The sequence below is a fragment of the Macaca fascicularis genome, chromosome 20 (genome assembly GCF_037993035.2).
Source record: "Macaca fascicularis isolate 582-1 chromosome 20, T2T-MFA8v1.1".
Classification (NCBI taxonomy): domain Eukaryota; kingdom Metazoa; phylum Chordata; class Mammalia; order Primates; family Cercopithecidae; genus Macaca; species Macaca fascicularis.
The window spans coordinates 11515949-12009530 of NC_088394.1; the positions used below are offsets into that span (position 1 = coordinate 11515949).

The 493582-nt window shown below is 48.9% G+C and overlaps 8 protein-coding genes, 1 long non-coding RNA gene and 4 pseudogenes across 69 annotated transcripts; 3 read left to right on the top strand and 10 right to left on the bottom strand.

Annotated features, from left to right (window-relative positions):
- Positions 1–13168: 13168 nt before the first annotated feature.
- Positions 13169–27892, bottom strand: LOC102139984 (rho GTPase-activating protein 21-like; annotated as a pseudogene).
- A 12107-nt stretch (positions 27893–39999) lies between these two features.
- Positions 40000–102332, top strand: CIITA (class II major histocompatibility complex transactivator). Of its 42 annotated transcripts, none has more exons than XR_012429255.1 (21): positions 51224–51412; positions 52332–52541; positions 72227–72373; positions 72614–72709; positions 75931–75993; positions 76189–76269; positions 78768–78812; positions 79292–79438; positions 79912–80055; positions 80982–81146; positions 82004–82072; positions 83753–85403; positions 86200–86441; positions 87441–87512; positions 92904–92984; positions 93696–93788; positions 95832–95918; positions 99643–99726; positions 99883–99966; positions 100703–100800; positions 101348–102332. XR_012429255.1 is itself a non-coding variant. In XM_045381616.2 (21 exons), exons 2-20 carry the CDS (start codon positions 52490–52492, stop codon positions 100776–100778), a joined length of 3396 nt encoding a protein of 1131 aa, XP_045237551.2. In that variant the 5' UTR covers positions 51224–51412; positions 52332–52489; the 3' UTR covers positions 100779–100800; positions 101348–102332. The 42 variants fall into 42 exon arrangements, 36 of the variants coding, with proteins under 36 accessions (XP_005591301.3, XP_045237546.2, XP_005591302.3 ...); XR_012429256.1 differs by having other exon boundaries at positions 76192–76269; XM_045381616.2 differs by having other exon boundaries at positions 86283–86441.
- LOC123570465 (uncharacterized) lies at positions 54852–70400 on the bottom strand. Its single transcript, XR_006694649.3, has 2 exons — positions 70215–70400; positions 54852–55297 (listed from the first exon to the last, which is right to left on the bottom strand). It is a non-coding gene; the product is annotated as an uncharacterized lncRNA (long non-coding RNA).
- Positions 102333–103310: 978 nt separating the features above from the next.
- On the bottom strand, positions 103311–118681 carry DEXI (Dexi homolog). 4 transcript variants are annotated; one of them, XM_074027770.1, is made up of 3 exons: positions 117782–118681; positions 105152–105494; positions 103311–104037 (listed from the first exon to the last, which is right to left on the bottom strand). In XM_074027770.1, the coding sequence occupies exon 1, from the start codon at positions 118213–118215 to the stop codon at positions 117928–117930; it is 288 nt and encodes a 95-aa protein (XP_073883871.1). In that variant the 5' UTR covers positions 118216–118681; the 3' UTR covers positions 103311–104037; positions 105152–105494; positions 117782–117927. The 4 variants fall into 4 exon arrangements, with proteins under 4 accessions (XP_073883871.1, XP_073883872.1, XP_065393704.1 ...); XM_074027771.1 differs by having other exon boundaries at positions 103311–104118; XM_065537632.2 differs by having other exon boundaries at positions 117782–117931.
- On the bottom strand, positions 118261–118887 carry LOC135968942 (uncharacterized; annotated as a pseudogene).
- A 2285-nt stretch (positions 118888–121172) lies between these two features.
- On the top strand, positions 121173–359523 carry CLEC16A (C-type lectin domain containing 16A). 17 transcript variants are annotated; one of them, XR_012429259.1, is made up of 24 exons: positions 121173–121406; positions 133950–134078; positions 138591–138724; positions 145369–145517; positions 147647–147752; positions 149467–149590; positions 154099–154273; positions 156222–156275; positions 160100–160213; positions 179692–179923; positions 197217–197349; positions 201426–201526; positions 214484–214606; positions 216995–217104; positions 218753–218797; positions 221985–222035; positions 226149–226277; positions 235461–235581; positions 296191–296342; positions 299597–299801; positions 301843–302010; positions 343114–343278; positions 351482–351690; positions 355676–359523. XR_012429259.1 is itself a non-coding variant. In XM_065537629.2 (24 exons), exons 1-23 carry the CDS (start codon positions 121327–121329, stop codon positions 351556–351558), a joined length of 2877 nt encoding a protein of 958 aa, XP_065393701.1. In that variant the 5' UTR covers positions 121173–121326; the 3' UTR covers positions 351559–351605; positions 355676–359523. The 17 variants fall into 17 exon arrangements, 16 of the variants coding, with proteins under 16 accessions (XP_065393701.1, XP_065393699.1, XP_065393696.1 ...); XM_065537629.2 differs by having other exon boundaries at positions 351482–351605; XM_065537627.2 differs by having other exon boundaries at positions 351486–351690.
- A 62041-nt stretch (positions 359524–421564) lies between these two features.
- Positions 421565–423917, top strand: LOC102133529 (heterogeneous nuclear ribonucleoproteins C1/C2 pseudogene; annotated as a pseudogene).
- Positions 423918–434376: 10459 nt separating this feature from the next.
- Positions 434377–436220, bottom strand: SOCS1 (suppressor of cytokine signaling 1). Its single transcript, XM_005591262.5, has 2 exons — positions 436095–436220; positions 434377–435544 (listed from the first exon to the last, which is right to left on the bottom strand). Exon 2 carries the CDS (start codon positions 435492–435494, stop codon positions 434853–434855), a length of 642 nt encoding a protein of 213 aa, XP_005591319.2. The 5' UTR covers positions 435495–435544; positions 436095–436220; the 3' UTR covers positions 434377–434852.
- Positions 436221–447218: 10998 nt separating this feature from the next.
- On the bottom strand, positions 447219–448801 carry TNP2 (transition protein 2). Its single transcript, XM_045382256.2, has 2 exons — positions 448261–448801; positions 447219–447391 (listed from the first exon to the last, which is right to left on the bottom strand). The coding sequence occupies exons 1-2, from the start codon at positions 448667–448669 to the stop codon at positions 447375–447377; spliced, it is 426 nt and encodes a 141-aa protein (XP_045238191.1). The 5' UTR covers positions 448670–448801; the 3' UTR covers positions 447219–447374.
- A 1320-nt stretch (positions 448802–450121) lies between these two features.
- Positions 450122–454062, bottom strand: PRM3 (protamine 3). Its single transcript, XM_074027772.1, has one exon. The coding sequence runs from the start codon at positions 453032–453034 to the stop codon at positions 452711–452713; it is 324 nt and encodes a 107-aa protein (XP_073883873.1). The 5' UTR covers positions 453035–454062; the 3' UTR covers positions 450122–452710.
- LOC123570718 (small nucleolar RNA SNORA48) lies at positions 453559–453682 on the bottom strand (annotated as a pseudogene).
- A 1197-nt stretch (positions 454063–455259) lies between the features above and the next one.
- Positions 455260–455954, bottom strand: PRM2 (protamine 2). The gene is given in 3 exon segments (XM_015442627.3): positions 455260–455421; positions 455423–455453; positions 455571–455954. Coding segments are annotated over 3 exon segments (429 nt in total). The 5' UTR covers positions 455845–455954; the 3' UTR covers positions 455260–455297.
- Positions 455955–460949: 4995 nt separating this feature from the next.
- On the bottom strand, positions 460950–461468 carry PRM1 (protamine 1). Its single transcript, XM_005591258.4, has 2 exons — positions 461241–461468; positions 460950–461149 (listed from the first exon to the last, which is right to left on the bottom strand). The coding sequence occupies exons 1-2, from the start codon at positions 461350–461352 to the stop codon at positions 461106–461108; spliced, it is 156 nt and encodes a 51-aa protein (XP_005591315.1). The 5' UTR covers positions 461353–461468; the 3' UTR covers positions 460950–461105.
- Between the last annotated feature and the right edge of the window lie 32114 nt (positions 461469–493582).

Sequence of the window (493582 nt, forward strand, 5' to 3'; positions counted from 1 at the left end):
GACTCCAAGGTTTTCAGAAACTTCCAGGCCCCTTCCTGGCTCAGGGCCTGTGCTCCTGCTGATTCCCCAGCCAGGAGTGCCCTTCTCCTCCTGGTTTTCTCAGGGCTAAAAATACGAGGTCTCCCCTCAAGGGGCCTTCGCTGAAGCCCAGCTCATGTCCCACCCAGTTTCTCAGTCCCTCTTGAGGGTCTGGGATGTAGACTGTGGCCCGACATGTTTGTTTCCTTTCTAGCACTTTCTACAATCTCTAATACTCTCGCTTTCTTATTAGTTTGGTGAGATTACCTTCCCCATGCCTCCACTAGGGTACTGTCTCCATAAGGGCAGGCGCTTCTTCTGTTCATAGAGCGTGGGGCCAGGTGCACGGCTGGCGCTCCACAAGCCGTCAGTGAGTGGGTGAACAAAGGGATGAGCGACTCAGGACACGCGCCTGGCAGCCAATCTCCACAGAGTCCCCTCATGAGGACTTTACAATTCAGGGGACACAGAGGCCTGGATTATGGCCTCCCAAGGAGGGTCTGGCCTCAATCTAGTTCTCTCTATCTCTCTCTCTCTCTCTCTCACACACACACACACACACACACACACACACGCACACACGCCACCTTTCAGCACAGGCCCACCTGCCCCCATCCCCTCCCGAAATGCCCTGCCACATGTGTCAACGTGGAGGACGCATTTAAGACATGAGGCCGGGAGCCCAGAGTAGCCGCTGTAGCATGGAGGCAGGTCTGCGAGCCAGCAGGCAGGCTGCCATCATTTACGGGAAATGCGCTGCTGAGGAGAAAGGGTGGTAGGTTGTTTAGCCCACTCCTGGCCGCTGTCCAGACTGGGTCAGGAAGCTTTGCTCTGTGCCAGCATCACCCACGCAGGCTCAGTTCCTCCCCATACAGCTTGTCCAGAGATCCACAAGGCAAGCCGGGAAGTCACTGCCCATCTCTCTCCTTCCTATGTATCCAAAGCAACAACAACAAAAACCAAAATAGCAGTTTGTGGACTCAGATGCTTTGCAGTCAGCATGCTTTGAAGCTCAGCTCTGCCTCTTCTCAGTCGGGAGATAAATAGCTTGGACAAGTCACTAAACCTCTCTGAACCTCAGTTTTCTCCAGTATGAAATGAGAATCATGACTTGCTTTTAAGGGCTGTTGGATGGAATGCAGGAGCTATTTTGTTTGTTTGTTTTTTGAGATGGGGGTCTCACTGTCACCCAGGCTGGAGTGCAGTACTGCAATCATAGCTCTGTACAGCTTCCAATTCCTGGGCTCAGGCAATCCTCCTGCCTTAGCCCCCCTAGTAGCTGGGACTACAGGTGTACACCCCACTCCCAGGTAATTTTTTATTTCTCGTAGAGACAAGGTCTTGCTGTGTTGCGCAGGGTGGTCTGGAACAGACTCAAGTGATCCTCCTGCCTCAGCCTCCCAAAGTGCTAGGAGTACAGGCATGAGCCACTGTGCCTGGCTAGGAGTTAATGTTTTATCACATACTCAGCATACTGCATGCACATAGTAACTGTTTGCTAAATAAATTATGTCAATCCACCTTTATTTCCACTCCAGGAGGTAGGTGAAGTGCATGACATGATACCCATTTTACAGATCAGGTGATTGAGGCTCAGAGAGGTTTTGAAGCAGGTGTAAACAGCAAACCAGTGGTAGACCCATGAGTAGATATCAGGTCTCCACCTGCTCCCTGCTCATAGCTTTTCCCATCACACAAAACTGGGGTGCACGGTCCCTGCCAAACCTTTAACCCAAGGTTGCAAAGTGCCTGCCCAAGGGTCAACTCTGGGTTCCAGACATGTTTGGGTTGGACCTGCATAGTTTAAAAAAAAAAAAAAAAAAAAAAGGGGCAGAGTTCATGGAGTTAATGGCCAGGATTGGAAAATTGGGACCAGGTGTGGTAGCTCACGCCAGTAATTTCAGCACTTTGGGAGGCCAAGGCAGGAGGATCTCTTGAAGCCAGTTCAAGACCAGCCTGGGAAACAAAGCGAGACCTCATATCTATAAAATAAAAAATAAAAATACTAACCAGGCGGGGCATGGTGGCCTGTGTCTGCAGTCCCTGATACTTGGGAGGCTGCAGTGGGATCGCTTGAGCCCTGGAGTTCAAGCCTGCAGTGAGCTGTGATCACATCACTGCTCTCCAGCCTGGGTGATAGAGTGAGACCCCGTCTCTTTAAAAAAAGGAAAGAAAAGAAAAGAGAAATCAGATGTCACTTTTTTTTTGAAGTCTGTATTTCTGTTTTTTCTTAAGGAAGCTCAGGTGACATGGAGCCTGAATTCCCTGTGGTGGGAGCTGAGCGGTGCTATTACCCCTTAGATGGGGTTGCAGAGTCAAGCTCACCACCCGCAGAGACCGGTGTGCTCACTTCATTCTCTGTCTGCTGCTGGTGAGTTTGCCATTGCTCCTTAAAACCTACTGTTGTAGCCTGGGCATGGTGGCTCATGGCTGTAATCCCAGCACTTTGGGAGGCCAAGACAGACAGATTACCTGAGGTCAGAAGTTTGAGACCAGCCTGGCCAACATAGTGAAACCCTGTCTCTACTAAAAATATAAAAATTAGCTGGTTGTGGTGGCACACGCCTGTAATCCCAGCTACTGGGGAGGCTGAGGCAGAAGAATGACTTGAACTTGGGAGGCAGAGGTTGCAGTGAGCTGAGATGGTGCCATTGCACTCCAGCCTGGGCGACAAGAGTGAAACTCTGTCTCAAAAAACAACAATAGCAACGACAACAACAACAAGAACCCGCTGTTAGATAGGATTCCCCAGAAGCACACCATACCCTGTATAAGGGTGCACGAATGCCTTAGGGATTGGGCAGTGCCCTGGGAAGGGAGGCGGAGATGGGCTGAGAGGCAGGGAGGCCACACAGGAGTGTGATAGCAGACAAAGGCACTCAAAGGTGTATCAAAAAGTACAAAAAACTGAGTGGCTTAAAAATCGGAAATTCATTGTCTCACAGTTCTGGAGGCTAAAAGTCCGAGACTGATGTGTCTACAGAGCCCTGCTCCCTCTGCAAGCACTAGGGAAGGATCTGTCCCCAGCATCTCTCCTAGTTTCTGGTATTTTCTAGGCTGTGGCTGCGTAATCCAATCTTCACATGATGTTCTCTCTGTATGCGTGTCTGTGTCCAAATTTCCCCTTTTTATAAGGACACCAGTCATATTGGATTAGGGATCCACCCTACTCCAGTGTGACCTCATCTTTCTAATGATGTCTGCAATAACTCTATCCCCAAGTAAGGTCACATTTTAAGGTACAGGAGGTTAGGACTTCAATGTAGGAATTTGGAGATGAAGGACACAGTCAACCCTTAACAGAAGGTAACTATGGCTCACCCTACAGGGGGTTCTCAGAGTCTCCAGTGGGAGGAGGGAGCTGGGGTATTTATACTCCCCTGCCCATCTCGCCCTTGCCCCATTGGCTCTAGGAACACACACGGTGAAAGCGGGTTGCAACATCATGAGGGGTGTCTCTAGCTAAGACGTGCAGGGGCTGCTGTTGGAAGCAAAAGCTCACCAGGACCTGGTGGGAATGAAGATGGTGACAGGATCCGAGGGACTGTAGGCTCCTGCCAACCACCATCATGGAGACACAGAGGACAGAGTCTTTACTCCACCTCTGCCATCCACTACCTTGGTGGGAACTGAACAGCAGGATGGCCCTAAATGAGTCACTGGCCTCTCTGCATTACTTTCTCCATATACAGGCCACACCAGCTGGGACTGGAGCTGCTCGGAAAAGGAGTGGATGATGCCCACTCACCCCCATCCATGTTCACCCCAACCCGGCTGGTGCCTGGGAAGTGTCAGCAGATGGAGGTGGTAGAGCCCTCATACCTGTCACCGTCAACTCACTTACAGAGGGACCGAGGAGCCCCTGGGAGAAACAGGACCCCCAAATCAGATAGCCCTCCCCATGAGTGAGCTCAGCATATTCAAACACAGCTCTTGAAATGTGGCGTCTGGGCCAGGTGCGGTGGTTCATTTCTGTAATCCCAGCACTTTGGGAGGCCAAGGTGAGTGGATCTCTTGAGGTCAGGAGTTCAAGATCAGCCTGGCCAACATGGTGAAACCCCATCTCTACTAAAATTACAAAAATTAGCCGGACATGGTGGCACACACCTCTAATCCCAGCTACTCGGGAGGCTGAGGCAGGAGAATCGCTTGAACCTGGGAGGTGGAGGTTGCAGTGACCCAAGTTCGTGCCATTGCACTCCAGCTTGGGCAACAGAACGAGATTTTGTTTCACACAACCCCCCCCCCCAAAAAAAAAAAGAAAGAAAGAAAAAAGAAATGTGGCTTCTCTGTGCAGCAATGGGTGCCAGAAATGAGGCCACCTAGGAGGGGAAGAGGGTCCTAGTCTGGTAGGTTATACTCAGCTCCGAAGCCTGAGACCAGGAAGGAGTGAGAGCTCCAGGCTTGGCATTCAACGGTGCTAACACCAGTCCTCGCTCCAGCTGCCTGGCACTTCAGTGCTGTGTGCAGTGAGCCTGGGAACCCAGGCAGCCCTGCTGGGGGGCCCTGCTAGTGGCATCACACAAACAGGGAGGTGGCAAGGCTGTCCAGGAGAGCATGCAGACTTCTTCCCTAGGAGAGGGAACCAGTGACCTGGAGATGATGACAGTCTCATCCTGCAAGAGCATCAGGCCTGAGCTAGAAGTCCCAGCTTGGCCAGCAACAACAGCAGGGCCATCTGTGCCCTGTCTAGAAGCATACCTGGTGACATCAGTGGGACGGCCCGGGCTGCACTCTTTGCAGCAGCAACGGTGGCTCTGAACCCTTCACAATAGACCCACCAGCAGTTTAGGGAGGCTGAGGCCAGCAGAAGTTGGGGAGTGGGCTGGGCACAGTGGCTTATGCCTGTAATCCCAGCACTTCGGAAGGCCAAGGTGGGCAGATCACCTGAGGTCAGGAGTTCGAGACCAGCCTGGCCAACATGGTGAAACCCTCCCTGTAATAAAAATACAAAATTAACTGGTCATGGTGGCACATACCTGTAGTCCAGCTACTCGGGAGGCTGAGGCAGAAGAATCACTTGAATCTGGGAGGTGGAGGTTGCAGTGAGCCAAGATCATGCCAGTACCCTCCAGCCTGGGCGATAGAGCAAGACTCTGTCTCAAAAACAGAAGAAGTGGTGGAAGCGGAGGTGCTAGGGGCATCGGTGCTTGTGGAACAGAGGTCTCAGGTGGCACTCATGCTTCCAGGCCTGCTGCAAGAGAGAACCCCCAGGCCATACACACAGCACCCCAAAGTTGAGACTCCCGGAGCCCAACGAACTGGGTTTACGTCCTGGCTTTGCCTCAACTCTGGGCATCATGAATTAGCCTAGGCTACGCCCTGCTGCAAACACACCTTGCCTTTTCAAACATAATGGAAACTTGTTTATTGCAACAGTTCTGGGTTGGTGTTCCAGGTGGCAGGGCAGTTGTTCTCCACTTGGAAGAGCCCGGCTTTTTCTAGCTTGGGGATCCACTCTACCCCAGGACCCGCTGACCTCCATATCCAGAAGGTAGAAGAGAAAAGACTATGGAAGAGGTAGGTCACTCACTTAAAGGACCCAAGAGAGGCACAGATGCCACTGGAGAGAAAGTAGTCACCTGCCCACACCCAATGCAAGGGGTGCTGGGAAATGTAGTCCGGTTATGTGCTTGACTACAATCCTTTTTTTTTTTTTTTTTCCTAGAGACAGGGTCTCTCTCTGTCACCCAAGTTGGAGTATAGTGACACCGTCATAGCTTACTGAAGCCTTGATCTCCTGAGCTCAAGTGATCCTCCCGCCTCAGCCTCCCAAGTAGCTAGGACCACAGGTGTACACCACCACACCCAGATAATTAAAAAAATTTTTTTTTGTAGAGACAGGGTCTCACTTTGTTGCTCAGACTGGTCTCCAACTCCTGGCCTCAAGCAATCCTCCCACCTTGGCCTCCCAAAGTGCTGGGAGCCCAGCCCTTATTTTTATTTTTATTTTTTAGAGACAGGATCTCACTCTGTCACCCAGGCTGGAGTGCAGTGGCGCAATCATAGCTTACTGCAGCCTCAAACTCTTGGACTCAAGCAATCCTCCCACCTTAGTCTCCTAAGTAGCTGGGATTACGGACAAGCACCACCATGCCCTGAATTCTATTTTTACAGAGGATGGAGAAAATCGATTTCAATGGCTACCTACTAGTGGCTCCCACGAGGTGAATTCATGTTGCTGGATTTCCATCGCCTCGACTCTAAAATGGGAATGGTACCAGTCCTTGCTCATATTAAGTGCTTAGCACAGTACCTGGTAGGTAGGGAACCTATGATAAATGGATATTCAGTGTTAGTAAATCTCCGTAGCCACCGTTGAGGTTCTAGAATATATTTGTGGAGGAGAACTATGAATGGGTCTGAGTTTCCTGGCAGCCAAATAGAAAAGATCTGAATACACTAAGATTTGGGACCTTCACTGAGATGTGATCACTCTTGGATTCTGTCTGGAGAAATCCAAGCGTCTGCAGCTCTGCCCTTCTCTCAGAGTTCAGTCCAGCTTTCTTCGTGTTCAACGTGAATATGGAGTTGGTGCTATGCTGCTAGGAATTGTCAGCCACACTTACTGCGTCCCAGAGTTCAGAGTGAGATGACCAGCCAGCCCCAGGGCTGCTTGGCCAAGATACCTTGAGGACTGGATTTTCTTTCTTTTTTTTTTTTTTTCTGAGACGGAGTAGCCCAGGTTGGAGTGCAGTGGCCGGATCTCAGCTCACTGCAAGCTCCGCCTCCCGGGTTCACGCCATTCTCCTGCCTCAGCCTCCCGAGTAGCTGGGACTACAGGCGCCCGCCACCTCGCCCAGCTACTTTTTTTGTACTTTTTAGTAGAGACGGGGTTTCACCGTGTTCACCAGGATGGTCTCGATCTCCTGACCTTGGGATCCGCCCGTCTCGGCCTCCCAAAGTGCTGGGATTACAGGCTTGAGCCACCGCGCCCGGCCAGGACTGGATTTTCATTTCTCAACCTCACTTGGCCCTTATACCTCCGAGACACTGCGTTCACCATTCATAATTTTAGCTCAGTTCACTTGGAAAAACCCAACCACAAAGCAGAGAACTTGAGAAAGGCCCCACTCTGAATTTGGTGGGTCCAGGCTTGGCCACTTCTACCCAAAGGGTGGTGTCAAGCCCCCTCCGTGTGTTCTGCCACAGCCAGGAGACTTTCATCCAGCTGTAGCCAGGGGACTTCCACTCATGGGAGTCACCAAACACCGTTCTTTTATTTTTTATTTTTGTAGAGACAGAGTCTCACTCTGTTATCCAGGCTGGAGTGCAGTGGCACAATCACAGCTCACTGTAGCCTCGACCTCCTGGGCTCGAGTGATCCTCCTGCTTCAGCCTCCCAAATAGCTGGGACTATACAGGTGCATGCCACCAAGACCAGCTAATTAAAAAAAACAAAAATTTTTTTTCGTAGAACCAGGGTCTTGCTATGCTGCCCAGCTAGTCTCAAACTCCTGGGCTCAAGTGATCCTCCCACCTTGGCCTCCCAAAATGCTAAGACTCTAGGCATGAGCTACTGCACACAGCTGAAATGCCCCTCTGAAGCACATGGGGCCTGGCTTGTTGGCCTTATTTTCCAGATAAGTGACTGAATCTCAGAGAAGAAAAGGGACTGGCCAAGGCCACCCAGGAGGGTGAGACCATCTCTCCTCTTTCCTCTTGTGCCCTTTCCTACAATCCCTTCTCCAGACCACATGCGAAGTGAGCTTGTTGTCTAGCAGTAAGTGGATCCCGTAGATGCCTGCTCAAAACCTTCTAGAGGCTTCCTTGCCCACACAGTTGAATCTCAGCTCCGCATGGCCTGGCCCTGGCGACTTCTTCCCCACTGTCAGCCCCTGCCACTCTCTCTTCCTCGCCCAGGCCACACTGCCCACCGTCCTTTGTGGCTGTTCTTGGAATGCACCAAACTTGACTTGAGGACTATGCCCTCGCCGTCTCCCTTGCCTGATATGCCCTCCACACACCTTGGGGACTATGCCCTTACCATCCCCCTTGCCTGGCATGCCCTCCACATGCCCTGGCGTGCTCGTCACCTGTCCAGCTCTTCCATGTCCTTCAGGTGGCAGCTCAGAGGTCACTTTCTGGAGGAGCTGTGGTCGGTGCCACACTAGGATCTTATGACACTCACTCTCTGGCAAACACCTGGGACGTTGCCTGGGGGCTGTCTCTGTCTTTCACAAGCCTGAAGACCCAGCAGTTGAGGCCAAAGGTCTGGAGTGGTGAAGCCCCCAGATGCTGCACCCAACCAATGGCTTTCAGGAGCTGATGTAGCCCCATTCATCCAACACATCACTCCATCAAGCTCCTTCCCATCTTCATCTGGAAGTATCCAGATGACTTGCTTGTTGACTGTGTGTTTCCCGACTCAAATGTGAGCTTCTTGAAAACAAGTTCATGATCACCCTCTTCCCCCAGTCCATGTCCCCAGCCCCAGGACAGCTGTTGACCCATAGCAGGTCCCCATAGCAGGTCCTCTGTACATAACTGATGAATAAGTGAATGAGTGGGTGAATGAATGAATGAGTGGGTGAAGGAATGAGTCAATGAACCCCAACCCAGCGTTCCTTCTCCACTCCTCCTGAGCTCCCACTGGAGCTAGAAAACAAAAATCTACCTTCTACCATCTCCTGGCTCGGCTTCATCCCCAAGGAGGGGCTCACATCCTGGCTCCACCTTGAATCCCCTGGGAGTTTTTGTTTTTTTAATTTTTGTTTTTGTTTTTACAAGATCCACACCCAGCCTCAACCCTGAACTCTGGATGAACTCGTCTGGCAGGGGGACCCAGGCAGCAGCATTCTTAAAAACCTGCCCAGGAGATGCTAATGTGCAGCCAGGGTGGAGAAGCACTGGTTTCGAAGTTGGGAGGTAGGGGAGGACCCAGATACAATCCAAGGTTCTAGGGTGGCCAACTCTGCTAGTTTCCCCAGACCAAGGGGGTTCTCAGGAGGCAGGCTCTGCAGTGCTAAAACTGGGATAGTTCAAGCAAACCAGGATGAGTGGGTCACTCTACATGTTCCCTATGCCACCTGGATAGCAGAACCAACCAGCCACACCCCTTCCCTGGTGACTTCTAGAGGTCCAAGTCCCTTGAGATCCCCGCTGCCTTGAGGAGAGGACCATGAATCCTGCTCTAGACCTGGAACATCAGAGGAGGGGAAAGGGCCACAGATGGACAGCATAGGGGTGAGATTGGAACCAGGGCTCAGGAACTGATGCTGCTGAAGATCAGGCCATCCCTCCTCCTTTCCTCACCCCCACCCCATCCCAGGCAGGTGTGATTCGAACAGAGAGAGCCGGGCATTCCCATGTGGCTTGTGGGCAGTGCCTATTCATTGTGAGAGTCTTTTGGGATCAGGCTGGATTTGTTTCCGCTTCATTATCCCCTACCCAGGCCTGGCACATATTAGGTGCTCAGTAAACAGAGGCACAATACTAAAGGCATGCAAAAAATTGATCACCATGTCAGCTGGGAACAACCAAGCTTTTTCACCCACTTCCCTCGCTGCATACACTCAGTGTCCACTCTAGTGTCAGACACAGTGGAGATGCTCAATGCCTGTTTGTTGATTGAACAAAAGAAAACATTGACAGCTTTTCCAAACAGGCTTCTGTCTCACTCCAGCCTCTTGCCCATTACTCTGTTGGGGATTTAGGGATCTTTTCCTCACACCCCTTGGTCTCAGTATTCATCCAACCACATGAATAAAATTAAACTTCTATCTTGTTCTGTTATGTAGGGCAAAACTACCAGCTGACTCTAATATCTTCTCACATCAGATGAGGATTTTTGGCTGGCTTATGGTCCTATCAGCTAAAGATCACCTTTCTTGGCCTCCCCTGCAGTGAGTCATGTAAAGTAAAGCTAATAAAGTAAGTTGTGCCACTTTGGGGTTATACTTTTCCCTCTGATAGAATGCAGTTGTGATGGTAGGAGCTGGAGCAGCCATGTTGAATCATGAGGTGGGAGCCATGAATAAAGATGGGGAAACCATGAAAGAGAGAGAAGCTGAAACCCTGCACTACAGAGCCTCCTTATCTGTTCTGAATGGCTGATATTTGGACTGTTACCCAAGAAAGAAATACACTTGTCTGTCATTGGCCTTTGTCACAGCAGCCATACCTATATCTTACCTTATTTTGAATCACGCAAAAAATGGGTAGATGGATATTTGTCCACTATGGATGTTGTGTTTGAGACCATTTGGCTTAAGACATTGGCTCCACGACTCATGCATGGGGAAGCCCCTTAAAGAGATAAAGCACTCATCCAGGGTACAGAGGAGCAGAAACTAGGCATGAAGAGAGGCTCTCAGGACTGCCAGGTGGGAAAAGGGTGCTATGGCTTGGATCTTTGTTCCCTACAAACCTCATGTTGAAATTTGATCCCCAATGTGGGAGGTGGGGACAAATGGGAGGTGTTTAGGGCATGGGGCATGCGGATGGATCTCTCCCTCCCATGGGGTGAGTTCTTGTTCTATTAGTTCCCAAGAGAGCTGGTTGTTAAAAAGAGCCTGGCACCTGCCCCCACTCTTGCTTCTTTTCTGTCCATGTGATCTCTGCACACACGGGGATCCTCTGCACCTCCCACCACAAGTGGAAGCAGCCTGAGGCCCTCACTGGATGCCCAGTCTTGAACTTCCAGCCAGCAGAATCACGAGCCAAATAAACCTCTTTTCTTTGTAAATTACCCAGCCTCAGGTATTCCTTTATAGCAACATGAAGTGGACTGAGACAAAAGGACTTCAGTATTAAGATACTAAGTATAAAAAATGGCAGTTTCCATAGGTGCCCCAGTCTAAGAGTTACATGGGCAGACATCCCAAAACACAAGTGCTACTTTGCACTGTGCTGCTTCTCCCAGGGCCCAGAGAGGTTAAGCAACTTGACCAAGGTCCCACTGGTAAGTGGCAGAGCTAGGACTTAAGTCCGGCTGTGATATGATTTGGATCTATGTCTCACCCAAATCTCATGTTGAATTGTAATCTCCAATGTTGGAAGTGGGGCTTGGTGGGAGGTGATTGGATCGGGGGGCAGTTTCTCATGAATGGGTGCTTATGAACAGCATCCCCTGGGTGCTGTTCTGATAGTGAGTGAGTGAGTGAGTGAGTGAGTGAGTGAGTGAGTGAGTTTTTGTGAGATCTGGCTGTTTAAAAGTGTGTGGCACCTCCCCTCTTTGGAGCAACAGGAACTGTCATTCATTGTTGGTGGGGATGCAATAATGGTGAAGTCACTCTGGAAGACAGCTTGGCAGTTTGTAACAAAATAAACATACTCCTACCATACAACCCAGGAATCAGGCCCGTTGGCATTTACCCAAATGAGCTAAAAACTCATGTCCACACAAAAGCCTACACATGGATGTTTATAGCAGCTTTATGCATGATTGCCAGAACTTTGGAAGCAGCCAAGATGTCCTTCAGCAGGGGAACAGATAAAAACTGAGTACATCCAGACAATGGAATATTATTCAGTGCTAAAAAGAAATGAGCTATCAAGCCGTGAAAATACGTGGAGGAAACTTACGTACATGTTAGTAAGTGAAAGAAGCCAACCTGAAAAGGCTATACTCTCTGTGATTCCAACTCTATGACATTCTGGAAAAACTATGGAGACAGCAAAAAGATCAGTGGTAGCCAGGGGTTGAGGGGAGACAGGAATAAACGGGTGGAGCACAGGGGATTTTTAGAGCAGTGCAACCTCTGTATGGCACAGTAATGGTAGATTCATGTCATTACCCTTCGGCCCAGTCTCACAGAATGTACCTCGAGTACATTCATCCACCCTAATGTAAACCATGGGCTTGGGGTGATGAAGTGTCGATATAGATTCATCATCTGTAACAAATGTTCCACTCTGGAGAGGGATGTTGAGAGTGGGACAAGCTGCGTATGTTTTGGGGGAGGGCGTACAAGGGAAGCCTCTATCTTCTGTTCAATTTTGCTGTGAACCTAAAACTACTCTAAAAAGTGAAATCTATTTTGTAAAAATCTGAGGGCTTGGGTTGAGGAGTGAGGACTTATAGGGCTGTCTCCAGGCCTTTAGGATGGTCCCGGCTTCTGCTCCCACAGCTCGTGAGGGATATCCCACTGTTGTACAGGACAGCCAGGAGAGGCTCACAGCAGATTTGGAGTCAGGGAGCCTGGGCTCGTCTGCTTCTGAGGGGCCGCCTGGAGCGCTCAGGGGTACAGGAGCAGTGGTCCCTGACTGGCATGAGGTTGGCATAAGCCTTCTCTGGGGTATACTCAGAGCTTGGCATGTTCAAGTTGAAAATCATTCGTAGAATTTCTCAGCCGGGCGCGGTAACTCACACCTGTAATGCCAGCACTTTGGCAGGCTGAGGTGGGTGGATCCTAGCTCCGGTTTCTCAGCTGAGGCACTGCTGACATTTTGGGTTACATAACTCTATGTTGTGAAATTCTGTCATGTGCACTGTAGGATTCAGCATCTCTGGTCTCTACCCACTAGATGCCAGACACACCTTCCCTCCCTGTTGTGACAGCCCAGAATATCTCCAGATATGGCCAAATGCCCCATTGAGAACACTGCTCTCATCACCTTCTTTTTGTACTTTCCAGATAGGGGAAACTGAGGCCTGCAGGGGCCAGGGCTTACCCACGGTTTCACAGCACCTGAGAGCTGCCCAGGCAAGGTGGAGTTGGGGCTGCCCTGCCCATACTCCTTGGCACTCAAAAATCCAGCACACGTCCAGGCAAGCTGTGACTCTGCACCTGTGGGCTCCATCCACCCAAGCCAGGGTGAGAAGAAGGCAGTGAATGCCCCAGGAGCACTCCCCCCTGCACAGTGATGGTCAGGGTGGAGGATAAATGCCCCCTCTCCCTCGCCCCGAAATGGGATTGAGCCTCAGTTGTTCATCACGTATTCTAACTTCCTTCCCTTCCCGGAACCCTCCCCAAATAAACTATTCCCACCCACATCCTTATCTCAGGATCTGTTTCTAGGGAGCCCAAGGATTGCGTTGGATCTTGCCTGTACTTCCCACCTTCAAGATTCTCTGCACTAGATTATGATCTGGAGTCTTTCTGAGCCTGGAAGCCAACAGACTGTGTATGTTTGTCCGGTGGCTGGAGGCCACTGGTAGGCACCGGTGCAGCCCTGTGGGTGGGGCCATCTGTCCAGCATTCATTCAGATTGGTCTAGTATTCTTTCTAATGCTAACGCCCTGCTGAATTTCTTTCTTTCTTTCTTTTTTCTTTTTTTTTTCACCAAAATGATTTTTATTTCCAGTATTTAACTGGATATGGACACAGGCATGACACAGGTTTGGATTCATTAAGTCCTCATGCAGAATTATATTCTTCTTGATAAAGAAGCCAGTTCCATCCAGGATCCACTATCTACACACCTATGTTACAACGTTTATATCAAATCTGGTATCTGGAGAAAAGATACACATTTAATACATTCATTTAAGTTACGTATTTTACAGAAAGATTAAAAATTCAAGTCACACAAAACCCAAAAACTGTATTAAAAGTTGGAATATAAAACTCAGATCCACCTGGAATGACTAAAGAATGGAAGTTCTGTATCCACCTGTGTTAAAACTGGTAAATGTAATGAAATTTGTTACCGATAAAACACATTCATTTATTCAATGTAAGTTATCTAATTTTAACAATATGGCATCCTAAAAACCACATGTATTTTTATGATGAGGCACTTTTGTTTGTGATGAAGCCAAAAGAACAAACTTGTTGCACACTAATGCCAGTGATTTTCTTCAGTGACTTGGGGTATATGCTATGTAGTAAGTTGCAACAAATGCTTTGCTCATTTGTATACAACTATCCGATATATTTTTAAATACATATATTTATTATGTATGTATATATGTATGTATATATAAAATATGATATATTTTAAATACATATATACATATATAATATGTATAACATATGTATATATAATACATATATATATGTTCTTCTGGCTGTAGTAATCCACTGTAAAGCTATTTCACAGTGCAAAATGATGAAACCAGCCCAAATGAAGGCTGCATAGTAACAATTCTGGTACAAGAAAATATTGACAGTTCCTGGAATGTGTAGCAGTAGCTTTTTACTTGCTAGAGTGGACATACCCCCAGTTTAAAGACAGGGATGAAATTGTGATTTATTGCCTGGGGTTTCAGACAGTTTATGAGGTTGGGCATTCGCTGCGGAATTAGCATTTTTGCTCACGTTCTGGAAGCTTTCTCCGTTCATTTGGTCAGGTGACTGCAGTGGTATGGAAAGAAGGGGCCTGTTTGTTGAAGCCAAGGTGCTGGAAGAACCGCCTGTGTCGCACTGAAAGGCCAAAGGTGTGTGGGTCGTGGCTGTTTCTAAGGTGCTTGGGTTCTCCGCCTGGGGAGCTCCACTTTACCCTCTGCTAAGGTCAGAGGTACTAGTGTGTAGGCGTTTCCCGGCCAGCCAGTCTGAGATGGAAAGGTCCTGGGCTGAGCATTTTGGTTTTAACCGGTTCACAGCTGAAAGTTCCGATTCTGCCCGCTCTGCTCGTGCACTTTCCAAAAATTCAAAACGCTGATTTCAGTAGCATCTCTGTGCCCTCCTAGAGTACGTCTGCGTGGGATGCTTTTCCTTTCAGCAGTCTCAGCATTCGCTTTGTGATTCCCTCCTCCAAACATGTCATCCGCAGGGGCTCTGGGTCCCAGTTTTAACCGATCTGCTATTTTCGTTTTCCATGTAGGTTCCTGTTTTCGGATTCGCCTCTGGTGGGTGTCAGAAAGCTCCCACTTGGCTTTCCTTTTTTTCATAACATCAAACGCTTTAGTTAATGAAGGTGTTTCTTTCTCGTTCTTGGCATCTCCTAGACTTCCACTGTCTGACCTGAACCTAGCTGATTTTTTCCTGGAGAGAGTATCACATTCGATGAGTTTATGGGAACTGAAGAGCTTTCTCCGGCTATCTAAACTTGGTGTTAAACTTCCCTCTGTGCAACTCACTTCACTTCCTTCAGAATTTCTCCGGCTGCTCTTAGTCACTTTTCGCAGTTTTCCTCAGAAAAGCCTCTCTGAAGTCAAAGCTGTGGGGAAAACGGGAAACTCGCTCTCACTGTCGGTTTCCACAGGCCGCCCCTCGCTGATGAGTTCGCTTCTCTCGGCGTCTGCCTGGTCCCCGTTGCTCTCTGCCAGGGACTGCATCTCAGGGCTCAGTCAACTGGAGTCCCGGCTAGTCAAGTACGTAGCAGACGATGTGGTGGAAAAATCTGAGGTGATGGTGCTGACATTGGCCAAAAACTCACTGTTTCATTTCTGTGCACTGATGAATTTCTGTTTTTCTTTTCTTTTTTTTTTTTGAGATGGTGTCTTGGTCAGTCGCCCAGGCTGGAGTGCAGTGGCTCCATCTCTGCTCACTTGCAAGCACCACCTCCCGGGTTCACGCCATTCTCCTGCCTCAGCCTCCCAAGCAGCTGGGACTACAGGCCCCTGCCACCAAGGTATTTTTAGTAGAGACGGGGTTTCACCGTGGTCTCGATCTCCTGACCTCGTGATCCGCCCGCCTTGGCCTCCCAAAGTGTTGAGATTACAGGCGTGAGCCACCGCGCCCGGCGTGAATTTCTTATAACGGTTTTATTGAGGTGTAATTTCCATACCATACAACTCATCCATTAAAAGTGTACAATTCAATGGCTTTTTTCTTTCTTTGGAGACAGAGTCTCACTCTACACCCAGGCTGGAGTGCAGTGGTGCAATCTCAGCTCACTGCAACCTCTGCCTCCTGAGTTCAAGCGATTCTCCCACCTTGCCTCCGAGTAACTGGACCACTATGTCTGCTAACTTTTAGAATTTGTTTGTAGTGATGAGGTCTCCCTTTGTTGTCCAGACTGGTCTCAAACTCTTGGACTCAAGTGATCATTTCACCTCAGCCTCCCAAAGTGCTGGGATTACAGATATGAGCCACTGTGGCCAGCCATTGGCTTTTAGTATATAAACGAAGTTGTCCATGCTTCACCACAGTCAATTTTAGAGCATCTTTCTTTTTTCTTTTTCTTTTTAGAGAGAGAGGGTCTCACTTTGTTGCCCAGGCTATAGTGCAGTGGTGTGATCACAGCTCACTGCAGCCTCCAACTCCTGGGCTCCTGCCTCAGCCTCCAGAGTAGCTGGGACTGCAGGAGTGCACCACCATGCCCAGTTACTTTTATATTTGTAGAGATGGGGGTCTCACTATGTTGCCCAGGCTGATCTCCAACTCCTGGTCTCAAGTGATCCTCCTGCCTCGGCCTCCCATAGCACTGGCATTAGAAGTCACCATGCCCGGCTCCATTTGTACCTTTTGAGAAACTGGCAGTCTATTTTCCAAAGTTTCACTCTGTCAAAAAAAAAAAAAATACATTTTTAAACAATAGCATAGCATACATAAAGTGTAAAATCATAAATGTACAACTTAATACCTTTTCACAAACTGAACACTCCCGGAGATCCAGCATCCAGACCAAGAAACAGGATGTTTGCAACCCTCAGAAGCCCCTGTGGGGGTCAGTCCCTTCCAGCCACCCCCCCCGCCAGAGGAACCATTGTCCTGCCTCCTAATAGCACCGTTTCTGTTTCCTTCCTGGATTTTAAATCTTCTCCAGGTCAGGCACAGTGCCTTACATCTGTAATCCCAGCGTGTTGGGAGGCCAAAGTGGGAAGATTGCTCGAGCCCGTGAGTTTGAAACCAGCCTGGGCAATAGAGTGAGACCTCATCTCTACGAAAAAATTGAAAAATTAGCTGGCTTTGGTGGTGCATGTCTATAGTCCCAGCTACTTGGGAGGCTGAGAAGGGAGGCTCACTTGAGCCCAGGAGTTCGAGGCTATAGTGAGCTATGATTATGCAACTACACTAACAGCATAGGTGACTAAGTGAGATGCTGTCTCTAAAAATAAATAACATAATAAATATATAAATATAATAAATGAGTAAATGAGTATTCTCCATTCCTGGTGAGGGGTGGAGCCTGGCAGGAGGGCCAGGCTGAGGAATGTCAGAAGAGAAAGCTTACTCCCAGATCCTAGAAGGAGGGAGGCACCCCAGCGAAGCGTGGGGGCTGGGGCCTGTGGGGCTTCAGCCTGTGGGGCTTCCTCCTCACAGCCCCTTGTGCCTTCCCACCTGCTGGGAGTTTTAGGGGGTTTCCGGAGGTTACAGAACCAGGAAAATATTTTCTAGAGTCCTTGACTTTGGTGTGACCACAGGCAGCCTGAAACCGAAAGCCAGGCCTTGGGACTGGGCGGCCGCTTCCCTTGGCTGGGATTCAGGCACAGGCCAGACACACAAGAGGCCTTCAGAGTCATCCTGCCGGCCATGTGACCCAACAGGCAGGGTCACGCATGTCTTTGTCTGACATCAGAACCCACCTGGAGAGCCCCTGTGTCTTAGGTGTGTCCTGAGACCTAAGCTGGAAGTTCAGAGCACATTGCCCAGAAGAAGTGAGACTTTTTCAGAATGTTTTTTTATTTGGAAACAGGGTCTTGCTCTGTCACCCAGGCTGGAGTGCAGTGGCGCAATCTTGGCTCACTGCAGCCTTGACCTCCTGGGCTCAAGCAATCCTTCTACTTCTCAGTCCCACAAGTAGCTGGGACTATGGGTGTGCACCACCACATGCAGCTAATTTTTGTATTTTTTGTAGAGATGGGGTTTTGCCGAGTTTCCCAGGGTGGTCTCAAACTCCTGGGCTCAACTGATCTGCCCACCTCAGCCTCCTAAAGTGCTGGATTATAGGCATGAGGCATCACACCTGGCCTTGGAATGTTTTAAGGTACAGTCATGACAAGACTCTTGCTGATGCCACGAGAAGCCCCTAGGAAGCAGGGTGTGCTGGCTAGCTTCTGTTGCCTCCAGAGTGGTTCCCCTCCCTTCTCTTCCCTTCCACACCTGCCGCCTGCACAGGTGCTGACCATAAGAGCCCCAATCAACAGGCAGCTGCAGCGCCCACCACCCACAGGCTCCCATTGGCCAATGCGGGCCCAGATAGGAGATTGGAAGGGAGGAGAATGAGCACGCTGTTTTTAGATCTCTGGCTCTGTCCATCAAAGACAAACAGAGCCCACCACTAGTTAATGCACTGAAGAAGATTTCATTCAGTAAAACCATTGCAACAGGGAAGAGGGACCAGCATGAACCGACCCCAATTTCCCCAAAATAAAATGCTGGAGACTGGTTTTTTTTTGGAACAGGGTCTCTCTGTCGCCCATGTTGAAGTGTAGTGGCACGATCATAGCTCACTGCAGCCTCGACCTCTCAGGCTCAAGCGATCCTCAGCCACCAGAATAGCTGGGACTACAGACGCACACCTCCATGTCTACTAATTTTTAGAATTTTTTTTTGTAGAGACGAGATCTCTCTGTGTTGCCCAGGCTGGTCTTGAACTCCTGGACTCAAGCCATCCTCTCACCTCGGCCTCCCAAAGTGCTGGGGCTACAGGTATGAGCCACCACCCCTGGGCGTCCCTGCCTCCATCTTCACGTGGCCTTCTCCTCTCTCTCCTGTGTCTCAAATCTCCCCCTACTTTCCTTGTAGGGACACGAGACATTGGATTTTGACCCGTGTCAAACCTAAATCAAGGATGACCTCACCTTGAGATCCTTAATGAAATTTGCAAAGATCCTATTTCGAATTAAGTTTGCTCATATATGGAGAGTTAGGACTTGAACATATCTTTTTTTTTTTTTTGGTAGAAATGAGGGCTCTTTATGTTGCCCAGGTGAGTCTTAAACTCCTGGGCTCAAGCCACCCTCCCACCTCCACCTTTCAAAGTTCTGGAATTACAGGCGTGAGCCACTGTACCTGGCCATGGACATATCTTTTTTAGGGACACAATTTAACTCACTGCATTCTACCTGCCTCCATTTTTTCCCATCATTCTGCTTTCTATATAGGGCAACAGAAGCCTGGGTAGGTACGCAAGACTGGTGGGGCCTCTGTGAATGAGTATCCAGACAACTGACTAAAAGAGTTTAGGGATTCTCTAAAAAGAGAAGCGAGAAGACAGAAGGGAAGAAGGCATCAAAGAAATAAAGCCAGAAATTTTCCTGGAACGGAAGAATACAGAGCAGTAGATGAATGGTGGTTCTTTCAATATCTTGTTCCGATGAGTGGATGGGAAGCCACCCTGATGATAATGGGTTTGGCAGTCACATGGGATGGAAGATCGAAAGTGGTTCTTAGCCTTTCCACAAGTAGCCTCTTAGTAAGTATAAACTCATACACCATCAGGAGAAGTGAGGCAATGTTGATGAGTAAAGCAGGCATGTGCAAGGCAATAAGGAAGAGTGGAAATTGTGTCCAACAATGGACACAGTCCGTGATGCAAAAGGACATTCCCTTTGCATGAGTCTGCTCAGCCTACCGTATTAAAGTACCATGGACTGGGTGGCTTCGGCAATAAAAATGCTATTTTCTGGCTGGGCACGGTGGCTCATGCCTGTAATCCAGCACTTTGGAAGGCTGAAGCAGGAGGATCACTTGAGGCCAGGAGTTCAAGCCTAGGCAACATAGCACAACCTCCATCTCTATTTTATTTTTTTTGAGACAGAGTCTTACTCTATTGCCCAGGCTGGAGTGCAGTAGCTCGATCTCACCTCACTGCAACCCCCACCTTCTGGGTTCAAGAGATTCTCCTGCCTCAGCCTCCCGAGTAGCTGACACTACAGGCACCTGCCACCAAGCCCGGCTATTTTTTGTATTTTTAGTAGAGACAGGGTTTCACCATGTGGCCAGGATGGACTCTGTCTCTTGACCTCATGATCTGCCCACCTTGGCCTCCCAAAGTGCTGGGATTACAGGCATGAGCCACCGTGCCCAGCCCCTAATGACCTCATTTTAACCCAATGTCCTCATTGAAGAGTTGGTCTCCAAATACAGTCACATTCTGAGATGCTAGGTTTTAGGACTTCGTATGAATAGGGATGGGGGACTCAATTCAGCCCCTAACACCCTCTGTGAAGACATTTCCCTTCACATTAAGAATAATTCATGTTGAGCCTGGGCAACATAGCAAGACCCCATCTCTACAAAAAATATTTTAAAAATTAGCTGTGTGTGGTGGTACACACCTGTAGTCCCAGCTACTCAGGAAGCGGCAGGACTGTTTGAGCCCAGGAGTTCGAGACTGCAGTGAGCTATAATCATGCCACCGCATTGCAGCCTAGATGATGGAGTGAGACCTTGTCCCTAATAAATAAATAAATAAAAATACTTCATTTTGCATGCCAACCACACTTGTCTACTCCCCTACCCCATCACCGGACACATACACACACACACACACACACACACACACACACACACAGAATGGCAGTTTGTAGGCTCCTAGCAACACGTTTGTTGACTGAAGAATGGTGGGAAATGGATGAGGCTAGTTCCCGGATGGGTGGAATCTGGCTTTGCAAGAGTTTGGGGAATCTCTGTTCCCTGCACAGTTCAAATTTGGAGAAGCAGATTAATGTATTTACTTGGAAAAGAGAACTTACCCCTGTGGTTTCTCCATCTTGGGAGGAAGTTCCATGAATAAACAACCAACTTGCTTTTGAAATACTTTCTACCCAAATACTTTGAATACTTAGAATGACCCCCTAGATGATGGCTGAGTTGGGGACAGAATTTCCAGAGCTGGGTCGGCCTAAGGCAGCCGCTCACCCCACTCGCCTTTCTTTGGTCTTCCTTGGGGTCTGAAGATGATCATGGTATACATTGTTACCCTCTCTGGCGGGGGAAGCTCCCTGTAAGCATTCATTGAGGGTCTGCTGACTGCAGAATCTTTTGGTGGTGGGAGAGAGGGGGAAAGAGAAGGCATGTGAGTTTGTGGTAGGCTGGAAGGTGAACCCTGGCTTAGCTCTTGAATTCTTTTTTTTTTTTTTTTTTTTTTTTTTGAGATGGAGTCTCGCTCTGTTGCCCAGGCTGGAGTGCAGTGGCACGATCTCGGCTCACTGCAAGTTCCACCTCCCGGGTTCACGCCATTCTCCTGCCTCAGCCTCCTGAGTAGCTGGGACTACAGGCACCCACCACCATGCCCGGCTAATTTTTTTGTAATTTTTAGTAGAGACGGCATTTCATTGTGTTAGCCAGGATGGTCTTGATCTCTTGACCTCGTGATCCGCCCATCTCGGCCTCCCAATGTGCTGGGATTACAGGCATGAGCCACCGCGCCCGGCCAGCCCTTGAATTCTAACAATGGTTTTTGCCATTTTGTGCTGTGAAATCATGAATAAGTGACTTTGCCACTCTGAGTCTCAGGTTTCCTGTCTGCAAAATGAGGATGTGCCTGCCCACATTGTGGGATGTACCTTACCCATACTGCAGAATTGCTGGGCAATTCAAGTGTGAAATCCTACATGAACATGCTTGCAAAAGTCACAAAGGCCTGGGAAGCAGAGTATCGTCATTGTTATTGGGTGTAACCAGAAATCGGAGAATGATTCAAAATTCACATGTGAGATGAATGCCGTTGGATATAAAGTGGAATGTTAGAAATGGAATCTCTGAAGGATGTGGGGAAGTAGAACAGAAAGGCAGGAAATGTGGCTTGATTTCCTGCTGGCTGCTGTGAGTTGCACAAAGTGCTCTAGTCTGTGTGCTTTGGGTTCCTCATAATAAAATGGAGATCAAAACATCTAACTTGCCAGGTCATTTCCAGAGAATAATAGTAATAAATTGCACAGGTGCAGTGGCTTGCGCCTATAATCCCAGCATTTTGGGATTGAGCTTGAGCCCAGGGGCTTGAGACCAGACCAGACAATATAGTAAGACCTCATCTGTACCAAAAATGCAAAAATTATTCAGGCATGGTGGCGTGTGCCTGTAGTCCCAGCTACTTGGGAGGCTGAGGTAGGAGGATCACTTAAGCCCAGGAAGTGGAGGCTGCAGTAAGGGGAGATCACACTACTGTATTCCAGCCTGGGCGACAGAGTGAGACTCTGCCTCAAAAAAAAAAAGTAATAAATACTAATATGTAGTGGACACTTACTGTGTGCTAAGCACTGGTGTTTCATAGACCACGTCTCCTTTAGGTGCCACAGAAACCCTAAGAAGTGGGAATTCATTTCTACTTCCATTTCACAGATAGGGGCTCAAAGAAGTCAACTAACTTGCCCAAGGTCACGCAGTTTTTGAGAGGCTCCCCAATATGTACTATTTGATCTGCGAAAACTCTTTGCAAGATGTCAAGTTTCCAGTGAAGCTTCAACGTTGTCAGCAACTGCAAATGCTGGGGACAAGGAGAATACAGAACTGGTGAGCAGTGGGTGGATTAATCTGAGAAGCATTCCTGGAAGAAGCAGATGTAAAGTCAGGTTGTGAAGTGCATTAGGATTATTGAGTTCCTGGAGGAGGTCTGGAATGGTGACTGACGTGTGTAAGTCAGGGGCATACAGATGGGATTTAAAGATATGGGGCTGGATGGATTGTCCAAGGAGCGAATGTAGCTAGAAAAGAGAAGAGGAGGCTGGGCGTGGTGGCTCACACCTGTAATCTCAGCATTTTGGGAGGCCGAGGTGAGGGGATCGCTTGAGCCCAGGAGTTCGAGACCAGCTTGGCCAACATGGTGAAACCCCATCTCTACTAAAGATACAAAAATTAACCAGACCTGATGGTACATGCCTGTAATCCCAGCTACTCGGGAGGCTGACACAGGAGAATCGCTTGAACCCGGGAGGCAGAGTTTGCTCGAAATACTCATTGGCTTGAAATTGGGCCACTGCAGACCAGCCTAACCAACATGGAGAAACCCCATCTCTACGAAAAATACAAAATTAGCCAGGTGTGGTGGCACATGCCTGTAATCCCAGCTACTTGGGAGTCTGAGGCAGGAGAATCGCTTGTACCCAGGAGGCGGAGGTTGCAGTGAGCCGAGATCGCACCATTGCCCAGCATGGACAACAAGAGTAAAACTCCAGCTCAAAAGAAAACAAAAAAAGAGAAGAGGTTGAGAAAAGAGCTTTGGGGTGCTCTCATTTGAGAAGTGGAGGTGATGAAGGGGAAATATAGGAGGAGAAGCAACCCCAAGTGGGAAAAACATTTCAGGGAGTGAGTGGTAGACCATGGCAAATGCTGATGGTTTTTCATGTTAGATGTGGCAACAGCAACCTTGACAAGAGCTATTTGGGAGGGAGGTAGGAGTAAAAGCCTGATTGGAGGAGGTTTAACAGAGAATGAGTCCAAGCCCAGTGGCTCATGCCTATAATCCCAGCATGTTGAGAGGCTGAGGCAAAAGAATCACTTCAGTCCAGGAGTTTAAGATCAGCCTGAGCAACATAGGGAGACCTTATCTCTAAAAAATAAAAATAAATTAGCCAGGCAAGACTTTACTCTAAATAGGGAAACCTAATCTCCCTATACGGAGCCCTAAGTAAATAGATATGTGCCACCATGCCAGGCTAATTTATTTTTTATATTTTATTTATTTATTTATTTATTTATTTATTTATTTATTGAGACGGACTCTCACTCTGTCGCCCAGGCTGGAGTGCAGTGGCTGGATCTCAGCTCACTGCAAGCTCCGCCTCCTGGGTTTACGCCATTCTCCTGCCTCAGCCTCCCAAGTAGCTGGGACTACAGGCGCCCACCACCTCACCCAGCTAGCTTTTTGTATTTTTTAGTAGAGACAGGGTTTCACCTTGTTAGTAAGGATGGTCTCGATCTCCTGACCTCGTGATACGCCCATCTCACCCTCCCAAAGTGCTGGGATTACAGGCTTGAGCCACCACGCCCAGCCTATTTTTTATTTTTTAGAGATAAGGTCTGCCTATTTATTTAGGTCTCCAGTGAGACCTTATCACTAAAAAATCAAAACAAATTAGCCAGGCACATTGGCACATACCTGTGGTGCCAGTTACATGAGAGACTGAAGTGAGACTGCTTGAATGTGGGAGGTCAAGGTTGCAGTGAGCGTGATTGTACCATTTTACTCTAGCCTGGGCAACAGAGCAAGACACGGTCTCAGGAAAAAAAAAAAAAAAAAAAAAGAAGAAGAAGGAAGGAAAGAAAAAAAAAAGAGAGAAGAGAAGAATCCGAGATAGAGGAGTATAAGTAATGCTTTCAAGGAGTTTGGCTCTAAAGGGAGCAAAAAACTGGAGTTGGGCTGGAGGAGGATGTGCAGGAACCTAATCCCCCAGAGAGGTGTCTTCTCCCGTTGGCCGTCTCTAGCACCCTGGCTCACCCTCTACATGGTATCCTGTATAGGCTTGACACCAAATGTTTGTAAAATGAGTAGTGATTATAGTAGCCACACCACTCATTAGTCTCCTCATCCCTGCAAGGTTGCTAAGAGGCTGAAAGTAAAACAAAAAAGACCTAAGAAAACTCCCTGTAAAGTGGGGTTCATTCTTCCTTTGTATGCTAAGCATCATCCTCATTGCTAATGCAATTTCTTTTTTGTTTCGAGAGGCTTGGCTTCATGGTCCCATGCTATAGCTGGGAGTGTGAAAGCAGGTACAATCTTTTGGGTGGATGTGTTAGCCCATTTTGTGCTACTCTAACAGAATACCTGAGATTGGGAAATTTACAAAGAAAAGAAGTTTATTTAGCTTGTGGTTCTGCAGGCTGGGAAGTTCAAGGGCACAACACTAGCTTCTGGCGAGGGCTTTTTTGCTGTGTCATATCATGGCAGAGAAGGTCAAATGGGAAACAGACACATGCAAAGAGGCAAAACCCAAAGGTGTCCTGGCTTTAAAACAACCCACTTTCAAAGGAACTAATCCATTCCATTGAAAATTAAATCCAGAATACCTGAGACTGGGTAATTTACAAAGAAAAAAACTTTATTTAGCTTGTGGTTCTGCAGGCTGGGAAGTTCAAGGGCACGACACCAGCTTCTGGTGAGGGCTTCCATGCTGCATCATATCATGGCAGAGAAGGTCAAATGGGAAACAGACATGAAGAGGCAAAACCCAAAGGTGTCCTGGCTTTATAACAACCCACTCTCAAAGGAACTAATTCATTCCCATGAGAATTAATCCAGCCTCACAGAGCCCATTCATTACTGCAATACTAGCACCAAGCCATTTGTGGGGGATCCCTCCCCATGACCCAAACACCTCCTACTAGGCCCCACCTCCCAACACCACATTGGAGGTCAAATTTCAACATGAGTTCTGGTGAAGACAAACACACCATGTCCAAACCATAACAGTGGGCAAGCTGGCAATAGATGTCAACAGCTAGGAAGTCAAATGTATATGACCATTGCAACATTGTTTGTAACAAATCAGATCAATGTCAATGTCCATCATTAAAAGGACTTGATTAGATTAACAATGATATATTCATTCTGTGCAATATTGTAGAGCCATTAAAAGGAATAAAGCAAGTAAATACACAAAACAAACAAAGGAATGAAGCACATTTGCATGCACTGACATAGAAAGGGGTCCAAAATACGTTACATGAAACATTTGAGAGTCAAGTTGTATAACAGTATTATTATAGAATGATATTTAAAGATTTCCCTAGATTGCTTCTAGAAAGAGAGACTATGTATGGATAGCTGGATTTATTTCTTTTAAGTTTCAGGGAGAAGAAAGGAGGCAAGGACAGTGTAGGGAATAATATTCTCACTTTGAAGATGGAGTTGTTATTTTCCAGGGGAACAAAGCCAACTCTGAAACCCCGTCCTAGAATCTGAGGCTGAGCAGCATGGGGAAGAGTTTATTCTTTTTTTTTTTTTTTTTTTTTTTCTGAGACAGTCTCACTCTGTTGCCCAGGCTGGAGTGCAATGGCATGATCTCGGCTCACTGCAATTTCTGCCTCCCCGGTGCAAGCAATTCTCCTACCTCAGCATCCCAAGTAGCTGGGATTACAGGTGTGCACCACCACGCCCAGCTAATTTTTTGTATTTTTTGTAGAGATAGGGTTTCACCATGTTGGCCAGCCTGGTCTCAAACTCCTGACCTCAGGTGATCTACCTCAGCCTTCCAAAGTGCTGGGATTACAGGCAGGAGCCACCGCATCCAGCCTCCTCAGGAAGAATTGATTCTTACCTACAGGTCACTTTCCAGGTGCCCATGGAGGTGACTTCACCCAAAACTGGGTTTTCCCAAACATACCACCCCTGAAATTCCCCAAGTCCTCCTCGCTGATTCAGGGGGTAGGACAGGTAGGTGAACAAACACCGTCTGCTAAGAGAAGGCAGAATCATAGCAGGTAAATCCTTCCAGCAGGGTTCCCATAACCTGTAGCAACTATTGTTACCATGAAAACCCAAACCATAGCCGCTATTAGAGGAGAAGCCATAGATACTGTTCTTCCCAGGGCTTAACTGTGCCAAGATGAAATTAGAGGCTTCATCCATTCATTTATTCGTTACCAGGGGTTTAAATCTAACACCAGCCCCTATGATGGGCATTGGGAACATGAAGGTCCATAAGACCCATTCCTACCCATTAAGGAACTCACAGTCCCAAGGAACGAAGGTAGGCAGTTAAATAAGTAATTATAATTCCATGAAAGGACTTAGTGAAAGCCCAAGTATTCATTATCTGGCCCCCACCCTTCATCCATAATAAAATTTTAATAATGTTTTAATAAAGTATCTGGTCATCGGTAAGTTTAATTTTCAAGTTTAGGTCTCATGAATTTCATTTCCACGTTTCCTTAGGCCCTTCTTGCCTGTGAGTTATTTCTGTAATATTTTTAACTTTTTGTTTTGAAATAGCTATAGACTCAATTGACCTTGCCAAGAGAGTGTCAAGTGGTATTGTGTACCTTTCACCCAGCTCTTCGCAACTGGAACCTCTCCCATAAGTATAGTGCATTACTAGCACCAGGAAACAGTCCAACAGACTTAACTAGATTCTGGATCAGCAGAACCTTTTCGAACCCTAGTCTGGCTCTGTCCCTCATATCAACACCCTCTTTCAGTCCGTCTGTCTCTGAGTGTACGTGATCATTTGCAAAGTGAAACTACCATCCTTGCCAAGTTACAGAATTTCCTGAAGTCAATGTAAATGGCGCTGGAGAGCTATTCAAAGCACCCACAAAGATATCAACAAATGAGCATGTGGTAGACATAGGCTAAGAAACAACTGAGAAAGAGGAAATTGACAAGAAGACTGGACAGGTGCTTAAAACAGATAATTTCATTATGAAAAGACAGAGAAAGACCCGTTGGTAAACTAGTAGTACTTTCAAACGTTTTTGTAAAAATGACTTCCTTTCTGTATGATCATGGTGTGAAACTTGCAGAAAACGATGTCATATCATGTGTTCCAACAAATTTTTTATCAGAAAATTATGTCTAAAAGAAAAAATATACATCAGTCCTGGCTTCATACTCTGTTCAATCTAAAAATTAGTACAGTATTGCAATTGTAATTTCATTAGCTAAAGACAGAATAGTGTCTACAAATTTTTGTTTCATTTAGTTTCATTTTTAAGGTAGAGTCTCAATCAAATAATTAAATCCTTTTTCCCCTCAATATTTACTGTGAAATTTTAGTCCCATTCTGACTAGATTTGCTTTTACCTGACTTTCTCTGACACTAATGATCCTCGAAGATAAAAAAATCTCCTGCCAAGGTATTATAGGGCAAAGGACACAATAACCATTTCTGCAGGAAAGTGAGTGAAACCTTCCACTAAGTAACATTTGGGCTGGGTATTGAAGGATGTGTAGGAGTTCACCAAGGGAAAATGAAGGGGAAATCTGTGCAGTTAGAGTGTGGTGTGTCAGAGTCCGAGAAGGAGGGGAGAACATGGCTTCCTTTCTGATGCCATGTGTGGGCTGCAGTGAGGTTGCAAGCAGAGTGGATGAAATGCAGTAAGAACAATTTCCTGTGATAGGGGATGAGGCTGTGCAGGTGAAAAGAGCCTTCCTGAAGAGCTGACGCTTCATCCAAGGCAGTGGAAGCGTTGCTGGAGGGCTTTGCGATAAGGAGGGACATGACCAGTGGTGCAATTTAGAAAGATCCCTGTAGCTGCCACGGAGGACGATGGTGAAGGCAGGAAAACAAACAATCATCATCATCATCATCATCATTATTATTATTATTATTACTATTATTATTATTTGAGATAGAGTCTTGCTCTGTCATCCAGGCTGAAGTGCAGTGTGATCTTGGCTCACTACAACCTCTACCTCCCAAGTTCAAGCAATTCTTGTACCTCAGCCTCCTGAGTTGCTGGGACTACAGGCACACCCCACCACACCCGGCTAATTTTTGTATATTCAGTAGAGATAGGGTTTCGCCAAGTTGGTCAGGCTGATCTCAAACCCCTGATCTCAAGGGATCCGCCCACCTTGGCCGCCCAAAGTGCTGGGATTACAGGTGTGAGCCACCATGCCCAGCCAAACTTTAAAGAGTGGTGGTTAAGATGAGACCACTCTAAATGAGACCACTGTGTGGAATCAGGCTCCACCACTGACTAGCCTGGGACCCTCACTTAAGCTTGATGAGCCTCAGCTTCTTCATCTGTAAAATGGGAATGATGATTGTACCTACCACACAGGATTGCTGGGAGGACCAACTGTGAAGTCATGTGCTTAGACCATGTAGGGAGTCAGGTTCAGATGAAAAGTGATGAAGAAGATTTAAATTACAGATGATAGGCTGGGTGCGGTGGCTCACACCTGAAATCCCAGCACTTTGGGAGGCCAAAGCAGGCTGATCACTTGAGACCAAAAGTTTGAGACCAGCCAGGCCAACATAGCAAAACCCCGCCTCTGCTAAAAATACAAAAAAATTAGCTGGGTGTGGTGGCACATGCTTGTAGTACCAGCTACTCAGGAGGCTAGGGCAGGAGAACTGCTTGAACCGGGGAGTTGGAGGTTGCCATGAGCTGAGATTGTGCCATTGCACTCAAGCGTGGGCAACACAGCAAGACTCTGTCTCAAAAATATATATATAAATAAATAGATAAAAACAAAACACATTGCTGGTCTGGCACAAAGATAAGGCTCCTTAGATCCCACAAATGGCATGAAGTCAAGAATGCCGGTGAGCACTCACTAAAGGTTTTTTTTTCTTGAAGGTTCCTATCAAACTCTAGAGAACCCAAGCTTCCTCGTTTGAAAGCTGTAGAGCATACTGGGAAACCTCAGGTGAGAATGTTTGTTTTGCTTTTGTTTTTTTGAGACAGGGTCTCACTCCATCACCCAGGCTGGAGTGCAGTGATGCATTCACGTCCACTGCAGCCTCACCCTGCTGGGCTCAAGCGATCCTCCTACCTCAGCCTCCCAAGTAGCTGGGACTACAGGCATCATCAAGCCTGGCTATTTTTTTTGTATTTTTTGTAGAGACAGGGTTTCGCCATGTTACCCAGGCTGGTCTTGATCTCCTGGGCTCAAGCAATCTGCCTGCCTCGGTGTCCCAAAGTGCTGGGATTACAGGCATGAGCCACTGCACCTGGCCACAGGTGATAATTCAATGGTAGATTTCTGCATACAGCAGAACCCTAATGGAGTACACTGTCACTTTACTAAAGTAAAGAGCTAAACTCTGCCAGAGAAACAGCTTTGAAACTTGCCTGTCCTAATCTTAGGGTTGAATGTAGGAGAAGAAAAATATCTTACCTGAGAACTTGTCATTACAAAGGGGTCCTTACTCAGGTTTGTGACCTGAATTCATGCTATCTAGTAATAATAATAATCATCATCATCATCTAAAGATGTTATAAATTAGAAGTAGGGTGCTTAAAGATTAGCAGGGGTGGAGTCAGTAATTCCTCTCTAATGGAATTTAACTATATTCCAGGGTTCAAAGGTCACCTACAGTAAAGTTCTAAGGAAATGAATAGCTCACATCAAAAAAAAAAATAATAATAATAATCACACACACAGCCAAAGAAGCACAGCATCTTGAGTGGAAGTAAATAGAAACAATAGACAGTAAAAACAGAGGCCAGGCTCGGTGGCTCCCTCCCGCTTTGGGAGGTCAAGGTGGGAGGATCACTTTAGGCCAGCAGTTCAAGACCAGCCTGGGCAACATAGTGAGGCCCTATCTTTACAAAAAAGTTTAAAAATTAGCTGAGCGTGATAGCACGCGCTATAATCCTAGCTACTTTGGAGGCTGAGGCAGGAGGATTACTTGAGCTCAGGAATTCAAGGACTGGAATTGAGGAATTCATTGAGCAGTGATCACACCACTGCACTCCAGCCTCGGCAGCAGAGTCTCTAAAAGATGAATAAACAAACAAATCCAGAGGCTTCAGATACCAGAATATAGATACAAATGTGTAAAATCAGAGGTGTGCTTAAGCCAGCTGGTGTAGATCAGGAGAGCTGTTTGTGGGTATCTCTTCAGAACTCCATGTTCAGCAATATCACATTGGTAGCCTGAAATTGTCCATGGTGGGAATATTTACACCATGGAGGTGGGCAAACACTAAATTAGGGCTTCTTTTTTTTTTTTTTTTAAGAGACAGTGATACAGTTGTTTAATATTTACTAGAAGACTGCTGAATATATTTTATTTATTTACTTCTTTATTTTCAAATACCAACTCAAACCAGATGGTGAATTTATTTAAAGATTAACGGAGAAGCTTAAAAAAAATCAGGGAACAGGGACTATAAAGAACAACTGGGCAGTAAACATTGATTCACGCCTGTAATTCTAGCACTCTGGGAGGCCACCCAAGAGTTTGAGACCAGCCTGGGCAACATAGGGAGACCCCATGTTTACAGAAAAATTTTAAAAATTAGCCAGACATGGTGGTGCATGCCTGTAGTCCCAGCTACTTGGGAGGCTGAGGTGGGAGAATTGCTTGAGCCCAGGAAGTTGAGGCTGTAGTGAGCTATGATTTCACCACTGCACTCCAGCCTGGGCAACAGCACAAGACTCTGTCAAAAAAAAAACAAAACCGAAAAACAAAAAACAGAGCAAATTTTACAAAGAACAAAATAAAACTTCTAGAAATGAAAAATATAACTAAAAATGAAAACTTAGTAGACAAATTAAATGGTAAATTAGTAGATTTTCTGATTCACTAATTCTGAAGAAGAAAGATATGAGAGATATGTTAAAAGACATAGATGACAGGTCTAACATAAAACAAATTAGAGTTTCAGAAGTAAATAATAGAGAAAATGGGAAAGGTAATAGTTAAAAATAGGTGTATATCTTTGTATATATGCATGTCTATTCAAGAGAAGATTTATCTTGAATGTGCTCTTGATAAGACTTCAAAGGTAAGAATAAAATGCACTCTGACCTGGAAACTTTGATCTTAGCTTACTAACTGCAATTTGCCTGCAATGAGTATTTAGTCTATGTCTTTTAAAACTTCAGAGCAAGCCAGGCGTGGTGGCTCACGCCTGTAATCCCAGGACTTTGAAAGGCAGATCACTGAGATGTTAGGATTACATATGTGACACACCACACCTGGCCCAGATTTACCTTTAACTAATAAGACTGTAAGCTGCATAAGACCAGCAATTTTCTTTTTTTTTTTTTGTTCATGATTGTTTTCTCTGTTTCTGTTAGTGCCCCACTGAGGTTGATTCATTTATTCAATAAATGAATGAGTTTGTTAGATGGCTACTACATGCCAGGCCCAGTCTAACACATGATGAACATCATTTCCCAGATGAGGAAACTAAGACATAGCACTATAAGAGGGCATGTTCAAGCTTATATGTAATAAAGCAGGGATTCAAATCCACTTATACTAACCACATGGCCAGGTGCGGTGGCTGACACCTGTAATCGCAGCACTTTGGGAGGTCGAGGTGGGTGGATCACATGAGGCCAGGAGTTTGAGACCAGCCTGGCCAACATGGTGAAACCCTGTCTCTACTAAAAATACAAAAATTAGCCAAGTGTGATGGTGCATGCCTATAATCCCAGCTACTCAGGAGGCTGAGGCAGGAGAATCACTTGAACCTGGAGGCAGAGGTTGTAGTGAGCTGAGATCATGCCACTGCACTCCAGCCTGGGTGACAGATTAAGACTCTGTCTCAGAAAAAAAAAAGAATAATGATAGAGGTGGCAGGAACGGTAGTGGTGATGATGGTGGTGGTGATGACAGAGGTGGTGATGATGGTGGTGGTGATGATGGTGGTGGTGATGACGAAGGTGGTGACGATGGTGTTGATGATGCTGGTGGTGGTGATGGTGGTGATGATGATGGTGGTGCTGATGATGGTGATGGTGATGATGAAGGTGGTGATGATGGTTGTGGTGATGATGGTAGGGATGATGATGGTGGTGGTGATGATGGTGGTGGTGATGACAGAGGTGGTGGTGATGATGGAGGTGGTGATGATGGAGGTGGTGATGATAGTGGTGGTGATGATGGTGGTGGTGATGGTGGTGGTGATGGTGGTGGTGATGACCATCGTGGTGATGATGGTGGTGGTGATGATGATGGTGTTGGTGACAGAGGTGGTGATGACAGTGGTGGTGATGATGGTGATGACAGAGGTGGTGATGATGGTGGTGGTGATGATGGTGGTGGTGATGGCGGAGTGGTAGAGGTGATGGAAGTAATGGTGACTATGGAAGTAGTGGTGGCAATGTGGGAGTGGCAGAGGGGAAAATGGTGCTGGAAATAATGGGGTGGAGGAGGAGATGGTGAAGCCAATTCCAGTACCCAACCAGGCCCAGGTCTCCTGACTCCTACCTCTGGCCCACATGAGCCACAGTGGGTCATGCTGTCATCCTGTAGACGACACGCCAGTCTCCACCCACTCTCCCCACTGCTTTCAGTCATAAGCCAGGAGTGAACTCCACATGCCTTGCTGGGAAACCCAAGAAGCAAAGGTAGCAGTCCACATCCCTGAGCAGCGGCCAAGGTGACTCAGGCTGAGATGCAACAGCCTGGTCTGTGGGCAGGCACGCAGCAGCCACAGGGGCCAGCCTGGACACGCCCGTGGATCCAGGGAGCTGATCTCCTCTGCCTCTCAGGGGGAAGTAGCCACCCCAGCAGATGCTGTGTTCCCAGCCCTCTTCTCCTTTTTAAAATCTGCAGCCCAGCGTTCCTCCCAGGAACACAGGTTCTGGCCCAGGTTCTGTAACTTACACCTTAGCCGCATCCGTAGAGTAAGATGATTGATGCTTACCTTGAATTATTTTTGGTGATGATGAGACCATATACAGAAAGCATCTAACTCCCCAATATTCTCACTCAAGAAATGATATCTGAATTTTAAAAATTATATCATCATTGATTTCTAGCTAGAGGAGCAGGAGGTAGAGAAGCCAATTACCCCTCACCCAACAGGTAGGTGACCTCAAGGACCACCTGAGCCCCAAGCCTTGAACTGGGGAAATAGAGCCTGAGCATTTTACATGTGACCAGCTTCACTGCCCTTCTCAAAAGATCCCTCAGCACCTTCTCTTTCCCCTGCTTTCAGCCTCAGGCCCCAAGCTTCTCATCCCCAGGGCCCCTAGTGTCTTCAGAGTCAAGACCCAGGTCTTGATTGGTAACTAAACTGGTGTTTCCCAAAGTGTGGTTTCTGTGCCACCCTGCTGGCAGGCAGATAACTGAGGGAAAAGGGGTTCACCCATAGGTGTTAAATAACAACCAATCACTTAGTAAGAAAGTCCCCTCTCAATTCATCATCATCTTCATCATTATATTCGGTTACACCACATGAAACAGCAATTTTTATGAATCTAAAACAAACAAATATCAGCAGTTTTATATGACTCAATCGAATAGGATACTTTAGACATATAAAAAGTTATAAAGAATAACGGCCGGATGCAGTGGCTCACACCTGTAATCCCAGTACTTTGGAAGGCTGAGGCGGGCTGATCAGGAGTTTGAGACCAGCATAGCCAAAATGGTGAAACCCTGTCTCTGCTAAAAATACAAAATTAGCTGGGCATGGTGGCACGTGCCTGTAATCCCAGCTACTCCAGAGGCTGAGGCAGGATAATCACTTGAACCCAGGAGGTGGAGGTTGCAGCGAGCCAAGATCGTGCCACTGCACTCCAGCCTGGGCAAAAAGAGCGAAACTCTGTCCCAAAAACAACAACAAAGTTATAAGGAATAATGGCTAGGCTTAGTGCGGTGGCTCTCACCTGTAATCCCAGTGCTTTGGTAGGCCGAGGCAGGAGAATCGCTTGAAGCCAGGAATTCGAGATCAGCCTGGGCAACATTGTGAGACCCTATTTCTACACAAAATTTAAAAATTAGCCAAGCATGGTGGCACACGCCCAGCTACATGGGAAGAGGCTGAGGTGGGAGGATCACTTGAGCTCAGAAGGTTGAGGCTACAATGAACCATGATTGCACCACTGCATTCCAGCCTGGACAACAGAATGAGATCCTGAATCAGAAAGAAAAAAAAAAAAAAAAAAGATGAACAGTATTTTCTTTAAAATGACCAGTTTTTTGTGGAAGAGCAGTCACAGAGAGCCCTGAAGGCAAATAACTTATGATGATTCTGGAAGGAATTACAGGTTGGTAATCATAGATGACCAATGCTACCACTGGTGTGGAGATTATACTAGCAGCTGAGCTCATGAGAAGATTCTAGAATACCTATATCTGAATGCTGTACCTTTAGCAACCTGTGTTAAGGGTCTCTTCTTAGAAATGTAGCAGTCCCAGGTCATAGCTTATGGATTCACTTTTACATGTAACACTATACTATGATGAAACCGAAGGGGAGAAGTTGATAAAAGATTCAACTATTAAACCTCTAAAACTCACTCAGTGTCCCAATGTGTAATTTATTTAAATAACTTTATTTTTAACAAACATCAACTTCCTACACTTTGATTAGGTTTATTAAGTTTAATTGGTTAAAGCTGTACGTACTCCAGAATGTTTATAAAAGACATTTCTATCTATTCTTATGGTGATTTTTATTTCTTTTTCTTTTTTTTTTCTAGCACAGATAAAGCTGCTTCGTGTGTCATAATGCCCACGTGTAAGAATTTTTCTGGCATAAATACTGAAGAGTGGAAATCCTGAGTATTATCTAATGATTTTATAGGCATTACCAAATTACTACCCTAAGCAATTACGCCATTCTACATGCTCTCCAGCAAAGTAGAATTCCCGTTTTTCTACACCCTTAACATTTTTACTTACCTGTTGATGCAAGAGAGCTTTAGCTTGGTGCCACTCTATCTTTAATACCTTTCTAACACTTGCTAACTACCTTTTGTCGCAAAGGGAGATAGGTACCCCGGATCAGAAACTCGAACAAACTGAAATCTAAACTTTCATATTATCATTTTACATTCTGCCTGGGTTGTTTTTTTGTTGTTGTTGTTATAGTTGCCTACTATTCTTGCACAAGGGATGCTGTCTTTCCAATTGTGATAAACATAGGAAATTTCCTTTTAAAAGAAATTAAATCAGTAAGACAGAGTAAAACAAAATATTAGGTAAATAATTAGTACAGATTGCATGTGATTTGGAGGAGAAAAAAAAAATCATGCAGGAAGCTCTGAATAAGTAAAGATGGGAGAAGTAATACGCCAGTGATTAATTGCAGGGGAATATTGTTGAGCTCAAGACCAGTGGGTTCTGCAATTAGGTAACACCTCCCTGGAAACTGTAGTATTTCAGAAGTGAAAAATCCTGGGTACCATGTAATCCGACCTATGTGTTTCATGGGTGACGACATTGTGGTCCAGAGAGAGGAAGTGTCTTGCCAGTAATGGCACAGTGAGTCAGTGGCCAAGTGGAGGCTGGCACCCAGGTTTTCTCCACCAAGCACATGACAAGTGGTCACTGGATTGACAGGAACAATCAAAGCAGACTTGTTAAGTGATTAGAACAACAGATCCTTATCCCTGGCTCTGTGTACCCACCGTTTGCTGTTTCGTCATCTTGTAATGCAGATCTCCTGCAACCTATCTTTTTAGCTTTCTTTTTTTTTTTTTTTTTTTTGAGACGGAGTCTCGCTCTGTCGCCGGGGCTGGAGCGCAGTGGCCGGATCTCAGCTCACTGTAACCTCCGCCTCCCAGGTTTACGCCATTCTCCTGCCTCAGCCTCCTGTGTAGCTGGGACTACAGGCGCCCGCCACCTTGCCCGGCTAGTTTTTTGTATTTTTTTAGTAGAGACGGGGTTTCACCGTGTTCGCCAGGATGGTCTCGATCTCCTGACCTCGTGATCCGCCCGTCTCGGCCTCCCAAAGTGCTGGGATTACAGGCTTGAGCCACCGCGCCCGGCCTTTAGCTTTCTTTTATCTGAAAAAGTCTATTTCTGTCTGCATTCTTGAGGGATATTTGCACTGAATGTAGAACTCAGGATGAACATATTTTAAAATCTTATCTCTTCTAAGATATTCTTCCGCAGTCTGCCAGCCGCCATGGTTTCAAATGAGAAGTCGGTGATCATTCAGGTGTTCTCCTATATGTACTGTATTATTTTGAACTGGCTGCTTTCACGAGTTTCTTTTTAGCTTTGGTTTTCAACAGTTGGGCTATTATGTGCCTAGGTGTGGTTTTCTTGCATTTATCCTACTTAGATTTGCTAAGCTTCTCAAATCTGTATTCCTTAAAAAAAAAAAAAAAAAAAAAGGCTTTGGCTATTTTTTTTTTTTACTTAAAACAGCACTAATTTATTTTGTTAACATTACTGTATAAGTCTTACGTGGGTCTCAATGGGCTAAAATCAAGGTGAATTTGATTCCCTTCCAAAGATTGCAGGACAGAAGCTATTTCCATGGTTTTTCAAGCTTCAAGAAGCTACCCACATACCTTGGCTTGTGACTTCCTTCCTTCATCTCCAAAGCCAGTAACATTGTATCTCTTTGACTAGTCTTCCATAGTCACATCTTTTGTCTCCATTTTCTACTTTTTAAAATTTCAATAGTTTTGGGGGGAACAGGTGGTTTTTAACTACATGGGTAAGTTCCTTAGTGGTGACTTCTGAGATTTTGGTGCACCCACCACCTGAGCAGTGTACACTCTACCCAGTGTGTAGTCTTTTATCCCTCACCCACCTAACCCTTCGCCCTAGACTCCAAAGTCCATTATATCATTCTTATGCCTTTGCGTCCTCATAGTTTATCTCCCATGTATAAGTGAGAACATATGATATTTCGTTTTCAATTCCTGAGTTACTTCATTAGAAGCATCTTTATTGAGAACACATTAGCTATTATTTCTTTAAATACCTTTTCTGTCTCATCCTTTCTCCCCTTTCTGTGACTTTATATATGTATAAGTTGAACCTTTTGAGATTATGCCACAAATACTTGAAGCTCATTTTAAAAATTATTTTCTCTTTCTTCTTCAAATTGAATAACCTCTACTGTACCATTTTAAAATTCTTTTTCTTGTTTCATATCTATTTTGCTGTTAATTCTACCCAGTGACTTTTAAAACTTCATGCATTGTATTCTTCACTTTGAAAATTTCCATTTGGTTATTTTTTTAATAGATTCTATTTCTTATGGTTTCTATTTTTATGCTAAAATTTCCTATCTTTTCATTTTGATGAGCGTATTTTCCTTTACATCTTTGATGTCTTTTTCCTCCATGGTTATAATCCTAGCTTTAAAAATCATTGTCTGCTAATTTCAACATCAGCATCATCTTGAGGCGTTTTCATTGATTGTCTTTTTCTCTTGAAAATGTTACTTGTTTCTTGTTTCTTTATATGTCAAGTAATTTTGTTTTTATTTATTTATTTTTTGAGACAGAGTCTTGCTCTGTCACCCAGGCTGGAGTACAGTGGCTCTCGATATTGGCTCACTGCAACCTCTGCCTCCTGGGTTCAAGCAATTCTCTGCCTCCGCCTCCTGAGCAACTGAGATTACAAGTGCCCGCAACCATCCCCAGCTAATTTCTGTAATTTTAGTAGAGACAGGGTTTCACCATGTTGGCCAGGCTGGTCCTGAACTCCTGACCTTGTGATCCACCTGCATTGGCCTCCCAAAGTGCTGGGATTACAGGCATGAGCCACTGCACCTGGCCTATGTCAAGTAATACTGTATTGAACACAGGACATTAGGGATATGTCATGAACACCCTGGATTCTGTTATAATCTGAACAGCGTTAATATTTTTGGATTTTATTTCAGTAGGAATATAACTTGGCTGGAATCAAATGCAAAATCTCCTACCCCTACACCCATTGCAGCTCAAAATTTAGCTCAGCCTTAGCTGAGCTGCTTGGAGTCTGACCTATGAATACATATGTGGTCCAGAGGCCAGCCAGATATTTGGGCAGTTATACACAGAATTTGGGGCTACTCTTTTCTCCCTCTCTGTCTGGGATTTCTACTTTCCAGTAGCTATTTTTGCCCCAAATTCTATCCTCTGATTGTAAAGGGCAGTAAACTTTTCCTTTTTTTTTTTTTTTTTTTTTTTTTGAGATACAGTCTCACTCTGTGGCCCAGGGTAAAGCATAGTGGCAGTATCACAGCCCACTGCAACCTCAACCTCTCCAGGCTCAAGTGATCCTCCCACCTCAGACTTACAAGTAGCTGGGACCACAGGCATGAGCCACCACACCCAGCTAACTCTTGTAATTTTAGCAGAGATGGGGTTTCTCCATGTTACCCAGGCTGGTCTCAAACCCCTCAGCTCAAACAATCCTCCCTTCTCGGCCTCCCAAAGTCCTGGGATTATAGCTGTGAGCCACCATGACCAGCCTTTTTTTTTCCCCCCCTTTTTAAAATAAGAGTCTTAACTGCCCTGCACAGCACTGATTGAAATTTGCCTTCAGACTAAACTCATGAACTAGGAAATTCACTGGTGATATTCTCATTATCCGTGTGCTGACTCCCTTCCGGTATCTGCCTGGCCTGTCACTCTCCAGTGCCTTCAGATAGTTGTTTTTTATATTCTCCCCAGAGTTTATAGTTGTTACCTGTGGTAGTGATCATATGGGAGCTGGTCAGCCATATTGGAAATGGAAATCCTTTGTCTCATTTAAGTGAATAATGCAAATGGCCCCATCTGAGAGATGATAGTCCTGAGTCTGGAAGGAAACAAAGTCACGGCATGTTACAGAATGGGCAGGAGAACACTCGCCTATGGGTTCTTTAAAACTGGGTTGGGGATTTTTAGAATCATAAACCAGACTGGCTTCTATGCAAATCCTCAGTTTTGTGCATTAGTAAGTTGGGGATAGTCTTAACAAATAGTCAGTATTCATTAAGTGCTTACTAGGTCCACTTAATTTAAGCCCCTTAAATGTATATGAGCTTGGATTGCTTTTAGTGGGAAATTTTGCAGATGAGGAGACTGAGGTTTTGTGAGGTTAAACTCAAGGTGATAGTAGTTTGCAAGATTAATCACTAATAATGATAATGATGGTTTGTATTTATTGTATTAATATCATGTTGTAGATAATGCACTAGGAACTCTATTTATGGTATTTCATTTAATCTTCCCAACAACCCTATAATGTAAGTACTGTTAACAGAGACTAAAAATGCTAATTAAGACAGGCTGGTGGCTCACACCCGTAATCCCAGCACTTTGGGAGGCTGAGGCAAGAGGATCACTTGAGCCCAGGAATTCAAGACCACCTTAGGAAACAGAGTGAGATCCTGTCTCTGTTAAAAACAAAAAATAAAAAATTAGCGGGGCATGATGGTGTGAGTCTGTAGTCCCAGCTACTCGGGAAACAGAGATGGGAGGTTCATTTGAGCCTGGGAACTTGAGGCTGCAGTGAGTATGATCACGCCACTGCACACCAGCCTGGGCAACAGAGCAAGACCCTGCCAAAAAAAAAAAAAAAATGCTACTTAACACGCCCAAAGTCACATAATTGTCAAGGAGCAGATCTGGAACTTGAACATAGGCAGATTAGCTCCAAGCCTATTTGCTTAACCTCTATACCACAATGCCTTCTTGCTATGATAAAACATCTGAAAAGACCTATTACCCTATAGGTCCTCTACAGAGGCATGTTGCCTTCCTCTTAGCAATACGAGATTGGCTCCAACAGAAGACTGTGGGCTTCTCTGGCACATGCACCTGGGTAGGACCCAGAGAATACCTGTGGAGTCTGAATCAACCCAAAAGCCAATATCCATCCGTTCTTCAGGAACCCCAGCCTACAACACAAAAGAGGAAATCTTCCTAAGTAGAAATAAACTGTAATAAATTGCAGAGGTTCCCTCGTCCTGGATTTCACTTCATGTTTTGGATGCTGCACGCCGGGTGAGCGGAGATCCCAGGCACTGGCCAGGGCAGCTGCCCTGACTCCAAGGGCTGCCATGAACAACTTCCAGGCCATCCTGACTCAGGTGCGAATACTGCTCTCCAGCCATCAGCCCAGCCAGGTGCAGGCCCTCTTGGACAGCCTGCTGAAGGAGGAGCTCCTCTCCAGGGAATACCACTGCACCCTGCTCCATGAGCCTGATAGTGAGGCTCTGGCCAGGAAGATCTCTTTGACCCTCCTAGAGAAAGGAGACCTGGACTTGGCCCTACTGGGGTGGGCCCAGAGTGGGCTGCAGTCCCCAGCAGCCGAGAGGGGCCCCGGCCACAGTGACCATGATGGTAAGTTGGCATCACTTTTAATCAAAGAGCAATGACAGACTGTAGGCAGCTCAAGGATTTTCCCTCCTCTCTGAAAGGGAAGTCAACGGGAAGGCAGACTGGTGTCTGGTGAGCTGGCAGGAGCAGTGAAAACTTGGAGCACTGTCGCTGTTGCTGGGTGTGCTGGAGTGTACGCTGCTGCTTCCCACTCTGCTGGAAGGAACCATCCCAGGGGCATGCAGCCAAATGCCTGCTTGGGTTCACTCACTGAGCCCTGATGATACACCAACATTAACGGGGCATGGATGGATAGATCAGCTCCTGCCTTCAAGGGGCCCGCAGTCTAGTGGGGAAGATGGATGCAGGCACAATCATTGTGAATCAAAAAGAGAGAAATGGGGCCAGGCGCAGTGGCTCATGCCTGTAATCCCAGCACTTTGGGAGGCCAAGGCAAGTGGATCACCTGAGATCAGTTCAACATCGGCCTGGCCAACATGGCAAAACCCTGTCTCTACTAAAAAATACAAAAATCAGTCAGACATCCTGGTGGGTGCCTGTAGTCCCAGCTACTCAGGCGGCTGATGCAGGAGAATTGCTTGAACTCGGAAGGCAGAGGTTGCAATGAGGCAAGATTGTGCTACTGCACTCAGTCTCGGCAACAGAGGGAGACTCCATCTAAAAAAAATAGAGAAATGGGGTGCAGAGAAAGGAGGAGCCAGAGAAAGAGCTGAAAGCAGAGCTCACCTTGTGTGTATGTGTGTGCATGAGCATGTGTGCGTTTGCATGCATTTGCTTATGTGTGCATGTGTGTGTCTGTGTGACACACAGAGACAGAAACCGAGAGAGAGGGAGAGTGAGAAAGGAAGGGAGAGAAAGACAGACAGAAAGAGACAGACAGACAGGCAGAGACAGGGAGAAAAGGGAGGGAGAGGAAGGAAAGGGGAGGCTGACGGAGGAAGAGAAAAAGGGAGAAGGTAGGGGAAAGAAAGATGAGAAACAGAGAATAAGAACTCGCTTGGAGGGAGAGAGAATGAATGCCTTATTTTTAAGAGCATTGGTGACACAATCATCTTAAACCGGAAAGACAAGCCTGTACTGTACTCTGTCCACTCACATTCTTGGCTCCTCCAACTTTTTATGTCTCCTACCCAGTTACAAAGAAGTCCTCCCTTCATTGTAATGTCACAACTTTCTTTTTTTTGAGACAGAGTCTGTTTGGTTGCCCAGGCTGGAGTGTAGTGGCACCATCACAGCTCACTGCAGCCTCAACTTGCGGTGCTGAAGTAGATCCTCCCACCTCAGCCTCCCAACCAGCTGGGACCACAGGCAGGTACCACTATGCCTGGATACTTTTTTAAAATTACTTTTTGTAGACATGAGGTCTCACTGTGTTGACCAGGCTGCTCACAAACCCCTGAGCTCAAGTGATCCTCCCACCTTGGCCTCCCAAAGTGCTGGGCTTACAGGCGTGAGCCACCGCATCCGACATGGTCATAACTTTCTAAAGACGATGTTAGCTCTATCTCCTTCTGAAATGCAAGTCTTGAGAGAATAACAGTGATTGACATTTATTGAGTATTTAGTGTGCCAGAAACTTCCTAACCACAATCTAGAACCCTCTTACTTACTTCTCCCTTGACCTTGAGCCCTTTGATCCTCATCCGTATTTAACACTTAGAGAAGAAAACAGACTCTACCCAGTGGTGACACAACTTGCCCAGGTCCCCCAGGTGGGAAGTGGTGAAGGCTAGATTTGAAGACAGACAAGCTTTGATCTTCAACTTAACCTTCAGGGCATCAAATGCGTTTTGGCGGCCTTATCTTGGGCACCAGATCAATGCTGTTTACCAACTTTCCTGCCAAGACATACATTTCTACGGGGTTGGCTCTTTTTATGGTCAAATTCTCACCCAAGTGGTTTCCATCGTCTCTTGGCCTCATCTTTCATTCTCTTCCTCCTAACAGACAGCTAGGCAAGGGGGCATCTTTACCACCCAAACATTCTCCCTTGGCTTCTCAACAGGGGTTCAGACAGTCAGTGTGGTCTCGATGGCGGCACAGATGCCAGCTGGGGGAGAAGCCAGAACCTTCCTCTCTCCCTGGCTGCAGCCCCTCCCGCCCCAGCCACATGTGCCCTCACAGGCTGCTGCCGGACACTCCAGCCCCTCCCACCCCCTCCTTCCGAGAGTGCTGGTTCCTGTTATTTAACTGTGTTTCCTCCCTCGGGAGGTAATATTTTTATTTCTGATCTCACGTGACTCCAGAAAGTGGAACTGCACTCAGGGCCCAGTGTGGTCTTCGGGGAGCTGAGAGGGGTATAGGGCAAATTGCTTTTTTCCTGCTTTCTCTTTCTGCCCTGCAGCCAGCTTCCCTCCAGGGCTGCCAGGCCTGACCCTCTACAGTGGGCAGGTGTGCTGCTGCTGGACAGCTCTCAGAGGGGAGGAAAGAGGACAGGGCAAGAGAATTGCATGGTTTGTAAACAAAGGGCACTGACTCATTTTTATGGGAGTTCAGAAAAGGAAATCATCCATGTGGGGATTTTGTGACCCTCCCTCCGAACCATTCTGTAATGACCTTGGCCCTCTGCTGTGCTAAACGCTCCACTGGCTCCCACGTCACTCAGAGAAAAAGCTAAATCTGGACAACGGCCCACAATCCGGACAATTTCCCACCTCATCACCTCCCTGCTGTTCATCCCCTACTCCTGTCTGCCTCATTCATCTACTCCAGCCACGTTGGCACCCTTGCTGTTCCTCGGACATGCTCAGCACACTGTCTGCCTCAGAACCTTTGCACATGCCATTCCCTCTGTCTGGAGCACTCTTCTCCGAGCATTCTCTTGGTCAACCTCCTAAATTCCTTCTACTCTTTGCAGCTTATCAACGAGGCCTGCCCTGACCAAACCATTTAGAATTGCAGCTCCTCCCTCCACACTCTGAGCCCCCTCCCCAGATTGATTTTTTTCCCCACTTTTTTGTTTGTTTGTTTGTTTATACAGAGTCTCACTCTATTGCCCAGGCTGTAGTGCAGTGGTGAGATCTCAGCTCACTGCAACCTCCACCTCCTGGGTTCAGGCAGTTCTCATGCCTTAGCCTCCCAAATAGCTGGGATTACAGGTGTAAGCCACTACGCCAGGCTAATTTTTGTATTTTTAGAGACAGTGTTTCACCACGTTGGCCAGGCTGGTCTTGAACTCCTGACCTCAAGCGATCCGTCCACCCCACAAAGTACTGGGATTACAGGCGTGAGCCACTGCGCCTGGCTCCCCACCTTCTGTATATCTTACTTTTGTATTGTGTGTTTGCTGTTTATTGTTTGACCCTCCCACTGGAAAATAAACTCCATGTGAACATGGATCTATGTTTTGATCACAATATGTCCCAAATACCTAGCACAGGGCCTGAGCACACGGTAGGTATGCAATATATATTTGTTGAATATTGAGTGGATGGGTGGGTGGATGGGTGGGTGGATGGATGAATGGATAGTTCGTGTAATACCATTATTCCTCCTTTACTAACGAGTAAACTGAGGTACAGAGAAGTTAAGTGATTTGCCTCTGGTCATATTCTGAAGAGGGAGACTATGGGGTCTCATGAGTCCTGGCCAATTGCTGTACTTTCTGCAAAAAAAGTACTGTTTTGGCTTCCTCTCCTAAACAACGCAAGGGGCTACCATAAATCTACCCCAAATAGGTCAGCAATCTTCAAAGTGAAATTGATGATTCAGAAGGCACCTTCAGATATTGCAGTACCTTAGTTGCAATTGTGCAGAAAGCTCAATTCTGGAGATGGGAGCTTAGGGGTTTCGCTCTATGCTACACAGAGCAACCTCTGTGCATCCAGTCCCATGAAAGCTCCAGTGAGTCCCAAGAGTCAAGGTCCTTGCCCTGGAGGAACTCAGGTGCCTCAATAGGAAGTTAAAGCAAACATTCAGGCAGTCCCTGGTCAACAGTGGGTGACAACATCGGGACAACACCTGTCAGAAGCCAAAGAAGGGGGAGCTAGGATGGGTGATGATGGAAAAAGAACCAGGCTGGAGGTTGGACAGCTGGACAGCTGGACAACTCTGGGTCTGAGGCCATCCTCTGTTCTTTATGCACCATGTGACCTTAGCCACATGACTAGACCACTCGGAATCTCAGTTTCTTCATCTCTGAAATGGGAGCAATGACACGAATCTCCCAGGGCTCTAGTGAGGGTTAAATGAGATGGTAGGTAGAAACCTTCCAAGGCAGTGCTTGGCATTAGGTCACACTGTAAAAACATCAGACCACTATAAGGAGGATAACAGCAAGGAGAATTGAACAGGAAGAAGATAAACCAGGGGTTTGAAGCACCGAGAAAAATAATTACTGCAGTCTCACTGGGGGCCCCAAACAATATCTAGACACCTACTCTGTGCAAAACGCAGTGCTGAGTGCTTGGGTACTGTGCATATTTGAGAACTGAATCAATGTGGCCCCTGTCCTTGGGTTGAGGCATTGAATTAGCACATGGGCCATGTCCTCAGACAGCCTGAGTGCCTGTCCTGCCTTCCCAATTCCAAGAGATATGACTCTGAGCACTTCCTGGGCACCCTGCCTCAGTTTCCCCATCTACAAAGTGGAGATGATAATAGCATTCGGAGTCACTGATCTAAGGGCTCAGGGACATCATTCAGTGTAAGACCCATGCATTTCCTGCAAGAGGAAGCTGGTTCTGACTCAGCCTCGAGGCTGGCGTCTGAGGCAACCACAAGCCCAACGTGAATGGTGGAAAGATGACTCTAAGTGTGGGCAGCCTCAGCTGGCCTTAGGTTTGACCATGGAAGGCACAGCATGAAGGGGCCCATTCTGCACACTTTCTCAGAGGCTGTAGGGCACCCCTGCCAGGGTCTTAGATTTTATTGATTCCTTTGACTCTGCTTTGTTGGTTGTTTTTGTTGTTCTGTTTTCATTGTGTGGTATTTTCGCCCATGAGGTCTCAGTTCTAGGAAGAATAGAACAAAGCCTCCTTCTGGGAAGTTGCCTGATTTATTGGAAAGGTAGGAACACTCCACAAATCGGTAAGCTCCCTTCCTCCAGCTTCCTTCCCCATCTGATCCTTTGGATGTGAGAAACCAGAGCTGTGACATACCAGAGAGGATAGAGGCTGTGCCCTCCCTCCTTCTGGGCTTCCTTTCCTGAGAACTAGCCCCTGTTCTGATCCTGGGAACCTCCTTTGCCTCAGGAAAGGGGATGTGTTGGTGAGGAACTCATGCTTTTCACCTTGGAGTGCTTCTCTGGCCCTCTACCCCAGGAACCACAGAAGGAGACACACCTGCATCCGGAAGCTGGCATTTCCCCATGGGTTTTCCCAGGCCAGACTGTTCCAAACACAACTTGCCCCTAAGCCTGGCACTTCTCCAGCCAGGGACGGTTTCTATTCTCTGTTGCTATGACCTTGAACAGTTCACCTGCGTTCCTTACTGTCTACTCTCCCATCCACCTACCTGCCTGCCCTCCAACTTTCCTGATCTGTCTACTTACCTTCTCATATCTATTTCTTTTTATTATTGTTATTATCATTATTCTCACCCTGTCTTTTTTTAAAATTAATTATTATTATTATTATTTTTTGGCTGGGGAACAGAGTCTTGCTTTGTAGCCCAGGCTGGAGGGCAGTGGCATGATCTCAGCTCATTGTAACCTCTGCCTCCCAGATTCAAGCAATTCTTCTGCCTCAGCCTCCTGAATGACTAGGATCACAGGCACCTGCCACCATGCCCAGCTAATTTTTGTACTTTTAGTAGAGACAGGGTTTCATCATGTTGGCCAGGCCAGTCTGAAACTCCTGACCTCAAGCAATCCACCCATCTCAGTTTCCCAAAATCCTGGGATTATAGGCATGAGCCACCGTGCCCAGCCTCTTGCCCTGTCTTATCGTGGTAATCTACTTCTCAATTTATCTATTTATATCTACTACCTACATACTTATATACTTATTTACTCATGTCTACTTATCAGTTAATCAATTTCTGTACCTACCTAATCACCCATATATTTCCCATATATTTACATGTCAAAATATTTTCCTGCCTTCCTACCAACTAAGCCCCCTATACAACAATCCATCAGTAGGTCCAGGTTCTCATATGCTCTCCCATGTTCCTCCCTAATTTGGATACATAGCAGTTGTATTCTACTCACCTATCTCCCTGTTCACCGATCTCTTTTCCTCCCTTTCTCACCTCCTTTCTTTCCTTCTCCTGAATCATTTATTTAGCACCTGCTAGAAATTATGGTGGACTCCCCATCCAGTGCTCTTTCACCAAAAAGCATGAGATGAAGAAGCACTTTCAATCTAGTAGGGGAGGAATCTTCATCCATTTGGAACTGGAGGCTGCCTTGATCATTCAAATCTAAAACTCCATTCATTCCTTCAAATGGTCGTGGAATAGTGTGTCTTTTATTTTATTTTATTTTTTTTATTTTTATTTTTTCGAGAGGGAGTCTCGCTCTGTTGCCCAGCCTGGAGTGCAGTGGTGTGATCTCAGCTCACTGCAAGCTCTGCCTCCCGGGTTCACGCCATTCTCTGGCCTCAGCCTCCCAAAGTAGCTGGGACTACAGGCACCCGCCACCACGCCCGGCTAATTTTTTGTATTTTTAGTGGAGACGGGGTTTCACCGTGTTAGCCAGGATGGTCTTGATCTCCTGACCTTGTGATCCACCTGCCTCGGCCTCCCAAAGTGCTGGGATTACAGGCATTAGCCACCGCGCCCAGCCTATTTTATTTTTTTTGAGACAGGGTCTTGCTCTGTCGCCAAGGCTGGAGCACAGTGGTGCAATCACAGCTTACTACAGCCTCAACCTTCTGGGCTCAAGTTGTCCTCCCATCTCAGCGTCCCAAGTAGCTGGGACTACAGGCATGCACCACTCTGCCAGGCTAATTTTTTTATTTGTTGTACAGATGAGGTCTCGCTGTGTTGCACATGGCTGGTCTCAAACTTCTGGGCTCAAGTGACATGCCTGCCTTAGCCTCCCAAAGTGCAGTGTGCACCCAGCCTGATGATGTGTCTTTCAAATGCTCAGTTCTATGTAGGCATTGGGGTGACCGTAGAAAATTAAAGACCTGGCCCTAGACATTAACAGATTTATGATATAATCGGAGGTAGCAGGGATGATGCTTATGAACTTGAAAGTTGAAGTTTTATTGCCAAACAATGTTGCAGCAAGTTTTGTAAAACCTAGCAAAGCAAAAAATTATAGTTAGCTGGTGGCGCAATGAAGTTGGGAACTCGAGCTTTGCAGGATGGCTAAAATATAGGCCAAAAGGGAGAAGGCAGGAGAGCAGCGCCGGGAGGGAGCAAGCTCCCAGCGTTCTCCCCTGGCTTGCAGGGAACCAAGGTGCGAAGGTAGGATTGAGCGAAATCTGTTTTGGGAGACTGCAGCAAGGACCGGCAATTTTTCCAGAACACTGTTCTTTACTTGGAAGACCAACTTCCTCCCCATCTCTCCCTGGGACTTGGCAGGGGACCCCAGTATGGGTGCTAGTGGTTGCTGCCATGCTAGATTCTGGCTCAAGACAAATAAATTCAGATCCTTAGGGCAAGACTGGCTTCAGCAGCACCTCTCCTGACAGGGGTCCCCTCTCAGGAGAGAACTGACTTTGTCCCAAGCAGACCTGGGCTCGGGGAATCCTCATCACCTCTGCAAGAGTTTGTTGTTGTTGTTGTTGTTGTTGTTGTTGTTGTTGTTGATGTTGTTTGAGATGGAGTCTCACTCTGTTGCCCAGGCTGGAGTGCAATGGTATGATCTCAGCTCACTGCAACCTCCACCTCCTGGGTTCAAGCAATTCTCCTGCCTCAGCCTCCCGAGCAGCTGGGATTACAGGCATGAACCACCACTCCTGGATAATTTTTCTATTTTTAGTAGAGACAGGGTTTCACCATGTTGACCAGGCTGGTTTTGAATTCCTGACCTCAAGTGATCCATCCACCTCAGTCTCCTAAAGTGCTGAGATTACAGGTGTGAGTCGCCGCATCCACCCTGCAGGAGTCTTTAAGAGGCAGAAGCAACGAGGCAGGTGTTTCAACAGATAAGAAGCCTGCGGTGGGCTTCACTCCTCCTCCTGCTCTTTACCCCCATTCACTCAGTGCCAGAGGTTGTCATTCTGCCTCTGAGCCTTCCTGCCCGCTCCCTTTCCATCCCTGAACCTTCACCTGCCTCTGCTGAAATTCAGCTCAGCTCCTGGCTGGGTACCACTGCCACTTATCTCTAGCCTCTCTACCCTGGTGCCTCCGGGTGCCAAAGTGCATCCTCTGCCATCAGCCAAACACACGGGTTGACGGGTGTCCCTTGCTCTGCTCAGAGACCTACACTGACACAGGCACCGTCAGGTTCAGGTCTTGTGGAAAAGACCCGGGTCTGGAGGAGTCAAGGAAGATGTAGATGAGGAAGGTGGTACTGAAATGAACCTCTGGTACAGGGAAGATATACCAGGCAGCTGCAGTCATCCAGGTGAGAGTTGGTAGTCGTGGCTGGCCCATTCTAAGTTCCAAAGCTGCCTTGGCCATCGGTCTGAGGGCGGGATGGGGGGACATCAGAGCCAGCTATCTTTGAGAACAGAAAGGGACCCCCATATGGGACCTCAAGATGGCTGAGCAGTCAGAGGTGCCTCTCCCGTGGCAATAGGTCGTAGGATAATTAGACTTCTTAGAATTTCTTTCTTTCTCTCTCTCTCTCTTTCTTTTCCTCCCTCCGTCCCTCCCTCCCTCCTTCCTTTCTTTCTTTCTTTCTTTCTTTCTTTCTTTCTTTCTTTCTTTCTTTCTTTCTTTCTTTCTTTCTTTCTCTCTTTCTTTCTTTTTTGAAACTGAGTCTGTCTCTGTCACCCAGGCTTGAGTGCAGTGGCACAATCTAAGCTCACTGCAACCTCCGCCTCCTGGGTTCATGTGATTCTCGTCCTTCAGCCTCCCGAGTAGCACACACACCATCACGGCCAGGCTAATTTTTGTACTTTTAGTAGAGACAGGGTTTTGCCATGTTGGCCAGGCTGGTCTTGAACCCCTGACCTCAAATGATCTGCCTGCCTCAGCCTCCCAAAGTGGATTACAGGCATGAGCCACCCCGCCTGGCCCTTCTTAGAATTTCTGACATTCACCATGTCCGTTTGTTAGCCCCACCAAGCAAGGCTGTTTCAAATTGACTCTTAGCACTTCTTATTTGTCCAGCAATTTCCACCCCCCTCCTCACCCCAGGACTTCTGAAAACAGTGAAGCCTTCAAAGTAATCACCTTACAAAGAAGGGCATCACTCTCATTTCACACCTGGGGAAACTGAGGACCACAGAGAGGAAGTAAAGAGGCCAAGGTCGCACACCTGCTAGTAAGTTCCCTGTCCAGTGCTCTTTCAGCAAAAATGCATAAGGCACGCAAGTCATTGCTTCCAAACCTTCATTTCAGTACCACCTTCCTCATTTTTGTGTTTTCTGCGTAACACCTTACTATTATTTATGACAGGGTATTTTTTTAACCACTCACCTTTTTTATTCACCTTTCTTTTCTTTTCTTTAAGAGAGACAGGATCTCACTCTGTTGCCCAGGCTGGAGTGTGTGGCATGATCATAGCTCACTGCAGCCTCGAACTCCTAGGCACGCTCGATCCTCCCACCTCAGCCTCCAGAGTAGCTGGGACTACAGGTGTGCACCATCATACCTGGCTAATTTTTAAAAAAATATTTGTAGAAAAGTTAGCCGGATGTAGTGGCGAGTGCCTGTAATCCCAGCTAATCAGGAGGTTGAGGCAGGAGAATCACTTGAACCCGGGAGGCAGAGGTTGCAGTGAGCCAAGATCGTCCCATTGGACTCTAGCCTGGCAACAAGAGTGAAACTCTGTCTAAAAAATAATAATAATGATGATAATTTGTAGACACAGGGTCTCACTATGTTGCCCAGGCTGGCCTCCAACTCCTGGCTTCAAGCAATCCTCCTGCTTTGGCCTCCTAAAATGTTGGAATTACAGGTACAAGCCACCTGGCCCAGACATCTACTTTATTTTCACATAAAACTTTACATTCCAATATAAAGGAAAAAAAATGGCAAAAACAGGAGGTAACCATTAAACAAGAAAGCAGAGTGATGTTCGATTCTAGCAAGATACTGTTGACTATAGAAGGCTCTGAGGCTAGAGAGCTGCTTTCTATAAAATGAAGTGATCATACATTAGAAGAGGTGTTAAAGACATGTTAGCACCAAACTGAGACTTCGTCCTTGATGCCATTGGGAGGATGCGCAGATCCTGGAAAAGACACTACCTTTCTCCCTGTGGGAGTCAGTATTATTTAGCATCACATCGGTGGGTCATCCCAAACCATCTGGCTACAAGGGTACTATATTTGGGTCAACACTCTTTTAGGCATAACTTGTGTTTTAGTCCAATATCTAGGGATGAAAATGACAGGTGGGCCACTTATGATCTCCAGGGAAATTCAGGGCAATTTCGTGTGGGGGTGGGCATGGTAGAGGGGAACGGCATCTAAGAAGTCCCCAAAAGAGGCTCTCAGCTTGTCTTGAGGCATTTGGGGCGGCTATGATACTGGCCCCATCGTGCAGAGGATGGCACATGTTGGCAGCTGGCACCAGCGCGGTTCCATTGTGATCATCATTTATGAATGTCAGAGTGTTGAAGGTTCCCCCAACAGACTTTCTGTGTAACTTTCTGTCTTCACCAAATGCAATCCACAACAAGGAATTGAAATTCAGACGCGTGGGGAGGGCTTAAGGGAGCGTGGGAAAATTAGAGGGTGTTCAGAAACAGAAATCTGACGGCTTGGGGCCACCTTGCAGGGAGAGTTTTTTGACAGTCCCTCACTTGTTTCTTTGCATGTTGGCTTAGCTTGGCGGGCTCCCAACCGGTGACTGGCTAGTGATGAGGCTAGTGATGAGGCTGTGTGCCTCTGAGCTGGGCATCCGAAGGCATCCTTGGGGAAGCTGAGGGCACGAGGAGGGGCTGCCAGACTCCAGGAGCTGCTGCCTGGCTGGAATTCCTACACCATGCGTTGCCTGGCTCCACACCCGGCTGGGTCCTACCTGTCAGAGCCCCAAGGTAAAAGGGCCGGGAAAGCATCTTAATTTAGAGTGCGGTCACAGCTGGTCTTGCCATTCTAGATAAACAGAGAAACTATTCTGAATTGGGGGCGGGGATGAGGATGAGAACATGAGTCTGTGTCCTGCTGGGGCAGGCCATTGGAAGATGTGAAAGAGTTGTCTATTTCCTTCCACCGGAGGGAACCTTCAGGTCAGCCAGGTGTCTGGACTGTGAATCCTGTATCAGCACCGAAAGGTTCTAGAAGTCAGACTTTCCGGCAGTGTGTCATTAACTCTCAGCATGCTGGCCTGGCTCCGCCCACAGCAAGATCCTTTCTCATCCCTTTGGGTGAATACTGAGCACTGCTTCTGCAAAACGGGACCTCTGCCAGACTCTACTCCATCCCCAGAGAAGCAGGGAAACCAAAACTGGAGTCAGCCTTGAGGTGTAGCTGTTGAGCCCTTGGCAGCTGGTGAGAGCTGGCGGATGCTGCCATTCCCCCAGTTTTAAAATGGTGTTGTTAGAAAAGGGGCAGGGGACAAGGGGACAGATGGTGGGAAGAGCACAGCGCAGACACCTAGCACTGGCTCTGAAGGCAGCATGGCAGCTCCACCGTTGGCTGCGAAGGGTGTGCCCCTGAAGAAGTTGTTTATATTCTCTGAGTCACTTTTCCTGGAGTGTAAAATGGACCTGTGGGAAAGCCCATATGATAGGGTAATGACGAGGGACCTAGCACACTGCCCAGTAGTTTGTAGGAACTGAATATCATCATAGGAGCTCAATTTTATTGGCATTGCTGTTGTTGGATGGTTAAAGGGTTTAAGGGAGTGTGGGAAAATTAGAGGGTGTTCAGAAACAGAAATCTGACGGCTTGGGGCCACCTTGCAGGGAGAGTTTTCTGACAGTCCCTCACTTGTTTCTTTGCATGTTGGCTTAGCTTGGCGGGCTCCCGACTAGTGACTGGCTAGTGATGAGGCTAGTGATGAGGCTGTGTGCTTCTGAGCTGGGCATCCGAAGGCATCTTTGGGGAAGCTGAGGGCACGAGGAGGGGCTGCTAGACTCCAGGAGCTGCTGCCTGGCTGGAATTCCTACACCATGCGTTGCCTGGCTCCACACCCGGCTGGGTCCTACCTGTCAGAGCCCCAAGGTAAAAGGGCCGGGAAAGCATCTTAATTTAGAGTGCGGTCTCAGCTGGTCCTGCCATTCCAGAGAAACAGAGAAAAGGTACCCCTTTTCTCAGACTCCCCTGAAATGTATGGTTTGCTGTGAACCCAGAGAGAGATGACAGGTCTGCGGGTGTTGCTGGGTGCAGCTGTAAGTTGCTAGGGGAAAGGGTTTGATGGGGAGAAGTCAGAGGTGACTTTGCCCCCTCCCTCAATTCCAGATGAGGAAATACAGGCCTGAAAAGGGAAAGTCACCACCTCAAGGTCTCATGCCCTGGAAGACCCAGCAGGAATCCAAGACCTCTGAAAAGGAAGGGCGGGACTCTTGCCACCACTGGGGGTGTGGTCATGGGGACACAGGTTTTCCATCCATGGAAGGCCCTGAGAGATTTTGTCTTCCTCCGTAGGGCCAGCATCAGAGGACTGAATAGCTCAGTTCACTCCTCCATGTGCCCTGGGAGGTGGTTTGCCACTTTCACGGTTGGACTGAGTTGGAGAGAAACAGAGAGCCACCCAGGGGTGGGGACGAGCTCTCTGCAAGTCAGGGCTTGCTGATCACTTGCCCAAGTGGCTCCCTAGCTCCTGGCTCCGGCTCTGGGCCTGGGACTTTCCTCGAAGTGGAGCTGGCCGCTGTGAGGAGCCGACTGGAGGTAGGGACCTCTTGAAGGGCCCAGGCAGTTGGGATGCCACTTCTGATAAAGCACGTGGTGGCCACAGCAGGTGCCTGGTTGCTCCACAGCCTGGCCAGCGTCTAGTGATGCGGAAAGAAAGTGAAAGGGAAAAGATCTGCGGGGAGGCGGGGAGGTAAGATGATAAGGGGACGAGCTGCCACAGACTCGCCGCGGCCCCAGAGCTGGCGGGAGGGAGAGGCCACCAGCAGCGCGTGCGGGAGCCCGGGGGACAGCGGTAGGTGACCAAAGTCTTCTCTGCAGCCCCTAAGGTCGGGCTGAGAATCGAGGCTCCGAGACTGTTAGTTACTAGCTCAAGGTTACACAGTAAGTCTGGGAGGAGGGGGGATGGAATATGCAGAATGTAGACCCGGGAAACACCTCGTTTCCTGCATCCCTGGAGCGACTCTGCATGGGAACGGGGAGCTGGGAACCCGGGGCTTGGCTTGCTGTGCCCAGAGCTCCAGGGCCGTGGGCGGGTGGCAGGAAAGCCTGGCGGCAGCTTCTACAGAGAAGCTGGAGCGCAGACGGGGAGCGCGCAGCAGACGCACGCCCCAGGCCACCCTTGGCGGACTCTGTGCGCCCGGGATCCTTCAGAGGCGCGCACCTGAGCGCGGAGGAAAACACACGCCCTTCTTGTACTCCAGACCTTGGACCAGGGCCGCCCTTCTCTGAGCTTCACTTTCTCTGTTGGGTCATATTCCTCCTCTAACTCTGGAATCTTGGGTATTGGGCTTTCCAGGCGGGGGCCCCTGTGCAGGGAGGCAGCAGGGAGCCAAACCTTTAACCGGAGGATGAGAGAAGTCCTCAACTCTCGTTGAACATCTTGGCGAAGGTGTGTGTTGTTGGGAGGGGTGGGGGAGGGGTCTCCCGGACTGAACCGATCTCTTGATCTCTCGCTTCTGTATCTCGCTTTGGGGTCCTGAGTCACACCCTCTAAGGAGAGAGGCTAAAGGGCCTCGGAAAGCCAGCATACGAATGCCGGGGTGGGAGTGAGAAATTGGGTCTTCTTAGGGTCCAGGAAAGCAGGAATCAGAGCCACCATGCTTAGCTTTGTCTGTAACTCTTAAAAGCCGTGGTCCTCCTGAGTCCCACAACCCCTCTCCACCCTAGGTGGCACAGGAGAAGCGGCAAAAGCCTAGAAGTTCAAGGCATGGCTCCCTCCCCAGTCACAGCCTGAAGTTTCTAACTTTGGCAGGAAGTCTTCAGTCTCTGCTCCCCACTCCAAAGAAAAAATAAATAAATACTTCTCCGGAGTGAGGTCAAGGAAACTGGTACTTCTTCCTCTTGGAGAAAGAGGAACCAGAGGAACTTGACTCCAACAAATGATCACCTTGCAAACCCCCGGCTGCCTTAGGTAATGACCTGGTCTCCAACAACCTCAGAACGTTTGGAGGCAGGGTCTTCGGAGATGACTGAGCTGGGAATCCCAGGCTTCCCACACATGAACATCACCTAGGATGATCAACCTGTTTAGGATGCAGGTTCCTTGGCTCACCCCCAGGCTCCGTTGGCTAGGCCTGGGGTGAGGCTGAGACCGTGCCGGTTAAACCATCTATCCCGGGTGACTCCAATGTTCGCTTGTGGTGCAAAAGTCCCCAGGGCAGAGACACTGGGAGGCGCTAATGTGGTCTCATCTCTTTACTCTCTCCCTGTTACAAACCCTCTATCAGAAAAGAAGTCCCAGGAGGTGTTTTGTTTTGTTTTGCTTGTTTTGCTTAACGCCACACAGCAAGCAGTTTACAGAAGCAGGATTTGAACCCTGGTCTACCGAGAGCCCAGTCCAGTGCAGCAAGCAGATGTGAACCTCCACAAACACAGGGCAGGTCCCACGCAGTCAGAGAGAAACCTGTTGATACCCAGTCTGTCTGATGGCTGGGGCTTGGTTTCATGTCCTAAGACCCAACTTCAGATACCTTGAGAAGAGCAGAATCAGAAAATTAACCCAAGGACACTCTGGGTCAGTTCCAGGCAATCAGGGAAGTGGCTGGAGGGAGGTAGGAAGCTTCTGGACTTAGCCTTGATTCGCCTTGAGTCACCCTGACAAGTGACTTCCCCTCTCTGAGGTTCATCTGTAAAATGGATAAAACATGAGAGCTTGCTTGATGATGTCTGATGTGCACAGAAAAAGCACTTTGGAAAACCACCAAAGAATATTCATGCATTGGGAATAACTGTTATAGATCCTAAAGGGATTGTTTAGAAAGATCAGAGAGGGGCTGGGCGCAGTGGCTCACACCTGTAATCCCAGAACTTTGGGAGGCCGAGGCGGGTGGATTGCTTGAGGCCAGGAGTTCAAGACCAGCGTGGGCAACATAGAGAAACCCCATCTCTACTAAAACGCCTTTTTGTGTTTTAGCCGGGCATGGTGGTGCACGCCTGTAATCTCAACTACTTGGGAGGCTGAGGCACGAGAATCGCTTGAACCCGAGAGGCAGAGGTTACCTGAGAGGTGGAGGTTACCTGAAAGCGGAGACTGTACTACTGCACTTCAGCCTGGGCAACAGAGCAAGACTGTCTCAGAAAAAAAAAAAAAAAAAATTCAGAGAGGAAAGCATAGGCAGATGGGAGGTTTCCAAAGACCAAGACACACACAGTCAAAAGACAGTTCAGAAAGAGGCATTAGTTACCACCGATTCTCATAGGAAGGACATAGATACTTTTCAGATTCCTTCAATCCTTCTTGCATCAAGGACAAAGTCTCTTGATTTTCCCTGATCTTTGACAGTGCCCTAATGCTTGCTAAGATTTCTTTTTAACAAAGTGGTAGAGAAGTTGACATTATTTTAGTAACATTGTTTCTTTTTCAACCACAAGTGATACTGTTGGTTTGGTTTTGCTTCTCCATTTATACGTGGGAAAAAAAGTTTTCTTTTTTGTAAAATCATGGCAAAATACATATAAAATTTACCATTTTAACCACTTTGAAATGTACAATTCAGTGGCATTAAATATTTCAAATTCTTGTGCAACCCCCACTACCATCCTTCTCCAGAACTTTTTCATCCTCCCAAACTGAAACTCTACCCAATAAGCAATAACTCCCCACTGCTCCTTCCACCCAGTTCGTGGTAACTCCAACTTCCTGTCTCTATGTTTTGGGCCACCTCCTATAAATAGAATTACACAATATTTGTCTTTTTGTGCCTGGCTTCTTTCACTTGGCATAATGTCTTCCAGGTTCATCCATGTCATGGCGCGTGTAATTCCTTTCTATGGCGGAATAGTATTCTAATATGTGGATATCCCATATTTTGTTCATCCATTCATTTGTTGATTGATAGACAGGTGGGTTGTTCCTACCTCTTGACTATTGTGAATAATGTTGCTAGGTACACGGGTGGACAAATATCTGTCTGACTCCCTGCTTTCAACTCTAGAAAGCTGTCTTTTAAAATCGGTCTATTTAAGTTTCTTTAAAAAATTAATTTAAGGAAAATCCTGAGGTAAATTATACAACAGGTGATATGTCAATATGACCCCAAAAAATTGTAAAGATGGAAGACGAATGCCTGCAGTTTGGGAAACCGCAAGAGAGGAACGACCTGGAAGCTATTGTAAAATCTAGGCTGAGGGTCTGGTGACTATTAGACCAAGGGCATGGCAGCAGAGGGCAGCTGAGAAACTTCAGGAAGGAAAGATGTAAGAATTAAGAAAGGGGCGCAGTGCAGTGGCTCATGCCTGTAATTCCAGCACCTTGGGAGGCCAAGGCAGGATGATGGCTTGAGACCAGGAGTTCGAGATCAGCCTGGGCAACAGAGCAAGATCTTTTCTTAGAAAAAAATATACATAAATTTGGCCGGGCGCGGTGGCTCAAGCCTGTAATCCCAGCACTTTGGGAGGCCGAGGCGGGTGGATCACGAGGTCAGGAGATCGAGACTATCCTGGCTAACATGGTGAAACCCCTTCTCTACTAAAAATACAAAAAAAAACTAGCCGGGCGTGGTGGCGGGCGCCTGTAGTCTCAGCTACTTGGGAGGCTGAGGCGGGAGAATGGCGTGAACCCGGGAGGCGGAGCTTGCAGTGAGCCGAGATCACGCCACTGCACTCCAGCCTGGGAGACACAGCGAGACTCCGTCTCAAAAAAAAAAAAAAAAAAGAAAGAAAAAAATATACATAAATTAATAAAAATAAATCTTTTTGTTGTTGTTGTTGTTGAGACTGCGTCTCGCTCTGTCTCCCAGGCTGGAGTGCAGTGCAGTGGCCGAATCTCAGCTCACTGCAAGCTCCGCCTCCCGGGTTTACGCCATTCTCCTGCCTCAGCCTCCCAAGTAGCTGGGACTACAGGCGCCCACCACCTCGCCCGGCTAGTTTTTTGTATTTTTTTAGTAGAGACGGGGTTTCACTGTGTTAGCCAGGATGGTCTCGATCTCCTGACCTCGTGATCTGCCCGTCTCGGCCTCCCAAAGTGCTGGGATTACAGGCTTGAGCCACCGCGCCCGGCCAAAAATAAATCTTTGAAAATACAGATTCCAGGCCGGGCATGGTGGCTCACACCTGTAATCCCAGCAGTTTGGGAGGCCGAGGCCAGCGGATCACCTGAGGTCAGGAGTTCGAGACCAGCCTGGGCAACATGGCGAAACCCCATCTCTCCTAAAAATACAAAATTAGCCGGGTGTGGTGGCGCATGCCTATAATCCCAGCTACTCAGGAGGCTGGGGCAGAAGAATCACCTGAACCTGGGAAGTGGAGATTGTGGTGAGCCGAGATCACGCCATTGCACTCCAGCCTGGGCAACGAGAGTGAAACTCTGTCTCAAAAAAAATGAAAGAAAATACAGATTCCTGGGCCCGGCTGCAGACTCCCTGAATAGAGCCACTGGGGGTGAGGCCCAGGACGCTGTGTTTTTGACACCTTTCCCAGGTAATTCTCATTCACAGCCAAGCCTGCCAATGGCTGGACTCCATAGTCAGATCCCAGCAAGCAAGACTGGCTCATGGTTCATCCTGGGGTCTGCAGCACCCAGCAGAGTGCTGAGGGGACTGTGTTAAGTAGAGCTGGATAGGTCAAGACTGGAGTGTGGGGCCTGGCTTTTCTAACTGCAGTCACAAGATCCTCATCACTCCACCCCCTACCCCAGCACCAGGGTCAGGTTCCTTTCCAGGAAAAACTTGTTGGACTCCTTTCCAGGTCATTGACTGCAGCTAGGAGTGGCAAGCAGAAGGGAGGCCATCTGGAGCTGGGACAGACCAGGCAAGTGGGGAAGGGAACTCTTATCCCAACCCTGCATTCTGGACAGGGACGGAAGGTCTCCTGGCTGCAGCTCATACAGCTCATCTTCATTCTTATCCTGGGACCACCAAGTCCCTCACCCGCAATAACTTTACCCTTCACTGGCAAACGCACAAGCTGGAAATGATGGCTCATTTGAGTTTTTTTTTTTTTTTTTTGAGACGGAGTCTCGCTCTGTCGCCCAGGCTGGAGTGCAGTGGCGCAATCTCGGCTCACTGCAAGCTCCGCCTCCCGGGTTCACGCCATTCTCCTGCCTCAGCCTCCCGAGTAGCTGGGACTACAGGTGCCCGCCCCTGCGCCCGGCTAATTTTTTTTCTATTTTTAGTGGAGACGGGGTTTCACCATGGTCTCGATCTCCTGACCTTGTGATCCGCCCACCTCGGCCTCCCAAAGTGCTGGGATTACAGGTGTGAGCCACCACGCCCGGCCCTCATTTGAGTTTTAAGATTTTCCAAGTTGCTATGAGGTCAAGGTCCTCAATCGGGACCCAGAGAAGATAGGTGGCTTGCCTGAACTTTCAGAGGGGGCATCTGTGGTGTCTTTTGTGGGGTTCTGTAGGATTTCCAGGCCCCTCTTGGAATAAAAGTAGAAGTAAGTTCTCTCAGGTCAGATTGCCTGGAAAGCCAAGTAGGAGATGGAGATTTGCATACAGGAGGTTTACTGCAGACAGTCACAGGAGGGAACACCCAAAGGAAAAGGGAAGAAAGCAGGGTTGGGAAGCAGCAGGAGTTGAGGTGCAATGCAGTCACAACAGAGGTCTTAGCCAATCCCATAGGGAGCACTCAAGCTGGGACAGCAAGGAAGCTAGAGCTTCACACCCCTCATCTACCCCCTGTGCCCCCATACAGGTATAGCCTCCCCCATGATGAACATTCAGCACTAGACTGATACATTTGTTATAATCAATGAACCCACATTGATGCATCATTATTACTCAAGGTCCATGGTTTGTTTATACGAGGGTTTACTCTTGGTGTTGTAGATTCTGTGGGTTTGGACAGATATATGATGTCATGTATATGACATTATAGTATCACACAGACTTGTTTCACTGCCCTACAAATCCCATGCTTTGTCTATTTATCCCTCCCTCTCTCCCCCATAACCCTAGGCAACCCCCGACCTTTTTATCTCCATTGTTTTGCCTTTTTCAGATAAATAGCTGGAGTCATACGGTATGTAGCCTCTTCAGATTGGCTTCTTTCAGTTGGTGGAGTTGTGTTTTTATTTTTTTAACTTAGTTTCATGTATTTATTTATTTTTGAGACAGGGTCTTACTCTGTCTCCCAGGCTGGAGTGCAGTGGCACAATCACGGCTCACTGCAGCCTCAACGACTTCCCCAGGCTCAAGTGATCCTCCCACCTCAGCCTTCTGAGTAGCTGGGACTACAGATGCACACCACCATGCCCAGATAATTTTTGTATTTTTTGTAGAGACGGGGTTTTGCCATGATGACCATGCTGCTCTCGAACTCCTGGGCTCAAGTGATCTGATCCACCCACCTCAGCTTCCCAAAGTCCTAGGATTACAGGCATGAGCCACCAGGCCCAGGCTGAGTTGTGTTTTTAAACTGTACTCTCTACAGCTTATTTTAGGCAAGAGAGGTTTCAAGGACAGAATTGAATCCTGCCTCTCCATGCCCCAATCACCCATCCCTTCCAAGTCATCATCTTCCCAGAAGTCAGAGCTAGAAGGGACCTGAAAAGGGCCTCTAAGCCACAGGTGTCAAACCCAAGAACCAAAAAGGCCATAATGATGTGAAATGTGTCCCAGCAGAAGGCAATAGGGAGTAGTGGAGCCTCTGGCGATCCTATTTAACCACAGCGCGCTCTCTTCACCTGTTCAGGAATTTAGGATCCATGTAAAATTTCATCTGAAAACCGCTACTCTTGTGTGACCCTTTTATTTAACAGATGAGGGCCCTGGGGACCAGAGAGGGGAACGGGCTTGCCCAAAGTCACACAGCCTATCAGAAGCAGAGCAGTGCCCGTATCTCAGGTCTCATGACTCCCTGGGTCAATTCCATCCCACCAGGCTATTGTAAACACTGCTGTTTCCATGACCGAGTGGGTCCTTCTTTCTTTAAACTGCCTCCAACTGCTGAGAAGCCCTTTGGCTAGGGATTGGAGCCAGTTTTGCTTTGTTTTCAGCTTTCCTGCTCTGAAGTTACTTTGTTTGCCAGAGGCTGGTTGGTTCAAACCCAAAGGGCAGGGAGCTGCAATGGAAATCCATCCAAGGGCACTGGAATTGTGATGGCAAAAAGGAGCAGCAGGCAGGTGTCAGCGGGGAGTAGCTCTTTGCATCCCGCAGTTCCCAGAGAGCTTACCATTCATTCATTCATTCATCCATCCATTCATTTATGAGACAAGGTCTCACTCTCTTGCTCAGGTTGGAGTGCAGTGGTACAATCATTGCTCACTGCAGCCTCAAGCTCCTGAGCTCAAGCCATCCTCCTGCCTCAGCCTCCCAAGTAGCCAAGACTACAAGGGCACTCCACCACATCAGCTAATTTTTGTATCTTTTATGTCTGAAGAGGTGGGGTTTCACTATGTTGCCCAGGCTGGTCTCAAACTCCTGGCCTCAAGTCTTCCTCCCTCCTCTGCCTCCCAAAGTGCTGGAATTACAGGTGTGATCTCAGACAGCTTATCTCTTAATCACCTTTCCATCTGAGCTGGCAGCAGAGCTGGGAAAGTGCACCCAACACCCCAGATGCTGCAACTTTAGTGCTTCCTGCTTCTTCTCTGTGTGGAACTGGCCTGTTTGGGTACCCAGGGCCAGTCGCCTCCAAGACCCTCTGTAGAAAAAGACCTACTGTGCACCTCAATTCCATTGCAGGACAGGAAAGAATTGAATCCTGCTTCTCACTGCCCCCATCACCCACCCCTCTCAACCCATTATCTTTCCAGCAGGTCAGAGCTAGAAGGGACCTGCCAAGGGTGGCAAATCCAAATGCCAAAGGGGTCATAATGATGTGAAATGTGTACAGGCAGAAGGCAATAGGGAGTAGTGGGGCCTCTGGTAACAATTGTGTGTACTCTATATAGAGACATTGTGATGGTAATACACACACACACACACACACACACACACACAGAGTTATTTTGGCTTGGGAAATGAAACAAGTAGGCCTATCGACCGGATTCAACTTTTGATTTTGCAGCCAAGCCCCTGTTGCACAGTTGAGGAGCCTGCAGGTCAGAGAGGGGATTTAGAGCCAACCAATAGCAATATTTCCAGACCTCTCCTGAGATGAAGCTCATGTTACTTCCTGCCCCCATTACACACATATACATGCACGCACATGCACACACGTCTTCCACTCTCCCTGCCTTGAGGACAAATGATCAGAACCTGCAACTGTTTCCAGGCCCATAAGCCCCTGAGTGTTGCAGTGTTGCTACATGCCTTAGTTTCCTCTCCACCTGTTGTGACCTCCTCGTGCCACTCCAAGAAGTGAAAGTCTTGAGTGAGACCAGTCATTTCTCTTAAGTCCTCTCTCTGTCTCATTCTCCTGGGATACCTACACTTGGTTTGCAAACAGCAGGCAGGAGAGCGAGGGCCTTCTTCCTCTACCTCCAGCTCCTCCCCCATCCTGCTCCAAGTCCAGCATGTTCTTATCTCTTCCCCAGGACCCTGGGCTATCAGGTACAAATCAAGCCATCCCCAGACAGCCTATGGGGTGGCAAGAGCAGAGGTTTCTTTCTTTGTGAGCATCTATAGGTACCAGGCTCTGTACAGGCCCTATTGTTGGTGAGCCACACAGATATCGACCCCACCCCATGAAGCCTCTTTCTTTTCTTTTTTTTTCTTTTTTTTATTTTTTATTTTTTTTTTGAGACGGAGTCTCTCTTTGTTGCCCAGGCTGGAGTGCAGTGGCTCGATCTCGGTTCACTGCAACCTCCGCCTCCCAGGTTCAAGTGATTCTCCTGCCTCAGCCTCCCCAGTAGCTGGGACTACAGGCGCCCGCCACCACACCGGGCTAATTTGTGTATTTTTAGTAGCGACGGGGTTTCGCCATGTTGGACAGGCTGGTCTCGAACTCCTGACCTCAGGTGATCCACCTGCCTCAGCCTCCCAAAGTGCTGGGATTACAGGTGTGAACCACCGCGCCCAACCAGAAGCCTCCTTCTTTTCAACACTTGGACCTTTAAACCTTCAATTAACTGCCCAGCCCAGCCCAGGTCATAGTACACTAAGATCCTTGGTTCACATGAGGGATTTCTCTTCATTAATGTCCCTATTTCCCATACCGGGTGCCCATTCTAATGCATTTCAGGTGTATCCTTCTGTTTATATGTGCTCTTATAAAACGTGTTTTGCCTTTTTTTTTTTTTTTAGATGGAGTCTCACTCTGTCACCCAGGCTGATTTTTCTATTTTTAGTAGAGTTGGGTTTTTACCGTGTTGGCTAGGCTGCTTTCAAACTTCTGACCTCAAGTGATCCACCTGCCTCAGCCTCCCAAAGTGCTGGAATTACAGGTGTGAGCCACCGCGCCCGGCCACAGTGTCTTACTTTTGCATTCCATACTATGTTATTAAGATCTACTTGCCTTGCTTCTGATGCATTTGGTCTTTGCTTCTAATCATGGACCTTGTTCTCTATGGAGTTCAGTGGTTACTTTTCACCTGTCCACACCCCCAGTGATGGACACCTAGGTGACCTCTAACCCTCTGTCAACACAAATAACACAGCAGTAACCATCCTCAGATAGGTTCTCCTGGGGAGTTATGGGAGAATTTCTTCGGAATGTATAGACCCAAGAGCTGAATTGCCAGGTTGTAGGATCTACATATCCTTAGATATTCTACGTGATGCCAGGTCGTTCTCCAGAGCAGCTCCATCCATCTACATTCCCACAAACCCTGTGTAACTAACACTTGGCATTTCCCAGATTTCTAACTTTTGCCAGTTGTACAGTATCAAAGGACACCTTGCTGTTTTATTTTTGGAATTTACATCTTAGTACCACTTACTGGCTAAGTCACTTTAGGCAAGTCACAACAACTCAGTGAAGTAAGCACTGTGCCAATAAAATGCAGTCGATTCTGTGACTCAGAGAGGCTGAGTAACGTTTGCAAGGTCACACAGCTAGTGTGGAACTGAGATTTGAACCCAGAGCCTGCACCCTTAACCACTATGCTATTATGATGTTTTGTCTCTCTCCTAAAATATCATCTGGGTCTACATTGCAAGCCTCTTTGGCAGGGACTGCGTGGCAAACCTCTTTGGGGCCCGTAAGGAACTGAGCTCGGCGACTTTCTTATGGGGTGCTCAGTAAATCATTGTTTTACAGCTTTAGAGGGGAAAAGTGAGAGATGTTTAAGTCTAGTGTTTATCTGGGAGTACTACAGGGTGCTCGAGCAAAAGGAGAACTCATTTGAGCTATTATGCCCACAAAGAAGCTGTTTGGGGTCTGGTCGTGGTAGATAGGCATTCCTAGGCCCCTGACTTCTCAACATCATCTGGCCCCCGGAAGCAGCTTGTCATGAGGTTGGGGAGCAACTTGGTGTTGAGGTGGGGGGCCTTGGGTGAAAGGAAAAGGAGAAGACTGCCAGGCAATGAGTAATCAGAATCTCAAAAAGACTCAATTGAAGGGATTCCCACACTCATTGAAACGGAAGCTCGGAGGGCTAAGGTAATGTACTCAGGATTAAAGGCAGAGCAGAAACTCAAAACTAGGCACACAGTTCAGAGGTCTTCCTATTATTCCTCAGGAGGAGAAGTTCACGGGCAAGTGTAGGGAAGTATTCCTTCTCGTGTTCTTTTTTTTTTTTTTTTTTTTTTTTCCTCTGAGACAGAGTCTTGCTCGTCGCCCAGGCTGGAGTGCAGTGGCGCAATCTCGGCTCACTGCAACCTCCGCCTCCTGGGTTCAAGCAATTTTCCTGCCTCAGCCTCCGGAGTAGCTGGGATTACAGGCACCCATCACCAAGCTCAGCTAATTTTTGTGTTTTTGTAGAGATAGGGTTTCACCATGTTGGTCAGGCCGGTCTTGAACTCCTGACCTCAAGTAATCCGCAGCCTCGGCCTCCCAAAGTGCTGGGATTACAGGCATGAGCCACCACCACTGGCTTCCTTCTCATGCTCTTTAATCACAGTTCAGAGCAGTGCTGGAGGCTTTTAGGGATAGCAAAAGAGTCTTCTTCTCCCTTGCAGTGCCTCCTTAGACCCTCAAAGATAGACTCTCCTCCTCCGGAAAGAAAATAATCTAATGAACTGGACATGATCTCAGCCCCTGCATCTGTAAAATGGGTATAATAACACAAATCTCCCAGAGTTGCCATTAACAGTTGAAACAGAATAGTAAATGCAAGGCATCTAGCACAGGTCCAGACACAAAGAAATCTTCCCTGGTCACTGTCACAGAGGTAAGAAGCAAATAATAAAAACAGCCATTACACATATTGTACTCACCATGCAGAAGCTGTGCCGCCTTAAGCTACTGTTCATTCAGCACTTACTGGTCGCCAGTCCCCTTTCTAAGGGCTCCATGCAACTTAACTCCCCTAACCCTATGAGTTGCCAATTATTATTATTCTCCACTTTACAGATAAGGAAACTGAGGCTCCAAGTGGTTTAAAAAATGAACTTGCCCAGATTGTAGTGTGTTGGTAGGTAGGGATAATCTCAAAGTTGGGAAATTTCACCCCAAAGCTCACCATCTGAGCTCCCATTCATCTCCCACCAGCTGAGATGGAACATTATGCTATGCACAGAAGAGCTGCATGCACTGATCTCCAGCTTGTTTAGGTCTGAGTTAGAACATTCCGGCAACACTTGATTTCCCTCGGGGGAGAGAGAAATGAATTGTTATTTCAGACATCCGTTTAGTGTCTATACTTAGTCTTTCAAATCCTTCAGCAGTGTGAAGTGGGGATGAAAATGAACCCTAAAAAGGACTTTTGATGGCAAAAAGATCAGGAATATTTTCTCGAGTTGGATGTGGAAGGTGGTGGCCCAGGGGGAAGCACAGTTTCAAAGAGGACCTTCTAAAAATACTGCCCATTTACCAGAAAGACACAGACCACACCTCTGCCCTACCCCCAGATGGCTCCTCAAAAGGAGAAATTGTCTTGCCACCCACGCCTTTCCTCACCGGGGTGGTGGGGGGCCAAGAGCCATTCAAAAAGGCTGTAGAGTGGGCTGAGGCTTTGGAGATGGGTAGTTGGGTTCAAATCTCAGCTCACTAATCTCTCTGAGCCTGTCTCTTCATCTGAGAAACAGGAATACAAATAGCTGATGTGTAAGTTAGACCAAATGGGATAACACCTACGAGTCATGTCATTTGGTACCTGGCACTTGCTGGGCACTGTGAATTCTAGTTCTGCATCTTTGCCACGGATGAAGAGAGGCTGCCATGTGCAGAAACATGCTGAGAGCTGGGAGGAGGTGAGCTTGAGCGATGCGATCCCTGCCCTCAGGGATTGCTGAAGGGCTCTCTCTGCCATGGGATGATCAGGGCCATCTTTTCCCTCCACCCTGCTCTGGCATTGTGGGTTGGAGAAACAATCCAATGAAGGGGCCTTTGAAGCACTTTCTAAGCGTCTATAGACATTGGAAACTTGGGTCTGGGGATAGAGGACAGTCCCATGCCAAGATTCAAGTAGATGTTGGTGTGACTGGGAGGCAGCTGTGGCGTTGTGGTGAAACCTAGAGTCTTGGGCCTGAGTTTCAGCTTTGACACCCCCTAATGTAATGGGTTTCCTTTGACTGTAGGCTTCCCATGTAGCTGGCACCCCACACAGAACCCCCCTTGGCCTTCTGATGATCCTGTAGGACAATCTTTTTTGTTGTTGTTGTTGAGATGGTGTCTCATTTTGTCGCCCAGCCTGCAGTGCAGTGGCGCGATCTTGGCTTACTGCAGCCTCTGCCTCCCAGGTTCAAGTAATTCTCCTGCCTCAGCCTCCCAAGCAGCTGGGATTACAGGAGCGCACCACCATGCCTGGCTAATTTTGTATTTTTAGTAGAGACAGGATTTCACCATGTTGCCCAGGCTGGTCTCAAACTCCTGACCTCAAGTGATCCGCCTGCCTCGGCCTCCCAAAGTGCTGGGCTGCAAGGCGATCTTCATTGTCCAGATCTAATGTTGGGAAAACTGATGCTCAGAGAGGTCAAGTGACTTGGCTAAGGCGTCGCAGCCAGAATTCAGAAGCAAGCTCCCAAACCACGTGACCTTGGACAAGCCGTTTCACTGAGGCGTGTGAACCTCCTCCAAGCTCACATGGGCATAACACTCTACCCTGCCTTCTCCCTAGAGCTTTTTGGGAACTCAGCTATGGGGGATGGAGGCAGAAGTCCATTGTGAGCTGCAAATCCACACCCAAAAGGAAGTGCTTAAGGTGCAGGCTTCGGTCTTAGGGAAGCAGGAACTGGGGGGGCTGAAATGTGTATTGGGGGTTTCTGGGAGTGGATTTCTTCTTGTCCAGGTTGAGCCAGTGACACAGATCTTAGGACCTCTGGTAACTTTTTGCCCAGGCAACTTCTCAGTGGTGGTGATAGGGGGCATGGTCAGACCATCCAAGCTGCCCTGCTGGCTGTGGGGGCCTTTTTTTTTTTTTTTTTTTTCCTTTGAGACACAGTCTAGCTCTATCACCCAGGCTGGAGTTCAGTGGTGCAATCTCAGTTCACTGCAGCCTCAACCTCCCCAGGCTCAAGCGATCTTCCCACCTCAGCATCCTGAGTAGCTGGGACTACAGACACACACCACCACACCCAGCTAAGTTTTGTGTTATTTGTAGAGAGAGGGTTTCGCCTTGTTGTCCAGGCTGTCTCAAACTCCTGGAATTTCTACAGATGTGAGCCACCATTCCTGGCCTGTGGGGGCTTTCTTGTTCCTATTAAGTCTGTAGGGTCCCCTTATGCAAAAGAGCAGAAAGCTCAGCTTCACAAAGTTTGACCTCGGAAGAAATGGAAGGGAAAGTGTCCCTTTGTCACTCTCACAGAGGTAAGAAGCAATCTAATAATAATGATGGCCATCACACATATTGTACTCACCATGTAGAAGTTGTGCTACCTTAAAACTTCTGTTCATTCAGCACTTACTGATTGCCAGTCCCCTTTCTAAGGGCTCCATGCAACTTAACTCCCCTAATCCTTGTGAGTTGCCAATTATTATTATCCCCATTTTATGGATAAGGAAATTGAGGCTCTAAGTGGTTTAAAAAATGAACTTGCCTAGGTGGCAGTGTGTTAGTAGGCAGGGGTAGTCTCAAAGTTGGTAAATTTTACCCCAAAGCTCACAATACTTGCCTTCTTTCCCTTCTCAATGTATTTATCTCACTGTGTGCTTGACCACATGGCAATGTCATCCAGAGTTTGAAGCAGAGCTCATCAATAAGTGGGGTGGGCTAAATGTCTCCAGGCTCCTCCCTTCGGTCCCTCCCACTATCCCCCGTCTGTGATACGACCTGTGTCTCTATGCTTGGGCCTAGATAGGACAAGGGTGATCATTTGATTGGGAACATTTTGATTGGGAGGAAAGAGCACCAGCCCGGGGGTCTTGGCGGGGGGAGAGTGGGAGAGCAGGTGCAGGGGCAGCCACCCACAGTCTACGGGGTCTTGTGCAAGTCATGTCCTTCCCAGGGTCTCAGTCTTGTCATCTGCAGAGTGAAGGAAAGAGGTCAAGCTTGAAGGTCCCTGGCAGACCCGATGCTGTGAGAAAACTGAGTCTGGGTAACTTGCCCAAAGTCCAAAGTCACACAACTCATTCATGGAGTTGCTAGGGTCCATCTGGAGCTCTTGTCACGAGATCACACTGCCTCAAAGAGGAGGCAGAGTGCTGCAATGTAGGCTCTCAATAAAGAGCATGGGTGGAATGGGAGGCGGGCAGCAGGCAGGAGTTGGGGCAAAGGAGTCTTCTCTTACTGCTCTGAGAGAATAGATTTCGTGCCTGTGTCCCTGACCAAGGGGCTGGGAGAGGTGGAGCGTCCCACCCCCCAACCACCTCCCAGCTTTGGCCTCGCTCCAGGAAAAGGGTTGTGGCCCCATCTTTCAGTTCTGCTTCCTCTAGTCACGGCTGGCTGGGACCTCGCTGCAAGCCGGTTATGTTTGGATTCCTGCAGCCCCCACTCAACCGTCATGAACAAGCGGCCCCAGCCAGTGCCCCAGCTTGGACTGGAAAGATCATTCTCTGTGACATCCAGAGTCTATGCTGAGCCTCTCCACAGGCAGTGAAAGCTGTGGATGAGTGAAAGAAAATAGGTCTCTGGGCTGGGTATGGTGGCTCACACCTGTAATCCCAGCACTTTGGGAGGCCAAAGTGGGCGGATCACCTGAGGTCAGGAGTTCGAGACCAGCCTGACCAACATGGCAAAACCCTGTCTCTACTAAAAATAAAAAAATTAGCCAGGCATGGTGCCAGGCGCCTGTAGTGCCAGCTACTTGGGAGGTTGAGTCAGGAGAATTGCTTGAACCCGGGAGGCAGAGGTTGCAGTGAGCCAAGATTGCGTCACTGCACTCCAGCCTGGGCGACAGAGTGAGAGTCCGTCTCAAAAAAAAAAAGGCCAGGCACAGTGGCTCATGCCTGTAATCCCAGAACTTTGGGAGGCCGAGGTGGGTGGATCACGAGGTCAGGAGATTGAGGCCATCCTGGCTAACATGGTGAAACCCCGTCTCTACTAAAAATACAAAAAAAAAAAAAAAAAAAAAAAAAAAAATTAGCCAGGCGTGATGGTGGATGCCTTAGTCCCAGCTACTTGGGAGGCTGAGGCAGGAGAATGGCATGAACCCGGGAGGCGGAGGTTGCAGTGAGCCGAGATTATGCCACTGCACTCCAGCCTGGGAGACAGAGCGAGACTCCGTCTCAAAAAAAAAAAAAAAAAAAGAAAAAGAGTGTCTGGAATGGGGTGGCGACTTGCGTGTGTGTTTTCTCATGAGTTTACCCTTCAATTTATTCTCTTCTGGGCCCAGAATAGGACAGTAGGAGGCTCCCCCTGGTCCTCCAGCTTCAGGGCCAGCTCTCCTCTTACCTCCTCCAGGAAGCTCCCTCTGTTTCCTTCCAGCCTTCATCTGCATGTCATGTGTGGTGGGTTGAAACGTGGCCCCCCCAAAATATATGTCCATATCAAATCCCTGGAACCTCTCAGTGTGACTTTATTTGGGAAAAGGATCTTCGCAGATAGAATTAAGTTAAGGGGCTGGGTGCAGTGGCTCACTCCTGTAATCCCAGCACTTTGGGAGGCTGAGATTGGAGGATCACCTGAGGTCAGGAGTTTAAGACCAGCCTGGTTAACACGGCAAACCCCATTTCTACGAAAAATACAAAAATTAGCTGATCATGGTGGTGAGCACCTGTAATCCCAGCTACTCAGGAGACAGAAGCAGGAGAATCACTTGAACCGGGAGGTGGAGGTTGCAGCGAGCCGAGATAGCACCACTGCACTCTAGCCTGGGAAACAGAGCAAGCCTCTGTCTCAAAAGAAGGGGGAAAAAAAAAAAAAAAGAATTAAGGATCTTGAAATGACATCATCCTGGATTATCTAGGTGGGTCCTAAATCCAATGACAAGTGTCTTTATAAGAGAAAGAGGAGACTTGAGACATGAGGAATGGGTGATGTGGCCACTAAAGCTGAGTTTAGAGTGATGCAGCCACAAGACCACAAGTCAGGGATCACCAATAGTTCATAGCAGCTAGAGGAGGCAAGGAAGTGTTCTCCCCTAGAGCCTAGAGCCTCTGGAGGGAGCGTGGCCCTGCTGACACCCTGATTTCAACTTCTGGCCTCCAGAACCATGAGAGAATAAGTGTTATTGTTCTGAGTTACCTGGATGCTGGTACCTTGTTTCAGCAGCCCTGGGAAATGAATATACCATGGAAACATGGACCTGAACCAGGGATCAGGGCAGGGGCCTTGGAGTCACACAGATGAGCCTTCAGCTAGGTTTTCCCCAGCAAGAGCTGCATGATCTTGAGGAAGTTGCTTGTCCTCTCTGAGTCTCAAGTTCTTCATCTGCCAATAGAGACAATAATGCTTACTTCCTAGGTTTTAACAGCTTTATTGAGATGTAATTCACATATCATACAATTTGCCCACTTAAAAAGTACAGTTCATGCCTGTAATCCCAGCACTTTGGGAGGCTGAGGAGACAGGCGGATCACTTGAGGTCAGGAGTTTGACAGCAGCCTGGCCAACATGGTGAAACCCTGTCTCTACTAAATATGCAAAAATTAGCTGGGTGTGGTGGTGGTGGGGTGCCTGTAATCCCAGCTGCTCGGGAGGCTGAGGCAGGAGAATCGCTTGAACCTGGGAGGCAGAGGCTGCAGTGAGCCAAGATTGCACCCCTGCACTCCAGCCTGGGTGACAGAGACTCCGTCTCAAAAAAAAAAAAGTACACTTCAATGGTCTTTTGGGAATACTCAGAGAGTTGTGCGACCATCTCCCATCCCCACAGTCAACTTTAGAACATTTCATCACCCCCTAAAGAAACTCCATACCCATCAGCAGTTGTTCCCCGTTTTCTTCCAAAATCCCTCTCCACTAAGCCCTAGGCAACCACTAATATGCTTTCTTTATTTAAAAACAAAATTAATAGAGATAGGCTTTTGCTATGTTGCCCAGGCTGGTATTGAACACCTGGGCACAAGCAATTCTCCCGTCTCAGCCTCCCAAAGTGCTGGGATTTCAGGCATGAGCCACCATGTCCTGCCTCTTCTACTTTCTGTCTCTATGGATTTGCCTGTTCTGGACATTTCAGATAAGTAGAATCATACAATATGTGACCCTTTGTGTCTAGCTTCTTCACTTAGCATATATTTTTAAGGTTCATCCATGTTCCAGCATGTATCAATGCTTTCTCCCTTTAATGGCAGAATACTTTATTGTATAGATAAGCAACATTTTGTTTATCCATTTATTTTTTGATGGATATTTGGGCTGTTTTAATATTTTGGCTATTATGAATTATCCTTTTACTAACATTCACGTACATGTTTTTATGTGGATGTATCTGGTTTTTCTTGTTTTCTTTTATTTTATTAATACATAATATTATACATATTTATGGGGTACATGTGAGTATTTACTACATGCATAGATTGTATAATGATCATGTCAGGATATTTGAGGTATCCACATCTGGGATTGTTTAAAGATTAAATGAAATAGTGTTAAAAGTATTTAATATGCCCTTCAAACGATGAGGAAATCTTAGAATCTGCTCAGACTCCTTCAGTTTACATATTAGGAAACTGAGGCACAGAAAGGAGCAGAGACTTGCTCAAGTCCACCCAAAGCAGTAGAATATTGCAGTTAAATGCAGGGCCTTCAGTCAGACTGTCTGGGTTCAAATCCTGGTTCCACTCGGACGTGGGTTTCCTTACATAAATCACTTCACCTCTCTGAGCCTCGGTTTTCTCATATGCAAAGTCAGGATAATAATAGTACGTTCCTTACATAGTTGCTAATATGAGTATTAAAAGTGACAGCTCATGTGCTTGGCATATAGGAGTTGGTTTATAAATCTTAGCTGTTACCACTCATGGCATTGCCAAATGTGGGACAGGTCTCCTGACTCTCTTGTGTGAGATTGATGGAATCTACACTTCCTAGTGCCCTCTTCTACCTCCTGGGTATCTTCTCATATGTTTGTAAGTTCCTTGGAGGAAGTGAATGTGGCTTCCTCTCTCCACCACCCTGAGCATATAAGAGGTGCTGAATGACCACTTTTATTCACTCCTCGCATCCCCAGCCCTCACCAGCTGGGAGTTGTTGTAGGTGTCAATCCTCTGCCTCTTTCCAACACCCTGTGAGGTGACTGAGCATGTCTTCCCTCCCAGGCAGCTCACAGTGTGCCACCATGGAGTTGGGGCCCCTAGAAGGCAGCTACCTGGAGCTTCTCAACAGCGATGCTGACCCCCTGTGCCTCTACCACATCTATGACCAGATGGACCTGGCTGGAGAAGAAGAGATTGAGCTCTACTCAGGTGGGCCCTCCTCCCTCTGGTCTCTTCCGGTATCACCCACCCCTCAGCTTGCTGTACAGACGGCAATCAAGGGAAGTTCTGGCCCCTGTGCTCCCGTCAGCACCACGGACAGCTCCCACGCCTGTGGGACGCTCTCTGCAGATAGGCATGGTCTCCCAGCCCCGCCCGGCCTCTCCCTCCTTCCCCACCAGCCCTCTTCCCAGAAATTCCCTGCTTCATCCAAGGGACTTTTCCTCCCAGAACCCGACACGGACACCATCAACTGTGACCAGTTCAGCAGGCTGTTGTGTGACATGGAAGGCGATGAAGAGACCAGGGAGGCTTATGCCAATATCGGTGAGGAAGCACCTGAGCCCAGAAAAGAACAATCAAGGGCAAGGGTTCTTTGCTGTCCCTTGTCAATATCACCCATTCATCATGAGCCACGTCAGGCCCCTCCCACAGAAATCATTGCAAGGGTGATGCGGAGCAACGGCTGGAAGAACGGAGACTCCAGGGAAGAGCGGGGAGATGGAGTCCAGTGGGAGAAATAGGTCCCTTCAATAATGACCACCAAGAAAACAAAAATCTCATGTTTACATCCTCCACCTCCATGTCTATACCCATTTCTGCTTCTTGTTCTTCTGTCTATCCTTCCTACGAAGTCCATACCATACGCCTCTTTCCCTTTTCCTCCCAGCTCCTTAGCCAAGCTACTCTAGTATTTGTAATAACTAGCATTTACTGGATACTCATAGTATGCTCATTGCTGGCCATATATTATCATCTGGAATCCTTACAACAACAAAGGAAATACATATTGTTAGTTTCTGTCTTTTACAAATGAGGAAATTGAGGTTTAGGGAGGTGAAACGACCTACCGAAGTTTTCTTTAGAAGTAGTAATGTGCAGATCTGAAATTCTAACCTAGGTCTTTCTCATTTCAAAGTCCCTATTTTTAACCACAAAAAAGAAAGTGTCTGGGGTTGGAAGATTTGCTAAGGCTTAAGCAAAGAAGTCAATTTGCAGCTTTAAGAAGAGCTACAGCTTTTTTTTTTTTCTTTTGGTGGGGAGGGGGGATGGAGTCTCGCTCTGTCACCCAGACTGGAGTGCAGAGGCGCAATCTCGGCTCACTGCAAGCTCCGCCTCCTGGGTTCACGCCATTCTCCTGCCACAGCCTCCCGAGTAGCTGGGACTACTGGCGCCCGCCAGCACACCCGGCTAATTTTTTGTATTTTTAGTAGAGACGGGGTTTCACCGTGTTAGCCAGGGTGGTCTCGATCTTCTGACCTCGTGATCCTCCCGCCTCGGCCTCCCAAAGTGCTGGGATTACAGGCGTGAGCCACTGCGCCCGGCCCGAGCTACAGCTTTCAGACAAGGGCAGGACTCTTGGGAAGAGGTGGTGGTGGTGTTGCTGCTAGTGGTTTGTTTTTTGGGAGAGATAAGTGGGATAGAGAATCCCCTCTCGTCAGCATCACCACCACCTCATACAGAGCCTCTGTTGAAATAGAAAAAAGTGGTCCTATTCTGGAGGATGCAGCCCCTACTAGGAAGTAACTGCTTGGCTAGCAAAGTGCAAACTGGATTCCTGCTCCCATTTTCCCTGTTGGCTTGGGGCACCCTTGTGCAGTGAACAACCTGCAAAACTCTTCTTAGTGGTCCTTTTCCTGGCCACCCAGGATCTGCAGCATTCAGCACTTCTGTGCTTGATCCAAATGTGGCCAATATTTCCCCAGAGCACAATTTATTGAAAATCATACAAAGAAGAAAATGGAGGAGACTAGTAATTGTTCATGTTTCAGAAATTACAGAACTGAGACCTTGATGGTTTCCTTCCCTTCCTGGGGATTTACATGGGGGAAGCAGAAGTGATTGGGGCTGAGGACATTCACATTTCCTCACAACTGGAACCAGTCATTAAGGATTTGGGCATGTCGTAGTATTTGTCTCCCCCCCCACCCTTAGGGGCATCTCCACAGGCAGTGGAAGCTGTCTCAGCAAGTAGGTGAGGCAGTGTGTTAGTCCATTTTCTGTTGCTTAAAACAACATACCTGACATTGAGTAATTTATAAAGAAAAAAATTATTTCTTAACAGTTATGGAGGCTGAGAAGTCCAACGTTAGGGGCTGCATCTGGTGAGCGCCTTCTTGCTGGTGAGGACTCTCTGCAGAGTCCCGAGGCAGTGTGGGGCATCACGAGGCAAGAGGTTTTGGTGTGATAGTCTCTCTTCCTCTTCTCATAAAACCACTAGTCTTACTCCCATGACAACCCAGTTTATTAAACTGTTTATCCACTAATCCATGAACAAATTGACCCATTCATGAGGGAAGAGCCCCAATCACCTCTTAAGGGCCCCACCTCTCAATACTGCCACATAGGGGATTACATTTATACATGAGTTTTGGAGAAGACAAATATTCAAATCATAACAGGCAGCTTCACCCAAGTCTGCTTCTCAAGTCTGTGGGTTTTCTCTCTGCTTCTGGAAGGTGAAGCCCAGGCCTGGGCAAGTATTCTTTTGCAGCATCCTGAAATATGACCTTAGCTTCCAAATGTGTAAAAGGGAGATAATATTCACACTCACCATCATGGGATGGTTGTAAGACTGAGTAAGTCACAATGTGTAAAGCATTTAGAAAAGGAATTTGCGCAGAGTAAGCATTCAATAGATGTTAGGTACTACCCCACAACCACCATCATCATTATTATCACCATCATTATTATCGTCTTCATTTTCATCACCTTCATTATGGCCATCTTTCCATTCCTCAGCTCAGAAGCCTTCTGTGGCTCTCCATTGCTTATAAAATCAAGTTCTGACTTTCCCCAGCATGAAACTTCTACCACCGTCACCTATCTCTCAGGGTTTCCTAAACATACTCTGAACATCTTTCCAGACTCTGTCACTATGACCCAAAAAGCTATCTTTTCTCCTTCTCCCAGACTCTGCCCCATCTTTCAAGGCCTGGTTCCAGGATCCCTCCCTCCAGGAAGCCTTCCCAGATTGCCCCATCCCACTATACACTTTTTTTCTCGGACCTCGTGTCATGGTGCCTGTATTCCAAAGGCTCCAAGCCATGTACCCCTTTATATAGTTACCACTATTTATTGAGTGCCTACTGTATACCAGCTACTGTGTTGGATGCTCTAGATGTAGAACCTCTAATTATCACCATCGATCCCTGGGTAATAGGCATTATTTATTCATCTTACACAGATGAGGAAATGGAAGCCCAGAGTGGTTAAGTAGCTAACACGAGATTGCACAGCTAGTAGGGCTAGTGGAGAGTAGAGGTGGAATTTGAACTCAAATCCTGCAGTAACTCTACCATTCCGCCTTGCTCTTCTTTGCAGCAGTAGATAAGTTTTCATGGATACATACCTCACCTTTTCAATTAGATTAAGAGCCCCTGGAGCGTCAGTGTTCATTCATTTGTTTGATCATTCATTCATTCAACAAACATTTCTTGAGCCCCCACTGTGTGCCAGGCCCAGAGGGTCTCCAGCCCAAGGCCTGGCACACAGTAGGCCTTCAGTGAGACCTTGTTGATTGACTGCACTTTTCCTTGTCTGGGCAGCGGAACTGGACCAGTATGTGTTCCAGGACTCCCAGCTGGAGGGCCTGAGCAAAGACATTTTCAGTAAGTTTGTGGGGGCGGTGGGGGGGCAGGTCTTGGCTCAGCCTGCATTTCCTGACTTCTTCCTTGGGGGGCGCCCTAATACTTGATGACCATTCATTTATGGGCAGTCAGACCCCTCTCCCCAAGGTGCGGACAATAGACACTCACCTTGGGCTTCCACTGATTGTGTGAGTTGGTCTCTGGTTTTTCTCAAAGTAGAGCACATAGGACCAGATGAAGTGATCGGTGACAGTATGGAGATGCCAGCAGAAGTTGGGCAGAAAAGTCAGAAAAGACGTGAGTGAGCCCCTCCCTGATCCAACCTAGAATTGCTTGAGACCTGGCCTTTCCTTGACTCCAAAGCCTGCTGTGGCTCCAACTTGCTTCCCTCGCTAAGTCCTGCCTGGCTGGGAGGTGCTTTAAAAGCCGACAGGAGCTTTAAAATGTACATCTGATTATTTCATGGCCCTGATAACCCTCCAATGGCTACAAAATACATGCCACAAGGCCTGCATGGCCCTTCCTCCCTCTCCAAATCCACTATGAGCCGCCACACTTCAGCCACCACCAGCTTCTCCACTCCTGTAACCCATGTGCCCTTTCAAGCCTCAGGGTCTTGGCATTTGCTATAGTCTCTACCTGAAATGCTCTTCCCCCAGTTCTTCCCATGGCTGACTCCTTTGAATCTTTCTGGTCTTGGCTAAACTGTCACCTTCTCCTGGAACCCTTCTCTGACCACTCTTCCCTGTAGATTAGCTCAGTTATTCTCACCTTGTGTGTCTTTTTCCTTGCAGTTTAGCGCTCATTACCATCTGGACATATTTTATGCCTTGCTCTGCCACTGTGAGCACAGGGACCTCGTCTTTCTTGCTCATGACTGCTTCCTCAGCATCTAGTGCAGTGCCTGGTATGCAGTAGCGACTCAATAGATAGCTGTTGAATGAAAACACCTGCAAAATGGGTGTAACAGTTAACTGAGTACTTACTATGGGTCTGACTATGGGTAAGCCCTGTATCTATTTATTTATTTTTAAAACGGGTGAATCGCACACAGGGTATAAGAATTTTAAAAGTGCAAAGAATATTCAGTGAAGGCTGGGCGCGGTGGCTCACGCCTGTAATCCCAGCAGTTTGGGAGACCAAGGGGGGTGGATCACTTGAGGTCAGGAGTTTGACACCTGCCTGGCCAACATGGTGAAACCACGTCTCTACCAAAAAGTACAAAAATTAGCCGGGTGTGGTGGTGTATGCCTGTAATCCCAGCTACTCAGGAGGCTGAGGCAGGAGAATCGCTTGAACCTAGGAAGCAGAGGTTGCAGTGAGCCAAGATCACGCCACTGCACTCCAGCCTGGATGACAGAGTGAGACTCTGTCTCAAACAACAACAACAAAAAGAATATTCAGTGAAAAAAAAAAAAAATCTCCCTCCCACTTCTGTTCTATAGTTCTCTCAGTTTTGCTATCTTAGTCAACCTATGTGACCAGCTTCCTTCTTGCCTTGTCAAAAATAAAACAAGCTCTTGTATTTGCTTTAATTTTCCATGCAAATGGCCACATTTTATTTACACTATTCTGTACTTCGCTTTCTTCATTTACTATGTCTGGGAGGTCACATTCCATATTATTGAGGGAGAGGACATGGTCCTATCTTCAGCAGTTTCTTTATTTTCTTTGTTTTTCTTCTTTATGTTTTCATTTGATAAATATTTCCCCCCAAGATTTTATCATGAAAGTTTTCAGTCGGCCACAGTGGCTCACATCTGTAATCCCAGCACTTTGGGAGGCCAAGGCAGGCAGATCACCTGAGGTCAGGAGTTTGAGACCAGCCTGGCCAGCATAGCGAAACCCCATCTCTACTAAAAATACAAAAATTAGCCAGGCATAGTGGCAAACGCCTGTAATCCCAGCTACTGGAGAGGTGACGGCAAGATAATCACTTGAACCCAAGAGGCAGAGGTTGCAGTGAGCCAAGATTGCGCCACTGCACTCCAGCCTGGGCAACAGAGCTAGACTCTGTTTCAAAAAAGAAAAAAATGTTTTCAAGATACAGAAAAGGTGAAAGAATGGTACTATGAAGGTCCATATACCCACCATGTACCACTTTGATTCTACAATTAATGTTGGGTTTTATTCATCTCATCACATCTCTATCCATCTGTCCATCCCTCTATCCATCCACCCACTCATTCTTTATATTTTTGGTACATTTCAATGTACATTTCAAGTGTAAATTGCAGATTTACACTTCCCCTTGTGTACTTCAGCATCCTTTATTTTAAGGCCATGTGGTGTTTTCTTGGGTAGATGAACCATAATTTGTTTAAGCAGACCCTTGCTAAGGGATATATGGGTTTTTAATCTGTTGATGTGAGTGCTTGATACTCACTCACGGATTTCTGGCATACTCCTGCAATGTAGGAACCACCACCCCCATTTCATAGATGTGAGATCAAAGGTTCAGAGAAGCTGCATTGCAAAGGCACACAGCTAGGAAGGGACTCAATAGCAGGTTGCTTTGCTTTGTTCTATTTTGTTTTTTAGTTAAAACCCGTGTTGTGTCCCCATTTGTGGCTAGGTCTCTTCTGCTGCTGCACTGCCTGGGGTGGTTTGAGATGGGATTTGGGTTCAAGCCAAGGAGCTGGGGTTGGAATGGTTAGAGGAAGGGGACGTAAAGGGACGTACAAGACCACTTCCCAACCTGGAAGTTAAGGCCATATGGCCTGCTGGAGTCCTGAGCCTCTCCTGGCTTGGGACATCCTCTCCCTGGGGCAGCTGACCATATGTTCTCTCTGCAGCCTTCCCAGAGGAGCTTCCGGCAGACCTGAAGCACTGGAAGCCAGGTGAGCAGGGCAGGTGGGCTAGGGTTCGGAGGGATGGATAACTTGGGGAGAGGATGGAAGAGATTGAACTCCTGGCCCAAGTCAGTTGGGGATGGTGCATGGTACAGCCCCTGCCCTTCTTTGGGCAGAGCCTGAGAGCTTGGGGCCTCTTAGGGTCCCCTGAAGGGCTCACGACTGTTTGTGGAAGGTGGTAGGGCCTTGGAGCTAACAGCCTGTTCATAGGTTCTGTTCTGCCCGAGCTCTCCGTGTGGAAGCCCTAGGGTCCTGCTCAGCAAAGCTCTCAGAGCCAAGTCACAGGGAGAGGACTGGGGGGCTGCCTGGCACAGAGCAGTTGCTGATCAACACAGCTGCAGCCAGGGCTGAGAGGATGACAAGCATTTCCTCTGTCAGGAGAGAGATTCACGCCACTCTGGGGCCCTCCCCATCCCAGGAAGGCCCCTCCAAGCACCCAGCCTCTAACACAGCCCCCTTTCTCACAGCTGAGCCCCCCGCTGTGGTGACTGGCAGTTTCTTGGTGGGACCAGTGAGCAACTCCTCCACCCTGCCCTGCCTGCCACTGCCTACTCTGTTCAACCAGGAGCCAGCCTCCGGCCGGATGCGCCTAGAGGAAACCAATCAGATGCCCAGTATGTTAGGGGGCTTGGAGAGGGTGGGCTTTCTCCCTCTTGGGAGGTGGATAAGGAATTGACACCAAGGCAGGGACTGCCAGGAACTGGACCTCCCCTCTCCCCGACCCTATCAGTGTCACTCACCTCTGCCCCAGCCAGTTTCATCCTTGGGGCCCCCATCAGTTCAATCCCTGGCAGAGAACATGCCTCGGAAGGAAACGCATCCGTGCAAGGATTAGGAGGGAATCTCCACCAATTAGGGCATTCACCTGCCAGCCTCATTCATTCATCAGTTCTTCATGGAGCTCCTTCTCTGTGCCAGCTGCTCTGCTAGGTGCTAAGAATGCCATCAGGGCAGGACAGAAACAGCTACTGCTCTTAGAGAAATTAGGGCCCTTTAGGGAAGTCAGACATTAATCAAATAAGCAAAAGCAGAATCACAAACACAGGTGCTATGCAAGATCCCACCTCACTGCCTTTGTCTCTTGCAGTGCCTTCCTCCAGTTCCTCGTTGAGCTGCCTGAATCTCCCTGAGGGACCCATCCAGTTTGTCCCCACCGTCTCCACTGTGCCCCAGGGGCTCTGGCAAATCTCTGGGACTGGAACAGGGGTCTCCAGTATATTCATCTACCACGGTGAGTGCAGGGCCTGGCTCTCCGACCACCTCTCCCTCCTACCTGACTACTCCCTGACCTCATCCTCCCCATACTCCACATACTTGGCAGTGGTGCCCTAGCACCTTCTCATGATCCTCCCTCCCCAGCACAACTTTCTCTGTCCCCATTTCCCAAAAATCAAAGCAGAGGGGCAGAGATTTCTGAGGCGGTCTGGGTGCATGACCAAGAGTGATTGTATGGCCTTCTATATGTTGCTTTCCCCTTCTGACCCTTAGTTTTTCCTTATTTTTTATTTAATGTTTTTGTTTTTAAATTGTGACATCAATACATGTGCATTAATAAGCTAATGATAAGTGATGTTTACAAGAATTCACTGTTTCACTCTTTTAGTATGCTGATGTGAATAGTTTGGTGTGCATCCTTGCATAGCTTTCTCTGATTTGTCTTGTTTCCTAATCAGTAAAATGATCCCTACTGACCCACCACACTGAGGGCTTGTGAATTGTCCCAGGGAAGGTGTGTTTGGGCTTTTAGGGATGAGGCCAGGAGGATGCTTCCACTCAAGTCCAGAGCATCCGTTCATGGTTGCATGACAGTTTCAGTATAATGCACTGGTATCTCAGAAGCAGAGAAGCAGTTCCTGATATCTAGGAAAATGAGCACTTACCACACAGCAGGAACAGTGAAATAGTAGTACCTGCCCTAAGCTCCTAATGAGCTAATTGCGCCCATTTCACAGATTGGAAAAGCAAGGTTCCAGGAGCTAGATGTAAATCCAGAGCTCTTTCCTCAGCTCTGTCCTGAAATATCTTCCTTTGGAAGTTCTCCTCTCTTCTCTCCGGACTTCGTGAGCTCCACAGCCCAGTTTGGAGTAGGGGTGACCCAAGTGCATTTCTGGAATCAATACCTGGTTGTTCTCACACCCCTCTCTACCCCCAATGTAGGTGAGGTGCCCCAGGCCAGCCAAGTACCCCCTCCCAGTGGACTCACTGTCCATGGCCTCCCGACATCTCCAGACCGACCAGGCTCCACCAGCCCCTTCGCTCCATCAGCCACTGACCTGCCCAGCATGCCTGAACCTGCCCTGATCTCCCGAGCAAACGTGACAGGTAAGAACCCTCAGGGCCTGTGAGATGTACTAGAAGCAGGATCAAGGCCCTGGGGAAGGAATTGTCTTGGATAAGATCCATAAGCAAAGCTGCCTGTAGGGACAGCAGGTCATGTTTAGGGGTCAGTCAGGACAGGGAGGGTCTCTGGGGACTGGAGGCATGGTTGTGGGGGAGGGGACAGCCAGAGAATCCACATCCCACCCAAATACAGCCATCAGCCTTCAGCTGCTTGTTACCCAGCAGAAAAGCCAGACAATGTGGCCAGGCCTTTTGAAGCTGAAAACCCTGATTTTTACATAGATATTGTGATTTTTTAATTTTAATTTTATTATTTATTTGTTTATTGTTGAGATGGAGTCTCGCTCTGTTGCTCAGGCTAGAGTGCAGTGGTGCAATCTCAGCTCACTGCAACCTCCACCCTACAGGTTCAAGCGATTCTCCTGCCTCAGCCTCTGGAGCAGCTGGGATTACAGGTGTGCACCACCACACCTGGCTAATTTTTGTAATTTCAGCAGAGACAAATTTTACCATGTTGGCCAGGCAGGTCTTGAACTCCTGATCTCAAGTGATCCACCTGCCTTGGCCTCCCAAAGTGCTAGGATTACAGGCGTGAGCCACTGCACCCCACCTGATATTGTTATTTTTTTTTTTTTTTAAACATAGGTGAAATTTTTTAAAGTACAGTTGGCCAAAGAAAGACACCTTTGAGTTAGATACAGCTTCAGGCCGATAATCTTATAACCTCCAACTTGGGAAACTCAGCCCACGAAGGCTGTAAGGACTAAGTGGCCCAGAGGGAGGGGAGTCCCCAGGGGTAACCCTCACCCTAAATCTGGTACCTGCTTCTCCATCTCCAGAGCACAAGACGTCCCCCACCCAATGCCAGGCAGCTGGAGAGGTCTCCAACAAGCTTCCAAAATGGCCTGGTGAGTGGTGCGGGATCTCTGCCCTGGGTGCTGGAGATGGAAGCCCAAATCTGGCTTCACATCACTCATTCACTTGATGTTTATTCAATCCCTTCTTTGTTGGCTCACACACTCATTTATTTATTTATTCATTCATTCATTCATTCACTTATTTGATGATGCCGTCATTTCACCATTCACTCCACCACTCCCTTAAATAATATTTATTGCCCTCCAATAAGCCTGCACTGGGTGTTAACATCTCATTTTCAGGCTGAGAGAATGAATGAGGGGCAAGTGAATGATGGAGTGAGCGAGTGGATGAAGTGAGAAGTTGATGAGGATGGGAGCAATGGAAAGTGGGAATAAACCAGTGAATAGCAGAATTGCTAAATTACAAAATACTTACTCTCACATACTGGTCTAAGCATGTTAGGTATATTAAATCATTAAAGTGTCGCACAATCCCAATATCATCCCCATTTTCCAGATGAGGCTACTGAGGCATGGTGGGATGTATAACATGCTCAGAATTGCTCCAAATGGTAGAGCTGGGATTTGAACCCAGACACGTGGACTCCACTGTCTTAACTCCTAACACTCCCTCCCATGACCTCCCCATGGTGAGTTGGTAGTGATCAAGAGAAGAAAAAGTTTACTGAGTAAATGAAGGAATGAGAAAAGGTGGCCGGGCATCGTGGCTTACACCTGTAATCCCAGCACTTTGGGAGGCCAAGGCAGGTGGATCACCTGAGGTCAGGAGTTCGAGACCAGCCCGGCCAACATAGTGAAACCCCGTCTCTATTAAAAATACAAAAATTAGCTGGACGTGGTGGTGGGTGCCTGTAATCCCAGCTACTTGGCAGGCCGAGGCAGGAGAATTGCTTAAACCCAGGAGGTGGAGGTTGCCATGAGCTGAGATTGTGCCTCTGCACTCCAGCCTGGGCGATAGAGCAAGATCCATCTCAGAAAAAAAAAAAAGAGAGAGAGAAAAGGTCTAAAAGGAGTGGACAGATAAACAAGAGAAAGGATGAGTGAATGAATGGATGTGGAAATGAGTGAACTAATGAATGAGTGGGTGACTGAATGAAGCAGTTGATGAAGACAGTATGGGGACCAGATGTGGTGGCTCACACCTATAATTCCAGCACCTTGGGAGGCCAAGGCAGAAGGATTGCTTGAGCCCAGGAGTTCAAGACCAGCCTGGGCAAAATAGTAAGAACTTAGCTCTACAAAAAACAAAAAAGAAAAATTAGCCAGGCATGGCAGTGGGTGCCTTTAGTCCCAGCTACTCAGAAGACTGAGGTGGGAAGATTGCTTGAGCCTGCAAGGTTGAGTCTGCGGTGGGCCATGATTGTGCCATTGCACTCCAGCCTGGGCAACATAGTGAGACTCCATCTCTACAAAAAAATTATCTGGACATGATGTCACATGTCTGTGGTCCCAGCTACTTGGGAGGTGCAGTCGGGAGGATCGCTTGAGCCCAGGAGGTTGAGGCTGCAGTGAGCTATGATCACACCACTGCATTCTAGCCTGGGCAACAAAGCCAGACCCTGTCTCAAAGCAAAACAAAACAAACAAACAAACAAAAACTGTGTGGGGAACAGATGCAAATCATGGTGGCAGTGCTGGCCTTGTGGTGGCTGGCCCTGGCCCTGCCTCTCGCATACCCCTACCCTGACATGCCCCTGGCCTTTGCAGAGTCGGTGGAGCAGTTCTACCGCTCACTGCAGGACACGTATCGGGCCGAGCCCACAGGCCCCGATGGCATCCTGATGGAGGTGGATCTGGTGCAGGCCAGGCTGGAGAGAAGCAGCAGCAAGAGCCTGGAGCGGGAACTGGCCACCCCAGACTGGGCAGAACGGCAGCTGGCCCAAGGAGGCCTGGCTGAGGGTCTGCTGGCTGCCAAGGAGCACCGGAGGCCACGTGAGACACAAGTGATTGCTATGCTGGGCAAAGCTGGTCAGGGCAAGAGCTATTGGGCTGGGGCAGTGAGCCGGGCCTGGGCTTGTGGCCGGCTTCCCCAATACGACTTTGTCTTCTCTGTCCCCTGCCACTGCTTGAACCGCCCGGGGGATGTCTACCGCCTGCAGGACCTGCTCTTCTCCCTGGGCCCACGGCCACTCGTGGCAGCCGATGAAGTTTTCAGCCACATCGTAAAGAGACCTGACCGCATTCTGCTCATCCTAGACGCCTTTGAGGAGCTGGAAGCGCAAGACGGCTTCCTGCACAGCACATGCGGCCCGGCACTGGCCGAGCCCTGCTCCCTCCGGGGACTGCTAGCTGGCCTTTTCCAGAAGAAGCTGCTCCGAGGTTGCACCCTCCTCCTCACAGCCCGGCCCCGGGGTCGCCTGGTCCAGAGCCTGAGCAAGGCCGACGCCCTGTTTGAGCTGTCTGGGTTCTCCATGGAGCAGGCCCAGGCCTATGTGATGCGCTACTTTGAGTGCTCAGGGATGACCGAGCACCAAGACAGAGCCCTGGCGCTCCTCCGGGACCGGCCATTTCTTCTCAGTCACAGCCATAGCCCCACTTTGTGCCAGGCAGTGTGCCAGCTCTCAGAGGCCCTACTGGAGCTTGGGGAGGACGCCGAGCTGCCCTCCACACTCACGGGACTCTATGTCGGCCTGCTGGGCCGTGCAGCCCTCAATGGCCCCCCGGGGGCCCTGGCAGAGCTGGCCAAGTTGGCCTGGGAGCTGGGCCGCAGACACCAAAGTACCCTACAGGAGAACCAGTTCCCATCTGCAGACGTGAGGACCTGGGCGATGGCCAAAGGCTTAGTGCAACACCCCCCAGGGGCCACAGAGTCCGAGCTGGCCTTCCCCAGCTTCCTCCTGCAATGCTTCCTGGGGGCCCTGTGGCTGGCTCTGAGTGGTGAAATCAAGGACAAGGAGCTCCCGCAGTATCTAGCATTGACCCCAAGGAAGAAGAGGCCCTATGACAACTGGCTGGAGGGCGTGCCACGCTTTCTGACTGGGCTGATCTTCCAGCCTCGCGCCCGCTGCCTGGGAGCCCTAGTCGGGCCATCGGCGACTGCCTTCGCGGACAGGAAGCAGAAGGTGCTAGCAAGGTACTTGAAGCGGCTGCAGCCGGGCACACTGCGGGCGCGGCAGCTGCTGGAGCTGCTGCACTGTGCCCACGAGGCTGAGGAGGCTGGAATTTGGCAGCACGTGGTGCAGGAGCTCCCTGCCCGCCTCTCTTTTCTGGGCACCCGTCTTACACCTCCCGATGCACATGTATTGGGCAAGGCCTTGGAGGCTGCAGGCCAAGACTTCGCCCTGGACCTCCGCAACACTGGCATTGACCCCTCTGGATTGGGGAGCCTCGTGGGACTCAGCTGTGTCACCCATTTCAGGTGGGGCGAGGGGTCAGGGGAAGAGGCATCCTTGTGTTGGGCATTAACTGTGGTCTTGGTGCCAAGCCCAGTGCTCTGTGGGGTCTCTTTTAGTACTCAGGGCAGCCGGGTGGGGCAGAATGGATTCTCTCCATTTTTAAGATGAGGATGTTGAGGCTCAGAGAGGGGCGGCCACTTGCCACACAGCAAGTGAGAGGCAGTGGCATTCTCCCAATCAATATTTGAAGGCCTGCCATGTGCCAGTCACTGGGATATGTGTAGAATCTGAGACTGGCCTGGGCTCAAATTTGTTTTATTCTTTCCACCCCCTGAGCAAGCCACTGTTTTCTTATGCTAAGAGTAAAGCCATGGCCTTCCCTTGGACTCTCTGCCTCCATTCTCTCCTCTTCCGCTCCATTTTATATTCAGCAACCAGACCAATCTTCTCAGAACTTGAATCTGATTGTATCCCATCCCTGCTTACAATCCTTCAGGGACACTCCACCACTGTCACGATGAAGTCTAAATTCCTCAATTTGGTTTCATTAAGTTGGTCTGCAATCTGCTTGAGCATTTCAGCTTAATCTCCAGAGGATTCCTTCCATATTCCCCGCTAAACATACTTTACCCAAGCTGCAAGGTCCTACATAATTGTGCCAATAATTTGGCAGTGAGCTTCCTGGTAGCCGAAGCAAAAAGTGAAAGAAAACCACCGTGCGAGTTGTGAGAAAGTAGGAATCAACAAAGGCTGGAGTGGTCATGGAAGGCTTTCTGGGAAAGGTAGAGGTTGAGCTAAGGAAAGAAAGTATTTTAATAGGTAGGAGGACCCTTCATGGAGCTGCCCTTCCACTAAGGTCTAGCCTGGTCACCGTGCCTGGGTCTGAGGCCCTCCCTCCACAGGGCTGCCTTGAGCGACACGGTGGCGCTGTGGGAGTCCCTGCGGCAGCATGGGGAGACTGAGCTACTTCAGGCAGCAGAGGAGAAGTTCACCATTGAACCTTTCAAAGCCAAGTCCCTGAAGGATGTGGAAGACCTGGGAAAGCTTGTGCAGACTCAGAGGTGAGGGGAGAGGCGGATGGGAGGTGGTTCACACCATGCAGGTTGAGGACATGTAGGACCCATTCTCAAGTTTGTCATGGGCATTTGCAGTGCCCCCTGTCCTCTGGGACACCCCATGCCCTCTTTCTGGGCATTGGCCAGCCAGAGTCTCTCACTGCACTCACTGCCCAGGCGGAGCCTCCAGAATTGAAAATTTTGCTGCATTCAAAACCTGCTATCATGTGTCCAAGTCTTAGGTAAAGCCATGGAGAACCTCTCCCCTTCTAGGAGTTAACAAGGATGCCTTGTGCATCTAGTAACAGAAGTGACACCCACTGCCACCCTTTGAGGTATTTAGGACAACTGTTGTCCCGAATTTATAGATGGCAGAGCTAAGGTCCAGAAGGCAGACAAAACTGGATTACAGAACAAGTAAACTGTCTTTCATTCATTCCTTCGTCACATGTTGTTTGAGCACCTCTTAAGTGCTGTCTGGGATAGGTACTGGTAAGTGCCTAATCTGAGGCTCATTTCCATGAAAGGTACAGTCCTGAGATCTTTTATTTTTATTTTTATTATTTCTTAGAGACAGGGTCTTGCTCTGTGTACCAGACTAGAGTACAGCAGTGCAATCATAGCTTAGTGCACCTTTGGAACTCCTGAGCTCAAGCGATCCTCCTGCCTCAGCCTCCCAAGTAGCTGGGATTATAGGTGCATGTCATCACACCAGATGATTTTTTAAGTTTTTGTAGACACAGGGATCTTGCTATGTTGCCCAGGCTGGTCTTGAACTCTTGGCCTCAAGCGATCCTCCTGGCTCAGCCTCCCAAAGTGCTGGGACTACAGTCATGAGGCATCGCATCCAGACAGATCTTTTTTTTTAAGAGGGGGACAGCAATTGCCCCAAGGAAAGCAATCCCCCTGGGGAATTTGGGGCACTGGGGCAGCCATCATGGACCTATGGGTAAGGGCTCAGCAACAGCAATGCCTGTTCTCCCTAACATTGCCTGTTCTCTCCAGGACAAGAAGTTCCTCGGAAGACACAGCTGGGGAACTCCCTGCTGTTCGGGACCTAAAGAAACTGGAGTTTGCGTAAGCAAAGGGGTGGATTGTCTCGTGGGTCTGCGCAAGGTTTCCCCTGAAGCATTAGCTGGGTTTGTACGATATGAATCGAGATGGATCTCCAGGGTCATTCGCACCCTCTTGCCCACCACTTTGGAAACAGCTTCCAGTAGCTGGAAAGTGGCCAGTCTGGGCAAATGCTGGAGGTTCTTGCATTTGAAGCTAATGGACCCATTTGCTGGTTAACATGGTCATTCCCATCACTCATTCAACAGACATATTGAGCACTTGAATGACTGAGGCTGCTGTCCTCAATGAGCTGACAGTCTAATCAACTCCCCTCTGGAGGAGGTCAGGGGGACTTCCTGGAGGAGGTGATATCTGCACTGAAGCTTCAGTGAGGATAAGGAATGAGCTGAGTGGGGAGAGGGGAGTAAGAAAGGCTTTCCTGGGATTGTAATTTGGCCAGGGATCAGAAAAGGCCCAGTGTGTCCCCAACCTTCCGCAGGAGGATGCCACTGACTATAGAGTTCTTTTCCCTCCTGTGGCCAGGAGCTGCACAATGCCTCTTGTGCCTGAGCTTGTTTACTTCCACAGCCAAGGGATGGCCTCCCTGGGGAGAATCTTTCCCTCAGTTTCAAGGATTCCCAGGAGCTTTTGAAGTGCAGCTAGGATGAAAAAGCAACCCTGCTTGCCTGGGACTATCCCGTTTGGGGAACTGAAAGTCTTGCATCCCAAGAAGTCCCTCAGTCCCAGGCAAACTGGGACAGTTGGTCACTCTATGTGCGGCCAGGGCTGGGGGCCAACATCCTAGACAGTGCTGCTGGGGTGACAGAAATGGAGACCTAGGCAGGGCTCTAGGGAGTCCAGTTGTATCTGGGTCACTGAGGAGGGGCAGTCCACCACACAAGGGCCCCAAGAAAGCACAATAATTATTATATTTCGATCTGTCAGAACATAGCTTCTTTCTTTCTTTCTTTCTTTCTTTCTTTCTTTCTTTCTTTCTTTCTTTCTTTCTTTCTTTCTCTCTCTCTCTTTCTTTCTTTCCTTTTCCCTTCATTTCCTTTCCTCCCTTCCTTCCTTCCTTCCCTCCCTCCTTTCCCCCCTCTTTTTCTTTCTTTCTTCCTTCCTCTTTGTTTCTTTCTTTCTTTCCTTCTTTCTTTCTTTCTTTTTCTTTCTTTCTTTCTTTCTTTCTTTCTTTCTTTCTTTCTTTCTTTCTTTCTTTCTCTTTCTTTCTTTCTTCCTTCCTTCCTTTCTTTCTTTTCTTTCCTTTCTTTCCTTTCTCTTTCCTTCCTTCCCTTCCCTTCCCTTCCCTTTCCTTTTCTTTTCTTTTCTTTTCTTTTCTTTTCTTTTCTTTTCTTTTCTTTTCTTTCTTGAGGCAGAGTCTTACTCTGTCCCTCAGGCTGGAGGGCAGTGGCGCAGTCACAGCTCACCACAGCCTCAACCTCCCTGGGCTCAAGTGATCCTCCCACCTCAGCCTCCCTAGTAACTGGGACTATAGGCATGCCCCACCCTGACTGGCTAATTTTTGTATTTTTTGTAGAGAGAGGGTTTCACCATGTTGCCCAGACTGGTCTCGAACTCCTGGAGTCAAGCAATCCTCCCACCTCAGCCTCCCAAAGTGCTAGGATTACAGGTGTGAGCCCCCGCACCTGGCTAGAACAGGCTTTTAAATTTGCAACTCACCCTCCATCTCAATTATCTCAGGCGACCCTCCTCTAGAGGCATTATCATCATCCCCCATTGTACAAATGGCAACACTGAGAACAAGAGACTTTACACAGTTTATCCAAAGTCATAAAAGTCAGGTCAGCCTGGCCCTAAGTTCCTTCCACAGAAAAAGCTAAATGAATGTTTGTTCCTTGGTAGGGGTCTAGATCATCTAATGATTAGGAAGGAATTGTTAAATGCCTGTGGTATATTCAGTGCATTATTTTTTTTCTTTTTTTTTGTGGAGATCGGGTCTTGCTCTGTCACCCAGGCTAGAATACAGTGGTGTGATCTCGGCTCACTGCAATCTCCACCTCCTGGTTCAAGCGATTCTCCTGCCTCAGCCTCCTGAGTAGCTGGGATTACAGGTGCACACCACCATGCCTGGCTAATTTTTGTATTTCTAGTAGAGACGGGCTTTCCCCATGTTGGCCAGCCTTCTAAAGTGCTGGGATGACAGGCGTGAACGACCACGCCTGGCCTATAATTCAGTGCATTTTTTATATAGTCTCATTAATCTCACGAGCTACTGTGGGAGACAGATAGTCATCATCTTCCCCATTTTACAGATGAGGAGACTGAGGCCTGGTGAGGTCAAGTGACTTGCCCATGGTCCCCCAGCTGGTCACCCACAAGCTGTCAGCTCTCCCTGATCACTGTTCCCCTGTGCACCAGAAAAAAGCCAGCGTCTCTTGTTTTGAACAGAGACAAGGTGCTAAAATTGTCCAGAGGTAAAAACGATGCTGAAAAGGGGAAATGTCTGAAAACAATAACTGAGGGCCCTTTCTGGCTTAAATTATTTTCAACAGAAAAAGCCCCTAGTTCAAGATCGGAACTGCACTCTGGGGAATAGCGGCCATGGGGTGGAACAGCCTAGGGCCCGGTGACCAGCCACCTGGAGCCCGGAATCCCCTGAGGAGGTTCTGAGGAAGGAAGGAAGGAAGGAAGACTATTTCTGGCATTTTCTCTCACTTCTACTGTGCCTGGCACCCTGTAGACCTCATTTGTCTGTCAAATCAGGGTGCTCAACCACTCAAAACCCTACAGAAACTCCACTTGTACACAAAGTCCTTCCCCAATTCAGTCCCCACTCACATGTTCACCCTTACCTCCTACACTCGCTTGGTGCTCTCTCCATTCCAGCCACAGGGCCTCCTTGCCGGCTGTCACCCTCCTAGGCATGCTTCTGTCTCCAGGTCTTTACACCAGCTGCGCCCTCTGCCTGGAACGGTTCTCCCCAGATATTTGCATGGCTCACGCCTTCACCTCCTCTGGTTTTTAGTCAGTGAGGCCGTTTCTTTTCTTTTCTTTTCTTTTCTTTTCTTTTCTTTTCTTTTCTTTTCTTTTCTTTTCTTTTCTTTCTTCCCTCCCTCCCTCCTTCCCTCCTTCCCTCCCTCCCACCCTTCCTTCCTTCCTTCCTTCTCTCTCTCTCCCTTCTTTCCTTCCTTTTCTTCCTTTCCTTCCTTCCCTTCCTTCCTTCCTTCTTTTTTTTTTTTTTTGATGGAGTCTCACTCTGTCACCCACGCTGGAGTACAGTGGCACAATCTCGACTCACTGCAACCTCCGCCTCCCAAGTTCAAGTGATTCTCCTGCCTCAGCCTCCCGAGTAGCTGGGACTACAGGTGCCTGCCACCACGCCCGACTAATTTTTTGTATTTTTGGTAGAAACGGTATTTCACTATGTTGGCCAGGATGGTCTCAATCTCCTGACCTTGTGATCCCCCCTGCCTCGGCCTCCCAAAGTGCTGGGATTACACGCATGAGTCACCACGCCCGGCCTCAGTGAGGCCTTTTCTGACCCTCACAGTTAAAAATAAAACTCCAGCCAGGTGCAGTGGCTTATGCCTGTAATCCCAGCACTTTGGGAGGCCGAGATGGGTGGATCACAAGGCCAGAAGTTTGAGACCAGCCTGGCCAACATAGTGAAATACCATCTCTACTAAAAAAAAAAAAAAAAAAAAAAAAATTAGCTGGGCATGGTGGCAGGCGCCTGTAGTCACAGCTACTTGGGAGGCTGAGGCAAGAGAATCACTTGAAACCGGGAGGCAGAGGTTGCAGTGAGCTGAGATTGTGCCACTGCACTCCAGCCTGGGCAACAGAGTGGGACCCTATCTCAAAAATAAATAAATAAATAAATAAAACTCCATCGCCCTCACGGTTAAAAATAAAACTCCATCCCCCTCAGCACTGTACATTTCTATGTGATTCATTATCTCAGACATCAGCTTGCTTTCCAATGTCTTTGATTACCTGTCTGTCTTCCCCACTGGAATGTCAGCACCCAGAAGTCAGGGATTTTCATCTGTTTGGCCCACAACATCCCCCCCGGTCCTGGCACATAACAGGCAAGCGGTCAATACTTAACAATGAATTCCTTAATCCAAGAACCCCATAAGATTGGGGTGAAATATTTGAGGAGACCGAGACTCAGGGGTGAAGGGATTTGCCAAGACCCTTAGCAGGGAGCCAAACGCCAGATCCTGAAGTCAAACCCTGATCCTGTGGCCTTTTGCTGAGGCCAGTGGTTCTCAGACTTCAGGATTTCAGAGACCAAGAACATTTCAGAACGAATTTGAGTGACCGTGTGCGGTTACTGTTTTTAAATTTTTATCAAGGATGCTCATTCAAACAAACGAGTAACAAAATACCCACTGCTGGCACCATAATTTTACCAAAGAACGATCATTTTAATATTGAAAAAGTTCAAAGGACATAATTGCAGAATAAAAGACAGCTTTTTATATGGAATGCATTTAACCATATTTTTAAACTAAACGGACCTTCATTGTCCTTATTTTTCTCATCTCCTTGAAGTCTGGTCTAAATGCTGATCCAGGCTGTGTGACCCAAAGAGCTATTTGATCTCCCAGTGTCTCAGTTTCCCTATATGTGAAATGGAGGTAAGAAGAGCCTGTAGCTCAGAGTCTTGAGGAGTAAATGAGATCTAGGCCAAGGGAAGGGCCTAGCATGTCCCTGGCTTATAATAAATGCTCAACAAATGGTTCCTTTTGTTATTAAAATGCAAACGTATATTAGTCAACCACCTGGTTTACCATTGGCGGTGGTCCTCAGCTGGCATTTGAGGACTCCTTCCGCAGGCTGGGGAGGGAGAAGGGTATCCGTGGATGTTGGGAAGAGTAAGAACTGGCTCCCTACTTAGAGACAAAAGTTGGGGAGCCCCAAGCTGAGAGTCCAACTTACCTCTTTTTCTTTTTTTTTTTTTTTGAGACAGGGTCTCACTCTTACCCAGGCTGGAATGCAGTGGTGTGATCATGGCTCACTGCTTCCTTCACCTCCTGGGCCCAAGCGATCCTTCTAAGAAGCTGGGACCACAGGACACACCACCACACTCGGCTAATTATTGTATTTTTTGTAGAGACAGAGTCTCGCTATGTTGCCCAAGCTGGTCTCTAACTCCTGGGCTCAAGCGGTCCTCTTACCTTGGCCTCTCAAAATGCTGGGATTACAGACATGAACCACTGTTCCCAGTCTCAGCTGGCCTGTTATGGGGGGCTGTGAAATCTACCCCAAGCAGAAAAGATTGGGGTCCTATATGGAAGGATTGCAGGGACATAAGAGGCTATGGTGGAAGGGAAGAGGAGGGGCCTCAGACAGGACCTGACTTCTGTGCCTTGTCTCTATCCCACCCTGGGGCTGAATGAGGGGCTGTGACTGTGACTGGAGGTCTTACCCTTGCTCTTTGCCTCCTAGGCTGGGCCCCATCTCAGGCCCCCAGGCTTTCCCCAAACTGGTGCGGATCCTCACGGCCTTTTCCTCCCTGCAGCATCTGGAGTGAGTATAGACTCTGGGACCCCTTCCTCTCAACATCTGGATGCAGTGCTGTGATCATAGCTCACTGCAGCCTCGAATTCCTGGGCTCATGTGGTCCTCCTGCCTCAGCCTCCTGAGTAGCTGGGACCACAGGTGCATGCTACAGTGTCCAGCAACCTCTGGGTTTTGACAACCCCATATCCTGCCCCCAAGGCACATGCAGAGAGGAAAGCCCTCACTTTGTCCCATTTTTTTCTCTCTTCCACCTACTGCATCCTCAACGTGGCTGGCACATGAGTGATGAGATGACTCCACAGCAGATGGGAACCCCCAAAATAAAAAAAGTTGTAGATCATTTTGTGACCTTTGAAACTCTTTTCCTCACAACCTCATTTGCTGCTCTCAGCAATTCAGCTGGGGAGGGGTTGGGGAGCATAGTCCTACTTTACGATGGAGGTTAAGGAAGTTGCAAAGCCTCAGGGGGGTCCTAAGAAGCTAAACAGGGATTCGAGTCCATCACAAGTTACTTTGTCCCCTGGCTGGCTGGTTAGAGCCTCCAGGTGATGAAGTCCTGGTCTGAAAAGCTCAGGAGTATGCTGGCTGCCTATGGTGTATTAGAGCTGGGAGGCGGGAAGGGCAGGTACCAGGGCTGAGGAGGCCCACACTGGGATGGGAAGGGTCAGATGGCCCCCTGGACGCTAGCTGATGGCCCCCATCTGATTCCACCTGCAGCCTGGATGCGCTGAGTGAGAACAAGATCGGGGACGAGGGTGTCTCGCAGCTCTCAGCCACCTTCCCCCAGCTGAAGTCCCTGGAAACTCTCAAGTGAGTGAGCTGGGCCTGCCCTTCCTGCTGAATCTGGCCCCCAAAGTCCAGCTGACTTTTTAAAAATTAACTTAAATTTGTTTTTTTAGACAAGGGCTCGCTCTGTCACCCAGGCTGGAATATAGTGGTATGATCATAGCTCTACAGCCTTGAACTCCTGGCCTCAAGAAATCCTCTCACCTCAGGTTCCCAAAGTGCTGGGATTATAGGTGTGAGCTACCATGCACAGCCCCAGTGGATTCATCCATTAATTCATTCATTCACTCACTCACCTATTCAATCAGCCATTCATCCTTCCATTCAATGATTCATTCACTCACTCACCTATTCAATCAGCCTTTCATCCTTCCATTCAATGATTCATTCATTCACTCATTCAGTCATTTCTTTACTCACTCATCCAACCCCTCACTCAATCATTTCTTTATTTAATTACCCAACCATTTATCAATTTACAAATACTTAAGGAGGACCTACTATGTGCAGACACTTTTCTAGGCCCTGCCCTGGAGACCCAGCTTGAAACAGAACAAATAAATCCCCTGACCTCAGGAATCTTAAATTCTAGTGAGGAGACATAATGAACAAGTAAACAAGTCAGTAATTATGAAGTGTACAGCAGTGAAAATAATGTTCGGTGACAGAAAATTATACTGGGGGTGAAATAGGAGAGACAGATTAGGATTTATGAATAAAGCATTATTATCAAAACAGTAAAACTTTTTAAAAACTGTTCTGGGCTCTGGGAAGTTGGAGATGGATAAGATACAGGAGGATCAATGTGATTTTTTCTCTTTTTTTGGACAAGGTCTCGCTCTGTCACCCAAGGTGGAATGCAGTGGTGTAATTATGGCTCACTGCAGTCTCAATCTCCTAGGCTCAAACAATCCTCCCACCTCAGCCTTCTGAGTAGCTGGGACAGGTGCATAACATCACATCCGGCTAATTTTTGTATTTTTTTGAAGAGACATGGTTTCGCCACATTGCCCAGGCTGGTCTTGAACTTCTGAGCTCAAGCCATCCTGCCTCTGCCTCCCAAAGTACTGGGATTGCAGGCATGAGTCACTGTGCCTGGGTCAATGTGATTTTTTTTTTTTTTTTGGTGATGGAGTCTTGCTGTGTAGCCCAGGCTTGAGTGTAGTGGTATGATCTCAGTTTATTGCAAACTTCACTTCCTGGGTTCAAGCAATTCTCCCACCTTAACCTCCCAAGTAGCTGGAATTATAGGCATACACCACCACACCCAACTAACTTTTGTATTTTTAGTAGAGATGAGGTTTCACCAGGTTGGCCAGACTGGTCTTGAACTCCTGACCTCAAGTGATCTGCCTGCTTCAGCCTCCCAAAATGCTGGGATTACAGGCATGAGCCACCATGCCCAGTTCAACATGATTTTTTACTGAACCTAGAGGATATCAAAATCTTCCCACACTCCCCGTCACTATCAAGGTCTTGGGATGGCCAAAGAATTTACCGGAATTTCCTTAGCAATTTCCTTAATTGTAGGACCCTGGGACTTCTCCAGTAATTTCTAGTATCCTAGGTAACACTGTAAGCTAGATTTCTTCTCCTTAGTCCTTCCCTCCCTCCCTGTCTTACCTGCCACCCCACTTAAGTATTTATTGAGCACCTACTATGTGCCTGGCAGTGCTTTAGGCACAGGGATACAGTAATGAGCAAAACAGACACAGCCCTGCTCCATATGAAGCCCACAACCCAGCAGAAAGGATTACACAGCCATTAAACAAATAATGCCAACACTTATTTCATTATAGTGCTGAAAAGTGGCACAGAGTGAAAAGAGGGGATCTTGTAGAATCATAGGACAGGTGGGGGCAGGAGGGTGCGCTCTCCCTCCCATCCACCTCCTCACTCCTGCCCTCCACTTGGCCACAGGACCCAACAGTATCCTCTTATTTACCAAGAGGTAGCTTAAGTCTGTCAACAGCGCCATTCACAGCCTATGACCCACAACTCTCCTTGAGGTCAAAGGGAGGCGTGCAAGTTTGGTCCTGAGCCCTCCCCCTCACTGTGTCCCCGCAGCCTGTCCCAAAACAGCATCACTGATCTGGGTGCCTACAAACTTGCTGAGGGCCTGCCTTCACTCGCTGCATCCCTGCTCAGGCTAAGGTAAGTGGGGTCCCGGCTACCGGTCAGGTGCTGAGCTGGGGGGCTGAGGAGCACAGGGAACTCACGTCATGCTGGCGGCAGGGGACACTGAGACACTAGAAGCAATTACCACAGCCCTGAACAAAAGGATCAGCCGGACCTGGGGAAAGAAGCACTGGGCAAGCCACTTATTCATTCCTAGCCCCCGTTTTCTTACCTGGAAAATGGGAACCATCCTAATGGGCTATGTAGGTACTTGGCACAATGCCAGGTTCTGTCGTGCAGTAAATATTGGTCCTTTTCCCCCGAGAAATGGCCGGACCAGGCTTTTTCTGGAACCTAGGGGTGGTGGCTTCTGGAAGGCTAACCAGCACGGGCAGCTTTTGCCCGCCTTGTCACTCACATGCCGGTCAGTGCTTTCACTGCCACCTTCTGGTAGGCCTTGGCATAGCACCTCTTGCTTTTGAGTGACTTCCAGCCAGGCCCTGGTGTGGTCCCAGAGATAATGAGAGGACTGGGCTTGGACCAGAGCCCCAGTCATCCAACTCAGCATTACCAGCTCTTCTCACTCGCCAGACTGGGAGAAACTTCTCTCCTCTTCACCAGAGCTCTGCACTTACTGAGGACAGAGTCAGATTCCCAGGAAAGATGGCATTTGGTCGCTTATTATTTGTTTAATTTTTAATTTTTATTTATTTATTTTTTTTTGAGATGAGTCTTGCTCTGTCACCCAGGCTGGAGTGAAGTGGCATGATCTCAGCTCACTGCAGCCTCTGCCCCCCAGGTTCAAGCGATTCTCCTGCCTCAGTGTTCCTAGTAGCTGGGATTATAGGTGCCCACCACCACGCCCAGCTAGTTTTTATATTTTTAGTAGAGACGGGGTTTCACCATGTTAGCCAGGCTGGTCTCAAACTCCTGATCTCAGGTGATCCACCTGCCTTGGCCTCCCAAAGTGAGTGCTAGGATTACAGGCGTGAGCCATTATGCCCGGCCACTTTATTTATTTATTTATTTATTTATTTATTTATTTATTTACTTACTTACTTATTTGGAGATGGGGTCTCACCCAGGTTAGAGTGCAGTGGTGCAATCATGGCTCACTACAACCTCAACTGCCTAGACTCAAGCGAACCTCCCACCTCAGCCTCCCAAATAGCTGGGTCCTGTACCCTCCTGAGACTTGTTAGTTTCTTCCCAGCATGAATCACTGTTTTACAATATTTTATTTATGTAGGTGCTTACTTCTTGCTATGCAAAGAAAGTCAAAGGCAGAAATAGAATCTGTCTGGTTCACAGTTGTGCTAAAAACTAGAGATACAAGCATGAACCAGAGAGATGTGGTTCTTGCTTTTGAGTTTCTTTGCATAGTAAGAATTAAGCACCTACATAAATAAAATATTGTAAAACAGTGATTCATGCTGGGAAGGAAACTAACAAGGCCCAGGAGGGTACAGGACCTCTGGGGAGATGATTCTTCTGTGGGACGCTCTAGGGGAAAAGGACTCTAGGAAGAAAGAACAGCAGGTGCAAAGGCCCTAAGTGGGAAAAGGGGCTGGGTTTTGAGGGTCAGAAGGGCCACTGTGGCTGTGTGTAGTGAATGAGGGATAGAGGCTGGGCAATGGTGGAAGTAGGGGAGGTCAGGGGAATCCAGGTCACACAGGGAGGCCCTTGTGGGTCACAAGAGGCATTTGCAGTTTTTTCAGTGTGAATGGAAAAGCAGGTGGGCCTGTGAAGGTGACACTTGATCTGATTTATACTTTTGTTTCTTTTTTTCTTTTCTTTTTCTTTTTCTTTTTTCTTTCTTTTTTTTTTTTTTTTTTTTGAGACCAAGTCTCACTCTATCGCCCAGGCTAAGGTGCAGTGGCATGATCTCGGCTCACTGCCATGATCTCTGCTCACTGCAAGCTCTGCCTCTTGGGTTCAAGTGATTCTCATGCCTCAGCCTCCCGAGTAGCTGGGATTACAGACGCCTGCCACCACATCAGGCTATGTTTGTGTTTTCAATAGAGACAGGGTTTCACCATGTGGCCCAGACTGGTCTTGAAATCCTGGGCCCAAGCGATCCACCCACCTCAGTCTCCCAAAGTGGTGGGATTACGGGTGTGACCCACCATGCCCGGACTGATTTATACTTTAAGAAACATCATATTTCATGGAATCTGAGAGGCCATCCATTGTAAGACCCCAGCATTAGGCCAAAATGCAAGCTGTGACACGCTATTGGTTATAAGACACATCCTGATCTCAATGACATTCAAATGGTGACATACATGTCTTGGCATCGATGAAATAAGGTCAGATTACTCTCCCTGTGGGGTGGAGGAAGGGTCTCCAGGGTTCAGAGATTGCAAAACCCCCATCTAGTTTCTGCACTGGTAGCGGCCGACCTGTGATATGAGTTGATTTAGCCTGAATCCACTTGGCAGCAGTGTAAATCCGCTGCTTTTTTTTTTTTTCTTTTTTTTCAAGACAGAGTTTCGCTTTTGTTGCCCAGGCTGGAGTGCAATGGCGTGATCTCAGTTCACTGCAACCTCCGCCTCCCGGGTTCAAGCAATTCTCCTGCCTCAGCCTCCTGAGTAGCTGGGATTACAGGCATGTGCCACCACGCTCAGCTAATTTTGTATTTATATTAAAGATGGGGTTTCGCCATGTTGGTCAGGCTGGTCTCGAACTCCTGACCTTAGGTGATCCACCCACCTCGGCCTCCCAAAGTGCTGGGATTATAGCCGTGAGCCACCGCATCTGCTGCTTTTATATGTGGCCCTGCAAGGCAGCTCTAAGGCTGAATCATGGCAAAGTCATGGCCCTGAAATCATACCCACAGCAGCACCTGGCCTGTTAAAAGGCTGCTTGGTGTTGCGTAAACAGCCGAAGTTGGCATCAATGACACTCATCATGCTATTTTCACTGCTACTAATGCTGGTTGTGAATACGCCACAGAAACTCGAGCTGGCCCTTAACTGGCTTTTTCTCTTCCTGCCCCCAGTGCTGGTCATGCCCTCTATGTTGACTCATGTGACCCTCACCAATGTTCCTGTGAGGTAGTCAGAACCATAGCTAACATTTAGTTTATTCTAGGCACCAAGGCATATTCTAAATGTTATGCCAGCATTGATTCATTTACTCCTCCCCACAATGACTCAATCATGCCCATTTCACAGATGGGCAAACTGAGTCTCAGAAGAGTTGAGTAGCTTGCCCAAGGTCACACAGGCAGTAAGAGGCATAGCTGGGATTTGAACTTGGGAAGTCGTTCTCCGGGGAGTTTCCACACAGTAAGGCAAGAAATGACTTCCTTTTAGTCCTGCTGTTTTCCTGGGCTCACTGTTTGACCATAGAGAAATGGCCTCAACTCTCTGGGCCTTGGTTTGCCTGTCTTTAAAATGGGGCAGTAATCCCAGTAGGCGGTGACTCCCACGGGGCTGACCTCCAGGCTGCAGGGGACACTGAGACCCTAGAAGCAATCACCACAGCCCTGGACAAGAGGACTAGTGGGACCTGGGGAAAGAAACTCTGGGCAAGTCACTTATTCATTCCTAGCCTCTATTTTCATATCTGGAAAATGGGAACCATCCTAACGGTCTATGTAAGTACTTGGCACAATGCCAGGCTCTGTTATGCAATAAATATTAGTCCCTTCCCCCAGGGATGGTGGGACCAGGCTCTTTCTGGAACCTAGGGGTGGTGGCTTCTGGAAGGCTGACCATGTACGGGCCTCCAATCCCTTCCCTTCTGTTTCTGACAGCTTGTACAATAATTGCATCTGCGACATGGGAGCTGAGAGCCTGGCTCGTGTGCTTCCGGACATGGTGTCCCTCCGGGTGATGGAGTGAGTATGGGAGTCTGGGCGGTGGGTGGCTCAGCCTGGGTGGGGGACACTGAGGGTCTCTCCCTGGGTGTCCTGGAAGGGCTGGGTGTGTGGGTGGCCTTGGTCTGGAGCTGGGGAGTCCTAAGGGTCAGGCCCCAAGTGAGTTTCTCTTGCCAGCGTTCAGTACAACAAGTTCACGGCTGCCGGGGCCCAGCAGCTCGCTGCCAGCCTTCGGAAGTGTCCTCACGTGGAGACGCTGGCGTAAGTCCAGGCAAACCTGGTGGGTGGAGAACAACTCACTCCCCAGGCGTGTGGCCCAGTGTCACACCAGAGCTCAAATCACGCTCTTCCCTTCACCAATCTGCAACCCTAAGTGAGCAGACACTGCCCCCTCTGGCCTCAGCTTCTTCATCTGTAAAGTGGGGATGGTAATAATATCCACCCAAGAGGTTTTGTGAGGCTTAAACTAATCAAGCCCTACAAAGCTCTTATAACAATAGTAGCTGGCACACCAAAATGCTCCATAAATGCTATATTAGGCCGAACCATATGAAATTGCTGACATCCACCCATTTTTGACCTGTAAAATTGGCAATTTCATATGGTTCAAGTTTATCTTTTATTTAGTCACCATGATGTCCAATAGTGGTTACCTTATATTCTTTCAAAGCACTTTTATCTCCATAATCACTCGTATCTTCTAAGACACACAGGGTGGGTCTTACGAGACCCATTTTACAGATGAGGAAAATAAAGCACAGAGCAGTTAACTAACCTTCTGGGGTCACACAGCAAGTCAGCTGCAGAACCATAAAGGAATCTCGGGCCTCCTAGGCTTCTACTTTTCCCCATGACCCACACCGGTCTGTATCTTGCCAGGGGAAAAGTACCCAAGGTTCTAGGCTGGGTGGAAGGAGGGATTTGGAGGCAGCTGTCATTAGAGCCCCAGACCACCCTCTGTCCTCTAACCTGGCTCTGTGTCCCTTTCCCCCTCCAGGATGTGGACACCCACCATCCCATTCAGTGTCCAGGAACACCTGCAACAACAGGATTCACGGATCAGCCTGAGATGATCCCAGCTGTGCTCTGGACAGGGTAACCAGGGTGGGCTGGGGAGGGGAGAGCCACAGGGGGTTGGGGACAGTGTCCTTGTGAACGTGGCATTCATAAAACGCAGGTGGGACACAGGTGGGGCTAGGCCACCACCCTTGGACGATCACATCATCAGAGACATCCCCCCATCTCCACCCTGGGCTCGGTGGAGCTGTCATCCAGGCTTTGCGAGCTTGATCCCTGCAGTCAGGCTTAGAGACCAGGGGACAGGAAAGTTGGCCATCCACATCCCCGAGCATCAGTGCTTAGAAGAGCTTCCTTTGGGGACTCCAAGCCTTCCCAGCTGCTGTTTTGGCTTGGTGGCTGCCCTGATGCTCCGGGTTTGTCTTCAGATGAACTTGCTTGACAAGTTTCCTGCCCCTCACTATGAAGATTGCTGTCCCCCATCGCTGTGCTCCCCGCACTGGGCTGCACATACGCCTCCATTCCCACTGCCCCTCCCATTCCCCATCTTGATAGCACCCTTCCCAGGTGTCAAGCTGCCCCTCCTAGAGTGTCCAACCCCCTCTCCTGTCTCCTCCCCCTACAGCACGTTCTCTGAGAACACCGATCACGCTGGACCTTGAACTGGGTACTTGTGGACACAGCTCTTCTCCAGGCTGTATCCCATGAGCCTCAGCATCCTGGCACCCGGCCCCTGCTGGTTCAGGGTTGGCCTCTGCCCGGCTGCGGAATGAACCACGTCTTGCTCTGCTGACAGACACAGACCCGGCTCCAGGCTTCTTTAGCGTCCAGTTGGATGGATGCCTGGTGGCAGCTGCAGTCCACCCAGGAGCCCTGAGGCCTTCCCTGCAGGACATTGCGGACGGCCACGGCCAGGCCAGAGAGAGTGACGGAGGCAGCCCTATTCTGCTTGCCTAGGCCCCTGCCACTTGGGGAGAAAGTACTTCTTTATTTTATTTTTAGACAGAGTCTCACTGTTGCCCAGGCTGGAGTGCAGTGGTACGATCTGGGCTCACTGAAACCTCCGCCTCCTGGGTTCGAGCAATTCTCCTGCTTCAGCCTCCGGAGTAGCTGGGACTACAGGCACCTACCATCACGTCCGGTTATTTTTTTTTATTTTTAGTAGAGACAGGGTTTTGCCATGTTGGTCAGGCTGGTCTCAAACTCTTGACCTCAGGTGATCCACCCACTTCAGCCTCCCAAAGTGGTGGGATTACAGGCATGAACCACAGCACCCAGCCACAGAGAAAGTACTTCTCCACCCTGCTCTCCGACCAGACACCTTGATAGGGCACACCAGGCACTCAGAAGACATTGATGGGCAACTTCCAGCCTACTAATTCCCCAGATTGCAACAGGCTGGGCTTCTGTGGCAGCTGCTTTTGTCTCTGGGACTCAATGCACTGACTTTGTTGGCCAAGGCCAAAGCTAGGCCTGGCCAGATGCACCAGCCCTTAGCAGGGAAACAGCTAATGGGACACTAATGGGGTGGTGAGAGGGGAACAGACTGGAAGCACAGCTTCATTTCCTGTGTCTTTTTTCACTACATTATAAATGTCTCTTTAATGTCACAGGCAGGTCCAGGGTTTGAGTTCATACCCTGTTACCATTTTGGGGTACCCACTGCTCTGGTTATCTAATACATAACAAGCCACTCCAAAACATAGTGGCTTAAAACAACACACACATTTATTCTGCTCACACATCTGTCATTTGAGCAGGGCTCAGCGGGGACAGCTCCTTCTCTTCTACTCTGTGTCAGATGGGACAGCTTGAGGGCTGGGCTGGGGTCACCTGAAGACTCATTCTCCTGTATGTCTAGCAGGCAATGCTGGCTGTTGGCTGGGGCCTCGGTTCCACTAAGGCCTCAAGTGATTCTCCTGCCTCAGCCTCCCAAAGTGCTGGGATTATAGACGTGAACCACCACACCCAGCCCACTTCTGCCATATTTTGTTGGCCAGTGTGACAAGGGTTGCTACTCTGCTACCCACCCTCCTTTCACCACATGTCGCATGCACATGTGTGCACGTACACACACACACACACACACACACACACACACACTCACACCAGAGCCCACCTTGACTCAAGTCCTCTTTTCTGAGAGGATTTTTCTTTGTGGCTTCCTAAAATTCAGTGGAAAATTCATTGCTTGGGGATGAGAAAGGTTGAAGCACCGAAAGCTGTATCAAGGGGAATGTTTGCCTCTGCCTCTGATACTGTCCTCTGCCTCTGTCCTGGGAGCGAGCTGGTTTTTAGCAGAGATGGAGTCCCACCTTGGCTGCAGTGAGCTCGAAAGGGACTTGGCAGCTCCGCTTTCTACCCAGCGAGCTGCCAGCACGACTGTTGCTTTCCACTCGGGCATAGTCTGCCCGGAAGCCCCAATTCAAGACAGCTTAGCTTACTCCTGGTGGCAATGGGAGCTGCCTGTTCAGCTCCAGCTCACCAGCCCCAGTGCCCACAGGATCAGCCTGGTTCCCAAGCTCTGCTCCTCTCCCCAGCAAGTGAGACGTGGGTGTCAAGAGAGTCTGAGGGATCCAGAACCCGGCTGCATGGATCTTAACTTTGCTTTATTCATTCTACAAATACATACTGAGTGCACAGTCATGAATAAGATGTTCCTGCCCTGGTGAGTCTTATATTTTAGCAAATTTAAAAAAATCTTTGGACAGGGCTGCCAGGTGAGGTTGGCCAGTCTGTACACTGCACAAAGGCACCTGGTCAAGGGGGAACATGGGGGTTGCAAACCAGTCTGGGTTCTGCTTGCCAAGCTGGCAGTGCTGGTGTGGAGCCTTTTAACCCAGAGGGGCATGTTTTTGTAGTTAACACACAGTCATCATAAGTGTGGATAAATCACTGTCTCCATGTCACAGATCTAAGTGATACTTACAGTCACACTCCTATAAGGGAATGGACTCCTGACTTCTTTGGAGGACCTCTCTGCAGGCACAGGCACAGTGTGCTGGAAGTGCCCCGAACCCCATTTGTCAGGTGGTAGGGCAGTGCTCAGAGGAATCGGGGCATGATGATGCAATTCCACGTCCAGTGGATTGTAAGTCCGCGCACCTTCCAAATGGTCACTTTTCGTCTCGGGCCTCTCTCTGCATGCAAATGTCTCCCTCTTCCAGCTCACCTTTTTCCTTGGGCCTCTCAAATGTCTTCTTTCCAGATTTCGTAGCTTTTCTTTCTTTAGCATCGCATGAGGGCAAGTGGCGCTACAACTGTCTTTCCCCAGAGTTCTGCCGCCTCTACTCTCCCACACCTCAGTCTCCTCACCTGTAGAAGGGGGTTAATCATTTGTACCCTGCTTCACTCGGTGTGTATGTGAAGGTGCTTTGAAGTCAAGTGCTCTGCAAACTGGAGAGAATTACTGCTAGTATTCCGTGAAACTGCAAGTTGACCCAATTCCACTCATTCATTTAATCCTTCCAATTTTTTTTTTTTTTTTTTTTTTGAGACAGAGTCTTGCTCCGTTGCCCAGGCTGGAGTGCAGTGGCACAATCTCAGCTCACTGCAACCTCTGCCTCCCTGGGTTCAAGCAATTCTCCTGCCTCAGCCTCCCGAGTAGTTGGGAACTACAGGTGTGTGCCACTACACCTGGCTAATTTTTTGTATTTTTAGTAGAGGTGGGGTTTCACCACGTTGGCCAGGCTGGTCTTGAACTCCTGACCTCAAGTGATCTGCTCGCATTGGCCTCCCAAAGTGCTGGGATTACAGGTATGAGCCACCGTGCCAAGGCCTTCCCCCATATCTTTAATGAAGGTCTACCACGTGCCTGGCACAGGATACCCACTGCCACCTCTATAGGATTCAGGCCTGGTTTCTAGTTTGGCCTTCAGGCTTTTCCCACCACACCCCAAATGCTGTCCCTGGCTAGTGGAGTGGGGCAGAGGGCCAGCCTGGGACTCTCACACCAGCCCGACTGGGGCAGACTCTCTGAACCCCTCTGGATCTCCAACTTGGGAGACCCTTGTCTTCTGCTATTTGTCAACCACAAGGTTCTGCCTAGAACTCCTTTCCCGAATCTCAAAGTTAAAAAAAAAAAACAAAAAACGCAGGGCCCCAGGGGTTGGAGTTGCATACATTTTTTTAATCCAAAGAAGTCAGCCTCCTAAGTATTGCTTAAACAGGTTTATCAGAATTAAGTAGGCACAACACTCATACTGTCAGAAAAGCCTTTCCAGCCAGGGGAGTAATGGGGCCCTCCCCAGCATGATGTCTGTTTTGCCAACTTGCTGAAGAACGAGTAACCTGAAATGAAGAAGCGAGAATCCCACCCTCAGCCCCCGACAGCTTCCTCAGCTTTTTCTTCTGAGTCACTCCCTGCAACAGCCGCTGCATCTAAGACCAGCCTCAGGCTAAACCCAGCTGGCCTGAAGGCTCAACTTACATCAAACGGAGCTGGGAGTTGCTTTTGCGTGTGTCCGCAGTTTGAAGTGTCCTCTCTGAAGGTGAAGTGGGGGAAGCAGGTGCGCTCCGGGGTGAAGTGCGGGGAGGCGAACTCTGGCTGGGTTCCTGTAAACTTCCATCGCAGCTGCAAATAATCAGAAGCCAAGGCCAGGCCATCGGAGTAACGCTGCGGGCAGATGAGGTCGTGGGACGCCCCGTGCATTCTCCCTTCTGTGGGAGCAGGTGCCTTCCCAACCTCAGCACTCAGTCCCAATCTCTTTTCTACTCTCCTGGGTCCAAATAGGAACCTCTCTGTTGGCACGAAGCTTTTGAGGGGAGCAGGCCTAACAAGAAGGAAAAAGGGGGGTTACTAGCATGGAAGCCCCACCCTGCCACCATGTTGGCTGGGGACAGGGACCAATCCATGAGGCTCAGGAGGTTTGGGGTGGGGCAGGGAAGTCTTCCTCCATCCTTTGAATTTGGGGAACCACTGGGAGCCCCAGACTCAGGCTGAAAACGTCTTTCTGCAATTTTTATTAAAACTCTTTTTAATGAATTTGCATAATTTCTCAGAGGCCCTGGGCTGGAGAACCAGCACATTGTCACACGGGAGAGGAAGGTCTGTCCTGTTTATTGGGAGGGAGGAGGGGGACGCTGGTGTAGTCTGCTCAGGAGTCACCCAGGGTCTGAAGGCTGACTTGCAGCTCTGGGCCAGCTGAGCCAGCGCTGGGTAATGGGCAGGGCTTGGCAACACCTCCCACCTTGCCCGGAAAAATGCTTTGCAACCTACAGGAAGGCAATGGCCACAGCCAAGTCACTCAGCAGGCCACTTGGCTCCTTCTCTCAGGACGCAGCACTGTCTCCATGGCCTGGCCCCCTGGCAAGTCCCCGTTTCCCACTGCCTTCTCTATGTGCCCAGCTGGGTGCCAGTGTCGCTGCAGCACTTCGTGTTCCCATGCCCAACCCCTCTGCAGCCCCCTCAAGCCCTGCTCTGATTCCAAGCCTCATCTGCCAGCTCAGACTATCCCTTCCGCAAACTTCACTGAACATCTCGCAGAACTTGTATGTTAAACATGTGACATGTATTGGTGTTTGACAGGGTGCTATTAACATTTGGGGTAGGACAATTCTTGGATGTGGAGTGCCTGTTCTGGGCACTGAGTATTTAGCAGCATCCCTGGCTCCAGGCCACTAAGTGCCAGTAGCATCCCTGGTCACTGTAACAACTAAAAATGCCCTCCTACCCTTTTTTCCAAGGTTGACCTAAGGGGGCAGAACTGTTTCCATTGAGATCCATGCATCGTATAGGATAAGAAACAGAGGTTCTTATCATTGTATAGGATATGAAACTGAGGTTCAGAGAAGCCAAGTAACCTGCCTAAAGATGCACAGCTATGAGAGGCAAAGCTGGCACTGGCTTGGTAATAATGATGGAAACAGTCTGAATGAGAGCAGCTACCATCTCCTGAGGTCTTAGCACAGGCTGAGGACCCTGCTTAGTGCCATGAGAACTTAACAGAGACTGTGGGTGCCTCACCCCATTCCCTCTACTCACTCTTCCTTGCAGGTTGACCTGCCCTTCTTTGCTGAGGCCTTTCTCTGCCTCCAGAGCCTGCTTGGTCCCCAGGCTGTAAGTGCAGGCAGGGCTAATGTCTCCCCATAGCTGCCCTCCACCAGGCTGCTCCTGAGACACCTGCTGGCCAGGAGCCCCGAGCAGAATCCGTTACTCAGATTCAGCTGCACAGATGCTCACTGCAGAGATCTCCAAGGCCTGCGGTCATCCTTGAGCCCATCTCAGATTTGTGTGGACAGGGTGTTAACAAAACATGAAATCAGCTGGATACAGTGGTTCATGCTTGTAATCCCAGCACTTCGGGAGGCTGGGGTGGGAGGATCACTTGAGGCCAGGAGTTTGAGACCAGCCTGGGCAACATAATGAGACTCTGTCTCCATAAAAGATTTAAAACTTAGCCAGGCACGGTGTAGTCTCAGCTACTTGGAAGGCTGAGGCAGGAGGACTGCATGAGTCCAGCAGTTCAAGGCTGCAATGAACTATGACTGTGCCCCTCCACCACCCAGCCTGGGTGACAGAGACCCTGCCTCAAAAAAAAAAAAAAAAAAAAGGAGAAGATGGAATCATTCAGTGAGGACCTCACTCCTCTCCCAATCCTGTGACCACAAGCAGCATCCCCGACAGTCCCAGCCAGGCGTTAGTCTGGCTGTAGCTGCTCTCTTGTGTGCAGATCTCCAGTCTGAATGGGCTACACGTGGAATCTACTAACACTCCTGTTTTCATTGTGTTTATCTGTAGGGTTGCCTTCTATTTATAGCAAGTGATGCCAAGTTTCCATTTCTGGTAGTAATATAGTTTCTCTTTTCAAAGTGGCTCACGCCTGTAATCCCAGCACTTTGGGAGGCTAAGGCGGGTGCATCACTTGAGATCAGGAGTGTGAGGCCAGCCTGGCCAACATGGCTAATTGAGGTCAGGAGTTCAAGACCAGCCTGGCCAACATGGCTAAACCCCATCTCTACTAAAAAAAAAAAAAAAGAAAAAAAAGAAAAGAAAAAAGAAAAAAAAAAATTAGCAAGGCATGGTGGCAGACGCCTGTAGTCCCAGCTACTCGGGAGGCTAAGGCAGGAGAATCTCTTGAGCTGGGGGAGCAGAGGTTGCAGTGAGCCGAGATCATGCCACTGCACTCCAGCCTGGGTGACAGAGTGAGACTGTGTCTCAAGAAAACACAAAAGTTTCTCTTTTCAAAACGTTTCACTTTAAAAGGAGCCAATTTAAAGAAAACTGTTAATAGTTCAGGTAACAGGCAGGTAGAGGAAAAGCTGCTGAGTGTTGTATGAGGTTTGAGGGCTTTGATCCCAGCTGGTCCCACTCACTCCACAACAGAGAATAAGAGGGTCCAGAGAGGGTGGTGATCTCTGCCTGAAGTCACACAGTGATTCGAGGACAGGGATGTGACCCCAGGCTTCTATATCTAGGGCTGGAGGATGTCCTGGGACACAGTTCAATTCTCATCTGTCACCCACTTTGGCTATGAGAGATCAACCCCTTTCCTCCTGTGCCTTGCAGTGGCAGCCTTGGCAAACCCTAAATGAAAATCGTGACAACACTTGACATTTATGAAGCATTTACTTCGTGTTCACCTTGTACTACTCTAACTCATGTCTTTTTTTTTTTTTTTTTTTTTTTTTTTTTTTTTTTTTTTTTGAGACGGAGTCTCGCTCTGTCACCCGGGCTGGAGTGCAGTGGCCGGATCTCAGCTCACTGCAAGCTCCGCCTCCTGGGTTCACGCCATTCTCCTGCCTCAGCCTCCCGAGTAGCTGGGACTACAGGCGCCCGCCACCTCGCCCGGCTAGTTTTTTGTATTTTTAGTAGAGACGGGGTTTCACCGTGTTAGCCAGGATGGTCTCGATCTCCTGACCTTGTGATCTGCCCGTCTCAGCCTCCCAAAGTGCTGGGATTACAGGCTTGAGCCACCGCGCCCGGCTTGTCTAACTCATGTCTTAACTCACTTATTCCTCAAAAACAACTCTAGGAGGTGGGGCCAAGTAGGACCATCATCCCTGCATTTCACATGGAGCTCAGAGAGGTTAAGCAAGCTGTGCAAGGCCACACAGCTCATAAATGGCAGAGCCAGGATTTGAACCTCTGTGGCCTGATCCCAAAGCCGAAACCACTCGGCACTGCAGGTTCATCCCTTTTCTCTAAGGCAGGGGTATCCAATCTTTTGGCTTCCCTGGGCCACAATGGAAGAACCGTCTTGGGCCACATATAAAATACACTAATGATAACTGATGAGCTAAAAAATAAAACAAAATCAAAAAAAAAAAAACCAAAAAACAACTCACAAACAAACCAAAAAAAAATTCTTTTCTTTTTTTTGAGACAGAGTCTTGCTTTGTCACCCAGGCTGGAGTGCAATGGCATGATCTTGGCTCATTGCAGTTCCAGGTTCAAGAAATTCTCCTGCCTCAGCCTCCTGAGTGGCTGGGACTACAGGCGCATGCCACCATGCCTGGCTAATTTATGTATTTTTAGTAAAGATGGGGTTTCACCATGTTGGCCAGGCTAAAATCTCACAAGGTTTTAAGCAAGTTTAGGAATCTGTGTTGGGCCACAGTCCAAGCCGTCCTGAGCTGTACGCAGCCTGCAGGCCGCACCACGGGTTAGACAAGTTTGCTCTAAGGCACCAAGAGCCCCAGACTGAAAAGCACCCCAGAGCTGCAGCTTGTAGAACCCAGGGCAGCAGGTTCTCCAACCTTGTGACATCATTAGAGCACAGCACACAAGTTATCAGTCACTAGATCTTTTTCCCCCTTTCTGAAACTGTAAGCCTTCACTCCAGGCCATTCCCCAAAGCTGGACAGAGGACGTGGCTGGCTTCTGTAGTCAGAATGACAGTTGGGTACTAGATCCACTTTGTGAAGCAATGTCTCAGCTCAATAACTCTGCAGAGAAGCTGCCTGGTTCAGGATGTGGCTTAAGAAGATGGCCCTGGCATTTTACGGGCACTGGTAGGCGAGGCTCTGAAAGTGGTAGAAGGGGATTCTTTCCTGGAGTTCAGCTGCCCACTGTGCTGCTCCTCAGGGCAAACCCTGTGAGATCTGGATTCAGCCTGTCTGCGCTGATTGTAGTTCTGCCCCTCCCTGGCTGTGTGACCTCACACAAGTTACCCACTCTCTCTGGGCCGGTTTCCTCATCCGGAAAAGGGGACAATGCCCACCGCATTGGGTTGTTTGTGTCTGTGGAGTGCCTGGCAATACCCAGCACACATGAGGCATCAGTACGTGGTGGTTCCTTCCCTCCTTAGCCCTACCTGTTCCCAGGTAGAAACCAATACCGGCAGGGAACCTTCTCAAGGCTGGGGGCCTTCTGAGAGCAGTAGCGCTTTTCCTCCTTCAAAGACTTTGCCTTCTAGAAACCCATTGCTCATTCCTTTCTTCAAGTACCAAAACAATCAATTAAAGTGGCTAAAGACAGATGGCACCCTCCCCTGCTCACGCAGCCACTCTGATCCTCCACCCTGGTGACAGGGTGGCCGTCTCCTAGTGGCCGGAAGGTCCATGTCCCTGAGGAAAGCCAGTGTCACAGAGAAATGATGGCCACTTTCTCAAACCTGGCTTCTGATTTGCATGTTGGCTGCCAAAGCTGATCAGGAGTGGGCTTTGTGAAGATGCCTGGTCCACCACGTGCCTCCGGCTGACCACATCCAAGACTCCCTGAGGCCTCTGGAAGGACAGCACTTGCCCAGTGCCTCCCTCCAGGTCCTGCCACATCCAAGAACCACCTGGACTACTATTTACTTAGTATTTTAAATCAATGCACTTTTTAAACTCCAATTTTTAAAAAAGATCATTTATGTCACTATATAACACCCAAAGCAGTAGAATTTATCATACACAGAAGGCAATGCTAAAAATACAATGAAAATGGAACCATGAATTCTAGCTTGATACCCTTGGCCTGTACAACTGAGCCTGGTGTCAGTTAAAAGGGCAAAGCAGTAGGTGCTCAGGGGGTGTCGGGCCCCTGAAAGCCGATCTGCTCCGCTGCTGCGTATTCACTGCCACCCTGGGACGCCTCCAGCAGAGCACCTCACTCGGGGAAGCATCAGGACAGTGTGGCCAGGAGCCCAATGCTGCCACCTCATAGATGGGTATCTGAGGTAAGTCATCAAACTTCTGCAAGCCTCAGTTTCCTCCCTTGTCTAATGGAACCCTCCTTGGCGGCTTCACAGGGTGACGCTTGGGGCAAGTGATGGAGATGGGGGAGAGGCAGTTATTTTTAACCACCCAGCCAAGCCACTTGCCAGGAGGGACTCCCAGAAATGAAGCCTTGCCCTGGAGGGAGTTCCCCGCCACTCCAAGCTTGAGGCCTGGGATGGCAGCTGTGAGGGTACCAGCATCATCTGGGGACTCACTGGGTACCAATTATCACTGCTCTTGGGCTACTTCAAAGGCTGCCCACACAGACACACCCTCCTTGGTAACCAATCCTCAGGAGGAAGGGCGCCCAAAGAAAGGGGGAAGGCTTCCTGGGCTAGAGCCCCTTCAGGGTCTGACACACCATTGACACTGACCACCTCACTCATTAAGCAAGCACCGACTATACATCATTCACTATCCCAATCTAATTTGCACAAGCCCTTAGGCAAAAATAGTAGCAAATTATATGCTACTATTATCCCTGTTTTACAGAGAAGGAAACCGAGGCTTAGGAGATGAAGTCTGAGGTGTTGGTGGAGCTGGGATTTAAACCAAGATGTGTCCAACTGCAAAGCAGTTGTAAGCAACAATTTTAGAGGGTACAGGAAGGTGACCCTAAGTAACAAGGAATCACATATAGTGAGCAAGCAATTTGCTTTTCAGTTTTTGGTCAATCCTTATGATTATTTAGAGGAGAAAGTTCAGTTTGGTGCTGGTGTATCTTATGTTTATCACCTGACAGTTGTTAATCTCTTTTTAACAAAAAGAGAGCAGGCCAAGGCCCTGTGTCTTTAGCTGGCTTTGGTATTTGGCCAAAAGTTAATGGCTTTGGCAGTTAGGGTTTTTATCCATGCCAAGTGATGACGGTTTTCTCTTTAGTGACATAGACATTCTTTTTAAAATAAATTCACCTAAAAAAGTAGTTTTACAAATGGAGCACTAAAACTAGTGCATTTCATCTTAAACTGCAAATTATAAAGGGAATAATAGCAACTTGACAGTGGAGAGACCTGGCAGACACCACCTTCACCAACTGATCAAAGTTAACGTTGCCAGAAAGGGGACAGATGGCACGTGCCTCTCGGTAAGATGCACTGAAGACACACACTCACTTCTGCAATATTCCTGCCAAGAACGCCTCATCTGAATCTAATCTCAAATATAACCATCAGACAAACCCAAATTGAGAGACAGTTTACAAAACACCAGCCTTGTACTCTTCCAATATGTCAATGTCACAAGAGATAAAGACAGACTGAGGAGCTGATCCAGACTGAAGAAGGCTCGAGATTAATGCAAAAGTTGATCTGGGATTGCATCCTGGACCTCAACTCTCTCTTTTTTATTGTTCGGGGACACTATTGGGACAATTTTTTGGTTTTTTTTTTTTTTGAGATACTGTCTCGCTCAGTTGCCCGGGCTGGAGTGCAATGGTGCAATAACTCGCTGCAGCCTTGAACTCCTGGACTCAAGCGATCCTCCTGCCTGAGCCTTCCGAGTAACTGGGACTATGGGCGTGTACCACCACACCTGGCTATTTTTTTTTCCTACTTTTTGTGGAGACGGGATCCCACTAAGTTGCCCAGGCTGGTCTTAAACTCAAGTGATCCTTCCACCTCAGCCTCCATAAAATTTGAATAAAGTTGTAGACGAGATTGGTCATAGGATTGTATATTGTGTCAATACTAGATTTGCTGATTTTGACAACCCTACTGTGGTTATGCAAATTTGTCCTTGTTCTAAGGAAATAAACACTGAATTATTTAGGAGTAAAGGTACATAATAAACCCATTTTCAAATGCTTATGAAAATTACACATATACACGTGTGTGCATATACACAGGCATGCATATACAAACAGGGAATGGCATGCATGCATGTATACATGAGCAAAGTGCTAATTGGTGCACTTGGTGAATTTGGGTGGGCATTCTTTGTGCTCTTGCAACTTTTCCGCATATGTGAAATTATTTTTTAATTTTTTTATTCAGGAAAAAGGAGCAAGAGTGTATATGACACAGGCTTGGCAGAAACTATGAGCTGGTGTTCCAAAGTCGGGGATGGGGAGCGCTCACTGGGGGTGCCCCTCAAACCCTCGGTGCTGTGGCCAGGGAGCCGGGCTGGCAGCCTTCCCTGGCTTTGTTCCCTCAGCCGCCACCTCCCCATTCTGTGCCTCCGTTGATTTGTGAGTCGGGGATAAAGATGTCTGCCACTTTTATTGTGATCTTGGGTTTCCCAAAAGCAGACTATGCTTTCAGAAGTTCTGGGAGGAAAGCTAGCAGATACGCCAGAAATGTGAATATCCAAATTGAGAGGAGCCCTCACTTTCTTAGTTCAGCAAAACAGACACACGGGCTATAAGTGGGGCAGATCCTGCCTGTTTCTTGGCTGAAATCTCCAGTTTGTATAATGCAGGGCTAAGAGAGTGGGGCCCTTGACATCTCACTGTGTTGAGACACATACTGGGGTTTTCTCCTGTCTGAAGACGCAGCTGGCACCAATGTACTCTGTGGCCAAGGACCTTCTGGGTGAGCCTCATGTCAGGAGCAGAGTTGGAGAGGCGGCCAGGCCTGGGGGCACACTTGTCTCCCTGTGTCACCATTGTCTGTCTCTTGCTTAGATGACAGCCACAGCTTCCTGGCCTGGTTTCCTGCATCCGCCCTTACCCCTGCCTGTGGGATCTCCCATAACTCAAATCTGACTGTGTCCCTGCGGAAGGTTTGGGTTTCTGAGCTGGGCAGCTGTATGTCCAGCACAGGGGTTCTGCTGACAGCAAGGCCACAAATTGGCAAGGAGGGACCAGGTTAGGAAGGAGCAGCTGTGGTTCCTAGTCGGGAGGTAACTGAAGCCTAGTAAATCCTGGAATAAGATAGACCAATGAATTGGATAACCCTCAGCTCCAAAGCTGAGCTGTAGCAGGACAAGCCAACTCTGGTGGCAATGTTCTCCAGTCTCTGCATTTTCAGCTCGCTGTGTGCCAAGAGAGGGCTGGCAGGTACCAGGGCCTTTCACTTTCATTAGGAACTGGGACGAAGAATCCAACTGAGCTGCCTCTGCACCAGAACTGCTGGGACGTGAGGACTCTCCCTGGCTCCCAGGCCAGCCACTGCGGCCCTTTCTCCTGGGAAGGAGGGAGCTCCTGATTCCCCATTCCCTGCTCCTGGGCAACAATTAACACTCTAGGAAGACCACAGAGCCGGCTCTCCAGGGTTCTGGTGCCCTGAGGACCACAGGGCAGCAAGAAAGGTCTCCTGAGGGTGCTGGGGCTGGGAAGGCAGAGTGGGAAGTTCCCCCCAGCTAGGCTAGACCTGGACCTCCCTGGCACTCAGGCAGCCTATCCTCTTTTGCTCATGGAATATAAATATTCGTGCACGAGTATAGGTGCAGGTTTCTACGTTCACAAGGGCATGGGTATAACACGCTTTCCATTATATCTGACTATGAATACGAGTGGTTAATATTAAAACATCTCTTACTATATACAAGGAGGTCTAAGTGCTTTATGTATATCTCACTTAGTCCTCACAACAAGGGAGATTTTCATTATTTCCATTTTCTAGAAGAGGAAACCAAAGTACCGGGAGGTTAAGCAGCATGCCCAAGGTCACAGCTACCCTAGGATGTGAACCCAGGGCCCTGGCTCTTAACCATGACCCTAATACTGCCTCCTCAAGTAGGTGCTCAGCAAGTGTTTGAAGAAATGAATTACGTGGGTCCACACATAAGAGAGAGAAAAAAAAGAGGGAGCAAAAGTGGGTGCGCCTGTTCATCTTGATACTCATCCTGGGCCCCACTGCGTGACATGCCCCTTGCCCTTAGTCACTGTTTCCTGGATTGGCATGTGGGGAACACATGTGACCACATGAGAACGACGAGAAAAAACAGGACTGACTACCGGCATTCCCCTGCTTATGGAAAGGGGCCTGGAGATGAGGCTCAGTCAGATCATCTTGAGGTCTTTCCCAGCGGCTTCCCTGCTCCTAGCCACCTCTCTCATACCCCGGGGTTCTGAGCTTCCTCAGCACTTGAAGGCAAGACCTCCTTGGCTTGGATTTGAGGGTGGGGAGGGGGGAAGGCTGTGCATGGCTTCCACCACTTCTCCAGGCCTCCCCACTTCCCAGGGTCAGGCCCTGACACCCCGAGAGCTTTGCAAGGGTGTCCCTGAGAGATACTTCCTGGTGTTTCTGCTTAAACAGCGTTTGCTGCAAAATATGTCGAAGCATTTGGGATTCAGTTTTTAGTTCAGAATATGCCAATGTTTTCATTTGGAAGGGGAAGTGTTTCTGTTGATGTGATAAAGAGATAAAATAAGACGTTCTTCACCAAGTTACACTGCTTCAAAGTCAAGTGCTTGGCTTGGAGACAGGGATTTATCTTGGGACCGCAGGGCCTTAGCACATGGCCTGGCAGAAGAGCAGGCAGGGTCAAAGTCTGTTGAATGAGTGAGTGCATATGCAAAGGGCCTAGACCCAGGAGTGCCATAGAATCAACGCTCACTACAGATTTTGAATGGATTTCATAGGTTCTACTTCTGAGAGTTGTTCTCAGTCTGTTCATGTTTCTCTATCTTCACTAAACTCCCCTCATCCAAGCCTCTGTCATGTCTGGCCTGGACAACCAACAGCCTCTAAGGTGGTGTCCCTGCTTCCCTTCTTACCCCTCAGCTCATTCTGTCCACAATTGCCAGAGTCATCTTTACAAAATGGGAATGTGATTGTGTCATCTCCTGCCTAGAACCTTCCAATGGCTTTCCACTGCTCTTGGCTATGGCCTTCCAGGTCCTCCATGTATGGCTCCCGCCCACCTCACTGACCTCTCCTGGGGCTGTTCTCCAGCCACATGGGCCTCCTTTTGGTTGCTGGAAAAACCAACTCTCTCTCACCTGAAGGTCTTGGCACTACTGGACTACCGGCACGCTCAGCCTGGACTGCTTTTCTCTAGATCCTTCTATCGAATTAAGGCTCAGCTCAAAAGCATCATCTCCTTAGAGAGCCTTTCTATGACCCCTCAGCTAAAGCAGCCCACCATCTCTATTCTACTGGTTCACTTGTTTTACTCCATGTCTACACCTACAGAGACCATCTACTAGATGCCAGGCACAGTTTTAAGTGCTGAGGACACGGCACTGAACACGGCAGGGAAGCTCACATCCTTCTTGCCTGTCTTCATAGCTCTGAAAAAATCTGATTCTCTTGTTTGGGTTCCTACTAGTCTTCCTCACCAAGTGCCAAAGGGCCAAGGCTGGGTCTGTCTTCCTCACTGTGTTCACTCACCAGGCACTGTACTGAACAAAAAAGTGTTTGTTCCGTAAAAGAACGGACGGATGGCAGGCAGGCAGGCTGGGGAGGTGTGCAGAGCAGCTGGCACACGCTCCCCCTGGCACTTGGCTCTTGCTAAGATCTTACTGAGCTCAACGGAAGCTTTCTTCAAAGAAATCTCACTGTGGACCCCTTAGGAGAGCCCTCTGCACCCAGCTATGCTGCCAGTAGGTCCTACCCCACCCTGTACCACCATCTGCAACAGACTCAATGTTTGTGTCTCCTCAAACTTCATATGTTGCAACCCTGATCCCAAATGATGGTACTGGGGGGTGAGGCCTTAGGGAGGTGATTAGGTCATGAAGGCAGAGCCTTCATGGATGGGATTAGTGCCCTTATAAGAACAGTAAGAAATAAATGCTTAAGTCCCCCAGCCTCTGGTATTCTGTTATAGAAGACTGAACTAAGACACCCTCTGCCTGTGGTTGTCTTGGCAAAGCCAGGTAATGCAGGAGAGGGGTGGACTCAGCCTGCTTGGGGTGAATGGTATTAGCGTCCATTTTCCTAAAGGAGCCCTTGCTTACCATAACTCAGCATCCCCTCTTCATTGCCACTGAGGCCCTGTGCCAAGTGACACTCCAGTACTGTCCAGCCTCAGGGGCTGAGCCAAGGCGTTCCTGCCTGCCCTGTGACCCTCACCAGTCCCGGAGGCTGCCTGACAGCTTATCTGGTCATGTGTTCTCTCTCATTGAGTCCAGCTGCCTCTCTTCCTGGCGACTATGACCAAGTCTTACTCCTCCCTGGACCTTCATTTCCCTACCTCTCACATACACAGTGGGTTGGATGCTGGATGCAAAGCTCCCTCATCACAGCCCCAAAGACAGGACTTGACCATCTCAGTGCAATGACCCTGTGGTCCCTTCTCCCAAGGACCTAAGAGCCCCCTGAGTGCTTGCAAACACTGCAGACAAAGCGAGCCCTAGCACCAGCTCCCTGCCTGCCTGTTCTGTGAAGGGAGCCTACAAAACTGGCAGCCCCTGCAGTTCTGAGCTGCAGAACTGATGAGCTGGGGCACCCTGAAATCTGACTCCAAAATAGCAGCAAACCCAAGGCCAAAAGGAAGTACAGGCTTCTTTGCTTGAGATTTCTCCTCTCACAGCCTTGGCCTGGAGCCCCTGCACTTAATCCCCACCCAGCCACCCAAGGGCCACAGTACAAATATGATTCGTGCCTGGCTCCCTGTGCCTTCTGACACCTCTAAATCTTTATCCTTCTAGGATGACCGAGAATCCCCCAAAAGCCAAGGTCATCATCAAGCCAGGATGAGGATTGGGGGAGGAGCGAACAGCTCTTCCTCAAATAGATTTGGAAGCGAAGGCTTTTTCCATAAGCTTTGGGGGGTAAGTCACAGGGTGACCCCAAATGTAACTTAGTCTCGGGGTCCCCTTCCTTTTCACCAACTGTCCCCTTTGCTGAGGGAAGCTTTCTAGCCCAAACGAAGGACTTAAGAGGGGTCTGGCCATTCCTGGCATCCAGTTAGACCTGGAGGAGGTGAAGGGAGAAGCCTGAGGGAGGGGTGTGTATCCGGCCTGGGGATGCCTCCCTCTCCCTTGCCAGCGCCCCAAACCACCCTCATCCTGTTCGGAGATGGCACTTACAGGCCTCGGAGGCAGGGGAGGATCTCCTCCTGGGGAACCATCCCCGTCCAGATGGTGCCCCCAACCAGCTGCGGCGGCATGATCTGGGCGGCTGGTCCAGGGCGTGGGTTGCGGCTCGAGGGAAGAGGGGAACGGCAGTCGAGACCCTACTCCAAGTACCCATCAAAGACGTCGAGCTCCGAGTCAGCATCGTAAAGGCCCGAGCCGGGGTCGGAGAGTACACCGAGGTCCACGAGCGCCTGGTCCATGTCCTCGGGCAGGAAGACAAGGCCCACGTTAAGGACGATGTACTCCATAAGGAAGGCGTAGTACAGGATCAGCACATTGACGAAGAACAGGCCCACGTAGAACATAGAGGGCAGCAGCGGCGGCGGCACGTAGGGGACCAGGGGGCCCAGTGCGTCCAGGTGGGCCGCGACCCGGGCGCCGAGCATGCAGCGGGTGGTAAGGGCGGCGGCGGCCCGGCGATCCCGGCGAACTCAGCCGCTGCGGCGCCCGGGCGGCCGGCGAGGGCACAGCGCAGCCATCCAGGGGTGCCCTGGGGCCCGACAGAGGCGGCGCCGGGCTCCAGATGTCCCCTGGCAAACGCGCCCCGACCCCTGAAATACGCCGGGCGGGTCACCGCACCCCCAGATGTGCCCAGAAGGCCCTCTCGACCGCCCAGACGGCGAGACGGGCCCCCCCTGAAGTGGCCGGCGGCTGCCCGGCTCCCTCGAGGCGCCTCTCTGGCGCTCGCAGGGCCTCGCAGCCGGCGGGGATCCCACCGCGGCTGAGCGTCTAGGGCCGGTCCAGGCAGCTGTCTCTCCCGCCCGACCCCGCAGGTCCTCGCGCCCCCCCGCGCGCCCCCGCAGGCCCAGCGCCCATGGCTGCGGCCGCCGCGTCTCCCTCCGGGTCGCGCTCGGAGCTCCGCCTCCCGAGCGGCCCCGAGCTGGTTCGCCGGCCGGCCCCTGCATACGCTCATTGGCCGGCTCGACGCCCGCGCTGACTGGCCCGGGCCTCCAGGGGGCGGATACCGCTTCGCTCCGCCCCTCGGAGCGCTCGCGTCTGAGTTGCTTTCCTGGTTCGGGTCTGCGCTCAGATTCGCTCTGCATATCAAATAGCGGGAGGGAAAAGGGATTGAACACAATTTAAACCTAGACATAATGCTAAGGCCTCAAAAGCCGAAGAAAACCCGGGCTTCCGCTGCACCTTGATGCATGCGTCTTTGGGACTCCGTTTCTCCTTTGAAAGGAGGCGGGGTCGGGGAGGGGCGACGGACGGTTGCCCTGAAAATCTTGGACATTCCCAAAGCGCCAGTTTTCATGGTGATCAACCAGTGTCCCCTTCGCTTCTCCAAACTCTGGTTGCTGGAAGGTCTGCCCACTAGGGAACCTGCATCCTAGAGTTAAGGAATACCTGAATAGATTCCGAGGTAGTTCAGATCTTCAACCATAAGGTTGCTTTTTGTTTCTTTTGAGTTTGTAAATCATGTTTAAAAGCAATAATACATATGGCTAAACATTCGAACAACCTTGAAGTACACAGAAAAGGGAGTCTCTCCCACCCACTGGTTCCCCCTGCTCTTGGGTAACCACTGTATGTCTTTCAGGAAAACATGGTCTTGCCTGAAGAGCCTTCCAAAGCAGTTCAAGACACCTTTAAATCTCAGGCCACACTGAGCTGAGTATTTTCCATGCACTGCTTAATCGGAGGCACACAAGGCAGCGTAGTGTGTATGTGCGTACTTTTTACGGATGAAAAATAGGAGCCCAGGGAGCCTACATTTCTGAGCCTGGGTGTGTTTCTTTGGAGGCCAGATCCTGTTCTTTTCTGCCCCATGACTTTGTCTTGCCCCACTTTATATGAATTACAGGGCAAACCATTAACTCTCCACTCTTATCCATTTCTCCAACTGCTGAAGGTGAAACAAACCTTTACTCATTCATGCACTTTACCAATGTTTTTTAAACACCTACTATGTGCCAAACCTTTTGCTAGGCACTGGGGAGAATACTGGCCTCTGGCCTAGTTCTTTCTTGAGCAGAGTTAATGGGACACAGCGGACCTTTAAAAAGGATGATATATATGTGACTGAATGAATGAATGGATGGTAAACTTGAGAAGTCTTGCCCACATCGAACTTACTACTTCTAATCCAGGGGAGAAATTAGATATATTCTGGCTCATGCAGAAAGTTGGGTTATTTCCTTTTTCACTTTAAAGTGGTACTTTGGGAAATAGCATGGATTCTGGGTGAAGATCATAGGAATCCTCTGGAAGTACAAAATTTTCAGTTTGGTGCATTGTTGCTTGCAGGCTTTTCCAACACACACACTTAATTGAAGTGGAAAAAGAAAAAGGTTGTCAGGACAAATAAGGCTGTTACCTATTTAGTGTCATTTTGGTTTATAAAGGGAATGAAAAATAAGGGTGCGGGCATGGATATGAACCCTGGTTTTGCCACTTATTAACTGCATGATCTTGCGTAAGTCAACCTCTCTGTGACTCAGTTTCCGTGATGATAAAATAGGTTTGATAATAGTACCCAACTCATAGGATGGTTGTGAAAATTAAATACCTTAATATGTAAAGTCCTTAGGACAGTGGCTTTGCATAGTATACACCATCCAATACTGTCAGGCCTCTGAGCCCAAGCCAAGCCATCGCATCCCCTGTGACTTGCACGTATATGCCCAGATGGCCTGAGGTAACTGAAGAATCACAAAAAAGTGCAAATGCCCTGCCTCGCCTTAACAGATGACATTCTACCACAAAAGAAGTGAAAATGGCAGGTCCTTGCCTTAAGTGATGATAGGATCTTGTGAAATTCCTTTTCCTGGCTCATCCTGGCTCCGAAAGCTCCCCAACTAAGCACCTTGTGACCCCTACTCCTGCTCGCCAGAGAACAACCCCCCTTTGACTGTAATTTTCCTTTACCTACCCAAATCCTAAGAAACGGCCCCACCCTTATCTCCCTTTGCTAACTCTCTTTTCGGACTCAGCCCGCCTGTACCCAGGTGATTAAAAAAGCTTTATTGCTCACACACGGCCTGTTTGGTGGTCTCTTCACACGGACGCGCATGACAAATACTATTCTTATTCTTATTATAAACCTAATAATTGTTACTATGTGGTGACTTTCCTTGACCCACCTTCGCCGATTCCCTCTCCGGTACTGCGCCTAAAGCTTCCAATTCCCGCCCACCGGGGCTATTCTCCGGGTCGCTCCTCCTCCCGCCCCGCCTTTTCTGGATGGCCGTAGGCCCGCAGTTGCGCGATGCACGCAGGGCCTTGTAGTCCCGTCGCGGAGTCCTGTCGCCCAAGGCCTCGCGGATGAACTGTATTTCCCAGCACCCCACGCGGCGGCGGCCGTAAAGCGCGGCGGTCGAACGGCCGGTTCCGGCTGAATGTCAGTGCCGGGCTGTGGGCCGGGAAGGAAGGCGGCTGGTGGTTCCTCCACCTCCTCCGCCGCCGCATCCTCCGCTTGTGCTGCCGCCGCGGGCGCTGGGCCGCTTGGCTGGTCGGGCATGAGACCGTGAGACGAGAGACGGGTCGGGGCCGCCGACATGTTTGGCCGCTCGCGGAGCTGGGTGGGCGGGGGCCATGGCAAGTCTTCCCGCAACATCCACTCCTTGGACCACCTCAAGTGAGTGTGGGGGGCGTAGCGGGAGGCCGCGGGGTTGGACAGGGGGACGGGGGCTCCGAGTTCCGGGTCCGGGCTCTAGGAGGCGTGAGAGCGGCGGCGGCGAAGGGCGCCCGGGGAAGCCCGTATGGTGGTTAAGAGCGAGGACTCAGGAGTCAGGGCGCCTGGGATCGAACCCTGACCCCGTCGCTCTTGGCTGTGTGACCTTGGACGAGTCGCTTAGTTTCTGAGTCTCAGTATCCCCACCTGTAAAGCGAGAGAATGCGATTTCAGTTTATGGACACAGACTTTGTTCTTGACGGTGTCCAGCAAGTTTCCTGGCGGGGTGCATCTTAAGCTGAACAGCTTAGGGGTCCATGGTCTGGGTCCTGGAGTCGGGCAGATCTGGGTACGAATCTATCTATGAGAATTTAGGCCTCAGGTTCCCCACTTGTAAAATGGGTAGAGTGACAGCACCTGCTTCCTGCCGTTGTGTTGAGGGTTGGTTGGATAAGAGAATGAACGTTAAGCTCAGAACAAGTACAATTGCTCAATAAACGGCATTAATTATTATAAAAGAACAGATTATTTTCCGAGAGGAGTCTAAGCTGGAGGCATGCACGCTGAGACCCAGGATTTTGGGGCGAATGGGGAGGATGAGGAAAAATAGAGACCTCTGAGAAGGGAATGACTCTACAGCTCTGGGGGAGAACTAACGGCAAATAGGGTCTTGGGACCAGGAGTGCACAGAAATTAAGAGGCTGGCTTTGCAGCCACACCTGCATTCAAATCCTGACACCACCACTTACTGGCTGTGTGACCTTGGGCAAATTACTTCACCTCTCTGAGCCTCCAGATCCTCAATCTGCAGATGGCCAGTAGTGGTGGCTGTGTTTATTATCAGCTCAGCAAGGCCTTCCCAGACCACCCTACCTAACATGCTCCCCCCATCCCAATTCCTATCCATCGCATCTTTCTTTCTCTTGCTTTCATTGAGTGCTTCTCCACTCTCTGCAATTATTCTGTATTTTTTATTTATACTTAGTTTCTGTCTCCTATTAAACTGGCACTTCAGAGACTGCTTGGTTTGCTCAAAGTTGTATTCCCAGCATCTAGTACTGCTCTCTGCCTGCTTAAAGAGTAGAAAAATGAATGGTTGAATTGGGGAGAGGTGAAGAGCATGCAGGCCAAGACCCGGGATTTGGGGGCATGTGTGGAGGATGATGAAAAATAGAGATCTCAGTGAAGGGGAAGGCTTTCGGGAGGGAAATGGCGGGGATGCTGAAGAGGGGAGTAGACAAGCCTTCAGTGTCAAGAAATAGGCAGGTTTCCAGAGGGAGATCCTGAGACTACTAATTGGAAAGGAGGAGGATAGGGTTAGGGATATGGTGGGAAGTAGTGGAAGGGAGACGGGGCTGTGGAAAGGATTGGTGGGAGGGAATTAGATAGGGACTTCTCATGTGTCCCCCGGAGTGGGGTAGGGGTAGTGGCAGGGCTGCAGTTCTCAGCTGTGACCTTTCTAGCATGGAGCAGCATTTAGTAAAACGTTTGTGAGTCTTGAAGAGTGGGGAGCAGGAGGGTTCAGTATGTGATGAGGGGCACTTTTAGAGCAGGAGGTGGTGAGAGAAGACAAGGGGAGGAAAGAGGCCCAGGACAAGGATGGGGTGGGTAGGGAAGCAGGGATCTTAGATGGGAGGGCAGCTGGCCGGGAAAGGGAGTGGTTGAAGGATTTCAGGAATTTATCGAGTGGGCGGAGGTGGCTGAGGAGGGGAGGGGAGTTGTCCAGAGGAGGTTGGGCTTCCTGCCAGCATCCAGGTACCTGCAGGCTCTCACCTAACTCTGCTTAACTCTAGCCCTTTGAAATTACCTTAATTTATTAATATATCGAATGCGTTATTCTGTACCAGGTACTTGCTAAGGACTTCCTGTGTGTTATTTCCATTTGTCCTCACAAGTCTGTGAGTTACAGGAACCATTATTGTTTCTGTTTTACAGAAATGGAAACTAAGGTTCAAGGGGCTTCAGTGACTTGCCCCAAGGTGTCAGCAGCTGAAGGGTGGCAGAGGCAGGATTTGACTCCCGAGCTTGTGCTCATTATACTGTCTTTCTGAGTAAAACTTCCCAATAAGTCTGTTTGAGGACACTTTTGACTTGGCCGAGCCTCATCGCCAATGGGGCATCTTTGCCAGCCAGCAGAGAATGGTAAACGGTCTCTGGTTCCTTTGCAGTATCCTGGGAACTGCCTGGGTTCATTGTTTAGATCACATGTCTATCGGATGCTTCTTTGGAAACCCGAGTTGCCTGCCCTGAATCGGGCAGATCAACTTAATCCATTTTACAACTGCAAGAACCTGAGATTTTTGTATTGGTGAGGGGGTTAGAAGATCCCCCAGTGACTTGGAAAAGAGTGCTGTAAACAGCCAGTGCCCACCCAGGGGCTTGTGCCACTCTGCATTTGGCTCTGTTAGTAAACCTCTTGGGTCTTGGGTACAGAACAGCTCATTCCCTGAGGAAGTTTGCAGGCTGGTGGGGGAGAGAGCCGTAGAGCCAGTGACTGTACAGTGTGACAACTGCTGGGATCACCATGGGCCCAGGGTTCTATGGGAACGCTTCTTGGCAGCTTTCCGGAGGAGGCAACACCAGCGCGGGTTCTCCAAGAACGAGCTGAAGCCACCACAGTGGGCAGCAGGTGCGGGAGGCGGAACACTGTGCCCAGGACCCTGGGGGTTTTCTGGCATGTCCAGGTGGGGGCTGATAGCTGTGGGAAACAAGGCTGGAAGGAGAAAGGCGCTTGGGATTTATCTGACACTTCGGGTGACCAAGCGTCCTGGTTTGCCTGGGCTGAGGGGTTTCCCAGGATATGGGACTTTCAGTGCTAAAACTGGGAAAGTCCCAGACAAACTAGTATAAACTGGTCAGCCTATCAGTGACAAGTGACAGTTCCTAATACACTCTTGCCTTGACCTGGGCGGTATGGATGGAGAGGAAAAGTTTAAGATAGTTGAAAGAATTTATTTATTTATTATTTATTTATTTAACACACAAGGCATCTGGAAACCCTCCCCTTTTTTTTTTTTTTTTTTTTTTTTTTGGAGATGAAGTCTCGCTCTGGAGTGGAGTACGGTGGCACGATCTCGGCTCACTGCAAGCTCCGACTCCTGGGTTCATGCCATTCTCCTGCCTCAGCCTCCTGGGTAGCTGGGACTATAGGTGCCCGCCACCATGCCCAGCTAATTTTTTTGTATTTTTAGTGGAGACAGGGTTTCACCATGTTAGCCAGGATGATGTTGATCTCCAGGCCTTGTGATCCACCCGCCTCAACCTCCCAAAGTGCTGGGATTACAGGCGTGAGCCACTGCGCTCAGCCCAGACTTTACTTTTTTAGAACAGTTTGAGATTTACAGAAAGATTGAGAAGATAGCACAGAGAGCTGGAAACTGTTTTTAGCTTCATTATTCTTTGTAATGCTCCCAGCTTGCAAACTGGAAAGGAATTTTCCTGTTAGGGTTTTACTTTTGCTAAATGGTAGAAAACTTCATACCTATGGTCTCTGTCTACTGAACTGAGTTAGTGATTTAGCTAAGGTAGATTGAAGTAGTCGAGAGGTTATTTGCTACACACCATGGATGGTTTGTTGTCCAGATTAGTGGCAAGGCTGTGACATTGACTGACAAATGTCCACCACCAAGCAGAATCCTGAGTAATGGAATCATTTGATTGCTACTGAAGCATCATCTTTACCAGGAACTGCAAGTCTACAGCTGGTAGAACTTGGTTGTTTTTGTGTTGTGGCCTTATTCTGGTCCTCTTTGTGTGGGGGTCAAGATTTTTGGTTCCAAGTGACAGAAACCAGCTAGAATTGCCTTCAGCCCCAAATGGATTGAATAGCTCCCGTCACTGAATGATCTGTCCTGGCTAAACCATGGCTGAATCCAGGTGTTTGGAGCCATCAGAAATCGGCCTCTTTCCACCTCTCAGCTCTACCTTTTTCCTATTGGTGTCATTTTCAGGCAGGCTGCAGGCTTACATCGTATCAGCTTAGCACTCCTGGGGGAAAAGAGAGCTTCTTTTCCTAATATTGCCAGCAGAAGTCCAGAATTGAGTATCTCTGGACCAACGAGGTCTCATGCCACCCCTGAGCTGTCACTCTGGCCAGAGGTATAGGGGGGCTGTGATTGGCCATTCCTCACTCATATTTCCTTCCCTAGAGCAAGAGTGGGATGAGCTCCACTCAAGCTAGTGGAAGAGAAGGAGAGAAAAGGGTGGTTTCCCATGGGAGAATCAGGGGATACTGCCCAAAGAAGGCGGGGAATGGATCCATGGCAGGTTGACAGATGCACACCTACTCTTGGTGTATTCAAGTTTTGGCTAAGGTGGCACTGACAGTGTTAGAGAGCTTGGGGTACAATATTGCTGTGTTGATTTTCTTTTCTTTTTTTTTTTTTTTTTGAGACGAGTCTCGCTCTGTCACCCAGGCTCTAGTGCAGTGACGTCATCTTGGCTCACTGCAAGCTCTGCCTCCCGGGTTCACGCCATTCTCCTGCCTCAGCCTCCCAAGTAGCTGGGACTACAGGCGCCCACCACCTCGCCTGGCTAATTTTTTTATATTTTTAGTAGAGTCGGGGTTTCACCATGTTAGCCAGGATGGTCTCGATTTCCTGACCTCGGGATCCAACCACCTCAGCCTCCCAAAGTGCTGGGATTACAGGTGTGAGCCACCACGCCCGGCCTTTGATTTTCTTAACATACCATCTTCACTACGTCACACATTATGGGTCCTAGGCACCCACTGTGTCATGTCTAAGTTCTTCCAGGCCTTCAGGGTGCTCCAGACTCTGTTCCCACCATGTAGTTTGGGAGCACAGGGAGCCAGGAACACCCAGCACAGGCAGATGCTGTTTAAATGGAGACCTACGAGGTAAGTGGTTGTTATCAGGCAGCGGGGTGTCAAGAGAAGGGAAGGATGTTTGAGGCAGAGGAAAAGGCAGTTGAGAAAGCCTGGTGGGGCAAGGGGAGCAGCGCACGTTGGCAGAACTGAGGTGGTTCAGCAGTTCGGCAGGGGAGTGTTCGTTGGGGAAGAGGTGAGGACCCAAGCTCATAGCCATACTTGGGAGAGTCTCCAGAGGCCAGTTCCCCTGGGGCCTTGTAAATCACCTTAAGGAATTCAGACTACGAGTGAGAACAGGAGGGAACCACTGAAGGTTTTTTAACCACAGAAAGGCTGTTGTCTGGCTGAAGCTGGCACAGTGGATTGGAGGAGGGGCAGACTGGAGGTGAGTGTCCACGGGGTGGGGGTGGGGTGGGACGCTGCTGCTGTCCCCTGGTGAGTTATAGTAGCAGCTGCTGTCATCCAGGCGTATCTCCCGTTGCTGGTCCGCTCACACACACACCTTGCTTGCCCACTTGAGCTCCTCTGCTCTTTTCTTCCTGCCCATCCAAATCCCTAGCTCTATCCCCAAAATGCCAGTTCTTCCCTAAAAATTGCCCTGGTGACTTCAGCCAACAAGAGTTTTGCTGTCTGCTCTAACTTCTCTTGTGCCTGCTCACACTGTCCCACACAGTTAACACATCATTATATACTTCTCATCGCCAAAGAGTGGCTCAGCTGTTAGCTTTACGTTTTTAAAACTTTCATCCCAGCCTTGAGTTAGGCCCTCTGGAAGCTGGCTGGGGTTCAGACCTTGTCTTCCTTTGTTACATATCTTTTTGTTACTTTCTCCAAATTTGAACATAAGCATCATGAAAGCCTATATGGTTTGTTCAGCTGGGTACTGTGGGATGCCAGCACAGGACCTGGCAGATAGTAAGCAATCAACAAATATTTGTCACAGGATGAACGAGAGGCAGACCTCTGTTTTCAGAAAAGGCCAGTCTTTTTCCCAACAACTGCTTGTTCTTCCCAGTTTTGGTCACAGCACCTGTGCCAGAGCTGTGACTTTCTCTAGGTCTAAAAGCCCTGACTACACCCTACATATCCCCGGCCCAGCCTCACTCGCTGGCCCTGTTTGACATCTTTGGGGGATGATTCACCAGGGGAAGCACCACCTGTGAACACCTTCTCTCATCCTCCAGCCTGATTCCACCCTGCCTGAAGCTTCTCCTCATCCTGCTGGCCAGAAGGCTGAACTCTGACCAGATGGTGGTTTTCAGGGCACAGTGGGACACACTGGGGAACGTCTGCAGTGCCTCTGCCCAAGTGCTGGAAAGGCCAGACAGACACAGGCTCTGTGTCCCCCATCCCTGTACCACACCTGAGACATTGTTATTTGGAGCCGTGTGGACATTGGGGGGTAAATTTCTAACCCCCAGACCTCCCATCATTCTGCTTATCCTTTCTCACGCCCCAGCTTGCAAATATACATTTCAAAATCTTGAAAGAGGAGCGTCCTAATAATACCATATTATGGTGCAAGGCATAACACTTGCAGAAAATGCTGTCACTGAAATGAACTTGGACTTGGTATTTCTGTCTCTGCAATGGACTGAATTCCTAGGTTTTGAAGGGGATGGGGCTTTATTAACTGCAGTGGTTTAACTTGTGAAATCAGTGACTCTCTTGAGAAAGCAGAGGCTCTTGAGGCGGGATTTGTTTACGTCCATCATCCTTGGTGATGCACCTCGAGTGTGTTGGTTGCAGTTTCTCTTCTCCAGGCATTTCAAACTCTGAAGCTCATCTGTTGGTGGAGAGTTAGCTAACGGGCAAAGCTCCGATATTGAGACTGCATCTGCAGAGCTCCTGTTGGGAATATGAGAATTTTGGCTCTTTGCCAGACAAATGGGAGTAAGAGGACTTTATAAGGACTTTCTGTAAGATCTGATAATATTTTCATGCTTTTTGGTTTATCTATTTGGTGTTTTTTAAGTTTATTTTCTTTTTTTGTTTTGTTTTGTATGTTAGGCATTCATAACCTCATGTAAATTCTTGGCCAATATAATTGTTGCTTACTTCATTGTTTGCATTTTTGTAGTCCTAGAAGGGTTATAATCATGGGGTCTGGAGTTCAGCCTGCCTGGTTCTAACCTAGGCACCTCCTGTGCTGCACCAGGGCCCTGGGCAGGTGCCTCAGCTCCCAGAGCATCATCCCCAGAGGGTTGATTGTTTCCGGGATTAAACGAAGCACTCAGAGACTGGCAGTAATATTAAACCAAGCACTCAGAGACTGGCAGTAATAGGAAGCTTCCACTCTTTTACTGAGGTAGATACATAGTTTGAGAAAAAACATTATCATTGTAACAGTGGTTATCCTTGTAAGAGAAACATTTTAATTTGCTGCCATTAAGTAGCAAGGTAATTCTTCTGTCTTTTGAAACTTTTCTGAGATAAGGACACAGCTTTGCACACAAAGATGATCGTAGCAACATTGGTATCCCTCAAACAATTAGGAATCTTAATGCCCTTGGAAAGAGTTGCTACTGTGCTTGTCCTTTCAATGGCATACTGTGTAGCCATTACAGATATTTGCAAACAGTTGTCAATAACCAAAAAAAGTGCCTTTGTTTTAGCTGAGGTGTGGAAAAAGATTGGCATGGAAATGGATAATGCAACATGACCTCAACTACGTCAATATCCATAGTAAAGAAAAAGACCCAAGGAAAGAGATCACAACTCCAGCAGCAGTCATCTCTAGGCACCATGGTTGTCATTTCTCTTTCATTGTTGTCAAAGTTTCTGACCTCTCTAAAGTGAATGTTACGTTTAGAATCAGAAGGTTATTAAAATGGGCCAGGTGGGCTGGCTTATGCCTGTAATCCCAGCATTTTAGGAAGCCGAGGTAGGCAGATCACTTGAGGTCTGGAGTTCAAGATCAGCCTGGCCAACATGGCTAAACCTCATCTCTACTAAAAGTAGTGCGTGGTGGCCTGTGCCTATAATCCCAGCTACCTGGGAAGCTGAGGCAGGAGAATCATTTGAACCTAGGAGGTGGAGGCTGCAGTGAGCCAAGATCACACCACTGCACTCCAGCCTGGCGACAGAGAGAGACTCCTCAAAAAATGACAACAACAACAAAAAGTTATTAAAATGTGTATCTCTCTGAGGTGGTTGAATTACCTGATCTTCCAAAGCCCTGGAATTTGATAGAGCATTAAAACATTAAATCTTAATCCATTCAGCCTTTTCCCCTATTACATTCAAGCGAATGTATACTGAGAATCTCTTCCTCAAATGTTGTGTAAAACAGTGTGCTAGGGCATTGTGGGACAGAAAGACGAGCAAGGTGAAGGTGTAACCCCCATTGAGCTTTGGAGCTTGAAATCTAGTGGGTATTTCCATATACCATTAAAAGACATTTAGAAAATGAATATTTCAAACAATATCATTTACAATAGCATTTAAAAAATATCAACTACCTGGGTACAAATCTAACAAAAGATCTGCAAGACTCCTGTCAAGTAAGTGTGGAAAGAAATGCTGTAAATATCAGAATGTTACACTCTTGTAAATATGTCAGCTCTCTCCAAATTTAGCCATAGATGTAGGGCAAGTCTAAGGAAATTTTAGCAGGTATTTTTGTGGAAACGAAGAAGGTGATTTTTAAATGTATATGGAAATTAAAAGGTCCAAGAATAGCCAATATAATATTGAAAAACAGAAGGAAATAAGTTGGAAGACTTAATTACCACATGGCAAGGTTTACTGTAAAGCTGCAGTAATCATACAGTGTGGTCGTGATACGAGGATAGACAAATAGATCAATGATACTGGAGTATCCAGAATGAGACCCACACAGGTGGTCACCTGATTAATGACAGTGGTGGCGCTGGAGTGCACTAAAGAAGTGAGGGCCTTTTCTGTAAATGGTGCTGAGTCAAGTAGATTTCCATATAGAAAAAATTAATTTTGGCTAATACCTCATATCATACACAGAAATCAGTTCCAGATGTACTCAAAGTCAAAATGTGAAGAGTAAAACAATAACTGTTAGAAGAAAACAGCATTTCCCTATAACCTTGGGGTAGGTAAGAACCTCTTAAGCTTGATACAAGAAACACCATCCAAGGAAAAGATTGATAAATTGAACTACATTAAAATTAAGAACTTCTGCTCATCCAAAGACCAGTATAAAGAGAGCGAAAAGGTAAGCCACCATCAGAGAAAGTATTTGCAATATGTATCTCCAGTAAAGGATTTGTGGTCAGAATATATAAAGAACCCCACCAAACAAGCAAGAAAAAGCCACACAGCCTCATTTTAAAAATAGGCAAAAGACTTGCACAGGCATCTCACAAAAGAAGATAGTCAAACACTCCATAAACATATATGAACGGGCACCCAGCTTCGTTAGTGCGGGAAAGCCCCCATGCAACATCATCACATACCCAGCAGATGGCGCCACCGACCAGGGCAAAGAACGCCAAATATTGAGCGGTCAAGAAACAAACGGAATTCTCAGACCCTGCTTCCGGGCCACAGGGCTGTGGGCGAGCTACTGAACGTCCCCAAACCTCACTTGCTGTCTTGGCCTGTGCAGTGGCAACAGTGTGCACATCTTCAGGTTACTGTGAGTCTGTAGGTCACATGAAGCCCTTGCAGAGAACCAGGCACGTGAGGGTTCCTAGAATCTTCTTTTCAGGACTTACTGCCCTGCCCTCTCTGCCTGTAAGGGCCTTCTGGTAGTTACTAGGACTTTTTCCTGAAGAAATTATTTAATGAGGGCAACAATAACAATAACTAGCACTTGTATCATACATAGTAACTGCCAGGTTAGTTATCTGTTATCTCCCAACACCACCAAAATAGGTAAAGTATTTAAAGTATTTAGGTACCACTGCTGTTTACATTTTACGGGTGAGATAACTGAGGTGCACAGAGAAAAAGTAACTTGCTCAGGCTCACCCAGCTAATAAGTGATGGAGGTGTGCTCAGACCCAGGCATTCCAGTGTCTGTGATTAACCCATATGTTCTAATTATACCAGTGTTTGTAATTGACCATATACTCTAGTGCCTCTCAGGAAATACCAGAGTTTCTCTACTTCGTGACCTCTTCACCATAGCTCTGCACTGTCTCTTGCCGTGTCTGGCATTTGGATCCCTGGCTATGTTCAGTCGTGTATGCTTTCATCTAAGTTATGTTCACAAAGACCATCCCCTGCCCCATTCAGCATTTATTGAACACCTGCTGTGTATCAGATGTTTGGAGTACATTGGGGTCACCAAGATGAATAAGGTGATGGTGCTGACCTTGAGGAACTCAGGTCTAGTAAGGGAGGCAGATCTTTGCAAATGAGGGTGGGCTGTGCAGTAGCAAATATGTGTGGGTACAGAGGTGCCAGTGAGGAGGGAACAAATAAATCCACCTGGGACGGGGCATAGGGAAAGTTTTACCAAGAGAGGCCCGAGCTGGGTTTTGAAATATAAGTAAGAGTTTACTGGTTGACAAGGATGCCAGAAAGTCCCATCAGTTGAAGTCATGTGGTCCTAAAGAATTTAAAATTTCCTCGCCTTTTTGGGGATCTTCAGAGCAGACCCACTCACCTAAGCCACCACCTTCCTTTGACCAGGAGTATGATGTGTGATGCTAATAGATGTGCACAGAAGAGAGGAGGGAGGATCTGCCCTTCCCCCACATTGCCAACAATGCATTGTCACTGGCAGGGTGTCGGGCACATAGGGGCCTGCGTGGGGACTGTCACTGATGGCCACAGCTGGAGTGGTACAGTGACTGTCAAACTTCAGTGGGATTGGGGCCCTGCACCAAAAGTCCAATTCAGTGGGTCTGGGACAACTTACAAAGGTGATTCTGATGCAAGATGCCTGGGAAGTGCAATTTGGAAAACTCTGCTCTTTGAAATTCTTGGGGAAGATGCCCTTGAGGTAAGATGAAGATGTAGATTTGGGAGCGGGTCCTCCAACAATTCATCCCAGGGTGGTTCAAGTGCTGTTTGATTTACCTAATTACAGAGGGAAACTGGGCCTATGCCGCCACCTGCGTCCTTGTTGGTAGATTTGGGTACAAATGGTTGAGGATTTGTGTTTTTTTGGGGGTTCTTCTAATTACTGCATATTAAAAATTACATGCAATTTCTAATTAGTAAATTAAATGCTTGATTATACTAGGTCTTTAAAGCATAACAGTAATAGTATCAATAAATAAACCCCAGCATCTTTAAATAGCAGATTGTTCTTTATTGTTTCATCTTCAAGCTGCTTCCTCTTTATCTCTTACCCGTTTTTAGAGATTGTAAATGGGACAGTCCTATCTAGCCCTTTCCTTCCTTGCTCTCACCAGACCCCCAGCCCTGGAAACTGAAGTTGGCCATCAAAGAAATCAGGAGGGGAGGGGACTTTTCCTGAGTTGCTTCTTCTTGGTGTCTGCTTTTCCTTCTCAAGCCTTAGCTCCCTTGACAGGTGAAGTTACCTGGGATTGTGGGCCCTGGAGAAGCTGTCTTAAAAGCTGTACCTGGTGGCACTCCTGGGGCGTCCAGCCAGACTTCTAGTCCTTGCACTGCTCAGGACTGGCCTCGGTGATTCTTTTGGTCTTTCCCACCAGTAAAGAGGCCGTGAGGACTGGATGGTGTCTACCTGTCTCTGCTCCAGCACCTGTCATTCAGGCCTGTTTGGGTAGATGAAGTACAGCACCATAGCCTCTCCAGCCCATTTGTTTGTTTGTCTGTTTATTTAGAGTCTCACTCTGTCACCCAGGCGGAGTGCAATGGTGCGATCTCGGCTCACTGCAACCTCCACCTCCCAGGTTCAAGCAATTCTCCCTGCCTCAGCTTCTGGAGTAGCTGGGATTACAGACTTCTGCCACCACATCCAGCTAATTTTTGTATTTTTAGTAGAGATGGGGTTTCACCATGTTGGCCAGGCTGGTCTTGAACTCCTGACCTCAGGTGATCCACCCGCCTCAGCCTCCCAAAGTGCTGGGATTACAGGCATGAGCCACTGCTCCCAGCCAGTCCATTTAACTCAGTGAATTTAACAGTCTGTTCTCAGCAGATAAGACCATTGCCCTTGGCCTGCAAACCACCCAGATCATTTGAGCCGTAAGTTCTAATAGGCACACTGCACTTGAGAGGGACTGCGAGCATTCCAAAGGGAATTGCATGTGAATTTTGTCCCAGCAACTGCTCTGGGACCCAGCCTTCCTAAGCTGTGGCTCCATCTCTCTAAACCTCATTAGTCCCGTGTTAGGCATCCAGCCTGAGCTGTATGTCCCCACTTGCTCTGAAGGCATCAACATCATGGGGAGCATGTGAAATAGGTGGCTACTTGCTCTTCTCTCAGTCCTGCTGAATCCGAATCTCCCAGGAGGCCCCAGGAGCCCCCACTTGATTCAGTTATCCAGGTGATTCTCTTGCACACTGCAGTTTGAGAATAGCTGACTTCAAGGGTTTGACGATTTTCTTGTCTCAGTCTGGGTTGGTGTGTCCTTGGTTTAACCCTTCAAAGCTTTGTCTGCTATTTTTCTTGGGTTGTGAGTTACATCTAATCTGAATGGGAAATTGCATTAACCAAACCTGAGAAAGCATTGCTGTATTGTCTCCAAAATATTGCTAATGGTCGTTGAACTTGGCTTGCATTTCAGTTGGTAACCTTTCATTTCCTTTTCTCTCATTTCTCTCAGGTATCTCTACCACGTTTTGACCAAAAACACCACAGTCACAGAACAGAACCGGAACCTGCTAGTGGAGACCATCCGCTCCATCACCGAGATCCTGATCTGGGGAGATCAAAATGACAGTTCTGTATTTGAGTAAGGGTTTCTAATGATTGCTGTTTTTTTAATTATTCTTCTTTGAATGTTTTTCTAAATGTATACCATGAGTCATTCCGGATGATGTCAGGATTTCACGCTAATTTGATCTTGCCCAGATATCTATCTCTGTCTAGCTGTAAAAAAAAGTGCCCTTGAAACACTATAGAAATGCAAGCCAAAAATGGGGAAGTTATGGAAATGAGTGTCTCTAGAAAACCTGAAAATGTCATGGGTAATTTTCCTCCAGGTTGTGTCTGATTATTTTCCCAAAGGAAGGAGAACATGTCTGGTGGTTAGATTTGACATGAACAGAAGGCCCGTGCCCTGGGGGAGTCAAACAGTTACCATGTTGACTGATGACCAGGCACAGGGCTGAGCTCCTGATGAGACAATCCAGCTAAGTTTCCCACCCACCCCGTGGTAGAGGCCCAGTTGGTGTCCCCTTTTTTGCTGAAGGTCACATAGCTGATAAGCGGTGGAAAGGCGACACACACCCAGAATCTGTGAGGGGTTCCCCCAACTCTCCTACTTCCTAGGTGAGCAGTCCTCAGCCAGGCTCTTCATCTCCCTAAGCCTCAGTTTCTTTACCTTTAAAGGAGAGAGAAAAAGTTCTCTTTGTCCAGTGCCTGGTACAGGAATAAATGATAGCAGATGATAAAGCCAGATATGCCTCACTGGACAGTTAGAAAGCAAGGGCTGCCAGGCGCAGTGGCTCACCCCTGTAATCCCAGTGCTTTGGGAAGCTGAGGCAGGAGGATCGCTTGAGCCCAGGAGTTCGAGACCAGCCTGGACAACATAGGGAGACCCTGTCTCTATGTATAATTTAAAAATTAGTCATGCATGGTTGTGTGTGCCTCTGGTCCCAGCTACTCATAAGGTTGAGGTGGGAGGGTTGCCTGAGCTCAGGGGGTCCAGGCTGCAGTGAGCCATGATCTTGCCACTGCACTCCAGCCTGGGTGATAGAGTGAGACCACGTCTCCAAAAAAAAAAAAAAAAAAAGCAAGGGCTGTTAACTGTGAACTACCTCCCTAATAGATCTGCCTTGATGTGTTAGTGCAGAAGGATTTGGGACTGGGTTATGACAACCACCAAACACGGGGTGGCGGTGTGTGTGGGGGTGTGTGTGTGTGTATTATAAATATTGAGGCCACTTTTAAAACTCATTTTTGGAAAGTAAAGGTGTTCTATTTTTAACCTGACTTCTCGTTAGATATCCTAGTAAGAAGGATATTACCCTTTCATAGATTCAGACAGAATTAGGCAGCACTGAGCAAGTTCCTGAATATAGGTTCAAGATAGGTTTATATTTGCATCAGTAAGGTTATCCAATAAAGCTACTTGTGGAGATGCAAACTCTTGAAAATGCAAACCTGTAAACACTGGATATGATCTCCAAAGCAAAACATGTAATGAAGTTGTGTTTATACACGGAACTAGCTTCCTTTAACGATACATGGGGAATTTTGTTTTGTTTTTTGAGATGGAGTCTTGCTGTGTTGTCCAGGCTGGAGTGCAGTGGCACCATCCTGGCTCACTGCAGCCACTGCCTCCCAGGTTCAAGTGATTCTCCTGCCTCAGCCTCCTGAGTAGTTGGGATTACAGGCATCCACCACCATGTGGGGCTAATTTTTATATTTTTAGTAGAGACGGTGTTTTGCCATGTTGGCCAGGCTGGTCTCAAACTCCTGACCTCGGGTGATCCGCCCACCTCGGGCTCCCAAAGTGCTGGGATTACAGGCTTGAGCCACCATGCCCAGCCGGATTTTTTTTTTTTTTTTAATATCTTGTTGGAAATGAGAAAGACCTTTGGGTTAAAGATTAGAAACTGTGCCCCTGCTTGACTGGAATGGACTTATTTTTTTTTTAGAGACAGGGTCTTGCTGTGTTGCCCGGACTGGTCTCAAACTCCTGGGCTTGAACGATTCTCCCTCCTCAGCCTCCCAGTGTGCTGGGATTACAGGTGTGAGCTACTGCACCCTGCCTAGAATGGACTTTCTTAGTCCATCTGTCATCTTAGAACAGCTGCTGAGCTCTTGGAGTCCCCATGATTCTTAAACAGCTATCCAACAAAGTTCCTAAGAAAATTTTGTTTTTATTGCATTTTAAAATTTTGGAGTAATTTTAGATTTATAAAAAAGTTGCAAAGATAGTACAGAAAGTTCCCATTGTAAGTGTCTTACATTACTAGGGTGCCCTGGGCAAAACTAAGAAACTGACCTTGGTACAGTATTATTGAGTCAACTTCAGCCCCCATTTGGATTTTGCCAGCTTTTCATTAATATCCTCTTTCTGTCCTGGGGTCCCATCCATGTTCCTACAGTACATTTGGTTGTCATATCTCCCGTCTGCTCTGTTCCGTGACTCTTTTTTAGTCTTCTGTTGTTTTTACGACCCTGAAAGTTTTGAGAAATGCTGGCCAGGTCTCCTGTGGAATGTCCCCCAATCTGGGTTTGGGGGAAATCATGTTTTTCTCATGATTAAACTGGGGGTTAAGGGGAAGTAAGCTGTAGGAGTAAAGTGCCCCTCTCATGCCATTATCACAGGGCGCTCACAATGTCCACATGACATCCTGGTGATGTTACCTTTATCACCTGGTTAAGGTGCTGTCTGCCAGGTTTCTCTACTATAAAACTACTCTTTTCTCCTTTCCCCACACTGTTCTTTAGAAGCGAGTCACCAAGTCTACCCCACCTTTTCTTGATGAGGGGGTGGGGGTTAAGTTCTACCTTCTAGAAGGGGGCAGTATCTACATATATTATTTGAAATTCTTCTGCATGGAAGGTTCATCTCTTCTCTCTCGTTTATTTATGCTATCATTTGCTTATATTAATGTGGACTCATGGATATTTATTTATACTTTGGGCTGTAATTCAGTGTAATTCAATATGTTGTCATTTTGTTGCTCAAGTTGTTTCAGCTTTGGCTATGAGGAGCTCTTTCAGGCTGGTTATTGTGTCCCCTTGATATGCTCTGTTCTTTTTGATTTTTGAGCACTTATTACTTCCTGGTACTATAAGATGCTCCAATCCTACAATCACCCTTTTTTTCCAACGAGTTGCCCACTCCCTTGTGGAGTTTTTAAAAATCTGGGTTCATGGAATTTATGCTAGAACTACTGAGTCAATCCCTGGGGCAAGATCTAGGTACAGGCATTTTAACAAGCTCCCAAGTTGGTCACAGTGCGGCAGTGAGTTTGCTGGTGACCCTTAGGAGTCACTGATGTATGTAACTTGAACCAAAGGTGGACAAAGTAGGCCACGTGACAGAAATACCCTGGAGGTCAACATGAATGGCATTTACAGGCAGATGGGCCTCCGAGTTGGAGAAGATTGTAAGGGTGTTTTTTAGGCCATTTAAATTTATTCATTTACCTGTTCATGGATTCAGACAGAATCAGGCAGCACTGAGTAAGTTCCAGGCCCATGACCTCACCACTGTGGAGATGCCAGACAAGGACAGAGAGGCACCCACAACTGAGTCAACCCGCAGGCACACCTCATTTCTTCCAGGTGTCCCAGATGCAAGATTAATCTGGTGTTAGCTTGAGTACAGAGAACACATAACTAGAAACATCATTCTCTTCCTTTAAAGAAAGGCATTGGATGGTCTGTTTCCTTTTCAAGACTAAAAGAGCCAACGTGTACCCCCAGAAGCCAGTGCCGCTAGGCTGTGGACAGACAAGTATCCTATCCACAAGGAGAAAGGCAGAAACAGACTTGGGGATGGGTTAGTAGGGTTTGTCCACCACATCAGTACCTGTGTATTTCTTTCTAGTTATTTTCCCCTAGAACTTGACAATTTGGGAACCACAGTACATTTGGTTGTCGTATCTCCCCGGCCTCCTCTGTTCCGTGACTCTTTTTTAGTCTTCTGTTGTTTTTACGATCCTGAAAGTTTTGAGAAATGCTGGCCAGGTCTCCTGTAGAATATCCCCCAATCTGAGTTTGTCTCATGGTTTTCTCATGATTAAACTGGTGGTTAAGGGGAAGAAAGCTGTAGGGGTAAAGATTTTTGGGAACTTTTTTTTTTTTTTTGGCTCTGTCACCCAGGCTGGCGTGCAATGGCCTGATCATAGCTCACTGCAGGCTTGAACTCCTGGGCTCAAGTGATCCTCCCACCTCAACCTCCTGAGTAGCTGGAGCTTCAGGCATGCACCACCACCTAATTTTTTTTTTTTTTTCTTTTCTGTAGAGGCAGGGGTCTTGTGATTTTGCCCAGGCTGGGTCTTGAACTGGCCTCAAGCGATTCTCCTGCCTCACCCTCCCAAAGTACTGGGATTACAGGCATGAGCCCCTGTGTCCAGCGCTAAAATTCATTTAATACTCAGAATTATCTTATTCCTTTGCTGTGAATTCCAGTTGTGGCAGGTGACAATGGGTGGCATGATCTGTGCAGATATCTTGGGGTAGAGGGGTGAATCTAATACTTGTGTTGTGAATGAAACCAGATAATAATTTCCGTTTCCACACGTGGAAGCAAACCATTGACGCTTTTCCATTCTCTCCCCAGCTTCTTCCTGGAGAAGAATATGTTTGTTTTCTTCTTGAACATCTTGCGGCAAAAGTCAGGCCGTTATGTGTGCGTTCAGCTGCTGCAGACCTTGAACATCCTCTTTGAGAATATCAGTCACGAGACCTCACTTTGTAAGGACATTCCTTGGTATTTGCCTCTGTACTGCTGGGCATCTAGCAGGGTGAAGTTTAGCATGGTTTTCTCTGTGTTTACTGAGTATATTAGTCTACTTGGGCTATCCTAACAAAGTACCATAGACTGAATGGGTTAAACAATAGAGATTTGTTTTCTCACTGTTCTGGAGGATAGAAGTCCAGGATTGCCCAGGCATGGTGTCTCATCCCTGTAACCCCAGCACCTTAGGAGGCCAAGGTAGGCAGATCACTTGAGCTCAGGAGTTTGAGAACAGCCTGGACAACAAGGTGAAACCCCACCTCTACAAAAAACCATAAAAATTAGCTGGGCGTGGTGGTGTGCGCCTGTAGTCCCAGCTACTCAGGAGGCTGAGGCAGGGAGATTGATTAAGTCAAGGAAATTGAGGCTGCAGTGAGCCGTGATTGTGCCACTGCACTCCAGCCTGGGTGACAGAGCAGGACCTCATCTCCAATCAAAAATAGTTCAAGATCAGGTTGCCATCAGGGTCGGTTTCTGGTGAAGGCTCTCTTCCTGGCTTGCAGACGGCCACCCTCTTGCTGTACGTGGCCTTTCATCTTTGTGCGAGTGCAGAGAGATTGAGAGGGTGCTAGCTCGTGTCTCTTCCTCCTTCTATGGGGACTCCGGTCCTATTGGATGAGAGCCCCCACCCTTATGACCTCATTAACCTTAATTACCTCCCCAAAGGCCCTGTCCTCAAATACAGTCACAATGGGCGTTAGAGCTTCAACGCAGGAACCTGAGGGGGACACAGTTCAGTCCCTAACCCTGTGTTTGTTTCTGTGTGTTGGGTACTATGAGAGGGTTCCCCTCTACTGATGGTGCTGGGGGTGTTTGCACTTCTTCTTTATAACTTGCTGTTAAAGAGTTGGGGTCACTGAATCATCAGCCAGTGGAATAAGCACTGGAAGAAGCAAGACAAGGAATCTCGGCCAGAGAGCAGGCAAGGGTGTGGGCATTGGTACCAACCCTCCTGCTTCAGTCCCTCCACCCAGCTAGTGAGTGTGTGACTCTGAACTTCTTACCTGCCCTCACTAAGCCTCAGTTTCTTCATCCGTAACAACCACCCCGAGAGGCAGGTGCTGTCAGTGCTTTCATTTTAACACCCAGGCGCCAGCTGTAGCAAAGCCAGAAGAGAGAAGGGGTTTCATCCCAGGTGATTAGCTCAGTGGTCTTCAGTGAGGGGACATATGGCATCATCAAAAACATTCTTGGGGGTGCTGCTGACATCTAGTGGATAGAAGGTGGGGATGCTGCTATACATTAAGGACAGGCCCCCCACAACAGGGAATTACCCAGCCCAAATTGTCCCCAGTGCCGAGGCTGATAAACGCTGGTTTGGTTCCTAATCCTCCATGCTAGACCGCTAGCTTTGTTATTCCAAGGTGACTTCACCAAGCCCTGGCCCTGCCCGCCAGAAGTGGGGGACAGGTGGCCAAATGTCTATATCAGAGGCAGGCTCTCAGTCCCCAGGACAGGTCTGAAAAAAGTCTGCAGTGGGCAGAAAGAGGTAGATAGAGATGGTGGCATTCCTCTGGTCAAGAGGGAGAGGAGAAAGGGCTGCTGAGTGATGGCTCTTGCAGCTGCCGCTAGGTGGTGCTGCTGCCTCAGAGACGCCTTATGCTTCCCAGTGACCGCAGGTTGACAAATGTGGGCCGACTCCTGTCTCCCTAAATGGTTTCCCTTGTTACCAGTGCCTGTTTCACTGGGTGTGAAATGACTGCGGTTTCTGAAAGCTCTGAGGGGAAGATCCAGCTCAGTGGCACAGCTCCTGGACTCAGACTAAACCAGGTCCCAGGCCCAGTTCTGCCCCACACTTGCTCCCTGCGTGTAACTGGACAGTAAAGGCTCTGAGCTGCTGTTTGTGCATCTGTCAAGAGGAGAGCACAGTGGCTGTGGCATAGAGTGGCTGGGCGTGAGCGTGAGAGCAGGTGTTCAGAGCAAGGCACAGGGTCTGGCAGATAGGACATGGCCATGGATCAATTTTATCCTTTAAGGCAGCATCACCCTCAGTGTCCCTGCCCTGGGAAGCCTCTCAAAGCCCAGCTAGGCACAGGGTGACTGGATTGAGATGGGAGTGAGGCAATCAAAACTTACGACTTTTAGAGGCTTTCTCTGAATTATGTGGCTTTTAAAAATTATATATATTTAATGTGTACAACTTGATTTAATATATACACACAAAAAATATGTGTACATTGTGAAATAATCACTGTAGTCAAGTGAATTAACTACCCATCACCTCACATTTGTGTGTGGGGGGTATGTGCATGCACATTGTGTGATGAAAATATGTCAGATCTGCCCTGTTAGCAGATTTCACGTCTGTAACACAATAGGATGAAGTGTAGTCACTGTACTGTACGCGAGCGCTCTGGAACTTACTCATCGTGCAAGGTACCCTTTGATCAGTGTCTCCCCATTTCCCTCCTCCCCAGTCCCTGGTAACCACCCTTTGACTCTCTGCTTCTATGAATTTGACTGTCTTAGATTCTCCCTATAAGTGAGATCATGCAGTATGCGTGGCTCTTCTTGTCCTGGCACCAAAAAGGGTACCCTGCTGTGGGAAACCCAGGTCGATGCCCCTGGCTTTATAGCCCCTTCACCACAGTGCTTTTATAAGCCCTTCAAAAAGGGTAGACATCATTGCACATTGACAGAACTTGGATTTGTAAGGGGTGAAGAGGATAGACGACCTTTGCTTTTATTTTTATTTTCTAACCACAGAAGAAAAAATGTCCTCATTGTTAAACAACAAAAAGCCAAATGTTAGAAAAATATAAAGTCAAGTTTCTGCAGAATTTCACCCTAACAATTCATTGTGCACCAGCCATTCTGCTGTTTGCTTTTCTTTTTCCTAGCCACCCAGTGTATCTTAGATCTCATTGTCCCATTCTGTAACCCTGCCTGGTTTGGCTTAGGAGTGGCAGCTTGTTGTGCCATAATCTATTTAACCTGACCATGGGCGTTTAGGTGGTTTCCAGCTTTTCACTATTACAAGCAGCCATTTCACAAATGCACCTGTTGCCTGCTGGGGTTAGTGACCTAAGTGACAGAGTCCCGAGAGACTGAGATTACGTACAGGCTCCCGGGTTTATTAGAAAAGGATACCACAGAAAGTCAGCCACACAGTGAGGGGGTAGTAGAAAAATCCCAGCCTGATAATAGAGGTGCCTCCAACTGTCCTATGGTGGCCCCCCACCACCCACAGAGTCATCTCTTGGAGGCCCTGGAAAAGTCCCTGCTGGGGAGTGGAGGGAGCCTGTGGCTGTCCTAGCTCCAGGGTGCAGCTAAGAGACTCAGTTGTACGTCTGAAGCTCCCAGTATGGCGTCTGTGCTGCTGGTGGTCTGGAAGCCACTAACCAGTCACAGCAGGGCTCAGTAAGAAACCCCAACAGCTCCTTATCCTGCCAGCCCATTACCCCTCCCTCCTTCTCTCCCAGCAAGAGCCAGAATGATACAGAAAGAAAAATAAGTGCTCTGGGTATCAGAATCACCTGGGCAACATGTTACCCATGTTAGACTCCAGGTGGATAAATAAACTGGACTATTCAGAGAATGTAATACTCTATAGCAAAAAGGAAAAGAAAAAAAGGAGTGGACTACTAACATCGCATACACAGCAAACTGGAAAGCCCTCAAATGTGGTAATAAGCGAAAGGAGCCAGACATAGAAAGTGTGTGTACTGTCTGCTTCCAGTAGATGAGGTTCATGGACCAGCAAAATGAGTCTAATGTGCTAGAAGCAGAATAAGGGTTGCGTTGGGGTAGCAGGTACTGACTGGGCAGGGGCGTGAGGAAGCCTTCTGGAGAGCTGGAAATGTCAGATGTGGGATCTGGATGGTGCTTACACCGTGTGTATATGTAAAAATTTATCATGCTGGATACTTAGAGTTTGTGAGGTATATCTATGTATGTAAAACACATACGTATGTTGTATCAGTCCATTGAGAATCATTCTCAATGGACTGATACAACATACGTATGTGTTTTACATACATAGATATACTCAAGGCTGGGTAATTTATAAGGGAAAGAGGTTTAATTGACTTACAATTCAGCGTTGCTGGGGAGGCCTCAGGAAACTTACAATCATGGCAGAAGGGGAAGCAGACACATCCTTCTTCACATGGCAGCAGCAAGGAGAAGAATGAGTGCTCAGCAAAGGGGAAAGCCCCTTATAAAACCATCACATCTCGTGAAAACTCACTCTCATGAGAACAGGATGGGGGACACCACCCCCATGATTCAATTATCTCCTCCTGGTCCCTCTCACAACATGTGGGGATTATGGGAACTACAATTCAAGATGAGACTTAGTTGGGGACACAGCCACACCATATCATACATGTACATGTATGTATATTTCCACATATGTCAAACTGTCCACTTAGGATTTGTGATGTATATAACCCCATCTTAAGAAACATTAAGATTCCTAAGATTCTGCCCTAGACCCGTTGACTCCTTGCTTGGAGGGATCCCCAAGCACTGCCTCAGGAGTTGTTATGCTCAGCAGATTTTGAAAACCGCTCTTCTGAGACTACAGACCGCACAGCCTGTCTGCCATGCCTGCTCAGAGTGCACAGTGGCTTTTCTGAATGCAGTGGCTTTCCCGGAGAACTGGCTGCCAGGGAGGACCACGCCACGGGCCCACACTGTGGCTTCTGTCACGATCCCGGGCTCCCAGATTCCTCTTTGTGGTGTTTTTGATGATTCCCAACAGACCGTTGAGTAATACTTTGATTGACCTCAGTTAGGTACCTCAACGGCTCCAGATAACTTAATGGTTTATTTCCTCTTCACCCAAGAGCAACTGTGTTCAGTCTCGGAACATGAGAGAGATTTTCTTTGTTTGTTTTGTTTTTAGAGACAGGTCTCACCCTGTCGCCTAGGCTAGACTCCAGTGATACGATCATGGTTCACTGCAGCCTTGAACTTCTGGGCTCAAGCTGGGACTACAGGCGCACACCATCACACCTGGCTAAAGCTGAGATTTTGAATCTCCACATAACAGTAATAAGAAGAAGAATGGCCGTTAACATTATCGAGTGCTTGCATTGTGGCCCATACTGTCCATTCATACAGCCAGTGAATCAGTGATTACGACTACTACTACTGTCCTGAGTGCTTTCTGTGCATTTTCTCCATTCATCCTTACCACAACTTCATGAGGAAGTTTTGGCTTCATGGAACTGGGGCGTGGGGAGGGTGGGCAGTTTGCCCAAGGTCATAACACAGCTAGGAAGTGGCAGGGGTGAGATGTGGACACAGGCAGGCCAGTCCAAGTCCACGATTGAACCCAGAGCCTCCCAAACATGAGCACGTGTGGGGAGCCGTGCACACTTCTTACATGCAGAGTGCTGGGCCCACCCCTGGAGATTCTGACTCCGTGATGCAGGGCCAGGGCCCAACATCCTGCAGGTCTGACAAGCTCCAGGGTTGCTGTGCTGCCCATCTGAGGACAAGACTCTGAGTAACAAGGCTCCAAACCATGCCCCCAGCAGGTGTCAATCTTGTTCTGCATTTAGCTGTCCTGGGGGCCGGGCAGGTGAGCTGGTGCAACAGCAGCCTGAAGGATAGGTGATGGGACAGCAGTGCCTGCCTTGCAGGTGGCTGGCAAGAACACAGAGGGAAATATGCCTGGCAAAGGCCCAACACCGATATCGAACTGTAGGCCATAGGCTGCAGCTGACTGATAGACGTGTTTTTTGCTGGCCAGCACAGCCTTAAAAGCTAGTTTATTCAGTGGCGAACACGTCAGGATCAGGAGATGCAGTGTTGGAATCTGGTTTTGCCTCTCTTCACAGTTGAAAGCACTCACCATACTGGCCTGCATTTCTGTAGGGCCAGGGGCTGGGAGCTGGGGAGTGGGGGTTGTTCTTCAGTTGACCCCAGTGCCCTTGGGCCCTCATCACCCAGTTTTCATTATTGGGCCTCCATAATGCATGACAAACTCTGACATCAGACCTAAGTTTGAATCCCTTCTCTGTGACTGTCTCTGTGCACGGGTAAGTTAACGTCTCTGAGATGTTTTTGCTCATCTGCAAAATGGGAAGAATGAGGAGGATCATGTGATGGTTGATGGTCATGTAAAGCACTCAGCCCAGTGGCCGGCTTATAGTAGGGATTCAGCAGAAAGTGACCTTTATGAAATCATGTTGCTATATAAGGAGGAAAAAAACCCTAGTGTGGCCTGTTGTGGCATTCAGAGTTAATGTGATTTGTGATGGCAGAAGTGGGCAGCTTTTTACCCTCATCCATGGGTGGTTTGTGAAAATGCCCACACACCAGCTAATCTCCCCCTACTCCGAGCTCTTTGTTGAACTTTGCCATCAATGAAAAGAAAATGTTGGAGTGTTTTTTAAATTTATTTGGTGTGGGAGGGCGGGGAAGGGCTGTTCTCCGGTGATGCCTTTGAACTTCCTGGTGACTGTGCATCAAAGATGATCTTTTTGCTGGTTAAAAGTTAAGCTCTTCCCAGTTAGCGTGTTTAATCCCAGCAACCCAGAGGCTTACCTAATTCAAGTACATTAATGTGATCATCTGCTTGTTACCTGGCTTATCTTTTCCCCAGCGAGAGTTAACCTGTTTTGTTTGTTTGTTTGTTTTTCCCCTTTAGATTATTTGCTGTCAAATAACTATGTAAATTCTATCATCGTTCATAAATTTGACTTTTCTGATGAGGAGATTATGGCCTATTATATATCGTTCCTGAAAACGCTTTCATTAAAACTCAACAACCACACTGTCCATTTCTTTTATAATGAGGTAAGTAATTGCCAGAGGGGCACATGTGGGTATAAAGCTAAACTAGTTATGGCAGTGCCTTAGATCTGGATGATCTCGTGTCTGTTTACAAAGCTCTTATATGCTTATTAGGATTTTCACGGCAACACTTTTGACTTTGGCATGCTTAAAAAATTTTTTTTAATTAAATAAGTTACCTTTCTATTAAAAAAATTTAATTCTTTGTAGAGACAGGGTCTTATTATGTTTCCCAGGTTGGTCTTGAACTCCGGGGCACAAGCGATCCTCCTACCTTGGCCTCCCAAAGTGTTAGGATTACAGGCGTGAGCCACAGCACCTGGCCAGCCTTTCCATTTTTAAAGTAAAATTCCGTTTGTTCTGAGAGCTTTATACTTGGCAGAGAGGAGACATGCCCAAATGTTGTCTTGGGGAAGTGTTGCCCTGTGGGAAAAAAAGGAACTGCAGTCAGGACTGGCTTTGTCACTTCCCTGCTGTGTCACCTTCAGGAAGTCCCAGTCCCTTTCTGAACCTCAGTTTCCTCATCTGAGAAATGAGGATAAGAATATATATCTTGTAGGGTTATTAGGGGTTGAATTAAATGAGATGATGTCTTCAAAGTGCCTAGTATGTACGTAGCTCCCTACAATCATAGACGTTGCTATTCTTGATAAGATAACGTCCCTGACATTCTTTGGGAGAATTATTAAAATGAACAACTTAAATAAGTTGCTCCTGTCCTGACACCTAAAAGGAGTTTGAACAATAGGGTCAATGTATCTCCCATACTGAAAGGTCCAGGCACTGGCCATGCTGGGGCTGGTTCATCCTGTGCTTCAACCATATCAGCGAGGACCCAGGCTCTCCCATCTTGCTGCTCTGCTGGCTATATGGTTGGCATCCATCCTCAAGTGCAACCCGTCATGGTCACAGGGTGGCTGCCGCTGCCAAAATGCCTGATGAGATCACTTCCCTTCTTGTGTCCCTTTCTAACTTCCAAAGAAAATTTTCCCAGAAGGCTCCCACCAGCCTTCCCGTCATGTTTCCCTGCATCCCACTGAGTACTTCTTAGGTGTCAGGTGCTGGGGTAAGCATGGGACCAGAAATGATCTCATTTAGTCCTGGAAACCATAAAGTAGATGTTATTATCCCCATTTTATAGATGTAGAAACAGAGGTTTAGAAATACTACATTGCACAGGTTAGAAGTGGTAGAACAAGGCCAGGCGCGTTGGTTCACGCCTGTAATCCCAGCACTTTGGGAGGCCGAGGCGGGTGGATCACGAGGTCAGGAGATCGAGACCATCCTGGCTAACACGGTGAAACCCCATCTCTACTAAAAATACAAAATATTAGCCGGGTGTGGTGGCGGGCGCCTGCAGTCCCAGCTACTCGGGAGGCTGAGGCAGGAGAATGGCGTGAACCCGGGAGGCGGAGCTTGCAGTGAGCTGAGATCATGCCACTGCACTCCAGCCTGGGCAACAGAGCGAGACTCCATCTCAAAAAAAAAAAAAAAAGAAGTGATAGAACAGGTAATGAACCCAGTTGTGACATTATTTGGACTCTTTTTTTTTTTTTTTTTTTTTAAATTATAATTTTAAAATAGAGATGAGGTCTTGTCACATTGCCCAGGCTGGTCTGAACCTCCTGACCTCAAGTGATCCTCCCTCCGTGGTCTCCCAAAGTGCTGGGATTCTGGGCATGAGCCACCACTCCCAGCCAATGAATCAGTGATTACTACTACTACCACTACTACTGCTCTTTTTTCTTTTTTTTTCTTTTTTTCTTTTTTTTTCTGAGATAGGGTCTTGTTCTGTTGCCCAACCTGGAGTGCAGTGGCATGATCACAGCTCACTGCAGCCTCCAACTCCTGAGCTCAAGCCAGCCTCCCACTTCAGCCTCCCAAGTAGCTGGTACTATGGGTGTGCACCACCACACGGACTTGGACGTTTTTCTGTTTCTTCTGTGGCTTTGCCTTCCCATCCCTTTCCACATTCCCCATTGGGAATGAACCACTGACTTAACTGTTCACATTGGCAATTTTTTTTTTTTTTTGGCTTTTTCTGAAGTTTCTGATGGAATTCAGAGAGTTGGGGTGAGGCCAGGCCTGGCTTATGGGCTTGTAATTTGTTTTCCTTATTTCTTTTGTTTTAGCACACCAATGACTTTGCCCTGTACACAGAAGCCATCAAGTTTTTCAACCACCCTGAAAGCATGGTTAGAATTGCTGTAAGAACCATAACTTTGAACGTTTATAAAGGTAAGTGTCCTCGTGGGCTTGTGTCTCGGCTGATTTCTGACTTGGCAGCAAGCGCTCCCGTGTGTGTGCGTATGGCTCTCTGATTGTCACGAGGGAGCGCAATGATGATGAGCAGTGCCAGCTTCTCTCATGAAAAACTTGGAATCCCCTAGCATTTAGCTGGCCGCTCATGGAAATCCTTGCCTTCTCCAGGCATGTGGAAGTCTTGCTCATGCTGCTACATGGAAGTAGGATGTCCTGAGAGGCACGTGTGGGATTCAGAGTGACTATGTTTTGACTATGTTTTAGAATTTGAGAAAGCAAAATTGTCTTTTTAATGTGTCATTTAAATTTTTGTGTCTTGGCTTCTGAAATATACTTTAATACAGCTAAGGGGTAATTTGACTTTTAAGTAATATTTAAAAGCATGTCACATTGTGAACAGCAGGGGGCAATGTTGTATTCCCAACAGGCTGCAAAGCCCAGCACTAACAAATTCCTCCTTTCCCTCAAGATGTTCTTAATGCCCAAAACATTGCCCCAGGGAAAAAGCTATTCCCCCACTCTCTGCTGCACTGACACGAAGTCCGCCTGGCCACAGGTTTCCTGAACTGGAATTGCCCTTCCAAGGCAATGCTTGGAAGTTCTCTGCCTAATGCCTGGGTTATTTTCCCTGGAGTCACCACAGTAGAGATGGGACTATTTTCTCAGGGATGAAAGGGCTTTGACTTTCATGAGTCAAAATGTTATTACTCCCTAATGAGGGTGGGGGCACCTCAGGGACTCACTTCAGCCTGGCACTGGGCTTACATTAAATTTAAGAACCTTTCTAGGAGCCCAGCTGGACCCATTCAGGGTCGCAAACTGAGGGCCTGTGGGCCATATCCAACCATCAGACGTGTTTTAATTGGCTTAGTTTTTGAAAAAATATGTAGTTGCCAGTATTTAAAAATTGAGAGGTCTTCCATGATAATCTGGATTTGCACCTTGAAGATTCAGATTTGGTAGTTGAAGCCCACAGTCCTGCAGGGGTAGGGGGTCAGCTGGCACAGAAGCAGCTGCCCCTTTGGGGTCAAGGCCCATGCTCCCAGGTCACATGCTGGACCTCTGGCCACCAGCCAACCTGGCAGGTTTCTAAGTGTGTGACCCTGGTCCAAGCCACAGTTGGTTCTGCTGCCTCCTGCTCTGTTTTCTGCTGTCCCCTTCTAACCTTATCTCTCTGTGCAGATGCCTCCCGCCCTAGCCTCTCTCCCCCTGAGCAGCTCTCTCACCTTCCCAGGTCCTAATCCTGTTAACTGTTGTCTGTTTTTTGCCTTTCCTTCAATGACGATTCCTGTGTTCCTTATTCCAGTGTCATGTAAGTTATTAACCTCTGGTTTTCCGCTTTCTTAATTTATCCTTATGTATAAATACAGGAACCTTGCTTGAGAATGATGTAATTCTCAGTGTAGTCTAGCTCAATCTGCTACTGATAAGTAGGCTCTCCCATGCACTAATAATGTTTAGCCCAGCTAATTTAAGTGTAAAATATCATAAGAACTGCCTTGATGACTATAGTTTTATGAATAAGATAAACATTTTTAAGTATTTCCAGGAAAGACAGACAATTTCAGATTATAGCAGAGGGCTTTTTCATTGTGGTTTTTGGGTTTTGCTTTGTTTTTGTTTTTTTTTTAAATCTTCCCCAAGTTATTTTTGGTAGCTTGACTTTTTTTTCTTCTGTGAATTTTCTCAGTGGATAACCAGGCCATGCTGCACTACATCCGAGATAAAACTGCTGTTCCTTACTTCTCCAATTTGGTCTGGTTCATTGGGAGCCACGTGATCGAACTTGATGACTGCGTGCAGACAGATGAGGAGTAAGTGACACCCCCAGGGCCACTCAGTAGACAGACAGGGTGGTTACGGGAGAATTCTGTTTTCATCAAGAAAAAACAAACACATTAACAGCACTCCCCTACCTCTGTGTAGCCTGTACTTCCGTACTCTAAAAGGTCCTGCTCACCTATTTGTAATAATGAAACGCTGGAAACAACTCAGAGGCCTCCCAGAGCAGGCGGGGTAAATCAATTCATTACAGCCATAGATGGGGCTGCTAGACAGCTGGTGAGAAGGTCACGGGGCTCTGTCAGCTGATGAATGCATTAACATAATGTAGTCTATCTGTACGATGGAATAGTGTTTGGCGATAAAAAGGAATAGAGCGGGCCAGGTGCAGTGGCTCATACCTGTAATCTCAGCACTTTGGGAGGCCGAGACGGGTGGATCACGAAGTCAAGAGATCGAGACCGTCCTGGCCAACACGGTGAAACACCGTCTCTATTAAAAATACAAAAATTAGCTGGGTGTAGTGGCGCACGCCCGTAGTCCCAGCTACTTGGGAGGCTGAGGCAGGAGAATTGCTTGAACCCGGGAGGAGATCCTGCCACTGCACTCCAGCCTGGCAAAAGAGCAAGACTCAGTCTCAAAAAAAAAAAAAAAAAAAAAGGAATGAAGTGCTGACACTTGGTATGGCGTAGATGAACCTCAAAAGCATTATTCTTAGTGAAATGCCCAAAATAGGTGAATCTATAGGGGCGGAAAGTAGATTGGTGGCTAGGATGTTGTGTGGGGACTTAGGAAGCAACTGCTAATGAGTATTGGGCTTTTTTTTCTTTTTTGAGACACAGTATTGCTCTGTCACCCAGGCTGGAGAGCAATGGGGTGATCATGGCTCACTGCAGCCTTGACCTCCTAGGTTTAAGCAGTCCTCCTGCCTCAGCCTCCCAGGTAGCTAAGACCACGAGGCCTAGGCCACCAAGCTCAGCTAATTTTCTTGATTTTTAGTAGAGATGGGGTTTCGCCATGTTGCTCAGGCTGATCTTGCATTCCTGGGCCCAAGCAATCCTCCTGTCTTGGCCTCCCAAAGTGCTAGGATTACAGGTGTGAGACACATATCCAGCCAAGTAAGGGGCTGCTTGCTTTTTTTTTTTTTTTTGAGTCAGAGTCTTGCTCTGTCACCCAGGCTGGAGTGCAGTGGTGCAGTCTCGGCTCACTGCACCTCCACCTCCTGGTTTCAGGTGATTCTCCTGCCTTAGCCTCTGAAGTAGCTGGGATTACAGGCGTGCGCCACCACACCCGTCTAATTTTTGTATTTTTAGTACAGACGGGGTTTTACCATATCGGCCAGGCTGGTCTTGAACTTCTGACCTCATGATCCGCCCATCTTGGCCTCCCAGAAGTGCTGGGATTACAGGCGTGAGCCACCGCGCCTGGCCGTAAGGGGCTTTTTTCACAGGGGGATAGCAGTGTTCTAAAATCGACTGCGATCATGGTTGGGCAACTCTGTGAATCTACCAAAAACCATGACATTGTCTACTTTAAATAATTGAATGTTATGGCACGTGAATTATACTTCGATAAATCTCTTTTAAAAAAGAGATTAGGATGATGCTTTTGTCCTCAGAGGGATGATTAGAAGTTCCAGAGCAGGATTTCTTTCCCTTGGCTCTATTTACCTCTTAAACTGGGTACCATTGTTGTGGGGGCTGTCCTGTGCATTGTGGGCTTTTTACGAACATCGCTGACCTCTCTACCTGCTAGATGCCAGTAACACCCCTCCCTAGTCGCACTAACCAAAAATGTCCCCAGACATTGCCAAATGTCCCCTTTAAGGCAAAATCACCCTCACTTGAGAACCACTGCTCCAGGGTGACAGCTTTGCCCAGGCCTGGTGAGAGGTGCATCTAAATGGGGTCAGGATGCTAAAGGGATCCGATGAGAAGTGTCCTGGGGGACGGGAGCTAGGCAGATAGAATATGAGATCTGATATGGGGGAAGAAGCAAGAATGGGTAATGGCAGACCCAGCGGAGCAATTGGGAAAGCCAGAAGCCTTATGGATTTAAACAGTCGTGGATGCAAGACATAATGAGACACTTAACTACAGAAAGAGCAAAGTTGTACAAGCAAGGAAATGAAATCATAGTCCTCTATTTGGCTCCACGGCGAATGTTATGACATCAACCCCAATTACTGATGACTACTTCGGGGAAAGGGGCAGAGAAAACAGAAGAGTTCTGTCATAACAGGAGGTCAATAGATAATACCTAAAATGGCTCAATTGCAAAATAGAAGTCCATGCAGACTTTCTAGAAATATGGGAGGAAGTAGCTGTAGAAACAAGTAACTGCCTCTGGACAGTGGGGAGAAGTGGAGGAGGGCTGGGTGTGGTGGCTCACACCTGTAATCCCAGCACTTTGGGAGGCTGAGGTGGGCAGATCACTTGAGGCCAGGAATTGGAGACCAGCCTGGCCCCATCTCTACTAAAAATACAAAAATTAGTCAGACATAGTAGTGCACCCCTGTAATCCCAGCTACTAGGGAGGCCAAGGCACAAGAATTGCTCGAACCTAGGAGGCGGAGGTTGCAGTGAGCTGAGATTGCACCACTGTACTCCAGCCTAGGCGACAGAGCAATACACTGTCTCAAAGAGAAAAACAAATAATGGAGGATGCGAGCCTGGGCCAGGAGCTGCTCTTTTTCGTTATCAACTTATCAATGCTATTTGAGTTTTAAACCTAGCTACATGTATTACTTTGATTTTTTTTAAACCAAAGTATTAAAAAGTGAGGTATTTTAAATATACCATTAGAGAAAATGTTCCAAAGTATCTTCTTAAGTGGGAGAAAAGTACAAAACATTGTGCATAAATGTTCTAGGCCTCAGGCGCACGATGGGTTCGTAGACATTCATATACTATTAGGCTTTACAACATATATTTGCTATAAATATTTAGCAAATATTTTTTTTTCTTTTCTTTTTTGAGATGGAGTCTTGCTCTGTCACCGAGGGTGGAGTGCAATAGTGCAGTCTTGGCTCACTGTAACCCACCTCCCAGATTCAAGTGATTCTCTTGCCTCAGCCTCCTGAATAGCTGGGACTACAGGTGCGTGCCACCACACCTGGCTAATTTTTTTTTTTCTTGTATTTTTAGTACAGAGGGGGTTTCACCATGTTGGCGAGGTTGGTGTCAAACTCATGACCTAAAGCAATCTGCCTGCCTTGGCCTCCCAAAGTGCTGGGATTACAGGTGTGATCCCAGTCTTTACCCAGCTGAAATATCTTGTTGAAGTATAAGAAATAATTGGCTGAGCATAGTGGCTCACACCTGTAATCCTACCACTTTGGGAGGCCGAGGCAGAAGGATCACTTGAGTCCAGGAGTTTGAGACCAGCCTGGGCAACATGGGGAGACCCCTCTACCCTCTACAAAAAAATTTTAAAAATAGTCGGGCATAGTGGCAAGTGCCTGTAATCTGAGCTACTTTAGAGGCTGAGGTGGGAGGATCCCTTGAACCTTAGGGTTGAGGCTGTAATGAGCTGTGCTCATGCCACAGCACTCCAGCCTGGGTGACAGAACAGGACCCTGTCTCAAAAAATAATAATAAAAGGAATAATTATCCAGAATTATGTAAAAGAAGCAGAATTGATCTTGTTTTACCTTTTTTTTTTTTTTCAAGTATATACAGTTAGATGGATAGAAATGTGACATCTGTATTTTAGATGTGACTACTACTAGGAGAGGTAAAAATGTAGAAAAAACAGACATTAGGGTTATAAGTCCCAAAATGTTAATAGTGAATATCTGTTAGTAGTGGGTTTGAGACTTTGAATTCTATTTGCTTTTGTATTTTAATTCGCTGTTGTCAAAAATGACCATCTATCAGTTGGGTAATAATAATACAAACCAAATGGCTAGCTAGGATTTGCTGCATACTGCTTTGGGGGCGGTGAAAGCATCCCCACCAGCTGTTTCTGGAGTGTGAGACTGACTCCACCCAAGAGACATTACCCCTTGACCCCCCCACCCCCAGCACGCTGTTGCTAACTGCAGGGAGACGGAGACCTCCAGGGCAGGGGCCTGGGGGAGGGGTGTCGTGTCTTTGCTCTTTGTCTGCATGTCTTCAGGGCCACCGGGGTGGCCACGGCTGTGGAGGCCTGCTTTTCTCTTTAGAACTCTTCCGGAGCATTTTAATTACAGTGGATTTATTGCTCCATTAATGCTGCTTATCTGGGGAGCCAGGGGATCTTGCCACAGTGGCTAGTAGCTGTGCTTATGCAGTGGCTTGCTGGAAGAACTTAGCAGCATTTTGCTTTGTTTACCTCATTCTGGGGGACCCCAGCAGTCCCCTGAAATTGATTGCAGTAAACCTGCCCATTTTCCCTTGTGTATCTCCCCAGCGGTGGCCAGGATAAGTGTCTCTTGAGACTAACTCAGATATTGGTTATATGGATGAACCCCCAGTGACCTAAGTCTCAGGCCATTGATGTTAGGCTCAAAGGCTCCTAGTGTTGGCCTCCAGGCTGAGGTGGTCATTTCTCATGGCAGGCACCGGAATCGGGGGAAACTGAGTGATCTGGTGGCAGAGCACCTAGACCACCTGCACTATCTGAATGACATCCTGATCATCAACTGTGAGTTCCTCAATGACGTGCTCACGGACCACCTGCTCAACAGGCTCTTCCTGCCCCTCTACGTGTACTCACTGGAGAACCAGGACAAGGTGGGTCCGGCCCCATGGCTCCCGCTGGCTGAAGCCCATCTTCAGAAGTGGGGAAGAACAGTCTCTAGTCCCCTGGAATGGGGCTGAGCATTGCAAACCAGGACTGAAGTGGTTGTGGTTGTTGTTGTTTTTGACAGAGTTTTGCTCTTTTACACAGGCTGGAGTGCAGTGGTGCGATCTCGGCTCACTGCAACGTCCGCCTCCTGAATTCAAGTAGTTCTCCTGCCTTAGCCTCCCGAGTAGCTAGGATTATAGGCGCATACCACCATGCCTGACTAATTTTGTACTTTTTAGAAGAGATGGCATTTCACCATGTTGGTCAAGCTGGTCTCGAACTCCTGACCTCAGGTGATACACCTGCTTGGGCTTAGAATTACAGCCAGGACTGAGGTTTTGAGCCCAAGGGAGATTCCTTTCAAAGCATGCTGGCTTTCCTTTCCTCTACTCTTATATCCTGAGACAGAGACAGAGTGTGTGTGAGAGAAGATTATAAAAGTGAATAAGAAAAGATTAGCGACCTCAGGAGGAAACAGGAAACATGTACAAATGTAGGGTTTTGGTTGCTGTGTGTCCTTCCCTGAGGTGTTCTCCTCCCCGGTAACTTTTCCTGGTAGTTGCCAGAACCCACTGATTTGGAGAAGATGCAGACAGCGACAGAACTTGCGCAGCACGGAGGGAAGGCATGGAGCACACTCAGGGAAGGGTCCCAGGGTGGTGACTGTCCACTGTTAGCAGGCCCCAGAGGCCTGTGGGGATGACGGCTGGTAACATGCAGGGCCTCAGTTTCTCTCCCAGTCTCAGAGATTCTGGTTCTGTTGCTCTGGGGTGGGGCCAGGAATCTGCATGTCTCACCTATCCCTCAGGTGATTCTGATTCTGTGCTGCTGGTTCTCGTGGCCCCCTCCGTGAGGAATGCCGCTTCTGGAGGGGAGGCCTCTGTGCAGTTCCTCTGGAGGTAAAGGGGCCTCAGCAGGAGGCAGGACAGAGCCTCAGGACAGAGCAGGAGGCAGGACAGAGCCTGGAGTTTTCAGGATTCTCACTACAGATGAGTAAATAAAAGAAAATGTATTTTTAGTAGAAACGGGGTTTCACCATGTTGGCCAGGCTGGTCTCGAACTCCTGATCTCAGGTGATATGCCTGCCTCGGCCTCCCAAAGTGCTGGGATTATAGGCATGAGCCACCGCGCCTGGCCAGGACTGAGGTTTAAGCCTGAGGGAGATTCCTTTCCTTTCAAAGCATGCTGGTTTTCCTTTCCTTTCCTCTTATTTCCTGAGACAGAGACAGAGGGTGTGTGAGAGAAGACTGTAAAAGTGAATTAAGCTCCTTAGCTTTACCAGAGGCGGCTCTAGGAGGCACAGACAAAGTATGAGAATTGGAGTTTTCAGACCTGGGTTCAAATTCTGCCTCTTCCCTTTCCTAACTCTGTGACCTAAAGCAAGTAACCTGAGCCCATTTCTTCAGCTGCAAAATGAGGGCCTAACGATTCTTCTCTCACAGGGTGGGTGTGAAATGGAGCATCTTGAAATTCAGTATAAACGAGGGGCTTTTCCAAGGCCACAGTGCCCTAAACCTCCTCCCCCATGCTTTGAAAATAACTTCCCAAGAACAGGCTTCCAGGAGGCCTCTCCTGCCGGGTCATCCAGTGCCCCAGCTGGTGGAAATGAACGTGCTTGGTAACTTAAGGAGCAAGTTCTCGGGGGTCAGCCTCTCATCTGTGACTAATGATGAAAGGTTTCTCAGGTGGAAAAATAGTGGCCTTACAAACAGTATTGAGTGGGATTTTGCAGAGTGGACTTTTGAGTAGCACCCGGAAAGGACAGCCCTAGGGCCATGGAGGAAGTCAGTGGGACAGGATGCCCTTGTTCACACAGAAGGCTTTTGGCTTTGTGTATTTTGTGCTGCTCCCTTGTGTGACCTGATCTCTCTCTTTCCTGCCACCCCCCACTAGGGAGGAGAACGGCCGAAAATTAGCCTGCCGGTGTCTCTTTATCTTCTGTCACAGGTATGCTTGATCATTCACCAATGTCCCCACTACATTTGGGGTCCCTTGGTGTGCCACTGCCTTGCAGAAAATCCCCAGGCCTTATCACCCATCTTCTCTGTGTCCCCCATCCTAAAGTAAAATAACAGCAAAACAAAGGGGCTTTCTGTTTTCCAGGCACTAAATAGAGGTAGTGTGTATCTTTTTCATGGTAGGAGATGGAAATCCAAAGATAAATGAAAAATAAACCAAACCTGACTTGTGTCGTTGATTTTTTTACCATGAAGACTGAGGTTTCCAAAACAACTGAGTGCTTGAAATACCCTGGAAATGTGGGCTGCAGCGCTTTTACTCATGCAGCTTTGAATGAAGCCCCACATTGCAGAACCCACAGCGTGCATACACATAGCAACCTTGGTGTAACAAACTTCCTGAAATGAGGCTATTTTTAAAGGGCTTTATCGCGATTCTAGTTCCCAGATTACCTCGTGGAAGGGATCTCGTAGCAGCCTTAGCTCTCAGATTTGTGTCTTGAGCCAATTTGTCTCCCTCCCCTCCTTAAACAAGTGTGTTTCCTTCGTGTAATTATGTAATATTTACAAGAAGGGAAAAACTCCATGGCGACCCAGTTACATAACTTTAAAAATATTTTTATTACAAGCAGTCCAGACTCTCAGGGCATCTCATTAGACTATCAAGTAGTCCAGCATTTACCCAGAACTCTGTTTCCGCTTTTGCAATGGCACAGGTATTTGCTTTGATGAGGAACTGTCCGTCTAACTTGATCCCCAGCTGTTTTGAATTTGGGGCGGGGCTTTTTCTTTTTGGCCCAGGAGGAGATGTTCAGAGGCCACCTCCTCCCCAGCAGGTAGGCCGATCCGGACATGTCCTGACTATCACTCACAGCCCGAAGTCCTATTCTGGGGCTCTGTTTGCTTAGGGCTCTGCGCGGGGCCAACTTTGTCTGAATGCTGCTCTGTACGACGGCGCTGAGCGCAAACCCCAGCCTCTCCTGGCAGCTTTTTTCTGCTGCCTCTTTCCAAGTCTGCTGGCATCTCCTGCTTGGGATTCTGGGAGTCCAGCAGGACCCTAGCAAGCCAGTTCTCAGCCCCAGGAATCACATGGAAAGCATCCCCAGGACCCTTCAGCTATTGGAGCATTGCCCGGGCAGGGTCTCCTCCAGAGAGCATGGCCACCAGCCACCCACGGTGGGAACATCAGTGGAGACAGTTACGCCTTTTCTCTGAGACTCCTCCCTCGCCGGTTTGCTTTGTAAAGAACCAGGAGCCCATGCACCCAATTACTTTTTTCAATATCTCACAGAAAGCATAGCTTGTAATTCGGTATTCCTCAAACTTGAGTAATAGATCCCTTTTAAAGATAAACAACCTAGAGCCCTGTTTCCCCCTGCATTTTCATTTAGCTTAATGGAAATATGACCTAAATGTGTGGAAAACCCAAATCAGGTATAAATCCTGTGTCCTTAAAGCCCCTACCTCAATATAAAATCATTGCATACTTGCAAATTATTTTACAAGCATAGCTAGAAAACCATGAAAATTTTCGTGGATGACATTAATTTGGTGTGACAGGTGATGCTGTCCTCCTAGAACTAAACTGCTAACAGAGTGTGGTGTGGGCAGCTGGGCCCGGCTTTTTGAGTCTGGCCTGCACGTGCTTCCATGTACTCTGCAGTTACTCGCCCTCCCTCTTTTTCGGGTTCAGAGCCAGGAAGATGAGCACTGTGCGTGTCCACAGGCAGGAATTGTTTGCTTTGTTCAGGGGATCCTTTGTAGGTGCTCACTGAATGCTTGTGGACTGAAAAGAACAAGGAATAAATGATCAGTTAAGGCCGCATTCGTACAAGGTACGTAACATACCTGAGAATGAATGGCCACAGTGATCGGTGTTTTGTATTGCTGGTAGCGTGATGTGTGGCAGGAATTTGGCCATAAGGTGAGAAGAATCATCATTGGTAACATTTGAGGGCCTGCCAAACCCTGGACATGGGTTAACTCATTGAATCATACTATGCGGTCTCTGTATTAGAAAAGGTTCCCAGTATTTTAAAAAAAGATTTTTATCGGCCATTTTTTATAGGGAGGTGCCACATGGCCATTCTGCCTGTACCTTTTATCTAATTTGAATTCTATGTATTCGTTGGATTAATATATTCCCCTTGTTCAAACAGTACAAAACATGGCATGGAAAAAGTCCCTTTCTCAGTCTATACCGTGGGCACCCGACCTCACTCCCCAGAGGCAGCCTGTGTTGATTTTTGCTTTCACTTTTTATTTTTTATTTTATTTATTTATTTATTTATTTATTTATTTTTTTGAGACGGAGTCTCGCTTTGTCACCCAGGCTGGAGTGCAGTGGCGCGATCTCCGCTCACTGCAAGCTCCGCCTCCCGGGTTTTCGCCATTCTCCTGCCTCAGCCTCCCGAGTAGCTGGGACTACAGGCGCCCGCCACCACGCCCGGCTAATTTTTTGTATTTTTAGTAGAGACGGGGTTTCACTGGGTTAGCCAGGATGGTCTCGATCTCCTGACCTCGTGATCCGCCCGCCTGTGCCTCCCAAAGTGCTGGGATTACAGGCTTGAGCCACCGCGCCCGGCCCACTTTTTAAAAAATAATTTTTTTAAAAAATGTTTTTTAAAGTTAAAAAGTTCAAACAGGTAAAAACCGGGTTTCTTTTCTAGTTTTGTTCAGGCTCCTGACTTCTATCTCCAGAGACAATTAGGGTTACAGGGTTCTTGTATGTCCTAACAGACATCTGTCAGGGGTTCTCAACTAGGGGTAATTTCGCCCCTCAGGGGGTACCTGGCAATGTCTGGGGAGACGCATTCGGTTGTCATGACTGAGGCTGGGGTGCTACTGGCATCTAGTGGGTAGAGGTCAGGGATGCTGCTAAGCAGCCTGCAGTGTCTGGAACAGCCTCCCTCAACACTCAGTGACAGCCCAAAGTGTCAGCAGTGCCAAGATTGAGAAACCTTGGCCTATGCATGTGTAAATAAGCAAATACAAACATGCACATGCTTTTGTATACAAATGGTAGATAAGCCACACCCTGTGCTACACCCTTTTGCCTTTACATTTTAAAACAAAATAGCAGGCGTGTCTAGGCCAGCTTTGCAAGACAGTTTTGAATACCCTGATTCTTAAAGCTGGTCCTCTGAACATTGGGCAACAGGTGTGGGAGCAGGGCCAGCTTAGCCCAGAGCCAGCCCTCTGGTTTTACATCCTGGCCCGGCTGGGTCTGCCTCTGTCTCGTGTGGTTTTCAGCCCCGGAGTTCGCATACCTACTGACGATGCTGTGGAATCCCCGTGTGCTAAAACCCACCACAGGGTCAGAGCTCCTTCCCGTGATGGAATCTCTGTGTAGCCAATCCTCTGCCAAGTCCTTGATTGGAACAAAACTCTCCGGCTGCCCCTTCTTCTTGTATCACTAAAGTATTGGGACAGTGCCTCCTAGTCTTCTCATAATCAAATTTGACACTAAAATGCCCATGGAAAGGAAGGAGTGTGCTGGTTTGGCTGTTCTTTCCCGCATTGCTCCACTTCAGCCGGATTTGGCTTCACCCAGCCATGAGGGATAGTCTCGCATTAATGCACTTCCTTCCGAGGAAGAGCAGCCAGCCAAATAGGCAACAGTCTGAAGGAGAGGCTGACCTTACGAGAGTAGAACTCAGTCCTTCCTGTGCCTCATTCTTCAGATTTTACATCGTAGGAATTGCTGCTTAATACAGGACTTAGGTGGCCCAGCCTGGTCGCTTCTGATCCCGGAAGCAAGAGGTTGAAAGTACCGCACACTTTCATGCAAATCCCGTTTCTTTTTTCCATCAGGTCTTCTTAATTATACATCATGCACCGCTGGTGAACTCGTTAGCTGAAGTCATTCTGAATGGTGATCTGTCTGAGATGTACGCTAAGACTGAACAGGATGTTCAGAGAAGTTCTGTAAGTTATTAGCTTTGGGATTGTTTGACCTTAATAAGAAACCATTGCTCATTTTGCTAATCCATGTGTTTCTCTAAAATCAGAAACTAACGTTCTGAGTATATAGCAGTGATGATGCATAAGCTGGTCCAGGATACAATGAACCTAATCAGAGTCTTGATTGCATACCCCAGAGAAGCTAGGGTCAGGTACCACCTGGATTTGATTCATTGTGTGTTCTTAAACATGGAATTGTACCAGTCTGGGCCTTAGGTTGCATATCTGTGAGACACTGTTATCGGGACACAGAAAATGCCTTATCAGAGGAACTAATGTCTACAGAAGCTGGGCGATGAACATCCATGAATGACTTAGGCCCCAGGTGAAGGCAGTAGAGAGTGGTGAGGGGTGTGGCAAATTGGAGAGTATATGCCACCTTGGCGAGCAGCTCCTGTTCCACCCCAGGCTGCTGCTGTTCTGCAGAAATATGGATGTAGGATTACTAGTTTTTTTTTCATGTTTCTAAAGAAGCAGGAAATCTGCATTGTTATGTGTAATCTCTGGTTTTAAATGATCGTCCAGCTTTGGACTAAGTAGCATGTTTGTGGTCTGCAGGAGTCTTGGAGTTCCATTTGGTACACTACTGAGGGAAAACACCTGATGGCCAGTGTTGTGACTTCTTTTGAAGCTTTCCCATCTTGTCCTTTGTATATCTCTGCTGTCATCCCTCACATCCTGCTCACATGTCCTGAGCTCCAGCTGCCTTATTTCTGGTCTGACTTGCTTTTCCCCCAGCATGTCCAACATTTGTGCCTTTGAACCTGTGCCTCTACCATACCCATAGCCTGGTTCCTGATGCACCTGGTTCCCTCTTTTCAAAGGTCTTACCCACTCTAAGCTCCTTATGGCAGGGATCTCACCTGTCACTGAATCAGCTGCAGCCTAGGCTGCACAAATGCTCATCTCACTTATGCTGAGCCCAGGCTGCAGCTGATTCAGTGACAGGTGAGATCCTTGCCATAAGGAGCTTAGAGTGGGTAAGTGAGATGAGCACGTTATGTTTTATACAAGGGCTGTTTCATACAGGTTTCCTCTCTGCAGCCAGGTGCTCAGGCAATGGCCAGGCTGGTAAAAGGGCCGGCTCGCCCTGGGGTAATAGATTTGCTGCCCCACCTGCATGAATGGGTGAAATGTGACCCTGTGGATGAAAGGCCAGCACTACATGGAGTACAATTACAAGAGGCCCCTTCCCTTTCGCTGTTTTGGTGTATGATGGTCTGGCCAGGTCATTTTGTTATTCAGGGGAGCATTAGCGCCTCTGAAAAGCTTCCCAGAACCTCTGTCCTTGTTAGTGGTGGTGGCATTAGTTCAGCTGAATTGAATGGGGCCTTTTCATGGCCCCTGTCTGGCCTATCCCTTTCATAATTCATTCAGCAGTGTTGATGAAGCTCTTTCTTTGGGCCAAGTGTCATGCTAGTTCTGGGGATACACAATGTCATAAATAGTCTGTGCCACATTCGAGCTTTACAGTACAGTAGAGAGATGAACATGGATCAGATATGCAAATAACTCACTGTCTCAACTGTTACAAGTGCTCTAAAGGGAAGAAGTGTTTGGTGAGAGGATTTGGCCTAGAGGTGACAGGGGTGATGTGTTAAAGACTTTCCTAGTAGTCCATCTCATGACAACACACGATCTGGCAAATGTATAGCTGACTCAGAGTTTATGGGGCCCTAGATATTTCTCTGCAACTATCTTAAAGTAGCGTTTGCTAAATGAATGTAAGTCATGGAAAGCTGAGTCAGCAGAACCAGCAGGGCCTCTGGTTAGAGGTGCCCCATGCCCCGCCAGCCACCTGGCCTTGGGCAGGTTCTTTCACTCCATTTAGAAAACAGGCAGCACTAGCCCTGCTCTGGAGAGCTGATGGAGATGGGGGCAAAATGTTAAGTGCCCAACGGGCGCGGTGGCTCACGCCTGTAATCGCAGCATTTTGGGAGGCCGAGGCAGGTGGATTGCGAGGTCAGGAGATCAAGAGCAGGCATGGTGAAACCCCATCTCTACTAAAAATACAAAAAAAAAAATTGGCTGGGCGTAGTGGCGAGCGCCTGTAGTCCCAGCTACTCGGGAGGCTGAGGCAGAAGAATGGCGTGAACCTGGGAGGCGGAGCTTGCAGTGAGCCGAGATCGTGCCACTAAACTCCAGCCTGAGCAACAGAGCAAGACTCCGTCTCAAAAAAAAAAAAAAAATATATATATATGTATATATATAAAGTGCCCATCAAGTGCCTGACGGGTTGCAAACTGGCCACTAGACCCATTTGGTTTGGTCTGTGCAGTGTTTAAAAGAAAATTTCATGAATTGCCAACATTAAAATTTAGGAAGAAAAGTCCAGATTTTTGGAATATTCTCCAACAGTCAGAAGATCTGGTCCCCATCAATGCACGTTTCTACAGGAAGCTTCACAGAGCCTGCTCCCATCAGATGAGGCGTGTTTACTGTGAAATCTGTCCACTGCTAACTGGGACTACACTGATGTTAAGGTATTGGGCCTTTTTTTTTTTTGGTTGCGTGATTTCCAGACCTGAAGATGGCTGCTGTGGCTTCATCTCAAATTGTCTTACTGTAAGATACCCTCTGCAGTGCTGAAGCTAGACTTGGTGTTCTAAGACGAAATCAGAGATTGCTGGGCTCTCGGGTTTGCAGCATTGTTTATTTTTATTTATTTATTTATTTATTTATTTATTTGAGACAGAGTCTGGCTCTGTCGCCCAGGCTGGAGTATAATGGCATGACCGCGGCTCACTGCAACCTCTGCCTCCCAGGTTCAAGTGATTCTGGTGCCTCAGCCTCCCGAGTAGCTGGGGCTACAGGCATGCACCACGACACCTGGCTAATTTTTTTTGTATTTTTAGTAGAGACGAGGTTTTACCATGTTGGCCAGGCTGGTCTCGAACTCCTGGCCTCAAGTGATCTACCCGCCTTTACCTCCGAATGTGCTGGGATTACGGGTGTGAGCCACTGCACCCTGCTTTTATGCAGTTTTTTTTTTTAATTGAAATTTTTTCTTGTCATAATTATAGATTTGCATGCAGTTGTAACAAATAATACAGAGAGATCTTCCCCAGTTTCCCCCAGTGGTAACATCTTGCCAAACTCGAGTACACCTTCACAAGCAGGATGTTGACAGTGATACATAGGATTTACGTTTGAGCAAAAGCAAATTGCAGGTTACTGGCAACCTCTCAGTTTAGGACACTGGCCGTAGTTGAACCATTGTCAGGGGAAGTTTTTAGGAGATCTGTTCTCTCTCCCGTTATGGCCTCTTCTTGGGATGAAGGTCTCACCTCCCTTGTGAGAGACACACAAACTGCATTTGGGACATAAGTGCTGGTTGTGGTGGACACCTGAACTGAAAATGAGACTCTGTAGTGTGGAGGGAATTGCCAGCCCACGTGTCAGCTTTCTGCTTCCAGTTACTACCTTTCTCTCAGTGTGAAGTTGAAGTTGGTTGTAATCTGATGACTATTGTTCAGGTTTGGGAAGAGCACAGGCTGAATTCCTTCTGTGACTTGTTTGACAATAGTCCTGGTACGATTTACCTTCCTTCCCTATGAGCGAGAACAGTCTCCTATTGTTTCCTGCCCAACTCGGATGTGGTTTGATCATACTTGTTTTAAGTTTCTTGGTCTTTTTTAACCTACTTTCTCCTTCCCGTAATTTGTAGATAAGTTACTGGTATTGCCTCATTTTTACCAGCAGACCTTTCACAAAACCAAACCAAAATTGAAGAGAGAGAAGCAGAGGGGAGATCACAGTTATTTGAAAGGACTGTAATTTAGGGTTAAATGGAAAACAATCAGCATGGTTAGATGAATGTCTAATTGAAATTCGTCTGTGCATTAAAATCATATGGTTCCTGCTAAGGGCTAATTCTTGCTATAATTCGAATGCAGAGCAGATAGTGTTTCTTGTGTGGGGAAACCGAGTAGGAGAACACTAATTCTGAAACTGCTAGCATCTCGTTGTTTTTGCAGAATGAACATATAGATTAGAATTTGGGATATGCATCATTACTTGTAGGTACTTTTTTTAAAGGACTTTTTTTTCCTCTTGGGTTTCTGTGGAATAGTTTCCTGCATTTTTGCATTCATTCATTTATTCATCTGTTCATCCGTTCCTTCAGCAGCCATCTGTTGTGTACTTGTGCTGAGAGATGAGGGATGTGGTGGTGCACCGGAACGACCTGACCCCTGCCCTCCCTGGACTTCCCTCCTCCCACGAGAACAGGGACCATGTCTCGGAGATGCCTGTGCCACCTGTGCCATCCTGGGGCTTGCCAGAGATGCCCAGGAGGTGTTCGGTGCAGGAATGAATGACTCAGTGGGTGCAGTGGTAGCAGAGTCACAAGGGCTCTCGTGACATTCTCATAATGACTCTCAGAGCAGAAATCACTTCCTAGCCTGCCCCTTGAATGCTGCCTTCTCTTTGCCTCAGTGGCTGGGTTTGGAGTGGGCTGCTTTTGGTGCTGTTCCATGTTCCACCTCCAGAGGCAGCCTTGTGGAGTGGGTGCTATAACCAGTTTCCCTGGGCTCCTCAAGTCCTGGCCCCTGATTTTACTAGGTGTTCCCGGGCCTCAATTTCTTACCTCGCCAGTGAGAATAGCAAACGTGGGTTTATGATGAGAATTAAATGCTGTGTACAGTGCTTACTCCAAAGCCTTTTTATGTACACAGCAAGTGCATAAATATTAGATGTTATCATTATAGTGACCTTAGTTCCTGAGGCTGCACGGTGACCTTCCACTTCCTACCTGGAACCTCCTTCCCTGGGCTTACGAGCTGTCTCTGGACTGATGAATGTGGAAACACACACCGTGCGCCCCTCAGGGAGGTGGCTTTTGAGCAGATACCAAGGCACAGAGGGAGAAGTGTCAGTAATAACAGTGATGATGAAACAGCACCAATGTTAGCCATTGCCATTGAGTGGTGGTAGGTGAAGCCCTCTGTGTGTATACTGTGCTCTCCGTTCGGCCAGACCCAGATTTAATTTCTGGAAAGTGCAAATACTGTTGTTTTTTGGGGGGGCCAGAGTCTCGCTGCGTCGCCCAGGCTGGAGAGTAGTGGTATGGTCCCAGCTCACTGCAGCCTCAGCCTCCCCAGGTCAAATGATCCACCCATCTCAGCTTCCTGAGTAGCTGGGACTACAGGCACTTGCCACCATGCCCAGATAACTTTTGCTTTTTTTTTTTTTTTTTGTGGAGACGGAGTTTCGCCATGTTACCCAGGCTGGTCTTGAACTCCTGGGCTCAAGCAGTTAACCCACCTCGGCCTCATAAAGTGCTGGGATTACAGACGTGAGCCATCACACCCAGCTGGAAAGTATAAATACTTAACTGCTAATGTGGGTTCATATGGTTGGCTGGTTGTGAAGTCAGGGTTTAAGGATTCTGGGGCAGAATAGGCTTGCTTACCCCCAAATAAGGACATTGACAGTCTATCTGTAGATAGCAGTTTAGCAGTTAGGATGGTTTCAAGATGATTCTCTGGATACCTGTCACTTCTAGTAGCAGTACTCTCTGCCCAGCCGGATACTGTACCAGGATATGGTGTGTGGAGCCATTGCCTAGGAAAGTAGCAGCCTTGCTTCTCTGGGTTGTGTGTTTGCAGATTCAGAGCATTAATCATTGACTTAGCTCCCTAAGAAAGCTGCTGCAGGGCTTTCTTCTTTTTCTTTTTTTTTTGAGACGGAGTCTCGCTGTCGCCCAGGCTGGAGTGCAGTGGCGTGATCTTAGCTCACTGCAAGCTCCGCTTCCGGGGCTCACGCCGTTCTCCTGCTTCAGGCTTCCGAGTAGCTGGGACTACAGGTGCCTGCCACCACGCTCGGCCAATTTTTTGTATTTTTTAGTAGAGACGGGGTTTCACCGTGTTAGCCAGGATGGTCTTGATCACCTGACCTCATGATCCGCCCGCCTCAGCCTCCCAAAGTGCTGGGATTACAGGCATGAGCCACTGCACCCACCCTGCAGGGCTTTCTTTACAACTCAAACTTGTATCTGACGTTAGCCGAGTCTCCTAAGTGCTGAATACATCAGGCCGGATAGCACCTCTTCCCGCCAGGATTAGAGTTCCTGAGTCTTTTAATGACCCTGACTGTACTTATGATCTCCCAGATGATCAGTGCTGGTTCCAAGGCACACACATTCTTCTTCCTGAAAATGCTGATAGGCTTCTGGGAGAAGGTTGACTGTGAATATCAAAGGGTAAAAATAGACTTCTATAAATTAAGGGCCTTAATTGACCCATCGCAAACATTCCCACAAGGGAATTAGAGCTTGGTGTATATTCTCCCTTTTGGCTTTGCCATTAAGGTCTATCCCCTAATCCCTCAATGCAGTTACAGCTCCAAGATGCCATTCTTGCCCACCAAAGTATTGAATGTGGCAGCTCTGGTTCACATTTAAAAGGATTTGATAGGATCAAAATCCAGATTGCAACATGAGGTCCAGTACTAAGGAGCGTATCGTTGTCTGAGAAACAGTTGCCTCTCCGTGTTTCCTGGGGCAGAAGGTGGGCTGGACAACTGAGGAGGATCTCAGAGTGTCCCTTAGTACTTGAAAAGGGAGCAGACTTCAGTCAGGGCTGCAGGTGGCTGTGACCAAAGACCAGGAGTTTTGACTTCAGGCCAACTAGCCGGGGAAGGGGCAGGGGCCTTCATTGCTACGTCCTGTAGAAGCCAACTGGTAACAATGGAGTGGGCATAGTGGGCAGGGATAGGGGCAGGAGGCAGATGGGGAAGAAGCCTTGTGACTCAGACCCTAGCTGGCTTTTCTATATCTGTCCTGCAGTGTGACGCAGAATGGGCTTGGGGCAGCCACAAGGCCAGAGGCAGCTCCATGTGGAATGGGGACCTTTTCTGGTTGCGTCAGGCCATTGGTGGCTTTTTCTGGGTTTCAATTAAAATCAGAAAATTGAGGGTGGGGACAGACAAATGAGGTATGCACCACTTCTAGCCTCTGTCCCCTGTGGCATTGTTAGTTTTCATGACTGAGCTAGCATCTTTGGACATTTGAGATTTTTAACCTGACTTTGAGTTACCTGAAGCCAGGTCAGTATTATTTATTCAGATATTCAACAGATAATTATTGGGTATCTGCTGTGTGCCAGGCACTGTTCTAGGCCCTGGAGATATATACCCAGTGAACAAAGCAAAAACCTTGACCTCCAGGAGCTTGGGTCTCATGCAGAGAGACAGAGGAGCAATAAAGCGAATAGCAGGCATCGGGGCACATTAGATGTGAGAAGCCCTGGGAAAACAGTAGTGAAGCAGAGGATGGACCTGGGCAGTGCTCAGAGACTGGGATGTTACCGTTCTCAGTAGGGTGACTGGGGTTGGCCTCGTTGGGAAGGTGAGGTGGGAGCACAGACTCAAAGGAAGCAAGAGAGTGAGTCATGTTGATATCTGGAGGAAGAGCATTTTGGTCATAAAGAACAGCACGAAACTGGGAGGCGGAGCTTGCAGTGAGCCGAGATCGCACCACTGCACTCCAGCCTGGGCAACAGAGCAAGACTCCGCCTCAAAAAAAAAAAAAACCAGCCAGTTCAAAGGTCCTGTGGTGAGGTGGTGCCTAGTGTGTTGGAGGAAGAGCAAAGGGCAGTGTGGCAAGGGGATGGGAAGTAGGAGATGAGGTTGGGAGAGAACAAGCGTCCGAGGCACATGGCACCTGTGTGCCATTGGAGGACTCAGGAGTTGCTGTGGAAGAAGACTGGAACCTCTTCGTCTTTGTGTCCCCATGTTTAGCGTGGTTCCTGCAGTCAACGTTGATTGTCTTGATGTAAGAAGTCTCAGTACGGGAATCAAACACATATCTCTAATGAGCAGTGGACATCCAGTCTTAGGCAGTGTCAGAGTCCTTGAAACTGGTTTTGCTATGGAATGCTTTGCCCGATGGGAGCCTGGGGGCTGCACATGAGCAAGAAGGGGGCATTTTGCTTACTTCTCAGAGTCCCCTGCCCTTTCTGGGCATTCCAGCACGGTTCACAACAGTGGGATGGTGGTGTGAGTCATTCGTTTCATGCCTGAGGGCAGTGCAGCTCTCATCCCTGGAGGTGATTAGTGAGTGGGAGTTTCCCTAGAGAGTTTTGAGGCCAGTTGAGTAGCAGATCCTGGCTGGCTTGAAATTGATTGCCTGCTGACCACTTGCTGGGTTGCTTATAACCTGGCCCCAGGACAGCTTCCTGGTAGCCTCCAGGTAAGCACAGGAACAGATTTGTCAGCTTCATGGGCAAATAAAAAATACAATACCTTACTATTAACCACAGTCACCCTTCTGTGCGATAGAACACGAGATCTCACTCCTCCTGTGTAATTGGAACTTTGTACCTGTTGACCAACCTCTCCCCATCTTCCCCATCCGCATCCCTGCATCGCCTCCCTGCCTGGTCTCCTGTAACCACTGTTCTCCTCTCTAGTTCTAGAAGATCAACTTTGTTTAGATTCCACAAATGAGTGAGATCATGCTAGAAGAGAGGTTTTTGAATGTTCTTACCACAAAGAAATGATAAATACATGAGGCGATGGATATGCTAAGTACCCTGATATGATCATTACATGACATACACATGTATTAAAACATCAAATTGTACCCCATAACCATGTACAATTGTAATGCATCCATTAAAAAATGAAAATAAAAAAGAGAAAAAGATAACATTAAACAGCTTTATTCACTCAAATAATATTGTGCTGGGTGACACTTGAGTTCTGGGTGGGTCATTTTCCGACATGAGCAGAATGTGCTCTGTCTGCGAAGCAGAGGCTGGCTGCCATACTTACCCTGGTGCACTCCCTGCCGCGAGTAATTGTTGAGCCCCTACAAGTTGCAGGCAGGTGCCATAAATGAACAAGACATCTGTCCCTTTCCTGATGGTCTATTTGTGAGGGATAGACAGTAAGCCAGCTCATCCTCACAGATTTAAGATTTGGATATGAGAAGGAAATAGAAGCAACTTTGGGAGGTGTGGTGAGGGAAGCCCCCCTCAGGAGGGAGCCTAATACTGAGAACTGAGGTCAGGGAGCTAGGCCTGCTGAGAGTTGAGGGGTGGGATGGGGGGACATGGCCAAAACATGAAAAACGGTGAGTCAGAGACTTCTGTGGGAAGGAGTTAGGTGTATATGGGATCAGGAGAGAGGCCAGTATTCAAGAAACATCCTGGGTTGGCAGAAGAGAGGGACGGTTTTCGTTTTATAGGAGGTGAACCTGGCCAGGCTTGGTGGTTCATGCCTGTAATCCCAGCACTTTGGGAGGCTGGAGTGGGCGGATCACTTGAGGCCAACCTAGACAACATGGTAAGACCCCGTCTCTACAAAAAGTACACAAATTAACTAGGTGTGGTGGTGCATACCTGTGGTCCCAACTACTCAGGAGGCTGAGGTGGGAGGATCTCTTGAGCCTGGGAGGCGGAGGTTGCAGTGAGCCATGATCGCACCACTGCACTCCAGCCTGGGCAACAGAGTGAGACTCTGTCTAAAAAAGAAAGAAAAGAAGGCAAGCCTACTTGTTTGTCTCATTGAACATCTCATGTCATGCTCATAATGAAAAAGAGTGAGGTGGTGGTATTGTCACACGCTCCCCATGAGGAAGCCAAGGTTCCCAGAGGTTAAGTGATTGGGATTGCAGGTGACCAGCCCCAAATCTCACTGTTTCTATTCCATGTCTTTTTATCACCACTTGCAATTATGTTTTCCAGTTTAGCATGAGATATCGGGGCAGTGTGGCATTTTGGGCTGTTTCGAGTAACAGAATAACCAATATTTCACAGTTCATCTTTTTCAAAATATAGTAAAATACTCTTTCCAAAGAAATACCAAATAAGTGCTTGGTATGTCATTGTTTAGTAAGGGAGTGTGAGATGCCTCATTTTGTGTGATTGAAGAGGCCTGTTCAATGCTCGTGAGGATCTTGCAATTAATTCATCCCACAAGCATTCCCTCTTGATTGAATGCCAGAGACAGTGCCAGACATACTGCTTGGCATTGAGAGGGACAGAGAAGATGACCTGGGATGGAGAATGCAAGTGAGAGGAGGCTGGCCCCCTACAGACTTAGTGACGTGCCAGAGGTCGCTTTCCAAGAAGAAATTGCAGCACCGTCTTGATGTTACCTGTTCCTTATCCCAGCGTCAAGTGCTGAGCACACGGCTGCGAGAGGCCTGTAAGTGCTGTGAGTCTGTTCCAATTCCTGAGAGATGCCTTGCTTTATGCCTCTGCAGCTGCAACACCCCTGATAACTGGTAATTCATGGAAAAGAATGCCATGTTCTCCTTGTTAATGGAAGTGGCCTGCTACCTCTGCATGTTCCCCACTCCATAGCTTTCATCTTCCCCTTTACATTCAGTAGTGCCGTCAAATCGCCTCACTGATGTTGCAGCTGTGCATTCTTCATGAGTGTTTGGGCTTTGGTTCTGCAGCTCCACGCAGCTCCTGGATTGGCGAGTAAGGCATGTGTCTGTACATCACCCTGGGGTACATCACCCAACTGGTGCTTGCTTGCCAATCACCTCCTTCTGGATGAGAACAGATTCACTCTGCTGCACTGTCACATGGCTTCCTTTTTCAGCCAATGGCCAAGCCATGTGCTACAGTGCTGTTGGTTACAGTGGGTGTGATCCCCTGTGACTTTGTCTCTGTGTATGTGAGATAAAAATGTGGAAAGATGCACGTGTCTGTGATCCCAGCTACGTGGGAGGCTGAGGCTGGAGAATCGCTTAAACCCAGGAGGTGGAGGTTGCAGTGAGCTGAGATCGCACCACTGCACTCCAGCCTGGGTGACAAAGTAAGACCCTATCTCAAAAAAAAAAAAAAAATGTGAAAAGAGTCACGTTATAGACAACCGTGTAATTGTCAGGTCAGAGGGCCACCTGTCAAGTGATATATAAACTGCCACTGCCCTTTTGTTGCGAAGAACTACCTGTTTCTCTGATTAGTGTGACATCAGCATGGCGTAGTCTTAACATCAGTGCTCCCGGGAAGCTGGCCCAGCATTGGGAGGTGCAGCAAATGTATATGGAAGGGAATGGTGTTTGAGCCATTCCTGGCAGGAAGGTTATGCACCTAGGCACCAGAGCTAGATTCTTCCTGAGTTCAAATCCTGCCTCTGCCTCTCACTAGTGGGTGATCTTGGGCAAGGTCCTCACCTGTGTAGTTCCTTGCCCCATTTGGTTATTTGTAGGATAAAGCAAGACTATATGTATAAAGTGCTCAGAGCCATGCTGGGCACATTTTAAGTGCTCACTGACTATTCAGGATGGCTGTTATTACCTGGAAAGAGTAACAAGAGTGTGCCATCTGTTGGCACCTCTCAGAAGCACTGTTGGGGAGATGCTAATATGATGCCCATTAATGGCTGTGGAAACTGAGACCCATAGAGGAGAAGGTAGGAAGCATTGGAGCCAGGACTCAAACTGCGGTGGGTGGGACCCCGGGCGTCTGAATCCCATCCTGATTTTGTACCTTGCTCCGTACCTTGCCAGTCCTGGCTGCTGAGGCTGGAGATGAGGAAGGTTAGCCAGGGGCCCAGGAGCATGTCGGGGAGGCTGAGTCTAGCCCACTAACAAACCAGAAGGCCAGCGAGCAGTAAGTTGCTAGGAGCTTGGGAGTCCAGTTTAAAGCACAGAACATGATTGTTCCTTAAAAGCCCATCCCCTGCCCTGTCTTCCATCCTTGTGATCTATTTGCCAGGGGGTTGAAGGGCAATGAAAATTTCTCTGGTGCCCCCTTGCACCGGGCATTTTGCCTGTTGGATCCCACACTACCCCCATGGTGGCGTGTGATATGGAACTACTCTTGTCTCTGTTTTACAGATGAGGAACTGAGGCTCCGGTGGTCAGGGTCGCTTGGCTAGTAGAAAGTGGGTCTGAGACTTGGAGCCAGGTCTGCCTGGGCATGTTTTTTTGTTAGTCAACATGACCTGCCTCCTTTCTTAAGGGGAAAACCTTTCTCCTACTTCTCAAATCGCTTAGCAGAGCCGTTTGAGGAAGCATCCTCAGAGGGTGAGTGGACTCAGCCTGGGAGAGCCTGGAAGGGTCTTCTTAGCCTGATTACCATGACAGCTCCAACAGATCCAGACAGAATCCCAGGCCTCGAGATCTCTCCTTCCCTTACCTGATGTCTCTGGCCACTGGTCTCTCTTTCCTTCGTGCTCAACCAAGATTCTTCCCTGGGCAGGCTGCTTGGTGCCCTTATATCCCCTTTCCTGGTCACTCGCCAACCACTGCTTTCTCCTCTCCCTGCTGCACCACTGAATAGATGCTGAGAAACCCACTCAACACGTTGCATCTGTAGGGCACTGACTCAAGGCATCCGATATCTCTTCTGAGGCAATGAGTGTGAAGAACCCCTTTATGAGCAGCACGGGCTAGCGCCTGGCTGAGAGGCTACTGACTGACCCGGGACCACTGCCCTGACTTCCTGCAAGGTCCAGCGGCTGTATGTCTGCCCCTGCCTAGGGAGCTGGCCGAGCACCTTGAGTCCAAGGGTGCCACTACTGTCACCAAGCACCAGGCCCAGGTGACCTAGGCCTTAGCAGAAATAAAAGACGAGTGACTTCTGGACACACCTAGGGAGCTGGCTCCTCCTGGGCTCTGAGCTGGCTTTCCTACTATTGTCTTCTTCCTGAACATGCTCCTGAACTCCTGTTGACATCCAAGACTCGTATCACTCATTTCCTTCTCTATCAAGCCCTCCTAAGCTCCCCCTATGCCTCCCAGCCCTGGCACATTTTCCCTCCCTTCCTCTGTGGCCCCCATCACTCTTGTGTGAACCTCTTCTCTTCCAGCATCTGCACAGGCCATGTGGCAATAAATGCAGGATTCACTGGGATTCACCAGGATTCACCTGTCTGGGGTGAACTGTGGGCTCTGAGAGGTGTGGCCTATGGCTTGATGATCTTACCTCAGCTCCCCTCATATCATTAGTGGTCAGTGAATCCAGCTCTACCGCCTGTTCACTTTCTCCTATCTTGTATTTAGGGCATTACAGCAATTTGACTTCATTGAAAATCCTCTTGGTAAACTTGTTGGTGTTTTTTGTTTGTTTGTTTGTTTTTGAGACAGAGTCTTGCTGTGTCACCCAGGCTGGAATGCAGTGGCATGACCGCAGCTCACTGGAGCCTCAGCCTCTTGGGCTCAAGTGATCTTCCTGCCTCAGCCTCCTGAGTAGCTGGGACTACAGGATACACCACCATACCCAGCTAATTTTTGTATTTTTTGTAGAGACAAGGTCTCACCATGCTTCCTGGGCTCATCTTGAACTTCTGGGCTCAAGTGATCCTCCTGCCTTAGCCTCTCTAAATCTTGGGGTTACAGGCGTGAGCCACTGCACTCAGCCTGGGAAACTTTTTAAATTGAGGAATCACATAAATACGATAAAATACATAAAAGTTTAGTAATCTTAGATGTACTGCTTGATGATTTTGTACACGCGATTATATTCATGTATAATTCGAGTCAAGATGGAAAGCATTTCTGGTTTTCCCATAAAGCCCCTCCTCAGTTTGTAACCCATACCTCCACCCCACCCAAGAGAATCATCATCCTAACTTCTAAACTTGCCTTTTCAAAGTTTTTTTAAAATTGTATAAAATAAGGATAAAATTCACTCTCAACTATTCTTAAGTGTTCAGTTCAGTGGCATTAATGCATTCTGTAAAGATGTTCTTTACATTTAAATAGTGCTGGTAATATTTTCTTGTGCTGGTAATAAAATTTTCTAGTGCTGGTAATATTTAAGTAGTGCTGGTAATAAAACAACTGAATGATGTAGAAGTAGGTAGAGCAGAAAGTGAAAGTTCCTCCAACCTCAGTATCTTCCTCAGAGGGAACCACTGTTCTCAGTTTGTATATCCTTCCAGACCTTTCTCTGTGTATTTTCATGTAATTATCAACCTAGGAATACATGATATACATGTATGTTTCAGCTCTATAGTTTTGGTTTTATTTTAACCATAAACTGAATCATTAATTGTTGATTGCAACTTGCTTTTTCATGTGCAGCCTGTGTCCAAGTCTTTGTAAGCTGCTGTACCCACACCTGGTGGAACATGTTCTGTTTGACATCTGTCTTCTCAGCCAGGGGTCTCCTTTCTTTCCCTCAGGCACCCAGTCTTTGGTTGTTTCCATCCTCCCTCCCATACCCTGTTGCTGCCCTTTGCAGAGTTTCTGCACTCAGATTCCTCCATTCCCTGAAAGACTGACCCCTGGGGATTCACCTTTCCCCAAGTATTTGACTTTTGAAAGGACCAAAGCCTTACGTGAAGGGGTTCAAGGCTGATGGAAGACATCATTAACCAGTAGGCAGGTGCAGGCACTTAGGGAGTAGTTAGGCCCCAGGGCACCTCTAAAATGTCATTGCTGACTATCAGCTGGCCCTGACCCCCAAAGTCAGCCCAAATATCCAGCTGCAGAGCTCAAGGCTCCCTTGTATTTCACTGCAGTCAGCAAGGAGGCTCCTTCCCCTCATGCTCCTCCTGCAGCCCAGCCTCAGCGCGTGGTGAGACCTAAACCTGTGGCATTTGGGAAATGTAGACCTTCTTTGCAGAATACTTTTCCCTGGGCATGTGTTGTATACTTTCTTTTTGAGAAAATCAACCCAAACGCCTTCTGATTTCTTACTCTGAAGTGGGCTTTTCCACTTCTGGTTAGTTTGGGTGAGCTTGCTCTTTCATTGTGCTATGTTTAGCTCCTGAGAATGTTTGGCTTTTTTCCCCCTTCTTTCCCTCCCTTCTCCTCCTTCTCCTTTTTTCATCATTCTGTCTTGCCCTTTGGGTACAGCCTGGTACAAACATTCATTCCTACAGCCATGAGCTTACTCAGCAGCAGCCTGTCCACCTCTGGTCCAGGCACCGTGGGGTAGAGCTGAGAGCACACTGGTGAGAGACGGGACAGGGACCCTTCTCCTGGGGGCTTCAGATTGGAGCATCCTTGGAGGCTGGCAGCCAGAAGGAGGGTGACAGGAGCAGCAGAAATGGTCACAAATCTCTGCCCACACTTCCCAGCCAAGTTCTACCATCCTCTGCATGCTACCTGTGATGTTTTGGTGTTAGCTTTAAGAAAAAGAAAAAAAAAAACAGATTTTAAAAATATAGAATAAAAGGGAGCAAAAATAGTCCATGTCCAAATGACCCCTGCTGAATTTTTATTATATATATATTTATATTTATATGTTTAGAGGCAGGGTCTCACTGTGTAGACCTGGCTGGTCTTGAACTACTGGGCTCAAGCGATCCTCCCATCTCAGCCTCCCAAAGTGCTGGGATTATAGACATGAGTTCTACACCCAGCTGAGTGTTTAAAATAAAGTTAATATATGTACATGATTAGAAATCTCAAACCAAAAGGTATTTGAAAAAAAAAAGTGTGCTTGTGTGGGTGTGTACACAGTGCCACTAATTTTTTTTATTCCCCCAAGATGCCAATGCATTCTTAGGCATCTTTCCAGGAAAAGTCGTGTTTATACCATCATGTGTAGCCTTTGAAAGGGGCTACCTGAAAGGGACCCTACCGCGTACTCTGTTCCTGCCTTTTCATCCTGGTGCTGAGTCTGCATCAGTTTATCTAGGAATAAAAAGGCCCCAGTCTTCTTAGATTCCCACCCTTTGGACAAACAGATCGTAATTACCTAACAACTCCCCTATCGATGGACATTTAGGTTATTTCCAGTTGTTGACTGGAAGGTCGTGTTATAAAGGTTTGAAATTTCCCCAGTAAGCATGCCCTCCCACACCAGACACCTGATCACTGAGAAAAGCAGATCCCTTTGGAAAGTTTTAAAATTCATTCTTGCAGCTGATTTTTTTTTTCTTTTTTTTAGATGTAGGCAGGGAAAAGAAGGTAACGTTTTGTGTTGGATGTTCACCGTTTCGGCACTCTCTGAAGGAACTTTATTATTTATTTATTTATTTATTATTTTGAGACGGAGTCTCACTCTGTTGTGCCCAGGCTGGAGTGTAGTGGTTTGATCTTGGTTTACTTCAACCTCCGCCTCCCAGGTTCAATCGATTCTCCTGCGCCAGCCTCCCGAGTAGCTGGGACTGCAAGTACCCATCACCACACCTGGCTAATTTTTTGTATTTTTAGTAGAGATGGGGTTTCACTATATCAGCCAGGCTGGTCTCGAACTCCTGACCTCAGGTGATCCGCCTGCCTGGGCCTCCCAGAGTGCTGGGATTACAGGCGTGAGCTACCACGCCCGGCCTCGGAAGGAACTTTACATCCATGGGTTCCTTTGGTTCTAGGGGGCCGGAATTACTCTCCCCATGTTTTAGAACAGGAACCTGAGGCCTGGGACGGGCCAGCTGGGTTGGGGTTCAGACCACTCTGGCCAGCCCCAGGCACTGAGCACTGTGTTTCACTTCGTCAGTTCTGCCAACTTGTTCTGTGCATCTGAGTCCACACAGAGCTTAGGGAGGGGTTTCTACATCTGTCCGTGTGAATTTCTGCTCATAATTTCAAACTGGGGGACGTTTTGCCCTGCGCTTGGTCTCTTATTTTCTGTCTCTGAAAGCTTTGATTACTATGTGGCCGGCTCTGAAATTCTGAAATTCACTAGGAGTCGGCAGTGATGGGAGGAAGCTAACTTCCTGGGTTAGATGCTTCAGGAGAAGATGAGAGGGCGACTAGGCTGCATTCGATCACCCAGCCTCCTAAGTGGGCTCTGATGGATGCTGTCTGTCAAGCAGTGCATTCTCAGAACGCTCCCATCTGGGGGCCCTCGGTTATTGGCGTCTGTAATACGCTATCTGGGTTTCCTGGACAGTAGAATCATGTAGCAATTTATCTGTCATTTTTTTTGTGGTTGAATAATCCACAGTGGGCAAATAAAAATTAATGTTTGTATTTGGATGCTAATTCAGCTTTCAATTAGGTTTTGTTTTGAACATTATTGAAATTAATCTGTGTTCCTTGAGCACATTTCCATTTATTGGCAAGGTACGCTGGCCCCTATATAATTGGTGGTCGTTTGGGGTAAATTCAGATGGATAATCTATATCAAGATAATGGAAAAGTTTATTTTAAAACTTTCTTTAAATGACAAAATGATATCTGAACATTATTCAGACTGTGGTAAAACACTTCAATCAAAATCCTGCCCTAAATAAATCAATTTTCTTCTGTCTTTTGCCCCTTTCTAGTCTGTTTGCGTGTCTATATTCTTTTTTTTCTTTTCTTTTCTGTTTTGAGACAATGTCTCACTCTATCGCCTGGGCTAGAATGCAGTGGCACCATCTTACTCACTGCAACCTCTGCCTCCTGGGCTAGAGCAATCCTCCTACCTCAGCCTCTCAAGTAGCTAGGACTACATGGGCATGCCACCATGCCCAGCTAATTTTTCTATTTTTTGTAGAGATGGAGTTTTGCCATGTTGCCCAGGCTGGTCTTGAAATCCTCCCAGCTTGGTCTCCCAAATTGCTGGGATTACAGGTGTGAGCCACCATGCCTGGCCTTCCTCTTTAAAGAGCAGTAAATGTGTGATTAAGTTTGAGCTCCTGGTGAAACACTGTTCTTTTAGGAAGAGTGTGAACTTTGGAATTGGCAAGCCCCAAGAAGCCCCAATTCAAATTCTGACTCCAACTCAGTAGCTATGTGACATTGGGCAAGTTATTTAACCTTTCTGTTCCTCCATTTTCTCAACGATAAAAATGGGACTGTTAATTCCTGTATATGATGGTTGTTAAAAAGACTGAGATAGAGCAATGTGAAGCATCAACCACAGTTGACACTGGCCTCATTCTGTCACCCAAGCTGGATTGTAGTGGCACAATCTTGCTCACTGAAGCCTTGACCTCCCAGCCTCAAGCAATCCTCCCGCCTCAGCCCCGCAAAGTGCTGGGATTAGAGACGTGAGCCACCACATCCAGCCATCTCTGACTTTTTTTTTTTTTTTTTTTTTTTTTTTTGAGACGGAGTCTCATTCTGTCGCCCGGGCTGGAGTACAGTGGCCGGATCTCAGCTTACTGCAAGCTCCGCCTCCCGGGTTCACGCCATTCTCCTGCCTCAGCCTCCCGAGTAGCTGGGACTACAGGCGCCCACCACCTCTCCCGGCTAGTTTTTTGTATTTTTTTAGTAGAGACGGGGTTTCACTGTGTTAGCCAGGATGGTCTCGATCTCCTGGCCTCGTGATTCGCCCGTCTCGGCCTCCCAAAGTGCTGGGATTACAGGCTTGAGCCACCGCGCCCGGCCATCTCTGACTTTTTTAAGGAAGAACTTTGTCCTTTGGGGCGAGCTGATCTTTGACTTATTGCTGATACTTACTAGGCTCCGTTTCTAATGAGAGCCAGAATTTGACAACACCCACTACACCTGGCTTTTTCTTTCTGGTTATTTATGTTTAATGTAATAGCAAGGCACACTCGTGTTTCATTTCCTGTAGTGATAGTTTTGTTTAAAATGAACTTATTTGAGTTAAAATTAATAATAATATCAGTGGGCTGTAGCTAAGACACAGCTTGTGTGGCTGGTACTTGGTTTTGAATCCCGGCTCTGCCGCCTCCCGGCTTTGTGACCTCGGGCAGATCCTTTTCTGTCTCTGTGCTTCAGTTTCTTCACCTGTAAAATGAGGATGACACAGTAATATCTCATGGAGTTGCTGTAAAGTTCAAGTGAGATCGTAGAGTCAGAGCTTGAGAACAGCGTCTGGCACATAAGAAAGTACCACAGAAGTGTTCATCAGAAGTTTCCCTTACACGAACAGCTAACATTTGGGGAGTATAGAGTTGCTGCTGGTAAAGTGCACCATTTCTGACTTAGGGTAGTAGACAGGAAATGGTAGCTGGCACTGTTGTTTTGATTGTTTGATGATGATGTTAATAATGGGCAAAATAATAGATCTGGAGGTGGCATTTGTTTTGGAGATTAATTTCTCTGTATTAAAAGATGTTTTTATTATCTGTATTCATGGAGTAAAAGGGCAGTGTTGCCACACTGACGTATTGCATTGTGGTGAAGTCAGGACCTTCGGTGCATCCATCACTGGAGTAATGCGCGCTGGACCCACCAAACACCCTCCCACCATCCACCCCCTCCAACTCCTCCACCCCTCCCAGTCTCGTTGTCCATCATCCCACACCCTGCTGCCATGTGCACATGTTATTTAGCTCCTGCTTATGAAAATATGCAATAACTGTCTGAGTTATTTCACTGAAGATAAACGTCCCGATGTTGCTACAAAAGACATGATTTCCTTGTTTTTTAGGGCTGAATGCTATGCCATTGTGTATATACACATCATTTTCTTTATCCAGTCCTCTGTTGGTGGACACTTAGGCTGATTCCATGTCTTTGCTATTGTGAATAGTCCCTCAGTAAACATGCGAGTGCAGCTATCTTATGATATAATGGTTTCTTCTGGAGATAAGTTTCTTAGGACAGAAACTTTTGGGCAACTTGATAGCATCTGGCAGGATTCCAGTGTTCGAATTCACCTGTTGCCTTCGTTGGACTTTCCTAGGCCAAGCCCAGCATTCGGTGCTTCATTAAACCCACTGAGACACTTGAGCGGTCCCTTGAGATGAACAAGCACAAGGGCAAGAGGCGGGTGCAAAAGAGACCCAACTACAAAAACGTTGGGGAAGAAGAAGATGAGGAGAAAGTGCCCACCGAGGATGCCCAAGAAGACGCCGAGAAGGCTAAAGGTACAGAGGGTGGTTCAAAAGGCATCAAGACGAGTGGGGAGAGTGAAGGTGAGTGTCCCTGTGAACGCCGCCCTGCGCCTGCGCCTGCGCCGCCAGCCAGCCTGCCAGCGAGGCTGCCACCTGTGCCCTCTCCGCCCTGAATTCTGCTCCCCCCAGTATCCAGCCAGTGATTCGGCTCCTTCCTCACACTGGCGTACCTCATTGTGTACAGCCCTGCCACTCGGAGGCTGCTGTAGGTGTGTGTCACATGCAGATTTAGGGCAAGTCCCACCCTCATAGGATGGGTGACCTGGAGCCAGGTTTTCCCACCTTAAAGGAGGGTAACAAATAGTACCTACTTTATAGTGTTCATACAAGAATTAAATGAGTGAATATGTGCAACGTGCTCCAAACAGTGCCTGGCCCATGTTAAATGCTGCGAAGGATTCGAAGCTGCAGAAGTATTCGTTATTATTATGACAGTAGGAGCAGCATGGAATTATTATTATCTTTATCCTTATTGCTGATATAATTATTCCCAATAACCGGGGGTTATAATTTGCATCCTGTGCACTGTGGGAAGAAAGAGGATTTGTGTTTAATGAAATGATATGCTTGTAGGCCAAGTACAGTGGCTCACACTTTAATCCCAGCACTTTGGGAAGCCAAGGTGGGAGGATCACTTGAGCCCAGGAAGTTGAGACCAGCCTCGCCAACGTGACGAGACCCTGTCTTTACAAAAAAATAAATAAATAAAAGTAGTATTTTTAAAATACTAAAAAATAAAATATAACTCCCTCAATTCTTACGTTAAGATTGTTTAAGTCCTATCTGTTTGGAGTGAGGTGCACTCATGTGTAGTATGTGTGTAAGCAAAATCATTCGTTCCTCCTTTTGCCCTCGTTGGGAGTTCTGGTTTTCACCTCCCTCTTGTTGAGATGCTAAAACCTTCTTGAATTGGAGGTCATTTACTCTGGGACTAAGCAAACTGGAACTGCCCTATTGCTTGTGTCATGGGTCGGACTCACAGCCACACAGCTGGGGTCTCTGCCCGTGGTCCTGGGCAGTGGGGCTGGGGGCAACGGGAAGTGATGGGGAGCTTGATACTTGGTAGAAGTGGAGCTGGGGCTCTTCTCAGGAAGGCCTGGCCATGCCTTCTGGAATGAACTTGGCATCTCCTTAGCAGCCTGGCTGCAGTCTCTGTGGGTGTGGGGAACACTTCCTGTGAGCCCTCCTACTGGGCCTTGGGCTCAGAGTGGCTACTCTGAGGCCATCTCTCCACAGCCCTGTCAGCGAGGACTGCATGAGCTTCCCAGTCCAGGGCATCTGAAGCTGTAACACAGAGCCACTCGTTCAGTGACTGGGAGCTCATTTGCTTTTGGGAGTTGCCTGAGATTCTGCAGCCAAAGCATGCCCCCGCCACCACCTTGCTTGCCCCATCATGACTTTCTTGGCAGTTGTCAGTGAATACCATGATCACATTTCGACAAGTGTAACCAAAATGTCTCTCTGATGCCACCCAGACCTCTTTTTAAGGTTGAGGTCTCCAACCTCCTCTTATTTCTGTTTAAAGTGTGCAGTAGGCATTTTGGTTTAGGAATTCATTTTTGGCCTGGAAAGCCTTTACCAGTAAATATCACTGTGGTGGGAAGGGGAGGGCCAAACACAAGGTAAGCCATGCTAATTTGCTTATTGGGGTTATTCTGATTATTTTGTTGTTAATGCAGAAGAAAAATGTCTGCCTAATCCCTAGGTTTAGTTGTTCTGTTGCCACACTGGGGGATAAATGGACGTCTTCACCTCATTTTGTGCATTGTGTTCTCATCACTTTTGCTTTAGAAAGATGCTACCTCTTTCGTTCCAGTCCTTTTAAGGATGCTCTCTAACCAGGCCTCAGTTGTGACTAACAGTGGTGCGGATCAGGCAGGCTTGGCCCCAAAATCACAATCAAATTAGTCAGCCGGCCAGCCCAGTACTGGCACACAGGGACTTCAGGCCAGTTCTGCAGGCTGCTGTTTCAGCTTGAACTGCTTGAATTAGAGTAGGGGCTCCTGGAAGCTGTGCCTGGCTGCCCTGGGCAGGGTACAAGGGAATGAATTTCCGCCGCCTCCAAAAGTCTGTTTTTCAGGTGGTTACTCAGCCAGATCATGCTACACAGGACCCAGGAATCTCCCCAGAGGCTTTGCTTGGACAGTTGGTGCTTCAGGGCTCAGTCACACATGACTCTCAATGACCCCCTCTGCAATTTTGGTGCCCTCCTGATTTCTTGAGCACATTAGTCATTTCATAATATGATGGATCTGTCATTTTGTCACTCAGCTCACCATAAATAAATACAACTTTCATAGACCAGTCCTGCCAGGCAATAGCACTTGTGTTCTGAGCTTTCTGAATTATATATTTGCTCTCTTGATTATTTGTAAATGTGAAGGTGCAATTAGTGGGTGTTCTCTCCTTAGACTGTATCTGTGTTTGGATTAAACTGCACAGCTGTTAATTCCTATGAGTTGGAAGGGTGTCGGGCACATTTTCTCATTCACACTGCATACCAGAGAACGCTGTAGATGCTGGGCGGTGCCTAAAAGATGCGAGATCTGATTCATGGTCATGTCTCAGCATCTAGGTTTATTGTGTGTCTCGGATGGCCTCTTGAAACTCTGGACCTCATTGTCCCTGTCTGGAAATTTCTGAATATAGGAAATATAATTTACGTGATGACTTTTTTTTTTTTTTAAGTGAAGATACATTGATACTTGCGATTGCAAGATTTAGAAATCCAACTCAGACTGGCTTAAGCAAAGAGGGTATTTATTGTTCATGTTCCTGGGAAGCTTGGACAGGACTGGGCCCAGGTGCACTCACATCCTGCCAGCTTGGCCAGCAAGTGGAGCGGGGGGTTCTCCTTCCCAGTGGCTGCCACTAAAGTCCTGGGGCCAATGCTTGTGGGTACTGTGGGCCTGGCTTGGGTCCACCCCCCACCCCCAGAGATATTCTGGACCAATTGGCCAAGCCCACATGACAAATCTACGCTACAGTGGCTCCCTCAGTAAAAAATGAGATGCATTTATCAGAAGTAAGGGGCATGGATGCTGGGCCAGCAGAAACAGCAGATTTCCCCCTAGAAAGTCATGCTGTATTTCTGGGTACTCCCCTTCTCTCTCAAGGCCGTCTTCTGCCATCCTATTTTGAGATAGACATGTGGCTCTTTTCTCTTCCACATTATTTCTTCTCTAGAAGCTCCTTTCATTGTCCCTAGATCTACACACTTATCGACAGACGGACATGGTGACTCTTAAGGAAAGAGATGCTGACACTCTGCCTCCGCATACCCTGCCAATTCCATTTTAGTTGTGAAATTCTGACTTTAAAAGACAGGGGGAAAATACAGGAGTAAAAAAGGCATGTGGTCACGAGGCACAGTTTTGCCATGACCTGATTTGGATATGGCATTAGTGTGTGTGCATGGTTTTTTTTTTATTTTTTACAAATGCAGCACCCAGAATTCACACCTCCTCCAGATGTAAGCTCAGACAAGGAAGTTGTGTGAAATGAATGTGCACCCCTGACCCATCCGCTCCCTTCCCCAGTCTACAGAGAAATTTGCTCTGCCTCAGGTCCCAAGTAATGGGTGACTCATTCTGCAACCAAGAAATCACAGGGCCCTTAAATTTGCAGAAATTAAGTACTAAAAGAAGAGGGATTTCATCGTCCCTGTAGGCAAAGAAGTATTCAGTCTGCCCAGGAAGACAGACATCCTAGGGCACGTGCTTGTTTTTTAGCTTGCCCTTGAGTCTGAAAGGACAGTTATCTCTTTTGGAATTTACTTAGAGCAGTAACCTAATAAGCATATCCGAGGGACTGAATCCTTCAAACTCCTCATCTAAAAATAGGGCTGGACTAGTGTTTTTTTGCCTATGGAAAAAGTAATTGCCCGGCCTGACCTTCAAAGCTTCCTCATTTGTTGAAATTCCAGCAAGGGCATAGAGTAAAGACGATAGGCCTTTGAACCTGCCGGGTTAGCTGGGTTTGAGGGGGTACCTGGGAGTTCAGAGACCCATCTTTGCCTTTTTTGTTTTTCTTTTGGAAGTCTCTACTGAAATGAGATGAAACCTGGCCTCATTTCCAGCTCCTCCTTCAAAATTAGAGCCAACCCCAGGCCTGGCAGTGTCTTGGTTGGGGCAAGCCAGGGACTGACTATCGGGGAGTTGAGATCTGAATCCCAGCTCTGCGCCTGAACAGCTGTGTGGCTCTGGGCAAGTAATTGCCCTCTCTGCACTTCTCCACCTGTAGACGGGGCTTCCTAATGCCTGGGCCTCAGATTGGCATAAGTGAGAACATCAACACTGTAGCATTCAGCATGTGACACACGAGCTTTCTACGAACCCCGGCCAAGATGGAGGGCAGAGTGAGGCGCTCGAACAGCAATTTGAGTGTGGCTGTGTGAACTCCGCTTGGACACCAAGCACATTTCTGTGGGACCCGTTTCTCTCTTAATTTCTACAGCTAGTAAGTGAGCTTAGTGAGTGTGCAGGTGTGAGTATGTGTGTGTGAGTGAGTGTGTTTGTGTGTACGTGTGTGTGTAATGGTGGGAAGAGAGGGAGAAGAAGCATCAGCAAGCCCAGGCGCTGCAGTAGAGTGATGTTGTGGGGCTGTCAGCTTTTCAGATGGGCTTAACTGGGATAAGGAGGAGGATTGGAGGTGAATTAGGACAAAGCCTTTGAAGAGCAACTTCCCGAAAACCGTTCTCAACTCAATCTGCTGCTGGGCAGAAGAAGATAATAAAAAAAAAACGAAGGAAGGGGTGCCGCCAGTACTTACAGCACTTAGCACACGTACTCTCGGTCATTGCTAAAAAGCCAGCCAATTACATGCAGGCTGTCCCTTATATCCTAGGTAACCAGCCAGGCATCTTTCCCCTTAGCCTTCCTCTGAAGGTCTTCTTATTTCCCTCTTGCCCTCTTTTTTTAGTCTGTCCTTGCTATGATTGCTGGAATATGGAACACAGAGGGCAATTGAGAAAATCCTTGAAATTGTGAAGTCAAAGACTATTGGGAGGCCATGCCTGCCATTTCCCTGAAAAGCGCTTCATTTACCAAATATTAATCAGATTCGAATGGACATCACCCTGGGCGAGTTGATAAATTATTGCTGTAATTTGAAAACTGAGTGTGTCCGAGTATCGGGGAAGCTCAAGGATCTGGCCAGAGCTGTCATATGGAGAGGCAGAAGTGGACATCCTTGGGTGCTAAGGGCCCTCAGGACTCTCCTGGCCTACACCAGTGCCTCCCCACACAGGCACTACTTGGACAACAAGTGGAAAGATATAGCCTTCCCTGCTTCCTTTTTTTTTTCTTTTTTTAAACTTATGGTAAAATACATATAACATAAAATTTACCATTTGAATCATTTCTAAGTGCACATTTCAGTAGTGTTAAGTACATTCGGCCGGGCGCAGTGGCTCACACCTGTAATCCCAGCACTTTGGGAGGCCGAGGCGGGTGGATCACGAGGTCAGTAGATCGAGACCATCCTGGCCAACATGGTGAAACCCTGTCTCTACTAAAAAAAATACAAAAAATTAGCCGGGTGTAGTGGCGGGGGCCTGTAGTCCCAGCTACTCCGGAGGCTGAGACAGGAGAATGGCGTGAACCCGAGAGGCGGAGCTTGCAGTGAGCCGAAATCATGCACTGCAGTCCAGCCTGGGCGACAGAGTGACCAGAAAAAAAAAAAAAAAGTGCATTTACATTGTATAACCAGCACCACCATCTGTCTCCAGAACGCTTTTCATTTTTCATCTTGTAAAACCAAAACTGTGCCCATTTAATAACTCCCCACCCCACCCTTTGATGTTCTGTCTTTGTGGGTTTGACTGCTCTAGGTCGTTTATTCAAATGGAATCATGTAGTATTGTCTTTTGTGCCTGGCTTGCATCACTTAGCATGAAGTCCTCAAGGTTCATTCATGTTGTAGCATGTGCTGGGATTTCCTTCTCTTTCTTTTTTTTAGGCTGAATAATAATTCCATTGTATGGCTAGACTACATTTCTTTATCCACTGCTCTGTTGATGGACGCTTGAATTGCTTCCACTTTTGGCTATTGGGAATAATGCCGCTATAAACATGGGTATACAAATCCATTCCTGCCTTTGAGGCTTTTGTAGAATTGATAGAGGCTGCGGAGGGTCTGGGTGGTACTGGCCAAAGCAAAATAAGTTGGAGATTTGAGTTCCCACTCCCAGCTTTGTAGCCTCATGAGCTGTGGGATGGTAATCATATTACTCAGCTCCCAGAGGCTGGAAACTTACCAGGCTAGGTGCTGGAGTGTTGGAGATGACAGGCCATGGTACCTGGCATGGGAACTGATACTGTGCAGGCGCTCATTTCCACAACTCAGGTGGGCAGTGCAAAGAGAGGAGCCCACAGCAGCCTGGGGCAGAGACCCATCGCCTAATGCCTTGGTACTTCAGTTTCCCCTGCCTTAACATGCAGAGTTGAGGGTACGTAAGTATTTCTCCCACTGCAGAATATGGAGATGGTTTTAGGTGGTACAGAGAGAGCCTTAAAGAATATGGTGGCTAGGCACAGTGGCTCACACCTGTAATCCCAGCACTTCGGGAGGCCAATCTGAGAGGATCACCAGAGCCCAGAAGTTCAAGACCAGCCAGGCAACATAGTGAGACCCCTGTCTGTACAAAAAATAAAAGATGCCAGTCATAATGGTGTGTGCCTGTGGTCCCAGCTACTCTGGAGGCTGAGGTGGAAGAATCCCTTGAGCCTGGGAGGTTGAAGCTACAGTGAACTGTGATCGTGCCACACGCTCCAGCCGGGGTGACAGAGTGAGACCTTGTTTCTTAAAAAAAAAGAATAAGATGGTGCAAAAGCTCTAATTCTAAATGATTATCTCCAGGGCAGGGGATAGGGTGGGTGGGGAGAGCCTGCATATTTGCTGTGGCAGATGTTTAATACTTGAATACCTCATTCATGTTTATGAATCTCCCTTTCTCAATTGCACACAACAGTCCCTGGCACCTTTTTGTTTATTCATCATGTATATTTTTATAGTTGCTATTTATATTGGTTTTATGCTCATAGTAATTTTCCCAAACTTTTTATTTGAAAATAATTTCAAATTTACAAAAGTTGCAAAACCAAAAATAGTATAAAGAACATCTGTTTACCCTTTACCCAGTTTCCCCCTGTAACATTTCATACCATTTACTTTCCTATTGTATTTTCTCTGTCTGCACACCCACCCCACACACCCCACACACATCCATCGTGCCCCTTTCCTCCTGAAGCTTCATGAGCATTTGCTAAGATTAAGGTGTTATCATTCATGAGCACAACACAGCTGTCAACTTCATAGTATTCTCCTGCTGTGTTCCTGTTGTATCAGCCTAATAATGTCTTTCTAGCATATTCTTTCCTCCAGTGCAAGGTCCAATCCAGAGGCGGGTGGTGCCTTCCATTGTCACGCCTCCAGCCTCCTTTATTCTGGAACATTTCCACCGTCTCTTTCTCTTTTGCAACATTCACTTTTTTTTGAGGAATACAGAACCTCCCCCTTTTTTTGTTCTAATAAAACGTCCTTCATTTTGTCTTTGTCTGATGTGTACTTGTGATTAGACTGAGGTTATGCATTCTTGGCTGGAACACGGCATAGATGATGTCATGCACTTCTCAGCATGTCACATCTGGAGGCACATGATGTCCTTCTGTCCCTCTTGGGTGATGTTCATTTTGGTCACATGACTAAGGTGTTGCCCAGTTTCTGTATTGTGTAATGACCTTCCTTTATCTTCCCAACTAATAAGCAGTCCACAGGGAGACACTTTGAGATCATATAGATACCCCGCCCCTTGTTAAAATTCCCCCTTAGATTTGGCATTTATGATTCTTGCCTGGTTCAGTCATTACCATGATGGGCAGGAAAAGATGAATTTCTACCTTCAGCATTCTCTCTGTGTTTAAAAGTCAGCCCTTGGCATTCTGTTGTAAGCAAGACCTTTCCCTTCCTCTCATTTATTTATTTATCTCTTATTGGTGTGGAATCATGGATTCCAATTTTCTAAAGGTTTATAGTGCATTACTGTATTTAATGATTTTGGTGCTTAAATTGTCCCAGAGTTGGCCTGCAGGAACCCTTTCAAGCTGGCTGTCATGTGCTTGCCCCGTGCTTTTTTGAGCAGTCCCTTACACTTTCTGGCATAACATGGTGTTCTGTGTTCATCTAGTACCTCCTCTGCCTGTCCCTGGAATTAACCATTTCTCTGGCTCCTGTCCATGGACAGGGGTATTAGAGGCCAAGATTTGGGCACTGGATGTGCTCATTGCTACTGAGGTGTCTTTGCAGTTTGGCCCTTTCAGTGGACAAAGCTAGGAAATCTATGTATGTACATATACAAAGTGTACATTATACATGCCTACATATACATACATACAAACATGCATACACACACATATTTTATTTTATTTTTTTTTTGAATTTTTTATTTTTTATTTTTATCTATTTATTTTTTTATTATACTTTAAGTTCTAGGGTACATGTGCACAATGTGCAGGTTTGTTACAAATATATACATGTGCCATGTTGGTGTGCTGCACCCATCAACTCGTCAGCACCCATCAACACGTCATTTACATCAGGTATAACTCCCAATGCCATCCCTTCCCCGTCCCCCCTCCCCACAATAGGACCCGGTGTGTGCTGTTCCCCTTCCCGTGTCTAAGTGATCTCATTGTTCAATTCCCACCTATGAGTGAGAACATGCGGTGTTTGGTTTTCTGTTCTTGCGATAGTTTGCTGAGAATGATGGTTTCCATTTGCATCCATGTCCCTACAAAGGACACAAACTCATCCTTTTTTATAGCTGCATAGTATTCCATGGCGCACACATATTTCAGAATCATATGTTCAATACCAGTACCCCCAATTCCAGTGAACATACAGGTTTTTTTTTTCTTGTCTTCTCCCATCTTAGATTTGTATGTTTCTACTTGTACTCTGAGAGCCCTGACTCCTAACAACATCTGCTTACTGATTTGCCCAATCCTATAATGCATCTAAAAGCTTCAGAATTGCTTTACTTACAGTTGTTTATTGCTTAAAAAAATGAACAGTTCAGGATGTTTTTGCAATTTTCCCTCTGCCATGCCCATCCCAATGCTTTACTTATCCCCAAATTGAGGATATATAGCTGAGCACACTAAGTCCTCACTTAACATCATGGATAGGTTCTCAGAAACTGTGACCTTAAGGGAAATGATGTAGAAAGAAACCAATTTTACCATAGGTGAGTTGATACCAACAGGAGTTAAGTTCCTGTGGCATATTTCTGGTCACAGAAACATCATCTAACTTGTAAATAAAGGCCCAAAACACTTCTAGCATTAAACATTGAAATAAATGTGAGCTGTACATACACTTAAAGATTTATGGGTCGGGCGTGGTGGCTCACACTTGTAATCCCAGCACTTTGGGAGACCAAGGCGGGTGGATCACGAGGTCAGGAGATCAAGACCATCCTGGCTAACATGGTGAAACCCCGTCTCTACTAAAAATACAAAAAATTAGCTGGGCATGATGGCACATGCTGTAGTCCCAGCTGCTCGGGAGGCTGAGGCAGGAGAGTGGCGTGAACCTGGGAGGAGGAGCTTGCAGTGAGCCGAGATCATGCCACTGCACTCTAGCCTGGGTGACAGAGCAAGACTCCGTCTCAAAAAAAAAAAAAGAAAAAAAAAGATTTATGAAAACATGTAAGATAATTACTTACCCAATTTTTGGTGAATTAATAAGTGAACAGCAGTCATGGTGGTGGTGGGTTAAATCAAGGAATAAATGTTTGCAAAGTGAAAATTGTAAGGAGCACCTCCTGCCTGCACGAAGTTCAAAAACAATCACAAATCTGTTAGGCTTGCTGAATGCTTTCATACCACATCATGTATTGTCATGTATTTGTATTATTGTCTGCTTTATGAATTGTTATTTGACAAGCATTTGTATTCATTTGTTTTCCAACTCGTGTATTTCCAGTTCAGGGTCTTGTATGGCCAGAGCCTGGGTACCTCAGGATGCCAGGTGGGAGCCAACTCTGGACAGGATACCATCCTGTTACAGGGCACACTCACACGCCCCACACTCACTCAGACTGCATCCATGTAGACACGCCAGGGGAACCTAAGGTGTACATCTCTGGGATGAGGGAGAAAACCAGAATACGTGGCAAAAACCCATGCAGACATGGCAAGAACATGCAGATTCCACATAGACAGTGGCCGGGGCTGGAAATCGGTTTTTTTCTTTCTATTCTCATCCATGTTATAATGCAACAATGTTTAATGAAATGATGTTATTCAAAGATCTGCTGTATTGTGTTCATAAGCTACTTGGATTAGTCTTAGCATCCTTCCTTTCCCCATTGAGAGTGGATTTGGCATTCACTTAAAATAAATTTCGATTTAGGCCAGGCATGGTGGCTCACACCTGTAATCCCAGCACTTTGGGAGGCTGACTTGGGCGGATCATTTGAAGTCAGGAGTTTGAGACCAGCCTGGCCAACATGGTGAAACCCCATCTCTGCTAAAAATACAAAAATGAGGCCAGGCGTGCTGGCTTACACCTGTAATCCCAGCACTTTGGGAGGCCAAGGCGGGCAGATCATTTGAGGTCAGGAGTTTGAGACCAACCTGACCAACATGGTAGAACCCTGTCTCTACTAAAAATACAAAAAAATTAGCCAGGCATGGTGATGTGCACCTGTAGTCCCGGTATTCGGGAGGCTGAGGCTGGAGAACCCCTTTAGCCCGGGAGGCAGAGGTTGCAGTGAGCCAAGATCATGCCACTGCACTCCGGCCTAGGCGATGGAGTGAGACTGTCTCTCAAAGATAAATATTTTAAATAAAAATTTAAAAATGAGCCAGGCATGGTGGTGCGAAATATTTTAAATAAAAATTTAAAAATGAGCCAGGCATGGTGGCGTGCACCTGTAATCCTAGCTGCTCGGGAGGCTGAGGCAGGAGAATTGCTTGAACTTGGGAGGCAGAAGTTGTAGTGAGCTGAGATCATACCACTGCACTCCAGCCAGGGCAACAGAGAGAGACTCTGTCTCAAAATAATAATAATAATAATAATAATAATATTTGGATTCTTTTTTAAAACTTCCAGTTTAGGGTTCTTCCTTCTCATTCTCATTCATTTAATTAATTTTCCTTTTTAAAATGCATGGAATATTAGCAAACTCAAAACTATGCAAAAAGTTATATTCAAATCCTCCGTTCCACATCCCTTTCATTTCATTCCTGCCATCTATTATAGATAACCAACTTGATTGGGTAACTGAAGTATCCTTCCTGTGTTTCTTTCTATAAAAATAAGCAGATTTGTGTATGTTTTCCTCTCTTCCTTTCTTACACACAGGATAGCATATGTGTTCCTTCCACTTAGCAATATCTCCGGAAATTACTCCATATCAGTTCTCATATCTTCTTCATTCCTTTTCACAGCTGCACTGTGTGTATGTACCATAGTTGATTCCATCGGTTTGTTATGCCTGGGCATTTAGGTAGTTTCCATTATTTTGCAATTACAAATAATACTGCAGTGAATATCCTTGTGCGTGTGCATGTTCCTACTGCCAGAGGTGTGTCTTGCACATAAATACCTACAAGTGGGCTGCTAGGTTGTAGAGCATAATAGTGAGTTAAACTTTCCTTTTAAGTTGTATTGAAGTGAAAAACAAGTAAGAGTTCAAATAAAATGAAAAATAGTACAGGTAACACAGAGACGTGACAGAGATCATAAAAGCAAGCAAGTAACTGAAGTTTGAGCAAAACGGGCTGAACTATTGCTTCAGTCCCTTCAAACTCCAAATAGGATCATAACTGAGGTTCAGTCAGAGACCCCTGGGAATCCAGCCTCAGTGCCTGAGTCCCGGCCTTGGGGACCATTGGTGGAAATCTGTATCCACATAGCCCACTGAGCTGCTTTCCTTGGTGGCAGCAGTGTGGCACCTGCACCTTGGGAGGGAGGCTGGCCAGTGACAGCAGGGACAACTGGAGTTGGGGCCCAGAGTGGCACAGAACCATGCCGACATTCAGATGTAGCACTATGAGGGGGTTCCCTGTGGCCCTGATCATCAGGAGAGGTCAGGTCCTCTTTGATATCCTCTTCTAAAGATGATACTTACTTTACAGCAGTGAGAAGCTGGGGATCCCTTTCCCCCAGAAACCTGCTACCGACTATTCCCATGCCCACATAGCACTTTGCATAGAGCTTCAGGGAGCTGGCAGACCTATAAGGGTTGTTTCAGTACCTATAAGGGTTGTTTGGATAAAACTATCAAAAAGAAGGGCAAGAAACCTTTCCTTGACATTTGAAGATCTGATCTGCATTCATCTAGAAAATTAAGTACAGTCACTCACTCTACAGCTGTGCTAGCTGGATGAGGACTGTGAGGTGCAGCTGTGGGCACAGGTGTCACAGCCAGGATTTGGAAATCCCATTTTGTGTGGAGAGGCCCATGTGGGCCTGGTTCTGCACCCAGACGTGACATGGAGGTTGGGGGTGAGGAAGGGGGAGCGGTCCTGGCTTTGCTGCTGCATTTCCAGCTGTGTTAAGAGTCACTGTACTTCTGGGTTTCTGTGCGCTCGTATTCAATATCCGGAGTTGGACCAACCGGTGGTTTTCAGGCAGTTTTGTGTGAAGCCATAGAATTCCAGAAAGGGGCCTCTGTGGAGTGCACCAGGGAGCCCACAGCAGTCAGAGGCATTTGGTGCCCACCACCCTTTCCTGGAGCAGCTCTGCGCTCATCTGCAGACTGTGGTGGGATGCCCTGGAAAAATGCCCTTCAAATTAGTATTCAGCTGCTTGAAAAAAAAAGTTGGATGAGCTTGGTGCTGAATTGTCTTCACCCTCTTCTCTGCTCCAGAATTCTTCTGGTGTCCAACGAGATTAAGCCAGAAAGGGTACAACTATGTCATGAAGCTTGGCCTCCAGGCCAGGGCACTGGGGCTTGGCCCTGTAACCTTAGGAAGTACTTGGAGCTGAGTTCCCACTGTGTCAGCCAAGCACAGCAGAGCTGAGCCTGGGGAAGGAGAACTTGCAGCTGTAGGGGAGGTGGGCCTATGCCACGTCCTCTGCCTCAAAGGGCAGAGGCCAGAGGCTGGGAGACGAGGAGGAGGCTGGCCTCACAGGCTTGCTTGGGAGTCTTCAGATGTCTGATGGCAAGTCTTGTTAGTAAACACAAGCAAACATACCTATGACATTTAAGCATACATCTCCCAAATATGTGTAAACATTTATGTATTATAAATTATATATGATTGTGCTAGTATTATGGACAGTATGAAACAAAACAGATTTTAAAGGATGAGAAGCATTAAAAGACCTATTGCCTAGGGAATCATCTTGCATGCCCACTGAGGTCCATACCCACTTTGGAGACGACCAGGGTAGTTGGAGGGCACTAAGCGCCTGAAGGAGGCTGGTGGAGGTGAAAATGGGAGAAAGGAAAGAGTGATGTTTCCCAGACAGCAGTCTGCACCATATTCCAGCTCTTTTTTTTTCTTTTTTTTTTTTTTTGTTTTTTGAAACAGTCTCACTCTGTCACCCAGGCTGGAGTGCAGTGGCCCAATCTTGGTTCACTGCAGCTCCCACCTGGGTTCAAGCGATTCTCATGCCTCAACCTCCCGAGTAGTTGGGATTACAGGCACCCGCCACCACACCTGGCTAATTTTTGTGACAGGTTTTTACCATGTTGGCTAGGCTGATCTCGAACTCCTGATCTCAAGGGATCCTCCTGCCTCAGCCTCCCAAAATGCTAGGATTACAGGCATGAGCCTCCACGCCCGCCCACATTCCAGCTCTTAGCCATCTCTGTGTACTATTTGCTCTGCTGTTTACTGGATAGCTTTCTTTGAATTGACTCACTTGGTTTTTTCCCAAAATTTAGCCTTATTCTAAGCACTAATATCCACAGAAGGCTTTCTGTGCAGCTAGAATTTTCTTCTAATGCACATAAGTATAAAACTATGCAAACAAAGCATTTGTCCACACACCACTTAGAAAGCACTGTTGGCTCCCACCTGTGTGATAGGGCCCGCCCTGTGGGAGACTCTGATCTTTGGCATCTGACTTCAGATCAGATGGGAGGGAAGGGGGATGGTGAGAGTGAACCTCACATAGGGCCAGGGCCCATGTGGATATGGCAGGGGGGTTGCTTCTCCATGCCAAGGGGTGCCTGCAGGTGCAGTCATGCCTAACAGTCTGGGGAGAGTCTCTTGGGGCATGAGATATCTCCCCACGAGAACACTTTGTGCCCACGTTGATCGCAGACTTTTTTGGGGAGTGGCCCACCCCCCCTCAGACCGCAGCCACCATGAATCTTTGCCACCCGGGCATGCTGCCAAAACTCGTGTTGGGCTAGACCAGTCATTCATTTATCACTTCAAGAGATATATATTGTGTGCCTACTCTGTGCCAGACACTGGATTAGACAGTGGAGAACAAGACACGTAAGACAGCTACAAAGCCCCTGTTCTAGTGGAGGAAGGCAGACAGTAAGGAAGCAAAACAATGGAGAATGTAAGAGCCAAGTCGCAATAAATGCTATTAATATAAAGTAAAATCAAGATAAGGGGGAGGAAGGACAAATCTCCTTTACAGAAGAATGCCAAATAATTTATGGAGATAAGTAAAGACGTTTCAGAGCCTAATGCCCCATTCTCTAAGTGTGGCCTATGTTTACTGACTTTCTTCCACAGAGTATGGTATGGAAGGAGGGGGAAAAGTGGCTTCACAGTGGCGAAAGCTGATGAACATTAGCTTGGCCAAGTATTGGAGATTAACATCAATAGTCATAAGTCATATTGATAGTATGTGCCCTGATAGGATGTGATGAGAAGGGTACTTCCCCTCTGTGGTCCTCCTCGTCAAAACCTGTAGCCCCAATAGCAGAAAGACATCGGACAAACCCCGATTGAGGGACTCTTGAGAATGCCTGACCAGTAATCCTCAAAATGTCCAGGTCATCACAAGCAGGGACAGTCTGAGAAACGTCACATCCAGAGGAACCTAAGAATGAGAACTCAATGTAAAAGGGATCCTGGAACAGAAAAAAAGACATTGGGAAAAACTAATGAAATCTGCCCAAAGTGTGGAGTTGAGTTTAGTTAATAATAATTTTTTAAGAGGTATATAAAAAAAAAAAAAGCAGGTGAAGTCCGGTCTGGTGGCTCACGCCTGTAATCCCAGCACTTTGGGAGGCCAAGGTAGGAGGATCATTGGAGCTCAGAAGTTTGAGACCAGCCTGGGCAACACAGTGAGTCCCCATCTCTACAAAAATTAAAAAATTAGCCAGGTGTGGTGGAACTTACCTGTGTTCCTAGCTACTCGGGAGCCCAGGTGGTCAAGGCTACAGTGAGCCATGATCACACCACTGCACTCTAGCCTGGGTGACAGAGCAAGACCCTGTCTCAAAAAAAAAAACTGGTGAAGAGGGCATCCAGGAAGATGTCTCCAAGGAGGTGACATGTGAGCTGAGCCTTGAATGATGTACCCCAGTCACACCTGGCTAGGAGAGACCTGGGGTGAGAGCCTTCCAGGCAGAGGAAACTACTGTGTAAAGGTCCTTGGATAGAAACAAGCTTGGGCCAGGCGCGGTAGCTCACTCCTGTAATCCCAGCACTCTGGGAGGCTGAGGCGGGTGGATCACGAGGTCAGGAGATGGAGACCATCCTGGCTAACATGGTAAAACCCTGTTTGTACTAAAAATACAAAAGATTAGCCGGGCATGGTGGCAGGCGCCTGTAGTCTGCTACTCAGGAGGCTGAGGCAGGAGAATGGTGTGAACCCAGGAGGCGGAGCTTGCAGTAAGCAGAGATGGCACCACTGCACTCCAGCCTGGCTGACACAGTGAGACTCTGTCTCAACAACAACAAAAAAGAAACAAGCTTGGGATGTTCAAGAGATAGTGAGAAGCCCAGCACAGCTGGAGCAGCGTGAGCCAGCCAGGCAGGGATGGCCGGGAGGTAAGGTCAGAGGTGGACTGGGGCCAGGCCATGTGTTTGGATTTCATCTTGGGAGTGATGGGTAGGCATTGGGAGTTTTGAACAGAGGAGTGACGCGAGCTAATTCCTTAAAATCGTTTGGGTTTGTGTGGAGAATAAATTGGGGTGGCAGAAGAGGTGGCCGAGGTCCCTGCATGAGCCAGGGGGGAGGGAGACCGTGGCAGAGGCTGTGTCTGAGCCCAAGGTATGTGTTCACATCCCTCTACAAACAGAAGTGCAGGTTCACATTTTGCCACCTCTTTTTCCCCCTGTATGTCTCCCGAAGGTGGGGAAAAAGATGTGCACTCTGAGTTCCGAGGGCTGACTGAAAGTCTACGCCGCACAGCCAAGAACTCTGTGATGGGGACACCATACAGCCCAACCCTCGTCCATCTGTAATTCAAGATATTGTCTTTGGTGGTTCATAACTTTTTCTGAAAAATAAAAATGCACACCTTGCTTAAGTTGATTGCTACAGGTTACCCTTGTTTAATGGGGAGAAAAATAAAATGAGGTTCCTAATCTCTCTTTGCCTTCCGGAAGTTGTAAGTGGAAAAGGAAAACAAAAGGCTTCAGTCACATCAGAGCTTTCTATTAAAAATGTAAGCAGCTTTAGGCCGGGCATGGTGGCTCACGCCTGTAATCCCAACACTTTGGGAGGCCAAGGTGGGTGGATCACCTGAGGTCAGGAGTTCGAGAGCAGCCTAGCCAACATGACAAAACCCTGTCTCTACTAAAAATACAAAAATTAGCCAGGCGTGGTGGCAGGCCCCTGTAATCCCAGCTACTCAGGAGGCTGAGGCAGGAGAATCACCTGAACCCGGGAGGTGGAGGTAACAGTGAGCCAAGATCGCGCCACTGCACTCCAGCCTGGGTGACAAGAGCGAGACTCTGTCTCAAAAAACAAAAAAGAAAATGTAAGGTGCTTTAGAATATTGTCAGTGAGGATGATTATGTTTACCAACCACATATCGTCTCTTCTCTGCTGCCTCAAATCCTTTGGGAAGGAAATGTGGTATCAATAAAGTAAAAAAGGCCATTTTAAATTCTTGAAATAGAATAAATGATTGCAATTTGTGTTTTGTTATCAAAAACAGGAACACGTTTCTTGATGTTCCTGTGATGAATGGAAAGACAGGCTCCGGCCTGTGTCTTATTTCCACCCCAATGTGTCACTGATGTTCAGGTCACTGCTGTCGGACATGTACTTGACATGTTAGGAGTCACTTATGCATATTTATTCTCCAACATGAGCTTGTGTACAAATCTAGGGCTGCAAAGCTGTCTAGGCTCATCCCAGTCTCCATTTTGGCTTCCAGAGATCGAGATGGTGATCATGGAGCGTAGCAAGCTCTCAGAGCTGGCCGCCAGCACCTCCGTGCAGGAGCAGAACACCACGGACGAGGAGAAGAGTGCCGCCGCCACCTGCTCTGAGAGTGCGCAGTGGAGCAGGTAGCTGCCCGAGAGGCCGATGCTGAGTGCTCTCTCAGGGAAGAGGAGAGGGCTCAGTGGGGAGGTCGAGCCCTGGGGCCAGAGCCTCTTCTGTCCCTCAGCCCGACCATGCTGCCTCCCTTTCTTTCCCTGCTTCTCCAGCTCTGGCCACCCAGAGGCATGGGGACAGAGCCATCACTCAATACTGTAATGCTCACTCCCTTACAAAGAGATTCGCCAGGATAGCGCAACTCTCCCTGCCCCGCTCCTGGCACTTTGGAGCTGGGCTCCGTCTAAAGGACATGGGTTGCTTCATATTGGCTGCCCCTGGAAATGCTCTGCTGTTCCGAGGAAGGATCCCCTCAGTAGCTGGGCTTGGATCTCGTTGCCTGGTTCATTCCCTCCCCGGTACACACATACACATACCCCATCTATAGGGCCCGCCCTCTTGACTCGGCCCGCGTGAGTTAGTGCTGCGATCCACCTTTGACTTTTTGCCTGATTATTCATTTCGGTGATGGCCATCTGTAGCTACATCTTCTTAAACCTGGGTGACCCCACATTTCCTGGAACCTTGCCATAGCATGAGCTCCTTTACAATGGGATTGGAGGGAAGGCTACTCCCAGTGTATGTGGGAGCTGGTAGCAGGGCTTCTTCATTTCAGAGTTATTTCTTTATCTTACAGCCCCACTGCACAAACCCCTGCAACAGCCTCCTGATTAGCACTACCCTCCTGTTCATAAATGCACCACACCAGGATTTCTCTGTCAGCCTGTGAGACATTCACTTCCTCAGCCTCTAGAGAGGGCTGGTGGAAATACACCTCCCACCCCCGGCATCCTCTTTAGTAATCCAATTTCAAGTGAAGATGTGAAGTCCACTAATTTTTTCCCTCCATATCTTATTTGTCTCTTTGCTTGGCAAATGTTTCAATGACTTAACAGATGGGATTAATTTTTATCAGATGTGCAAGGGAGCCATTTTTAGTTTTTGCTAAATAAAAAAACAGTGGAGTACAAAGACCTTTTAGATTTTGCTTCAGAGCAAAAAATGTAACTCCCAAAGCTCTGAAAATTAAGGAAGTCATTCTAAACACAGAAGGTTGGGGACCACCTTGGCACAGCATTCTTTAGACTGTAAATAATTAGAAGAGCCCCAAATAACCAGTAGTGGGGTGGTGCTTAGGCAAAGGAAGAGGTATCTGCTTAATAGAAGATCAAGCCAGGCATGGTGGCTCACACCTGCAATCCCAGCACTTTGGGAGGCCAAGGCGGGAGGATCACTTGAGCCCAGGAGTTTGTGACTAGTCTAGGCAACATAGTGAGACCCCATCTTTACAAAACAATGAAAAAGTTAGCCGGGCATGGTGGCAGGTGCCTGTAGTCCTGGCTGCTTGAGAGGTGAGGTGGGAGATTGCTTGAGCCAGAGAGGTCAAGCCTGCAATGCACTAAGATTGCACCACTGCACTCCAGCCTGGGCAACAGAATGAGATTTTGTCTAAAAGAATGTAAGCTGCTGCTTTTAGGTGAATACTGTCATGATGTGTTCAGTTCCTTAGGATCTGATACATGGAAACAGAGGACATACTTTTCATAGTATGATAATACTGTAGCTTTGCTAATAGAAGAAAAACACCCATGTATTCCTCCCGCCACCAAAAAAAGGGCAAAAAAAAACAGACCAAAATGTTATGTTTGAATATTGGGGTTGATGACTTCTTTTTTTCTGAATTCTGTTGGAGAGAAGGGTTTTCTTAGAGTTGATTGAGATTGTTTACTAACTTTGGGCATCTTGAAGCACATGGCTTCTAATGGAAGCTGATTCAGTTGCCTTGAGTTAGGCCACGTGCGGGCCTGAGAACCTCCGGGCCAGATCTCTGCTAGACTCTGAGACTGAATGCCAGCGTAGAGACTGGCCCAGGTGGAGAGCTGCTTTCTCCTTTGTCAAGGTATCGAGATGCAGCTTGTAAGAAACTGCCACTGCCCTCTGTCCCCCCACTTCCTGGCAGGGAGGCAGAAAGGCAGGGAGGCAGGGGTGGGAGGAAAGGTGGCCGTTTGTTCTCTAGGCTATGAATTGGATCTTGGCATTGGTCTACTTGCCTCAAGAAACAGCATGGTAAATAACAGGCTGTTCTTATATTCCCCGTATATTATCGGCTCTATCTGCATTTGGGGTTAAATATAGGCCTAAGAAACTTAAGGCTTTCAAAACATTGTTTCTTTTCTTAAAAAAAAAAAAACTTTAAAATTATGAAGTATGCAAAATCTTAAAAAGTGTAAAGAAGGGGAAAAAAGGTCTTCATGATACGAGCATTCAAAGTCAGTGGGACTACCATTTTGGTTATTTCTCACCAGTTTTTTTTTTTTTTTCCCCGATGTGAACTTTCTGGGAATTTCACCCTCCCTTCTCCCAGAAGCTTGGACCATATCATGTCTATAATTTTGTATTCCTCCTTTTTTTCCATCTAATCTCAATCCCCAAGCAACCTTTTCACCTTAGTCTACCCTGTGTAAACAAAACGCTTAATGGCTTTATGATACTTCATCTCGTAAAAGATGGTACCCACCCAGCTATTGGCATTTGGTTATTCATATTATTCCCAAATGAAAATATGATCCAAACTTCATGCAGCCGATTTACAAGAAAATGTTATCCTACTCCTAAGTTTGGAAGTGTTACTGCTGGAGGCTTTCAAAACCCAAATCTACACATGGCAAAACTGTTAACACATCTGAAAGGCGGTGCCCCATCTCGGGCTGTGGAGAAATGGGAACAGAACATAAATGTCCCCTTTAAGATTTTTTTTGTTTTTGTTTTTGTGTGTCACGTGTGTGTTTGAAATGTTATGACAAGTACATTTTTTCTTTTTTTTTGCATTTTTCAATGAAATATTTTGTGTCAGATATACATGTATAGAGTCAAACATTCAAAACTGTGTCAAAGGTTATGTAGTGAACGCTCCCTATTTCTCCACAGTCCCCTTTCACTCTCCATAGGCATCCAGTGTTCATTGGAGCTTGGGTGTCTTTCCAAAAATTAAATGTGCCCTTGGTCATTCATGAAGGTGCTCTGTTCTCTTGACCTCAACGTGGCATTCAGAGGGGGTAGCCACAGACAGTCAGAGGATCAGAGCCTCTGGCCTGTGGGCCAGACCTGTGCATATTCTATTCTCCTGGTGTTGAAGAGTCTTTTTTCTATGAGGCCCTTCACCTGGAAAGGCAGCATTTGGGATGTGCCATTTCCGATATTTGCAGCCTCTCTACAGATCTCACCCGCAAAGCTTCAGAGGTGAGAGACCTCACTATCGATTCTTCACAGTCAGAGAAAGTTGGCTTAAGAAATTGCTGGGTCAGGACACTGCCAGAGTGAAATCATGAAGTAGTGCCCTTGGTATATTACAAATAGAAATCAAATAGCAGCTCCCATGCATTGGCACCGTCCACAGCGCCTGGCCCTGTGCTAAATGCTTTTCAGTCTTCATTGTGCTTGAATCCTCACAATAATCCTGCGAGGTTGGAATCCACGCCATACAGATGGGGAAATAGAGAGGTTTTATGTAACTTGCCCAAGGGTTTGCTGAATAAAAAGCTAAAAAGAGGCAGAACCCGAATTTGAACCCAGGCAGTCTGGCACCAGGGCTCGTGTTCTTGAACTTGTTTGGATTGTTGTTTGTGCCTTGTTTGATATCATCACACTGTCCTGTTTTCTTCGTTGTCTTCTGACACACATCACTTTGCAGTGATGTTTGTCTATTCTGTCTCTACCAGCTGACATGGGAGCTGTGCTGTGGGGAGTTTGTATAATTGATTCCCTGTGTCTGAAATACCTGGTGAGTGATTGTTGTGTGACTAAGCAAGCAGTCTGTTCCTTGGTCAGGTTCCCCTCTGGATAGCAGCTTTCCTGGGCAGAGCCTGTCTCTCATTTGTCTGTGTTCTCAGTGCCTGGTGCTGGACCAGGCACACAGTTGTGGCCTGGTCAAAGGCAGCTAGTCAAAGAGCTGTGTCAAAGGCAGCTAGCACCCCATGTGCAGGTTAGAGAGCGGAGGTATTCACCCATGTGCATCACAAGGTTCATATATGCCCCTCCTCTTTTCCAGACCCTTCCTGGATATGGTGTACCATGCCCTGGACAGCCCGGATGACGATTACCATGCTCTGTTTGTGCTCTGCCTCCTCTATGCCATGTCTCATAATAAAGGTAAGACCCTTGCCTTGCCTGACTTCCTCACTGGGCCCTGCATATGCATAGCATCCTTCCCCTCTGCTGCATGGAGGACGAAGAAAGGTGCTTTCTGTACAGAATTTCCTTTCTGGTTTTGGTGGTCCTTTTGGTTTTGACTCCCACTCCTCTTTAGCTTCATTAGAATTTCTCAGGTGTTTTTCTGCCAACTGAAGCCACAGGAATTGGTTACTCAGGCAGTGTGGGGGAAGGTGACTTGACTGCCTAACCCAGGATGACTATATTCACCCTGTGGTTTTCTTTTGACCCCTTGATTTACAACTGACTTAGCATCCGACCTCTTTCCTAACATCAGAACTGAAATCAGTCAAATTGTAATCTTGGTTTTGCTATATATAACACTTGGTGTTCTTATTCTGGGTTCAGAGCTGAAATAGACCCTGGGTGGACTTTGTGGAAGCGTAGGTTTCCTTTCTGAAGAAAGGTGTGGTTCTCTGGCTTCCCCTGTTGAGGCTGCTTGGCCAAGATCCAACTCCCATGGGGTTGACAGGTTTTGTTAGGATTCATTCATTCACTGCCTTGCTGCCGACTCCTGGGAATAGTCACTGTTGTTTGCCCACCTGGCTTGACATGGGCATGTTCTGAAACCTCCACATCAGAATCTCTTCAAAGAAAAATTCAGGAATATTCCTTCTAACACCTGCCAAGAGCTGGGCTTGGAATACAAAAAAATCAAGTGATGTATTAGTAGGTTTTTTATAAGCTTATTGGGGAGTAGATAGAGTTGGGTTTTACTAAGATAGCCTATAGCTAGAGGCGTTAAAACATACATGATATAACCAAGTTTGTGCGTTCTTAAATCATTAATCATGATAAATAAGTCGATTGGTGGCAGAAGAGTATATAGTGAAAAAAGTCTCCCACCTTTGACCCCAGCTGTCCTCTACAAAGGCAGTTCCCGCTACTGGTTTCTCTTGTGTGTTTTTAAAGATAGCCAAACAAACCCAAGTAGGAGTATATATGGTTTTACTTATATGACTGCCCACTTAGCTGTAAATGGAGATATCAATATTGTGCTTTCTACCTTGCTCTGCTCACATCATCATGTTTCAGCACATGGGTTCACGTCCATAGAGAACTGCCATTCTTTTTTATCAATGTGTGAGCAAATCATAGCAAATCATAGATATTAAGGATTTTTGCATCTGTGTTCATGACTGATACTGGTCTGTAGTCTTCTTGTAATTCTCTTGTCTGGTTTTACTATCAGGGTTATGTTCACCTTATAGAATGAATTGAGAAATATTCTCTCCTCCTTGATTTTCTGGAGGAATTTTTGTAGTATTATTTCTTCCCTAAATATTCCTTAAACCAGTGAAGCCATCTGAATATGGAGTTGTCTTTGATGGAAGGTTTTTAACCACTCAATTTCTTCAGTAGGTATACGGCTTTTCAAGGTTATGTATTTCTTCTTGAGTGAGCTTTGGTAACCTGTGTCTTTGAAGGAATTTGTCATTTCATCTGAACTGTCAAATGTATTGGCATAAACTTTATGATATTCCTTTATTATCTTTTTAGTATCTATAGGATCTGTAGTGATGGTCCCTCTCTGATTCATGGTATTGATAATTTAGGTCTTCATTTTTTTTCCTAATCATTTTGGCTAGAGGATTATTAATTTTATTGCCACCCTCTATTGTTCTGCTGTTTTCGATTTTATTGATTTATGTTCTTATGGGTTTTTTTTACCTTCTGCTTCCAATTTAATTTACTTTTTGTTTTATAACTTCTTATAAAGAAGCTTTAATCATTGATTTTAATCATTGATGGAAGCTTTGATCATTGATTTTTTTAAGCAAATCAGCTTATTTTTTTAAACTAACATACCATAAAATTAACTCATTTTTGTATTTAATTCTGTGAATTTTGGGATATGTATGGATATGTGTGAACACCACATAATCAGGAGATAGTACAGTTTCATTATCAGAAAAATATCCCTCAGGCTATTCCCCTTCCAGTCATTGATTTTTAAACCTTTCTTCTCTATGACTTTAATGCTGTAAATTTCCCTGTAAGCACTGCTTTACCTGCATCCAGTAAATTTTAACATATGAGGTTCATTCAGCTTAAAATACTATGCAGTTTCCCTTTTGATTTCTTGTGTTTTGTCATGTCTGTAATTTCTAGCTGTGTTTCTTTGACTGATTTTTCTCCTGCTTTTGGATTCCTTCCCCCATTTTCTGCATGCCTGGTCATTTTTGATTGGTTAACAGTTACTGTGATTTTTACACAGTTGAATGCTGGATTCTTCCTGTAAATATTTTTGGGCTGATGGTTCAGTTAATTGGAGTTGGTCTGATCCTTTTTTGAGGCTTTCTTTTAAGCTCTGTGAGAGCTAGTCCAGAAAGCCTTTAGCTTAGGACTAACTTCGCCCTACTACTGAAGGCATTACCCTTCTGAGACTCTACCGTGTCCCATGGTGAGGTAGTCTCTCCACACTGGCCAGTCCTGTGTGAGCTCCAGGAATTGTTCCACAGGCTTCATTCTGGCAGGTCTTTCCCTTTCTTCATGTGCACACACAGACCAGAACACTGAGGCTCTGAAGGAAACCTCTGCAGGTGTCTGAGCTCTCTCTCTGCAGCTCTCTCTTCGTTTCTCTTGTCCATGAATTTTAACCCCTTGATCTCTCTGAACTCCAGACTCTGCCTTCTCTGAGAGAATCACAGTCTTTGTCTGGATTTTCTTTCCCTGTGCTGAGGCCTGGATACTCTCACTGGAGAGCAAGCTGGAGCAATCACTGGGCCACCGCCTTTGTGCTTCTCTCTCAGGGATCTCTCTCCTATGCTGCCTGTTCATCCAGAGTCTGATAACCATTGTTTAGTATATATTGTCTTGCTTTCTAAGTTGCCTGAGTCAGAAGAATAAATTCAATCCATCTTGGCCAGAAGCATAGCACCTTTAAAGAAAAAGTTTGATTGAAGTCTAATTGATGTCCAATAAACTGCACATATTTAAGGTGCACAATTTGATGTGTTGACATATGTAAATACACATGAAATCATCACCATGATCAAGACGGTGTATAATCCAGCATCCCAAACATTTCCTCATGCCCCCCATTGCTTCCCACACCCCTCTCCCCAAGTAACACCAATCTGCTTCCTGTCATTCTAGATTAGTTTGCACTTTGTAAAATTTTGTATAAACAGAGTCATGCAACATGTACTCCTCTTCATGTGGCTTCTTTCAATCCACATAATTATTTTGAGATCCATCATGATGTTGTGTGTATCTCTAGTTCATTTCTTCTTGCTGAGTAACATTCCACTGTATGAACGTACCACAGTTTATTCATTCATCTGTTAATGGAAATTTGGGTTGTTTCCAGTTTTGGACTATTACAAACAAAGCTGCTGTGAGCATTTGTATGGCCCCATGCAGTGTATGCCCATACAGAGAGTTGTATGAGCATATACGTTCTTTTCTCTTGGATAAATACCTAGGAATGGAATGGCTGAATCATATTTCCCATATAATTATGGGAGATATGTGTATGTTTGCTTTTATTTTAAGATACTGCCAAACTGTTTTCCAAGATGCCTGTATAATTTTATATCCCATCACCAGTGTACAAGAGATCTAGTTCCTATTACTTCCTTTCCAACATTTGGTGTGGTGACCTTTTTAGTTTTCACCATTCTAATAGGTTTGCAGTGGTATCTTATTATCTTAATCTGCATTTCCCTAATGACATTGAACATCTTTTCACGTGTTTCTTTTGCCATACGTGTCTTCGTTGGTGAAGAGTCTTTTCAAATCCTTAGCCCATTTTTTGTATTGAATTGCGTAAAAAAATTGTTGTGTTTCGAGAGTTTTGGGATTTTTTTTTGTTTTGTTTCTTTTAAGACGGAATCTCATTCTGTCACCCAGGCCAGAATGCAGTGGCGCAATCTTGGCTCACTACAACCTCCGCCTCCCAGGTTCAAGCAATTCTTCTGCTTCCGCCTCCTGAGTAGCTGGAACTACAGGTGCGCGCCACCACGCCTGGCTGATTGTTGTATTTTTAGTAGAGACGGGGTTTCACCATGTTGGCCAGGCTAGTCTCGAACTCCTGACGTCAAGTGATACACCTGCCTCAACCTCGAGAGTTCTTTATGTATTTTGAATGCAAGTCCTTTGTCAGAGGCATTTAGCAATTATTTCCCCCAAGTCTGTGGCATGTCTTTTCATTTTCATAACAATATTTTGGGAAGACCAGATGTTTTTCAATCTCCTTGAGGTTCCTGTGGCACTTTTTAATACTTCCTTTTCTCTATATTTTTTTCTCTCCCATTCTAGATAGCTAGGCCTTGGAAGGCAGAAACCATGTGCTCCCTGCAGTACCCAGCCTACTGCCTGGCACTCAGTCGGTGCTCAGCCAGAGTTTGCTGATTGGTTGCCGCTCAGCTATGTGGCACATCCCCAGGGCCATCTCTTCCTGGCAGCCTGTAGCTCAGGGCTTCAGCAAAGAAGATGCTGTCTGTGTGGTGTAGACGCCAGGCTCCAAGGGACAGTGGGCAAGCTCCTCATCTTCCGTGTGACTGGCGTTCTCCATGGGCTTCCTCCCTGCAGCCCTGACCTGGGCGGGGAGCAGAGACATCATGGCTTACCAGGTGTGCTGCTGTGCACCTTCATCCAGTCTTATGTGCTGGAGAGACCACTCTCCCATGTTCCCACCTGGGCATCCTACCTCTTTTTCTTGGGAATTTCTTCGTAGAAGAGTAGAACTGTATATTCAAGGAAATTAAATTCCTTCTTCCATTTTCTGCTAATGCTATTCATGTATTGATTCATTCATTCATTCTTCCAACAACTATTTTGGAAGCTCCTGTTAGATGCCAGGCACTGAGATCAGTATTGGGGATGCAGTGGTGAACCAAACAAATGCTTTCGTGGAATCTGGATTCTCTTAGAGGAGACAGACAATAAACTAGTAACCAAGTAAAATAATCCCGTGTAGCGAGAGTGCAACAGTGAAAATAAAACTAGGTAATGTGGGGGCGGCAGGCTGAAGATAGAGGGTACTACATCTGCCTGAGCAATCCGGAGAGGCCTCTTGGAGGCTTAAGTGATCAGGAGGAATAGCCTTGCAGTCTCTGATGAATTTCCGCACGTAATTCGTTATTCAGCAAATGCATGTGGAGCACCAGCTGTGTGCCAGGCAGTATGCTCAACATGGGACTACAGACTCCAGGCAGACCAACCCAGGCTCTTGCCCAAGGAAGCATCAGTCACTCTTGGACAGAAAAGTCCTACGAGGAGGCTGTCAGCACAATAGAAGGTCACTTGCCTGGTGGTGAGCATGGACTCTGCCCGCAAGAGTGAAAACCCGTTTCCTGAGGACACCCGGGCTATGGTAGAGGGCAGAGCAGGAAGGGGCATGAGAGCCTGTGGCATATCCGTCGGATCACTGCCCGTTCCCCAGGGTGAGCGGCAGCATGTCCGAGGCAGCGGGCTGCCCCAAGAGGCAGGCATCTGGAGCCAGTCTGCAGGGTTAGCACAGGCAGCAACTGTGAGCTCTGTTCCTACGAGCCATGTGGGGCTGCTGGGGGGCAGTTGGTCAGTAAGTGAGCTGACCCACTCTGCACCCCTCATTGTGGGTTTCCGGTAATTCAGCCAGCAGGTGGGAGGGGTGGGAGGTGAAACCGAGAGGCTTTCTTATCATTCAGCAGATACTTGCTGAGCACTTGCTAGGGCAAGGCCCTGTCACAGGCACTCAAACAAGTCCAGATGAGTCTCATGGAAGTGAACAAGAAGATTAATTGTGACTTTGACAAATGGTAGAAGGAAATGAACAGGGTGGAGTGATGAGGAGGCCCAGTGGTTGTGCTGCAGGGGTTACTAGGTGCTAGTCAGGGTGGTCAGGGAGGGCTCCTCTGAGGAAGGACCAGCAGAGCCAAAGCCCAGAGAGTGAGACAGATCTGGGGCAAGAGTGCTCCAGGCGAAGGGAGCAGCATGTACAGAGGCCCCGGGGTGGGAAGGAGCAGAAAGTGGGCCGAGGTGAAGCTGGCCAGGTGGGCAGGGGCCAGGTCATGAAGGGCCTTGAAGGCCATGAAGAGGAATTACCATTTTTTTCCCAAGTACAGTGGGAAACCCCTACAGAATTTTTAAGCTGGACAGTGATGTGGTCAGATGGAAGTTTTTAAAAGAAACTTTGGCTACCAGATGGAAAGTAGATGACTAGGGGTGGGGATGAGTTGCAGGAGGGAACACCAGGAGACTTGCTAAGAAGCTGCTGCAGTCGTCCAGGCGAGATAATGTGGATCGGATTAGGCTGCTGGCTGGGGAGTGGAGGAAACTGGAAGGACTTGTGGTTATTTCAGCGCTAGAGCCAGGATGTGCTGACGGATTGAATGTAGGGGTCAAGTGAAAGGGACGAATCAGATGACTCCTGCGATTTGGCTTGAGCAACGGTCGGGTGCATTTACTAGGATGAGGAGACAAGGAGAGGCACTGGGCTAGGGAATGAGGGGTTCTGGTTGATTTGAAAGAAGGGGGCATGAAGGGAGGAGCCTAGGTAAGGCTCAGGTTCCTGACTTCTTTGACTGTGTGACAAGTAGCAGTGCCATTTCCAGAACTAACGAGCATAGGCCTTGGAGCAGGTTTGGAGAAGAAACTGAAAAGTTCAAGTCCAGTGCTCCGAGGCCCAGGTGCCTAGGGAAGCTGCCTCATGGGGGAGCTGCCACCTGGTTTATGCTCAGTCCTGGCCTGTGAGCACAGAGTCTGTATTTGGTGGGGCTTTGGTGGTGGTGGTTGGTTGGGTGATTGGTTTTTGGTTATGCAGCAGTTGGTCAGGCTGCACTTGACCTTCAGCCTCAATTTTCCAGATCCTTACTCCCCAAATCAGGCCCCCAAGTGACCTGGTCTCTTTCTCATAGATTTTTCCTCATAGACAATTTTAACATAAAAGCCATGTTAATAAAAACCAAATGTGAGCTCAGGCCTTCCAGTAAATCGTAATAGATTAGATGCTGCACCGAAATGAATATCCCACAGTGGAAAGGGTTGACCGGTTGGTGGAAGGCGCTTGTTGTGACTCAATTGGGCCACAGAATGAATTCTGGTTTGTTTCTGTAATAGAAAATGCAGGCTTCGCTCTTCTATCAAGTCTGCTGAGTCCTGGGCCAGAGGTCGGGGGATGGGGGGTGAGTTTTACAGCTTTTGTATCTTGAAGTTTCCCCAGTTCAGCTACCAACCTTCTACTCCTGCCACTCCATTTGTCATTGTTTACCCAGGAAGAAGGAGTCTTGGGCTCTTTGTGTTTTGTGTTTTGTTTTGCTGAGAAGTTAATGGAACGTGGATGAGAGATACGGAAAAGGTTGAAAGGTAATAGGATAAAGGGAAGCTTTTGCCATGCAGAGAACTTGCACAACGTCATTTTGGATCTTGGCTGACACATAACCAGAATTGGAAGTACATTGGAAATTGGCCCAACATCTGGTTAGCTTTCGAAATCTTTGGTCTATAGTCTTCCAAAGCTGGTAATACTTGTGTGACTGCAGCCAGGGAGACGTTACGTAGTCAAAATACATTTTTTAAAAGTTTGAACATTGTTTACCTGCTGTTCTCATGGTGTCTTTATCCAGATCTGTCTAATTATTCTTATGCATCTTTGGTCTGGGTCTTTTCCATCCCTATGCTGAATGGGAGCTACTACTAAGGGGGAAGAATCCAGATATCAGAACTGAGAGGGAAGCTTAGTAAGAGTTACTTACACTGTGGGGCCGCACCCTTCCCTTCTGTTCTGGATTCTTTGAATGAGTTGGTTGAGAGTTCCGCCCTCCAACCCTGTGGACAGGAGACACCCATTCTGACTCGGTGGGCAGCTCAGGCTCTGACCCCTAAGGCAGGGCTGTGGGTGGGGCAAGGAACATGTGGTCTGCTGGAAGCCAGAATGAGCTAGTGCTCCCGTGAAGTGCAGCAGGATTTCTTTGGAATTTGTCTGTCACAAGGCACTTATGAGTTGAAGCAAATAGGATCATATATTATCCACAATGTTTATTTCTGTCAGAGGGAAATGACTGGCAAAGAAGCTATTGGATTTGCAGCAAAACCTGCCTTTCTGTGACTGAGAACCATGGGGTATGCATGTGTGTGTATGAGTGTGTGTGTGTATGAGTGTGTGTGTGTGAGAGAGAGTGTGTGTGTATATATATATGTCCTTGCACACAGGAGCCATCTTACCTTTCACATGCATGCCCCTGTTATACGGTGACATTGACCTTAGCCACTCAGAACCATCAGCCACCAGATTGTTTCAGGCAGGAGGCTTAAACCCAAACCAAATTTGTTTGTCACAAATTAAATGCCATCCTAAGAACAGTGATGGTCATGCAGTGATTGTTGTGGAAAACAAAAATGAGAATAAGTTGCTTTTTCACTTGCCTTTGATTATATCACCTTAAGATAACCAGCTGCTGACAGTGTCGTATTTCTTTCTAGCCTGTTTTGTGTGTGGGTGATGATTGGGCTTTTCTGCACAGCTGTCATATGGTGGCTTCTATTTTATGTACATTTCCCTTTAATTTTGAGATTTGTCTGATCTTCTGTCCTAAATTTGATCAAAACTACTTAACTTTAAAAAAAATTAATTCAGCAAAAATGTATGGGCTGTTGTGTTTGTGCCAAGAACACCACTAGATCACGTGACACCCATAGCTTGGGCAGGTGGAGAGAAAGCGCATTAACCAGCAGGGATCATGGGACACGGCAGAGAGGATGGAGGTAAGAGTGAGGTGGCTGCATTCAGGGCTGGGCTTTCCACCCTCCGCATGACCTCAGGCAAGCTTCATGTCTTTTTTGAGCCTCAGCTTCCTCGTCTATAAAATGGAAATAATATTAGCCACTTCACGGAACGTCATGAGGATGAAATGAAGCATTCCACTTCATATGCCTGGCAGATGGTCACCATTTCTTCAGGGCTTACCATGTGAAGGCATTCTTGTCGTCTTAGCAGAATCCTCTCCTCCTTCCTTCCAAAGACACTTTGTCCTTCCCGAGAGAGACTGGGGATTTTGTTGTTGTTTGTTTTGACTGAGTATTTTGGTAAATGATAAGGCCTCCTTGGAAACACTTGATAGTTCAGTGTCACAGAGAGGATTTTAAAGGCCATGGTGGGAAAAAGAGCTGGGAGAGAGAATGGGGCACCTGGCCCAGAAGGAGCTTTGGGGAAAGAAGGGAGATGTTCAGAGGGTTTTCTGTTGTATAGTTTTGCCGTGTGCTGTGTGGAATCACCTCTGCTCTCTGCCTCCCAGGGCTGGTGATAAAATCTACCTCACATGGACTGCATGGCAGTAGCAGGTCAGTTTGGGGGAAAGGGCCGGAAGCATGAAGACCACTTGGAGCAGCCAGGGGAATGGGACCACCCCAGTCAGCCAGGACACAACGAGATCATGTCATGGCCCACTAGCTGCCTCTCCTGGGCCCCTCCACTGCATCACCCTGCAGGATCCTGGCACGAAGCCTTGCCTGTCCCTTCCCCCATCCTCCACCTCATCACCCCCCTCCCCGGCTCTTCCCCGCCCTGACCTCCCTGGCTGTGCTCCACTCCCTGCAGTCCCACCTTTGTTTGGCAAGTCCTGGCCCTCCCTGTCCAGCTCAAGGCAAACTCCTGTTCATCCTTTAGGATCCAACCTGAGCAGCTTGTCCCCTGAGAGGGGCCCCCAGCAGCTCAGCATGCCTCTTTTGGGCTGTCTGTAGCTTGATTTAGCTCTTGTTAGGTTTTTTCCTTTTGTTCTTTTGTTCTAATTTTCCTTTTTTTTTATTTTAGGCTGGACTGCAGTGGTGCAGTCTCGGCCCACTGCAACCTCTGCCTCCTGGGTTCAAGCAATTCTCGTTTCTCAGCTTCCCGAGTAGCTGGTACTACAGGCATGTGCCACCACACCCAGCTAATTTTTGTGTTTTTAGTAGAGACGGGGTTTCACCACATTGGCCAGGCTGGTCTCAAACTCCTGACCTCGAGTGATCTGCCCACCTCGGCCTCCCAGAGTGCTGGGATTACAAACGTGAGCCACTGTGCCTGGCCTAACTTTCCTTTTATAACACAAATGATAAGGAAACACATCAAGTTATGCTCAAACTAAAAATTCTCATCCATGCATTAAGCAGTGATCAAACTAAAAATTCCCATTTGTGCATAATAATGAGAGGTAAAGTTGTTGGTCTGTGATGGTGCTTTTTCTCTTTCGATCCTGATAGCAGTTGTGGGGCGGGTAGTTACCATAATTATTCCCACCTCACAGGTGAGGAAACTGAGGTTCAAAGAGGTAAAGTGTCAAAACAAAGTTTCTCCCGTACTCCACCGCTAGGCTTCTCATTCCTGCTGTACCCAGCTGTCCCCCTAGGAGAGAGTGAACCCAGGGACATAGAGGGGTGGCTGTTGTCAGCCTGAGAGGATGGGCACCCTGCATGCTTCTGGTGGGCTCGCTGAGTGGGAGCTGCCACCCTTTCCCATCTGGCTCCCGCCCACCTTCGGGATCATCTGAAGGTGGTTTGAGCCGTGTCTCTGACTTGCTCTGTGGCCTTGGGGAAACAGCTTAACAACTCTGGGCCTTAACTTCCTCATGAAAGGAAAGGGCTAGACTTGGAATCTGGTGCAGAGAGAAGTGTTTCTATCCTCCGGAATCTTCCCTTCATGGAGAGTTGAGAAAGGTCAAGATCATCTTGACACGCTTTTCTTCCTGTCAAGAGCTTGCCACAGATTTCCTCATTGTTCACAAATTCTAAGAAGGCAGAGGGGGCAATGATAGGAAAGAAACAAAAACGGACCTCTCTGTGGAAATTCAAGGCCTGGTCCTAGTTTGCCTCTTTCCATGGTTCTGTGGCCACAGCCCCATTCTAGAAGGAGCCAGAAGCCAGGCCCTTTCCGCTGTCCTCGCTGAAGTGGAGTGATTGCTGGTGGGTTATAAAGTTGGGCGATGCACCTGGGACGGAGAGGAGCTTTTATTCCCCACCCCCACCCCCAGAACCACTGACTGGCAGTTCTCAAAGGGCCAGAAATTAGTGGGTAGAGAGATGTTATGACAGTGTTAACATTTCTGGAAAAAACAAATGCCAAAAAGATTCAGCTGACTTTCCTCTTGCCATTCAATAAGCCAGAATCGTTCAGGGTTACACATTTAGCATTAACATGGGATACAGAATCCACAAATTAAATTTTCACTGCAATCAAATTTTTTGAGGAAACCCAAATTTGTGGGGCGTTTTGGGGCATGAGAGAGACTACTACCCAACTCAAGCCTTTATGCCGTCCCTCACCCAGGTCATCTCCTTGGTATGACTTAGCCTCTTTCTGGGAGCTGGAAGGAATTCAGAAAAGCAAGATATATTGTTATGGCTTATTTCATCAACCTGTGTGTGCAGGAGTTACTTAGAATCCAGACAATCAGCTCTTCAATGCTATCCTCCACTATTTTGTCAAGGTTCTAAATGAAGCGTCATCTGGTACTCAAGGGACCGTATTTCAAGAGTTCCGAGAAGTGCCACCTTTCCCCCTTTTGTAGAATAACAGGAAAAGACGTGTTCCAAGCACAAATAATCCATTCAGTTCGCTGAGCTTGGATCAAGTGAAATATTTGTTTCTCCAAGTGTATTTTTCAAGAGCCATGTCAGATGAGCAGATAAGGAGTTTGAAGACCTCTTACCCCAGGCGGGAACTGTTCTAGTAGCCCTAACAGGTCTTCTGTCACTGCGGGTCCTGCGTGCTTCTTTAGGAGAAATGATAACAGGGCTCAAAGTCACACACTTGCCTGTTCCCTCTTTCCTTTCCACTTACCTTCCCCACCCCCATCTCATCTTTTATCTTTTAAATGCTGTTAGTTTTGGCAGGAAGAACTGTTGAATTTTCACTGGAGGAAAGGTGATTCCCTTGCCTGTTAATGATAGATCTCTGCTTTATTGGTGTCATTGTATTAGGTTGGCACAAAAGTAATTGCAGTTTTTGAATTGCTTTTAATGGCAAAAACCGCAATTACTTTTGTGCCAACCTAGTATGTGCACCTTTCTGTAAGAAAAGGCTTAGCTTAGTGTTTTTCTGCTAATGTCACCCTCAGGGGCAGGGGTGGCCTCTGCCTCACCTGACTCAGAACTTGATTCCTCCTACCCATGTTGAGGGTGGGGCCCAGCTTTTGAGCTTGTCGTTAAAAGCTTGAGGGCACAATTGTTGGGGATGACAGTAGTTTCCTTCGGGTATAGTCTCTCTTTCTCTAGGCCTGGGTTTCCCCAAGCGTAGAAGGTGCCTAATACGGGAGTGGCCTCAGGTGGCCCTCAGACCTGGCACCCAGTGGCAGTGAATTGTGCTATGGGACGGTTACCCCTCTTTCTACTCCCTTCCCTTTCCTCTGCTATGTCTGGGAGAATGTCACCATTTGGGGCTAGCTTCTCTCCAACACTATTAAGTACCTGCCAACCTCCCTTTTTAACAAAGATCAGGCCTTGGGCCACCATGAGTGGGCAGTCACCAGTCATTGGCTAGAATGTAAAAACATTTTTTGATTTTTTAAAAATTATTACTGGCAATTATTACATCAATCCTGATTTCCTATTTATAAGTAGGGACAGAAAATGTATGTTTTAATACGTTTATGTAAGTTCAGTTTATGGAGAGCTCTGCAATAAGTTTTGGCACCGACAGCAACCAGTCATGACAGCAGGTGCCAAGAGGGGACAGGCACGGTGGCTCACACCGGTAATCCCAGCACTTTGGGAGGCCTAGCACTTGGGGAAGCCCAGGAGTTCAAGTCCAGCCTGGGAAACATGGCAAAACCCTGTCTCTACTAAAAACTAAAAAAAAAAAAGAAAAGAAAAAGGAAAAGAAATCACCAAGAGGGAACATATGTGGCTGAAGTTGAGGAAACCCCACTCTGCGGGGCCTTTCAGGATGAGGAGGTCACGTAGTCAGGAGGCCTCCGCTTACATCCTTCTCCTCTGTTCCAGGCATAGATCCTGAAAAATTAGAGCGAATCCAGCTCCCGGTGCCAAACGCAGTCGAGAAGACCACCTACAACCATCCGCTGGCTGAAAGACTCATCAGGATCATGAACAATGCTGCCCAGCCAGGTGCCCACTTGGGGTGTTGTCTGTCCACAGGGCCACGCAGTCATGGGGAGCAGGCCCCACTGGAAGCCTGAGCCCTGGGTGCTAGGCCTGAGCCTTCTGAGAATCTGGGTCCATCCCAGCCTCTCCCTCGGCCTCTCAACCCCTGCATCCTGGGCCAGCCCTCCTGCCTGCTGGAACTGTGTCTTTAGCTCTGGGTCTCCTTTTGCCATGCCACCCCCTGCCACTTGCTAACCATCTTTCTTCTCCTTCCACACCCCGCCTTCCTTTGCTGAGATTATCAATGTTTGTCACCCCCCGAATCTCTGGGTGGCCCAAGGTGATATTATGAGAAAGAACTAGGCTGAGAGTGGAGTGAGGGGAGAAGGTTCAAAGGTTTAAGGGGCCAGTAGAGTAGGAGACAGAGTTTTGTTACTAGCAGCAGTTGTGGGTAGGTATGGGAACAGGTAGGAGTGAGAATGCGTTTGGAGAAAAACTCACTTGGAGGAGGCAGCTGAAGAGAGGTTACACTAGTGCTGGGGCTGGGTAGGGACGGGCCAGGAGAGCCGATGGAGCTGAGACCACCCAGCCTTCTCCTTGGTTGCCCCTGGGGCATGTATCATGTTTGAGAAGACCTATTTTTCGTGATAGTGCTTTTTCTCTTTTCTTTTCTTTTCTTTTTTTTTTTGAGATGGAGTCTCGCATGGTCGCCTGGGCTGGAGTGTAGTGGCGTGATCTCGGCTCACCGCAACGTCCGCCTCCCAGGTTTACAGGATTCTCCTGCCTCAGCCTCCCGAGTAGCTGGGATTACGGGGGCACACCACCACACCCAGCTAATTTTTTGTATTTTTATTTGAGACGGGGTTTTACTATGTTGGCCAGACTGGTCTCGAACTCTTGACCTGGTGATCCATCCACCTTGGCCTCCCAAGGTACTAGGGATTACAGGCATGAGCTGCCACGCCAGGCCTACTTTTTCACTTTTTAGGCAGAGCCCCTTTTCTCACCTATTTTCACCTGACTTACAAGGCATTAACAAAGGGACAGGCAGGGAGGTGGGCAGAGGGGTGTATCTGCCTTTAGTTTTTTCCCAGTGACCTATCGTGGTCTCTGATGTTTCCAAGGCCTTAGAGGCATAGCCTGAAGACCTCCTCCTCTCCACAGTGGGACCTCTCCCCAGAAATAAGCTTGAAAGACCCACAGAGGAGTTTACGTAAGAGCAGTTGTCCTTCAGTCAGTCAGTTACAGATGCTTCTAGGAGAGATGCCAGACGTGGGTTTTGGCATTCTGAGCACCTGCAGTCTACCACTGCCCAGCGATGAGACCGTGGACAAGTCCCTTCCCTTTCCTAAGCCTCAGTCTTTCGAGCACTCACTGCAATCGGTTTTCATACAGATTCCTTGAAGAGCTATATAAAGTGCTCGGCACTGTGCCTGGCTCACGGTAGTAAGTAAGTAATAGCATAATAAGTAAGCTGTGTTAGAGCTCTGTTGCACTTGACAGAAACCCGACTCACTCTGGCTTAAACAATACAAACAGACAAAGCTATGTTGGCTTATAAAGTCTGCTGAGGCCTGGCTTCAGGCAAAGCTGGATCCAGGGGCTCAAACAGTATTTTTCTACCTTTGGCCTCTGCCACCTTCTGGGTTGATGAGTTAAATGTCAGCCCCTCCAGCTAGCCCTTTCTCCACTGAGACACTAGACTTACTCTATGGGAGACACTTAGATTTGAGCAGTCTAGTTGGAAGAGAGATCTCGAAGTGATATTTGCAGAATACTTTACAAATATTAAAAATGCTGGCAAGGATGAAGAGATGGCTGATGTAGGTTATAATGCTTGTGCCCCTCAGGGCCTCACCACGGTCCTCGGCTCAACCCGGCACAAGGAGAATTTCTCTTACCCAGCAGTTCTAGCAAATTGTGAGGTTGAGCCTTACTGGCTCTGACTGGCTCCCTTGCCTGGTTCTTACCTAGTCACTGGGACCAAGGGAATGTAGAGCACCCCAACTGGCTGGGTGATGTGCCCAACCCTGGAAGGGGAAAGGAGGACCAGCTCCACCCAAATCACATGACCCAGAGTGGGACTGGCGGCTCTCTAAAGGAAAGTGGGAGTGCAGCGCCACTCTCTAGGCCTCAACAGTGTTTAGTCACCCTCTTTTTCCTGCACCCTGCCAGTAAAGGGACTTCAGGGAAGTATTTGGTGTAGGTAGTTTTGATGGAGAACATTGAATTCTAACTGATTGGGAATGGCTTTGGCATGGGGGGTTCCCTCTGTGTCCCCACTGGATGTTGGGAGCCATGAGCAGTTGGTCTATCATCTGACCTGCTAACCTCAACGTGGGTAGGCAGGAGCCTTGGGCTTAAGGGCGCCGCTCCCTGGGTGTGCAAGGCTCACCCTGGTTTGCTCTGCAGATGGGAAGATCCGGCTGGCGACGCTGGAGCTGAGCTGCCTACTTCTGAAGCAGCAAGTCCTGACGAGTGCCGGCTGCATCATGAAGGACGTGCACCTGGCCTGCCTGGAGGTGACGCCCTCTCCCCTCCTCCTTCCTGTGGGCCAAGGGAGAGGGACAGGAGGATGGAAGGGAAGGTGCTGGCATCCAGATAGGAGCCCTGGCCTGTGGTGTCATCGGTCACCAGCTAGAAGCAGCAGGGGCTGCTCTCTTGAGACCCCACTCCAACCTACTTATTCAGCAGGGACTTCCTTTCGGCTGAGACTCGCTGAAGAGTCCACTTAATTGAGTTTTAGTGGTTCCTGCTGCACTTATTTGGTTCTGTATTTGTCCTCAGGATTTCTGAATTTTTTCTTTGGTGTTACAAAAGTTTTAAGCACATACAAACACACTAACACATATACACACATTGATTATGGTTTTTGTGCTTAAAATATACATTAAATTTTCAGTAGCGTTTATGGTACCTCCTCTTATTTTCTATGTTTATTTTAGAAAATTTAGGAAGTACAAAGAAGTAAAAGTAACAACTATAGTTGACACTTTGGCTGTGTCTATGTAGACACACACACACATATTATATATGTAAATATATTTAAGTATTATATAAGCAAATAATTACATAAAGGAATATATTTACATATACAATATGTAAATATACACTATGTATATATTTACGTATATAATATATAAATATGTAAACATGTGAATATATGTAAATGAAACATCTATTTACATATATGTAAATGAAAATTCATTTATAAGTATGTATTTGTTTGTATACACACACACACACACACCCCCTTATAAATGAACTTTTTGTCTTATACAAATGTAGTTGGGCTAGGTGCAGTGGCTCATGCATGTAATTCCAACATTTTGGAAAGCTGAGATGAGAGGATCACTCAAGGCCAAGAATTTGAGACTAGCTTGGACATAAGTGAGACCCTGTCTCTACAAAAACAAAAACAGTTAGCCAGGACATGCCTGTAGCCCCAGCTACTCAGGTAGCTGAGGCTGGGAGATTGCTTGAACCCAGGATTTTGACACTGCAGTGAGTATGATTGTACCACCGCACTGCAGTCTGGGCCACAGTTTGAGACTGTATTGAAAAAGTAAAATAAAAAAGGAGTCATAATGGCCATATTTGTAACCGTTTTCCCCTGATTAACTGTATATTAACAGCTTCTCATGTCATTACAATCAAATTACCTATCCTTTCGCATTTTCATTTTGAGCTCTGTCTCCTTTCCTCTCTCTCTCATTAAGAACTATTTTATAGGCCAGGCATGGTAGCTCATGCCTCTAGTCCCGGCACTTTGGGAAGCCGAGGCGGGCAGATCACCTGAGGTCAGGAGTTAGAGACCAGCCTGGCCAATGTGGTGAAACCCCATCTCTACTGAAAATACAAAAATTAGCCAGGCGTGGTGGCAGGCACCTGTAATCCCAGCTACTCAGGAGGTTGAGGCAGGAGAATCGCTTGAACCTGGGAGGCGGAGATTGCACTGAGCCAGGATCATGCCATTGCACTCCAGCCTGGGCAACAGAGTGAAACTTCATCTCGACAAAAGGAAAAAAAAACAAAAGAAAACATTTTATGCATTAAGGTTATTAGTCCAGATCCGTTTTATACGTACTCATGTTTTAGAATTTGTAGTTTGCCTGACTTGCTCGCCTAGATGAGACCTGCCTCCTTCACACCTTCCTTGTCTTTTAACAGGGTGCAAGAGAAGAAAGTGTTCACCTTGTACGACATTTTTATAAGGTAATTGACAGAGCACAGATGGACAGCAGCATGGTGTGTCTTGTAGAAGCAGCAGAAGTGGTGTCTGGTTCTATGCAGATAAACGTTATATGTCTTCAGTTATTTTTTATGCCTATAATTACTGAATAAAAATGCTCAATTTCATAGTCCCTAGAGCAGCAATACCTAAACTTTTTTCTGCCCATGCTGTCTTATCAGTAAAATTTTTGAGGACTCAGCCCCAGTATATGACAATTTGTTTCTCAGTAATACATGGATTTGGTTGTTTGGGAATAATTATATGTAAATTATGAACTACATACATATAAACACACATAAGTAAATTATATATATATGATGTGCTTATGTTCGTGAGTTACATATGCTTACATATATAAAATTACTTATGAATTACCTATGAATTTATGAACTATATACATGTATATTATTTTTATACATATGTGCTAAGAAACCTTATAGAGGCTTCTAAACCTTTATTAAGTTTATTGAGATTTTGTAAAGTGCCACAGTGACTTTCAGTATCTGAAAAATTTGCAGAGCTTTGTCTTCAGGTTCCAGATGGTTTTATAAATATCTAATTGCAGCCAGGCATGGTGGCTTATGCCTGTAATCCCAGCACTTTTGGAGGCCAAGGCGGGTGGATCACCTGAGGTCGGGAGTTTGAGACCAGCCTGGCCAACATGGAGAAACCTCGTCTCTACTAAAAATACAAAATTAATCAGGCATGGTGGCACATGCCTGTAATCCCAGGTACTTGGGAGGCTGAGGCAGGAGAATTGCTTGAACCCGGGAGGCAGAGATTGCTGTGAGCCAAGATAGCGCCATTGCCCTCCATCCTGGGCAACAAGAGTGAAAACTCCATTTCAAAAAAAAAAAAAAAAAATTCTAATTGCCATGGTTTTGTTTTAGCTTTTAAGCATTTGATTTTAGTCCATTCAGCACCATAAACTGGGTAGCTTAAAAACAATAGAAATTTACTTCTGGGCTGGGCACAGTGGCTCACGCCTGTAATCAATCCCAGGACTTTGGGAGGCCAAGGCAGGCAGATCATGAGGTCAGGAGATTGAGACCATTTTTGCTAATATGGTGAAACTCTGTCTCTACTGAAAAATACAAAAAAAATTAGCCTAGCATAGTGACGGATGCCTGTAGTCCCAGCTCCTCTGGAGGCTGAGGTGGGAGAATGGCGTGAACCCGGGAGACGGAGCTTGCAGTGAGCTGAGATCACGCCACTGCACTCCAGCCTGGGTGACAGAGCAAGAGTCCTCAAAAAAAAAGGATATTTATTTCTGTCATTTTTGGAGGCTGGGAAGTCCAAGATCAAGGCAGATTCAGTATCTAGTGAAGGCTCACTTTCTCATAAATGGCACCATCTTACTGGATGACCTCATCACCTCCCAAAGGCCCTACCTACTAATCCCATTACCTTGGGAATTCGAATTTAAATATACGAATTTGGGGGGCGCGGCAGGGAGCAGAAACACTCAGGCCTTGCCAGCCTCATGTGTCTTTCAGGCAAGGCTCATCACTCGTCAGCCATGGTGGATTAATCCATGGGTCAAATAGTCATTTTCTAGTTTGCTGGCCTCTGGATCAGGTCTCTGCACGTGGCTGCTGAAGATCCTCTTACAGGGGGAAGATGGCAACACTGCCATTTCCTTGCTGTCCCCTGTAGTTTCGTTTTTTGAGCCCTCTTTAAGCTGCTGGTTTTTTGCAGGAATCGTTTTAAGCCACTACATTATTGCCAGTGTTTGTTGAGATAAAATGAGGTTACATAATTTGGAGATCTGCCTTGCCAGGCTCGGATGACCCCATCCAACTGCAGCAGTGGACATACCCAGACAAGGGTGGCACCGTGGTGGGCCCCTACACACTAAGGAGGAAATCCCACTTTCCCCTTAGAACATCCGAAACCACGCTTGGCTTCCAAGTGAGGATACACCCCCACTAGCAAAGCCCACAAGAAAGCAGAAACCTCAGGGTTGCATTAGTCATCTTTGAACCTCTTTCCAGTATAACTGCCCTAAGTTTATGTCCCCTGGAAAGCTTTTGGATTGCAAAAACAGAAAGATATATAGGTAGGCATTTTCCCAGAGGGTTATTCTTTATTAACAAAAGGAGAGCTTTATTTAATTTCTGGATCCCTTCTCCCAACCCAGATTTTTCTTACTTTTATCCCATAATATTTATTACACCCTAAGTATAATTTCTCAGCAGCTTTTAGATGTTTTCAGGAATTGTCTTTTCTGGTGTTGATAGTTATATCACACAAGAATATTCAAATTTAGTTGTACTTCTGACAACTGAAAAAAACGAAAAAGGATCTATTCCCTTTCCCACCCCAAGTGTGGGGGGGAGGTGTGTGTGTGTGTGTGTGTGTCTCGTTCAGAACCTGTGAGAGAGATGCAGCAGTTCTAAGGCTCATTGTCCAGTAGAGATTATCATGACAGTGAGTGCTCACACTGACCCAGCCCCAACTGAGTGACAGGCTCTGTGCTTCCTTGCATTTCATGTGCATTAACTCATTTCGTCTTCACAGTACCCCAGACAGACATGCCATTCTTGCAGTGGAACAAGGAGGCAAGAGGTGTAAAACTGGATTTGGTTATGTGTCTCAGAGCCAAGTTTGTGCCCACCATGCTGTTCTGAAGGGGCGCTCCCAGGCAGTCATGACCCTGAGGAATGACATAACCCCAAAAGCACTCCTCAAAAACAAATGGAACAAGCCATGCAATTGTAATGTTAAATTTATTTAATTATACTCCTCCTCCCAGAGGTGTGGAGCCTCGTATCTTTAATGTGGTAACTTAAACGGGATTGTCCATTTCTCCAACCATTCTTGATAAATAGATGATGTTAAACACTTGAAATATTAGTCTTTTCTATATTTTAATCCTACATAGTAGTATTTTTGTTGTTGTTTTTTAATTAACTGCTTTGACAGAAGAATCCTAACTCCATATACTTAGGAGGGAGAAAATTTTGAGTAGTGCAATTTGATATTTGGTCTGTCATTTGAGCATGTGTGTTTGTGTTCACGTGTGCATTTTACTTCCTGGTGATTTACGAGAACTCACTAATGAGAAACAGATGGCCTCTAAAGCCACAAACTAGAGTTTATAATACTCTGTTGTTTATGGAAAAAAATATGAATAATCTCCTCTTCCCTCCTTTCCTTTCTTTTTAGGGAGAAGACATTTTTTTGGACATGTTTGAAGATGAGTACAGGAGCATGACAGTAAGTGAGGGACTGGGAGACACTTGGGCTGGCATGCGCCTGTGTCCCTGCCAAGCTCACCCTGCCCATCCCAGATGGGGTTTTTTGACTTAGGGCTTTCTGACCAAATAGCAGATTGATGGGGAAGCAGATTTAGAGTGGTGTCTTGTGATCCCCAGCACTGTTAATTTCAGATTTTATTTGTTCCGTCTAAGATGGGAGGTATCCAATGAGTCAGGACGATTATCTGCTATGAATAGTAATTTGGGGGGCAGTATCATTTTTTTGTGGACTTACTCTGTGCTGGATGTATATAGCATGCTGTACAGATTATAACTCTTCATCCTCACACCAACCAACGGTAATAGCTACTGCCATTGTCCCTTTCTTGCTGAATTAGTCTTTTCTCATACTGTTATGCAGAAATACCCAAGACTGGGTAATTTATAAAGAAAAGAGGTTTAATTGACTTACAGTTCCACATTGCTGGGGAGGCCTCAGGAAACTTACGATCATGGTGGAAGGCACCTCTTCACAGGGTGACAGGAGAGAGAATGAATGCAAGGAGAAAAAATGCCAGACACTTAGAAAACCATCAGATCTCATGAGAACTCACTCACTATCATGAGAACTGTATAAGGAAAACTGCCGCCATGATTCAGTTACCGCCACATGGTTCCGCCCTTGACACGAGGGAATTCCCACGTGTCTCACCATTCAGGGGGAGATTTGGGTGGGGACACAGAGCCAAACCATATCACTTGCCAATGAGGAAACTGAGTCAGAGAGGTCTAGTGATGTACCCAAGTCTGCCTGGCCGGTGAGTGGCGGAGCCAGGCTTCCGGAAGAGGACAGCCCACCCCCGCATCCCCTGTCCTTCTCCATGTATTATATCCCTGCCTTTCTGTTTGCTGCTCTCCTGGAATGTTCCAGCATGCAGCTCTTCCTCCAGTCTGCAGTGCCAGCACACAGGATTCCTTCCTCCTCCGGCAGGCAGAATCACAGGAAGCCATAGGTTCAGAAGATCCCAGCTTTCGCTGCTTTGTGCATTTGTCTTTGTATCCCGGCACCTGCCCTTGGCTAGGTACTCCATTAAGTACATGATAAATTATCCTTCTTGTGAATATTACCCACCAAAGCGTGTGTGATTTGGGAAGTTTATAATAAACCTAAGTGTTTTAAGTGTCAAAAAGAAAAAGGCAGCGTGCACTAATTGGCTCCTTGGCTTCACAGCCTGTTCCCCGGGAATCTGGACAGCCGGGCCCTCACCACGTCCTTTGTCACTGTGTGTCTGAGGCCTCCATGGAGCCTTTTCAAGGGAAAGGTGTCCGTGGGCTGTGCATCCACAGCCCCTCCCAGCCCCTTCAAGAGTGACTCAGTCTTCCACCCTTCAGACCATTCCTTAGAGTGGAAGGGATTCATTTGTCGTTTGCCATTTCCTCTTACCGCTGAGACATCCCCCTGCAATGTCATTCCTTACAGTTTGGTTTCCTGTTTGGAAATGTCAGGCTCCTATGGCACTTAACCATGTGGGAGAGCTTGGGCTCTTAAACCCCTGCTCAGTGTCTGTTTTTGACAATGCAGCCTTGAGTGCATTGCTTAAATTCTGATTTTTTTTTTTGGTTTTCTTTTTCTTTTTTTGAGACAGAGTCTTGCTCTGTCACCCAGGCTGGAGTGCAGTAGCGCGATCTCAGCTCCCTGCAACCTCCGCCTCCTGGGTTCAAGCAATTCTCCTGCCTCAGCCTCCCAAGTAGCTGGGATTACAGGCGCCCACTACCACGCCCAACTAATTTTTGTATTTTTAGTAGACGGGATTTCACCATGTTGGCCAGGCTGGTCTCGAACCCCTGACCTCGTGATCCCTCCGCCTCGACCTCCCAAAGTACTGGGATTACAGGTGTGAGCCACCTCGCCTGGCGATTTTTTTTTTTTTTTAATCCATAAGGTGGGGGATCCCTACCTCGGAGCTGCCCAGGCTGTATATGAAATAGCCAGCAAGAGGCCTCATGGGTCTATACACAACAACAAATCCTCATGGGTCCATACACAACAAATGCTTCCTCCCCCTCCCACCATGGGGAACTTCCAAGGTTTTATTTGTTTGATTGATGGTTTGTTTTAATCAAGCATGTATTGTGTGTCCTATACAATGCCTGGCATTCCAGAGAAATACAAAGGTGCTACACCCTCTCTCTGTATCTGAAAATCAGTCCTCAGCCTTCAGGAATGCAGCTTCTGAGTGGAAGGGGGTAGGGACAGGCCCTCGGAGGCCGGCCGCTGTACCAAAGTCAGGCCATGACTTGTGACCCTTCATTTCCCTTACTGCCTCTGGTTTAATGCAAAAGGTTCAGTGAAGTGATGGCCTAGCTCTGCCCCCAGCAGGCTTGAGGGGTTCATTGGGAAGGTTGTAGGGGGCAGCAGGAGTAGAGGGGAATGGAGCTGCCACCCTTGCTGGGATAGAGGATTTGGAGTGGGGGACCTCGGGCTTCTGGAGGAAAGTACTCAAAGTGTCCAAAAGAAAAAGGCAAGCAGCATGCACCAAGTGGCTCCTTGGCCCCGTGGCCTGTTCACCAGGTGTCTCAGTCTGTTTTCTGCAGCTATAACAGAATACCACAGACTAATTTATAAAGAAAAGAAATTTCTTATAGTTCTGGAGGCCGGGAAGTCCAATATCAAGGTGCCAGTATTTGACGAGGGCCTTCTTGCCACATTACCCATGGTGGAAGGCGGATGGGCCTTCTTGCCACATCATCCCATGGTGGAAGGTGGAAGGGCAAGACACAGAGAAAGAGAGAACAGAACTCGCTCTTAAAACAAACTCACTGTCACCATCATGGAGCCACACCTGCAATAATGACCTTACTCCATTCATGAGACCTAATCCCATCTTGTTAGGCCCTACCTCTCAGCACTGTCACACTGGGGATTAAGTTTCCAATACATGAACTTTTTGGGATGCGTTCAAACCATAGCACCAGGTATCTGGGCCGCTGGGCTGTCACTACATCCCTGCCCTGTGTAGTCAGCTTTACCTAGCAGGAGGGAGAAAGCGGTATGTTTGAAGCCCACTTTCTGAAAAGAGAAGACACAAGGAAAGTTTGTCATGTTTGAAAGAGGAAAACGAATTCTGCAGAAAGCTTATCCTTCCTCTGTGAAGCCAGGGAAATGAAGTGTTAGTGTTCAGCAACACGTGTGCATTGATTACTACTACTGATGCAGCAGAGATCTGGGAGAGGTGGCAGGTAGGGGATGTCACCCTGTGTCTTAGTCATCAAAGAAGGCTTCGCAGAGGTGGTGTGGAAAGAGGCAGTCAGCTCTGGCCCAGTGGCCGTGGGCATGTGCCTTTCCTCCTCTGAGCTCAGTGTCCCTTTCATGATGAGCCACCAGCACCTGCCGTCCAGCAGGAGATGACCCCAGCACGTGCCTGGTAGTTAGTAGATGCTCCAAAAATGATTATGTTATATTATCCCAGGTAAGATGTGAAGGGGACAAGGAAGGAAGGGGAAACATTGGTCCTAGGGTGAGAATCACAGAGGCCCTGGAGCAAGACAGGCCTGGGCTCATGTCTTGGTTCTGCCACCCACCAGCTGAGTGACCTTGGATCCATTTTTCTGCTTCTCTGAGACTCTGTTCCCTCATCAGCAAAGTGGGAAGCAGCTCCTCAAAAGCCTTTAGGTCACAGCGTGCCGTGGAATCAGCTCTTGTTAAACAGAAGCTGCCATCGCACAGCTGTTATCATCACTGGAAGGACAGCGAGGAGAAGGCAGGTGGCAGATGGGCTTGCACCCACAGGGGTAAAGCATACCTGGCCTCCTGCTGAGAATCCCTGTCCCTGCTGAGGTGGAGAGGGAATGTGAGGAGGAACGAGCTTTTCGCAGCAAGGATGCAGCTTCTCAAGAGTCTGAGCTGCTGTTTCAATTAAAGGAAAAATCACCAGTTTAGAAAACCAAAAGGCATATTGCTCCCTTATCTGGCTGCCTCTGTGCTTTACTTCAATCTAAATCCAGGGTTTAGATCACTCATTTACATTTACTAAATGCAGGTAAAGGTGAGAGGCCTGTGTAACCTTCCCGGGCCTCTTCTTCCTCCCAAGTAAGGGGCCTGCTTTGAGGTTTCCTGTAATGTCTCTTCTAGATGAAGCCCATGAACGTGGAATATCTCATGATGGATGCCTCCATCCTGCTGCCCCCAACAGGCACACCACTGACAGGCATTGATTTTGTGAAGCGGCTGCCGTGTGGCGATGTGGAGAAGACCCGGCGGGTGAGTGAGCGCAGGACCTGTCATCTCCTGGGCCACTGTTCTCCAGAAACACTCCCAGACCAGGGAGGAAAGGGCTTCTTTGTCAAAGTCAGGAGCTTGCCCTCAACACAGCTTAGATGCAGATAGAGAGTTCGCACTTGCCCCCAGGCATGACTTTCCAAAGCATGTTGCCCTTTGGAAAGTGGGGTTTGGCATTCCGTTGCATCTGGCACCCAATGTTGGCTGCAGAGAGGTAGCCTTCACCAGTGCAGACAGACTCAAGCCCTGAGCTCAGGAGTGGAAGCCAGTGGGGCCAGGTTTCTGTGAACCGTGGAGGGTGAGGTTGGTGTGAAATCTTAGCTCAGCGGTCTCAGGATCCTCAGAGACAGTGCGATGTTAAGGCATCTACCTGCTCTTGGGCCACAGTCAAATGGAATGTGAATCTCGCCAGCCTGCAGGAGAGATATGCGTGAAAAGATTAGTTCTCAGAACCAGGTGCAGCGTGTGCTTCTGTTATCAGCCCTTTTTTTCCGAAGCAGGCACTCTAGGAAGCAGTCTCCACAAGGGTGTTCATGGTATTTTATCTCCCGGGTAAGATCAGAGTTTCTTTCTTAGAAAGCACCATCACCTTTTCCCTAGAAAATCATTCCCTGGAGACATGAATATTTGTGGATAGTTTAGAGGAATTCATTGCACGCAGCTCCCCCTGTCAGCCTGTATCGTCTGAGTTTATTCATGTGTGACAGAGGTGTTTCACTTTTGGATTTTGCAAAGCAGGAATGACCTGTCATTTGCACCTCAGACACGAGGAGTCTGAACCTTCCTCCCCGCAGCTGGTGATTCTACCTCGGAGGCCTGGGGGTGCAGAGGAAGTGGGACCCATGTGTCTTGAGTCAATCCACATTTCCAACTGTCTGACCAAACCCACAAACCTCACCGCAGGACCCACCCGTCCGGGCCGCTGACGTCTTCCTTCCATGTGCTCCCAGCCAGGCGCACGATTCTGTTTGTGGGTGGCAGCGTTTGCACTGGACGTCCTGGCATCAGCTTTCACTGGAGGACCGGTTCTGACAGATGTGTATGTGTTGCTTCGTGATGCTGACATGCTCACCCCCAGCCGGGGCTACAGCATCCTGTGCCAAGAAGGCCCCGCCTGGGAGATCCCTCCTGTCCAGAGGAGTGAACGCTGAGCACTGCTGCTCTGGATTCCACTTTGCCTTTCTTTTTTTCTTTCTTTTTTTTTTTTTTTTTTTTTTTGAGGCTGCAGTGAGCTGTGATCCAGCCTGGAGTGCAGTGATGCTATTGTAGCTCACTGCAGCCTCGAACTCCTGGTCTCCAGCCATCCTCCCACCTCAGCATCAGTAGCTGGAACTACATGCATAAGCTACCACACCTAGCTAATTTTCAAATGTTTTATAGAGATGAAGTCTTGCTAAGTTACCCAAGCTAGTCTTGAACTCCTGGCCTCAAGCCATCCTCCTGCCTTGGCCTCCCAAAGTGCTGGAATTACAGGCATGTACCACCACACCCGACCCACACTCTACCTTCTTTTGGTTCACAGTTCATCAGGATTTTTCTTACCACTTCTGTGAACATATAGCCTCTGCTATGAAGTAGATCAATTCAAATCCGTTCTTTAGGTGAATTTCCTCATTAAATTCTATAACCATCCTAGGAGATTGGCACTATTATTATCCCCATTTTACAGAAGAAGAATATTTTTTTTTTTTTTTGAGACAGGGTCCTGCTCTGTCACCCAGGTTGGAGTGCAGTGGTGCCATCTTGGCTCACTGCAGCACACTCTGCCCCCTGGGTTCAAGAGGTCCTCCTACCTCAGCCTCCTGGGTCGTTGGGATTACAGGTGTGTGCCGCCACACTCACCTAATTTTTGTATTTTTTGTAGAGGTGGGGTTTTGCCATGTTGCCAAGGCTGGTCTTGAACTCCTGGACTCAAGCGATCCACCCATCTCAGCCTCAGAGTGCTGGGATTACAGGCGTGAACCACCACGTCCTGCCCACAGAGGAAGGAATTGATGCATGGAGAGGTCCAGTGATTTGCTCAAGGTCACCCAGCTAGTGAGTAGCTGAGCCACGAGTCAGCCCAGGCAATGTGGCGCCCAGAACCTAGACTCTTAGGCATTCTGACCTGCTGCTTCCCACACTGCCTTCTTCAGATCTGCTAGCTCTGCTCAGGACACTGGGACATCAAAAACAGCCCCAGTCCTGAAGGAATGAGAGCCTGGAGGGCAAAGTGCGAAGAGACAGTGGCAGACCATGTGGCTTAGGCCGTTATTCAAGCAGCATTAGATCAGGTCACTAATCTCACCTGGAGCAGGAAGTGGGACAGGCACCAGATAGGGAGGCACAGGCCCAGAGACAGGTGACACATTCTGGCACTTCCACGGCAGTGATTGCAGCTGGAGCCCACAGTGGGATGTGATGAGGCTGGGGGTGCTGGCAGGAGCCAGATCACGGGGGCCTTGGAGCCCCTTGAGAGCCTTGGCTGTCACCTCTTAACACTGTTTCATGACCTTATGCCCTGCTGGGCTGGGGCAGATGGTCCTGATACACAGGCGAGAGATGGGAGAAATGCAGGGGCGAGTTTGTCAGGCATGTGGTGGAAGGGAGGTTGCTTCCTGTCTACTCTGAGCTACTGTCTCTTCATCTGTCAGGTAAAATGTGCCTGCCTTTCCAGAGTTATTGTGAGGACTCAGCAGCAAGCCAATGGCAGGTCTTGATGATAGTCTTTTTGCCCCTCACATGTCACATAGTTGCAGGTTCCCAGGGCTGTGCTGCCCACCTCCCTTGTCCTGGACAGGATGCACAGCCCAAGTGGCTAGCTGAAGCACAGAGACCTGGAATATCTCAGCTTCCCTAGAGGCTCTTTGCCTGTCTGACCAGTTTCCAAAAGCAACTCTTAAGTCCTCCCAGGGTCCCTGGGTAGCAGAATGATATAAAAGAGGCCAGGCTACCTCAAAGCCAAGGCATCCACTTTAGAAAAGCTTCCTTTGTGACTTTAAGAATTTCTTTCTGAAGGGTAGCTTTGGCCACTCGTCTCACTACGGTTCCTGTTGCAAGGGAGCCATCTGGAATCATCCAGAAGCTTAGCTCCTCAAGCCTGCTTCAGAAATCAGAACACACCAATGTGCTTTGAATTTGAGCTAAAGGAAGTTACATGGTTTAGCAAGCAATTGAGGGCTTATGTGGTTCGTTTCAAGTTTTTTGCTTGTATCCAAAGAACATTCCAAGCTACCCCTTTGGATTCAAAGGTTTTCTTTCTTTTTTTTTTTTTTCCACCAAGTAGACTTTTTAAAGGAGGCTGATCCTTTTCAGAAACTCCACCCTTTATTTTCCTTAAGGATTTGTCAAGGAAGTTCAAACAATTCTTACTGGCAAATCACTCCTAAATATTCATAGATTCATCAAAGAGCTGCTAGATTCTTGCTATATGCCAAATACTGTGTTAGCCTGGGGAGTGAAGAAATGAGCGAGCACACGCCCCTGCCTTCTGGACCGCTCTTTTTACCTAGAGAGGTAAAATTTATTAGCAAGTAAGAGAATAGCAGGTTTGGTACCAACCCACAGTCAGAGCTCTGGAGGAAAGAAAGAGCATGCCGTAGCCAGGGGCTGAGGAGCAGTCCTCCTGCAGATAGAGTGATCCGAAGAGCTGCTCTGCAGAGGTGATCTGAGCTGAAACCTGGGGGATGAGGAGGAGCCAGGAAGGTTAAAGTGATAACGGAGGCACTTTCCAAACAGGGAACAGCACACGTCCAGTCCCTGAGATGCCACCAAGGGTGGCATGTTCAAGGAGCATAGTAAGTGAGGTAGAGGCAGGGGCAGCGACAGGAGAGGATGGTGGCAGCGCTTTGCAGGCTGTTGGGAGGCATCTCACCATAACGCCGTTTTCCCTCTTGCTTTTTTTTTTTTTTTTTTTTGGGGATGCATCTCACTCTGTCACCCATGCTAGAGTGCAGTGGCATGATCTCGACTCACTGCAACCTGCACCTCTCAGGTTCAAGTGATTCTCCTGCCTCCGCCTCTAGAGTAGCATGACCCACCATGCCCAGCTGATTTTTAAAATTTTTTTGTATTTTTAATAGAGACTGAGTGTCCCCAGTCTTTTGGCCAGGGTGGTCCCAAACTCCTGAACTCAAGTGATCCACCCGACTTGGCCTCCCATAGTGCTGGGATTACAGGCTTGAGCCACCATGCCCAGCCCCCTCTTGCATTTTAAAAACCACATCACTTACTCTTTCTTTCAACATAATTGTTGAACATATTCTAGGTATCAGGCTCTGAGTAAGATGCAAGACTAGATGGTGAACAAATAATATAAAATAAGACCAAAACAGCAAGGGTGCCACTGAGCCATGCCAGCTGAGAAGGGAAGTTCATGTTGAAATGAAGGTCACTGGAGCTATTGGGGTCCAGTGAGAACATTCAAGTAGAACTTCAGGCTTAGGCTGGACCCACCCCACATGTAGGGGGAACTGAGAGAAGCGGTGAAGAAGGAAAACTGTGGTGTCAGACCAACCGTGGGTCAAATCCCAACTCCAGCTGCATGACCTTGAGTGAGTCACTCACCCTCCCGGAGCCTCAGGTCCCTCATGGGTCTTGCCTCTCAGCTGTTGCCCAGAGAAGAGCGTGGCTGCGAAGTGACAAGCCCAGGGCCTGGCAGACATTAAGCGCTCAGGAAGCATTGTCTGAACAGAAATGGAGCAGTCTGGTATGTAAGGTGGGAAAGAAATAGGGTCTTTCATGATCTAAATCTACCGAAGCTTAATGCCAGAGAAAAGAGAGTCAGGAACAGGATTTTTTGGTGAATATCAAAATCCAAGTTTAAGCCACTAGCCATCTGTATATAGTCATCTTGGAAGCGGCTATGAAACACCCGTATTTGCACGAGGTTTTATTTGTCCCCAGATTGTTTCCCTGTTCCTTTGTAAAACCACAAGCAGTTTTTGTGTTTATCACTATTGGCCTTGAGGAAATAGAATATTTTGCTTTACTTTTTCGATGTGTATTACATATTAAAGAAAATACAATAGCATCTCCTACAATTTCAAAAGTAAAGGGAAAAGAATTTCCCATGATTTCATCACCCTAAACAAACAATACTTGGACATCTTTTGTGCTCCTCCTATCTTTGTCTGTAAAGAGAGTGTACCATGGTCTTGCTTTCATCCCTTCTTTTTTTTCTTTTCGTCGTAGCACAAGAAGTTTTCATGTTGCCATAGTTGAAATAAGTCTGATTTCTTATGGCCTCATAAAGGTTTATCTGGCATTTTCTTGCAAGTAGACATTTTGGTTGCTTCCAGTATTACATTATTTTCAACTAAACTATAATGAGCAGCTTCATGAATACAGTGTTTTTCTTTCTCTTGAATTATTTCTTTAGGATAAGTTCCCAGAAGTGGAATTTCTGGTTCAAAGGGTATGAACGTGTTTTTTTCATGACTATCTGCATATTGCCAAATTGCTTTCCCGATGGGTTGTGCCCACATTAAACTGCTTTGGCACTCTTTTAAGAATGACTGACTTTCACAGCTACATGGCCTCAGTGGGCTTCTAACCTGAGTGACTGTCGCCTAAACTAGGCAGCTTGCACATGCAGCAAGGAAGCAGGAGGGTGAAAACCAAGCCTTTGTTCCAGGCCAGCTCCTGGGCTCAGCACATCACCAGTGCCATCCCGTTGTACCTGCATGGTGGGTGCCCCATTTCCAGAGCATAAGCCTGGCCTGGGCAATTCATGCGATTACCAAGCCCCAGCTTGAGCCACAGTGTGTCCAACTACAGAGCCACCCACCTTCCCCTGCTCATTGGACTGATTCCCCGGAGACTGTGAGTTTGCCAGAGTTTGCTTCCAGACTCACTGAAGCAAAGAAACTGGGGACATCTCTTTCTATTTTAGCTTGGTCAGCTGTCATCCTTTTCACAATGCAGCCTGTTCTTCCTGGGTCCGTCTTTCCTGATATTCTATGGAAGAATCTGAAAGAATAATAATTTCTTTTTCCTTTTTAATAATAGTTTTAAATTTGCATCTTTATTTTGCGAAGAAAAGCACTCAATAAAACCCCGGGTCCCAAGCCTTAAATCTTTTGGAGGTCAAGGAGTGTGGTTGCAGGAACACAGAGCTTGGAATCCAATTATTCACTGAGTGACCTGGGGCAGGCTGCCTGTCATTGCTCGGCTTTGGTTTCCCCATCTGTAAAATAGGAACCACACAGGGTCATTAAAAGGCTTGAATGAGACGACACTGTACAGCTGGCGTAGTACCCGGCAGGCCATGGGGAATCAGAGAGTGGTTATTGTTTTGGGGGTGGTGGGGTGAATTTTATGGCTCTTATGCTCATAGTTTAGCTTTCTTTTGTGAATTCAGAGTTGTGGGGCTGCCCAGTGTGCCTACCAGGCCCTTATAACCGCCCTGCCCCAACGGGAGCCCAGGTTTTGCCTCGAGTGGAGCTCCCTGCCCTGTGGGAATCGCCCCTCCTCACGTTCATGGGCATGGCTTCTCATGTGTCCTTCCTTCTCTCAGGAGTTGGGGCAGGAACCAGGAAAAACATTGAGGGATTTTATTGTACAGTCGTCCCTCGGTATCCATGGGGAATTGGTTCTAGGACTCCCTCAAGGATACCAAAATCCACAGATGCTGAAGTCCCTTATATAAACAGCATAGTGTTTGCATATAACCTATACACATTCTCCTGTAGACTTTAAATCGTCTCTGGATTACTTATAATACAGAGTACAATGTAAATGCTATGTAAATAGTTTGTTATACTGTATTGATTAGGGAATAATAAGGAAAAAAATCTGTACAAGTTGAGTACAGATGCAACTTTTTTTTTTTTTTTTTTTTAGTATTTTTGATCTACAGTTGGTTGAATCCACAGATATGGAACCCGTGGATACAGAGAGCCGACTGTGTGTGTTTTATATTCTATTTTATGTTTATGATGACGATTATTATCCATGTGTTGTTTGCAGGGCAAAAGCAGATATTGGCCTATATTGGGAGCCAAATTCTGAACTTTTGAAGTATTTATTGGAAGGTTACAGTTTTTCGGAGTGATGGGCTGCAGAAAGCCACATGTTTCTGTTTTCTCAGCCAACCCGCTCTGGTCCTGCGTGAGTTATTTGCCTTCAGAACCCTGAGAGAAGCGGGGGTTTGGGCACAGAAATGAGCGTCTCCTTGACTTGGACCTGGATGTCATGGGCCTTTTCCTTTCTTCCTCATCCTCGTGGTCATGACTCCGTGGTAATGACTCCTTATCTGAGAGCTCAAGCTGCCAAATATTTCAAGTGACCACCCACGTCTTGGGCTTTCTGTACTTGGGCTGCCTTGGATGTTTAAGTTTCCTGGTGCACTTGGTTAAGTGACACGTGTCATACGTTCCTGAGTTCACACCCAGCTCAGCCACTTAGCAGATGTGTGAGCTGAAATAACTCTGCCCCTCTCAGCTCTGTTTCTTCCTCCATAAACTCTTCAAGTTACAATAAGGTGCCCACAGTTCTTGCCACCCCATAGTTGCTTAATAGAAGTTCTTTTGAATTTTTTAATGGAACTACACTTCTTTTTCTTCTGATTGTTACAGATGTCTTTACGAAGACTGTACTTTTAAAAACTGTTAACAGTCAGATACGAATGCTACCACCACGACCATCATCATTGTAACATAAGAGCTGATCTTTCTCCAGTGGTTTATAGTTTACAGAGGACTGCGCTGCCTTAGCATAGGGCCAGGAGATAGGATTGCTCTTCCAGTTTCAACATTAGGAAATTGTTCCAAAGTCTCCCACTGGTTAGGGCCCAAAGCAGCACTGGGTGTAAGCAGGCAGGCTGACTAGCTCCTCGTTGCCTGGGGTATGAGGAGGCAGTGTGAGTGCGCCTCTTTTCAGACAGTAATTTGGCCCCTTTCCAGTTTTGGGAGGCCCACTGCTGTATAGAGGCCACCTCCCCTCACCTAGGTCCACACTGCAGCCCTCCGAGCCATGAACAAGAAGACCCAAAGGTGCACTGGGATTCACCTTTGCAGCTCTGTAGTGGTGACAGCGGTTTGTCCCCGCCACCCTACTGTGCTGGCTGATTTCCCTCCTGCGTTATCTCAGAACCTCCTAGCAGGCCTGCGAGCTATCATGCCCATTTTACAGATGAGGAACAGGAAGCTCACAGAAGTCAGGGGACTGGACTTGCCCAACCTAGTGCAGCTGGGAATCCGATGTAGACCTCGAGTGTCTGACTCTGGAGCTGTCCCCATCGGGCACTGCACCCTCAGTCAGGCCCACCAGCTGTGCATTACGGGGAGAGGCTTGCAGGTGGCCTCTTCTGTGGACTGCCCCTCTGCTTCCAGGCTCTGGCTGGTGGGCAAGCCTGTTTGGGGGCTGGAGGCTGCTTTCTGCACACACTCCTCCGGCTGCTGGGACTCTGCTTTGTTTCTGCTCCTTGAAAGTACCTGGTGGCCACACAATTCTGACCAGACACCACTTCCATGGGCCAGGAATCCCTGTGCTGGTGGATCGTCTCTGCCCCTGTTCTGCTGGCTGGGAAAGCCTGAGGGGTATTCACGGAACCAAGGTCACTGCAGCACACTCACTGTTGTAAGACTAAGGGACCCGGAGTTGAAGAGACTCACCCGGGGCTAGGATTTTCCTCCGGTCTCAGGCCCTGCAGCCCACAGGCATTTCATTTCACCCTCTTCTGTCTGCCCCACCCCCATATTCAGTAGGTAGAACCTTGAAATGCTTTTGGAGTGATTGGGTTTTCCAGAGCCCATGCTGGTTTGGTTGGGACAGACTTAGGGTCTAGCCCTTGCTGGAAGCATGGCCTGGGGCAGGTCACTTCACCTTCTTAGGTCTCAGTTGCCTGGTGTGTGAAATGGGGCTGACTGCTGGGCAGAGCTATTATGAAGGTCACCTGATACTTGGGGACAAGGTCCTGGCAGATGATAGGTGCTCAGTTCAGGTAAAGTAACCCAAACCTGAACCTGTGGATAACTGAAAACAGGTTACTCCGCCTTTGAATTTTTTTTTGTTTGTTTTGTTATAAAAGGAAGTACCAGGATCACAACACCCAAAGAGGTGGGCTTTATCGTGCTTCTTTTTTTTTTTTAATAGAGAGTCGTTGTGTCATTTCTTGATGTAGGGCATCTCGCTAAAATGACTCTGCAGTCTCACTCTTCTCTGCTCTCTTAACTGTTGGTCCAGGCCATCCGGGTATTCTTCATGCTGCGTTCTCTGTCACTGCAATTGCGAGGGGAGCCGGAGACACAGTTGCCGCTGACCCGGGAGGAGGACCTGATCAAGACTGATGATGTCCTGGATCTGAGTGAGTTGGCTGCTCTGAGTCACAGCAGGGGGCTGGGGTACATGGGACACGGGACACCACTCTGCTGATTCACATGCCACTGGGAGGGTCAGTGTGCAACCTGCATTCTGTACTGTGAGCTGTGACGTTGAGCCAGCGGTGTGCATGTCCCATGCAGGTTTTGAGGAAAAGGCCCCTGGGTTCTCTGAGGTCAGTTTGAGGGTTCTGTTTTCACAACCAGCTGGTTCTCTAAAAAGTATCTGCAGAGCAACTGGGGGCTCAAGCAAGGGTGAACAAACTCCAGGGTTCCTGCCCTCCCTATAAACATAGTGGCATCAGTCTGGTTGGTTTTATATATTAAGCATTTTCTGTATGATTCCAATGATAAAAGTGTTCTGCTGCTAAAGAAAGAAACTTGTAAAAAGCAAATCACCTGTGTTTAGGTAAGGATGAAGGTTTTGGAGGCTGGAGAACCATGTGCTCAGCCCGTAACCTTGAGCTACTTGTTCTGTTGTGTAGTGCCTCATTGTTCTCATCTGCAGCATGAGGCTGACCTTTAAAGGAGACAATGGGCATAAAGCCTGACCATGTTCCTGGAACCCCTCTCGTATTTGTATAGCTTTCTCTTTCCTCCATTTGCTACAGGGCACAGGCACTCTAATGAGCAGCATGGTTTTCTGTTTCTTAAGGGCATTGTGGTATATTAGGAGTCTTTGGTTATGAGAGACAGAAAATCCAACTTAAGCTGGCTTCAGGAAAAGAGAGGGAAATTGACTGATGTCACTGGGAAGTCCAGGAGTAAGCTACCTTCAGGCATGGCTGGATCCAGGTGCTCAGACAGTGTCCTCAGGAAGCTGCCCTCGTCCATCTCTCAACTCTGCTTTCCTCTGTTCATCCTCAGGAGGGCTCTCCCAGGTAGTGACAAGATGGCCATCAGCAGCCCCAAGATTTGTTCAGCCAATCTGATGGAAAGAGAGCTTCTCTTTCCCTTTAATTCTCTAAAAGTCTGGGTAGAGCTGTTATTAGCCTAGCTTGGGCCACGTGACCATCCCTGAACCAGCCAGTGGTCAGAGGAATGTGACTCACTGATTGTCTAAGCTGGGGTTGCATGCCCAGCCCTGGACCTGGGAGGGAGGGCCAGTTATTTTTGAACCCCATCACCTGAGAGAGGGAAGAGGCGGCCCTCAAAGGAAAATCAGCAAAGAAGGGATGGTGGCTGGGTGGGCTGAAACAGCACAGGGCCACTCTCTGTAGCATTGTTTTTGCTGTTTTAAATCAGCTTTATTAAGGTATAATTTACATACAAAAAAATTCCCCAAGTGTTAGTGTATAATTCAATGAGTTTTGACAAAACTATAGAGTTGTGATCTAGACCCTGCTTTGTATTCCCTTGAACAAATGACTAGACCCCCACAGCCTCCATTTCCTCTCCTGTAAAATGAGACGGTCTTTCTTAAAGTACAGAATTGTTTTCAGGATTGAATGAAATAGAATACGAAATATCACATGACCAAGCATAGTGCCTACCGTGTAACTGTACTCAGCAAACTGTAGTCAGTATTGCAGGAGGTCATGCGTGTGAGGAGCATAGCATGCTGCCTGACACGTAGAGGTTCTCAGTGAATGCGTATTGTGTGTTACCTGGTTGTCTAGTGTCTTTTTCTGGCCTTCTTGTTTACGTTTTATCTTTCCCTTTCTTGGAAGAATAAAGCAGCTGTGACGCCTCTCTGCCCGCTGCCCATCTCCTTTGGCCCTTTCACCCTTGAGAAATGACCACAGGGATTTCTCTAAGGGTTTAAATTGATCAAGTTGACTGCAAAGAATCATAACCAGTCTTTCTCTGATTTGATTCAAGGAGAGAAAGAGCTTGCTTTGGGTGAGGTGTGGGGGTGAGGAGGGGGCACTTCATCAGGGCAGCAAAAATGTTTGCACCCTTGAAATGGAATTAAATTTTATGCTGGGAATTCACATTCCTTCCCTCCTCCCCCTAGGAATGGCCTGCTGGAGTAAAGGTTAAAAGTTTTTCACTTACCAATTTTAATTGATTAGATTGCTAGTTGAGATCACTTAACTGAGCCTTTTTGGGTAGTTGGCCATTAAGAAAGTAATGGCTGTTTGTCTTTGCCCAGCCTGATTGCAAATTATGTCTTTTGCTAAGAGGGGTGACATTCAGAAAATACTAAGGATTATGGAAGCACATGGTGCTAGAATAAGATATGCCTGTGTTGTTGGTTTGTTTGTTTTTGTTTTTTTGTTTTGTTTTGTTTTGAGGGAGGGATTGTAAATGCTGGAGCTTCTCCTCACCTTCCTTTGAGGGGGAAAATCACCCTACTCTGCAATCTGACCAAATGCCTTCTGTGTATACAAAATAGAGGTGAAGGACAGGTGAAGCCATTCTTGCTTGCTGCATGGCTGGAAGCTGGGCATGTTTTTGTCTCCCTGATGAACTTGAGAAAGCTGACTCAGGGAGAAATGTTAGGGACTGCTCACTGTTTACCTGACTCAATGTGGTCTGGTAGGCTTAAAGGAGTGCTGTCTCCACACAGCAGGAAGAAGTGGCATAAAGCGTATTCACTGCCCTTGTCACACTTCAGTGAGAAATGACAGCATGAAGGATATTCCCCAGAAGCCACCACAAGTGCTTGCTGACCAGCAGCAGGTCTCTCGGCTGGGTGTGACAGCCGAGCTCTGGCATAAAAGGTGGCTGCTCATGGGGACCATCAAAGAAGTGGCCACCACTCAGGAAAGAGGCAAACTGGTCACACTTCAAGTGAAGTCCGTTTTGTTTTTCACTAGAGAGGAAAGTGGCAGAGGGCAGAGGTCAGGAACTGGCAGCCACATGTGCCACATCTGCTGGAGTGATGGGGGGCTGGGGTGGGAAGGAAGAGAGAGAGGGAGGAAGGGAGGGAGGGAAGTGGAAGGAAGTTGAAGGGAGGGAGAGATTGGAGGAAGAAAGGGGAAGGGAGGGAAGGGAAGAGGGGAGGAACTAGAAAAAATAGTCGATTTCTAGAGAAAATAGCATGATGAATCTCCATATACCCAGCCCTCAGCTTCAACAGCTTTTACCATTTAGCTAATTTTTGTTTTATCTGCCCTTCCATCTGTCTATTTAAAATATACCATCCACCCACACAGTGTGTTAAAGCAAATGGAAGACTTCATATTATTACATCTAGAAATACCTCTCTCTAACAGAGAAGTACTTTGTATTGTTCCTTTTAATAGAATTGGTTGCCACCATTTGCAAACCGAGTGCTTCCCCAGCCCCAGCTGCTGCTTTGGGCTGGAGGCCAGGGTGCAGGGGCCTATAGACAGGGCCTGTGCTCACCCGTGTGCTGCCGCCCTGTCTTGTTGACATTTGATTTTGCAGCCGCTGGCATTATTGGAGTAATCAGCTTTGTAATCTTCCCCAGAGTCTTCATGCCTGTGAGGCTCAGTAGCCTTACCTTTGAAATGGTTCTAGGGCTGAATGTGGTGACTCACACCTGTAATCTCAACACTTTGGGAGGCCGAGGTGGGAAGATCACTTGAGCTCAGGAGTTCAAGACCAGCCAGAGCAACATAGCGAGACCTTGTCTCTACTAAAATCCAAAAAAAAAATTAGCCAGTCGTGATGGCAGATACCTGTAGTTCCAGATACTTGAGGGGCTGAGGTGGGAGGATCTCTTGAACCTGGGAGGTCGAGGCTGCAGTGAACCCTGATCGTGTCACTGCACTCCAGCCTGGGCGATAGAGTGAGAACCCTCTTTCAAAAAAATAAAACCAAAACGAAAACATGGTTCTAAAAGACTTTCCACGGAGCTCAAATGAGATAATGTGTAAAGCTCACAGCGCCATGCTTGGCACTTAGTAGGTGCTCAGTGAGTGGGAGCTGGCTACTTCGCTGCTGCAGCTGCTGAACACACAAGCTGAAACTCATCCTGCTGGGCTCCACGGGGCTGGCATTTTCTGCTTAAGCAACACTGTGAGAACAGTATCCTGAGACATTCAGGTCATCACTCGGATGATGGCACTGTTTTGAGAGTTAAGAAAGATGGCTCTGGCTGCTTTGGCCAGAGGAAGGGAGCTGTATCCCTTGTAGGCTGTGATACTCACTCACTCACTCCAGTGTGCCTCCTGACCAAGGACAAGTAAGCTTTGAGGAGAAACCACAGATTCCTTGGGATTGACCTCAGGGCCTCCTTAAAAGATTCTTGCCTGTTTCCAAATATCATGAGCAACCATAGTCGGGGAGAAATCTGTCCATTATCCATACACCCCAAAGAGACACCTGGCAACCAGGCGTGTTCAGTGTCCAGTTTCCTTTCAGCCTATTCATGTGGGCACCTGACATTCACATAGTTGCAGCCATAGCATGTGGTGCTTGTATCTAACTTGTATTCTGATTTCTAAAATCCGTTTGGGAAGCCCATTCAATGAAGACCCACTCATGCATTCAGCTATTTATTGAGCACCTGCTGTATGCCAGGCACAGTGCTAGGAGCTGAGATGTGAGAGTGATCTAAAGCCAGACTTCGCTTCTGTTCTTGAGGTGTTTCCAGTTGGGGGAGGGGAGGATGGAGGGAGCGACCACTAACAGGTTAGTTAAGTAAATGCATGATCACAGACTGATTGGGATGGCTCTGTAGAGGTGACAAGCAGAGTCCATGCTAGAGAGTAACCAGGAAGAAAATCCTCATGGGCTGGTTAGGAAAGGCCTCTCTGAAGAGGTGCTGTGCCAGGAGGGATCAGAAGCTTCTACGAGAAAGCACGGAAATGAGGACTGCCTTTTAAGGATGGCAGAGGTGAGGCTGAGGTGAGAGAGAGCATGCCATGTTCCAAGGTCCTCACCGAAACTGGGGTGGCCGGCACACAAGTAGCAAGAGCGGGTCAGTGGTTGGGAAGAGCCAGGTCTCAATTCCAGGGCTTTCTCACAGGGACATCTGTCTTAAACGGACACTTCTACAGCTGGCACTGCCAGATCAGATGGTCCCAGCAGGGGCCTTCCAGTTGCACCGGGGGCTAGAAAGGCCATGCAGCAGGGTGGTGAGGAGCATGGACTCAGGGGCCAGACTGTGCCTGGATGGAAGTCCCAGCTTTGCTGCTTTCTGCTTGCCAGCTATATTACCTTAAGGGAACTGAGTCTCCTGGCGCTTCAGTTTCCACAGCTGTGAAATAGGACTTGCTGGGAGGAGTAGATGAGTATTATCTGTGTTGTGCCTAGAACAGTGCCTGACAGAATTGCAGAGAGGCCATTTAGGAGGCTGTGGCAGGGGCCAGGGTCAGTGCTAATGGGCAAAGAGGGACGGGACAGTCTAGGTACAGCATTTTGTGACACTTCGCAGTGGTGATGCTGGAGAGCTCGGTTTACTCTGAGGTTCTGAGCTTGGGGCAGTCCAGGTGGCAGGGGCTGGGAGGATGGTGATTCTGTCATCAGCAGGGCTGATCCTGGAGGAGGAGCTGGTTCCAAGCAGAAGGTGCTGAGGTTGGTGGGGCGGCCAGGTGAGAAGTGCTGTGAAGGAGCTCGGCCGGGATGTCCAGGGGATGGGGGACAGGCCGGAAGCCTCCTCGCTACTTCGTAGATTCAGAACTCTTGTGTTTAGTAGCCTGCATGATACTCTGTTGTCTGAGACTTCTGACGTAATCATTGTGCAGTTTTGGGTCATTTTTACTCTTGCCTGGCATAACCTAGCTGGCTCTTCCTTGAAAGATCCTCACGACAGGGTGTTAGATCACGTGGTGTGTAAGGGAAGTCCCAAAACCTGCAGAGAAACATCTGTGAATAAGCAGACCTCTGTACACTGGATCTGAGCACTCTTCCAGGCTTGGACACACTTCCCAGGCTCTGGGGGCCTGGAAAATACTCATAAGTACAGAACAGTAGGTCCCAGCCCTTAGGATTTCATAGCCCAGAAAATCATCAAAACAAAAATAAAACAAAGCTTTTGGGGACAGATCGCCAACTTTTGTTTTGTTTGTTTACCAAGTAGTCATTTTTTTAAAAAAGCATTTATGAACCATCATTTCATAAAAGACATTATTATTACCTTTAATATTGTTAATATTGAGTAGGTAGCACATCATTTCAGAACGAGGGCCAGTCTTTCCAGGAAACAGTAGTGGCAACTGTGTACCCACATACTGTGCTTTAGTGGAGAGTGGGTTTTTTGTTATTGTGGTGGTGAGGTTTTTTTGTTTTTTTTTTTTTTTTAAAAAGCAAGTACAGACCAATGACTCTAGTAAAAGCCAGTGTCTTTGTCTTTCCTAGCTCACAGTCTTATGGGGAAGGCAAACCCCAATCATGGCAGCACAGATCAAAGTCCGATGGCCACCGTGTTTCCTGCTCTAAGAGCAGGTGACGGGGTTAACCTGGCTGGAGGTCAGAGAGGCTTCTAAGGGAAGGGCCCATTTGAGGGCTGCAAGGGGGTATGGGTGCCGAGAAGTGGCACAGAAGCGAAGACCCTGGGGCCGATGGGGATTTGGGGAAGATGAGAGATGGCAGTGGGGCCACAGGGTCGGGGAGTGGGAGGGTGAAGGTGGTCGGCAAGATAAGGCTGGGTAGGAAGCCATGCAGGCCCTGTGGGCGTATCAAGCATTCAGGGTTCTGTTTTAAAAACAGTGAGAAAAGTTCTTATCTGGCTGATATGATCAGATTGGTAACTCACAAGGCCCTCTCTGGCCTCCGTGGAAGAGATTTATGGGTCAGGGCAGCATTACAGCATGGAGCCCCATTGGGAGGCCAGACCTGCGAGGCATGAACTACAGAAGTGGTGTCCACAAGCTGGCATCCTCACCGGGCTTGCACACTCTGGTTTGCTCCAGAGACTTGTCTTGAGTGCTGCTCTGTCCACTCTGTGGCCTAGATACAGGGGCTTTTATTGCACGACGGTCCATCCTGTTGGATCCGGCTTGTTCTCCAAACCATGGTACCTTTGAAGCTAATTATTAACAACAACCCAACTATTTGGGTTGTATTCACCTCCTGGCAAGGCAGGCCACTGTGGACCTTCCCTTTGCTCTCCTTCTGGCTGTTTCCAGGCCAGGACTTGCCTGTTTAAAAGTCAGGCTGAGGGTATGGAGGAAGCCTTGGGTCCCAGACAAATGCAGACTGAATCTCAGCCATGCTTCTTCCTAGCCATGTGGCCTTGGACAAATCTATTCCCCTCTCTGTGCTTTAGTTCCTTCATTAATTAAATGAAAGCAGTGATGCCCATCTTTGCGGGATTATTGTAAGGCAGAACAATAAGGTGGATATAGAGGTTGCGAACGGCTCGTCCTCAGGCAGGTGGACCCACAGATGTAGCTTCATGGCCAGTAAAGCATTTGCAAGCAAATTTTACGTTAGTTGCTAACATTTTAAAATCAGGATATTTTATCGTAAAAACCTAGCTATCACCTTGAATATGAGACGGTGACAGTCTGTCCACACAGCATCTGCATCCCCACAGGCAGCAGCTAGTTGCTCCTCTTCATGGGGATGAACCCGTGTCCCAGCTGCCAGAGTCTCTGCTGAACTCCGGACCTGTGTACTCAGCTACCTGCTCAGCATTTCTTGGTTACCACAAACACAAGGCATGAGCTTTCCCAAAAAACCTGCCTCCCTGCAGGCTTCCAGACTCAGTTGGTGGCAGTTCCATGCCGGTGGCAAAAACCACAGGCTCATCCCTGACTCCCCTCTCTCTCTCAAAGTCAACTTCCACTTGGTCAGCAGACCTATTCAGCTCCTACTGCAAAATACAGCCAGCGCTATGTGTTCTCAGGTTCTGCATCCAAAGACTCAACCAACCACAGATTGAAAACATTTCTATTTTTATTTAATTTTAAAAATTTATTGATTTTTTGAGACGGAGTTTCGCTCTTTCGTCTGGGCTGGAGTGCAGAGACACAATCTCGGCTTGCTGTAACCTCCGTCCCCCAGGTTCAAGCAATTCTCATGCCTCAGCCTCCCAAGTAGCTGGGATTACAGGTGCATGCCACCACGCCCGGCTATTTTTTAAATTTTTTTTATTTTTAGTAGAGACAGGGTTTCACCATGTTGGCCATGCTGGTCTCAAACTCCTGGCCTCAAGCAATCTGCCTGCCTTGGTATCCCAAAGTGCTGGGATTACAGGCATGAGCCATTGTGCCTGGCCATTGATTTATTTTGAGACAGGGTTTCACTGTGTTGCCCAGGATGGAGTACAGTGGTGCAATCATGGCTCACTACAGTCCCAACTTCCCAGGCTCCGGTGATTCTCCCACCTCAGCTTCCCAAGTAACTGGGACTACAGGCAGGCACCACCATACCCGGCTATGTTTTTGTATTTTTTGTAGAGACAGGGTTTCTCTATGTTGCCCAGGCTGGTCTCAAACTCCTGGTCTCAAGCAATCCACCCACCTTGGCCTCCCAAAATACTGGGATTATAGGCGTGAGTCACTGTGTCTGGCCTTTTGTTATTACTCCTTTTTTTTTTTTTTTTTTTTTCGATACAAGTTCTTACTCTGTCATCCAGGTTAGAGTGCAGTGGTGCAATCATAGCTCACTGCAGCCTCCAACCCCCAGGCTCAAGCAATCCTACTGCCTCAGCCTCCTGAGTAACTGAGATCACAGGTACGTGCCACCATGCCCAGCTAATTTTTTAAAAAATATTTTATAGAGACAGAGTCTCACTATGTTTGAGACCAGGCTGGTCTTAAATTCCTGAGCTTAAGCGATCCTCCTGCCTCAGCCTCCCAAAGTGCCAGGATTACAGGCATGTGCCACCATACCTAGACTGAAAATATTTTTAAAAAACAACAACAAAAAAATACAGCCATGCAAAATGAGCAAATTTTAAAAACAGTACAGCATAACAACTATTTACATAGCCATCTCATTGTATGAGTTATTATAAGTAATCTAGAGATGGCTTAAAGAATGTGGTAGGATGGGCTTAGGTTATGTGCAAATGCCATACCGTTTTATATCAAGGACTTGAGCATCTGTGGATTCTGGTATCCTCTGCGGGGTTCTGGAACCAGTCCCCATGGATATGGAGGGACAACTGTATTGTCAGGATCTTACCATCTCTCCCAGCTTCTCCCAGCACCTTGTTTGAACTGCCACCATCCTTTTTTTTTTTTTTTTTTTTTTTTTTTGAGACAGAGTCTCACTTTGTTGCCCAGGCTGGAGTGCAGTGGTGCGATCTCCACTCACTACAAGCTCCGCCTCCCGGGTTCACATCGTTCTCCTGCCTCAGCCTCCCAAGTAGCAGGGTATACAGGTGCATGCCACCACACCCAGCTAATTTTTTGTGTTTTTACTGGAGACGGGGTTTCACCATGTTAGCCAGGATGGTCTCGATCTCCTGACCTCATGATCTGCCCACCTTGGCCTCTCAAAATGCTGAGATTACAGGTGTGAGCCATCGTGCCTGGCCTTTTTTTTTTTTTTTTTTTAAAGCTAGAGATGGGAATCTCACTATGTTGCCCAGGCTGGTCCCAAACTCCTGTGCTCAAGCATTCCTCTCACCTTGGCCTCCCAAGGTGCAGGGATTACTTTCATGAGCCATTGCACCCAGCTGTGCCATTATCTTTTATCTGAATTATTACAGTAGTCTCTTGCCCAGTCACTAGCTTCTGCTTTGTCCCCTAGAGTTTATTCTCAGCAGCGTGAACTGTCTTCCTTTTAAACTAAAAGCCTGATCATATTATTCATTTGTTCAAAGTGGGCTCCCATCCCAGTCTGAATAAAAAACAGAGACCTTTACCCCTGAGCCTGATCACCTCCCTGTCTCTGCTTCCTTACTCTTCTTCAAACATACCTGGCATGTGCCCATCTCAGAGTCTTTGCTCTGACTGTGCCTTCTCACCAACCCCAACCTGCAAACCACTTGTTCTCCAGAACAAGTACACTGGAGGACACCACGAGGCCCATCAAAGCTCACATGCGAAAACCATACCCCAAATTCTTGCTCCATGTTTGAAATCCTGACCACATCGCCCTCTTTGTGTATTCTTTATTTGCGTATGAATATGAATATCATAAAGATTCTGCAGGGTCCCACTTCCTAGCATTCTGCGTGCTTCACCCCAACTTCTTTGCAGACAAGAGCTTTTAGGCAGAGTGTAAGTCCCTAGCTATTTTCATCGGATTGCGTGGAGATTAGTTTCCAGCAAAAGTATTATGAAGCTCCCCAAGCAAGTATGTGGTTTGACTGTCAGTCCGTGAAAATGTGAGCTCATTGATTTGTTTCTCTTGCAAAACCAGTACTAGTTTTGTGGTCCTATCTGTCAGTTCTGGAAAATTCTCTATGTTGGCTTATTTTGCTGATGGCCCAGGCATTGTCATGTGCCTCTCATCCTAGTGAAAATGAGAAAGTGGCATAAATGAGAAAGACAATGAAAAACAAATCCAGAATGTGGAACATTCTAGAAGACAGCTGACCTGAGTTTTTTAAGAATGTAAATGTTGTGGAAGACCAAAAAAGAGGGGGAGGAAGGTAGGGGTACTGTTTCTAGATAATTGAAACAAAGAAACATGACAGTTGTCAGACTGGATTGATCTTGGATTGAGGGGGGAAAGTAGCCTTAAAGGACATTTTTCTGCAAACTGAAGAAATTTGCATATGGATTGTCATTGAGTGATATAATTGAGGTCAATATTACGTTTCTTTTTTTTTTTTTTTTTTTTTTTTTTTTTTTTTTAAGAGACGGGGTCTTGCTCTGTTACACAGGCTGGAGTGCAGTGTTGCAACCTGAAACTCCTGGGCTCAAGTGATCCTCCCACCTCAGCCTCTCAAGTAACTGGGACTACAGATGTGCAACACCACACCTGGCTGAATTTTTTTTTTTTTTTTTTTTTTTTTTTTGATGAGGTTTCGCCCAGGCTGCTCTTGAACTCCTGAGCTCAAGCAGTCCTACCTCAGCCTCCTGAGTAGTTGGGACTATAGGCAAAACCCCTGGCCTGGCTAATATTACATTTCTTGAGTGTGATAATGCCATTGTGGTTCTGTGGGAGTATGTTCTTGTTCTTAGGAAGTATGGGCTGAAGTGTGTAGGGGTAAAGTGTCTGATGCCTGTAATGTTGGACTGATTCAGAAGATAAAACTGTGTGTGTGTGCGGGTATAATGAGAGCAGATAAATACAGCCCACTGTCAACAAGTGATGAATCAAGGTGAAGGGTACATGTTTGTCTATTACACTGTTGTTTCTTTTTGAGATAGGATCTCATTGTGTCACCCAGGCTAGAGTGCAGTGGCACAGTCTTGGCTCACTGCAGCCTCGAACTCCTGGCCTCAAGCGATCTCCCACCTCAGCCTCCTGAGTATCTGGGACTACAGGCATGTGCCACCATGCCTGCCTATTTGTGTGTGTGTGTGTGTGAGACAGAGTCTCACTATGTTGCCCAGGCTGGTCTCGAACTCCCGGCCTCAAGTGATCCTCTTGCCTTGGCTTCCCAATGTGCTGGGATTACAGGTATGAGCCACCACACCTGGCCTGTTATACTATTCTTTAAACTTTTATCAGAGTTTGAAAATCTTCAAAATAAAAAGGAAGGGACAAGAGAGAGATAATCTGGTCCTTGAAAATCCAACATTTAATAGATGGGGAGTGTAATGTTTAGGAACTGGAGCCCCAGATTTAGAAAAGCCTGGGTTTTAATTCCTGCTATGTGACGTTGGACAAATTAGTTCACCTCTCTGAGCCTTTCTTCCTCATGTGTAAAGTGGGTCTCATAGTGCCTACCTCAGGACCATTCTGTAGAGTAAAAGAGAAAAATCCATCAGAAATACTCAGCATTACACCAAGTGTACCCAGGTGTTTGTAATAGAAACAGTCATTACAATTCATCCTCTTGACTGCATATTGGGCACTGAAATATGTCTGTTCTCTTTGGAGGGTTCTTTGTAGGAATCCTAACAAAGCACAGCCTCATGACTGCTTCTGTCCAGGGGACACATTGAAAAGCGGAGGAGGTTACACAGCCTCGTTAACTAGATGATAAGGTTCTTGGAAAGATGACTTTCAGGAAAGTGGGTGCCGTCTGATTGAAGAGCTGAAACCACAGGGTGGGGTGGGGACTTGAATCAGACCCAGATGTCTCCTTGGGGGCAATTTAGTTCAAGCATCCAGGCATGGGGCCCTGGAGGAGCGGTTTGCTTAGTGCTGACTCTGAAGTGAACTAATGTTAACGTGAAACCCGAGAGGCAAGTATGTATATGGCGTTTGAAGAGTTGTATTGCAAGGCGAGTGTGGTTTTGTGGCACTTTGGCCTGTTCTCTGCCCCCACCCGCAGGGCCCCATGTTTTGTCTTTAAAGGAAGCACAGTCTGCAGTCTTCATGGGGTCGCTCCACAGGTAGACATTTAATGGAGCAGCTGCCCATCACCCAACCTGACTTGGAATCACTCCCAACCCTCCTCCAACCTCACAATCAGGGGGGTCATCAACTCCCTGGGTTCCACAGCTCTGCCCCATCCCTGGTCTGGCCTCTCCACACCTCTCCCCTGCCCAGTATCTCCCCCATTCTACCCCAGCCCATGGCCTTGCCCCACGCTGCTTCATCCACCCTGATGCCCAGTGTGTAAAAGGCGCCTAACCCGCCATCGTGTCCCTGCTTGTAAACTCTCAGATCCCCTCAGTGCACCGGCCCAAGCTACCCTCAACACTCTTCTTCTGCCGTGTGTCTTGCTGCATCTGCCAACGCGGTGCCCAGCGCTGCTCACAGGCTCCTGAACACAGCCTGCCTGCTCTTGTAGTCCCTGCCTGGATGGCCCTCCCAGCCTCCCTCCTACTCCATGTGCCTGGTGCACATTTCAGACATGCACTTACCAACTGTATATCCCTAGGGCCTGGCTTAGGGCCTGGCACATAGTAGACACTCAAAAAAGGCTTCTTGGATTGAACTGATGAAAGCTTTAGCAGTCACTGTAATTATTCATAAACACTGAAGGACTTTCATTAACATAGAAGTAGCATTTCCAAATCTCATCTTGAGTAATTTCAGGCAGTTGGATCGCGAGTTAGAAAAATAATGTTTGTTCATCATTACCATACATTTGAATATCAGGTTCCCACTGCAGACTTTTTCCCCCTCTAATGAAATATACCAAGTATCTTAAACCCATCTTGGCATTTTCTAAAAATGTAGATTGTTTTGATTTCAACAGTTGAGCTACCCCAAATTATTTAACCTCTCTCTAAGGGCTAAAATGTTTCCTCTTTTCTTTCTTTTTCTTTTTCTTTTTCTTTTCTTTTTCCTTACCCCACTTTGAAACAGGCACCCTGAACTTGGGACAGACTGGGAAAAAAATCAAGTTTCGGTTAAACTACCAATTCTCTAAGGAAATGGAAAACATGGAAATCACAATGTTTCCCCTCTCTCTATGAATTAAACTTCTTCCCTGTGTACTTGATGAATAATGTTGCTGGCCACTTTTCAGAAATGAAGTAGAAATACGGAGAAATGAAATTTGTATCTTATAAACTGACTGGAAATGTGATTATAATAGAGCTGTCAGTTTTGTTCAAGTGGAAAATTTTTAAGGAAATCCAATTGCAGCATTATTTGGTTCTTTTAAAGGAGAGGGTGATGTAGCTGTTTCCTGTGTATTGATTATTTGATTGGTACCTGTCTGCTGGACCTATTTTTTTTTTTCTCAGTAGCATTCATTGATGTGGTTTAATGTATATTCCTGTAATCTTTCCCTGTTTTATAAACTTACCATCATAATTGAGCCACATTAGAGAGACATGTTCTGCTGAGATCACAAGGTCACCTAATAACTGTGCCCTCTTTTGTTGGTGATGTATTGAAGTGACTCTGGGACAGTTCTTCTGAAAAAAACACACACACACATTATTCTTTTTTCCTCTACAAAGCAGGATTTCTAGATTCAATTCTATGCGTTAGAGAAATGAGGCATTTGAGTAGTAGAGACTGTTTGAGTTTTTTTGCCTATTAAAATTATTGTTTTTAAGCCAGGCACAGTGGCTCATGCCTATAATCCCAGCACTTTGGGAGGCTGAGGTGGGAGGATTGCTCGAGCCCAGGAGTTGGAGACCAGCCTGGGCAACATAGTGAGACCCTGTCTCTACAAAAATTTTTTTAAAAATTAGCAGTGAGTTGTGATTGCACCACTGTACTCCAGCCTGGGCAATCAAGCAAGACCCTATCTCAAGAAAAAATATCTGTATTGTTTCTGCTGAAGGCACTCTACAATTAAAATATTTTTTCAAAATACCAGTCCTTCCCACATGTTTGGAAATGGGACCATGGTTTTGATTTCTCATCTAGGAAGGGACTTAGCGACTTAGATTTGCTTAAAAAGCAGCAACTTCCAAGGCACATCAGCCCTTGGGATCTGGACAGCTTCTGGGTGCAGCTGCACCAGAGGGCTTCCAGGGAGGGGCAGAGGTCCTGCTAGCAGTTGAGTCCCGGCCCAGCACTGTGACCTTGGGTGTGTGTGTTTTGAGACATGGTGTCACTCTTTTGCTTTGGCTGGAGTGCGTGGCACAATCATAACTCTCTGCAACCTTGAAGCCTGGGGCTCAAGAGGCTCCTCCCACCTTAGCCTCTAGAGTAGCTAGGACCACAGGCGTGTGCTACCATGTCCAGCCAATTTGTAAATGTTTTATAGAGACGGAGTCTTGCTATGTTGCCCTGGCTGGTCTCAAACTCCTGGGCTCAAGCGATCCTCTTGCCTCATCCTCCCAAAGTGCTGGGATTACAGGTGTGAGCCTGTGCGCCTCGCCTTGGCATGTTTTTTGACCAAGGGGAGGATGAGGTGCTTGGGAGGATGAGATGTCAGGAGGATGAGACGCTGCCTATCAGTGCTCCACACGGTGCCTGGCATCTTGATAGAGCCCAGTTGACGAGGGCTGGCAAAGAAGCTGGCTTTGGGTTTCTCATCCAAACCCCACTACTCCTCTGTCAAGAAATGATCACTCTAGTTATTCAGCCAAACCTTGGAATATCCTTGTTTCTTCTTATCCCTATGACCAAGCTCTTAGCAAATTCTGCCACCTTAAGCATCACATAGATAGAGAACCCAGCTCCGTCTTCCTGCCTTTAGCTCCCCCTGCAGCTGGTGGGGACTTTAGAAACTGGGACTAGGGGGCCAGCTTCTTCCTCTGCCCTTTCCACACCAACAGCCAGTGGAATCCCTTTAAATAGATGTCAGACCCTTCAGTGGTCCTGGCTTCCCATCGTGGTGTCAGCTCACTGTACCGTGTGTGCCCCCCATCTGCCCCTCACTGTGCTAGCCCAGTCATTTGGGGCTCAAGAGATCTCCACCTTGGGCCACCGGCTTCATGGTGCCCCAAAACCCCCACTCTGCCCCATAGGGTTGCCAAAGCCAGCCTCCTTGACGACATCTGGCTGTTGGGGAGGGAGGGCAGTGAGAGCCGCCACAGAAAACAGGAATTCGTGGGGGGAGTGGGGTTGAGGATTAACGTTGAGTTTCAAGACATCCCTCGCTCCAGCCCACTCTGTGAGCTGTCTGGGGCTCCGCCTACACACAGCTCCTCACCCTGAAGCTGCTGGGTTCCCCTGCATCACACGCCCACCTTCCCCAGTGAACCCAGCCACCAGATTTGACACAGGATCTGGTGACTATTCAGGCCTCAGGAGGGGAGGGTTGCCTTCTGGCCCTGATATCTGATCAACCACAGAACACCCAAAACAAATCTCTGAACCAGTGACAGACAGTGCGACCTTTAAGGAAGGTATAAGTCAGGAGAAGGCCATCTCTCCTATACATCACCTCTCCCAGCCCAGGAAGCTGGCCTGCCACTTGCCCCAGAGCCTGGCTCAGCTGCTGACCGGGTCCACCCTGCCCTCAGCCAATCCACACCCTCCAGCCCACCCCAGGGCCTGCTGGGGAGAACAGGAATCAAGAAGAATGGAGCAGCACTTCCTCCTACCCTCTTGTAGGAGGGAGATGAGTTTTATTCAGATTGGGCAGAAAAGCTGAAAAGTGTTGTCACCTTAAATCCTAAACACCCATTAAAGTAGAGGCTTAAGAAGCACCTGAAATCGCAAGGACTGATCATTAGAATCTCTTTATTTAAAAACAAAGACCAGGGCCGGGCACAGTGGCTCAGGCCTGTAATCCCGGGACTTTGGGAGGTGGGAGGATCACTTGAGCCTAGGAGTTCAAGACCAGCCAGGGCAACATGGAGAGACCTTTTCTCTACTAAAAATGAAAAGGCCAGGCATGGTGGCTCATGCCTGTAATCCCAGGACTTTGGGAGGCTGAGGCGAGCGGATTGCCTGAGCTCAGGAGTTTGAGACCAATCTGGCCAACATGGTGAACCTGTCTCTACTAAAAATACAAAAAAAATTAGCCAGGTATGGTGGCATGCACCTGTAATCCCAGTTACTCAGGAGACTGAGGCAGGGGAATTGTTTGAACCAGGGAGGTGAAGGTTACAGTGAGCCAAGATCGTGCTGCTGCACTCCAGCCTGGGTGACAGAGCAAGACTCTGTCTCAAAAAAAAGAAAGAAAAGAAAAATCATTAACCAGGCATGGTGGCATGTGCCTGTAGTTTCAGCTGCTCGGGAGGCTGAGGCAGGAGGATCACTTGAAACCTAGGGAGATTGAGGCTGTAATGAGCTGTGATCAAGCCACAGCACGTCAGCCTAGGAGATAACATGAGACCTTGTCAAAAACAAAAAGAGCAAAATCCTGATTTAAGACTTAAGAACTCTGGTGGAGGGTGTGAGGGTCTCTCTGTTGCTGGTGACCAACACAATGTGTGATGCTGTAGGCGGCCTGGACACATTTTTCAAATGAATGTCAAATGTTGTTCATACTTATAAACTTTTAGGAAATTACAGGACCGGGCATGGTGGCTCAAACCTGTAATCCCAGCACTTTGGGAGGCCGAGACAGGTGGATCACGAGGTCAGGAGATCGAGACCATCCTGGCTAACACGGTGAAACCCCGTCTCTACTAAAAAATACAAAAAACTAGCCAAGCGAGGTGGCGGGCGCCTGTAGTCCCAGCTACTCGGGAGGCTGAGGCAGGAGAATGGCCTAAACCCGGGAGGCGGAGCTTGCAGTGAGCTGAGATCCGGCCACTGCACTCCAGCCTGGGCAACAGAGCCAGACTCCATCTCAAAAAAAAAAAAAAAGAAAAAAGAAAAAGAAATGTACAGAGACCGAGCACGGTGGCTCAAGCCTGTAATCCCAGCACTTTGGGAGGCCGAGACGGATGGATCACGAGGTCAGGAGATCGAGACCATCCTGGCTAACCTGGTGAAACCCCGTCTCTACTAAAAAATACAAAAAACTAGCCGGGCGAGGTGGCGGGCGCCTATAGTCTCAGCTACTCAGGAGGCTGAGGCAGGAGAATGGCATAAACCCAGGAGGCAAAGCTTGCAGTGAGCTGAGATCCAGCCACTGCACTCCAGCCTGGGCGACAGAGGGAGACTCCATCTCAAAAAAAAAAAAAAAAAAAGAAATGTACAGAATATGGCTAGGCGCGGTGGCTCATGCCTGTAATCCCAGAACTTTGGGAGGCCAAGGCAGACGGCTCATTTGAGGCTAGGAGTTAAGACTAGCCTGGCCAACATGGTGAAACCCCATCTCTACACAAAAAAAAAATTTGTGTGTGTGTGTGTGTGTAGAGAAATGTACAGAATACTGAGCTTGGGCCATGTAAAAGCATAAATTTTCATTTTTACTTTGACCTCCCTGAAAATAGAAGTGAAAATGTGTTTGCCACAGGGGAGCCGCTCTAGGGGCATCTGATTTGCTCTTAGGCCAGGCCAGGCCAGGACAGGACTGTGGCCAAGGGTGAGGGTGGGTGGTGGGAAGGCCTGTGGTTTCTGGCCCAGCAGCACTTTGAAAACAATCTGTACCCAGACCCCACTCCAGAAGGTTCTGAGTCATTGGCTCCGGGGTGGGGCCCTGGCATCTGTATTTTCAAACGCTCCCTAGGGGATTCCATTGCATAGCCAGTGTTGAGAACCATGGGGTTAGAGTGAGGAATGTTCCGGAACTCAGCAGTCAGTGTCTACTTTGCTGCTCTCCATGAATTCCAGTTCCCTCTAGGAACTCTCCTTGCCCACCTGCTAGTCAGCCAGAGGCCATCAGAGAGGCTGGCTTTGGTGGCATGGTACAGCAGTCACATCTCTCTGAGTTCCGAAGTCAGTTTCTCAGGTGGAAACCACCTGCCGTCCCAGTCAGCCTCACAGATCCCTCATGGGAGAGTGACATTTCTCAATGAGGAGCGGGTCCGGCACAGCCAGTCTGAACTGCAGGGCTGCAGTAGACCCGGTCGTTGAGCAGGTTTTAAGAGGAAGAGGTTGGCCACATCAGATGAAATCCTGGTTTCTTTACCAGGGCACTTTGAGGGGCGCTCAAGGGATAGGCAGGAAGAACCAAGCCCATGAGGGAGGCAGATTCCCATCTGCCCCTAAGGTTCACTCATGGGTCTGGCAGCCAGAGAGGCCTGTGGTATTTAAGCTGTTAGGCTTCTCTCCCTCTCCTCTCCACTTTCCTGAATGCGTGTAATTGAGTTTGTGGAAGTTAACCTTGCATACAGTGTGCCTCTACCTGATTTGAAGACAAATCACTTGCCCTCTCGAGCCTTGGGCACCTGTCTGAGAGGAAGGGCCTGCATAATAGGTTGGGCCTCCTGGACGGTCCCCAGCCCTGCAGCCCTGCCGCCCCGCCGCCCCGCCGCCCCACACACAGCTACATGTGTGTGTGCTCAGAAGGTAGCTGGACCCACTCTGTGCTTGGCCTTGTTTATAATCACTTGCATGGGCTAGGCAGGAGATTCCCTTGCAGAACTCGAAACTCCCTGCAGCATTGAAACCCTAGCCATTCCTATCTCTCGTGGTTGTCCTGAACCAGTGCCAGTCTTGGAAATGGCCTGTTTTGTTTCAGGCAGAGTCATAAAAATGCCTTAGGAGCAGAGACTGTCCAGGCCAGCGTGAGGCAGCCAGACCAGGGAGGCTCAGAAGTTGATGGGACTGAGCTGGCCTCCCTCAGTCCTCACAACTTTTCAGTCATTTGCTAATAATTAAAAGTTAAAAGTTCTCATCCCATCTTCCCTCCAGCCTTTGGACTGACTAGGATGCCACCATTTTTTATACATGGTTCAAGGTGAGATAGACTTTCTTTCCTTTTCCTGCCAAATTCTCTTGCAGAAAAGCCACATGCAACTTCCTGGTTTTTCAACTTGGCACATCCACATTATCTTTTTGCATTTATCTTTTTTTTACTACCTATACCCTGGCCTTTGAATTTTATAATACACTTTGCATTTTTCTAAATGCAATTGGGGTTTTCCAGAGCTGTACAAAGCCAGGAAATATGCATGTCATTTAAATGACTCCGGTTAACCTTTAGCCTTCAACTGGTTTCTCATAAAACTCGCTTCTCTCACAGCTATGGTTTGCATTCTCCAGAGGAGCAAAACTGATGAACATCTACAGCTTTCACTATTCCCTGCTGGGCCCCCTTCCCTTTGCTGCCTCCAGTCTGATGAGCCATGCTGCAGACTCTGGGAAATGTGAGTCCCAAGCAGTGTCTAGCAGAAGGTTCCAGACTAGATTGATGCAGCCCCTGTTGCCGTCTCCCGAGGTCTCCCAGGGCCCCTGGCTTCAGCGGCTTCCCTTCCTATCATGGCATCCTGTTCCTATCATAGCACAGTAACCATAATGTATCCCGTCTGTTTCCCACCAGAAACACAAGATCCAGACTGCAGATTGCACACTTGACTGTAGGCAGGGACTCTCAGTGTTTGCTCACCCACTCCAGCACCTGTCCATCCATCATTTGCTGAATGGTGGGCACTGTGCTAGCCACCAGAAACACGAGGAAGGACAAGACAGAGTCCTCCTCCCTTCACGCATCTATTCAGCAGATGGGTGCAGGTCTCTTTCCTGGGGCCGGCACTGTTGTGAGCATTTCACACAGCTTGACACATTTGACCTTTGCAACATGGCAATGTAGGCCCTGTTGTTTTAATCTTATGTTATGTTATGTTATATTATGTTATGTTATATGTTATGTTATTTTTGAACCAGTGTCTTACTGTCATCCAGGCTGGAGTGCAGTGGTACAATCACAGCACACTGCAGCCTCTACCTCCTAGGTTCAAGTGATCCTCCCACCTCACCCTCCCTAGTAGCTGGGACCACAGACACACACCACCATACACAGCTAATTTTTTGTAGAGAAAGGGTCTCCCTCTGTCGCCCAGGCTGATCTTGAGCTCCAGGGCTCAAGCGATCCTCCTGCCTCGGCCTCCCAAAGTACTGGGATTATAGGTGGGAGCAGTAATTACCCCCATTTCACAGATGAGGAAGCTGAAGCACACCTGCTCAGTGTCAGGCTCTCTGCCAGAGGGTAGGGGAGCCAGGACACAAGGGCAAGATCCAGACTGCAGATTGCACACTTGACTGTACGCAGGGACTCTGAGTGTTTCCTCACCCACTTCCACGCCCGTCCATCCATCATTTGCTGAGTGGTAGGCACTGTGCTAGCCACCAGAAACACAAGGACAAGACAGAGCCCTCCTCCCTTCAGGCGTCTAGCACAGTGAGGCACTTTAGCAGGTGGGTGTAGGTGCTTTGCTGGAAACTGCAGGATCAACAAGAAAAATACAAAGTAGTTGGACCTTTGCTGGGGGTGGTTGGTAAACAGGGACTAGAATTGCTTCTGAGCGTCCAAGCCTTTGAACCAAGGGCTTGTTGTGAGCCAGTGTGCAGCAGCAGACAACCTGGGGAAGGGCCTTCCAGGCAGAGGGGGCATCTGCAGTGAAGACACACAGGTATATTTGGCTACCAGGTCAGTAGCCCGTGTCTGGAACATTGGGTGGTCCATTAGTTCCCTATGGCTGCAGCTATACATTTCTACAACACCCAGTTATTCTCTTACAGCTTTGGAGGTCAGAAGTCTGCCACGGGTCTCACTGGGCTAAAGTCTAGGTGTTAGTCCTTCCTGGAAGCTCTGGGGAGAATCTGTTGTCTTGCTTTTTCTGGATTATAAAGGTCACCTATGCTTTGACTTATGGCCTCTCCCTCCATCCTCAAAGCCAGCAATGGCAGGATGAGTCTTTCTCACACTGCATCACTCCAACCTCCTCATCTGCCTCACTCTTTCACTTTTAGAACCGCTTCTGATTAGATTGGCCTGTCAAGGTAATCCAAGATGACTTCCCACAGCTCAGGCTCTTAGATTCAATCACACCCGTGAAATCCCTTTTGTAAGGTAATATGTTCACAGGTTCCAGGGATTAGGGCATGGGCATCTTTGGGGGCTATTACAGCCCACCCCAGGTGGGATGCAGAAACTGGCAGCAGATGGGGCTGGAAGGGTAGGCAGAGGCTCTGCGGGACACGCTGCAGTTGAGGAATCCTGGAGAACTAAGCAGATGAACAGGCAGGGGACAGCTACCCCTCAGACGCTCTTCCGTTTTATGGCCTGGGCCCCACCTCCTGCCCTGTCCTTGGCCGATCCCTCTGACCTTGCAGCCCCAGTGCAGGGTGGAGGCATGCCCAGTGGGCCCCTGGGTCTCAGAGACAGCAATCTTTTGTCCTTTTGTCTGGACAAAAAAGCCCCCGTTTGGTGGTACAAGTTAAAATTCTGCCCTCAGCCCCCTCTCCACCGTACTCCCATCTCTAGAATGCCCCTGGTCTGAGCCCCCTGATATTCCCAGGTTGCCTCCTCCATTCTGGGCCACCCAGCCACATCCTGCCCTTCTTGCGTGTCTTCTCTAGCCACCCATGTCCTTGCTACTGTGGTGCCTCCAGGTAGGGCTCCCCAAGGTAGCCCTGGCTTGCGTCTCCCCAAGCTCTCCTTTCCTTTTTGCCCTAAAAGGCTCAAATATCCTCCTCCATGGCCATCTGGCCCCTCCCCTACCCTCCCCACCTAGTCACGAGGTACCAACTCCCCAGATTCCTCAAGTCATAGGGCCCTATCATTTCTTACAGGACAGCAATTCCAAGCCAGGAGAGCATCGGGGTTCTTTCCAGCCAATTTGAGCCATGAGGAATTTTAACCAAAAGCCCAAGTTGGCTTTTGAAAGAGGCCTTTCTCCAGGAAAGGACTAGAGTGTTCCAGTCATTAAATGTTCCGCTGCAGAATGCTAGTCCTTGACCAAAGTGGTTGGGTTTTTAAACGAAATGAAATAAATGTGCCTTTTTGTTTCTTCAAGAAATGAGAACAAAAGTAGCCAGGTGTGGTGGCAGTCACCTGTAGTCCCAGCTACTTGGGAGGTTGAGGTGGGAGGATCACTTGAGACTGGGAGGCAGAGGTTGCAGCGAGCCGAGATGGCACTACTGCATTCCAGCCTGGGCGACAGAGTGAGACTCCGTCTCAAAAAAAAAAGAATACAGTCAGCTGATTCTGGCCTCAAGTATATGAGTGAGAATTGAAGTTCTGTGAAGGTTCGTGCATGTCTCCTTTGATTTTGGTGGCTGTTGTTAAAAAACAAACCCCAAATAACCTTAGAAACTGTGTGTGTGCACACGTGAGTGTGTGCATGTGTGTATGTACACGTGTACACATGGGAAATCGCGACAGTGTGCTCTGTAGAAGTGTAGATCTGCTCGTGGACAGTTCCTCACCCCTGCAGGGCCAGGGCCCTAGGGCTCCCGGCTGGCTGCCACTTCCCCATTGAGGCTGTTCCTTGCCAGAAGACCCAGGGTCCGGTCTTTCACTTCTCTTCCTGCTGTGAGGAAAGTGTTTCTCTTGAAAACAGGAGCCAGCCCACCCCAGCTCCTGATACTGGCTGACACCAAAGACAGGAACTCTTTTGGGTTAAAACTTAGGGCTACAAGTAAGACTTGATGAGGCTTACATCCCAGTGGGTTTACTGGTGAATTGGGAATGGGTGGTGTGTAAAGGCAGCCAGAGCAGCTGTGCATTCGTTCAGCAGCGGTTTATGGTGGCCCTGCTGCCTCCTGGGCCAGCCCAGCCCTGGGGATCAAGCTAAGCTGGCACTCCCTCTCCTCCACCTCTCTCTTCTCCTGGAAGGAAAGGAATGCATTCTTCCTTTAAGGCCTAAGACTCACAGCTGGGTTGAGGAAGTCCTGCCTGCCCCAAATGTAAAATGTTAAAACTTCCATATTTGGCAAATCTATACTCTAGTTTTGTTTAGTTGTGTGTGGGCATGGGGTTATATTCAGCACTGGAAATTGTGGGAGCCCAGCTGTGCATGAACAGCTTCTCCACCCAGTTAGGGAGAGTGGGAGCTCCCCATCTAGGTTTAAAGTTGCAGCTCTTCCTCCCATAGATCTGTGGTTTACCCTCAGTCCCAGCCCCTGCAACAACACTGACCCCTGGAGAGCCCAGACAAAGGTTCTGAGAAGTCCTGCAGACCATGGGGGTTTGGTTAATAAGAGCTGCCCCTCATCAGCAGCTCTCCATGTGGGGGGATTAAGGTTTTGTTTGTTTGTTTGTTTGTTTTTGTTTTATTGTTGTTGTTGTTTGCTGGGTCTTGCTCTGTTGCCTAGGCTGGAGTGCAGTGGCACACATATGGCTCACTACAGCATCAAACTCCCGGGCTCAAGCAATCCTCCCACCTCAGCTTCCCAGGTAGCTGGGCCTATAGGTGCACACCACCATGCCTGGATAATTTTTCTGATTTTTCGTAGAGACAGCATTTTGTCGTTTTGCCCAGCTAGTCTTAAACTCCTGGGCTCAAGCAATCCTCCCACCTGGCCTCCCAAAGTGCTAGGATTACAGGAGGGAGCCACTGTGCCTGGCCAAGACAGCTTATCATGTGCCAGGCACTGAGGATTTATGTGTGGAGGCCCCATGCGGGAGGGACCCAGGTAGCACCTGACCCCAGGGCCACACAGCTCCAGAGCCCTCGATCTCCTCCTAAGCCTCACCTACTCTCACTCCATCCTAGCATCACCCAACCATTTTTCTTTCCTTTCTCAGCCCATGTAATACCTGCCGGTTTCCTCCAACACTGATTTGGGCTAAAGGAGCCCAGAATAAACAGGTGGCCCTGGCCCTAAGCCCCAGTCCTCTCCTGAACTGGGGGGAGCCCTCCACTTCCAGCCTCCTGCTGCCTGTGGCGCTCCCCTGTCTGCTGGGAGGCAGTGAGGCTGGCCCAGGGGGACCTGACATGGAGAATCTGTCCTTACAGGGTGCGAGGGGACGGCTGTGGTCAGCCCTTGCCTGTGTGTGTTCTACCTGGAATGGAAACCAGCTTTTCACCTTGTCCAAGAGGTTGGGGACCTGGGGGGACACAGCCCTGCCTCTGTCCCAGTCCCCCGTTGCTGGTTTTCTCTCCACCAGCAGAGTCCAGGCCCAAGCCCTATGGGTCCCAGCAGGGCCACGCTGAGCCCTCTCTCCAGCCCTGCGGCCCAGCTCTGGGATGCACCCATACCACCCCTTTTAGTCCCCTGCCTGCTGAGTGTGTCCGCTTCAGCTCTGGGCCTTCATACAGGCCCATCCCTCTGCTTGGGACGCTTCTTCCTGCCACCGTGGTCCCCTGTGTTTGGCCGACTCCCTGACACCTTCAACTCTGCAGACAGCTCACCTCCCAGCAAAATCTTCCCTGACCGCCAGAACTCTCTGTTCATGGCATTTCCTGCTGTGTGTGATTTTCTATTTTTGTGTGGTTCTTTGATTCATGTAGGTACCAAGCTGCTTGGGGGCAGAAACCCCAACTCTTGTTCACAGTTGGATCCCAGGGCCCACAGTGTAGGAGGTACTCAGTGAAGACGGGCCAGATATGAATGAATGGAAATGCGAGTGGGTTAGGGTCCGAGCCCATAAATGAGGACATTGGCCTTGTTTTCCAAAAATAGACCGTGACTCCAGGGCCCTAGAGGAAGCCTGTAAACCTGGTCTGACAGACATCTGACACACTCTGTGTGGGTCCCTATCCACTGAGAAGTTGGAATAAGATCAAGACTTAATTCGAGGGCCCAGCATTAGTCTTCTGAACTCGCTGGCTATATGAGTCATCTCCACCGTGGAGGGAGGCAGTTTTAAACTGGAAAGGTCAATCGATATGTCAGAATATCTAGTAAATCATTCACGTTCCACCTGAAAAGCCTGCCCTTGTTCAGCGCCCCTCGAAGACACTGCGGAGAAAGAGGCAGCTGGGGCTGGGTGGTGATTTACCTCGAGGAAAATTAATACGGTGCCATCAATTCTGAAGGCAGAAAGGGCCCATGGCCAGAAGGCTGCACGCGGTCTGGAATAACTCACGGCCCGTGAGGTCCCTGAGTTTGGGGAGGCCTCTCCTTGGCCCTGGGTATAAATCAGCAGCCCTTTTGCAGAGAGAGAGTCAGAGTCTTTGTCAGGCCTGGGGGAAGGGAGCCAGCACCAGAAGCCCCTCTTCCCCAGGAGCCTGTCATTGTCTGAAGGGTTGAAAGGCACCTCTGTGCCACCCTTCTCAGCCAGCACCAAGCACTGGACTCATTTACAGGTGAGGCCGCGAAGCCCCCACCCTGGGTTTCAGGAGGATCACGGGAAGGAGCTTTCAGCCTGGCTGTCAGAGAAGAATGTGACAGGCCCATTTTTACTCCACAGGCCTTAATTGGATGGTCAGAGGGCACATCTGTGGCTTATAAGAAACAGACGGCGGGAGGGGTTAGTGAAGGAGAAAGCACGCTTGCTTCAGGTCGAGTGCCCGTGGAGGTGCTGGGGCAGCACGCTGGCAAGCAGGCAGACTCAGCCAAGACCCAGCTTTGTCACACACATGAGGCCTTGGCTGCCCTCTTCATCTTTCTGAGTGTCTGTTTCTGTCAAATGGAGATGATAAGGCCCAACAACATAACATAAGGAGGATTTGGTGAGAAAATGCATTTGAAATGGCTGAAGACAGTGCCGTGTGTTATAAGTGCTTGGCAGTTGTTATTGTCCTATGGTAGCCTTGGGTCTCCAGAGCCAAGAGCAGCCTCCTGTCTGGATCTGAGTGGCTTCATCCCACTGTGTGGGACTCTAGTCCCAAGTGTTGTATGTGAGTAGCTGGGACCACAGGTGTGCACCACCACACCCAGCTAATTTTTGTATTTTTTGTAGAGAAAGGGCTTCACCTTGTTGCCCAGGCTAGTCTCGAACCCCTGGGCTTAAGTGACCCTCCCACCTCTGCCTTCCAAAGTGCTGGGATTACAGGCGTGAGCCACTGTGCCTGGCCGGGAAACCCATTTCAACCTGAGATTGAGTGAGGACAGACATCCAAACTATATCAGTACTTGTGGGAAGTGACTTGAAGGCCTCTCAGGTCTTTAGCTTATCCTCTGGGAAGTAGGGAGAATCCTAAGTAATAGCCACTTCACAAGGAGGCGGTGAGGATGAAGTGTGTGGAGCACAGAGCCACTGTTTGTTGAAAGTGCATTGTTACTGTTATTGCCTTTGTTGTGGTAGTTAGGCTTGTTTTGATTATTCTTTCCAGGGAACTTTAGCTTCCTTGGCTTCTGGGGTATGCACGCAAGCACTGGACCAAGGATGAAGCTCAAGTAGGGCCCTGGGCTCATGCCCTGGGCTGACAGTGGAGGCCATGGGGGTGGTGGGGAGGAGCACAGGCCTGAGGCCATCCCACCTGGCTCAAGATCCCCACTCGCTACCTCTGTGACCTGAACAAATTCCTCCACATCATCTGTAAAATGGGGCTAGGAACTATTTCCCCCTTACTGTGGGATTGTTATGAGGATTCAGTGATGCGATCCATGTTGTTTTAACAGTGCTTTGCTACAGTAAGGCTTTGGATAGTACCTCACTGGTAGATAATTTCCTGTTAAGGACAGCTAAAGTGGAATTCCGATGGGGATGGTGAGAGCCAAGACGTTCTTTAGTTTGTTTGTTTTTGTTCAAGCAATTCTCGTGCCTCAACCTCCCGAGTAGCTGGGATTACAGGCGCCTGCCACCATGCCTAGCTGATTTTTATATTTTTAGTAGAGACGGGGTTTCACCATGTTGTCCAGGCTGGTCTCAAACTCCTGACCTCAGGTGATCGAGAGCCGAGACATTTTATGCCACTGCCCAGTTTCTGCCTTTCCAGAGCCTGGTGTCATGTTTTAAGTCAGTGCTACCCCATCTCCTTCAATTCAGTTCATGTCACCTCAGCTCGATGGAGGCAGTTCTGTGTCTGGGCACCAGGAATCCCCAGGGGGAGGCCCTCCAGCACCACCTGAGATGTTTGCCGTGTCAGAGAACCAACCATTTGATCACTTTGTATTTTTCTTTGAATCTACTCGCAATTTACCCGTCAGGGCAAGATGAAGTAGGTTAAGCTAGTCCAAAACTACACCCATGAAATCAGGAGGTCCATAAACTATATATGTATTTTCTCACAACATCTGAAGCTAAATAGAGAATGAGATAAAATTAAAAACCATTCACATAGGTGCCATCTAAAACCATCTTAGGTCCCCGTCCCCCCCAACCCCCACTGTCCCCCCCCAACCCCCACTGTCCCCCATAGTCTGCACACAAGGTGGACTTGTTAAGGCTCCCCTGGGACCCCTGCCTACCCACCGAGCCTCACCTGGTCCTGGTCCCGAGAGCCAGGCCCACTCTCACGTCCAGGAGGAAGCCGTGCCTCCCCAGGGGTTAGGCTGGGCTTTTCATCGTACAGCGCAGGGAGAGTGAGGCAGTTTACAAACCACATTTAATATTCAGTATTGTAATTTTAAATTTGTGGAACGAACCTGAACTACTACTTGTTTTTTTAAGCTACCTATAGATATTAAATGTGGACAGATTTTGCTTGGCAGACCATTGGTTTGGAAGGCTGGGTAAGCCCTGTGTTTGAGTAAAAGTAGCATTCAAGTAGGAGTAGGATTCAACCCCGGGTCCTTTTTGGCCCCAGGCAAGGAAGTTCTATACCTGCCTCACCAACACTTCTTCCAGGAGGGCAGAGAATCGGATGTGAATTATTTCTCACAATCGCCAGGAATGGCTGCAGCTGTGCTGGGCAGATTCTGCCTCTGTTCCCAAGCTCATCCGTCACCTTTTACATGGGTACACCGAGGCCTAGCGAGCAGGAGGGGGCTTGCCCAGGTCGCTGGCCAGGTCATCGTGCTGCTTCCATACAAGGTGGCTGGGAGGGGAGGCCTAGCCAGTTTGGGGCAGGAAGTGTCCGAGAAGCTGGTCAGAGCTCCCCACTGTGCAGCCACCCTGGGCTCCTCCACCTGGGAGTTCTTGGGGCAAGTCTGAGAGCCTTTGAAGCCCCTGCAGCCTGAGAGTGTCAGAGCTCTTGCTACCTTCAGATCCTGTTTCCATACAGAACAGCCTGTTAGAGCTTTCTGTCAGCTGGGGCTCTGTCTGGAAAGGGGCCTCTGCGCTGAAAGCCCCAGTCCGTCAGTGCGGATCACACATGTGGCCTTGCCCTGTGCCAGGTGCTTGACTGGACCCTTGCTGAATCAGATGAAAGAAATCCTCCGGAATCCTCCTGCACTTCTGCAGTAGGTAACAACTTTGTTTCATGCTTTTGAGGCCAGAGGCTCTGAGAGGTCACGTGACCAGCCCAAGCGTCCACAGCTAGGATTCAGCAGAACCAGCTCATCCTTGCCAGGTGGGAGGCAGTCTGCCGTCTGCCAGGGGATCTGAAATGTGTCTGCTTCAGGTGCTGTGGCTGATGCTTCCGGGCCATTATCCGTGTACCATCTTCAGCTGGGTGTGGGCAAGAGCCTCGATGGAGATGGGCCCAGGAAGACCTTGGTGTATTTCTCACACTCAAAGAGGGCTGCCGCGGAAGGCCCATGGCGACCCCCAGGGAGGAAGCTTGGTGCTCTCAGGGAGTGGAATTTGTGCCAGCCTCGGGCAGGAAGTGTACCAGGCCCCCAGCCATGGGTGGAGAGCTTCTCCAGAGACGGCTGTGATGTGCAGCTAGAGGCCATGCTCGACACCCCTGCTCTTTTCACAGGACCCAGAAGTGGTGCCAGATCAAAACCGTAGCATTGGCTGGAAAATTGGCTCACGTATTGCCGTCTGTGCCCATCACTTACCCATGGAGTGGGCGCCGTCCTGGGCTGAGTCAGGTGGGGGTCCTGGCATTGAGTTAGTAATTTCAGGTTTTCCCTTTGTTGTTTAAAGGCATACTTGTTAGGCTACCAAGTAATATAGAGACATATTCACATTGTAAAAGGCTCAAACAATGCAGTGTGTAGAGTAAAAAGTGAAAGTGCCCTGCCATTTCCCCAGCCACCCATGGTACCCCCCCACCCAGGCCACCTGCCTCTCCAGCAGGAACTCCCAGCCTCCGTTGGGGGGAGGGAGAGGGTGTCCTTCCGGAGCAAGCTCTTCGCACCTGCACACATACGTATTCCTCTGGGTGGATAGCCTCGGGCTGTCTTGTTCACCACGGTCACTCCAGCCCGGGCACAGGCCTGGCACGTGGTAGGCACCCAGTAAATTTTTACTAAATGAATGACAGTAGCAGTAGTTTTTACATGAATGGGACCATGGACGTCTTGTTCTGCAACTTGCTTTTAGCACTTTAAAGTGGGGTTTTCCTGCGTCAGGGCATCAGGGTGTGAGGGTGGGCTTATCTGCCATCATTGCATTAAATGGAAGCACCCGAGGGACTGTCCCTTGTGCATCACCCTTGTTGACATGCATCGGCTGTGTCCGTTCATCCATGTCACAGAACCCTGAGGGTCAGCCTTTTAGCAACTCAGTTCACAAACACAGCACTTTGGCAGGAGGGAGTCCTAGCTGTGAAATTGCTCAAATTGCCCTCCATAAAAGAAGCTGCCCATCAAACCTCCTGCCAACAGCACAGGGAAATGCCTGTTCCTCCCCTCTCTCCCACACTGGCCCCTTTTGGTCTTTGTCATCTGTGCCAGCGTGATGAGCAGAAGCTTACCCATCTGCTGGGCATGTCCACCTGGTCGCCTGGTCACCTGGTTAGAAGTGGCTGTGGGAATTCCTCCTTCCATATATCCCAGGTGGCCAGGGAAGGGCCCAACTCAGGAAATGGCATCGGTAAGAATGACAGGGCAGCCTGCTGAGGGGTGCTGGGCATTACTCGCAGCATGTGCTGGCCCACCCAGCCGCCGCCAGGCACTGCTCCAAACCAATCAGCCCTGTGCTCTGCTCCGTTTTTTCCATCCCTGTCTTTGCTCATCAAAGAGGTGCCAGAAAAGGCTTCCAGCGGTTGGAATTCCTGCCTGCTTTGTGTGTGTTTGGAGGCCACACAGCTGTGTTCTCTCAAACCTCCACCATCCTTTACACTCAGAATATCTGCTTAGACATTCCTAACTCTGCTTGGTTGTTGTTTATTTTAAAATAGTCCCAGAAATATGCTTGCTTGTTTAGTTCTCCACCAAACACTCCATTGCATAGAATCATGCGTCCCCTGCATTCTGGTTCCTTGGAAGAACCGCAGAAGGGGGACCTGCCTCATATGACCAGGCTGCATCAGTCATGGGGGTGAGCTGTCAGACATTCACTTTTTTACAAAATGGAAACAGGGACTTGCTGTGTTGCCCAATCTGGTCTCGAACTCTGGACCTCAAGTGTGGTCAGAATTTCACTTTGAAATTTTTGGGTTGAAGAAGAGCTTAAGAATGGGCTATTCCTTTCCCGTGTTTGTGGATTCATGGAATAATTCTTAGGGGCCATTGTCAAGAAAGGGACCATGGACAACCTAGCTGGAGTTCTTCCATAGTAGCTGTCCTCGGGCAGCAGAGTGGTGCTGATGGCCATCTGCAGCATTGCCAGGGAGCCTCTGTGTGAAGCCTCCACAGTGGGCCACTTTCCTGTTACATTTCTGCACAACTCCCCACTTACCCATCCTGCCTGGAGGTCCAGAGAATCTACATTCCGGTGTCTTAGGAGGCACTCTGGATTTTTGTTTCTATTTTGTTTTATTTTAGTTAGTTGTTTTTGAGAGAGAGTCTCGCTCTGTTATTCAAGCTGGAGTGCAGTGGTGTGATCTTGGCTCACTGCAACCTCTTCCTCCCTGATTCAAGTGATTCTCCTGCCTCAGCCTCCCAAGTAGCTGGGATTACAGTCATGTGCTACCATACCCAGCTAATTTTTTTTTTTTTTTTTTTTAGTAGAGACAGGGTTTCTCACCTAGTTGGCCAGGCTCGTCTTTAACTCCTGACCTCAAGTGATCCACCCACCTCAGCCTCCCAAAGTGCTGGGATTACAGGCATGAGCCACTGCACCCAGCCTATTTTAATTTTTTGAGATGAGGTCTCACTATGTTGCCCAGGCTAGTCTTGAACTTCTGGGCTCAAGCACCCCACCCACCTTGGCCTCCCAGGGTGTTGGGATTACAGGCGTGAGCCACCAAGTCTAGCCAGGATTTTGCCTTTAAAGCCCCTAACCTCCTTTCTCAGTAAAGACGTGAGGTAAGCAGTTTTCCCTCCTGTGTTTATATCTACCCCAACTCACACCATGAACTGCTTCTATTAAAAGACACAGGAGATGGATAACTGGTGTTGAAAATGATATCACTTATTTCAAAGGGTAAAAGGGAAGTTGTGTGTGGCTTTCAGTAAAAGCTCACAGACCTATTCAGTGTTGGCCACTTGATGAAGAAGCCTTACTTTGTGGTGCGTGCCCCCGGGTCTGGCCCCAGTGGCGCCTGAGAGGCAGCAGGTAGAGGCAAGTGCGTGCTCTGAAGGCTGTGATTCACCTCTCAGGGCGGGTGGGGCTGTGTGGCCTGGCAGCCTTCTGCACCCACTGAGCCTCAGGCCTCCCCTGCCTCTACAGGGCTGTCCTGAGGGGCTGGCTAGGAGATGGGTAGAGTTAGCGGGTAAATGGGTCCTCCCCAGAGTCTGACCGCGAGCACTCAAGCTACCTCTGCTGCTTGCCAACCAGGTGACCTCAGCACATTGCTTAACCTGAGCCTCAGGTTTCCTTCATCTGAAAAATGAGGAAAATTGTCAGGAAAGCTTTGAACACGATGCCTGAAGCACAGCAGGCCTCTGATAGGTGCAAGCTCAAGTTCCATGACTCAGGCTGCAGATGATCTGCTGGGCTTTCTGGTAACCCACTGGTAGCTGAACTTGACACCTGAGCTCCCCCTCGTAAGTTACCCCACTTTTCTTTGCAGGAAAGTTGTGCTTAAGTAACGGGTACTCAGCAGGGGCGTTCTGACACCCTGGGACGGCCATAGGTTTCTTCCTCAGAAGGCTTCTCTGTCAGCTGCCCTCTCTCACTGTAGGGTCTGCTTGGACTCAATGTGCAGGAGCCCTCCATTATCGACAGAAAACAAACTCCTTAAAAACACACTTAGGCCAAGCACCGTGGCTCACGCCTGTAATTTACCTTTAGGAGGCAGGTGGACAGATCACTTGAGGTCAGGAGTTCAAGACCAGCCTGGGCAACATGGCAAAACCCCATCTCTACAAAAACGAAAAACTAGCCAAGTGTGGTGGTATGCACATATAGTCCCATCTACTTGGGAGGCTGAGGTGGGAGGATCGCTTGAGCCCAGCAGGTCAAGGCCCAAGTGAACCAAGATCACACCACTGTACTGCAGCCTGGGCGATAGAGTAAGACCTGTCTCAAAAAACAAACCAACAAAAACAAAAACACACACACAGAAAAAACATGCCAGGTTTGGTGGTAGGAGCCTGTAGTCCCAGCTACTTTGGGACTACTTGGGAGGCTGAGGTAGGAGGATCGCAGCCTCCCGGGAGGTTCCAGTGAGCCAAGATCATACCTGCACTCCGGCCTGGCTCTGTCTCAAAAACAAAAACAAACACACACAAAAAAGCCCATGCTTAAACCAATCCCTGGCTTGCAGGCATTTCCAGCATTTCCTTGAAAGTTTTTGCAAATACAGATTTGAACATAACTGATTTCAGTTCCTGTCCCCAAAACTTTTGGTTCCTTCCTTCCTTTTGTTCGTGGCACAATGGTGAGAGTAGGTGCTCCGGAGTCAGAATCTATCAGGGTTTGAGGACTGGGTCTGTTGTCTATGAGCTGTATGACTTTGGCTGAGCTTCTGAAATTCTGTGGGCCTCAGTTTCCTCTTCTATAAAACAGGGTGGTCGTGACAATTAAATATACTAACAAGCGTTTGATCCATAATAGAATCCCCAACGCATGCTGACTGTCATTATCCTCATCGTCACGACTGTCCCCAGTCTAGTGGGAGACAGGCCAGGAGGCAGGCAGCTCTCCCTACCCCAGTGTCGAGGCCCGCATGGAGCAGGGAGGAGCTGGGGTGAGGATTGTCCTTACCTGGGCCATCTGTCCAGACCCATCTCAGGGGTCTCCTCCTCCTGTACCCCCCCACCTCCACTTCCCTGCTGGCTCCTACAGCCTTTGCACCCCTTTCACATGGTGCTTTCGGGGCATCAAGTGGGATGCACCTTCATTTCCCATGAGTTCAGCTAGACCTGCTCAGCACAGCAGAGAGAGAGAGAGAGAAGGGCACTCAGCTTCACTGGAGTGGCCTGTCCCTGCCGTCTCTCACAGTGAGCCTGGGCCCTGGAGTCGGGATATTGGGAGAACCAAGCCACTTAGTCAGTGCGATTTACCATGGTCATACTGGTCCCAGTGAGTATGAGTCTAGGACTCAAAAAGTGCTTCAAGGCCTCCTAAACCCTGGCTGACACTTCCTGTGACACTCAGGCAAAGGAACAAACAGGCTTCCAGTGTAGAGGCCGGGAGCATGCCCTGCTGGACACTTCAGTGATTCTGCCCAGACTCAAGGGTTGGAAGGCGGGCAGTGACTGGTCACGTTTCTCTTCGTATCTATACTGCCTGGCACTGAGGAACCACCAAATAAATCTGTCTTAAAGCAAAGGGGGCGTATTTTTGAAGAAATAAATATCAGCTAAGTGCCGAGGGTGGGCACATGCACCCTGGGCACAGCATAGGTGGAAGACGGCAGGGCTTGTGCAAGACTGAGCAAGAGGAGGTAGAAGACGAGCCAGGACATGAGGGTGTGGCAGTGCAGAGAAGGGGCCCCTTTGAAGGACGGGAAAGTGGGCTAGGAGCAGCTCCAGGAAGCCCACTTCCATGGCACAGTTAGCAGGGATGAGGTAGCAAGACTGGAGGCGGCAGCTGGTGGAACACGCCTCTCTCATCCCAAGTGTGAGGACAGTGACCGAAACCACAGTGCGTGCAGGGACAGGGCAGGCCTGATTAGGAGGGAGGACCCACAAGCTTCCTAGTCTGTTGGGGTGGAGGGGTGACGAGGGCCTTTGGACGACAGGCAGGTCCTATCATGCACTTGTAGAAGCCATGGTGGTTAATTTCTGCCTTCTTTTGTAACTGTGGCCTTAGGAAGCAGGACTGACCCCATTCCTCTAAATGATGTCCTGGTCTCAACCTTTCCTCCAGGGTACTTCCCAGTTGTACAGGGCCCCTTCCCAGCCTGTGGCTGTCCTAGTGAACTGCCTTGCTGTGTCACCTTCAACCAAAGATGAAGGCTCCAGGGGCTCAGAGGGGAAACCGAAGGGTAACGTGAGTCAGGGGTTCCAGAGGCTTGACCCAGAATCTCTGTGTCTGTCCTGGGCAGGCCACGCCTGATAAGTTTCCAGCCCTAAGGTGTGATTGCAGTAAACCTTCTGGAGGCCAGAGTCGGCTTCATCTACAGATGCGAGGTTTGTGGGAGGAGGCAGAGTGCTCTTGTGGCTTAACGGGCCCTCTTGGCTCCAGCTGCTCAGAGGAGGGGCAGCTGAGAGCCACAGGAGGCCTTGCCTCTGAAGTTTGAAGCATTTACAGGCACCACCTCCCCCCTACTTTTTCCAGGCCACATCAGGCAGCTCCCTTCTTAAGAAATGACCTTGTGTGTCTCTTTTTACATGAGTTCTTTAGAAAAATCTCTCCCTTTTTTCCTGGGGGGCCCTGCATGCCTACCTTGGCCCCACTGCCCAAATATGCCTTCTCTCATTTCCCTCCTGCCTCTGCCGTGTAGTTTCTAATGTAGCTCAAATGTGAAAAATTAGGTTTGCATGGTTGCCATGAATTTTACATGAATCACATTTAAATCAATAAAGTCTGTAGAATGAATCAAGTTATCATTATTATGAAGAAGTAGGGGGCTATTTAAAGGGGCCGTGGGCCTTTAAGCACATAATGGAAAAAGTTTCCTACTACTGGATGATCCCCGATAAAGCACTTAACCTTTTGCAGCTCTGGGCTCCCTCAGTACCCGAGATGCCTTTGAAGTTTCTACTTTCTTCTTAGCAGGTGTGATCAAGCAGAACTAGAATGAAAGTCACATTTTCCATGACTTGTTTCTTATTTGAACAGTTGCTAATCTTTTTTTTTCTTTTCTTTTTTTTTAAGTGGGTAGTCTTTTAAATGACATTCTGTTTCAAATGTGTGAGCTTGGGATCTTTGATGTAAATAGCAGGAAAAAGTGGGCGGTAATGTTATGGAACGTGGAAAGCCTGCCTTTTCTAGGTCGTGCTTTTAGAGCAAGAACCAGAGAGAAGAAAGGAAAGAAAGGAGAGAGAAGATGAACAAGAAAAAAGCCCGTTCAGGGGTCACGGCTGGAAAGGCCCTCATAGCAGCCTGGCACATCATGTTCTGACTCTGGGTGCAGGGCTCCCCCCACCTCCCCATTTTCACCTTGATCAGTCCTGACATTCTGTCCATGGGCCAGCTCTGGTCTGTGTGTTGGGAATGACCACTCCAGGGACAGAGGCCAGGCAGTCAGCATAGCTGAGGGTTTGCCACAGTGTTCTGGACAGTTGAGTAAGACAGGAGCTACAGCTGGGCACAATGACTCATGCCTGTAATCCCAGCACTTTGGGAGGCTGAGGCAGGCAGATCACCTGAGGTCAAGAGTTCAAGACCAGCCTGGCCAACATGGTAAAACCCCATCTCTACTAAAAATACAAAAATTAGCTGGGCGTGGTAACAGGCACCTGTAATCCCAGCTACCTGGGAGCCTGAGGCAGGAGAATCACTGGAACCCAGGAGGCAGAGGTTGCTATGAGCCGAGATCGTACCACTGCACTCCACCCTGGGCGACATAGTGAAACTCTGTCTCAAAAAGAAAAAAAAAAAAAGCTAGAAGCATGGCTGTAGCATAAGATTGGCACCAAATGAGACCTTCACTTTGGAAGTTAACTCAAACTCCTGCGTTCAAGCAGTCTTTCCACTTCAGCCTCCCAAATAGCTGGGACTACAGGTGTACACCATCACACCCGGCCATTACCTTTTAGTTACATAAATAGTGTGCAAATACCTTGTCCTTGTAAGAAAACAAAACTAACGCCAGATACCATGGCTCACGCCTGTAATCCCAATACTTTGGGAGACTGAGGCAAGGGTTGTGGGGGATCACTTGAGCCCAGGAGTTGGAGACCAGACTGGGCAACGTAGCAAGACCCCATCTCTAAAAAAAAAAAAAAAATTATGTAGCTGGGTATGGTGGTGTTCACCTATAGTCCCAGCTGCTCAGGAGGCTGAGGTGGGAGGATTGTTTGAGTCCAGGAAGTCAAGCCTATACTGAGCTGTGATGGCATCACTGCACTCCAGCCTGGGTGGCAGAGTGAGACTTGGTCTCCAAAAGTAAAATAAAATAAAAACTCAGTAATTTCCACCCCCTTCATCCCACTTCCCTGGGTGACTACAGTCACAGTGGGTATGTTTTCTTCCAGACCTGTCTCCCAAGAAGCACACAGAGACCCACAGGAGAAATACAGACCATTGAAAGTTTTCTAAATTTATTTTCTGATTATAAAAGTATTATCTATTCACTGTAGAAAATTAAGAAAAGAGAAACAAGCCTTTAAAAAACGCTTGTAACCATACCATAACCCAAAAATAACCACATGAGTTCATTTTACAAAAATGAGGTCACCCTGTGCACACTGTTCGATAACCTTCATGTTTCACTCCAGGCCTTGGGGGGTGCCTTGCCCCTGTCATCACCAAGCTGTGTGTCTCATCAAGACTTCCAGAGGTAGTGCCTGAGGCCATTTTTGGTTGGCAAACGTAGGAATATTTTGTCCATGTACATAATTATATCTTCTATGAAAGATGATGCTGATTTTGCCTTGAGGTAAATGACATTTTCCTTATAAATTTCAATACAAAGGGAGGGACATAATCTAAAGAAAACATCACATCAGTGGTACAGGTGGACAACTAGGAAGAAATCCTTAGGATGGTAAGGAAATGACTAAAGTTTAGGAACCACCATTTTAACAGCATCTTTTAAAAAACTGACTGTATAACATGACACCACGAGGGCCTGCCAAGATTTAGTTTCCCCGTATCTGTGAATTTTTCCCTTTTTAAGTCCTCCCTGCCCCGAGTTTGAAGTTCCCTGTAGCTGAATCTCTACACCCAACCATGAGAACGGCCGTAACCTAAAATTCTAGAACAAGTTAAAGGACACGCCCAGCTGAAAGACTTCTTTGCCAATTGCCAAGTTGCCTCCTGGAAGGCTGTCCCAGTGTGAGCAGCTGGGTGAGTAACCAGGGGCTGTTTTCCTGATGGAAATTCACAGCTGTGAGTAAATGCCTCACATCCCTTACCAATTTCCTTATCTGAAAGATTTAATCAGCTCCCTCGCCCTTGACAGGTTTCTTTCTCTGTGTTTTGGGGGTCTCTGTAAGTGCCTTTTAATATTTCCATGGTGTGTGTTAATCTTTCATTAGAATTTGATGCATCAGAAATATTTTTAAAAGGCTTAGTTCAATTAATTTCCTTCCCTGCCCTATTATTTTACTTCCTTCTTTACCTGAATCATTAATGGCAAAGAGCGCTGACACAGAACTGAGTTCAGGGCTGCTCTAATTAACTCCCCGGGATGTTATGAGCAATCCATCAGTCCTGGGCTTGCATTACAGCCTCCGTATTTACTGGTGTGTTTTTCAGTGAGCATTCCCTGCCGGTGAAACATCCAGCAGCTTTTTGGCCCCATTGGTTTACATCTGTTTCATGAATGGCCTGGAACATCTTGCCCCAGTGTCTCAGAGGGAGATGAGGAAAAGGATTTTATGCTTTGCTTTGTTTTGTAATTATCCATGGGCTGTGAGTTCCTTGCATTATAATAGCAGGAGCACAAGCCTATGATCAGACTCCACCAAGTTCAGTGTTGGCTCAGGGTATGACTTCGGGCAGGTTTGTCTCCTCAGCTGACCCACAGGGCATGGGTGTAAGGAGGTCTGCCTCCCCCAAAGGATGCCAGAAGGCCAAGTGGTATGCAGACTTGGCTGAGTGGTAGAATCACTTGGAGAGCTTTAAGGCTCCCAGTGCCCAGGTCACACCCCACACCCATTAAATCAGACTATCTGGGGGCAGGAGCCAGCATCTGTGTTTTCAGTGATCCCAGGTGATCCCACATGCAGTAGCATTTGGGAGCCACAGCTCTAAGGATTAACCGAGGCCTCTGCAGCACACACTAGCATGGTGGCCAACAGTGAGTTCTCAGTGCCCACCCCTCAACAGAAAAGCCAGAAGGTGGAGACACAGAAGTCAGATCCTGCTCGGCCCCATCTCCGAGGAATGGCCGTGTGAGCCTTTGTACTGAGAATGCGTGTCTGTGTGCACCGAGGATGCAGGAAGGGACGGGGGACCAAGTGGCAGGTAGCCTTTTCTTCTAAACTACTACCAGGTATTTGCATCCCAGCCTGTTTAGTGTTGCTGCTGAGTCCCCTCTGCCTTGAAGAATTGTCAGGCTCCTCAGTAAGGAGACATGGGCTTCCAAATGTGGCTTCCTACGAGCTGAGCGTGAGGGCCTTAGTGTGGCCATCCGTAATGGTATTTGGGATCTGACAGGTCTCCAAACCGCTTGTCCATAGACCCTCCAAGGCCCTGCACCCTGAGAACCAGCCTGGTGGGGCTGGAGTCCTGAAATCTGCACTTTGTCCTAGTGCCGGGTGCCCCAGGCTGCCAATGGGCCTCCCTTCGAGGAACCCTGGATCCCTCCCAAGACGCTGTGTGTGAGCTTCAGCCTTTCCAGTTGCCTGCACATTCTCGCCCAAGTGCTGTGTGTGGGAGTAACTTTTCAACTCCTTCTTTCAAGAGCCTTTCCCTCCCCTCCACTGGGACCAGTCCTGTGTGGGAGCCGGGACAAAGAGATGCCGAGGCAGTGAGCAAGTCAGACCCTGCTCATCCTCTGAGGCCAGGGTGGAGAGAGGCAGGTGGCCCATAAGGAATCCCTTCCAGCAGTGAGACCCGTGGCACCCAATGCCCACTGATCATACGTACTTCCTCTGTGACATTGAGAGAGAGCTGTGTGGAACGTGCTTTCCGTGTGCTTGGCAGGGAGTGTGGTGGCTAAGGTGAGGCTTGGGAGCTATAGCCCCCAGGCTGAGTCAGCCGAGAGCCAAGAGTGCATGTGGCCAGAGCGCCCCATTCCTTCCAGGTCAGGGAGCTCCAAGGCCGTGGGCCAGGCTGCTTCATGCCACCCGGGTTTGCCGGGACAGGTCATTCACATGCACGGCTCATCGGCAGACGTGGAGCAGAGCTGTTTCCCACGGTCCCACACAGTGGGCAGGGTCTCTTTTTCTTCCCTCTAACCCTTCGCTGTCCAACACAGTAGCCACTTGTGGCTGTCTAAATCTACATTAATGAAAATTAAATTAAGGTTAAATAAAATTAAACATTTCTGTTCCACTGTCAAACCACATTTCAAGTGCTCAGTCATAGGTAGCAAGACAACAGAAAAAGAGTATTTAATGGTATTTAATTTTAATTGAAATGCAAATAGCCATATGTGTGGTGGCTCTGTACTAGACAGCACGGCTGTAGGACATTTCCATCAATGCAGAAAGTCCTTTTGGGCAGCAGCGCTGTCTGGCAGGTGCGGTAAAATCGGGAAACAAGAAAGGCATGGGTTTGGGGTCGTTCGGGATCCCAGCTCCATCACTTTCTAGTGTGTGGCTGCATGCTGTCAACCCTGCTGGGGCCCAGGCGTCCTCGTCTGGGACTGAAAGCCCAGATTTGTGTGGCTACTTCCTCACCCAGGTGCGAGGATGGGGCAAAGTGAGGATGGTAACAGTAACAGAGATGTGGACTGGGCACTCACTCTCTGCTTTCATTCTTCCCTACCTGGGACTCACGTGCTGTTTTCACTTACAGATGGGGAAGTAGAGGCCCAGAGCCTGCGCTGTGTTTAAGTGCCCAGCATGTGGCAGGAAGTGAGACAGTGGGGATTGTGATTCTTATCTATCTAGCCAGAGTTGCACCTGGGGTTTAGTGGCACAGCTGACTGGGTACCAGGCTCTACACCCCTGCCAAGTGTCTGACCACGGTGGTTCTGCCTATGACACACTTATTTACTATTGGACAACCTGACTAGCTCTTTTCTTACCTTTTGCCTAAAAAAATTCAATCCATGGCTTCCTCGCTCTGAACTTGCCTCTGTGCATCAAGCTCAAGAAAGTGCAGGAGTTTCAGAGCCAGTCATACCTTAGCAGGGAGGTAAGACTGTGGGGTACTCCGCAACTTGGAGCCTGGGCTTTCTCACCACCTATCATGCCCTCTTATGGTCCTGCCAAAATCTCCTGTTTCTCTTTCGCCTTTCCCTTTCTCCGCCTGCTGGTGGATTTCCTCTGCCAAGAATTTACCAAGAGCAGCTGAAGGCGGTGATACGCACACGGCCCGGCCAAAATGAAGTCACTCCTGCTCCTGCTCTGAAAGCCGCTGATCTCTTTCTTAGCACAGGCAGCCAAATGTGGTTTACACTTCTGGTCCAGATTTCACTAACTTAATGTGGCCCAGAGAATCTTTTTACAAGATTGGGGTTTGGTTTCAAGCACATAGAGGGACTTGGACCTGACTCACTTGGGCATTTCCTGCTTGGGGTCCTGGCAATTGACCTCTCAGAAGATAACACTAGCAGCACAACCTCAAGTCAGTTACTGACCCTCTCAGGGTCTCAGCTTCCTCATGTGTAATGTTCAGATAATGGTACCGCCTGGGCTGGATGGTTTTGAGTGCTTAGCTCAGTGCCAGGCACTTACTAAATATTACACTGTAACTGTTCTTATCTGAAATTAGCATAGGTTTATGTTTGCAAATGGCTGGAACTTTTGAAGAGTTTATTTGCAGGGTTTGCAGATGAACTTTTAAACAAAGTCTATAACAGGTTGAATATAGCTTCCCATTGTGCTGGCACAGTTTATACTAATAGATTTGTTTCAGTTACTGCTTTATGGTCTGTCTGTTCAGACTGTGGCTGCACGAGGACCAGACCTTCATTTTCACCCCTCCAGCCCTAGTACCTGGGACTGTGCTTGGCCCATAGTAGATACACAGTAACTGATGACTTAATAAATAAAGGAACAAATGTCTTGTTTTTTTTTTTTATTATTATGCTTAGTAAACTCTCTTCATGTTGTATTTTAAGTTCCAGTCCAGGTCTTAATTATAAACTTCCAATTAAGGGCCTGAGTTACATTTCACTGAATAATCATAGGCAAAAACCTTTAGTTCTCGCAGTGATCTTCCCAGTGTCCCCAGTTCCTGGGCATCTGTTTATACTCCTAGGTGTGGCTTTAATAAGCCACCCTTGCTGAGGGGTCCCCACCCTCTGCAGCCTCACGCCCACCAGCCCTCACTGCCCTCTTCCTCATATCCCAGCCCCAACAAAGGACAGGAGTTTCCCAAACTCACCATGTTCCCTCCTGCCTCTGGCCCATGGCACATGCCCCTTCTCTGCATGTCCTTGACGGTAGCACTCTGCGTATCTTGTTCATTCTGTTTTCTCCCCACTGGGCTGTGAGGCCCTGGAGAGCAGGGACTGAGCCTTTTATCTTGTCTCTCCAACACCTTGGATGTCCAAGGTAGGCATCCCTCGTCTCCACAGACATCTGGTGTGCACATACTGTGTGCCTGGCCATGAGCAATCAACAAAAATGACAAAAATCCTTGCCCTCATAGAATTAACATTCTAGAAGGTACTCCATAAAAGTTTCTTGAATGAATGGAGCTCCCTTTCTTATTTTGCCCTTCATGAATTTCATAGGTAGTTCATGTACAAGTTCACTTTTTTCTTTTCTTTTCTTTTTTTCTTTTTTTTTGAAACAGGGTCTCCTGTCACCCAGGCTGGAGTGCAGTGACGCAATTATGGTCACTGTAGCCTTGACCTCCCTGGGCTGAGGTATTCCTCCCACCTCAGCCTCCCGAGTAGCTGGGACCACAGGTGCACACCACCACACCCAGCTAATTTTTGCTTTTTCTTTTTTTTTTGTAGGGACAGGGTCTTGTCATGTTGCCCAGGCTGGTCTCAAACTCTTGGGCTTGAGCAGTCTGCCTGCCCCGGCCTCCCAAAGTGCTGGGATTATAGGTGTGAGCCACCTCACTTAGTTCATTTTTAAAAGAATTAAAAACTCAGAGGGAAGAATAGTTGAGATTCTCCATTTTTACCATGGCTGAAACATAGTTTAAATAAGACCGTCTGATTGCGTGTGTGGTATTGTATTCCACACAGTTGTGCTGGTAGGATTGTATTTCACTTAAATCACATGCTTTGAGAATGTTGCTCTGCTGCCAAAAGTTTATTGGTAATCAGTTAGAACACAAAACACGAAAAACGTAAAGCAGGGAATTTGGTTGGTGAGGTATACAGCTTTTGTTTAAGTCCAAAGGTACAGCTTGTCTCCACCAGAGGTCTATATTTTACTGTTAATGTTTGAAGTATATTGAATTCCCACAAGCTAATTAAAAATCAGACTGCTATGCCGGTAAGCATTCACTCTGTGAACTAATTTCTGCCAAACGGCTATAAATGTGTCCCCTGGTATGAAATTTAGGCGTTCTTTCCCATCAGAAAAGAGGCATGTGGTTTAGTCCCAACCTCTTCATTTGAGTGACAAGGAAGCTGAGGTCCACTCGGAAGGGTCAGTTGCCCTGACTGAGGCCACACAGCCTAGTAAGTGGCCCCAGTGGGCAAAAGACCCAGGCCCCTTCTGCATCTCAGCTCAGTGTCTTCCCCACCAAACCCTGCTGGTTCTTGCTGGGTGGAACTCAGAGAGCTGCTCTTACTCCTAAGTGCCAGGCACTGTCCTAGCACCTTACAAACATCATTGAGTTTTCATAGTAACACTATAGGGACAGTATTGTTAATATCACCTCCATTTGCTGATGAGGTACCTGAGGGCCAGAGGGGAGACGGCAGCAAGCCAAGGTCCCACAGTGGTAAAGGGCAGAGCTCGGTCTAAAGCAGCAGGCAGCCTGGTCCTCACTATGCTTTCATCACAAGGCTGAGCCATCCCTGGAGGCTGAAGCTCAGGGACAGACACAGAGGGAGGGCCTGAGAGATGGGCAAGCAAATGCTCCCCAGACCTTCTGGCAGAAGTGAGGTGAGGAGCCTCAAACCACAAAGGTTTGGTGGAAAATGGGAGGCTAGTGCTGGACCCAGAAGGGTCAGATCCGAGAATATGCTGGTGAGGAGCTGGCAGCCCGATGGCGCTACTCTCCACCTCTGCTTGGCCCATTGCTGGGCTTCTTTCAGGATTCAGTTTAAAACATTACCTCCTGACTGGGCACAGTGGCTCACGCCTGTAATCCCAGCACTTTGGGAGGCTGAGGTGGGCGGATCACCTGAGGTCAGGGATTTGAGACCAGCCTGACCAACATGGTGAAACCCTGTCTCTACTGAAAATACAAAAATTAGCCAGGTGTGGTGGCGTGTGCCTGTTGTCCCAGCTACTCAGGAGGCTGAGACAGGGGAATCGCTTGAACCTGGCAGGTGGAGGTTGCAATGAGCCAAGATTGCGCCATTGCACTCCAGCCTGGGCAACACAGCAAGACTCCGTCTCAAAAAAATATACCTCCTGCAAGAAGCCTTCTGTGACCCTTGGGCTGTCTCATGGCCTCTCTTCCAGCAGTCTGCATCCTCCTGATCTTCCCCTGCTGTGGCTCTCATCACATGGCATGTAATTGTCACTTGTTTGGGCTCCTGTGCTAGACAGGAATCCCTGAGGGACAAGTCTTGCCCAACTGTGTGGTCCTCTTTGCCAAGCACAGAGTCCAGCACCCCCAGAAATGTTTGAATGAAAAATCTGAGGCAGTGATGAATGGGTGTACCGGTTCCATCTCTGAAGCCTTTTCTTCCCCACAACTGGCCTATGTCAGAGGAGAGTCTGGGTTAGATGTTAGCAGGAGAGAATGCCTCCTTGCTTAGAAGAGCCTTGAATACCAGGCTGAGATCCATTTGACCAGAAGAGCTCCCTGAAGTCTGGCCAGCATCTGTGGGTACCAGGATACCCCACAGATCCTGTGGCACCCACAGATGCCTTCTCTAGCAGTGTTAGTAATATAGACCCGAGAGTCAAGTTTTATTTTGGGGAGTTTTTTTTTTTGAGACAAGGTCTCACTCTGTCACCCAGGCTGGAGTACAGTGGTGCAATCTCAGCTTACTGCAACCTCTGCCTCCGGGGCTCAAGCAGTCCTCCAGCCTCGGCCTTCCAAGTACCTGGGACTACAGCCATGTGCCACCATGCCCAGCTAATTTTTTTTTTTTTTTTTAAATAAAAATGTCTCCCTAGGAGACATAGAGATGGGGTCTCACTATATTGCCCAGGCCGTTTTCGAACTCTGAGCTCAAGCAATCTTCCCACCTCGGCCTCCCAAAGAGGTGGGATTACAGGTGTGTGCCACCACACCCAGCCTATCCCAGAGGTTTTAACATACTCTCTAGACTATGTTCTCTGCCTGGGGACCTCACCCCCTAAGGAAGAACACCCTGGGCCAGTATCTGCTCTCTGGAATACCCTTGTGTACTTTCCTGATGAGGTGCCTTATAGAGGAAATCCAAGGGAAAGAGAAGGTGTAGCCCCATCTTGAAGAACGTCTATCCAGAAGGAGGAAGGAGAGGTGGGCCCACACCACAAAGGTGGAGAAAACTCACAAGCCCTCTCTGCACCCCAGCTTATTTGTTCCCAACAGCATTACTACAAAGTAGGGTGTCCTCATATTTCAGATAAGGAAACAGCCTCTGAAGGGTCACCCAGAGTAAGGATGCATCTGCCTCCTTCATCCCTGTAGCCCAGTACCCGACACACAGTAGCCCCCGGCACATACGGGGTAGAGAGACCCTGACCACATCCTGTGGAAGGGTCCAGAGCAGAGCCATCACAGAGGGCTTCCGAAGACCAGGATACCCTTGTTCCTGGGCTGCTGGGCTGCTGAACAGCAGGGAAGAGGAGCTGTGTGAACCTCGATTCTGTGTGACTATCTGGCTGCATAATAAAGAGCTTAGGTATTCAAATCTTTTCTTGGAAATCTCAAGTATTCCATTCGGCTGCCTCACAGAGTTAGGTAACTTTATTTACTCATGCTAAACAGGGCCATTTTCAGAGAGGAAATTATGCAATGTACTATGCAAATGTGGCATTCTGAGAGCAGAGATAAGTGTGGTCACCGATGCATTATAAGATGAGATCGTGTCTCTGGCAGCTGGGTGTCACTTGATAAGGGGATATGCCAGGCTGTACTTGGAACTGATGCTCCCTTGGACTCGGTTTCTGGTAATTATGTTTTCACCACGTTGGCAAGCTGTGAACTGCATGTATTGAAGAAGTGGAACAAGGAGTGAAGCTTTTGCAAGTTGCTCATCCTTAAGTAGACTTCAGCAGAGAGGCTGACCCCATACATGTTCTGGACACATGGGAACAAGAAGGGCAACATTCTCATCCTCCATTCTCCCAAGAAGAGTCTTAAAATTTGACACGGGGGAAAGATGAAGACATGCAACTGGTTTTCTTGGCCACTTTATGAAAACCAGTCACCTCATTTTACTAGACACAGCATATACTTTTCACACTGAGAGAAAGGAAGTAGCTGTGGAAAACCCCACCTTTGGAAGCAGACAGAGCTGAGCCCAAAGCTAGCACTTCCCCCAGCCTGTGGGCACCTGGGGATGAGGCACCCAGCCTCCCCAAGCCTTCAGCTCCCTGCCTGAGAATGGCACTTTCAATTAGTTTTTGCTCCTGGGCCGTGTACCAGTCACAAAGACAGCCAACCTGTCACACAGTCACTGCTCAGATAGTTGCTGAGTGAGCCAGTGACAGATGTATCCACCTCTGTCTGTAAAGTGAGCATTGATACAGAGTCCTCAGTGGCCCTGAGTACCCTGGGAGACATGAAGATTCTGCAGGGTTAAGAGATTCTAGAAAGAGTCCTACAGAGGGCTCCATCCAAACTCTTTCCATTCAAATCCCTACTATTCAACCTGGGAACCAAGTAGATTTTCACAGTGATGGGATCCTGTAGTCATCACACAAAAGTGATATAAAGGAGGCCAGAAAACTAATAATTTGAGTGCAGGTTCTGCATACTGACCGGTCACCTTGTATCAAACCTGTTGTAATTTGCCTGAACTTCACGACAACCCTAGAAGTCCATTTTCCTCGCAACATTTTATTTTGAAAACTTTCAAGCATACAACCAAGTTGAAAGAATTGTATAGTCAACACCCTCATACTTGTCTACTTGTCTTATCACGTATCTACTTTATCCGCCAAACTTTTTGCAGCAGGGAGTTAGGGTCTCTGTCACCTAGGCTGGGGTGCAGTGTTTTGATCATAGCTCACTGCAACCTCGAACTCCTGGGCCCAAGTGATCTTCCCACTTTGGCCTCCCAGGCAGCTAGGACTACAGGTGTGAGCCACCACACCCAGCCCAATCTTCTTCTTTTTTTTTTTTTTTTTTTAAGATGGAGTCTTGGTATGTTTCCCAGGCTGGGATAGCTCTGGCTATGTTAACCAAGCTGGAGTTTACAGGCTTAGTCTTGGTGCTGTAGCCTCAAACTCCTGGCCTCAAGCTATCCTCCTGCCTCAGCCTCCTGAGTTTTGGGACTGTAGTTGCACGCCACCACACCTGGCTTCTCTTCCTTTTTTTTTTTTTTTTAAGATACTTTTCCTTATAGGTGAGGAAGTGAATCTTTTTAAAAATTTATTTCAAAGTAAATTGCAGGCCTCAGTACCCTTCTCCCCAAATACTCCAGCTTGCATATCATGAAATAGCGCTATAAAATTATTTTATTACCCCCCACCTATAGATGAGACAACTGAAACAAAGTCACATGCCCAGGGTCACCACAGCTAGAAGGTGGCAGAGTTACCAGTCAACTCCAGGCACTTGGCCCCAGGCCCGGCTTGGGACTGTTCCCCTGCATTCAGACCTATGCTTCTGGGCGGGGAAGCAGAGCTGGAATGTGTTAGGAGAACACAGAGTTTTCTTAACAGTGCTCTGCCGGTTACTCTTGGTGGTGTGGGCAGAGGGGTGTGGAGAGGCAGCTGAGGCCAGGACATCAGTGTGGCACCTGTAACGGGAGGCCCAGTGATCACAGCTCAAACCTTAAAACCAAGCACTAGATCCCAGTTTCCCCGGGTAACTGAATTTCAACAAATACCCCATTATCTCCATACCTCATTGCTAGTTTCCTTTGCAAATCCCAGAAATGCCACCAGTACTTTTTTTTTTTCCTCTTCGTATTAGAGGGTGCGGCTCATAGGCTTGGCAGTAGAAAGGTGCCAAGACCCACTCTCCATCCAGGAAATATCACACTTCACAACTGCCCCCTTTTTGTGCTGGGAAGGAATGCTTTAGGGAGCTACAAAGGAGACAAAGTAATTGATTGCTACTTGCAGCGAGTAACCCATAAGCTGTTGCTGGGTTGATGGAGAAATGGTTACTTAATTTTCTTCAAAGGATTGATTTGACTGTCAGGAGAAGCAGCCAACCTAATTGAGTGTGCTAGTTCACACCCTCGGTGGGAACAGTCTCAGCTCTTCTTTCATCTTCAAAGTGTCCTGGATTATGAAGTCCCCCACTGGAGTTAGTCGAGGCTCGGGAAGGTCCAGATGTCATATCACGCTGTTCTGCCTCCTCCGGGTGATCTGTAGAATTTACCAGGGCCCGGTTCCTTGTCACTGCAGCTCTGCTGGGCTTGCACTGGAATCAGCACTGGCTTCCTTTTCAAAGCACTCAAGTTAGCTCCCAAGGAAACATGATTTTTTTATGCCCCAGAATGACTGCTGTTTTCAGTTTTCACTGGATTCTGACAGGGTGGTGACCTGGGAGAGATGCATTGCACTGTCCTCCTGAGCTGTTGATTGACCCCTCGGACCACTTAGGCTTCCTCTCCCCTCCACCCCACAGTGAGCCGTGACTCACCAGGTACTCCCCAGCGGTGCAGTACTGGTGGCCAAGGCCCCTCCTGCAGCTGCGTTCTGTCATCAGGGAGGCATGCGAGGCTGGTTTTTCCCTGAAGTCACCAATGTAATTCTGTGCCACAAAGAACTATCTCCATCCCACAGAGGCTGGTGCCCCAAGTGTCCAGCAGCTTGGAAGGGCAGCCATCCTTGTGCTGGTGAAGCACCATGAAGGCAGGCCGCTGACCGGTCTTGCTAACTGATGGACTCTGGCATCTGAAAAGAGCCCAAGGGGCAGACACCCAGCTTCAGTCTCCCCTGCATGCCAGGAAGAGAAACTCTCAAGGGTAGAAGAGAGACAGCATTTCCTAAGCCAAAGAAGGAACTAGGTCTGCTGCTCAAAGAGGCCACCAAGTGCCCTGTGAAAGGGGGACCTTGCCAAGGCAGTCCGGGAGCATGGAGGTGGCTTCAGGTCCTCAGCCTCCAGGGAGTTAAACCCTCAGGGCTTGCCTCTTGAGAGCTCACATCATTTGACTGTCCCCTTGCCAGAACCAGGCATCTCCCACCCTCGGCAGCTAGTCCAGGTGGAGGGGGCACCAGGCTGTGAGGCAGACAAGTGATCTTCTCTCTGGCCTCACCCAGGGGACTGGAATGCCACGTTTCGATCAGCTTGTTCAGGAGAGTGTGAAGTTCACATGGCCATCTGGCTGCATCCCTCGGCCACATATGTCACTCATCAGTTTGTGTCATTGGGGAAGTCACTTGGCCTGCTGCAGTTTGTGTCCACCTCATAGGATCTGGGACCATATCAAGTGGAAAGTTGGGGCTTGGCATATAAAAGCACTTTATAAAGGTTGGTCTTGGTGCCAGCAACAGTTGTCATTGATAAAACTACTGGATGCAGGCCGGGCGCAGTTGCTCACGCCTGTAATCCCAGCACTTTGGGAGGCCAAGACGGGCAGATCACGAGGTCAGGAGATCGAGACCATCCTAGCTAACATGGTGAAACCCCATCTCTACTAAAAATACAAAAAAACTTAGCTGGGCGTGGTGGCAGGCGCCTGTAGTCCCAGCTACTCGGGAGGCTGAGGCAGGAGAATGGCGTGAACCCAGGAGGCGGAGCTCGCTGTGAGCCAAGATCGCGCCACTGCACTCCAGCCTAGGCGACAGAGCGAGACTCTCTCTCAAAAAAATAAATAAATAAAAAATAACTACTGGGAGCAGGGGCCTTAATTCAAAACAGCCCTGAGTTTTTTATTTTTTTTAGATGGAGTCTCTCTCTCTGTCACCCAGGCTGAAGTGCAGTAGTGTGATCATGACCCAGTGCAACCTGGAACTCCCAGGCTCAAGTGATCCTCCCACCTCAGCCTGGGACCACAGGTGTGCACCACCACGCCCAGCTAATTTTTATTATTATTTGTAAAGACGGGGTCTTGCTATGTCGCCCAGGCTGGTCTTGAGCTCCTGGGCTCAAGTAATCCTCCCGCCTTGGCCTCCCAAAGTAATGGGATTACCAGTATGAGCCACCTCACTCAGCCCTGATAATCTTTCAGTACATGGCTTTAGAGAACCAAAGCCTGGAATGGTGCTGCATCCCCAACTCCGGTGAAAGCCAGCGATGCTCAGTGTTTTTTGCCCTCCCTGCACCACCCACAGGCCACTGAAGTTCCCGCTCACTAATCCCTGGTACCAGCGCAGACTCTGGAATGGAAACAAGTCAGGCTGGAGTGGATGTGTGGAGGGGCCAAGACCACAGCCCCTCCCTCACAGGTGCAGCCATGGGCCCTCCCGATCTCCTATCAGCTGTGGGCCCTGCTCTTGGAATTCCAGGGTGAGCCGGCCTTTCCCTCAGGGGATCAGTGTTCCCTGTTCCTCAGCCCCTCCTGACCTCTGATTAACCACACGTGCTTGAAAGATTTGCTAATGTTTACTGAATTGCTAATTTAAATTCCAGCTGTGGCCTAAAACAGGCTATTGGATTTCAAAGCCTTGGAATTCTGCTGGCCTGGAGATCCCCCTGTAAGGAAAAAGACTTCCATTCTAAATGCAGTTGGAGCCACCAATGCCAAGAATTAAATTATGGATTGGCATCCATATTTTATTGTGAAGGGATTATTTAAATATAGCAAAAGTCAGTCAGCCCCATTTATCGCTCAGTAATGAGCTACAGCCTGTCAGAGGGGGGGTGTAGGGGAAGGCTTCAGCCCAGGAGCTAAAAGAACAGTTGGTTGAGAAGTCCCTGGCCTCCAAATGGGAGCACCAAAAGACATTAGCTTCCTTCCATCCCAGGCACAAATACTTCTTCAGCACCAGCCATTGCCCAGACCCCCTCCAGGGAGTATAGCAGCTAGTGATACCAGTCGGGGCCCCTTGTTTTGGGAGCTTACAGTCTGGACTGGGATGTTTCAACGCGGTCAAGAATGGCAGGCACTGGGGTGGGGCTGGAGATTGGGGAAATGTAGAGAGGGACTGGGAGAGCAGCCGGGAATGAGGGGTCAGGGGAGGTCTCACCGCAGAGCCCGGGGGGCCTGTGTATCTTCCATATTCCATGACCTTACAGGAATTCTGAAAACTGAAAACCAAGATTCATTTTCTCCCTCCGAAGAGACTCATTTAGTCAAGAGTTTGCATTCAGAAAGCATGACTACCTTAGGCAGAAGGGTTCCAACGAGAGAGTCACGGCTCCAGAAATGTCATGGCACTTCTGAGCAATTTGACTTGTGCTGGGTGAACACTACGACCCCTTCTGACAATGACCACCATAGCTTGGATGTGTGAGGCATGCTGGGCGCAGCCGCATGCCCCTCCCAGATACCCTGGACCACCTGCAGGTGGTTAAGTGTTCTACATATAAGGCAGAAACCTGAGACTCAGAGAAGGGAGGTGATCTGCCCAGGGTCACACAGTTTAATATTTGGCAGAGCTGGGCTTTAAACCCAGTCGCCATAGCACTAAAGCCGAAGCTCTTTTTATCAGGCCAAGTTGCCCTCATTCTGCTCTTCATGGTAACAGCATGCTTTTTTTCATGCTTTTTCCTTTTCTCCTCTTCCTTCCCAGCATCTTAAAATTGTGTTGGAAAATGGTTGTACTAGTTTCCCTTCATTCTGCTTAATACTCGGAGGATCTTCCAAGGTCCCCAAAACAGCCAATCCTGAGTTGTTTCTCTGGGCTAGTCTTCTGAGATGCAGCATGTAGCTTCTTGGTGGTACTGAAAGAATTTTAGAATTTTAAATGTGCCTGGATATAGCACTAAAATTACCATCATAATTATCTATTGCTGAGTAACCAACCACTTAAATTAACTTCATGGCTTAAAACAACTATGGGAATTCATTTTGCTGGCAAATGTATAATTTGCCCGGGGCTCAATGGGAATAACTCTGCTCCACATGGCATCAGCTGGAGTGTATGGACTGGGAGCTGGCTGTGGGCCTGGACCTTGGTTTCTCTCTATGGGTGTCTCCATGGCTACTTGGGCTTCCTCACAACATGGTGGATAGGTTCCAAGAGCATTTTTATGACCTTGCCTCAGAAATCACAAAGCATCACTTCCATTGAAACTCTTTTGGTCTAGACAGTCACTGAGGCCCACTCAGGTTCAAGGAGAAAGGTAGACCCCACCACTTGATGGGAGGAGAGTCAAAGTCACACTATAAGAAGAATATGTAGGTGAGAAATATTGCTGTGGCCATCTTTGGAAAGTGTAGTCCGTAAGAAAATCCATTTCAGTGCCCCTCTAGTCTGTGCTGTTACACCAAGGAGAAGGTCTCAGATTCAGACTAGTTTGTCTTAGAACCTCTATAACTCAGATTTCCCTTTTTTATCAAAAGAGCAGGCATTAGGCTGTAATTTAATAAATGGTCTTTTCTCCTCTAATCAGTTTTCATGTTTACCTTAATGATTGTAAGTAATTCTGTTTTTCCATTCATGGTAATGATACAAAGTTTCCTTCTGAAATTTATTTTAATAGAATACAAATGTTTTAGAAAAATTAAGCATAAGCTCTCATTTGCTGCTATGAATTTACTCTCGCATGTGCGTATGAATAAGAATGTTCCTTTGAATGTTGTAGCAAAAACTTCTAAACTCTCTGAATGTCCGCCAGTTGGAGAGCTGTTAAATGATGTAGAGTTCTCCCTACCGTGGGAGAGAATGCAGCTATGAAAAATCACAAGGAGTGTCTCAGTGCCGATGTGCCATCAGAAAGTGTCAAAAGCACAATGCAGGCAGTGTGGGTGGCATGCCACCATTTAAGAAAGGAAAGGGAGAGGAGAACATAGCCCCATGAGTGCTTGAAAATGCACAGTGGACAGGTAATAAGAGTCTGTGCAGTGGTTGCCTCTGCAGAGGGGGACAGGAGACCCTTATTATCCTCTGTAAAAAGGTTTTATACCTTTTAAAATGGGAACCTAGGAATGTATTATCTAGTGAAAGTGGTTGATACGTTTAATATTTTCAAATAAAATAGAATGGGTCAGGTGTGGTGGCTCACACCTGTAATCCCAGCACTTTGGGAGGCCAAGGCAGGAGGACCGCTTGAGACCGGGAGTTGGAGACCAGGCTGGACAACATAGCAATACCCTATCTCTACAAAAAAAAGATTACCTGGGCATGATGGCACACCTGTAGTCCTAGCTACTTGGAAGGCTGAGTCAGGAGGATCGCTTGGGTGCAGGAGTTTGAAGCTGCAATAAGCTATGACTGCACCATTACAGTCCAACCTGGGCGACAGACCTATCTCAATCAATACATACATACATACACACACATGACATGCAGCAAATTTTCTCCCCTCCCCAAAGAAAAATAAAAGGTAGTGCCTGGAAGTAGGAGGGCCATGTCACCTTTCCTTAGAACAAGGTTCTGCTAGGAGGCATGTCGTACCTTCAGGGTCCTGGGGATGACGGAGACATCTGCCATCCTACCTTTTGCCTGTGGGGTCTGGTCCCTTCCCAGAATGGAGGCTTGATCTGCATGGCCTTTCATGGTCTTTAGCCTCCCACCTGGGCCCTGAACTCCTCGAGGTGGGGGCCAAGCCTCATTCTCAGTATGGGCACTTGGTGCCTAGTACAGAGCCTGGCCCCGGTGGGCACCAGACTGTGCACCTGCACATGTGGGCTGAGCTGGACACCAGAGCTCTGGAACTCACAGGTCTGACTGTGAGAAGAACTCACACTTTGGAAACATCCACAGCTATGTCCCAAGGGTGCTGTCAGAGAGCTCTTGGCCTCCCGCCATCCCCTGGTTCTCAGTGATTGTCCATCATCTGCATGATCAGGCAGAGCCCAGCTGGCCAGCAGCTTGGCCTCGTGCTGCTCCCCAACCTTGGCTGGGCCTCCTAAAGACCTGAGTCCCTTTGTGTAAAACTATGGAAAGAGACTCACTTGTTTCTTTATTCAATTTTAAGTGTGCAAATAACATACCTATTTTCCCTTTGGAAAATCAGAGCAGTGCGTAGAAACTAAAATCGGCCTGTAATTCCAGCACTTTGGGAGGCTGAGGTGGGAGGATCCCTTGAGCCAGGAGTTCGAGATCAGCCTGGGCAACATGGCACAACCCCATCTCTACAAAAAATAAAAAATTAGCTGGGCATGGGTGGCGTGTGCCTTTAGTCCCAGTAGCTTGGGAGGCTGAGGTGAGAGGATTACTCGAGCCTGGGAGGCCGAGGCTGCAGTAAGCCATGATCGTGCCCCTGTACTCCAGCCTGGGTGACAGAGTGAGACCCTGTCTCAAAGAAAAAAACAGAAAGAAAAAAAAAAAACTAAAATCACCTTGGAGCTTCTTTTTCTACTCATCAGTATGTTCTTGAGACTTGGCTCTTCTGAACTCTCTGGAGAGTGAATTCATTCCATGTCATTGCTCCTTGGTGTTACACAGAAGGAATAAACACGTTTTAGTTAGACTTTCCCTTGCTGGAAAATTGAGTCTTCACAGTCTCTTGGCCCACACGTGTGAGTGTTTTTCTTGGGAACATACCAATTGCTAGGTCATAGAATGTGAAACTTTCGGTTTTAATAAATAATGCTAATTTGTCCTTCAAAACGGCTATGCTAATTTTTTCTCCCACTAGTAGCTTTTGAGAAATGCCAGTTTCTCTGCATCCTCATTACACCTGATGTTATCAGACATGTTTATTCTTGTCAATCCTATGGGCAGAAGATGGTATTTTGTTTTGATTTGTTTCAAGGTTTCCCACAAGGATGGCTCTGTGTGTGTGTGTGTGTGTGTGTGTGTGTGTGTGTGTGTGTGTGTGTGTGTGTTTATTGGCAGTCCCCATTCCTGGCTTCCCCCCTCCCCTCGTCTGTGAATGGCCTATGCAAATCCTTCACATCTACTAGTGTATCTTTTGCCTCTTAAATCACGTGGATAATTGATCTGATCATTGTCTTCTGATAATTTTCTTAATAAGAATCCTAAGCCCCACACCTGTAGAATTGGAGATTCGATGGGCAGTGAGATCTGGGGATGGTGGATGGATGATCAGGAAGCCTCATGTCACCTATCACCTGCACTGGCCTCTCCTTGCCATGGCCACTCCTGAGTGTCAGGCAGGGAGGCTGCCACATACCACGACAGAGCCGCCTGCCACCAAGTCCTTCCCATGGTACCTTAGCACTCAGCATACTCCTGCCGGCTGCCAAAATGTACACATGAAGGCTGCAGGCAGAGGCTTTAGAGGGTGGGCCGAGTTGGATTCCATTCAGCAATTCTCTCCTGGATTTATCCTCAACCTAAGACCCCATGGCAGTCCCAAAGTGACTAGCCCGTGTCCCCCAGGGCTCCACAGCCAGGGTGTGGAGCAGCCAAGGACTGGGGCAGGATACAGGAGTTCCCTAAAATGATACCTAAGCGAACCACAAAGGAGTCACCCAAAACCAGCATTTCCTTGATCTCCCTTGCGAATGGCATTCGCTTATAATCCGTAGAAGCCACTTCATTTCTCCTTAACTGCCCCACAGCCTCTGAAAAGCGAGAGGCTGCCTCCCTGGGATCCTTCCTGTCTCACTGGTGTGGCCGCATTTTAGTTTTCTTATGAAATCTCTCACTGTGTTGTCACAGGGCTTTGAAGTCTCAATTACATTTCTGAAAGCTGTTCTGTTCTGGGGTTTTATCGTTCCTTTTTTGTTCTTTGTGGTGGAGGTGGCAGGTCTTTCTTCCGCTGAAGCCCCTCAGGCAGCCAGGCTCTATGAGGGAGTCACACTGCCTGGGACAAGCCCTGCTGACACTGACACCTATGACTGTCCGTTTTCCCAGGTCAAACTCTCAGATGCACTTCTTTTGTGAATGTGGAAACAGAAGGTAGTCAAGTTGTCCTGTGTAGAGTGAGGAAAGGGAAAGGAGAGAAGGGGGAAGGAGGACAGAAGGAGAAAAGAAAGAACATGTTTATTGTTTTTGTTCTATTTTTAAAGAGCATTTTTAAAAAGATTCCCATTGAGAAAATGCTGTAAGTTTTGTTTGTTTTGAGACAGGGCTCATCACTGTCGCCCACACTGGAGTGCAGTGGTGTGATCACGGCTCTCTATAGCGTCAACCTCCCTGGGCTCAAGTGATCCTCCTGCCTCAGCCTCCTGAGTAGCTGGGACTATAGGCACATGCCACTACAGCAAGCTAATTTTTCTACTTTTAGTAGAGATGAGGTTTTGCCATGTTACACAGGCTGGTGTGGAACTCCTGGGCTCAAGCGATCCACCCATCTCAGCCTTCAAAATTGCCTGCAGTGTAGGCATGAGCCACCAGCCCCAGCCTGTTTTAAGTATTGAGTAAAGAAAACAAACCCTACACTACCACAAAGAAAATGTTTGTAAGAATGAATATGATGACTTCCTTTTTTAATAATGTAGAAGACTAGTCATCTAGATGATCATCCAACATGGAACTAAAAATTTATCCTGAGATATACATATTATTATACATTTTATGTTAATATAATACATTTCATAATATATTAAAACACACATATTTTATTTTAATTTTTTTTTAGAGACAAGATCTCACTGTGTTGCTTAGGATGAACTCTTGGGCTCAAGCAGTCCTTCCACCTTGGCCTCCCACAGTGCTGAGATTACAGGCATGAGCCACTGTGCCCAGCCCTAAAATATATTTTTTAAAAAATATTTTCAAATACCTGACTGGACTGTTTGGAAAGGAAAGAAGATTCTTGCTGTAGATAAGAAAGTACAACTGGGCCAGATGTGGTAGCGCATGCCTATAATCCCAGCATTTTGGGAGGCCAAGGCAGGCAGATCCCTTGAGGCCAGGAGTTTGAGACCAGCCTGGCCAACATGGTGAAACCCTGTCTCTACTAAAAATAAAAAAAAATTAAAAAATAGCCAGGCATGGTGGTGTGTGCCTATAATCCTAGCTACTAGGGAGGCTGAGGCAGGAGAATCACTTGAACCTGGGAGGCAGAGGTTGTAGTGAGCTGAGATCGTGCCACTGCCCTCCAGCCTGTGCAACACAGCGAGACTGTCAAAAAAAAAAAAGGTACAAATTCAATAAAGCCTATCCGGTGCTGGGATTTGCTATGGGGGCACCTAGCTGACTTCAGGGGTCATGTGCTAGAGAGAATAGAGGGAAACACAAGGCCTGTAAAGACCGAGAGGACCAACTGGGCGACATCCAGACGAAACCAGAATCTCAGACAGTTTACGCTGTTGGAGGATTGAACCGAGGTGTATGTTGCTGGGGGTTACCCGAAAAAGGAAAGAGAAGTTTATCTAGATTAAAAATCTGTGCTTTTAGATCAGGATGAAAATTGAAAAAGGAGAGGGGGGAAATCCTTGGAAGTCCTCAATCATGAGCCCAAGTTTGTTATTGCGTGTTTTGGCCAGAATTGATACCATCCATGTTACCCTTCTCCTCCCCGAATAAAGTTGAGCCAAATATCTGGTTAAAGTGCTCCCAACAGAACCTTTTGGGGTGGTGGAAGTATTCCACAACTGGGATGTAGTAATGCATAGCTGTAAATGTACTAAAACTCAGCACTATCCAAAATAGTGAACTCATGGAGTCAACCCAGGTGCCCATCAGTGGTGGACTAGATGAAGAAAATGTAGTACATATACACTATGGAATACTACACAGCCGTAAAAAAGAACAAAATCATGTCCTTTGCAGCAACATGGATGCAGCTGGCAGCCTAAGCGAATTAATGTGTGGGAACAGAAGACCAAATACCACATGTTCTCACTTATAAGTGGGAGCTAAACATTGTATACTCATGGACATAAAGATGGCAGTAGGAGACACTGTGTACTGCCAAAGGCGGTGGGGGGGGGGGTGACAAGGGTTGAAAAACTATTGGGTACTATGCTCAGAAAAAGAAAAAATTACTAAAACTCAAACTGTACACTTAAAATAGGTAAACTGTATACTTAAAATAGGGGAACTTTATGGTATGTAAATTATACTTTAATAAAACTGTGAAGAAACAACAAAACATCTCACCTACCATCTTCTAATCAGAGACTTGTTAATGTTTTGGCACATTTTCTCTGTACTAGTGTTTCTTTGTAGGGATACTTTTTTTAAAAACAAATCAAACTCATGGTAATAACATTTTTATCCTCTTTCATTTATAAGTATGTTTTCCACAGTCATTGCAATTATTTGTAAAACATGATTTTTAACTTGGGCTTATTATATGTGTTTCAAAAGTATGTCTTTGAATACTTTTCTCATTTTGAAATAATTTTAAACAGTAGAGTAGAACATAGAACAAAAATGAAAGTTCTCCCCTTAATACTTCTCCCACATACACACTCCTACCCCCAGTTCTCACCTCGCTCCTCATGGGGAACCACTGTCCACAGTTTGGTTAAACAATTTTTAAATGGGTGTATAATTTTGCATCTGGTGGGAAAAAAATGTACTCAAATAGTTCTCCTGTTTGGGGACATTTAGGTTGTTTCCGGACTGAGCTCTCTCATTTAAAACGTAAGTGGCAGAGGATTACATACACCAGCAGACCGTAGATCTAATGGTCCTATGTTACTCTGGTGATTTCCAAGTCAAGGGTAGGCATTAAATCAGACATTAAATTTGGGGATAACTTTCTTTTTCTTTTTCTTTTTCTTTTTTTTTTTTTTTTTTAGACAGGTTCTCGCTCTGTCACTTAGGCTGGAATACAGTGGTACACTCATGGCTCACTGCAGCCTCTACCTCCTTGGCTGAAGCAGTCCTCTCACATCAGCCTCCTAAGTAGCTGGGAGGCTAATTTTTTTTCTGCTTTTTGTAGAGACGGGGTCTCACTGTGTTGCCCAGGCTGGTCTTGAACTCCTGGTCTCAAGCAGTCCTCCCATCTCAGCCTCCCAAAGTGCTGGGATTACAGGCACAAGCCACCACACCCAGCTAGGGACAACTTTCAAGTAAGAGAAGGAACCTGGCATATGCAGAGGACTCCTATGCACAAGACCCCATGCTTTTCCCGCCGTTTCTTGTTTGACGCACCAACCAATTCAAGATAAGGGACATAATTCTCATTTTACAAATGGGAAAACTGGTTCTGAAGGGCCGAGTGCCATACACATCCAATGCATATCCACATACAACAGTGCAGGGCTTGGCTCTAAATTGTCATACGCTGAGTTGAGGGCTTGGTGATTCTCTCGTGGCTCAGGGGACTCTTGCTTTACTGTCTTTACTTAACTAGGTGAACTCAGTTTAACCATTTACTTAATTAGGTGAACTCAGTTTAACCATCACAAGTGTAAACTGCCATCAGTCTTTAAAGAAGCACAGAAATGTTACTGAGGTTCTTGGTTTAAGTAAGTTCCATTTGTCTATTTTTGGCTTTGTTGCCTGTGCTTTTGAGGTCTTAGTCGTACACTTTTTGCATAGACCAATGTCCAGAGAGTTTTCACCTAGATTTTCTTCTAGAATTTTTATAGTTCTGGGCCTTATATTTAAGTCTTTAATCCATCTTGAGTTGGTTTTGTATACAGCAAGAAAGAGGGATCCAGTTTCATTCTTTTGCATATGATTATCCAATTTTCCCAGCACCATTTACTGAAGATGGTGTTCTTTCCCCAGTGTGTGTTCTTACCAGTTTTGTTGAAGATCACTTGACTGTAAATATGTGACTTTATTTCTGGGCTCTCTATTCTGTTCTGTTGGTCCATGTGTTTTTCCTTTTGTTATTTTTTGAGACAGGGTCTCATTCTGTCACCCAGGCTGAAGTGCTGTGGTGCAATCTTGGCTCGCTGCAACTTTGCCTCTCAGGTTCAAGCGATTCTCCACCTCAGCCTCCGGGGTAGCTGAGACTACAGGCACACACCACCACGCTCAGCTAATTTTTTTTAGTTTTTGGTAGAGACAGTATTTCACCATGTTGGCCAAGTTGGCCTTTAAGTCCTGACCTCAAGTGATCTGCCCACCTCGGCCTCCCAGAGTGCTGGAATTACAGGCATGAGCCACAGCACCCAGCCTATATGTCTGTTTTTATACCAGTACCATGCTGTATTGGTTATTAGAGCCTTGTAATTTGAAGTCAGGTAGTGTGATGCTTCCAGCTTTGCTCTTTTTTTGTTTGTTTTGAGACCAGGTCTCTGTCACACAGGCTGGAGTGCAGTGGCGTGATCATGGCTCATTGCAGCCTTAAACCCCACTGGGCTCAAGCCATCCTCCCACCTGAGCCTCCTGAGTGGCTGAGACTACAGGTGTGGGCCACCACACTCAACTAATTTTTTGCGTTTTTTGTAGAGGTGGGGTTTTGCCATGTTGCCCATGCTAGTCTCCAGCTCCTGAGCTCAAGCAATCCTCCCTCCTTGGACTCCCAAAGTACTGGAATTATAGGTGTGAGCCACCACACCTGGCCTAGCTTTGCTCTTTTTGCTCAGGTTTGCTTTGGCTATTTGGGCTCTTTTTTGGTGCCATATGAATTTTAGGATTTTTTTCTAATACTGTGAAAAAGTTGGTATTCTGATAGGAATTTGCATTGAATGTGTAGATCACCTTGGGTAGCGTGATCACTTTAACGATATCATTTCTTCTGATCCGTGAGCGTTGGGTGTTTCTCCACTTGTTTGTGTCATCTTCAGTTTCTTTCTTGGGTTGCTGATTGTTTTGTTGTTGTTTTGGTTTGGTTTGGTTTTTTGAGACGGAGTTTTGCTCTTATTGCCCAGGCTGGAGTGCAATAGTGCGATCTCGGCTCACTGCAACCTCCACCTCCCAGGTGTAAGCAATTCTTCTGCCTCAGCCTCCCAAGTAGCTGGGATTACAGGTGCCTTCCACCACACCCAGCTAATCTTTTGTAGTTTTAGTAGAGACGGGATTTCACCATGTTGGCCAGTCTGGTCTCGAACTCCTCACCTCAGGTGATCCACCTGCCTCGGCCTCCCAAAGTGCTGGGATTGCAGACATGAGCCACTGCACCCAGCCATGCTGGTTGTTTTTAAGCTACAGTTTGAGCACCTAACATGCAGTAAGCAATGGACAGATGCTTTATGTACTTTATATGCTTTATATCAGTTCTTACTAGTAGCAGTTTGAGGGAGTGGGCATTATCTTTATTATCCAGATGAGGGATCTGAGATCCAGAGAGACAAAGAAACTTTCCCAGCATAACTGGCAGAGAAGGGACTCAGACCTAGGTCTGTGTGACTCTAGGCCTGGGCTCTAACCACTGAGCTCTGCTCCTGGTAGAATGAGAGTTAGCTTTGGTGTGTCTATCACCCCCGGCAGCCAGACTATGCCTCATTCTCTTCTCACCTTCCTCCTCCCAGATAACAGCGACTTGATTGCATGTACAGTGATCACCAAGGACGGCGGCATGGTCCAGCGATTCCTGGCTGTAGATATTTACCAGATGAGTTTGGTGGAGCCTGATGTGTCCAGGCTTGGCTGGGGAGTAGTCAAGTTTGCAGGCCTATTGCAGGTAAGATGGCCAGGAGCTCTGGAATCTCTTCTCAGTTGGCTACAAACACACACACACACACACACACACACACAATTATCATCTTTATCATTAATTTCTAATGATATTATGCAAGGTATATGTCAACAAATTGTCACCCCAAAAAAAAGCTAAAATATCACATAAATGCTCAGATATAGAGCAAAATCCTTTTTGACCAAAACCCTCAATTCTTACACTTCCCCTCCACAGGAGATAACCTTTATTATCAGTGTGACCTTTCCAGATCTGTTTTTCTGCCAAATGCATATATAAATGTAACTACATGTACTATTTTTTAAAATTATATACATATACTTGAGAGTGTATGTGCGTGTTTTTTATGATATCACATTGAATATGTTCTAAACTTTGCTTTTTTCATTCAATACTATGTCTTGGAGAGCCAGCGACGTTAGTACACGCAGACCTCCTGGTATTCTTTTTCACTGCTGTGTGACTATAGCAAGGCATGTTTAACCCATGCCCTGTCGACTATTTCCAGTTTTCTGCCTTTCCAGATGGTACTGCCATGGACGGAATCACTCTCACTCCTTTATGCACTTGGGCAAGATTTCCCTAGGCAGATACCAAGAAGCTGGGGTGTACTAATTTTAAGTGTTAGTAGACACTGCCAAATACCACTCTAAAATGATTGTCGCCACTGGCATTTTTGAGAATTCCCTTCTGCTCAGCGTCACTCCAGCAGAGCTAGGCTCTAACTTGCCAAGTACCAAGCTGGGGCTTGGGTTTTGGGGTTTTTTTGTTTGATTCTTTTTTGTTTTTAATGTTTGCCAATGTGGTCCGGGCGTGGTGGCTCATGTCTGTAATCCCAGCACTTTGGGAGGCCAAGGCAGGTGCATCACTTGAGGTAAGGAGTTCGAGACCAGCCTGGCCAACATGGTAAAACCCTGTCTCTACTAAAAATACAAAAATTAGCTGGGCATGGTGGCAGGCACCTGTAATCCCAGCTACCCAGGAGGCTGAGGCACGAGAATCGCTTGAACCCAGGAGGCAGAGGTTGCAGTGAGCTGAGATCACGCCACTGCACTCCAGTCTGGGTGGCACAGTGAGACCCTGTCTAAAAAAAAAAAAAAAAAGTTTGTCCACGTGATAGATGACTAGTACTAGCTCTTTGAGTGAATAAAGCAAAGAATCAGAAGGGTTGAAAGCAGCCTCCCAGCTCACCCCTCTGCCATACCCTTTGTCCCTGGATGTCCAGCCGACACTTCACGCCTGAGCTTTGCCCTACTTCAAGGCAGTCCATTTCTTTGCCAGCCAGCCCTGGTTTCTGGAAGGGCCTTGCTCAGGCTGCCCCACCTCTGCCTCGCCACAGCCTGACCTGCTGTCTGTGTCCTGCTCTCTGCAAGAACCACCTACATACTTGAAGCTGCTGTTACAGCCTCTTCCCCAACCTCCTCTTCTTCAGCATCTGTCTATTGTAAAAGTGTCTTTTACAAAGTATAATGTAAGAAACAACTTTAGAAGAATCTTTCATTTAAAAAAATACTCCATGGGCCAGGCGCGGTGGCTCACGCCTGTAATCCCAGCACTTTGGGAGGCCCAGGCGGGCTAATCACGAGGTCAGGAGATTGAGACCATCCTGGCTAACACGGTGAAACCCCATCTCTACTAAAAATGCAAAAAATTAGCCGGGCATGTTGGCGGGCACCTGCAGTCCCAGCTACTCGGGAGGCTGAGGCAGGAGAATGGCGTGAACCCTGGAGGCAGAGCTTGCAGTGAGCCGAGGTTGCGCCACTGCACTCCAGCCTGGGCGACAGAGCGAGACTCCATCTGAAAAAAAAAAAAACAAAACACTCCATGTAAGACATTGTCCGTTAACTGACTTATGCTTATCTATCTAGGCTTTACCTAGGCTTATGATTAATTTCCATTAGAATTTAGTGTCAGGCAAGTGTTTTCCTCCCCTGAAGAATTAATATGTGTCTTCCATCAGACAATGAAAGCCACATAAACCTTTTTTTTGGCCGTCTTCCAATGGGTACTATTTGTCAGGTCTTTACTATACCACACTCCCTGCTTTAAATGTAGAATACCTCATCTAATCCTTACTGTCACGTTTTGATGGGGGTGTTAGCTCCAAAGAGCCCATGCCAAATGTAATGCCTGAGAACCACAATTCCGCTGTGAGCCTTTTCCAGTGTTGTCCCCACCTCCTTTAACATTTCTGACTTTTGTGTTCATCCCCTCTCAGGCTTTTCTATCAGATCACCTCAAACCTTCATGGGAGCAGATTCTCTATGCAGAATCCGTTCTGAGGTTTTAGACTGGGTTTGTCTTTTTTAAAATTCACTACATGTTCATTTCTTCTCCACCTTCAAAACACAGCTTCCTTCAAATCTCTGCTCAGTGACTTTCCCTATTCCTTTCTTTTTTTCTTTTTTCTTTCTTTTTTTTTTTTTAAATTTGAGACAGAGTCTCACTCTGTCGCCCAGGCTGGAGTGCAGTGGTTCGATCTCTGCTCACTGCAACCTCTGCCTCCCTGGTTCAAGCAATTCTCCTGCCTTAGCCTCCTGAGTATCTGGGACTACAGGCACACGCCACCACGCCTGGCTAATTTTTATGTTTTTAGTACAGACTGGGTTTCACCTTGTTGGCCAAGCTGGTCTCGAACTCCGACCTTGTGATCCCCCCACCTCAGCCTCCCAAAGTGCTGGAATTACAGGCATGAGCCACCATGCCCAGCCCCTGTCCCTTAACTTTTCCCTTTGGGGACCAGAAGTTTCTCAAAGACAAACAAATGGTTGCCAACGATGTCCCCTTCTTAGAAGAAATAAGGAAGAAATTGATGAGTAGATGCGGAACTATATCTAAGATCATGCCAGATGGTAGTAGTAATTTTGGTTCATTATCTCTGGCTTCTCAGAAGTAAGAGTTTGCCTGTTGTGTTTCCTGTGGCCCCTTGAAGAGGCTTGTATGGGGTACCCTGTTATTCATGAGCTGACCCAAGTCCTCATGGAAAACGGGCACGAGCCACCACCACCAGCATCCGCTCCTTTGGGGTACTCTGTGCCTCCTCCTACACTGTCTTCTCCCACTGGGCCTGGTCTGCCTTGTGCCCATCCATGACTCCGTTGGACTTGGGAGGCTGTTGATCTTAGATCAAAAGCATTGAATTTGGAGACCTCTTTCTAGATGCCTCATGATGCCACAGCTCCTAGCCACTCTCCTCCCAAACCCAACGAATGCCCTTTCCTTTGCTTCTCACTGTGCAGGACATGCAGGTGACTGGCGTGGAGGATGACAGCCGTGCCCTGAACATCACTATCCACAAGCCTGCTTCCAGCCCCCATTCTAAGCCCTTCCCCATCCTCCAGGCCACCTTCATCTTCTCAGACCACATCCGCTGCATCATCGCCAAGCAGCGCCTGGCCAAAGGCCGCATCCAGGCAAGGCGCATGAAGATGCAGAGAATAGCTGGTGAGTGGCCGGACCCTGGCAAGGCGTCCTCTGAGCACTTGGCGGGGCAGGGCTATCTGTAGTTCTCACATTGACCTTGAGAACCCCCATAGCAAAGAAGAAGATACCTATGACTCAGGAATTGTTTTATGTGGGTACAAAGAAGTCCCATTTCCTGGGTGTTTGGTTTCTGATGAGTTTCTAGGGCTGCATGGAAGAGAAGAGGAGCCCTCCCTAGCAGGCAGGAGGCCAGCAATAAGTAGATACCAGTGTGGGACCACTCTTCTCAGCCCTTCACACTGAAATTCTCAAGCATATGTTAACAAAGTGCTTTGACATTCCTCTGCCACCTCCGATCCTTAAAACAACTCTGAAGTTCTGTAGGGCCTGCTCTGCCCATTTTACGGAGAAGGAAACTGAGGCTCAGGGACTTGCCCAAAGTCATGCAGGCAGAACCCACAGGCAGAACTTCCTGCTCTAAAGCTTACCCCTTCCTCCTTCACCTTCCCAGTTCTTATAAGAGGCAGCCCTACTTGGTGAAAGGCTGGAACCCTTGGAAGGAAGTCATTTTACATTTCACGGAGATTGTGGTGAATTTCTGAGGAAGCCCAACACTGCCTAGTGTTAGGAAGGCCAAGATTTCTTAGAAGCAAAGGCACAGAAATGAGAGAGATGCGTTCATTGGGCAGGAAGGCAGGGCTTTCTCCTCGGCGTGGGGGGAAGGCATTCTGTCAACTCCTAAAATTTCAAACAGTCTTTCTCAAGATACCCAGTGCCATTCAGTTCAGGCACCAGTGGTCATCCTGGTGGCTGCTGAGAGGATTTTAAGCCCACCTGGGGATGTGGGCATGCTTTCTCAAGGGATAACTTTAAAATAAGCCCTTGGCCAGGCACGGTGGTTCATGTCTGTAATCTCAGCACTTTGGGAGGCCAAGGCAGGTGACTCACTTGTGCCCAGGAGTTTGAGACCAGCCTGGGAAACATGGCAAGACCCTGTCTCTACAAAAAAATACAAAAATGAACCAGGCGTGGTGGCACACGCCTGTAGTCCCAGCTATTCGGGAGGCTGAGGCGGGAGGATCACTTGAGCCTGGGAGGTAGAGGTTACAGTGAGCCATGATTACACCACTGCACTCCAGCCTAGGAGACAGAGTGAGACCCTGTCTCAAAAATAAACCCTCAGAGGGCCAGTTTCTGGGCATTACCGATGCGATGATTTACTGTGCTGATTTGCACAGTCCCGCGTCCCACGTCGTCCCCGTCTCATTTCTCACTTAGCTGAAACTTGGCCTACAAAATCATTACTGAAGCATTTTGTAATGTGCAAAGTGACTTAAATCATTCAGCTCTTTCTTTTAAGATTTATTTTCAGGGAGTTGTTTCCCCTACACCCCCCGCCCATGTAAAGCAATTTCTCACAGCTGGCATGAAGGCCAAATACTTCATTTGAAAATTGAGAATTATGCTGTAAAGTGGCTGTTAGAACTAACGCCTTGGGTATTTCTTAAATTGATTTTAAAAAGCCCCTCTAAATGGATATATTGGGAGATTTATTTATGGAAGGGAGGATAGTGGCTGAGACAGATAAACACCCACTCATAGTTACACATGTACATGCACATACATATTTTCACATGCTCCTTCACACGTGCAGATATACGTACACACATATATGTGTGAACTCTCTGGGCAGACTCAGCCCCACTCGCTTGCAGTCTGAAACAGCCTTTGTCAGGGTCCTTTACACATGGAAGCTGAGAATCCAAAGTAGAAATTGACCTAGCATCCATTCCACTCAAAGAGCCCGGGCTCGTACCCCTTTCTCCTTGGTCTCCAGCCTTGGCCTGAAGCCCTCACTTGGCATCTGCTTGTGCCTTGAGCCTCAGTGGGATCTTTGATGTTCCACTGTTCTCTCCAGCTCAAGGCTGCCTGCTGCCCACTTGGCATCTCCTAAGTGACGTGCCTGGCAGGGCCACAGCCACTACAATGTCCCCCCACAAATTCTCACCACCCCCCTCTATCCCACATGCTCAGAGTGAACCATGCTATTGTTTGACCGTAGCCCTCCTGGACCTCCCAATCCAGCCCACCACTGAAGTCCTGGGCTTTGGACTCGGCTCCTCCACCTCCACTCAGCACCTGCCTTTCCGCTTCTACGACCAGGGGCGCCGGGGCAGCAGCGACCCCACAGTGCAGCGCTCCGTGTTTGCGTCAGTGGACAAGGTGCCAGGTGAGCCAGCCCCCTGCCCTGCTCCGCAGCTCGTTCGTCATGGTGGGCGTTCAAGGGCTTTCTCTCTGTGGAGCCTGTGTGAGCTGCCCTTCCTCTCTCAGAAGCCCAGTCGGCTGGCAGCACTGGCTTCTTAGAATTTATCAAAGCGCAGCACGAGATTAAACACAGCCCCCAAAATAAATTTTGACTTTCCCTTTAGTGTTTGGTTTGGTTTTCCAGAGATGTGTTGGGTATGTGGAAGAACTTCTCAGAACTGACTAAGAAGTTTCTTGGAAATTTCTTGGAAACATTTAAATGATTAGTGATGAAGTTGTGGGAGAGTAGTTTCCTTCTCCATGTAAGATGACTAGAAAGAGAGAGTGTGTTTGGTTCCGATTACAACCCCCTGAAGAAGTGAGACTTCTGAAGGAGTGGACAGCTGACCTGTGGACAGCAGGGCCTTCTTTGTCCACTCCTTCCACATGAGGGCATCTCCTCCCACTTTTGCCAAAGGTCATCTCTAACCGTCCTCCGCCCCTCCTCCCAAAACAGAAGATTGAGTGGAAAGTTCATTGCTGATTTGTCAGAGCGGAAAGGACCACTTCTCCAGGAGACCGAGTTCTCCCCTTCCTGTTCTGACATGTCTGCTTTAAGTAAATCCGTATGCACCCCGATCCCTCGAAAGAGAGCCTTTCTTTTGATTGCAAAACTTTAGAACGCTGGCCAAGCTCTCATTCACAACTTAACCCCTCCCCATGTAGGGCTTCAAACTTAAGTTGCAAGTTTTGTGAAATGTTTTCAAAAGCAGTTATTGATTTAAGAACAAAACGCAGCCATATGAACCTGCTCAAAACCCGAGTCCTGGTTCCCCTACCTGATTTATTTTAGTTTCATTATTTGATTTGATGAATTTGTTATTTATATGTATATACTGTAGGCATATGATTTTTTTAAAATCCAGACAGGAGATGATCAAATGAAAAACAAGTCTACTTTGCTTCAGAAGTAACTATTGTTAACAGTTTCTTGCCTCTCTTTCCAGAAATATTTCTTTGTATGTTATGCATATGTTTGTTTTTTACACATGGGGTATACCATATGTCTGATGCTGCACCTTGCTTCTTCTTCTTCCTTAATAGAAAGTGTCACACATTAACACATATAAATCAACCTAGTTCTCCTTAACTGTTATATGGTATTTTGTCATATGGATGGGCAAAAAAATCTTTTTTGCTGTTTCATATTTGGGTCATTTCCAGTGTTTTGGTCTTACAGTATCACAGTGAGCATCCTTAGGGTATCTTTGTGTAATTGTGCAAATCTTGCATGTCTGTGTGATAAATTCCTAGCAGTGAATTTGCCAAAGGGGCAGGTTTTTAATCTTCGTATACATAGTCCCAACATGAAGTCTAGAAGACAGTACACCAATTCACTCCGCCACCCACAGCTTGTGATTGGTTTCTTTCTTAAAACCAGTCTTAGGGCTGGGTGTGGTGGCTCATGCCAGTAATCCCAGCAGCTTGGGAGGCTAAGACAGGCGAATTGCTTGAGCCCAGGAGTTTGAGACCAGCCTGGGCAACATAGTAAGACCTCATCTCTAGTATAAATAAAAAATTAGCTGGGCATGGTGGTGCGCACCTGTGGTCTCAGCTACACTCAGGAGGCTGAGGTGGGAGGGTCACTTGCGCCCAGGAGGTTGACGCTGCAGTGAGCTGTGATTGTACCACTGCACTCCAACCTGAGCAACAGAGTGAGACCCTGTCTCAAAAAGAAAAGAAAAAAACAATCTTAGGCTGAGAGACTGATTGTGGCACCGCCTCTATTTTCAGTGATGAAATGTGAGATGCTTCTGCCTATTTCAGCGCCTGGAGGATTCTTTGCTTAAAAATTCTGCGGGTTGCTTCGTGTTCTGTAGCCGTGATTGCTAAGTAAATATAAAGTATGACTGAGTCTAAATTAACTGAGAACAAATTGACCTGGTAAGAAATGACTTCTTTAGGCTCACTGAGGCGTCTTTCAGTTTCGGAACTTACTGGTTAAGGAGAAAAACCCAGGCCTTATCTCCGCTCCGATCCCTTTTGGAATGAGATAGAATGTAAGTAAATAAATAGAGTCAAGTGGCACATTCTTCGGCATCTACATGATCATTTCTCTGTTTGCAGAATTCTTTAGGATAACTTATTGCTTACCTCTTCTACCCTGCCTGGCCGTCCAGTGGAGGGGTGAGAATATCAAATGCTGGGAATGTGGCCTGGCTCCAGAACCTGGGCCTGCCTGGCAGGGAAGTTGGCACAGCTGGGATGCCCCATGTCCTGTTGCTGGTCCCAGGGTCAGCAAGTGTGCGGCTGTGCCAACTGGGACAACAGCAAGTCAGAGGTGGCTGCTGAAGGCAGCCTCCACCCCTTGGCTGTCTCCCCTGACTGCCCCTGGTAGTGCCACTCAGCTATGAGGAGTGAGATGGGGACATTCTTATTTATCCCCCCACCCCTGCAAAGAGGGAGGCCTCACTGCCCTTCCACCTCGGCTTGGCACAAGAGCTGTGTCCCAAAGAGCAAGTTGAAATCCCTGAGCCTTGGCATGGTGGGAGCATAGGCTGCCCCATCCCCTTCTCAGTAGTCAGGGTTCCCCCACAGCAACAGCCACTCAGCATCTTGGAATCATTCTTAAATCTTTTCACCCCACTTCCACACCCACCAGCCTGCTTGGCCTCCGGAAAATAATGAGATCTGAGATCTCCTCTCCCAGATCTCCCAAGATTGCAACAGAAGCCTTCTCAGGATCCCCAGCTTCCATTCAGCCAGTGGGATCCTTCTAGTACTTCAATCAGATTACATCATACCCCTGCCTCCAGCTTTTTGGTAGTTTCCTGTTGCACTTAGAACAAAATCCACATCTCTCCTTCTGATCTTGGGTGATGGCTGTGAGATCCAGCCCCAACTGGCCTCTCAGATGAAGTTTCCCCGATCCCAAGCCCACTCTAGCCCCGACCCCAGCCTTGCCAGTCCCTGCTGCTCCTCTAAGCCAGCATTTCTCAGAGTTTTAGCCTCAGCACTCCCGTGTTTGTTTATGTGCTTAAAAAGTATTACAGAACTTAAAGAGATTTCATTTAGGTAGATTATATTTATAGATATTTATGACATTAGAAATTAAAACTAAGAAATGCTTTTAATATATATTCATTGAATAAATCCATTGCATATATGCATAACTAACATAGTTTTCTATGAACAATAAACATACAAAATAATTTATCGTGCACATTTCTGCAAGTCTCTTTACTGCCTGGCTTAATAGAAGACATCTGGATTTTCCTCTTTGCTTCTGTTTTCGATCTGTTGTGAGAGCATGCATTCTGTGGCCTCTGGAAGACTCCTCAGTACACCCCTGGGAAAATGAACATAGAAGAAGAATGTCTTACTATTTTTATGAAAACAAGGATTTCCAAACCACACTTTGAGACCCACTCCGGTAAATCACTGCGGCCTTCCCTGCCTCAGGGCCTTGCACTGGATGTCTGTCCCGGGATGTTGGTAGCTGCCTCCCGCTAACGGCTCAAGCATAGTCCGTGTGCCACCTCTTCAGAGGCCTTTTCGGATCAGCTCCTGGTTAGGGTTGCCCCTCCGTCGCTCCTCTGCATTGGCCTGGTTCCTTTTTTTTTTTTGAGACGGAGTCTTGCTCTGTCGCCCAGGCTGGAGTACAGTGGCACAGTCTCAGCTCACTGCAAGCTCCGTCTCCCGGGTTCACGCCATTCTCCTGCCTCAGCCTCCCGAGTAGCTGGAACTACAGGCGCCCGCCACCACGCCCGGCTAATTTTTTCTATTTTTAGTAGAGATGGGGTTTCACCGTGTTAGCCAGGATGGTCTCAATCTCCTGACCTCATGATCCACTCGCCTCGGCCTCCCAGAGTGCTGGGATTACAGGCATGAGCCACTGCGCCCGGCCTGGCCTCGTTCAGTTTATCCACAGCACTGCGGTTCCTTACCTGGCTGATGCCTTTGTGTGCCTGGTCATAGTCTTTCTCCCCTGCAAAGAGGGTTGCCTGTGTGGGAACCTTGTGTGCTGTTCACCCTGTATCTCGGTGCCTAGCTCTGTGCCCCTACTCAGTATTGTTGAGTGAAGAATGAGCCTGCATTTGTTCTCTGCTCAGCCTTGGAACAGAGCCCATCAAAGGCCTTCTCCCTTCTCTGAACACGGGAAGACAAGGAAAGTCCCTCTAGGGCCCTAGATACTTGGTGGTTTAGTCCATGGCACTTTGACAAGGGAACACAAAGGAACTGAGAACCCAGAAGACCTTAAGCAGCATCCCTCGTCTAAATTTCTGTCACCAAGTGAGCAAGATGTGTGTCCAAGGACCGTGTACCCAGGTGACAGATTTAGGTTGGTTGCATATCCGCTGAATTTCACCACCCTCCTCCTACTCAGAGTTTTACAGAAGCCAAAGAGTAGTGCCAGAGCGGGAGCTGGGCAATGGAGGGTGATTTGGTCATCAGAAACCTGGCCCGGGTTGGCCTCTGATGCTGTGACATCTCACTGCTGCCATCAAGGGCCCGTGGGTGCTGGGGCATGACCACTTCCCACCCTCCACAATGGTGCCCCTCCCCATAGGCCGCACAGTGCATGGAGTCCTTGCTTCTGCCTGGGGAATAATTCACAAGGAGGAAAACAACTCTGGCTGCATGCCTTGGGGTAGCTGCCAGACAAGGGTGTTTTATTAGGACACATCTTCCGATTTTATCTGCGGACCCAGGTAATTGTCATAGAGCAGTTTGTCTCCCCTTTAGAAGCTATAAACGATTATATTTGATGAAAATATGCCTTTCATTTCCTTGGAGGAGATATTAAAGTAGTGTATAAATCAGGGCTAATAGGTGACTAGCCACTTTGGTGTATTTTTCTTCTTCCATTTGGCTTAGAAAAAAAAAATCACAAGTTCTATTTATTGGCTGGTTTTATGTTGATGGCTGTCACCCTCACAGAATGTTCAGCTTCACAAGGGACTGTGCGTGAGCCTGGCCAAGGAGGGGGGTCAGTGGCGGCCAGTATGTGGGGGTGGTGGGCAGGCATGGCCAGGTCTAGACTCTAGCCTGAGCTCTCTGTGGCTTTGAGGTGCCACGTTGCTGTGGTTAGTTCCTCGTGGACCCTGCCCATGGCAACAGCTGCTTCTAGAGATAGATAGAATCTGCCATGATGGGCAGGGTGTCCAAAACTTGCCTACAAGACCACCCTCTCCATACACTCTAAGTGGACCAGCAGCACCCAGAGCAGAGCTGTTCCCCGGAAATGACCCAGGGATGCCGGGGGCCACAGCCTCCCAGAACAGCCTTGCTCCTCACTCTGGGCTCCCACTGGCCCAGTGGCTGCTTCAGGAGGCCGCAGGGCACCGGAGCTGCTTACAGGTGTTCCCCTGGTGGGTTGGCAGGTGTGGGAAGGGCTGGCAGAGCACACAGCTCAGAGGAGCAGCCAGGCAGGTTGACCTCTCCTGGCCCTTGCAGATGAGGGCTTAGTGACATGACAAAAAAGTGACGTGTTCCCACCTGGTTTACTATCAGCTGCTCCCCACCAGCCTGTTAACTCCGGGACAGGGACTGCTCTGCCTCTTCCGCTGCTCTCTCTCCTCCTTCAAACCCACCAGCCCCTCCTGTCACCAGCCCCTCTCTGTGGCCCATGGTCCCATACAGTCTGGCCCCTGCCCCCTTCTGGGATCAGCTCCCAGCCCTCTCTCCCCTCGGCTCTCTGCAGGTGACACAATCCAGCCCTTTAGCCACACTGACTGGCTGGCTGTGCCTCATCAGGGCCAAGCGCGTCCCGTTTCGGGGCCTCTGTTTTCATGCTTCCCTCCGCGTGGAGCCCACTGCATGGCTGGTTCCTTCTCAGCACTCAGGGGTCTGCTCCGATACCTCAAAAAGGGGCCTTCCCTGAGTGCCCGGGTCACCCTAGTTCTCTGCACGGCAGCTTGTTTTTAGTTGAGGAGAAATTTGCTTAACACAACATAACCAACCATTTGAAAGTGAACAATTCAGTGGCATTTAGTACCTTCAAAGTATTGTGCCATCATCCCCTCCTCTAGTTCCAAAACATTTCCATCCCCCCAAAAGAAAACCCCATAGCCGTTAAGCAGTCATCCCCTATGCCCCCTTCTCCCCAGCCCCTGGCATCCACTAATCTGCTTTCTGTCTCTATAGATTTACCTTGTCTGGATGTTTCATGTAAATCATACAATCTGTGGCCTTTCATGCCTGGCTTCTTTCTGTTTGCATCATATTTTCGAGGTGCATCTGTCCTTCTTTTAGCTGAATAATATGCATTATATGGATAGACGTTGTTTTGCTTCCCCATTCATCCATCAATGCACATTTTGGGCTGTGTCTGCCTTTTGGCTATTGTGAATGGGCTGCTGTGAACATTCATGCACAAGCTTTTGTTTGAACACCTGTTTTCCATTATTTCCGGTATATACCTAGGAGTAGAAAGTAGGTCATGTGACAATCTAACTTTCTGAGGAATTGCCCGACGGTTTTCCCATGGTCTTCATAGCCCTTAGCTTTAGCTGAAATTGCCTCTTGTATTCCTTGTTCTCTGACACTATCCTGCACTAGAATGGAAGGCACTTGGCCAGGGGGTGGGTACAGGGTTGTGGGGGACCTTGTTTGTCTTGTCCTTGACAGTACTGATTGATGCCTATGAAGTAGTTGATCAGTGAATACTGATGTGTGGGTGGATGGATGGATTGGTGGATGGGAGGCTGGGGGACAGAGGATGGGGCGGAGGAATTGTTCAGTCTTTTCCCAGCAGACTATAAACCCCTAAGGCCAGGGCATTTCTGTCTTACTCAGGTCTGGTACCCGGTGCCAGTTGGTGGTCGTTTGAGTGTGAGCTGGCAAGTTGGATTTCATCCCTTAAGGGCTAAGCTGGACTTTATTCACTTCCTGTCCCAGCTTCCTACTGGGTTTGGGGCTCCAGCTGTCTTGTGGTAGACATTTAACTCCCCTGTATCACCTGAGGTCAGGAGTTTGAGACCAGCCTGGCCAACATGGCAAACCCTTGTCTCTACTAAAAGTACAAAAATTAGCCCGGTGTGGTGGCAGGCACCTGTAGTCCCAGCTACTCAGGAGGCTGAGGCAGGAGAACCACTCGAACCCAGGAGGTGGAGGTTGCAGTGAGCTGAGATCTTGCCATTGCAGTCTAGCCTGGGCGACAGAGTGAGACTCTGTCTCAAAAAAAAAAAAAAAAAAAAAAGAATTTAACTCTCCTGAGTATCTGGGCCATGCCTTGCTTTTCACAGTGTTATCTTTATCAAAGGCACCTAAACCGGCAGGGTCAGTCACGTGACCCAGAGTACTTAATAGTTCCATGGAAAAGCCTTGCTGGTTCTAGACCCAGCCCTTGGCAGCTGAGTAACTTAGGAAGAATGCAGAGATGACACTGTGCTACGAGCCAACTGAGCTGACCGCGAAGCCTCTGACCGCCATCTGAAAAGGAAAAAAGAAAATCGATGTTTCATTCATAGACTTCAGTTCAGACTTCTCCTCTGAGGATAACGTCCCAGGTGCTAATGTCATCTCATGTTGGCATTTCCTAGGAACTGATTTTGTAGGCCTGTTATTTTTCTAGTTTCTAATTATAAAACTGGAGTCAGTCCTCTCCTTGCAGCTCCCTAAGGCAAAAAATACCCTTTCTGGAGTCACACGGGAAGAAGGGCCTGGGGCTTCCTCCAGCTTCTCCAGCCCAGTCTTAACCCTTTCCCACCCTTCAGCTCACAGCTTAGAGACTCGGGCCAGCAGGTTCGTGAGGCAGGTCCATGAGTTACAGAAACTTGATTCCTACCCTGAGGCCTTTTTTAAAGAAAAGTTTATTGAGCTGCTAAGCACTTTATGCATTATTCTTATTCGAGCTTCCCAACAAGCCCTCAAAAGGAAGGTGTTACCATTTTCCTTTTCTACAGGTCAGAAAGTGGCCTACCCAAAGTCACAGCAGATACCCTCCCTCTAGTGTCAGACCCTGAGTCCCACCACCATGCTGAACCAACTTTTCATTCATAGCTGATGTGAATTTCCCTTTGCTGATTGTTTTTTTAAATGCTTAACAGCAGCCACCTAAGGCCTCACTGGTACCAGGCAAAACTACATTGTCGCCTCCAACTCTAAGCATGTTTTAGACAGAAAAATTCATATCTATTATTTCTGGAAGTGTGAGCTATAATTTGGAAGAATTAACCATGTCAGGCACTTTATATGCATGAATTCTATCCTCCCGACCACCCTGGAAGCTGGTATCACTTGCTCTGCCTCACAGACAGGAACCTGAGGCTCAGAGCAAGACTGCAGAGCTCACATGAGACAGGCTGAGATCTGTACCTCCCCTTCCTGCCTCTAAGTCCCATTTGCTTCAAGGCTGGCATGGCTGCAGGTTGAATATTCCTTACCCAAGAAGCTTGGGACCATGAGTGTTTTGAATTTTGGATTTTGGGGGATTTTGGAATATTTGCATTATACTTACTGGTTCAGCTTCACTAATCTAAAAATCTGAAATCTGAAATGCTCCGATGGGCATTTCCTTTGAGTGTCATGTCGATGCTCAAAAAGTTTTGGATTTTGGATTTTCAGATTTGGATTGCTCAACCTGCAATGACTGAACTACTTCACATGGCAGCTCTGCCTGTCTCAGAATGTCGGAGATCAGTAGGATAGGCCCTCCTTGGAGAGGGGCCTCAAGGGATGCCCCTGGTCTAAACAGAATGTTCCCCACTCACCTCTTCATCATCCACCCTGGCATTGGCCCACATCCTCGTGCCCCAACACCCACTTCCAGTGTGTCAAGGACAAACCTGCAAAGCAGCAATCCCGGAAAAATACCCTGTCCTGAGACCACCACTTCCAAAGCAGGCTAGTGGTGCAGGGCTCATTCCTGCACAGCTTTGTCCCTGGTGTGCATGAACAGAAAGCAGAAAGATTACTTCAAAATCCTGCCTGAACAAAAGCAGCAGGATTTGAGCCCCTTTCAAAGCTTTCTGGCAATTGCCTCTAAGAGATCAGTCTTCAAGTGGTGAGGCAGGGGTGTGGGGAACAGATCCTACTCAAAAATCAGCCCTGAGCTGAGTCCAAGGGGTCACCTGTTTGCCAAGCCGGTTTTCAGGGCTCCACAGCAGCTGTGAAGAGAGAGAGCCTCAGGGAATCTGGAGCTGGGCTCACACAGCCAGAGAAGGAACCACATTCTCGGATCCGGGCCTGCACGGTTTCCCCACTCACAACATGCCCCCCAAAGACACTTTCCCAATAGACACAGTAGCACTTGCTGTGGGGAACCCTCTGTTGCTAAATATGGATGCAGTAGGCAGGGTCAGCCATCTTACCCAGACACTTTTCTGGGAGGTGCAGGGAGGGGAAGAAGAGAGTTCCAGAGAACTGAGTATTGCCTCACTCTTCGGGGTCATTACCTAGCTCAGGCTGCCAAAGCAACTGTATGCCCAGGAGCCTTCTGGTCATAAGAGTGTGTCAAATGGCAGGGAACATTCCCTGGTTGCTAATAGAGAAGCCCATGCAGGAGGTGTGGGGAGAGAACAGACCCCATTTGCAATCTGCCATTTGACCTGGGCTATGCCTTAGAATGTTCTATAGGCTCGGGTGGGCCCACAGCAGGGCAGCCTTGCCAGCAGCACAGCACAGGCCAGTGTCAGCGCCAGAGCAAGTGGCTTGGCCGCACACCCTGTGTGCTCCCCAGCACGGGCCTGGCTCCCCACGTAGGATCGAGCTCTCCAGCGTCATCTTCCAGCCTCCTAGTCAAGCACTTTTAGTGCATGACAGTCAGAAAAGACTGAAAAATACCAAGAAAAGATCGAAGTTACCAAATCTTGCCACCCCAGGGTGTCCATGATCAATTCCGGCATCCTTTTTTTCGTTGTTTTTCCTGTTCATTCACAGTGGGGTTTCTTTTCCCAGCAGTAGAGTAGTTGCCCAGGTGAGAAGCAGCAGCGTGAAGGCACCCAGCACAAGCCAGAGTGTGTGGGCCCAAGTCCCAGCCTTCCACCTCCACGTGAAACTTGTTAGGTGGCCTTGACCCATTTAGTTCACCTTGTTGGATCTCGGTTTACTCATATGAGAAACAGGGGTGATGCTCAACAGCGTGAGTGGACTTAACAACTGAACTGTACTCTTACTAATGGCTCAGGTGGTAGAATTTGTTATGTGTACCACAACTGAAAAACAAAAAATGGGATAAAGATGTCCCTTCATTAGGCTCTTGTGACATAAAATGAGTTCATTCACCTAAGTGGCCGGACAATGCCTAACCCATATAAAACGTGCAGCAAAGGTTGGCCGCTCTTAGCATTTTTGTTGTTGTTGTTAGTTAAGGGCTGAGCCTTGGGACCCCAGAAAATAGGTTCCTTTTCTGTACATTAATTAGCACAAACAAAATTACCAATGCAGTAGCCCTTCTGCTGTCAATAACAAAGGCACACTGCAGTGACACAGAGTTGCTCTTTCACAGAGACTTTCCCTAGGTGTTGATGAAACACCTGGGCGTAATAGAGCAGGCAGAATTTTCCTCCTCACACACAAGAGGTCCTGTAATCTGCCTGAGGCCCCACAGCTCTCAGAGGCTGAGCCGGGGCCAGAGAAGAGCACAAATTCATCCCCCGAGGCCTCCAGCCCAGCACACATCCTGTCCCCTGGGGTGCTGACTGCCATCATTGGCACTGTGCCCACCTGAGCCAGGCAGTCCCCATGGAGCCTCCCAACAGCTCTGGGAAGCTAGTGTCATTCCTCAGTGCCCAGTGTCACCCAGCTCACAAGTGGCCAGCCAGGGCTCCCTGCTTTCCACTCCATGAACCTTCATGCCCTCTGTTCTGAAGCGTATTCAGAGGCGGAACACCTGGAAATCAGGTGTGCTTTGGGAACCCCACATACTCTTGCCGTATTCTACTCCGTCGTGTGACCCAGGAGCACAGAAGTCATCAGAGAGCATGACTTGCATCTGTGTCTCAAGTTTGTCTCTAAAGGAAAAGTCCATAAAATCACCCAAGAAACATCCTAAACCTTTTCTGATGGTATTTATTTTTTGCTTCTGAATCATTTGTTTTATCAACTGCAAGTTCTCATTAACAGACAAGTGATAGCAGATGCCAAGGTGTGAAGGCCCCTTTATGGCAGAAAACCGAGAAACAAAAAATTCCTAGCCCTTAATTCTGTATGTAAGTTGATAAAAGTCCACCTTGATTTGATGTTTGCCTTAAAATCTCTCTGACTAGCTCAAAGACAACCCCCTGGAACAAGGTTTGGGAACCACTTTCCCACTTCCCGAGAATTAGAGTGCCTTTGGGATCCAAGAAAATGAAATGCCAGCCGGGCGCGGTAGCTCATACCTTTAATCCCAGCACTTTGGGAGACCAAGGCAGGTGGATCACCTGAGGTCAGGAATTCGAGACTAGCCTGGGTGACAGAGTTAGACTCCGTCTTAAAAAAAAAAAAGGTGAAATGCCAACATGGTGAAATCCCATCTCTACTAAAAATACAAAAAGTAGCCAGTCATGTTGGTGTGTGCCTGTAGTCCCAGCTACTCAGGAGGCTGAGGCAGGAGAATTGCTTGAACCTGGCAGGCAGAGGTCACAGTGAGCCAAGATGGCACCACTGCACTCCAGCCTGGGTAACGGAGGGAGACTCCGTCTCAAAAAAAGGGAAATGCCAAATAAGAAGCAGTATTGCCGAGTACACAGTTGGTGGGAAGGAGAGTTAGTTCATGAGGGCCCACTAAGAGTGGGAAAAACCAACGGAATCAAAAGGCAGAGATGTGGCGACAATGGTGCTTCAGAGACAGGCAGAAGCCATTCCATTTTCCAAGTGTCCCCTTTCCTTCATGCCTCTGATGACCTCTTCAAAGCACAGCAGCTCCTGGGGGCCAGGGTACGGGACCGCCTGGTGGAGAAGAATTGGGGTGGGGGAAGAAATGGCATTTTTAAAAGAAACTTCTACAATTCCAAGGAAGTGATATGACAAACATGTTGACAAGGATCAGGAAAAGGAAGGTTGGTTGAGCAAGCGTTTACTAAGGCCCTTGATGAATCAAATAAACACTGCACAGGGCTTACAGAGAAGCCTGGGGTTGTGGGGAGGGACTGTGAGCAAGTCTTGCCAGCTAGTGAGGCTCTGTGGTGCTTCTGGCAGGGCACATGCAAAGGTGTGGCTGCAGGGTAGGCATGAACAGAGAGCTGGGAAGCTCAGCAGGGCCCCATGGCAAAGCGCTTTGTGAGCTTGCCGAATGGGTCGAATTTCATCCTGGAAGCAGCAGGAAGCCATCGAAGGTTCTAAGACAGCAGGGCACATGGGCGGCAAAATGGACTTGGGTTTTAATTGACTGGAATTGGGAAGGGCAAAGGAGAAGGGTGGAGTGGGAGGGCCACAAGACACACTCTAGCCCCTTCACTGCACGCTCACAGCTGTGCGTCAGGCGATGCCCATGGGCAGATGAGAAAGTCCCACAGGCTGGGGTGCGGCCTTCCTTACCTTTCTCTAGCCATTTGCCACTGTACTTGTACTATAGGATTATATTGCTGTTTTCAAAAAACCTAAATGAGCACTGTTTTCACTCAACAGCATATCCTGGAGTGTTTTTCATTTTAGTTTGCAGGCGCACCCTCATTCATTTTTGACTGCTGCGATCATCTGGTCAAACCACTGTTCATTGAGCCACTCCCCTACAGATGGATGTTTAGGTGGTGGCCGATTTTTCATCCTTTAACAAATAATAGGCATCTCCAAGTGCCCTTGCGCAAGGGTTTCTCCAGGGTGAATAACCATGAAGTGAAAACAGAAATAGCCAGGCTGAGAAACTAACAGGATTTGGTGACCAATTTGACTGAGGGAGTAGGAAGCCACAGAGCTAGCTTAAGGCAAAATCTTAAGAAGCCTTGGTTTCCCTCCCCGAATGTTCTCCATGCATTTAGCTAGCAAGGGCGTCTCGATGATCCCAACTTCTCACCCAACAGTCCTTGTGACTTGTGGGTCTCGTTCTGTCCAGGCCTTCAGGGGTTGGGGTGAGTGGAAAGGTCCCCAGGAACTGGTGGGGGTCTTCAGAGGCTGGCCCACTCATAGCTCGGCTTGTCATCTCAGACAGAGCAGGGGACAAGCTCTTCTACCGGCTTCCTGAGAGACAAGCTCCTCCAAACTTGGCGTGATAGAGACACCAGTGGGTTCTGTTCCCTCCGCCCGGCACCTCTGCTGAGATTACAGCTTTCTTTTTTTTTTTTTGAGACGGAGTCTCGCTCTGTCACCCAGGCTGGAGTGCGGTGGCCGGACCTCTGCTCACTGCAAGCTCCGCCTCCTGGGTTTACGCCATTCTCCTGCCTCAGCCTCCCGGGTAGCTGGGACTACAGGCGCTCGCCACCTCGCCCGGCTAGTTTTTTGTATTTTTTTTTAGTAGAGACGGGGTTTCACTGTGTTAGCCAGGATGGTCTCGATCTCCTGACCTCGTGATCCGCCCGTCTCGGCCTCCCAAAGTGCTGGGATTACAGGCTTGAGCCACCGCGCCCGGCCGAGATTACAGCTTTCTACACTTCTTTTCTCTCTATAACCAGAATCCCATGACTAAAATACAGTTTTCTTTATTTGCAGCCGTCCAGCCATGGCATTTAGTATAAATGTGCTTTTCTCTAAAAACACACACAGTATTATTTTTTTTAACATCTCAAATTCCCAAAGGGCCAGAAGTCAATATTATCCCAGTGTGATGGGAATGGCTGTTTTGCAACATCTCTTCACACTTAAACAGCCTGCTTCCTGAAGCCTCCGAGTAATCACAAAAACACATTCCAAAACCCATCAGCCTGGCTGCTGGATTGTTTTACCGTCTCCGTCACTCTCTGCTGTGAGCTCAGTCCTCGAAAGTCGCCTCCTCAATTTCCATGTTGTGGATGAGAAATTCACAGCATGATTTTGGGAGCAGATGCTTCAACTGTATGAACTACAAAGTTTGGACTGCGACGTGCAGTGACTTCTCTGAAAATATTTGCTAGCTGGTAAAATTCAGTCTCATGGCATATGTGGTCTACTTCTAGCCTTACAGACTTATTTAAGGCCCCAGGATAAAAATCCTATTTATCGAATGCCAGCTATGTGCTAGGCACTGGGCTAGGTGCTTTACACAAAACAAGGAGATTTTGTAAATACTGTGTAGAGTTATTAGCCCTGCTTTTATTGCTGGGGCAAGCAAGAGTCAGAAAGCAAGGTCCCCTGCCCAGAGTCTCAAAGTTCGTCCCTAGAGACGGTGCCTGCTTCTTCTAACTCTTCTACCGGCTTCCTGAGAACAAAAGTTATCTCCTGTCCTTTGTTCTTTCTTTTCCTGCTAAGTCGATTTGAAGGCTCTGCAGAGTTTCTGGGGTAACCTACGTGCCCCTTTGTTGTGGCTTTCTGAGCACTGACCTTACTGGCCCTCGGCTGGGTCTCCGGTGCTGGGTTCCAGGCACACTCCAGCCTCCTGGCTCACAGATGTCCTGTTGAACCTAGGGACGGCCGGGTGGCAGGAAGAGTCAGTGTGGATGGAATGAGCCTTCCTCAAAAACCCCCACCACCGCTCTTAGTAACCCGGAAAAAACTCTGAAATAGTTGACATTTACAAAGTCTTGGGCATTTGGGGAGAAAAACATTCTCTTTTTTGCCAGATTTCCAGCATGAAGCCCAAGGGAAATGTCCGTGGGCTCAGCACAGTGGTCTAGCATCTCGAAGCAGTGCTTGGCCCGGTGGAGGCCATGCACTCCTGCCCTCTCTCCACATCCAGCAAAGGACAAATACAGAATCTGGCCTGTCCTCCTGTCCCCACCATGTCCCAAAGAGTGGCCCTTTGTGCTGACCCAACACAGAGCACCTGAAAGACTTGCTCAAGCTGCTAGACTTGAGCGGCTTGAAAGCCACCATCATCAGAGCACCTGCCATTGTGCTGTCCAAACTGTGCCACAGCCCTGCCAAGGAAGCCATTGCAATCAAGGGCCACACATCCTGGAGCCAGACCCCCCAGGTTCAAATCCACACCTACCGCTAGACAGCTATGTGATGTCAGGAAGTTCTGTGAAGCTCCTGAGCCTCCATGTCCCCTTCTTTCAAATGGGGCTGATGATAGGACCTGCCTCACATGGCAGGAGCTTAGCGGGGCCAGCATTTTACATGTGAGTGCTTCGTGTTATTGTAGTATCATAATGGCCACTGCTGTTGAGGAGGAGGGAGCCAGGGCTCAGAGGGAGAGAGATGCCTGCCCAAGGTTGCAAGCTCAGGGGTGGCAGGCCAGCACTCCCAGCTTCATGGCCCTGGCTGGGGTCCCTTGCAGGGCAGTTGGCCTGGCTCCTCCAGGCCTCTCCGTAGGGTCCTCCCAAGTATTCTAGCCAGTGCCCTTGGGCTCTGCCAGCCGTATGGGCAGCACCGGGCAGGTGGACTTGTGAGCACCTGCCCTATTAGAGCCATGGAAGGCACCATCTCTGGCATGCTTCCTTCTGCCAGCCAGTGCACACCAAGTGCCTGCTGCAACCCTTCCTAGGCCCCTGTGCAGAGGACAGCTCACTCAGGGGAGGCAGACATGGAAAAGGATGACCGTGGGGCCAGGGAGATAACTGAAGTGGTGGGGGCATCAACAGGGCAAGTCACCCAGAGGGTTCATGCAGCCAGAGCACGGGATGTAGGGGGTACTGGGTTGTCAGGGACCATGGGGATCTGGAGAGGCGCAAGGAGGCATGTGAGTTTCATTCTGCTTGCTCTGGGTGGCCTCGGGGCCCTGAAGCAGGGAAGTGGCTGGACCTGACGCATATCTGTCTAAGCTTCTTGCACGTACCGGGTGGTAAGTGGATTGGAGACAGCAGTGCAGGGCCACTGGGGTCCCCGCAGAAACCAGAGCAGCTGGGTGAGGGAGGGTGTGGGATATGGGAGGTGCCCTTGGCTAGCATGGTCAGTGATGGGGGTGGGGTTATGACAGATCTCCTAGAATGGCGCTGCCTCTGCACATCGTGTAGCAGCTTGGGACAGGCAAAGCATTTCCCATATGTGATCTCAGTAACTGCAAAGCATAGTGAGATGGGAGAGGCTTGAGAGGTGAGGTGACCAGCACAGGTCACACTGCAGGAAGCAGTAGTGTGCTTTGCACTTGGCCCCCGTACTGTCCTGAGGTTGAAAGGCTTAAATGACTCAGGCATTGGGGACATTTGACAGAGCATTCTGTGAGACTCATCGAGCTGCCAGCACTGGGCTAAGTATCTCTATAGCCCAGGTTCACAGCAAACAGGGAGGAAGGTGTGGTTACTCTCCCTGCTTACCAGGGGAGGAGGCTGAGACCCAGAGAGGTGAAGTAACTTGCCCAAAGTCACTCAGTGGTAGGTGGTGTTGCTGAAACTCACTGCTAGGCCATCTGACTCCCACAGTCTGCTCAGTCCAGTGTCCAGGGATCCTCCTCAGGGCCCAGGAACCTGACAAAATTCTTGGCCTTGCCCTGGGGGAGTTGTAGTTGGAAGCTGGGGGCACTGTGAGTGTACCTGCAGCCTCACATGCGTGGTTCCTGGCACGTCTGTCAGAGTGCAGTGATGAAGCAAGCCTGGAGATGCCTGTGCTTGGCCAGTGGCATTAAGCAGCTGTCTAGGCTTCATGAGCCAAGCGGCATTTGCCCGATAGGTGTGATGTGTCAACAGCTTTTTCTCCTGCTTTTCACAGCCCCTGCTGGCTCTCAGCTAGAACTCTTTTTAAAAATCATAAAAAGGCACTGACTTGCAGTGGTGCACGCTGGTGCAGCCCAGGCACAGGAGCCTCTGCAGTGGAGATTTAAGGTCTGCTGGTCAGGAGCAAATTTAGAATCTTTCTGGAAGGTTCTGGGTCTGGCCAAGAGTGTAGTTAAGCCCTTCAGTGATGTGAGTTTGGGACTTCTTTAGCTTGTCTTCATGGATCTACAGAGGTAGGCTTCTGAGGAAAGCAGTGGCATATCTTTTCATTCATTCCTTTCTCCAGTAAACTTTTTTTTTTTTTTTTGAGACAGAGTCTCGCTCTGTTGCCCAGGCTGGAGTGCAGTGGTGCAATCTCAGCTCACTGCAGCCTCCGCCCCCTGGGTTCAAGTGATTGTCCTGCCTCAGCCTTCCGAGTAGCTAAGATTACAGGTACCTGCCACCACGCCCGGCTAATTTTTGTATTTTTAGTAGAGATGGGGTTTCACCATGTTCGCCAGGCTGGTCTTGAGCTCCTGATTTCAGGTGATCCACCCAGCCTTGGCCTCCCAAAGTGCAGGGATTACAGGCATGACCCACTGTGCCCAGCCTATCCAGTAAACATTTATTGAGCACCTACTGTGTGCCAGGCCCTGTGCTTAGGGTTGGTGACCTGGTGAGCTTGCAATCTTGTGAAAGTAACAGACAGCATTCAAGTAATCACACCCATGACTAATGCATTTATAATAGAGAGCCTGGCTGGTCTAGTAGGGACGGGGAAGGCATCTCTGGGCAGATGAGTGGGCAGATACCATGCCAGTCCTCAATTGACCTCAGGAGGGATGGCACCAGGTTCCAGAGGCTGAAGAAGAGACTTGGTGCCAGCGAATGAGACATAGGGTTCATCAAGGACTTAATGTACAGGGTCGGTCCAGTGGCAGCAGGCTGGATGGGAAAACCACAGCCGCTTGTAAAAAGCATGCCACTTAGATAGTAGTTTCCCGTAGCACCCTCCCGCTAGCAGCCTCTACCTGACAACCTTAATTTAACCTAAAGCAAAGGGCTTAAGTGAAGCTACTGCTGTCAGCTGCACCTGCCATATAGCAGATCGTGAGAGTGTTCCTCAGAGCAGACGGGATAGGGAACAGCATGTGCGGGGGCGCCGCGTGAGGAAGGACCAGGGCCCTGGGTGAGGCTCCCCGGCTCCCCATTGATGTAACACCTTCTGCGCTTGAAGCTGTTACAAGCATCTTCCATGCATTCATTCACTCATCATCAGAACCTCCCTGGGGAAAGGTAGGCTTATGTTCATTCTGCAGTTGAGGTTTTCTGAGGCTCAGGGTGGTTAACTTACCTGGAGTTGCACAGCTACTGCACAGCAAAGCCAGTGTCCTGTCCTGGCTTGGCCTGACCCTGGCCTCCTGCTCTGTGTTCTCATTTTTTATTCTTATTCCCTATCCTGTGTTGTTACTGATAAGGCTCAGAGGCCTGCCAGAAGGATCAGAACCCTGTAACTATCAAGCCCATTGGAGGATAATTCTAGTCATTGACCTTAAATCTGCAAACCCAGAACCTCACCTTGAGAGTGCCTCCTAGCCCTGTCGCTAGGCACTTTCTCAGAACACCACTAGGCTGGTCATCTCCCGAGCTACCTCATCCACCTTAGAGTGAATACATCTCTGAAACTCGGTAGGGAACCGCACCCAAATGAGCAAATCGTGCTATCCCAGGAGAGCAAGGAGCTGAGTGAACATCCATCCTCCTGGGGCTTCCCTGCAGCCTCAGGCAGGAGAGCGGCCTCAGTCTTCCGTTGCCACGGGTGACAAGGCCTGCTCAGCTCAGCATAGCCCTCGGGTCAGCTCCTCACCCCTCCAAGCAGGCAGCCGTGTTCATTCTCCATCCTGTACCTCCACAACTTCTGTGGGACAGCCAACTAGGCGATCAGGAAGCCACTCAACTGGAACCCCACAGCGGCAAAGAAAAGCCACCCTCCCCTCAGCCGAGAGGGACCTACAGGCTGCCCTGACAGTGCCCAGGTGCCCAGAGGCATCGTTCTTTTGAAACTACGGAGTCCTGGCACCTGTAGGATCCTTGCCAGCTTGAGGCCCAGGCCTGAGCCAGCCCAGCCCTGTGGTCCTCAGCCCTAGCTGTGCATTTTTAAATCACCTTGAAAGCTTTTAGAAAAGCCCAATGTCCGGGCCTAACCCAGTTAAGTCAGACTGAAGAAAGGGCTGTTGGTGACATTCTCTTCTGTAGGAGCAGTAGCTCTAGCGTGCCTGGGGTAGGAGGGATTCTGGGTATAGGAGTGGGATGTTTCATGCCCTGGGCCCAGTTTCAGGAGAGGCCAATTCCACAAAGCTTGTCATGCCTTCTGCAAACCCACTTTGGGGACGGCTGTGCTAAGAACTGGGAAATGGGTTCTGGATGATCCTGCCCTCCTGGAGTTCATGGTGTCCTGGGGCTAACTCACCTTTGTACCAGACCTAGCTAGGGCTGGGAAGGCTCTGAAAGGAGGTCTTGAAGGATGAGCTAGGTTTCACATGGTGCATCCCGGCAGGGGGAATGATTGGGCTATGAAAACCAGCATGTGCATATGGGTCCTACAGGCAACCTGAGGTTGGGGGTCAGCAGGAGATGAAGCCACGTGAATGGCCCCTGTTCCCGATTACCTGTCCTGGACTTGGTCGGAAGGCCCAGGGAATAGCTGATGGGCTTCAAGCAGAGGGCTAAGTTCCCACTCTACCCGACCACACACAGCCCTTGGAGCAGGAAAATAGTCACTCACGGGGCCGTCCTTAGGGCAGGCTACCCATGGGGCCCAATGACCCACACTTAGCTGGAGAGAAGAGGCAGCCAGCAACACTTCCTTGAGTCACACAACTGGAGCCCAAATCCACCCATTAGTCCAGTGTCATCTGCAGCCTCTCCCACTCCTGCATCCAGTCCCTCCCCAAGTCTGTTAGTTCTACTTGGGAGATACAGTCATAACAAGGACCTTTCACCACCACACCTGTCTCCTGGGCGAAGGGCTGGGTAATTTCTTCTTTAAGCAGCAGAGAGTTAAGCTTTTAGGGCCATATGGTCTCTGTTGCAACAAGCCTTTCCCATTTCAGCCAAAGCAGCCGTAGAGGATACATCACCGAGTGAGTAGGGCTGTGCCCCCCTCAGTCTTCACTGGCAGAACAGCAGGTGGCTGGATTTGGCCTGCAGGGCATTGTTTGCTGACTCCTCATCTTGGCCAAGCCTGGGCCAGTGGCTTTAAAGTCAGCCCCACTGTTTCTCTCCTTGCCCTCTATGGTCTATTCTTAGCACCAAAGATCCTTTCAGGGTGTGAGTTAGGTCACGTGTCTCCTCTACTTAGATTCTTCACTGGCTCCCATCACTCAGATGAAAGCCAAAGTCCTCACAGTAGCCCCAGGTTTCACATGGTTTGGTCCCTCTGTACTTCCTGACACTAACCTCACTCCCCGCCCACCATGGTCCCCTTGGCCCACTCCAAGGCAACTTAAGGGGCCTCCCCTGAGCCTTGACCTTGCTAGGTATGCTCCTATTTAGGGGACCCTGACCTGGGTGGCCTCTGTTTGGAGAAGTCACCCTGGGTACCTCTGTGGCTCTGTCCTCACTTCCTTCAGGTCATTCTTCAGACCTCACCATCTCAGAAGGTCTTCCCAGACATCCTATGTAATGGCAGCCCTGTGCCCACTCCCAGCACTCCAGGGGTCTCTACTTGCTCATTCCTTCAAAGCACTCAGCCTCTCCTGACATTTTCTATTCCTTGACTGGCCCTGCCCTGTCCTCTCCCATTATCAAACTGTGAGCTTCAGGAAAACAGGCACTGTGTTTTGTTTACAGCTGAATTTCCAAGTCCTGGGCTATACTAGACATATAGGTAGTGCTTGGTAAGTACTGGATAAATGGATGGATGGATGGATGGATGGATGGATGGATGGATGGATGGATATTTGGGTATAAGTGGATGAATGAATAAATAGATGAATATTGAAGATGGATAAATGGGTAAAGGGATAGATGGATGAATGGATGTAGAGGGAGGGAGGGATGGGTGTAGAAGGATGGATGTAGAGGGAGGGAGAGGGGACAGATAGATGTAGAGGGATTGATGGATGGGTAGAGAGGGATTAACGGGTAGGTGGATTGATTGGTATAGAGGGATAGATAGAAGCCTGGATAGATAGATGGATTGGCAGATGGGTAAATTGGTAGGTGGCTGCTGGGTGGATGGATGGATAGATGTACAGGGATGGATGGATGGATGGATGGATGGATGGATGGATGGATGGATGGATGGATGGAAGGGAGAGAGGGATGGATGGATGATGGAGCCAACAAATCTTTAATCCCCTCTTCTGTGTGCTAAACATTGTTCACTGGGGACTCAGAGGTCAGTCACACTAAACAAATCAGGCCCTTTGGAGCTCATGAGCACTGTGGACACCTCAGATAGTCTAGAACTTCCCACCATGTTTGGCGCCCTCAGGGAACTGTCAGATGCTGGGTTAATGTCCAGTAAGGGGATCTGACCCGGACCAGGTGTCTGGGAAGGCTTCTCGGAGGAAAGGATGTTGACCTGGAAGGAGGAGGTAGAGGAGGACTGCCGAGAACCTTGTGTCCCAGACAGGGGCTGCCATAGACAGGAGAGCATTGATGTCTCAGCCCACAGGCTGCCTAATCCCCAAGGAGTGAATATGTTGCTGCCCATGTGAACCTTGCACCAGTTTGGCCAGGCATGGAATTCCCCCTTGTCATCAATTTCCGCCCTGGCCAGATAAGGGGAGCTGAGACCCCAGTCCTGTATCCCAGGTAGATATTCAGCCCAGTACGCCCTGCAGCGGCCCTGACTACCCGCATCATTAGCACAAAAGGAGGAATTTGGGCTGGGATATTTTCCTGTGTTGAATTCTTTGGAAAGGGAAAGTTCTTGGACTTGAGCCTGATTTGAAGATTAAATGTTTTGAGCCACGTGCAAGAGAATGGCCGACAGAACCTGGAGGGGGCAAGGTTCTCTGAGGGCGAGGTTCCAGGTCGCTCTGCAGGGTTGGGAATAAAGTATTTGTAATCTGCTACAAGCTCTACTCAGAACTTCTTAGGTAGGGGATGAAAATGTTCTAAACTGACTGTGGAGATGGTTGCACAACTCTGTGAATACACTTAAAGTCCATGAATTGTACTCTTTAAATGGGTCCATTGTACAGTATGTGAATTCTATCTCAATGAAACTGTTGTATTAAAAAATACAGCTCTCAACTTGTCAGACTGTCACAAAGCTGTCATCAGACAGCACATAAAGACCAGATTATCTCATTTGTGTCCCATTTTGATCATAAAATAGTTCAATTTATGTAACATTTTCCTTAAAGTAGTCCAAATGTAAAAAAAGAAATTGGAAACTACAACACATTCCGGAATAATTTGGAAACCTTGATGCAGTCCAGACTCACCTGGCACCCTTTCTCTTCCCTAAAACGTGCCTTTTTTCCATTTCTTTTTGACTTTGGAGAAAAAAACTCTGTTCTTACTGGTAAAATAGCCTCCTGTTCCCTTTTCTTTCCTGTAAATTATGAGATAAGTTTGCATTTCATACCTTTCCAGAAATCTCTGTTGATTGTGGTCTGACCTCAGAATCATGATTTCTGGGAAAGAAAGAAAGAATTAGAATCACTGCTGTGAACATTAGAAGTGCGGTGAGCAGTTCGTGTTGTGGATTTGAGATGGAAAACAGGTGACCAGTACCTGCTTGTTGCTCTAGAACTTACTTCCTGGTGCTGCTAGATGGTATGCCAGCAACTACGTCCAGCTCATGCCAATGACTTTTAAAAATGTCATCCCAAATGCCACACGCTATGTCTTGGATGTAATTAGGGCTAGTTGTGGCCTTTTTGTATGGTGGAAACCTCCACCTCCTGGTGGAGGAAGTCTGGAGGCAGTAGAACTTGACAATCCAGGTACTATTTATTGAGCAATTACTGTGTATCAGACACTGTGCTAAGCAAGGTTGTGTGTACTCTTCTCACTTAATCCTCACAATGATGTATGACATAGGGATTATTCCCCCCATATTATGCCAGGGAAATGGAGGCTCAAGGCTACAATTTCTATTACACAGCCAGTCAGCATCAGGGCTGTGGCTGGCCTTGATGGAGCAGGCCAAATCCAGCCCTGCGGGCCAAATCCAGCCACCTGCTATCCTGCCAGTGAAGACTGATGGGGGCACAACCCCACCCACTTGGTGGCGTATCCTCTATAGCTGCTTTGGCTGCAATGGGAGAGACTTGTTGCAACAGAGACCATATGGCCCTAAAAGCCTGACTCTCTGTCCTCCTCTACCTCCTCCTCCCATGTCTGTCTGCCCCCAAAGCCCACCCTCTTAGCTTATATTATGCGCCTTTGTTTCCCTGTCCATACCCCAGCCTTTAGACTCCCAGGCCAGTGCTCCATCCCCTGTATGGCCAGGAAAGCACAGCCATCTAGTAGGACCAGGAGCAGCTCAAATAATGAGCCAACAGCTGGCACCCTTCCTCCAAGCACGGCGATGTACCAGAATGCTCTCCCTCCTGTGACAGGTGATGTGCCCTCCAGTTCAGGCCCAGAAGAGCTACAAAAGAGAAGCTCCAGCAGTTCTGTGTAGGAGGCAGGATGTCCTTCTGTCCAAAGAAGGGCTCTCATGATTATTTATTCATTGTGAAAGGGAAGAAAAAAATAATAGAGTTTCCTGGAAAGGGATGAAAGTTCACTATGATAAACTCCCAAAAAGCAATCAAAGGCCAAAGAGGGCAGAAAAATAAAGGACAAGGAGAAAGAGAGATGGTGAATCAAAGCAGCCAGTATGTTAGCAGAGTCCAGGGGAGGGGCCGGGCTTCACAGGCAGGGAGGTGTGGGGCCATCAGAGCACAAGTCACCAGTGGCAGTGAGTCAGGCAGGCAGCGGGACTTGACCCCACAGAGTCACTGAGGCCCTGGGGATGAGCTGATGATGACAGGAATGCATAGAACCAGTCAGCTGTTTTGCTACTACTGCAGACCCATTGTATTAATTTTTGTGCATTAATACATGAACATAGAATATTATAAATGAAAACTGAGAAGCTACAGGAAGGAGAAATCACAATCCTATCAACCCAGAAGAAAACATTGTTAATATTTCTGTTTACTTTCCACTTCTATCTTCCCTGTTTTGTCTCTTTCTCTCATTAAAAAAAAAAAAAAAAAATATATATATATATATATATATATATATACACACACACACACACACACACACATGAGTTAACTGTTGACTTTTGAAAAGTAATCCCAACACTTTGGGAGGCTGAGGCGGGCAGATTGCCTGAGCTCAAGAGTTCAAGACCAGGCTGGGCAACATGCCAGCAAAACCCCATCTCTACTAAAAATGTAAATAGCTGGGCATGATGGTGCCCACCTGTAATCCCAGCTACTTGGGAGACTGAGGCATGAGAATGGCTTGAACCTGGGAGGCAGAGGTTGCAGTGGGCCAAGGTCATACCAGTTCACTCTAGCCTGGGCGACAAAGTGAGACTATGTCTCAAAAACAAAACAAAACAAAACATTGCAGGTGAGACTTAAGACCCCATCAGTTACCACCCTTCATCAGATATCCCTCAGTCATCATTTGCCTTATTTTTATTTTTCTAGACCCTTCTCTGTGCAGTTGCATTTCATACATGTGCCCAGAGCTGATGGACAGGACAGAGCCACAACCCCTTCTCTGCAATTCTGAAACCCAAACAGCTCTGAAAATCAAAAGATCTTTCCTAACTCGTATGATGGCAAAACCAAAACCTGCCTTCAGCTATTTATGGGCGGGTTTATAAGAGTCATTGATGCCAGTTATTGTGAGTTTATGTTTTCATTTCTGCAAAAATTCAGTGTTTGGTTTTAGCTGCTGGAGACCCAGCTAACAGTGTAACATAATACCTATGTGTGCCCTACATGGCCTTTTAGCTGCTAAAGATTCTAAATTCCAAGACATATCTGGCCACAGAGGTTTAGGTTAAGGAGTTATGTATGGATCTGTAATTGTCTTAAGGTTTGGGCTTTCCTTAAATAAAATCATAATTCTGTATACCTTGCTGCACCTTGCTCTTTTCAGACACCACTGTAAATCAGGAATCTGTGTTAGCACTTACAGATTTCACACATTCCTTTTCATGGCTGCGTAGTATTCCAAAGCTTGGCTACTTGCGTTTCTTTGGCTGAGTGATTCAGTCATCTTAGTCTTTTTCTATTCCAGGCAGCGTTGCAGTGGGCATCCTTGGCCACACCTCTCTGTGTGTGCACGAGCAGTACAAGAAGCAGAACTGCTGAGTTGCAACGTTTTGTTTTAACAACGTTGCCGTAGTGTCAGAAGCACTTCCCTGTGCTGTAAAATGCCTCTTCTAAACTTCATTCTTGATGGCGGCATAATAGTACATTGTCTGAGTGTTAGTTTCCTGAGGTGGCCCTAACAAAGTCCCACAAACTGGGTGGCATAACCAGCAGAAATTGATCGTCTCACAGTTCTGGAGGGTAGAAGTGTAAAATCAAGGTATTGGCAGGGCTGGTTTCCTCTGAGGGGTGTGAGGAGGACTCTGGTCCAGGCCTCCCTCCTTCGCTTCTGGTGCTTTGCTGGCAATCTTTACTACTTTTTGGCTTGTAGAAGCATCATTCCAGTCTTGCCTTCATCTTCACATGATGTTCTTTCTACCTGTGTGAAAATCTACGTCCAAATTTTCACTTTTTAGGAGACACAGTCATACTGGATTTGGACCAAACGTAATGACCTCATCTTAACTAACTGCATCTGTAAAATGACCCCATTTCCAAACCAGGTCACATTCTGAGTCTGAGATGCTAGAGGTTAAGACTTCAACCTAAGAATCTGAAGGGGACACAGTGAAACCGAAAGAGTTTGAATTTGCCAGATTTTACTTAATCCGCTTATACTGGCCACTTACGTTGTTTCTACTACATTATGAATCATCCTATGACGAACATCCTTATTAAGAAATCTTGGTCTGCATTTTCAATTGTTCCTCCAGAAACCATTCCTTAGAGTCAAAGGGACTGTCCATTTGTCAGGCTCTGGGTGGCACCTTGCCAAGTTGCCTTCCAGAAAGCAGAGTAGAGGGATGCCCACCTGACCACACCGGGGCCCTTGTCTTCATTCACCTGGGCTCTCAAATGACTCCCGCCCAGTGCTCCAAGCTGAAGTCCACTGCACATGGGTGTGCGCCTCTGCCTGCATGTGCCAGATTCCTGCCAAAAGGAGAGCAAGTCTGCGGGTTAATAGCAAAGTAGAAACCATAGCTCAAAATGTCTGTTTAGGGCATGTTCTCTTGCATCTGTATAGATGAATAGAGATTTCAGAAATACTGGGCCCTCTGGGCCTCAGGCATTAAATCAATCAGTGCAATTTCACTCACAGGGCAGCTTGCCAAACAAGCCCAAGAGAGAGTAGTGAGTACTCTGATTTAGTTCAGTCCGTTAAGCCCATGGCAGCCTGCACCAGCCCACTACTGCAAAAGGCAATCAAATAATGGGTACTCAGCCACTTTCGGGGGGGCGGGGGCTGACTGGGGAAGGGGCTCTCTGGAACCGTTCAAATGGAGCCAACTTGGTAGCTTTTTAGGGTAGTTCTGAGAGCTGGAGACAGGTAAGGAACCTGGGAAGCAACAGCTTAATTAACAGAACTACAGAGAAAGAGGCAGCAGAGGAATCTCTCAGAGAACCAGAGGGTTTTGTGTGTGTGATGAGCGAAAGGATACAACTAGGTGCTTGAGTACTGCCGGCTAGGAACCAGCATTGAACAGCAGATGCCTAACTCAGCATGGCAAGGACCAGCTTAGCACAGAGACTAGAGAGCAGGATGCACAGGATAAATTTAGCCTACGTTTCAGGGGAAAACATCGATCTCAAATGTAGTGCTGTCTTTTAAAAGAAAGTGGAAGCCTTAGGCCAGTCATTTGGGACAATTTTACTTGAACAGCTAAAAGCCCAGGAAAAACTAATGCTCATAACCAGCTCATCCTGCTAGCATACCCGCAGGATCTTCCCTCTGCAGGAGGGCAGCTGGTGTCTGCATGGGCCTGACGGATGGTCCACCCTGCCGCCCTTACCTGTTCCCAAGAAAAGGTGCTGCTTTATTTTCTGGAGAGATTTGAGGTTTCTTTTTCTGATCCCAAATGTTCATCTTCATGAGGAATGACGGGGGGGCCCAAACTCTGCATTTGCTTGGCTGCTGATCCAGGACACTGGCATCTGATGGGTTGTATCTGTCAGAGCAAGGCCAGTGCCAGCCCCTTCTCTGTGGTCTAGAAACTGAGCAAAAGACATTAGTTACTGGTGTCTGTAGATAGAGTTGTTTGTTTGTTTTTAACCAGGTCTCCTGTAGCATTCACACAGCATCCTGAGCATTGTTTCTACCTGGTCAAAGCTAAGGGCACCACCGTGGTCCCAAACAATAGAACACCTGTCATGACGTTCCCACAATCTTGCCCATCAGGTGGTGACAGCATCTTTCCTGCAGCCTCCCTCTGACGCTGCTCCCCTGTGTGAAAGGGGAAGAAAGTCCAGCCTGTCAATATTTGGGGCACTAATCATCTGCATTCGGGCGCCAGGGGTCATTGAAAGGCTGAGACGCTTCCAGGAATTCATGGCTCTAAAACTGTGAGGCTGACCGGAAAGGATCTCCAGCGAGGGTATGAAGCAAGAAACCCAAATCTCCACTCCACCCCCACCCCGCAGCCTCTGAGCGTTGTGCACTGTGTCTTGGATTCTTGGGAAGAAATGAAGTCAATGCACATAGTGATGTGGGTCCAAGTTAATAATAAATGTAGAGGAAGGAGAAAGGATGTTCAATATTTAAACATTGCAGAGCACTGTGTTGGTTTGCCAGTTACTGCCCCCCGCCTGCTTCCTGGATGGGTTCTGTAAAATGGAGCCTTCCTTCCCCAACTCTGCAATTGGCATCTGACACCGGCGATTTACATAGAAAGGGAAATGATGCCTTTTCTAGGTAGCCCTCACCTCGCCAGCAGGACTCCTTCTCGTTTTCTGTTGCCTTTCTTGAAGGAAGAGGATGACAATGTAGAAACTAAGGTTTTTATGACCCCTGGAGCACTTGTGAGGAGTTGACAGCTTTAGGGTCATGTCCAGAGTTGTCTTCATTTTCGCAGATTTGCTTCTTTGAAACTGCCTTATATTTTAACATAAACGTTGTGCTTTGGTTCTTACCTCTAACAGATTAAAAAGGCTAAACAATGAAACATACGATGCGATGTGTTTAAGAAACATTGCTCTAAGTATACATACTAGATACGTTCCTTAAAAGTTGCCTGTAATGCAGAATTCTGTGAATCAATTCCTCTTTTCTTCTTGACACACATTATAGAAAAGGAAAAGCATTCCTTTGGGGGGAGGGAAAAACATTTGGCCCCGAGACATAATAAAATCATGCTTAAGAATGCAGCAAACTTTAAAGTCTCTTAGTTAAAGGAAATCAATACTTTTATGATAAAATATTAATAATACTAAAAAAATAAGGCAAAACTACAAATGCAGAATAGCCAGGGTGATTTTTAATGTTGGACACATCAGCTTAGCATCTGTAAGGAGGAACAAAGGGAAAAGAAAGCAAACCTAGCCCATTTGAGAAGCGCTTTCAGTTCCTAGTAAGTCCCTTTTTGTGAATTTTCTGTCAAGAAGACACACACCTCCCCATAAGTGCCAACCTTATTTCCAAGCATTTTGTTGAAACTACCGATTTTGGAAATGAAAGGATGAATGTAGCTGGAGGAAGGAACACACACAGGTGTGTACACACGCACACTCCTGCACACACAAGCGCAGACAGGGCAAAGAGAAATGGAGAATTGGGGAAAGCCATTTATTTGTTTGAATACACTGCTGGCTGTTCCCTCCATCCCCATCCTCCATGAATTGTTCTGGTGGAGATCTTTAAGAGGGTTGGACTTAGAGTAGATTGAACCATATGAAATGGCTGTTTCTATAGGTCAGGTTAGTTGAATATTGGCAGTTGCATATGGTCCAAGCTCATCCATTCAACTCTCTATCAAAGAAATGCAAACAGAACAGTCATGTGTCTTGAATGCAGTGTAACATGAGGTGTTTTAAGAATCTAGATGAAAATAACTTTAGGCCGGGCGCGGTGGCTCAAGCCTGTAATCCCAGCACTTTGGGAGGCCGAGATGGGCGGATCACGAGGTCAGGAGATCAAGACCATCCTGGCTAACACGGTGAAACCCCGTCTCTACTAAAACATACAAAATATTAGCCGGGCGTGGTGGCGGGCGCCTGTAGTCCCAGCTACTCAGGAGGCTGAGGGAGGAGAATGGCATGAACCCGGGAGTCGGAGCTTGCAGTGAGCTGAGATCCGGTCACTGCACTCCAGCCTGGGCGACAGAGCGAGACTCCGTCTCAAAAAAAAAAAAAAAAAAAAAAGAAAATAACTTTATTTTTCTCATAAACGATTTTCATATAAATCCCTTAAACCTACATATTTAAAGTTCCTTTAGAAATGCTCTCTCATGTCTCACTTTGTTAACTCCTAAAACCTTCAGTCATAACAGCTAATGTGAGGAACAGCTAATATTTTGTGTCTCATTCTTTTCTCCAAAGAACTGGGCCATTTCTTTTGCTACATACCCCTTTGTCTAAAGACACTTATAAAAATGAAAATCCCAGGACAGGCTTGGGGGCTCACACCTGTAATCCTAGCACTTCGGGAGGCCGAGGCGGGTGGATCACCTGAGGTCAGGAGTTCGATACCAGCCTGGCCAACATGGTGAAATCCCGTTTCTACTAAAAATACAAAAAAATTAGCCAGGTGTAGTGACAGTTGCCTATAATCCCAGCTACTTGGGAGGCTGAGGTAAGAGAATCGCTTGAACCCAGGAGTTGGAGGTTATAGTGAGCTGAGCTCGTGCCATTGTACTCCAGTCATGGTGACAGAGCAGGACTCCATCTCAAAAAAAAAGTAAAAAAAAAAAAAAAAAAAACCCATCTCTACAAAAAATAGAAAAATTAGCCAGGCGTGGTGGTGTGCACCTGTAGTCCCAGCTACTCGGGAGGCTGAGGTGGGAGGATCACCGGAGCCTGGAGAGGTCAAGAGGCTGCAGTGAGCCGGGATCATGCCACTGCACTCCAGCCTTGGCGACAGAGTAAAACCCTGTCTCCAAAAAAAAGAAGAAAATCCCAGTTATTGCCTCATTGGGCCCAAGTTCCAGGCACCATAAATTCCAGCCAAGGAGTCAAAACAGCAAGTGCTACCTGAACATTCAGATTGCATTAATGCTTTCATCCTCACGAACCCTGTAAAGTGTGGTGGTGTCTCTCTGCTTTAGAGTGACAGCAGTGCTTTAGAGGACACAGGCTCATGGGGTCATCAGGTCCCCTGCTGTCACATGCCCAGACCCGTGGTACTCTCCTCACCGCTGTATCTTGTAGCCAGAGTAAAAGTGACAGGCCTAAAGCCAAGGAGCTGTTCTTAAGGTTTCTCCCCTGCAGATAGCAGAAGGCTCGTGTCCAGCCATCTGGTCGGCCATGTCCCACAGCTCTGCCAGGGCAGACGTCAACAGAGCCCTGTCCACTTAACAACCGCAGCTGTGGGCTTCTGAAGCTTGTTCTGTGCTGATATCCATCGCTGCCTTTCTGTGGCTCTGCACATACTCCCTGATTCTATCTGACTCACATAGTTCCAGATAGTATCTTCAGTTCTTGTTGTAGATAATGTGTCATAGAACGTCATCAGCTGTCGGTCTGGCCTAGCCCCAATCTGTTAAAACACATGGTAGGAGAGACTTTGGTGAGGTGGCCCAGCTACAGAAGTTAACCACTCCACCCTGCAAAATCAGAGTCCTGGCGAACACAAGCAAATGGAATGGGACCACAGGAGTGCTGCTGTCTGCCTTGGGCGCATACTAAGTATGTGTCAACTACACATGCCTTTTGCAGAGAATCAAGTCTAATTCCCTGGCCCCTTTATACAGTGCCACCTCCTAGAACACATGGAGCAGGCCGAACATGTCAGTGTAGGATACACACCACACCGCCTCCCCGCTTCTGGCTGAAAAGGTCAAAACGGGGCTAATGGGATAAGAGACTTGTTAGGGAAGAATCTGGCACTCCTGGCCGGGCACGGTGGCTCACACCTGTAATCCCAGCACTTTGGGAGGCCAAGGCAGGTGGATCACCTGAGGTCAGGAGTTCAAGACCAACCTAGCCAACATGGTGAAACCCTGTCTCTACTAAAAATACAAAAAAATTAGTCGAGCATGGTGACACATGCCTGCAGTCCCAGCTACTTGGGAAGCTGAGGCAGGAGAATCACTTGAACCCAAGAGGCAGAGGTTGCAGTGAGCTGGGATTGCGCCACTGTACTCTAGCCTGGGTGACAGAGTGAGACTCTATCTCAAAAAAAAAAAAAAAAAAACATAAAAAAAACTAATGTGGCGCTCCTTGGCCAGCCAGAACCTTGGGGGGCCATCCTTTGCAAGCAGGGCCATAGTAACCCACCCCACTCCTGGTGCATTCCTGATTCCACTCCAGCTGGGGTCAGTGAGCGCCTATGCCTGGGAGTCTCCTGGGCGTTGTCTAACCCGCCTTCCTCCTGCTGCCTTTTCAGCCCTGCTGACTGCCTCTGTAGAGAGGCAGCCCAGATGGCCACTCCCAAGCTTGCTAGTGCCTTGGCTGAGAGACTGTTGTGGAGCTCTTTGCTGGCTAATTTACAGACGGTAATACCAGTGGAAGAGGGCAGGGGCTGGGCAAGGCAGGGACGGGGTCCTTGGGAATCAAGCCCAGCCCTGGCGACCTTCAGTTCTAGAAATCCAAAGCAAGGTTGCATCACTGCGAGAGATTCCAAGATCTGGTCCACTTGTGTCCCTCATGTGCCAGCCAACCCTCTGTGGCATGGATAGGTGCTCATGTAAAATGCACGCATTCCTCACATTCAGACAGCCCAGATGCCCCCCTCCCGGGTAGCAAAAGAGGCATTAAGACTTGGTGCTCCCCGTGGGTGGCAGCCTGCACAGGCAGACCTTCACCCACTGCAAAAACATTTCTAAGGGCACAATTAGGACAGAAATGACACAGAGAGAAAGCAAGATACTGAAAGACCATTTTTTCTTTTCTGCAGGTTTTCAAGGATAGTGCTTAAAATGTGAGAGGATTTATCCATGGATAAAGAGCTATAGGCTAAAAGATTCTGCAATTTCCCAGCTATTTTTGTATGTTGGACATGTTATCCCTTGAAAAGCAACCAGAAATAAAAAGTCTTTAAGCATTGTGAGGTGCAGCCCAGTCAGTGATGTGGGGGTCGCCCATGGTGGCGGCTCGGGCTTGGCCCAGAGAGACCGTAGGAACGTCCCTTCCCCAGGTGCCTGATGTGTAGATGTGCCCGCTGGGCTGGACAGGAAGTGGCTTCTTCAGCACCAGTGCACAGGAAGAAAATCAGATATCACTATTTGGGGGCAAGTCCTTCATTGCCCCGAAAGCACAGAGTTTTGTGCACTGAAACAGTAAATCATTTGAGACTTATTAAAGGGATACTGAAAAGGGGGTCTCTATGCAAATATCTGAAGCTTTCCCAAACTTCAGGGTCCTAGCAGTGAGGGAGGAAACTTCTGGGGGCCCCCAAGGCTCCTGCAGGCCCTTGGAGTCACTGCCATCTGAACCCTGCCCACATGTCAGTAGATGCTTTTGTTTTTGTGTAGATTCCTAAGAGGAATCGCGGGCAAGGACCCAGGCCTCACCTGGCCCATGTGGGTGTGCTGTTGCTAGACCTGAATCTGAACCCTGCTTCCTCAGCCCCCAACACGTGCTCTTTGAGCAGCCGTGGGTAGTTTGGGCCCTGTGCCCTGTCTTCCTAAGGTGGCCTTCCTAGGGTAGCCCCCTACTGAGTAGCTCCTAGACCCGGCCCGCCCTCGGGCATTGCTGTCATCTTGCCGGCGGTAGGATCCAGAGCCACTCCTTGAGTCAGAAGCACGAACGAGAAGGTTCTATGTCACCTGCAGATCTTTCTAGTAAGCCGCAGTCTGTCCAGAGCCACCAGCAGCTGAAGTCCCAGACTTAGTCACCTCCCAGCCCCCCATCTCTCGCCCCAGGGACCTGGCAGGCTGCACTGAGAGGTGAAAGGGCAGATCCAAGGAAGGAGCTGGCGAGGGGAGAAATAAGGCCATGCACACTTTTGCTGTCTTCAGTTTGTGTGCGAGGTCACAGGGCCGATTGATTTTTTTACTGTTTCCCAGTATCGTGATGGGTGGTGAGAAAATATGAACGCTGCATCGTCAGAAACCTGAGTCACAGCCTCGGAATGAATTTGCTAATGAAAGGCAAGCTCAGGGCGCCCATGCCTCATGGTCCTCATTCACGGCAGAGACTGTGGAAAATGCATGGGTTGCTTCTCCTGAATCAGCCCTCAGCGGGTTTTATGTTATGCTTTGCAATCTGCAACAACCATAAATAAGTGTAGGTTTTTCTTAGGGCAGGCAGCTCTCCTGTCCAAATCTTAGAGCTTTTTCCTAAAAGAGGTCTATTGAAAACTGGACTTCTTTGACACACCTCTAACTGAGACTTAAATGTCTTGGTCTCATACCTCAGACTCAAAAGCCACCCATCTCCAGAGTTTGGTCAAGGAGGCCCCAAGGTACGACAGACACCCTGGGGTTAAAAACAGAGGCTGGAGACCGGGTGCAGTGGCTCACACCTATAATCCCAGAACTTTGGGAGGCTGAGGGAAGAGGATCACTTGTCAGGAGTTTGAGGCCAGCCTGGCCAACATGGTGGCCCGTCTCTACTAAAAATACAAAAATTAGCTGGGCATGATGGTGCACGCCTGTAGTCCCAGCTACTCGGGAGGCTGAGACAGGAGAATCGCTTGAACCTGGGAGGCGGAGGTTACAGGGATCCAAGATCGTGCCACTGCACTCCAGCCTGGGTGACAGGGCGAGACTAAATAGTGAAACTCCAATTTATACATGAGATGACAGAGCTCAGAAAAATAAAAAAGGCTGGAGACCACTCTGGTTGCATACAAACGGCTTGGCTTGGCTGGCTTAGGGTTATCCACTTCTTAATTTTCAAAAGGAGTATAAATGAAGCTGTCAACATTTTCAAAATCAGGAGGCGTTATGTCAAAATCCAGATATCCAGCTTTTCTTGAAGAACTGGAGTCTGTGACCATACTGAGGTCCATGTTCTCATGCAACAGCAGTTAGAAGCTGGGATCTGGGCTTTCTGGTTTGCCCCAGTCTGTACCAGTCCCTGCCATCTCCCTGACACAAAAGCTGAATGTCCCATGGACTGCATGTATTAGCATGCCTGCACTGTTGTTTTAATAGAAGAGAATGGTTTCTCAGTGTGCATGTGTCTATTAAATAAGGGGAAACAGATGACAGATAGGACCACCAGCGTTTTACCTCCAGCCCCTCATTACATTACCTGGCTGGCCAGCCTTGCCCTGTCTGTGATTTTCAAAAGTGGGATCCACAGAAGTGTCTAGAAAGGGGAGGGGCAGCCCCTCCTTGGTAAGGCACCATGCCAGCCCAGGCAGTTCCATTTTCATCTCATGTATAAATTGGAATTTCACTATTTAGAAAAAATATTTGAAAAGGGCCGTCGTAGGGCATTATCTTTGCAGAATGAGGTTCCATCTGCAGTCAGGCAGGTGTATCTCCCAGGAAGCTGCTTTTAAAGACATGCCCCAGGAGGGTTTCATGGGACAGAAACCTTGCGGGTGAATTGGTGTGTCATGTAGGTCACCTGTTTTTTTGCCTGTGGTCTTAGCTCCTAGGAAGCTCAGAGTTAAATGGTGACATTAGCTTCCCGTAGCTTAAAGTCTTTCTGATATAACTTTTCATCTTTTATTGTTCAGCTCTTATTTACTTTTTGTTTTAGTAGCTTTCAGTATTTAGTATCTATGGCATTTAGGCTTGGGTTTTAAAATATAAGCCATCTCACACCCTTCCTGGAAACAGGTAGTATGTAAGTACATCTGTAGGGGATGAGGCTGCAGGGTGAGGTTAGCGCTTTTGAGTAGAGTGGAGAATCCCCACATTGAATTCAGAGCCAACTGGGTTCGTTCCCTTTCAGCTCCCTGAAAGGTCCCTGTGGAATCCCCTATGAGCTCAGGTAGTTTTCACATCTTCCAAGGGTAGATTTTTTTTTTAAGCCTGAAATAGTTGCACTTTAGTCACATGGCCAATATCCTCAGAGTAATTACCATACACGAAGCAGCACCAACTCCAGGCAGGCCACAGAGGTCGGGGGGCTTCCCTGCTCCCTTGGAGATTCAGAAAACCTTTGGTGCAAGCCCACTAGTTTTTGTGCCTGCACACATCCAAGCCCTTCCCACCCTTTAGTCTCTCTTGGGCCTCGCTCTTTCTGGGTCTTAACCGTTGTGTGTAATCTCTGTGGCCAGGTATGAACCCAGACAAAAACTCAGTCCCATCTCTGGTTTCCGCCCAAAAAGTCCACTTGCACCACATGGGAAAGAGTTGACCAAGTGTTTCCTAAAGATTTGAGGGGTCATGGGACGGGTCACCTCCCCACCTCACTTGCCCCTTTCCCTCTTTCCCTTCAGCCCACCACACCTAGATTCCACCCAGCAGGTATAGGGTAGCTTTCTCTGCACCAGAAACCCTGGGAGCCAGCCCGTCCCCTTGTCCCTAGGGGACTTAACTCACATCCCTGCATTAACAAAGTTTTTTCCCTAGCTGTATCAGTTAAGATTAAGTTCAACTACATAGTAAAGATAAATTCAAAGGGAAGTTAATTTCCCTCTTAGGTAAAAGAAGCCTTGTAGTCAAGAGCTACACAAAGGCGTCAGGGACCCAAGCCCGTTCCTTTTCAATGCTCTGTTGTCTCTAATGTGTGATTCATCCTCATAGCTCAGGGTGGCTGCTGGAGTTCCAGCCATCGCATCCATTTTCCAGGAAGCAGAATGGAGGAGGGTATACCCCCTTTCCTTTTAAAGAGCTTTCCAGGAAATCCCACATGCCACATTCGTTTCTATCTCACTGGTCACAACTTAGTCACTTGACACGCCTAGCTTCTGGGTTCTGTAACTGCAGCCAAAAGGGAGAATGGTTATTGAGAGACAGCTAACAATATCAAGAACCCTGTCCAAAACCCTCTTCTTTTTCCTTTTCTTTAAGCCTTCCCAGTAAAGTGAACAAAACCCTCTTAACCCAGAGGATTCTAGGTGCTAGCTATTAATGTAATGATAATCATCACACTAAATACCTAAACATCTTTGCAGTCAAATTTCTTATGCCCTACTTAGGTAGGCCAACTCCTACACACCCATCAAGGCCCCAGGGCTGGAGAGAGCTGCTGCAGAAGCACTGGGGAGAGAACAGTTAACTCCACCGTATGCAAAGACTCCTCCCAGGCTAATGCTGAGCTGTGTGAGCCATGAAGAATGGGGCAGGGATTTGTAAAGACAGAAAAGAAGCAAAAGAAAACTCCAGACTGAGGAAACAACCTAATAAAAGTTGAAAGCAAGTGGTTCTTGTTAGGAGGTCTGAGGACCGACCTAGGCTGCTGGAGGCAGATCACCATATTTCTACATCCCCACTCCCCCTACACACACCCAGTGATTCTGGGGTTGTAGGAGGGCCTTGACTCGAAAGGTCTCTGGGGGTTCCAACTTCCCTGAGTCCTGTGGATTTGACCAACAATCTAGTCATAAAAAGCAGAGATTATCAACTCAAATGCCCACACGGCCAGGCAAGTTGCAAGAGCAGGGAACCAGCTATGCTCGTCTCCCTCCCGGTGCTGTCCTGCAGGAATGGGGCCCCATAAAGCCAGATCTTTTCATTTTTTAAGAAACCAGAAATCCAGGTCTGTGCGTAAAAGCTCCCAACGTGTCCATGGTGGTACCTCCAACAAACACACATAAAACGTAAATAAGCAAAGCAAAACTCGTGTGCAAGCCCCTGGGCTGCTGCTGGCTGGCTCTGAATCTTGAATCACATGGTAAAGTGATTATTGGTAGGGAAAGCTTAAAGACCCATAGAAGAGGAGGAGGGGGGCGTGTCCAAGGTCTCAGTGTCAGTTTGGGCAGAGCTTGGACTCAAACCTGGGGTTCTGACTGCAAGCCCAGCTTTCCTTCTATCAGTGGGCCTAAAAATAGAAGACTGACCTTTTTGTGGTATTTTAGTGCTTCACAAATGCCAGAGCGTTATTCATTAGTTCATCTTCCCAGAATAACTGGTAGAACACGGCCAGAGGGCAACAGGAAGACTCTGGGCTGCCCCCCATGAAACTGGGGGCTCCTGGGAAGTGGGGGATGTGTCTTACCATGGGCATAGGTCCCCCTGCTGTTGGAGTGGCCTGCCTGGCCCTGCTCTTGGTGAGTCTGGGGAAGAGAGCTTCAGAGGGCAGAACACATCTCAGGAGGATATTAGGATCGGGAGCTTGAGTCTATCCAGTTCCCAGGCAGCTTATATTTCTTCCATCATCCTCCCTTTTTTTTTTTTCTTTTTGGTTTAACATAAGGTTTATAATAGGAGTCTTGGAAAATTCAGGCAAGAACAAAAAATAACAATTCGCTGCAATATGACTACCTGGTTCTCTCACTGCGTCAGCTTCAGTCCCTCCAGTCTGCTTTCTCTGCTCTGGACAAGGGGGAAAGAGAGCATGAATTTTTTACATGAGCGGGAACATATGGGACATGCTTTTTCTAACTTTTTTTCATTGACTCCATCTTGAGTATTTCCCCCGACGCCTAATCTTCTCTTACCAGCATCTTGGTTGGCAGCAGGAAATTTCATCATCTAGATGGATTAGAATTCACTTAGCCTTTCCCCAACTCTTGGACATACCAGCTGTCTTCTGTCCTCTGTTCTATACACCAATATGCTGAATATCCTTGTAGAATAATCTTGCAGAAATGCATGTGGTTCCACCCAGTGTCGTCTGCAGCATGGGAAACCATGCTGCAGGTGTGGAATTGGTCAGTTGCTGTGAAAGTCCATACAGCCTCTGATACAAGTTTTGCAGGCTGTCCTTGAAGCATACCCAGAGAGAGCCAAGACTGTTGTCACTGGAGAGGATCTCAGGGAGACCTGTTTGCCTGCACCCTTGTTGCACGATCTCTGGCTTGTCTGTGTGTTTGCACTTGCTTGGCAGCCCATGTGTGTTTGATTCATGTACCAAAAGCCTCTGGCACCTCCGCCAAAACTAGTTCATCAAGAACTGCTTGGCTGGGGTGAAGCGGGAACCAGAGGACAAGGCGCTCTGGCCATGGGCGTCCATCCTAAATTCTGCCCAGCGCCCTCCTGATTCTCTGATGTGTTGCCACCTTGATTTGGGGAAAAGCCCTTTGAAATTGCAGGTGGGGGGCCTTGGGCATCCAGCAAAATAAAGAAAAAAAAAGACAAAACTCACTGTGGCTTTCTGGTCTCAGTGCCGCTGGTAAAGGGAGAGAGAGTGGAAAGGAGGGAAGTGGAATTTGTAGTAGCAGCGGGTGAGGGAGAGAGGTGTTCAGTTACCTCTGCTCAGCTAGACCCTGCAAATGGGTGGGATCGGAGGTTGGTGATTTTTTTTTTTTTTTTCTGTTTAACTCAGTGCATGCAGATTTTACTGCCAAGCTATGACTTGATCCCAACCCATTCCCAAAATAAAAGAATTTAAGCATCCTGACTGCGGTGCCAGCTTCTCATCTGCTACCCTACATGTCCCACTGCAGATGTCTTTTGATAATAAGCCAGGTGTATGATGCTGTAATAAACCATGGCTTTAAAGAGGGCAAGAGAAAAGACGTGTCTTCTTCGAATGGGCCTGTGACAACCTTGGCAACAGCCGTGTCGTTGATCCGTTCTGGCCAGGGCCTTTGTCGGGAGCACACAAGGTGTAATCCCAACTCTGTTACGCCCCTGGCTGGCCCTCTGTTCATGGCCATGATAAATAGGCAGCTCGGGAAAAGCCATCTTGACATTTTGATTTGTTAAGGGGTAATTCATTTTCGAGGCAAGTGAACAGCTTGTAAACTGGGGGGTTTACCGCTCTAAGTGATTAAGAAGTGAGCAGCTATAAAACTGGTTCCACGAGGCTGCGGCTGAGTGTCCCCAAGGAATCTTCCTGCCCAGTGTTTGGATTTGCCGGATGTTTGCCGTAGTTGATCTGAGCGGGGCCCTGACACACACACACACTATATCACATTGTGCCTCTTCCTGAGAACTCCAGCTACATTCATCCTGCCTTTCTCTCCACAAGCAGACCTCTGCGGTAGGTGCGGGCAGGAAATACCCTCCACACAAGAAGAGCTGGTGCTCAGGATGGCCGCCTCGGTTGGAGACATACCCTGCTCCCACCGGGCCCCATGCGCTTGCCATTATAGTCAGTGCTTGTTATGTCACCCCCAAAACCCAACTCGGGGTATAAATAGGGCCCCTGCCTTTTAAGGAGCTGATCTTTAGATGAAAACAGCTTCACATGAACCTGAGTACAAATAGCCCCTCCCTGATGGCCAGGAGAAGAGTCCTGCTAAGCCCTAAGCTGGGGAGACAGAGCCACAGGTCCCATCTGTAGGTGAAAGGAAGGAGGCTGAGGGATGTCAGGGACTTGCCCAAGGTCCCACAGCTGGGAAGTGAGTAGAGGAGGGTTAAATGCCAGACTTCTCTGGTGCCATAACCTGGATGTCGTCCCCTGCACCAGATGGGCACACTGCTTCTGTCTGGAGCCAGGTAACCTGGCAAAAAAGCCTTTTAGGCTTTGCAGGCCATGTGGTCGCTATGGCAACTGCTCAACTCTGCCGCTGATGGAGAAAACAGCCATAGTCTGTGTAAACAAAGGACCGTGGCTTGTTCCAATAAAACTTTACTTACTAAGCAGGCAGCAGGTTGTAGGATGCCAACCCCTGCTAACACCCTGCAGCCTTCCTGAGTTTCAAGAAAGGTGAGGTCAGGGCCAGGAGGGCCTTCTGGAAGTGGTGTCAGCAGAGAGCTGGACCGTGCAAGGTTAAGGCAGGGCGGGTGGCATGTATGGGGTCCGGGGCTGGCTGTGGTGAATGCATTCGCTTGAGCAGTGGCTCGTCTTGGGGGAATGACCAGGAGGGTTGAGATCCCCTCTCAGCTGGAAGAAGGACTCGCCCCCCGCCCCACCCCACCCCGCATATCTCCACTGCAGTTTGGGGTGGCTTCTGTACTACGAAGCACCATCACCATGAGTCCTGCTCAGCTCCTAGGGGCTGAAGTTGTGGCCTGCAGAAAAGCAAATGTCCACCAGAAGAGGGGTTACTGGGCCGGGTAAAAGGGGCTTTGATTTATCGTAAAGAACACATCAGCCAAGTGTGGTGGCTCACACCTATAATCCCAGAACTTCGGGAGGCCAAAGCAGGAGGATCACTTGAGTCCAGGAGTTCAAGACCAGTCTGGACAATATAGTGGGACCCCCGTCTCTACAGAAAAAAAAATTAGTTGGGCGTGGTGGCACATCCCTGTAGTCCCAGTTGCTCGGGAGGCTGAGGCGGGAAGATCACTTGAGCCTGGGAGCTCAAGGCTGCAGCGAGCTGAGATCACACCACTGCACTCCAGGCTGGGCAACAGAGTGAAACCCAATCTCAAAAAAAACATAATGAACAAACATGTATACTGAGCTGTCACCATGTGCCACACCCTGTGCTGGAGTGTGATAATAGTTCTCTCATTTTATTCCCACAATAGTGGAGGTAGGTAATGCTACCGCCAGGTTGTGGCTGGGAAAGACTCAAAAGAAACACTATAGCTGTTCATGTGTCTGGTGCTTCTGTGTGGGAAACAGGGGTGCACCCAGGTCTGAGTGTCTCCAAATGAGGCTTGTCCATCCCTGCTGGGTCAGTTTACCGCAGAAACATGCGGGCACACTCCACCTCCAGGTCCCGGAGATGCTGAGGGCCATTTGAGACCATCATCACTAGCTGTTTGCCAGAGCTTTCATTGTTCCTGAACCTGACTTCCCCAGAACCTGAAGGGCAGAGCAAATTCTCTGGAAGGAGAGTCCAGGGCACTCTCCTCCTGCCCGGATATGACTTCAGAGCGTGGGTCCAGTGCCCTTCCTTGAGCAACATCAGCAGAGGCCTGAGACTCTACCGTGAGGGCATGTAGCATCCCTGGGTGAACTTGCCACGAGGCTGTGTGTCCCTCTTCAGGGGCACAGCTGGCACACTGCTGAGCCTGTATCAGGCACTCGGATTTACGACTCATGGCCCCACACTCAGCTCTGTGGCTGGTTGTACTCTTTTCCTTGAAATAAACCTGTAGTAAACCTTTTCTTTGAAATAGCTTCAAAATGTGGCTGGGTCAGGGCCACGACCAGTGAGGTCAGCCTGTTCCAGGGAACAGAGCAGGACTTTCAAGGAACTGAGGTTGAGCTGTTCAGTGGAAATGTGAAATTGAGGCCCCCAGGCCTGCTCTTTGCTTCCACTTGGTCACCTGGTACTTTGTCTTGCAGGCTTCGCCGTGGCCCAGTGCATAAACCAGCACAGCTCCCCGTCCCTGTCCTCGCAGTCGCCACCCTCCGCCAGCGGGAGCCCCAGCGGCAGCGGGAGCACCAGCCACTGTGACTCGGGAGGCACCAGCTCGTCCTCCACCCCCTCCACAGCCCAGAGCCCAGCAGGTACTGGCCACGTGACTCAGTGATATGGGGACTTTGGGAGAACCCCGCGATCCTTCGCCATGACCAAAACCCCTGACCTCCAGGTCCTCCTTGTCACAGCACTTGAAGGATGCTGCAACTCAGGTTATCTGCACCTGAAGCCTCTATAGATTCCTCTAACTTGATGTTCCCTTCCGGGCTGGGTCAGCTCCCAGATGGGGAAGAATTGCTCCTTTTTCAGGCCGGTCCCCACCGAAGCTGTCACTGACTGCAGAGCTGATGGGCAATAGGCCTGCTGCACCTAAACCCACCCCATCATCACCTCCACAGTCTTAAGTGTCACAAGGAGGGGTCTCCTGAGGGGATTGTTTGCAGTCTGGGAAAAGAATCGTGTTCCTGCTAATTATTTTTTTTTCCTCTGTAACATACCAGTTTTGTCCTTAAATGTGGTGCGGTCCGGTTCTCCGAGTAGGCATGCACTTTGCCACTCTTTGGTAGGATGTGATGAAGTCGTATCCTGCCATCCTTCAACTTACTCCACTTCAGACATGGCACAGAGGGAACCCGGGAGTGAATGGGAGCCCCTGGAGTCAGCCTGGAATGGGACATGCCCCGGCTCCTCGTTCTCGGCTGCCGTGAGCTATTCACTGCATGAGATGTGGGGGAGTACAGACACCAGGCCTGTGGAACAACATGGCCCCAAATTGTAGCCAGAGGAGCAGAGATGAGCATCCATGGCCTTGAGCCAGTGGGATGTTCTGTGCCCCAGCAGCATCCCCCCACCATGGGTCTAGGGGGTCACACCAAGTGCCTGCACCTCTGACTGGGGACCCTCAGTATCCTTCATTGTTCCTGCAAGTTCCCCTCCAGAGCCCTCACTCATCATATTTCAGGGGCACCTGGCACAGCTCTCATTAAGTTCTGGATTGATGGATCATGGCAGGAAGACACGGGCCACTGCAGAGCCAGAGAGGTCAAGGGCCCTTGGTCACCATCCTGTCAGCACCAGGAGCCAAGATCTCCCTGGGCACCTACACCTGTCTCTCTCTGGCACTTCCAGCTTTTGCATTTCCAGTTCATGCTGTGGCTCAGAGTATCCCAACCCACCTGTGTCTCTCCCATCCACACACAGTGTTACCTCCATTTCCTACTGACTTCACAAGGCCCAGGCAGGAAGGTCACCCCACAGCCACCTTACTGAGAGATCCTCTTCCACTCAGCACCTGCTCCAGGGCATGACCACCCCTTGTGAGCTGTTTCTGAGCCCAATTTAAGGTTGGCTGCACATCCAAGCAGATGCCACCACTGTTGCCAGGCTTGTAGCTGGGAGATTCCGGCAGAGCTTCTTCCAGAAACTAAGGCGCATCCCCAGTAGCCCTCTTGATCCCGGTTTCATGCTTGCTCAGGGGTGGGCGTACAGGGTTGTGTGTTCATGTGCCTGTGTGCGCATCCACCCCCTGCCTGCGTGTGCACACTTCTGTATCTGCATGGGCAGCCCAACGCACATGTTTACCATTGCACTGGGAGTGAAAACTTCCTTCCCCTTATAGCTGTAGTCACCTTTCTGTCATTTTTAAGAACGTACAGCCAACAGCTAAGTGAGCAAAGAGCCATACACTTCTTTGCCTAAAGTTAAAACAAGCAAAGACCCACAGTATCAAAAATGATCAAAAATGGACTTCTGTATATGGCTGCCCACCTGAATGTGACCCCTGAAGCTTCAACTCTGCACTTTCCCAGGGCCTGGTGTCTGCAGCGTGTGCTAGTTTCTTTTTTCTTGGCCTCCCTCATCCCCTCTGTCCCTACCCCCACCATCCCCTGCGTGGTATCAGCGCCGTGTCTTCTCATCTCAGAAATCCAGTGGCTCTTAGCCTGGCTGTCAGGTGGCTAGGCAGTCCCAGTCGATAAGTGAGAGTCAGGACCTCCGAGGTGTCTGCTCCCATTTGGTGCATCCCCAGCATGCCTGCGTAGACGAGCGTATAGGTCCCCATTCTTTATGCAGCATGACAGTAAAAGCCTGAGGCCCAGCCTGCCTGTCCGGCTCTGCAGACACTGAGATAACTCACCTGATGAAGGGCCGGGCCCGGCGGGCAGCCTGGGCTTTACTCTTATGGATGCCTCAGGACGTAGCTATTGATCCCTGGCAGGAGAGCACATCAGAGCCCACAAGCTCCTCCCTGTCTTGAGGCCAGACTTCCACGCCACCCTGCAATCTCCCTCCCAGTCCACCCAGAACAAAGCATATGGGCTTTCCATGTTCCTTGTAGGAATGGGTCTAACCAGATGGTTCCAACATCTGCCTGCTGTTCCACCAAGACGCAGAGGAGAGAAAGCCAAGGGCAGGAGAAGGGAGACAGCTTTGTTGGGATGGGAGCCCTTCTGCCAGTTGCCTGATTTGACATCAGCTCAGAGTGCGGCCCAGCATTCAGGCTTCTGATGAAGGAAGGTCACCCTGCATGGCTCGCTCACCCTATTTTCCACCCACCAGGGACCTGGCCCTGATCCACCAGGGATGACATCCTTGAAGGGCCAGCCAAGCAGCAGGGTGGGCCAGGACCTCTCCTCCAAGCTTATTCATCCTAACCGCCCATTGCCTTCAGCCTAGACAGCAGAAGACAGCTGCAGCCCCCACAAGGGGCAGCTTGTCCTCAAAGTGGTTTTTGAGGGCACAGTGCTAAGTCAGAAGCGTTCCCGTCTCTGTGATTATGGAGCCTCCCAGAGTCCGGGAAGCTCCCCCTTGTAGAGAGCGGCTGCCAGACCCTCTGAAGTGAGAACTAGCAAACCCCAGTGGCTTCTTTGCCATTGATTTGTTTTTTCGTTTTTTTGTTTTTGTTTTTTTGAGACAGAGTCTTGCTCAGTTGCCCAGGCTGAAATGCAGTGTCGCAATCTTGGCTCACTGCAACCTCCACCTCCCAGATTCAAGCAATTCTCTCACCTCAGCCTCCTGAGTAGCTGGGATTACATATGCGCACCACCATGCCCAACTAATTTTTGCGTTTTTAGTAGAGATGGGGTTTCACCATGTTGGCCAGGCTGGTCTTGAACTACTGACCTCAAGTGATCCACCCACCTCGGCCTCCCAAAGTGCTGGAATTACAGGCATGAGCCATCACACCTGGCCCTCCTTTGCCATTGAAAGCACACTTTGCATGGCCAGGTGTTTGGTTGGGAAAGTACACAAGATATGCCATCCCCCGAGTGATGAGACGGGCCCAGTTTTCCATAGCTCTGGCCCACGGTTTTGAACACTTGAATTGTTCAAGGAAGTTGTTGAAAGCTGCGAGTGACCTTCATGCTGTTTTGACAGTTGTTGTGGCCCAGGCACCCACCAATCAGCATGGGCTCCTGCTGTAGTAGCCACAGCAGGGCCTTCTCAGTGTGCACCTGCTATGTGGCGTCCCAGGTGGACACTCCTGAAATTGAGCCCGCCTGTGCCAGACACCATGCTTGTAGGCACTTCGCAGAAGTCCCCTTGTTAAATCCTGCCACGCTGCACCTCACACTGAACAGTAGAAAACACAGGGGCCCAGAAAGGTTGTGCAACTTGGCCCAGAGGATGCAGCTAGCCGGCAGAGGAGCCAGGAGCTGAAGCCTAGCCTTGGCAACCCTAAAGCCCATGCCCCCCTTCTGAAACAGCTAGCAGAATATCTGATGCGGTTTCCAAGACTGTCTCAGGCACCTCCAGGGTGTCCCAGAGACCCGGGCCCCAGTGTGGATCGTGGTTGGAGGCAGCCCATGAAATGTGTTTCTCCTTCCAACATGGATGGCCGCTCTAGGGCCCAAGTGAAAAGTCACGGCCCCACTCGTGAAGGCCTGCTAACATGTGCAGCCCCAGCCGTAGAAGGCTGGGTGGTGTGAACCCCTGTGGGAGGAAGGCTTGGGGCTTTCTTAAAATCAGTAACAAAGTGGACCCCAGGGAGCCCACGTGGGTTCATCCCACATGAGGCAGTGAAACAAGCTGATGCTCAATTGGGTTTTCCGCCTCCACCCTGTGTCCAGCTCAGGGGACCTTAGGTTTCCTGCCTGGGGTTGAAAACTCCCCACATTTATCCCAAACATGTTCTCACTTTCCTGTGGGGACCTCAGCCTCGCTCCCAGGATTTAGGCTCAGGCTGTCCTCTTGGTTTTGTGGACTTGAGAGCTGATCCAAGAGGTCCCTCCACCCACCCAGCCCCCACGTGGCCTTCCATCCTCTTAGTGGCTCATCTCCCTGGATCTCATCTTCCCTGGGTTTGGGCACTCCACTCCCTGTCTCACTGAACTATTTTTTTCTAAGCAAGCAGGATTAGGATAAGTCCCTACTGTGCACAGCATTCGGGATACAATGTGGCAAAAAGCATGATCTTGCAGGCAGGCGGGGTGGCTGAGGCCTATCAGGTGGCCACCCAGAAGCACGTGCAGTTACAAACTGTGACAAAGGAAAGGTGCAGTAGGTTCCCACAGCTGACACAGAACAGCTGCGGGAGGCTCCCAGAGGTGGCATTGCTGGAGATGACAGCCGGGGGACGAGGGGTTGGCGAGGCCCTGGTCCATGAGGAAGGTGGCCTTTGGGTCTCACATGAGTCCACCAGGGCCTGAAACCACAATCTCCTGGAGACCAGTGGATTCCTTTTGCCCATCTCCCTGGGGTCTGCCTGTACATTCTGTCTTCCCAAATGCAGACAGGCTGTGGGCAGGGGAAGGACACCTTTGAGGAACAGTCCCCATGCCCATCAGGGCCACAGCCTATGGCCCGGTGGTAGCTTCAGGCCCAGCACAGGCGAGGGACTCTCAGCCGGAAGGGGGAAGGGGACAGCCCCGAGGGGTCACTGGCTCCCTGGTCACCTGGAGGCTCCCTCTGGGTGCAGCACCTGCCTCTGAGCCTCATTCGCACACCAGAGGCAGAGCTATGGGTGCCCTGGAGTGGCTCTTTCAGTGCCGGCCCCAGACCAAAGGGAGAGTCGACACTGAACTCCCTGATGACCCGAGTAACTGTGCCCCAGGGCACTTTAATGGCCAGTCCTTTCGAGAAGTGCGGTGAGATCCTCCAGTGCTCTGTGGGGAGAGCCCAACACCCTCCCCACGACGTGTCCAGGAGCCAGGCATCTTGTCGCCCACACATCCAGCAGAGCTAGCCTGGCAGGCCTCAGCCAGTCCCTAGTGAGAAAATTGCAGGGTTGGAATCAGCATTTTTTCCCCTTAAACATTTTATGGTTTTGAGAAGCTGAACTTGCAAAGAATATACAGCGGGAAAGTGAAAAACTACCCAATTTTAGAACCACATGTGGGGCCACAGGAAAACATTAGAAATATCTTCTGGGATACCACTGTGTACCCACACAGTGACACTTCTGCACACACACAGTCACCATGCCAATGCGCATGTTCATACAGCCACACTTACAAATGTGCAGGCATAGTCACACTCCCACACACACACATGCCAGTACATATACACACTCACACATACAAATGTGCATGCATAGTCACACACAGTCACACACATGCCAGTACACATACACATTCACACATACAAATGTGCAGGCATAGTCACACTCCCACACATAGTCATACACATACCAGGGCACATACACACTCACATATACAAATGTGCATACATAGTCACACTCCCACACATATATACATGCTCATAGTCACACACACATACACAGTCACACACATGCCACTGCACATACTCACATATACAAATGTGCATGCATAGTCACACACAGTCACACACAGGCCACTGCACATACACACTCACACATACAAATGTGCATGCATAGTCACACTCCCACACAGTCACACACATGCCACTGCACATACATACTCACATATACAAATGTGCATGCATAGTCACACACACATACACAGTCACACAAATGCCAGTACACATAATCACACCTACAAATGTGCATGCATAGTCACACTTCCACACATACATACATGCACATAGTCACACACAGTCACACACATGCCACTGCACATACACACTCACATATACAAATGTGCATGCATAGTCACACACACATACACAGTCACACACATGCCACTGCATATACGCACTCACATATACAAATGTGCATGCATAGTCACACACACATACACAATCATACACATACCAGTACACATACTCACACCTACAAATGTGCATGCATAGTCACACTCCCACACATACATACATGCGCAGTCACACACACATATACAGTCACACACATGTCACTGCACATACACACATATACAAATGAGCATGCATAGTCACCCACACATACACAGTCACACATATGCCACTGCACATGCTTACGCAGTCACAGATATACAAATGGACTTACATAGTCACACATAAATACACAGCCACATTGACATACATGCACACAGTCACACACAAATGTATGTCCATGGTCTCACACACACATGCACACAGTCACATACACACACTCACACTCTCTGGGTGAGATGCTGATAGGAAAACCATCTCCTCAGATAAGAACTCTGACCTACAGTGAGTTTCTTAAACAACCCACTCACACCTCTGAGCTCCAGATTACTTGGAGTTCACATACATTCCACGCGAGCTACATTGGGAAGACAGAAAACCGTTTGTTCAAAACTGACAACAGCATGAATGTCAGCCTGCTTATTTATTTATTTTAATTTGGGGGAGCACATAGTAGGTGTAATTAAATATTCATTTTTAAAAAACAAAAAGGGCCGAGTGTGGTGGTTCATGCCTGTAATTGCAGTACTTTGGGAGGCCAAGGCGGGTGGATCACGTGAGGTCAGGAGTTTGAGATCAGCCGGGCCAACTTGGTGAACCCCCATCTCTACTAAAAATACAAAAATTAGCCAGGCATGGTGGCAGGCATTCTGTAATCCCAGCTACTCAGAAGACTGAGGCAGAAGAATTGCTTGAACCTGGGAGGCAGAGGTTGCAGTGAGCCGAGATCATGCCACTGCACTGCAGCCTGGGCAACCGAGCGAGACTCTGTCTCAAAACAAACAAACAAAACCACATTGGGTTATGAGCCATGGCCAGCTCGATTGTCCCCTGAGGTTTTATAGAAAGAAAGACGGGTCTGGCTGCTGTTGACAGCCCAGTACAGGGAGCTTCCCTGGCTTCCCTCCCATGTGGACCCACCCCTGTGCCTGTGTCCATATGAGCCCCCTTCACCCCATGACACCTCCCATTCGGGCCAACTGAGAGTCAGATGGCCTGAAACCCACCCGCGTGCCACTGAACTCGGTCACCACTGTCCTGCTGGAGTTTTAAGGATAGAAACCCCAAGTAAGGTATGTTCCCTTTTCTCCTCAGTTTTCTCTGTGGCATCATCCTTTTTTATTGTGGTAACATACGGATAACATAAACCTTACCATTTTCGCCATTTTTCAGTGTATAGTCCAGTGGCATCTAAGGACCTTCATACTGTAGTGCTCTATGGTGTCACTTTCAAGCTGTGTGTTCACCCGCCTTTGTCTCTGAGAGTGTGGTTTCTCCCTTCGCAGTGAGATGCTCCTGACGTTTTTATTTCAGCCAATTAGAAGCCCCACTCGGCCACCTGGCACCTGGTCTCAGCTCTCCTGCTGTGGTTCAGTCTTGATTTTCAAAGGCACGGGTCACCAAGTCACTGCCCAGATAGGTGGCTGAGGGAGAGGCTCGTGGAGCGCCTTGAGCATCTGAGCTTTCCCAGGACTCGGAGCTGTGCTGTTGGCGTCAGCGTGTAACACCAAGAACCTCCTCACTTGGGGTCAGAAATCTGCTTGATTCACTTAGCTGGTCTGACACCAGTCCTCCAGCCACACACCCTGCCCTCCTCACGCTGTCCTGAGGATGCAGGGTTTTCGTGTCCTAACTCCTGGGCCACGTCTAAAACCGACAGGTGATTCTGTTCTTCCGTCCCCTGAGGCTTCCGACCGAGACTAGATGTTGCGGATGAACCCGTCTTTCCTTTCCAACAGGACCCCACCTTCTCTGCCCCTAACCCGATTAAGATGCACGAGTGAACAACTTGGTTCTGAGTGATCCTGACCCTGCCTCGTCCTGGGGGTTGCATGGGGGGTGTCTTCTCTGCATGAGGGGCCAGCACCCCATGCTCCGGTGGCCACAAGCCCATGCTGGGCACTGCCCCACGAGTCTCCCCCGCCGTCAGTGCTCAGCGTCCACTGCTGCTCTGTGTCCCCTCCATGTCGCCTCTGCCGTCCCATTGTTAAAGGCTTTCTATGATCTGTCGCTGTGTTTTCCCTCTAGTCAGAAGTGGCAGGAAAGGACGCCGGCGAGTGTTCAGCCTGTCGGAGGCCGACAGTCATGGCGGCCACTGGGTTTAGTGCTCCGAACGGCGGCTGCCACGACACCTCACGCACAGTCAATTCAGGCAGGTCTCCCCTGGGAGCCGCTCGGGCCGCGACGTCCACTCGCCATGCTGCATTTCCACAGTCGGCAGGGTCCACGCTGGCAAGGTGGGCCAAGCTGGGCCTGAGCACAGAGCCGTTTGCCAAGGCGGCACTTCCCCAGTTTCCCCCAAAGTTGGCTCTCCCTGCTCCCTTTCTGGCCTCACCTCATGTGAAAACCAGATCCCCGGCCCTTGACCTTCACGGCGGTCCTTCTGAGCCAGACCTGTACAGCCTGGAAACGCTGTCCTCTGTGAAGTGTGCAGCAGCATCAGGCTCAGCCCGGGCCAGAAGCAGATGCTCCCGCCAAGTCCCCCAGGGGTCCCCGCAGTTTAGGCCATGGGGGTTGGGCGGCAGTTGGCTGGCCAAGTGAGAATTTGTAGAAAGCAACCAAGAAGTCTCGTTTCTTTTTCCTTTCTTCCCCTGGCCTTGCTCTAAGATAAGTGACAAATTCAGTCCTGTTTTGACCAAAGGCCAAGAGCCATTTCCCTCGTAGACACATGGATGGATGTGGCCCCCCCCCATATCCCTTTCTGAGTAGCACCCACACAGCGATGAGGCTAGTCCATGGGCCGCCACCCAGCAGCCTGGCTCGCTGTTGGGACCATCCCTGCTGCCTCCCCTGTGACGCTTCTTCTCTGGTTTCTGATGCGCTTTTCTCCATTGGCCTTGCGCTTGTCTGCTGGGAGCCTTTGCCTTCTTTTGTGTTGAAATCCTATTTTCTCTGAGCTTTGCCCTGCACTTGTTCTATAGGTACCATCCTTTTCTTCCCCACAACACTCAGCCCCACCTTTTCCCAGCCCAGCACAACAAATCCAAGTTTTTGCTGGAAGTCACCACTTGCTTGACAAGGATATGTTAAGGCCCCATCCTAGACCTGCAGATCAGTTTCAGAGGTGCTGGCCAGGCATGTGGGGGACCTGCTGCCTTGGTGTCCTCACAGGCCACAGCCACAGGAGGTCTGTCCACTGCTCGTGGAAACATGGCCTTCCTGAACGTCCCATTACCCCCTCGGCTTTGTCTCCCCAGCCCATGGCCAGGAAGTCAGACTTTTCTCCAAATCCCTCATTTCCTGGGCCTGGCCTCAACTTGTGGCCCTCGAGTTCAAAAACACTAGCAAGCACGAAGCCAGGGCTTCACCAGTAACTTTTGCAGCTCAGCGCTTGACTAGAAACAAAATGTGTCCTCACTGGGTAATTATCCCCCCAGTGAAAACCTGGCAGAGTTCTCCTTTTTTACCTCCCTTGGTTGGATACACGTGTAGATCAAGTTCAGGAAGCAGTTCAACAACAACAAGGCCAGGTCGTAGGCAATGGGTAAGAAGGGGTTATTTTCTTCCTATTAAAAAAGAGGCTACCTTTAGGGGGAAAACGAATCCTTTTAATAAAAATTGTTGGTCCTTTTCCTGAAGAAGAAACAGTTCTGTGCGCGTGCTATTGTTTGTTAATTGGTTTACTCTTTTTGATATATTTGCCTACAAGGTTTCCACATCCCTGATTATTCTCATCACCAAACACCCCATTAAGGAGCAGAGAACGAAGTTGGCCAGCATTTTGAGTATCTGCATGCAAATGCAGACTTGAGCAAAGAGAGAAAACACTTACATAGAAATTTTAAGAAAACATGAAGGAAACGTTTGGCTACTCTGTCTCCAGATGGTAGGACAGTACCATTTGGGGAGTTAGTCATTTCTAAACTGTCTCCTCAGCAGCGAAACTTATGTGTGGATCCACATGTGTGTGAGTTCGTCATAGATCTGCTCATGCCCATTTGAAGCAAGGGCAGAGGCCACCAGAGCAGGTGAGCCCTGCTCAGAGAACCACAGGTTCTGAGGAATAGCAGGCAGATCATGCTAGGTCAGGGTGCACGCCTGAGCTGAAACCAGCCCAGCACCACAAGCCTCCTTACTGAATGGAGCAAATTAGTTGAAATTCAAAGAAACCAGAATTCGCATGTAGTGTTTACTCAGCATTTCTGGGCTCAAATCACACCTCAAATCACTTTTTCCACTAGTGTTCACTGATGCCCATTGCCACCCTCCCAGAGCGAGGACCAAAGCCTCATGCAATGGTTTCCTCTAGATCTTCTCTCTCTCTCTCTCTCTTTTTAAAAAAAGGCCTTAGGAAGAATCTAATTGGGCTGGGCACTGTGGCTCACACCTGTGCACATCCCTGCACTTTGAGAGGCCAAGGCAGAAGGACTGCTTGAGCCCAGAAGTTCCAGACCAACGTGGGCAACGTAACGAGACCCCGTCTCTACAGAAAATTTTAAAAATTAGCCAGGTGTGGTGGAACGGGCCTGTAGTCCCAGCTACTCAAGAGGCTGAGGCAGTGAGTACTCAAGGACTGCTTGAGCCCAGAAGGTTGAGGCTACAGTGAGCTATGATCATGCCACTGCACTCCAGCCTGGGTGACAGAGTGAGACCCCGTCTCAGACAAAAGAAATGAAATGAATTGGAACCTTTTAGAGTTCATCTTGCCCGGAGTCTTGTGGGGAGAAATGCTGGTGTGTGCTTTGAAATCCAGTCTGTCTGTTGTGCTTTCGCTCCGTGATGAGAGTTCTCTTCCTCTCCCTCTTCGCTTTCTATATGCTGCCTGCTTTTATTTCGTTCTTTGTTTTTCCGTTATTTTGCTTTATGTTCCGTTTGCTGTTCTGTTTTATTTTGGCCTGACTTAGAAAATAAAAAACTAAACTGGAATCACGCTGAACAAAAAAAAAAATTCTACCATGCTTCCCGGGCCCCAGGCTGCTGTCACTCTTAGCTTGATATGGCATCGTCAGCACTTCCCACCATGGCTTGGGGACCCCCAGCTCTGTGCAAATGAGAATTCACTCTCCAAGCAGGATGCCCACTCTCGTCTTCTCAATGTTTTTAAACACCCAGCGTCTGAAGTGCTGGAAGATGTTTTCCACGATGAATTCCAGCTGCATCTGGTGTTTCTGTTCAGGCAGGTTCATCATTAGAAGGCAGATGGGCCACCGTGTGTCTGTAGGATTTGGAAAAGCACCAAGGGCCGGGCGTGGTGGCTCATGCCTGTAATCCCAGCACTTTGGGAGGCCGAGGCGGGCGGATCACTTGAGGTCAGGAGTTTGAAACCAGCCTGGCCAACTTGGTGAAACCTCATCTCTACAAAAATACAAAAATTAGCCAGATGTGGCAGCAGACGGCTGTTATCACAACTACTCGGGAGGCTGAGGCACGAGAATCACTTGACCCTGGGAGGTGGAGGTTGCAGTGAGCCAAGATCACGCCACTGCACTCCAGCCTGGGCAACAGAGTGAGACTCTGCCAAAAAAAAAAAGCACCAAGAAAAGAAATTGCTGCCCTAAGAATAACTGCATTGGGTGGAACCTCGCCTGCCTTGGTCCTGGCGTGGTTTCTCAGTGGCCGCCGCCGGGAAGCTCGGGACAGTAATGGCCTGACTAACCACAGCAGCCCCTTGGTGGGTGCTGGTTCAGCACTTTGAGGAGGAGGAGGAGGCAGGCCAAGGTTTTGTTTTGGTTTTGCAAGCTGAAAAGTTCTACAGAATTTCCTTTTTTTCTTTCTTTTTTTTTTTTTTTTTTTAAATATTGCAGTGGGTTTCCTCTTGGGTAAATGTCATCAAATGTATACTCTGGAAATGGCCTGACATTACGAGCACACCCAAGCCCATTTACTTCCTAAACAAGTATTTATTATCCGGCAGGCCTGAGATTTGCCCACACATAAATCCTGTCATCGAGGTCTCTGCACCCAGGAACTGTGCTTTTGCACGTGCTGTGCTTTTGCACAAAATCCACATGCTGATTTTGCACAGGCCCTAAATGTTCCCCTCATATCACAAGTCAGGGTAACCCTAGGCCCTGCTGCATTTTCCCCAGGCCTAGGTCAGACTGGATTTTGCAGGTTCTGTGTCCCCAAAAGGAGTGAGTGGAGCCACGTTGAGCCCTCACACCAGCCAGCCACCTCCCACCTAGCTCACCAGGGCCACGGTTCAGGATGGGAGCAGAGGGCGCAGCGCAACGGGATGTCTCAAGGGCTCAGTGTGTTTCTGGTTTCTCTCCCCCAATCCAGATGCCCCCATGACTCCAGAACTGCCTAAGCCTCACCTTCCTGACCAGTTGGTAATCGTCAACGAAACGGAAGCAGACTCCAAGCCCAGCAAGAACATGGCCAGGAGCGCAGCCGTGGAGACAGCCAGCCTATCCCCCAGCCTCGTCCCTGCCCAGCAGCCCACCATTTCCCTGCTCTGCGAGGACACGGCTGACACGCTGAGCGTCGAGTCGCTGACCCTTGTCCCCCCAGTTGACCCCCACAGCCTCCGCAGCCTCACCGGCATCCCCCCGCTGTCCACACCAGCCGCCGCCTGCACGGAGCCCCTGGGCGAAGAGGCTGCATGTGCTGAGCCTGTGGGCCCTGCTGAGGACTGAGTCAGTGCTGGGGCCTCCCTTTGTGTGTGTGGCCCTGCTGGTAGGGACCCCAGTGCCGCTGACTGGCAAGACATGCTGGGAGCACCCACCGTTCTCTGCAGCTCCCAGCAGCCATCTCAACCACCTATCCCTGCGCTCCCTTGAATGGGAAGAAGGCCATGTTGCCCTTGAATTCCTTTTTCACTTTGCATCTCTTCACGTGCAGGCTGGGACCAGCGGAGACACCCCGGCGAATGTAGATGACTGCACCAGCCACCTCAGGGAGCTGCCTGGGCTCCGTGTCTCTGAGCCCCAGGTGGCAGGACCCACCGGCACCTCTTGCTTCCTCTGTCATATGGCTCCTCTGTCACCAGCCCCAGTGTGCACAGAAGAATTGGACCAGGTCACTGTACGTAGAAATTTGTAGAAAAGCAGACTTAGATAAACATCTCCTTTGGATATTTATTTCCGCTTTTGGCAGCAGGTGAACATTTATTTTTAAAACTTCTATTTAAAAAAAGAGTCCAAAAACATCAGCACTAAGGTTTGATGTCATGTGAAAAGTGTAATAATACAGTTAAGATTTCATTATCATTTTCACTGGACCTTTCCTGATGTTTTAGAGTTCTTAGTGTGGCTTTTTCCATTTACTTAAGTGATTCTTTGTTACTCACTAACTCTGCAAACCTGTGGAATAATGAAGTACCTACCTGGAAAGTTTAGATTATTTTTTAAACAAAAACAAGGGAGATACATGTATTCTCAGGTACAAACAGAGCTGAGAGGGCTGGACGGTTTTCTGCCGTAGCAGCCGAGAGGCCTCCCATCATGGAAAGATTTCTCCAGGAAAAGTAAGAATGTAGCCAGCTCCCCACTCAGGACGCTTCCTCATTTCTCTTCACCAAAACCAAACAGAGACAGCTTCCAGCATCTTCTTCAGTGTTGCCATCTCTAAGAAGGAACCACTTGGGACTGTGAAGACTGCAGACCCTGTGGCCATGATGGAAATCAAAGGAAGCCACCCTCAGCGTCACCTGCCACTCGACTCTGTGTGCCCACGTGTGCCGAGAGATGACCCAGAGCCAGCCCCCCTCCAGCTGCAAGGGCGTGGTGTCCCCAGAGCTCTGAGTCTGTGACTCTCCCTTTCTGCTACTGCTGCTGATCTGAAATTAAAACCCCATGGTTCCCTTCCCCATTCGGGCTCAGTGTGTACAGGCAAGGACCCAGATGCATCAGACAGCCCCCAAGATGTTCCTTTCTACTCAGCCAGCTTGGGAGCCGGACACAGCACTCACGGCCCGGGCCGTCATCCACCCTCCCCGAGTCCACCAGGGCCAGCGGCCCCTCACCTCTCTAGTCACTGGTGAGACCTTCCACAACTTTCCTCCAGACCTGCCCGCAGATGTGCCCACCAGGGGCGTTAGGTGTCCGCCGGAGCCTGGCCATGGGGTAGCCTGGGTAGCCGCGCTGAGATCTTTTACCCCCTGCATTTTAGAGGAACACAGTCTCTATCTCCTCCGCCAAGCCAGTGTCCCGGCACGGCCTGCCAAGGGCAGTTTTCAGCCTCCTGAAGGAAACACAGTCCTGCCAAGGAGGGGGAGTGGCGCCCATGGGGGCAGGCCTCAGTACTCAGAAGCCATCCAGGTAGCTGTGCCCACCCAGCCTTCATGGGTCATCAGAAGCCCTCCGGGTAGCTGTGCCCACCCAGCCTTCATGGCTGCAGGTACAAGGACCTTTGCTTCAATAGAGAAAAGACACAGCTCAGAAAGAGGGCCACGTGGGCAGAAACCCCAAGGAAGGGCAAACTGTGACCACCATGGCCATGCGCAGAGTCCCTGGAAGAGAAGGAAGGAAGAGTAGGGCAGGGGGAAGACCATCATGAGGAGAAGGACCACAGCATCAGGAGACGGGATACCCCACACCCAGCAGGCAGCCTGTGTGTTGCTTAATTTTGCAAGAGCAAGAGGGGTGGAGAGGATCAAGCTGGCCGAAGCTGGCTAGCCCCTGAGACATGCACTTCTGGTTTTGAAATGACTCTGTCTATGGGGCAGCAGAAACTAGAGAAGGCAAGTGGCTGCCCCGCCCCAAGGCATGACTGGGAGGAACAGCCTGCAGCTCACTCCACGCCACATGGGTGGGCCACCAGCCTGCTATCGGAAGTCTCTGGGCTCCAACTGGCCTTGTGAACACTGAGCACTGAAGGAGAGAGTTCTTGGCCAGGGCTGGACAGCATGCCCGGGAGGACCAGCAGAGGATAAGACACTGCTCAGGGCAGGGCTTCTACCCTGCATCCCTGGCCAAGGACGGCAGTTCCCCCGTGCAGGCTTGCAGGGTCGCTCTCAGGGGCCTCTTTCAGCTGGGGCTGGCGACTTGCCTCTGGGGGTACCTCCAGGTATGTGGGGTGAGGATTTCCTATAAACAGGGCTCCCAGAAGCTTTTCTTATGTAAGGAGGTCTGGGAGCCCATTGGAGGCCACCAGCCATTTTGGCTCAAAAGGACCCCACCTCATCCAGGTCTCAGCGGCAGTGGGCACAGCTGTGTCTTCAGGAGCTCCCCGCAAACCTCATAGCTGGGGCACTCCCAGACAGGCCAGTCCAGACGAGACATGCTGGGTCCCTGGCACCCGGAGGAAGAACCAGGAGGGTGAGGAGGCCCACAGCGGGGGCTGTGGCTTCTGACACTCAGGTCATAGCCTCAGAGATCTGAGGTCAGCCCCCACAGACCCAACTGGCCCGCCCCCCGAGTCCCTGCAGAGAGCACTTAGAGTTATGGCCCAGGCCCTGGTCCACCCTTCCACTGTGCACCGTCTGGCTCGGTTTGCCAAGTCAGGGAGCAGGGCAGGCCGCAGGAACTCCCAAACCTTGGCTTTGAATGCTGCTGTGGAGGTGTGCTCATCCCTTTCTGGACGTGGGAGGTACCTGTCCCAGCAGGTCAGATGAGGCCAGCTGAGGTGCTCCCCCAGGCAGAAGGGCCAGCCTCCGCTATGGCCTAGGGTTGGGAGGAGAGGCCTCCGTGAGCAGCCCCTCCTCTGCCGCCCTCCCAACCTGGTCCCTCTCCCCCAGCCTTGGCAGCCTCCCATGACCCAAACGCTGGCATTCACAAGCAACCCAAGGGGCAGGTGAAGAAGCGCAGCCCTGCCAGACACGCGCTAGATTCCTCCAAGGTCTCTGAGATGCACCGTTTTTTGAAAAGGCGTGGGGTGAACTGATTTTGATCTTCTTGTCTAGATGCAATAAATAAATCTGAAGCATTTAATGTAGTCATCTTGACATTGGGCATACACTGTACGAGTTCCTTATGTTTCCTTGAACTAAAAATATGTAAATAATTTTTGTCTCAGTGAGGACCGAGGGTTGGAAAACCTCTATGCCGCTGAGCCTCGGGACCGCTCTAGGGAAGTACCTCCTTTCGCCAGCGTGACTCATGCTTCATGGGTACTGAACACGAGGGTGGAAATGAAAACTGGAACTTCCTTGTAAATTTAAACTTGGCAATAAAAGAGAAAAAAAGTTACCAAGAATGTAGCGTGCTGCTCCTGGGGGCTGTGGCAGGAGGCCGTGGCCTGGTACAGGGGAAGGTTCCCAGCCAATGACCCCTCATCCCGGCGCAGCCGCTTGGCAGGGGTGTGGTGGCTGGAGCCCCTCCCTCTCCCTCCTCCCTGTGCCAAGTTCCCTCCCATCCCTGGGTTCCTAAAAGGTTGTCGGGGCTCATACTAACCGGAGACCGGGAATAACTGCTCAGGGGCAGTCGGCCCCATCAGGAAGTGTCCCCGCCTTACCTCTGCTGGGTGCAGGGAGCGTGGTCCACATTCTGCATCTTTTCCCTGTTGGGCAGGTGGCTGCCCATCCAGGCCTCAGGCTCTGCATCCGTGGAGTGGGACAGCCAAGCCCTACCTTGCAGGACAAGCGTAGCGAGCAGCCGCATTGTTGCCAGGCTAGGCCAAGGGAAGCAGGAAGACTCCCCACCGAGGACAGAGTCAGGTGAAGTGCTGGAGTGGGCATGACTCGGAAACACCAACGTCCACCAGCGTGAAACCCAGAAATCCCTGGAAACAGGATCGCAGGTTCTTAAAATCTGCCCATCCGGCTTAAACCCTACCCAGAAATGGCCAGGAACTTCTGGGTCTTGGGAGGAAAACCAAGTTGAGTCAAGAAAGAGTGAACAAGGAACCCCTTTCCTTCACCGCATGCCAAGGGTTGGGGCTATGCCAACAGGAGGAAGCCACTGCCCAGGGCAGAGCTGCCCTCCCATGCCCCCGCTTCACCCGGGTCTCAGGCCTTGTGGGCATTTACATGTCTGAGACCTGCTGGGTGACAGTTCCTCCCTCCTTGCATTCCCAGCCCAGGTTCAAACCCAGGGGTCGCCTGGGGCTGGTTGAGAGGCTGGGGCCGCGTCTCTGGTGTCCCCAGAGCATGTCTGTATATCCCCTGCTCAGCGGTTGGAAGTGATGTGCGTAGACCGGCTGCTGTCAGTATTTTCCCCAGAGCCTCGGGAGGGTCCCACTCGGTAGCCATGAAGCGAAGCCTCACAGGGTCCAGTGGATATGCCCAACAGGCCCGGAGCGTCCTGACGGTAGCTAGAGGGAGGAGCCGGCAAGGGCAGGTAGTAGTGCCCTGCCTGCCGGTGACCTCTAGGGGAAGACCAGTTGCTGGCCAGCCAACTGCTGGAAACCCCCTTCCCCCACCTCCTGCTGCTCTGTGGCACTTCATGGCGTTGGGAAAAAACCCTTAACCTCTAAAGAGCTGTTCTCCAAAAGAAAGTTGGTTCTGAATCACCCATGGGGTGAAGGGGCTTCCTGGGGATTCACTCAAGGCTGCCCGATGGACAGTGTGAAGCTTCCCTGTCCTCCACAGCCCCAGGGCTCCTGGGTCTACCCACCCCACTTAGAGACCAGCCACCTGGGCTCCCAGGCTGTGCACCTGCCCTGGGGCCCACCCTGCTCTGCCTGGTCCCTGCAGTCCTGACACTGCCTGGCTCAGTCTGACTTCCTCCCAGAGGGCAGCCTGTGCCCCCGAACACACGCCGGCCTGTCACCTCCACTGTCGCACTGTCGCTTCCTTGCCATTTTTTTTTTTTTCTTTTTTGAGACGGGGTCTTGCTATGTTGCTCAGGCCGGAGTGCACCGGTGTGGTCCCAGCTCACTGCAGCCTGAATCTCTCAGACTCAAGCAATCCTCCCAACTCAGTCTCCTGAGTAGCTGGGCCTACAGGCAAGTGCCACCACACGTGGCCTTGCTTCCTTGACTCTAAAATGTTTGCCTTTTAACTTCAATTTATTTAAGACGAAAACTTTTCACTGGAAACAGAAAACCAGCACCACTGCCGCATTCATTTCCTAGGGCCGCCATGACAGATGATCACCAACAGGGCAGCTTAAAACAATAGATATTTACTCTCCCACAGTTCTGCAGGCCACAGTCTAAAATCAAGCTGCCAGTTGGGCTGCTCCTCCTGGAGGCTTAGAGGGAGAAGCTGCCTCCTGCCTCTCTCCCGGCTCTGGTGGCTCCAGCACTTGGCGATCCTCATCCCATGAGTGAATCACTCCAGTCCCTGCCTCTCCCCACAGCACCTTCTTCCCCGTGTCTGTGTCAAATCCCCCTCTCCTTTCTCTTGTAAGGACAGCAGTCACTGGATTTGGGGCCCGCCCTCATCAACGGTGATCTTAACTCAAGATCCTTCATTTCCTCTGCAAAAACCCTATTTCCAAATAATGTCACATTCACAGGGACCAGGTTCAGGACGTGGACATCTTTTTAGAGGGGCTCAGCATTCGACCCATTACCCTTGCCAGAAATTAAAGATATAAAAACAAATGCAGTACAAGCAAATCCATATCACTAAATTTTTAACCAGGTTCTAGCACCTGCCACAGGCTCTGGGCCCAGCCTTGCCTGCTCCCTGTTAATAGGAGAGGCCCGTTGGCACCTAACCAAGATTTTCTCAGTGATAGGATCAGAAGAGCTAACAGGCCAGGCGCAATGGCTCACGCCTGTAACCCCAGCACTTTGGGAGGCTGAGGTGGGCAGATCACTTGAGGTTAGGACTTCGAGACCAGCCTGGCCACATGGTGAAACCCCATCTCTACTAAAAATACAAACATTAACCAGGCCTGTGGTCCCAGCTACTCAGGAGGCTGAGGCAGGAGAATCGCTTGAACCCAGGAGGTGGAGGTTGCAGTGAGCTGAGATCGCACCATTGCACACCAGCCTGGGCAACAGAGTGAGACCCTGTCCCAAAAAAAAAAAATAAAAAACAAAAAAAAAAAAAACAGAAGAAAAGAACCAGCTCACTCTGGGACTAGGGTATTTATGTCTGAGTCCTTGTACCCCTAAATGTCATCCCAGATCAGAGATGCCACTATGACGCACACAAATCACAGGTCACAGTGTGTTGTGAACTGTGGAACGGTTAATTTATTAATTTTTTCGTAGAGACAAAGTCCCTTGTGCAGGCTGATCTCAAAGTCCTGGGCTCAAGCAATCCTCTCGCCTCAGCCTCCCAAAGCACTAAGACGAGAGATGTGAGCCACAGCGCCCAGCCTTACAATTCTTATTTCAGTTCTCCCTCTCCAATAGACTCACCCACAGGCAAAGACTGTGTCTTATTTTCACCTGTTCTCTGGGAGCTGGGTGCAGGCTCTGGCCCATGGGCTCTCTGTGTATGTATGTTGGATGGATGCATGGATGGATGGATGGAGTCATTCTTGGATACAGTTCCAGATTCTTAAAGCCTGAATTCCATTCAGTTCTTCATGCCCATGACCCTAACCTTCAGCCTCTCCCTGTGTGTGCTCACTCTGGTGTCTTCCAGGTCTTACCAGGACTAGCCAAAGATCAGGAGAATTTGCCAGGGCCAGGTTACCAACGGAAGGAGTGTTTGAGTGCTTTCCTCTGCCGTCATCAGAAATTCTGTGTCCCCCAACCCTCCACAGGTATCTGAGCTGAGACCGAGCTGCTGCTGGTATCTCAGTGACCAGCGAGACCTCAGGCAGGGTGGAGTAGGTGGCAGTGCAGGCTTTGCAGCAGCTGACGAGGTTCAAGTCCCTGCACCAACGCTCCCCATCCCTGTGGCCTTGAGTATGTGGTGAAACTGCACGAGACTCAGTTTCCTCATCTGTAAAATGGGAACCTTTCTGGCGGGGTCCTTGCTTGTGTAGATGAAATGGAGGCAGGTAAATCAAGCACCAGGACCCAGCCTGGCGCATGCAATTTCAGCCAGGGAGTCTCACCAACAGCCCAGCCAGAAAAACAGAGGGGCTTCAAGAAATACCTGTAACCCAGGACCCCTAAGGTACATGGAGCCGGCCCCTGTTGGGTACAGCTGAGCCCTGGAATTTTTTTAAGTCCCCAACTGATCCTCAGGGGCAACTGTGATGGTTCAGTTTATGTGTCGGCCTGACTGGGCTAAGGGGTGCCCAGATAGTGGGCATGACATGATTTCCAAGTGTGACTGGGAGAGTGTTTCTGCAAGAGAGTAGAATTTGAGTCAGGGTGTGGTGGCTCATGCCTGTAATTCCAGCACTTTGGGAGGCTGAGGTGGGTGGATCACTTGAGGTCAGGAGTTCAAGACCAGCCTGGCCAAGAACATGGTGAAACCCTGTCTCTACCGAAAATACAAAAATTAGCTGGGCATGGTGGCGGGCACCTGAAGTCCCAGCTAACTCAGGAGGCTGAGGCACGAAAATCATTTGAACCCAGGAGGCAGAGGTCTGCAGTGAGCTGAGATTGGCCACTACACTCCAGCCTGGGTGACAGAGTGAGACCCTATCGCAAAAAAAAAAAAAGAAAAGAAGGCCAGGCATAGTGACTCACGCCTGTAATCCCAGCACTTTGGGAGGCCGAGGTAGGCAGATCACGAGGTCAGGAGATCGAGACCATCATGACTAACATGGCGAAACCCCGTCTCTACTAAAAATACAAAAAATTAGCCGATCATGGTGGCGGGCGCCTGTAGTCCCAGCTACTCAGGAGGTCGAGGCAGGAGAATGGTGTGAACCCGGGAGGTGGAGCTTGCAGTGAGCCAAGATCGTGCCACTGCACTCCAGCCTGCGCAACAGAGCCAGACTCAGTCTCAAAAAAAAAAGGGAGAGAGTAGCATTTGAATGAGTAGACTGAGTGAAACAGATCGCCCTCACCACTGTGGGTGGCCACCATTCAATCCATTGAGGGCCCGAATAAAACAAGGAGGAAAAAGGGCAAATTTGCTTTCTGCTTGATCCAGGACATCCATCTCTTCCTGCCCTTGGACATCAGTGGCCCTGGCTCTCAGGCCTTCCAGCTTGGACTGGAACAACACTGGCTTTCCTGGGCTTCCCAGCTTGCAGACAGCAGACTCTAGGACTCCTCGGCTTCCAGAATTGCATGAGCCAATTCCCATAATACAGATGGTCCCCAACTGTTAAGGGTTCAACTGACGATTTTTCAACTTTGTGACAGGTTTATCGAGGTACTAACGTTGTTTTCAACTTAGGATGGGTTTACTGAGATGTAGTCTCATTGTAAATTGAGGGGCATCTGTAAATCTCGTTTTTAATTTCATTTTATTTTAGAAACAGGGTCTCACTCTGTCACCCAGGGTGGAGTGCAGTGTTGCCATCAAAGCTCACTGCAGCCTCGAACTCCCAGGCTCAAGCGATCCTACAGCTTCAGCCTCCCGAGCAGCTGGGATTACAGGCGTGTGCCAGCACACCTGAATTTATTATTATTTTTTTGTCTCACTATGTTGCCCAGGCTGATCTTGAACTCCCGGCCTCAAGTGATCGTCCTGCCTCAGGCCCCCAAAGTGCTGGGATTACAGGCATGAACCACCGTGCCCAGCCTATAAATCTGTATATCTATAGCTACCTACCTATCTACCTATGTGTATCTCCTGTTGGTTCTGTTTCTCTGAAGAATCCTGACTGATACAGCACCCAAAATAAGAAGCCAGCCTGGGCCACCTCTGCAGCCCACCCTGGCCACACCCCACCACTTGCAGCACACGAGCCCTCTGCCCTGTCCTGGACGACCCCTCAACTCATTCCCCTCCCAGGACCTTGGCACCTGCCTTTCCTCCCTCCAGCCCCCTCCCCCACGCCTGCACCTGCACCCATCCTCTGTCCTTATCCTCTGTCCACAGAATCAGTGTTACTTCCAGGGGCTATTCTGATGTCAGACCCCTGCTTTCCTCCATCAGCAGCTGCCACCCATTTCTTTCCTGGCGTTTGTCATACCTCAAAGGATTTTTGTTGCTTTGCCATGAGCAAAATCTCATGGTTTTCGTTTGAGGAACCACTGAGAGCAGAGGCCTGAAAGGAGGACACGGTGCAGCTGGTTTATTTGGGTAGTAGCCCCAGGAAGCTGGAGTGGGAGCTGGGAAAGAAGGGCAGGAGGCCAGTAGACAGGGCACAGCTGGCCTGGTCACCACCAGACACTGCTGGGGGAGCTTGGTACTCAGCCTCTCTGGAGCCCCTCTGCACAGCTGCGTAGATGAGCCTCAGGACTGGTCCTGGGAGGGGCAGGAGGTCAGGCATTTATCCCCCAGCTCTCATACCCTGTTGGGTGAGGACTGTCCCATGCCATGAAGGTCTTGCTTCCTCCCAGCTGTCTCGCCTGGAGCCAAGACAGCTCCTGAGTGAGCTCCTCCTTTGGACAGAAAATTAGAGACTCGGCCGGGCGCGGTGGCTCAAGCCTGTAATCCCAGCACTTTGGGAGGCCGAGACGGGCGGATCACGAGGTCAGGAGATCGAGACCATCCTGGCTAACACGGTGAAACCCCGTCTCTACTAAAAATACAAAAAACTAGCCGGGCGAGGTGGCGGGCGCCTGTAGTCCCAGCTACTCAGGAGGCTGAGGCAGGAGAATGGCGCAAACCCGGGAGGCGGAGCTTGCAGTGAGCTGAGATCCGGCCACTGCACTCCAGCCCAGGCTACAGAGCAAGACTCCGTCTCAAAAAAAAAAAAAAAAAAAAAAAAAGAAAATTAGAGACTCAACAGGCGCATAAACTGGAAGACTAATGGGGGCCTGAGGACCTGGAGTGGCTGCAGGGAGGCGCTACCAGACCCCAACACAGTAGCCACACCCCCAAACCAGAGGTTACAAATGGGCAGCCCTAGGCCCAGTGCAGCCCCCCACTGTGTTGTGTTTGGCCATCAAAGGCTTTTTAAAGAAACATTGAGCTGAGATTTTAAATGTTGGGAATCTGGTACAAATACCTGGATTCCTGGTTTCTCTTTAAAAATCAGATCTGAGGATCTTGGGCCCATGTCCCCCTGGATAGAAGTACTGACCAGTTTTTGGGCAGGTGTGGGCTCCCCACCCTGTCAGCTCCGCCAGCACCTGGGCCTATGGGCAGACTGGTGATCGGTGGCTGCTGCAGTATTTTCTCCTTACCCTGGCCCCTTCACCTCCAGTAGCCCTTCCCAATCCCTGGGTCAGGTGCAGGTAGCTCAATATTTGATTAGCCCAGCCCCTCTGGGTAAACTGAGGCCACCCTCCTGAGTGCTCCCCACTGCTACCCACATGCCCCCTCCCCAAGGAGGCAGCTAAAATATTCAAGTTGCTGCCCTATGGGCTGAGACCCAGGGCCTCTTCTCTCTCTCTCATTCCACCTCCACCCGTGTGCCTGCCTGGGCTGCATCCTGGGGACACAGACGTGACCTGAACACAGCCATTGCCCTCACAAAGGACAGGATCTAACAACAGGCAGACCATGACTTCCCAGCTATGGCATCTGTACACAGGGCACAGAAACTAACTTCTTAGGCCTCCATTTCCTCATCTGGAAAATGGGTCACTCCCTGGGTTCCCTCTCCCCATTTGCACCCCCCAGGGGAGAGTAGGAACCACCCTGCTTGTTCATTCAATCCTCATGTTTATTCTGTGGCTTCACTCTGCAGCACTAGCTCCTGGGCCAGGCTGGGCATGGCATAGATGGAAGATGGTAAAGAAGCCAGATAGGAATGCAGTGTGACGGTGCCATACCCAGAGGGCCTGCCTGGGCAGCCGCCAGAGGCCTTCAAAGCTGCACTGGAGAGCTTGGCCGAGGGGCCGAGGGCAGTGGCATGCACTGAAGTGTTTTAGGCAAAGAAATGGCATGGCTGGATGTGGCTGGCAAGAAGATGACCAGAGCTACAGGTGAGGAGCGGTCAAGAGGAGCCCATGGCAGTGGGGATGGGTCACAGCTGAAGTGGGTGACCTGCAACATGTTCAGCAGATAAAATTGACAGGTTTGGTTGGATTGGCCACAAGGGAGAGGGGAGGTAAAGGACAGCTCTTGGTCTGTGGCCAGGCTGGCAGCTCAGTAAGTGTCCAAACGAACTATCCATGTGCCCGGTGTGTACCTGAGCTGCTGTCACCTCTTCCTTTGCCGGATTTCATTTTTCTCTTTTGCTATGTTGCTGCCACTGATTGCCAAAAGGACTGCACAGCTCTGCTGGCAATTTGGCAAAGTCTAGAAAAACAGTATTTCCCATAATCTCACCACTAAAGGACAACCCTTGTGGACACCCTGGCAGATTTCTTTCTGGTCTTTTTTCTGTGCATTTTAGAATTGAAATAACGCAGTGGGTGTCATTTCATGTCGTGCTTTTGACCCAGCATGATGTGATATGGCTCATCATTTCTCCATGATCCTGAAAACCCCCCCTTTTTTTTTTTGAGATGGAATCTCACTCTGTTGCCTAGGCTGGAGTGCATTGGTGCCATCTAGGCTCACTACAACCTCCGCCTCCTGGGTTCAAGCGATTTTCCTGCCTCAGCGTCCGGAGTAGCTGGGATTACAGGCGCGCGCCTGCATGCCCGGCTAATTTTTGTATTTTTAGTAGAGATGGGGTTTCCACATGTTTCCCAGACTGGTCTCAAACTCCTGGGCTCAAGCAGTTCGCCCACCCCAGCCTCCCAAAGTGCTGGGATTACAGGTAAAAGCCACTGAGCCTGGCCATGGAAACTCCATTTCTGAAGTATGTAATAAGTTCTGCTGCAGATAATGTATCCCTGTGGCTAGCTATGCACCCTCTTGGTCTGTCCACATTTTATTACCTCCCTAGAAGAAGTCCTGAGCATGGGAATTACCAGATCATAGAAAGGTAAACCATATTAAGACTCTGGCCACAAATTGACAGATTGCTTTCCAAAAATATTGGACCACTGACACTCTCACCAGCGATGTACACAAGTGCCCATCTCACCACAGTCTCCCCACCGCCAAATGTTGTGCATGTTAAATCTTTCCCGATTTACAGCCCAGCTCAGAGTTCTCCTCCTCTGAGAAGCCTCCTCAGATTTCCCCTCTCAATCCTCGACATTCTCACAGCTAGCGGCCCCCCTCCCTCCACTTGTCCCTAGTCCATCCCAGCTAGAAGTCTGATGTTCCAGGGCTGGAGTCTCCTCTGACCCAGGTGAGGCCCCCACCGGCTTCCCAGCCCCAATCAGTCTGCATATTTTGAGTCTCTTGTAGATACTGAGAAGCCTTCTAGTATCATGTTGTTTTACAGAACAGCAACTGAGACCCAGACTAGGGAGGGTGAGTGATCCTAGGTCACACAGCTCTGAGGCACTGTTGCTGCAACTAAAATAGCAACAAAAACTCCCACTTAATGGGCACTTCCTCCAGGCCAGGCTTAGCTAAGAGGTTTCTACGCCTAATCTCAGTTCATCCTCCCAGTAACCTTGCCATGCTGGTACTATTATTATCCCCATTTTACAGATGATGAATCCTTGAACCAGGGCCACCTGGCTCACAAGCGACAGAGCCTGGGACTTGGGTCTAAAATCCCAAGTCGGCAGTGCCTCGAGCAGGAGTCCCCAAGCCTGGTCCAATGCCCTGGGCCTGGCATCCTTTGCGTCTCAGAGAGCAGAGACAGGCAGCCAAAGACAGAAGGAGCCCCACCCCACACCGTGACCAGGGCCAGAGCAGGCCTGTGCCAGCTCCAGGTGGCACAGCAGGGCACCCGCCCCCCCCCCACCTTCGGTTGCCCTGCAGATTCACAGGAACTGCTTGGAGCACACCCAATCTCAGTGTCTTCTCTCGAACCCGCTTATCTCCCACACTTTATTGACTTGGGGCTTTTCCTGCCAATCTGCCCGAGCGGGAACAGCCCTTTCAGGGTAACCGCTGCCAAAATCCATGGGCGCAGCGCACCATCTGCCTGGGCCTTGATGGCATCTGTCACAAGAGGTGGGAACTGGAAAGCCCCATCCTCAGGACCCTCCCCAGGAGGCTTCAGCGGGTGGAGAGGGAAGGCTTGGCTTCCCCCAGGACTTGAATATTTATCCAGCAAAACTTATCTGGGCACAGTGGCTCACGCCTATAATCCCAGCACTTTTGGGAGACTGAGGTGGGAGAATCGCTTGAGCCTAGGAGTTTGAGACCAGCCTGACCAACATGGCAAAAACCCATCTCTACTAAAAATACAAAAATTAGTTGGGTGTGGTGGCATGCACCTGTAGTCCCAGCTATTCAGGTGGCCAAGGCATGAGAATCACCTGAACGCAGGAGGCAGAGGTTGCAGTAAGCTGAGATCATGTCACGGCACTCTAGTTTGAGTGATAGAGTGAACCTTTGTCTGAAAAAAAAGAAAACCTTGACTGAGCACCTACTGTGTACCAGACACTGTGACACTGTGCAGGTCACTAGGGAAGCAGCAACGAATGACTCAGACAAGGGAGGGAAGGACCTCCCAGCAGGGGACATAGGAAACAAAGAAAATTAAAAATAAGTAAATTCTATAAAAATACAGCCAAGGAAGGGGGATCAGCAGGCCAGTAAGTGGAAGAAAAGAGCTACCATTTTAAACCAGGATGTCAGGGAAGGGTGTTCTGAGAAAGGACTTTGAGCAGAGATTGAAGGAGGTGAGTGAGGGAACCTCATGGATGTCTGGGGTGACAGCACCCCAGGCAGAGGGAAAGGCCAGTGCAAAGACCCTGGAGCACCCTGGAGGAGCTGCAAGTGCTGGCATGGCTGGAGAGGAGCTAAGGAGAGTAAGGATAGAGGTGTCAGAGCAATGATAGGGAAGACCTGGGAGGCCACTGAGGATATGCTGGCCTCTCCTTTGAGAAGGATGGGGAGCCTTGGAGGACTGGGAGGAGAGTCCTCCCTAGGTCATGGCACGACCTGGGTTTTAACAGGACCACTCAGACCTCTGCTTGGAGAATACCCTGGGGTAGGTCGAGGGTGGAGGCCAGGAGGTCAGTGAGAAGGTGGCTGCCAAAAGTCCAGCTTACCAGTCTCACAGGGGAGTTCTCCAAGATACATGTACACACACACATGCACACATACACATGTGTGCAATGCACATGTGTACCCATATAAACACACATGTACAGAGAGACCCTGAGACTAGATGAGCATGGTTTTAACTCCTGACTCTACAGCCAACTTTCTGTGTGACCAAGAGCAAGTGACCTGACATCTCTGAACTTCAGTTTCTCCTCCTGCAAGATGGAAGTTCAGACACCTTCTTCCCAGAGTGCCTGTGTGCAAAGTCTGCACACAAGCTTCACCAAGAAGGGTCGTGAGTGGCTGGCCCCCAGCAGGTACTCATACAGTGACCCTTTTCTCCTTGACATGCCACAGGATTGGTGAATAAACCAGTTGCCCTTGTCTCTGGCTTCAGTGAGTGGCTACTGGGAGGTGCCTTGCAGACCCATGAGCCTCTGGGCAGGATTGTCCCAGGCTGGGCAGGGGGCTGCAGAAGCTACCACTGCCTTTAGGGAGCTGCAGTATCTGGACAGGCAGCCCCATGAGCAGCCGCATTGCAGGGTCCAGCCACCCACCTAGGATGCTCCAGGCTCAGTGACTACTCACAGAGCCTTCTCTTGTGCTTTTCAGCTGTGAGAAGGTGATTGTGAGAAACACTTTCTGAAAGCCAAGCCTACCCTTTGTTATTCCACCAGCATAAATCACCATCATCATTTTGTCTTCCCTGGCATCATCTTTATCATCTTTTTTTTTTTTTTTTTTTTTTTTTTTTTTTTTTTTTTGAGATGGAGTCTGACTCTGTTGGCTAGGCTGGAGTGTAGTGGCATGATTTCGGCTCACTGCAACCTCCACCTCCCAGGTTCAAGTGATTCTCCTGCCTCAGCCTCCTGAGTAGCTGGGATTACAGGCAAGTGCCACCATGACTGGCTAATTTTTTGTATTTTTAGTAGAGATAGGGGTTCATCATGTTGGTCAGGCTGGTCTCAAACTCTTGACCTCAGGTGATCCACCTGCCTCAGTCTCTCAAAGTGCTGGGATTACAGGTGTGAACCATGGTGCCTGGTCCATCTGTATCATAACTTTTCTTTCTCCTCTTCCTCTCTTCCCCTTCCTCTTCATCTTCTTCCTCTTCTTCTTTCTCTTCATCATCTTCATCATCAATCATTATCATCATGATCATCTTTTTCTCCTCCTCATCCTCCTCCTCTTCCTCTTCCTCTTTTCCTTCTTTGCCTCCCTCTTCCTCCTCCTCCTCCTTCTCTTTCTTCTTCTTCTTCCTCCCCTCCTCCTCTTCTTCCTCCTCTTCCTCCTCTTCTCCTCCTCCTCCTCCTCCTTCCTTCTTCCTTCTTCTTCCTCCTCTTCTTTTTGGAGATGCGATCTCACTCTCTCACCAAGACTGGAGTGCAGTGGTGCAATCTCAGCTCACTGTAACCACTGCCTTCCAGGCTCAAGGGATTCTCCCACCTCAGCCTCCCAAGTAGCTGGGACCAGAGGTGCACACCATCACATCTGGCTAACTTTTGTATTTTTTTTGTACAGACAGGGTCTCACCACGTTATCCAGGCAGGTCTCAAACTCCTGGCCTCAAGCAGTCCTCCCACCTTGGCCTCCCAAAGTGCTGGGATTAGAGGTATGAGTCACCACACTGGCCTTGTTTTATTTTCATTGCATTTATTTAGTTACCTGCTATTTGTGGCAAGCTGGACTGGTGTTCTGCTTGTAGAGTATTCTAGGATGTACTTTTAAGTTGAAATTACCTTTTAAAAGTGTTGAGTTTTAAATAAATTGTTAAATAATGATGCTCAGCCATGGTTAAACCACAGAAGTGATACTTTAAAGACTTGAATTAGAAAAAGGATGGCCTACAAGTTTGACCTGAGCCCATTAGTCTGGCAGTCTAATCACTGGACTGTTGATTTACTTTTCAACTATCTTAGCCTCCAAGAGGCTCTTCATTACCTTGACATTTGCTATTTTGTGCTTCAGAGCCTTTTCAGGTGATTTCTTGGGCCTGGTCAACTCATGCATCCTTCAAAGCCCTGCTCAAGCCTCAGCTCCCCGGGGAATCAGGTCCAGGCTTCTGTGGGTTGTTGAGAGCCCCTCAGCTCTGCCCCCTGTAGCCCTTTGTTTGTGATTTTTGGGGGCAGTCACCCTCAGTGCCTGTCCAGCAGCCACATGCATGTCTCTACCCACAGAGCCCTGTTCTATACACCAGGCACTGCGCCCAGCACCAGGGGAGAAATCCTCACTATCCTCTTTTCCTTCCAGTGATTGGTCCAGGGGGTTAGCATGTGACCTTCTTTTACCCAGTGAGATATAAGGAGTAGGGGAATTTTGGATGGAGAGGGGAGAGCTTCCTGAAAAGATTTTCCTCCCTGACAAAGTAAAGATCCTGGAAGAGAAAGATCTTTTCCCCCCTTCAGGATCTATTCTCCTAAGGAGGTGATGTATGGGGCTGAGGCAGCCATGTTAGAACCATGAGGCACAGAAGCCACAGCAAGAATATGGGCTGTCTTGTGCCAAAGCAAGCTCAAGGGGGCAGGTGGATGGCAGAGGCTTAGAGGGTCAGGAGCCTGGGAGTCAGGCTGGGAGAGGGTGATGGGTCGGCAGACCCCAGGCCAAGGGAGGGACAGGACCTGAAGCCTCAAACACAGAGGGCACAACCCATGGCCCCTCCTCCCCCTCACACCATCTCCTCCCTTCTGCCTCCTCTCCTTCCTGTTCTAGCTCATGTTTTTCACTCCCATATCCATTCATGCACTCATACTTTCTTTTTCTTTTTATTCTTTCCTTCCCCCCGCCCTCCCAGACAGAGTTTTGCTCTGTCACCCAGGCTGGAGTGCAGTGGCATGATCTCGGCTCACTGTAGCTTCCACTTCCTGAGTTTAAGCAATTCTCCTGCCTCAGCCTACTGAGTAGCTGGGATTACAAGTGTATACCACCATGCCCGGCAAATTTTTGTATTTTTTAGTAGAGATAGGTTTCACCATGTTTCCCAGGCTGGTCTCAAGCTCCTGACCTCAAGTGATCCACTCGCCTCAGCCTCCCAAAGTGTTCGGATTACAGATGTGAGCCACCATGCCCAGCCCACTTATACTTTCAATAAGCATTCATTATGTACTTACTGTGTTCAAGCCCCTTGGAAGGAGCAAGAGGATTAGCAGTGATGACAACAACCCATGTGGATTCAGCAGCTTGGCGGTTTTATTTTTATTTTTATTTTGAGACAGGATCCCACTCTGTCGCCCAGACTGGAGTGCTGGGGCGCGATCATGGCTCTCTGCAGCCTTGACCTCCTGGGCTCAAATGTTCCTCCCACCATAGCCTCCCGGGTAGCTAGGACTACAGGCATGCACTACCACACCTGGCTAATATTTTTTATTTTTTATTTTTTATTTTTATTTTTATTTATTTATTTATTTTTTTTTTTTTTTGAGTAGAGAAGAGGTCTCGCTATGTTGCCCAGGCTGGTCTCAAACTCCTGAGCTCAAGCAGTCCTCCCACCTCCATCTCCCAAAGTGCTGGGCCTATAGGTGTGGGCCACCACACGTGGCCAACTTGGTGGTTTTAAAATACGTCCGCAAATTCTTTGACACTCCTGCCTTCAAAAGATAGAACTTAACTGTCCTTCCTCTATGTGTAGACTGCACCCACTTCTAATGAACAGATGTAGAAGCAATGATGTGTAACACCCAAGATTAGGATATAAAAGGCATTGCAGCCTCCTCTTTGCTCTCTCTCAGGTCATTTTCCCTGGGGGAAGTCAGCTGTCATGTCATGAGGACACTCAAACAGCCCTGGAGGAAGTCCCATGTGACAAGGAACTGAGGCCTCCAGCCAACAGCCAGGTGAGTGAACCATCTCAGAAGCAGAGCTTCCAGCCCCAGCCAAACCTTCAGATGATGCAGCCCCTGCCCATATCCTAACTGCAGCCTCATGGGAGAGGCTGAGCCAGAACCGGCTGGAGAAACCACTCACTGACTTCTGACCCTCAGAAGCAGTGCAAAATCATGAATGTTTATTATTTTAAGCTATTAAATTTTGGGGGTCATTTGTTATGTGGCAGTAGATAAGCAACACAAGTAAGAGGCACTGCTTTACTAAATGCCTTATGTGTATTAATGTACTGAATTCTCCCAACAATGTTTTATGCCTTCCCAGATGAAGACAATGAGGCACAGAGAGGTTTGTTAACTTGCCCAAGGTCACACAGCTGGTAAGTGGGACAATCCTGGAGGAACATTGAGTCCAGAAAGGAGAACAGACTTGCAGATCTTTTTTTTTTTTTTTTTTTTTTTTTTTTGAGATGGAGTCTCTCGCTGTCACCCAGGCTGGAGTGCAGTGGCATGATCTTGGCTCACTGCAGCCTCTGCCTCCTGGGTTCAAGAGATTCTCCTACCTTAGCCTCCCGAGTAGCTGGGAATAGAGTGCCCGCCACCACGCCCTGCTAATTTTCGTATTTTTAGTAGGGACGGAGTTTCATCATGTTGGCCAGGCTGGTCTCAAACTCCTGACCGCAGGTGATCTACCCATCTCAGCTTCCCAAATTGCTAGTATTACAGGCTTGAGCCACCGCACTTGGCCAAAGATCATTTTAATACCAGGTAGGGAGTATTGGGAGGTGCCCATTCTGGGGAGGTAAAGAAAGGAAGATAGCAGCCCTGGCTGGACCCTGGGTGTGTGGGCTGTGAAAGCCCACAGAGGATAGGAGTGGGCAGGGGCAGCGGAAATCAGAGGAGCCTGTGAGCTGCTTCTTGGTGGGACTGGGGGCGACCCGTGAACACACAGGCTGAGAGTGGGCCTGAGACTGTGCCCACCCAGTACCCACGGCCTGTGAGAGGCCTGTAGAAAAGACCAGAAGTCCCCCTGAACCCAGGTCCTGGGAATCCCAGAACCAGACGCCTGGGCGTCTGTGTGTCTTGGTTAGGGCAGCCTAGGTTGTGCTGCAGTGTCAAACCTCAACTCAAGTGGCTCAGCACAGCTGGGGTGTGGTTCTGGACCCACCACGTGTCCCACATGGGGTGGCAGGGATCGTGCCCATTATAGTCACTCAGGTTCCCAGGCCGATGGAGGCCTCACACATACTTACAATGCTGCCGCCTCAACATGAGGCCTCAGGGCTTCCCACAGTGGAGGGAGCCTGGAGGGAGCCACCAGCTCTGAAATGACAGCCCAGGAAGACACAGGTTGCTTCTGCTCACATTTCACTCCGCAAAGCAAGGCCCAGGACCCCACTGATCTGCAAGGGGTTACACGCCCAGGAGGAGAGAACTGAACACCTTGGAGGATCTAGCAATGTCTTTTACACTCCAGAAGGCCCCAGACCCGAGAACCATGCTGCCCAGAATGAATGCCACAGTGCGACCAGCCACAGCCAGACAGATTCCACTCCAGGACACCCAAGGTCAGGCACAGCCCCAGAGCTAACCAGAGGCTCAGAAGGCCCCTCCCCCATTAGGACGCCACCCCTCGGGAAAGGGATGGGGTGGGAAGAAAACAAAAACAGGAGCCCTGAATCGAAAGAGTGAACCCAGAAAGAGACTACATGAAAGCATAAGAGACCTTCAAGTGACAAGGGCAGGGTTCTGGCCATTAGCAGGAACGGGCGTCGGGAGAGAAGAGAAACAATGACGCTGCCCTGCACAGCCCCACGCCGGTGGGCCCTGCTCCATGCATTTCCCACCCATCAGCTCTTTCTGCCCTCTGACCCTAGGAGCAGGCTTTGTTGTTCCCCCACTTCACAAAGGAAGAAGCCAAGACCCAGGCAAGTTAGCATAAGAATATGCCAGACAGGCGGATCACTTGAGCCCAGGAGTTTGAGACCAACCTGGGCAAAAACCCCATCTCTACAAAAAGTACAAAAATTCACCAGGCAGGGTGGCATGTGCCTGTATTCTCAGCTACTGAGCAGGCTGAGGTAGGAGGATTGCTTAAGCCCAGGAATTAGAGGCTGCAGTGAGCTGTGATCGCACTGCTGCACTCCAGCTTGGGCAACAGAGCAAGACCCTGTCTTTTTTTAAAAAAGAAAAGAAGGGAGGAAGGAAGGGAAGGAAGGGAAGGAAGGGAGGAAGGGAGGGAGGGAAGGAGGGAAGGAAAAAGGAAAAGGGAGGGAAGGGAAGGGGAGGGGAAAAAGGAGAGGAGAGGGACCAAGTGCTTTTCCTACAGTTTCTGTCTCTCCCACTGTGCCCCATGAAGTGGGTGCTGTCATTGGCTCAGTTGTACAGGTGGTGAAACCGAGGGCCAGAGAGAGAAAGCAAACTGCCCAAGATCCCAGAGATGCTCAGTACTGAGTCCCTCTGACCTCAGAGCTCAGGCTCTCAATCGCTGACCCTCCATCCTCACTGCCCAAACCTGGATGCCTGCACAGCCTGGGCATACAGAGGAGCTCCACGACAGGGTCCCATGTGGGCTTAGGGAGTGCTGACACCAAGCATGGAGCCCTTTGTCTGGCCTGGGGACAGACTGTGACTAGCAGGACCTTGCCCACTTCTGTGAAGGAAACCTCCAGGGAGCTCATTCCTAGAAGGAAGAGTCACACCCAGTATTGACTTGCCAGGCACAGGTGCCAGTGGCTGGGTGTGTCCCACCACGTGTCTGCTTCTGGGGAAGGGAAGGAGTGGTTAGGCAGACTCAGGCAGTGGCTCCTGTGTGTCCCAACCCTCTCGGCTGCAGCAGGCAGCTTGGGGACTGGCACCCAGGGGGGTGGACTGAGCAGGAGGTCTGGATTCTGAGGTCTCCTTTCCCCATCCTGCATCAGACAGGGCTCCTCTGCCCCTCCTCGACATCACCACCTTCTCCATGCCTCAGTTTCCTCATCCACACCTCGGATACAGTAATACTTCCTTCCTGGTATTATGCAAATTAAACAATGAAGTCATGTGTGGGGCCTCTAGGGCTCCAAGGAGCCGGGGTTTGATCCTGAGGGCAGTGGGAAGCCCTGGTGAGGTTTCCAGGGAGCTAGCTAATACAGGATCAATGGAACTGATTTTAAAATATCTATTGATAAATATTTATCAATAGATATTAAAAACAAATGTTTTTAAAAAGCTCAAAAGAGGCGAGGCACAGTGGCTCACACCTGTAATCCCAGCACTTTGGGAGGCTGAGGCTGGTGGATCACCTGAGGTCAGGAGTTCAAAACCAGCATGGCCAATATGGCAAAAACCCATCTCTACTAAAAATACAAAAAATTAGCCAGGCACAGTGGTGCGCATCTGTAATCCCAGCTACTCAGGAGGCTGAAGCATGAGAATCCCTTGAGCCTAGGAGGTGGAGATTGCAGTAAGCCGAGATTGCGCCACTTCACTCCAGCCTGGGTGACAGAGTGAGACTCTGCCTCAAAAATAAAATAAGTAAAAAACAACTCAAAGAGGCCGGGCGCGGTGGCTCAAGCCTGTAATCCCAGCACTTTGGGAGGCCGAGACGGGCGGATCACGAGGTCAGGAGATCGAGACCATCCTGGCTAACACAATGAAACCCCGTCTCCACTAAAAATACAAAAAAATTAGCCGGGCGTGGTGGCGGCGCCTGTAGTCCCAGCTACTCGGGAGGCTGAGGCAGGAGAATGGCGGGAACCCGGGAGGCAGAGCTTGCAGTGAGCCGAGATCGCACCACTGCACTCCAGCCTGGGCGACAGAGCGAGACTCCGCCTCAAAAAAAAAAAAAACAAAAACAAAAAAAAACAACTCAAAGAAAAGCAAATTTAGGGGTCAATAATAAAAATGGAACTCAAGGTGGAAGGGTGGGGTGGGGAAGGGGAAAGGGACTCAGATTGGACTTGATCCCTGGTCATGACTTTTGTGGGAGCAGGAACAGAAACCCCAGTATGAAGGCAGGACAATGAAGGGTTTCCCCCATCGCATGGGAAGGTACATCACCCTGTGCCTAGCCTAGGAATAGGCCAAGACTGGATAGCGGGAAGTCTAAGAAATTGAAAGTCTAAGCCTGACCTCTGACCTTTTTCTGAGCTGGAGCTACTGGAAGCTGACTCGGGGTGGGCCTCTCCTGCCCTCCCTCCCCTCCCCAGGGCCAAGCCCCCTATCTGTGGTGCTGGGAGGCAGGCCCTGAGCATTACAGGGAGTGTGGGGGTGGGGCAGGGCAGGGGAGACTGAGGTCTGGGTTGATTCTGCTCTGAGTTGCTAGAATCTCATGCCGGGAATTCAGTGTGAATACAGGTCCCCAGCTGGTGAAATCCCTGGAGTGTTACTCAAACTCAACGCATCCCTTTTGGGAAACGTCCATCCTGAGGCGTGTGGGAGCCCGAACGTGCACAGGCATACACGGCAAATCTCCCTGCTGAAGATGAGCTCACAATAAAGCTTAGAAACCACCAGAAAAATCCACCACGCGAGAGAATCCACAGACAGAGCATCAGGCACAGCAGGTCCATCTGGGTGGTCTGTGCTGGAGTGGCTTATAGATCTGATGTCGATACGAAATCACAGCTCTGCAGCTGCAAAACCCCCTCGCCGTTTATACCCCCAAATCCTCAGTCACCACCGCTTCTCACAAATGCCTCATGGGAGCATGGGTTTTGTTTTGAAGGATGCAGGGAAGAGCTGACATTTCTGCTGGGGTCCGCGGGACTGAGGAGCAGAGACAGCCCATGTGTAGAGGTGGGACTATCGGAAAACTGGTTCAGTTCTGTGCATTTGGGAGCCTGGAGCTGGAGAGGCTGTGAGGACGTAAGTCCATGGAAATTTTCTGAGATCTGTAGGGGGAAGCTTGGCTTTGCACAGCGGATGGAACTCAGATTTGGGGGCTCTTACGTAGCCTAAAGAGACACTCGGCTCTCCCAGGGCATGTGCTGGACCCAGGTGGTGAGCTGAGGTCCCTGCCCTCGTGGGTCAGTCTGGGGTGAGGCTGGCCTGAATAACTTTTACCCGGCCATGTGGCTACAGGAACACAGAAGGGGAGGCACAGCTTTGGGGGACGGTGACTTTTTTTTCTAGAGACAGCAGCGGGCCTGGATTTGAATCCGAACTCCAGCAAAGGGCGTTGCTGAGTTTTCCTATGCCTCAGTTTTCCTCTCCATATAGTAGGGGTAATAGCTCTTCCTCCTGGGCACTGAGAGGACTGAATGAGAAAATGCGCTTTGGCCGGCCGCAGTGGCTCAAGCCTGTAATCCCAGCACTTTGGGAGGCCGAGACAGGCGGATCACGAGGTCAGGAGATCGAGACCATCCTGGCTAACACGGTGAAACCCCGTCTCTACTAGAAAAAAACTACAAAAAACTGGCCGGGCAAGGTGGCGGGCGCCTGTAGTCCCAGCTACTCGGGAGGCTGAGGCAGGAGAATAGCGTAAACCTGGGAGGCGGAGCTTGCAGTGAGCCAAGATCCGGCCACTGCACTCCAGCCTGGGCGACAGAGCGAGACTCCGTCTCAAAAAAAAAAAAAAAAAGAAAACGCACTTGACAGGGCAGCTGGCCTTGAGGACAGGCTGGGCGAATGGTCGTGGAGTTTATTACTAATGAATGAAGGGCCGGACCTACAGATTAGTCACACAAGTGAGCCACGAATGATCGATCTGATACGATGAATGGACAAATGAGAGAAATGAATCAATGAATGAAATGCTCAGGGCCTGCCTCCCAGCACCACAGACAGGGGACCTGGCCCTGGGGAGGGGAGGGAGGGCAGGAGAGGCCCACCCCCTGAGTCAGCTTCCAGTAACTCCAGCTCAGAAAAAGGTTAGAGGTCAGGTGACGACACATGGCGCACACCTGTGACGCCCCCCTTAATCACACCCCCACATCGTGCCAAGGGGCTCGAAGGATTCCCCTGAGTCATCTTCCTGCAGGCCAGCCTGCAGCTCCTGCAGCTCCCAGTTCCTCCCCCTGGCTGTGCAGAGGGTGATTAAGGGCTTTTCGGGGGAAATGACAGTTAAAAGACTCAGCAAGGAGTGTCCAGCCTGGAGAGTCAGGGGCTGTGGGCAGGACTCGGGGAGGGCTCCCTGGCGCCTTCCTGGCCTCAGAAGAAGCCTTGCCCGAGTGGCAGGACTTGGTGATCCTTGAAGTGGGAGAGGGATAGCCCCATCCACCACAATAAATAATAGGAATGACAATGAAAAGTTTGTTGGGCCAAATTCCGTGCCCAGGGCTGCTCATTCGTTTCTTCATTTAGTCCTCAGCTCCCTACCGGAGGCAGCCATCTGCTGAAACCATAGGAAATTGCTGATTGCCTGTCTCATCTTGACCCGCAAAAATGGCAATCTCGTGTCATTCGATCTAATAGTCCCATTATTCCTATTTTGCAGAAAACCACGGCTCAGAGAGGCTGAGCAGCCTGGAAAGGAGAGCCAGGGATGCTGCCATCCAAGCCTGGGAGAGCCTTGGGGTGTCCAGGCTTGGGGCCGAGGGAGGCTCCTGGTCTGGGAACAGAGGTGCCCAGGGGATGCTAGAGCAAAGCTAGGCTGCATCTGTCCCCCTGGGGAAGGGAGGTGGGGCCAACACTGGGGACGCAGGGCTACCTCCTGGCGATCCCCAGGCCAGGGGAATTTGGTGCTGGGGATTTTGAGCAGTTGGAGGCTGAGTAGGGGCTTTCTTGCCTTCTGGCTAGGGCCCCAGGGGAGTAGGGGGGTTGGGGCTGCATCCATCTGTCCATCCATCCAGGGAGTCTCTCTCTCCAGTGGTGGCTGTCACTGGGGCCGTCTGCAGAGCTTCTCTGGGGCATTAATTTAACATGCAAGGGGGAACCGGGGCAGAGAGCAGTGCTGAACCCAGAGGAAGGGGGTGGGTGATGGTGGCATTTTGGGCAGACTTCAGTATGGTTTTTTCCCAGACAATGTCTTTCTAGAACGTCTTTCTAGACTCCTGGGACACCGGTGTAATTGGCCTGTGAGGTCAACCAGCCCCAGACGGTTCTGGGAATTTGAAGACCTGCCCCCTGCAAGGGACTCAGATGCTTTCTGCGGAAGCGGGCAGGGAGGGGAAGAGGCACCAAGGTCTCACTGAACCCTCATAGTCACTCTGAACATTCATGCCATTTGGCATGAGCCCTTCACTCTCAGGACTATGAAATCAACACCTGGCCCAAATAGCAACAACAAACAGCAACAATACCCCTTGCCCCATCCACGTGGCACCTCCTGTCGTCTACAGGACTCTGTGCTTAATTAAGCACCACACACACAAGATCTCAAGGGAGTCTCATGACTAGGCATCTGCAGGGGCTCCTCTGTTTCTCATCTTTCAGGAAACCAAGAAAAAACAGAGAGGTTGAGTAACTTGCCCAGAGTCACATGGCTCTAAGAAGTACAGTCACCTACTCCAGAGGCCGAGATAGGAGGATCAGTTGAGCCCAGGAGTTCGAGGTCAGCCTGGGCAACATAGTGAGATCCCATCTCTTTAAATACAAAAAAGTGCAGTCAGAAACAAAACCAAAGGACTCTGGACCCTTGTACTCTTGGCTGCACACATCTTACCCTCCTGAAGAAACGTTTGCTGAGATTACAGACTTGATTAAATTCATGACGGTCCATCTATGCCATGGGGCATCCCATCCCCCACCCCCTGCCCCCAGCCATTAAAATGGTGATGTGGAGGCCAGGTGTGGTGGCTCACACCTGTAATCCCGGCGCTTTGGGAGGCCAAGGCGGGCAGATCATCTGAGGTCAGAAGTTGGAGACCAGCATGGCCAACATGGGGAAACCCCATGTCTACTAAACACACAAAAATTAGCTGGGCGTGGTGGCGCACGCCTGTAATCCCAGCTACTCAGGAGGCTGAGGCTGGAGCATCACTTGAACCCGGGAGGCAGAGGTTGCAGTGAGCTGAGATCTTGCCACCACTGCACTCCAGCCCGGGCGACAGAACGAGACTCTGCCTCAAAATAAATAAAATGAAATGGTGATTTGGAGTATTGCTTCCCTGGGAAAATGCTGATGGCATGTGTATCCTTAGCAGAAAAAGCAAGTTGTAAGAGTTTGGAAGCCGTAACCCCATTTTTGTTCATTCAAAAATTATTTGTATAGAAAAATGACCAGAAAACAGTTACAAATTACAGTGTTGGCGACGATGATGCTGAGGAGGAAGAGCAGGGGCCCATGGAGAAGGACAGGGTCCGTACCACCAGGTATGTATCACCACTGCCCTGCTTTTCCTGTGATGCCAGGAAAGGGGGCATCCCCAATGCTAGGGGTCTGAAGACCTGGAGTGAGGGAGAGAATGACTGTGCCCATGACTGGAGGCTCAAGACTCTGAGAGGTGGAGTCAGGGGTCTGTAGGGGAGCAGTGGGTGATCCCTCAAGCACGTGGCTTGTCCTTTCCACACCTGCAGAGAAACATTGGTCGCCCTGCCTTTGCCCAGGCTGGCTAATCTCCTGGGATGCGACATTTCACCTTGGGGGCCAAACCTGTCCATCCTCGACACTAGCTTAGACATCCCCTCCTCCGGGAAGCCTCCTCAGATGTCCCTGGCCAGGCATGTGCCTTCCTCAGCCCTTCTCTGGATCCCTAGTCTAGGACTGAGTGCTTCCTGCCTCCTCACTGCCTCTGACTTCTCTGGGGGGGCTGGTATTTAACACAGCCACGGGGGCTCATTTCCGTAACCCCAGCCTCTGCCACAGGAACTGCTATAGGGTTGAGCTTTACATCCTCTCGGTGGGCTCACGGCCCCCTCATCACAGCACCTTCCCTTTTAGTGGGTCCCTTTCATGTGGTGTCTCACTGACTCTTCACCGTAGCCCTAAGGGATGGGCATCGCTATTCATTCCCATTCTACAGATGCAGAAACTGAGCTTCAGGGAAGCCGAGGAGCTCACCCTGGGTCATACGGCCAGCAAGTGGCACAGCCAAGATCCGAACCCAGGTCAGGCAGTGTCCACAGGGTATCTTGGACAGGGCTGACCTTCTACCACGTTGCCTCTTCATGTAATGTTAAAATCTGGCTTCTCTTTCAATAGCTGCCCCAAAGCGGCCGGAGCATTGCGACTAAGACAGACGTGAGCGCTAGGATCACAGCCACCAGCACTGCTACAGCACCTTCCCTTTTAGTGCCTCCTTGCCTCCTGTCAACACTGAGAGGTAGTCACAAGTATCCCCATGGCAGATGTGGGAGGACTGAGGCCCAGGAGGTCCAGGGCTCCAGGAGCACCTGGCTCTGATGAGACTAAACCCAGGCTTGCCCCTTCTCTGCACCCCAAACTCCTGGTTTCTGGACCCAGCTCAGCACGTGGAGCCTTGGGTCACACCCAGCACCCAGTGAACAGCATCTGAGAAACACTTCCTGCTAAAAGCCCAGCTTTCTGGAAGGCAGCCGGGGGAAACTGGGAGAGGATGGAGCGGGGCCAGGTAGCAGATAGGCGCTCTCCTTGCAGGAGGAAGTTCTACACATCACTTCTGGGAACCAGGATAGCTTGGCAGTAACACGGCGCACTTTGACCCCGGTGGAGTACCCAGCTGTCACACTGACAGCCCCCCTTCCTCCCCAGGGGATGCAGCTGAGCTGCTTGGAGCCTTCATGTTGGACATCCAGGTGGGCCTGGGAACAGCCGTGGAGCTCCCAGACCACCTGTCTGGCCACCACAGGATGGAGTGCCCAGATGGAGCTTCTGCCAGCTGTCCAGGAGGCACCCAGGCTGGGACATCCAAGCTGAGCCCTGGGCTGGCCTGGCCTGGCCCAGCCCGCACTGATGAGGCAATGTAAGTCCTGTTTCCTGTTACTGTGGCTATGCAAATGGGGGGAAATCAGGGCCTCTCCTGGGGTAGGCTTCCCGGAATGATGGCATCAATTGTCCCAAGAAACCTGGCCCCAGTGGGGCTGTCACGGGAGGGCAGTTGTCAACGGCTAAGATCCCTTTCCTGGTGCATCTCTCCTAAGCATGCTGGGCCACACACTGCTGGGAAAAGCCTCTTCAGCCCAGACCTAGGTCACCACTGCGTGTCCACTCCTGGATCCACTGCGTGTGAGAGCTGGGCCGTGGCTTCCACTTCTTGTCACTGCATCCCCAGCTCCTGGTACATAGTGGGAGTGGGGCGGACAGGAGCAGGAAGTGGGTGGCCTCACTGGCTCTCAGCCCCTGGCCTGGAGATCACTACACCCTTCTATTTACACATAAGGAAACTGAGGACACCCGACTGGGCCAGGGACTTGCCCATGTCTCTCTGCCTTGCCCAGACATGCCCCAGCAGCAGCGGCGAACTTCTGCTTGCCACCAGAAGCCAGCTGAGTCTTCCGAGTCGAGTCGCTCTCCTGGTCCCCACGGTCCTGCCACACCCCTGGCTGGTCCCCAGGTCAGGCTCTCCAAGGGGTCATTCTCAGCTCACATCTGACCATGCCACTCCCCTGCCCTGGCACCCAGCTCTCACTCAAAGCCAGGCCCCATAAGCCAGCAGAGATTGTGTACCTTCCACCCTGAGTGGTCTCATCTCTTGACAGCTCTGCCTCACACACTACTCCTGGTGATGCCAGAACTCCTTGGAACTCCCCCTTGCACCTCTGTGGCTTTGCAAAGCTGTTGCCTCTGCCTGGGATGATGTCTCCAACACCTTTCTTTCTTTCTTTCTTTCTTTCTTTTCTTTCCTTCCTTCCTTCCTTTCTTTCCTTTCTTTCCCTCCCTCCCTCCTTCTTTTCTTTTCTTTTCTTTTCTTTTCCTTCTCTTCTCTTCTCTTCTCTTCTCTTTTCTTTTTTTTTTCTTTTCTTTCTCCATCTGTCTCCCAGGCTGGAGTGCAGTGGCACGATCTCGACTCACTGCAAGTTCTGCCTCCCCAGTTCACGCCATTCTCCTGCCTCTGCCTCCCAAGTAGCTGGGCAGGCCTACAGGTGCCCACCACCACGCCCAGCTAATTTTTTATATTTTTAGTAGAGACAGGGTTTCCCCATGTTAGCCAGGATGGATGGTCTTGATCTGCTGACCTCGTGATCTGCCCGCCTTGGCCTCCCAAAGTGCTGGGATTACAGGCGTGAGCCACCGCACCCAGCCTCCAACACCTTTTTTTCTCTCTCTTCTTTTTTTTTTTTTTTTTTTCCTGAGACCAAGTCTCACTCTGTCACCCAGGCTGGAGTGCAGTGGCATGATCTCAGTTCACTGCAGCCTCTGCCTCCCAGGTTCAAGCAATTCTTGTGCTTCAGCTTCCCGAGTAGCTGGGACTACAGGCATGTGACACCATGCCCAACTAATTTTTGTATTTTTAGTAGAGATGGGGTCTCGCCATGTTGGCCAGGTTGGTCTCGAACACCTGACCTCATGATCTGCCCGCCTTGGCCTCCCAGAGTGCTAGGATTACAGATGTGAGCCACTATACCTGGCCTAACACCTTTGTTTCTATAACTCCTATTTATTCTCCAACACTCAGCAGTGCCACCTCCAGGAAGCCTTCCCAGATGCCCCCAGCTGGACCAGGTGCCTCCTCTAGGCTCCCTGCATGTCCCCTTCACAGCATGTATCACACTGGGCTGTCCTCATCATTTCAGTGCCTGTCTCCTCCACTGGATGGGAGGCTTATCAGGGAAGCTTGCAAAGAGAAGGGGGAAGAGATGTGGAAATGCCCATGGGTGCAAGACAAGCACAGGAAGTTGCACCTGTGGACTTGGGGTGCAGCAGAGGGCTGTGTCAAGGACTGAGTCATCAGATATTTGACTGTGCCTCTCTTGAGATGGGGAATGCTGAGGTTTGGGGAGGTACAGAGCCTTAGTCTATGAGCCCCCACTCTCTGAAATCCCACCCCCAGTTAGGAAACTCCTCCCACATAGGACAATGGGCAAGCAGAGCCCACCTTCTATGGGAGGAGCACAAATAGCCCACACCCACTTTTCCTGCCTCCCTTGCAGCTAGGGCATGGCATGTGACTGGACTCTGCCAATCAGAGGCACCTGCTCTGGAGTTTGAGTTAGAGGCTTGTCCTGTCCAGGACTCTTTCTGGAGGGAGCCTGGTCCACATAGAGTTCCTGGTGGCTGTGAAGAAGGAGGACTTCACCAGGTTGGCTCTGTGGTAGGAAGAGGGGTGATGTCTTGCCTCCCCTTTTCCATGGGATCCTCCTGCCTTCCTGGGAGTTTTTATACCCCAATATCTGTTTAATACGTTTTCTTCTGCTTAAGTGAGCCACAGTTGGATTCTGTTGCTTGTCACTAAAAATCCTGGAGACCCCTCTTGGGGACAACCACTGGGACCAACCTTGAAGGAAGAGCTGGTGTTGATGGGAAGGACAGCAAGTGCATTCGGGGTGTGGGAAACAGCTGACCAGGGTCAAGGTCAGGCTTGAGGGACATGAGAGGGAGTGATGGGGATGACGGCTCATCTGGGTCAGAGTGTGGAGTTTGGTGGGGAGGTGTAGGCAGGGGGCAGATCCAAGGCAGCTGATCCTGAATGCCAGGCTGAGAGCAAGCTTGGATACCAGCTTGGGGGCAGTGGGACCCAGTGACATACTCTAAATGGAGGCGGGACGTGGTCAGATTTGGGTTCTAGAAAGCTCAGTCTGCTGCTAGGGGGAAAAGCTAGACCAGATGGGGCAAGACTGGGAGAGCAGGAGACTAGGCAAGAGACTACTGTAATGGTCCCAGCAGATAGTCCTGGAGGCCAGAAAGAAGATCAAGGCAGCAGCAATGAGCAAGGGCAGAGCTGGGATTTAGTGTGACTGGCCCTGGGGAGCCATTGAAGGCTTGGGTGACCTACCATGATCATAAGAAAGTGGGGTTGAGCCAAGCATGGTGGTTCATGCCTGTAATCCCGGTACTTCGGGAGGCTGAGGTGGAGGGATCACTTGAGCCCAGGAGTTTGAGACCAGCCTGGGCAACATAATGAGACCCAGTTTCTACAAAAGCTAAAATATTAGCTGGGTGTGGTGGTGTACACACTGGTAGTCCCAGCTACTCAGGAGGCTGAGGCAGTGAATCCCGTGAGCCCAGGAGTTCGAGGCTATAGTGAGCCAAGGCTGTGCTGCTGTGCTCTAGCCTGGGCAACAGAGTGAGATCCTGTCTCAAAAAAAAAAAAAAAAAAAAGAGTAAATGGGGTTGGAATTTTGTGACGGCTTGGACATGCCACTTACCTCACACTCGGACAGCCCTGATTTGTTCTCAGGGTTTCCATGCCAGGGCTGACTTTCTGGTGCCTCCCAGCTAAGCTGACACAGACTTGCATATGTGATTCAGAAATGGAAAACAGGGCTGGGCTCAGTGGCTCACGCCTGCAATCTCAACAATTTGGGAGGTCAAGGCAGGGAGATCACCTGAGGTCAGGAGTTCGAGACCAGCCTGGCCAACATGGTGAAACCCCATCTCTACTAAAAATACAGTAATTAGCTGGTCTTGGTGGTGGGTGCCTATAATCCCAGCCACTCAGGGTGAGGCAAGAATATTGCTCAAGCCTGGGAGACATAGGTTGCAGTGAGCCAAGGTCACTGCTGCATTCCAGCCTGGGCAACAGAGCGAGACTCATCTCAAAAAAAAAAAAAAAATAGAAAGCAGGTCTGTGAACTCCATACCACTGCCAAGCATGCCCCTCGGGCCATGGGTTCCAAAGGAGAGGCACAGCCAGACAGAAAGAAGGGCTCAGATGGGACAGCTGGGGTCTGGAGAAAAAGTCAACAGCTGCCATCTGGAGGACTGGGAAAATGGGGAGAGGAGACATAAGGCACCTGGCCACCTCCTGCCAGCCCAGGAGTTCCCTGGGCAAGGAGCTTGGCCACAGGGAGTGGTGGATGGATGCTGCTTTAGGGGCTCACCCCTGCACCCCAAACAGCACCGGCCTCATCCCTCAGAGTCCCCTGGGCCTCATCCCTCGGGCACAGAAGAATATCCTGAAGCCATCCTGTGGAGTCATTTTAGGGATGAAAACTTGGGACACAGAGTTGCATAGGGTACTTGATTTTCTTCTTCCTCCAAATCACACAATTTAAAAGTCGAGTGGGGGACCCAGGGCTCCAATGGGCTCTGTCTGTGTCTGCTTCCTGGCCTCACCGTGTCTCATCTCCTCCTCCATAAATGGGGAACACAAGCCTGGTGCAGTGGCTCACGCCTGTAATCTCAAAACTTTGGGAGGCCGAGGTGGGTGGATAACTTGAGGTCAGGAGTTCAAGACCAGCCTGGCCAATATGGTGAAACCCCATCTCTACTAAAAATACAAAACTTAGCCGGGTGTAGTGGTGGGCACCTGTAATCCCAGCTACTCAGGAGGCTGAGGCAGGAGTATCACTTGAACCCAGGAGGCAGAGGTTGCAGCGAGCTGAGATCACGCCACTGCACTCCAGCCTGGGCAACAGAGGGAGACTCCATTTCAAAAAAAAAAAAAAAATGGAGAACACGCACGTCCTTCAGCAGAGAGCCTGGAAGATGATAAGCAGCTCCTTGGGACACCCCCTGCATATTCCTTCCTCCCCTACTGCCAACAACAGCCTGTCTGGGAACCCGCCATCCTCCAGGAAGACAGTTTAGCAACAGAGGAGGCCATTTTGCTTTGAGAATCAGAACCAAACCCTGCAAGGCCAGGACAGGGAAAGTCCCAGGCAAGTCACGACTCTGGCCAGGGCTTGCTGAAGACAGGAGGACAGGGGGCTGGTGATGGGGGCAGGCGGCCTCTGAATGGCTTCAAGAGCAAGAAGAGATGGGGGCATCATGGCTGCACTGGGGAGGACACCCTCCCCCTCTAGCTGGGTGGCCTCGGGCAGGGCCTTTCCCTCTCCAAGCTTCTGAGTCCTCAGCCTGCAATGGCGGACTCCAGCCCCCCTCACACCACCTTGCAGGTGAGTGAGCAGACCTGGCACCAGCACCTGGTGTGCAGCGTGGGAGATGTTTTAGGGACTCCACCCCTTCTCAGAGGTTTTCTATTAAAAAAAAAAAAAAAAAAAAACTTTTAAACTTTTTATAGACATGGGGGTCTCACTATGTTCCCCAGGCTGTTCTTGAACTCCTGGCTTCAAGTGATCCTCCCACCACAGCCTCCCAAAGTGTTAGGATTACAGGCGGGAGCCAATGTGTACAGCCCCTTCTTGGATTGTGCAGTGCTTCCTGGGTCCTTTTCCTCTTTCATCTCCCTTCCCCAGAACTTACGTGGGGCTGATCTGACCTCACGGACAGGGCGGGAGCGCGGGTGCCCTTCCTACCCTCCCCAGGGGGCTCTAGGACCCTCCAGGACAGTCTTTGTCCAGGTACCCTGAGGGCTCCTAGAAGCAGCAGTGAGATGCACTCTGGAGTAGATGGCTCCGTCTCTGAACCTCCAGGCTTCCAGTCCACTGAGATGCAGCCACAGCCATTCCTGGCTCCACACCTGGCCCTTCAGCAAAGCCTCCTCACCACATCCTGGGCCTGTTCATCCCCTCCTCCCTAAGGCCACCACCCAGGTCCACACCATCTCATCTCCCGCCTGGACCGTCTGTGGCAGAAACCTCCCACCTGGTCTCCTGGCCCCTCCTCAATGATCCCAACTCTGCCCACACCAGAGGTGATCTCCTGATCTCCTCTGGCGTGAATCACACTGCTATGCCCCCCAACCCACCTGGCTTGCTGTCAGTGCAGGGTCCAGGCCCCTCACCCCCCCTTTACCCCCACCTCCCAACCCCTCCCCAGTGTTCCAGCCCCACTAGCCTTCCTTTGCATCTCCTGTGTTTCTGCCCTGCTTCTGCCCCAGGACCTTCGCACATGCTGTCCCTCAGCCCTGCAAGAACCATCTGCTGGAGCCGAGCAGAGGCTGCCTCCTTAGGATGGGACCCGTACCCTTTACTCCTCTATCGCTGTGCCACACCAATCCATCATCACACTTATATGTCATCTTCTCAGAGGTGAGGCGCATTTCTCAACTGCTGTCTCCATCAAACAGGTATCTGGGGAGGCCTGTGGGTTTGCAGTGGCCACCCTGGGTTCATTCATTCATGGCACCTCCCTGTGCCTGGGGGCAGCTGGGGGAGCCCACCGGAGGGTAGGGGGTTGGAGTGGCTAGACTGGCATTTAGAAAATCAGCTCGATCTAGAAAATTGGCTCAGATAGGCATTTAGAAAGTCCCTCTGCTGCTGGGTGGGCAGTAGTTAGTGGAGCTGCAGGGAGTTTAGTTAGGAGGCTCCTGGGTGTCCTGGTGACAGATAAGGGAGGCTGTGGGAAGGGAAAGAAGCAAATGTTTTCCAGAAATAGAGGTCAAATGGAGAGCATTCAGCTGCTGTCGCACGCGCTGCCCGTGCCCCTCCCAGATTCCTCCCCAGCCCCCTTCTCTTTACCCCTCCCCCCGGGGAACTTTCTCTGCCCGCAGTAGGTACCTACATTTCCTAGTCAGGCGCCATCTGTCGCTGCTGGAATCAGCTTTGCCTGCAACCCCTGGAGAAGCAGAAGCTCCCAGGAATTCATGCACTGCCCAGAGGGCGGAAGTGGGGAGCTCCCTTAACCAATCACATGTGGTGGGCATAAAATTCCAGTTCCCTTTCCCCTGATCAGGACCCCTAAGGGGTGACCCAGCACCATATCAAGGTCACCAAACCCCTGTGTAGGGTCAGCTTCTAGGGAACCCGCACTAAGGACAATGACTTCAGATTTGGGGGCTGAGAGAAGAAGAAAAGAGCACAAGGTTTTGGCTTGTGCAAGGGCGGCCAGTGCTGAGACGGGACGCGTCGGACAGGGATCCCTGACTCAGATCGAGGGAGGCTTCAGGGTGCAGCGTCCTTGAGGACAAGGGTTTCGTGTTGCCAAAAATTACCAGGGCAGTGACCAAGCTGAGCACAGATGCTGTTCACTGTCCAGAAGAAAGGCCCCCAGTATCTCAGTCCCGCCCCCACTCCCTGCCGTGGGGCGGAGCCGGACAACATTTTCCTGGCCTGGGCAGCTAAGGCTGAGACATCTGCACAGGGCTGAAAGGGCCAGATCAGGCCCTTCCTGGCAAGCGCCTCCCAGGGGACAATGTCAGTCCCAGAAAGCGTGAGTCATGAGCAGAGGACCCCCCACATCCCTGGCCAGGCCAGGAGGTGCCTCCCCAGGGACTGCCCCAGAGAGGCACCGTCTCCAGTCATCCTTAGAGTCAGGCAGGCTTGCTAACCTGTCCTCTCATCTCTGTCTTGCTCCCAGACAACCCGTAAACCCCTCGGGGCCCAGCTCGGGAAAGCCAGGCACAGGGGGAGAAGCAACTTGCCGAGGTCATGCAGTGACATGGAGCCACAGCCTGGCTTCCTGACACCGCTTCTGCCCTACCAGGCTGATGCCCAGGTTTGCCATGTGGGAATTCCCCAGGCCCACCCTGCCACCATGCCCTGGCACCCTATAATCTGGAGGCATGTGGGTGCCTGTCACCCAAGCACCCTTTCTGGCACGGCAGGACGAGAGAGCCAAGCACCCAAGGCAGCGCCCGACCTCAGGGACCCCCAGCTCCTCCTGCACCCCTTGACCCTCCCACTCCTCCAGGTGCTGCCTCATGGTTGGTGGGTCCCTGTCCTGCCCTGTTCTAGCATGGGTCCTTCGTGGAGAGCTGGAACACAGGGCTGTGTGGCACCCAGCACACACCCGGGGCCCTGGGAGAGGGTGTGCCTCTTCCTTCTGGAGTGTGAGCTGCCTCCTGCTCTGCACTCGCCTATCGGGCCAGGCGGTGGGGGAAGGGGCGCAGGTGTGGATTTCCCTGCAGTCAGGGCTGCCCTCCCACCATCTTGCACGGGGAGAGATGAGGGGTAGGGGTGCTGGGTACACAGGTGGAGTCTCCCTTTCTCTCTTTGGTGCCTTCATAACCCCTTGCCCAGCTTCTACCCTGGGAAGCTGCTCCACTTCATAACCCCTTGCCCACCTTCTATCCTGGGAAGCTTTGCTCCCTCGTGGGCCACCTACTCCAGCCCACCTCCTCAGGTGGCGACAGTGGGCTCAGTGTGTTCCTCCCTTCTCCTTGCCCAAGACAGGATCTTTGGCCCTTATTAATAAAACCAGCCAAATCTGGCTGGTGCAGTGGCTCACACCTGTAACCCCAGCACTTTGGGAGGTCAAGGCAGGAGGATCACTTGAGGCCAGGAGTTTGAGAGCAGCCTGGGCAACATGGCGAGACTCTGTCTCTACAAAAAAATTAAAAATTAGCCAATCATGGTGGCATGCTTCCAGCTACTTGGGAGGGTGAGGCAGGAGAGGATTGCTTGCTTGAGCCCAAGAGTTTGAGGGAGCAGTGAGCTATGATTGTGCCACTGCACTCCAGATGAGGGAGACCCTATCTCACAAAAAAAATAAAAATAAAAAAGTACAATAATAACAGTCAAATCTATTAAGTGTTTACCTCATGTTTGGCCTATAGCTGAACACGTGGCCCATATGACTATGCCCACGATCCCTGTTTTTCAGGTAGGAAATGGAAGCTCAGAGAGGTTAAGTGGCCCACCCCCAGCACACAGGTAGTACGTGGTGGGGCTTCTATGTACCTCTCAGCCCTGGGGCTACCTCATTCTTCATAAACCCATGAAGGTTGCAGGTCTATTCAACATATACACACGAGAAGCTTCTGGCAGCTTGAGAAATATTTGTGACATGAATAATCACAGCTGTTACTTACTAGGGGCTGCCTAAAAACAGCACTTTGGGCCAGGTGCAGTGGTTCACAGCTGTAATCCCAGCACTTTGGGAGGCCAAGGTGGGCAGATCACGAGGTCAGGAGATCGAGACCATCCTGGCTAACACGGTGAAACCCCGTCTCTACTAAAAAATACAAAAAAAAAATTAGCCGGACGTGGTGGCAGGCACCTGTAGTTCCAGCTACGCAGGAGACTGAAGCAGGAGAACCACTTGAACCCGGGAGGCGGAGCTTGCGGCGAGCCAAAATTGCACCACTGCACTCCGGCCTGGGCAACAGAATGAGACTCCTTCTCAAAAAAACAAAACAAACAAACAAAAAAATAACAGCACTTTATTTTTATTTATTTATTTGACATTTAGTTCATTGTTTTTAAAGATGGCTCAAAATGCAAAAGAGATAAGAGTGTCTCTTTCCCCGCTGACTGCTCTCGTCCCCCTGCCACCCCAGTTCCCTTTCTGATGCCAGTTTCTTCTATTTCTTTCCAGAAATACCTTTTATTTTTGAGATGGAGTCTTGCTCTTTTGCTAGGCTGGAGTGCAGTGGCATGATCTCGGCTCACTGCAACGTCCACCTCCTGGGTTCAAGTGATTCTCCTACCTCAGCCTCCCGAGTAGCTGGGACTACAGGCACGTGCCACCACGCCCAGCTGATTTTTGTATTTTTAGTAGAGATGGGGATTCACCATGTTAGCCAGGATGGTCTCGAACTCCTGATCTTGTGATCTGCCCTCCTCAGCCTCCCAAAGTCCTGGGATTACAGGCATGAGCCCCCACGCCCAGCCTTTTTTTTTTAATTTGAGACGGAGTTTTGTTCTTGTCGCCCAGGCTGGAATGTAGTGGTGCGCTCTTGGCTCACTGCAACCTCTACCTCTCGAGCTCAAGTGATTCTCCTGCCTTAGCCTCCTGAGTAGCTGGGATTACAAGTGGCTACCACCATGCCCAGCTAATTTTGTATTTTCAGTAGAGATGGAGTTTCCCCATGTTAAACAGGCTGGTCCCAATCTGCTGACCTCAGGTGATCTGCCTACCTTGGCCTCACAGAGTCCTGGGATTACAGGTATGAGCCACCAGACCCGGCCTCCTTCCAGAAATACTTAATACATTTACTCAAATGTTAGACTACCATACTGATATGATTTGCATCTGTGTCCCCACCCAAATCTCATGTTGAATTGTAACCCCCGATGTTGGAGGTGGGGCCTGGTGGTAGGTGATTGTATCATGGGAGTGGATTTCTCATGAGTGGTTTAGCACCATCCCTGTTAGTACTATCCCTATGATAGCGAGTGAGTTCTCATGAGATCTGGTCATTTACAAGTGTATAGCACCTCCTTCATCTCTCTCTTGCTCCTGCTCCAACCATGTGACATGCCTGCCCCCTCTTTGCTTTCTGCCATAATTGGAAGTTTCCTGAGACCTCTCCAGAAGCTGAGTAGAGGCCAGCACCATGCTCCCTGTATAGCCTGCAGAACTGTGAGCCAACTAAACCTCTTTTCTTTATAAATTACTCAGTCTCTGGTATTTCTTTAGAGCAATGTAAGAATGGACGAATCCATGTACATACTGTATTCATTATCTATTGCTGTCGCTGCATAGCAAGTTAGCCCAAAATTTGGCAGTCTGAAATATGAATAAACCTTTTTTATCTCACAGTTTCTGAGGGGCAGGAATTTGGGAGCAACTCAGATAGGTGATTCTGGCTCAGTGTCACATGAGGCTATGGTCAAGCAGTTGGCCAGGGCTGCTGTCATCTGAAAGCTCAACTGGGGCTGGAGGTTCTACTTTCTGGATGGCTCATTATGTGGCTTTTGGCAGGAGGTCTCAGCTCCTCACCACATAGATGTCTCGATAGGGCTACTTGAGTGTCCTCACAACATGGCAGCTGGTTTCTGTCAGGGCAAGTGGTCCAAGATGGAACAGAGTGGAAGCTGCAATATCATTTATGACCTAGCCTTGGAAGACATGTTTCCACTGTATCCTCCTAAGTACGCAGGTCAGCCTTAGTTAATGTGAGAGAGGACCACATTAGGTCCCGGGAGGTGAGAATTATTGTGTGTCGTCTGGAGGCTGCCTAGCACACACAATGTCCTGCACCTTGCTTTTTTCACTGCACAGTAGTATTCAGAATGGTTCTGTAACAATATACATGGAATAACCTTGTTTGTTTGTTTGTTTATTTATTTATTTATGAGACAGGGTCTCACTCTGTCACCCAGGCTGGAGTACAGTGGTACGATCACAACTCACTGCAGCCTCAACCTCCCAGGCTCAAGCGATCCTCCCACCTCAGCCTCCCAAGTAGCTGGGACTACAGGTGCATACCACCATGCCTGGGTAATTGTTTTTAAAAAATGTTTTGTGGAGATGGGGCCCCACTACATTGCCCAGGCTGGTCTCGAACTCCTGAGCCCAAGTGCTCCTCTTGTCTCAGCCTCCCAAAAAATATTAGGATTCCAGGCGTAAGCCACTGCACCCAGCCTTTTTTTTTTTTTAACTGCATAGTATTCCACTGTGTGGAAACATCATGATGTATTTACCCAGCCCACTATTGATGGACCTTTGGGTTATTCCTGATCATTTGCTGTTACCATCAGGGCTGCAGTGACCATCTGATTTGCAGAGGCATTATTTCCCATATCTGATGGGGTGATACTCAGGGGTGGACTGGCTTAGTCAAAAGGGGTGGTACTTTGAAAACACAGCTGTGAAGTCTTTGCCACTTCTTGGATTAAGAAGTGGGGTCTAGGCCAGACGCCATGGATTACGCCTATAATCCCAATACTTTGTGAGGTCGAGGCAGGTGAGTTGCTTGAGCTTAGGAGTTTGAGACTAGCCTGGACCACATGGTGAAACCCCATTTCTACCAAAAATACAAAAATTAGCTGGTTGTGGTGGCACATACCTGTAGTCCTAGCTACTCGGGAGGCTGAGGTGGGAGGATCACTTAAACCCAGGAGGCAGAAGTTGCAGTGAGCTAAGATCATGTCACTGCACTCCAACCTGGGTGACAGAGCCAGACTCTGTCTCAAAAAAAGAAAAAAAAAAGAAAGAAAGAAAGAAAGAAAAAGAAAAAAGAATTGGAGCCTATATCTCCTCCCCTTTTTTGATGAATTCAACCAAGAGAGTATTACAGAAGTGATGCTGTGTGATGTCTGAGACTTGGTCATAAAAGGTCATACAGTTTCATCTTGTTTGCTGGAAGATTGTTCTTGGAGCCCTTACCTGCAACTTAAGATGTCTAACTCCTTGAGGCTGCCATGCTGGAAGGAAGCCCAAGACACTTGAAGAGACCACATGTCAGCACATCAGTCACTGTTCCCAGTGATGGTGACACCCAACCTTCAAGTCATGCCAACAAAGACACCAGGCATGTGAGTGAAGTAGTCTCCAGACCTTTTGAGTGACCCCCCTCCCCAGCTGAGGCCTTAGTCTTCATGGAACAGAAATAAACCATAAAAAACTAGAATAAAGGATATGAACATTTGTTTTAATGTATAGCAAGCATTTATACACTTTAGCTCATTTAATTCTACCAAGAATCTCTCAGGGCAAGTATTATCAACCCCATTTTACAGAGAAGAAGAGCAGAGCTCAGAGAGGTTCAGCAGTTCGCCCAAGGCATCACAGCAGGTGACTGAAAGACCTGGATGCTAACTTGGGTCTTTCTGGCTCCAGACCCACCCTCCTACATGGGTTGCTTGCTGAAAGAGGGAAACAACTCATTGTGTCAAACTTTCAGGCTCAGCCATAAGAAATTTATAGACCCAAAGAATACACTGAATTAGATCAGAAGTTCCATGCCTGGGTCCTCTGGGAGCTATTTTTGGCAAAAACTGCTGGAAAATTGTGCATCCATTCTTCCTGCCAATGTTGTGTAGTCAGGGAGGAATGTGTAAACTCTCCACTGTTGGCGAGAATTCTGTTCATTGAGAATCTCAACTGGCCAGATGGTCTTACAGTTAACTATCCTGCTGGTTAACAAACAAATGAAGCTATTATTCCCTTTAGTAAGAGGAGACCTTTCTTTTACATTTAAATTAGTTTTTGCTTTCTGATCCAACTGCGGAACAAGTTAGGAGGAAAGCTTTCTAAACACGAAATTCTGCCAGAGCACTTGCCGCCAAATGAGTTTCTCCCTACTGGTGATGAGTGGTATTGCAACTCAGCTCTATTAGACAAAAGAGAGGTGACACATGTACATGGGGCAATCTCTGGAGCTGGAAACAATTTCAAGGGAAGGCTTAACTAAGAGACAGTGTCACAGAATGATTACACTTGAGTCTTGGGAGTCACAAGATCTGAGTTCAAATCCCTGCCTTGTTGCATGTCCATTAGGGTCCACTCAGGAAAATAGAAACCACATCAGGTATTTCAAACAGAGGGAAATGGATACATGAATGATGAGACTATCAGAGATGAGCATTAGCAGGAAGCCAGTACCTCCCGGAATGGAAGAGGGAAAACCAGAGGACCCCGTATTACCAGAGCCCAGGAGCTGGGGCCATCTGAAATGCAGGAATGGCAACTGAACTGTTCCAAAAGCTAGACTTTCCCAAGGACGCTGGAGCCACAAAGAAGTCCCTGCTGCTGCAAAGATGCCACTTGAAGCAGAGAGAGGGAGAAACGCCATGCTTCATCCCTTCCTCTCACCCTCCAGCCTCCTGTCAGGCTTCCTCTTTGTTTAATTCAGTAGGGGGCCAGTTGGCAAGGAGGCCTGGGATATGTTGGTTCTCACTATACGGAGTTGAGCAAGAGGACAGATATGAAAGCAAAGAGGCAAATGCAGCCTATCTCTCTAAATGCAACATTGAGCAAGAGTCTTAGGCCAAGTGACTTCCTGCTCTGGGCCTCAACTTCCTCCTCTGCAAAGTGGGGATAACATCCTATCTCATGGACCCATTATGATGACAGTCAAGAGATAATCCAGAAAAGGCTGCCGGTACCCAGGCTGGCACAGGGTAACAAGCACTGCAGACTTGGTGGGGCTGTTGGCGGAACATCCCTAGCCCTCCAAAAGTCACCAGTGCTGCCCACTGGGGGATATTTTCCATAGGTACTTTCTTAGATTTTAGTACAGGAGGGAGCAGGAATGGGGGAGTTAGCTTTGAGGTAACGTCCCCTTGCCTGAGTCTTGCTCTGTCGCCCTGGCTGGAGTACAGTGACGCGATCTCAGCTCACTGCAACCTCCGCCTCCAAGGTTGAAGCGATTCTCCTGCCTCAGCCTGCTGAATAGCTGGGATAACAGGGCTGCGCCACCATGCCTGGCTAATTTTTGTGTTTTTAGTAGAGATGGGGTTTCACCATGTTGGCCAGGCTGGTCTCAAACTCCTGACCTCAAGTGATCCTCCTAACTCAACCTCCCAAAGTGCTGGGATTACAGGAGTGAGCCACCGCACCCAGCTTGCCACTGCCTTTTGTATAGAGGTGTTCCAGACTAGTTTGCATTTTCTAAAGGCTGAGTGTAAGGGAATGTGGGGTGTATGTTCATGGTAGGTGTGTGATAACACATGAATGTATGCGTGCAGGATATGTGTGTGAGTGTGGAAGCGTGTGTGTGAGAATGCATGGCATATGTATATTGTATAAGTGTGTGTGGTGTATGAGATGTATGGTGTGTGTTTTTGCAAGGGTGTGATGTGTTTGGGCGTAGCGTGTGTGTGAATGCATTTGTGAGTGTGCGTGTGCTTGAATGTGTATGGATGTGGTGAGTATGAGAGGGGCTGCAGAGCAAGAGTCGGGTTCTCCATCTATGCTTCTCATATAGTGCTCCAGAAGGTCCTTTTGAGAAATCCCCAAACCACAGCCTGCTGGGCCCTGTGTCAGGGCAGAGTTGGGCCCGGCGGGGCCACGTGAGCTGAGGTTCTTCAGCTGGAGACTAAGCTCTTTCTCTTTCTTTTTTTTTTTTTTTTTTTTTTTGAGATGGAGTCTCGCTCTGTCGCCCAGGCTGGAGTGCAGTGGTGCAATCTCGGCTCACTGCAAGCTCCGCCTCCCAGGTTCACGCCATTCTCCTGCCTCAGCCTCCTGAGTAGCTGGGACTACAGGCGCCCGCCATCACGCCCAGCTAATTTTTTTTGTATTTTTGGTAGAGACAGGATTTCACCATGTTAGCCAGAATGGTCTTGACCTCCTGACCTCGTGATCCGCCCGCCTCGGCCTTCCAAAGTGCTGGGATTACAGGCGTGAGCCACCGCGCCCGGCCGACTAAGCTCTTTCTATTGGGCATGTGACCTTGGCAGCCCATGTGACCTCTTCTTCTGTACTTCAGTTTCTGTTTGGTTTTTTGTTTTATTATTTTATTTTATTTTATTTTATTTTATTTTTTTTGAGACGGAGTCTTGCTGTGTCTCCCAGGCTGGAGTGCAGTGGCGTGATCTCGGCTCACTGCAAGCTCCGCCTCCCGGGTTCACGCCATTCTCCCGCCTCAGCCTCCCAAGTAGCTGAGACTACAGGCGCCCGCCACCACACCCGGCTAGTTTTTTGTATTTTTAGTAGAGACGGGGTTTCACCATGTTAGCCAGGATAGTCTTGATCTCCTGACCTCGTGATCCACCTGCCTCGGCCTCCCAAAGTGCTGGGATTACAGGCTTGAGCCACCGCGCCCGGCCTTTTTGTTTTATTTTGTTTTGAGACAGGATCTCACTCTGGAGATCAGGCTGGAGTACAGTGGCACAATCATAGCTCACTGCAGCCTCGACCTCCTGGGTTCAAGCCATCCTTTTGCCTTGGCCTCCTGAGTAGCTGGGACTAAGGGTGCACACCAACTAATTTTTAAAATTATTTTTAGCAGAGATGGAGTCTCACTATGTTGCCCAGGCTGGACCTCAGCCTGGGTGGTGGGTCTGTGGACATACAACTATGTCAAAACTCACCAAGCGGGACACTCAGATGTGTGCATGTAAGTGATTGTGTTTTCCCTTGATAAACACTTTTTTATGACACAGAGTCTCCCTCTGTCACCCAGACTGGAATGCAGTGGCACCATCATAGCCCACTGCAGCCTCAAACTCCTGTGCTCAAACGATCCTTCAACCTCAACCTCCCCGGTAGCTGGGACTACAGGCATGTACCACCATACCCGGTTAATTTTTGTATTTTTAGTAGAGACGGGGTCTTGCTATATTACCCAGGCTGGTCTCAAACTCCTAGACTCAAGCAATCCTCCTGTCTTGGCCTCCCAAAGTGCTGGGATTACAGGCGTGAGCCATTGCACCCAGCCGATAAACACTTTTTGAAATCCCCTTTTAAAAAAAAAAAAAAAGTGATCAATGGATTGTAGGAATCATGGTAATAAAATACTGATTCATGCTACATAAAGTGGATGAACTTGAAATTATTATGTTGAGTGAAAGAAACCAGACACAAAAGGCCACCTACTGTATGATACGGTATGATTCCATTTATATTAAATGTCCAGAATAGGCAAATCCACAGGGGAAGAAAGTGGATTAGCATTTACCAGGGGCTGGGACAAGGGGGATGGGGGGTGACTGCTATGAATATGGGGTTATATTTTAGGGTGGTGAAAACATTCTAGAACTAGACTGATGGTTATATAACACTGTGAATGTACTAAATGCTACCTAACTGTACTTTAAATTGGTGATTTTTAAGTGATGTGTATTTTACCATCTTTTTTTTTTTTCTTTCCTTCTCTTTTGGAGACAGAGTCTCGCTCTGTCATGCAGACTGAAGTGCAGTGGCGCGTTCTTAGCTCACTGCAACCTCTGCCTCCCAGGTTCAAGCTATTCTCATGCCTCAGCCTCCCGAGTAGCTGGAATTACAGGTGTGCGCCACCACACCCAGTTAATTTTTGTATTTTTAGTAGAGATGGGGCTTCACCATGTTGACTAGGCTGGTCTCAAACTTCTGACCTGAAGCAATTCTCCCACCTCGGCCTTGCAAAATGTTAGTATTACAGGCATGAGCCGCTGCGTCTAGCTGCCATTTGTTTTAAAGTAATTAATGGGGCTGGGTGCGGCGGCTCACGCCTGTAATCCCAGCACTTTAGGAGGCCAAAGCGGGCGGATCACCTGAGGTCAGGAGTTCGAGACCAGCCTGGCCAACATGGTGAAACCCCATCTCTACTAAAAATACAAAAATTAACCAGGCGCAGTGACATGCACCTGTAATTTCAGCTACTCAGGAGGCTGAGGCAGGAGAATCGTTTGAACCGTGGAGGCGGAGGTTGCAGTGAGCCAAGATGGCACCACTGCACTCTAGCCTGGGCAACAGGTGAGACTCCATCTCAAAAAAATAAAAAACAAACAAACAAATAAAGTAATTAATGGTAAAACAAACAAACAAAAAAAAACGTTGAACTTTGCTCTGAGTCTTCACAGTATGCCTGCATGTGCTGCCCTGTTTTCTCTGTTTTGAAGGTGGAGAAGCTGAGGCCCAGAGAGGTGAGTGGCATGTCCGAAGCAGCCCAGCGCAGGGTGCAAGGCAGGCAGGGCTGGGCTTCCCGGCTTCCCCTGTGAACCATCTGCTCGTCGGTTGCAGGAGGCGTTCCTGGAAAGCAAGCGGGCTGAGTTCCTCGTAGAGATCAGAAGAGCAACACGATCTCCAGGCCAGGGCAGAGGTCCCCGCCCTGGATGCTGGTGACACTTCCCCTGGGCGGGAGGGGCTGGGAGCACTCAGATCTCAGCCCTGAACAGCCTGTCCTCTCGCCTTGAGGTTCTTGGTAGGCTGGGAACAGCCTGTCCTGCTGAGCTTCCTGTCGCCTCTCTAGCTGCCCGCAGGCTGCACAGCTGCCACCGCCGGCCCTGGCCCGGGAGAGGCGGGTCTCTGGAGCTCTTAGCAGGCCGTGGTGGTGGGGGTGTCTTGGGGCCAGCCTGAGCTGAAAGACCATCACAGCTCGCAAGCCACCTCCCCGCTCTGTTGCCGGCTCTCCTTGAAGACACTTTTTTTTCAATGAACCAAAGCAGTGCATGGCAATGTGATAAGAGAATCAAATACAGAGCAACAGAATCAATGCCCCATACCGGGAAATTGCCGACTTTCTGTTCCCTCCCTCACCCTTTCCTTCCCTCCCCTCCTCCTTCCACCACTCCCTCCATACCACAAACATTTATTGAGCACCGGCTGTGTGCCAGCCACTGTTCTAGGCCCTGAAGACACAGAAGTGAACAAAAAAAGAGTCCCTGTCACATCCTGGAGGGACCTTCCCCGTGTGTATGTGTGTGTGTGGGTGGATGTGTGTGTGTGGGTGGATGTGTGTGTGTCTATACGGTGTATCCAGACAGCGGATAATAAAAGCTGTTTATCAGGCACTTTCTCTGAGCTGTTCCATGTGCTTCACTTATACTCATTCATCTAATTCTCAGGACACCCCCGTGAAGTCAGTGATAATAGTCACAGAGGCCCAGAGAAGTGAAGTGACTTGCCCAAGGTCACACAGCCAGCAAGAGGCCGAGCCCGGATTGAACCCCAGCCACCTGGCTCTGGAGCCTGCAGCATCACCACAGCAGGGAACCACCACCAGAGACAGACATCAACAGCCACTAGGAGATGTTAACCAACAGGCTTGTCTTCACGGCATGGCCCCCACTTCACCGGCTGCACTCTTTGACGAGTTTTGCGGGTCCCAGATCTTATAAGCTCGTGGTAATTGATCCAAGTGATGCGGAGGTCGGCCTAAAGTTAGAAGTAGACCCCTCTCTGCCCCAAGACAGCTCTTCACCCCAATTCCATTCCCACAGTGTGGGCATCCACCCAGGCTGCCAAGCCAAGCCAAGCGGGGGCTGCCCGGGTTAGCAGGGACCTGGCCATGGGCCTCCTCAGCCCCTGGGGCCGCCTCCCTGAGGAGTGGGTGCCCCACCCCTCCGTGGGCCGCCTGGTTTCTCTTTCTGGCAGCGTCTGTAGTCCCCTGGCTCTGTCACCCGCAGCTATTCTAGGCCTCTGGTTCCTTTCACTTTCTGCTCTGCGTCTTCCTGCCTTGGTGGTTCCCCGCCGTCCACTGCTCCCCCAGACTGAGACCTCCTCATTGCCCGCCCTGGGTTTCTGTCTGCTCCTCTCCGTGGTGGCTGGCCCTGGCTCTGCCCCAAAGCCATGGAGAAGGCCGAATGCAGGCTATAGAAAGGTCTAGGATCAGATCCCCCAATCCCTCCATGGCCACGTGACCAGGCCCGCCTCTTCCCTCTGAGCCTCACGTCCTCATCTGAAGAGGGAATGCTGCTTGTGCCCACCTTGCAGGGATGTGGGGAGGAGGTGGTGCCCGTGGAGGCTCCAGGAGTCTCATCCTGACTCGAGACTTGGCACATGGTGGGGGCACAGGTCCCCTCTCCCGCCATGGGATTGCCACATCCAGGCTTTCGTGGGTTGAGATGCTGAGGAAAGGAAAGAAGAAAACCTGCTGGGGGAGCGGCCAACATGGCCCTCAGAGGCTGGGTGACCTTGGGCAGGTCACTTCCCCTCTCTGGGTCTCAGTTTCCGTATCTGTGAATGAGCAGCTGGACTAAAGAATAGAGAGTCAGAAATCAGAGTGACACAAACTAGGCTACAGGAAACCACGGAGGCCATGGACCTCCAGGTTCTGCGAAGGCTCTTGGGAGAGGGTTGCCTGAGCTGAGTCACCAAAGAGAACAGTGTCCCTAAGTCATGGGAGGTGAGCCAGAGCAGTCTGGAGAGCATGGTCCGCACATGTTAAGGCCCAGGGGCACAGAGTACAGGGCTTGAGAAGGGTTCCTCTTGCTCCAGGTGACTTTCATCATCCAGCAGGCTGTAGTGGCGCCTGCCTATATCCCAGCTATCTGAGAGGCTGAGGTGGGAGGATTGCTTGAGTCTGAGAAGTCGGGCTTGTTCTCTTGGTGTTAGCAGAGTCCAGAGGGAGCAAGTGGAAGCCACAGGTGTCTTGAGGCCTAGGCTGAGATCTAGCACATCACTTCGTCACTTCATCCCTTCGTTTCATCCTATTGGCTAAAGCAGCCTGATTCTAGGGATGGGGATCTAGACTCAACTTCTTGATGGGAGAAGTAGCAAAGTCACACTGACAAGGGCAGGGACACAGGGAGGGATGAAGAGTTAGAGTTGGTTTTTCTTTTTTCTCTCTCTCTCTCTTTTTTTTTTTTTTTTTCTTTTTGAGAGTCTTGCTCTGTCACCCAGGCTGGAGTGCAGTGTCGTAAGCTCACTGCAACCTCCACCTCTCGGGTTCAAACTATTCTCCTGCCTCAGCCTCCCAGGTAGCTGGGACTACAGGCATCTGCCACTATGCCTGGCTAATTTTCATATTTTTAGTAGAGGTAGAGTTTCACCATGTTGGCCAGGCTGGTCTCGAATTCCTGACCTCAAATGATCTGCTCACCACAGCCTCCCAACGTGCTGAGATTACAGGCGTGAGCCACTGCAGACAGTAGGGCTGGTTTTTCAATCACTCTGATCAACTCCCCAACACTCATCCCTTGTCAATTAAGTTCCAGGCCAGTCGAGGCGACTCACACCTGTAATCCCAACACTTTGGGAGGCTGAGATGGGAGGACTGCTTGAGCCCAGGAGTTTGAGACCAGCCTGGGCATCATGGCGAGACCCTGTCTCTACAAAAAATAAAAAATTAACCGGGTGTGGTGGTGCTTGCCTGTATCCCAGCAATCTGGGTGGGAGATTGGCTGAGGTGGGAGGATTGCTTGAGTCTGAGAGGTCGAGGCTGCAGTGAACCGTGATCACTCCACTGCACTCCAGCCTGGGAGACAGAGCAAGACTCTCAAAAAAAAAAAAAAATTAATTTCCAGTTCCTGGTCAGTGACTTTCAACAATGGGCAGGTAACTTAATTCTGGCCAATGAGACATGAAGAAAGCTTTCCTTGCTCCTAAGGGAAGCCCCAGGGAGACATGGTTTCTGTTCTTCCTGAGGTGATGCCTGAAATTTCACTGGCCATCTTAGGACTGGCCTCAGATAAAAACAACAGCGAGATATCATCTGAAAGATGGAAGGCAAATGAACTTGGATTTCCAATTGAACAAGATATTACATGTCCAGATTTTTTTTTCCTGTTAAACAAGATATTACATGTCCAGATTCATTTTTTTTCCTATTGAAGAAGATATTACATGTCCAGATTCTTTCTTTTTTTAAGAGATGGAGTCTTGTTCTATCACCCAGGCTGGAGTGCAGTGGTGTGATCATAGCTCACTGTAGCCTCACTCTCCTGTCCTCAAGTAATCCTCCCACTTTGGCCTCCCAAAGCACTAGTATTACAGATGTGAGCCACCACACCTGGCCCATTTCCAGATCCTTTTTAAAAAAAAAATTTTTTTTTTAAATAGAGACATGGTCTCACTATGTTGCCTAGGCTGGTCTTGAACTCCCGGCCTCAATAATCATCCTGCCTAAACCTCCCCAAGTGCTGGGATTGCAGGTGTGAGCCACACATGCCTGGCCCGTTTCAGATTCTTCAGGCCGGTTTACATCGGGATTCCTTTTACTTAACCTCAAAGACATCCTTAATGATGCCTCTGGTTATTTTGGTCTTTGTGAGCCTTGTCTGCCTCACTGTGCCAGGTCAGAGCTTGAGAGCTCCAGACTTTTCTCACAATGATGTTGGAGGTGCAGCCCCCAAGCTTCTGCCCTTCATATACAGGGAACACCCCTCTGCCCGCTGCTTCACGGCCTGTCAGCCCCCACGGCCAAACCAGCAGCCACGATCCTGGATTCAGGAGGCAGACCTGGGTTCTGGTGAGTTGGACTCCACCCTTTATCACTGTGCAACACCAGGTAAGTCTCCTAACCTCTCTTAGCCATAGGTGGCTCTTCCACAAAACAAAGAATTCAAACCTACATTTGCATGGTTAATACTTCATGACAGCACATTGAAAATGTTGAAAAATCTCTGTCCGGCAATTAAAATTTGCATCTCCGTGGGTTTTCATGCTTTCCAATGTGCTTCTTATTCTCTTAATAATAACAGCAGCAACAACAGTAATAGTAACAGCCAGCAGTTAGGGAGCACGTGCTCCGCGCCAGGCACACTGCAGATGGTCTTGCATGCACCATCTCATTTAATCTTCTGTGCTCAGGACACTCCCATCTCACTCTGCATCAAAGCCTCGCTCCTTTCCAGGCTCCATGGTCTCTGTGTGATCTGATTCTACTCCTCACCTCTCAGCCTTGCCTCTGACTCCTCACCCCTCACGCATGCTGCAGCAGCCACACTGACCTTTCTTTGAACACAGTGGGAACAGTCCTACCTCAGGCCCTTGGCACCTGCTCTTCCACTTGCCTGAAAGGCTCTATGTCCAAATGAGTAGCTTGTTCACCCACTCCAGCTCCCAGCTTCTTTTTTCTTTTTTTTTCTTTTTTTTTTTTTTTTTTTTTGAGATGGAGTCCGGCTCTGTCGCCCAGGCTGGAGTACAGTTGCACGATCTCAACTCACTGCAAACTCCGCCTCCCGGGTTCACGCCATTCTCCTGCCTCAGCCTCCCAAGTAGTTGGGACTACAGGCGCCTGCCACCACACCCGACTAATTTTTTTGTATTTTTAGTAGAGATGGGGTTTCACCATGTTAGCCAGGATGGTCTCGATCTCCTGACATCGTGATCCACCCGCCTCGGCCTCCCAAAGTGCTGGGATTACAGGTGTGAGCCACCGTGCCCGGCCAACCCCCAGCTTCTTGGAGAGGCCTTCCTTAGCCATCCTAATAAAATACCAACCCACACCTGGCACCTCCTAACCCTGCCCCCTGCCACCCGCCACTGCCTACTTTGCTTTACTTCCCTCTGACATACTGGTTTTTTGTTTGTTAGTTTTTGTTTTTGAGACAGGGTTTTGCTCTGTCACCCAGGCTGGAGTGCAGTGACATGATCTCGGCTCATGGCAGCCTCAGCCTCTCCAGCTCAAGCAATCCTCCCACCTCAACCTCCAGAGTAGCTGGGACCAGAGGCATGCACCACCACACCCAGCTAACTTTTTTTATATATAATTTTTTGTACAAACAGAGCCTTGCTGTGTTACCCAGGCTGGTCTCAAACTCCTGGACTCAAGCAATCCTCCCACCTCCACCTCCCAAAATGCTGGGATGACGGGGGTGAGCTTCCGCGCCCAGCCCACATACTATTTAACAGGTTTGTTGGCTAGAGTGTGCCTCTCTGCCTGCTGGACCATACATTCCTCAAGGGCAGAGGATCTGGTCTGTTTTGTTCACTGCCAAGAGCCCAGAGCCGGGAAGAATGCCTTTCGTATAATAAGTGTTCAGTAAATGTTTGTTGAATGAATGAACAAATATATACCCCTATAGAGTAAATGCCAGTGTTATTCCCATTTTTCAGCTGTGACGCAAGAGCTCAAGAAGGGAACTGGCTCCCATTTGCACAGCAGAAGGCGCCATGGTGGGACTCTGACGTGGAGCTGGCCTTGGGCTGCAGGGCCTTGAGCTGCACAGCATCTTAAAGGGGCCAACCCTTTAAGGTCTCTGCTCCTGGATCTGCCAAGTAAGGCCTGATTCTGGGCCAGATGCCAGAGGGCCCTTCCCGTTGGCATCTCTGCAAAGCCTCACGTGTTGTCTGATGGCTACATGGTGCTGGGAGAGCCCTGGAGGCCTGGAGCAGGACCAAGGAACAGTCAAGTGAACAAAGGCCTTTCTGAGGAGGAAGCAGGTGACAGGAGGGAGCCCTGAGTGACAGGACCAGACCTGGGGAGGACATTGTCCTTCACAGCTCAGAGGTCAGAGTTGAATCAGGCCCACAAACCCTCCCTGAGCCTCTGCTCTGGGCCTCTCATGCATGGGCCTAAGAGCCAGGGGTGATTTAAACCTAGGTATTAAAGTGGGGGACAGATGCAGGTGGGTCCTTCAAGGGATGCTATTTTAACTTTTATTTACTTACTTATTTGAGACAGAGTCTCTCTCTGTTGCCCAGGCTAGAGTGCAGTGGTGCAACCTCGGCTCACTGCAACCTCTGCCTCCCAGGTTCAAGTGATTCCCCTGCCTCAGCTTCCCAAGTAGCTGGGATTACAGGCACCTGCCGCGATGCCTGGCTAATTTTTGTATTTTTAGTAGAGAAGGGATTTTGCCATGTTAGCCAGGCTGGTCTCGAACTCCTGACCTCAAGTGGTCCATCTGCCTTGGCCTCCCAAAGTGCTGGGATTACAGGCGTGAGCCACCACACCCAGCTGCTATTTTTGTTTCATTTCAGCCCTATTCAGATCCTTCCTGGGGATATTTCACAGAAGGGGAAATACAAACTTGAAGAGGTGAAGGAGTTGTCCCAAGGTCACTTGGCTAGAAAGAAGTACATTGAGGTGGATGACAATGATAATATTAACGTGACCCCAAGGCTAGGTCATAAAAGACATGTGGCTTCTGCCCTTCCCCGTTTTAGATCACTTGCTCTGAGGTAAGCCAGCTGCCATGCTGTGAGGACACTCAAGCAGTCCTGTGGAGAGTCCCTCAAAGTGAGGAACTGAGGCCTCCAGCCAACAGCCGTGTGATTGAGTCCGTGTGGAAGCAGGTCCCTCAACCCCAGTCAACCCGTCAGATAGATAATAGCAGCCCTGGCCAACATCTTGACTGCAACCTCATTAAAGACTCCAAGCCAGGCCAGGCGCGGTGGCTCACGCCTGTAATCCCAGCACTTTGGGAGGCCGAGACGGGCGGATCACGAGGTCAGGAGATCGAGGCCATCCTGGCTAACATGGTGAAACCCCATCTCTACTAAAAATACAAAAAATTGGCCAGGCGTGGTGGTGGGCGCCTGTAGTCCCAGCTACTCGGGAGGCTGAGGCAGGAGAATGGCATGAACCTGGGAGGCAGAGCTTGCAGTGAGCCGAGATCATGCCATTGCACTCCAGCCTGGGCGACAGAGTGAAACTCCGTCTCAAAAAAAAAAAAAAAAAAAAAAAGACTCCAAGCCAGTACCACGTAACTGAGTCACTCTCAAATTCCTCACCCACAGAAACTGTGAGAGACAATAAAGGTTCATTGTTTTAAGCTGCTATATTGGTTTTCTATTGCTGCATGACAAATAGCCATACTTTAGTGGCTTAAAATAACACACATGCATTATTATCTCAGAGTTTTTGCAGGTTAGAAATTTGGTATAACATTGAGTTCTGTGTTCAGGGTCTCACTGGGCTACCATCAAGAGGTCAGATGGGGTTGAAGCTCCCAACTGGAGGCTCTGGGAGAAAATCTACTTCCAAGTTCATTCTTAATGTTGGCATAATTGAGTTCCCCTATTGTATTGCTGTAGGGCTAAGGTCCATGGTTCCTTGCCAATGTCAGCTGAGGGCCTCTCTCTATTCTAGATGCCAACTTTTTTTTCCTTCAACTTTTTTTTTTTTTTTTTTTTTTGGAAACAGAGACAGACTCTGTCACTCAGGCTGGAGTACAGTGGCATGATCTGTCTTCGTTGCAACCTCTACCTCCCAGATTCAAGCAATTCTCATACCTCAGCCTCCCAAGTAGCTGGGACCACAGGTGCACACCACCACACTTGTCTAATTTGTTGTGTTTTCGTAGAGATGGGGTTTCATCATGTTGCTCAGGATGGCCTCGAACTCCTGAGCTCAGGCAATCCACCCTTCTTGGCCTCCCAAAGTGCTGGGATTACATCCTTCCACTTTCATTCCAGCAATGGTGCAGTGAATCTTTCCTGTGCTTCAAATCTCTGACTTCCTCTCCTGGCACCAACTAGAGAAAATTCCACCCTTTTTTTTGTTGTTGAGATGGAGTCTCGCTCTGTCGCCCAGGCTGGAGTGCAGCGGCGCGATCTCAGCTCACTGCAACCTCTGCCTCCCAGGTTCACGCCATTCTCTTGCCTCAGCCTCCCGAGTAGCTGGGACTACAGGTGCCTGCCACCATGCCCGGCTGATTTTTTGTATTTTTAGTAGAGACGGGGTTTCGCCATGTTAGCCAGGATGGCCTCGATCTCCTGACCTCGTGATCCACCCGTCTCGGCCTCCCAAAGTGCTGGGATTACAGGCGTGAGCCACCGTGCCTGGCCAATTCCACCTTTAGGGCTTCCTGTGATTAAATTAGGCCCACTGAAAAATCACCCTTTTATGAAGTCAACTGTGGATTTGGGCTCGCTACCACACAACTGTGGATTTGGGCTCGCTACCACACAACTGTGGATTTGGGCTCGCTACCACACAACTGTGGATTTGGGCTCGCTACCACACAACTGTGGATTTGGGCTCGCTACCACACAACTGTGGATTTGGGCTCGCTACCACATAACTGTAGTTGCAGCCGCTTAGGAGGGTGAGGCTCAAGTAATCGTCCAGCATCAGCCTCCCAAAGAGTTGGGATTATAGGATTATGGGTGTGAGCCACTGCGCCTAGCTGACGGAATTTTTTTTGTAGACTATCCTTGATCATTTATTCCCTCTGTTGTCTCTTTTCTTTCTACCTTCTTTGAGTTAGAAGTTGTATCTTATGGGATAATCCCTCATTTTCTTATCCTTTCTCTCATATATTCCAGTCTTTTGTCTTTCTGGGAGATTTTCTCAGCTTTCTCTTGCAATACTGATATTGAAGTTTTTATTTCTGCTATCACCTTTCTAGTTTTGTTTTGTCTTGTTTCTGAGATGGAGTCTTGCTCTGTCACCCAGGCTGGAGTGCAGTGGCTCAGTGTCTGCTCACTGCAACCTCCACCTCCCGGGTTCAAGCGATTCTCCTGCCTCAGCCTCCTGAGTAGCTGGGATTACATGCACGTGCCACCACATCCAGCTGATTTTTTTTTTTTTTTTTTTTTTTTTTTGTCTTTTCAGTAGAGATGGAGTTTTGCCATGTTGGCCAGACTGGTCTTGAACTCCTGACCTCAAGAGATTCTCCTGCCTCGGCCTCCCAAAGTGATGGGATTACAGGTGTAAGCCATTGTGCCCAGCCTCTAGTTATTTCTTATTCTCTTATTCTGAGTGTTCCTTTTCACAGCATCTTATTCTTCTTATATGAATGCAATATGTTTTATTTATCTGAAGCTTCCTTATTTTCTTGAAGACTTTTGTTGCTCCCTGCCTGGCTCTGTTTTGTTTTGTTTTTTTTTTTTTTTTTCTTTTTTTGGAGTTCTTTTCCTCTCTTGGCTTCGGTTTTTGACTTTCATTTTACAAGCTACTCTCAAGGGTTCAGTGACCCTCCATTGCACATTCATATTGAAGAGCAGGGAACTGAAAAAGATACTTGAAAGTGAAGACACTTGGAGGCTTCATGCCTGTGGCAGGACATATGGACAGGTGAGGCTTGTTGGGATCTGGCTGTCCTTGTAAGATCCCAAAGCCAGCATTGGAAGTGTCTTCTGAGAGGACCCCTCTGGCCTCCTGACTGCAGAGAAAGCAGGCTATCAGCTTCCAGGGACCAAGCAGCGGGATGGGGCCAGGGGCATCTCCCTGACAGGCATGTGGCCTTTCCCTTCACTCCTTGTTTCATACTGACCCACCTCAATTCACCTTGCTATCCTCAAACTCAGCCTCCAGGACAGGTTTTATTTAGATAGTATATTTATGATGGGTGCTGATAGAGACTGGAGGGTAAATGGACTCCCAAGTTACTCCTTGGCACCCCTAGGATGCCAGGTGATGGGGTATAAAAATGAACCAGAAATGCTGGTTGAAGACCTACTAATTATTGAGCAACTACTATGTGCCGGGTGCTGAATCTAAATCCGGGTTTTTCCACACAAGGAACATCTGGCCATGTCTGGAGACATTTTCAGTGTTACAAATCGTGGTAGGGGTGGGAACTAATGGCATCTAGTGGGTAGAGGACGGGGTCACTGCTAAACGTCCTACAGTGCACAGCGCAGCCTCCCATACCTGGCTCTGAATGTCAATAGAGCCAAGGTCGAGAAACCCTGCTCTAGAAAGATCAGACACGTTCCCTGACTTCACAGGACAGGAGTAAAGAATTTCTGGTTCTGGTTGGGCACAGTGGCTCACACCTATAATCCCAGCACTTTGGGGGGCCAAGGTGGGTGTATCATTTGAGGTCAGGAGTTCAAGACCCGCCTGGTCAACATGATGAAACCCCGTCTCTACTAAAAATGCCCCCCCAAAACCAAAAATATCAGCTGGGTGTGGTGGCACATGCCTGTAATCCCAACTACTTGGGAGGCTGAGGCAGGAGAATCACTTGAACCTGGGAGATGGAGGTGGCAGTGAGCTGAAATCAAGCCACTGAACTCCAGCCTGGGTGACAGAGTGACTCTGCCGAGAGAGAGAGAGAGAGAGAGAGAGAGAGAGAGAGGAGAAGAAGAAGGAGGAGAAGGAGGAGGAGGAGGAGGAGGAGGAGGAGGAGGAGGAGGAGGAAAAAGAAGAAGCAGAAGAAGGAGAAGAAGAAGGAGAAGAGGAGAGGAGAGGAGAGGGGAGGGGAGAGGAGGGAAGAGGAGAGGACAGGAGAGGGAGGATGGGAGGGGAGGGGAGGGAGGGAGGGAGGAAGAAAGAAGAAAGCAAGCAAGAAAAAGAAAGAAAGGGAGAAAGAAAGAAGAAAAGAAAAGAAAAGAAAAAAACAGACCCTGCTCTGGAAAGAGGAAAGAGACATTCCCTGGTTTCACAGGAAAGGAGGAAATCATTGCTAGTTCTGGCCAGGCACAGTGGCTCACATCTGTAATCCCCGCACTTTGGGAGGATGAGGTGGGAGGATGCCTTGAACCCAGGAGTTTGAGACCAGCCTGGGCAACATAGGAAGACCCTGTCTCTACCAAAAAAAAGAAAAGAAAGGAGAAAAAAAAGATGTCTAGATCCTCGGTATCTACTATGTTCCAGGGGCAGGAGGAAGCTCTTTCCTCACTTTGACAGCAAGCCTGTGGCCTAGGCATTCTCAGTCAGCTTTGCTGGAGGGGGCCTGTGAGGCCTGGCCAGCTCCGCCAGTTTACAAGGAGTGTTACTGGGGTGAAAACAGCCAGCGGGGACCAGTCTGCTTATGCCTGGGATGGGGAAGCAGCAAATGCCCACCTTCCTGCCCAACCCCCTCCTCCCTCTTCACGGGGGGAGTGGAGCCGGGGGTGGCAGCGGCTGCCGGGTGCGAGCAGGCCCAGACCTGTGGCCCTGCCTGACGTTGGTCCCCATCAAGCCATGTGACGAGACCAGGCCACAAGAAAGAGGTTTCAACAAGCGTTATCGTTTCCTGGAACTCCAACTCGGCGACTTCCCCGAAGACCGGCTGTGCCTGGCGGGCGGGCTGCGCACAGCGGGGACAAGGCTGCCCCCTTCCTCCTCCGCTGCCTCCGCGGCCGCGTCTATCTCAGTCTGACTACCTGGAAGCGGCACTCCACCCTGCAGCCCAGCGGCCCTCAGCTTGGCTGCCAGGTCACCGGCATCCCCAGGAGCGGTGGGGCAGGGGCTGCTCCACCAGCCCCTGTGATGTTCAGGCCAGGCTGGACCAGCCTGGGACCCCTGTGTGCCCAGAAACCCACTTCCTCTTCTTTCTGCCCCTGAACAAGCTTCTCAGGGCAGCTGACAATCAGACTTAGCACAGATGTGCCTCAATGTTGCTGTCAGAGAAATGGACACAAGGCTGGGTGTGGTAGCTCACGCCTGTAATCCTAGCACTTTGGGAGGCCGAGGTGGGCAGATCACTTGAGGTCAGGAGTTCCAGACCAGCCTGGTCAACGTGGTAACCCTGTCTCTAGTAAAAATACAAAAATTAGCCAGGCGTGGTGGTGGGCGTCTGTAATCCCAGCTACTCAGGAGGTTGAGGCACGAGAATCACTTGAACCGAACCCCCGGAGGCAGAGGTTGCTGTGAGCTGAGAGTGCACCACTGCACTCCAGCCCGGGCAACAGAGCGAGACTCCATCTCAAAAAAAAAAAAAAGAAAGAAAGAAAGAAAAGAAAAGAAATGGAGATAAATCTTCCACCCCATTCATCCTGCCCACCAGACAGGGGCCCCGCTGGAGGCAGGCAGACAGTTTCTGTTTCTGGCTGGCTGGGCCTTAGAAATCCAGAGAAGGGGCTAAAACCTCACTTTGGTGGAGGTGTGGTGGCTCAGAACTCAGATTCTAGGGTACCACCATCTCGGTGATGACTTTGGGATAAGTCACTTCCTCAGTTCCCCAGTTCACAGAAACCCCAGTTGTAAATATAGACCTGGCCACAATGGGGCGGGGTGGTGGGCGCGGGGGCAGAGTGAGATGGGGAGTGAGGAGGAAGAACCAAGGACAAAATCTGATTCCCCTGAAAAGGCAGAAGCCTCCAGGCCAGCGGGGTTTTCTTAACCTGGTTTTGGGAAGGAAAGACTGTCAGGCTTGTGGTCCCTCTGGGCCTCAGTTTCCTCCTCTATAAAATGAAAATGATATTAGCTTGAGCCATATGAAATTGCCAACACTCTCGTGGTTTCGACCTCCGAAACCAGCAGTTTTCTATGCTGCTCTAACATGACCTATCTGGAAAACTGAAGACTGAAATGAGATCCTGCAAAGTGCTTAGCAGAGTGCTTGCATATCATAGGTGCTCAATAAACAATAGGCCTTATATTATAATACTTTTTCAAATAAAAATACTATTTTTTTGTAGAGACAGGGGTCTCACTAGGTTGCCTAGGCTGGTCTTGAACTCCCGGGCTCAAGCGATCTTTCTGCCTTGGCCTCCCAAAGTGCTGGGATTACAGGTGTGAGCCACCGTACTGGCCATAATATATATCTTATATCTCTTATATCTCCTACTAATGATATGTCGCCAATAATAATAATGACAGCGCTCCTAATTCTTTCACCCATCCTCTCCTTGTCAAACCCACAGACGCTTCCACTTACTGAGCACACTGTGCACCCAGGACAGATATAAACGTTCTCCATTCAGTTTTCACCACTTACTGTCACCCACAAGTGTGAGCCTGTGCAGGCATGGTGTCAGAGCTCAGGATTCACGTGTATACAGCACATAAGCCAGCACGGCCTCATTCTATGTCCCTTCTCATTCTGGCTGTCTCACTCCAGAGTGAGACCCAGTCTCTCCTCATTTGGCGCATGCTTGCTGGGGATGGCCCTATTGCTACATTAACTTGTGCAAGCCACACCGTGCTCACGGTTAATCTTGAGTTTTTATCCCACTATAGTGTTAAGATCAGAAGTCACGCTAGGCCAGGTATGGTGGCTCAAGCCTGTAATCCCAGCACTTTGGGAGGCCAAGGCAGGCAGATCACTTGTGGTTGAGAGTTCGAGACCAGCCTGACCAACATGGTGAAACCCTGTCTCTACTAAAAACACAAAAAATTCGCTGGGCATGGTGTAATCCCAGCTACAGGTTGAGGCACGAGAATCACTTGAACCTGGGAGGCAGAGGTTGCAGTGAGCTGAGACGGCGCCACTGCACTCCAGCCTGGGCAACAGAGCGAGACTCTGTCTCAAAAAAAAAAGAGAAGTCACCCTCTATTGGAACAATTGATTTTTTAAAGCCAAATGTAGGACATTTATGTCTTCAAATCTTTGTACCCGCTCAGTGTCCCAGTCCAGGGTTTCTTTGGGATTCTGGCTCTGTTGCCCAGTGAGTTCACTGTCCTTGCAATAAGTAGGTTGCCTGGCTCCTAATGAGGGAATCCAGGAAGAAGGAAGGAAGAGCATTAGCTGAGGCCAGAGCCCTGTGGCATACCACATAAGACAACTCAGCCAGCTGTCACATGTGTGTGCAAGCATGTGGTGTGTGTGTGTGTGTGTGTGTATGTGTAGTTAATAATTTACAGAGTTGGCCACCAGGGGCAGTGGCTCATGCCTATAATCCCAACACTTTGGGAGGCTGATGCAGGATCACTTGAGGCCAGGAGTTCGAGACCAGCCTAGGCAACATAGACTCTGTCTCTACAAAAACAAAACAAAACAAAATTAGCCAGGTGTGGTAGCACAGTCTATATAATCCCAGCTACTTGGGAGGCTGAGGCTGGAGGATTGCTTGAGTCCAGGAGTTCAAGGCTGCAGTGAGCTAGGATCATGCCACTGCACTACAGTCTGGGCAACAGAGCAAGACCCTGGCTTAAAAAAAGTAAAACTTATTTATAAAGTTTTCAACCTGGATATTAATGCTTCTGTCTGGCTTCAAACATCACTGAAGGGCCAGGCGCAGTGGCTCACACCTGTAAGCCCAGGACTTTGGGAGGCCGAGGAGGGCGGATCACGAGGTCAGGAGTTCGAGACCAGCCTGACCAACATGGTGAAAACTCGTCTCTACTAAAAATACAAAAATCAGCTGGGCGTGGTGGCATGCGCCTGTAATCCCAGCTATTCAGGAGTCTGAGGCAGGAGAATCACTTGAACCCAGGAGGTGGAGATTGCAGCAGTGAGCTGAGATCATGCCACTGCACTCTAGCTTGGGAACAAAAGTGAAACTCCATCACAAAAAAAAAAAAAAAACCTCACTGAAGGATAATTTTGGCCTTGCCACATGTTAGCTGTGTGGCCTTGAGCAAGTTGTTTCACCTCTCCGGGCCTCAGTTTTCTCATCTGAGAAGTGGAGATTGTGACAGTTTTACCCCTATGGGGTGGTAGAAAGAATGACTGAGACAGTGTACGTGGCGCTCCTAGCAGTGTCTGGCATGCCATCGCTGTTTGAGCCAGAGCCATGGAGTATCTCTGTACCAGATGGATCCTGAAAAGTTGAACAGCAGCACGTCCCCAGGGCCAGCAATTTGGCAGAGGCAGGAGGGAGGCAAGGCTGTCCCTCAGGGACTGGAGTGCCATGCCTCCATGCAGGTTCCCTAGGAGGCCAGTCTCCCTCCTCTCACAACACAGCCTCAAAGCCTTTGTTGTGTCTAGTTTCACAGGGACTGACCAGCAGCCCCATCCCACTTGGCCCAGGGCTTTGGGGCTCCCAGCCGGAGTGACTTCCCCAGTCTAAGCCTCAGTTTTCCCATCCATGAAAAGGGAACAAAACTTCAGTGGACAGTTAGGAACGCTTGGTGAAGTAAAGCACATCCTGAGGTCAACACTGGGTCCCTTCCCCATTTTGGCTGGGCCTGGGCTTCTTTACTGCCCAGATGGGGATGACAGTTCCTCCCTAGCCAGCCAATGGGTATCTTTTCTTTTCTAAAGAGAGAATAGGCTGGGTGCAGTGGCTCACTCCTATAATCCCTACAATTTGGGGGACGAAAGCATGAAGATCACTTGAGGTCAGGAGTTGGAGACCAACTTGGGCAACATAGTGAGCCCTCTGTATCCATAAAATTTTTTTTTTTAATTAGCCAGATGTGGTGGCACGTGCCTGTAGTCACAGCTGCTCTGAGACTGAGGTGTGAAGATCACTTGAACCCAAGGGATTTGAGGCTGCAGTGAACCGTGATCACACCACTGCACTTCAACCTGGGTGACAGAGCAAGACCCCGTCTCAAAAAAAGAGAAAGAAAAAACTATATATATGTGTGTATCTGCAGAAATCAGGTTAGAAATACCTACATTACACATACACACACATATGTGTGTGTGTGTGTATATATAATTTAATATGTTATTGGTAGGTTCTTTAAACATTTTTTGAAACAAATGTGGAAATTAAAAAAATAATGTGGGCTGGTGGGGAATGTTAATGAGGGGGAGGCTGTGCACGTGGGGGCAGGGAGAACATGGGAACACTATGTACTTTCCATTCCATTTTGATGTAAACCTAAAACTGCTCTAATAAATACTGAGTTATTAAAAGCAACCATGAGGCCAGGTGCGGTGGCTGATGCCTATAATCCCAGCACTTTGGGAGGCCAAGGCAGGCGCATTACTTGAGATCAGGAGTTCGAGACCAGCCTGGCCAACATGATGAAACCCTGTCTCTATAAAAAATACAAAAATTAGCTGGATGTGGTGGTACATGCCTGTAATCCCAACTCCTCGGGAGGCTGAGGCAGGAGAATCGCTTGAATCCAGGAGGCACAGGTTGCAGTGAGCCAAGATCGCGCCACAGCACCCCAGCCTGGGCGACAGCAAGACTCCAACTCAAAACTAACTAACTAAATAAATAAAGCAACCGTTAATCAGGGGGTATGAAAATGTAGAAGCCCTGTGTTCCACTTGCTCTCCCTCAAGCTTTCCTTGACCACAGACATCAGCAAGTGACGGGGGCCACTGTTGGCCCCAGCTCCTGGCAAAACTGGTCTTGGCTCTTTCACACTGGAAGATCATTGTGTCTCTTCTTATGACACATGGCTCCATTTCACTTCATTCCAGCCAAACCTGACCTCTGACCCCTGCTTTTCACCAGACTCCAATTACCTAGGACTCTGGGTTGTAAGTGACAGAACCGTGACTCAGGCAGCATAAGTGAAAAAGGAAATGTGGCGCATGGAACAAGGACATCAACGTGGACTTCAGGCATGGCTGGATACAGGCACTCACACATGCACCAGGGCTCTGTCTCGTGTCTTTCTCATCAACTCTCTTGATACATTGGGCACATTGGCTAAACTGGGCCCTAATTTAGAAGACTTTCTGTTAGTTTCAACTGAAAAGGGAGGTGTCTGATTGGTCCAGCTTAGTTCATGTCCCTACCCTGAACTGGGGCATGGGGAACTCTGATTGGCCAGTCTGGTCCACACCCATCTCTGGCCAGGGCGCTGTGATTGACAGCTCCTTCAGGACCGTACAGCATGGGGGCCAGACAGTTCTCTGAGAGCAAAACTCTGGCTCACAGTACTCCACACATGGTTTCTGCTTTCCAGCCCTCCAGCTCCTTAGAATGTGGGACAGAGACCATCGGCTCAGGTCTGTGTTCTTAGGGCTGGGACTCCTCATATAGCAGAAGGAGGAGGGACTTTGGGCTCCAATAGACCTGAGTGTGAATCCAAGCTCTGTAAGTCACTTAACTCTCTAAGCTTTATTTCTACTCCCAAACATGGGATGGTGCCAAGGATTTAAGTTAGTCCCTAAGGGTAAAGTGGGAACCTGGGCCCTGGTCCGGATGTGACAGCCATGATGGGGATCGGGGCACTGCCTGTATCTCATGTGAGAAAAGTTTGGATTTCCACTCAGGCTGTGCAGTCTTGGGCAGATAACACTTCTCTAAACCTCAGTTTCTTCCCTTGCAAAAAATAGAGAAACATGCTGTCGTAGTCCATTTTCTTTTTTTTGTTTTTGAGACAGAGTCTTGCTCTGTCACCCAGGATGGAGTGCAGTGGCACAATCTTGGCTCACAGCAACCTCTGCCTCCTGGGTTCAAGCGACTTTCTCACCTCAGCCTCCTGAGTAGCTGGGATTACAGGTGCCTGCCACCATGCCCTGCTGATTTTTGTAGAGATGGGGTTTCACCATGTTGGCCACATTGGTCTCGAACTCCTGACCTCAGGTGGTCTGCCTGCCTCAGCCTCCCAAAGTGCTGGGATTACAGGCATGAGCCACTGTGCTTGGCCCTTAGTTCATTTTCTGTTGCTTATCACAGAACACCTGAAACTGGGTAATTTATAAAGAAAACTTCTGGAGGCTGAGAAGTGCAACATCAAGGACTGCATTTGGTGAGGGCCTTCTTGCTAGTGGGGACTCAGTGCAGAGTCCCAAGGCAGCACAGGGCATCCCATGGTGAGGGGGCTGAGTGTGTTTGTTCACATCTCTCTCCCTCTTCTCACAAAGCCACCAGGGCCACACCGATGATAACCCATTCATCTATTACTCATTCATCTATTACCATTCATCCACTAAGCCATGGGTCTCTCCTGATCCAGTGACCTCTTAAAGGCCCCATCTCTCAATACTGCCACACTGGGGATTCAGTTTCAACATGAGCTTTGGAGGTGACAAACATTCAAACCATAGCACATGGCTACTACAGGGCCAGTTATTCCAATGATGGTAGATAACACAGGCCCATTGCTAGAGATCACACCTCCAGGCCTTTGCTGATGCTGTCCCCTCTGCCTGAGATGCCTTTCCCACTGAAGCTTCTGGGGTAAACTCCTTCCCACCCATGTTTGAAGACTCAGACAGCAACTCCTCCAGGGAGCCTTCCCTGACTTCACATCTCCTATCATCCTCCCCACAGTTCCTAGGCCTGATTAGCCATGCTCCTGCTGAGGCCTGGATCGGGTAGTGTTCAAGCCATGTCTAAGTCTGTTTTTTTGTTTGTTTGTTTGGATGGTTGGTTGGTTGGTTTTTTGTTTGTCTGTTTGTTTGTTTTGAGACAGTGTCTTGCTCTGTCACCCAGGCTGGAGTGCAGTGGCGGAATCTCGGCTCACTGCAACCTCTGCCTCCTGGGTTCAAGTGATTCCCCTGCCTCAGCCTCCCGAGTAGATGGGATTACAGGCTCTCACCACCACACCTGCCTAATTTTTGTATTTTTAGTAGAGATGGGGTTTCACTATGTTGGCCAGTCCGGTCTTGAACTTCTGACCTCAAGTGATCTGCCCACCTCAGCCTCCCAAAGTGCTGGGATTACGGGTGTGAGCCAGCACCTATATCCTTTTTACCCTAACTATGAACAGCTCAGATTCCTCTGACTGCTCTGTGCCTGGCATGCAAAGGCACTGAATCAACGTTTGCAGGATCGGCAGATGCCTTCCAAGCTTTCTCGGGGTCACCCGACTCCAGCACAGGTCTCCTACTGCGGCTTTGCTGGCAGCATGACACCTTCCCGGAGGAGGGGGCCTTTAGGCAGGAGAGGAAGTCCAGGCTGCACCTGGAAGCCCAGGCGGCTGATTTCTAAGAAACCAGTTGAGGGACAGGAAGGCTGGGGCAAAGGGTGATTAGGACGGCTTTTACTTTCAGTTTTCTGGGGCTGGAGCAAAGCAGGTGCCCAGGGTTCTCAGTGGGGAGGGGACGGTGGTGCAGTCACAGCCTCTTAGAGTCAAGTAATAGCCACCACTTCGGGACGTAGACCAGGCCTGGAGCCCAGAGTGGCTCTGCTTGGCCCCAGCGACACAGGCATGAGGGTGGGTGCAGTGGGCAGCCGTCACTGGGGGCTGCCGGGCAGGACACAGCATCTGAAAGTCTGCGTCCTGGCTCCTAGCCCCTGGCTCGTCCATTTATCCTTTATTTATTTATTTGTTTATTTACTGAGACATGATCTTGCTCTGTCACCCAGGCTGGAGTGCAGTGGCACAGTCAGCTCACTGCAGCCTCGACTTCCCAGGTCAATCAATTCTCCTGCTTCAGCCTCCCAAGTAGCTGGGACCACAGACATGCACTACCACACCTGGTTAATTTTTGTATTTTTTGTAGAAACAGGGGACTCGCTATGTTGCTCAGGCTGGTCTCAAACTCCTGGGCTCCAACCATCCTCCTGCCTTGGCCTCCCAAAGTGCTGGGATGACAGGTGTGAGCCACTGCAACTGGCCTCGCCGTTTATTTTATACATGCCTTAGATTATTCATTCCTTCACTCACTCATTCGTTCATCCATGTCTCCTTTCTGTTGTCCTTAGGTTCTCTCCCTGTTTTCTCTTTTCTTCCTTCTTTTCCTTCTCATTTTCCCCTTGAATTTCCTTCCCATTTCCCCCCTTCTCTCCTCTCCCTCTCGGTCCGTCCATCTGTATGTGTTGCTTCTTCTCTCTCCATCCTCTCTGGGTGGCTCCATCCCTTTCTCCCTTATCTCCCCAGCTCTCTCTTTGTTTCTCTCCCCTTCTGTCTATCTCTCTGTCTCTTTTCCCCCAATATGCCTGTCTCACTTTTCTTTATTCAGCATTCCTCAAACTGCCTCATTCACGTAAGACAATGTTTTTGTTATTATTGTATGTTTGTTATCTGTTGTTTTGTTATTGTTGTCTCACTCTGTCACCCCAGGCTGGAGTGCAGTGGTGTAATCACAGCTTGCTGTAGCCTTGACCTCCCAGGCTTCAGCGATCCTCCCACCTCAGCCTCCTGCTTGTTGGGACTATAGATGTGCACTGCCAGGCCCAGCTAATTTTTGTATTTTTTGTAGAGATGGGGTTTCACCATATTGCCCAGGCTGGTCTTGAGCTTCTGGGCTCAAGCAATCCACCTGTCTTGGCCTCCAAAAGTGCTGGGATTACAGGTGTCAGCCACCACGCCCAAAAACAATTTTTCACCGTATTGTTCTAAACAAATGTTCCCCTGAACATTAAAGAAATCTAAATGTCTACTTTAGTGTTGTCTCGGGGAATAATAACCATAACATCTAAGGTTTTATGAGATACATTTTCCCCTAATACACACTGAAATAAATACAACCATTAAGAGAATGTTTGCAGTCAGGTGTGGTGGCTCACCCCTGTAATCCTGGCACTTTGGAAGGCTGAGGCAGGTAGCTTGCTTAAGCCCAGGAGTTCGAGACCAGCCTGGGCAGCATAGGAAGATTCTATTTTTTTTTTTTTTTTTTGAGATGGAGTCTCGCTCAGTTGCCCAGGCTGGAGTGCGGTGGCACAATTTTGGCTCACTGCAAGCTCTGCCTCCTGCATTCAGGCCATTCTTCTGCCTCAGTCCCCCGAGTAGCTGAGATTATAGGCGCCCGCCACCACTCCCGGCTAATTTTTTTGTATTTTTAGTAGAGACGGGGTTTCACCATGTTAGCCAGGATGGTCTCAATCTCCTGACCTCGTGATCCACCCGTCTCGGTCTCCCAAAGTGCTGGGATTACAGGCGTGAGCCACCGAGCCCAGCCTCTATATTTTTTTTTTAAAGAAAGGGGGTGGGGGTGAAGAGATGAAGATTGAGCGGTTGTGGCCGTGTTGCCGACCTCGAGCAGCAGTTGGCTTCGCCACGTAGAACCCAGGAGTAGGAGACTCAGAATTGAATCTCTTCTCCCTCCCTGCTCCTGTGAGATATTTTTGATCTTCAGCTACGTTTTCGGCTTTGTGAGAAACCTTATCATCAAACACAATGGCCAGCAATGTTACCAACAAGACAGATCCTCGCCCCATGAACGTGTGTTCATTGGGAATCTCAACACTCTTGTGGTAAAGAAATCTGATGTGGAGGCAATCTTTTCAAAGTATGGCAAAAGTGTGGGCTGCGCTGTTCATAAGGGCTTTGCTTTTGTTCAATATGTTAATGAGAGAAATGCCCGGGCTGCTGTAGCAGGAGCGGATGGCAGAATAATCGCTGGCCAGGTTTTAGATATTAACCTGGCTGAAGAGCCAAAAGTGAACCGAGGAAAAGCAGGCGTGAAATGATCAGCAGTGGAGAGTACAGGTCAGAAACAGAACACCCTTCTCCATCCCTCTACTCAGCTCATCTTTTGACTTGGACTATGACTTTTAATGGGACTATTATGATAGGATGTGCAGTTACCCAGCACGTGTACCTCCTCCTCCTTCTATTGCTGGGGCTGTAGTGCCTTTGAAATGTCAGCGTGTATCAGGAAAAACTTCACGAAGGGGCAAAAGTGGCTTCATTTGTAAGAGTGGACAGCAGGGATCTTCCAAGTCCGGAAAGTTGAAAGGAGATGACCTTCAGGTCATTAAGAAGGAGTTGACCCAGATAAAATGAAACGTGGACTCTCTCCTGGAAAACCTGGAAAAAATGGAAAAGAAACAGAGCAAACAAGCAGTAGAGATGAAGAATGATAAGTCAGAAGAGGAGCAGAGCAGCAGCTCACATGAGACTCATGTGAAGAGAGAGTCTGAGGGGGGTGCACATGACTCTGCTGAGGAGAAGGACCTCGTGGATGATGAGGATAATGAAGATGGGAGGATGACCAGCTGGAGTTGATCAAGGATGATGAAAAGGAGGCTGAGGAAGGAGAGCATGACAGACAGCGCCAATGGCGAAGATGACTTGTAAGCACATAGAGGGGCTTAGAAATCTTAGCCTGTTATTTCTTTGCCTAGGTGCTTGTCTAAGGTCAAATGTTTCACCAGATCCTCTCTTCTAGTATCTTCAGCATGTGCTCACCGTCCTCCTCATCCTTGTCCTTCCCATGTTCATTAATTCATATTGCCCTGAGCCTAGTCCCATTTTCACTTCCTTTGACACTCCTCGTAGTTTTAAGTCTTACCTTGTAATTTTTGCTTTTAATTTTGACACCTCTTTATGACTTAACAATAAAAAGGGTGTATGGTTTTATCACCTGTCTCCAAAATAATCTCTTGTCATGCAGGGCGTGCAGTTCTTTTCATTCATACCTAAGTTCAGTAGTTGCTTCCCTAACTGCAAAGGCAATCTCATTGAGTTGATGAGCTCCTAAAAGCAGCTTTGAGTTAGAAGTATGTGTGTTACACTCCTACATCAGTGTGCTGTGTAACAATGTAGGATGTAAGAAATGTACAAATGTAACAATGTATTTTTGTGAATGAGTTGGCATGTGTAACAATGTACAATGTAACAAATGTACAAATGTAACAATGTATTTTTGTGAATGAGAGTTGGCACCTCAAACGCAGCCTCTAGAAAAATAATTAGTGTTATAGTCTTAAGATTTGTTTTCTAGGCCAGGCGTAGTGGCTCACATCTGTAAACCCAGCACTTTGGGAGGCCAAGGCGGGCGGATCACGAGGTCAGGAGATTGAGACCATCCTTGCTATCATGGTGAAACCCTGTCTCTACTAAAAAATACAAAAAAAAAAAATTAGTCGGGCGTGGTGGCGGGCGCCTGTAGTCCCAGCTACTTGGGAGGCTGAGGCAGTAGAATGGCGTGAACCCAGGAGGCGGAGCTTGCAGTGAGCTGAGATTGCGCCACTGCACTCCAGCCTGGGCGACAGAGCGAGACTCTGTCTCAAACAAACAAACAAACAAACAAACAAACAAACAAAAAAGATTTGCTTTCTAACGTTGATACTGTGGGTTATTTTTGTGAACAGCCTGATGTTTGGGACCTTTTTTCCTCAAAACAAACAAGTCTTTATTAAACCAGGAATTTGGAGAAAAGAAAAAAGAAAGAAAATATTCACCAGTTTTTTGCCTGACACATGATGGGGCGGGACACCATATCTGCACCTGGGGAGGGGCTGAATTAGTGTCTCCTTCACCCCTGTGCCCTGGTTCCTCCTTCCCTCCATTGCATCCTTTTTTTTTTTTTTTTTTTTTTTTGAGATGGAGTCTTGCTCTGACACCCAGGCTGGAGAACAGTGGTGCAATCTCAACTCACTGTAACCTCCATCTCCTGAGTTCAAGTGATTCTCCTGCCTCAGCCTCCTGAGTAGCTGGGATTACTGGCACACACCACCACACTCGGCTAATTTTTGTATTTTTAGTAGAGACGGGGTTTCGCCATGTTGCCCAGGCTGGTCTCAAACTCCAGATCTAAAGTGATCTGCCCGCCTCAGCCTCCCCACATGCTGGGATTACAGGTGTGAGCCACCGTGCCCCACCCCATTTGCATCCTTGTCGCCATTGCTTCTTGGTTACTTAGCCCATTATCTGCACTTGATGTGGGACTGGTATCTCATCTCTAGAGAAATTTTTTTTTTTTCTAGAGAACTTTCTTTGTACCAGGCATGCTTCTAAGCACTTCACGATATTCAAGCATTTACATCCCCTTAACAGTCCTGGGAGATAGTGACAATGATAATTCGTGATCAACAAATGGGGAAACTGAGGCACAAAGTGGTTTAATCAGTGATTAAGTAAACTTGCTTATGTTACAGAGGTTAAACTCTCTCAGAGAGGTCCCTGCCCTCTTGGCACTCAATCTGTAAGACAGAGCAACCTCTTGGCAGTCCCTCACGTGGACTTTAACAGAGGCAGTGGGACCCAGTGGAAAAAGTCAAGGAGAGCCTCCTAGGGGAGGTATTTGCTGAGTTGGGTTTTGAAGGTTGAGTAGGAGTTTGCCAAGTGAAAAAAAAGCAAGCAAAACAGCAAAGGCTTTCCCTGGGGAGCTAGGAAAGCCTAGGGAACCATGAGAAATTGGGGTAAACGGGAGCAGATGAGGAGTGTGACAGGAACGAGATGTGGTTGGAAATGTACATTGAGGCCAGATGGTGGGGGGGGCCTCAAGTTTAATGGAGAAGGGGTCATATTTGAATATCTAGCAGTTGAGAGCTGCTGGAACACTGTGGAGTCACCTTGCTTGGTTCAAATACTGCTTCTTTTACTTCAACTACCTGTGAAATCATGGACAAGAAATATAACCTCTCCTGGCCTCAGTTTCCCCATCTGTAAAAGTAGACAATAATAATACCTAACTGGAATGTGCTAGATAAGGGTGAGCTGACAGTAATTTTTATTTGCAGTGGGAGCTAAGTATATAACTGGGGTTATAAGGTGATCAAATTTGCAATTTGGGTAATCATACCCAATTCCCTCCTAATGCCTGCAAAGGGAGCTGGGCCCACATCTCTGGTCCTCAGTTTCCCCATTGTGAATCCAGTGAAGGGGGGCCTGCTTTAAGGCTTGAGTGTGCCTTCCTCCCTTGCCCCCACATCCCTGCCCAGGCTGGACCTGAGGCAGTTTCACTTTGACCCAACTTCTGGCAACTGAGGCCTTTCCTGTCAACAGGCTGGCTATAAGAGGACTCGGCAACAAATGGCAGAAAGATGCCCAGAGCTGGGCAAGCTGGGGGTTTCATTTTCAACAGTACAAGCTGGGGACAGAGCCAGGGTCCCCTGAGTTAGGATCCAGCCTGACCTGGGAATATCATCCCTTTAGTTGAGCACGTACGCTGGGGTGCACAGTTTATTATCACTATTTATTTTATTATTATTATTATTTTGGAGACAGGGTCTCACTCTGTCACTCAGGCTGGAGTGCAGTGGCATGACCTTGGTTCATCGCAACATCCACCTTCCATGTTCAAGCGATTCTCGTGCCTCAGCCTCTGGAATAGCTGGGACTACAGGTGAATGCCACCACACCTGGCTTTTTTTTTTTTTTTTTTTTTTTTTCTGGGTAGAGATGGGGTTTTAACCATGTTGCCCAAGCTGGCCTCAAACTCCTGAGTTCAAGCAATCTGCCTGCCTTTGCCTTGGCCTCCCAAAGTGCTGGGATTACAGGCATAAGCCACCTTGCCAGGCCTATTACCACTTTCTTTTAATCCTTCACACACTGAGCTCTGGGTGCCTATGCCATTTCACAGGTGAGAAAACTGAGGCTCAGCATCACTAAAGGGGCTACTTGTCAATAACACACAGCTGGCAGTGTTTCTCCAGGCATGGGACGAGTGCCCTGGAGGGTCTCTGGGTGGGAGTTTTAGGCGAAACATGGACATTTTCATAAAACATTGAGGCCTCTTCCTCCTCTGTGAAACCATGATTTCATATTTTCATCCTCTTGTAGTCTTTCTGCTTAAGTCAAAATGAAAGTCTCATGTTGGTGCTATTGTGCCATAAACACCTCTCTAATGCTTGCTAATACTCCCCCTTCTCCTTCTCCCCTTTTTTTTTTTTTTTTTGAAACAGAGTCTCACTCTGTCACCCAGGCTAGAGTGCAATGGCGCAATCTTGGCTCACTGCAACCTTCACCTCCCGGGTTCAAGCAATTCTCCCGCCTCAATCTCCCAAATAGCTGGGGATTACAGGTACCTGCCATCATGTCCAGCTAATTTTTGTATTTTTGTAGAAATGGGGTTTCACCATGTTGACCAGGCTGGTCTTGAACTCCTGACCTCACGTGATCCACCCACTTCAACCTTCCAAAGTGCTGGGATTACAGGCGTGAGCCACTGCACCGAGCCTCTCCTTCTTCTTCTTCTTTTTTTCTTTTCTTTTCTTTTTTTTTCTTCTTTTCTTTTTTTTTTTTTGAGACAGAGTCTTACTCTGTTACCCATGGTGGATTGTGGTGGCAGTGATCTTGGCTCACTGAAACCTCTGCCTCCAAGGTTCAAGTGATTCTCCTGCCTCAGCCTCCCGAGTAGCTGGGATTACAGGTGTGCACCACCATGCCTGGATAATTTTTGTATTTTTAGTAGAGACAGGGTTCCACCATGTTGGCCAGGCTTGTCTCAAACTCCTGACCTCAGGTGATCCGCCCACCTCGGCCTCCCAAAGCGCTGGGATTACAGGCGTGAGCCACTGTGCCTGGCCTCCTTTCTTTTTCTGTCTCTCAACCAAACATGGAGCAGACCTTTTGCTCAGCACACAGCAAATACTTAGAACACAGCAGTATCTACCTAGAACTTACATTGTTTGGATTTCGTTGCATTGCTTAAGGGTTACCTCTTTGTTGCGGGTGATTTTACCTTCCATATATGTAATGAAACATTTCCCTTGAAATAAAATTTACTTAAGGAAATCATGTAACTTAATTTGCAGAAAATATTAATTAAATAACAGAACAGCTGGGGACTTGGACAGATCTGGCAAAAGAAAAAACAAAACAAACAAATAAACAAAAAAAAAAATACAAGTGAAGCTCCAGTGACTGGTGTGACAGCCTCAGCTTACAGATGAAAATGAAGGCATGGCTATACAATTAAGCTGCCGGGTGTTAGAACCCACCCCCCACCAGGGCTCTGCTATCTACCTGCAGTGTGACCAAGCCCGTTATTTAACCCTATGCCCCAGTTTCCTCATTGCAAAATGAGGGTAATAATAGTTACACCTGATTCATACAGTTCTGGTGAGGATTAATCGGGATACTACGCATGATTTACTTAGAATCATGCCTGGCGTCTAGTGACATGGGTGAGCTGGCAGCCACTGCTGTTATTAGCAAGAAGCAAGCTGAGAATGGGACCAGGTGGGTCTGACTTCATGGCAATGCTGATTCAAATCCTCTGCACAGCTCGTGTGATGCAAAATAATAATTATTATTATAGTTCTGGCTGGGTGTGGTGGCTCATGCCTGTAATCTTAGCACTTTGGAAAGACAAGGCGGGAGAATCGCTGAGGCCGGGATTTTGAGACCAGCCTGGTCAAGATAGCAGGACCACTGTATCAAGTAAAAAATTAAAAATAGCCAGGTGTGGTGTTGCACGCCTGTAGTCCCAGCTACTTGGGAGGCTGAGGCAGGAGGACTGCTTGAGCCCGGGATTTTGAGGCTGCAGTGAGCTGTGATTGTGTCATTGCACTCAGCCTGGGCGACAGTGAGACTGTTTTTCGTTTGTTTGTTTCTTTTGTTTTGAGGCGGAGTCTTGCTCTGTCAGCCAGGTTGGAGTGCAGTGGTGCGATCTCGGCTCACTGCAACCTCTGCCTCCCAGGTTCAAGCGATTCTCCTGCCTCAGCATCCCTAGTCGCTGGGACTACAGGTGCACACCATCACGCCCGGCTAATTTTTGTATTTTTAGTAGAGACGGGGTTTCACCATGTTGGCCAGGCTGGTGTCGAACTCCTAGTCTCAAGTGATCCGCCCACCTCGGCCTCCCAAAGCTCTGGGATTACAGGCGTGAGCCACCGCGCCCAGTCAATAAGACAGTTTTCAAACAACAACAACAACAACAACAACAACAACAACAAAAACCAGCAGCAATGAAAGAATCAAGCAGAAGGCCGGGCGCGGTGGCTCACGCCTGTAATCCCAGCACTTTGGGAGGCCGAGACGGGCGGATCACGAGGTCAGGAGATCGAGACCATCCTGGCTAACACGGTGAAACCCCGTCTCTACTAAAAAATACAAAAAACTAGCCGGGCGCGGTGACGGGCACCTGTAGTCCCAGCTACTCGGGGAGGCTGAGGCAGGAGAATGGCGGGAACCCGGGAGGCGGAGCTTGCAGTGAGCTGAGATCTGGCCACTGCACTGCAGCCTGGGTGACAGAGCGAGACTCCGTCTCAAAAAAAAAAAAAAAAAGAAAAAAAGAAAAAATCAAGCAGAGAGGGCTGTTTCCAACGACTGGGCACACATCACGTGTTAAGCACTTTTCAGGGATCCTTTGATTGAACTTCACTCACGAGGTGGGTAGTTCTTAACCTCATTTCCAGGTAGGAAAAGAGGTTCAAGACCTAAGGTCTATGTGAGGCTGGGTAGGCAGGGGTTGGTGTGGACCGGAATGCGGTGGGAGCACACGTTGGTCTCTGAGGACCACAGGGTGTGGGGGAGGGCTCGCTATTCTGGCCTTGACGTGGCATGCCCTTGGGACATGCCCTTCCCGGGCCTGGGGTGTTCCAAGAGCCCTGAGATCCCAGCAGGCAGGACGGACCACGAGGACTGGGAACCACGTGAAGGTCAGAAGGGCTGCGGGGCCAGCAGTGCTTCCGAGAGGCCGAGAGGAAGCCCAGGGAAGACGAGTTTGGCGGAGGCGAGCCAAGTGAAGCCGAGCGTGGCCGAGCCACGCCGAGTGGGCCGGGGCAGCGGTTGGTGGGGAGAGCGGCGCAATGACGTCACTGGCGCGGCACGTGGGGGCCGAGAGTGCAGGAGCCGTGGGGTCTCAGTTGGATAAAAACTGACCAGTTTTCGTTTATCTGCCTCGACCCCGACCCCGGCTGGTAGAGGGCACTCCTGATGCACGGGACCAGGGAGCAGCACGAGCAAAGGCCCTGAAACAGGAGGGAGCGCGGTGAGTGCCTTGCCCAGACCCCTGGGCCGTCGTGGGACGTGGGCCTTCAGTGTGCGCGGGGAGCCACGCAGGGCTGCGGCGTGGGATGCCGGACTCGCCCTGGGTGTCGGGGGAAGGAGGGGATAGGGAAGGTTGTACTGGGGCCGTACAGTCATTGTAGAGCCTGGAAACCGTTTCCCCTGAGGGTCGTCTGTCGGGTCCCAGAGCCAGGACCACGGTTGGGATAATTTGAGCGCCCACCTGGGCACCGCTGTCACTGTGTGAATGTGCTTTGGTGAAAACTGTGCTTCCTTCTCTGGGGGAAACTAGATACCCCCTACCCCCAAATCAGGCCAAGCCCACCGCGTTATTCCTGGTAAGCTCCCAGCCCTGGGGAGGCTCTGAGTGATGGCAGTGGGAGGCCAGGTGAGAGGTACGAAGCTGGCATCCAGGTGGAACAGGCCACACCCACCTTGTCCCAGCATCCACTAGGCAGGTCCTGTGGCCTTCCCTTGCCGTTGGTCTGATTGGCTGGAGCCAAGGGGCCTGGCCAAGAATGAACCGCTCCCTTGTAAATATACATCTGAGGCAGGAAGCCAAAGCCCACCTCCCAGGTCCTCTGCTCAGATCATCTCCACCCAGCAGCCAGGTCAGATCAGGTCACCTCCACATCCCCCATCAATCTTGAAATCCACGCTTTCCACCAAGGTCTACAGGGCCCCACGTGCCCGGGCCCCTGCCCATCCCTCCCACTCCGCCAGCCTTCTTGAATGGGCGGAACTCCTTCCTGACTGAGCGCCTTTGCGCTAGCTCTTCCCTCTGCGTGGCCTGCTCATCTCATCTCCTGGCTTTGCCTGGCTAGCGCCTTCCTGTCATTCCAGGCACAATAATTTCAGTGTCACCTCCTGACCTTTCTCTCTAAAAGGGCCCTATTCACTGTCCAACTACCCTGTCGAGTTTTATCTGACCACTGTCACTATGTACTTGGAATGTTCCTTTTCCTTTATTTCGTGTTTAGTTATTTACTGTCCAAGGCCCTGAATGTAAACTCCATAAGCAAGGGTCAGACCCCTCTATTTTGTTCATTCCTATATCTTTTTGGCTTAGATTAATGTCTGGCTGGCCGCAGTGGCTCACACCTATAATCCCAGCATCTTGAGAGGCTGAGGTGAGAGGATCGCTTGAGTCCAAGAGTTCAAGACTGGCCTAGGCAACATACGGAGACCCCATCTTGGCAAAAATAAATTAGCCAGGCATGGTGGTGCACGCCTGTGGTCCCAGCTACTCAGGAGGCTGAGGTGGGAGGATCGCTTGAGCCCAGGAGGTCAAGGCTACAGGAGCTGTGATCACACCACTCTACTCCAGCCTGGGTAACAGAGTGAGACCCCATCTCTTAAAAAAAAAAAGAAAGAAAGAAAAAAGAAAAAAAGAAAAAAAGAGGAGGAAAAGGATAATGCCTGTAACATAGGAGGCACTCAATCAGTGTTTGCTATATGAACCTCAACTATCATTATTGGCACCTCATCATTCAGAGATGCATTTAGCACCTACTACATGCTAAGTTGTGTGCTAAGCACATTCTACCTATTATGTCATAGAAGAGGCTCAGTTCGCCACTTCCTGGGATAATGACAGTACCTACTCATAAAGTTGGGAGTATCAAGTAGGAGGAGGTGAGGCCTAGGAATATGCATTTTCACCAGAGTCCTCCCTTATCCCATCCCCTCTCCCACTAAGAAACCCATCCTGGGCTGGGCACAATGATTCATGCCTGTAATCCCAACACTCTGGGAGGCTGAGGTGGGAGGATCGCTTGAGGCCAGGAGTTTGAGACCAGCCAGGGCAACATAGTGAGGCCCCATCTCTACCAAAAACAAGAAAACTAAATGGGTGCGGTGGCTCACGCCTGTATTCCCAGCTACTCAGTCCCTGGGCTGAGGTGGGAGGATTGCTTGAACCCAGGAGTTTGATTCTGCGGTGACCTGTGATCTCGCCACTGCATTCCAGCCTAGGTGACATAGCGAGACTCTGTCTTAAAAAAAAAAAAAAAAAAAAAGGAAGAAACCCATCTTGTTGTTTAGAGTGGGATAGACTTGGTCCAAGTCCTGGCCATCTCTTTTGAGCTGTGTCACCTTGAGTAGGTATCTGCACTTGTCTGAGCCTCCATTTCCTCATATGGAAAATGGGGGCCAGAGTTTTCAGCTCAGGGGTGACTTGGAGGCTGGTCACAGGCTGTCCCCACCCCCACACACAGTCCTCATCATTCCAAAGAGTGCCTCCTTTCTCATGGTGCCTGCCACACTGCCCTGGCTTACCTGCTCAGTGGGGAGGACACCTCCACTGCACCTGGGGCCCCAACTCACTCCCTTGCGCACACAAACCCTCCTCTCACTTTTCATTCTTGTAAATTGACGTCAGCGCTGCTGAATCATGAAGCTGAGGTTTGAGAGAGATCTACACCACCCGGGAAGCCACATGGTGCTAGTGCGCGCACGCGCGCGCGCGCACACACACACACACACACACACAGAGACACACACACACAGCCTTTTCCCCCTTCAGTGGTGCCTGCACACACTTTTAGTCACATGGGACGTGGGGTGCAGCTCCCAGGGCTTTAGGTCACTGTACCTATGTTAGTATAGATTTATTTTAAATGACTCATAAAAGGAGGAAGGGGCCAGCTCTGGGAAGTGTGATCAGAGGGGCCTTTACTCTTAGCTGTTCTGCTTCAAGTTCTACAGGGGGAATGGGTTTGGATACCCAACACTTGTGTAAGGAAAATGTGTTTTTTATACTTTTTTCAAAGAAGGGAAAAAAAAAAAACATATCACAAGCTACCTGCTAGTTGACCCCTCCTTTGAGGAGGACCTGTTTTCCCATCTGTAAAATGGGGATGTTCACAGTACCTAAATCGGAAGGCTGGGTGTGAGCTGAATGCTTCACATAGGTGATGTGGGACCTGGGAGAGGCTCCTGCACAGTCAGTGCTACATAGAAATACAAGCAGCTGCTGCTGTTATTATTACTGCAACAGTTAGGTCCTCGGGTTGCCTAGTGGTACCCAGTCTCTGAAAAAGTCCTGAGTGGGTTTGCAAAATCCGGCTCCACCCCTTGTGGTCCTGCTTTGCCTCTCTGAGCCTGTTTTCCCATCTGTCAAATGGGGCCAGCACAGCCAGCAAGTGGTCACTAAGGGTCTGTATCACTAGTATTACAACCCGATCCCCAAGCATTGCCATCTTGGATTTCTGTTTCTCCAAACACTGCCCACAGGAGGTAACAGACAGAAAAGAATAAGGACAGGACTTAATCCACCTCAGAGAAGGAAGGGCAGGGGCATGGCAAAAGAAAAAAAAAGAAAAAGCAGAGATTCTTTGGAGGTCGAGGTAAGACATCACCTCCTTCCGTTCCACTTCACCTTACTAAGGGATGAAATTGCCAAAGCTCTCTGAGATCCTAAATCTCTTCTGGCCATCCTTAAAGGCCTGGAGCCTATTTAATCCCCAAGACAGGCCTGGGCTGCTCTGGCTCTTTGACCATCAAGTTAATTTTATGCTGTACTTTCAAGTCTGAAAGGTATTATTAAGCATTAGGACACTATTATATGTGTGTCCAAGGCTGAAGAGGGCCACTTTAGCTTCTAAAGATGAAGTGTGACGTGTCCATCAGGTTGCTTAACCCTTAACCTGAAAATGACTCAGTTCACCATGTGTTGAGTTACCAGCATGGTCCATGTGTCAGGCTGGCCAAAGACACAGAAGTTGCCAGAAACCCAGGTCCTGGGCACTTTCTGGTGCTGTGGGCCAGCCCCACCAACGTCCTGGAGCCACCCTGCCCTTACCTGGCTCCTGAAAACATCAGTCTCCTATATGATGCACAGAAAGTTGCCCTTAGAAAGGTGGAGGCCCAGGGAGGCAAGGGGAATTGCCCTAGCCGCCAGCAGCACCCTCCCGCCACCACAGACCACAGAGCCTCTTTCTGGCTCCAAGTCGTGTGTTCACCAAAAAGTACACAAGACAGAACAGCGTGACAAGGAGGAAGCTAGACCCAGCCCTGTATCCCCCATCTCATCTCAAATGAGTATCCCTTGATGCTGGTTCAGAATGTGCCACTCCTCCTTCCAAAAACTCACTAATCCCCCACCCCCACCCTCTTCCTGGAAGCTGTTGTGGTCATAGAACCAAAGAAGTTTCCTCTCTGCTATCCATTTGAAGCAGATGCTTAGTGGACAGCCAAAAAAACGGCCCAAGTGTTGTCTCTGACAGGAATGGCCATTGGCAGATTTACTCAGTTTTCCCTTCTGTAGAATGGGGATAAGAGCCCGTGCCTCACAGGGTTATGCCTCTCTCTATAGGATTAAGTAAATTTAAGCATGCAAAGCACAGAATTAGGTCTGGCACAGACAAAGTGCTCAAACGGGAGCTGCTGTCTTACTGGACACACGCCAAAACTAGACCAACCGTTTCTCTCCCTGGAGAGTTGTGGGTGGAACCCTGAGGGATGCCCAGCCACAGAGCAGGCCCGGTACACCACCTGCAGCCCAGCAGGTCAGCCTTAGGACCCTCTCCCCTGGACCTGTTCAGAACCAAGTTAAACTTTTGGCCAAAGCACACGTTCTAGAAACCTTTTTTTTTTTTTTTTTTTTTTTAAAAAAAACTTTCATAATAAAGTTTATTACCTAAACTGGCTTTAAAAAATATAAAATAGGATTCTGCACAGCAGAAAAATAAAGCCAGAGACCCTCCCCCAACCCCTGGTTTGTGCAAAGATACTGGGTATATGTAAACATGAAGAGGTAGGAGGTGCGAGTTCAGGTCCTGGCCCCAGATACAGTTAAGTTAAGCTGCTACAACAACCAGGGGGACCCCGAGGGAGCACCAGGAGGGGGAGAACCCCCTCAAGAGGTGAGAAGGGGTCTGCAGCCTCGTCTCCAGGCCTCGTCTCCAGCCGAGGGCGGGAGGCGCCTTGCCCCTACACCCACCCGCTCCCTCCAACCCAGGCAGGGGAAAGGTACCCACCCCGTAGCTCCAGGCAAATAACAGAAAATAACACGGCACCCCAGTTAATGCTGCGTGCACGGCGGGCGCGGCCGGTCAGATCTGGAAGGGGAAGGAGCTCAAATAGTCGCGGAGGACGGGGTTGAGGGGGATGCGCGCCAGGTTCTCGCGGCCCACGGTGGCCACGATGCGCTGGCGGCACAGCTCCTGAAGCGGCCGGACGCGGCGCTGGCGCAGCGGGGTCCCCAGCATGCGACGCGGCGCCGCCACGTAGTGCTCCAGCAACTCGAAGAGGCAGTCGAAGCTCTCGCGGCTGCCGTCCAGGTGGAAGCGGCCGGCCTGGAAGTGCACGCGGATGCTCGTGGGGCCCGAGGCCATCTTCACGCTGAGGGCGAAGAAGCAGTTCCGCTGGCGGCTGTCGCGCACCAGGAAGGTGCCCACGGGCTCGGCGCGCAGCCGCTCGTGTGCTCCGTGCACGCTCAGGGGCCCCCAGTAGAAGCCGCAGGCGTCGAGAAGCGCGCTGGCGCGCGTGATGCGCCGGTAATCGGCGTGCGAACGGAACGTGCGGAAGTGCGTGTCGCCGGGGGCCGGGGCCGGGGCCGGGACCGCCGGGCACGGCCGTGGGCGCGCTGGGGCCGCGGGCGAGGAGGAGGAAGAGGAGGAAGGCTCTGGCCGCCGTCGGGGCTCTGCTGCTGTGGAGACTGCATTGTCGGCTGCCACCTGGTTGTGTGCTACCATCCTACAGGAGGGGCCAGCCGGAGGGGTGGGCCATAGCGTCCGGGGGTGCGCTGCGGGGGAGACAAGGCGGTGAGCTGGGGCGCTGCGGGACCGGGCAGGTGAGCGCCCGCCGGGCAACTAGGGAGGGCGGCGCTCCCGGTGGATCCGGCCCTAGGGGGCGAGCGCGGAGCACCAAGTCCGCGCGGCACCGTTCAGCCTCAGTGGGCACAGCTAGAAAATGGGCTCTGTACTCCGCGGAACTCTTCCCGGCGGGTGGGGGCTCGGTGGAGGCGGAGTCCGGCCTCCAGGCAGCACCGAGAGGGGGGCGTGGAGAGCAGCCGGCTCCGGCTCCAGCCGTCCGGCCCCGGCTCGCCGCCCCGCGCCCGCCGCCTGCTGGCGAGGCTAGGACCCGCGCCTGGTCCGGGAGATTTGGGCTAGGACCAGAGAAAGGCTGTGCTGTGGGAGACCCGCGCGCGGGGGGCTGCCTGGGTGGGGCCGGCGGGGGCAAGGGGCGTGCCAGTCGCGACCCCATCCTGCAGCCCCCGAGGCCCGCCCGACTCCTGGCTGCCCTGGACTCCCCTTCCTCCTCCCTCCCGCCTCCTCGCCCAGGGCCCGGCTCACCTGGCGGCGGGGCGCGGGGCGCCGCGGGCGGGGCAGCGGGGGGCTCCGGGACGCTCCGGGGCGGCTCTCGCGCATGCTCCGGGACCAGGAGCCGTGCAGCTGCCACGGCCGCAGCTCACTGTGCTCGGCGCCCGCCCCTGCGCCAGTCTTTTAAACCAGCTGGGAGGCGGGGCTAGCGACGGCGGGAGGCCCCGCCCCCCGAAGGCCCCGCCCCCAGCTCCACTTTCGGTTTCTCTTTGTGCCGTGGCGTCCGGCGGGGACCGCTCCGGCCGTCTGCACCCCTCCTCTGGACCCTCTCGCGGGGCCCTCTGCCCGCCTGTTCGCACCTGCCCCAGCACCCGTCCCTCGAGGGCCCCTGGCCCGACCCTGCGCCTTCTGGCCACTTCTCGGACGCCTCTTTCGGACTTGGCGACCCCGCTTTTGCCCCGCTACCTCGGGTTCCACTTTCTGCCGCCAGGCCCTATTGGGACGCTCCCTGACACACCCTCCTCCACCCCAGGTGTCTCCACACCCGCCGGGGACAGAGCCCTGTCCTCTCCTCCCTTGCAGCCAGATCCCCCCAGGAGGCCACAGAACCTGTCCCCAACCCTGAGCCTGACCCCACCCCTAGACCCCTTCCTAGCCCCTGCTTCAGCCGCCGTCGACTCCCTCAGTCGCCCTCCCTCCTGTCCCGAAGCCCTGCCGGCCGCTGCCTCTGGTCTTGGCTCGGGCTTCCCGGGAAGCAGCGGCCTGACCACAAGCTTCAGAGGAACCCTGGCGGCGCGGGCGCCTCCACCCCGGCCCAGTTCCTCGGAAACTGGGCGGGGCCGGGCAAGGTCCCTGGTGGCCTCGACTGCCCTCCCTGCGCTCCCACTACCCGGCAGCGGAAGAAACTGAGGCCAGGGAGGGGCTGGGATTTGCAATGGCTTGCAGATAGGGAGCTCTGGACCTGGATCCCGCCTTCCCCGTCTTCATTTTGGGGAGAGGAGCAGCTGGACGACATCAGATTGGAACCCAGTGAAGAAATGGTGCATTCTCAGACGTGATGAATCCCAAAACCTGGTTTCCTAGCCCTCATCTCCCTCGACCCCTTCCTCATAGATTTCCCCTTCCTACTGCTCCGTCAAGCATCTGCCCTTCAAAGACTGCCTTCCCACCACACACACACCCGGAGCTTGGGATGGTGAGCGGTCGGTGGTCAGGGCTGTCTTTTGCACGTTTTGGTGATTTAGTGATTCCCATTGTCGTGCGAGGCCATGGAGTAGGTGCCTGGCTGCTCCGTGTATTTTTGAATGAAGGCATGTGGGGAGCCCCAGCATCACAAGGGGCCACACAAAAGCCTGGGTAGGCTGGGGACTTGGTGACTGGTCTCACACTGGGGCACACTGCCCTCTACAGACAGCTCTCAGGTGACAGCCCAGACAGCTTCTCCCCTGGAAGTCCTGGTGCCTGGTCCTTCTTCCTGCCTCCCTGGCCCCAGGATGCCTTCTTCCCCAGGCAGAGCCTAGGTCTTTATTCACCTCCTGAGCACAGGGGGTGACCCAGAATCAGCCTGGCTTAGCACCCCATCAGTACCCTGAATCTGCGTTTGTTCAGGGCTAGTGGTGGTCATTGATGTAGCCTCCTAGGTTGTGCGTGTGTAAGAGGTAAGAGAAGATGCAGAGCTTTGCCTGCACCAGAGGTCAGGTGTGTGATCATTCGAGAGATGTCCACTGAACATCTGCTGGGGGCAACACTCTGCGGTGGGTAATGGAATTACAAGGAGACCTAGCTCCAACTCTGCACCTTTCTATTCTTGTGACCTTGAGCGTGTGATTAATCTCTCTGCCATGGTTTCTTTATCTGTGAAATGGGGATAATAATAGTACCTCTAGCAGGGCACAGTAGCTCATGCCTATAATCCCAGCACTTGGGAGGCCAAGACAGGAGGATTGCTTGAGCCCAGGAGTTTGAGAACAAGCCTGGGCAACAAAGTGAGACCCCCTTCTCTACAAAAAAAAAAAAAAAAAAAAAAAAAGTACAAAAATCAGCCAGGCATAGTGGCTTGTACCTGTAGTCCCAGCTACTTGGGAGGCTGAGGCAGGAGGAAGGTCGAGGCTGCAGTGAGCCATAATTTCATCACTGCACTCCAGCCTGGGCAACAGAGTAAGACCCTGTCTCAAAAAGAAAAACACAACACTGCCTCCCTCCTGGGGTTGTGTGGGAATTAAATGAGTGAATACGGGGTCAGGTGCTTAAAACAACCCATAGCGTATAATCAGCACTCGGTAGATGTTTGCTGCTGTTGTTCATCCGAGTGTGCCTGTGGGTGTGGCTGTGTGTTGGAGCCCACAGACACATGGCTTCAACCCCTGTGTCCATTTTTTCAAAGAGATGGAGTGTTGCTGTGTTGCTCAGGCTGGAGTGTAGTGATAGGATCGAGGAGGCACTATAGCCTCGACCTCCTGGGCTCAAGAGATTCTCCCATCTCAGCCTCCTGAGTAGCTGAGACTACAGGCACATGCCACCACACCTGGCTAATTTTTTAAATTTTTTGTAGAGATGGGGTCTCACTACATTGCCCAGGCTGGTCTTGAACTCCTATCCTTAAGTGACCCTCCTGCCCTGGCCTCCCAAAGCACTGCCTTATAACCCCTAGTCCAGGGACCACAGGCCCGGGAAGGCACAGCAAGGGAGCAGGGAAGCTTCTAAGGGTACACTCAGCACACGTGGGTTCTCCTCACTGCCACCAGTGACAGACAGCTTTGGTTTCATTTTCTAAGTCCTGTGTTCAAAATGAAACCAAATCCAGATGCTGAAAGAGAAAAAGAAATCTGCTGATTGACAAGCATCCGCCTTGTGGGCTGTTCTCCCTGGAGGGCTGGGCACCAGACTCACAGGAAGCCAGGCAGTGCGAAACCCTGAGGGGACTCAGAGTGCTGGGCAGGATGGGACCAGGCTCTGACCCCAGACCTGCTGCATGACCTTGGGCAAGCAGTCTGCCCTCTTGGTACCTCATTTGCCCCAACTGCAAAGTGAGCTCTGAACGTCTCGTACCTCACAGAGCAGCCAGACATGCAGAGCCAAGGGCAAAATGCCAGGCATGGAGTCGATGCTTGGCACAATGACCTCTTGTCACAGGGCGGATAGACCAACCCTATGTCCACAGCTTGCTAAACCACAGCCAGAGCCAGATGTGTGGGAACATTCTCCTCCCTACTTTGGCAGGTCCTTGAACCCCATATGCGAGGGGCCCAGCCAGCATCTAGGGGAAGTCAAGATCCTGATGGCTTATGGCACTCAGCTTTTCAGTTTCTCTTTCTGGCTTTGGTGGCGCCTTGCTGGGAAAAGCAGCTCCTGGTCAGGGTGTGTAATCGGGAAACTGGTCTCTGCCCTGAAATTCCTCAGCCCTCCTTTTCCTCTAACCCATGTGTCAGCGAGGATCCCATGGGAGTCTGTGCCCCTGGGAGCCCCGAGCAGTAGGGCTCACATTGTGGATTCTGCTGACCGCTGGTCTGAATTAAAATGGGTCATTTCATAAGCATGTGGCCTGGGGCCAGCTTCTTAGCTTTTCTGTGCCTCAGTTTCCATATTTGCAAGATGAGGTGATAACATATCTATTTCTTCAATATTTATTCAGCAGATATTTATTGAGTTCTTACTGTGTGCCAGGCACAGGGGACTCAGAGGTGTTCGGGCAGACCTAGGGGAGTCAGTGAATTCACACCATCATTGCAGATCATACTGGGTGCTATGTGGGAAAGAAACAGAGAGAAAGGGGTGACTGTGTGTTTGTAGGGTGAGATAAGGAAGTTAGGGAAAGCCTCTTGGAGGTGGTGACATTAGCGCTGAGGTCTTTCTAAAAGTGGGATAAATACCGCAGGTGGAGAGAACAGCCAGTGCAAAGGCCCTGTGGTGGGGGTGCTTGAAGATAGGAAAGGAGAGTTGGTATAGCGAGCCAGGGGGTGGTGTGGGGGTGAGGCATAGGGGTTGGCAGGGTCTGATCCATCAAGCAGGGCCTTGCTGGGCTGTGGCAGGGCTTTGGATTTTGGCCTGAGTGCACGGGCCAGCCATCCAGGCCCAGGAGACAGCATAGGACTGAGTGTGGAAAGGGCCTTCTAGCTGCTGACCTTCCCAGCTGCTGGGCTTTCGCCACAAGGAGCTGTGGCAGTGGCCTTGGGACACTTGCCCATGGTCGTGTGAATTGGAAATTATGTTTCCCTTGATCAGATGAGGAGAGCACAACTTGGGGAACTGGTGGAACTTGGTGAAGGTATTTTGGGGAGCCCTGGGGCTTGGCAGAACCTGGCCTGAAGTCCTGTGTCTGGAGTCCTGTGCTTTGATGTACGGAGTAGATCCCTTCTGCTCCCACCGCAGGAACGACTGTGCGTCTCAGTGGCGGGTAAAGGGGTGTGAGCTCAGAGGACCCAAGTCCAAGGAGAAGGTGTGAGAGGCCAGGGAGCAATGGCATGAGCCGGTGGCCGGACTCCAAAGTGGCACCAGTCCTGGAGACTTGGTGAGACTCTTCCAGCAGGCACAGGTAAAGAAAGGAGAGATGAAGTCAGCCGTTACTTGAAGTAGTCAGTAGTCACTGGCTTTCGGAAAGCAGTCAAGATTGTTATGTTAACAGCTGTAAAATAGGAGGGGCAGGAAAGTAGAATTCTAGGAATGCTGGGGGAGGGGTCCAGACACACGTGCCTCCAGTTCCAGCTCCCCTCCCCATCAGCTGTGTGGCTTTAGGCAAATCCAGTGGCCCAGAGAACTGTCACAAAGCCCAAGCCTGGAGAGCACGGTGCCCGTTCTTCAGTAACTCCCTTGGGATCTTTGTCGTGGCCTATTCACTCCATTTTTGTACAGTATTCCAACAAGCCTAACCAGTTTCTACCCACCGCCCCCCATCCCATAAGTGACAAATTAGGTGTCAGCAGCTGACAGCAAGGACCAGTAGCAGTGACATGGGGGCAAAGAACGTGCAGAAACTATGAAACTAGGCACAAGAGCTAGCACACAGAGTGTGGGGCAGGAAGATTCCTCGTGTCCGTGGGCCCTCGCTGTGGTGATGCTGTTGAGAATGTCGGGTGTCATGATGACAGGTGGAATTGGGCCCGGTTCTCTCTGAGGAGGCGTCTGGTCTCAGGGTACACAGAGCAGCAGCAGTCTCCTCACGTGCCACAACTTAAGAAGCCCAGCATCTACTGGCCCAGTTGGCAGCGCCCTAGGCAGGCTCAGGGAGGGGTGACCCTCAACTGAGTTGTAAAGAGTGAGCATCACTTGAGTTCAGGAGTTCAAAACCAGCCTGGGCAGCACAACGAAACCCCATGTCTACAAAAATATGAAAAAATTAGCTGGGCGTGGTGGTGCACACCTGTGGTCGCTGCTACTTGGGAACCTGAGGTGGATCACTTGAGCTCAGAAGACAGAGATGGCAGTGAGCTGAGATCACACCACTGCACTCCAGCCCGGGGAACATAGGGAGACCCTGTCTCAAAAAAAAAAAAAAAAAAAAAGAATGAGATCTCGCCAAGGGAAGGGAGGGAGGACATATTCCGGGCAGAGCATGACAAGAATGTGAGGCCCTGGGCAGCACATGAGGCCAAAGGTAAGCCGGACACCCCAAGGCAACCCTACTGGCTTTTAGGAGGAGACTGGTCTAGAGGAAGAGAGAGGGCTGGGCTGGACCTTTCCCTGCCCTGGGGTGATGGGTCCCTTTGTGGGAGAGCATTCTGGGTCACCTTGCCCAGACCAGCAAGCCCAGAGCAGGGGCTGATGTTATATCCACATGCCTTTACAGCCTCTCCGGATTCAACAGAGCTTCGCTGAGCACCCATTAGACACATTCACTAATGCTCATTCCTTTTTTATCCTCTTTTTCCTTCAGTTTTCCTCCCCAAAGGTAACCCAGGCACCAGCTCAGTCTGTTCTTTAGGATCTTTTTTATTTTTATTTTTATTTTTATGTTTTGAGACTGAGTCTCCCTCTGTCACTCAGGCTGGGGTGCAGTGGCGTGAACACAGCTCACTGCAGCCTTGACACCCCCACCCCCACTGTGCTCAAGCAATCCTCCTGATTCAGCCTCTCGTGTAGATGGCGCACACTGCCATGCCTGGCTAATTTTTTCATTTTTAGGGAGACAGAGTCTCACTTTGTTTCCTAGGCTGATCTCAAACTCGTGGCCTCAAGTGATCCTCCCGCCTGGGCCTCCCAAAGCGCTGAGATTATAGGCATAAGCCACTGCTCCCACCCTGAGATCTTTTTCTGTGCATCTACATGCTTGTATTTTGACCCATAAAAATGATGTCCCTTGGGCCGGTATGGTGGCTCATGCCTGTAATCCTAGCACTTTGGGAGGTCGAGCTGGGAGGATCACTTGTGGTCAGTTCGAGACTGCTGTGAGTTGTGATTGTGCCACTGCACTCCAGCCTGGGTGACAGAGCAAGATCCCAATTATTTAAAAAAAAAAAAAAAAGTATTCCTTTGTGTAGGACTTTTCCCTCTATCAATGTCATGTCTTTCTCCATCTTGCCTTTTCCCCCCAACAATCTGGCTAGATCTGGCTAGATCACGTATAGATCGACCCCAAGTTCCTTAAGAGCTGCATGGTACTCCTCAGCGTATGTTCATTTAGCCATCCCTAGTGGGCGGACACATAGGTTGTTTTTTTGCTCTTGCAAACAACGTGTCCTGCAGCTCCCTGTACAGCCTCTTGGCACACATGTGATAAACCGTTCTTACCGTTTGAATGTTCATAGGCGCCACCCAGTCGCCTGCCAGCGTGCTGTGCACATTTACCTTCTGGGCAAAAGCGTTCAACAGTGTTTCCCCATGCCTTCGCCATTATCATACTTTTTCCATTTTTGCCTATTTGATGAATTGGTAAGTGATGGCTTCTTGTTGTTGCTTTAATGCCTGCTCCTTCTTTCATCTACTAAACAAATATTTACTGCACACCTAGTATGTGCTAGGCACTGTGCTAAGTCCTAGAGATGCAGCAGTGAACAGCAGGGCCTCCTCGGTTCTCTTTACAAAGTGTGAGATGCACCTGAGACTCAGAGAGGTTGAGGAATAGTCCTGGGGTCACCCAGCCAGGGAATGGGGGAGCTGGGATTTGAAGCTGGGTCTGTGTGACTACAGGGTTTGAGATATTTTTCCTCTTGAATCATAGCTCACATGGGCATCTCTGCCAGGGTCTGCCCTCTCGTCTGAGCGCTCCGTTCCCCACTCCTTCCTCAACCCGGGACCCCTGCGTTTCCCCTTGGTGATACCTCAGACCCTCAGGAGTGACAGCCCTGCAGGTAACCCCACCACAGGACAGGCTGCACCTCACTGTTCCCCAGACCTCACCTCATTCCCCAGTAGCCCACTGAAATTAAATCCCTGAGTATCAAGATAGATCATCTTCAGAACCCGCATACTATCTTGCTGGCTGGATTTATTGTCTGCCTGTCTCCATTTCCTGAATTTGGGTCTCCAGCAGGCCTGCCCCCAACCTACTGCCAGCCACCCCAAGCCAAGTAAGTGAAAGCGTGAATCTGTGGTTGGATTTTTTTTTCCTGTCATCACCGTGCATCTGACTGTACAAGGGTGGTGTGTATTGTGAGTGCTTGCTTACGTATGTGTTTCCTGTGGGAAGGGTCGGGGGAGGTGACTGAGAGCCTGCATGCATGTGTAGCGGGGGGGTGTGTGTGTATTTGGGGTCCACATGTGAATGTGGGTCTCTGTGTCTGAGTGGGTTTGAACGGCTGCTTCTTTGCATACGTGGCCGGGAGTTCGAGATTCCGGTGAGTTGTGACTGTGTATGTGACTATCCGTGTTTGCGCCACTTTTGTGTTGCTCGTGTTGGTGTTGGTTTCAGGGAAATGTGGAGTTAAAGATAGGTCCATAAGCCACACGCGTGAGCCAGTCCATCAGCTTATAATAAAAGATCTGCCTTCAGTAATCATATCATAAAAGGACACTGCCCAGGAAGCAGGGAGGTCCCTTGGTGAGTGGGGCTCAAAGTCCCTGACTTTATGTCTAACCCTGTCTCCAGTTCCTCCTTCAAAATGTGTTCCCCAGAAGGGCCTCCCAAACTCTTGCACTGATGTGTCAGTGACTATCATGGCTTAATGTGGCCTTACATTTTCAGCTGGGAACCAGGAAGTTTTGGACAAAACGTGAATGTCTTATCTTAGACCTGCTTGCCAGGAGTCCTTGACCAAGTTATTTCACCTCTGAGTCTCAGCTTCTTCATCTGTACAGTGGGACCAATAATGTCTCTTGTTGAGGAGTGTGGATTCCGTGGAAACATTTATGTCAAGACATCGGGCATCAAGTAGGTGCTCAATAAATGTAATTCCTGAGCCTATAGAAGTGCTTCCCCGCACCCTCTCCTAATAGAAACAGCCTGGAACCTTTCCCTGCTGTGAGGGGAGGATAAAGGGACCCAAGGAAAGGAGACTGACAATGACATTGAGTGACATTGGTCAGATGGACCAGGCCCTCTGTTGGATGCTTGCAGGTGCATTATCTCAATGAATCCCCACCAGGACCCCTACAGGGAGGCACCGTTAGCCTCCCATTTTACAGAAAAGACCAGGATGCAGATGGGGGACATGACTTGCTCAAGTCCACACAGCTGAGGTCTGAAAGAGGAATTTCCATGTCATGCCGCTGCCTGGGACAGGCTCAGCAAAGCTTGGAATCCTGCAAGGCCTTCTGCAAGACACCTGGGTCCATTTCCCTCCCCTGCAGACACCCCATCACCACTCATTTCTACTCCTGCCCCACCCCGCCTTCACCTGCTCACCCCGTTCCTTCAGCCCAAATGCCAAATGCAGCACAAAAGAAAGCAAAGTGACCATGTGTCTGGTGCTGTGCTGGGCACCTTGTCACACACCAGGCTGCTGGGTACCCCGCCCCCCAGCATGTCAGAATGGTGAGCCCATTAGACGGAGGAGGTGAGTGAGGCTCAGAGTGGTCTAGTCCCAGCCCCCTCAGCTAGGATAGTGAGAACCAGAGCAAACTTGAGTCTGACCCTAAAACCAAGGCTGGTGGGTATGAAGGTCAGAAGCCAATTTACACAAGACCCTGACCATTCCCCAGTCCTTTAGTCTGGCAGCCGGTGTTCCTTCACGAAAATCTGCCTGGGACTTTTTTTTTTTTTTTTTTTTTTTTGAGACGGAGTCTCGCTCTGTCGCCCAGGCTGGAGTGCAGTGGCCGAATCTCAGCTCACTGCAAGCTCCGCCTCCTGGATTTATGCCATTCTCCTGCCTCAGCCTCCTGAGTAGCTGGGACTATAGGCGCCTGCCACCTCCCCCAGCTAGTTTTTTGTATTTTTTAGTAGAGACGGGGTTTCACCATGTTAGCCAGGATGGTCTTGATCTCCTGACCTCGTGATCCGCCCGTCTCGGCCTCCCAAAGTGCTGGGATGCCTGGTACTTTTAATGCCATATTAATAGCAGAGGTTTACTGAGTGCCAAGCACTGAGCCCAGACACCATGTCACACGCATGACACACTGACCTCTCCCAGTCCCCCAGCAAGGGTGCCCATCTTGCAGATGAGAGCAGGTTTTCCTAAGATTGATGTCCATAGCTGTCTCCACATCTACTTGGAAGCAGGGTTCTGTCTGGTTTACCCTTATCTTCGCTCCTTGGCCTTAGCCCAAAGCCCACACAAGTGGGTGCTCAGTAAATGTTTGCACAAGAGGAATGAGGAAGGCAGGACTCTGGGCATTATCTTGGGAGGAACCTCCGGCCCACCTGTTGTGGAAAATCTCTCTGCTAGACCAGGCTGCCATTCTGCCAATTGCTGTACCCTGTCCCATCCCCTGCAATCCAGCCTCCACATAGCAGCCGCACCACTTTGAAAACACACCAGGCGGCCGGGCATGGTGGCTCACACCTGTAATCCCAGCACTTTGGGAGGCCAAGGCGGGTGAATCACTTGAGGTCAGGAGTTTGAGACCAGCCTGACCAACATGGTGAAACCTCATCTCCACTAAAAAAATACAAAAATTGGGGTGTGGGGGGAATGGGAAGGGAGAGCATTAGGACAAATGCCTAATGCACGCAGGGCTTAAAACCTAGATGACGGGTTGACAGGTGCAGCAAACCACCAAGGCACATGTATACCTATGTAACACATCTGCACGTTCAGCACATGTATCCCAGAACTTAAAGTAAAATGAAATAAAAATTAAAAGCAGTGACAGAACGCCTGCACAGTGGGGAAAAAAAAACATAAAAATTAGCCAGGTGTGATGGGCGCCTGTAATCCCAGCTACTCGGGAGGCTGAGGCAGGAGAATCGCTTGAACCCAGGAGGCGGAGGTTACAATGAGCTGAGATGGCGCCACTGCCCTCCAGCCTGGGCGACAGAGCGAGAAGTCAAAAATAGCTAAACATGGTGGTACATGTCATGCTACTCAGGAACCTGAAGCAGGAGAATGGCTTGAGCCTGGGAGATCGAGGCTACAGTGAGCCATGATTGTATCACTAACCCCCAACCTGGGTGACAGAGTGAGATGGTCCCAGCTCATGTCCCAGCACCTTCAGATTCTATGCCAGCTCCTCTGGAACACAAGTTCTAACCCAGGCTCATTCCCTCACGGGGACATGACATCACCCTGCTCCCTTGATACAGCTCATTCTGACAAGTCTTGTGTTTGGACTGTAAGTTCCATGAGGGCAGGGCCTTGTGTGTTCTCTAGTTCTGTTCCCAGAGCCCAGCACAGCCCCTGAACAGTCTTTGGTCCCTTAGTAAAAGTTGATTGAAATGGCCGCTTTGAGGAACCTTGAGGTTGGTACTATATTGCAGAATCAGCAAGTGAGGCTCAGAGGTTGGTCACAGTTCAAGGTCACACAGCACGTACGAAAGATGAGCCAGGATTCAAACTCAGGATGCTCTGGATTGCAAAAGGCACATTCTGAACCCCTCTTCCTGTCTCCTTGGGCTACATACATGTGGATCACATGAATAGAGTATGGACCTGTGCGCATCTTATGTGTCCACATATGTACACACCCATGTGGAAGTGTACAGGGCAAAATATTGTTATCCAAGCAAAGTGGACTCTGCAGGCTTCTTGGCGTCCCACCCCCATTCATTTCTGCCCCTGTGCAGGCCCCCAAAACACATAACGCCTTTATTAGTGAAATCAAAATGACTCTAAAATGACTACTCAGGGATAGTCTTCCAGGGTACAAGCTTTAATTAGTGTTGCGTAGAAATCACCATAGTAACATGTTCCTGCAAGAAGATTGACTTCGTCCTAGCATTCTATGCATGATAGCGTTTCTCATTTGGGTGAAACACGCAGGAACAAGCCAAGGAGTGCAGTCTCATTAGTTGGATTTCCGTCCTAAGGGATAAGAGTGAGAAAGGAACTTTTAATAGCTGAGGACTTCATGAAGTCACTGACCTCCTGTGGATCTTACAGCTACTCATTTGTGATTGAATATGGGGCGTAGATAGAGTTAGACTACCTTCAGTGTCCTTTTGACCTATGTGAATCCATCTATCCATCCATTTATCCCTTCCATTTCTCATCCATCCATTCATTAGTTCACCCATTCCATTCATTTATTCAACATTTCTTTCCCATTCCATCCCATTAGTCTAGATATCTATTCTTCCATCTATCAGTTCATTCAATTACTCTATATTACTCTATTAAGATAAATTTATCAACATCATCCCTTCATCTAAACTAGCCTACCTAGCCAACCATTATTTAACCAATCAGATCAACCCATCAAAACTTTCACATCTATTTAACTCTATATCCAAGCAATTCATGTCCACCAACCATATTCTTCCAACTAATCATCTACCTAACCAATAATGAGTGAACTAGTGCATTTATCCATTTATTCATCCATCCAGCTAATCACATCCAAACTTCCTATCATTCAACCAATGCATTCTTCCAACTATCCTATTACCTATTTATTATTTACCCACCCAGTCATCCACCCAACCTCTCAACCCAATTCATGCTTCCATCTAGCTAATCTTTCCATCCTCCTAATCAACCCATCCAATTTATCCAAAGAACCTGTCCATCAATCAACATATCATACTAGCCAACTGTCATTGTTTCTCTTCTCCCTCTTCACCCTTGCCTGTGGTTCCTCTGTGACCTGGCTGCAGCCTTCCTCTCACTGCCCCCAAGGTCTGCTCCCCATCATCTGTGGGCTCTGTGGCCCTTCCCACCTCCTTAAAGGATACCTGAGCTCCGCTTCTTGGTTTTGTACACCTGCTGGATCCTCTTGGCCATTTTTTTCTTGTTCAGCTTGCCTTCCAAGTTCTTTCTGTTCTTGGGGCAGCTGCTGTGCAGGATGGTGGGCCGCGTGGGAGAGTGGTGGGAGTTCATGGTCTTTTTGTGGCGCTTTGGTGGTGGGCTGGCGTTGGGACTCTGGCTCTGGCAGCCGGATGAGCTGTGGGCTCCGGTTGGGTTCTGGTGGGTAGCCGGGCTCTGGCTGGAACTCCGGCTCCGGCTGCCACGCTGGCTCTGTCTGCAACTCTGGCTGAAGGTCTGGCAGTGGTGGGTGCAGGTGCACTGACTGCGGCTTTGGGGCCGAGAGTTGCTGTGGAGCTGGGTGTGGGTGATAGGAAGGCTGTGAGTCTTGGTGTCCATAGGAGGCCACGTTTGGAGGGGCAGGGCCTCCTCTTCGTCCTCTCCCAGCAGGCCTAGCTTTACAGAGGCTCTGGCAGCCCCTGGTTATATAGTTGGGGCTGATTATGATGGCACAGGCCACAGCGGTGTGACAGATGTGGCCCAGCCAAGACAAAGCCCCCTACCCCTTACCCTCACCCCCAGGCTGGGGCAGCCCTCAGGGGTACCCTGGGGGTAGTCCCAGCTGCTGGTTCAGGGTAGGAGCCCTTGGGTCAGATTAAGCTGAGTCTGCATCCCAGATCTGCTTTTTCTACATGGTCAGCCCTGGGGATTCACCTGAAGAAGTCCCAGTTTCCCCATCTCTGCAGAATAGAGACAATAATTGTACTGACCTCATTCAGACATTAGAAGAATTATTAATAAAGGAGAGAATTTATATCAAGCAGTTAGCTCAGGCCCAGCCCACAATAAGAGCTCAGTAAACATCACTGACCAGCATCGTCAGGTCTTTTTCTTAACTTCCTGGGCAGCTTGGGTGCCAGGAGTGCAGCCCTGACCCTGGTGATGGCAGCTGAATGGTGGACAGTTGTTAAGACAGATGATTAGTGCCCAGATGATGGGGAGGTGATGAATTGACCAGATGGCTTGGTGGATGGATGAGTAACCACATGGTCCAAGGGGTGGTCCTGGGGCTCGCCCGGCAAGCCTACCTCCCTAGCCAGATCTAAAGTCAGGAGATTCAGAGCCAGGTTCAAATCCAAGTTTGCACTGATGTTCAATCTTGGGTAGGCCATTGTGGTTTCTGAGGCTTAGTTGCCTTATGTGACAAAGGGGTGTCTTTGCTTGTTTCCTGGTATTCTTGTGAGCCTAAGATGCTTGTGAAGCTACAGGAGGTCCTTGGAAGCCCATCTCTCTCCTTCAGTTTCTGCCTCTTGATTCTCTTCCCGTCCCTGCTAACGAAGCCTCGCCATACCATTTGAATCATGCCGTCCCTGCTCAAACACTCCAGCACCTCTAGAAGAAAGCCCAGACTTGTGTTTGAACACCAGGCCATTTGATCTTCTAGTCTTTGGGTTTCCATCCAGAGCCCTCCACCCGTCCCTGTCTTGGCCGATGCCTTTGAGCTTAGCCCTTGGCCTGTACTTTCCCACTTGTCTCTGCATGGAACTCCCTCTCTCTCTGTCTCCCCTCCCTGAGCAGGCCCCCAGCCCAAGCCAACCTCTCACTCTGCCCACGTGCAACTTTGCCTCTTGCTCTGAGGATTTGCAATCATCTGCTTTTATGGAAGTTTTTTTCTTTTTCTTTTTTGAGAAAGGGTCTTGTTCTGTTGCCCAGGCTAGAGTGCAGTGGCATTATTACAGCTCACTGCAGCCTCCACCTCCTGGACTCAAGCGATCCTCCCACCTCAGCCTCCTGAGTAGCTGTGACTACAGGTGCATGCCACCACACCTGTCTATTTTTTTTTTTTTTTTTTTTTTTTTTTTTTTTTTTGTAGAGATGGGGGTCTCACTTTGTTGCTTAGGTGGGTCTTGAACTTATGAACTCAAGATATCCTCCTGCTTTGGCCTCCCAAAGTGCTGGGACTACAGGCCTGAGCCAATATGCCCAGGCTTTGCAGTTTATTTCTGAATAAACATGTCAAATTTCTCACAGTGAGAACTGCTTTCATTTACTGAATGCTTTCTACATGGCTGTGCTCTGGGCCTCACCCTCTCCAGACAGCTTTGCCCTCAGACCTCACAGTGACCCTTTGTAGTGGACTGAATGGCAGCCCCCAAAAATCTGTGTCCACGTTTTAACTCCTAGAACCTGTCAGTGTGATATTTGGAAAAGGCGTCTTTGCAGATGTAATTAAGCTAAGAATCTTGAGATAAGCATGTTGGCTTAGCATTGGATTTAGGGTGGGCCCTAAATCCAATGACAGACGTCCTTATGAGAGACAGAAGAGGTGTCACCCAGGGACAGAAGAGGAAACCATGTAAAGATGGAGACAAGCTTGGAGGTCTGTGAGCTAGAGGAGGCAAAGAAGGATTCTCTGCTAAGGCCTCGGGAGGGAGATCAGCCCAGCTGGCACCTCGACTTCGGACTTCCGGCCTCCAGAACTGCAGAGAATACATTTCTGTTGTTTTAGCCACCAAGTTTGTGGCCATTTGGTATGGCAGCCCCAGGAAACTAATGCACCCCGTGAGGCAGGTACAATGATTGCGTTTAGCAAAGAGGGAACAGGCTCAGAGAGGTGGGGTAACCAGCCCAGAGTCCCTTGGCCGATCAGGGACAGAGCCAGTCATATTCGGGTCTGGCTGCCTCTCAGGGTCAGTAAGGGATTCTCGGTGATTAGAGGGACACCTGCGGCAGGGTTCTCAGGGCCCTGCCTCGGGTGGGCTCAGCAGGTCCGGTTGTGGGGTGTGCGCTAGACCAAGCCGTGAAGACTCTCTGGGTCTCTGGACCCCTCTTCCCATGGCCTGCTGCTCCTCCACTGCCAACGCCCCACTTCCCCAACCCTCAAGCACATAGCCTAGAATGGAGACCGTGGCCTGCCATCAACCAGCCTCTCCTCCACACACCTTTCCAGTCCTCCCAGGGAGGGCTGACCTCTCCCAGCAGCAGGTGTGCGGCACGTCACATACCTGCCCTCGCACCTGTGACCGTGAACTCTCTCCCAGGACGACAGGGACTGCGTTTTATTAATACCAGGTCCCCTAGTGACTAGCACCTTGTGGGGCATACAACGGGGGCTCGGCTCATGTTTCCTGGGCAAATGAATGGGCGGGTGGACCTTCGGGCCTTGGACAAAAGGACAAAGCTGACCAACCGAGTCATTTGTGGGACTGGGAGTATTGGGGTAACAGGGCCTCCTCTGCCCTAGGCCATTGCAGGGCAGAGCAGTGGCCTCTCCTCAGGGTAGCCCAAGGCCCCTTCCTACTCTCAAACATGGACCCCAGAGAAACCGAGGCTTCCCTGAAAATCCCCCAGCCCCCAGCCCCACTGCCACGGTACCAACTAGGATCCCCTCAGGGACAGGGGATCAGCCGATCAGGAGAATTAGCTCAAGGTGGCTGGTGCTTGGAGGACTGTGAGGGAATGTGGCGGAGATCACATTTGTCGCTTCTTTGGGGTGGAAGGAGTGAGGGAGGAGCCGGCGGTCGGTGGGCGGCAGACGCGTTCTGAAGCTCCTTGCAGAAAGCGCACCGAGCCCGGAGCGAGAGGATGGGGCCTAGGCTCTGCATCTGTACCCAGTCGCCTCCCTGGGCCTCTTTTGCCTACTGCTCTCATGGGGCACTGTCTCTGCCCCCAGGGCTAGACCCCTTGAAGAAGGCAGGAGTGAGCTTCCAGATAGGGGTGCAGATGGTCGCCAGCAGCACGGACTTGCAGTGGAAGAGTCCGCAGCCAAAAAGGACCCAGAGGGAACCACCATGACCCCAGCAACAATCCCTGTCATCGTTCAGCACTGACTGGTGCCAGGCCTGGTCCCACCCAGCCCTTAAGCTAATTCGCCTGATCAGGTGACCCATGAGTAGCTATTAGCTTCCCCCAAATGCCAGGAGGGGCAGGCTGAGGCTCAAAGACACCCAGTGACTTGCTCAAGGGCACGCAGCTAGCAGAAAAGAAATTTGAACCCAGGTCTGCTGAACTCCCAAGCCAGTGTTCTTAAAGACTGCCCATGGTTGGGGCGGCACCGTGGGGACTGCGATGAAGGCAGTTACCCTGTCCTGCTGGGTGCCCCCGGTTGGGGTGTGCTGGGACTAGGAGAGGAATTTCCCCTGTCCCAGAGACAGGAAGATTCGGCTGAGATGATCTCCCCCTCCCAAAGCCCCTGAACCTCTGGCTGGGGCTTGGGAACAAGGTCACCGAGCCCCGCTCTTCAGCCTTCCTTGGCAGCTGGCCTCCCTCCACGTGCACCCACACACATGCATTCACACACGTGCACACGTGGGACCAGAAGGGATAGGGTGAGGGGAAACCAGAGACAGGGAGGATTCCTCAGAGACTTTTTATTGACTCTTCTCTGAATGCTGTCGCCGGAGCAGCAGTGGGTGTCCCTTCCTGGGCCTTCGTCGCGGGTCAGGAGTGTGTCTGCTTGGACTCGGGGCTCTTCTGGGCCTCAGCGTTGTCCTCCTGGCCCTCCTCCTGCCGCTCAGGCTCCATCAGCAGCAGCTTGCCCTGCACTGGCAGCTCTTCTTCCTCCTCCTCTTCCCCTTCCTCCTCCTCTTCCTCCTCTTCCTCACCTTCTGATGACAAGGAGAAGTTATCTTGACTGACGCAGGCCACGAGCTTCTTCATGGAGGATTCGTGGCCCCGGCCATGGCCCATGCTGTGGCCCATACTGTGGCCTGTGCTGTGGCCTGGGCTGTGGCCTGTGTTGAGCTTGGCACAGCGGGAACCCATGGTCCACGTTGCCTGTCTCTCTGGACAAGGAGGTGAGGTGGTTGGTGAAGGGGCTGTGAGTGGGGGCAGGATGCTGACATCACAAAGGGAGCCCGCCCCCCTCAGGAACCTGGGTCTGAGCCAACAGCCAACTCAGGCCTCAGCCACTGGCAGCTGCCAGCCCTCACAGGGAAGGTCTGCAAGGCTGAGCACTGGGGCCAGTGCGGATGCCGACACCATAGACCTCATTTGCCCTGGAGAAAGTTTCACTTGTAGCTGGGATGGGAGTTAGAGATTGAATTTCTAGAAGCAGGAGGGGCACACACAGACTCCTCCCCACATCCCAGAAATCGCCAGCCAGCGAGAGCTGTCTCTGTCGAGTTTCTTGACTGCTGACCCTTGGAAATAAATCATCAAGCTGTGTGCTTAAAGTGTATGCACTCTGTAAGCTCTGCCTTCATCAAACTCAGGAACCCTTGGAACTCTTCCTTCGGGGGCCTGAAAGTGTGAAATCTTCTTGAAAAGCAACGGCTCCTAAGCTTTTTCTGTTTGTCCAAGGCATGGGCACAGGCCAGAAACCAAGCTGAGATGAACAAGGGGTTGCTTTGTCTCTGACTGATGCAAGATGGACACCACCAACCAGATGCCACTCTGCCCAGGTCAGGGTGGAGTGACAACCTCTTAAGTGTTTTAGGGCCACAGGTCTCTTTGAAGTCTTGGCAAGGTTCCCCATCTGTGTGGCACCATTTCAGCATGCGGGGAGCGGTTTTAGGACTTTGTCTTTTATACATTGAAATGAGTCTTTTGTACACTGCAGTGGTATTAAATTTAAATTTTTTCAGGTCAGGCATGGTGGCTCACACCTGTAATCCCAACACTTTGGGAGGTGAGGCAGGTGGGTCATCTGAGGTCAGAAGTTCGAGTGCAGCCCGGCCAATATTGTGAAACCCTGTCTTTACTAAAAATACCCCCAAAATATTTTTTTAAAGCTCCTCCAGCTACTCAGGAGGTTAGGCAGGAGAATCACTTGAACCCAGGAGGTGCAGGTTGCAGTAAGCCAAGATCGCACCACTGCACTCCAGCCTGGGTGACAAGAGCAAAACTCCATCTCAAAAAAAAAAAATATATATATATATATATATATATATATTTTAGATAAATATATATTTTTTTATATTATATATATATATATATTTTGTATTTTTTTCAGAAACTCATTGCTTCTTAAAAATTGGTCATTTCTGAGCACCAGGAATCCATTTTCCAACATATGGATTGGATCTTGCCAGTTTTATCCCCGCAGTCCTCAGTGGCTGTGGTTGGCTAAATGCCAATCCTGATCCTGGAATCTATGATGTAAGGATTGTGAGATGGGGAGGTTATCCTGGGTTGTCCAGAAAGTCCCTCAGTGCAATCACAAGGATCCTTGATTTCAGACAGGAGTGATGTAGCCACAGGCCGAGGAGAGGAAGCAGCAAGGATCGGATTCTCACTGGGTCTCCAGAGGCGTCAGCCAGCACAGGCTTCACACAGCCCAGCCCATTACTCTGCATTCATCTGCTCCTTGCCTTTTGCCCCCTCTGTGCTGACCGAGTTGTTGCTGGAGCACGCCAGACCTGCTCCCCACCTTGAAGCCATTGCCTGTACTGCTCCTCTGCCCCCACCGTTTACACTTCCTTATACTTCCAACCACCCAACATCTGTGTTTTTAAACTGTGGCACACAGAAAGCCTTTTAAATATGGCCACAAGGTGCCTTGACATCTTTGTGACTTAATTAGGGCTCAATCTGTTCTAACCATTTTCTCCTTTCATGGGGTAGGATCGGATTTTTCACTGGAGGGGGATCCAGACAGACTAATGTGGCCTTTGACTCCATGGAACGATGTGCGATAGACAGGACAGCATCACAGGGTGGCCTCCCAGGCACAGTAACCCTCTCCTAGGCGCCCTCAGAGCAGCAGAGCTCCTGCCCTACCCACCCCTGAGGAAGGACTGCAGAGAAGCCTCTACCCACCCTGGGCATGAGGGAATCCAAGTTTGTGTGATTCATGCAAAGGAAATGTGATTCACGCAAAGGAAACCCAACAGGCCAGCAATGTCTTGTCAAGCTTTATTGGGCAGGTGACTTTTGCTCATTTCACTCAGATCTTGTGGACTTCTCAGCGGCAACTCAGGGCTTGAGCATTTGATGTAGGGGAGTTGCTATGGCCTCACTTGGTGTTTCCTGGGCAGGTGACTTTCTCTTCCAGCTGGGGGCTTGAGCATTTGATGGAGGGGAATTGCTATGGCCTCTCTTGGTGTTTCTTGGGCAGGTGACTTTTTCTTAATTTCCAGCCGGGGGTGAGGGGCCCAAGAAGCTTAGTGCCTTCTGCATCTTCTCCTCCTGGTTCTGCAGCCTTTTGGGAAAAAGTTCTGGTTGAGGGAGGCACCTAGGGACTCTGGGTGGGGATGGGGGTTGGGGGCTGGAGCCTTTGCCAGGTGGGGTGGGTCCCAACCTCCCTCCTGTGCCTGGGATGGTCAGGGGCATGCAGGGCAAGGCGGGGGTGCAGGCAGACCTCTGCGATGCCTCCTCCGGTGCCTGCAGGAGCGTCTTCTGCGCCTTCTGCAGGAGCGATGCCGCCGTCTGTGGATCCGGTGCAGCCTCCTTCGAGAGCAGCGCCTGCGCCTATGGTGAGAGTGGCCTCGGTGGGTCCTTTCGTAGACCTCGACGTGCTCCGGGTTCAGCCCCTGCTCCTCTTGGCCGTTGTGTCCTTGGTCTTGCCCATGCACCTGCTGCCCGTGCACCTCGTGCGGGCGTTCGCTCAGGCTCCTCATGCGGTATCGGACCATGGTGTTGGGAGAGCTGGTGGCTCCTGGGCTGAGGCTGCAGTGGGCCCTGGGGTGGGGGAGGAGGGCTGAGGCCTGCCCACCTGCCCTTGGTGTTACTGTTGGTCTGGTCTGCGAGGCTCCCCGGAAGCTTGTATATAAAGGGGGCGCCCACTATGACTCGGCGGCCCCGCCCCGTCCCCACCCTGCCCAGCCTCCTCTGTGAGGGCAGCACAGGGCCAGGGGTCACAGCTAGCAGGGCCCTGGCACCCAAGCTGCAGAGCTGGAAGGGTGAGAGACCCCCTTGCCTTGCCTGTAAAGCGTGTCCTCTGTCTCTTGCAGCAGGTGCAACCATACAGATGGCAGGTGTTTTCTTGTCTAATGCAAGCCCTCATCCCCCCAAGCCAGTGGGCACGCACACTGTCAGTTGGAAGCTTCCTTGCCAACTCGCTGCTGTGCCATAGCTGCCATGTGGAAGGGACTTACATGCTTGGCTCTCTGTGCACACAGTTTACTGTTAAGATGGTAACAGCAGCAAACAGTTCCCTAATAACTCCTATGTGCCAAGCATTGATACATTTATTTACCATACATTCACTCATTTTCTCTCTCTCTCTCTCTCTCTTTTTTTTTTTTTTTTTTTTTTTTTTTTGAGACAGTATCTGTTGCCCAGGCTGGAGTGCAGTTGTGCAATCATAGATCACTGCAGCCTCTACCCCTCCGGCTCAGATGATCCTCCCACCTCAGCCTCCCGAGTAGCTGGGACTATAGGCGTGTGCTGCCACTCCTAGCTAATTTTTTGTATTTTTTGTAGAGATAGATAGGGTTTCACCATATTGCCCTGGCTGGTCTCATACTCCTGGCCTCAAGTGAGCCTCCCATGTCAGCCTCCCAGAGTGCTGGGATTACAGGTGTGAGCCACCACCCTGGCATTCCTCACTCTTACAATCCCCATTTTCTGTGGGGTAAATAGGCATGAAGACATTGAGTTGCTCACTCTGCTGAGAAGGCCAGGCCGGGCCAGCATTCAGACGGAGACAGCCTGGTTTTAGTCATACCCTTGGCTCTCCACCTACTCCCTAGCCCAGGGGATGCTCCCCTCTCTACCTCTAAAATAAGCATCTTCTCCCCTCCTGCTCAGCCTTGCCAGGGCTTCTCATTGAACTTTGATGATCCCATTAAAGTCCAGGATCAGAATCACAGAAACTGCAAAACCAGTTTCCCTTTCGTGGAGGGCAGGGAGAATGTGGGAATATGGCAGATACACACATTTAAGGACCTGAAGATGTAGAGATCATCCTTGATGATCTGGGCTGGCCCAGTAGAGTCACAAAGGCCCTTAGAAGAGAGGATAGGGAGGCAGGAAGCTCATAGGAAGAGAAATTCAGAGATGCCACACTGCTGGCTTTGAAGATGGAGGGAGAGGCTACAAGCCAAGGAATGCAGGCAGCCTCTAGAAGCTGGGATGGATAAGGAAATGGGTTATCCTCCCCTGGTGCATCCAGGAGGAACACAGCCCTGCTGACCCCTTGATTTTAGCCCCATGAGACTTCTTTCAGAATTCCGAACTGCAGACCTGTAAGATAATACATTTATGTTGTTAAAGCTACAAAATTTGTGGTGATCTGTCACAGCAGCAATAGGAAACAAATTCAGAAGGCTTAATCTTCAGATCCTTGCAGGAGGTGATGGGTGATATTGCCAGACCCTTGGTGTTTCTGTGCTGCCTCTCTTTGGGGATAAGAAGGTCCTTTATAATGGCCCTCAAGCTCTCTAGGGCACGTGTTAAAAATATAAATGCTGAGGCCTTACTACGTCCTGCTAAGTCAAATATTCATGGCCAGAGCTTGCTGATGAAAATAGGAAGGGGTGGAGCAGGGCATGGTGGCTCACACCTATAATCCTAGCACTTTGGGAGGCTGAGGCAGGTGGATCACCTGAGGTCAGAAGTTCAAGACCAGCCTGGTCAACATGGTGAAACCCCATCTCTACTAAATACACAAAAATTAGCCAGGCGTGGTGGCGGGCGCCTGTGATCCCAGCTACTCAGGAGGCTGAGGCAGGAGAATTGCTTGTACCCAGGAGGCAGAGGTTGCAGTGATCTGAGATGGCACCATTGCACTCCTGGGCAACAAGAGCGAAACTTCATCTAAAAAAATAAAATAAAATAAAATAAGAAGGGGCTGGGTGTGGTGGCTCACACCTGTAATCCTAGCACTTTGAGAGGCCAAGGTGGGAGGATCATTGAGCCCAGGAGTTTGAGACCAGCCTGGGCAACATAGTGAGGGTCCTGTCTACAAAAAAAAAAAAAAAAAAAATAGCCTGGGTCCGTGGTGGCATGTGCCTGTAGTCCCTGCTACTCAGGAGGCTAGGATGGGAGGATTGCTTGAGCATAGGAGGTCAAGGCTGCAGTGAGCCATGTTCCTACTATTGCACTCCAGCCTGGGTGACAGAACAAGACCCTATCTAAAAAAAAAAAAAAAAAAAGGCCGGGCGCAGTGGCTCACGCCTGTAATCCCAGCACTTTGGGAGGCCGAGACAGGTGGATCACGAGGTCAGGAGATCAAGACCATCCTGGCTAACACGGTGAAACCCCGTCTCTACTAAAAAATACAAAAAACTAGCCGGGCGAGGTGGCGGGTGCCTATAGTCCCAGCTACTCGGGAGGCTGAGGCAGGAGAATGGCGTGAACCTGGGAGGCGGAGCTTGCAGTGAGCCGAGATCCGGCCACTGCACTCCAGCCTGGGTGACAGAGCGAGACTCCGTCTCAAAAAAAAAAAAAAAAAAAAAAAAAGGCACACCCGGGGGTCTGCCTGTCCAGCCAAGCTGCTGTCATGATCCAACTGTGTTATGGGGAGTCATTGCTAAATGATCAGATTAGGGTCATGGTAGTGCTGGGGCTAGCACTGAACTCTCATGTGCTCCTTTGAAAGAACAAGGGTTTTTGGTTTTTTTTTTTTTTTTTTTTTTTTTTGAGACAGAGTCTCACTCCGTTGCCCAGGCTGGAGTGCAGTGGTGCAATCTCGGCTCACTTCAAGCTCTGCCTCCCAGGTTCACGCCATTCTCCTGCCTCAGCCTCCCGAGTAGCTGGGACTACAGGCACCTACCACCTCGCCCGGCTAGTTTTTTTGTATCTGTAGTAGAGACGGGGTTTCACCGTGTTAGCCAGGATGGTCTCAATCTCCTGACCTCGCGATCCACCCGCTTCGGCCTCCCAAAGTGCTGGGATTACAGGTGTGAGCCACCGCACCCGGCCAAGAACAAGGTTGTTGATACCGCCGTAGGGGAATGCAGTGGCTCATGCCTGTAATCACAGCACTCTGGGAGGCCAAGGCAGGAGAAATGCTTAAGCCCAGGAGTTTGAGACCAGCCTGGGCGACAAAGTGAGACATCATCTCTACAAAAAGATTAGAAAAATTAGCCAGGCGTGGTCGTGCGTATCTGTGGTCCCAGCTACTCAGGAGGCCAGGAGGCTGAGGTAGGGGAATCACTTGAGCCCAGGAGGTTGAGGCTGCAGTGAACTGTGTTTGTGCCACTGCACTCTATTCTAGCCTGGGTGACAGACAGAGACCTTGTCTCAAAAAAAAAAAAAAAAAAAGGAAGTGATTTGTGCAGAATACCAGGCACACAGTTGGTGCCCCATAAACAGAAGTCATACCGTGACATTTCTGAGGTGCTTGGTGGGCCCTGTCACTTCATAGAACTGGGTCTCAGAGCCTCTGGTCTCTGCTGAAATGCTTTGGGTTTGCTTTACCATCATGAAATGACTGTGACCCAGGGCCTGTGTCAAGGAATCAGAGAGGTGGGCTTTCCTAGGCTGTGAGTGAGCCAAGTAGACCAGTGCCCATTAGGATTTCTTGTGTCTGGGTGGCTGCTTCACTCCTGATCCTTCCCCAAATCTCACTGGGGTCTTAAACCCTTGCCTTAGAAATTTTAGTATAGGTAGTATATCATACGGCTTGAGTGTGGACTTAGGTCCGATCTGACGGACAAGTTAACCTTTGTTTCCTCAAGTGGACATAAGGCTGTGAAACTGTGCCCCAAAGAGTAAAGAAACCAGTGGTTAACAAAAATGTTTGAGTTTACAGGATTGCAGATAAGAAACTTCCTTAATGGCACTTGATTAAATGTGAAAAGTTCAGGTCCGCTGCTACCTGGACAAGTTATCTTTGTACGCAAATGGGGCTGAAAACTTCTAGCATGGAATGAGGAATAAACAGTTTTGAATTTAATTTTCCTGATCGTGACTGGCTTAATCTATTTAAGTTTTAACCTAAGAGTTCCTTTGTTGAAGAATGGAAATTTCAGCTACCGGGGTGGGCAGCTAGGGGACAGGTCAGATAGGATGAGCTGGTTCAATCTTGAGTCCCAGCTGGTAAATGTTTAACTGGCTTTGGGGTTCCAGGGATGGAGGGAACCCAGATTTGTAGCATTTGCTAATTTCTGTAAATACTCCATGGTCCATTTCAAGCTGCCAAGATGAGGTCACCAAGCAGAGTGCGGAAATTGTACACAGTGGGTCCTCAAACTCGAGAGACCTGGCTACAGCACCCCACTGGGTAGGGATCTGTTAAGAGAGTTTGGGAGGCAGGTTCTGGTTGTGAATTGAGAGACTGGTTCTGTTTGTGACTTGGGGAGGCAGATGTTGGTTGTGACTTGTTGGTACTACTAAGAGTTTGGAACAATGGCTGGGCACGGTGGCTCACGCCTGTAATCCCAGCACTTTGGGAGGCTGAGGCAGGTGGATTATGAGGTCAGGAGATCGAGACCATCCTGGCTAACACGGTTAAATCCCATCTCTACTAAAAATACAAAAAATTAGCTGGGCGTGGTGGCGGCGCCTGTAGTCCCAGCTACTCGGGAGGCTGAGGCAGGAGAATGGCGTGAACCCAGGAGGCGGAGCTTGCAGTGAGCTGAGATAGCGCCACTGCACTCCCGCCTGGGCAGCAGATTGAGACTCCGTCTCAAAAAAAAAAGAGTTTGTAACAAAACCCGGCGTGACAACTGTCTCTCATGTCCCCCCCACCGACATCTTTCCCCTGTCGCATGCCCAGGCCCTTTCCCCCTCTGCTCATCCCTGAGCCCTCCTGCCCCCTGAGCCTACCCTCTCAAGGACAAGGAGACAAGAGTGGGATGACTTTTCAACATTTATTGACAGGCGGCATTGTTCCTTAGCAGGCTCCTGATTTTCATTGGATGGTGGCGTTTTCAAGATGTGGCAAGAGGGTCGTGAAGTCTGGTAAAATTCTCAGGCAGGAGTTTGGTGGACGTGCTATTTTGTGCAATTAGTATCTTCTACACCTCAGCCTGTACCTGCGGCGGCAGCACCCTGGTGAGACCAAGAAAGGTGGTGAGAGGAAGACTGGGCCCCGAGAGCCCCCAGCCCCAGCCCCAGCCCCCCCTCAGCTGGGCCCACTTACTCATGGCTCTCCTCCGTGCCCGGCATCTCCGCCTCCTTCGTCTGCGACATCTTCGTCTCCGGCGGCAGCATCTGCTCCGGCTCTGGCTGCGACAGCATCTGTACCTGGCCATGGTGCGGGATGGGCTTGGCCTGAATGCTCAGAGCAGGGCACCACCTTGGCTGAGCCAGCCAACCTGTGAGCAGGTGGAACTCTGTGGGCTGTGAGTCAGGGGCCAGCTCTGCAGCCTCTTATAGATGCCAGGAGGCTGTTGGTCATTGTGAGGGCAAAGGGGCTGGGACCTCACAAACCATGGCCAGGTGGCCTGCATCATGTCCATATATGGGCATGTGAGGGGCGGGTAGGCCCCCGAGTGTAGGGGCTGCCTATGTCACAGCCGGGGCAATACAAGATGATTCCTCCGTGGGAGCAATCATCTAGTTATTCAATTAACAAAATATTACTGTTAATATTTTGGCCTGCTCCATGCCAGATTTTGGCCTAGGCCCTGGTATATAGTGATAAACAAGACAGACATGCCCTTGTTAAGGAGTATTATTATTTTTTTGTTTTTTAAAATTTCTTTATTATTTATTTATTTTATTTATTTATTTATTTTTGAGACAGAGTCTCATTCTGTTGCCCAGGCTGGAGTGCAATAGCACAATCTTGGCTCACTGCAACCTCTGCCTCCTGGGTTCAAGCACACCTCCGGCCGCAGCCCCCCGAGTAGATGGGACTACAGGCCTGCAACACCACACTCAGCTAATTTTTGTATTTTTAGTAGAGACAGGGTTTCACCATGTTGGCCAGGCTGGTCTCAAACTCCTGACCTCAGGTGATCTGCCCACCTCAGCCTCCCAAAGTGCTGGGATTACAGGCATGAGCCACCCTGCCTGGCCATTATTATTACTATTACTTTTATTATTATTATTATTATTATTATTTGTAGAGACGGGCTCTCCCTATGTTGCCCAGGCTGGTCTCAAACTCCTGACCTCAAGCAAACCTCCTGCCTCTGCCTCCCAAAGCACTGGGATGACAGGTGTGAGCCACCACACCCTACCCCTAATAGACTTTATAATCTAACTACAGAAGGCATGAATGAAATAGCCCTGAAGGATAATTGTAATAGTGACAAATGCTGATCATGGAAAGCTCAGGCTTCTGAGGATATGTACTGGGAGAACTTGACCTCAGGTGGGGCTCCAGGGAGAGCCCCAAAGGGGTGCTGGTGAAGGGAACCCTAAAGAGTGCCAGAGTAAGAGGAGGGAGGAGCACCTGGGAAGAAAGAGCTGCTCCTGCAAATGTTCTGAGGTGGCGCTGGATGTGCAGTTCTGTTTCTATGCAGGGTCAGGCAGCAGGGGATCCGTGGAGACAGAAGGTGATCGGGACGACCAGGGCGGGTGAAACAGGGAGCAGCTGTGCCGGGCTTCCTTCTGGGCTGATGCTTTGGAACTTGGTAGAGGCGGTGGTTACACAACATTGTAACTGTACTGAATGCCACTGAATTACACAGTTTATTTATTTATTTATTTATGAATGAATGAATGACAGGGTCTCACTCTGTCGCTCAGGCTGGAGTGCAGTGGCACAATCTCGGCTCACTGCAAACTCCGCGTCTTGCTTCAAGCGATTCTCCTGCCTCAGCCTCCCAAGTAGCTGAGATTACAGATGCCTGCCACCACACCCGGCCAATTTTTGTATTTTTAGTAGAGATTGGGTTTCACCATGTTAGTCAGGCTGGTCTTGAACTCCTGACCTCAAGTGATCTGCCCTCCTCAGGCTCCCAAAGTGCTGGGCCTTGAATTACACATTTTAAAATGATGAATTTTATGTTACGTGGCTTTCAGTTCAATTGCAAACACGAAAAGCTCTGAGGCCAAAAGGTGCTAACAGGTGTGAGGGATTGGAGCAAAGTGTGGTGTGGGGCACTGGGCATGGTGTGGGTCTTTTAGGGGTAAAGAGGGGAGCAGTTAGAATTGGTTTGTCTACTTAAACAGAAAACCGAAATGAGTGAGTTGGGTGGAAGTTTTGTGTTTTTCTTAAGGAGCCAGAGGTGATCTGGGGGGTCATTAGATTGTCCCTGTTTGGGGGATACACATGCTGGAGGATTTAGGGGTGATGACATATGTTTACCAACTACTTTCAAGGATTTACCTATAGCGAAAGAGGGAGAAGGGAGAGAGAGGAGAGAGAGATGGGCGGGGAGCCGAACAGATGTGATAGAACATTCACAACTGGCTATGCCAGGCACGGTGGCTCACACCTGTAATCCAGCTCTTTGGAAAGATTGGCTGAGCCCAGGAGTTTGAGACAAGCCTCAGCAACATAGAGCCCATCTCTACAAAAATAAAAAACTTATAAAAAAGATATTTTTTAAAAAAACAATTGGCCAATCTGTGTAAAGGGGAGCTCTTTGTCAGGGGTTCTTGCAAATTTTCTGAAATTTTGAAATTATTTCAAAATAGATTATTAAATTTTTTTTTAAAGAACAAAAGAAAACCCAGGGAGGTCAGTCAGGGCTGGTGTGAGGCTCCATCCTTATCAAGGGTCCAGGCTTTTGTCTTTCAGCTCTGCCTTCAGCAAGTGCTTTCCATCCTCAAAGTTGCCTCATAGTCCAAGATCAGGGCTGCCGGGGACAGCTGTGCAGTTTGTGTACTTCTCCAAGCTCCCTGCCAAAGGGATTGAGTGGGGACTGAAATGCAGCCCATGGTCTGCTTGCCACCCCAGGCCCTGCACTCAAGGGGATGCTTCAGCCCATGGGAGCTGTCTTTTTCCTAATTTGACTGCCCACAGCAGAAGTCTTGTCCAAATTTGAACAAAGGCACACTAAGGGCTGAACTTGGCCCTGCTGGAGTCCCACCCATATCCACCATGCAAGCAGGAAGGAGAAGGAGGAGGGGTGGCGAAGGGAGTTCTTGTCTCTTTTTTAGAGACAAGGTCTAGCTCTTTTGCGCAGGCTGGAGTGCAGCAGCACAGTCATAGCTCACGGCAGCCTTGATGGAATCCTCGTGGTATGAAGAGCTTTCCCAGATGCCCTGTCCAGCAACTTCCCCTTCTGATCATTGGCCTCCCTGCAAAAGCACACTGCCCCCTGGGGTAAAGCAGGGCTCCTAGAAAGGAGAAGGGACTGGTGGATACCAGGTAGACAGTTAGTACTGTCTTCCCCAAAGGGGATGGAGCCCACCCCAGACCCTAGCAAGACGGGGAAACCATGAATTTGAAGCTAAAGTCTACTGTTACTAAGAGGGATACAGTAGCACATAGTAGGTTAGCAGTAACTTTTCATTAATTGATTGAGGTCTAGATTGATGTAAAATTGTTACCCCCAATCCTCTAACACTTACTACCTTTTTTTTTTTAGGTGGAGTTTTGCTGTTGTCACCCAGGCTGGAGTGCAATGGCACCATCTTGGCTCCCTGCAACCTCTACCTCCCAGGTTCAAGCATTTTTCCTGCCTCAGCCTCCTGAGTAGCTGGGATTACAGGAATGTATCACCACGCCTGGCTAATTTTGTATTTATAGTAGAGACGGGGTTTCACTATTTTGGCCAGGCTGGTCTCGAACTCCTGACCTCAAGTAATCCACCTGCCTCAGCATGAGCTACCACACCCAGTCCAGGGTGACTGTCAATCTTTGACATCCCATCAAGTTCCTCTGAGACCATGTGGGTTACCCTGTCTCTACTAAAAAGACAAAAATTAGCTGGGATGGTGGCACTCACCTATAATCCCAGCTACTCAGGAGGCTGAGGCTGGAGAATCACTTGCTGGGATTACAGGCGTGAGCCACTTTGTCCAGCCACAGAGATTAGTTCTAAGTTCTGGAAAGAGGATGCCCTGGAGCTAGGCGGTGGGGACATTTGGCTTCATCTGGGGTCCTGAATCCTTCAGTGGTCATCTGAAATTTTGGGTTTGTCACAGCAGCTGGCTGTTACTCTAATACAGTACTTGCCACTCACTGATACTGTGTTTATAATTTGTCTCCCCAAGTGGGGTGGAAGTTCATTGAGACTTTCTTTTGTTCAGTGTGGCAATCCTAAGAATAACCTGAACTAAAAGGAACTGAAATATTTGTTGAATGAATAAGTAAATGGCAAATGGATGCTTTGTACAATAAGGTTCTTTTCTTGACTTTTTCCAAATCTAAAATCATGTTATTGTGATTTTTAAAATGACGTTTAGCCTCTCCCTGCCACCCACCCTACTTCTGTTTGGTATGGTCCTTGGCACTGGCGATTAGGAATCACCAAGACTCCTGCCAGTTAAATACGTGCTAAGTCTCAGAAGGGGACATCCAGTACTGTTCCCTGAGGTCCTAATTGGGCAGCCACAGGGCTTGTCCCTCTGCCGACCCCCACATCTGTGTTGTCACAGTGGCCTCTCACCCCACCCTGTTCAAGGAGAGATGTCACCAAAGGAGGAAGGCAGGGGTAGGGGATGTGTGCCCCGCTCTGCCTCTGTGGTGAATGCAGGCAGTTCATTCCCAGAATAATGAGAGGATAATTTGGCAATAAGATGACAGTGTTTTAAACGTGCCATCATACCCACAATTCCGTAGTCAGGGATTTCTCCCGAAGAAATTCTCCTGCGTGTTCACAGAGGTGTGAGATGGAGGGTGTTCATTAAAGCATTTTTTGTGGGGGAAAATTAGAAATAGCTTAATGTTCATCTTAAGGAAATGGTAAATGAATTGTTGCCATGTTGTAGCTTAGGTCACAGGCATTCAGAACCCTGGAGAGTGATGCGATGTGGACATATCAGTCTATGCTATACCGAAACTGAGTGAGTTGCTAAAATGTAGGGTGTCATGTCATGTCTGTAAAAAGTTTAGAAATAGCTGGGCACAGTGGCTCACGCCTGTAATCCCAGCACTTTGGGAGGCTGAGGCAGGTGGATCACGAGGTTAGAGATCGAGACCATCCTAGCTAACACAGTGAAACTCCATCTCTACTAAAAATACAAAAAACTAGCCGGGTGAGGTGGCAGGAGGCTGTAGTCCCAGCTACTCAGGAGGCTGAGGCAGGAGAATGGCTGAACCCGGGAGGCGGAGCTTGCAGTGAGCCGAGATCGCAGCCTGGGCGACACAGCGAGACTCCGTGTCAAAAAAAAAAAAAAAATAGTTTAGAAATAAACACTCACATACACAGAGGAAAAAGTCTAGACTATAATACATTGACCTGACAGTGGGAAGTGGAATAATGGAAGGCTTCACTTTCTACTTTATTCATTTCTGTATTTTGGGGGAATTTTTTTCTGTAAGGGTAAAGACATGTGACTAAATGTTGAATGAGTTATTTCCATGAACAAAAAGAAAAGAATGTCTGTAATCCTAGCACTTTAGGAGGCCGAGGTGGGTGGATCACTTGAGCCCGGGAGTTCAAGACCAGCTCGGGCAACATGGTGAAATTCCGTCTCTACAAAATACACAAAAATTAACTGGGTGTGGTGATATGCACCTGTAGTTCCAGCTACGCCAGTGGGAGGACCACCTGAGCTCAAGGAGGCTGAGGTTGCAGTGAGCCATCATCCTGCCACTGCTTGCCAGCCTGGGTAACAGAGTAAGACCCTGTCTCAAAAAGAAAAGAGAAGAATAGTAATACCCATTACCATTTCTACGCACTTACTGTATGCCATGATTCTATTTAATTGTGAGGCTATTTTTGGTTTTTTAATAAGCTTTTTCTGGCTGGGCACAGTGGCTCACACTTGTAATCCCAGCACTTTGGGAGGCCAAGGTGGGTGGATCATTTGAGGTCAGGAGGTCAAGACCAGCCTGACTAACATGGTGAAACCCCATCTCTACTAAACTATGAAATTACCCGGGCATGGTGGTGTATGCCTGTAATCCCAGCTACTTGGGAGGCTGAGGCAGGAAAGTCGCTTGAACCCAGGAGACAGAGGCTGCAGTGAGCCAAGATCGTACCATTGCACTCTAGCCTGGGCAACAAGAGCAAAACTCCAGCTCAAAAGTAAATAAATAAACTTTTTATTTTGGGAAAAGTTGCAGAGGTAGTAAGGGGATTCCCATATATCTCTCACCCAGTCTCCCCCATTGTTAACATTTTACATCACTGGTGCACATTTGTCACAATTAAAACACCAACTTTGGCACATTAATACTTACCAACCAGGCTCTAGATTTTATTTGAATTTCACCAGCCTTTCTACTAATGCTCGTTTTCTGTTCCAAGATCCAGTTCAGGGTACCATACCCAATTTCTCCTACTATTAACATCTTACGGGAGGATAGTGCATTTCACAATTCTTAAATCAGTAGCGGTGCATTATTATTCACTAAAGTCTATAGTTTCTTCAGATTGCCTTAGTTTTTCCTCAATGTTTTTCTGTTCCACGATCCCATCTCCCTTTAGGCTCCTCTGGCTGTGACATTCCTTTGTCTTTGATCACAGTGACAGTTTTTTTTTGTTTGTTTGTTTTGTTTGAGAGGGAGATTTGTTCTTGTCCCCCAGGCTGGAGTGCAGTGGTGCAATCTCGGCTCACTGCAACCTCCGCCTCCTAGGTTCAAACAATTCTCCTATCTCAGCCTCCTGAGTAGCTGGGATTACAGGCGTGCGCCACCATGCCCAGCTAATTTTGTATTTTTAGTAGAGATGGGGTTTCTCCGTGTTGGCCAGGCTGGTTTCCAACTCCTGACCTCAGGTGAACCACCCACCTTGGCCTCCCAAAGTGCTGGGATTACAGGCATGAGCCACCGCATCCAACCGATCATGCTGACAATTTTAAGTACTGGTCAGATATTTTGTGAATATTCCCTCTTTCTCTATTTTTTGGAATAGTTTGATTGAGTAGGATTGGTAGTTTTTCTTTAAGGGTTCGGTAGAATTTCGCAGTGAAGCCACCAGGTCCTGGGCTTTTCTTTCCTGGGAGACTTTGTATTAAGGCTTCAATCTCATTCCTTGTTATTGGTCTGTTCACGTTTTGGATTTCTTCACGATTCACTTTTAGTAGGTTGTCTTTGTCCATCAGTTGATCTGTTTCTCCTAGATTTTCCAGTTTATTGGCATATAGTTGCTCATAGTAGCCACCAATGGTCCTTTGAATTTCTGTAGTATCAGTTGTAATGCCTTCTTTTTCATCTCTGATTTTGTTTCTTTGGGTCTTCTCTCTTTTTTTCTTAGTTAGTCTGGCTAAAGGTTTGTCAATTTTATCTTTTCAAAAAACCAACTTTTCGTTTTGTTGATCTTTTGTATTATTTTGTTTCAATTTCATTAATTTCTCCTTTGATCTGTATTTCTTTTTTTCTACTGATTTTGGATTTGGATTGCCCTTTTCTAGTTCTTTAGGATGCATCGTTAGGTTGTTTATTTGGTCAGGTATTTTGTAGAGTGTCACTCAATTGAGTTTTGTTTTTTTTTTTTTTTTTTTTTGAGATGGAGTCCCGTTCTGTTGCCCAGGCTAGAGCGCAATGGCACGATCTCAGCTCGCTGCAACCTCTGCCTCCCGGGTTCAGGTGATTCTCCTGCCTCAGCCTCCTGAGTAGCTTAGATTACAGGCACATGCCACCATGCTCGGCTAATTTTTTGTATTTTTAGTAGAGACGGGATTTCACCATGTTGGTCAGGCTGTCTCGAACTCCTGACCTCGTCATCTGCCCACCTCGGCCTCCCAAAGTGTTGGGATTACAGGCATGAGCCACTGTCCCTGGCTTCCATTGGGATTTGACTGATATTTTTCTCATGACTAGACTGGGGTTATGTGTTCTGGGAGGAAGAGCTAGGAGGTGAGTGCCCTTCTCCTCACTTCCTACAAAGGGGATGTGCTCTCAGGAGGACTAACTTGATACCTGGCTGAGGCAGTGCTTGTCAGGTTTCTTTACAGGAGAGCTACCGTTTTCCCCTGCGTTTGATACTGTGCTCTTCAGAAGGAGGTCACTCTGTGCAGCCCACGCCTAAGAGATGGGAGTTAAGCTCCACCTCCTTGAGGGCAGGGCATCTTCATCACTTATTGGAATGTTTCTGCACTGCAGATTTGTCTCTTCTCCATTTATTGATTCATTCATTTATATCAGTATGGATCCATGGATCCTGTATACTTTGGGTGTAATCCAATTCTACTGTATTTTGTTGTTCAAATTGTTCCAGCATTGGCCACTGGGTGCCTTTCAGTTGTCTCCCGTGTCCCTGTGACACACTCCATCACTGTGAGATTTTGAGGACTTCCTTAACTTTCTGGCACCACAAGATGCTCCAGGCTCATCTTGTCTATTTCCTATCTTAGACCTAGAATCAGCTGTTTCTCCAAGGAACCCTGGTTCCTTTCATTGGTAAATGGTATTAGAAACCAAGATCTGGGTGCAAGATGTGCTCATGGCTATGGGGTACTGTTGCTTCTTGGCCCTCTTAGTGGACAGAACAGGGAAATCTGTGTGTGTACTAACCTGTATGTACACAAATCTATATTTCTATATGTAACCATCTATGATACTGTTTTAGCTAAAGCTTTTTATACTAACATCTCCAACTCTAATCCATGGTCATCACATGGATCATTCTAGATACCTCTCCTTTCTCATCTGTAACAGTGGGAAGCCTGGCTCCTATCATCCTCCATCCATTTACTTAATTGTTCCCTTTCACTCTGCATGTATGGTGGCTTTAGAATTGTTAACTTTTCTAAAGGCTGGGTACAGTGGCTCACACCTGTAGTCCCAGCACTTTGAGAGGCTCAAGCAGGAGGATTACTTGAGCCCAGGAGTTCAAGGGCAGCCTGGGCAACATGGTGAAACCCTACCTCTACAAAAAGCACAAAAATTAGGTGGGCTTGGTGGTGCAGGCTTGTGGTCCCAACTACTAGAGACTGAGGCAAGAGGATTGCTTGAATATGGGAGGTCGAGGTTGCAGTGAGCCATGATCGTGCCACTGCACTCCTGCCTGGGTGACAGAGCTAGACTCTGTCCCCCCAACCAAAACAAAAAACGACAACAACAACAAAGATAACCCCCACCTTACCCCGATATCTTTCCAGTCATTTATTTATTTATTTATTTATTTATTTAATGCCCTCTGTGCTGGGCACTATTTTAAACACCATGAACAATACAATCCCTGCCTTCGTGGAGTTATGTTCTAGTGCAGGAGATGAGCAAAACAATAAGAATGACAGATGGATAAATGATACTGTACATTGAAAGGAAAACAGAAAAAGTAGGGCACAGTGAGAACCATTGGGCCTTATGGAGGTAACTGGGATAAGTGGCAATTCAGGGTACTCAGGGCAGGCCGTGCTGAGAAGGTGACATTTAAGCAGATCCTGAAGGCAGTGAGGGAGTCAGTCATGAGGAAACCAGGGAAGAGTGCTCCAGACGAGGGGAACATCATGTGCAAAGGCCCTGGGGTGGGGATGCACAGCCGTTCTGCTGTGCCCAGGGAACAGCAAGGCCAGCATGGCTGGAGCAGAGAGAGGTGGGAGTTGGTAGGAGATGAAGTCACGGAGGTGGGAGGGGGGTACCACATTATAGGTGGCCTTATCGGCCTCCCTGAGGATTCAACTTTTACACCAAATGAAATGGGGAACACAAGAGTGACACTCTTTGTCTTAAGGACTCCTCTGCTTCTGTGCTGAGAAGAATGTAGGGGCAGAAGTGGAGGCAGGGAGGCTGTGCCTGTCACACAGGCATGACGCCGTGGAGGCTCACACCCAGGTGGTAGAGGAGGATGGTGAGGAGTGGTCAGAATCCGGCTGTGTGTTAAAGATGGGGCCAGCAGGACTCACCAGCAGCCTGGATGAGGGGAGCGATAGGGACAGAAGAGTTAAGGCTGGTTCCGAGACTTTGGGCTCAAGTACCTAGAAGGATAGCATTGCCACCAACTCCAGTGGGTGAAGAAGCCTCGAGAGGAGGGTCCGGAATTCAGACATCTCAGTAGAGGCGTCCAGTAAGTAGGCAGCTGAATATCTGAGTGTGACATTTAGCCTGGAAGTGATACATATGGGCATTGTCAGGGTTTACAATCAGGAGACTGGCCAGGATCACTGATTTAGTTTTTTGCTGCTGCTATAACAAAGTACCATAAACTTTGTAACTTAAAACAACACGAGTTCATTATGGGTTTTTTTTCCCCCTCTGTCACCCAGGCTGGAGTGCAGTGGCATGATCACAGCTCATATTGCAGCCTTTATTTCCTAGGCTCAAGTGATCCTCCTTCTTCAGCCTCCTTGAATAGCTAGAATGGAAGCCTGCCTCCGTGCCCAGCTACTGTTTTTCTTATTTTATATAGAAACAGGTCTCCCTGTGTTGCCCAGGTTGGTCTCGAATTCCTAGGCTCAAGCGATCCTCCCACCTCAGCCTCCAAAACTGCTGGGATTACTGGCATGAGCTGCTATGCCTGTCATATTATCTTGTAGTTCTGCTGGTCAGAATTTCAAAATGGTCTTAAGGGGCTAAAATCAAAGTACCAGCAGGATGGCATTCCTTTCCAGAGCCTCTGGGGGAGAATCCGCTCTCCACCTTTTGTTTTTCCTCATCTTTCTAGAGGCTTCCTGCATTCCTTGGCTCATGACCCCTTCCCTTGTCTTCAAAGCCAGCATGCCTGGTGACAGAGCGAGAGTCCGTGTCAAAAAAAAAAAAAAAAAAAAGGAAAAGAAAAGGAACTCACATGGATGAGCAGAGGCTACATACGAGACAGATGATCACAGCACTGCTGTGACCACAAAGCTAGAGCCAGCCACGCTGTACCCTGGCATGGGGTGGACCTACACGCTGGGGCTTTTTGCTTTTAAAAACATTAAAAGGAAACATTTGTTTTGGTTTAATTCGTTTATTTAAATGATTTTTTTTGTTTTTGTTTTTGTTTTTTGAGACAGGGTCTTACTCTGCCGCCCAGGCTGGAGTGCAGTGGTGCAATCTCAGCTCACTGCAACCTCTGCCTCTGGGTTCAAGCATTCCTCCCACTGGGACTACAAGCGTGCCACACCACACCCAGCTAATTTTGTTTATTTTTTATAGAGATAGGGTTTCATCATGTTGCCCAGACTGGTCTCGAACTCCTGGGCTCCAACGATCTACCCACCTCAACCTCCCATAGTGCTAGGATGACAAGTATGAGCCACTGCACCCAGCCTGAATCATTTTTTAGAGAGCATGTGTCCATTAAAAATTATGTTAATGGCCAGGCGCGGTGGCTCACGCCTGTAATCCCAGCACTTTGGGAGGCCGAGACAGGTGGATCATGAGGTCAGGACATCGAGACCATCCTGGCTAACACGGTGAAACCCCGTCTCTACTGAAAATACAAATAATTAGCCGGGCATGTTGGCAGGCGCCTGTCGTCCCAGCTACTCGGGAGGCTGAGTCAGAATGGCGTGAACTGGGGAGGCGGAGTTTGCAGTGAGCCAAGATTGCGCCACTGCACTCCAGCCTGGTGACAGTCTAAAAAAAAAAAACAAAAACAAAAACACAAAATTATTTTAATGAAGCTTCTCAGGTATTCAAAGTATCTCATCTCCAATCCCTGGCTTAAATTAGAAAACATTCGCGGCAGATTGATTTGAAGCCTTCATTTACCCCTTCCATCTGTCATTCCTATCCCTCCTCTCCCTGGACACTGGTGTTTATCCATTCCACGTCCATCTTTACATGTGTAAGTATGTGTCCCCAAATGATCAGAATACCGTCTTGAGGTGTTGACAGCTTTGTGTCCCCGAACAGTGAGAACAATTTTGGGGTGTTGAAATCTTGGTCTGGCATCACACTCTATGTCTCACATAATAACTTGCTTTGTTGCTGAGGGGTACATCATAAACATGTGGATGAAGAGAGGGGCCTTGAGCTTCTATTTGCCTTGTTACATAGTAGTAAGTTGCATATTGTTACATAGTAATCCTTATGTGCCTACCTTGTAATGTCTTAATTGCCTCATTTTTTGTGAGTTTTATTGAGGCAACCTCTCACTCTGTTGCCCAGGCTGGAGTGCAGTGGCACAGTCTCGGCTCACTGAAACCTCCAACTCCCGGGCTCAAGCGATTCTCATGCCTCAGCCTCCCGAGTTGCTGGGACTATAGACACGCACCACCACGCCTGGCTAATTTTTGTATTTTTAGTAGAGATGGGTTTTCGCCATGTTGGCCAGGCTGGTCTCGAATTCCTGACCTCAAGCGATCCACCCACATCAGCTTCTCAAAGTGCTGGGATTACAGATGTGAGCCACCGCGCCTGGCCTTTATACCCTCTTGATGGACACTTGGGCTGTTTCCAATTTTCTGCCATTATAAACAGTGTTGCTGTGGCTAGAATTTCTCTGGAATATATTTAGTGGACTAGCGGTTCTCAAATTTTAGCATGCACCAGGATCACCTAGAGGGCTGGTAAAGACACAAGGTTTAATCTAGAATCCCACATTGCATTTACGCTATTACTTTTTTTCTATTTTTTTTTTCCTCTTAAAAATTAAAAAACCAAAAATAGAAACAGGTTCTCACCATGTTGCCCAGGCTGGTCTCAAACTCCTGGGCTCAAATGATCCTTCCACCTCAGCCTCCCAAAGTGCTGGGATTATAGGCGTGGGCCACCATGACCAGCCCTATTCCTTTTTCAATTAACAATAACAATGGGCAAACCTGGAAAAGACCCCACATGGCCAGAGGTGTTCAGGTGAGGAGTCGGGGAAGGGCTATGAGACAGAGTCAGCATCTTGACCTAGCCTTGCTTGGGCCCTGCAAGGACCTGTGGGACCTCTGGGCCCCTCTCACCTCCAGACAGGACAGCTCCTCCCCACACCCAGCCGGGTGGAGTGGGTGACCTGTCTATACCGCCGGCCCTGTGGGCCCTGTAATTAGAGAGATCAACTGGAGTTCAGCATCTGTATGACCTAGGAGAGTCCCTACAGAGAGTCTCAGGCTTCCCCTCTGTGGAGGAGTCTGGGGTGGGGGTGAGAGGCTCTGAGGGGCTGCACTCAGAACCTGGGTTTTTCACTTATTTGGCAAGTCTTAAATGTCCCAAGTGTTCACCAGGACTTGTGCTGGTGCTGGGGGGACAGCAGAGAGCCTGACACTCCCAGGGGGCTCCTCATCAAAGGGAGGCCTACAGTAAACAAAGAACTACACAAATAAATATGGAAAGTGAACTGTCACTTGGGGAGGCGTGGGCCTTGGAGTGGGGTTTTGAGGGGTGAATAGGAGTTCACAAACCCTCAGAGGAAGGGGAAGGACTACGTTATTCATAAAAATCTCACTGGAAATGAAAAACACTTTGGGGGTTCCACTGTCTCTTGTCAGACTACCCAAATAACATTGCCGGGAAATTCCAGCAGGCCACACAGCAAAGCGTTCACTCGGGGCCAAATAACTTCAAAAAGCAAAATCAGAAAAGCCTCTCTGAAGAGTAGTTTTACACCTAAAATCTATGTTTAACGTGGCCCATGGATGTGTTTTGTAGATTTGCTCTGATGTGGAGTGGGGCCCCCAAAGCAGTTGTACCAGTCACACCTCTGAGCTCATAAAACAGCTCTGGCAGCCAGGCAGGAAAACCATGGGCAGCTTCTTATAAAGTTAAACATTCATCTACACTGAGACACTGCAGTCCCACTCTCAGGTATTTACCCAAGAGCAAAGAAAGCATGTGCCCATCAAGATCTGTGCACAGATATTCATAGGAGCTCTGCTCCTAATAATCCCAAACTGGGAAACATCCCAAATATCCATCAACAATGAGAATGGGCCGGGCACGGTGGCTCACACCTGTAATCCCAGCACTTTGGGAGGCTGAGGTGGGGGATCATGAGGTCAGGAGATCGAGATTATGGCTAACACAGTGAAACCCCGTCTCTACTAAAAAAGACATAAAAATTAGCTGTGTGTGGTGGTGGGTGCCTGTAGTCCCAGCTATTCGGGAGGCTGAGGCAGGAGAATGGCATGAACCCAGGAGGTGGAGCTTGCAGTGAGCCGAGATCGCACCACTGCACTCCAGCCTGGGCAACAGAGTGAGACTCCATCTCAAAAAAAAAAAAAACCAATGAGAATGGATAAACAAATTGAAGTGCCTCCATACAACAGGACGCTGCTCCCCAAGAAAACATTGCAAACCATTGCACACGCCACGTCATGCACAGCTCTCCCACGTCTTGTGTTGTGTGAAACAGACCAGACAAGAAAGGACGCATCCCAAGTGACTGATTGGTTTATGTGCAGTTTAAGAACAGGCAAATTTCACTGCTATTTATAGACGGCACAACAGTGGTTACCTCTGCTAGCGGGGCAGGGGTTTGCTTGTGGACTGGGAAGGGGCCCCAGGGAATCTTCTGGAGGCTGAGGGTGCCCTTGATTCTGATTTGAGTAGTGACTATATAGGTATAAAAAATGATCAAGCCGGACACTTAAAGGCAACATAGTTTATGCATTTTCACGTGTAAACATTATCCCTCAAGAAAATAAAAACAGCCCCAGTGGCTCCCCCCTTTCCTGCAGACTCCCCCAACACTACCACCCCCTTCTTTGCCTTGCACCAGTATGATAAGGCACTTGCTTGACGGGAAGAGAAACTCAGCCGCCAGCTGGGGTTCATTTGCACTTTCCCCGCCTGGTCTGCGGTCTGGCTCTGCAGCTAGCCGTTCCGACGGGGAGGAGGGGCCCAAAGCCACTGCCTGCCGCCTGGGCAGGGGAGAGGGGCACGTGAGGCCATGGCAGAGGCACAGCCAGCTTCTTGCATGTGCCCTCCCCGGGGAATGGCAGCAGAGCCTAAGACTGCCACGCCATGGGCACAGCCCTGGCAACAAACGGCCGCTTACCCAGTCAGCACGCTGTGCTTCTCAGCTGCAGCCCCACTGCCCGGACTCACTTCAGGCTAGGGCCTTGGTTTCCCCACCTGGAAAAGTGGTGAAAAGCCCCATCTTTCCAGCGTAGCAGTCTCGAGGCATTTGCAGCACGTGTTTGTGCTCAGTGTATCGACATAGGAGGTTGTCAAAACGGATGCAGAAAACATGGATGGTTATGAGCCCTGTTTTAATAAAATTAGAATAAAAAATAAAAGCCAGGCAAGGTGTTGTGCACCTGTAATCCCAGCTACTGATGAGGCTGAGGTGGGAGGATCACTAGAGCCCAGTTCAAGCCCAGCCTGGGCAGCACGATGAAACCTAATCTCTACACAAAATACAAAACATTGCTGAGCGTACTTCCCAGCTACTGGGGAAGCTGAGGTGGGAGGATCGCTTGAGCCCAGGAGTTTGAGGCTGCAGTAAGCTATGATCACACAACTGCACTCTAGCCTGGGTTACAAAAAATAAAATAGGCCAGGCACAGTGGCTCACAGCTATAATCCCAGCCCTTTGTGAGGCTGAGGTGGGAGGATCACTTAAGCTCAGGAGTTTGAGACCAGTCTGGGCAACACAGCAAGACCCCATCTCTACAAAAAATAAAAAAGTAAAAAATAGCCAGGCATGGTGGCATGTGCCTGTAGTCCCAGATTCTTAGGAGCTTGAGGTGGAAGGATCACTGGAGCCTGGGAGTTCAAGGCGGCAGTGAGCTATGATTGTACCACTGCACTCCAGCCTGGGTGACAGAGAAAGACCCTCCCTTTAAAAAGCAAAGAAACAAACAAGCAAAAAGAGTGAAAGATAAACAAATAATTAAATTTAAAAATTAAACTAGAAGAGGAAACCCGAACTATTTCTGAATGTGTTCATGTGAGAAGAGGGCAAAATGTAAAATATACACCAATTGTTTCACCATTGTTTTTCCCTGAAGGTTGGATTAAAGAAAGGGAGGGGATTAGCGCTTGAACACACCTCCCTTTGTCCTGGGTGTTGTGCTTCAGCGTGTGTGGATGGTAGCTTCGTGGTTAAAAAAAAATAAGAAATGAGAGCAAAAAGTACTTTGAGAACTCTTTGTAGCTGTCACATCCCCAGACCCTGTGGTGAGAACCTCCAGGGACACTTGTGAACATGCATGTTTCCAGGCCCAGCCTCAGGGTGCAAGTTTAAGAAATTGATGTACTTGTCTAATGATGCCGGACACTGCCCACATGTCTGTTCTCCAGGACAAGCCCTTGAGACAAGCATCATTATCCCCAGGTTAAACATGAGGAAACTGGCAGGGTGTGGTGGCTCACTCCTGTAATCCCAGCACTTTGGGAGGCCGAGGCGGGTGGATCACCTGAGGTCAGGAGTTCAAGATCAGCCTGGCCAACATGGTGAAACCTTGTCTCTAGTAAAAATACAAAGATTAGCCAGGCGTGGTGGCGCGCGCCTCTAATTCCAGCTACTCAGGAGGCTGAGGCAGGAGAATCACTTGATTTCAGAAGCCAGAGGTTGCAGTGAGCTGAGATCGTGCCACTGCACTCCAGCCTGGGCCACAGCATAACTGCCTCTCAAAAAAAAAAAAAAATAAATAAAAAATAACAAAAAATAATAAAGATGAGGAGACTGAGGCCAGCATGGCTTTGATTCTGGCGTGAGGGTCCACAGTCAGGAAGCATGGAATTTGTAACTCCTGTCTCCAAAGGCCCCACTTTACAGGTGGACCAACTGAGGCTGAGGGAGATGACCAGACTTATCCAAGGTGAGGGCCAATGAGGGGCACTCAGGTCTGAGGTTCCCTTCATTTCCCCCAGGGGAACCTGGTGAAAGGAAGACATGGATTCACCCCCAGACCCTTCTCTTGTGCCCCGAAACCTGATTTCCCTAAGACCCACAGCCTAGGAAGGCTGGGCCAGGGTGAGCCTGGACAGCTGTCCCCCCTGCCCACCCACGCCGCCCACCCCAGGCCAGCAGGCAGCCATTTATTGTTTTCTGCCACCGCTGGGTGATCTGCTCGGACAAGGAGGCCCCAGGTAAACACTAAGGCTGCCTGGACATGCGCTGCTGGCTCGACCCTCCCCAGGTCCCCCAGCCACAAGCCCTGGGCCCCTCCCTGAAACCTCCAAACACAAACCCCGGTTTTGCATCAAATGAGTCTGCGGAGGGAGGGAAAGGAAGCTGCCTGTGGAGTGAGGTGGAAGCTGGTCAGGTGCGTTTGTGTCTCTGAGCCTCCGTTTCCTCATTTGGACACGGAGCTGGTATGATCAGCCTTGTAGATTCTGTGTAAGGATTAGAAACATCACCAGGGTAGGGCCTGGCCCATGTGCTGAGCCCGGAGGGTGGTGGTTCTAGCAGGGGGTCTGGAGCCCAGTGCTTGGTTTACGTCCCAGCACAGGACTTAACTTCCCTCTATTCACCCAGGTCACACTCAGAGGATATCTACTGAGCACCTATGGTATACCAGGCACCGTGCAGGGGTGCTCTTAGCCTCAGTTTCCCCATCTGTCCAATGACAACTCTCACAGCCCTTGCCTAATAGGGCTGTTGGGAGGATTAAATACCTTAGCAGTGCCTGTCACAGCAAGCAACTGAGTTTGCTGTTTCGGGGGCAGTGCCCCTCACGGGATGATGGTGACTTGGTGACAGGTAGGGCAGAGAGAGCAGGCTGGGCCAGGACTGCTCTCCAAATTGGGCCTCTCTGTTCCCTTGCTGGCCTGGATTTTGAAATGCCTTGCTCAGGCTGGCCAAGCGTTCTTGGTCCTCAGCATCCATCTCTCTCCTGGTGGCCTGTCCAGGGATGCATGGTGCTTTCCGTGGACACCTCCTTCCATAAAAAAGAGAAAATGAAATTATACTTATGACCACATTGGTATAACGACAAATGTAATGCAGGATGGATTTGCTATTACATTGTCATCATGATCCCATTTGTTCTCCTCTTTTCTTTTAAAAGAACTTTCAATGAAAACATTTCTGTAGGCCCCTGAAGTGTCATAGCTCCAGGAGCTGTGCCTGCTGAGCCCAGAAGGGGTCCACCCTGGTTGGGCTTTGTCAGATCGTAAATCCCCCCATTACCTCTTCTTAGCAGGTCATCCTTGGCCCGGCGTGGTGGCTCATGCCTGTAATCCCAGCACTTTGAGAGGCCAAGACGGGAGGATCACTTGAGCCCAGTAGTTCAAGACCAGCCTGGGCAATGTAGTGAGACCCCATCTCTAATTTTAAAAACAAACAAAAAGCAAGCTAAGGTGATGTACCGGTGTGTTTAAAAAATAACAAAAAATTGGGCCAGGCGCCACGGCTCACGCCTGTAATCCCAGCACTTTGGGAGGCCGAGGCGGGTGGATCACGAGGTCAGGAGATCGAGACCGTCCTGGCTAACATGGTAAAACCCCATCTCTACTAAAAATACAAAAAATTAGCCAGGCGTGGTGGCGGGGTGCCTGTAGTCCCAGCTACTCAGGAGGCTGAGGCAGGAGAATGGCTGAACCTGGGAGGCGGAGCTTGCAGTGAGCCAAGATCACACCACTGCACTCCAGCCTGGGTGACAGAGCAAGACTCCATCTGAAAAGAAAAAAAAAGAAAAAAATAACAAAAAATTGGCCAGGCACAGTGGCTAACATCTGTAATCCCAGCACTTTGGGAGGCCGAGGCAGGCGGATCACGAGGTCAGGAGTTCGAGACCAACCTGGTCAATATGGTGAAACTCTGTCTCTACTAAAAAAGTACAAAGAATTAGCCAGGCATGGTGGTGCGCACCTGTAGTCCCAGCTACTCAGGAGGCTGAGGAAGGAGAATTGCTTGAACCTGGGAGGTAGAAGTTGCAGTGAGCCGAGATCATGCCACTGCACTCCAGCCTGGGTGACAGAGTGAGACTCCATCTCAAAAAATAAGTAAATAAATAAATAAATAAAATAACAAAAGCAAAAAAAAAAAAAAGCAACCTTGTTGTATTAGAAACTTGGAACTTTCCAAGGAATGACGTTCCCCATCTAGACCTCACTGTCCTGAAACTTACTCCTCCTGCGCCTTTCCTTTCCTAGTTTCCCATTTAAAGTAGGGTGCAGAGGACCGTGCCTGCCAGAGCCATTTGACTGACTGTGAGATGGTAGCCAGGACCGTGGAAATCACAGCTGTTAGCAGTGGTGGAGTATTTCACATATTTCATGTAAACCACTGGTCTCCCCAGTAGACAGAAGCCGAGGGAAGCCACAGAACATGTCCAAAGTTATGCAGTAAGTGGTAGAATCAAGATCAGCCAGGGGTCCCCTGAAGTGTCTGATCTTCTTCCCCACAATATCTTATAAAATATCAGCAAGACCCTCGGTGGTAGATGCGAACTTATTAATTATATACATTGTATTCATTACCCAACATTGTGGTAACAAATTCCCACAGACTGGGTGGCTTAAAACAATAGAAATATATTATCTCATGGTTCTGGAGGCCAGAAGTTCAAAGTCAAGGTGTTGGCAGGCAGGGCTGGTTCCTCCTGGAGGCTCTAGGGGAGAATCTGTTCCATGCCTCTCCCCAGCTGCTGACGACCCCCAGTGTTCCTGGGTGTGGAGATACACTAGTCACTCCAGTCTCTGCCTCCCTCTTCACGAGGCCTCCTTTCCATTGTCTTCTGCCCTTCTAAGTACACTTGTCATTGGATTTAGGGCCCACCCTAATCCACAATGATCTCATCTCTAGATCCTTCACTTAATCATGTTTGCAAAGATCCTATTTCCAAACAAAGTCACCTCCATAAGGCTTTGAAGGGGGTTAAGATGTGAACTTATCTTTTTGGGGCCACTACACACAGGACACAGATAAGTGCCAAAAGGAATCCCAGGAAGCTGTCAAAAGCAACAGTAAGGATGTGAATGAAAGTAATAGCTTAAGCTGGGTATGGCGGCTCACACCTGTAATCCCAGTGCTTTAGGAGGCCAAGGCAGGAGGATCACTTGGGCCCAAGAATCTGAGACCAGCCTGGGCAACATAGTGAGACCCCATCTCTACAAATATTTTTAAAAATTAGCCAGAGGTGGTGGCACAAGCCTGTAATCCCAGCTGCTTGGGAGGGTGAGGCAGGAGGATCATTTGAGACCAGGAGTTCAAGACCTGCCTGGGCAACATAGCAAGACCCCATCTCTACAAAAAGAAAACATAAAAATTAAATAATAATATATTGGCATATGGCCTAGCACCTGGCATATGACAAGTACATATATATGTATATATGTATGTGTGTATATATATACACATACATGTATACATACACACATACATAGTTTTCTTGTATCTATACAGTTTTCAATCTCAGAGAAAATGTTTGAATGCACTGGTTTTGCTCAGTTTCAATGTTTTCCCAAACACTAGCAGGTTTCCTCCATCTCTCATGACTTTGTTGAAACACTTTTAGTCTCGTTTTCTGTTTGGCAGATGGCCAGTGTTCCTGCAGCTGCTTCCGGTCTGTGCAAGCCCCACTTGTGACACTTTATCTGCACAGGGGCCCATGATTTTTCCAGCCTTGGGCCTTTTCTCCTGTCTCCATTGGCCCAGGATGCCTCCACCCTCCCCCTTTCACCTGTGGAGATGCATTTTGTAAAATGACTTTGCCCTCTGTCTGCCCTTGTTACAGTAGGCAGTCAGACATAAGCAGGGCAGGAGAGGGTGCCCCCCCAACCAGGAATGTCAGGCCACCATCAGGTGATGGTCAGGTGATAAACTGTCTCTCCAAAATAATAATTGGTTGTAGCCAGCACCAGGGAAAGGCAGGCTCCCCGTAGATAAAAAAACACCAGAAATGTGATCAGCAGCTTTGCGATAAGCTCTCAGGAGTTGGGCGAGTGGGCTCAAGCATGCATACTAAGAGGCAAAATGGCAGAGTGTAACTGGTCTGTGACCTGCTTCTAGGAACGCTGGACTGGTAAGGGAATAGCGCCTCAAGTGAGCATGCAGACAACTTCAGTAAACACACTGCGCATGCTCCCCTCGCAAGTGCCGGCAGGCCACGGCAAAGGGGACAGCCTACCCCAAGGGAAGAATTGGGAGAAGTAATGCAACCCTGGAAGCATGCCAGCATATAAGACCCCCAAGTCAAATGGCAAACTGGGCACTTGACTCTTTCAAGTTGCCCGCCTGGCCCTCTTCCCGGCGAACTTTACTTCCTTGCATTCCTGCCCTAAAACTTTTTAACAAACGTTCACTCCTGCTCTAGAACTTGCCTCCCTTTGCCTTAGGCCCCCTTGGTCGAATTCTTTCTTCGGAGGAGGCAAGAATTGAGGTTGCTGCAGACTCGTATGGACTCACTGCCGCTAACACACTCTGGTGTCCTGTGACTCAGATACATTCCCCAGTGCTAACACTCCCAGCTCCAAAAGAACTGGGTCAAGTCTGTCCTGTTCACATTGCTGGGTCCTTGTGCTGGAAAAGGAGTCCTTACCCGCCCCTCACTCCCCAAAACCATTTCCAATAGCCTTGAGACTTCTCACCCTGCCCCAACCCACCTTTCTGACTCCATCTCCCCCACCCCTCCTCATCCGATATGTTTCAGTTCCCGGAATTGAAATGACATTGCCGTTCCCTCTGCCTGGAATGCTCTTCTGCATCAGGGCATGGCTGATGCCTCCCTACCTTCCAGATCTCAGCAAAGTGTCCTGGGGCTGCTGTGCCTGGAAGGGACACATTTTGGGTGCCTGCTTACATTATCTGCCCACACCACCGGATAATCGGGTGCTCTGTCTTGCCTCTCTGTGTGCTAGCTGCTTTACTCCACCAGATCACAATATCCTTAAGAACAAGGACGTCGTTTCGCTCACGGCTGCAGTCCCAGCACCTAGCAAGTCGTAAGTGCTTAGAAAATAATGTGTTCGGCCGGGCGCGGTGGCTCAAGCCTGTAATCCCAGCACTTTGGGAGGCCGAGACGGGCGGATCACGAGGCCAGGAGATCGAGAGACGATCCCGGCTAACACGGTGAAACCCCGTCTCTACTAAAAAATACAAAAAAACTAGCTGGGCGAGGTGGCGGGCGCCTGTAGTCCCAGCTACTCGGGAGGTTGAGGCAGGAGAATGGCGTAAACCCGGGAGGCGGAGCTTGCAGTGAGCTGAGATCCGGCCACTGCACTCCAGCCTGGGTGACAGAGCAAGACTCCGTCTCAAAAAAAAAAAAAAAGAAAAGAAAAAGAAAATAATGTGTTCAGGCCGGGCAGTGGCTCATGCCTGTAGTCCTTTGTAGCACTTTGGGTTGGGAGGTCAAGGCAGGTGGATCACCTGAGATCAGGAGTTCTGGCCGGGCACGGTGGCTCACGCCTGTAATCCCAGCACTTTGGGGGGCCGAGGCGGGTGGATCACAAGGTCAGGAGATCAAGACCATCCTGGCTAACACGGTGAAACCCCACCTCTATTAAAAAATACAAAAAATTAGCCGGGCGTGGTGGCAGGCGCCTGTAGTCCCCGCTACTCAGGAGGCTGAGGCAGGAGAATGGCATGAACCTGGGAGGCGGAGCTTATAGTGAGCTGAGATCGCGCCACGGCACTCCAGCCTGGGAGACAGCGAGACTTTGTCTCAAAAAACAAAAAAGAGATCAGGAGTTCAAGACCAGCCTGGGCAGTATGGTAAAACCCATCTCTACTAAAAATACAAAAATTAGCTGTGTGTGGTGACATGTGCCTGTAATCCCAGCTACTTGGGAAGCTGAGGCACAAGAATCACTTGAACCCGGGAGGGGGACATTGCAGTGAGCCAAGATCGCGCCACTGCACTCCAGCCTGGGTGGCAGAGACAGACCTTGTCTCAAAACAATAATAATAACAATAATAATAATAGTGATCAGTGTATGAATTACATCATTCTCTCTCTCTGAAACAAGGACTTCGCCTTGTGGGCCATGGGTAGGTTTCAATGGTAGAGAATCCCCTAAAATTGTGGCAAAATATGGGCCCTGTGGAAGTGTTTTTCTCGCTGTGTCCATTTTAGGGGTCAGCATTTCCCGAAGACAGAACTATCGCTTTACCTAAGTAAGACTGCCCACCCCTGCAGTCGCCCTCTCCTTCCATTCTCGTTTCATTCTGCTTGTGATTAAACATACACCAGGCCTCCCATGCCGGTCGTTAAGGACACCAAACCATATGAGGGAAAGTCTCCGTCTTGGTCATTTGGGTCTCACAGTGCCATGCATACAGTCAGCATCTCATTCGTGCTGCCAAATGGAGGAAGGAAGTCAGATTCCACTTCAGCTGCGGGACCCTGGGCTGAAACGTTGCCTGTAATATCTACCCTGGAATCCACGAGCAGAGAAAGCAGCGTGAGTCTCAGCCTGGGAAGCAGATGGAACCACCTGGAGGTTTCTACAGATCGTGGTGCCCCACCTCAGGCTACTTGGATCAGTGTGTCCCGGTTGAGGCACCAGCATCAGTATGTTTTAAAAGCTCCCGAGACATGGCTGGGCGTGCTCTCTCCCGCCTGTAATCCCAGCACTTTGGCAGGCCGAGGTGGGCGGATCACAAGGTCAGGAGATCGAGACCATCCTGGCTAACATGGTGAAACCCCGTCTCTATTAAAAATACAAAAAATTAGCCAGGTGTGGTCCCAGCTACTTGGGAGGCTGAGGCAGGAGAATGGCGTGAACCCGGGAGGCAGAGCTTACAGTGAGCCGAGATTGCACCACTGCACTCTAGCCTGGGTGACAGAGTGAAACTCCATCTCAAAAAAAAAAAAAAAAATGTTCCCGAGGCATGCGATTCAACAACAACAACAAAAGGAATGAAGTTCTGAGAATTGATTTTAAACCACAATACTACATTCAAACTACAGCATGAGTGAACCTGGAAAACATGTTGTGTGGAAGAAGGCAGGCACAGAAGACCGCTTATTATATGGTTCCATCTATAGGAAATGTCCAGAATAGGCGAATTCGTGGAGACAAAATTAGATTAAGCCTGGGCAGCATAGCAAAACTCCATTTCCATAAAAAACAAAAAAATCTGGCCAGGTGCAGTGGCTCACACCTGTAATCCCAGCGATTTGGGAGGCCGAGGCAGGCAGATCACTTGAGGTCAGGAGTTCGAAACCAGCCTTGTCAACATGGCAAAATGATGTCTTTACTAAAAATACAAAAATTAGCCGGGCGTGGTGGCACATGCCTGTAATTCCAGCTACCCAGGAGGCTGAAGCAGGAGAATCGTTTGAACCCAGAAGGCAGAGGCTACAGTGAGCTGAGATCACGCCACTATACTCCAGCCTGGGTAACAGAGAGAGACTATCTCAAAAAACAAAAAACAAAACAAAAAACAAACATTTTTAAAGGAAAGAAAAAAATAAATAAAACCTTTTGTACACCCATGTTCATAGCAGCACTAGCAGCACTATTCACAATAGCCAAAATATGGAAGCAACCCAAATGTCCATCAATGGGTGAATGGATGAACATGATGTGGTTTATATTAGGTTGGTGCAAAAGTAATTGCGGTGTTTGCCATTGAAAGTAATGACAAAAAACGCAATTACTTTTGCACCAACCTAATACATATGCTGCAGTCTAAATGCTTGGGCCCTCCGGCAATGCATATGATGAAATTCTAACCTCTACTGTGATGGTGCATTAGAAGGCGGGGCCTTTGGAAGGTGATTAGGTCATGAGGGCAGAGCCCTCACGAGTGGGATTAGCACCCTTACAAAACAATCCCCTGAGAACAGGTTCACACCTTTTGCCATTAAAGATCCAACAAGAATTCTCCTTTCCAGTCTGTGAACCAAGAAATAGGCCCCAGCAGACTCTGGATCTGCCAGCACCTTCATCTTGGACTTCTCAACCTCCAGAACTGTAAGAAATAAATTTTTGCTGGGCGCAGTGGGTCACGCCTGTAATCCCAGCACTTTGGGAGATCCGCGGTGGACAGATCACCTGAGGGAAGGAGTTCAAGACCAGCCTGGTCAACATGATGAAACTCCATCTCTCCTAAAAGTACAAACATGGGCCAGGTGTGGTGGTGGGTGCCTGTAATCCCAGCTACTCGGGAGGCTAAGGCAGGAGAATCACTTGAACCCGGAGGCAGAGGTTGCCGTGAGCTGAGATTGCACTACTGTACTCCAGCCTGGGCAACAGGGTGAGACTCTCTCTTAAAAAGAAAAAAAAAAAGAAAGAAGAAGCAGAAGAAAGAAATTTCTGTTGCTGATAAACTCCCTACTTTATGGTAGTTTGTTATAGCAGCCTGGATGGATTAAGATAACATACAGTGAAATATAATTCAGCCCTAAAAAGGAAGAGAACTCTGACACATGCGACAGCATGGATGTGCCTCAAGGACATTATGAAAAGTGAAATAAGCCAGACGTCAAAGGACACAGGCCGTTTGATTCCACTCATAGGTGGTACCTGGAGAAGTCAGGTTCAGAGAAACAGAAAGTGGAATCGTGGTTGCTGGGGCAGGAGGGAGGGGAAATGGGAGTTGCTTAATGGGTGGAAAGGTTCAGTTTTGTAACATGAAAAGAGTTCTGGAGCTGCATGGCAGTTATGGTTGCACAACGATATAAAAATGTACTTAACACTCCTGAACTGTGACCTTCAAATGGTTCAGGTGGTAAGTCATATGTGTATTTTATTACAATTAAAAATTTTCTTAGGCTGGGTGTGGTGGCTCACACCTGTAATCTTGTTGCATGATCCTTGGGGTTGCTTTTATGACCAGAAACCTCCGTGGCTGGTGGCATCTTTTGCCCAAGTTTTGCTTGGGCCCGCCGGGCTAGTTCTGCCCACAGCCTGGCAGGCTGTGCTCAGCTCACACTACCAGCCTGGATCCCACATTGCTTGGGCAAGCCGGGTGTAGCCTAGTGAGGGGTATGTGAGTAAGTGCACATGGGGTCTGGCCACTGTGCACGGTCAGGCACACTGGCGGCTACAACGGGGCAGGGACCAGGTGCCGGCACAGGCGCCAGCCCTCTGCGAGGTTGCTACTGGACCAGGTGCACCACAGGCAGCCTCCACGGCTGCCACCAGGGAATGCAGTGGTGCCTGGAAGCTGGGAGGCTCCAGGAACCACAGGGCCCCAAAGAGGGAGTCCCAGCCCTGGCTTGGGCTTCCAGGTCTGGGCTGCCTGAAGGACCGCAGATCTTCTCTACTTCTCTTCACCTACAACATGGCAAGCAAGGGGCGTGTTTCAGCCCTGTTTGTGTTACAGTTCCTTCAGGCCTGCCATTCGGCAGTTCCTGAGTTCTTGTCCTGCTTCCAAGAAGAATGAGGTACGCAGACAAGTGTAGGGCGAGCAAGGTGAAGAGGAACTTTATTGAGTGACGGAATTGCTCAGAGGAGGCCTTGGAGTTGGTAGCTCCTCTCTGCAGCTGGTCGACCTGACATCTGCTCAGCTCTGGCTAAGTCTGGTGCTTTTACGGGTCTTAGAGAGGAGGAAATGCACACTGAATGGTCCATGGGTGGCTGTGAGTGGGCCCAGAAAAGGCACCACAAGGTCCCACTCTGGTCTGTGGGACTGGCAGCCCGGCCCACAGCCTTCAGGTCCTCCCTGGCCTGAAGGTGGGGCCTCACCAGTGACCCATCCCCCTCCACCAAGGAACCTGTCTGCCTTTTGCTGCCATTCATGGGCCCAGGCTGTAGGTGCCAAGGGGTGCCTTCAGGTCAGCACCAAGCTACCCTCAGCTCCCCTTCAGCTTCCCTTCTATGCTTGTCAGTGCCCAAAGTCCAGAGGGGCCTGAGGCGGCAGGGGACTGGCATGTCAGCACTGCCCTGGGTGTTCACACCTGGCCGGGCTGTGACAGTGCCTGGGCTCAGCCCCAGCTTTGCTCCAAGATCAGAGTGGGCACCAACAGCAGGGAGAAGTCAGGCAGTGGGAGCAGGCACTTCTGAGCCTGTGAGGCAGGGGTGCCTTCCTGGGCCGCCAAGAGTGCAGGGATGCCTGGGTCCACAGCTGCAATTTGGGCAGCTGCAGGTATGCTGGAGACAGGGAGCGCAGGGCTTCCGCCTGCTCTGTGGGGTGGGAGACCTGAGTCTGTAGCTGTGGTTTGGGTGGCTGCAGCTGTACCCAGGAGGGGGCAGGGCTCCTGCCTGCTCCATGGAGTGGGACACCCAGGTCTGCAGGCACGACTTGGGCAGTTGTCGCTGCATCTGGGAAGCTCCCACCCCACCAACTCAAAAGGGGCGGGGCTCCCACTTGTCCCCACCTCCTGCCACCTCCAGAGAATGTGCAGCCCCAGCCACACCTCCCTGCTGCAGCTGGTGTGATGGCAGAGGCAGCTTCAGATGGGCCACCACTGCCATCAATCCTAGTACTTTGGGAGGCTGAGGCAGGAGAATTGCTTAAGCCCAGGAGTTCAAGACCAGCCTGGGCAACAGAGTAAGACCCTATCTCTACAAAAAATAAAAAATTAGCCAGGCATGGTGGCACACACCTGTGGTCCCATCTATTTGGGAGGCTGAGGTGGGAGGATCCCTTGAGCCCAGGAGTTTGAGGCTACAGTGAGCCAGTCCACCCCAGCCACTGCACTCCAGCCTGGGCAACAGAGCCAGACCCTGTCTCTAAAAAATAAAAAAATAAACAAAAAGTTTTAAAAATTATTGGCAGGATGCGGCAGCTCACGCATGTAATCCCAGCAGTTTGAGAGATCGAGGCAGGCAGATCACTTGAGGTCAGGAGTTCGAGACCAGCCTGGCTAACATGGTGAAACCCCATCCTTACTGAAAATTCAAAAATTATCTGGGCGTGGTGGCAGGCGCCTGTAATCCCAGCGACTCAGGAGGCTGAGGCAGGATAATCACTTGAACCTGGGAGGTGGAGATTGCAGTGAGCCGAGTTTGCACCACTGCACTCCAGCCTAGGCAACAGAGTGAGACCCTGTCTTAAAAAAAAAATTATTATGGTATGCAGTAAGGTCCACAAATCTTCAAAGGAATTGTACATGAGCACACACTCGTGTGGTGACCACCCAAACCAAGATAGAGAACAGTGCCAGCTTCCTGCCTATGCAGTCCCTGTCCTCCCTCCGCCCAGCTCCCTGGGGATCAGACTCTATCACCAGAGTCTGTTTCTGTGACCAAACATTATATAAACAGAATCACATGGTGTGTGCTTCTCTGTGCCTGGCTTCCTCCTCTGAACATGATGTCCATGTGCTTCACCGTGTTGATGTGTGCAATTGTTTCTTTGTTTTGTTTTGTAAGACTGGGTTTCACTCTGTTGCCTAGGCTGGAGTACAGTGGTGTGATCATAGTGCACTGCAGCCCTGACTTCCTGGGCTCAAGTGATCCTTGCACCTCAGCCTCTCCAGTTGCTGGGACTACAGACACAGGCCACCACAGTGGCTGATTTTTTTTTTTTTTTTTTTTTTTGAGACGGAGTCTCGCTCTGTCACCCAGGCTGGAGTGCAGTGGCCGGATCTCAGCTCACTGCAAGCTCCACCTCCTGGGTTCACGCCATTCTCCTGCCTCAGCCTCCCGAGTAGCCGGGACTACAGGCGCCCGCCACCTTGCCTGGCTAGTTTTTTGTATTTTTTAGTAGAGACGGGGTTTCACCGTGTTAGCTAGGATGGTCTTGATCTCCTGACCTCGTGATCCGCCCGTCTCGGCCTCCCAAAGTGCTGGGATTACAGGCTTGAGCCACCGTGCCCGGACGATTTTTTTTATCTTTTTCTAGAGATGTGGTTTCACCATGTTGCCCAGGTTGGTCTTGAACTCCTGGGCTCCAGTGATCTGCCCACCTTGGCCTCCCAAATTGCTAGGATTACAAAATTGAGCCGCTGAGCTCAGCCTGATGTATGCAGTTGTATCCATTCCTTTTCACTGCTGTGTAATATTCCACTGTCTGAATAGACCATAGGTTTATCTGACCTGATGTCAATAAGCTCTGCTGTTCCCAGTTTGGAGCTGTCATGAATAACGCTGATATGTGTGTGCTTGAACGTGTCTTTTGGAGAATGTACCACCACATTTCTCTTGGGCATATCCTTGGAAGTGGGCTGTGTACGTGCCCAGCCTCGGGAAATCTGTGGCAAGCAGATTTCTGAAACATTGCACCAACTTACGTTCACAGCAGCAGTCAGTGGGGGTTCCAGTTGCTCCCCATCGTCAGCACTCTTGGTTTTGTCATTTTCACTGTGCACCTTCTGGTGGGTCTGTTGTGTGTGGGCAGCTCCTTATTTCAAAGTGATTAAGGTTAGAGGTCACTGGTGAGCCCAGGCCACAGGCTCTGGGATGTGTGTGGGCATCATGAGACCTTCCCTGAAGAATGCTTGGCTGGAGGGCCTTGAAGATCAGCTCTTGTCCAGTAAAGGCTCCTATGGAATGCATAGAATTACCTGGCGCTAGTTAGGAATGCAGACTCTTGGCTGGGCACGGTGGCCCATGCCTGTAATCCCAGCACTTTGGGAGGACAAGGCAGGAGGATCGCTTGAGCCCAGGAGTTCAAGATAACCTGGGCAACATGGTGAAACTGAAACTGACCCCATAGTCCCATAAATAGTTTTTTGGATAAACAAAGAAATTGACCCCTCCGGTCTGAAAACTTGAAGCTTTTATTTGTTTACCTGAATTCCTTATCAGGAAAGGACCTTCAGGCCTCTCAAAAAAGTATCAAAGAACTGAAACTAACCACCACATCCAGACAATGAGATGTTGGTGGGGGGGGGGCTCCAGGGAGGGGCCCTCATTCATCAGGATTGTTTCCTTGCCCCTCCTAGTTCCTGTTTTCTTGCACATCGTTACATTTCTTGCCTGCTATATAAACCCCTAGTTTCATTTGTTCAGGGAGATGGGTTTGTGGCTGACCTGTCATCTCCTCGGCTTAAAGCCTTCGTCCTTTCCTTGGTAATACTAATCATCTCAGTCATTGGCTTTCTGTGTGGCAAGCAGCAGGACCTAGACTGAACCCCTGGTGTCTTGGTTACAAAACCCATCTCTACAAAAAAAAAAAAAAAAAAAATATATATATATATATATACACACACACACACACACACGTATATACACACACATATGTATATGCACATATATACACACATATATATATACACAAATATACAAATATACACATATAGATATATAAAAAACTAGCTGGGTGTGGCGATGCGTGCCTGTAGTCCCAGATACTCTGGAGGCTGAGGTGGGGGGATGGATTGAGCCCAGGAGTTCGAGGCTGCAGTAAGTCATTATTGCACCACTGCCCTCCAGCCTGGGCAACAGAGCAAGACCCTGTGTCAAAACAAAAACAAAAACAAACCAAAAAACAGACTCTCCGGCCCACCTCCCACTCGCAGGGTAAGGAACCAGAGGGGCCCAGCACGAAGTATTTTCACAGACCTGCCTGTGAGAGCCTCTGCCCAGAGCTCAGTGGTGAGGACAAGGGCTCTGCCTTTCCATAGCCTCATGGCCGTGGACTCAGGGCTTAGCCTGTCTGGCCTCAGTTTTCTCGTTTGTAAAATGAGCATAATAACAGTACCCACTTCACAGGATGTTTTGGGAATTGGAGGGACTCATGTTTGTACTATGCTTGAAACAGTCATTGGCACCTAGCTAGCACTCAATAAATGGCTGTAAAATTTAAAGTTAAGGCCCTGGCCAGGCATGGTGGCTCACGCCTGTAATCCCAGCACTTTGGGAGGCCGAGGCCGGTGGATCACCTGAGGTCAGGAGTTCGAGACCAGCTCATCCAACATGGCAAAAGCCTGTCTCTACTAATAATACAAAAATTAGCCAGGCGTGGTGGTGCATACCTGTAATCCCAGCTACTTGGGAGGCTGAGGCAAGAGAATCGCTTGAACCCAGGAGGCAGAGGTTACTGTGAGCCAAGATCGCACCATTTCACTCCAGCCTGTGCAACAGGAGTAAAACTCCATCTCAAAAAATTTAAGTAAATAAAGTTAAGGCCCTGTCTGGCCCAAGGGAAGTTGGCACTAGCATGACCTGACAAATTGGTGCCATATAACTGTTGATTCCAGTTGGGACACTTTTGCCACCTGCCAGGCCCTGGCCCAGTGTAAAGCTCAAGTCCAGAGGGCTGGGGGTTGTGGGAGACAGAACTGTCACCTCAGGACTATCAGAGAGAGAGGAGTGCCTGGCTCTTATTTCTGCAGAAGCAGCTACAGGCACAGGTCCCTCACTCCAAGGAGCCTCCAGCACATGCCCACACCTTTCTCTGGTTTCACTTTCAGTTTCTTGGAAAGGTTGTCCTTCCCTACTCCAGGCTCCTCCCCTCAGTCCCCACCCAGGATCTGGGCACTGGAGGCGCCAGACATCTTGTGCCCTGTCCAAGGCTGGCAGATAAGAAATGCCCCTTGTATCTGCCAAGGTCAAAATCATACACACCCAGGTGGGGCAGTACCACCTCTGGGAGGTGTCCTGCAGAAGCCCTCCCAGGAGTGTGAGATGACTTGGCTCCACGGTGCTTGTGGTCAGAAACAACGGGAAAGAAGCTGTGTGCTCAGCAGCATGGGGTGGTGAGGAGGCTGCGGGGCATCCCACGCCATAACCCACGAGGCAGCCTCTGTGAGCTGATGGGGGATCGGTGCAGGGCGGTAAGGGCCACGGCCAGGTCTGAAGGGAGAGCGGGCTCCCATTCACGTGAGAGGGAAAAGCAGTGTATGTGTCCAGGTGCACCAGGTTGTGCAGAGCATATCTTGAAAAGGCACACAAGGGATTGATCAAAGAGTTTGCCTCAGGCAGGATAACTCAGATCTGGAAATGGTGTGGGAGGGGAACCAGTTTTTTTCTGTGAAGTCCTTGGATGCTTTGAATTTTTGTTTAAATCATGTGCATGCATGATTATTGTTTATTCCCAGCCCCCACCCCACCTCAAGTACAGAAGAAAAGAAAGACACTTTCTTTCTTTAAACTAGTTTGCTGGAGGGCAGGACATCCTTTGTTGCTCATTTTCCGGGAGATGTAGGTCAAAATTAATTAGGGCTTTGGAGTTAGACTGTCTGGGTTCAAGTCCTGGCTGCCCCACTTTGTAGCTTCTTAGGCAAGTCGCTTAACTTCTCTGAACTTTTATTTTCTCTCCTGTAAAATGGCACAATATTATTGATATGATGGGGTTTCGTTTGTTTGTTTTGAGATGGAGTCTCGCTGTTTCACCCAGGCTGGAGTGCAGTGGCGCAATCTCGGCTCACTGCAAGCTCTGCCTCCTGGGTTCATGCCATTCTCCTGCCTCAGCCTCCCAAGTAGCTGGGACTACAGGTGTCCGCCACTGCGCCTGGCTAATTTTTTGTATTTTTAGTAGAGATGGGGTTTCACCGTGTTAGCCAGGATAGTCTTGATCTCCTGACCTCGTGATTCACCCACCTCGGCCTCCCAAAGTGCTGGGATTACAGGTGTGAGCCACCGTGCCCGGCCTTTTTTTTTTTTTGAGACAGGCTCTCCATCTCTTACCGAGGTTGGAGTGCAGTGGTGTAATCAAAGCTCACTGCAGCTTCGACCCCCTGGGCTCAAGCAATCTTCCCACCTCAGCCTCCTGAATAGCTGAGACTACAGGCATGCACTATCATGCCCAGCTAATTTTTTGTAGAGACAGAAGTCTTGCTTTGTTGGCCAGGCTGGTCTTGAACTTCTGGGCTCAAGCAATCTTCCTGCCTGGGCCCCCCAAAGTGTGGGGAGTACTAGCATGAGACAGCTCGCCTGGCCTGATGTTAATA

What these genes read in the sequence shown, in the direction of transcription:
- CIITA (XM_005591244.3), top strand. Translation starts at nt 40,089, where the DNA reads ATGAACAACTTCCAGGCCATCCTGACTCAGGTGCGAATACTGCTCTCC. An exon ending in AAGCTTGTGCAGACTCAGAG is followed by an intron (nt 86,442 to 87,440) that starts GTGAGGGGAGAG and finishes TGTTCTCTCCAG; the next exon opens with GACAAGAAGTTCCTCGGAAG. An exon ending in AAGTCCCTGGAAACTCTCAA is followed by an intron (nt 93,789 to 95,831) that starts GTGAGTGAGCTG and finishes GTGTCCCCGCAG; the next exon opens with CCTGTCCCAAAACAGCATCA.
- DEXI (XM_065537632.2), bottom strand. Translation starts at nt 117,861, where the DNA reads ATGCCGCCGCAGCTGGTTGGGGGCACCATCTGGACGGGGATGGTTCCC. An exon ending in CTCCCCTGCCTCCGAGGCCT is followed by an intron (nt 105,495 to 117,781) that starts GTAAGTGCCATC and finishes CCTTCTTGTTAG; the next exon opens with GCCTGCTCCCCTCAAAAGCT. An exon ending in AACTCCCAGCTCCGTTTGAT is followed by an intron (nt 104,038 to 105,151) that starts GTAAGTTGAGCC and finishes CCCCTTCTACAG; the next exon opens with GTGAGGAGACTGAGGTGTGG.
- CLEC16A (XM_065537624.2), top strand. Translation starts at nt 121,327, where the DNA reads ATGTTTGGCCGCTCGCGGAGCTGGGTGGGCGGGGGCCATGGCAAGTCT. An exon ending in TCCATTTCTTTTATAATGAG is followed by an intron (nt 145,518 to 147,646) that starts GTAAGTAATTGC and finishes CTTTTGTTTTAG; the next exon opens with CACACCAATGACTTTGCCCT. An exon ending in ATGAGTACAGGAGCATGACA is followed by an intron (nt 222,036 to 226,148) that starts GTAAGTGAGGGA and finishes TGTCTCTTCTAG; the next exon opens with ATGAAGCCCATGAACGTGGA.
- SOCS1 (XM_005591262.5), bottom strand. Translation starts at nt 435,494, where the DNA reads ATGGTAGCACACAACCAGGTGGCAGCCGACAATGCAGTCTCCACAGCA.
- TNP2 (XM_045382256.2), bottom strand. Translation starts at nt 448,669, where the DNA reads ATGGACACCAAGACTCACAGCCTTCCTATCACCCACACCCAGCTCCAC.
- PRM3 (XM_074027772.1), bottom strand. Translation starts at nt 453,034, where the DNA reads ATGGGTTCCCGCTGTGCCAAGCTCAACACAGGCCACAGCCCAGGCCAC.
- PRM1 (XM_005591258.4), bottom strand. Translation starts at nt 461,352, where the DNA reads ATGGCCAGGTACAGATGCTGTCGCAGCCAGAGCCGGAGCAGATGCTGC. An exon ending in GGCACGGAGGAGAGCCATGA is followed by an intron (nt 461,150 to 461,240) that starts GTAAGTGGGCCC and finishes TGGTCTCACCAG; the next exon opens with GGTGCTGCCGCCGCAGGTAC.